The sequence below is a fragment of the Sus scrofa genome, chromosome 7 (genome assembly GCF_000003025.6).
Source record: "Sus scrofa isolate TJ Tabasco breed Duroc chromosome 7, Sscrofa11.1, whole genome shotgun sequence".
Lineage (NCBI taxonomy): Eukaryota > Metazoa > Chordata > Mammalia > Artiodactyla > Suidae > Sus > Sus scrofa.
The window spans coordinates 111,017,721-111,573,844 of NC_010449.5; the positions used below are offsets into that span (position 1 = coordinate 111,017,721).

General features: G+C 45.8%; 2 protein-coding genes and 1 long non-coding RNA gene across 21 annotated transcripts; 1 reads left to right on the plus strand and 2 right to left on the minus strand.

Annotated features, from left to right (window-relative positions):
* On the minus strand, positions 18,772 to 436,386 carry FOXN3 (forkhead box N3). Of its 19 annotated transcripts, XM_021098350.1 has the most exons (9): positions 434,018 to 434,117; positions 425,625 to 425,730; positions 323,365 to 323,480; positions 257,138 to 257,694; positions 205,234 to 205,370; positions 146,342 to 146,406; positions 55,357 to 55,422; positions 45,300 to 45,405; positions 18,772 to 25,608 (listed from the first exon to the last, which is right to left on the minus strand). In XM_021098350.1, exons 4-9 carry the CDS (start codon positions 257,678 to 257,680, stop codon positions 25,068 to 25,070), a joined length of 1,458 nt encoding a protein of 485 aa, XP_020954009.1. In that variant the 5' UTR covers positions 257,681 to 257,694; positions 323,365 to 323,480; positions 425,625 to 425,730; positions 434,018 to 434,117; the 3' UTR covers positions 18,772 to 25,067.
* On the plus strand, positions 258,370 to 265,669 carry LOC106504530. The gene is made up of 4 exons (XR_002346205.1): positions 258,370 to 258,474; positions 261,118 to 262,544; positions 263,652 to 263,837; positions 263,954 to 265,669. It is a non-coding gene; the product is annotated as a collagen alpha-1(I) chain (long non-coding RNA).
* On the minus strand, positions 396,607 to 435,795 carry LOC106504536. The gene is made up of 2 exons (XM_021099995.1): positions 433,264 to 435,795; positions 396,607 to 397,032 (listed from the first exon to the last, which is right to left on the minus strand). The coding sequence occupies exon 1, from the start codon at positions 434,427 to 434,429 to the stop codon at positions 433,488 to 433,490; it is 942 nt and encodes a 313-aa protein (XP_020955654.1). The 5' UTR covers positions 434,430 to 435,795; the 3' UTR covers positions 396,607 to 397,032; positions 433,264 to 433,487.

The window sequence follows — 556,124 nt, forward strand, 5'->3', positions numbered from 1 at the left end:
AAAATAATCATTTTAACTGAATTTCATATGTTTAGGAAGGTAGAGAAAGGGAGTTTCTGTTGTGGCTCAGTGGGTTAAGAACCCAACTAATATCCATGAGGATGTGGGTTCAATCACTGGCCTCACTCAGTGGGTTAAGGATACAGTACTGCTACAAGCTATGGCATAGGTCATGGATGCAGCTTGGTTCCATCATTGCTGTGGTGTAGGCCAGCAGCTGCAGCTGCAATTTGACCCCTGGCCCAGGAACTTCCATATGTCACAGATGAAGCCTTAAGAAAAGGAAGAAAAAAGAAAGGTAGAGGAAAACATGAGCATGCTAAGGAGAGACAGGGGAGATAATAAAAAAAAAAATCCAAATAGAGCTGAAATGAGAAATACGTCTGCAATAAGAAATGCACTGGGTGAGAGTTACAACAGATTACATATTGCAGAGTAAGATATTAATAAACTTGAACACATAGCAATAGAAACCCTCCAACATAAAACAGAAAGAAAATGAATGGGAAAAAACCAGCATTGCATAGGTGATTGATGGAACAATTTTAAGCAGCCCAACATGCATGTAAGTGGAGTCTCTGAAGGAGGTGGGAAAAACAGAAAAAAATATTTGAAGAAATAATGACTGAGATTTTTCCAAATTTGAAGAGAAGTATAAACTCATAGATCTAAGAAGCTCAGTGAACCCCAAACACCAAAAACATGAAGAAAACCACACCAAGGAAAAGAAAAATGGAATTGTGTGGAACCAGTCATAAAGAGAAAAATCTTAAAATCAGCCAGAGGAAAAAAGCACATATTATATACAGAGGAGCAAAGTAGTTTTCTCACTTGGAATAATGTAAGGCAGGAAACCATGGAGACACATCTTTAAATAGTGAAATAAAAAAAAAAAACAAAAAAACTATCGACCTAGAATTCTATACCCAGTAGAAGTATATTTTGATCAACAAAAGCTGACACACTAAAGCTAAAAGAATTCATTCCCAGCAGACCTGCAATAAAAGAAATATTAAAGGAAGTCTTTGGGCAGAAGAAAAATGAGACTAAGTAGAAACATATATATTCACACAGGAATGAAGAGCACTAGAAATTGTATTTGTGTGAGTGAATATAAAAGATTTTCTTGCCCCTTTTAAATATCCTTAAAAATTAAAGCAGAGGCTCTGCTTCTCTTGCCATTTACACGGTCCATCTTCTGGGGTGGACAATTCACAGGACTGAGGCCCACAATATGAAATTCTTCCTGCTTTTGCCTCTAGCAAATGACTGCAGCCAAATATTGGCCTCTCTGGACCTCAGTTTCCCTCACTTGACAAATGGATCCTATGTCCCAGCATTTTTTACAAGGTGGTTGCGAAAACATAATAAGCTAATAATTCACAAACCCTTTGTCAAATTAAAGCAGCCTACCAACATGACTGGTCTCATTGTAATTTTGCAGCCCCTTCCAAGAAAACAGCTCCTCATAGTGAGCCTGTCCAGTTGATGGTGAAAGCTATTTCTAGGCTAGCAGGTCTGTGTCTCCACTCTCTCTCCATGGAGACTCTTTCTCTCGTTTGGGGTAGGAGAGAACACACCTTCCCTCATGCTGGTCAAGCCCACCCAAGAGTTCTGCCCAGTTCCCTCACAAAGAATAGCAACACCCTACTGGTTCTCGCAGGCCCCGCCTGGCAAGGTGTCATGGAAGAATGGAAGACTACTGTTTCCTGGCTGGGCACAGAGCAAGGAGTGGAGCTTCATTGGCAGTGCCAGGAGGCCAGGTCTTTCTCACTGTGGACTCTTCCTGTTTGCTCAGGCCAAGGTGGCACAGGGGTGACTCATGCAGGGGGCTGCACCGGTGGGCAGAGGGCCAGGCACACATCTGAGGCTTAAGAGTGATGAGTCATACTGGGGTGGTGCCCTGGGCTGGAAGAGGTTCCCCAGTCTCAGCAGAATGTTCAGAATGCCATCCCTTCTGTTTTGCTTCAACAGACCTTTGCCAAGCGCCCACTACATACCAGATTCGTGGCTAGGTGTGGTCTACACATCATTCAATTTCTTTTCTTTCTTTTTTCTTTTATTCTTTTGGCTGCCCCCCTCGGCGTACAGAAGTTGACAGGCCAGGATCAAACCCGCGCCACATCAGTGACAATGCCAGATGCTTAACCACTAGGCAACCAGGGAACTTCATACACGTCCTTTCATTTCTTAACAACAGCTCCAGGAGGCTGGTATTTACATCCCCATTTCACAGGAGAGCAAACTAAGGTTCAGTTTCCTTAGCTGGAGGCACAGCTGAATCCAGCACTTTCCCCTCACTTCAAGTCCAGAGGCTTTTCTAAATCTCTGGGTCACCTTCCTGCATAACCTAGATGCTGGGTGCTCTCAGGGCACGGGGGATAGGTGGGATTCTGAAGAAAGAGCAGGAGAGTAATTGTAGCTAGCATTTATGGGAGGGCTGCTCCGTGCGGCCTCTGTGCAAACTCTTCACAGGAACCATCTGATTTAATCCTCAAAGGATTTCTATGAACTAAAGACCAGTTTTCTCTGCTTGTTAGGGGTCAACTGGGCTTTGCAGAACATCCATTATTTTGTTGCAAGGATGCTGTGGAGGTTAGGTTGGTTCTTTCAGGAACAGATCTAGAGACAACATTGTTTACTTGGGAGAAGGTCCCGGGAAGCAGCGGGATGGGGGTGGGAGTGGGAGTGGGGGCGGGGGTGGGGGCATGCGCCGTAGGGAGAGAGACCCGGAAGTGTGGGAAACCATAAAGGTACAAGACGGAGCAGCAACCAGCTATGGCCAACGAGGCCTTCATCCCTTTCAGAAACTGCAAACAGGGAAGGACGGTGCTTCTCTAACTTTTAAGGAGCATAGGACTCTCCAGGGATCCTGTTAAAAGGCAGATTGTGATGCAGAAGTTTAGGGTGGGGCCCAAGATTCTGCATGGCTCACACGCTGCCAGTGCTCTGTGTGGATGCTTCTGGTCCTTGGGCCACACTTTGAGTGGCACGGGTGTAGGCCACACATCAGGACGATGCCCTACCAGGAGGCTGAGGGTGCCAGGATATCTTACTCCATTTTCCATCCCTGCGGGCTGAGGGCTGCTGGGGTGGGTATGGCATTAACTCCCACCTCTGGCTGGCCCTAGCAGGGAGTTGCGGCCTCACTGGCAGGGACTGGAGCCTGCATGGTCAGCGAGGCCTGGGCAGGGTCATTGCCAGCTTCTCGACACCTGATCACAGCATCCTCCCCGCCCAAGTTGCTGCCCACTGTCTGCGGGCAGGAGGCCTAGCTGTGCCCATGAGCAGGTGCTAAGAGCCACTGAGGCCATAGAGGGAGCCAGCAGGAGCCCTGGGCTGCTCCTCAATCTAGTCCAGACCCCAGAATATCTGGTGGGGTCTCTCCCCCACGCCCCCAGTCACTCTGGAGCTCTGAAATTGGAGGCCAGCTTCCAAAGACTCCACCAGTGCTTGGGAGGGACTTGGCCAGGATCCCTGAACACGGTCCTGCTGAGCCCGGCCTTCACCTTGGGCCTGGCCTTGCGTGACCCTGGAGGCTGGGCTCAGTGGTCCCTCCCCACAGCGCGGGGCTCCTGAGAAAGGGGGCAGGACATCTTCCTGGTGTGAGATCCACCCTCCAGTTAGAGCCCAGACACAGACACTCGACGTCACCGAGCAGTCCTCAGTCCCAGACGGCGACACCCCACTCCCACGGTGGAATGCCACCGAAATGGGAGAGAGAGGCTTGTACCCCAGTGACGCCCACACACAGGGACCCATGATGGGAACAGCATTTGGTATTAACCGAGCGGCCTGGAGCCGAACCCAGCCCCTTGTTAAGCTCCCGGAGCAGCCTTTTGTTTATTCCAGATGAAGAAAGGAGTTTGTAAGACAATTAAATTGGGTCCCTGCAGAACTGCCTGGTTCCTCACTGAGCAGAGCCATGACACCATCTAGAGAAGTTTCAGGACAACACAGTCCCGTGTCAGCTCACAGCACTCGATGGGTTACTGTGACCTTTCCCACCTTCCGTAATTCACCTCCGCCCTCTGCCACATGCCTGCAATACATGTCAGGTGGCTGAGGACTGTTCCTGTTTTTGTTTTGCTTGTGTTTTGGTTCTTTAAGACTAGGCTTCTGGTGTCCTTACCCTGCCTTCCCATCTCCCCAAATGTCAGGTCTTTGGGTCTTTTACCTTAATTGCAATTTGTTGATTCATATCTTGCTTGCTTCCAGAAGGGAACTGAGGTCATTTATTTTCATACTAAAGGAACAATAAAACAAGCAAGCGTGTGGCTAAAGAGAAGAGGAAAATTTAAAAAATAGAAAGGAGAAAAAAAATGTACTAAGAAGTTTTGGCTGAGTGAAGTTACAGTAATGGAACCCCAGTTTCCCTGCTCTCTGAAAAAAAAAGTGAAGCATATACACTGTATGTATTTCATTGTACACAAGTTCATCAGGCAGGAAAATACACAAAAACCCAACTCATTCTTGGGTCTGAGCTTTGAAGAAGATTTTGTCATCATGGGGACTTTGGCTCAGGATCCTTGAATAACAGAGAACAATACCTCAAATGCAAACACAGAAGAGTTCTTTTATTGACAGTTTCTTATATCAATACTCCAAACAGGATGAGTGTATAATAAGGTAAGTTTCCTTGAAGGAATTTATGAAGCTACCTTATAATAAATAGAACCAACTGTTTAAATGTTTATTATTATTATTATTATATCTTTTTAGGGCCTCACCCACGGCATATGGAAGTTCCTGGGTTAGGGGTCAAATCGGAGCTGCAGCCGCCCCGGCCTACACCACGGCCACAGCAACGCCAGATCCCAGCCACATCTGCAACCTACACAGAAGCTCATGGCAACACAGTATCCATTGAGTGAGGCCAGGGCCAGAACCGGAGTCCTCATGGGTCCTAGTTGGGTTTGTTACCACTGAGCCATGACAGGAACTCCTGAAATGTTTCATTTTAAAGGACTTTGTTCATAATACTAATAATGTCACCGAACAAAGTTCGTGTGTCCGACCCAGAGTGAGGCCAACCAAACTGAAACATCGGAGTTTGGAGTAGAGACAGGCTTATAACAGGACCAAGCAAGGAGAGCAGGTGGCTCGTGTTCAAAAACCCTGAACTCTGTCAATTTGGGGGAAGAAGTTTCTACAGACAAAATGTGGAGTGAGGGCCACAGGGTGTGGGACCGTCTTCTGATTGGTTGGTGGTGAGGTCGCAGGTGGGGCTCCAGGAATACTGGCTCAGCCCGAAGTCACTGTCTTCCACCTGGCGGGGGGGGGGGGGGGGGGGGGCAATAAGTTCCTGCAGAAGAACTGTTTTGCTTGTCTGTTGCTGTTTTATAAAGAGATACAAACTAAAGATTGGAATTCCTAGGAGTTTTGTTTCTTGCTTGCCTTTTGTTGCTGTTACTGTTGATTTTTGGCTATTTGATGGGATTTCTTTAAAAGCAACTCATAGAAGAGTGCTGTGCAAGAGAAATAGAATCTGAGCCACATATGTAATTGAAAATTTTCTGGTCATAGCCACTTAAAAAAAAGAAGAAAATGTCCAAGTCATTTTAATAATATATTTTATCTAACACAATATATCCCAAAATTATTGCAAAATGTAATCAATATTTTATAAGGTATTAATGAGATATTTTACATTCTATTTTTCATATCAAGTCTTTGAAATTCAGCATACTGGGAGATCCTCTTGTGGCTCAGTGGGTTAAAAACCCAACATAATGTCTGTGAGGATGCGGGTTCAATCACTGGCCTTACTCAGAGAGTTAAGGATCTGGTGTTGTCCCAAACTGTGGCATAGGTCACAGATATCGCTGGGATCTGGCATTGCCACGGCTGTGGCATAGGTCACAGGTGCAGCTCCGACTCAACCCCTAGGCCAGGAATTCTCATGTGCTGCAGGTGCAACTTGAGAGAAAAAAAGAAGAGAAAAGAAATCCAGGGTACTTAGCGCACCTCTCAATTTGGATTCCACCTTTTGACTGCTCAAGTGTGGCCATATATGGCTTATAGGTCCTATGTTGGTCCATGTCAGCACAGATATAGAAGCTGGACAGTGTAGTTCTGGGATCCCTAATGATAAAATAATAATAGCAAAAATAATAACAGTCACGTCTTAAGCCTCCTAACTGTATTAATCCTCGTTCTCATGCATCATCACATGTAAATCCTTTTAACAACCATACATGGTCATACTGTTATTAGCCCATTCTATAGATGCAGAAACTCACAGAGAAGGTGAATGATTTGCCCAGGGTCACACAGCCAGTAAACAGCAGAGCTGGGACTGGAAACCTAGTCAGCCTGACACCAGCCACTGAGCCACCTTTGCTCAGGGTTAGCAAAGAGGCTAGCCAGCCAGGGCCCAGGCTGCCCCAGCCCCTCCTTTAGAGCCTGGGCACAAGGGTTGACTTTCTTTTCTGATTACTGGAGCTGCCACGTTGACTAAAAAAGACCAGAAAGAACACTAATTGTACAGCTGCGTTTCCTGTGTGACTGACTGAGAACAGAGCAGTAACAAGATGCTCTGACTCTCATCAGAGTCAGAGGAAGCTGCAAATGCAAGGCTCGCGACCAGGTTCACACAATGTAATTGTTCTCAACGACACTTACTTAGCAAAGAGCCAGAGAGAGAATGGATTGGCATTAAAAGCCAGACAAGAACATCGATTGTCCGCCCAGTGATGATCTGAGGATTCTGACTTAGAGAGGCCGAGAGCATCAGTGCAGAGACATTTGTGCTGTGATTTCACCCTTGGAATCGGGCTCTAGTGGGGCCAGTCAGTGTAAAAGAAGCAGGAAACTGAGGCTCGGGGAAAAGGGGGGCAGTCCCCACACTTCCCCCACTCTGTCCCATCCCCCACAGGCAGCAGAAGAGAACTGGATGGGGTGGCTTGGGAAGAAGGAGGTCCTTTGGGGCCCGGGAGAGAGGCCAGCCTTTTCCCCGCTGGTCCTGTTTGCCTGGATGCTCTGGGAACCCAAGGAGATGTGACATTTCTGGCTCTGGGGCTCCCTGGGAGGAAGATGGTCCCCTCGCCCTGCTGGCCTGGCAGCACCATCCAAAGATGGAGGACGAGCCAAGGATGTGGCCAGGACAACCCAAGCCAAAGCATCCTCTATTGACCTCTGAAACCCCTGGTAGGTTGCTGAGTGAGGCCTCACACTGGGGGCAGGACTGGATGTGGGGGTGGGGGTTCTCCTAGGTGGGAGGTGGTGACACCACGTTCTCAAACACTTTTGAAGGCATTTCTATCTCCCCCGGCATCCTGCTCCCTGCCACAGTTGTAGGGCACCTGCAAGGCTCTCCTGCAGAGGGTCTGGGCCAGGACCTTGGCAACTCATGCTCCTCTATCCGTCCACCCAAAATACACTCACCAAGTGACCACTGCATGCCAGATGCCTTGGCAGACTCTGGGGAGAAAGAAATGCACAGGGCAAAAGGCCTGCCCTTTAGGAGAACATGGCACAGACAGACCAGGAGATCAATAGCTGCAAGGAAATGTGGCAAGTGCTAGAATACAGCAATTTTGACCACAAATCCCTTGGTTGCTGAGATGACGGAAGCTGAAGACATGGGGAGGGGGCTTTGTGGGATGAGAGGACTTTCCCGAAAGGAAGAGAGGACGGTCCATGCTAAGGGATAGGGGACACCCTAGAAACTGCAACTTACGGAGCAGCAGCTGGAGCTCAAAGCAGGCATGGGAGGGGCAGGGGATGAGGCTGGGGGCCAGCAGAGGCCAGCAGGGGCCAGGTGTGAAGGGCTCACATGCCACACTGAGGAATGTGGACCTTAGTCAGAACTTAGGGAACAAGGGAGGATTTAAGCAGGTGAAGTGTCAGATGGGTGATGAGACTGGTCACCCTGCCTGCAGTGCAGGGGACAGACACGAAAGGAGCCCAGAGCCCTTGGCCCCCAGTTTCATTGTTTGACCTTCCTCTCTAGGCTCTGCTCAGTTTGGCTGGGCATCGCTGCAAGGCTGACCCCAGAGACTGTGTTTTCTGCTCTCAGCTGGCTTCCCTCCGGGTTTGTCCAGGGGGAAACAGTGACCAATGACTAGAAGGTGGGAGAAGGAAAGAGCATTTCTCTCCAGCCTTCTTGGCCCCAAGTGGTGTCTGTCCATGGCTTTGACTCCATGGCTCCAGCTCCGGTTAGACAGGTCTATGCAGCTGCGCTTTCTAGTAACCCTCTGCCCCCCTCGACCCTTCTCGATTCATAGGTGGTGATGGCTCTCTGCTCTTGATGGGCCACCCCACCTGGTTTTCATATTCAAGGTCATCTCAAAGTTGCCTCATGGTCACCAAGTGGCTTCTGATCTCCAGCTTTCATAGTAGAATTCCAGCTTTCACAGTGGAATTCCATGTCATAGGAAGGAAGGTGGGAAGGGGGACCAGTAATGGGAAGAGATGTGTTAGTCCTTTTTAAAAGAGCTTTCCAGAAGCCCCACCCAATACTTCCCTTTACATTCAGTTAGCATCAGTCTGCAAGGGAAGCTGGGGAATGTAGGTTTTCAGATAGGACGCAGCCTCTCCCACTGAAATCAGGGTTCCGCTGGTGAGGGACAAAGGGTGAATGGACACTGGATGGGCAACTAGAGGTATGTGTCAACAGTGCTGATTTGACTGTTCTGAGTTGGAGGTCTTGGTGGTCTGGCCATGTGGGTCTGGACTTTGGGCAAGGAGGTCGAGCCTGAGAGATGATGTGGGCATTGCCCTCAAAGGGCTGGAGCCAAATGTGAAGATGGAAACTCCCTGGGAAACGAGGTACTGTTCCCTCTCTGGACCCTGAATCCCACCTGTGGAGCGCTGGTACAATGATACACAGGGGGCTTCCCATTTGGAAATTCTTTCCTTCTGTACTGTGGCATTGTACTAGCATGCATGCTTCCCCTGGGCATGCATCCCATCTTAGTCATTCTGTATGCCCAGGGCCTAGCAGGCATCTGACCCTAGAGTCCATGCTTGGTATGTGTTTGTTGAATAAATAAATGAGTCATTTTAAGTTCTGCCAATCCATGGTGATGGGAGGTCTTAGGGGACATAGGGGAGAGAATTTTCAGATGTAGGAACAAGAACATACCAATTTCTGGTCTGACAATGACACAGCACCTGCTCTGGATCCCTGACTACATTGGCTCAAAGTCCCTCCCACAGATTCACTCTGCCTCTGCTTCGGAATTTGGCTGAGGATGTACATCAGGCAACTTTCTTGCAGAAAAGAGAGATCCAGCCCTGGCTTAGGATCAAAGGAAAATCTGGGTAGACTGACATATCGTTGCCAACTATCTGCTCAGGTAAATTAGGACATCAAAAAGCAACACCTCCATCTCTGATTATCATAATTTTACAGAAGACAGGACATCCTAACACCAATAGAGCAGAAGAGATGAAATGTTAGATGAAAGGCTAGACCGTTGAATGGAATAATTTGAATTTTTTGAAAAATTCGCTCTATCATTCAACTATACTCTTCTCTCCAGACACCAAGAACTTTTTCAGCAGCTGATGCTGATTCATCAACCAGCCATCAGAACCCATGAATGAGGCCACCCTAGACAAGGTAAGTGGCTTTCCCAAAGAGAAATGGAGATGGAATCAAAGTTTCATTTCTTGGAGTTTCCCATTGTGGCTCAGCAGGTTAGGGGCCCAACATTGTCTTGGTGAGGATGCAGGTTTGACCCGTGGCCTGATTCAGTGGGTTAAGGATCTGGCATTGCTGTGGCTGTGGCATAGGCGGGCAGCTGACTCCGATTCTACTCCTGGCCTGGGAACTTCTGTGTGCCACAGGTGCAGCCATAAAAAGGAAAAACAAACAAACAAACAAACAAACAAAAACAACCCCACACAGCTTCATTTCTTGCCTCGCTGATTAAGACACTCTCACAAAATAAACCGAGTGTCAGTGAGTTCTCAGTTTTATTACTCATCACATGGTAAAATACCCCACAGAGTTTAACTTTTGATTTTTAAATACAGTACAGATCATTATAGATGAGCAAATAAGAGCTCCAGAGATCCTGGTGGTCTGAAGGAGGAAGTTACTCTCATTCTGGGTCCAAGTTTCCCTTGAATGGAATGTGCCAAGTGAATTTGTCAACCTGTAAGTTCTTTTGAGAAAAGCAAGATGCTGGAAACATCAAGTAGACAAAATGGGATAATGCTGAATTAAATAAAAATGTTTCAAGTATCCAAGTGGCAGCCACTGTACTGGGTTTCAGCGTAGAAGAAGATCTGATGCCTGCCTGCATCCCAGGAGCTCCCTCAAAGGAGGGAGCCAACAGGTGGATGAAGAATATTACTTGCCCTTGATGGGAGCCGTCATCCAGGCAGGACGTTGGTGCTACAGGGACATGATGAGACAACAACTTGACTTAGGTCTTAAAGGATTGACAGGGATTGTTCAGGAGGAGAGAGGTAGAGAGTAGGGAGAGCATTCATTCAGAAAGAATGTGAGGGGGTGGTCTCATTATGGCTCGGGGGGATACGAACCTGACATAGTGTCTGTGAGGATGTGGGTTCAATCCCTGTCCTCAATCAGTGGGTTAAGGATCCAGTGTTGCCACAAGCTATGGTGCAGGTTGAAGATGTGGCTCAGATCCCACATTACTGTGGCTGTGGTGTAGGCCCCAACTGCAGCACTGATTCAACCCCTAGCCTGGGAACTCCCATATGTTGCAGGTGGAGATGCCTCAGGAATTTGGAGGGTCACCAAGGGTAGCCACAGTCCAGGTGGGTCGAGGGGCTCAAGATAAAGCTGGAAATTTGGGCTGGGGCTCATTTCAAGAGGCTATCTTGTGGGATTTGGCCATTATCCTGCTGGGGATGTGGCCGGGTATGAAGATTTGAAGCAGATGACATGACCAGAGGTGAGTGGGAGAGCTAATTCTTGTGGCTGTGGGGACGTGTGGAGGCTCCTGGCTGGGTTGACATCCAGGCAAGAGGCAACAGGGCTTGACCAGGAGGGAGGTTGTGAAGGTGAAGGACAAGAGCAACCAAAGGTGAGTTTGAGGCACCAATTTAGTGCTGGATTCCACAGAGGGACTGATGGAGCTGGAGGGATTCAGGATGACTTGGCGGCTCATGGAGAGTTTGGTTGGGATGGATAGTTTGTGTTCTTGATGGCATCTTGTAAACACTAAGGACCAATTTCACGTGCAGTGTGTCTATGTTATCATTAAGTTATAAGTCCTTAGATGTATGAAATGAATTCTACCCTTGAGGTGTACGAAAGTTAACTTGGGTGTGAGTATAGCCTCCTTCTGAATTTTTTTAAATTAGCACTTGACCTTTTAATTCTGGAGACGTTAACTGCCAATAACGATGAAACAATATAATTTCCCTGCTAATGGGTAGGGATGGATTAGATGAAATTTTCAGTCTAAAATAAATGGTCTAGGGAACACTCCTTCACTGTGGAATTGTGGGACTATAAATTGGTACAACCACTGTGGAAAACAGTATGGAGGTTCCTCAGAAACCTAAATATAGAGCTTCCATATGATCCAGCAATCCCACTCCTGGGCATATATCCAGACAAAACTACAATTCAAAAAGATACATGCACCCAAATGTTCATTGCAGCACTACTCACAATAGCCAAGACATGGAAAAAACCTAAATGTCCATCGACAGATGACTGGACTAAGAAAATGTGCTACATATATATAATGGAATACTACTCAGCCATAAAAAAGACAAAATAATGCTATTTACAGCAACATGGATGCAACTAGAGGGTCTCATACTAAGTGAGGTAAGCCAGAAAGAGAAAGAGAAATACCGTATTATATCATTTATATGTGGAACATAAAATATGGCACAAATGACCCTACCTACAAAACAGAAATGGATCACAGACTTAGAAGACTTGTGGTTGCCAGGGGGAGGAAATGGGATGGACTGGGAGTTTGGGGTTGGTAGATGCAAACTATTACATTTAGAGTGGATAAACAATGGGGTCCTACTGTACAACACAGGGAACTATGCCCAGTCTCTTCGAGTAGAATGTGATGGAAGAGAGTATGAGAAAAAGAATGTCTATATATGTATGACTGGTCACTATGCTGTACAGCAGAAATTGACACAACACTCTAAATCAACTATACTCTAATAAAAAACATAAAAGAAATGGTCTAATAGAAAGGATTAAGCACCAAAAATTCACAGCTTTTGTACCGTGTGACCGGAGCCCCTGATAATTAGTGTGCATGGGCACATTCCCTCTGAGCTCAGAGTGGAGTTTGTGCCATGATCCACCTGTAGGCAGGAGGTTGGACATGATGAACCTTCTGAGGTCTATGGATCCATGTTCAGTGATTAAGAGTTTCAGGGAAAAGACTAGACTGATAAACAGTGGAATGCTCCATGCATCTTTCTGCACATCCTTGTTTGCCCATCACAGTGGCAGGAGAATTACTAACATAAAGCAAGAGCATGCTGTGCCACTTGGATTCTCCAGTCTTTGCTCTTACAGCAGTTATGAAAAGGGAGCAATGAAGGCTAGGTGGTAGGGAGAGAAGGCAGGGAGAGGGACATGGGTTGGAGATGAAGACTGAAGTTCTTATAAATTAAGAACTTGGAGCATTACGTGGAAGAGGAGGACACAGACAATTATTTTATCACAGAACTGGTAACCAGTGGCAAGGATCAGTTCGGCAGGAAATCATTCTCTCGTGGGAGGGATGGCCATGTCCGCATATAGCAAACAGCTCTTATCCAATTCCTCACCAGCCAACAGAGGTGGGAAGAGGAGAGATGAGAGGGAGAAGAAGACAAAGGCTGTATTGATCTTTGCAACCAGTGTTTTTAGATCTTGAAAAGACCACTCAATACTGAGAAGTTTGGGGAACAATACACCAGCCACCGCTGAGATACCCATGACTCGCTGTGGCTGGATTTGGGGAGGTGATCATACTTGAAGGTAGGAGCCATATTTTTCATCTGCATCCCCAGAGCCTATCAGGACTGGCACATAGTTGCTGAAAAACAAGGATGGGTTGACTGTGATTATGAAGGAGAGACTACTTTAAAACTTCCTTAATCGATTCTTTGATTTCTTCTCTATCATTTCATGGTTTGGGTAGCCTTCTCAGACTACTGAAGTTCTGGATGCTTAAATATATATGCCAGGCTTGATAGTGTCGTGTCTTTAAAAATAAATAGTTGCCAGAAGTAACCAGACTCGAGTTCTGAGTTTCTTTTTTTTTTTAAAGGAAGACCATTATTTTAGATGCATTTGCCTCTATTTAGAGACTAACTATATGCTAGATATGGCAGCGCTCTAAATGAGCTTGCACATGGAGTGAAGAAATACCACTCAGCATCATGCTGAAACTCCTTGATTGTAAACAGGAGAAGACTGTCTGCAATTTTGGATCCATAGCCTCAGTGCTGTCCTTGGGCAACATTCTTGGACAGATTATTACAAAAATGGTTCATAAGTTTTGGCAAGGAAGCCAGCTTGAGCTCACTAAGACAGAGTACGTGAATGGATGGATGAAGACATGGATGAAAAAATTGTGGTTACTTTTTATAAGAGGGATAGGTTCCTTAAAACCTCATCTAATTTAATATATACATAAATCAAGGCTAATTCCCCCTAGGAATAAAGTAAGATTTATGTTCTTTCAAGTATTGTATAGTAAGTGAAATTTTATTCTTTTCTGTTGCCTTATTTCAAATTTGCATAATTCATATTAACATAGAGTATGACTTTATTTCCTTTTTTTTTTATAAAGGAAGACTATGAACTTACACCTGGCGATCAAGGATGTACCTGACAAACTTTTGGTTGGATGGAGAAATGTAAGCTTCATATGGTTTCATAAAGCCAGGTGCACATATAACTAGTTGAATGATTGCCCTCTAAGGGGGCTGATTGAAATAAAAGTTGACCTACAGGGAGGTCTCCAGAACCACACCACACGGCTCCAGCTTTGTCCTAATCAACAGACAAAAGACATTTCCAAGTTTGTAATCCGTGATACCTGGAAGGAAAGTAAGTGTTTCCAATGGACCCTCATACCACCACCCACCCCCATGACTAATCTCAGCTGGCTTTGAGCAGTGGACCAAATCTAAGGAGGTGACATTTAATAGAGATGAAGTTACACACTTCGATCCAACATGAATATCTGGGAAAGCACACCAACGGCTTCATTATTTTAATTAGTCGCAAGTTCAGTGTGAATCAGTGATATGATATGACTTCTGAAAACAAAAATAAAAAGCAAAACAAATTCAGGCTTTGGATATATTAATGGAAACAGAGAGCCTAGAATGAAGAAAGTAATAGCTCCTCCTCATCAAACCATATTTCAAGTCCTGTACTGAGTTCTGATCACGAACTGGGACATGTCCAGAAGTGAGAAGGAATAGACGGAACTTGGAGTATTTATTCTGGAAAAGACTTAGGAAGGAAATTATTACTGTGTTCAAACATATAAACGGTTGCCATGTGGAAGAGGAACTAGGGTTACATTTTTGTAGCCTTTCAGGCTAGTCCAAGGAACTTCAGCCAAATGTTTCATGGAGTGGGATTTGTCTCAATATATAGACAATTAGAGTGAAGATGAGAGAACCATCTAGGGTCAGCTGATATGTTTGGTCATTCTGGAACCATTTAATGGCTAATCAAGAACATTGTTAGAAAAGAGACTATGAATCTAATTTCCTTCTCTTCTGAACTCTCGAAGAGTCAGTTAAGATGATTCAGAAAAGAGAAAATAAATGGCCAGTAAATTATGGAAAAAGATGTCACTTTGCTAGTAATTAAATAAAAACACAAGCAGTAGTAAATTGTCGATTACACCTCAAATTAAAAAAATAGCAATAGAATTTTTCTGGTAGCAAAAATTAGAAAAATAAATTCCAATACTGGCAAGGGTGCAATGAAATTGGGGTTTTTACTCATTGCCATTGGCACTGATGCCTTTTGAAAGCTGTATGTAAAGAAACATAACATGGATAATACGTTTGCTCTAATAATCTGATAGGCTGTCTAACCAAATAGCTTTGTGCCTGAAGAACTTCATTGCAATATTACTTAGAATAGAGGGAAACTAGGAGTTCCCACTGTGGTGCAGCAGAAACAAATCCAATTAGGAGCCACGAGGTTGCGGGTTTGATCCCTGGCTTTGCTCAGTGGGTTAAGGATCCGTCGTTGCCATGAGCTGTGGCGTAGGTCGCAGACGTGGCTCAGATCTGGTGATGCTGTGGCTCTGGTGTAGGCCAGCAGCTGTAGCTCTGATTAGACCCCTAGTCTGGGAACCTCCATATGTCGCAAAGGCAGCCCTAAAAAGCAAAAAAATAAAATAAAATAAAATAAAATAAAATAAAAGAGAATAGAGGGAAACTATTCTGAGAAATTTAAACTATTGTAAGCAGTTTAAACAATGAAAAGGAAGGTAATAATCGAAGATGACAGGGCCACCCACTCAATAGAGAGTTATGTATTATTTTCAAAGATAGTCATTTCTGCCATAACAATAGGGGAAATGCCTAGGACATAATGTTAAGTGTGTACGTGTGGGGAATTGCCAGCTCTGAAATGCTACAGATGTGATGATTATAATTATATACCAAAGAGATGGATATAGCAAGAGATCAGAAGGAGAATTTCCTCTTGAGTCCAGGTCTGCTACTAGCCAGCTGTGTCTCCTTGGGCAAATGCCTTAACTTTTTGGTGCTTCGGCTACTAGGTCTGTAAAATAGGGAGTCTGGACTCAATGGTCCCTAAAGTCCCTTTCAGTTTTACGATGGGACTAGAATGGACTCATTTAGTGAAGAAACTGCATCCCAGTGGGATTAAGACATCAGCCACTGCCTTGTTTTCAGACTTCCTCATCATACTTTGCTTCTTCCATAAGATATATTTTTAGAAATCAGTTTTGAGATGAGTAAGAGATGAGAAAAAAATAGAATTCCTTGATCCTTCTCAAATTGCTGCATTTTGAAGGAGATTAAGCCATATGTTCTGTAACTACTTTATTATGGAGTAACATAAAACATTAGGCTACTTTATCCTGAAATGCCCACAAATGATTTCAAGTCAAGGTACTATTTCTATGATTATTATTTTAAGAACTGTCCTGGGAAGGTTTATTCACCCAAAACCAAGGGCAGAGGTTCCCCTTCCATTGAATAAACTGATTCATTCACTGACATTTGAGTCTTTTATAGAAAAACTGTCCTTTCCCAGTTCCTGAACCCCTGGTTTTGTAGCCCAGTCAATTAAAACACGATCAACACACATTTGTGTTTATGTTCTTAGAGGAACATTTGATTCCTAGGGGCTCTGAGGAGCAGAGTGAAAGACAGGAGCTTTCAGGTGATAATCAAAAGCCTCTTAGGTTGGGCTAGACTCCCTCTGAAATTGCTCTCATCTGTTCAGAACTTTCTAGAAGGGTGGTGAGTTCTTAGTTCAGAACACTTCCTTTCATCAGGCAGAGCCGTCAGGAGGAGAGGAGAAACTAGTCAGGGGCAGTAGCACTGCTCACCTTCACTCATCCCACCAAGGCAGCAAAAACACACTAAATAGCCTTTGTGGTCCTGAAGGGACATGGGGAGGGGGGAGGGCAGGGGGAAGTTTCACTGCTCCGAGGATTCATACAACTTTGAAGACAGTGTTGTCTGCTCTTTTCAGGAAAAAAAAAATCCATTTTTGATTGCCTACGAAGCATATTTAAAAAGCAGGGTAGCTTACACCTAGATTACCTAAGTTAGAGGAGAGCTTGTGTATTACCTACGTATGCAAATGAGACATCCATCCAGCAACTCATTACACCTTCAAGGCAGAGTCCAGGATCTTGTAGTTCTTCTCAAAGCAAACACAGAACATTGAACGGCATGCATGGCATGGAATCACACATGCTCCTATTAAAATCATGGAATGAAAATCACTTACAAGGGTGAGCTTTAGTAGTACTCTTGATTTCTATTTACTTTGCATTTATACCACGCTGCTTTTAAGAAAATGAAGGTATTGGTCGTTCCTGTGTTTCCTTCTTTCCAGGGAAGGAATTGGAGGGTGAATTGAAGGAGACAGTGGTTGTGGCCCTATTATGATGAGGACAGAGGACCTGGATGAAGAGCCACGTGAATACACAGGAAGTAAATCTGCTTGAACACAGGTAGAAGCAGCTTAGAGACACACCTGAGAGCTGTCCTTTGAAATCAGTCACCTGACAACATTCTGAGCTTATTTCAGGAGGATGGCCAATGCTTAACCCTCAGGAAGCTCTGGTCCCAACCCCGCTGAGGCACCATCTAATCACTTGAGCACCAGCCTTTCCCAGCAACTCGGTGCTCCTCTTCCCTCAACATCAAAGTCCCTTCCAGACTGGCTCTACTTGTCACTGTTGCCCAGCAGTCACTGGGATAGAGGTGCTGCAAAATGATTGTTTCCCGAATTAGAAATGAAGAAAAGTAATGTGCAATAATACCGAATACGGTGAATTTGACTTTGGTGGCAGTTTTATTCTATGGTCAGGCCGTGTGAGTTCAGTTCTATCTTTTTCACCTGTCCCCATTCCCATTTATACCACTTCATAGCCCAGAGACCTAGGGTCTTCACTGCAGGTGACAAACAAGGACCAGACTTTTTCCCCTCCCCTTCTGTGGGATGCTTAATGTCCCCTGGAGGTAAGATCAGAATTTTGGAGGTGTTATCTTATTCTGATACTCAATCTAACAGGATATCTCATCTTCGAACACCCTAAGAATCACGTATGGAAGATGTTTGATACGGGCTTTTTATGGTGGCCATACCTTATATTTGATAGGAAGCATGACCCAACTTGGTCAACGATCCAAATGACTTTCTGCTCTTCCTCCCAATTAATTCCCCTGAAATTTTGAAGATTTACCATCTGGAGGGAACACCACAGCTTTGAAGGTGCTTCCAACAATGGAAATGGACATGGCAGCAATACTGGCAAACACACTGGATCCTGGGGTGACCACTTTGAGAAGCCTTGTTGGGAGTCTGTTCCAGCAGGCTCCCTAGAAGAGATGGGCCCCCTGACCTTAGAGGAGTGTATGGCCTGGCCACCAGAAGACACCAGTGAGTGTGGTGGCCCAGCGGAAGGGTAGCGGTGGAGGCCAGGTCTACTGGGCTTCCTGCTGCCGCTGTGAGAATTTATAGATTGACATGAAAACAACCACACAAAAGGGACCAGAACTCTGAAAGAATGTCCTTTCTACTCCTCCAGCACAGGGACCGATGCCCTGTGATCTATGACTTGTCCCAACCACTCCTTTCCCATTCAGCTCCTTCTTGGTTCTCAGTGGTGATGGATTAAATCCTGGAAGGTCAAAGCCTCCGGGTTAGAGAAGTTATCTTAAGAAACCCTCAAAACCCGGTACAGGTTGGCAGGCTCTGGCCCCACTGTATAATTTTAGTATATTGCTCAACAATTTCCAAAAGAAAGGCACAATCTGTCTTGACCACAAGCTCTGAAGTTCATGGTGGGAAGCCTGCTGTCCAATTCTTTAGGTCAGAGCTGGAATTCTCCTGAGAAGCACAGGTGAGCCCAGCCATGGGCTGCAAGTGTGCATATCTGTAAAAGACATGTGATTTTCTTCTGAAAGGGAAGCATGAGGATAGGTGTAAGTGCAATGGAGAGTCTAACATCAGACCGTAAAAAAAAAGGGGGGGGGGAGGGGGGAGAACACACCCCAGCGCTGGTAAGAAACCGACATGAATTTACTGCTCAGCATTTGCATGCGGAGACGCGGTGCACACAATACCACGTGGCATTTTTCTTCAATTGATGCAACTCAGTAATTTTTATTGCAACTGGAAGACAATACATCACAGAAACTTTATGGTAGGTCTGGGGAAAAGTGTTATTTACAATAAATGATGAAATAGTTTGTCTTTGGCAATATGATTACATATGAAGAATGTGAAATGCAAGTATGGATGCCTCCAAAGCAACACCATCAGGTCCCTAGAGTTCGGCTGATCGTGCCTGCGTCCACACTGCTCCGTTAGTAACACAAATGCAACTGAGCATCACTTTCCTTTCTCCTCTATGGGTCTCCCTTTCTAGTCATGATATTGGCAGTTTCATACAGAAAGAAAAAAAAAAATTGGCTTTTGAAAACTTATTACTCTCGTAAATGAATTTGGCCATGTCGGTCTATTGGCCAGAGGTCAGACGACCCTAAGGATGACAGTAAACCTCTTGTCTTCTGATTGCTTTATCACTGTTATTTCGCTTTCTGTAAAACACAAACAGAACTCAGAAATGTTACAGCATCAGCGTATAAAAAATGAACAAGTGTATAATGCTTCCCAGAGACACACAGACACTCGTTTCCTCCACATCGTCACCATGGCAGTATAAGTAGCGAGGGTGAATGACAGCAGGAAACTGGTTACTGAATCAGCTGTGAGCGCCGACGGCTCAACATACATACGCAAGAAAGGCTGAAGATGCTTAAATAACTGAAATGGTGCTAAGAGTCTCATCGAAAAAAGGGAGGGGTTGGGAACTCAGGCCACAGTCATGAAAGGATGAAAGACAATTGCTAGGTTGGATAGATTTCCCCATATCGAAGTCTTCGCGAATCCAATATGGAATATTAATTCTTTGCAAAAAGTAGGGAAGGCTGTTCTCAACTTTTGCAAATGAAACACAGTGGAAAACACTGTTATAGATATTCCAAATAAATAGTCTTGATTTCAACACTAACAAAACGAACAAGGGTACTTGTGAGCATTATCACAGTTAAGTCAGAAGTGATCTTTCACCCAGGTCTGATTTCAAAAGTAGGACAGACAGCAAAATGCAGCACCATAGACACATTGGTTTCGGCCGTTAAAAGATGGATCGTTTTAAAAATCGGATTTTCCTTCCTTAATTTTTGGTCAGTGAAGCTAGCACTTGTTTGCCGAACTGTGGAAGAATCGCAAGGTCACACGCATTATTCATGATAAAGCAACGGAGCTGATGAGTCTGTGCTTAATTCAAGAATAACCAGTAGGAGAGAGAGAGAGAGAGAGAGAGAGAGAGAACAGGGGTCCACCACCATCACAGGTGTTCTCTCAAAGGACGGGGAATTAACAGATGAAGTCACAAAGGCAGGTGGGTCTATACAGAACACTGAATGCCATGTGTAAATCCTCATGGGACTCCAGAAACGGGAACACCACACAATGTCTATACTGTGATTTACACATTTCGTTACAAAGAGGAAAAAAAAAAAAGAAGACACCATTACAACTTTGTAACCTTGTTAACTGCAGATATAAACCAAAGTCCCAAGTTTTGGCAGGTAACTAAAAAGAGGGTTATCACTTAGGTTATATAGCAAAAGTGTTGATGTCTATTATATATAGTAGTATAAATAATAAAAAAGTATTATTTAAATTAGATCACAGTGCTGCATTATGTGCATAACAGTGTTTGATATAGTACTGGAGCTGGGACTTAACGACACGAAGGGTTTAACTGTCAACACGGGTTAAGTCACAATCAAGAGGGGACACGGAGTTCAAATGTGTTCTTTTGGTGGCAAAAAAGAAAAAAAAAGAAAAAAAAGAAAAGAAAAAAGAAAAAAAAAATCCTGAAGACGAAAGGAAAATACTCCTCTACAGAAACAGAAAGAATCAAATGGCAACATCTGGGCAGCTGTGATCCACCAGAAAGAAACAAGAGTCCCAACCTGAATCAAGTTTAAAGGGAAAGAGGAGTCACATTGAATTGAATTCAATCCCACACGGAAAACTCTCCCAACAGAGGTCGCTTGGTACCTAACTCTGATTCCTTCTCCGAGAGCCCTTCGATGAGTGAGAGAGGCAGAGGGTCCACCCACGTGGAGTGGGGTATCTGTGATGGGGAGCAGTCCTGCTGCGTCCCAGGACGGAGCTGGGCACAAAAGCCACCTGGACAGGTTCTCATGCACCAGAGCCCACAGCCTGCAGCTGTCCCCCAGGCAAGACGGCCGTTCTGGGCGATGGTTTCCCCCCGGGACGCCCTGTGGCATTGCAAGCCATGTCCAGCAAGAGCCAGGCACGCTGAATGCCTCTCCCAGAAACAAAGCAGCTCTTGGGAAAAGCCTCTAACACCTCCCTTCTTAGAAGCTCAGTCTCAAGACTAAAACCTTCCACCGCTGTCTTGGCCGTGGTTATCTCAAACCACCGAGATGGGGATTGGATTCCTTTTAGTTTCAGAGACAGTTTCACCAAAGAACTCTTGAAGGGATACTGATTAGAGAGGGGGAGGGGGAGGGGGAGTAGGAGCTTACGGTATATTATAAGGCTGGGAAAAAAATCTATGATGCAAACCCTTTCCACATAGTACTAGGTAAAGATAAAAGACAATTGTAGTAGCATAAAAATAACTGTCTATGTGTCTATCATTTTAAGAAAAAAGAGCTACAGTCTCTTTCTCTTAAATGTGTCTGAGGACCAACAGCAAGTAACTGCAGATGTCATGGTGCTGATGTGTTCATGGTTGTTTTCCAGAGCATCTTCAAATATTGCTATAGTTCCCCATTCCCCCCTCCCCCCCCCACCGCCCCACGTGAGTATGTGAGTTACTGCAATGACACATGAAACGCCACTTCTCCCTGCCGGAGAAGTGAAAGCAAAAACACCACACCCCTTGACCGGTGCACAGGCGATTTTGTCAAGACTAATGAATACACAGGCTAGTTTGGAAGCTAAAAGAACACCTGACGTTTGGGAAGAAATTCCAAGACTAAAGTGAATTACACTTGAGCAAAATATTCTTTCACAAAGAGGCTTGTGCTTAAATTCTCTACTGCTCTTGGAGGAGGGGTTGCGAGAGGGTGCCGCCTGCCCCTTGGCTTGGCAAGGGCATGGCCAACCTCATTCGGCAATGAAGTCACTACCAACGGCCACATACACATCAATTACTTTTTTTTTTTTTTCTCAACAATCAAAATACAAAGTTAAACACAATTGAGCCATTGTTTTGGTTATGCATAATGTGTATGCCTCCAAAAACAGAAGAAAAATAGAAAAAAGTACCCTCACTAAAGTTTCCCCGACGTCTCCCAGCGGCTCCTCCAAAGGGACTGAGGGAGACTCAGGAAAATAACACTTAGAAAGCTGCCCGATGAGGTATTTATGCAAAAAGAGTGGTTCTGGAGTTAAGAACACACTTTTATAAGATATTTATCTATTTCTCAAAGAGATCAGTAAAGTAAATCACACACATTGCATTTTATTATTTTCTAAAAGAGGCCTTTGCTCCTTTAGAGAAAGGAAATGAGGGGAGACAGCCCACTGTGGGGGTTTGAACTGGACGAAATCCCCTGCCAGAAACAGCCCTGGGCCTTTACCTCTGCCTCTCAGGAGGGGAGTCTGAACTTGATCTTGGGGGTGGGGACGGAGGTGGGCTTGGTCAGGTGACAACACCGGGTCAAAGTGTTGCTCAGGTTGCACGGCTGTGGATGGCTTTTGGGGGTGTCAGATGCTTGGGGAGACGGAGGGCACAGAGCACTTCAAAAAAGACACCCTTATTCCTGTCTACACCCGAACAAGTATGCTGGAAGTACTCAGGTTCAGGTAATAAATCTGACCCGTGTATGGGTGTAGTTTTTTTTCCCCCCAGGTTCTCTGAACAGCAACTCAGGGGGAGTTAATGCACCAGTTAATTCCCACTGTCCTGGCTGATGGAGCTTCTAACAGTGCCGGGCGCTGGCGGATGGGCCCCACGATGGCCCACACAGCCCTGGTTTTAAAATCCAGATCACCCCGGTTCCCTCCGTCCCCCTCCCCATCGTATCCTGAGCCACGGGAGTGGGTGTTTTTGTTTGTGTTTTAAAATTCCCTTCCCTGTGGGTGGAAGATCAAATTCTTTTAGAGGTTTCTCTGGATCTCCCCAGATAGTTTCTTTTAGGCAAAGATAACAGAGGAGGTTCTGGCCTGCGTGACATCACCTAGTTGTCTAAATTCACCTCTTACAGTCTAGGTGGGCTTAATTCCACGTTGGTTCCTGCACCGAGGCAGTAGAGACGGCGGGACCCCTTCTTCCCACCGCGAGAGGGCGTCGCGGGAAGACCGCTGGGACGGGGCCTTCTCACACCCGTGTCACTTCCTCCTTCACGTGTACCTAACTCACACCCTCATCCAATAAGGCCCATTCGTGTGTTTCCCCTTCTCCTGGCAAATTTGCATAATTAGTCACTGCCTTTTCCCTAGAAGCAAATCACTGTCGTGGTTTTCTCAAGTCAGCGTCCCATAATTCTCTTGATTCTATCATCCACACTCACTACTAAGTTTGCCCTCAAATTATTGCGTCATGGTAAACACGTACAGACAAAGAGAAAGGACACACTTTTCAACAGAGAATCAGAGGGGGTCGGGGGCTGAAGTGCAGACAAGGCAGTACACAGCTCCACCATCAAGGCCCTACCAGAGCATGAAGATATTTTTTGTATTGCAGAGTAAGCTCCCCAACAGTCAGAATTTGTCCCTGAAGAAGGTTAAACCTTAAACACCTGCTTCAAAAAACCAAAACAAAATAATCGGAAAAAAGGAAAAAAAAAAAAAAAAAAAAAACAACGAAAGAAAATTTCAATGAAATTAAAAAAAAAAAAAGAAAGAAAAAGGAAGAAAACCAAAAGAACCTCTAAGCCTAAGGGCTTAAAAATTAGAGGCATAGCCTTTTCTCTATTTTCTATATTTATATGAAAATAATTCATGCTTCATGCTAAATACATTATTTACCTTACAAGAACTTTGTTATTTTTGAATAAAAAAAAGTTTGTGTTTTTGTGATTTTTTTTTTTTTTCCAAAGGAATTCCATGCACTGTGGATCAGAAATTTCTGCTGGCTACACTGGCTGAATGTGGAAATCATTGATTTTTGCAAAGATGAATCCTGACTGACATTAATTGCAAACTCCATTTTGAGGGCAGTATAGGAGTTTTTTGTTTTTTTTCCTTTTTTGCCATGTTTTAGTTTGTCCATCAATGTGCCTTTTATCTTTTAAAAATCCACCACAATACTAATGGCAGCTTCCGGAACTTTTTGTTTTTGTTTCATGTTCATGTGGATCAAATGGTTCTGACAGACAGAAAAAGATTCGTACCACTATTTCCTTCCCTAACGGCTACCGGACTTGATTTTCACTTGCGCAGTAAGAAGACATCGCTTGTTTTTTGCATCAGTTTTTTTTTTCTCTCTCGTGTGGTGTGTCTAGGTGGGTGCCTGTATCTGTGTGTGTGTGTGTGTGTATGCGCGTGCGTGCATGCACGCGCAAGTGTGCAGGACCAACCTTCAGGCTTATGGCTTGTGGAACCTTCTCTTCATTTAATATAGAACAGAAGTGGTCAGCAACATCACTAAAAACGGACCCAGTTTCTTCCCGTGAGTCACTGACAACCTGGTGAACACGAATGGTCCAGCGTCCACCTCGGAAGATGCTACCAGGCTTCACGGTTAAGAAGCGCAGAGGCCTGGTAACTGCCCTGCCCTGCCCCCTCCCCCTGCATTCCTGGGGCAATGCCAAGGGTTTTCCTGGCACCATTCAATGCCCTCTGCATGAGCTTGGGTCTGCTCCCAGGGGGACCAGGGGTCTTTCCTTCTCCTTATGTGCATTCACTCAGCAAACCCAAGTGGGTGGACATCCTGACCTTTTAAACCTAAAGGTTGGGCCTGATCGATGGTTACTCTGCACAGTGCCTTCTAGGAGCTGGATGTGTATCCCCGTGGCATTACGGCTGCCATCCCTGCGGACTCAGCCACGGTGTTCTGACAAGCTGGAGGAAGCAATGGTAATTTTGGCTTTTTCGGTTTTGTCTTCAGATAATGAAAAGCTTTTGTAAAACAGCTGAGTGTCGACATGAGTTCTATGGCTTCAATCTCCTTTAAACATAAAATTCTTAAGGGTCCAAAACAAAGGAGGGGGGCAAATTAAAAAAAAAAAAAAAAAAAAAGGAAAGAAAAGAAAGAAAACCAAACCGAAAAAAAAAGAAAAGAAAAAATAACAAATTGCTGATATTGCCACAAATCATTAGAAATCTCCTGACATGCTGAAACCAAATGGCCGTAAGTTCAAAACAAATCAGTGACTTGTTTTTAATTTTTTGTGGTTTCCTTTTGCTCTTTCTGCCCCTTTGCCGTCCGATTGGTGATGTTATTCAAACAGGACCGAATCCCCGCCAAGTGCAGGAGCGACCCCGCCGCCTCTTTCATCTCCTCGTCATCGCTCTCGGGGGGCTTTTCCGTGCGTCTCTTTTTGAGGGGCAGCGTGTCGCTGGGGACCTTCCTCGCCTTGGCGAAGTGCTGGCGCTTCTTGTGCTGGGACGCGTAGCCGCTGTCCCCCAGAGCATCCTTGGCCTCCTTCGGGCTGCATTTCCTGTCGTCTTCCTCCGTCTCACTGTGGCTCTCGTGGCTCTGGAAGCTGCCCTCGCTGCCCTCCTGGCTCCCCTTGGTGGCAAACTCGTAGTGGTCATCGGCCGAGGAGGAGGAGACACAGTCGCTGGCGGGCGAGGTGCTCCTGGCGTGGGAGGACTTGGCACTGCTGTAGTTGTGATCCTCCTTGGGGTCTCCGCTGACCACCGGCGAGCCACACGACGGCTCGCTCTCAGTCCGCATCCGGCAGCTGGTGAGGCCGTTCCTGCAGACAGGGACGGCGGGGAGGGATGGAGACAAGAGAGGACACCGATTAAAGCCCCTGGGATGAGACAGCCGGCAGCCCCCTGAGCTTGCACATCAGATGCTTTGCTGTCCAAGCCGGCGATGGGCCAACAGGCGGCTCCGCTTTGAAGACAGGGTCCCAAGTCCTGACACCCCTGTCTTCCCTAGCTCGTCTCCCATCATGACATTTTCACTCCATTTGCGCAGTGGAGACGTCAAAACAACACTCTTTTGAAATGACAGCAGTGGAAGCGCAATCTCTTCTATTAAACCATAAAAATCAAGCTGTGCTTGGTTTCACATGCCCGCCAACATCATGGAGGAGACACCACCAGGCGATGCTGGCCAGGTACTTCAGAGAAAAAGCCTGCTCTCTTCTAAATCGGCTCTAGTGGGAGCCTTTTGTCGGAAGACTAAATCTAGTGTTCAGCAAAAAGAGATACCTGCCACGCGGTGACAGCCATCCACTCACACGTTCCCTCCCTCCTTCCGGCCTTCTGCAAATATTCACTGAACATCAGATACAAATGCCCGACCTTGGGGAGGGTCCCGGGGGAGGCCTCTGACGTGGAATCAGATTCAGACACTGTCACAAAGATGCTCACAGGCCAACCGGGAAGTCATGAGCAGCCATAAACTACCATCTACTAAACTTACCACCAACAGGCCCCCTGCTATGTCGGCAGAGAGGACTGCGCTTAACTCCGCAATGTGGATGTTAGCATCCTTCCTTCACAGAGGCCGGAAGTGAGGTCGCAGGAGTTTGGTAATTTTCCGTAAGCCACACGGCTAATGAGGAGCAGAGCTGGGATGGGAACCAAAGCCTGACTCTCAAGCTTGAGCGCTCGGTAACAGCGGCAGACCTGCTCTCATGCTTTTCCATTTGTCTGTGACTAGGACCCTGCTTTGCACTCCCATCAGGACCTGCGAGCAGCCAGCCCACCTCTGGTGAGTGTATCGTGTCCGTCTGTCTGGGCAGTGAGCTGCCTGCCCTTGTGCTCCCTTCTTGGCGAAGTGGGAACAGTTAACTTCCCCTGTTAGTTATAAAAGCCCAGCCCCCGTGTTGGCCCTGTCGCCCCAGGCTCATCAACCAGGGACACATTTCTGCACCTCGGGAACACAGGCACACTTTTCCTTCCTACACAACCCCAACTTTAGGGACCCCCATGTTCCCTCCAGGAATAGCACTTCCCACCATCATTACGAGCTGCGTGAGGACGGAGCCAACATCTCTGGTTCCCATTGGCACGTGAGTTCCTCAAGCTGGCATCTCAGCCCCCATCACTGATCTGTCCTTGGTGGCAAGCGCTGCACCACAGGAGGACCCACAACCGAGAGACGGAGCATGTGCAGGAACGGATGGGATTGTGGGCAGAGAGCCCACAAGCTTGGGAAGTCCACCAAGGCGCCCCACTGGACATTCCCTGAGGAGGTGGCACCCGCAGGAAGGCCATGGGATTGGGCCTCCAATGAGAGTCGGTCCTGAGCTCCCCGCTTTCTATCCTGCCCCACCCCCCAACCCCCCCAGGGGCCTTGAGGCTCACAGAGATGCTGCTGCAGCCCAGAGGGAAAGGCAAAGGCAGGGAGGGTCCTTGGTGGAAACGGTGTAGCAGGGAGTGGGCCAAGCGGTCTGTCTTCCCCCTCCCTGTGCGCCATGCCTGTGGTGCTCTGTGAAATTGAAGCTGGTGGTACAGAAACCCCCCTGTAACATGCACCAGCAAAATGCAAGAGGGCCATTATCAAAATGCCACCTCTGCCAGCTGCTTCATCACGAGCCCCAACAAGGACAACATTTGCATCTGCATGATGACGTCTAGCAGGCTCCAGAAGTTTCCCAGCACCTGTCCCATCCTCTGTGATCCCGGATCAGCACCCCTTCCCCGCAGTCCTTCCAGAAAGAGCCTGGTTTTCAAGACAGACTGACTTTTAGGGGTTCACATCCCAGCACTGCTTCTTAGTAAGGCCTTCAGTAGGTCCCTCATGTACCTTCCAGGGCTGTGTGACAATAGAATGAAAAGTTCTAAGCACAGAGGACAGTTCTTAGGGGTGCTGGAGAATTCTGACCTGGTTTCTCATCCTGCCTGCCTGCCCACCGCTGCTCCCTGCTGCCCTGAGTAGTTCTGTTTGCTTTCTTTCTTTTGTGGCCTCAACCATGGCATATGGAAGTTCCAGGGCCAGGGATCAGAACCCATGCCATAGCAGAGACAAGGCAAGGTCCTTAACCTGCTGTGCCACCAGGGAACTCCCCTGTTTTCTTCATGCCCGGAGGCTGATGGGAACGCAGCATAAAGTAAGAGGGAAGAGGCCTGCAGAGAAAGTCCTCAGGGCCTTGCCTGTAAACACGGCCCCTGTGCTTCTTGGATGGCCCCTGCCACGTTTTCTGCAAACTTCCTGTTTTTTTTTCGGCTGTGTCTTAGATGCATAAAAGTGGCTAAGAAAAGATTCCTGTAAGGTGCTACCAAACATGAAACTGGGTAAATGCAATGAACTGCGAGAGTTATGAAAGCAAATGGAAATGGAAGTCCTGTGCCACGATTCTCGGGATCATTGCTGCGGGTAACTGCTGTTGAATCCCCAGATACTCAGTCTGCTGAATGAGCCTAAGAGAGTTTCAGAGGGAACCCAACTACACTCGGAGGAGTCAAGTGCGCTGCGGTTTGGCTAAAAGAAAATCGATTCCATTCTGAATCCTTATTTTTTTTTAACAACACGGGGCTTAGAATCCACTTCACTACCCACCTTCAGGCAGATTACGGTACTTCTCTGAACATGTATGGAGAGGGATTGAATTCTGGGAGCAAAAGAGTAAGCAAAAGGCAAGCATTGCAAAAAGCTAATTCTTAGTGAACCCCAGTGAAAGGTATAAATGGTGTTCAACACCCTTCTCTTTTCTACAGGTGAAACATTTTTAAGTAAAAAGTTTAGAGTTCGGGGTGGAGGAGTGGGAGAAAAACACTAGAATGAAAGCAATGATACAGCATTTCAGTGCGATGCTCTCACAAGAGGGAAGGTTCTGAGCCTGAGAATGTCTTTTCCTTTTATTTATTTATTTAATTAATTAATTTATTATTATTATTATTTTTTGCCATTTCTAGGGCTGCTCCCACGGCATATCGAGGTTCCCAGGCTTGGGGTTGAATCGGAGCTGTAGCCACCGGCCTACACCAGGGCCACAGCGACGTGGGATCTGAATCGCGTCTGCAACCTACACCACAGCTCACGGCAATGCCAGATCCTTAACCCACTGAGCAAGGCCAGGGATCGAACCTGCAACCTCACGGTTCCTAGTCGGATTCATTAGCCGCTGAGCCATGACGGGAACTCCAGTTATTTATTTTTTAGGGCCCCACCTGCAGCCTATGGCGGTTCCCAGGCTATGCATTGAATCAGAGCTACAGATGACGGCCTACACCGCAGCCACAGCAACGGCAGATCCGAGCCGTGTCTGCGACCTATACCACAGCTCAAGGCAACGCCAGATCCCCAATCCACTGAGCGAGGCCAGGGATTGAACCTGCGTCCTCATGGATACCAGTCAGGTTCATTACTGCGGAGCCACGATCCTGAGAACTTTTTTTCTTAAAGGAGATGAAGAAGCAGGAGGGAAGCCCTAGAGTCACACGGAGACTTTCTTCCTAAAGGCAGCACAGGAATTAAAGAAGAAGAGAAAAGCAAACCACGTCCCTAGCCCTAGCCCATGAATTCAAGGTTGTGGAGTGCAGGGAGTCTGCTTCTGCGTGGAAGCCCAGTGCGTGCACACAGCCTTCGCTTAATACCTCACAGACAAACAGCGTAAACCCAGGGAGCCCCGGAGCTGGTCCAGGATGGAGCTGCTAGTTCTCAAAGATGCTCCAGCAGGAAATGGAAATGTCTCCTCCTCCTCCCCAGGAAGGACGCTTACTAGGACGGAGACAGGAAGCCAATATACCCTTGAATATTATATTTCTGGATGAAAACAGGTACACTGACGTAACTTCAGGGAGTTAGAATTAAAATGGAAATGCATCTTTCTCTCACTTGATACAATTAGCTTTCCCTGAGATTTTTAGCATGGGCTCATAATCCATAAATTACACACAACCTCAGCAGGAAGCAACAAGCTCCCTCAATTATTAATCACTTGATGCCGGCTTGTGCACGGTGGGGCACGCCTGCTGCACTGACTTGGTGTCAGCCACCTCCCACTGCCGGGGTTGTCATTCCAGGGCGCCAACTACTTAAAAGAAGAAAACTGGCATCCTGTTGGAAGGGGCATTTCTAACCATCTCCTCGAAAATCATTCATTAAAATGAACGTGTGATCTGGTGGAAATGCCTGCCAATTCGTAGTTCTAGCTGAGTTTCTACCTTGCATACAGCGATGAGGTTAGCATAAACTAAAGCCACCTGATTTCATGAGGCCTCCACAGAGCCATGTGTTATTAATCTCAACTAAAAACCTGGTTTTCAGTCTCCTGTCAAACCGATGGGAAATACTGAACATAAAAGGTGAGAAATCACATTAGTTCAGGCTGAGAATGAGCCACACTCGCAACTCACAAGTTAAGGGCCAGCTTCTGATTCGACATGGCCGTGCTGCTGTTTTCTTGACAGGTTCACTCTTTGTTCCATTATCGTATCATCAGCATGAGCTGCCTCCACCTTCACCCCCATGCGCTAGGGTTCTCTCTCTCTCTCTCTTGAGCTGATGGCTTTAAACCTAGAGGTGAGCCTGTAGGGTGGAGCTCTCCTTCTTGGGGATTTATTTGAGAACTCTGGCCTTTTGCCAAGTGTGAAAAGAAGCAGGTGGAATTAAGGGGATTGCAGAAGCAGGGCCTGCGCTGGAGCTGGAGCAGCGCTTCTGTTCAAAACCGACTGTAGGCAGAAAACTGAGGACAAGAGGGGACCACAAGCTCACATTACCAGCTGGCGGCAGAAAGGACATTTGGAAGGTATCCAACTATCACACGAAAGATCCCGAATAAAGGACAGCAACATATTTTTAAGTCATTGCTGGGTTCCCTGGAAAATAAGAAGGATCTCTGAGGTCCAATAAACACAACTATACCAAAAGAACTTCGCACACACAAGAATGAAACGTGAGCAGTAAGGAGGCCACCAAGAAAGGCAGGTGGTAAATGCCTCCTCTACAGCTGAGACAAGAGCCCAAACTTAGGGGGAGGAGGACGGAGGAGTAGAGAGATTGACTTGGGCAGCTCCTTGGATCCTGGGGCCCCTTGCAGGAGTTAACGTGGTCTCAGATGAACTGGTCCCCAGGCTCCCAGTAGAAGTTTTTCAAAGCAAATCCTCTCTGGAAGAAAGCAGCCCACACTTGAGCCACCAGGATTCCCACACATGAGGCTGGATCAAATACTGAAGTAGAAGCGCATAACCTGAAAATCACCAAACAGGCTACTAGGAACCTATACCTGCAAAAATGCCATGGAAAAAGTTGGGACCGCTGCACGATGAGATCCTAGGAAAAAGTAACTGTCCCTCACAGGCAAACAATGGGGATAACAGCCAGCCTTAACCTCAGCTCCAGATGGAAGTGCAGACAAGAAAAGCCTCCCCTGAGAATTTGTAACCACAAGCCCGAAGTCTTGTGGGGATGAGGCCAGAATTCTACTGCTGACCAAAAGGCCTCAAGCTAAATTTAGTTGAAAGTGCCCAGGGGTGCCTGCTGGAAGAAAATTAAACCCTTTCTAGAAGAACATTCTTGAAACTCAGGCCACAAAGAAGTCCCACAGATAAGATTTTAACAAACATAGGTTCACACACACACACACACACACACACACCACTGAACTCATGAGACAACAGAAAAAACAAACTATACCTGAATTGCAGAGCCTACAAATATTGCAATAATTAGGTACAGAATGCCAAGTATGTATTAAAAAAGTAAATGAGGGAATTAACACATGTTAGAAAAGGAAGACAAGATTATTAAAATGAAGCAGACAGATTTTGGAATGCATCAAACAGAATTTCTATATAATCCCTGAGATTAAAAAACTCAATGCCGGGAGTTTCCTGGTGGCTCAGTGGGTTAAGGATCCATCATTGTCACTGCTGTGGCTCGGGTCACTGCTGTGGCTCAGGTCACTGCTATGGCACGGGTTTGATCCCTGGGTCCAGGTGCTTTTTCGCATGCCATAGTGGGCACGGCCAAAACAACAGCAACAACAAAAATCTCAATGCAATTGAAAGAGAAAAAGTAAAAAAATTTAGTGAATTGGAAGATGGATCTAAAGATATTATAGAAAATACAGCAGAGAGAGACAGAGAAAGTATGGAAGAAAGATTGGGCAATATGGAACATAGTAAGAAGATCCAATATAAATCTACCTAGAGCTTCAGAGTTAAAAGAAATATGGGGAAAATCCAATACGGGCACAGAAAATGGTTGAGCATTTTCTAATTTTGGTGAAAGGTACCAACTTTCAGATTCAGAAAGCCAACAAACTGCATGGAAGATAAATAAAAAAAAATGCATATCTAGATATATCACAGTCAAACTGTAGATACTACAACAACAACAAAAGATTTCGAAAGAAAACATATCTCTTAAAGAGGAGTAGCAATTAAGATAAAACCAGGGACAGAGATGAAAGTGGAACAATATTCTCAATGTGAAAGAGAAAAAATAAATGTGAAACTATCATCATATATCCAGTAATACTATCTTCTAAGAATGAAGGCAAAAATAAATACATTTTTCAGACAAAAAGTCAAGACTAACTAAAAGCAGATACTATAGGAACTTCTTCTTCTTTTTTTTTGTTTTTTTTGTTTTTTTGCCATTTATTGAGCCGCACCCACAGCATATGGAGGTTCCCAGGCTAGGGGTCGAATCGGAACTGTAGCCACCAGCCTACACCAGAGCCACAGCAACGCAGGATCCGAGCTGCGTCTGCAGCCTACACCACAGCTCACGGAAATGCCGGATCCTTAACCCACTGAGCAAGGCCAGGGATCGAACCTGCAACCTCATGGTTTCTAGTCAGATTCATTTACCACTGAGCCACGATGGGAACTCCCCAGGAACTTCTTAATATTTTCAAGAAAAAAAAAATGACCTAAAAAGAAAGGTCCAAATGCAAGAAGAAATGATAAGGAAAGAAAATGTAATCAAGCATTGACTTGACAACACAGTACGGCCGTCCCTTGGTCTCTGTGAGGGTTTTGGTTCCAGGACCCCAGAGAGATCAAAATCTGCAGATGCTCAAGTGTCTTACATAAAATTATGGATAACCTATGTACATCCTCCCATACACTTTAAACCATCTCTAGAGTACCTATAATACCTAATACAATGTAAATGCTATGGAAATAGCTACTGGTGTGCAGGGGAAATAAATTTTGAGTTTTGGACCGTTCTGGAACTCTTTTTTTCTCCAGATATTTTCTTCAGTGGTTGATCGAGTCCACGGATGCAGAACCCATAGATATGAAGGGCTGACGCTAACAAAAACTGACTTAAAAAATAAGAAACTGAAATAGAGCTGAAGTCCTAGACAAACACAGCATATCATTTGGGAGGAAGAGAGAAGAGAAATTAAAGCATTCCAGGGGCCTTGTATTGATCTGGAGGTTAAAGATACTGATTAACTCTAAACACTTAAAAATATTCACGGTAAAAGTTCTAAGATCAACACTAAAAGAAGAGAAAAAATTATGTAACTTCTAAAGCATTAGAAGCGGGGAAGAGAAACGAGGCGTGGAAGAATCGTGATCAATTTCAAACAAGTTAAAAGGAATCTGGAAAAAGAGAGACAAGCAAATGCAAAGTAAGACCACAGAAATAAATCCAAATATGGCCTTTAGAATAGGCTAAAAATCTTCATCAAAAGGTAAAGATCATTAACACAGATTTTTTTAAAAAAGTCATATGCTGTTTCTAAGAGAAGAGCCTAAAACATAAGGACTAAGAAAGGTTAAAAGTAAAGGGAGGAAAAACATCATATTGCCCCTGACTGGTGTAGCTATATTAAAAGCAGACAAGTCAGGTTTTAAGGCAAAAATCATTATTATAAGATAAAGAGAGTCATTAAATATTCATAAAGATTCAGTTCACCAGGAAGATGTAACAGCTCTAGACATGGAGACCTTCAATAAGACAGCTTCAAAATACACACACACCTAAAATTGGAAGAGCTGCAAGGAGAACTGGTCAAATCCCCATCTCCCCCCGCCCCATGGTAAAATGTAGAAGATCTGCTCTAGGGGACATATATAAAACATGTGCTCAAAATGGAGAAGGTATATTATTTTGAAGCACACAAAATATTTACAAAAACTGACATGTACTATTGGACTACAGAGCAAGTCTTCACAAATTTCAAAGAAGCTGTATCTTTGTAATTGTAGTTAGTAGTCAATGTTGAAAAGGTAACTAAAATCAAAAATAAGAAATAACCACCTCCTCATAGGTTTGAATTGTTTTTTCTTTTCTATTTTGCTTTTTAGGGCCACATCTGCTGCATATGGAAGTTCCCAGGCGGCTAGGGGTCAAATTGGAGCTATAGCTGCCGGCCTACACCACAGCCACAGCCACGTGGGATGTGAGCTGCATCTGGGACCTACACCACGGCTCACGGCAACGCTGGATCCCTAACCCACTGGGCGAGGCCAGGGATCGAACCCTCATCCTCATGGATACTAGTCAGATTCCCTTCCACTGAGCCACAACGGGAACTCCAGGTTTGAAAATTTAATAACACATTTCTACAAACCTTTCTTGACCTCTGGGTCGAGAAAGGAATCAAAGCAGAAATTAGAAAGTACTTTTGAACGTGTAACAATAACAAAAATAATAGGTATCAAAACTCATGGATGCAACTGAGCAGTAGTTTGAGGGAAATTATAACCTTAAACTTTTATTTAAAAAAATTTTTTTATGACCACACCTGCAGCATATGGAAGTTCCTAGGCCGGGGACTGAATCCTAGCCCTAAGTGTGACAATGCTGGATCCTTTAACTCATTGGGCTGGGCTGGGGATTGAACCTGAGCCTCTGCAGTGACCTGAGCCACTGCAGTTGGATTCTTAATCTACTGCACCATAGCAAGAACACCTAAACTTTTATATAAAAAGAAGAAAGGTTTAAAATAAAAGTATCCAGTCTAGACTACTACAATGAAAGAGAATAAGTCCAAAGAAAGGAAGGAAATTATAAAGGAAAAATAAAGAAATAAATAGTGAACAGATACAAAATAGAAGTCATTTTGAAAAAAAACCAAAAGTTGGTTCTTTGAGAGAAAAAAATACTATGGCAAGGTTAGGCAAAAGATGATAAGCTGAAACAAGGGATAAAAAAGGGATGTAACCACAAAAGGCATTTAAAAAGATGACAGGTACATAATAAATAACTTTATGCCAACATAGCTGAAAACAGGTGAAATAGACAAATCCTTACAGTTACCAAAGTGAATTAAAAAAGAAATAAAAATGAAGTTATCCTATAATCATTAAAGAAATTAAATCGATAGTTAAAAATCCTTCCACAAAGAAAAAACACCAGCTCCAGGTTTTGCAACCAAGTTCCATCAAACATTAAGCAACAGATAAATCCAATCTTACATAAAGTCAGAGAATCTATGAGTAAATACTCTTTAACTCATTAAATGAGAATAATATAATCTTGACACTAAAACTAGATAAAGAGGGCTCTGGAGAAACACGGACATGGACAAATGTACAAAATTCATCCAGAAGAGATTAGCATACCAACGCTAGCAATATGTAAAAAATACAATGTATCAGAAGTTTATCCAGAAATGCAGGTTTTATCGGTAATTTATAATGTAATTTGCCACAGTAAAAGAATAAAATAAAAATTTACGGTTATCTTAAATGACGTAAACATTTCTTTCATGAAATTCAATAATCATTTATGATAAATTATCATAGCAAGCCAGAAATAGAAGAAATTTTTTGTTATGATAAGGCATATTTCCTAAAAATCTTATAACGTTCTATCAATTATTCATCAGCAACATAGCTCCCTTCAAAATAAGAAACAATATAAAGATGTCTATTGCCATTATATTACTTGGAGGTCCTAACTGCAACAGGACAGGAAAAATAAAAGTTACATGAATAAAAATCCCACCATTATTTACAGAAATAAAATTTTATAAACTAGAGAATCTACAGATAAATTATTAAAATTACTAAGGCAGTGTATGTATTGGCAAGGTTGCTAGAAAAAGCCAATACACAAATAACTCCAGGTGGATTATAGATTTAAGTGAGACAGGAAAAACTTTAAGAATCTTTTAGAAAAAACTATAGAAGACCATATGATCTTGGAGCAGGGACTTTTTAAAGACAGATTTTTTGGGGGAGGTAGATTTCATTACAAAATGATTAATACGCATGAAAATTAAGAGCTTCTGTTCATCAAAATACACTACTATGGACAGTGAAATGACCATCCACAACTACACATACAGCTAATAAAGGATTAATATCCAGAACATACAGAGAATTCCTACAAAGATAATTAAACAGAGAAACAATCTAATAGAAAAATGAGCAAAATAGCGAACAGGCACATTCATGGGAGTTCTTCTGCGGCACAGCAGGTTAAGGATCTGGCATTGTCACTACAGTGGCTTGGGTCACTGCTGTAACGTGGGTTTGATCTCTGTCTTGGGAACTTCTACATGCTGTGGGTGCAGCCAAAAAAAAAAAAAAAAGAGCAGATTCAGGCTACCAATTAAATATATGAAAAAGTGTGTAGCATCTTTAGTAACAAGGAAAACAGAAACTAAAGAGCAACAAGATAACCATTACACATCCACTAGATTGGCTGAAATTGCAAAGTATGACAATTCTCTACCTCTGTGAGGATGAAGAGAAATGGGAACCGTGACACTCTGCTAGCAGGAGCGTAAATGGATACAAGCACTTCAGAAAACATTTCTCATCATTGGGTAACAGTGAGCGTGTACACACTCCATAAACCAATAATTCCCACACCTGGACATGCATCTAAAGTGAAAGTGAGACATGTACAGGACTTCCCATGGCAGTTTGGTTTGGAAAAGTGAATAATTTTAAATGATTCAAGTTTCTTAAAAAAAAAAAAAAAAAATTCTGGGAGTTCCTGCCATCGCTCAGCAGTAATGAACACAACTAGTACCCATGAGGACACTGGTTCAATCCCCGGTCTCAGTCAATGGGTTAAGAATCTGCCATCGCCAAGAGCTATGGTGAAGGTCACAGATGTGGCTCAGACACTGCATTGCTGTGGTTGGTGTAGGCCAGCAGCTGCAGCTCCAATTCTACCCCTAGCCTGGGAGCTTCCATACGTCATGAATGTGGCCCTAAAAAGACCCCCCCGTCCCCCAAAAAAAACTGGTATAGTCACACAGTGGAATATTTTTTTTTTTTTTTTTTTTTTTTTTTTTTTTTTTTTTTTTTTATTTATTTATTTTTTGTTGTTGTTGTTGTTGCTATTTCTTGGGCCGCTCCCACGGCATATGGAGGTTCCCAGGCTAGGGGTTGAATCGGAGCTATAGCCACCAGCCTACGCCAGAGCCACAGCAACGCGGGATCCGAGCCGCGTCTGCAACCTACACCACAGCTCACGGCAACGCCGGATCGTCAACCCACTGAGCAAGGGCAGGGACCGAACCCGCAACCTCATGGTTCCTAGTCGGATTCGTTAACCACTGCGCCACGACGGGAACTCCCACAGTGGAATATTATACAGCCATGAAAATGATTAAATTACAGCCAAATGCAGCAAACCAAATAAACTTAATGAATAAAAAGAGCAAGGTGGAGGACACGCAGTATCATTCTAGTTAGATAAAACTCAAACTCAAGCAAAACTAAATATACTGTTTATGGATATCAAAAATACTTTCAAACAAAATTTGGGATCGTGAGTATCTTTCAGATAGCAGGTGCGGGGCCTGCTGGGCAGCCCTTCCTGAGAAGCACATGGGTCCATCAACTCCAGGAGTTCTGCCTCAGTGATCATCTCCAGGATGGGGGCAGGGAGGGGCACAATTTTCTCCTGGGGGCTGTAAATTGTCCCCTTCCACTACTGAGATAAATGTGACTCCCTCTATGCACTAGACTGCAGCACACAAGAGGAATGATCCTAAACTCTCCATGAATCGTTTTGCATGTGGCACAGTCAAGCATCACCAGAAGGGTGTTTAGCTATAACAGGAAAAGCTGCCTGGACTTTCAAAGGCATTAACCAATGCCATTGATGTGAAATATGAGGAGCAACTCCAGAAGCTTGATCAAATTTCACACAGTCAATCTGCAGGCCGCTGTTTAGACTTCTGGACCGGAAGAGCCAGAAGTTAAGACAAAAAGCTGACTAGGCCCAGTGGGAACTTGTGCGCATCCTTCATTCTCCTGTTCTTGCTTTTTCCTTGTCCCTTTAATCTCCCCCTTTAGTGTTTCCTCCTCTCCCTCCCACAGCAAAGCAAAGCCTAACACTGCCTTCAAAGACCATGATTCCAGAAGACCAAAGCTGACAGGTACTTGGTTTTAAAAAACAAAACAAAAAACCCCAAACAAACAAAACAAGCAAACAAAAAAAGATCACTGGCCAACTTTCTCTCAGGGTGTATAATCAGGCCAAACTCTAGCTGAAAACCAAAGGCTGCAGGCTTCCTTCCCAAAGGCCTGTTACAAACTTCTTTTCCAAGGGAAAGACAAAGACAATGACCAGGAGCAGATTTTAGCCTGAGAGATGGGTTTTCCTAGGGACTCTATTGAGACAGGGTCTTACGTCTAAACATTTCGTACAACAACTGAGCCATTAATTCCTGACTTGCTTCTTGGGTAGTGTAGTTTTCACTCGAGGTCCTTAGAGATACAAATAAAATGAAGCAGCCTTAGGTGGTGAGAGGATGGAACATTCTTCTAATGTTATAAATGCTTTGGTTTCGACAACTGTCATCACTCCTCAAACCCATGGCTTTACCCCCAATGTGCGCTGTCTTCAAAGTGGCACAGAAGCTCAATATAAGCCTTTTCTGGGGTTTGAGACTGAGCTTCTGGCGCCCAGAAAGAGGACCTTGGAAGGCTGGTGAAGGGCAGGCTGGATAAATCCACGAGGCTCTCCACGTTACTCATTTCACTTTTTTTCCCCACTTTAAAAAATATTTAGGAGTTCTGTTGTGGCTTAGCAGGAACGAACCCGACTAGGATCCATAAGGGCATGGGTTCAATCCCTGGCCTCGTTCAGTGGGTTAAGGATCTGGCATTGCCGTGAGCTGTGGTGCAGGCTGCAGACACAGCTCGGATCTGGCATTGCTCTGGCTATGGTGTAGGCCGGCAGCTGCAGCTCCAATTCAACCCCTAGCTTGTCAATTTCCACATGCTGCAAATAAGACCCTAAAAAGACCAAAAAAAAAAAAAAAATTATATGCAGACATAAAAACTCATCCTCTCCACCATTTTAAGCATACATTTCAGTGGTCTATTTAATAGTAAATTCATACGGTTGTGCAGCCATCATCACCATCCATCTCCAGAACTCTTCGTCTTGTAGACTGTAGCTCTGTCCCCAGGAAAACTCTCCATCCCCTCTCCCCAGAGTCACTGGCAACCACCATTCTATGTTCTGTCTCTATGACCCGCACGACTCTAGGCGCCTCATTTAAGTGAAACCATACTGTATTTCTCTTTTTGCAGCTTATTTCACTGAACATAAATGTCCTCAAGGTTCATCCACATTGTAGTGGGTATCAGAACTTCCTTCCACTTTAAGGCTGAATCCTCCACTGTGCGTATATACACTACATTTGGCTTGTGTGTTCACCTGCTGATGGACTCTAGGGTGGCTCATACCTGTTAGCTATTGTGAACAGTGCTGCTACAAACATCTCTTTGAGAACCTGCTTTCTTTTCTTTCTTTTTTTGTCTTTTTGCCTTTTCTAGGGCCGCTCCTGCGGCATATGGAGGTTCCCAGGCTAGAGGTCGAATCGGAGCTGTAGCCACCGGCCTACGCCAGAGCCACAGCAACGCGGGATCCGAGCCGCATCTGCAACCTACATCCCAGCTCATGGCAACTTTGGATCCTTAACCCACTGAGCAAGGGCAGGGATCGAACCCGCAACCTCATGGTTCCTAGTCAGATTCGTTAACCACTGCTCCACGATGGGAACTCTGAGAACCTGCTTTCAATTCTGTTGGGTATATCCCCAGATGTGGAACTGCTGGATCATATGATAGTTTTATTTTTAATTTTTTGAGGACCAGCCATAGCATTTTCCGCTGCAGCTACACTGTTACATTCCCAAGAGCGCTCCAGGGTTCCACTTTTTCCACATCCTTGTCAACACTTGTCATTTTCTGTTTTCTTGATAGTGCCATCCCAACGGGAGTGAAACGTAGCTCACTGTAGTTTTGATCTGCATTTCCCTACTGATTGGTGACGTTGAACCTTCTCCTATGTGCTTAGTGGCCATGTGGGTATCTTTTTTGGGGACAAGTCTGTTCAAGTCCTTTCCCATTTATGAATAGGGTTGTGTGTTTTTTCTAGCATTTATTTATCAAATGCCTGTGTAATGTTTACCAGGCATGTAACTGTGCGTTAATCCTATGAACTCGAGAGGCAGGTGCTGGTTTTCTGGTGCAAGGCCCAGGTACACCTGCCCAAGGTCACATAGCTACAGGCTATGGAGCCAGGAAACAAGGTTCCCAAGTTCAAGCATGCTACTTCTGGGCTCTCTTGACATTGGAAGGGCGACCCTCCCACCAGGTATCTCTTAATCCTCTGGAAAGCCCTGGGCATTTAATTTTTCTCTGCCACCTGAGTGGTCCCTGGGGGTCAAAAAGAGTCTTGAGACTTGAAAACAAGTAGCTCAGACCTAGGAGAAGTACTATGGCCTGTATCTGGGAAGCAGCCCATAATTCTATGAATGTGAGAAATCTTATATTCCCATTTTCCAAGGGTGTCAAAAAACAGTTCTAGGGCTACAATCGTATGTCTCATTCAGTGTTTTCTCTGCAAGGCATTCCACTGGAGAAGCAGCAAGACACAGGCCTAAGACTTTGAGACATGGGAGCGGTTATCTGGAGGATATTGTACCTTGAGGATGCTAGGCCCAGGCAAATTTAAAAATAAGCAGGTTCCCAACGTCTAAGGACAGGCCGATCCCTGAGGTTATTGAGTAAAAAGTCAACACTGTAAAGTCAATTACACTATTGACAGATACTCTTACAAGGAGCTTTCACATCATAATTATATGCAAAGGAACCCAGCAAAGACAAGCTGTCTAATGATCAGCTAATAAAAGCAACACTTCATCTATGTCAATAACAGTTTCAGAGTTAAGACAAACAAACATGGCCTTTGCCACTCAGTGGAGGGGAAAAAAAAATTCCCTGAAAGACAAATATTTTCACTTAAGGAGAAGTTGCTTAGACTCACACAGAAAACCTGTCACACAAAGCCGAGTAGGAAATCGGTCTTCGGGGGGTGCTAATGACTCTTAGCCTTCCTTCCAGCCCCAGCTGAACTGAAGGAGGAGCAGCCTCATAAACATGTAACCCCTCTCTGGGACTCTTGGTCACTGGCATGGGGTCTGGATGCTGACATTTTGCTGTTGTTCTAGTCTCTGCTGGAATGTTTTCCTTTTTTGAAAAAAAAAAGTATTACTATCATTTTTATGCTGCACCTGCAGCACATGGAAGTTCCTGGACCAGGGATTCAATCCAAGCTACAGCTGTGGCAACATCAGATCGTTTAACTCACTGCGCTGGGCTAGGGATCAAACCCACGCCACCATAGTGACCCGAGTGGCTGCAGTTGGAGTCTTAACCCACTGTGCCACAGGGGGAACTCCTAGACAGTTTTCCCTTTGACGTCAGCTGAATTTAGGTTCAACTGACATACAGCCAAATTTTAAAAGCTTTACATTATGATAAATGTGGAAAAGCAAGACAAGATTATTTTCTCCCCAAATACATTTAATGGGTTTTACATAATATTTTGCAAATACCCACAGAGCCGTGTTTATGTTTATTCTTCCTTAAAGCGTCTTGCTGTCTCCTATTTGCTAGGCGTTTGGGCCATAAAAGAGAGCAAAGCTATCACCAGCCAGAGTCCCTGACCTTAGAGAGCCCTGCAACACTCCTCTCCTAATTTCTCTTAAAACTGAGATGGAAAGTGCAGAATTGGTATTTGGATAAAGGACTGGTAATACACAACAGCTTCTTCTTCTTCTTTTTCTTTTTTGCTTTTTAGGGTTGCTCCTGAGACATACGGAGGTTCCCAGTTTAGGGGTCGAAATGGAGCTATAGCCGCCAGCCTACACCACAGCCACAGCCCATGCCCGATCTGAGCCGCATCTGCAACCTACACCACAACTCACAGCAATGCTGGATCCTTAACCCACTGAGCAAGGCCAGGGATTGGACTTATTTCCTCATGGATACTAGTCAGATTCATTTCCACTGAGCCACCATGGGAACTCCCACAATGGTTTTTCTCTCTTTGTGCAAATGGTAACTTGTCTAGTGTCTGCAAACTGTGGTTGTACATTTTACTCCTAGCAAATAGGAGGCAGCAAGACACTTTAAGGAAGAAATGATTCTGCTCAAAACTCCTGTGGCGTTCAGGAAGGTCACTCTCAGGCTATGAGTGCTTTTGTAGTGGACAGACCTTGAGTGGGTTGGGCCACCATGAAGCTGCTGTCACTCAGCCCCATTCCCAGCCTTCTGTGGTGTGGGCCGAGCCACACTTCTGCTGCACGCCTAACTCTGCCTTAGAGAACCTGGGAAGGAGGAGGAGGAAGCTCCTTTGGGCGTGCTTCTTGTTCCTGCATCACCCCAGCAACCCCTCTTGCCCTCTGTTGCGGCAGCTCAGGCTGACAGTAGCTGCTGAATCTAGTGTGCGATTCTTCTAGCACTTGGAACACCAACTTCCTGATGCTCCCTTCGAGGCACCTGCACCAGCGGGAGCCTTCTCCTCAAAGATGCAGCTGGTCCTTCCATGGTCCCTCCTCTGAGGTTGGAGTCCAGCTTCCAGGGCCAACCATTCCAACCTCTTCCTTTGCTCCCTCACCCCAGGGCCTGTGGCTGCTTCCTACACCTGTTCCCGCCGTGACATCCTGGGTTCTCCCATCGTCCTTCTAGTTGCCTGATTAATAACGTTCTACTTGATTAATGGTTCTTTATTTTGAAGTCTCTCCATTCGAGTACCTAGCATGGCTTCTGTCCCCTGACTGGACCTAACTAATACACACGTCTATTCCTGGGACCTGTTTGCAGTCTTTCACTGAGAAAGGAGCCAAAGCAAGGCACTGGCGGGACTAGATGAGGGACAAATCTGACCAGAAACAAGATGTCACTGCTTTGCTGTAGTGCTATGTCATCTTCTCACTGGAACTTAACCAGTTAAAAAATGAGTATTTTAAATAATGCCTCTTGAGGCTACAATGCAGTACACTTTGCATTAATATATGCCACAAAGGTAATAATTAAAATTAGGAGGCAGCCCCCGCTGAAGGCCAACCTGGTCTCAGGCCTCCTTTCCCCCTGCGTGGCTCTTCCCTTCTATAAGGGAATGGCTGGAGCCACGTGGAGCTTTGCTCAAAGGCATTGAAAGGATGCTCAAGGAGACAGCCTGGAAGCCTCTACTTAGAATCTGCTCATGGAAGATGATGGCTGCTCCACATGAGAACAGTTGATGGTCTCAACGTCTCCTTCACCAGAAAGGTAAACTAGGAGGTTAGGCAGAAGCAATTTTAAGAATGAATGGAATATAGGATATGCCTCTCTCATGATGTAAGGGCCATGGCCATCTGGCGTCACGGAAGAGGCTTATCATTCATGCACTCAAGAACTGCTGATCTCGGGCTAACCAAGAAAGATACGGGAGAAGTACACGAGAAAGCCCCTTGCCATGTATATTTGGAAAGCATCACTCAATCTGCTTAGCAGAAACGATATCCTTCTATTGCTACTCGAATTTCTATCACCTTCCTGCCTTAGCAGGTTCCAAATGCCAGTGTCTGTCCGGAAGACTAAAGACTTCCATCCTGGCAAAAGTAGTTGGTTTGGGGGGAGGGTTAAAAGACACGGGGAGTGGAGAAGCTCCACATGGTTCTCGACCCTGCATCTCCCTCAGGGCTCAGCTAAGCTAACAGACTTCCTGGGCTGGTTTCCTCTGGGACATGAAATACTATGAAAGCAAAATGGCCTTTAGGTGTGAACCTGATCCAGAAGTGCAGGAAAGAAGCCAGGAAGTGATGCTGGGAAGGCTGCAGCTCAGTGTGGCAGTGTGGCAGGTCATGCAAGCAGCCAGGGCCTGGCACTGTGCCACGTGCACGGAAGCATCAGCCAGGGCGCGCGACCCAGACTCTGTCCTCAGCAAGCAAACCACGGAAGACAGGGGGACAAACACACAGGGGCCCTCATCAAAGGGCCACAGCCAAAGCAAGGGCTTATGGGTTCCAAGCTGAGAGAAATCCATCTGACGTTGGCTCAGAGGCCTGTCCAGAAAAGCTGTGTGAAGGAATCATTGCTGTGATGGGCCGTGAAGGATGTGCTGCCTGGCATGTGGAGGCGGAGGGAAATCTACCCAGAGGAAACGCTATGAATAAGATGGGCAAACACTGGACATATTTGGAGAACAAATTTGGCTCGAGGAGATGGCAGGACTGGGGGGACTTCAGGGTGGTGTGGTCAGAGTCCTGGAGGATGCTTCTGCAGACAGCTGGAGAGGCACATTTTAGGAAATCCGTCTGGCGATGGGTGATGGGTGGGCGGGAGCAGGCAGAGAAGCAGCAAGGAAAACGGGAGGAAGGCGTTCACACTGGTGCGTGTGAGGCTTCCAAGCTAGCAACAGACCCCAGACTGGGGCTGGCAGTGGAGGAGAGACATGTCCCAAGGAAGAGTTCAAGTGGTTTGGCAACTGACCTGATTCGTGGAAGCAGGGGCCTGATGCCACCTGATGTTTATATGCCACTTACCAAAGCACTTTTCCCACGTGATTCTTTGCATGTGACTTTCATTGCCACCCCTCTCAGGAGGCAGCGGAGTTTCGTGGATGAGGGAACTGAGAGGCCAGACATCCGCCCAGAGTCACAGGACTGGGATGTGACAGGGCTAAGTCTAGAGGGCGACCAGTTAGCCTCGCTTCGAATGACTGACTTGCCCACCAGTTCCTTCTGCCCACCTTCCCCCGCTTTCTTAGAAGAAAACAACTCAGTTTCATTTGTCTTCATCCCCTCATTGCAAAGACAACCAAGATGATTTGATGACCCAAGAAGGAGTAACTGGCATTTGGATTGGGCCCCTGGGAGGGATTTAACTGTTTCGAAAACCCAAACTATTTCTTTTTCTTTTCTTTGATTTTTTTCTTTTAGGGCTGCACTCACAGCCTATGGAAGTTCCCAGGCCAGGGGTTGAATCAGAGCTGCAACTGCCGGCCTATGCCACAGCTACAGCAATGCCAGATCCAAGCCACATATGTGGCAATGATGGATCCTTAACCCACTGAGCAAGGCCAGGGGTTGAACCCACATCCTCATGGATACTATGTTGGGTTCTGAACCTGCTGAGCCCTAGTGGGAACTCCTACCCAAACTATTCTGTCTTCACTACTTAGAGGCTGGTCTTCTCCATCTCCTCAGGTGGCCCCATTGGATGCCCGACGCCCTCCCCATCCCCGGGTGGGCTTTGCCCGGCAGGCTTCTCCCTTTACCTCACGGCTGCTGTCATTCCGATGGGAGTGATGGGCAACGGCCGGACTCCGGGAAACAGGCCTCGGCTCAGAACCCGCGCTCCGTTTTGTATCACTCCTGGAGGAACTGGAAAAGCAAAAAGGAAAAAGACACCACACGTGAATCCCGCTGTGAAGATTTCTGTTCTGAGTCAGAAATTCTGGACACACCAGAGAAAGAGAGAGAGAGAGACAGAGACAGAGGCACAGAGAGCAAGCAGAGACAGAGAGAGACACACACACACACACACACACACGCACACACCGAGGGAGAGAGAAAGATACCATATCTCAAGAAAGAGATCTAGTTGGCCAAGTCAGACCAAGAGCTTACAATCACTTTATTGATGCCTTGGTTTAAAAAACAAAACAAAACAAAAAATCAATCACAAAACCAAAAACCAAAAAAAAAAAAAAAAAAAAAAAAAAAAAAAAAAAAGAGATGTGTTTTAAAAAGTGGGCTTCAAACACAGGTTTCCTGAATTTATTAAACATAACCTTTTATCTCTAGTCAGACCTGAATCTCTCAAGAACCAGACACCATCTGACAGCAGATGAGCCAACAAAAGCACTTCCTCACGCTTCTCTGGTCATGGTCAGACACAGAACATCTTTCTACGTGTCCTTAATCCAACACGGGAAAAAGCTAGAAGAAGAGCCGAGCTGATTTTATAAGCTGCAAGGAAAGGCCCCTGCTCGTGCGGCTGAGCGTGAAGGGGTGTCGGTGGCGGAGCTCTGGCTTCTGCCGCAGAATCACACAGCCCACTCTGGAGGGCCCGCCTTCCTCCTTCCCCAAAGCCTCTTCCCCCAAGCAGATCTCCCAAGAGCTCTCTTGTCATCCCATAGTCTCCTGAACCACTCATCCCTGGATTAATCCTAAGCCACCATTTCCGCCAGTGACCATCAGAGACTGTCTACGTTGCGTACAGACTCACAGTGGCCTCACATGAACCCGAGGAGTCACAGAACAAGGAACCACAGGAAATCCCTGACATGCAAACCTTTCCGACCGTCTGAACAGCAGTTTCATTTGGTTCAAGCTAATAACCTGACTTTACCGCCATCACCTCCACGAGCAGGTGTGCATCCTGAGGGCGGACGCTGATGGAGGGCTTGTACGCCTGGGCTTTAACCTGAGTTCTTCTTGCACGACTTTGTGCAGGCTCACGGAATCTCTTTTTTCCTCTCTGAACAGTGCCCTCTAAGACCCCTTCTGCTGTCAGCATCTGGAAGAGTCCCCAGAGCTCTGGCTATGGTCCCATAACCCCTGGCATCGTCTCACCCAGGGGTATGGAGGATAGATTGTAATGTCTCAAAGACCTTATCCGAAAGGCTCTAGACAAATCATACCTTCAAAATGAAAATCACGCTGGATAGTAAGGTGTTTTTTTTTTTGTTTGTTTTTTTTTTTTGTTTTTTTTTTTTTTGTCTTTTTGCCTTTTCCAGGGCCGCTCCCGTGGCAGATGGAGCGTCCCAGGCTAGGGGTCGAATCGGAGCTGTAGCCACCGGCCTACACCACAGCCACAGCAACGAGGGATCTGGGCCACATATGCAACCTACACCACAGCTCACAGCAATGCCGGATCCTTAACCCACTGAGCAAGGGCAGGGATCAAACCTGCAACCTCATGGTTCCTAGTCGGATTCATTAACCACTGAGCCATGACGGGAACTTCAGGATAGTTAAGTTCTTAAAGCCGATATTATTTGTGTAGAGTAAATTCTTTCCTCCAACACACAGTGCTTTACTTTCTACTCCTATAATTTTCAGGTCTCCAACAGCATGTTCTCATAAATATTCCAAGCCTTTAGTTTGGTCTGTCTTGTATGATGAATGTCCACTCTGGAATACGGGATAAAGTTATAGACGGATTCCTCAGGCATTCTGTAGCTCCTGCATATTTTTTGCCATGTCTCATCCAGGTTTGGGTAGAGCCCTTGTCACTAGGTTTTATAAAAGGTGGGATGGGAGACAAAACTGAAACTCGTGCCGGAAGTTAGTTATCACTAGTGCAGCTGGGGTTCCATAACCTCTGTTTCATTCCACATTTAATTGTGAAGTTAGACTGAACTAGATCGGGTATTCCTACCCACCCCTGACAATCAGCCTGATTTCAGATATTAAATCATCTGAGGCAGGGGACTCACTGGGTATCTTAAAAGCATGAAACCTGTTATGATGAGATATTGCAGCTAATTATCCTAGTTCTTTTGGTTGATGAGTTCTCTATTAGAAAGACTGTCTAGAATTTCTGTTACCTGATTTAATTATCAGAAGACTTCCTATAAAGCTACAAGGCAGTGTGGAATTGGTGTAAGTACAGACATAGAGATGGATGGAACAAAACAGAATCCAGAAAAAGACTCATGGGTATGTGGTCAACTGCTTTTTGATAAACATATGCAGGCAGCACAATGGGTGAAAGGAGAGTCAGAACAATCAGAGATCCCTTTGGAAAAAAAAATGAATTTCGGTCCTTACTCCATTCCATGCATGAAAATTAACTAGAAATGGGCCATAGTCCTAAAAGTACAAACTACAAAACTTCTAGAAGAAAATTTAGTGGGAAAAACATCAATAATCCCCGAGGACAGACATATGTAAAAACCAGCAGAACTCTTGAGTTTGTAGACAGATGCTTCAGGTTGCTGAAAAAGATAGATTCTTTGTCTGTTTTGGGGATCATGGGAAAGGGTTTCTCAATTATTCTGCTCTATGGCACTCCCCCAAATGGTCAGATAACCACAGGTTCAGGTTAATCCTGCTAATACTAATTAATTTAATATATCCGTCACTAGGGAGCTCATCTAGAGCAGCAAGCAAACACGACTGAATAGTACCCCCTCAAAATAATTTAAATATTTAAAAATCTACACCAGAGTTATAATACTTGCCAGTAAAAATTATTGTAGTCCCATATACAGATCATTGAACCAAGTACCTGCCTTTGTATTAGATGAAGGCAACACAGGGTCCCCCTATTTAGGTGGGACAAAAAGAGAATTAAAGAGGCCGTAAAACTATACTGTGGCAAGTGCTGGGGCAGGGGACCTACAGACATGAAGGATGGAGATACCTAACCCCAAATAAAGGCTATCTGGGAAGACTTCCTGTTGGAGGGATCACTGAGTTGGGATTCAAAGGCGCACACCGGGCCTGGAAGTGATAAAAATCACCATATGCACAAGAACTAAAAAGCAATTTTGATAAAGCATATAATCCAACCAGATATGAGATGCACTTGGACCTCATCCCACGGATATTGGGAAAACCACTAAAGGGTTCTGAGCAGGAGACTGGTCTGCAGAGCACGGTGGCTGAGAGCCAGACCCTGGTGTTAGACGACCTGCATCTGTGTCCCATCTGGGTCATTTGACAAGCTACTTAAGTAAGATGGGGGCAAATGGTATTTATCTCACAGAGTATTTAGAGATTTAACTGAATTAATAAAGGCAGCGCTATTTAGAAAATACGTGGTAGTTATGAATCTCATCATCATCACCACAATCAGATCAACGTCCCCAGAGCAGTCCTGAGGCGGCCCGGGCTTTCTCCCGGCTGGGTGAGCTGAAAGCCCCGAAGAATGAATGAGACAAAAAAGCCCAGACCATGTTGGAAGACCCTGGCCATCTTCCCGATGACAGACGTAGCCAGAAGAGCAAGAGCTGCTCTCATGGGGCTTCCGTTCCCCTTGAGCAAAATCATGTCAGGGTCACCCCTGCGGCAAAACCCCCGAAACACCTAAAATCCTGGGACAAAGACTCGGGAGGCCTGGAAACGTGAAGAGGGTGCATGGAAGTCATGCGTTCCTCAGCCTCTGATACAGCCGCAGCCTCCCCTGCCCGACAGTGGAGAAAAGCAGCCCCACCTGTCCTTTTGCCCAGAGCCCTCTGCTCAAGCGCCCAGAACCTCTAAGCACCAGGGGTGCACCTGGCATGAAAGGCAACGAAGGAAGCCAGCCCTCACTGAGCACCTGCTGGAGACCCGGTTCTGCTGCTGCTCCTTGTCTCAATTAGGCTTCGGGGAGGATGTCTCCTGCTTGGTTAAGAGAACAAGCTCGGTTTGTCTGTTCCTTTCTAAAGTCGTCTGCATTATTACTGTTCAGAGCTGCTTTTAATCCCTTCAATATTTTCATTACCTCCTTTTGAACTTGGTGTCTGTCAGACTGAGGAGGGCTTTTGCATTGTTTGCTCCTTCAGGCAAATTATCCTGTTCTTTTAACTGGGAATCGTTCCAGAGCATCTTCATTTTGCTTGTATGTGAGCATATATGCTGTGAGTTCAGGGAAAACAACTGGGAGTTTGGGGTTAGTAGATGCAAACTAGTACACGTAGAATGGATAAGCAGGAGTTCCTGTCTTGGCTCAGCGGAAACGAACCTGACCAGTGTCCATGAGAATACAGGGCAGGTTCGATCCCTGCCCTCGCTCGGTGGGTTAAGGATCTGGTGTTGCCAAATGGTGTAGGCTGCTGGCTACAGCTCTGATTTGACCCCTAGCCTGGGAACCTCTGTATGCCGAAGGTACGGCCCTAAAAAGATGGAAAAAAAAAAAAAAAAGGATGGATAAGCAATGAGGTCCTGCTGTGTATGTACAGCACAGGGAACTCTACCCAGTCACTTGTAATAGAACATGATAGAAGATAATATGAGAAAAACAAAGGCTATATGTATGACTGGGTCACTTTGCTGGACAGCAGAAATTGACAGAACATTGTAAGCCAATTATTAAAATAAAAAGTACAAGGTTGGGGCCACACATCCGAAGTCTTGCCCCACCACTAACTCTTTGGCTTTGGTCAAGTGCCTGACCCATTCTTCGCCTCCGCTTCCTCACTTACAGGTGTAACATCCCTCAGAGGATTGTTCTGAAGATTAAACAAGACAAGTTACAAGCACTGCTAGCTCAGCGGCTGGCCCAGTCTATAAGCTCATTGCCCCCGTCGTCCCCATGTTCATCCTTCCACCGTCCCATCTCACCTCCCTACATCCTCCTATTAATCATCTCGAAGGCCCAGGGCCCCATGGGGTCAGGACACGGGGAAATCCTTTCAGCCTACTGTGCTTGTTCAGTGGCTCTCCCTAACTCTGCACTCACCCATGGAAACCTCTTGCCGGTTAATGAACTGTGTTCACTTCAAAGAGAATCCCCTGGACGGAGCGATCCGGCAGCATGAAAAGGTTTTCCCCGAGCTATTTTCTGAACCTCACAAGACTTCTGGCGTGCAAACCGGGCTCTTCTTCTGAATCTTGGAGCTTGTTCTCAAACAAGCTGCCACCGAACGCTGCCTCTGCCAATCCAGGCATTTCTCAGCCCTCGTCACTGGCTGCGTGCCTCACCTGGGAGGAGACAGCGCCTCTCTGCACCCTGGCTGCCAGGAGCCAGCTGTGACACGTCCCTGTGCCCCCTCTCTTCTCCTCTCTGTCTCCAACCCTAAGGGTCAGGAACGTGGCTTCTGAACAATGACTCATAGCCAGGCTACAACTCTCAGGAAGGCATTCGTTCTGAGGTCCCTATCTCACGATTTCTTTTTTCCTAGGCCACAGCCACAGCAATGCCAGATCCGAGCCGCATCTGTGACCCACGCTGCAGCTTGTGGCAATGCCAGATCTGTAACCCCCTGTGTGAGGCCAGGTACTGAACCCACATCCTCATGGATACTAGTCAGGTTCTTAACCCACTGAGCCACAGCGGGAACTCCCATGACATTTTTGAGTCGGGGGTCTGCAGGAATGTGAGTCCTCGACCCCTCAGCCCTTTTCCTACCACCACAGCTACTCCTTCCCTTTTATTTCCTCCGTATTTCCCTCCATGTAGAACAAAACACTTAAACCCCAAGTTCTTTAAACCAGCAACTCCCTCCAGTGTGCTGAAATTATACCTGGGCCCCAGCTGGAGAAGCGATGTCATAAGAAGTGGACATTCAAAACAAACTTCAGATTTGTGGCTTTCACTAGAAAAGGCACAGGCCTCCAGCATCACCCCTGTGGATCACTTAAATATGTAGTTCTCATAGGAGCGAAGACACATGCCTGAGACTCTTAAATCCTGGGACGAGGTGCCAAGGACATCAATACCAGGGCTCTCAGCTCCTGCCAATCACTTATCGAAAGTTATACAGTGACCCTGACACTTCTTATTTTTGTCCAGCAAGAAAGCGTCACTCCCACATGTAAAGAGAGTCAAATCAGGCATCACTGCACATTATGATCTAAATACAACTGTCTCCAGCACCTAAAAAAAAAAGTCGATGGCATAAGACAAACTTCCCTCCAGGCTCCGCCACCCCTCAGCTCTTCCCTGGAGGCTTCCCCAGCTTCCCCCCTGATGCTCAGCTTCCTTGATTTTCACAGCTTCTAAAATTAACCTCTGAGCTCCTGCTGCTGCCTTTGGAGAGCAGCCCTGGCTAATGCTACCAGAGGCCATAAGCTGGGCAGCAGGTGGTTCTCATAATCCTTCCCTTTCCTAAAATCGGCCTTTCCACCTGCTTACTTGGAAGGATGCTGCGCGGAGGCAGAGATGGGGAGCCCACTTCCTGGCCATGCTTCTTCTCCAGTGCCTGGTGCATCTGACATACATCCCAGGTGGGGGGGGGGCGCAGAACACCACCTCCCCCCTTCCCCTCCTCCACCCCCCGCTGGTCCCATTTTGTTGCTTTGTTTATTATCCAGGGTTCCTCTCTGGGAACATTCCAACCGGGGATTATGTAAGCCTTTGAAGATGAGTAATGGTGATCAGACTTCTCTTGACTTAATAACAATTCCTCCACTGGGGTTAAAGATGACTCACAGGGCTTGTCAAAGGGGAACTGCAAAGCAGGTACTTAAGTAGACGCTAGAAGCTGGAATTAGTCTACACAGCCACTTTATTTTGGGGGGAGGAGGAGGGATTTGCCTAGAAGCATAATCTAAAGTTCAAGAGATGATGAGGCAGCAGTGTCCCGCTCAGATTTTTCTGGACGTAGGGTCCTATAAAGCATGTGAGACATAACGGCATACCTTGCAGAATGTTCCCTAGGCGCAAACTGGCAAAGTCCGAAAAAGATGCTGTTACTACTGCTGGTGCTGCTGGGGGAGATGAAATGTAGCCTGAGCTTGGATGAGCTGCATCAGAGCACAGGGAGGAGGTGGGGGATCCACGAGCAGCCCAGCGAGCAGCACTTGCTGCCGCGAGCGCCCTTGCGGCTGCCCCTGCCCCCCATATAGGGCTTGGATGACCCGACTTCTCATCTGTGTCTTGACGAGTTTCCTACTCAGCTCAGCCCCGGCCCATGACCAGCGCTGAGGTAGCTCTGCCGATGCTGAGCAAAGGAAGGATGAGAAGGAAGAATCTAAGTGTTCTAAGTGGTGGCCGTCTACGCACGTCGAGTGGAGCAGCTCTGCAGGGCAATGGTAAAGGAAAAGCCTTTCAAGCCATCCAAGCCAGCCTGGGACTGCCGGGAGCGACAGCGGCAGACAGACCAGGTGGGTGGCCCCTGCGCAAACAGGGGCGGCACACAGCCCGTGAGGTGAAAACAAGGGGCTATAAACAGCAGCACGTGAGAAGCCTCTAGAAACAGAGCCTGGCCTCAGAGCACACAGGCAGGCTCGGTGCAGACAGGAACCCATGTTCCCCACGTGTGGGCGGCGGCAGGACCCCTGAACCCCCGTGATGAAGGTACACATCTGAACCGGGTCGCGGCACACAAACCCCTCTCCAGGCTGCTTGGGCTCCATCACCCCTCGTGGGGGGGGGGGTGCGCCTTCAGGAACCTTTCTACCGAGCCATCACCTCTGGCTTTTCGCAGGCCCCGGGCAGAGCCGGAAGGCCAGGGGACGGCGCCTTCATCCCTGCACATCTGTAACGCGTCTCTCCCTTGGCAGGCGAGGGAGGAAAACCTCTGAAAATGACCCCACACATGAACAAGGCGCTTTGAAAACTCAAATCCAGCATTTCAATGTCAATTAAGACTACGGCTACCCTGGAAAAATACTTAGGACAGCCTGTGTAACAGTGAGGGAGAAGGGACTTCACTCAGCTTTGAGAACATTAAACAATTAACTTCCCAACTTAGTCAGGATCAGCCTTTTCTTTCTGTGGTTAAGTATCCAGTGATAATGGATGTTTATAGAGTTGCTGAGGATCTGTTTATGTCCAGGCCCCTTGCCTTTCCCCTGCTTAACTCCGTTATCCCAGTTCATCAAAAGTTATTGCCTTCTTTCTTCCTTCCTCTCTTTCTTTCTTTCTTTTTTTTTTTGCTTTTTAGGGCTGCACCTGTGGCATATGGAGGTTCCCAGGCTAGGGGTTGAATTGGAGCTACAGCTGCCAGCCTACACCACAGCCACAGCCACACAGGATCCCTAACCCAACTGAGCAAAGCCAGGGATTGAACCCGCAACCTCATGGTTCCTAGTCGGATTCATTTCCGCTGCGCCATGACAGGAACTCCCAAAGTTATTTCTTTAAACCAACGACCACTATGGGCAGCGGCTGGGGTGCCAAGGAAGGTCCCTGACTCTTACCCAGCTCTGATAAAATCAGGACGCCTCCCCCATTATGAATTATGCAAGTTGGTTTCAGAAACCATTTTAGACTGTAACTTGACTACAATCTGGTCCAGACTCTTCCTGCAAGAGTCATCTGAGAATGGAGGTTTCTTTTTTTTCTTTTTCTTTTTTCATTTCCTTGTAATTTCAAGCATCATTTAAAACCCACACTACAGGTTAACCAGTAGTTACAGGATGGCGCCGGTGACACATCTGCCTAGCAGTGGTGTTTCCTTCTCCGAGGTGTGGGCAGCTGTTATTTCAATTGCTGGCAAGCTGAGTTTAGCCCAGAGAGAAAGAAAGACTTCAGGTCACGGCTGCCCCAGGGCAGAGGGACGAGACTCTCTTGAGAACGCTTGGGTCTTTTTTTTAAATAAAAAAAAAGGGACAGGTAAGAAAAGATGTAGAGAACTTTCCTAAAGCTGCTGGAAGGCTGCGGAGGTGGAAGGCCAGGTCAAACGGCCTGGAATTCTACATCAAAAGATACCTGGCGGGTAAGGTCCTGGGAATAGAGGCTCACCTGTGGGAAACACCCTCATCTCCAGATGTGAGGGTCCCCTTCGCCCAGGAGGCCACATGGCCCTGAGAGAGCCTGGGCCCCAAATGGGCTCAGAATGAGGCAGGTGGGCGCCAGCCCCCGTGGGCTGAGCCAGCTGTGCACTCCACAGGGTTCTGGTGGAGTGGAATGTGGGCCAAGAAACGAGCCACAAGGGAGGAGGAGGAGGAGGAGGAGGAGGAGGGACAGAAGGTCCTCATTTGGGTCATCTGTCATCACTTGGGAAGGAGACCTTTCTGAAAACTTGGTAGCTCCAGAGGTGGGCAAACCATCAGATGGTGGACAGAGGAGAAGTTCGAGTTAGGAAAGGCGTTGTCTCAAGCCTGACATTGCTTGATGGCCAACAGCGGATGAAGAGAGGAGCCCTGCGTCACTCAACCAGTCCCGCCCTTCCATCTGTGACACCCTGGAAAGCGGGTGGGGATGACCTGGTGTGGGGGGCACCACGATGGTTCCATTTCAAGGCTGCTCCAAGCTCCTGGACACTCGTCTCACCAGATTTTCCTCTCCTCTCTCTAAAACGGTAGCCTGTTTATTAATGAGGTCCCCCAAGGGAGAGGAATGTCTAAAAATGGGCACTGCTGAGTTCCCTGACTGTTATCCTGGCCCCCTGGTAGCCTCTTCTCGCAGAAACTACTAACTTACAGACACAATTCCTGCAGGAGAAAGGGTCTCTCCTCTGGGACTCATCATAGGGTCCAATTCTCTTTCCCCAAGTCTTAAGCCCTGAAATTTTGTTAGAACTTGGTCATCTTGGAAACACACCTGTGCATCCATTCATACATATGCATGGCCGGATCTTTACACGCACATGTATGGCATCACGTACTGAGATGGTTTAAAGTGATTCACTAAGGGAAGTTCTGCTGGAACATTATTAGTTCTTCCTATAGCCTGGGATATAAGAAGGTTAGGTTCAACAAACTATGGTGCTGTAGGCTAGAGAAATATCTACTCACAACCTGCTTGTATCTCAGGGGGAGTATTCAAAAGCATCATGGCACTGGCAGCATCAATGTCAGGATCTGGAAAAATCAACCAATAAATAACATTATTTACAACGGGGCTGGTGTGTGTGTGTGTGTTTTTCCCCCTGCAAGTTACAGCTGATGAATGCAACAGAGGAAAAAAAAAAAAAATCCAGGGACTAGAGAAGCGATCCCAAAGGTGACTTTCTTCCCAGTTGGATGTGCAAGGAAGAAAGTTATTTTAGGATGAGATTTCAGGGGCCTGTTAGCAAGCTTTTCAGACAAAGCACGGGTTTCTGCTCATTTCACTAATTTCATGATTTGCACAGTGTGTTCCTGATAAGTTGCTGATCTTTGCATTCGCAGGGCTTTTTCTCCTGGGGTGGAGGAGTTGGAGAGTGGAGTGACAATAGAAAGTTCAGCCACAGGAATCTTTAATGAACTGGGGAAGCTCACAGCATCAAGAAGAGAAAGCACGAAATACACCTGCATCTAGTGAGATACAAACAAGAGCCTTGGTCATTTCCATTTGTCAGCAGAACGTAAACTGTATTTTATGAGGTTGTCACAGCAGTGGTGGAGGCAGAGAAAGCCTTAAAAGCACTTAAAATATAAAGAAAAAAAATGAAAGTTCTGATTGTTGAAGGGACATGTTTGCTATTATTGCTTTTAATATGGGACTGAGCTGAAACAAAAATAATACTCATCACTTCATTGCTATCAGTCTTAATAGGTTTCTGAATCCTTTCTGATCCACCAGTTGACAGATGGCAGGTTATATACAGAGAGAAAAATATTATCCTTTTATAACGAAATTCATTTTCCTCTGAGAAACAGCAGCGCTGCTGCTATGGAAATGAAAGTCACCATGGCAACAGTAAACAACCCCCAAGAATGGTCACTGAATAGGCTGAAAAGAACATCTGCCCCAGCGCAGCGTCCCAGCTGCCCTGGGGCGAAATTCGCTAATAGTGGAGTGATGCCGCGTGACAGGAGCTGCCCGTGCCTGGACCAAATAAAGAAAGTCGACACCAGAATGCCTGCCCTTGCCGATTATTACCTCTGTGTCCGCTAAGCCCGATGACTAATGATGGGGGGGGGGGGCTCGCACTTGTCAGTTTCTGTACAAATTACACACCAAAAAATTCAATTTACTACTAATGGCTCCATGGCACTCTCTTTTGGATTTTATGTAGAAAATGACTTTTTTACTGTTTAAAAAAAGCACATTTTTCTTATTTTATATGTACAGTTTAATTCCAGAGGAGTAACGTGACGCAGTATAAAGCCCCACAGACAATTAATAATACGGATGACGCGGGTCCCAGAAGATAATGCCTCAAAAAAGAAAAAAACAAAAAAAGTAAAGGAACTTGATTCTGCAAGCCTTTTTCTATTTTGCCTGTAGGAGGGCTGTGACTTATACTCTATAATGGAGTGAAAGATTATTTTAATAAGTATATTTTGTGAACAACAGGTAAATGAACTTATTTGACAATTCCTGGGGTGGAGTTCTTAAAACAGTCATCGATTTCCACTGATCTTAAAATATATATATATATAAATTAAATATATATAAATACAAGTTGAATGACAACCAAAAAACTTAAAAGTTCCACTCAGTGCTCCAGGGGCTGCCACTGCCCCTGCCCTCTCATCTCCCCATCAAATTGAAAGTGAGCAATGTTAGGGTATTGCCGGCTCCCTACAAGCTGAGGGGAGCAAGCAGCTCCCTGGAAGTGCCTTGAGGGGAGTGAGGCAGGCCTTCCTCTCCTGCTCCCTCTTTTGGGAAAGGGAGGTTCCTTTCTCAGGACTGAGAAAACCCGCCTGTTTCTCCGCGCCCAAGGTTCTTTGCCATCTTCGAGAACACAAGTGCTGCAGGCGACCCAGGGGTGGCCTGGCGAGATGCTCCCCGCCTCCCCAGGCCACTCTCACCTGGAGTTTTCCTGAGTGACCACGAGGTTTGATGAGGGCAGGACAAGAGGAAATACAGATGAGAGGTGTGAAGTCTTTTTCTATTTGGTTTGGTGGAAAATTGAAGAAAGGAGTTCCATATTCTTCAAAAACACATTTGACCCCAGGAGGAAGGGGTAAGGGGCTGCGGATTGAAAGGGTAATGAAAAAGATGAAAAGGAAGAGACATGAGATGATTAATGTCACGTGGATTTCGCAGAACCTAAGTGGGGCAGCCTCAAGGGCAACAAGGGGAGTGTCTCAGACCCCTCCCCATGCCCACCCCAGCCAGGCCAAAGAAGCATGTAAGCCAAGAAAAGACAGGATGCTCCAGGACAAGCCCCTACTCCTTCCTCCCAACCAGGTCTTCCAGGCCCCAGGCCTCCATGGATAAAAGTTCTGTTGTGGTCTCGGCACTCCTGCTGGTCACCAGGCATTTGGGGTGGATGTAATGCCCAGTGTTCTCATTACCTCATTCAGCACCAACTCCTAATCTCCACCCACCACTCTGAATGGGTCAGGTCCTGGGGGACATAATTCTGAATACACAGCCCTAACAGCGGAATGGAATGAAGGCCAAGGCACGGGATGACATCTTGGCAGGTGAAGTGGCAAACACGAGAACTGCAAATGGTAAGAGAGAATGTGATCATGTATCTGTGCAGGTGTGTGCAAGGCTGGCACGAAGGTGCCAGCTCTTCCCGGGGAGGGGTGGGGGGGAGAGACAGTGAGTGTCATCCTTGGTGGGGAGTGTGATGAGTCACAAATTTTATACCAGTGCTATCACTACCACAGCCAAGAAAAGGAGCACAGCTAAGATACAGATTCCCATTTCCCTGAAGGTTCCTTTTGTCCCTTGCTCTGGGCAGCTACTGGTTTACGTTCTGTTATTCATCCGTGATGTGTCAGTTGCTCTCAAATATGGATACATGTTTATCCAACCATCTGTAGATGGACATTTGGGTTGATTCCAGTTTGGGATTTCTTTTTTTTTATTTTGCCCGTGCCCATGGCATGTGGAGGTTCCTGGGCCAGGGATCAAACCCACGCCACAGCTGTAACCAGCGTCATAGCTGTGAAAATGCCAGATCCTTAACCCACGGAGCCACAAGGGAACTCCAGTTTGGGATCTTACCAAAAAAGCTGCTGTGAACTTTTGTACCAGTCTTTTGAGAACACGTTTTCATTCCCTGGGGTAACTGCTGGTAAGGGTATGTTTAACTTTATAGGGGACTGATAAACTCTTTCCTGAAAAGGTGGTACCATGTAGGCGTTCTAGCAGCTCTGCCTTCTGGACAATACTTGAAATTGTCAGTTTTCTAAAACTGCAGCCATTCTAGATGTGTAGTGGTATTTCCGTACCATTCTAATTTGTATTTCCCTGCTGGCAAATGAAGTTCAACATCCTCTCATGTGCTCAACAGCCATTTGCGTATCTTCTTTTGTGGAAAGCCTGTTCAAGTGTTCAAGTGTGCGTCCGCTTTGTAATTGAATGGTTAAAACGTCTTAAACATTCTAGGTAGAAGTCCTTTGCAAGATGTATTTTTCTCAGTCCATGGCTTGTCCACTGTTTCTTAATGGTATCTTAAGGAGAAGTCTGAAATTTTTGTCAAGTCGAATGTATCAACTTCTTTTATAGCTCAATGCTTTTTGGGTCCCAACTGAGACGACTCTGCCCACCCCAAAGTTGCCAGAACTTTGAAAAAAAAATGAGTGACATCATTTTTTGGCCTCATTTGTCAATCTATCAACTAAAACATTATCTGGATTCAATGCTCAGATACAGGTAAATGAAAATGGACGTAATCAACCAGACCCCTCTCTTGATCCAGTAAGCTGCTGAAGCACCCACTCCCAGAACTGCAACGTCCATACCAGAAGGGCCCGCTTTGGCTCCGGGTGTCATGGGGACCCACTTCGCTGCCTGAGACAAGCCTTAGTCAGCCTGTTTCTATGTCAAAAGCCTCTTGGACCCTCTGCTACCCATCGGATGTGTCTTTGTGCCCGTCACACCCTGATATCCTCTGTGTTTCAATCTTTAGAGCCAACAATTTCCCATCTCTCTAAAGAGAGATGTGACAGTATTATTAAAATTGTCTATACACACACAGGCATTTATGTATTCATCGAAATACCCACACACACACACCAACGCTCATGCACACGTTATCTATTCTCTAAAAATTGGTTTATATGGAACATACTTTTCTGAAAATAACTGCCCCCTCCCCATTTTCCCCTTAATGACAGATCTTGGCACATTGTCGTATGCGTGTACATTAGTTGAAGGTCTTTTTGTGGTGACTTTTTCATGCATAAAAACACACCACAGTGTTAGTGCCGACACTCCTTCTCCTTTTGACTGCAGACCACTTTAGAAGGCAGGAACAAGGCATCTGTAACTGGAGACCTGTGCCCAACACCTTGCTTCTTCCTACAAATCCTGAGCCCCAGAAGACACCGCCTAATGCGGCAATGCCCTGCCTCTCTCCTGGCCCCGCCTCGTCTCTCCCTCCTCTGCCCACGCGTGGCTCTGACTTCTCAACCTCTCTCTGGGGCTCATCCCCAGAGGCCACCTTGGTAACGGGTTTGGTTCCAGGAGCACACTCTGGGTCTCCCGAAAAGACTTGACTTCCTGTGCTTGGAAGTGACCTGGCGGCGGTCTGTGTCTTTAGGTAGTGGAGGGACTTTCTGATGGAAGCACATCTTTTTGGCAGGAGGCTTTTGACCAAGGACACCTGTTCTGAAGCTTTCTGGCTGCAGATGTTTTAGGGCACCGGGCAGTTGTTTTGGAGTTGGGGAGATGCTTCTGCTTGCGAGGCATGGCTGATTCTGATGGATTAAAGGCCCAGGACTAGAAATGGGGGAGGAGGAGCAGTGAGTTGGCTGCCCAGGATTTTCCCCTGGGCTTAAAGGAGAGGATTTCCCCCTGAAAAGGTTCAACCCAGGTTACCAGGAAAAGCAAAGAGGGAGTCATTTTGGCCAGGAACTCCTTTTAGGTGAGAAGATCCATTTAGCAGAAGCATCCTTTACGTTGTATTTCTGGGGAATGAGGGGGAGGCAGAGGGCTACAGGATTCGAGCAGCAAAAGCCTCTTTATTTTCAGAGGGGGTGGGGAGTGCTTCTCAACAGCAGTGAACTTGGTGTCCTAATGCCGGAGGCCGAATCATTTACCTCCAGGTTAATTCAGTATAACACCAAGAATGCCATCACGATGCTTAATAAAATTATGGCCATCCCTAAAACTGAGCCAATCTCAAATCCCATATTAAAAAAAAAAAAAAAAAAAAAAAAACTCCTTTCTTGGGCTTCAAGAATAAATGCTACTTCTCCTCTGGACCGGTTCCCAATGGCCCATTTCAATTTTCATCTTTAATACAGCTGTCTCATCACACTGCCTCTTCTCTGCAGTACGAGACCGAAAAGCAGCCACACATCTTAAAGATGTTTTCAAATCCTCTTCTCCTGAAGGTATATACACAATTCTATCAAGCTACAGTGAAATAATAGGTAACAATGTTTGCAGAACCAATGGTTCAGCTGTTTGGATTTTTTTTTTTTTTTTCCAACCGTGCTTCATTTTACCAAAATTTGGAGATGGTTTCTTTTGGGGGCCGGGAGGAGGCTTTTTGTGTGTGTGAGTATGATGGGAAAAGCACTCAGCAAGGTGTTCTTTGAGTCCCTGCACTGCCACTGATTAACATGTGACTTTGATTTTGCTGGGTCTGAGTTCATTCCTTTTAAAGCGGTGATGGGTGGCTGCAGACATGGGAGGGGCCAAACTGGTTTCAAATCTCATTCCAAGGAATTCCTGGCTCCACCCATAATATCCCCTGACCTCTTCCTCTCTTCATGGCTTGTGGCTGCCACAACTATGGACTCCAAGAGGTATCTACCAAATGAAGCCCCTGCTCCGATGCCTTTGGAGGCAAGGCTGGAAGACTATCTTATTGTCCCTCCAGTGTGGCGGGCTGTCATTCTGGGCAACTGTGGGTCCACTTTAGCCTGGTTGGGTATGTTGTGGGTTCCTGATGTGGCTTCTGTCTATACACACTCTCCTTCCTCTGGGATCTGGGGTCGTAGGGAGGTGACTGCAGAAGCCATCCATTTTAACAAACCAAGAATACAAACGATGGTTGGAAACCCTGGGTTCAAGCCTCAACTGCTGTAGAAAGGCTGTAAAAAAATGTGAGTATCATCCTTAGCATCTCTGAACTGACCAACCTAAAACAACGATAATGAAACATCTCCCATATGTAAAGCCTGAGAACAACCAGGAGTCCTAACTCTCTTGGAAATCATTTAAGTTTCCATAGGGCTAGTGTGTTATTTCTCCTGCTCCCTTTCAGGCCCAAAATGTTTTACAGGATGATAAAAGGTCTTCATATAACTGAATAAAAGAGGCTTGAGAAGCATTAAAAAAACACCAAACAGGAGTTCTCCTTGTGGCTCAGAGGAAATGAACTCAATTAGTATCCATGAGGATGTGGGTTCGACTCCTGGCCTCACTCAGTGGGTTAAGGATCTGGCATTGCCGTGAGCTGTGGTGTAGGTCACAGACAAGGCTCAGATCTAGTGTGGCTGGCAGTTGCAGCTCTGATTGGATCCCTAGCCTGGGAACATCCACATGCCACAGGTGTAGCCCTAAAAAGCAACAAACAAACAACAACAACAACAAAAACCCAAAACTGAACAACGGATGAGACACACTTGGACTTACTGGACATATGGACACAGGTGACACTCAATCAGACACACACACTGAGCTATTCATGTTCTTGCTCACATTCTTTGTAAGAAAGTGAGCCCATCTACACGGGCTCCTCCTTGCTGCTTTGTTCACTGCTGTATCCCCAGCACCTAGAACAGTGCCTGGAGCACAGCGGGTGCTAGAAAAATTGTTGCCAAACATTTGAGGGCAGGGCTCATCCAATCCAACTGTCTGATGCTGATGATCCCAGGGCACAAGCCTCTGGATGCACAATGGAATCCCCTGGAAACTCCAGAAAACCCGATGTCAATCCCACCCCAGATGACACTGAGTTTTGCAGAAACTCTTCAGGGGATTCTGGTGTGCAGCAAAGGAACAGCCTCTCCCTTAGGAGCAGTCAAAAACGGGTAAGTGAACGCATCCAAAGTAGCCCACTGGGGATGGCAAGTGATCCCTAGACATCCCTTCTCATCTACAACGTTGCTAGATCGCTTTGCTTTGAAATGTGTTTATCCGTGTTTTTGTAACACTGCATGATGGTGACACACTGGAAAGGATGTACTCCTTCCTGGAAAATGGAGACAAAAAAAAAAAAAAAAAAAAAAAACCTGGATAACTTTTAGGGCTAAAGGAACAAGAAACAGATGAAAAAAAGCAAGACAAAAAAAAAAAAAAAAAAAAAAAAAAAAAAAAAAAAAAAAAAAAAGAAAAGAAAAGAAAAGAAAAACTCCAATAAGGTATCTCTTTGCTGGGGAATTCTGAGCAGATCTTCGTGACTTCACTGTGCGCATTCCTTACACCCCCTAAGTCAGTGGTTCTCAGTTGGGCGCGATTCTGCACCCCTTTCCTCCAAGGATGCACAGCAATGTCTGGGGACAGGTGAGTGGGGGAGGGTGCTAAGGGCGTGGAGTGGGCACACCTAGCCCACAGATGCGACCCGGCCTTGTACAGTGTACACAACAGCCCCTCCCCCAACAAAGAATTACCCAGTTCAAAATGTGAATCGTGCTGATGTTGAGAAACTCTGTGTTAAACTTCCATGTAACCTGTGCTGTGGTCAGGAAATACAGTTCTAAACTATTGTATATAGAATGGATAAACAACAAGGTCCCACTGAATAGCACGGGAACTATTGTCAATATCCTTTGACAAACCAGAATGGAAAAGAATATAAAAAAGACTCTTGCACGCATAACGGAATCACCTGCTGTATACCAGAAATAACCAGAACATGATAAATCAACTATACTTGAATTAAAAAAAAAAAACGAAATAAAAAAACACAAAAAGAGGAGTTCCCGTTGTGGCTCAGCGGACTAGGAATCCTGGGGACGCAGGTTCGATCCCTGGCCTCTCTCAGTGGATTAAGGATCCAGGGTCGCCATGAGCTATGGTGTGGGTCACAGATGTGGCCTGGATCTGGCGTGGCTGTGGCTGTGGCACAGGCCAGTGGCTACAGCTCTGATTCGACCCCAGCATATGGGAACCTCCATGTGCTGCGGGGCGGCCCTAAAAAAGACGAGGGAAAAAAAAAAAAAAAAAAAAACCCACACAGAAAGAAAAGAAAAATAGTTCTTTGAATCAAAGTAACTCCAACAGACTACATCCAAAGTAAACAAATAGATATAAAATTCACTTTTGTTGTTGATGTTTTTTTCCTCCCCTTTTGGCAAAATCCTGAGGTGTAGTTTAAGAGAGACGGGACAGCTACCTTTGTGGCTTTGAAACCTCTGAAGGAGGAGCCACTATCTTTGGCTGCTGTTGGAATCAATCAAGGTATCTAAGGACAGTCGCCTCTGATCCTGAAGCGGCAGAACAGGGGGGCGTTGTCAGGTCCACTGAGGTCACTTGCTGCGCATATTTCCCCCTCTTCCCTTCTAGCTGGAGGTTATTAAGATGGGATTCACCATGGCTACAGGCTGCGAATGTCTGGATCTCGCAGCCAGACCGGAGAAAGTGACACCGCTGAGCTCAGTGGACAGACTTCAGGATGGATGCGACTTTCGGGAATCAGAGCCTCACACGAAAAAGGACTCCAAGTGTGACTTTTAAAAAATCGTCTTTCTGAGGGGAGCTGGGGCTAGAGGACACCAAGAGCAGCGCCTCCTCTCCAAACGATGACGTCAAAACCCTCCAAACTCTGGCTACTCTAAAAAAGATGAATTGAGTGAAAACTAACAATTCAGGGCATTGAAACAAACCGCTGTTTTTTGTTGTTGTTTTTTGTTTTTGTGTTTTGGCTACAAAAGAAAATCTAAATCAGGTTGGGGCAAAACACAGGATAAATGATCTCTCCACGCATTACAGGATTACCAGGCTCCCAGGCACACATCTTCGGAGTCTTTCTCAGCTTAAAAACTCTGAGGGGTGGGATTTACTGGCTCTGAAGCGCAGCACCGCCATCAGCTCTGCACATGAGGAGCACATTTATAAAGTGAGCCCCCGCCAGGGCCAGCCTTCTAACTGGTGCAAATTGCCTATTCAGTACCCTGATTGCATTTCAAGCAGAGAGGATTCGAGGAAAAGTTCTGGAAGGTACGTGCGGAGCTCAGACTGCGCCCTGGGCTGGGAGTCAGATGCCCGGTCTCCCCTCTAACGTGATGTTAGGGCAGCTGAGTCTCGGGTCCTCTCGGCCTTGAACTCTCTATGCATCAATCACTAGAGCGGCTGCTTCCCTGCTTGAGAAGTAAAAGAAAGCTTCTTAACACTACTAAGGGCAGATGTGTCCAGATTTCTTTCTTTCTTTTTTTTCTGGGAAACAAGAAGCACTTTAACTTTTTTTTGTTCATTTTTTAAAGTTTTATCAAAGTACAGTTGATTTATAGGGTTGTGATAATTTCCACTGCACGTCAAAGTGATTCAGTTACACAGGTATAGACAACCGTTCTCTTTCAGATTCTTTTCCCACATAGATTATCACAGAATACCGGGTAGAGATCCCTGGGCTATACAGCAGGTCCCCACTGGTCAATCATGCCACATACCTCGGTGTGCATATGCCAATCCCAAACCCCCAGTCCATCCTGCAAGCCCAACCTGTCCCCTTTGGTAACCGTAAGTTTTTCAAAGTCTCTGAGTCTGAAGAAACACTTTGACTTTGATGGGACCTAATCAAACTTCGGAGCTTTTGCATAGCAAAGGAAAACCAGAAACAAAACGAAAAGACAACCTACAGACGCAGAGAAAACATCGGCCAACGAAGCAACGGACAAGGGAATAATTTTCAAAAAATAACAGCTCATATAACTCAATAACAAAAAACCCCCCAAATAACTCAATCAAAAGTGGGCATAAGATCTAAACAGACGTTTCTCCAAAGAAGACAGACACATGGAGGGGATGCTCCTCACTGCTAATTATTAACGAAACGCAAATCAAAACTACAGTGAGGCATCACTTCGCACTGGTCAGCACGGCCATCATCACAAAGTCTACAAATGATAAATGCTGGAGCGGGTGTGGAGAAAAGAGAAGCCTCCTACACTGCTTGAGGGAATGTAAATTGGTGCAGCCACGATGGAAAACAGCATGAGGGTTCCTAAAAAAACATTTTTAGTGTTGCCATGTGATGCAGCAATCCCACTCCTGGGCATGTATCTGGCGAAAATTCTATTTTGAAAAGACACAAGCACTCCAATGTTTACAGCAGCATCATGTACAATGGCCATCACTTATTCATCCACAGATGATGGATAAAAATGTGGCAGATATACATGATGGAATACTACTCGGCCATAAAAAAGAAGGAAATGATGCCATTTGCGGCAACATGGAAGAACCTAGAGATTATCATATTAAGTAAAGTAAGTTAGAGAGAGACAAGTATCCTATGATGTCACTTATATATATAGAATCTAAAATACACACAAATGGGAGTTCCCGTCATGGCACAGTGGTTAACGAATCCGACTAGGAACCATGAGGTTGCAGGTTCGATCCCTGCCCTTGCTCAGTGGGTTAACGATCTGGCGTTGCCGTGAGCTGTGGTGTAGGTCGCAGATGCGGCTCGGATCCTGCGTTGCTGAGGCTCTGGCGTAGGCTGGCAGCTACAGCTCCGATTCAACCCCTCGCCTGGGAACCTCCATATGCCGTGAGAGTGGCCCAAGAAAAGGCAAAAAAGACAAAAAAAATACAAATAAAAATAAAAAAAATAAAATTAAAAAAATAAAAAATAAAATACACACAAATGAACTTATTTCTGAGGCAGAAACAGACTCATAGACATGGAAAACAAATTCATGGTTCCCTAAGGGGGTGAGGGAGGGACAAGTTAGGAGCATGGGATTAGCAGATACACACTACCCACATATAAAATAGATAAACAACAAGGACCTCCTGGTATATGATATTCGATGTCTTACAATAAACCATAATAGAGATGAATATGAAAAAGAATGTGTATCTATGTATAACTGAATCGCTTTGCTGTACAGCAGAAATTAAAACAACCTTGTAAATCAACTATACTTCAATTAAAAAGAAAGTGACTAAGCTTTCTTAAAAAAAAAGAAGAAAACTGAGCTTTAACATTCGCGTGTTCTAAGTCCCACAACTCTAACATCTCCTTTGCTTCTTCAGAGAGGTCTATATTTCATTCCCTTTTCTCCCCCAATCTGTGCTTCCAGTAAATGCATCACCTCCAGCCCCTTCCTGGATTCCTTCAGGTCCACCCGTCTCTTTTCAGCCAAGACACTCTCACCCCAACACCTCTTTCATCTGGAGCTCTGAATTTTCCCCATGATAAACAACCACCTCCATGGTATCTCTGACCAGTTAAATGAAATCTTTCCAGCAGCTGCCTGGGAGCAAACAGAAAGGAACCGGGGAGTTCCCGTCCTGGCGCAGTGGTTAACGAATCCGACTAGGAACCATGAGGTTGCAGGTTCGATCCCTGCCCTTGCTCAGTGGGTTGTGGAGCCGGCGTTGCCGTGGGCTGTGGTGTAGGTTGCAGATGCGGCTCGGATCCCGCGTTGCTGTGGCCCTGGTGTAGGCTGGCGGCTACAGCTCCGATTCGACCCCTAGCCTGGGAACCTCCATATGCCGCGGGAGCGGCCCAAGAAATGGCAAAAAGACAAAAAAAAAAAAAAAAAAAAAAAAAAAGAAAGGAACCGCAAGGATAAACAGAACAACGTGCCCCAGATTCTAGAACGTGAGGATACGGGCAAAGGTGACAGAGACCCAGAATGGGTTATCACTTCTGTCCCATGAGTTGTGACCATGACTCCAGAGGCAGGGAGTTCTGGTTTGGTTCTGTTGGGCTTGTTAAACTGCGCTACAGTTGCCTGTCCATGGTGGGTTTCTAAAAAACAAAAAACTGTCCTGGGGGTTCCCTGGTGGCTCAGTGGGTTAAGAATCCAGCATTGTCACTGTTTTGGCTCAGGTCGCTGCTGTGGTGAAGGTTCGATACCTGGCCTAGGAACTTCCACGTGCCTCAGGTGAGGCAAAAACAAACAGAAACAAAACCAACCAAAAACAAAACAAAACAAAACAAACCCACAAAAAGCCTTTCTTTAAACGTCTTGAAGGTGAATGAGAAACCATATATCCCTAAGCGGCCTCTCCTTTGCACCTACTCAGCTGTAAATCTCTGCTCGCTGCATTCTGAGTTCCCCTCTGGGGGCGCTGTGCCCGATAATCATGAGCAGAGGCGACATCCAGGGATTTTGTAGAGGGGCTTCTGTCACCGGGAGGGAGGAGAAAAGGGGATATACGCTGAAGCTTGCCAGACACTGGAATTCTTTCTTTCTTTTGCTTTTTAGGGTCACAGGTGCGGCACATGCAAGTTCCCAGGCTGGGGGTGGAATCGGAGCTACAGCTGCTGGCCTAGGGCACAAGGCACAGCAACGCCAGATCCGAGCTGCACCTGCGACTTACACCACAGCTCATGGCAATGCTGGATCCTTAACCCACTTGAGCAGGGCCAGGGATGGACCCTGCATCCTCATGGATACTGGTGGGATTTGTGTCCACTGAGCTGCAATGGGAACTCCCAGACTGTGGAATTCTTTGCTTTGAAAACCTGCTGTTTGCTCTGGCTTCTTCAACCAGAGAGAAACAAAAGCCCACCACCAGGCTGGGACCAGGTAGCCAGCCAGCACTGAGGGTGGATGGCTTCTGGGGGCAGGTAACTGGAATGGGGGGGGGGGGGGCGCCTGAAAACCAGAGGGCTTGGCCCCACTGATGTCTCAGAGGAAGGAGGCACCAAGCCCAGAAGCCAGAGACAGAACCAGGCTGGGGATCCCTGAGGCAGGAGCTGAAGGCCCAGCAGGACGATGGGAGCAGCAGAGGGCTGGGCGCAGAGCCGGTGGGAAGCGTGAGGGAAACTCCAGGGCATGGAGCTTGGTCGGCTTTGCCCTCTCCATGCGATTAGCCGGTCCTCGCCAACCATCACTGCTCTCCACCTACTGGAAGAGCAGCTCCTGCCCAGAGTCCACCCTAGAAGCCACTTCCTCCTCTGGTAAAGGTCACAGGATTTCTGCCACCTCCTGCATAAACTCCTCAAGGGCTCTGGTCATTCTTGGGGTGGCATGGCCCCATGCAGGCAGGGCAATGCTTGGCCCTGCTGACAACTGAATGTTTCCATGTGCACAGCATCTCCAGTTGGCTCTGTCTTCAACTGGGGGGCAAAGGCCCTTTTCCAGAAGCAAAGACCACCTCAGAGGGACATGGGCAGGTGTGTTGGGGACAGTCAGTGTCACACAGAGCACGGCCACCTGTGCGCCGAGGCAGAAACCGACTGCTCGCCCGGGTCTCAATTGCCTTCCTCCCTCAAAGGACGAGGACCAGGAGGCAGTATCTCTGGACACAAGGCGCACGTTGCCTGGGAACGCGTGCATTGCGCTGACTCCCAAGAACTTCAAAAGGGACCAGGGAACCATGGATTCTCCCAGATCTGACAGGCGACTGTCATCATACAGGACACATCAGAACCAACCTGAGCCAGTGCATCCCACATCAGCATCCACCAGACTAAGTATCACCCCCGCCCCCCGCCCGGCAAGGCGCTACCATCTTTAGGTTCCTGTGCCATCAATGATCATTCCGTTGAATTGAAAAAGGTTCCCCCACCCCCCACGCTGAAACCGACTTCCATACCAGAGAGCTGCTCCTCAAAGACCTGGAGGAGGTGACCACTGCCAATCTGGATCCTAATCTCTACTGTCAGGTTCACGCTCCAGCTGGGCAATGGTTATGCTCCCCATCTGGGAGGGATGCCTGGCACTCCTCCCCCACTTTTTTTTTTTTTTTTAAAACTGTAAGACAAGTCAGAGGGTGTCTAAGAACCCATCTGCAGTGGGGGTGAGGGGAACAAGTTAAAGAGAAAATAATTCAGCTGGTACAGCCCCGCCCCAGCTGCTACATCATCTCCAGAGATTGCACTAAGCCGTGATGCTGGACAAGTATGGTGGGAAAGGGACTTCAGAGGGACATGCAGTTCCCCCCCAACCCACCCCGTCCCTTTGTGTCTGCACCCCAGGGATTTTGAGTGCAAGTGTACACCGCAGAATGCCCTCACTTTGGTGCAATGAATTTCCAAATGGAAGTTCAGGGTGTTCTCTGGGGAGAGGCCGGTCTATGCACCAAGGCCAGAGCTGCTCTGCTCTCCCTTCCACTGTGCCCTGTGTCCTTGGGCCCTGAGGGAGGCCAGCTGGCCAGCCCTGGCCTCCTCTGGGAGGGGGAGGACGGAGGGCAGGAGAAGCAGGACCCAGCCCACAACTGCGTGTGAGAAAACTGAGCCAACAAAACCGATCTACAGGAAGCGGTGCCCTGGGGAGGCGGGGTGTGGTCAGCGAGGGCTAGGAGTGTGGCGCAGACACTCGGACTGCAGCCTGGGACCAGCAGACAGCAGACATGTGGGCGGGCCCAGGGCTGGGCAGCAGGTGGTGGCGGGACAGGCAGGTGGAGGTGGAGGGCAAGGCAGGATCACCGCAGGCTCGTGTTCTAACCTCTTCTGTGGTTTTTCTCTGGCTAGTCTGGGGGCCTGTCCATCTGTCACGCCCCAAAGCCAGCAGCGCTGGGACCAGGAGCAGGCCAGCAAAGCAGGGACTTCTGCATGCTTTCAGCTCCAAGAAAGCAAAGGTCATATAAGCACCCTTTGGCCACCCTGCTCCCAGATGGAAAGTCACAAGGATTTACAACTAAAACCTAGTTACTTAATCCTGTTTGGGGCATCTTAACAAAAGACCTGAAAGAAACAGGTTCCCTCCCCACCCTGCCCCATCACTGGCTGATACCACATGCTTCCAGTGGCAAGTGGGTCCGTGGAAAATCCATCTCTTTCCGCCTCAGAGACCCGAGTTTCAGGCACAGAGAGGAAGCAGGGCAGGGGAAGCACATTTCCCAGCAGAGATGTGATGGTCCGTATTCCTGCTTCAGTCTGTTCACACCAACCCAAGACCCCATATCACCCTTGGGAGACTGGGGCGCATTCTTTATCAGGAATGATGTTGGATGTGCTGGACCATCTTGTCAGCTCGTCTTCCCAAGTGAATCAGGGCTGCCGATTCTCCCAACAGGATTACTGGTCACTGAGCTCTGTCTGGGCCTCGGTTTTAATGCTTCGTCTTTTATACTTTGGGGTCTAATCCTCGCCCTCAAATACATTAGGGAAAAAAAAAAAAGATAAAAGCACATCTGTTGCTTCGTATTTTTTTTAACCTTGGTGTAGTTCTCTGAAACATATTTATTCAGAAACAACTTAAAACTGTGAAATATATTGATTGAGAAATAAAAGCAAAAGCGCCAACAAAGCACCTGTTCTCCTTTAGCCTGCGGGGGAACTTTACCTAATAGCTGTCTCAAAGCTGGCTCCTGGGATGTCTTGCACCTTTTAGGGGTTGCAGAGAAGGTGGATACAAACGAGGAGGCGGTCACAAGATCACGGTCATTAATCCTGTTGCCACAGCACAGTGCAAACCCAGTTGCATATAAAGAGACACTGGCCCCATCCACTCACCTTTGAGAACAAAAAAAGTATCATCCAGTGGTGAGAAAGCATTCATTTTAGATGCAATTAAAAATGGAAATGCACGGAACTACAGATTCAAGAGTAAGACTACAATAAAAGTATCATGAAAATAAAAGGATTCTGTCTCCCACCCACCAAGACTTACACGCGATGCTGTGAGTGGGAGAGCAATCCTCAAGAAGATACTGACCAGCTAAGAAGTCAACTGTCCTTCAGGGTGGAAGGTCCCTGCACTCGGAGAGCCACGTGGAAGGGTGAGAATGATTAAAATGTGAGGGTTTAAAATGTAGTCTAATCATGCATAGAAAAGTGGTGCCACAGATGATCTCCATAGAAGTTTCCGAACATACAGGACGTAACATAACTAGTACAGAAAAACACTAAGTACTGGGTAGCACTGGGAACTATGTCTAGTCACTCACGATGGAGCAGGATAATGTGAGAAAAAAGAACGTACACACGTATGTGTAACTGGGTCACCATGCTGGACAGCAGGAAAAAAAAAGTTGTATTGGGGAAATAATGACAAAAAAAAAAAAAAAAAAAAAGATAGGTAGCAAGGACCTACTGTACAGCACAGGGAAATCTACTCAATATTCTATAATAACCTATATGAGAAAAATGAATGTATGTATATGCATAACCAGTTCATTGTGCTGAAGAGCCGAAACTAACACAATATTGTAAGTCAACTGTACTCCAATAAAAAAAAAATTTTTAAGACAAAAAAAAAAAAAAAACCCAAAACAAAAAACCACTAAGTAAATATAATGTGGAATAAAGTAGGTCAAATGCTGAGGACAAGAGCCTGGTTAGAGAAGCCTGCTTTTAAAGAGGTGAGGTTAGGCCAAGCCTGATTTCCTCGTGCAGATGCTATGGGTTCATTCCAGAACTACAAATGCTAAGCCCACAAAAGGTTTTCAGTGTGTGTCTGGGGCATCCTTGTTTTTGGAAAAACCAAGAGAGATGACAATTGCCAGACGATACGATGAACAGACCCAGGGAGACTCTTACGGTGAAATGGACAGAAGGTGACAGTGCGGCGAGGGGAGGGAAGGTCTGTTCTCGCCAAGGCTGCAGCAAAGACAAAACCATCTGGAGACAGCGTTGCAGGCCAGCCCGCCCAGCTGGTGGGCCAGGTGACTCGTGACGGCAACTGGGTTCTTTCTCTTATGGTGCAAGGTGCATTTCATCTTTCAAAAGGAAGAAGCGTTACAGCAAGTATTGCACGAGCAACACCAAACAAACAGCACTGGAAAACAGAGGGAAATATCTACCCAAGGAACGGCCACCACACTGGCACCTGTGGGTTTTTTTCCTCCCCTTTCAAGGTATTTTTCACCAAGTTGGAGCCCTGCCTGGAAGCCGTTCGGACCCAGGCTGTGCCAGAGATCAGCGTGGCAGCTGTCCTTTTAGGGTAAGGGCTTAGGGAAGGGAGTGGAGGGGAAACCAAAATGAATCTGTGTTTTGAAGGTTATCCAGTCCTTCCCAGTTTACATTCTAAAGAAACCCCCAAACCCTGTTTCTGTGAGTTCTGACCACCGAGGTGTTCAGGACAGGCATTCGGGCCACCCTGTGAGGCCAGGCGGGCACGAGCTGATCTCCTGCCCCAGTCTCCTGTCCCCTCAAATGATTACTGCTCCACAGAATGTGCACACGAGCGATGGGGGCAAGTGGGATGAGGAAGGGAGAGGTAAGGACAAAGCCGAAGCTCTGGAAATCCAGGCTCTGGCTTGACTTACGACTCAGAGAAAATGCGAGAAGTGTAACGCTTCCCTCCCTCCCCCACTTAGTATTTATGTCTCACTGTTTCTCTCTAGGTAAGATAAAGATGTTGTTTAAAAAGGTGGGTATTTTCCCCTTGTGTTAAAAAAAAAAAGTCCTTCACAGAGCCAAGCTCACTTAAAATTGAACCCACATATTTGACACAGCCTTCCCTGAATCCTGACAGCTACACCAACAAGAGGAAACACCAAAAAAGCCCCCAAAACAAAAAACCCCACAACAAAACAAAAATGAACACAATACACAGTAGTCGCTGGAAGTGACTTCTGCTGCAGGCTGCTGTGCGGCACATGTGGACTGATGGAACAGAGGGCAGAAGGGGAGCGAGTGAACCCGGACCCCAAGGCACCCCTTGTGGGCAATGCTCCCCTGGGAGCACCTACCTGTTGCCTCCTGCTAAAGAGGGCTCCTAAGTCACTTTCAGAACTTGCCACCTGATGGCGCAACAGAGGCAAGTCATACATGGAGCTGCCACCTACAGCTCTGCCACGAAGCCTCCTCTGAAGTTTATGCCCACAGTGGACTCTCCCTTCCTAGGCACCTAGAGAACTTCTTACCATTTCCTGCCACCTGTCTCGGGTTATTTTCCTGTACGGGGTCTTCCAAAGAGACGCAACGAGCGTCACCCCAAGGCTCCTGAGCATTCACCTTCTGTAATGATAGCTCTCTTCTAACACACCTGCCTCAGGGGCCTTCTGGGAAAAGGCAGGAATTCTTTTTTGCCATGGAATTCTTGGGAAGGATGCTCGCTTCAAGAGTAGAAGACGTGCTGAGGCCCACAGGCGGCCAGCGCAGACGTTCTGACAATGGACCACAACTTCGGGTGTCTGAGTAGCATGGAAAGGAACCAGGAAGAATCTCTTCTTGTCTGTTGAACTGCCAGGCAGGGTGGGGAAACGTCAAACATATAGCTTTCCTAGGTTGTCAAGACCCGATCAAGAGCTTGTAATCAAGGGTCTTCTGGTCCTCAAGAAAAGGACTTTTAAGGATATTCCACTCACTCCTAGGTAACCGATCAGTTTCTAAGTTCTAGAATCCACCGAGTGACTCACCCACGAAGCCCTCCCCGGGCTTGACATTTCCAAACACCGTGGTCTTGCCTGTGACACTGATTTCAAAGGTAAAAGAAACGTCCGTCTCATCAGCCTCCAGAGGTGCTTAGGATTATACATAAACAAGAGGTGCTTCTGAGCAGTTTGTAAACTCATCCACAGAAGCTCGACATGTTGTCAAGGTGCCGAGAACTTAACTGGGTAGAGGCCGAGATCCATAACAAATGGGAGAACTACCTGATTAAAACTCCTGGTGGCCACAGGCTGTAGTCTCACCCTTTCTTGGTCAAAGAAACCAGGGCTTCTTGGAGAAATGGCTGACTCTGGTCTGGAGCAGGAAATACACACAGTGAGCCCAGCGCACCTTGTCATGCTAGAAAAGGACACTTCCGAAGTCTACTGGCTTCACATCAAAAGGACTCAGGAACCTACACGAACGACCCTCCCCTTGGCCAAAGATGGGGCAACTTGAGCTCCCAGGAGAATAAAAACTGCATTAAATTGAAACACATCAAATATGCGTTAACCCAACAGTTCATAATGGTATATATACATACATATTTTTTGGCCACGCTTGTGGCATGTGGAAGTTCCTGGGCCAGGGACTGAACCCTCACCACAGCATGACACCGCTAGATCCTTAACCCACGGAGCCGCTAGGGAACGCCTGGTAATATGAAAACAGACAGACAAACAAAAAAAACTGAAACTCGCTGGTTGCTTTAGTGCTGGGGAACCCACTCCTTCTTTGGGACTTGATAAGAGAAAGAGCCAAGTGACTGCAGTTCCTTTCCTAAAGTGGTATTACCTGGGTTAGCAAAGGGATAGATGAGAAGATGTTTCTCTTTAGAGAAATATTCAAGCTAATAGACGAAAAAGGAAGGAGTTTGCATTTGCAAAATTTTGCAAGCCCCTGATGATACTTTATCGAAGCAGTGACACTCCGTAGCTGCTAACAGAAATGAAACAACCAGACATAATATATTACCTAATAGAGGAATAACACCCCACTTAGAAATAATCTTATAACTTCCTATCCCCCCCAAAACATCGTTCAGTCTGAATCTCTTCAAGCCTCCAGAGCGGTGGTTCTCAACCAGGTAGTGATTGTGGCCCCTCGGGGAAACTTGGCAACGTCTGGAGACATTTAGATTGTTGTAGCTGGTGTGTGTGTGCGCGTGCGCGCACACGTGTGTGTGTGTGTGTGTGTGTGTGTGTGTACTGACATCTAGTGTGTAGAGCCCAGAGATGCTGCTAAACATCCTACGATGCCCAGGAAAGCCCCTTGCAGCAAAGAAGTATCCAGCCTCAAACGTCAAGTGCTGAGGGTGAAAAATCCAGCTCCCAACTGAACCACCAATTTATAGGCAATTCAGGGGACAGAGGAACGAGTTCAAAGACAACACAAGATCAATCAGCAGAATCCATGCTCTGGAAGAGGAATAACCCAACCTGTTCAACAACAGCTGTAGCAAGAAAAAGAGAACTGGATAGATAACTATGGAGAGGAACCTACAGATTGAAAGGGATGAAAGGGATGTTTCCACTGACGGCAGCGTATGAACTTTATTTGCTTCCTGATTTGAAAACATACGGTTAAAAAACAACCACCCTATAAGCGACTGGGGACAAGTAAACACTGATGGAGTACTAAGGAATTCTCTTTTCCTCTAGTTTTATTGAGCTATAATTGACATATAAAATCGTGTAGGTTTAAGTCATACAACACAGTGATTTGAGATATGTATATATTGCAAAACGACAATTAAAAATACACTTGCCACGATACGTTTTGTTAAATCCATCACCTCACACAGTTATAATGCTTTTTCCTTGTGCTGAGAACGTTGAAGGTCAGAGGAATCATTACTAGAAATGTTAAGGTGTATTACTGAGATTGTGGTTGTGCTTTAAAAAGTTTCCATATTTTTGTGATAATACCAAGAAGAACTTAACATGATAGGAAGGCATTGGCTCCAGAATCCCCATCTCTTGGGGTGGAAGGTGGGGGAAGTGGGAGCGGTACAGATGGAACAGGCCTGGCCAGGATTTGATGATTACTCGGTGAACGGTTAACAGGGATTTATTTTTTCTGCTTTGCATTATATTGAAAGGTTCTCTAATAAAACATTTTAATCGTTTTTTTTTTTTTTAAATGGTGGCAAAATACACCAGACCAACCGTATCAGATACAGAACATGCTCTTTATTCACAAAAACATGGAGCTCCAGGCGATGCTGGGTCCTGAGAAGTGCATCCCAGGAGACAGGCTAGGTCTAGACTCACTGACGTTTGAGTTCCCTCTTGAACGTGAGTTAAATTTGATCTTCCACTGGAAGAAGTGTTAAACAGTGGTTTAACCCAACACTTAAACAGCATGATAAAGCACAGCAGGCCCAATTTAATTTGTCTTATGGTGCATGCCTGGAAGAGATGGGGGGGGGAGGGGTCAGCACCCTTCAGACCCCCCTAGGCAATTAACTTACACTTCCAAGCAGGAGGTGCTATTATCTTTAACTCAGCAGGCATAACTGTACATAATTAGAGGTCATAATTATGGTTCTCTTTTTAAAATGTGACCATAGTATCTAAATTGACCTCCTGTGGCAGCACTGCCTCCATGCTGGGAAGGACATAAAAGGCGGATACAGGCGTCCGGGTGATGGGCAGCCCAGGTCCCCGCACGGTGTCGGAGGTCAGGAGACCGTACTTATTCCCCGCGGAACTTCGATCTGTTTGGGGTTTACTAATTATCATTTTTCACTGAGACACATTTTATTTCTTTAAATAGACACAGACCAGACAGCGTGTTACACCGCCTTTTGGGCCACGGGAAAAAGGCAAAAGCAACCATGCAAATTAATATGCCAGTAATTACGTGCACCTACTGTCTAATTATCCATGTAATGACAAAGTTTAAAAGATCAATGCTGGATCATTTTTCACCTTTAGTGTTCTGCAAAGTTGCTACCGAGCCTCTACTTTAGAAATTCTGATTTATGGTTATTTTATTATACCTGGTAACTGGCCCCACCTAGTAATACTTCTGGCTTAAGCAGACTGCATCATCATAGAGAACGAATCATTTTGTGGAGAAATAAAACCTACCTGGATTTTCATATAGCCAGTCTGCTCTCAGTTCTAAGCATAGAATAATAGAATTTTTGAGCTCAAAGAGACCCTGTGAAATCACTTGCAGGTGAAAAGTCCGAGGCAGGTCCAGAGAGAAGAAGAAGCAGGTTCGATGGCGGAAAACCATGGGGTGAGTTACTCCGAGCAGCATTTTAGGACCAACCAGCGGTCAGCGCCTTATCTAGCGGCCCTGTGAATCCCAGTTCCTGCTCTCAACACAAAATCTAAGCAGCGGCGCTGGGTCTCCCAACCCTTTCCTCATGAGCATCCGCGTCTTCACTCTTCACCCGTAGCCACTACATAACCCTGACAAATAGCCAGCGTCTTTCCAACTGTATTTGAAATCCTCAGCCAATGCTTGAAAAATTGGAAAGAGAGATGCAGCAGCACCAGCGAATCTCTTTCTGGCTGAAAAAAGGGAACAAAAATCCCCAAGTCTGATACAAGCAGCTTCAAATGGAGAAGACGACATGTCACAGCACTTATAGCCCAATGATGACTCTCGCTTGGAGGCCTGAGCTTCGAGAACACAGCCCTGAGAAACAGGTTTTTTTTTTTTTTTTTTTAACCAATGCCCTTTTCTTGACTAGAACAGCCTGGGAGTGAATGGTGGTTCTCTATATTTGTAAAAGCTCCTCTATTCAGAAAAGAAAAACTTAGCGGCTCTTCAGAGGCATCCAAAACTAGAGTTTAAATAAAGGAATGATTGCCTTACTGCTTTGATAGGCATGTCACCACGAAGAAATACTACCTTACTACTCTTTTCCTCTGGTTCAGGCAAAGAAGCCAAAGGAATAAGTCTAAATACATCACAAGGAAGGCATTTAATGGAGACTAGTCCATTTGCATCTCAATGTAAAATCACTACATGATATACGAAAGCAAAGGCATTGATAAAGTACATCCTACCATTATAAAGAAATGGGGCAAGTGGTTCAGGGGTAAATTCTTCAAGTTTCCATCAGTCATTGGAACGCTCCACGCCATTAGTTGGTCCAGAAGGATTTTGCAAATTGCGTGTCCACGTGTCACAGTTCCAGAACTGTGGTTCCCTCCAGCACCTAATATATTGTTGTCACTCAAACATCCTATTAAAATAAAAGGCTTGGTTCCCTAGAGTTTTGCTTTCCTGCTCAGTAAATCAGAATCCACCATATTTATCCCTAAGTGCTGTTTGCTGCATTAATTTACACAAACAAGCCACAAATTAAATACCCTCATTTCCTATTTCAATTAAATTTTAAATCTGGACTGCACACTTCATTTAGCTATTTGTTGGCCCTGGCACATGGGCAGCCTCGGCAGCTGGTGACGAAAGGGTTAAAAACCCCATTTCGGTCAGCCCCTCCCAGTGGGGTTCCTCGGACCAGGAAAACATTCCTTCCACACTGTAAAACCCTGGCATCTGCTGAGTAGCAAAGATGGCTCATTCCATTTTGCTTTATTTTATTCTCCAAAGAATCTATACAGTTTGGACTACAGAACACAATTAATTTTTACATTTCTTCCCACTCTCTAGCTGCCTGTTTTCTCCATCTAAGCACTTTGGAAAAAAAAAAAAAAAACAAACCAAAAAACCCCGAAAAACCCAAATAGAATAGCTAATGAATCCAACGCAGATTTAATTTTATTGATTCTATCTCACATAAAATTGTTCGTTTATCCGATTCTTTTATTTCATTACTTTTCCCTGGAATATACTGTGTCCCACCAACCCCTGGATATTGTCTACAAGTTTCTCTGTGCCGTTTTCAGCGCTGGAGGAAGGAGAGCCCAAACGTGAAGCAATTTGGGAGATTAAGCTTCCCAAGGAAATTCATTTTTATCACCATCTCCCTGCTCCAAAGTGGCCAAGTCATCTTGGTCGTGTTTATTAACTAAAGGTAATAGGAAAGATTCTAATCAGAGCTGCTGTGTATGCAACCGCACAAATCAGTTTGCTGTCAGTGTGGACAGGCGGTTCTCAACTCCAACCGTGGGATCTCGTGGGCGCCCTGGGGCCTGATCTGCAACACCGTGGGCTCTTGCTGACCCCCCAAAGAAAAGCAGTTCGTGAGGCTGGTAAGAGATGCTTGCTCTGGAGACGGAGCAGGAGACCACCAGGAGGAGGGGCGAGGGGAGGTGGCCAGTCGGTAGGAAGACGTCTATGGAAGCCACAGAAAGTGCACGTAAACAATGGGATGCTGTGCGGGTTTCTGGAGAAGGTCCATAGCTTTTATCCAGTTGTCTCAGGGGTGGATCATACGGAAAAGCGTAAGAATCACCGGCTCTTTACTCACTCATCAGATGTTTGAGTCTCACCCTGGAGTGTATCCTTAGGACAGGACTAAATGTTCTCCTCTTGCTGGAAGGAAGAAGCATTAGGAGTCTGATGGGGAATGCTCCTGAAGTCTCTGCCATGCCAAGAAAGATATTTTCCCTCACATTCACACATTGGGGGTTCGAGGCTTGGATCTGGCATTGCTGTGGCTGTGGCATAGGCTGGTGGCTATGGCTCCGATCTGACCCTTAGCCTGGGAACCTCCATGTGCCTCGGATGGGACCGTAGAAAAAAAAAAAAAAAAAAAGGAAAAAAAGAAAAAAATTTTCTTAAAAAAAGGATTCACATATTGAAGCCCTTGCCCTCAATATGTTACCTGGGGATGGGGCCTTTGGGAAGGAATTAGGGTTAGATTTCTGACGTGAGGGTGGGGCCCTCATGATGCAATTAGTGGCCTTATAAGAATAGAGTGAAAGAAAAGAAACCTCCTCCTTTCTCCAGTGGAAGGACACAGGGAAAAAGATGGCTATCTGCAAGCCAGTGAGTAACTCTCTCTAGAAACCAAATCCCGCTGGACTTTGACCCTGCACTTCCCAGCCTCAAGATTGAGAAAATGTACTCCTGTGAAAGCCACTTGATCTGCGGGATTTTGTTATGGCAGCTGGAGAAGATGACGCATTCCTGGGCGGGTGTTGAATTATCAGAATTCAACAATTCATGAAGACCGTGTGCAACAGACAGTGGACTGCTCAGCCTCTATTCCACTAGCCTTCTAGCTGGAGAGGCAGGGAAAGCTAAAAATTCCACATTTTCCTGATTCCCTTGCAGCTAGGGTTCTGGGTGTGAATTCAGCTCTGCCAATTAGATGCAGGCAGGTTGACTGAAGGTGCAGATGGTAAGGCGCCGTAGTATGAGTGGACACACAGGGATGCGCAGACGCTGGCTCTTCCTGCAGTGCTGGTCAGGGTCGGTTCTCCAGCACCCTCCCTGGGTGTTGAGCGGCAGCTGTCCCTGGGTGTTCCTGCCCTCACTGCTGCAGTGACGCTGGCCTCTCTGGTGGTTGGTTCTACCGGATTCTGGAAATCAGGTCTGAAGGGGCCAGTCTGGATTCCCCTCCTCTGGCTTTTCCACCAAGCTGGTAGGCAGCCAATGCCCTGCATGACCTCCTTTTCTGTTTCAGTCACTTAAAACACCTTTCCCTGCTCTACACCCCAGACCACAGAACCAGGACATCACTGATGAGAACCCAGAGAGCTCTGGCCTCCAACAAGGCAATGAGAGGACAGTTCCATTGGTTCAATTAGGATCAATGTGAACCACTAAAGGGGCAGTTACCTTCTAGCTTTATGTTTTTAAAGAGAGAAAGGATTCAACTCAGATCTTTTTAACTGATGTAATTTCAAGAAGATACGCAAAAATGGTCAAGGCTTCTCTGGCTCTGTGAGGCTGGCAGAGGGAGGGGGTGTCTCCCCACTCAGTTTTTTCCTGGGCATATGGGTGCCTCCTGGGCATGCTCTTGGCTACTCAGGTCAGTCGCTCAGCATCCTCCTGGAAAGTGTCAGAGCAGATCAATGGCATGTGACTACACACCTGTGGTCCTGTCTCCCTTGCTCCTTGCAGATGCCATGGCCTTGAGACAGCCCCAGACAGCACTGAATCCTTGCTTCTCACCAAGGGCCTTATAAGAAAACAGGAGGTATGCATGGAAACCCTGCATCTCGCATTCACAGTTCTGCCTAAGGTACTATTTTTTGCCTCTCTCATAAAAAGCCAATACACATCCCCTTGTCCTCAGAGTCTGGCACCTCACTGGTATGTGTGCATGTCCTGGAAACGAGAGCTGTGTATTACATTTCTCTTTTTGCTCTTGCTGCTAGGAAACTCAGAGCTGGGTTTTGAATCAATTGCTGTCGTTTTCTTGGCCTAGACTCTTGCAGGACAGTCTTGGAGCACCCCTCTCCCTCCCTTTTCTTCCCATACAGCTACTTAAATAAATAAATAAATCTACCTTAGGGACTGTTGATATTGCTGCTTCTTGTGTTTTTAAGATCATAAATACCTGCCCTTATTTTTCTGGAGAGAGGCGAGACATATAGATAAATAAAACACTTGCTTTGGGCAAGCCACTGGTCTGAGGATATGACCACGCCAGCTTACGTAAGAAAGGAACCCTGAAGAGGAATAATACATAAGACCTGGTCCCTTTTGTTCTGGAGGAGACGAGAAGGCTGCCACCCAGAGGAAATCTGACAACTGTGTTTCGAGAAAAGAAGCCAGCAATAGCAAAACTTGGGATGCAGCTGCTCAAGGGCATACCTAATAATTTATTAGGCTATTGCTTCCTCTAAATTTTATACTGGCTTTGCCAGTATTGAAGATCAAGATGCTATCACTGCACTTCCTTAACTTAAGGGTCTTTTCCTCCCCCGTAAGCTTTCTCACGGATCCTTAAACATGGAAAAAAACAAAGTCTCTTGGGGCAACAGGCAGGCGCAAAAACAGCAAAACATTCTTGGAGAATTTAGAAAATCCCCAACGATAACAAATAAGTCAGCCGTGGACGGTGAACGCGCTCCCAACTTTGATGATACAGCGTGTCTTTATTGCCTCCCGAGCCGTCTCAGGCAGGTTACTTTAGCACAAAGGGCTTCTGTCTTATCTGTTAACGAGGGAATTTCCTTATCTGTGAACTGAGGAGGTTGGACTAAATCTCTAAAATCGATTCCATCACCTGTGAAGCAGGCTCAATCCGATCTCCCCCACTGGATGCTGAGGGCGGACAAGGCTCGTCTATGGACGTCTCCAGCAGAGCCCAGGCCTTTTCCACCCCGAGGCCGGCTGCACTGTCCAGCCTGGACAGAAAGGGCCGCCGGTGCTGGGCCTTCGTGTTTGGTTAATCTCTTTACATCTATTTGCTCGGCTGCCCGGACAACTCAACAGCAAACAAAGGCCTGGGCTTCATGCCGCCGGCTCCAAATTGGGAACCTGCCTATGCTGTTTGCTTTGGGGCACAAGGAGGGAGCAAACGGCAGCCTTTGTAAGTTGGTGAGAATCTTCAATTACGGCAGAAAAGAGATGGACACAAGCAAAGGCCCTCTTCCAGGACAGGCACGCCTGTGGACGCCTTCCCGCAGCTCCTACACTGGCTCCAACCCTGAAGGTGGTTCAACCACAATGGCCACTAACCATAGTTTCTGCATTTTGTCAGATTTTTTTTCCCCTCCCCTCAGCCCAGCGGGGATCAAACAATGTGAACGCCTTCTAGCTAAGCGGAGTGTTTTCTTAAAAGACAAAAACACAGGCTACAACCCGCTCTTGGGAGTAACACAATTCCACTTTCTGATCCCTATCACTGGGCCAGATGCTGCTTCTGACTGTAAAACTGTGCATCAGGTAAGGTGAGCAAGTCCTTTAAAAGGCAAGAGAATTAAAAGAATTCACCGTCAGGTGGTTAACAACAACAATAAAAAAAAGGGGAGCAAGGACGTGAGGTGGAGGGGAGCGTGGCCTATGGAAAATTATTTTGCAAGATGTCTAAATCAGAGAACAGGATGAGTTGGGTAATTATGTAATTAAATTGCAGTCAACAATGGCCGGGGTCTTTGCTCTCTCAAAATCTGAACTAGTTATTCAAGCTTCCACTGGGTACAGTTTACAATTCTACTTGGGGAAGGCACCCAATTTTTCTTGTCTGGATTAGAGTTAAAAAAAAAAAAAAGTGCTGCTTTGCAAAATCTGGCTTCTGGTCTCAAGGATAAAACAATCACAACCCCCTCCCCTTTCCTCAAATACCTTTTTGCTTCATTTCCTCAGCGTTAAGAGAATAAATAGTTTTTTTTTTTTTTTTTTTTTTGGCAGAAAGCCAAAGTAATATCCTAGCAAGAGATCTGCCTTCTTTACAGAGACACACACTGTTTCATGTTTGATTTTGGTTTTCAAAAGCAGAACAATTTTCACATCATTATATAAAAGGCTTCCACGACTGAGAATGTCGGTTCTAAATTAATTTTATATCCCCAAGGCACAATGCGTCTGACCACACTGGATTCTATCCATTTAATAAGGTGGGAAAGTTCTTGGACAAGAATTTAGTGAAAGCGACAGTAAAAACTTTCTGTCTCTAACAGGAAGTTAGAATCAATTGTTTCTCGAAGCTTGGTTGTGTTTTTTCATAAGGCAGGCATGCCCCAGCTATTTATCCCCGTCGGCCCAGATGCAGAAGGAAAGTGACTGCCGTCGCATGGCAGTCAAGAGAATCTGCTGGACCCCGGGATTGAAGTGACGTCCCCTATGTGGGCTGGGTGGTGGGTGGAGGTAAAGAGACGGTGACAAATGCTGATGACTTGCTGTCCTCAGATTTTAACAGCTGGGCAGATGTTATAATGACATGGGCCCTGGGATCTCAAACAACCTCATTTCACTCTGAAGAGAGACCGGGATCTTCTTAAGAAAGGAGCCTTAGCTTCTCTTGAAAAAAGTTAATTAACTTGCTGAGAGATGCTACAGAGGCAAAAGTGAGAAGCGGGACATTCCTGACCAGGCGCAAAAAGAGGAGGTGGGCAGCTCGATGCCTTCCCGGCTGGGCTCAACTCACTAGAGGTACACGTCCGTTCTATGAAAGCTGGTTAACAGGCACTTCAGAGGACATGCTGTGAACAGACACACACGTAGTTTAGAAGTGGTGTGTGCGGGAATGTGTGTGTATAGAATAGGGAAGAATAACACTTGAATAATAAAAGACATTACGTCTTGGTGGCGTATAAACTTTCCACCATCCCTAAGGATAAACACAAAAAACAAAACAAACAAACAAAAATCTTTAAAACCCCAACATTTTACCCAAGGCAAAATAATCTATCAGAGCTAGGTCGGTGCGGCGGGGGGGGGTGTCTTGGCAGATAAGGAGTCTCTACACTATTATATTACACATGCACTGACCTTACGCAGTATACTACAAAGGCATCCAGGCCACCACCACTCACCCTAACCCAGTGTTCCCCAGCTCATGCCGCAACCTTAGGAATCACCTTCAACCGGGTCTCACTGCCCTGAGTTCTCTCCCTGCTAAACCACGGTCCACACGGCACCAGCCTCGGGAACCCCCAATTCCTTCCAAACCTCTGCCGGCTCTTCTGCATCCTGTAAGACGGGGGCCAACCTTCCACCTGGCATTCAAAGCCAAAGGAACTGCCACGCTTACGGAGCAATCTGCCCCTCCAGCCAGCCTGGGCACTCCTCGTGGGTGTTTTAATTCATGTTGCTGCCAACCTGGAAACCCTTCCCAGCCTTTCCTCCTAGGAAAACCGAACCCACCCCGTAATGAAATTCCAACCTCTACACATCCTTCCCTGTGGTGTGGAACGGTCAGGAAGAGCTTCCATGACCATTTGATTTTCTGCTTTCGTGGTCCAGCAACGAGGCCAGAGGATTCTGAAAGGGCCAGAAGTGTTGAAATAGCATCTTCCTATCTTTCGAATCTGTCCTTCTCCAGTTTGGACCTTTTTTGCGCAGGTCTTGTTTAAGAGAACACCTTCATTTATCTTTTCTGAGGCTCCTGAAAAAATCAGACACAAAAGTCCTAGAAACTGTGCAAAAGAGACAGATGTCTTAGGAAAATTGCAAGAGTATGAGAGACCTCCGAACGTGTTGTCTGTCTTCCTTATCCCCAGTTGCTAATGGGAAGAGCACCCAAAAGTCTGAGTCCTGGAGCCAGACACATGTGGGTTCTAATTCACATTGCCGCTGCTGTGTGACTCTGGGGCAAGTCCTTTCCCTCTCTGAGCCTTGATGTCCTTTCCAAAAGGAAACATATACCCTAGTGCTAAGGGTGGTTGTTAAGAATTCAACAAAAAAGTATACGATAAAAAATATGTTTAAAAAGTTTTGGGGAGTTCCTATTGTGGCTCACTGGTAACAAACTTGAGTAGTATCCATGAGGACAGGGGTTTGATCCCTGGCTTTGTTCAGTGGGTTAAGGATCCGGCGTAGCCGTGAGCTGTGGTGTAGGCCGGCAGCTACAGCTCTGATTAGACACCTAGCCTGGGAACTTCCATATGCCATGAGTGCAGCCCTAAACACAGACACACACACAGAGTTTTGGTTCATTGCTTTAGGAATGTTAGCTTCCCACTTCCACCAATCAGTCCCAACAAACCATCAATGGAAACCAAGCCCCCTCACCCCTACTATAGGCTCTGAGGTGACCTGTTCCCCTCTCCCCTCTGCAGACCCCTCCCCTGTGCTGAGGTGGCAGCGTCACTGCGGGCCTGGCTCACTAAGCCGGCGGCTCCCCAAGGTGCCAATGCACTCAGGCAAAATGAACCGAACATCTGTATTCTATTTGCTAATGAGCAATCATCATTTGTACCTTTCTCCAGCCTGGGATTCAGCTGCCTGGAATACTAATGCCTTTAGAAACTGGAGTCTTTTGAAACACACACACACTCATCTAGCAAAACCCTGTTTAACTCATTGACATGTATATGGTTCCTGGGATTCCTTAACAGTATCTGGCAGGCTACAAAGCTCTTGATACCCCTTCACCCCATCTCTCCATGCTTGAATATTTGGGTGTTTGAATGGGGACTGGGAGCCAGGAGACTCGAGTGGTGCTAGACTTGCCTTTTCAACTAACTCCATGGATACAATCAAGACAAGTCAATGAACCTTCCTTTTTAATGTAATTTTTTTTTTTTTTTTGTCTTTTTGCCATTTTCTTGGGCCGCTCTCGCAGCATATGGAGGTTCCCAGGCTAGGGGTTGAATCGGAGCTGTAGCTGCCAGCCTACGCCAGAGCCACAGCAATGCTGGATCCGAGCCGCGTCTGCAACCTACACCACAGCTCACGGCAACGCCGGATCGTTAACCCACTGAGCAAGGCCAGGGATCGAACCCGCAACCTCATGGTTCCTAGTTGGATTCATCAACCACTGCGCCACGACGGGAACTCCTTTAATGTAATTTTTTTGTCTTTTTGTTGTTGTTGTTGCTATTTCTTGGGCCACTCCAGCGGCATATGGAGGTTCCCAGGCTAGGGGTTGAATCGGAGCTGTAGCCACCGGCCTACGCCAGAGCCACAGCAACGCGGGATCCGAGCCGCGTCTGCAACCTACACCACAGCTCATGGCAACGCCGGATCGTTAACCCACTGAGCAAGGGCAGGGACCGAACCCACAACCTCATGGTTCCTAGTCGGATTCGTTAACCACTGCGCCACGACGGGAACTCCTAATGTAATTTTTAATCACACGATGACTACAGGAATGTGGTCACTTATTTTAAAAATCAGGCCATCATAAAATCCCATGGCCTTGCCCCTTGACTGAAGGGGACCTTCCCTAGAAGCTCGGTGTGTAGAGCTTTTCCTCTGCAGACAAGAAGAGAAGATTCTATGTCTTTCCAAACGATCGAGGGTCGCTGTCTTTGCCTAGTGGAGACAGACTCGCACATCCCTTGGCAATGTATGTCTTTCATTCATCCACCTGTAAGGCTTGGCCTCTCTCCATCTGGGGTACAGAGGGATGGAGTGCACGTCTTTCATGGCTGAATAGTTTATTTCAGCTGTTTTCCTGGGCATGGATATTTATTTAGGTTGTTTTCAACCTGGGGCTTTTGTAAAGAAAGCCTCAGCAAACACACGTGGGATGGCTCTTCCAGGAAGTGCGTCCTAAAGGAACTTTCCGGCCTTGCTCTCCTGTCTGTGAAACGAGAGGCCTGGACTAGTCCGCTGCACGTGTGCTGCCAGGCAATGCTGGGTGTCATCAGGGGCAAGCGTAACACGACTGTGTTTCTACACACAACCTCCATTCTCAATCCAATCCCCATCGAAGACTCTCCTGCTTCCCAGGTCTTCTATAACCTGAGCCTATTTATCCTTATTTGCTGCTTTTACCTAACAGACCCAGTTCCTCTGACCTGACATCTCTGTCAACTCCTTTTCACTGCTAAGAAATTCCTAGCTCTCCTTAATACTGGATAGACATCATCAGAGGCGCTCGGAGCTTCTAACTTGTGTGTGCATGCACATCTGCGCGAATGCCAGCCCCTTGGGGAAAGGCCTCATCTGCTTGCTCATCACCACACTCCAGGAGCCAGGAGCAGTGCAGCATCTCACACAGCGGGCTCTCATCAAATATCTGCTGAATGGATGGCTGTTACCTTGGCCCTGAACTAGAAGTGCAGCCTGGGGCAAGTTGACTTAACCTCTCTCTGCCTTGGTTTTCTTAACCAGAAAATGCAAAGTAGCATCCTTCTCTGTGACGGGGATGCTGGGCCTATCAACCAAGTTGATACATGCAAAAAGCACTTCAAACAATGCCTGGTACATAGACCCAGTCGAATAGTATCAGCCATTATTAGAGTTGTCACTATAGCTTGGGTAAGTCTGACATTCCATTTGACCAAGGGGATATTGCATCTGGGGTAGCCTGGAGATTATGGGGTGTGGGGCTGAGATCTCATGGAACTAGATGTGCCAGAAGCTGTGTGTGAGACAAAGCATGGGGCAGGGTCCCTGTCCCTCGCAGTGCTGATATTCTGCTTGCAGCTTACTATCCTCTTTATGCTAACGGTGTATTGATAACAATGTATATATCGAAATTCCATATTGATAAAAACTTATGAGCAGGACTTTTTGTTTTATTTTGCTTTTCTGCAAGCAGGGATTTCTCATTTAGTTTCAAAGACCCTGCCCTGCTCTTTTCTTACCACTGTATTTTTCTTCATTTTGCACCACAGGCCCAGCGGTCCCCCTAGGAGGGGCCCAGTTCTCTAGATGGATTTAGCAGGACTTCTTTCGTTCCACTTCAGATCCTGGAAGTGGCAGCATGGCTGGGAGGACAGACTCAGGGCCCAGCCCCAGCGTCATCTCAGTCAAGATTCTTAACCTCTGTGTGTGTCAGCCTCCTTTGTCTGTCAAACGGGCTGCAGCGAGGACGAGATGGGCAGATGTGTAAGAGCACGGAGGCGGGTGCCTGGCACTGAGACGTTCCCTAGCACTGGCATCGGACCAAAATGGTGCAACCCAAGCACCATCACCTTCAGGATCTGCCACTCGAGCTGTGTTTGCGGCTGGTGTGATGGACGCGTGTGGGCTGTGTACACACGCATGACTCTTTCCCCACTACTTGCTCCACACCTCGCCGGGTGAAGGATGTGTATTCGTGGGCTGAATGCTGAGGAGGAGGATACGGCCATGCCTGTGGCAAAGAGGGCTGATCTGGACCCACATGGTACTCCTGGCCTTGGCTCCCTTTGCAAACTTTGGTGCCAACCCACCACCCAGGCAACTGAACATGGGGAGTCCTATCAGAGGACCTTGCACCAGTTGCATCCAATACACACTTAAAAGATGGGACAGACACATCAGAGACTCTGCCAGAAGACTGGCCTGAGAACCACCAGAAAGCAAAGATTCGCTTCAGTTCAGACGCCTCTTCTGGAAGGGCTCTTCACTCAGGGGCTAAGGAGATATAACAATGACTGAAAAATGACCAGGGGAAGCAACCTTGACAGCACAGAGAAGCGGAAATTAATTACAGGCTCTCCGGAGAAAGCGCTCAAACTCTGAAGCTTGGTGCACTGGGCCAGTGGCTGAAAGTGTTCAGGGAGGCATTCAAAACAGAACCAATTTTTGTGTCATTGAGCAAAAGAAGCAATAGGTACAAAACGCTCCAACGAAGCCAGAAGCCTGTGTGTGTAATACAAGCCCTGGGATGGTGTCAGGGTTATGCAGCATTATCAGGGGGAAAAAAAAATAGCAAGGGTTTTACTATTTGACAACAAATACAGCGTGAACAATGATGGTTTTGTTAGAATCGGAGTTCTATTCCAGCCAAGCGTCTTATGCCAGCGTTTCCTCCTTTCTCCGGGATGGTGTTCCATTGCTATGACAACCAGTAACATTTTGCACACCACAGAGCACTAGATCATGTATCACCATGGCAGAAAGGAAGTGCCATCCTGTACTTAAAAGCCGCCTTCTCTCTCTCTCTTTTAGAGTCTGTTACCACTCCCCATGTATATTCTCCACACCCCATTATATATAATTCTTTGGTTACAGACAGACTTGTGATATACGGAGCAAAAGCCAGGAGGTCTCACCAATCCTTTAACATCTTATAACTAATAAACGATAACCACACTGTGTTATTCTGGTGTTTCTTACACTTCTAAAGAACTTGCTTCTACCAACTTCCTCATTTGGCTCACAAATCTTTGTCAGACTTTTACAAATGTTTGTTTCATGCAGCAAGAACTCAGCCACAGTGTTGGGAAATACAGCATCCCCTTTAAGAGAATTTTCCAAAGCAGGAAGCACTGCCTCTTGGAATATATATATATATTTTTTTTTGGTGGGGCGGGGGACAGGTGGGCCATGCCCGTGGCATGCAGAAGTTCCTGGGCCAGGGACTGAACCCATGCCATGGCAGCGACCTGAGTTGCTGTGATGACAGCACCGGATCTTTAACCCATGCTTCCACAAGGGAATTCCTTGAAACGCTTTTTTTTTTTCTTCCCATTTAAAATATTTTAACAAAGTTAAAAAATTGTGTTGTATACTTTCCTGACTATGCAATTTTTTCTTGAGGACTTGGTTGTCACCATGGAAACCCATCACTAGGCATCACTATGATACATGATACTCCCAGGGCTGATGTCACTTATGGAGTGGCCAGCTGGGGGGTTGGGAAGCTCTGGCAGCCCAAGGTGAGGATCTGCCGGCCCATTTTAGCAGCCAGCATCACAGGGACACTTTGTTTTGTTGTGCTTCACAGACGCTGTGTTCTTTACAAACTGAAGGTTTGTGGCAACCCTGTGGTGAGCAAGTCTCTCTGTACCATTTTTTCCAAAAGCAGTTGCTCATTTCATGTCTCTGTGTCACATTATGCTAAGTCCTACAATATTTCAAACTTTGTCATTGTTACTGTGTTTGCCATGGTGCTCTGTGATCAGCGGTCTTTACTGTTACTACTATGACTTGCTGCAGGCTCAGATGATGGTTAGGTTTTTTTTTTTTTTTTTTTTTTTTTGTGTTTTTGCCATTTCTTTGGGCTGCTCCCGCGGCATATGGAGGTTCCCAGGCTAGGGGTCAAATCGGAGCTGTAGCCGCCGGCCTACGCCAGAGCCACAGCAACGGGGGATCCGAGCCGCGTCTGCAACCTATACCACAGCTCACGGCAACGCAGGATCCTTAACCCACTGAGCGAGGCCAGGGACCGAACCCGCAACATCATGGTTCCTAGTCGGATTCGTTAACCACTGCGCCACGACGGGAACTCCTGAAGTGTTTTTTAATTCAGGCATGTACATTGTTTTTAATTCAGGCATGTACATTGTTTTTTAAACAGAATGCTAGTGCACACTTAGATTACAGGAGTGTATAAACATGACGTTCACAGGCCCTAGGAAACCAAAAACTGTAATGTGACTTGCTTTAACCGCAGGATTGGCTTTGTTGTAGTGGCCTGGAACCAAACCCCCAATTCCACCTCTGAGATATGCCTGCGTGTGAGATCATTCCCACCCTACAGACTTTCAAGGTCTTTGGACTCTCGTAGAAAGAGAGCTGCTTATTTTAAGATGTAAAATCCATTTTAGTGACGGCCAGAGAGTAGGGGATACAGATCTCCGGGAGTGGACAGAAAAAGCCGTCATATTTGCCTTTAATCTAAGAGATGCAGGACAAGGGAAATCCGCCTCTTTAAACTGTGGCCTCATTTACACAGTGACCAGTGCCTGGTGGGGATCTGTGGACAGTCACGGGCAGGCCACGACGCTGATGCCAGCGAACAGAAGTTTCCAAAGAGCCCTGGCGCGTGGAAGGTTCTGGAAGGCAGAGGGGAGGGCTAGCCTTCTTTCTTTTCTTGGACCATGTGAGGGAGCACTTTTTCACCCAAAGAAGGTTTAAAATAAAGCACAGAAATGTTTAAGAAAATGAGATCTGTCAAAATAATTTTTTTCTTTGAAAAGAAGAAATCAATGCAGATCTCGTAATTTAAATATTTGTTACAATTAAGAGAATTGGTCGATGAGAATAACAACCAGTCTTGAAACATCAACTTAAAAAGCAGAATAACCAATCTGGACTTTGATTTTAAGTCAAAAATCCCACTCATGTCTATACAGTATAAGAAAACTTAGAAGCCGGTGGGTGTAACATACTTATAAGCTTAATTAGATTTATAAGAATTACTTAAGTGCTCTGGGAGGCTTGTTTGTGGAATCAGGCAATTGAGTACTTATAAATTTAATATGTTCGATTTCCTTTACAAATGCAGTTTAAAATGTTTGAAGGAGTTTAATTAGCTAAGTTTGCAAATCAGGCCAAACGTTAATAAAAGGGTCCCCTTAAAAGTGATTGTTAAAAATTGCTAGGCTTATAAATAAAATAATGAGGTCTCGGAACAGCTCTTAAAAGCACAAAGAACAGTAAGGTTTTAGATTTTATAACTTTAATCAAAATTAGTTTTAAAAAGGAAATATGAGAATAACTTTTTTTTTTCCCTCAAAATGCTGATGCCACCTTGCCAAAAATCATTAGGCGCCTAAATTATCTTACCTCATTACTGCCCACCTAAAAAATTTATCCTTTTGAGGTATTCAGTCTTCAATAAGAGTTTATGGATATACCTACTGTGTAGCAGATATTGTGTGAGGCATAGCTGAGCATGCCTTGGCTCCTACAAGCACCGGGTAGGAGAGATTAACATAGGCGTTCAAATGAGAATATGCACACAAATTGTTCCTTAGAAAACAGGTGACAAGTGATGAAGGTATAAAGCAAAACTGGAATTCAGAGGAAGATCATCAACGAAGGCATCATAATGGAAGAAACATTTAAACTGAATCTCGTTTGGAATTAGCTTTTGAAGGCTCGTGCGATTTCTTGCTACTCCTGCTGCCCTGAGTTTGCCATACACATAACTGATGCTTCTACTATCCTGTGCACTGGAAACTCAGGTTTTACAAGTCTGTTAGAATTACGTGTAAAGTAAAGGTTAATGGGATGTGAGGGAAAGTCCACAGGGCTCTCTTAAGAGGGTTTATTTTATGGATGTTGTGACATCTTCGCTCAGCATTCTTTCTGTTTTCTCTGAGAGCCTGGTTTTCTATTTCCTACCCACCGTATTGGTGAGGTTGCCAGATAAGAGACTTCTAGATAAGTACCCTACCACCAGAAATAGGTTTATGACGGAGTAATTTTAGATGATGAATGAAAGCTTGTTTTACTTCTAAAATTAAGTCCAAAAGGCAAGGATGCCATGCTTGTGACAAAACGGTAAATCCCCAAATGAGAGGGAAGAGAAAGGGGAAAGCTAATGGTCTCTGACCACAGGTCCCCCGGGGGGACCTTTACTTACTTGCTAGAAGAACGTGACTATTAGGAATTCGAAATTATTTTCCATTAAGTGTGACGTTGAATTGGGTCTGCTTCCCCCATCCGACTCCCCAATTCATTAGTACATTGATGCCCCACCCAGCATCTTACAACCAAATCTTATTTGGAAATAGGGTTGCTGCAGATACAATTAGTTAAGATGAGGTCATGTTGGAGTAGGATGGGTCCCTAATCCACTATGACCGAGGTCCTTATACAAAAGGGATATCTGGACACACACAGCAGAAGCACAAGGGAAATGCCACGTGAAGTGGGGTGCAATGCCCCACAGGCGAAGAAGTTCCAGAACCTGGGAGAGCAGCCAGGAGGGCATCCCTCTTGCCTCCTGCCTTCAGAGGGAGCTCGGCCCGGCCAGCACCCTGGTCTCAGACTTCCTGCCTCCAGAACTCCGAGCACCAGCGTCTGCTGGGTGAGGCAGCTACTTGGTGGTGCTTTGCTAGGGCCGTCCTGGGACACGAACTCGTTAAGTGAGAGCCAGAAGGAGGAGCTACTTTGGGAATATCCCATTAAATTCCACCACAGACAAACTCACATTCAATGTCGCACATTCTTAAAACCCCAAATGAGGCTTCAAGCAAAACAAGAATGACCTCGGTCAAGAGGCAGCATCCAGACATGAGGTGTTTGAAGCTGTTTGGGGGTCTGGCAGCCTCTCATTTGTCCGACCCAGAATCTTTCTGTCTCAAAAACTAGAGCGACGGTGGCCACAATATTGACACACTCTGTAAGGTGGTGTTTGTCGTGGATCCTCCTCGCAGTCTACACTGAGTGCGCTCTTGTGCAATATTTCACCGGTCAGCCTCCCTTCACGGCGCTGACTCCATCTAGATAAAATCAGACTGATCAGTTTTCCCCATTCGGTCATGTGGGGTTTCTCCCCCTGCACGTGATAGGACTATTCAGGGAACCAAGGATGTGTTTGTAGGATACCAACGGTGTCGTTTTTCAAAGATTCCAGAACAGTGGTTCTTCTGAGATTTTAGGAGGTGATGGTGGCAGACAAAGACCCCAGGGGGTCCTGACCTTGTGTAATCTCCCTCCGTCTGAGTACAGATGCAGGTATTCCTGGCTTCTAGTCATAAAATCTGGCAAAGGCGATGGGTGGGGCAGTCACTCCCCAGGTCACATTCCATCCTATAGGACTGTGCTGGAGCAGACCGGAGTCAGAGGTTCTCTTGCTGACCATGAGGTCGCAACCCGATTGTGAGGGTCTGGGAGGGGGCCACGTGGCGGGGACTGTGCAGGTCTCTATCTGCTGAGAGGACTCTACCAGACAGCCAGCAAGGATCTGGCTGGCAAGGATCTGGATTCTGGCAGCAACTGTATGAGCCTGAAGAAGGACCCAACTCCAGAAGGGACCACAGCCCTGGGACACTTGCTGGCTGCCTGGTGCGACCCTGGACACGTCAAGTGGGGCCTGGACTCCCGACCCAGGGTGATTGTGAGGTGATAACCATATGTGCTGTTTGAAGATGCTGTTAGCGGTAACTTGCTATGCAAAAGTGAAAACCGATGCTGTGACGTGTCCTTTGGAACGTGACCCACAACAGTGCTCACCTCATGAACCCTGTGCAAGGGCAAAGCCAATTCAGACTCCGTCAAGGACTTCGTGAGATAAAAGAAGTAGAGAAACAAACATGCTCCCAACCCAAACAAGACTCCTGCGGCACCAGCATATGTTTGTGATTCTTTGGCTCTGACTGTGGGACTACACGCGCTCAGCAGACAAAACCCTCTTCTATCCCGGGGGCTGCGGGGTCACCTAAGTGGTATAAAGAAGGACAGTGGGGTCCATCCTTGCCCAGGTGCACACTGTAATCCCCCTCAGGCTGGAGATGGAAGACGGGCTGTGGGGACAAACAGGCTGCACTTGGGCAGGAGCCAAATGCGAAGACCCCTCACTAGGAGGAAATTGACTTGCAAGGCCTTGTCTTCAGTGGGCGTGAGGTCTCCCTGGCCCATCTGCTCTGCCAGGGATGGGATGCAGGACCAGAACTCAACTGGCCCTCCTGGTGCATATGGGAAGGATCGGCTCCGGAAGGCCAAGGCCCTTGGCTTTGGGGCCTGGAGTCTCACCAAGGTAGCTAGTAGCTTGACTGGCCCCTCCTGCCAGAAGCTCTGCAGTGAGAGAGTCTTGGGGCAAAGTAAGGCAGCTGATGCTGTGAAACTGCGAGTCCAAACCACGAGTATCAAGGAAACCCATGCCTTTCCATTGTGGTACCTCTGCTGTCCTAGGCAACCAAGGAGGGAGGGACATCCCACCACATTAACATGTAGCTCACGAGAGCCTGCATATCCTTTATCTTCCCCAGGAGCCCGTGAACCCCTCTAAGGCAGGGATAATGCCCCTTGCGTTTCTGTACGCAGGGGGACCAACACAATGCCAGGCATGGGGCACTCGGAAATGATGGCCCCTAACCCTGCTCTGTTTCTTTCCCCACCTGCTCATCTCCTGCTCCCTCCCTCTGTGATGAAGGCCTGGCTGCCTGAGACTCGATTGCGGCTGCAGCATGACCAGCTGTGCGACTTTGGGCCAATCACTTCACCTCTGGGAGAGTCACTTTCTCCCCAGGGGATTGGTCACAGTATCTACCTCATAGACTATGTGGGGTTCGATATATGATATATGGCTGAGACCCATGCCTGGCACAGAGCAAGCTCCCCTGAAGTGTCAGCTACTGCCGTCATTCGGATGACCACTTCTTTTTTGATTTATTAGATGGACTGTTTCCCATTCTGTCTCCCTCGCAAGGCTCCACAGGCAAGGACTGGTGTCCCTTTTCTTCACTGATGAATCCCAAGCACCAAGAACTGTGCCAGGCCCCCGGTAAATATTTATAAAATAAATAGATGAACCTAAGTTCTTGGATGGTAATGGCCATGTCGTCCCCTATGTTAAATGGGTCCGACATCCTTACACCGTTGGGCCTTGTCTCCCAGTGCAAATGAAAGTTCTCTGCCTTTTGTTGAAAATAATAGCTTCCATTTATAAAGTACTTTCACATCTGTTTTCTCATTGGAGCCTCCCAGTGTCCCGGTAATAAATTCCCATGGTGCCTCTTGGAGGAGCACATGCCCAGCAGCTCTGCAAAAATATCAGGACTTGAGGTTGATGGTAATGACAGCATCCCGCCTCATCTCACCTGTGAAAGGCCATTTATTACTTGAGGAGGCGGCGCCAGGCTGCCTAATAGTTTTCATTGCTTTACGTCGGGATGATTTTCTTGTTGCTGCTAGTCTGCTAAACAAACAAACAAACAAAGACTACCTGCTTTTAATTTGCTACCTCCCCCACTGCTATTTTACAATATATGTTTTTTTCTTGCCCAATTAAGCAAACAGTACATGTTCACCCTAGAAAATCTGACTTAAAGAATGAAGGGTATAAAGAAGAAAACTGAAATCACCCACAGCCCCATTCGGTGTTAGTACTTGCTTCGTAGGAAGTATCTGAAGCAAAATATTACTCTTTTGCAGAAGGATGTGAGCGTGGCTTCTGGCCACAATGAATTCTGGGAGTGGAGAGCAGTCCAGGCCTCGGGGGGTGGGTGGGGGGAGCTGGTGGCAGTAGCGAAGGAGTCTGAGCTGGAGGGTGGCTGAGAATACAAAAGAGTGGGAGGCGTTCCCTGGTGGCCCAGTAGGTTAATGACCTGGTGTTGTCACTGCTGTGGCTCAGGTCACTGCAGGGGCGCAGGTTTGATTCCTGGCTCAGGAACTTCTGCATGCCACGGGCAGGACTCCCCAAAAAGAGTGCACTGGGTCCAGGTCCCAGTGGGTCGGGAAGGGACAAAGTGGGGATCTGATCCAATGTGGCCGGCAGGGTGAAAGGTGTGCGTGCCCCTGTGGTTCCACTGACTGGAGTTTTTTAAGAGCAAGACGTGAGCTCCACTCTGGGGACAACAGCTGTTAGAAGGTTCCAGCAGACACGTGGGGTCCCGGGCTCTGGAAGGGGCAGACACAGAAGCCTCGCATCTGCAGTCAAAGAGAGGTCAAGCAAGAGCATGGCTGCCCACAAGGTCCTGTTTTCTGGGTCCGTGTTGTCTCCCTAATAGTGCATCCGAGCTGGGACACAGGAGAGAAATGTCTGTTCTGCCTTCTTCCAAGACTGGTGGGTGGGAGCAGAGCAACCGCAGGGTAACTGGTTCCCAGGTCTGCTCAAATCAGTTGGCCTGGGGGCCACCAATCATGGCGACTGAGCTCATATTAGAAATAACTGGTGTGTGGGGGGGGTCAAGATAAAAGCAGGTGGTAGCAGTTACTCTGGAGACAGGTAAGCCCAGTGTTTCAGGAAAGTGTGGACTGACGTCTCAAGAATCCTACCTGCCCTCAGGTTATAATCTTTCCTAATTGTACCTGGGCGAGGTCTGGGAAAAGTCACAGGGGCCACCTCATGGCAGCCATGAAAGTCCCTACCGTATTGTACTTTTCCATATCCAGGTCTTTTCCACAGCTAAGATTGCTTCCTGCTTCTGACCAGCTAGAGATATGGGCTGAGGCCCGAAGGTTCAAAAGAAGCCAGAATCTGAAAGTCTCTTCTTTCAAATTGCTCATCTGTAGGGAGCTGCATGTGTCTGAATCCCATTTTAAATTCTTCATACACAAGCGGTTCATATTCACATAGCTCATGCTGCACACGGTATTACCGACAACCAATAGATCCCATGTGCTCTCATCAATAAAATTACCGCCTCGGCTCTTACAGGAAACTGAGCTGTTGCGATCTTCTTTTGCTGTTTTAATCGATGCGAACCAGGGCAAGAAAAAACAGGGCCCTTAATTATATAACCGGGAAGGATTATATAACAAAGGTCCTGATGCAACGTTAACTGTGTCTGTGCCAACGAGGGCTGAAAGAACACATCTTTTTGGAAGTAACATGAGCCGTCGAGAGTTGTGCAAACCATCTTTCAATATTGGTTTAACTAATCCCATTTACTCACCACCAACAAAAATCTCTGCTCCTCTAACCTTGTTTTTTCCACGGCACTGGATGAAGCAACCCCATTTCAGGGTGACGGTTTGTTAAAGTGACAGCGCACCAGCACGTGCAAGACATACAGGGGGACGTGAGACGAGTGCATCCATTCCTCCGTGAGGCTGGTCTCCAGCGCCAGGCACGGCAATGATCACTTCGTAAGGGCTGCTAAGGCCACTTCTGGATTTCGAAATGGCAGGACGCTGATCATCTGTGACAGGAGCATTTGCGCGGAGAGACTTTCGAGAGCCACACAGCACTTCTTTGTTGGCGGAGCCCAAGAAACAATAAAAGTAACAACCAAAATAACAATAATAAACCCCTCTTCCTTTCAAAGTGTGCTGCCAAGCAAACCGATTGCTCTCTCTTCCTCCTTTACGTCTTCCTGAGAGAGATGACGTTCCAGGCCGCTCAGCACAAAGGACACGCACGCAACGTACCCTGTAGGTGACATTGCTTGGAACCTTTAGGAGAGAGGTTGATTCAAAGCTACCAAGATGCTGCTGTCATGAATCTACCCGGCGTTCTGCACTCGTGATTTAAACCAAGTCTTGAAAAGATGAAATTCACCGAAACAACATTAGTGGCTCTATTTCGACCTTCAAAAGGACAGGAAACTGCGGACAAGGCTAAAAGTGCAACTTGGTGGTGTCTGAAGTCATATAATAGCTGCCGGTTTTATAAATTCTACCCCCTGCAACACATGAACTGGAACTTTCCATCCATTTGAGGCTGGGTGGATTTTTTTTTTTTTTCCAATAACAGAGTAAAACTAAATACCCTTGGGACTTCTATTTTAAAGTTGCATAAACTTAGTCTTTCAAATCCCTTTGCTGAAGGTCAACGGGTTCCCCTTTTTCAATTCTTTAAAAAAAAAAAAATCCCTTTCCCCTGCCCCAGTAAATAAAGAAGAGTCAGTCATATCAAGTTAAAATTCTTGGCCCACCCCAAACGTTCCAAAGTCAAAACCACAGATTCTAGAGTTCCTTCAGAAATCTTAGGTGTGGGGGTGTGAGATTTGAAGTCCGAATTCAAGTCCTGACTCTTAGTAGCAGAGTGGCCTTGGATGGGTCACAGGACACTTCCCAGGGCAGCTGATCATCTGGCAGGAGGAAGAGCTGGAATAAATGTCCACCCAAGTCTTTTGCCCTCAAACCCTTGGTTTCCTGTCTACCCCAAGTGTTTAATGGGAACCACATCACCATTGGCTCTGCCTGCTTACTTCACCCTCTGGCACCACCTCACTGTCCTCCAGGAGGATCCCAGCGACCTCAGCCTGTCAGCCAGAAAACCGAGGACCCCCTCTGGTGATCAGATACCCCCAGCAAAGAGCATCTATTAGCCACTGATGTGACCTCAACAGGCACACGTGAACTTTCCCGACAACCTGAGGCCGTCTGGGTAGAATCGTAGTCCAATTCCCCCAGAGCAGTGTTGGGTATAAACCAGGCGTGTTAGTTTCTAGGGCTGCCCTAACCAAGAACCACAAACTGGGTAGCTTAAGATAACAGGAATGGATTGTCTTAGAGTTCTGGGGCTAGAGAGCCAAATCATGGAGTTCTTCCCAGGTGCGTCTGGGCCTAAATTTCCCTTTTTTAATAAGGACACCAGGCACAGTGGATCAGGGCCCATCCTCACAGCCTCATCTTGATGACAAGATGCAAACTGACTCCATCTGTAAAGACCCTGTTTCCCCATAAGGTCACATTCCCAGGTAACTGGGGCAGGGGGAGGATGGAAGCGGGGTAAGGACTTCAACATATGCTGTGGGGGGTGCAATTCAACTCACACCGCTAGACGGGCAGGCAGATTTTGAAGTCTAAACTCAAGGGCACCAATGAATGGGGGGATGACCACAGCCCACTTTCGGAGAAGTGGAAGGAAAACTGTCAGTGGGGAGACATTATGGTTCTCGTGGTTGTGTGGGGAAAAGATGTTTATTTTCGAGGGCTGGCCAGGTGAGCACTGGTGAGGAAAGCGCTGCTCTGTGCTGCATTCCCTGGATGTGCGGACACTTCCCCCTCTGAGCCCACCCAGTCCCCACTGCCAGCCGTGCCACCCCAACCCCCAACGGCTGAAATCCTCATACTCTTGAAGCGCCAGCTCAAATTCCACCAGCGGAAAGCCAAGTCGCCTACATGTGACCTTTGATGGCCCCGTGTCTGCTCCCTGGGGACCCTCGAACTATGGCCATTTGTACCCGCTCTGCCTGCCACGCCTTGAGAGCAGGGGTTAGTTCTTACTCAATCATTGCACCCACAGTAGGTACGTGCAAATATTTGCCCAAGGAAACCAGCAAAGATAAGAGGAGAATGGAAAGAAATACCTGCTGTTTTGAAAACTTCACCAGGAGAGGGACCTTTGAAACCAGGGGCTATTAGAGCCTCGTGGCTTATCGATTCCCCCATTGGATCTCTGTGACCTCTTCCCCTGTGCCGTGTTTCTTGGAAATCATCAGAAAGGCTGAAAGATGAACTAACCATTGAAAGGAAAGAATGCGAGCTCTTTTGGTGCCGAAGAGACTCTCGCTGGCCCTCTGAGAACTCATCTCCTTGACCAGTCATCATCAGCTGCCTCCAAGAGAAGACAAGCCCCTTGGCCTACGTTTCAGGCCCCCTCTGACACATAGTCACTTAGCAAATAACTGTGATAGGTAAATGAAAGCAAGCAGTAGTGCCTATAGCACCTTTCTGTAAACATCTGCTATTACCAACAGCTTGTAAGAAATACAATTTAAATGAATGCCATCAGCACAACAGCAGACTGAAGTGCATCAAAATGCTTCTCTCAGTGTGTGCCGATCTGCTGGGTAAGAACCTGTATGGTAGCCGTGACACTCTGGTGACCCTAATAGAAGGGTCTTTTTCTGCTGGGAAGTCAGTCCAGAAAGCGATACTGAAGAGCTGATGTGGTTACACCTTTTTGCTTAGCCTCAATCTCTTGGTTCAGCTTCTTTTAGAATCAAGCAAGTCCAACTGGTAACCTGGAAGAATTTTTTTTCATCAAGACCTCAATTCAGGATTTTCTTTTCTTCCTGTACTAAATTAACATAGCTATTTAAAAGTATGCCTAAAAGTTGACCATCTGAGAGGACTTCTGCTTTGAGGAAATGGAATAGGTGTACGTTCCCCTCATCTTCCCGTTAAATACAACTACAAACGCTGGACATTAAATATAAGAAAGGTAACAAGACTGAATGGTGGAGATAAGAAAGCAGACCGGCTAAGGGCTGTACAAAAAAGGCAAGGTACAGACCAAATTAACACAATATTAACAAATCTAATTCAGGAATATTTAAATAGAGCTATACACCATGACCAAGTGGGGTTTATTTCAGGCAGGGATGCAAGACTGGTTCAGTATTCAAAAGTCAATCAACTAATCCACCATATCAATAGACTACAAAAGAAAAACCACATGATCCTAATGATGCATGACAAATGACATAGGAAAAAAAACCTATGAAAAATAGAACATCTGATTTTGATAAAAATGCTCAGCAAATTAGGAATAGAAGGGACTTACCCAACTTGTACATCAAGGAGCATCTACCAAAAAATCCCGCAGCTAACATTAGACTTAATGAGGAAAGAGACTGAATGCTTTCTTCCTACGACTGAGAACAAGACAAGGAAGTCTGCTCTCACAGTCTCATTTAACATAGTGCTGGAGGTTCTAGCCAGTGCAATAAGGCAAGAAAATGAAATAGGCATAGAGATCAAAAGGGAAGAAAGAAAACTATCCTTATGTGTAGGACTGTCTACATATAAAATCCCAAAGAATGTACAAAAAGATGTCCTAGAATTTAGGTGCATTCACCAAGGTCTCAGGATACAAGAAAAGCATACAAAATCAACTGTATTCCTACATGCTCGCAATGAATGAGCAGACACCAAAAATTTAAAAATAATTACCATTTACAATTGTTCAAGAAAAATGAAATACTTGGGTGCACACATGACAAAACATGTATAGGAGTTGCATGTTGAAAACTGCAAAAATGCTAATGAGAAAAATCCAAGAAGATCTAAATAACTGGAAAGGCATATGCTATTCATGGATTGCAAGACTCAACACAGTAAAGATGTCCTTTGTCCCCAAACTGATTTATAGGCTTAATGCAATCCCTATCAAAACTCCAGCAAGATATTTTTTGCAGATACAGATGTCAGGTTATACATATATTACACTACAGTTGTGCAGTAGGAGAAACAGGATCTCTGTATTATTTTTTACAGCTGCCTATGAACCTATAATTATCTCAAGAGGTTTATTAAAAAACAAAACTGCCATTTCATGCATCTACTGCAAGAATGAAAACCAGTCTCAGCAATCAGAAAATGTGGACTTGACTTTGAAGAGCTCCTGAGGAAACTTTTAGATGGACATGAGTCACATGAGTGTAGAACTCAGTTTTCTTGGAAAGAAAAAGAGGCTCCAGGTTGACACATGGTGGGGAAATAGAAAGAAACTGGCTACTTTTCACACCATGTGTATCATGTACAGAACACACTAAGAGTGTTATGCAGGGCTTCCATGACAAGATGAGGTCCACGTATGCTCACTTCCCCGTCAATGCTGTTAATTCAGAACAGGCCTCTTGTTGAAATCCAAAATTTCCTGGGCAAAAATAGATGCTCCGGGTTCAGATGAAGCCAAATATTCCTTGTTCAGTTTCTCAAGCCCAGAAAGGTGAGTTAGTTCTCAAAGAAAATGACATTAAACTTGGATCCAATTCAGCTCCTTTGATTCAGCAAGCCACAAGAGCTGAAAACAAGGATTTAGCAACATTTTAGATAGTATCTACATCTCTGCCAAAGGACGGATTTAGCAGGGGATGAATAAGATCTAAGTTGTCCAGCTACAGAAACAGCAAGATGCCAGATGATTCCTAAGACCTATTTGTAATATTTTAAAGATGCAGGAAAAGCCCTGTATTGATTTTGGGGAAAACCAAACCAAACCAAAAAAACCCAAAGGAACAACACCTGACTACTCCTCCCGCCAATGTTTTCTTTTCATATTGAGAAGAACTAGCAAAGTGCAGAAAGGATTTTAGAGAAAACATCTTGATCACTGTACTCTTTTACCCCGATCTATAATTCTCTGCAGCACACATAACGGTAAGCAATTACATTATATCACATCATATTTGGCTATCTGTCCATCTGTCTGTCTTGCTTCCTCCCCTGAAACGGATGTACCACACAGACAGGGCCTCTTTGTTCACACACTAGCACTTCTTTAAGTACTAAAAAAAAAAAAATTGCTGAATAACCGTGGGGAACTCAGTTATATGCCTTTTTGGCCACACCCGAGGCATATGGAGGATCCCAGGCTAGAGGTCGAATAGGAGCTACAGCGGCTGGCCTACACCACAGCAACACAAGATCTGAGCCTTGTCTGTGACCTGCACCACATCTGTGACCTACACCACAGCTCATAGCACCCCTGGATCCTTAACCTACTGAGCGAGGCCAGGGATCAAACCCAAGTCCTCATGGATACTAGTTGGGTTCGTTTTCATTGAGCCACAACAGGTACTCTGTTATATGCTTTTTTAAATAGAGTCTTTCCAACTGCCTAACTTCCCTCAGATCCCTTCTCTACTAAGGATCATCCACCAGCAGGACCCTCTCTGACGTCAGTTTCATTCAGTCTTTAACGCCACTCTAGACACTTCCCAAGTCCCCATGCGTCTATTCTCATGGCACCAGAACAGCCCCATCTTGGGGATCATTCCCAGGGGTCAATTTCAATCCAGGGTGCTGGGACTTCCCTTCGAGGAATGGGCTCCGGGCAGCGTCAACAGTCACTCTGTTTACTTCGTCCATACAGCAAGCACACACTCCCTGATCCCAGCCCTCAATTTCTTGACTGGATCACCTTGATGCACCTCTAATTTAATTTGTACACAAATCTTGGGGTTGTCTGGAAGTAATCTGATGATCTTTAAATTATTATGTTTTCCATGTATGTCTCAGCTGCTAATATCATACAAGGAGACTTTAATGTGAAATAATAACTTTAATTGCCAGTAGCTTCTAACTTCTTACCACATGCCTCATTATTACAGTGCTGGGAATGGACAAGTGTTCAGCAGCCTAGGGGACACACACTCATTGCCACCAGCCTAGTGGCTTTAGGGCTCAGCCGGGCAGTCCTTAGGTTACACAGAGAACTGCGGGGTATTTTATTTTTGTCTGTTCTATTCAGAGATATAGCTCAAGCACCTAGGGTGCTGTGGGTGCTGAGTAAGTGATTGTGGGCTGAATGAATAAATCAAAATCTTGAGTATCGCTGAGTAGAGTGGCATCTCTGAGCTTAAAACCTGATAATGAACATCAATAACATGGCATTTACCCAACTACAACAACAGTGTGAGTGAAACGTATCCATTTCTAAATGGTTTGGGGGGATGGAATTAAAAATGAAAATCCTTGCTACCGGAAGAATTCTAGCTTACTACCCTTGCCGCCATGGATATGACAAATAGACAACATAATTACAGACTGCTGGTAATTAACATACACCCAGCTATAGCAAACATGAAAATTTAAAATGAACAATTATATACTAAAAAAGAGACTGCGAATGATCAACTGGGGGAAAAGGCAGAAATCCATGAATGAGATGGTGTTAAACAGGCAGATGTAATTCACTCTACTTTCCTCCTTCTAAGAGCTTTTCGAGCCAGGCGCAGTGACGGTTTCCTGTGAAGCCAGCGGAACCAGACAGCTGAACTGGTACCTCCAAGCAGGCAATTTTCCTAGTCGTAAAAAACCAGCAGCCTTGTGGGAAATCAATTAGGAGGCCCGCTTCTCTTCTCTGGGAGTCTTATTTCGGTCTATTCATCTTCCTTTGTTAATTTCATAAGTTGGGTTTAAGGGATGCAAAGAGATCTTCCTTCCTTCCTTTCTTTTGCTTGGGAGGGGGGTTCCATCAGATTTCTTAGAGCAGGCCGGATGAGGAGGAGAGTTTTTACATCCTTCCCACTGAGAATTCAAGTAGAGTACCTTCAAGTCATTCTCCCTTTCAAGGCCAGAAAACTGGTGAGGCATTGTATATTGTATCTAGCAAAAGAGGCTCAGAGCCTATAGGAAAATGATGATCACAAGACAATGAAATTGACGTGGGTGCAAATAAGCTTTTTTCTTTTTTCTTTTTTTTTTTTTTTTTTGTCTTTTTGCTATTTCTTGGGTCGCTTCCGCGGCATATGGAGATTCCCAGGCTAGGGGTCTAATCGGAGCTGTAGCCACTGGCCTACGCCAGAGCCACAGCAACGCGGGATCCGAGCCGCGTCTGCAACCTACACCACAGCTCACAGCAACGCCGGATCCTTAACCCACTGAGCAAGGGCAGGGACCGAACCCGCAACCTCATGGTTCCTAGTCGGATTCATTAACCACTGCGCCACGACGGGAACTCCCCAATAAGCTTTTACTGCAAAGACGCAGATGGTCTGCAGACCAAACGGCATCCCCTGTAACAGGTCCATGAAGTCTTAGTCCAACAGAATACGATCATCCCATGAATCGACTGTTTAAGTCTAGCCCATGTCCCTATAGTCACTCAATCAGTTTACGGTGATGGTAACGGCAGTCCTGATTTTAACAATGATACTAATTCTAAAAGCTACCGGGTATTGACAACCTGTCATGTGTTAGGTACTTCGCTATGTTCCTTCTATTGCTCACAACATCAGTATTATTATCATTCCCATTTTATAGAGGAAGAAACTGTGGTCCAGAGACGTTCACATGGCTTGTAAATTCTGGAGCCAAGAGGACCTGAACCCAGGTCAGTATCTAGAGGACTAGTTGATCCCAAAGATAACCATGTCCCACGATGCCCTGTTCTCTCCTTTGCTCATCCGGCAAAAATTGGTCAAGCCCCACTACTGGGTCCCTACTAAGTATCAAAAGACTGAGTCTGAGGCTTATTGAGGAACCTGACATGACCCCCATCCCAACATCACTAGGGAGGAAGAGAGGGACCAGGGAAACCAAGCCGGCCTCTGCAGCTGACACGGGGCCTTTTCTTGTATATTCCGACTTCTCTGTAAAACATCCAGCAGATCTCCTTCCTGGCTAAAATATTCCCGCTTGCGGGATGGACTGGCACGTGAGTCATCATCTCTTTGGAGAACAAGGTGCCGTAAGAAAAAGGAAAATCAGGGGGGAAAAATGAGCAGAGGGCACCAGCAAGAAATACACAGAGGAAGAAAAACAAATGACCTTTAACCTCGCTCAATTAAGGAGAGGAATACCAACAAAACGCCACTTAGCAACACGGCAGAATGTCCAGGACCAGGAGATGCTTTCATCCAGGGATGCAGGGGTCATATGACTACAGTCTGGCCAATCAGCATTCCCGCTGCTCCTGGGAATTGGGAACTAAGACCGAAAGAGGGCCAGTCTACCCGGGCTACTCTCGTCTACAGAGGATATTTACTTTGAAAGCTACAAATGACCACTGGCCACCTTACGCACAGCATTAGAGAAAATACTGAGAACTCAGAGGAAGACGCAGCGAGGAAGACAAGCGCTGCCTGCATTCCTGGAAGCCTTCTGGTGGCCAGTCCTGAGGCTTCCCAGCTGCATGCCTGGCCTCGGGGACCAGAGAGACCCTCCGTACTGCCGCCCATAGGTCTCTATCTTTACATATTTCTTCTTGACCTGGTTGCTTTCCATTACTTGTCTAGGACATTCCTAATCCCATCTCTGCAGATCCCAATCAGCATCTGAGAACCGCCTGCAGATGGCACTTAATATTTTGAGACAAAGAATTATTCCTAAAATGCTGAATTTGTGGTATTACCTTTATTTTGCCTGATTGCATTACTCAGACAGAAAGAGCTATGAATAATAATAATAATAAAGATACCATTGAAGTAAAATATTTGACACTCACAAGATTAAAAGCTGAATACAGTAATCTTCTCATAATCATCGCAGGATATGCAGCACTTAATCAACAATTACACTGGGAAAATGCCCGAGACTTGATGCTTCAGTAGCAGGGAAAAGCAAAGGAGAAAGTCAGCAAATCACCATAAACAGAGTAGGGAGTGTTATCCAATCTAAATACTGCATGTATTATTGTAGGAGTTCTACATTTTCCTACCAATGCTGTGCATTTAAAAAAAAAAAAAAAAATCCAAGAATACATACCCTGAACCAAAACACTCTAGCAAAAGAGCTATTTTTAGAAACCACTTAGAATATTCACACAGGGATGGCACGGTCCATTAGTCAGGGTGCTTGTGCGTGCGTGTGTGTGCATGTGTGTGTGTGTGTGTGTGTGTACATGTGTGTGTTTAATAGCTTTATTGAGGTATGATTTACATTTTCTTTATATAAGAGTTTCTTCAACCAGTCTTGCCTCCAATGGGAGAAAGAAATGGGATGTTCCAAGCTTAGAAGCCAGAACCTGGTGGGGGGAGAGTCTGTGGGGAGGCCAATCAGAAGAGGGAGGGAGGAGACAAACTCTCCGTCCTAGGAGGTTGGGGCTCACAGCCCTGCACAGCCAGGTAAGTGATTGTTAGGAAGTGTGTGCGTATTTATATATCTAGAACATTTGGAAAACCGAAAGTCCAGATGTCAGGTCGAAATAGCTCATGACCCAGAGGAAATCTCTGAGCCCCCCTGGGACGTGAGTAGCCATTTGCAACACCCGGGATCTCTTTGGACTAAGTCAGATTTCTACAATGTGGTCCTTATTTTTAAAGAGCTGATTCTTTATTCAGGATGCATACGATGCAAGCAGCACTGTATTATAAATAGCCTCTGTTAAGGAGGGCTGGGAGTATAGCGACATTTTTTTAACCCAGATATGCTTTTGACAACCCCTGTATGTTCTTTCCTAACCTCTAAGCATCAGCCTTGTTGCGTTATTTTATAAGAATACATCCTTGATGGCTGCAGTGATAGACAATGAGGCCATACACTGACTTCATGAACACATAATAATGCTGCCCTTTCCTTTGCTGAGAGGGTTTATTTTCCTTCTTCTACAGGTAAATACAGCAAACCTGACATCATGGAATACAACTGAAGTAGCAAATGATCAGTGTCAACCACAATAACGGTGCTTCAAAAAATTACCTCGACAATTCTATTTTGGCCATTTTCCATGACCTACGGAGGTGAGGGAGCGCCACGAATGGGCACCTGCTCCTCTGAGGGAGGATCTAAACACAGCCAAGTCGGCACAGCATCCGCTGATGGAACCACCTGAGCGCTCTCCCCAGGATGCATCAGTTCACATAAGGGCTCCCCTAAGCTCCATCTCGCAGGAGAATGAAAACCATAAAAAGCTATATTCAGCCCTGGCTACACCAGAAAAATCTCTTTACACTGATGCTAACAGAGATGCCCAGAGAAAAGAGTTACAACAAAGCAACCTGCAAAATGCAACTCATCGTCCGCAAGTAGAGACAACACCGTTAATCTTAACACCAAGTATCTAGAAACCCAGGGTGTAGAGAAGTGAGGAAAAAAATCACCCTGAGAAACCAAGCAGAGTGAAATTAAGTTTCTGCAGAAGACAGAAATCTGTTCTTAGACAGAAACATATCATATTGGTACTGGCCTTTTCTGATCTTAAATCTGACCTTACAATAACACAAAGGCAACCCAAGGCGAGTTCCCCAAATAGTTCAGGAGCCTTCACTTCTTTTCTCTCGTTTCACCCTTACCTACAAATGCCCTCTACACGTCCTTCTACTGCATCTTCAGGAAGCAAAGAGACACAGGAATCGGCCTATGGGCAAATACATTCAGAGCTCACTTTCCAATGCCACGAAAACCTTATGAAGTGCAAAGGATATGAAAAGGCAAATTTATTAGACTTCTTTTAGGTTGTTGTCTCATTTCCCATAGGCTCTGGGCAGGTGCTAATAGGTAAGCTGACACACACACACACATACACACACAGAGAGAAATCTGCCCTTCAGGATAAAACATGTGTAAGAATTCCAGGTTAAAGGAAACTATAAAGAAAAAACACTTACCATGTCTTCTTGTAAGCTACAAGAATGAAGTTTCCCCAGACTTAAGTCTCTTCTTAAGATTATAGAGAAGGAAAACACACACCAAGTTCAGATCAGCAGGACATGGGAACACCAGTGATCCTTCACACACAAACACAAATGTGTCAGACCCGTTTCCAGGGAGGGCTTTGGGTGTGGCCGATCAAATGTCAAAAGCCTGAGGGACTCTTCTGAATCACTTAAGCCCAACTTCCTGACGCCACGGAGCGTGGTGTGTGCTCAGTTCCTCCAGCTCAGAGTAACCGAGCACCTGCAATGTGCCAAGGGCTGTTCCAGTGCTGGGGGTACAGCAATGAATGAAAAAGAAAGGCCTTGCCTTTAGGAGCTGATATTCTAGGGGTGTGATGAGAAGATGGAAAACAACCAAGACATACAGTGTAGGGTGGACAGACAAGAGGTGTTGCTGAATGGGTTTCCTGGGGTGGGTGGGTGGGTGGGTGTGTGTGTGTGTGTGTGTGTGTGTGTGTGTGTGTGTGCGCGCCAAGCTTCAGAAGTTGCAAAGCTAGTTTGAAAGCAGCAGCAGAACTGGATAATGTAAGTTTGAGGCTCTTTGTGTTTTTGTGCAGCAAAGGAATACCCAAACAAAGAAAGACAAAGGAGAAACTGAGCATAATGAACAAGCATCCTGTTTTTGGAAGCACGTGCAAAAATACACAAGGGAGCATGGGTCACATTTGCTCCTGTTTCCATCCTTCTGAAGCTGTCCTGATCTATTGATGGAGAGCTGACAATTTTTACCCTGAAATCTGAAATATCAAAAAAGTGTCTGGGGGAGAAAGTGTCTGGGGGAGTTCCCCATCGTGGCACAGTGGAAACGAATCCGACGAGGAACCATGAGGTTACAGGTTGGATCCTTGGTTTCGCTCAGTGGGTTGAGGATCCGGCACTGCCGTGAGCTGTGGTGCAGGTCGCAGACGAGGCTCGGATCCGGCGTTGCTGTGGCTGTGGTGTAGGTCAGTGGCTACAGCTCTAATTTGACCCCTAGCCTGGGAACCTCCACGTGCTGCGTGCGGGTGTGGCCCTAAAAAACAAAAAGACCAATTAAAAAAAAAAAAGAAAGAAAGAAAAAAGGTGTTTGGGGGCATAAAATACTCCAGGGCAAGAAATGCTTTCTTATTTGAAAGCAAGAAGCAATATTCACTGTAGGTTTCTCATTTCAAAATTTCTTGGCCTTTTAAAGGCACTGGAAAGAAAAAAAGAAAGGCAGAAAGAAGCAGGAGCTTGGCTTTTCTTGTCTCTATCTAACGGGATATTTCTATACATTTCCCTCCCATTTGGAGCTCCTCCACTTCATGGTTATAAACCACTTGCCAAATGAGGAAGAAGACTGTCTCATCTGCCAGGCCCCCCATTTGGAAACGCAGTTCAAAGAGAAAGACGTTTTCAGGTAAGAGAGAAATAACAGAATGCTTTAAAAATTCACATTTCTCCCTCCTTTTCCCAAAAAAGCAGAGCTTCTCCCTCCATGTGCTCTCTAAGTGGGCTGGTTAAACAAACAAGCAAATAAACAAACTCTGAAGGACACGGAGCAGGGAGGATGGCCCCAGGAGACACACAGCAAGCAGCCAGGGGACACAGCCCCAGCAACCCTGGCCCCACCCCACACGCTCTGAGTGCCCTGAATCAGAGTGAATTTCAGCATAACTTGCAAATGTGATTTCATAAAGATTATTTTGGGGGGTCTGGGAGAGGAGCGATGGCTAAAGGGCATGGGTTTGTTTGTTTTGTTTTCTTTTTTTTGAGGTGAGAATATTCTGCAGAAATTGGCACAACACTGTAAATCAACTATACTTTAAAAAAGCATAAATAAAAGGAAAAAAGAATATTATGAAGTTAATTGCACAACCCTGTGACTAAACTGAGAGCGGTTGAACTGTACGCTTTACATGGGTGAATTGTACAATAAGTGAATTACATCTCAATGAAATCCTTACTCCCCGCCTCTAAAAAAGTCACTGTTTTTATCAACCCGCACACATATCAATGGTCTTTCTCATTACATCATCCTCACGGTAACAGGCTGTCGCTGAGAGTTGCTGTTCACATTTTTTTTTTTTTTCTTTTTAGGGCCACACCGAAGCATATGCAAGTTCCCAGGCTAGGGGTCAAATCAGAGCTGTAGCCACTGGCCTACACCACAGCCATAGCAACACAGGATCTGAGCCACATCTGCGACTCTCGTGGCAATGCCAGATCCTTAACTCACTGATCGAGGCCAAGGATCGAACCTGCATCCTCATGGATCCTAGTCGGGTTGGTTACCAGTGAGCCACGACATGACCTTCCTTCCGGCTGTTCACATGTTTAATTGTTTTCCATCTTCAAATTAAAAGCTATACTTCCCCAGGGCATGATTTTCTCCAGGCTGGGGTGTCTGCCCTACAGCAGGTCACACGCCCACTAGGACACACCCCAGGACTGAGGTCCTTTACCCTGAGACAGTGGGTTTCACATATTCATATGCTCAGTGTTCTGAGGCCCCAACGATGGGCAGTTACAGAGAGTGTGGACAATCCTGGCCTGGTCCCCATCTCCTTCCTCACGTTGTTTGGGGGCCAGAGCTGTAGGGCTGGAGAAAAGGGAAGGCATGACATGGCTGCAAGTGCTCTGAGCTGGATTACTGAGAAAAATCAAATTAACTGAATTATAACTCCTTTCCTGATTCATCTGTCTGATTTTGTGGGACAGAACATGGGGAGAGACTTAATTTCCTTCCTTCTTTCTACTCAAATATCTCTCCACCAGTTATCCATCCACTCATCCATCCATCCATCCATCCATCCATTCATCCATCCATCCAGTCTTTATCAAGACTCTTCTGTGTAAACAGTGATACAAATAAAAGGACAGAACATGGCGAGACACTTAATTTCCTCCCTTCTTTCGACTCAAATATCTATCCACCCAGTTATCCATCCATCCATCCAGTCTTTATCAAGACTCTCCTGTGTAAACAGTGATGCAAATAAATGGACAGAACATGAGGAGAGACTTAATTTCCTACCTTCTTTCTACTCAAATATCTATCCACCAGTTAGCCATCCACCCACCCATCCAGCCATCCAGCCAGCCAGCCAGCCATCCATCCATCCATCCATCCATCCATCCATCCATCCATCCAGTCTTTATCAAGACTCTCCTGTGTAAACAGTGATACAAATAAAAGGACAGAACATGGCGAGACACTTAATTTCCTCCCTTCTTTCGACTCAAATATCTATCCACCCAGTCATCCATCCATCCATCCATCCATCCATCCATCCATCCATCCATCCAGTCTTTATCAAGACTCTCCTGTGTAAACAGTGATACAAATAAAAGGACAGAACATGGCGAGACACTTAATTTCCTCCCTTCTTTCGACTCAAATATCCATCCATCCATCCATCCAGTCTTTATCAAGAGTCTCCTGTGTAAACAACGATACAGATAAAATAAATTCTGAAAACTGCCCAGTGCTCCACAGAACTTAAGTATGATTATTGTAATCAAACCTGAAGGGTACCCTTTTTTACCTCTTTGTCCTAAAAACCCGTCAAAGGTTATTACTTACCCACACTTGGGGACTAAGAAAACTCTGAGATGAATAAAACTTAAAAAAACTGGGTATAGTGGAGCCTTATGGAACCCAGGAGAGCCAGGGGAGGCCAGGGAAGAATTATTAGAAGATGTCAAATTCGATGGTACTTCTAGGCAGAACTGAACAGACAATTCGGTAAGGTTTATAGTTTAGGCTTGAATTATGTTCAGGAGGGAGAAAAGGCTGTGCCGTTCAAGGCCTCTGCTAAGACTCCATGGTCAACAGCCACACCTGACCAGCCCTGCTACCAGAAGAACCCTGGTCAACCTACCACTTTTGCATTGTAAGTATTATTTTGCTTTCCATCAATAGAAGCAAATGATCTATCATCAATGTCCAGGACAATTTTATAACTTCATGATTAGTATTCTTCCCCTCCCCATCTTCATCCTTCTCCAATGGCTGGCTGTAATCAAAGACAGCTTTGAGCTGAGAGGGGCCTGAGACCCTGAGAATGGAGCAGCCCCTATATTTACAGATATGACGCCCGCGGGGGAAAAGTCAGAGCTGAAATCCTAAGTATACCTGTATGGATAGTACACTAAGAGAAACTTGTAGAAAACTGCCTGCTTTCACCTGTTGGGGAATCGACTGAAGTGTGAAATCTCTACCCAGAGAATAAAATTAAAACTTCCTAAATTGTAGAGATCATTTTGATTTGAAATAAAATGAAAAGGCAAAAACTTCAATTAAGTAAATCTCAAGAGCAAATAATCTAAGAAACAGGTGAATTTTTTAAAAAGCCATTCTAATGGTTTAAACAGCTTATTCAAGTGGTCTCCTTTAAAATGCCAGGAATTCAACCTCTTGATTTAAGAGCTCTGGAATTCAAGTGCTTCAAATTGAGAAAATAATACACAAGCAAATGGTCGTAATTTCTTCTTTGTGCATCCTGGCATTATATCCTCTAGACATACAGCTCTGTGCATAGTTACTTCTCTGAGTGCCTTGCAGCTCTCATGGGAAAGCAGAAGCCAGGACAAACACCACCGTGCGTGAATACTGAACATCGTTCCTTCGTTGAAATTACAAAGCTCCTGCCTTAAAATTACAAACAAGGGATAAAACAAATTATTTCAGGGGCTCATTCAAATGAGCCTCTCAAGAGTCTGGACTCAACATATAGGTTCTCTTGCCAAAAACTTGCCAACAGCAGAGAGGAAGGTATCTAGAATTTCCAGTGGACCCATAATGATGTATTTAGAGAAGACCCATAGCAGTCCAGGCCTCTGCTGCTGTCCTCCCTGTCACTGCTCCACCCTTCTTTCCCAACCCTTCTCCCCTCTCACCTGACAGCGTCTTCACTTACTCAGAATCACAGACACAGAGCTCCTCAGCTGAGTAATTCTTAGAACAGTGGCTGTCAGGTAAGGAGAATTTATTTACAAGCATCACGGCCTTTGAAAGGCTGGGGGAGCCACTCAAGGATGCAGACACTACATCCTTTCTCCAGGATGGATCTATCCAAACAGATGTTGCATCCTAGGAACGAAACCGTAATTTCCCAGTGTCTCATGTAGACACAGTCGTCTTGCAAGTGGGATAATTACTACACCGCTCATCTAGAAAGCATTCAGCAAGCATCAACTATCCGCCAGGGACTTTGGCTGTGGAGGGAGGTCTTACAGTCCCTTCTCATAAGATGCCTGGGAGAAACAGATGATGGTGCAATGCCATAAAGACCAGGAGGTGTGCAGGACCACAACAGGAACTTGGATAAAGTCTGAGAGCTGCCGAGGAGGGGCAGACCAATTCAGAAGTCAGACAACTAGAGCCAGCCCGTGGGCCAAATGTGTCTGTTTTTGCATGGATGGCCTACGAGCTGATGACGGCTGATATATTTTTTTTAATTATTGAAAAAAAAGTTATGTTTTGTGACACGTGAATGTGATATGAAATTCTACTTTTAGTGTCCATAAATAAAACTTTATTGGACACAGCTACACCCAAGATTGAGATGTTGGAAGACTGAACTGTGTGGTCTGCCAAGTTTACAGTATTTACTGTCTGTTCTTTACAGAAGCCAGCCAGCTCCTCCAGTCCACTGGACTCATGCAACTGAGCAAGACCGTGGCTTTTTTTTTTTTTTTTTCAGGGCCACACGCGTGGCATGTGGAAGCTCCCAGGCAAGGGGGTCGAATTAGAGCTGTAGCCGCTGGCCTATGCCACAGCCACAGCAACACCAGATCCAAGCCACATCTTCGACCTACACCACAGCTCATGGCAACACCAGATCCTTAACCCACTAAGCGAGGGCTGGGATCAAACCCTCATCCTCAAGGACATTAGTCAGGTTCATTTCCACTGAGCCATGACAGGAACTCCTTTTTTTTTTTTTTTTTTTTTTTTCCGGTTTTTTTAAAAAATATAAATACATAAGTAACCCTCTAACTCCAGTGTATTTAGTAATGGATCAATTTTGAAAGAATTCACAAAAACACTGTCAGTTATAACAAAAGCAGCTTTTGATGTCTCCTAGACCAACTCTCACATTTTGCAGATGAGAAACTGGACCCCAAGAAATCAAGTTACTCTGCCAGGCCCACAGGGAACGGCACAGCCAAAAGGAAACGCCCCTGCTGTCCCCAAACTCACACACACCCCATTCTACTACCTGGGAGAAAAAACAAAAAAACTTTCCTGGGAATTATCTGAAGAAAACCAATTAGGATTTGAAAGTGCTCGAGTTACATTTTTCCTAACAAAGCACTCCTACTTGTGAACTGCCTTAGAACACACCACTTCCTCCTTATCTAATCTCTGGCCCTCCTCTTGCTGCATTTTCCACTTCCCAGATGCCTCCTGCAGCCCCATCACACCTGGTGAAGCCATGGTCCCAGAATATGTTGCAGGCTACCCGACCTCACTCACAAAACTGACCCTCCCTCTTCTGAATCACCTGACCCATTAGCTCCCCTAATTCGAGTGCTTTTGGGGTCTCTAAGCTTCCCAAGGCCTCTGAAAATGAGATGTGACAAACAAAACTCACTGCAAAAGCACCTTGTAAATTTGAAAAAAAAAAAGACTCTCTTAAATATCTGTAAAAGTAATATACTAACCAGTCAGGAGCACAGTTTACATGTAGTGATATTTAATGTGGGAAGCGGGTGTACTTCAGTTAGCTTACTAGGATAACTAGGAATAGAGGGGGGTGCTTGTGCTAATAACCAAGCCCTTAAGATATCCTGCTGTCCTTCTGTATAAAGATCCCACTCCACTGCCAGGCCCTTTGTGAAATGCTTCTTTATTTTCAAGTTATTTTCTTTGTGTTGTAATAGAATGTGCTATTTTCAATCCGTAAAATCACTTCCAGACACAAATAATGTACTTACAGAATACCAGTGCTAGGCTATGAGAAACGCAAAGTAGTCCTAATACATGGTCCTTGACCTCGAAGCATTTACAAACAATGGGACAGAAATCAAGACAATTCAGAGGCATAAGGGAGCTCTGTGATACACTAGCTAAGAATTCAGACAGTAAGGTTTGATTGAAACTGCCAGAGAAAAGTCCTTTAGGAAGCACTGTACCTTGAATAAGCAAGTACTGACTAGGTGTCTACTAGCTGTCACTTACATGCTTAACTTATTCAAATACTCATCTTTAACCTTTATAAGAACCTCACAAAGTAGACATGCTTATACCCATTTAGCAGCTGAGGAAACAGAGGTTCCAAAACTTGACGAAGGACACTCAGCTAGTAACCAGGTGAACTGCAAGCCAAACCCAGGCTACAGAGCCTAGGATGATTCGTCTTAGGTGAACTTCTCAAAGGGGGCCGTCTGCTGCCACCCCCACTTCATCATACCTTTTTTTTTTTTAATTTAATTGATTTTTATTTTTTCCATTATAGCTGGTTCAGTGTTCTGTCGATGTTCCACTATACAGCAAGGTGACCCAGTCACACACACACACGTGTGCATTCTTTTTCTCACGTGACCCTCCATCATAAGTGACTAGAAATAGTTCCCAGTGCTACATGGCAGGATCTCATTGCTCACCCCCCTCCATCATACCTTGGGTGATGATATCTGGTGGGGCCCAGATGAAAATGATACATTTTACCTGAGCCTCCAGGTTACATATAAATTTAGGGAGCGTTGAAAAGAAGCAAAAACACTGTTGTATGAATAAACGACACAGATACAGCACGAACGGAAAAGACAACACAGCCATGAAGGTTCTTCCCAAAGGGTGAGGAGGTGTGGGACTGAGGGAGCCGCTCCATTTACCTGGAAGGGCAGTCGATTTACAGAGAGATGGGCGACAAGGTCAAGCAGAGCTTGGAGGGGGCTGCCAAGGGCATTAAGTGACTGTGTGTTGTCTCTCTGCGGGTCTTGGCGGGCTGAGCCGGGAAGCTGCGCGGGCCACAGCACAACGGATGCCTGTGCCACTGCAGCTCAGCTATAAATGGCCTCCCCGCGGCCCCTGGTTGTCAGCGCTCATCAAGGCATAACGCGAGATGGCCTGGGCCTGGGGGGACCACAAACGGAGGGAGCACGTGTGTGTTTGCAGGCATCCTCTATCCTTACTCATGGAAGGGCCCACAGGCTTTGTGGAGAAGGGCCTGTGGCAGGAACCTGCCATTCACTTTAGGGCACGAAGGTTCTGGAAACGTGACTCCCAGGAGCTCCCCAGGGAGCCTGGCCCAGAGTGAGTGCATCTCTGCACTGCCTCGAGGTGGAGATCTGGTTCCAGTTTTCATCACTCCATTAGGCCTGGTCCCTCCTGTTTGCCCTAAAATGCTGTCCACGTGGGAGATCAAATGGTTCTTTCCCATGAAATAGATGGTGGTGCAAAAAAAAAAAAAAAAAAATCTCAATTGAGAACAGAGAAAAGATCAGATCTTATTTCATTCCCAGAGTCATTTCCTACAGTAAAAGCCAGGCTGGAGGGAACTAACGCCTTTGGGCTGGAGCACCAAAAAAAACATGCCAAATTAACAAAAGGGAGCCACCACAATTCAACCTTGTTCCAAATGAAAGAATAAACAGACATCTCTGTCTAGATCCTTCCAATAAATCGTTTGCCTCCTCTTCCCTCTTTCTAGACTCTCTGTGCCCGCTCATTGGCCATCATGGCATTTTTCAAGTCTCTCATTTCCTTCTCGAAATCTTCCAGGATTTCCTGATTCTCCTGCCCTCATTCAAGACTCCAGCTGTGCCTCTGAAGACACCCCTCACCCCATCCAAGCCTCCACCTCCTCATCGGTCCCAGCAGCTACGCCAGAGTCTACGGGCCCGAGGCACCAGCGCCACCCACACCAGTACTCGATGGTGACAGTGAATCTCCATCACTGCTCACGAGCAGCGACCCAGGAGCCAGCCTGTTTGGGTGGAAATCCCGGCTGGGTCACCTAAGATCTGCAGGCCATTGGGCAGTTAGTTCAATGAGGAAACTTGGGCTCTGGCTTCCCCATCTGTCCAAATGGGTCATAACAGGACCTTCCTTCAGGGGTTTGCAAGGGGAGTGAGTTGAAGAACAGGGCCTGCACACAGGTAGCTGTTAGGTGCCTCTATCTGAGCCACCATCACCACCCTGGGATCCTACCTTCTGCCTTAACCTACCCAACTGGGCCTATTTCTCCTGGGAAGCTCGCTCTGTAACCAGGGCCTCCGAGTCAAATGCCTGGGCGAAGTGAAGGTGATGCGATGCTAACAACACAGTGCCCGGACATCAGGGAGCCTGGCCACTCAGGTCCAGTGACACCTGCCCTGTGGCAAGGCGGGCCCAGTGCTGCCACATCTCCAGGTTATCAGGAGAAGCCAGAAATCTGAATGCTGATGCAAAAATCCCTGATTTTTATGCACTGGCAATGAAGTCATACATCAGAATCGCTCTGTCTGACAAACAAAACCCATCCGAGTGCCAGATCGGGTCCCTCCCTGGCCCATCGGTCTGTGCCGTCTGTGGGGTGGCGTGAGGTCACATACAACTTGTGCTTCTGCACACATGTCCCCCATGGGGCCCCAGCCGAGCTGCTTGTCCTCACCATCTCAGACCCAGAGCCCTCAAGGCCACCTTCTCTGACCACACCCTCCCGGCTGCAGCTCTTCGAGGGCCTTCTGCTGATCCGCGCCCCATCCCCCCACCACAGTGCATCAGAGGCACTTAGCAGGGATCTGTAGGAGAGCTAAGTGCTTTAACGACACTCACATATCGATTTAGAGCTTTTTTAATTCCTCCACTTGAATTTCCCGAACACGGCGCATCCGCCCCATGAAATGTCCTGGAGGCTAAGTTCCCAAAGGCCAGGGGCCCCTCTGCCAGGTTCTCCCCCAGACCCATCTTCCCGCACACAGAGAGTGTGGGACTCGGCACCCCTGGATCCTTCTCCTGATGAAGGCACGGAAGGCTGAGGGCCCAGGGCGCTGTTAGATGTCTTTTGGAGAAATTTACAGTCATGCCAACACGTCTGTCTCCACAAGCCATGTGCCCACGCTGACACTTCCTGGTCCTGTATCTACAACCGCGGGATTTCAGTGCTTCCCCAAATCTCCAACTGTGTAGGGTCAAGTCAAACCCAAGGAGACACTGTCAATCTCCACGTACATCAGGCACAGGCTGTCCCCTAAGAGGAGTATGGGTGCTCTTCATTCATTCACTCATTCATTTATTCGCCAAGCGTCAACTCACTCCATGGCAGACACAGTACCGAGAAGAGGAATGGCCAGAAAAATTAAGTCCCAAAAGTCCTATGGCAGAAGTCTCCTCCTGCAAACACAGAATGCCAGGGGCCAGATGGGACCTCAAGAAATGATCCTACCCAGCAGTCCCATCGGATGAGGCCCAGAGGTGACCGTCAACGCTGCCTGTCTGCTTGGCTCTGAGGGAGGGTGCAAAGAGCATTGGATCAGGAGGTCCCTGCTCCTGGTCCAATGCTCTTTTCAAAGAACCTTGCAAAATATTCTAGACAGGATTCTCATGAAACCATTAAGGAGGCCTGGCATCTAGGCTCAGAGGTTAGCAAACAGTGACCTTCCAGGAAACATGATCCTCATCAATGTCCTTGAGAAAATGGCCCTTGGGAGAGGCCATCAGTGCCTTCCTACACCACTCCAGAACCATCCCCAGCAGGTCTCACGCTTTTTTTGGCTCATATCCCAGTGCACCTAAGGGACAACCCCCTGTTCACGGGTGATGGAGGTTCACAAGGAGACTGAAGGGTGGGGCGAGGGGCGGGGTCTGAACACGTACCCAAGGGGCACACCTGATATGCCTTTAGTAAGTCTGGTGGCCTGCCTGTCTGCTACGCAGAAGCAGCTGGCACAGCCACGCCCTTCCTCTTGGGCATCCCCACCCCTCCTTAAGGATGCCTGCAACCATTTGCAAAGGGGAGAGCGAGTCCTCTTGCAGGGAACAACTGGCATTAAAAAAAGCCTCTCCAGGCAACGTGTCTTCGTCTCCCTCAAACTAAAATCCATGCATCAGTAAGACAATGTCTCCTGTGATCCAGCGTGTTCCCGTGTGCCCCCCATGGGGCAGGGGCGGGGGTGGGGCTTACACCTGAGCAGGTGGTTGATGGACAGCTCAGCACCTAGGGAAGCAGAGGCAGGCGGGGATCACGGCTGTCTTTGCAGACGCTGAGGTCTCGCCACGTTCCAGGCTGGGTGTCGGTCTATTTTGGTCACACAGCTGCACCCACGGGATTTATGAAGATGTCTGGCGCTTGGCTCCCGGGAAATCTATGTGCCAAGCTGCTGCCCTGTCGCCTGGAAGAAGCGGAACCCTGGCCAGTCTGCCCGTCTCTCCTCACGCCCACTGAGCAGGGTATATTCTCAAGTTCTGATCCCCGTGGCTCGCCCAAGTCACGAGCTTTGGTTTCTTCTTTCTCTGAGTCTCAAGAGTGTCAGGCTCTGCCTTATAGTGTTTGGCAGCCACTGGCCTCAGTGTTCTCTGTCGGCCTCCTGCAGGGCTGCGTCTTCTTGGTGGAATTTAGCTTTATTGATTTCTATTTCTGATGTGCTCGACATGGCCTCGTTTATTATTCAGGGAGAACTTGGCGATGAGACCACAGTTGATATCCTGCCAACAGGAGTCTGAGCAGGTGGAACTTCTGTGGGTCTTCTTTTCAAAGAATCAGAACCTATATAAAAAGCAGGCTCATTTATTTCTTTATTTAGGGCCGCACTCTTGGCATACGGAGGTTCCCAGGCTCGGGCTCGAATCGGAGCTACAGCTGCCAGCAGACACCACAGCTACAGCAATGCAGGATCCAAGCCACGTCTGCGACCTACACCACAGCTCACGGCAACACCGGCTCCTTAACCTACTGAGCAGGGCCAGGGATTGAACCTACATCCTCATGGATCCTAGTCGGGTTCGTTTCTGCTGATGCACAATGGGAACTCCCATAAAGCAGTGTAGTTTAGGCTCCTCCAATTACTCATTTAAGACCTGGTCAATCTGAAAACCAAACTGTTTTCTGTCGGAGTGGCAGGTTAGTTAGTGCAGGAAAACACATGGAGTTATAACCACTCTGCGGCCAAAGGTCCACTCCCTGAATAAATCAGTATAAGTCAGTCAGCTCTGAGCAGAGAAAAACCCCACTGTTCCATCGGAAAACGAACTCCTCCTTAGCACCCATCTTGCAGGTGTATGGTGGGAGGAATGAGGCAGGGGCTGGAGGTCCCCCTTAGTCACCATTGTCACTGCTCCGCTGACTCACAGGAACACACGGACACATAAGGCTACATGCCCATCCGACTGCCAGGAGCTGAGCACCCCATCTTTCCCTGGGGCCCACGGGTGCTGAAGATGAGAGGGACATTTCCAAGATGCTCTATGTGGATGCGGGGTTATCAAGCCATTTAGCTGCTCTGTTGTTTATTTTCTTCCTCACCGAGCACATATGTAAAGGAAATGATATTTAAACCCTAAGAAGAAAAGTTCAAATTAAAGAGTGGGAAGAGAAGTTCCTTCCAGAAATTCAGGCTGAAACATACTCCTGAAGAAAGCAGTCACGTTATCCTCCAGAGGAATCATTTAAGAACAGAACTAATTACCACCTGTAAGTACCAATTTGTGCATAATCCGATCCTGGGGGAGGAGGCTGGATGAGAAAATCTCTCAAAATCCCCTCTGGGCTTCCCCACCAGGGTGAATTTTCACCGTGAAAAGTCTGAAACACTTGGGGCTGATTTCCGGTTGAGGTCCCGGTGTGAGATGCCGCCTGGTCACCGGTCTTCAGCTGGTTTTAGCCTCAGCCTTACGCCGAGTGCTCAGCTAGGGTACCGCGGTGAGCAAGGGGCAGCGCCTCTTTAGAATACGTCGAGGAAAAGACAGTGGTGTGTGGACGTGTCCCAAACCTTGGGCATCACAGCTTGACACCATCGCAGAGACTCGGTACTTGTTTTCCTCATTTGTGCAAGTAAACGAGACATCGTGAAGAAGGAATGAAGAAATAAGCAACCGTCCCGTGGCTGAAAACTGGAATGCCTTTGAACACACACACACACAGACTAGAGCCATGGCAAATGGGGCTTAGAGTCACATTACAAAAGCGCTGCAGGCCACTTCGTGGGGAGGCAGCGAGATCCTGGCCCAGTGGTGCTTCCATGGCCTTTGGGGGGCAAGGGTGTGACACTGGGGCTGGGGGGGAGGCTGAGCCAGGGGACTCTTGGCCTTCAGACCCCTTAGTTCAAACGGAACACTTCTGATTTCAGGTTTTACGTTATTTTTAGCAACAAGGGGGAGGAGGATGAAAGGGAGGGGAAGGGGGAGGGGGAGAGGCTGAGGAGGAAGAAAAAGAGCAAAGGAAACGAGAGAAGAAAGCTTACCCACCGCATGTGGAGCCACGGGTCTGGATTCTCCTGAAATGGGCCAATGTGGGGCCGATCCCAGTTCCTCCAGGTCCTTCCTCAGCTGCCTGCCAGGCACTGGGACCCGAGGATGTCTTTTTGCCAACGGGGCTGTGGGTGAAGTCTGGTGACGGGATGCAGGTGCGGGCCAAGCTCTACGCTGGGCACCCAGCAAACAAGCTTCATGAGTTGGCAGCCCCTGTGACAAAGCCGGCACCACTGGAGCCCTGCTTACGGGGAAATACGTTCTAAACCTTATTATACATCACTTTAATGTAAAGAATCCATATTCAATGATGATAAAGGGAACTAATAATTAAAGTGATCCAATTCAGAGACACGGTCAATGTGCTTTCCCTTCAAATGTCTTCACTGGAATTACCCCGGTCGCCTCTTCCATGTCCTTTCAGGCTCCTTCTGTCCCCGCCCCCTTTCTATCTGGACTTCCTGCCTCTGGTGAGTTTTGGCCTTTCACATCCTGGTCGCAAACAATGCATCAACCCAGTATTTCTAGTTCTGTCCACTTAGCTGGTTTAGTTACATTCTTCTCACTCTTGAAAACGAGGTCATCAAGTCTGTCTCTATATCAGCATCACCACGGTCCTACCCCAGAGGAAGCCATTCAGACGAAAGAGGACAACATGCCTGGCTTCTAAACGTCTCATTGCCATTGCCCCACCCGAAGAGACGCTCTAGAAAAATGAGGCATAATCGGAAGGATGTGTCTTGCAACATACCTAAAGATCTGTCTCTCTCTCTCTCTGAGGGTCTGAAAGAAAAATGAGTACCAGGGACCCCCTGCACGGCTCTTCAGTAACTAGTCGGTTTTAATCTTCTGATCATTTAAACTATACAAGTGATTATGTTTCTCTCTTTGTCTTGGCTACCAGGAAGCTCAGAGTTACATTCGAAACAGACCACTCTATCCCTTAAACCAATACACAGAACCTATATAGTTAATTTTATATATTAATATCGTCCCCTAACTTATGGGTCTCCTACCCTTATTTTCGATTTTTGCACATCCTTTAAAAAAAATTCTAGTTACACTGCAAGGCTTTTTTTTTTTTTTTGCTTTGCTTTTTAAGGCTGCACCTGGCATATGGAAGTTCCTGGGCTAGGGGCTGAATCCGAGCCGCAGCTGCCGGCCGATACCACAGCCTCAGAAACGTGGGATTTGAGCCGTGTCTGTGACCTACACCACAGCTCATGGCAACACCAGCTCCTTAACCTGCTAAGCGGGGCCAGGGATTGAACCCACATCCTCATGGATGCTAGTTGGGCTTCTAAGCCGCTAAGCCACAATGGAAACTCCACACTGCAGTTTTATAAGCTACTGCAAATTTTTTTGGGAACAAGGTGGGATATGTCAGACAAATTAATTAAATATAGTCATTGACATGCAGCTCTTTGCAGCACAACAGCTCTAAAGCAGATGGTAAACGGGCACCAAAGTAGAGACCAGGGCTCCAAGGGAACTTTTCGGCTTTGGGGTCAACAGAAACCTTCCTACCCACTCCAGCTGTCCCAGGACCTGGAAGCATACCTAAACTGCATATTAATATGTTTTAGGATTACAAACATCAGAGTTCCCACTGCGACACAGCAGAAACAAATCCGACTAGTATCTGTGAGGATATGGATTCAATCCCTGGCCTCACTCAGTGGGTTAAGGAGCTGGGGTTGCCATAAGCTGTGGTGTAAGTCGCAGACGTGGCTTGGATCCCGCATCGCTGTGGCTGTGGTGTCAGCCAGCAGCTGTAGCTACAGTTTGACTCCTAGCCTGGGAGCCTCCATATGCCGTGGGTGCAGCCCTGTAAAGCAAACAATAAATAAAGAAAGAAAGAAAGAAAGATCATGAACATTTTTAAGTAAAATAAAAACAGCCACACACAGGCAAAGCTAGGAATCCTGACATCTGCTTCTGAACCTACTGCCTCTCAATCCCATCCAGTGGATCCCCACACAGAACTCAAGTTCTGGTTCCCACAGAAACCTAGCAGGTGGGTCTGAGAAAGCATAGACAAGACAGAGTAGACGCTGGCAGTCTGGGGCCTCGGATAACATACATGGATCACTGAGGATACCAAAATATCATCCCAGCTGTTTAAAAACGTAATATTTTTTAAAGGCCTGGGTACAGCAAACAGTGTGTGCCGTGCCCCCATCTAACCTTCCTCATGCTTTTAAGTGAACTAACTACCCAAATACTACCTGTTCTCCAACGTGATCAAAAAGATTATTATCTACCCTTGAAGTGCTTTCCTCTGTCTGTGAGAGGCTCTGTTCTCCCGGGCACAGACCCGGGACTGCTTCCGACACGGCCAAGAATCTTGGGGGGCAGGGATGGGGGCGGGGGGCTCAGCCCCTGTGGCAGCCCGGACCAGAACTTGGGGCTGCAGGGAACCACTCTGCTTGTGGTGATCGCTGTGTTGTTGAAACAGAGGGGCTCCTGGTCCTTCTTCATTGCACCTCTGCCCATCTGCATCGGGAGGGTGGACCTGCAGCAGGTCTCCCGGCTGGCGCGATCCAAGCGCATCCAGTTTTGCCCCGGGCATCGCATGTGTTTGACCAATGCCACCTGTTTTTGTCCTTCTGTTAGTTGTTATTTCTTTTGCATAACAACGTAAGGATATAGATCATATTTATGAAAAAGGAAAGAAGTCTCAGGCACATATATTTAGACACAAAGAGGTGATGAGAGCTAAAGCTTCTCTACCTCGAAGATTTAGGTGGCACAGAATGCCTTCATCACTCTGCTATTTCACAGGATCACAAACATTGCTCACTCTCTGAAGAGGTAAACTCACCATTGACAATAACTTAATAAACATAAACTAGCAGCTGTAAAACAACTTATTTTTTATTTTTATTTTTTTAATTCTTTTATACAGTTGTCTAACCAATACAAGCTTATTGCAGCTAGTAGAAAGTGAATGCAAAACGACCCATAATCCCACAGCTCAAAGTAACTACCAGGCACATTTCAGTATATAATCTTCCATTCTTTGCTTACGTACGTGTCTTGGGGTCAGCCTCAGTCGGACCCTGGGCCATACACAGAAGCCGTGTGCTGGGCTCAAACCCAGGGCTGGCTGGGACGTGCAATTTCTAATTGCACCCGAGAAGAGCCAGACCCACCGAATGGCTTTGTGGTCATTTCTAATTACGGAGTGCTTACAGTGTGCCAGGCACTGAGGCAACACCATGTATATCTTCCCTGCCACCTTGCCTGGTGGGTCTTACTTCCCATTTCACAGATGGAGGAACTGAGACTTGAAGAAACGCAACACTGCTAGCAGGCAGAAAAGCTGGGATTCTCAACATGGCTAATTAGAGAAATGCAAATCCAAACTACAATGAGGTACCACCTCACAACCGTCAGACTGTCCATCATTAAAAAAACAAATCTACAAATAACAAATGCTGGAGAGGGTGTGGAGAAAAGGGAACCCTCCTACACTGTTGGTGGGAATGTAAATTGGTACAGCCACCATGGAAGACAGTATGGAGATTCCTCAAAAAGCTAAAAATAGAGTTGCCATATGATCAGCAATCCCATTCCTGGGCACATATCCAGACAAAACTATAATGTGAAAAGATACACGTATCCCTATGTTCACGACAGCACTGTTCACTACAGCCGAAACATGAAAACAACCTACATGTCCATCAACAGATGAATGGATTAAGAAGGCCTGGTACATATACACATTGGAATACTACTCAGCCATAAAAAAGAACAAAACAATGCCATTTGCAGCAACGTGGATGGAACTAGAGAGTCTCATACTAAGTGAGGTAAATCAGAAAGAGAAAGACAAATATCATATGATTTCACTTATATGTGGAATCTAAAATATGACACAACTGCACATTATGTACAAACCAGAAACAGACTCACAGACACAGAGACCAGACTTGTGGTTGCCAGTGGGGAGGGAGGGTGAGGGAAGGATGAACTGGAAATGTGGGGTTAGCAGAGGAAACTATTACATACAGAATGGAAACAAAAGGTCCTCCCGTAGAGCCCAGGGAACTCTATTCAACATTCGGAATAAGCCATGATGGAAAAGAATATGAAAAAGAATATATGTCTATAAAAAACTGAATTACTCTGCTGTATAGCAGAAATTAACACAACATCGTAAATCAACTATCCTTCAATAAGACACATTTTAAAAGAAAAGAAAAGCTAGGATTTGCGGCCAGGACTTGTGCAGGTGTGACGAAAAAGAAGCAGGCATTTTTCCATTACTGCTTTTGGTTATGATACAGTGTTTGGAATTTCTTTCCTTCCTTTCCATACCTCTGAGCGTCCTCCAGTTTGAAAGGATGACGGGAAAGGAGAGCTGGACTGGCCTGGGGAAGGGGCTGGTTTTGCCACCGATTTGCCTCGTAACGTAGACATCCTGGACTTCCTGGGCCCAGCGTCCCTGTCTGCCCCCTGAGGCTGTGGCCGGCTGGTGTCTAAGACACTTCCCAGCTCTGAAATCCTATGTCTCTGACGGTCCTGCACAAACACACAGCATGCAAACTGGACGCCAACGTGACTGGTGACTTCTTAATTAGACAAGAGGAGAGGATGAGGACAAATCAGAACAGGAAAAATGTGTGATGTTAGCTCAGAGACAAAGCAGACCCTCTTGCAATTTAATTCTGTACCATGATGTGACCCCCAAACCAAGGGTGTGTACTCTCTTGCACTATCACTGAGATAAAAACAGCAGAACACCCGATGTAGGGTATGAATCTAAACCATACTACTGATACTTCAAAGCCCGGGCTAACTGACTACAGGAGTGCAATATTTACAGGCAGACCTCGGAGATACAGCAGGTTCGGTTCCAGACCACATACATGCAAGAAAGCGAAATACCACAATAAAGCTAGTTGTAAGAATTTTTTGGCTTCTCAGTGCATGTCAAGGTTATGTTTGCACTATACTGTTGACTATTAAGTGTGCCACAGCATTATGTCTAAAAAGACAAGGTCCATGCCTTGACTTAAGAAAAAACTTTATTGCTAAAAAATGCCATCACCTGAGCCTTCCGCGAGTTGTCATGGTAACATCGAAGCTCAGTGATCACCATAACACATACGATAATGATGACAAAGTCTGCAGTATCACGAGAATTGCCAAAATGTGACACAGAGACACAAAGTGAGCCAATGCTGCTGGAAAAACGTGCCAAGAGACCGCTAGACGCAAGGCGGCCACAAACCCTCCATTTGCAAAAAATACTGTATTTGCGAAACACAATAAAACGACGTATGCTTGTACTGTGTGGACTCTCAGCAGTTAAACTTGTCCACATCAGAACATGTAGGTATTTGAGCTTTACTGAAAAAAAGAAAACACGCTGTAATGGGGACTCAACTCTTTTGGGGAAAACAAATACAGACATACCTGAGACCTTCTCTGTCCCTGAAAGAGGGGAGAGTCACAGCCTTCAGCTCAGCACAATCTTAGTGGGAACATAAAAATGATCCCAGGGTTTCTTTTTTTAATTGTAACACATTCTTAAAAGATTTGAAAATTTAAGAGGCAGCATTAGCCATTGAGACAGTATTTACAAAAGAGCTGATGTAGAGACTTGCAGTTTAATTGAAGATAGCAAATGGTTCAGTGGTCTGACAGCCTTTCCTGAATGCTTTAATCATTTCGACAAAGGCTCCAAAGGAAGGGCACTCTTTTCTAAGTCAACCTTCAAGTTACAGTCACCACTATATGTGCTTTAGTTGAAAAAGATCTTGGTTATTCTGAATTACACTGGAAGTTACAACTCAAGTGTAAATGGCCTGGCTGGTTTTTAATTTGTTGTTTACTTTTTAATTGAGTATAGTAGATATCCAACATTACATTAGTTTCAGGCAGCCAACAAAATGATTTGATATGTGTATCTATTGCAAAATGACCACCACATTACGTCTGGTTAATATCCATTGCCACACTTAGTGACAGTTTCTTTCTAAGAACTTTTAAGATCTAGCCTCGCAGCAATTTTCAAACATACAATATACAGTATTAATAAGGAGTCACCATGCTGTACATTGACATCCCAAGACTTTAAAAGAAATTCACTGGAATGGCGTTTTCGTTGTGGCTCAGCAGTTAATGAATCTGACTGGCCTGCATGAGGATGCCAGGTTCGACCCCTGGCCTTGCTCAATAGGTTAAGGATCCGGTGTTGCTGTGAGCTGTGATGTAGGTTGCAGACAAGGCTTAGATCCCACATTGCTATGGTGTAGGCTCCAACCTCTAGCCTGGGAACCTCCAAATGCTGTGGGTGGGGCCCTAAAAAGCAGGAAAGAAAAAAAAAAAAGATTGGAATGTTGTTGACTTACAAAGTCATGTTAATTTCAGGTGTACAGCACAGTTGGGTGGTTGTATACATACCTACAGCCATTGCTTTTCAGATTCTTTTCCCATACAGGTTATTATACAGTACTGAGTAAATTTCCCTGTGCTACACAGTAGGTCCCTGTTACCTGTCTATTTTGAATATACTGGTGTGTACCTATCAGTCCCAACCCCCTAACCTATCCCCCACCCCACATTTCTCCTTTGCAAACAGAAGTTTGGTTTTGAAATCTTTGAGTGTGTTTCTGTTTTGTACGTTCTACTGTATCATTTTTATTCAATTCCACATACTAGTGATCTCAAACATCTGTCCATCTCAAGACTTTTTAATTTTATAACTGAAAGTCTGTGCCTTTTGACCCCTTGCACCCATTTTGCCCACTCCCAACCCTGGCCTGCTTGTTTTTAAAATCTTAAAAAAGTTTTCAAACGCAATGTTTTCTCTACCACCAAAATGCTTGCTAGAAAGTTTCAAGGTCTAAATAATGATTTCTAGATCAATTACTTGACCAACGTATTTAGCTATCAAGATACTATGATGGAATAAAAAACCACTTTTTTTTTTGGTCTTTTCTAGAGCTGCACCCGAGGCATATGGAGGTTCCCAGGCTAGGGGTTTAATCAGAGCTGTAGCTGCCAGTCTACACCACAGCCACAGCAACGTGGGATCCGAGCCGCGTCTGCAACCTACACCGCAGCTCATGGCAACGACGGATCCTTAACCCACTGAGCGAGGCCAGGGATCAAACCCGAAACCTCATGGGTCCTAGTCGGATTCGTGAACCACTGAGCCATGATGGGAACTCCAAAAAAAACACGTTTGTTTAGGCAAACTTTTATGGTTTGTATGAGTCTCCTATGTGTTTTGGCAAAGACTTTCTTAAAGTTTTGGTGAAGAATTTTCAGTTCTTTTTCTAATTTCACTTACAGTCACATAAATTCTTCTGAATGTACAATTAAGAACCTAAGTCTCTGGGTTTTTTTTTTTTTTGTCTTTTTAGGGCCACACCCGTGGCATATGGAGGTTCCCAGGCTAGGGGTCAAACCAGAGCTATGGCTGCCAGTCTGCCACAGCCACAGCAACATGGGATCCGAGCTGTGTCGAAGAACTACACCATAGCTCGCGGCAACACCGGATCCTTAACCCCCTGAGTGATGTCAGGGATCGAACCCGTGTCTTCGAGGTTGCTAGTCAGATTGGTTTCCACTGAGCCATGATAGGAACTCAAAGTCTCTGGTTATGAATGTTTAAAAAAAAAAAAAAAGTCTTCAAGAGACTGACAGTTCAGTAATCTTTGCCAGCTGGCATGTTCAAAATGGAATCTAAATATTGTATGAACAGTATCAATTACAAGCAGGTTCGATGGGCCTTAATAAAACACGCTTGAATTGTGAGAGAAATTCTCATTATTTTGTGTTTCACCCAGCTTTAATTTACTACATTGATTTAACAAAATCTATGACAATCTCATTTTTTAAAATCATGTAAGATTTCTGAGGTTCACTACATGGGCATAACAATCATCTGAAAGTAGCAGGCATAATGAAAATTTTGCTGCCCAATTGTTTTTGAAACTTTTTGTCTTCCATATGCACCCGTGGCATATGGAAGTTCCGGGGCTAAGGGTTGAATCAGAGCTGGAGCTGCTGGCTTATACTACAGCCACAGCCACACTGGATCCGAGCCACACCTGTGACCTACACCGCAGCTGAGGCAACAGTGGATCCTCAGCCCACTGAGCAAGGGCAGTGATCAAACCTGGATGCTCATGGCCACTATGTCATGTTCTTAACCCACTGAGCCACACGAGAGCGCCTCATTTTTGAAACTTGTGACTGAAGTAACATACACCCAAGCAAGGCCCACGTACGTGTCCAGCTCGGTGAATGTTCACCAACAATTTACCCAGGTAACCAGTACCCAGATAAACAAATGGCACCTCAGGTCCCCTTGGCCCCCTCCAGTCACTACCTCACCCCCAAGGCTACCTGTAACCCTGATTTCTCTCTGCCTGCCTCCCTGTGAGCTCTGGTGGGGGCAGCACTACCCAGGTGACATCCCATCAGGACCACAAAACGCTAGCATGTGTGTGATTCCACTTACGTCTCGAGGGAGAAACAGAAGCTCAAGACTGGGTATTTGAGCAAGCCAAGAGGAATATATGTAATTTAGCACATGAAGGGGTGTGTGAGAGAGAGAGAGAGAGAGAAAGCAGGAAAGAGAGAGCGAGAATGCGAGAAAGGGAGAGAGGGAGATTGATTACGAGGGGCTGCCAGCGTCAGCATCCAAAGCTAGGTCCCTCCAAGGCCACGCTCAGTCATGTAGCACAAGAGCTATTTTAGGCATTCCCCTTTTTCCTCCCAATTCCCTGATTCACATGTCCAACAAATGGCCTTTATAATTAGATGTCCTTATATATAGAAAGGAACCATCCCACCCCAAGCCACCCCCTTCTTCTTACCCAACACACACACACACACACACACACACACACACACACACACACACACACACACACACACACACACCCCCCCCCCCCCCCGGTATGGCAGTTTTTGACACAGAATCCCTTTTCTCACTCAGCATCTTATCTTGCCCTCACTAGACTGTGGACAGTGGACAACGCTGAGACTCGTTAGAGGTGTCTTCATTTTCAAAATTAAGTTGGGAACCAGCGAGGGAACTGGAAGAGGCTCCGTCTCTGGTTCTGAACTGGATTTCCGGTACCCAGTCACTCTTCAAGTTATACCGACTGGAGACGTGATTATCAGGACTTCTCCCAGGTAGACGGGGTGATGCGAGAAATGCAAAGCACCTCAGCCTAATGGCAGGTGAGCCTCTAACACCCCCTGCACCTGCCCTGCCGCCCCCACCCCACCTCCCTCACCCCCACCTGCTCTCTTCTCACTGGCTCAGCAGAGCTGCTTGCATCTTCTTCCCGCTCTGGCCCTGCTATGACCGCTGTGAATCAAGTCACGGGATCACACAATACCCCAGGTCCCGTCCGGTGTTTATGACTATCTCTTAGTTCTTGACCCCTCCTTAGATGCCTGCTTTCAATACAAGATGGAAAGGGCATGCAGCCCAAGCCCCCTCTATCCTGCCACTCTGCTCTCCTCGGCATCACAGCATCTCCCCACAACTCTGCCCGGGACACTTTGCATTCACTTTCCCATCTGCTTTCCTGCAAGGAATGAGGGAAGTGACCTGAAAGGGACATGGTGACGTCCCCCTCTCCCTCGGGGCTCATCTGGTTTCACCACTGCTTTCAAATACATGTACACCACCTCCGACATGCTGTCTGTGCCCTTGGCGTGGGCTTCGTTCCTTGGTGAGCTGGGCTCAGCGAGCGTTTTGGCCACGGCTATAATATTACCCAGCTTCTGTACTGAGGCCCGGAGTGACACTGTGATGACGAGAGGGCACCATCAGCCGTGTCATGAGTCCACAAGGACAGATTCAGGAGCTATAGGGGCAGCGCCTTGCACTGCACAGCAACACTGAGAGAAGTCTCCCCTGACTCCGGACTTGCTCTCCCCAGGATCTGGGCTCCTCTGTGAGAGCACAAACCACCAAGGGGACTCTGTCTTCCGGCTACACTGCAAACCCCTGGAGACCGAGGTCCAGCTCTGTCCTGGACCATGAGGGGTACCGGGCACATTGCAGGAAATCAAGTGGAATGTCTGCATGCAATTCACTGGTCTGGGCTGAACTGTTCCCCCTCCCCAGATTCATAGGTTGAACCACTAACCCCTAGTGTGACCAACTTGGACACGGAGCCTTCGCACAGGCAGATCATTAAGATGCAACAGGGAAGGAGGAATGGGGCTTTCCTGCAACGGGACCTCAACAGGGCCTGAATCTGACAGGACTGTGTCCTTGTAAGAAGAACCCAGAGGAGGCACCCGTACACAGAAGGGGCCATGTGAGGACACGGTGAGAGAGCAGCTGCCGGCAGGACACGTAGAGGCCCAGGAGAGATCAAACCCGCTGGCTCCCAGCCTCCAGAACTGTGAGAAAACGGCCCTCTGCTGTCACCACCGCCCCCACACCCCCCCTGCTGTGATATCTTGTTAAGGCCGCCCTAGCTGACCAGCACACGAAGTGTCCGAGCACCAGGCATGCTCAATCGAGGACCCGGGGGATCAGCGCAGCTGCTGAGAGAGGTTCTCCAAGATCTTGACTTTGGTTGCTTAAGGTTAATCCTGACTCCCGGTCAGTGGTACCCACCTTTGGTCTCTCCTTTCTCAGCAGCCAAGGCAAGTCTCGTTAAAGTAATCCGTTTCACCTACCCCTATGTTGCCAGGGAAGGTTAAGGTCATCATGAGCTAAGATTCTGGGGCCTCTGGGAAATCACTGAACTTGACGGACATCACCATAGGCCTTGGGACGCCGGCAGTCCGGCACACCCGTGGACGATGGCCATTCTCCTGGGAAAAAGCTGCAAGAGTCTCAAAAGGGGAGATGTGCACATGGCCTTAGACTCCCCCCCCCTCCCCCTTGCTGGCTGTGTTTACCTGCATAGGCAACCTCCCGATTCCATGTCCATTGCTTTGTTTTTTTAAAGATGGCTGTGCTGTTGTAACGGGCAGTTCCTCTCCCCCTCTGGGAACTGCCCCTGACTACCATCTAAGGAACCTTCTATCTTCCAATCTGTCCCTGTGCTTCCAAGTGATGTTTCCACAACCCCCCCCCACATAAAGCAATCCATCCCTCCCAGTCTTCTGGTTCCAGGGATGGGACCAAGACGTCATGGGATCCAGGCTGGTCTAATTACGGGGCTGCTCATAACCTCTTCTGGGAACACTGGGGAAATGCTACATTCAACGCATGTAGCCCAAGAGGCTGCTGGTAGCCACCTTGCAAACTCAATGTGAGCCTCTCTGAGCCTATTGCCACCAAAGGCAAAGCTGAGCTGGGGGACAGAGAGCGTCGGTATTATTATTACCACAAGCCTATTTTGCTTAAGTCACCATCTCTGGAAAGCTCTCCATGCTCATCTTCTGTCCTCTCAAAGGTCAATCAAACCACTAAGTGGGCCTCCTGGGACAATGGAGAGGTGAGAATTTCACTGACACAGCAATTATCAGTGATATATATATTCAGGTGAACGGATGCTATTCACCTAAACATCCTTATTCGTCAGGACTCCTGGATGTACACACACCAAAAAAAAAACCAAAAAAACAAACAAACAAAAAACGAAAACAAACAAACAAAAAACCCCAAATCAAGCTGGGTTAGGTAAAAAGGAAAATTTATGAGCTCGTCTAATCCCACCATTGGAAGGGTAGGGGTAGACCGGCCCCTCGTTTCGCTTCTTTGCCCTGGTGCTATTTCTTGGACACTGGTCCATTCTACATGGAAGGGCTTATGATGCCAGCACAGCCTTTAGAGCCCCCGTAAGCAACAGAAGGAGTACCAGGGTGGACTCTGGCCTGGACTGGGTCATGTGCCTCTACCTCAACCACCTGCTGAGGCCAGGGAGCTTTAAAAAGTTGGCACCTCCTATTTGGAACACTATGTTGGAAGGTGTGTGTATGTGTGTGTGTGTGTGCACGCACGCACGTGGCAGGGGTGGGAGGGAAACGGTGGGTCCCACAAGAGAAGACAGATGCCCTACATGCTCTGACATGGCTATAGACACCCTGCCGTGCCTGCAAGCACCCCAATCTGGGCCTATGACAGCTGCAAAAGTTCCAAAGTGAGAACTTCATTGGTCATGGCAAGACTGAAAGAATGAAGTCTCTCAGAGCGGGAGAAATACAGCATCACAAGTGATAAATACAGAGCTGGCCTTTCTATGTGTCACAGGCTTCTTGTCTCTCATCACAAAGTCCTCCTCATCTTGCTGAAAACACGGGAAAGGAATCCACAGCGGGGACACTGGGTTCGAGTAGCCCTGCTGGCAGATGTCATCAGACACAGACTTGCAGTTCTAAACCTCCCTGTAAGGAGTGTCCAGTAAGCAGTCCAGTAAGCAGAATGAGCTTATCTCGAACAGGTTGCATACAAAAATCACACCCAAAGAGGGGCTAACCCATGTGTGCTGAGGTTACCAAGAGGTGGGGGATAAGTTCAATGTGATCCTGAAACAATGTTCCAAAGTTCTGGATCACTGCAAGGATGTCTCTCTCTCCCTCTCCTCTCTGAAACAAATCTTTGCAAATTGCTCACTGCTCCTATTCTGGCACAAACAGGAAGACAGATCACAGGCTATTCCAACCCATCTCCAAGGAATCTTCTTTTCCCGTGTCACGCTTCTGCAAGATCTTAGCCACTCAAAAGCATCAGTGGAACAGCTGGTGAGGGTTGGGGGTTCAAGTTCTCCTTCTACTGTGGGTTTCTTGTGGGTATTTGCCTTATGGTAGCAAGAGCTCCAGAGAGGCTGAAAACAGTATCAAACATTTCTGAAGATATCACTTCAATTCAACTGGGCAAGAATTTGTTTTTATGTTGTTATTTAGGGGAGAGAAGGATTGAAAAGCCTTAGGAAACTGTAGAAATGCCATCATAAACATAATGGACTCTATTTCTTGAACACCCAACAATCACCAGGCACTGCGCTAGTCCCTACACTGACGCTATTTTAATTCTCACAAAATCCCATGAAGTACTGCTGTCTGTTTTACTAGCTGGAAAGGAAAGGCTCAAACTATCAGATGAGCACTCAAGGTCACATGGCTGGTAGATGGCAGAGGTTGGCCTTTGCACCTAAGACTGGCCAGCTCCGAGGCCATACTCGCCTCTCCTCTGCAGTGAAAGCAGTGGCAATGCCACCTACACTTGCACCTACTGAGTGCCAGGGACACTACACCAATTCTCATCTAATCTTCATGCACGATTATTCTCATCTTGTAAGGCTGGCATTTTTGCATTTTATTTACTTATTTATTTTGCTTTTAAGGGCTGCACCCATGGCATATGGAGGTTCCTAGGCTAGGGGTCCAGTTGGAGCTACAGCTGCTGGCCTACGACACAGCCACAGCAACGCGGGATCCAAGCCACATCTGTGACCTATACCACAGCTCACGGCAACACCGGATCCTTAAACCACTGAGTGAGGCCAGGGATCGGACCTGCAACCTCATGGTTCCTAGTTGGATTCGTTCCCACTGCGCCACGGCAGGAACTCCCATTTTTGCATTTTATACAGAAGAAGTTTACATAACTTTTCCGAAGTCAGACAGTGATTAGGCAGCAAGACTGGGAATGGATCCAGGAAGGCCTGATTGGAAAACCGAGGTCTCTGGTCCTTACGCCATCGTATGCAAAAGTCACCGGGAGAGCTGGGTGGGCTGGAAACATCAGAGGAAGAGGGGCGGGGGGTGGCAGGAGAGAGTTATTCTTGTGGACTCACAACAACCAGTGGTAAAAGCTCAAGTCCATGGGCCACATCTAGCCACATACATGGGCTCATGTGCACAGGCATGCACGCCTGTGCACGCACACACACAAACACACCCCCCCCCACACACATTCTTGACCTAACACAGGCACTGCAGCAAGTAGGACCCAGGAGTTCTCAGTCACACCTTTTGGTTGTCAAGGGAACCAAATAAAAACACAAACTTGACCTCTTGTACTTTACGGGTGGATGTGTCTAAGTTCATGTCTGAAACTGTAATGTGAACATTTTGCTCAGTCTATTCTCAAATTCTTTAGAGTTCCCCTTGTGGCGCAGCAGAAGTGAATCCAACTAGGAACCATGAGGTTGCAGGTTTATCCCTGGCCCCGCTCAGTGGGTTAAGGATCCGGTGTTGCCCTGAGCTGTGGTACATGTCACAGAGGTGGCTTGGATCCTGTGTTGCTGCGGTTGTGGCATAGGCTGGCAGCTACAGCTCTGATTCAACCCCTAGCTTGGCAACCTCCATATGCTGCAGGTGTGGCCCTAAAAAGAAAAAAATAATAATAAAAAGTAAAAAAATTCTCCATTGTAAGCAGTTGTTAAAAATATTTCTAAATTTCCAGCCAAGCATGGTTAAATAGAGCTTCAAAGGGGATAACTTTTCCAATTGTATTTTAAAATTGGGCACTTTGATAAAAGTTGGCTCTGCAGTACAACATGATTTAAGGTTGTATAAACTTTATATTTTATAATCTAACGGACACAATTTAATAGACAAAAAAAGCATTTTTAAATGCGCAAAACATTAAACTAGAAGGACATATTCCTACTGCTGAATTATAATCGGCGTAAAACTATCTTTATCTATCTCCTAGTATAAAATTCAGATAGATGCAAATAAAATATTCATTCTGCCAAGGGGTGGGTGCTCCCATTGCATTAATCTTTGAATGATTCATTTCAGGATTTCCCTTTCTTTCTCCGCTCAGTTTTTGAAATATCTTAACTGTTCACAATAGTCGTGTGTGAGGATGGAAGGAGAAATGAAGCACCTTAATTACTCAGACGAAGGAAGGCCACCTGAGCACTCATTTCCATCTTTTTGTCTCGCATTATAAAATTGCTTTTAAGCAACACAATGGGATTCTCCCCAGCCCCAGTCGGCAAAACACCACACAGCTGTCTAAACATCTAAAGTGGAAAACTGTTTACAAACACTGATGCCATTTTGAACCAAAGGTGAATGTGAGCATCCAGGTTTCGGATCCTGGCTCTGCGACCTGGCGCAGGACAACAGCCTGGGGCCTTGTTTTTCCCACCTACAGTATGGGAGTAATAACATCTCAGGCTAATGTAGGAATAATGTAGAGAATACAGGCGGCCAGACACAAAAGGTCACAGGTTGTCTGATTCCATTTATGGGAAATGCCCAGAAGAGGCAGGTCCATAGAGAAAGCAGATTAACGGTCGTGCCCTCAAGGCCCTAGTGCCACTGTAGTCAGCAGAGCCCACAGGTGGCTCTTCTCCGGCCCCAGCATCTCTGCACAGCAGGTGCTTCTCTCCCTGAAACGCATTCCCTTCATTTCAGTGATTTCTTCCAGGTTCCCTCTCCTCAGCTCCTGCCTCAGTTTCCACCTTGCTCCTAAAACAGGAGGACCAGCCCCCCACACACACACACCTGGCAGGAGCCTGGCCCAGAGGATGCTCACGCCACGTCCCCTTCTGGCTTCCTTATTTCTGTCATAGGGTCATCACTGTCTCAGAGAACAACACTGGATTTTCATGAAAACGGTTACGATGGACAGTGATGAACAGACCGGCTGAAATTAAAGTCAGGGAGGACAATGCAGGCCATCCTCCCGAGGTTTTCTCTGAGTCCGCGACAGGTGCAGACCTAGGATGTTGGGGCAAATTTGGATTCCCAAGAGACTGTGAAGGTCAGAACTGACCAAAAGCTTCTTTTAAAATGACATTTCCTAAGTTAGACTGAGAAAGACACACTACTGTTACGGTCTCACTTATATGTGGGCTCTAAAAAACACAACAAACTGGTGATGGTACCATAAAAGGAGCAAATGCAGAGAATAAACCAGTGGTTTTGCCAGCGGGGAGAGGGAAGTGGGGAGGGGCGATATAGGGTCGGGGATGAAGCGGTACAAACCATTAGGTATAAAATAAGCTGCAAGGATATACTGCACAACATGGGGAATACAGCCAATATTCTACAACTATAAATGGAGAATAACCTTTAAAAACTGTATGGCACCTGTAACGTCTATAATAACGTACAGCAACTATACTTCAATTTGAAAAGCAGACTGGAGTAGAAGAAACATAAAATTGTAGTTCCTTATAGTTTTTTTTTTTTTTTTTTTTGTCTTTTTGCCTTTTCTAGGGCTGCTCCTGAGGCATGTGGAGATTCCCAGGCAAGGGGTTGAATGGGAGCTGTAGCCGCGGGCCTACACCAGAGCCACAGCAACGCAGGATCCAAGCCTCATCTGCAACCTACACCACAGCTCATGGCAACGCCGGATCCTTAACCCACTGAGCAAGGCCAGGGATCGAACCCGCAACCTCATGGTTCCTAGTCAGATTCGCTAACCACTGAGCCACGACGGGAACTCCTCCTTAGAGTTTTTAACTATCTTATGAGCATGGCCTCAGTGACGCACAGAACTTGATTAGAAGAAGGAACGACATCCCTTTAACTTCACTTGACTGTTAACAAAAATAGCCAGGTGACTTTATTATTGTAGTTACATAAATATCTTTAGAAAACAATTCAGTGCCCAACAATAAGACAAACACGCCGAGAGATTAGGGCTCCTCTGAAAAACCGAAGGGCCGCCTCAGGCCAAAAGAGGACAGAAGGCAATTAGCACTGGGGGAAAATGCAGAGAGGGTTTTTTGTTCCCTTTCTGCTATTACTATTTTCTTTCTTTTTTTTTTTTTTTTTGTAACGGGTGTGCCTGGGGGCAAGAATCAAAGGATTTATGCGCTGGGTGGATGCCCTCGTTTGCAAAATGGACAAAAGAGTCAGCTTGTGAAGCAGATTAGATGAAAGAAGCCAAAGAGCCCAGAGGCTGCAGCCAAATGGGAAAGAAATGTGCGGGGGAGGGGAGGGTAACCCCCTGAACAAAACTGGAAAGAAAGAAGTGCCTGGACTGGAGTCTGAGCCTGCAGACACCCTGGCTCTACCAGAAAGGAAACGCTGGCTGGGCGGGCAGGGCAAAGGGTCGCTCCTCAAGGAATTTTGGAACTTGTCTCCCTGAATATACCTGCCAAGATTAAGGATCAAAAACCTTAGGCTTCAATGAAACAAGAGTTGAAGGTTAAAAACCTTCACCTTCACTCTTTTTTTTTTTGGTCTTTTTAGAGCTGCACCTGCAGCATATGGAAGTCCCCAGGCTAGGCCTACACCACAGCCAGAGCAACGCCAGATCCGAGCCGCGTCTGTGACCTACACCATAGCTCATGGCAATGCTGGATCCTTAACCAAGTGAGTGAGGCCAGGGATCAGACCTGCGTCCTCATGGATGCTAGTCAGGTTCGTTTTCGCTGAGCCGTGACGGGAACTTCCCCATTCACTCTTCTTCTTTTTTTTTTCTTCATTATATTTGATTTACAATGTTGTGCCAATTTCTGCTGTGTAGCAAAGTGACCCAGTCATACACATATAATACCATTCCCTTTCTTATATTATCGTCCATCATGGTCCATCCCTGCGCTGTACAGTAAAAACTCATTGCTTATCCATTCTAAACATAACAGTTTGCATTTACTAACCCCAAACTCCCAGTCCATCCCACTCCCTCCCCCTTGGCAACCACAAGTCTGTTCTCTATGTCTGTGAGTCTAAAAACCTTCGCTCTTCTACACTGTTTGTGCGGGGCCAGGCACTGGGCTGGACGGATAGATTCACTCACGTTCGCATCTTCCTTTCACCTCGGCAAAGGTTCCGGGAAGCATAGCTCACTGCCCGATTTTACAGATAATCAAAACTGAGGTCCAAAGTCAAAGAGCTGGTGCCCAGAGAGGGAGGGATTCAAACCTGGGTGGATGAGGTGCTGTACCTGGGCTTTTTTGCGTAGTCATCTACACACCTGCTGGGTGTGTTCAATTTCAAGAGGCATAGCTCTGTCTTTGTGAGCTGGGTGACCTCACAAGGAAGCCCTCCTGCTTGAAATGGAATCTGAGATTAAGAGAGGAGCAACCGTGCTTTCAGATCCATGTATAAATCCAACAGGGTCCCGGGTATCCCATCTTTTGCTTGTTCTGAGAATCATAAGCCTTGACACGTGGACCAGGGAAATTCTTGCAGAGAAGAGAAACAGCACAGGGATACCCCATTCAGAGGATGCTAGCCCTGTGTTCCCAAGATTCATAGTCACGAAATGTTACAATAACTAACTCGGAATTGAGCATGTTCTCCAGGCTTAACTGATACGAATTCATAGAATCCTACGAGAACCTCACGAGACAAGCTTGTTTATTACTATCCCCACGGAGTGGGTAAGCCAGGACCCCCAAGAGTGTAGGTGGCTTCTTTCCAGGTTGTCCTAATCCGTAACATGACACCTCCCTGTGATCAACGAGACCTTGGGAACCGGCTTGTTCAAGGATCAGGATGTGGCCAGGTAGTTGTGTCCCCCAGCCCGTTTGCTCTCCGTGGACCATCTGCCGACCCCTCCAGCTGAAGGTAGCCCTCTTTCCACCTTCCTAGAGCTTGGCCTCCAAATCACTTCGACCCACTTTAGGGAAGCGGCTAGAACAGATCAGAGCTATAATCCACAGGAAACTCCTGTCGTCCTGAGGTCCACTCGTTAATTTACAGGCAAGAACATGAAACCTTAGGGATGCCATGTGGCTTAAGCTCAGAGAGTTTACCAAGAGGCTGAGCTGGGACCACAACCAGGTCCCCTCACTGGTTATCCTGGGCTCCTTCCACTAGCCCGCATTTCTTTTCTTCTTCTTCTTCTCCCCCCCCCCCCCACTATTTTAGGGCTGTACCCACGGCATATGGAGGTTCCCAGGCTAGGGGTCAAGTCGGAGGTACTGCTACTGGTCTACACCAAGCACAGCAACTCGGGATCCGAGCCGCGTCTGCAACCTACACCACAGTTCACAGCAATGCCGGATCCTTAACCCAGTGAGCAAGGCCAGGAATCAAACCCGCGTCCTCACGGATCCTAGTTCATTAACTGCTGAGCCACGAAGGGAACTCCAAGCCCACATTTCTGATATACTGAGTACTTTCCCCTGAGCCTTTCGGGGCATGAAATACAACCGAAAAGAGGTACCGCATACATTTTAGCAGAGAAAACCCCTGGCGGAGCTAAGGGAGGGGAGGGGGGTTGTGGGAGTGGGAGATGCAGGATGGGACCTCCGGGAAAGGATGTGCATGAAGCCAAACTAGCCCTTGGGAAATGGGCACTCCCCAGGGCAAGTCGTCTAGTGGGCACAGTCCACTCCCTGCACGCTTTATGCCAGCAGCGAGCACATCTGGGCACCCACAGGAACGACATGCAGCTGACAGCAGAGGAGCTGGTTTCCTCCCCTCTATCTGCTTTTGGGCCTGCGGCCGCCAGTCCTGCTGTGTGTGCTGAAAGGGCCTGGAAGGTCTTTCCATTTCATTAGCTCACCCAGGAGGCTGTCAGAAGTGAACGGAAGTCAACATCTGTTTCGTGTGCTATGAATTTATTTTCATTTCACCCCTGCATCCTACAGGAATGGAGTTAATAATAAGGAGTGGCCCCATAGTGGGGTGATAGAGAGGAGGAAAGGGGCAGGCAGGCTGGCAGGGGGTGGTCACTGGGCAGGCCTGCCTGACCTGAGCAGGCATCAGGGCTTGAGCTGCTTTTCGAGAAGGGCTGGGATGTGTGGTCCGACTCCAGAATGGGCTGTTAGTGGTGGAGGGGGTGGACTCTGGGTCTCCCCAGGGAACTCCAGCCTAATCTGGCGCCTGACGCACAGAGACGGATAATAGAGAAATGCCTGCAGGTGAGCAGTGTGGGTGGGCCCGAGCGGTCAGCCAGCTCAGAGCTATAAAGGCAGCAGCGTCCTCTGAACAAAACTCCATGGGGAGCTCTGGGGCCTATAGAGCCCATGAAGGCCAAAGAGGGGCATGGATGTGGAGGATCGGATGGGCGGAAGCTCACAGCAACTCTTAGTAGAAGGCATGTCTCGAACCAGAGCAGCGATGCCCTCTGTAGCTGTGGGGTGAACCCTCCAGGGAGCAGACAAAGGGTCAGACCAGGGGTGAGGAGTGTCTTTCCTTAGAAATCACTGACTCATTAAAATAATTCACCCGAAGGTGATGTTTAAATAAAGTAACCCAATTTTAAGTCGGATGGGTGAAAGGAATATGTGGGGGAGGGGGAGGGCCTAGGGGTGAGTTGGGGGCCAGGGAGTTTGGAATAGGGAAAAAATACAACATACTCTTCTAATTAAGAAAATCAGAGATATTATGAAATGAAAACATGTACTGCATACACAGAGTCCTGAACAGAGACACACAGAGACAGGCAGAGGGGACAGTAGGGGACACCTGTCAGCAGGCCACTCCTGAGGGCTCTGAATGAGGCCCACTCACTCATCAGTCTGGCGCCATCCTGAGTCCCCTTTAAACAAAGGATCTGTCCCGTTCAGGCGCTCAGCGAGGCTTCCACCGCACAAGAACTGAAGTGCCCCCTGAAACTGCTAACGTACCCAAACTGTCTCTAGCAGCCTAAATGGCATTTAAAATAAATACTGTGAATGGATGAAATGACCAATTATGTTAAGTACCCAGGCCTGGTGTAATCCAAACCGCATCTTACCCCATTATCCTCAAAACTGCGGGATGATTCAGCAGGTCCTCGCACCAGGGATTCTGCAAGAACCAAAACACAGAGGCTGCCCTCGATAGGACCCCGCGTGCTTCCAGTTAATTCCTGCAATTGGTTTTACGTGGGGGGGAAAAAAATACCTGGACTGCGTTTCTGCTCAACAGCGCATAAACCAAACAACTATTAGAGGATACTCACTGGTTTCCGAATGTAACCATCGGGTCATTTTGTTCCACTGATTTCAGGTTTGAACTCCCATTACTTCCTCTTTAGGAATCACGGTGCTCGGAGCACATGATGTCATTATCCCAAAGTGCCCTCATTTCCCGCACCCACCCACGGAGTCTCCACCACCGCGTCTCTTGACCTGTGGGCCTCTCGTGCCCAATGTACTCTGGCAGTTTCCCCTTCTGGCTTTTTCTCTTTCCACACATCCTACCCTCTATCAGTTTTTCAAGGTCTTGGACAGGTGTCAGTTCTCCCAAGACGTGACAGCCCCACGCTCCCTCCCTCCTGACAAAAACAAAGCTGTCTCTAAGCAACACAGTGCATCAGCTTATTTTGCTGCTTCTGGATTCTTTTAGTCTCAGCCCCTAAGGCGACTCCACAGAGCAGGTGCTCCTTGGCCCCTGTGCAGCCCAGTTTAACCAGTTCTGTTGGTGACTGGGGCCCGCAGCCAGGCTGGGCTTTGCTAGCAAGTGGCTGTGTCTCTGGGTTACCCTGTGTCACCAAGCGTCACCTTTTCAGAACAGCGTTCTTTAGGGAGTCCTGCTGACCTTCAATCCCAATCCCTGGGGCTAGAGGCTATTTTTTTTTTTCTCTGTCTTTTGTCTCTTTAGGCCCGCAACCATGGCATACGGAGGTTCCCAGGCTAGGGGTCTAATCGGAGCTGCAGCTGCCAGTCTACACCACAGCCAGAGTAACACCAGATCTAAGCCATGTCTGTGACCTACACCACAGCTCACAGCAATGCCGGATCCTTAACCCACTGAGTGAGGCCAGGGATGCAACCCACGTCCTCACAGATCCTAGTCCGCTTCGTTCACCACTGGGCCATGACGGGAACTCCTAGAGCCTATTAACAGAGTTCTTTCCTAGTCTGATGATCTAGAAAAACATCCTCCTGCTTGTTAGAGAGATAAAGAAGGAATATGTCCGTATATGGAAAATACAAAGATGAGACAGTGAACATCCATCAAGTTCATTTTCTTCTACTTGATTCTAACCTACATCTTCCACCGGCATGACTGAGCAGCTCCCTTCTTTCTACCCCCAGATCTTCACTGTAAAACTTTTGTTTGTGGGCATCAGCAACTTCTTGATGAGTTAGTACCACCCGATAAAGCAGCATAATAATATTAATTTGGAAGAACATGCACAGAGTTTAAAAAACCTTATCACAAATGTCTCGAGACCTCTCTATACAGATAGAGGAAGGGTAGAAACATCACAGGAAAAAAACCATCAAGAAATCCCCACCCACCTTCCTGAATTTTCCCCAAGATCCTTCTGATTGTCACGTGTACCAAAAAAGGAAACAGGCTGTCAGGAACCGCTGTGGATTCAACAAGTATCAGAAAGCTCTAATAATGTAATTCTCAATGCCTAGAGTAATTAGGAGAATATTTAACCCTATGAAGAAAAGAAAGGAAAAAAAGTCTAGCAGCCATGAAATAGAATCTCACGGTGAAATCACTCAACTTCAGAAAACGAATCCATTTTTCCCTCATGCTTCTGCCCCACAGAAATAACCAAAGGCTAACAAACATGCTTAGAGCACATCTTCCCTGATGTGTAACTTAATGAATAAAAATCCCATGAGAAAATGTTCTAAGTAAATAAAACTTCTTTTGCGAAAATAATCTAACCATGAATGACGTTCATATCATTGCTATAGATCTAGAGGAAAAATAAAGATTCACATAACTTTGAAATCTGCTTGGAAAAAACCCAAAGGCTCATCATAATTGGTTTTTGAAGGTGGAACAGAATAGATTCCCCCCCTCCCCATCTTTTTAGGGCCACACCTGTGGCATATGGAAGTTCCCTGGCTAGGGGTCAAATTGGACCTGTAGCTGCCAGCCTACACCACAGCCACAGCAACACCGGATCAGAGCCGCATCTGCAACCGACACCTCAGCTCATGGCAATACCGGTTCCTTAACCCACTAAGCCAGGCCAGAGATTGAACCCACATCCTCAAGGATATTAGTTGGGTTGGTTACTGCTTAGCCACTACGGGAACTCCAGATTTCTTTTTTATAATGTTATTAATTTTTGAGAGCGGATATAGTTCCTCCTTTTTTTCCTTAAAAATTTAGGGCATCTATGATGGTCATTAAAATCAGGAATAATCAATCAGACCCGCCTGTCTCAATTTCATCCGTAACAAGCAAACTCACAAAGACTTTCTTAAGTTTCCAATCTCACAGGCTTTTTTTTTTTTTTGGTCTTTTTGCCATTTCTTGGGCTGCTCCCGCAGCACATGGAGGTTCCCAGGCTAGGGGTTGAATGGGAGCTGTAGCCACCGGCCTACGCCAGAGCCACAGCGATGCGGGATCTGAGCTGCATCTGCAACCTACACCACAGCTCACGGCAACGCCAGATCCTTAACCCACTGAGCAAGGCCAGGGATCGAACCTGCAACCTCATGGTTCCTAGTTGGATTCATTAACCACTGAGCCACGACGGGAACTCCCTCACAGGCTATTAAGACAACATGCAATTGTATCCACTTTAAAACAACAGCAAAAAAAATGTGGTTTTTCTCACAATTGTGTGAGCTACCTTAGAAACCTGAAGATAAGTGTCTCTTTTTCGAGTTACTTCTTCACACAAATGGCCAGCGTGCCATGCATACTTTGAAAGCAAAGAGGCCTAATAGCTCTAAACTAACCAAGATGCACTAAATCTCCTCACCCGAAAGGCCAGCACAGCTGCAAAGCTCATGGCACAATCAAATCCATCTGCTTTGGGCCAGTTGTGCCACTGTGACACCCAGCCAGTCAACGGAGGCCAATGGGGAGGGAGGCTGGAAGATGCCTGGGGGCCAGCCAATTGCAGCTGATCCACAGTCCCAAACAGCCATCACCAAAGCAGTTTCTCAAAGTCGTTAGAATGCATCTCCATGCTATTTTTAGCCATTTTTTCTTCCTTGACATGGCTACTGTCAAAGAAGCCAAAAGGGAGATGAAAGGCACCTTGAATTCCTTGAGCACACGGCACAGGAAGTCATGCAAGGCAGCTAAGGACGGCCTGGGCCGCGAAAAACGATGTTCCCCCCTGCCGGGACAAGGGAGGGGTGTCTGACCTCTGAACCCCCGAACAAACCAAACCTTCCAGGCACTCGTGGAGGTCAGGGGACAACGAGGAACGAGGGCATAGCCACGATGACCCAAGTGCCAAAACATCCACAACACTCCCTGTAGCCCAAGCACCAGACAAAGGTAACAGGGTTGGTTTCCATCAGGCCAGCTTCTGCTGTGGGTGCATCCTGTTACGTAGTTCCACGTTCACCAAAGTAAGACAGACACTGCTGGAATAGGACCAGTGACGACAGACCACAGCAGCAGTCTTTGTCTAGACTCACAAATCACAGCATCCAGGAGGAGGGGCAAGAGATAGGAGCACCGGACAAAGAGAGCCGTCCCACAGCAGTCACAGAGGGACCACTCCGCAGCAGACAGAACGCTCCCGACGGACGCGAAAGGCGAAGGAGGGGTGAGGGGAGGGTGGGGGGGGCGGGACAGAGGGGCTTCTGGAGACCTACCTTGGAGAAGGGCTCCATTTCTCTTGAAGAAGGTGCTGCCTGGCCAGATGGGTGGACCTGATGTGCTGAAACAGAAGAGGAAGCAGCGTGAGGACAAGCTCGTTTACGCTCACGGCCACTGAGACCAACCCTTCTTCCAAAAACATCCTTCGAAGGGGCCTCAAAACACTTTCCCAAGGATGCATTATTGATGCCCTTGGGAAATGCATCTTTAAAAACCATTAAGGAGTTGCCGTTGTGGCTCAGTGGGTTAAGAATCCAACTAATATCCATGAAGATGTGGGTTCGATCCCCGGCCTCGCTCAGTGGGTGGTGGCGCAAGCTATGGCATAGGTCACAGATGCGGCTTGGATCTGGGGTTGCTATGGTTGTGGCGGAGGCTGGCAGCTGCAGCTCTGTTACGAACCCTAGCCTGGGAACTTACATATGGCACAGGCGCAGACCTAAAAAAAAAAAGAAAAATCATTAGGCTTGTTTTATGAAGCATAGGCTTCATATATCAAAATACAGAACACGTTCGTACGGTGCTCTGGTTCCTGTCTTAACCCTGCTTCCTCTTGGGCCCTGGAATCACTGGCCGGTAAACAAACTGGAGAAATCGGTTCAACATCACGGCTTGTAACTTTTGCTAATTTGTTCATAATTTTATGCCTTCATGTGCTAAAGAACTGCTATCCCTGTCTTCTGAGATCCAGATTTTCCATCCCTCCCTGGTGCCACCTGCCTATTGTAACCTGCAAGCTTCTGCCTTGGCTTTTCTCCCACCGAATCCTTACTATATAGATATGACCTTGATCGTCCCTCCCTCCCCCCCCTTCTTATTCCGTATCCTGTTTGCAATTTCTTGGCTTAAAATGGTGCACTCCATACCCTCGGAAACATTTTGCAGATATGTTACCACTCATAGTCCTGTAACAGGAGAGGCGAGAAAAGCAAGAAGATCAATATATCACAGAGACACTTTACTACATTTATAGATGAGCATTTTCACTGTTTTCAGATACCCAGTGAAAAACTTTATAACCACGCCAGGCTTCGGACAATATCCTTGGAGTGGAAAGTCGGGGATTCGAAATCAAAGACTGGTTGAGATTAATGTTAGAAAGCACTTGGCCAAAATTGTTATTGGGGCCAGCCTCCGAGGCGGTATAAATTACTTTCTCCAAAAGAGAATGTGGCCAATGATACTGGTTAATGCATGAGCAGTCACCTTCAACATGAAAAAATGTAAAAAGATGGTCTTCTTATGGACACACACACACACAGAATACAAAACATGAAGGCCTATTTGATGAGTGCTTCCAGAGTCGACCAGGATCTCCAACCGTGCGAGGTAGCCCCGGTGTTAACAAGGAGAAATGCCAGTGACGCAGTCTGCTGATCAACACCTCGTCCCCAGAGGTACAAAGGGTGTAGCAGGAATGGGGACATGTTTCACGACTGGGGAGAAGGAGAGGGAGGAAGAAGAGTGCCCTAGCACACAAATACCACTCAACGTCAACATCTCAAGTGTGTTAGGAAACACACGGCATGAACCCTGATACACATGAGAGTTTTGTTTCAGTTTGGTTTGGATCCACTATACTCAGAGTAAGTGAAGAGACTGTGACTCCACTACAGCTTTTCCTGCAGCCCTGATTTCCAGCACTGGTTCGATTCTCAGCTGGGGCCTCTGAGTGGCCACAAACTGCACAGGACAAGAGCAGCTCTGGCGGGGGTCTCAGGGCTGCAGGATGGTGGCAACAAGCTGATTTCTCTTCTATCTGATTCCCGTCCTGTTCTGATTTGAGGCGGTTAAGGCTCAATGTTGCATGAAGAATAACGTGCATTAAAGTGCTTAAGATTATCTTTTAACAACCCCAGCCAGCTCCTGGGATTTTACCATCTTATTTTTATAAGAAAGCAGGAAACAGCCAGCTGGATGTTGCCAATATGGAATCACCTGATTGCTAAAGATATTTAAAACCTGAGGACTTCATTATAGAGGAGTCGGTGCTTCTGGAGAATTCAGTAATTGAGCATGACGACAGGAGCCTGAATATCCAGCTTACTTCCCTCCAAATCTCCTCTTTATCCTGACCTTGATTTGGCTGAAAAGTGAATAGGCACCAGGGATGGCGCAAATGTGGGGAAGGGAGAATGGGTAAATCCAGGGGTTTAGATAAAGAAAATTCTCTGTATGATAGAAATCTACTTAAAGATGTCTATGACATCCTTTGAATGCACCTAAGTCACTGATCACTATTCTGGTTGTTCTGCACTGCAGCCTGTGTCATCCACACTCTTGCAGTAGCGCGAGATCTGGACCGGCCCATCTATCTGCTCTTACGTGGTCCCCGCTACGATGGAAGAATTCATCTGTGGACTCTTTCTAGCTCAAGGTAAGCTGCTTCCTGCCATGCTAATTGCAAAGCTTTTGAGCTCACTGCTCCAGTGTCTACACTCTTCTTTGGGATGGTCCCTCCCAAGGACATCTTCCATTAGGAGACTCAAGGCTTTATGAAGTGCTTGTTAAAAACTGCTTGGACATGGAGGGAAGAATTAGAAGCCATATTTTATGGCCCCTAGGAGCTTACTGTCATACTTAGCTTTAACTTCCTCTGATTCTATCTAAAGAGACCAGAAACGCTGGGAATTCCTGTTCTGGCTCACTGGGTAACGAACCCATCTAGTAACCATGAGGACACAGGTTTGATCCCTGGCTCCACTCAATGGGTTAAGGATCCGGCGTTGCTGTGAACTGTGGCGTAGGTCACAGAGGCAGCTCGGATCTGGGTGTTGCCGCTGCTGTGGTGTAGGCCAGCACCTGCAGCTCTGATTTGAACCCTAGCCTGGGACACTCCATATGTCGCAGGTGTGGCCCTACAAAGACAAAAAAGAAAAAACCCACTCTGGTAGGTTTAAGTGGACCCTAGCGGCCACTTCTCGTGGCAGTGACTGTGTACAAGTCACGGGTGACTGAATACGGAGAGTTCCCTGTCCTCTGCAAATGCCTCCCCGCCCTCCCTCCTTGATGTGCCCCATGAATGAGTGGTATCCAGGGTGGCCTGAGGTCCTCCCACAGAGACTTCGACCACCAGCTTCTCTGAATGATCACGATACACACTTGTAAGTAACTTCATAGACTTCTTTAAAGCTGACGTGGAAGCTTTCAGGGCCAGTGAGCCAGGACTGTCTCCAGATGGAGGAAAAAAATCCGTTTGCTTCAGTCACCTGAAGCTTGCGGCAATGCCGCATCCTTAACCCACTGCGTGAGGCCAGGGATCAAACCCGCATCCTCACGGATACTAGTTGGTTCGTAACCCACTGAGCCACAACAGGAACTCCCAGAGTGGGTTTTAATCAGCTTACAATGGGGCACATGTCGCTGACGAGGGGACTCCAAATTACCACGGACAGAACGCGGGCATCACCGCTTTCCCGTGGGCTCCTCCCATCCTGTGGGTGGGCGCATCAGGACCCACCTTGCCCACTCCGCAGGAGACGGAGGACCTGAGAGGTGGGAGGATTTGCCCAAATCACATGGCTGGTCAGGGATCAGTCCAAGACCAGCCCACTGTGCCCCAGAGACACACATCAACAGCCCCAATTTCATGTCTCATCGTCCAGCGTTCTCCCCTAGTCTTCCGGCACCAAACCCTTGGCTATCCTTCTCCACAGAAGAAGCCTGTAGACAGTATTTCCCTTGGGGTCTCTCCAAGGCAAGATCCCGGGCTAGAAAAAGCAATCAGCCTCACCATATGTGACAGACAGCCACGTGGGCTCCTATTAGCAGAAACAACACAAGGCTGGTGCCACACGCGCCTCATTTCAATAACGCTCTGCCAAAAATCCCATGACCTTCAGCACCAGGAGCCAAACTCACATGTGACAAGGGAAGTCGACCCACAGGTTAGGAGGGCCCTGCCTGCCAGAAGAGGCAGTTTGGGAACTGGCATTTGAGAACATCGATTGGGCTGATCATTAAGAACAGAGCTGAGCCGGCCAATCCCAAGGGATGCATCTGACTGTCTGAGCAGCACAGCCAGCATCTGCTGGAGATGCACAGCCCCCAGCCTCTCCCGGGCCTCGCCCTCTCAGCTGCAGTTCTTCCACCTTCCCATGGGGACACTGTAAGTCAACAGGTCGCCCAGCCTGACGGTGGCTCTTGGCATAAGACTGTCATCTGTCACGTCTCCTCCCTGCACCCAGGAGCCTTCATCATTGTGAGAACCGGCTGCCCTGTAAACTGAGACCCCGGGAGGTTCTGGCAAGACCCACGGCTGTATTCACCAGCCTGGACTTTCTGGGAGTCGAAGAAAAGCACTTTTTTTTCTAAGCACTTTTTAAAAAGTACTTAGTTCCCTAAGAACTCAAGGGCCAAATGGGAACTGGTGGGTCAAAAAGAACAGGATACTACAACGTGGATATGCTGGAAATACGCCAGTCACAAAAGGACAAATGCCGTACTTGACTAGAGCGGTCAAGTTCAGAGGCAAAGCAGAAGGGGAGCTGCCAGAGGCTGGAGGGAGGGGGAGCGGGAGTTGTTCAATGGGTACAGAGTCTCGGTTTTGAGATGTAGAGAGTTATGGAGATTGACGACCCAGTAACGTGAACAGACTTGACACCACTAAACCGCATGTGTAAACGGTTAAGATGGTGTGTTTTATGTTCGGCGTGTTCTGCCACAATGACAACACTTCCGTGTGTAACGTGAGAGGGGGAGAGAGAATGAATAACCACAGGAAGGATCCCAGAAGACGTGCCTCAAATGTCTAAAGGGTCCGAGGCAGTGAAAGACCCACCTAGGGGCGGTGGCTACCAAGGCCCCTGCAGGGAGCAGCTCTGCCAGAGTGGCCCAGAGCACACGAAAAAGCGGCAAGCCCAAAGCGACCGGGCAAAGGAAAGGGAGGTGGCGAGGCCAGCCTACCCTACCCTGGTACGTCCGGAGGCCAGGGCTTGCCTGCTACTCTTTAGGCAGCTGAGCAGATTCCTGCCGGGTTCTTTGCAGTGGAAAGAAGGCAAAGCCAATCCCTTTGGATGTGTGACATCTCCTCTCAGACTGGGTCTCCCGAGGAATGAAACCGTCAAAGCAGTTGTAGAGAGGGGGGAATTTCTGAAAGAATACCTGGAATTCAACTGAGAATTCGAAGTGTAGACTCATCCCCGGGACATCATAGAAAAACAAACATGACCCGCCCCACGCACTAACACAGACCCGTGGGTGGACGATGGGTTTTTGAAGCCTGCAATGCAGACATCAGAGGGACATGCTTGTGAGATGGTCTCGAGGGTCACAAAACATCCTTGACAATTTGAGAGGCGTCGCTGAAGAGCCCCGTGGGAAGTTCAGAGTTCTCAGCGCGTTTACAACCCTTCATATAAAATCGGAGCGTACGGACAGCCAATGGGATGCCTGTGGCCCCCGGGTCCCATCCGAGGTGCGGTGGGGACGGCACAAGATATGGACTCAGGGAATGTGTCTGTTAAAAACACAAGCTGCAACGTCTTTTAACGTGTCCAAGTCTCAAGGCCATGGCTACCAACTCGGGGCAAGAAGAGCCTCCACGTTTGGGAATTAAATGAGAGGATGCGTGTCCAAAGGTGTTCTGTGAATGGCAAAAATCTCTGCGGTCATCTGGATGACAAGGAACTGCAAGTTCAGAGAAGTGACGTGCTCGGGGCCACCGCTTCCTCCAGTTTGGCTCTTGGCTTCATTTCTCTGACGTGAGAGGTAACCACACCTTCTTCTTCCTCTTTTCTTTCAAGACGCTTTCAGATCATCTCCTCCATCGGAAGGAGCCGCGAACAGTTCCTAAAAATCAACAGGCTGGAAGAAGCAGCTTCACAGATGCCACCAACTCTAAAGAAAGTTAAAAAAGAGACAGCTCCGCCCAGAATCCTGAACAGATCCGATGTGGCCAGGACAGCTGTCCACACTGACCTTCGGGGTCCGGCAATCAAGAGGCAGAAGAGACCAGGTGGAAAGGCCCCAGGACGGGCCGATTTTCAGAGGCTTGACAATTCCTGGGAAGGCATTACTGAAGTGACCAGACAATAACCAGCGAGGGCCACAAACACCACAACAGGGAGTGAGGCGAGATGGCTCTGGGGGCAAAACTCAGATCCTGGTAAGAAATGGCATCACGTTGTCACCTCAGCCCAATGTTAAGACTGGAGACTCATCCTGCAAATCATTCCTGTGTGCCCAGCCCAGGCAAGGCCCTGGGTGTGCTTGGGGGTAGGGGTCGTGCCCAGCCCAGGCAAGGAAGGCCCTGGGTGTGCTTGGGGGTGGGGGTCGGGGGGCAGGGTAATGGCTGTGAGAATCAGATAGAGGCGGGTTCCACCAGAAGCTAGGGGAGAGGCACGGAACGGAGTCTCACTTACAGCCCTTAGAAGGAACCAGCCTTGACTTTGGACTTCTACCCTCCAGAGCTGTGAGATGAGACATTCCTATTATTTAAGCCACTTGTTTGTGGTACTTTGTTATGACAGCCCTAGAGAAGGAACAGAGACACTGAGAAATCCTGGGCAGAGTGGAAAGTGTGTGTGTGTGGGGGGGGGGATCGGTGGGGGATCAGAGGCGGGTACATTATTTTAAATGGATTAATAATGTTCCATGAAGTTTGCTGCAACATTTAGGGCTTCCTTCCCGAGGCATGCACGCGATGCGATGTTCCCCTGAGCCAGGGTTTCCCATTGCTGACCTGCGGGACTGGAGCATCTCTGTCGTGGGGACTGTCACCTGGGTGTCTGGCAGCCTCCCTGACCTCTACCCACTAGCCAGGGACCAACCCTCCCCAGCTGTAACACAGAAAAAGGTCTCCAGATATTACCATGTGTTCTCTGGGCGATAAAATTGCCCCCAACCGAGAACCACTGACCTGGTAGCCAGCAACCCAACTAAGCTGGCCTCAATCTTCTCTCCCCTCGCCAAGGCCCAGGCCCTCCTCGCCACACCTCATCAGGCAACGTCACCTCCTCTTTTCTGAAACCAAAGCCTCCCCACACCAGCTCACTTGCCCTCCATGATTTCTGCCTGTGTTCGCGCCTTCTTCTTGGCATAAGGAACATCCCCGCTGCCCGCTTTTCCTCTAGAACCCTTCCTCTGGCTATTACCCCTTGTCCCCCCCACCCCCCCTTCCAGGACCACCCATCATCCAACATCAGGTAGAGTCCAGATCCCCCTCTCCGACCCCACAACCCAGCCGTGCACTCACCAAGCCCACAAGCTGTGCCAGTGTCCGACTTCTACCCTTTCGTGGCTCAGTGTCCCCGGACTGGCCACGATCGCCTGACCTCTATGTCACCAGAGGCCCCCCAGTCACCCTGCTGTTCAGGGCTAAGGGCCCCGATGCTCTCCAACCGTCCTCCCTCCCACACACACCACGGGCTGACTTCATTAATTTTTTTCTGATGATGTAAACACTCTGTAACTTTTGATATTATCTCTTTAAAATCCTTTCCAAGTTTAGCCTCACAACACCCTCCTAGCCTGGTTCTCCTCCCACTCTCCTTGCCACCTGACCTGCTGGCTCCCAGCCTGGCCCAGGCCCCATAATTATGGCTGTTCCTAAAGGGTCAGCCTTCCCTTCTTTTCTCTTCATTCTCCTTTCTTAGGAAAGTTCAGACTCCCAGGAAACGTGGCCCTTCCAGTTCTGTACCTCCAGCTGCTCTTGCCTCCAGACTCGGGAATGGAGTTCTGGCTGCTTTCTCCCAGCATCGATTCAAATGAGGGGGCCAGTCCCCCGCGCCTCTGATTCCCCACCAGTCCCCATAGGCACTTTCCACACTGCCCGGGATTTCTCAGTGTCTCTGTTCCTTCTCTAGGGCTGTCATAACAAAGTACCGCAAACAAGTGGCTTAAATAATAGGAATGTCTCATCTCACAGCTCTGGAGGGTAGAAGTCCAAAGTCAAGGCTGGTTCCTTCTAAGGGCTGTGAGACTCCGTTCCGTGCCTCTCCCCTAGCTTCTGGGGGAAGCAGGCATCCTTGGCTTTTCTTGGCTTATATGTGCATCACCTCATCTCTGCCTCCATGTTTACACGGCCTTTGCCCTGTGTGTGCTTTCTGTGTTCAAATTTCTCCCTTATAGGCTGGCTTAAGGGTCCCGCCTCCTGCAAACATAAGCTCATATCAACTAACTATATCTGCAATGACCGTACTTCCAGATAAGATCAGATTCTGAAGTGCTGGGTGTCAGGATATCAGCACAAGAATTTTTGGAGGGGACCACTCAAGCCCACAACAGTGTCCGTGGCAGTTTCCATGCAGTGCGCTCATTCCCCGAAAACACCAAGACATCTGAGTCTGTCTTTTCCCATACTATGGCAATGCCTGGAAACTGGCTAGTGCCTAGCAAATGTTTGTTGCAGACATCGAAGTTTACAATTAATTTAACTTGGAACTCCTCAAAAAAGAAGAAGAGGAAACAAATGACTCAGGCTTTGGTGACCGCCTGTAAAATGCTCAAGTTAAAAGTTCTGGAATCTCAAACACGTGCCTCTCCCAAACCCCCATCTGCTATCACCCATTCCTGCCAACCCTCCCCCTCTTTTGTTTAAAGTGTCTAGCACTTTCCCTTCCTTTGTGTTTCTACTCTACTGGGTCAACTCCTATGCAGACGCTACCCATAGCATCCTAACAGGTGCCCCTATTCCCAGTCGGCCCCCAACCGCAGTCCTTCCTGCCTAACACCTCAGCAGCCCTCTCAGAGCACAGCATCTTGGTTTGCAAACCGCTCCCCAGGGAACCCCCCGGGTTATAAGGCCACTGGTGGTGGCAGTGGGGGAAGGGTCTAGGTGAGGTCTTGCCCCCATGTCCACAAAGCATCTCTGTGCCATCTCCCGATGTGATGTCTTATACCGTTTAATTCACCTTCCATAGGAGGGTCTTATCTTTCCGAAAGTCAGAAGCCCCAGGTGGGCAGAAACTGAAGGAGACGCTCCGCCTAGATTTCCAAGTTCCCTGCACTCAGGAGATGGTTGTCACTAGTCTAAGTGAGTAAAACGTCAGAAAGGCCACCTGCCTATCATCAAACAGGGAGTTTTGAATGATTTCAAACAGAAGGATTCCTAAAACAACTCCTAATAGACCTAATTCTCCTCCAAAAGAACTAGGCTATACAGTGAGTTATAGTTCTTCCTCCATTATCATCTCAGACTAAAAACTCGAAAATCTTTAAAAATGGAAGCGAAATTACAAATCTCATCTTTGATGGTAAGTAATACTGTAGGTAATTTGGAATACTCTTTTCTGTGATTTCTTGATTACTTAGGAATATATAAATAACTAGATAAGTACATGTATATTTTTGATAATATGGAATGCATGTTTGGGTATACTGAAGAAATTCTGCTTCCAGCCTGGGCTACAATTTTAGATGCCTACAGGCTCATGATACATTTTATGAACAGATGCAAAGGTGTTTATCATTATCTTTGTGCTACACGGTTTCTAATTTTACATATGAAAACCAAGGCATCATTCAGCATAAAGTACATTATTTGCATGATATATTTGCATTTGTAAAACACCCACATTTACTTTTACTGCTTAATGGGTCTGGTTAAAATGGGCCACTCTATATAAATGGAGCACACTGGTTCCCAACTCAATGGTGCTGATAAGAAAACTACTCTTTTTAGATGCAAATGAACCTACTAATCACAATTAAAATGGTGGAGTTGAGGAAAGCTGTGCAGCTGTTCCCAGAGCTACAAGTCTAGGGCCAGTTTGGCTCCAGCTTCATCTCAGGAGCAGCCTGGGACTCCCCAGAGGACATCTGCCCAGGGGCCGATGGGATAAACAACTTTTCCAAAGGTGGTGGGGAGAGGGTGGAGGTAACTTCTGAATCGGGGCCAACGGTGCAAGTGTGGTCGCCAGTCCTGTTCAGAGGACATGAGTGAGCCCAAGGGAGGAGGACTGCAGGTGTAAAACTCACAGAGGAAAGGCAAGACACAAAAAACCAAGTAACTAGGCATCCCTTTGAAAGGGGGAGTCGTTATGGGAAACAGCAGGGTGGTTCCTCAAAACAGTTACACTCAGAGTTAACAGAGCAGCCAGTAGCTCCACTTCTGGGGATGTACTCAAAAGAAATGAAAGCAGGAACTCAAAGAGGTGCTCGCACACCCATGTTCAGAGCAGCATTATTCATAAATAGGCAAAGAGCGGAAGCAACCCGAGTGTCCATCGATGGCTGCGTGGATAGAGTATGTGGTCAATACATACAAGGGAATGTTATCCAGCCTTAAAAGAAGAAAGAGATTCGGACACAGGCATGATCGATCCTTGAGGACATTAAGTGAAATCAGCCCATGGCAAAAAGACAAATACGGTATGAATCAGATTACATGAGTTACCTAGAGCGGTCAAGTTCAACCAAGACACAAAGGAGAATGGCAGCGGCCAGGGACTGTGGGGAGGAGGGAGTGGGGAGTTAGTTGTTTAACACGTACAGTTTTCAGTTTTGCAAGACTGAGTTAGTTCTGGAGATGATTGCACAACAATGTGAAGGTACTTAATGCCACTGAAGTCTACCCTGAAAAATGGTTCGAGGATAAATGAACACGATGCGTGTTTTGCTATAATTTACCAACAAACAGTAGCTAGCTGGATAAGTAAATAAATAAGCAGACATTCCCTAACACCAGCCAGACACTGGCGCAGGGCAGGTGGCCCTTCTACTCCTCCAGGCCAAGGCTCTGGGAATGGGAGCTGGTTTGCCCACCTTCTTCTCTCCGGCCCATCCAGTCACTGAATAACATGGCTTTACACCTGCTACAGGGACATGGCCATGAAGAAACGATCCTGTCCTCCAACAGGCAGGGACACGGATGGGTAAACGAATAAAATAAAGAATCGGGTTGTTCAGAGCATGATACACAGCTCTGGACCCCACTGCCCTTTCCCTCCATGACTAAGCCATGAATGAAACTGGACACTGGTGCCTTCTGGATAACCACCTTCTTGTTGGGTAGAAACCACGGGCCATTCCCCCTCTTCCATGAAGCTTACCCTGATTTGAACTTCGTCTGCCCCTTCTTTGAGGCCTGATGGCACCACCATCATCACATGGACTTTAATACCAATGGTCCAGCAAGTTCTCTGTCTCCCTGGGGAAACTACAGACCCTTCACAGATGTCATCCACCTCCATTAGGCGCTCAGCCCAGGGCCTGGTACCCAGGACATGCTATTGTCCCAGCCCAGAGTGTGGCCCTTCAGTATATGCTTAGGGACATTCCTGGAGGGTTAAAACCCAGAAGCTCTGTCCTGGGATTTCTCTACCTCAGGGTCACTGCTCAGGAAGACAGGTGGACACGGAGATGCTTATGTGAGGATGGCAGGTCCGGGATGGAGAAGCCTAGAGCGGCCTGGGGACAGCTCCTAGACCTTCCCCTCTGGCCACCCTGGGCTGCAAGGGCGTTGAGACTGAAGAACCCCAGGCCTTCTCTCCTTTGCGTGGCAATGGTTTTGTGTGGACACCTCGACAATTGTGCAAATGGGCTCCAGCTTAACAGGCGGAACCAGTTAGGGACCTGAGACGGCGTCACGTAGGTGGAGACAAATGACAAGTGACCTTGCCCCCAAATCCACTCTGTTAAGAGGAAAGTGCCTCTTGAGTGAAAACATCATTTTGCCTTGAACTCTGTGGCAGCATCGGGAAATCCTGGGCCATCCTCCATCACCAAGAAGCAGGAAGCGCCGGCGGCATGCCTATCTTCTGTCCCAGGACTGAAGCACTGTTTTGAGGCCGTGACAATCACACATTGCACAACACAGATAACGCTTGTAATGTTACCTGTCGCCATCCCGTCGCACGAATACAACTTTCAGGGAAAAACCTTGGTGACAGAGACAAACGTCACTATGACCTTTTTATCTTTCAGGCTTGTGGAGATCAAGAGGTAACAACGTTTAACCCAAGCCTGTGACACAGTCTGATTCCCAGCACTCCCTGAGATGCTGAAAACCAGTCAGAGACGGGAAAAGGACCTCTTTGTGGGGAAACTGTGGTTTACCTTGACTATTCATTTCCTCCCTCTGATAGCCAGTCCCACCCCACACCCCACCAAGAAGATGGGAGCTAAATGCTCATCCTGAAAAGTGGACGCCAGAGAGCTGGACAGCTCTGTCTCCCTGTTCTATCACGGGTACCGTATCCAAGCACTCAAACGCTGAAGCTGTACATACGGCACAGAAGGTGGCTTTTTCAAATTTTTTGAACTATTTCTCCTATGGTTTATTGGATCGAGTTATGGTTGGCTTTAAAGTGACAGAAAGCAATTTCCCATTTCCAAAAGGTAATCTCTTGCATCTGCCAAGGCAACAAATATTGTGCTTGGCATCAGTGTCTGAATCATGCCTTTGTCCTCATATTTCCGACTGGGCATAAAGAGCTGGCCCTGCCTTCAAAGATGCTCCCTCCCCTCTTCCTCTCCATGTAACCCCTGGCCACCTCCCTCACCACCTGTGCCAGGCCAGGACTTGTTTGTGACTCTTATTTATTTTTTTGCCTTTTTGACTTTTTAGGGCCATACCCACGGCAGACGGAGGTTCCCAGGCCAGGGGTTGAATTAGAGCTGCAGCCGCTGGCCTACACCACAGCTCATGGCAACCTTGGATCCCAAACCCACTGAGCGAGGCCAGGGATCAAACCCGAATCCTCATGGATGCTAATTCGGTTCATTACCTGCTAAGCTACAATGGGAACTCCTTACTTGTGACTCTCTTATCCACAACTTCTCCCACATGTACCCTGAGCCTTGCTCAGGAAAACCGAAGAAGAAATGGCCGGGAGACCCAAGGAGACGGGAGGGTTAGAGCTTATGTGACTCCCGCATCTATACCTACAACCTCATGCCCATTTGATTCTTCTAGAAAACTTACGGACACATCCATCCATGCCTCTCTTTAAAGGACAATGCAGCAAATAGTGATGCTTAAATTCCTCAACAATATCAAATTCAAGGAGAGTTTCTTTTCGGAAAAGGAACGTTCCTTCTCAGCGGCAGTTATAGAGATGCAGGAGTGACTACTGTGCTTTACAGACCCCGACAGTGCGTGGTGACTCTTGGGAACACTCCTTCCCAGGTGTGAACAGTCAGTGCAGGTGTGTGAGAGGGGTTTTTTGGTGGTTGTTTTGTTTTGTTTTGCCCCGGACTTCCCTCTGTGAACCACATAATTAAAGCTTGAAGCATATTCAGGAAAACCTGAGCGTCCTGAAACCTCTGGAGGACCTGAAGCCCACGTCCTGACCGTGCCTCCCGGTGCCTGGGCATGACACGCACCTTCGCAAGTCCATCGATCACACAGTTCACGTCGAGGGCTCCCACGGTCCTCCCAGGTGCCACCTGGCCTGAGAGCCCCCGAAGGACACAAGCCACGCGCCCCACTCGCTCGCAGGGCACAATGCGCAAACAGGCAGCTGAGGTCCTCCCAGCGTGTTAACTTCTGGGTCTTTCCCTGCCCTCCTTCCAAGGCCCATGGAGGCCTGGGACATCCAGTTTGGGGACCGCTGCCCCAGGCTGAGCCTTTCCTGGGATGATGCCTAAGGTTTAGGGCATCCTTACCTCACGTGCAAGCAGGAAACTGACCCCACGATAAAACTGCTTCCACGGATGGGCAGTGACGCCACTTGAATTTTCATAAAATTCACTAACTTCTGGGTTCAAAACCATGCCCCAGGCTCCCTGTGGCCAGTGTCATTCCCAATTTTCTTAGCTCTAAGTGACGGGCTCAACTTGCTCCAGCTTCATCTCCTGCCATCTCCTGTCTTGTTTTTTTTTTTTGTCTGTTTTGTTTTTGTCTTTTGTTTGTTTTTGCTTTTTCGGGCTACACCCATGGCCTATGGAAGTTCCCAGGCTAGGGGTCGAATCAGAGCTATAGCTGTCGGCCTACCCCACAGCCACAGCCAGGCAGGATCCAAGCTGCATCTGTGACCTACACCGTGGCTCACAGCAATGTCGGATCCTCAACCCATCGAGCGAGGCCAGGGATCCAACCCGCATCCTCATGGATACCCATCGGGTTTTTAACCCGCTGAGTCACAATGGGAACTCCCTGTTTGTTAGTTTTTGGGTTTTTTTCTTTTCTTTTTTTTTGGGGGGGGGTGTTTTAAAATTTTTTTTCCCTGGCAAATCAAGGTGCCCACAGGTTCCCAAGATACAGGATGCCTCTTACCTCTTTCTTTGTGCTCTCAGCTGCCCCGCTTGCAACACCCCTCCCTCTCTTATCTTCTTTGCAAATCCTTTCTGGAAAATTCTGCTCCTCCTGTCTCCATCCAGGCCCACAGCACATCCGGCTTTCCCACGCTGTCGCCTCCACTTACCACCCTGTATTGTCATCTACTGGTGTCTGTGGACAGACTGTGAACTCTGGGGGGATGACGATGACCGTTCGGGGCAGTCGGCACGGAGTAGGGGTTCAGCGAAGGGTGAAAACACCAGCCTGATGAAGTCTACAGAGCGGGTGGCAGGAGCCTCATTTTGCGACTAAGAACGCTTAATTCGGAAAGGTAAAGTCACGAGGGTCCTTCCACGGCAGCACGAAGTGGACACCACCTGACTCTCATTTCCTGTGGTCCCTCGAGTTCTGCGAGCGACAGGAAATACAAGTTTCCTGGATGCTCTGGAGCATCTATACCTTGCCTCCTTTTGAGAATGGACACCTGGAAGGGCAGCCTTATGCAATTCACCATTATCAGCGCATCTAGTGTAACTCAGAGCCCAGGCAGCCAAGCGCTAAATTAACATTACTCTTCTCCGTGGAGGTGATGGGGCTCTGAACAGGCACGAGATGCCTGCATAACTTTGAAGAAGAGATTTACACACCCCTTTGTCTCCCGTATAAATGGACTCAAGGGCTGCAGCAGTGCATAAATGATCTTTTCTTTCCACTGTTTATAGTTGAAAGCAGCCGTTTTCAGCTTCTTGCCGGTGATCACTCCCCTAAAAATAGCTTTGATGCTGTCACATGCAAACTTGAGCAGAACCTGAAAGCATTCCCCTTTTAGTTCTGAGCGGGCTCAACTTTAAAAGAGAGGCAGCTGTTAACATACTCCAGTGTGTTTACATGATGCTGAAGTAGTTTGGCTCCAAGTTTAATAAAAAAACAAAAAAAAACAAAAAACACTAAAAAGGGACAGAAATGGGGTTGCAGCATCTGGTGACGACATTTCTTTCTGCTGAACTGGAGCAACAGGGAGGTTGGCAGGGAAAATCCAAAAGGCCCAGCTTTATGAGGGAAACAGAATGGAGCACAACTGTGGTGATGATGGGAGCAAGATGCTTTTTCCTGCCATGGGAGATTCCCGACTCTGCTTGGGGTGGGGGTCAGGGAGGTGGCAGAGAAAATGGTACAACAGAGAAGAGGACTTATAACCCAGGGGTACTTTCTTACTGTTGTTGAGACCAACGAAGAGCTGTTTTTAGAAATCAAGGACACTGGGAGTTCCCATGGTGGCTCAGCGGAAGAAAGTTTGACTAGCATCCACGAGAATGCAGGTTCAATCCCTAGCCTCGCTCAGTGGGTTAAGGATCCAGCGTTACTCTGTGCTGTGCTGCAGGTCCCAGATGCGGCTCAGATCTGGCGTTGCTGTGGCTACAGCTCTAATTCGACCCCTTGCCTGGGAACCTCCGTATGCTGTGGGTGTGGTCCTAGTATGACCAAAAAAAAAAAAAAAAAAAGAAAAAGAAAAAGAAAAAGAAAAAAAGAAATCAAGGACACAAAGAATGAAAGAATGAAACACATTCGATACTTTGGCCAGTGCTTGGGTGCCTTATATTGGTTCACTGGGCAACCAGACCTCTCTGGTCGTTTTCAGAAACCAGACCCAAACTGAAGGGAGAGCAGCGTATGGGCTTGGAAACCAGAGGAAACTCAGACTTTCATCCCAGCTCCTCCTCTTCTGGCCCAAGGAGGTCTGCTGTGTTTCCCTATTTTCCGCCCAGGGTATGAAGGTGAAAGGGAGAAAACATAGGCTGAAGTGCCAGGTGGAGTGTGTGACCCCTAATAATCAGCAGTGTCCTTTAGAAATCTGTGACTGGAAGAGAGTGTCTGGGGTCAAGTCTGGAATATAAGCAATTCATTTAAAAAAAAAAAAAAAAAAAAAAAGGCATCCACCAAGAGAATGGATGTGTGTATGTGTATAACTGAATCCCTCTGTTGTGCAGCAGAAATGACCACAACTGTACGTCGATAAAACTTTAAAAAATGAAAAAAAGCACCGATCAAATAGTGTTTTTTCTTCCTTAATATTAATTAATATTCCTTAATTCTTAATATCCAAAGGATGACCCACATCCTTAGGAAGTGAGGTTTTGTCCTAGAAAACTTGCACAGAGCCTGGCTGAGCTGAGCTGGAGGGGACGAGGGCCCTGGCCACCAGAGGACTTCTCAGAGCAGCTGGGTGCTCAGTGCCAGCCTGCGAGGAGATGGGGCCCTCAGGTCAGGGATGACACAGTGGGGTTCCCTTGCCCACGCACCAGAGTCCTCCCTTTGGGACGTTCATGCTGGAAACCCACATGTATGTCACAACCCAGAATTTAACAAGAACTCAGATTCTTAGAGGGCAACTTGGAGAAAACAACACCTCTCTTCCATCGCACGCTATCAATTTGAGCGGGGCACACTGAGGTTCTATTAGTGCAGGAATTTATCACCTAAGTTGTATGTATTTGAACAACAGAACAGACTTTATATACTGTTGTTTCCTGAACACTCATTTTTCGGTTAACAAGACAAAAGAATTTACAGTCACTGCCAACAGCTTGCTGGCAGCTAATACCCCGATTAGCCGTTGCCTGGCAACAGTCAAGCATGCTTCCTCCCAAATCAGGAAGAACCAGGGCTAAATCTAGACTAATTACAAAATGGGACAAATATTTAAAAGCTTTATATTTATTAAGGCTTTGGGGAGGGTATCCTAGCAAGAATGAGTCCTACTGAACAAATTTAACTAAAGAGAGTACATATCTGTCTTTGTTTCGGTGTTCCATGCTATGCAGATCATTTTAGGAAAACCGGGCATTTTTGCATCTTTCCCAGTTTCCCCAAATATTGTACTAAACAAAACCATGCGCTTATATTTTGCGGGAGCATGTCTTTTGCCTACTCCTCTAAGAATAAGGATGAAAAGGAGCGCTGGAGACACCCTAGCCTTGTCATACACACAGACCTGCACAGATATAAGGAGGCTACTATCACAATTCTCGCAACTCTCCCAGAGACATCTGCACGGAAAGCTCAGCAGCTTTCTGCCTTCATTTCTACCTGCATTCTTACTTCCTTCTCTTTCAAGAGGCACTCAGAGTTCTCTGGGTGGTGAACAAATCCAGAGTTTTTTCAGAGTCCACCAGGGCTGGCCACCCTGCCATACAGGCTATGTTGCTGGTGGCAAAGTTCTGAACAATCAAAGTTCTAAAGTCAAGAGACCTGGCTGGGAGGTCCCATTGTGGCGCCGCAGAAACAAATCTGACTAGGAACCATGAGGACGCGGGTTCGATCCCCGGCCTCGCTCAGTGAGTTAAGGATCGGGCATTGCTGGGTGGCAGATGCAGCTTGGATCCTGCATTGCTGTGCCTGTGGCGTAGGCTGGCAGCTATAACTCTGATTAGACCCCTAGCCTGGGAACTTTCATATGCTGTGAGTGCAGCCCTAAAAAGACAAAAAGTCCGAAAAAAAAAAAAAAAAAAAAAAAAAGAGAGAGAGAGAGAGAGAGCGCGCGAGAGAGACCTGGCTGCATCCCCCAGAGTGGAGACAAGAGGAGCAGGAGAGCTCCAAACACACACACACCATAGGATTTTGGCTCCCTTTCACATGCCAACGTAGAAAGACTCCAGATGAAGGAATATTCTCCCCCCAAAAGACCAGACACAAACCCCAAAAGCAGTACAAGAACCGCAGGGGGGGGTTGCAAACAATGGGCCAAACCATACCGCCACAGAGCAAAGCATGGCTTCTGCATTTCCGAGTGGCTGAAGAATCCTATTTTCTTGAAACGGGAAAATTATATGAAATTCAAATTTCAGGGTCTACAAATAAAATCTTATTGGGCTACAACACACCCTATTTATGTGTATGTCCGTTTCATGCTAAGTATTTAGTATTTGGCCCTTTACAACGAAGAAAAGTCTTCAGAGCTCAGAAGTGGAATAAAGACCCAGGACCTTTGACTTCTTGAAAAAGAAACCGATTCTGCATTAACTTTAAACATGACCAAATCAAAGCCAATGAGCCATTTCCCACCAAATGGCTTTGAGTCTGGGGCTGCTTTGTGAAGGCACAACCAAAATTTCCAGAAAACAGTCCCTGTGGAATGCTAATTTGATCAGTACTAAATTGAATCATCATTACTTGGACTTTTTCTGATTTCAGCGAGACAACCCTCCCTCCCCCAACACACACACAGAAATTCGCCTCAAACCGCTGGTCTTAGATCGCCGCTCCTCTATCTTGTCATTAGCGGAACGGTCTGAGTACTCCCATCAGATAGCCTCTGAAAAGCGACACCATTTTCTCCACGCAAATAATTTTATTATTAAAAAGAACCGTGAGGACCGTTTTTAGGTCGGAGAGGAATACGGAATCAATTGCATTTTGTGTGTAAATAAGCCCGCCCACCAGACAAGGCTGCCTGGTCCGTGAACTCTGTGAGGAAAGTGCTGATCCAGATTACAACGTGGATGTGCTTTCCCAGAAGAGCTGGAAACAGCCCAGGGGCTCCTGACTTTCGCTCCCCTCTCCCTGGGGTCTCCCCTTACCCAGCACAGGACTTCCTTGAAGTTCACTGGCAGCCTGCGCTTCTGCTTATACTTTGGAGACACATGTTTTGCATTAGAGTACAACCCGCGGTCTTTGCATAACTGTGGTCCTCTCCATCGAACCATCCTTCCCAATTCTCTGTCAACCAAGGCTTAGAAAAAGGGCCGTTTTTTCAAGCCTTCCAGGTTCACTTACAATAAATACCAAAGCCATTTCCATTTAGCAAAACACAGGTATGTGCCAGGTATGAGTAACTTTTGGACACCCTACACCCAACATAAGAAGAGTAAGAGGAGTTCCCACTGTGGCTCAGTGGAAATGAATCTGTCCAGTCTCCATGAGGATGCAGGTTTGATCCCTGGCCTCGCTCAGTGGGTTAAGGATCCAGCATGGCCATGAGCCGCAGGGTAGGTCGCAAAGGCAGCTCGGATCTGGTGTTGCTGTGGCTGTGGTGTAGGCTGGCAGTTGTAGCTCTGATTCGACCCCTCAACTGGGAACCTCCATATTCTGTGAGTGCGGCCCTAAAAAGACCAAAAAAAAAAAAAAAAAAAAAAAGAGACAGAGAAGGAAAGTGGAAACATCTTCAGGTTTTGTCAACATAGAAGGACATGGCAATTTGGAAGGGGAGCCCAAGAGTAACTTTAACATCAAAATAAAAATTGTATCCATTCCCCTGGTCCTGCTTGCTGGGTAGAATCAGCTCTCCTAAAATGAACATGCATCTTCTAGAATTAGCTCAGGGCATGGTTCTCTGCAGATGGACCCAGTTGCTGGGGCCACAAAGGCCCACGGTTTGCTCTGAAAATTATCCTCATATTTTCAGGCTGAGGTGGGTAAAGAGTTAGTCTGACCGGGGGCACGTGGTGAACCCGCTGGTCTGCTGATGTTTCTGGCCCACACTCTGCTCAGGCAAAAGTGCCACCCCGCCCAGCACGCAGAGGCAGGGTGGCCATGCTTCACCCCGCACGAGCCCACCTCAAGGGCCACGACCGTCTGGGCTGGGGTAGAACCTGAGCCCGGGCAGCCTGCAGGGGACATCAGTTTGGGGTGACCTTTACCCTACGTGGCCTAGCTCAAAATGAGGAGCTGAGCCCTTCCGAGTCCTGGGGCCTGGAATCATAAGAACAGGCTCTGAGGAGGTCATGGAAGCAGATGCTGCCAGGAAGTTGTTGGGGCCTGAGGAAACCTCAGGGATGGCCGAAGCTGTCGGGGAGCTGGAAGGAGCAGAGGAGCCCAGCTTGGACAGGGGAATGGAGCCACGGGCAGAGGAGGACAGAGAGGCCTGAGCAGCAGTATCTGAAACTCCTGAGAGCTCACTGGAGCCTGGGGATCGGTGTTCTAGGCTCTAGGCTGCACTGTGGTCCCCATGCATGCATGTGGGATTTCCCTGACCCCTACAAATCATTGTGATAGGGTTTTGTGTGTGTGTGTGTGTGTGTGTGTGTGTGTGTGTGCGCGCGCGCGCGCGCGTGCGTGTATAATGTGATGGATGATATCGATTTTTGAATGTTGAACCATTCACTGCAGGTAGGATAAATCCCACTTGGCCATGTGCAGTGTTCTTTTCATATACAGTTGGATTTTTTTTGCTAATGTTTTGTCGCGCATTTTTCCATCTATTTTCATGAGTGATACTGGCCTATAATTTTCCTTTCTTGGAACACCTTTATCTGGTTTTGGTCTTAGGACAATGCTGGCCTCGGAATGAGTTAGAAAGTATTCCCTCTGCTTCTATCCTCTGAAAGAGACTGGCAAGAGTTAGTAGAATTTCTTCCTTAACTGTGTGGTAGAATTCACCAGTGAGCCCATCTGGGCCTGGGGCTTTCTGTGTGGGAAGGTTATTAATTATTGACTCAATTTCTTTCATAAACATACTTCTTCCTGTGTGAGTTTTGGCAAACTGTATCTCTCAGGGAACTGGTCCATTTAATCTGGGTTATAAAATTTGTGGGCAAAGAACTTTCCATAATCCTTTATTATCCATTTTCAATGTCTGTGGGATCTGTACTGATGACCTTTCTTCCATTTCTTCTTCTTTTTTTTTTTTTTTTTGGCTGTGCCCACAGCATGGGGAAGTTTCTGGGCCAGGGGTCAAACTCACGCCACATCAGTAACTAGAACCACAGCAATGGCAATGCCAGATCCTCTATCCACTGAACCAAGAGGGAACGTCGCTTCATTCCTAATATTACTACTATGCGTCCTCTCTTTGTGTGTCTTAGTTAGCCCAGCTAAAGGCTCATCAATTTTAGGATCTATTCGAAGAAGCGGCTTTTGGTTTTAAGTGAGTTTTCTCTACTGATTTCCTCTTATCAATTTCACTGATTTCTGTGCCAATCTTATTTCTTTTCTTCTGCTTACTTGGGATTTAATTTTCTCTCCCTTTTCTAGTTTCCTAAGGTGGAAACTTGGATGAATGATTTCAGGTCTTTCTTCTTCTCTAATATAGGCTTTTGATACTGTCAATTTCCCTCAAGCATTGCTTTCACTGTATCCCACAAAGTTTGACAAGCTGGGTTTTCATTTTTACTTAGTTCAAAATATTTTCAAATTTCTCTTGAGAGTTCTTCTTTGGCTCATGTGCTATTTCTCGGTATGTTGTTTAATCTCCATGTATTTTGGCATTTTCCAATTATCTTTCTGTATTGGTTTCTAATTTAATCCCACGATGTCTGAGAGCAGACAGTGCATGATTGTGTTCCTTTAAATCTGTTAGTGTGTGTTTTATGGCCCAGAACATGGCCTGTCTTGGTGAAAGCTCCATGCGAGTTTTAGAAGAAAGTGTAAACTGCTGTTGGATGAAGTAGCCCATAAACGTCCATTATATCAATTGGTTGATGGCACTGCTGAGTTCAACTATGTCGTCAGGGATTTTCTGCCTCCTGGATCCGTCCATTTCTGAGAACATGGTGTTGAGGTCTCCAACTATAAGAGTAGATTCATCTATTTCTCATTTCAAAAACTAATAAAACTAATTTTATTAGTTTTTGCTTCATACAGTTTGACACTCTGATGCTAGGCAGGTACACATTAAGATTATATCTTCTTGGAGAACTGACCCTTTACCATTATGCAATGCCTTTCTTTATCCCTGATAATTTTCTTTGCTTTGAAGTCGGCTCTGTCGGAAATTAACATAGCTACTCCTGCTTTCTTTCAGTATATTTTCCTCCATCTGATTACTTTTAATCTATATGTGTGTTTATTTGATTTTATTGTTTTTATGGCCATACCTGCAGCATATGGAAGTTCTGGTTCACAGATTCAATCAGTGCCACAGCTGCAACTTATGCCATGGCTGCAGCAACACCATATCCTTAACCCACTGTGCTGGGCTGGGGATTGAACTAGTGCCACTATAGAGTCAACGCTGGATCCTTAACCTGCTGCACCACAGGAGGAACTCCAACAGGTGTATGTTTATATTTAAGGTGGGTTTTTTGTAGGCAGTCTGTAGTTGGGCCTTGTCCAATTCATTCTACCATTATCTGCCTTTTAATCGGTGTATTCAGACTACACTACACTCACAGTGATTATTGACACAGTTGGTTAATAGCTACTATATTGGTTAGTATTTTCTATTCACTGCCTTGGTTATTTATTCTTATTTTTGTCTTTTACACTTTCTGCTTTCTCCAGGCTTTAAGGGAATGTTTTATATGATTCTATTTTCTCGCTTCCCTTAGCCTATCAGTTATGCTTCTCTTTCTTTTCTTGTCTTTATGTCTTTTTAGGGCTGCACCTGTGGCACATGGAAGTTCCCAGGCTAGGGGTTGAGTTGGTGCTAGGCTGCTAGCCTACACTACAGACACAGCAACCCGGGATCCAAGCTGTGTCTGCAACCTACACCACAGCTCACAGCAACGCCAGATGCTTAACCCACTGAACGAGGCCAGGGATTGAACCCAACCCACGTCCTTTTGGATGCTAGTCGGGTTCGTTACCACTGAGCCATAACGGGAACTCCTCTTTTTCTTTTTTTAATGGCTGTCCTTGATTCTTATAGTCAAGAGCCCAAACTAAAAGCCCAGGTTTGGGGCTTTCCCTCCACTGTCACTTCTTATAAGCCGCTGGGCCTTCCTAGGCCTTCTCCTCTGGTAAGAGTGAGGGCTGGACCTGCATTCTCTAAGCCACTTGGGTCTAGCCTTCGGGAACCCTATTTCCATGATTTTCAGAGGCATCTAGCACCATTTCATCTTACAGACTAGAAAAGAGAGATCACCCACAGCCACGCACTGGTCAGGAGCAGAGGGAGGCCTGGAAACCAGACTTCTGCTGCTTCCATTACACAGCCTGCCTCTGTTATTAGAATTAAAAAATTATTTTAAAAGGGTGGGAGAATTTCACTCACACACACACACACACAAAGTGTGTGCTTTAAGCAAAGAGAAAGGAGTTTAAGCAACTGGGCAGAGCTAAGCATTTCATTAACAGCAAAACCCAAACAAGGGTAGGGAGGAGATGCACTTTGGCCAAGGGGTGGGGGTGGGGGTGGGGGTAGGGGTGGGGTCTCTGGCTTTCTGGCTCCTGGGTGGGCAGTTTAACCCCTCTGCAGCCAGATGATGCTGGGTCCTTGGATAGCAAGTCCCACAGTGGTGCTAAAAGGAACCACTTTCTGGCTTAATACCCAAATGGCAGGCTTGAAGCTCACTGCACTTACTGGAAAGACAAGGACCCCACCAAGAGTCCCCTGACGGCCTCGGGGTCCCCAGGCTCTTCACATGGTTTACAGTCATAGAATTACCCAACAAGAGGATTCTCCTGACCCCAAATCATCAGACCCAGGGCAAGCCCTGTTCTCTAAAAACGCTTCCCATTCCAAGCCTGATGTCATGAACGTTTCTCATTGCGAAAAGAAAACATCATGAACGTGGGTGTGGTGGGCATCTGCTGACGCTCCTGGCCAGCCGAGCCAACCGTCGTTCCCTCTTCTTCCAGTAATCGCTCCTCAGATTCCCGGGGCAGCCCGCCCTCCCCAGAGCAGAGTGAATGTAAGTCAAAAAAAAAAAAAAAAAGTGCACCGTCCATGCTGCCGTTACTGGTCTTTAGGCCAATGGCCATCAGACCCAAAGTTTGGACTAGGAGGTCCTCTCTCTGGACCATTAAGGATTCATGCCAGGGTGGGCGAAAGCTTGCCTGAGCATGAAGCCAACACAGAGAAGAAACGTCAAGAGGATGGAGAGAGAAGAACCACGACTGAGACACGAACAACCTCTGTCTGAAGTCAGACCTGCTCTGGACCTTCCAGCCGGAGAAACCTAGCAGATTTTCATTGGTTCTTAAGCCACTCCGGTCCCATGGCAATTTTCGTAACAAATGATAAGCTGATAATTCATATGGAGATTTAAGTTCCTTCTCCTGCTGCCCGTAAGGGTCTGCCATGCAAACAGAAATTTACAGACAGGGCTGAAGAGAGAAACGGGCTTTCTCTAAAGAAAAGTCACCACTGGCACTGAAGCCCCGTCTTCATCATTATTACCTGCTAGGAAAAGAGTTTTACCCATTCTTCTTTAGGGCTGGATGGCCTATAAACATCCTAGACTTGGCAACCTGTTGAAGAGCATCTAGCTGTCCAGAGAAATCCTACAAGTTCATACCTTTAAAAATAAGATGCACGGTAATTCAAAGAGGATGGCCTAGCATAAGGCGAGACAGAGACCTCGGTGAAAGTCTAGAAAGAGAACGAAGCATTGGAATGAAACAAGCGTACATAAACTCGGCACTTCCAGTCCTGGGGTGGGGATCTGACACTAGCACCAAGGACCATCAAAAATGAGCAAGAGGCCTTAAGAGGAAGAAAAGGCCAAAACACATGGGCAAAGGTATCCATCTCAGCAATAAGGAAAGAAAGGAAAATAAGGCAAAAAACTCAACGACTGGGTTAGCAGGTAGTTAAAAGACTGACAAGACCCAGGGATGGTAGAGGGGTCACGGTGTTGGCAGGAACGTAAGTTGACACCACTGGTGAGGGGGTGGGGAGGGAGCCTGGATATATATGTGTATCTAAAATGTCCATCTCCTCAGCCCAGAATTTGTTTCCTTCTTTCTTTTTTTTGTCTTTTGTCTTTTAAGGGCCCCACCCACGGCATATGGAGGTTCCCGGGCTAGGGGTCCAATCCGAGCTATAGCCGCCAGCCTGTGCCAGAGCCACAGCAACCAGATCCAAGCTGCATCTGCGACCTACACCACAGCTCACAGCAACACCAGATCCTGAGCCCACAGAGCGAAGCCAGGGATTGAACCCTTGTCCTCATGGATGCTAGTCAAGTTCATTAACCACTGCGCCACGACGGGAACTCCCAGCAGCATTTCTGCTTCTAGGAGTTAATCGTTACATTCCACAGTCTGCTGCTAAAGAGCCCAGGCCCTGGTACAGGACAGACCCACTGCTCCCTGGCTGTGGTTCACTAGGAAAGATACTTACTGTCATTCAATTTTAGTTCTTCATTTGTAAAATGGAGCTAGATGAACACCAAGGCCGTTCACAAATGCGTTTTGGGGAGGGAGTTCCCGCTATGGCACAGTGGGTTAAGAATTCCACTGTAGCGGCTCTGGTTGCTGCGAAGGTGCAGGTTTGATCCCGGCCTGGCACAGGGGGTTAAAGAATCCAGTTGCCATGGGTGTGGCTTGGATCCAACTCCTGGAGGACGTCCATGTGCCACAGGTGCGGCCATTAAAACAAAAACAAAAACAAAAACGCATTTATGTACTTATTTAGCACGGTCTCAGGTGCAAACACAAGGCCACCAATGTGATCAGCGCTGGTGGTGATGTCCCATCCATGGCCTCAGAAGAGGGGCTGCATCTGCCCCCACCCCCAGCTGCATGAGGGCTGCCCTAGCAGCGCACGCCCAGGACCTCTGCCACACTGGCGCTTGGGCCACAAGAAGCCTTTGAGTTGAGTTTGACAGCCCCCTGGACTGAAGAGGGGCAACACTGCCAGTGCGCTTACGCTCTAATCAGGCTGAGACTGCGCTCGACTTCTTTGCTTGGCCCCTTCCCCCCTCTGGCTCCCTCGCTCCCCTTCCCCGAGACCCCCTTCTAAGAAAATCACTCATACCCAAAGCCTGGTCTTGGGGCTTTGCTTCTGCAGAACCCAGTCCAAGAACCTACTGCCATGATTTTCATTTCTACGCAAGGAGGCAAAGGCATGTCTCAGCATGTTCGCAGAGGCATGGTTTGAATATCATGAAACGGAAAACAACGTACATGTCCAACCACCAACAGATGAACCCATACAAAGGCCCACACGTGAGGCACTTTGCCAAAGAGAGCACTGCCAACCAGTACCAACCAACAGAAGGCGCCTATAGCACAGCATGGAGTAAACACACACATTATAAAGCAGGGCACACAATAGGATCCCTTTACAAATGTAGTTTGTGTGGGTCAAGGCACATGTTAAAAGATGTTCAACACGCATGTTCCTAGAGGCATTAGTCACAGCTGCCCAGAGGCAGAAGTGTGTCCATTTACGAATGAATGAATGAACAAGCCACATGGACATATATGTACACATACAATACGGGGATACCATACAAGAAGAAATCCTGACATATGCTATAGGGATGAACCCCAAAGACAGTATGTTAAGTGAAATAAGCCAGCCAGCCAGACAAACACATACACAAAGACAAATACTGTATGATTCAATTTCTATGAGGTGCCTAGAGTTGTCAAATTCACAGACAAGAAAATAGAACAGGAGTTCCCGTCGTGGTGCAACGGAAACGAATCCGACTAGGAACCATGAAGTTGAGGGTTCGATCCCTGGCCTCGCTCAGTGGGTTGGGGATCTGGCATTGCCGTGAGCTGTGATATAGGTTGCAGACTGGGCTCAGATCCCGCGTTGCTGTGGCTGTGGTGTAGGCTGGCGGCTGCAGCTCTGATTAGACCCCTGGCCTGGGAACCTCCATACGCCGTGGGTGCAGCCCTAAAAAGACCAAAAAAAAAAAAAAAAAAAAAAAAAAGGAGGTAGAACAGTGGTTGCCAGGGGTCAGGGAGAGGGTGAAATAGGGTGTTGACGCCTAATGGGTACAGTGTCAGTTCTGCCAGATGCAAACGTTCAGGGGATTGGCTGTAGAACAGCAGGATGTACTTACTGCCACTGAACTTGCCACTTAAAAAGCATTAAGACAGTGCATTTTGTGTTATAATTCTGTGTTTTACCACAATTAAATTTTTTTTCATAAAGGTTAATAACATGGAAATAAGGCTATGTCTACTGTTCTTTATACTCTTTTCTGATTTGACCATGCTAATAAGTTATGTACGAGCTTCGTCATCAGAAAACACACAAAAAGCTATTTTAATTCTGGAAAAGAGAAAAACTTGGAAAAGATGGACTACCACTACGTGAGGCTGCTGATCCAAAGCACTTGGGCTTCTGGGTTTTTAGTGTGTGTCTGTTTTAAACAGTGTAGCGATTTCACCACAGTCAGGTGTTTTGTCAGCTTCCTTTCATTTCTTATCTCACCGCCACAAAAAGCTTAAAAGCCATCAACACTCATTGTTCTGTGACTGATTAAAATGTCCAGGTTAATTCTGTAAAAAAAAAAATCACTGTTTTAAAAAAAAGGAACAATGCTTAAAAAAATAAATTCCCCTTCCAGTTTTTCTTGTTTTGTTTATTCAATATTTCTTAAGCACTTAATAGATGCCTGGCAACACGCAAAGCCTTGGAGACACGGTGGTGGCCAGGATAAGCTCAGTTCCCAGCTCCCAGAGCTTCGACCAAAACTGGGAAGGCAGGCCTGGGATGGATGAGTTGGCATGGGCTCCACTTGTGTGTCCATACCAGGCTAGGTGTACACAAGTGCACATGCACACACTGTCACTCACACCAACTTTCACACTCAATGATACTGATCTTAGCCAACTTACAAACTTCACAGAACCCATTAGCGAGGGCTCCTGACTTCCACTGACGGCAAGAGCTGAATTTCCTCAACCAGCAACACTGTCATAATATCAGCCTAAAAGAACAAAAACTTCATTCTTGCTCAAGTTTAATTATTCTTTCTTGCTTGCAACAAAAATCACCCCGAAATACTTCCCCAAATGCACTTGGGAGAAGATCTGTGGTACCGGATCGGTCCCATCCCCTGTCCCCTGGCTCAACCAAACAAGTACCTTTGATGTCCAGGGCCCAGCCGCCTTCCAGGGCCATCCATCCTTCTGATCCCTTCCCCAACTTGTTCCAGATTCTACATCCAAACACCTATCTGAGCTCAAAACATTCCCTTGATTCCTGTCTCTTGGCAGTAGTTCCATAATATTTGCTGAATACAATCTTCAAATCAGTATAAACCTTCAAATCAGACGATCAGACCTGGGATGACAGCAGACGTCATCCAATCCATCAGCCTGCCCCTCCACTCACCCTAGAGGTCAAGTCTCCAGGCAATAAACCCAGCTAAAGAGTCTGGGTGTCCAGGGTCCCAGGCAGTCCCCTCCTTCCCATGTCCCCAGACTCTCCTCTACTGCTCTGCTGTCGTCACAGCACTGCGACGGCCACAGAGGAGAGCTGCTGGCATTTCCTCAAGGACATTCAAGAATCGAGGGAGGACGGAGCCCAGGCTCAGGGCAGGCTGGGAAGACTGGGGGGTGGACTTTAGATGTCATTGTGTCAGAACCATCTGTGTGGACTGTACGTGCTATTGGCTTGGAGTTTCTTATTGAGCATTAACGTCAGATCTGTGCTGATCCAGCCACACTCTCCTGGTACACACTCCTCTGGGACTAGCAGTGCTCATCAATCTGTGAGCCTGATGACTTGTGCCTTTGTGGTATGGCTAGTCCTAGAGAGAAGAGCTCATACGCGGGCCCACGTGGACCAGTGAGCAGAGCATCCAATCCACTGAGCAGACCCATCCCGGGAGGACGTCTGGAGGAGAAAGGCAAAGCAAGCCGACAACACTGCTGCTTTCATTTCTGGCAAGACCCTAGACAAACATCTTGATGTGGACTGCTGTGCTAAGAGTCTACGGACCACCACACCTCCCGTATCTACACCGCAGACGGGCCCTGCCACTGTTTTGAGCTGAGCATAGTGGCTTGCTGGGGCCAATGGGACATCAGGAAATAGGACACCAGCAGAGACTGGAAAAGTGCTTGCAAACTGGGGCAATGTTTTCTCTGGTGACTGGGAACCCTTCTGCCACCACGTGAATAAGCCCGGAATAGCCTCCAGGATGTGACAGCCCAGGGAGAGAGGCCCCCACTGTTCCCACCCTCGCAGCGGAGGTCCACAGCCACAAGAGAGCCCAGCCAGCACCACAAGGAACGGAGCTGATCCAGCCATGCTGCGCCCAGCCCATTCTGGGTGCCGACACACAGAATGATGAGCAAAGAGATGACTCTTCTTGGAAGTCACTTCATCTGGGGTGTTTGTTATGCAGCAGAAGCTAAATGATACAAAGTTCTCTACAGCAGGACCTGCATGGCAAACCAAGATCCAGAGATGATGATGTAGCTTTTAGGATTAAGATGTAGCTTTACCTGGTGATGCTAATGGATGCCTGCTGCAAATAAAGGAAACAGCGATCTTGACAACACCTGCTGCAATCTGGCTTCTAGCAGTTACTCAGGAAGCTCACGGGACAAGATTGCCGCCGCATGGCACAGCTGTGTCACATTCTCAGTGACGCTGCCTTCCCTTGGGGAAGGCCAGCCCAATTCTCAGACATTTTAGGAGGCCGCCGGGGTCCTGGGAGACGGCACTGGCACTGCCATCCATCTTTCCCTTTTCCGGAGCCCCTTCTACTTCAGAGACCTGGGAGGAAATGCAGACACCCTGGAGAGACCGGCTCAGCAAATCATCAGACAAGGACTGTACTCTCAGAAGGATGCACACCCGCTTAAGCAGTTCAAAATGTCACTCCAGAGAAAGCTCAGATTCAGCAGGGGTGGAGTCGAAGGGTCCCGCAGGAAGGTTTCACTTTTGTGACTATTTCTTAGAGGCACGCAGCTGGCACTGCTCCGCCTCCCTCTGAGGGATCTCATATGGCGCTAAAGCATGAGTTTGGTCATTTTGCCTAAACGATGTGTTTAAAGGATTTAGGATTCCCACCTAAATCCCTTATACAAAGTGCCCCTCGTTCACCCAGATGCCTCTCACACTGTCAGTTTAATCGATTAGGGCATCTTATATGCCCCACATAACCAGTAAGTTTCTTGAGTGCACAAAACCATGTTTTAGCCAAACCTCCCCTCCTCCCTCTCTTTTTCATTTTATTCATTCAGCACTTGATTAATAAAGAGCCGTAACGAGACACAAGGTCGGGGAGCAGCTCCCAGCCAGGGGCAGATGGCCAAGAGATAATGATAAAAACCAAGCACAGCTAATAGTTATGGAGCACCGTTTATCTGCCAGGCACTAGGGATTCGAAACAGGTACTCCTTTCAACCTGTACCATTCTTCTAAGGAAGGTCCTATTTGTAGCCTCATATACAGATAAGGACACTGATGCACAGAGAGGTTACGTAACCTGCCTGTGGCAGCGGCCAGCAAGGGGCAGAGCTGACAACACAAATCTGGGTTCCAACCACTTTACCGCACCATCGCCTAATGAAGGGCCCTGGAGGGCCACCCCGAGGGATCTGTTTTATTTTAATGGTAAGAGCAACCGCCTAGGTTTGGGATGGAGGTGACTTGAAGGACGGGCTGGAACGGAGCTCAGAGGCAGAAACCAGGACCGGGAAGCTGGAGCACCAAGTCCAGGGAGGGGCAGGAGCACCCACAGTATGCCGACGACAAAGGCTGGGGGAAGGCTGGACTCCTGAGACACCTCCCAGGCAAAACTGATGGAGTCTGGTGCCTGAATCAAAGATGATTCTGAGGTTTCAGAGTTTGAAAACAGGGTTGAAGGGAAACCTGGAGAGAAATATTCAAGAGGCAGGAGAGGTTTGGAAGGTGTGTCGGGACTCCCCAGGAAAACGACTTACTCAGGCCAAGAAGTAATTATCTCCATCTCACACCGAATGACTATGCGAACCGTAGCGAAGCCCCAGGTTCGGTGACTAAAGAGGAGAACGCACAGGACTCAGCACGTAGCATATATGTTCATGGCCCTGGTTTATTTCAGCCAAAAGACACAAAGTGTCCTATGCAAAGGGAAAGGCTCATGGGGCACAGTCTGAGGAAACCAGGCACAAGGGTTCAAGAGACCTCGCCCAGTAGTGCCCAAGGTTTTGGTTAGGCACCCCCTGCCTAGCTTGTACCGAAATACCAAATTTCTTTCATCATCCCATTGTCTATACAGACAGTTTGGCCAAGTGAATCACTTTCTTGTTGTTTGTTTGTTTAGGGCCACACCTGTGGCATATGGAAGTTCCCAGGCTAGGGGTCGACTTGGCGCTACAGCCGCCGGCCTATGCCACAGCCACAGCAATGCCAGACTGAGCCGCATCTGCAACCTATGCTGCAGTTCATGGCAACGCCGGATCCTTAACCCACTGAGCAAGGCCAGAGAGCGAACCCACATCCTCATGGATACTAGTCAGGTTCTTAACCTGCGGGAATCCCCACAGTGAACCACTCTTATGATCAGTTCCGGGAAACCTCTCAAAATCTACATCCCCAAGGGGTTCCCTGGTGGCCTAGCAGTTAAGGACTTGGTGTTGTCACTGCTGTGGCTCAGGCTGGATCCCTGGCCGGGGAAATTCCTCATGCTGCAGACAGGGCCAAAATAAAACAAAGACATCTACATCCCCAGACCCCAGCCAAGGGCCAGCCTCGCAAGCAGGACTTCCTAAGAAGAGCAATCTCAGGCTCGATAGGTTAGCTTCTTCCGCACAAAGGGACAAGAATTGAAGTTTTATTTCTAACACACAAATGCTCAAATTTTAGACATTAGAGCAATTCTTAAATAATGTTCAGGCTATGAAGCCTAAGTCAGTACTTTTCTCAGACCTGAACGTAACATCAAAACCAAAGAGCACATACAAAAAACCAGGCAGGGCGGGCAGGTTCTGAGGCTGGCTGTCCAGCAGGAGTGGGAACTTGGGAGATGACCCTTTGCATTTCATTATAAGGAAAGCAAACATGAGATCTGCTGCAGAATCAAACACAATTAAAACTTTAATTAACTGAAACCCAACTAGCCCCCATCTTCAAATAAAAACATTTGCAGGCGGCGGGGAAAGAAGAGAATAGCGATTATTTCACTTTTAAGGGAAAGGAGCAAATCAGACGCTCGGGTCAGGGATTTAGTCAAGAAAATCCCTTCCTGCAGCCTCTCGAGGAGGGACATATATTTTACACCAATAATTACCAACCGAACACTGAAGGGCAAGACGGAACGTCCTCTAATATGTCAAGTGTTTGTTCAGCATATTCCAACTACTGGAAGAAAAGAGACACACAGAGTCGGGATAAATCTTCAGCAATGGAAATTCAAACACAAGGCGTGGTAGTAAATTTTGTCACCAGGCTGCCCAAGTGTCCCCAACTCTGTGTTAACTCAGGTCCAGTGGTAGGAAGACTCTCGAATGGTGTCTTGGGAATGAATCACCCACACACTGCTCCTGTCCCTGGAGGTGGAAACCTCCGTGCCTCAGGGACTCCCCAACCATCAGGTGAGAATCAGACCCAAGTGTTATCAGTGGGTGGGGTGACGAATCCCTTGAGGGGCTCTTTCCTCACACCTGGAGGCACAGGAAGGCCAGCTCACCTGCCTGTCAGCAAAAAACCACTGCATATCAATCGAAACTTTAAGTGAGGCAGGGAGGCTGACGGTGTGAGGAAGAGGATGCTGACTAAGACTTAGGGTTAAGAGACACCTGGGCCAAGAGCCAAACAAAATACGTGTCCAGGAAGCATCAAAGGTGAAAAAGACTTGGAGTGTTAAGAGAATTGTTAGCATGGCTATAAAACCCACCACAATGGCAGGGGGCACACCCGAGACTCTAACTCAGCCCCAACCAAACTGGCAGGGGTTTTTTGAATGATCTCACTTGTCGGGAGCTGGGGCCAAGCGGAAAACACCCTACTCTGAGGTCAAAATAAAGACGCTGATTCTGAGCACACTGCCCATTCATGTCCCAGACTTCGGCTTGAAGACACACTAACCAGATAAGAGGAGACTTTTTAAAGGGAGGCTGACTCTGTACGCACTTCATAGATTTGGCACTCAATTTTGTTTGTTCAGAGTACTTTTTTTTCTTTCTTCTTCTTCTTTTTTTTAATGGCTGCACCTACAGCATATAGAAGTTCCTGGGCTAGGAGTCAAAACTGGCGAATTGGAGCTGCAGATGCAGTCTACACCCCAGCCATGGCAACACCAGACCTGAGCCACATCTGCAACCGATGCCGCAGCTTGCAGCAACATTGGGTCCTTAACTCACTGAGTGAGGCCAGGGATGGAACCTGCTTCCTCATGGACACTATATCAGGTTCTTAACCCTCTGAGCCACAACGGGAACTCCTAGAGTACTTTTAATGAGCTTTTTTCCTTTCTTTCCTTTCCTATCATTCTTCCTCCTTTAAAACAAAACAAACAAAAAACCAAGAATCCTGCCAAGTACAAATACAGATCCACTGATTTTTCAGCATCTGAAGAACCCCAGGATGTCGATCTACCACTCCAGGCCCTAAACTGGATTGTCTCGCTGCCTTGAAGAAAACCGATAAATTATTTCCCGAACAAAAGCAAGGCGCTTTTGGGTCCTATAATCTCATTGCAAATCCTTTTAACCCACTCCCTACTCTTTCGGCCCCCAATCCTCTTTGGGTAATCAGAGGGCTGGCGGGTGCCAGGGCTGTGGCTGCCTCTGCTTTCCCACCCCAATCCATGGCACTCTTTGCCACGGGCCGGGGGGGCAGCGTGCCAGGGTTCAGGGCCCCATAATGACTCTGTTCTTCCAGGGCAACTGTTAATAATTAGCAGGAAGCATTTTGTCTTTAAATCTCACAGCTTGAAAACAGTAAGGCCTCGTCCTGCCAAAGAAACAGTGAATTCTAGAGAAGCGAGACTTGCTCCCAAACAATTCAGTGCGGATCTACCCACAGAATTAAATGGCCCCATTCGTCCTTCACTATGCAGCCGTCAAGTGCCTACTCCGGGTGGGGCACTCAGTCTCAAGCTGGGGGAGCAAAGGGGAGCAAGACAGAGGTGGTCCCTGTCCTCAGTGACAGACATGGACAGACACGGCTGCGGAGTGTGACAGTCGGACAGGGGACGCTCGGGCCACTTGAGGACCCAGAGCCCTGGTCTGCATGTGCACTAGCTTTGAAGGAGCGGCTGGAGAAGGAGCCTTTGGGAAGGGGACATCTGAGCAAAAACCTGGGGGAGGAGAGACGGGACACAGTAACAGAGGCTCAGAAGGAGCAAGCGCAGGGGATCTGGGAAGGGCACCGTCCCTGGCAGGGAGCCACGTCAGGCGCCGGGGATGGCGAGGTGCGCAAACGCTGGGAGCAAACTGCCAGGGCTCAAACTGGGGCTCCATCATTTACCAGGGCTGCAACCCTGGGTCTGTGTTCCAGATACATTCTAAGGGCACGGAATCCTTGTTGGGGCACCTGTTCTGGCACGCCGCCTCAGTTTCCCCACAGTGCGCCCTTGGGCTCCCCTGATGTGGCTTAATGCATTTCTGCAACCTGTCACAGACATCACGTAGACAACATCTGGTGGAGAAGCCACCAGCACATCATGGCTGCGAGCGATCAAGACTGAAAAGAGGGCAGGATGAAAAGTCTCCTTCAAAATAATGAGACAGAGGATCAAATCCCCAACTTGGCTAAATACCCAAGTAACATCCACATGAGCCTAAGTGATCTGACCAATGGATGTCCAGGAAGTCGGTGAAGTCTCTGTTGCTTCAATTGGCTAAATAAGCCTCCAGACAAAACAGAAATTATTAATACTCTCAGAGGGGTGGGGGGCATTTCTCTCATTTCACTTAGAAAATGCTATGTAGCCTGTCGAAATATTTATGACTAGCCAGAGTGCTGGAAGCATTAAGATAATCACAACCTGGGGTTCCTGTCGTGGCTCAGTGGTTAAGGATCCATGAGGATACGGGTTCAATCCCTGGCCTCGCTCAGTGGGTTAAGGATCCAGTGGTGTAGGCTGCAGATGCAGCTAGGATCTGGCACGGCGGTGGCTGTGGCTGTGGCTGGCAGCTATAGCTCCAATTCGACCCCTAGCCTGGGAACCTCCATATGTGGTGGGTGTGTCCCTAAAAAGACAAAAGACGAAAAAAAAAAAAAAAGATAACCACAACCTGAACTCATATGGTTTGAAACATCCAGAAAGAGAGAGAGAGGGAGAACACGTATATAGCCACAACTTTGTCGGTTTAAGGCAAAGTAGTAGGGAAAATAAAGCTACAGTAGGCTGAATGGGACAATAAATGGGAGAGTAACCCTTTGGGAAGAAACACAGAGAAGGAGGTTTATGAGGAGGAATAAGCAAAACAGCATTTAATCCTGAGCTAAAAGCCATGTAACTTCTTTGATCTCTCAGCCACAGGGATGCACAGAGAACCCCATGCACAGGTCCCTGGAAACTGCATTAGTGTGGCGAGCAGCTGAAAAGCCAAACGTGACCGCAAGAACCCGCCGACACCATGCTTGCAGCCTCCCTGGCCCCAGAGCTGCACCGATGTTGGTGGACATACCCAGGCAGCTCAGATGGTAGCCCTGTGTTTCTTAAGTCTGAATGTGTGTGTGAACCACCTGTGCTGACTCTAATCCAGCAGGTCTAGGGTGATGCCTGAGAGCTTCCATTTCTCAACAAGCTCCCAGGAAATGGAGAAACCACTAGTCCTCAAGCCCCAGCAAGGCCCTAGAGCCACACCATCCAAGGCGCTAGTCACTGGCCATGGGTTTACATTCAGAATCAAATGAAATTAAAACTTCTGCTGCTCGGTCAAACTGGCCACATCTCCCGCACTGGAACTAGTGGCCCTGTGTGGGACATCATGGATCCAGAACAATTCCACGACCACAGGAAGTTTCAGTGGACAGTGCTGCTCCCACCTAGAACGAGTCCTTCCTGCACTCACACTTTAGCCTCTAACTCGGCACCAGATCAAAGATGCCCTAAAGCACCAAGGAACCAAGGTTATGGGGGCCTTTCTCCCATCTTTTCCATTTCATGCAAGAGTAAGAAGTAAACCACTCAATACAGAGGAGGGTGGAGAACCACTGTTATCTATAAAAGGAATTGTAAATGAATAATTTGCTATCTCAGGAGCTGCTCCCTCGTTTACTACCCGCCACCCCTTCTGGGTGGTAGGTATCATGGGACCAACTTTATAGATCAGTAAACAGACAACAGGAGACGTCATGCTACTTGCCCCGTGTCAAGAGATAGTGGCAGGTGGCTTTGTGCTAGGTGTGTGTGACTCCCCAGTACACGCTCTTCCCTCCGAGGCTGTGTGAGATGTACTGGGCGTTACGGGTGCCTTTTGGGGACCAGGCCCAGCCCCTGCCCTGCCAAGTCAGGCATTGTAGCTGCAGTTCTTGAAGACAGGTATGGTAGCATCTTGGGGCGCTGGAAAGAAGCCCCAAAAACTGTAATTGTAATGTATACATGGTAAGGATAACCTGACCCCCTTGCTGTACAGTGGGAAAATAAAAAAAAAAAAAAAAAAAAGAAGCCCCAGGCAAGACATCACTCATGGAGACTTAGAGACACGGTCACAGGGGCCTTCTAGTCCAGAAAACACTTTAATCGAGGATGAAGAGCAAAACTAGCTAGCAGTTAGGCCCACGAATCCTCACTCAACAAAGATTTATGCAACAACGACCAGGTACCAGGTAAAGAATGGACAAAACTACAGGTCCCCACCCTGCTGTTACAGCTGTTCTTGAAAGAAAAGGCCTCTCTTAAGGCATATTCTATACCTAATTTACATATTCTATGCCTAATTTACATATTCTATGCCTAATTTCAACCCTCAAGATAGTTAAGAAAACAGTCATTGATGATGAATGAACAAGACACACGTATGTTTTTCATCTCAAGCACCACGTGGCATTTGAACTTGGCTCCAGGGGCTGCTCCAAGGGGGACGGTGACCAAATCAAAGGTTTTCAAGGCTACCTGAACACTCAGCTCATGTCACAACCCACAATCCCCTCCAGCTGCAGGCAGGTCATCGAGGGGTTGTGTGCACGCTCGTTTGCAGGCACAAAGTCATGAAGTTTGTGCTAGAAAAGGGATCGCTCTTGTTCACTAGGTTCTGTCGAAAGAGCAAACAGACAGGGCTGTAATAATGAACTGAAAAGAAGAGGTCTAATTAAATTTTTATATGAGAGTATGTAATGGCCAGAAATAGAAAACACTGCTTAGAGAGAGGAAAAAAAAAAAAAGAATCAGAGCCGTAAAACAGCTAAGAGCTCAGGGGCTCTTCAGATAACCAGCAACTGCTTACGACTCTTTAGTGTGTACACAGAGCTTCATCTTACTCTCTAAACCCACAGTAAATGGCATAAAGCAGAAAGGCTAGAGAACGGTGAAATATTTCAGCACTTCCAATTCGGTCCGATTCTACAACTATTTATTGAGTGCTTTCTAGTGCCTGACACCGCGAGCCATCCATTCATTTCACCAGCGTTTACCAGCATCCAATGTGCACGTGCACGGCCTGACTTGGGCCGTGGGGTCTTTCCATGTGGTTAAATACACTCACAGTTCTGGGAGGTGACTACAGTCTTTTAAGTGAAACAGTACATGTACACAAAAGACCACAATATGAGGCGATATCTGCCAAGTAGCGCCCAAGTGATGTGGGAAATTTATTCTGATGTGTGATGAGAGTTCACCATGGGGTTTCTTGGAGAAGGTGAGATTTACCTGCAAGGCCACCCCTGAAAGGTCAGTAAGTATGCAGCGTTGTCTTGAAGAAAGAGAATCCTCTGAATATGCCTCTCCCACGATGTAGGACTAGGGGTCTTATCCCTGACCGAGCATCGTTCACTGGGAGCTTGGCTACAGCCCACTTTGAGGTGACTGGCCCTGGAACGCTGGGGATGGAGCTTACAGGATCCAGAAGTGACAGGTGTGGAGACAAGGTTTAATCTGCACAGCAAACTTACCTGCAGCTTCAGGTGCAGAAGGAATGGGTAACCTGAACCTAATGCGTTTATGTAATTCCTTAGGGGGACTGAAAGATATTGGTAAAAGGCTCCCCTGCCCCCAAAAAGCCCTGTGAAAAGAAGTCCTTTGAAAGTGATGGGTCTGTTTAGAGATAGTATCTTTCTTACGGAGCTTTAGGGTAAGACCTCTGTCTTAGTATTTCAGACTTCTGGTTTACCCCTTACACAGGGCCTCTAAGTGCTGCAAGGCCTCTCAGCCCATCAGAGTTGTGTGAGTCTCCCCACCAGGCACAAGTGAGCAGGGAACCCATTGCAGAAACACACAGAACCCTCCTCACAAAGAGGGTTCCAGCTCTAAAACATTATAATAGTATTTAATACTTTTGATACAATTATTCTTTTTACTATAAGCATTGACGGCTGGGGTGAGAAGGGACCTCAGAGGTGATCCAACAATCTAGGAAGTGAGATCCAGAAAGACGAAGTGACTTGTGTAAGGGTGCACAGCTATTTGGGGCCAGTGTCAACATTTAAAAAAAAAAAAAAAAAGCCAGATATTCAGACTCCCAAAACAGTGCTCCCCCAGACTTCATGCTAATACTTTCCAAAATAATCATCAGCGCTATCAGTTCTTCAGACTTAGGAAGAGCTTCAAAACAGGCAGGAAGGCTAAACCATTTTGCATAGGTGACAAAAAGCAATTCTCCTGTTACATGAGATTTATTATAAGAAATCAGAGTGTGAGAAGAAATCAGCTTAGTCATCGAAGTATCTCAAGTAACTTAGGCAAAGCATGGCACGAGAGAACTCCAGCAACAATGGATGATTGAATAATGAAACGTTCCATGGAGTTCCCATCGTGGCTCAGTGGTTAGCGAACTCAACTAGCATCCATGAGGACGAGGGTTCGATCCCTGGCCTCGCTCAGATTTTGGATCTGGCATTGCTGTGAGCTGTGGTGTAGGTTGCAGACACAGCTCAGATCCCACGTTGCTGTGGCTGCACTGTAGGCCAGTGGCTACAGCTCCGATTTGACCCCTAGCCTGGAAACCTCCATATGCCACAGGTGTGGCCCTAAAGAGACCAAAAAAAAAAAAAAAAAAAAGGATTAATGAAACATTCCAGCTAATCCAGCCTGGGGGAATAAAAAGGGATGTTATGCTTTCTGGAAGTCAGAATCTGGGAATCCATCTGGGGCTTCGGAACAAGTAATGAAACCATGAAGAATTCCATGGTCCCAAACAACCGACACCACTCCACTCAGTGAGTCTGGCCAATCAACTAGCTGCATCATGGCTATTTCATAAGATGAAGAGCAGGTATCACCCTCCGCTTAGATATGAGGGAGAAAGACACAGGAGAGGAAAGAAATAACCTGCTTACATCATTCAGCCACATGATGAGCATAGGCAGGAAAAGAGGGTGGGGACACTTGAACCCGAAATCGTAACCAAATATCCATCACAGAACAAGCCGATTACGTGGGTAGTGGATTCACCTGACACCAGTGCTAGGTATAAATCTCTCCGAGTGGATACACTTTACACACACTTTAAAGATTGGAGTTTTGTTCTAATGAGGCAGAACTGAAATAAACAAAACCCAAGCCCTTTTCCATTATTTCCAAAATAACACCTGACCAAGTCCTCAATCCCTAAAACTCAGAACACAGCAGAGAACCCTAGCTGCCAAAGATTCTCAGCCAGTGGTGATTCTGCCCCCCAGGGGACAGTGGACAATATCTGGAGACATTTTCCAGCATCACAAGTTGGGGGTGAGGGCAGTCTGCTATTGGCAACTGGTGGGTAGAAGCCAGAGATGTTGCAAACCATCCCACAATGATATACAGCCCGCTCACGACAAAGAATTCTCTGGTCCAAAAGACTGACAGCGCCAAGGAAGAAAAACCCTGGGTTTGATTTCAAACCACGAGGTGACACTGAGTGCAGCAGTCAGGATCAGGATCTACTGCCCCAGTTCAGGGAGATTCTAGTGCCCACCTTGCCCTTGCCCCCCTCACTCATGGCAAATATCACGTAACAAAAGAGGACAGTATTTCTGAAGCATTTCCTTAGCTCCCAGTAAACCAAGTTAAATATCTTCATTGCTTAAGTTTAGAGGTGTTCTCTCGCAGAGTCCTTTCTTGTGGGTACTGACTTAGGGGCTGCAGGGATTCCAACAGGGTCACTGGAAGCACAGGCCTGCTGTTTTGTCAACATCTGTGTGGGGACAGGAAGCAAAAGGGTACCTGCCTGATAGAAAGAAACCTCGAAAGTCCTCGAACAGCCACTTGGCAACTCCTATCTGCTGCAACTTTTATGGGCAGAAGTGGCCTTGCATGGGAGTTGCAAAAACGTTCTTGGCTTCAGAGTTCCCTTGTGGTGCAGCGGGTTAAGGACCTGGCATTGTCACTGCAGCGGCTCAGGTTGCTCCTGTGGCTTGGGTTTGATCCCTGGTCCTGGAACTTCTATATACTGGCAGGCATAGCCAAAAACAACAACAATAACAAAAAAACACCTTCTTGGCTCCAAGGAAGAAATATATATCCACTTTCCACTATCCAGCCCCCCTGCCCTCATTCCTGGTTCATCCTGACTCTTCTGTTGCTCTCATTCAAACGTGTGAAGCAAGAGCAGGGGGGTGGAGACGGTGGGGAGAACCACCACCAACTTGCGGGGGCGGGGGGGGGAGCGTTTAACTTCAGCAGCTGTTTGCAGTGAGCCTGCAGGTCTTGCAAAGAAAGAGCAAAGGAGAACAGGCTATTTGTCAGTGGGTCAGGGCTAAAGACCAACTGATGAGAGGGGTGAAACCAAGAGAAAAACTATGAAATTTGTTTCTACTTGGCCTTCCAAAAGCAAATTGTGGGTTTATCCAAATGCTGCAGTTGGAAAATCAGAGCTATGAGCTGAGAAAAGGTCATATGCTAAGCGTGACTCACTGCCATAAAATGCATCACCTATGGAAATGCCAGCAGTTATCACCTGCTATGGATTCTGGAATGAAGGCCACACGGGACCACACTCTGCTCCAAGGGATTCCTACAAGCCAGACGTCTGCCCTGCTTGCCTCAGAGTCCTCAGTGCCTGTGCAGGGGAAGGGCTGAAGGAATGAAAAGAAGTTAGAGTGAGGAGGTCCCACTATGGTGCAGTGGGTTAAGGACCTGGTGTTGCCGTAGCTGCTGCTCGAATTTTATCCCTGACCCTGGGAACTTCCTTGTGTGCCGATGTGGCCCCCCCCAAAAAAAGTTAGAGTGGCAAATGAGGGCTGTTTAAAAGAAATGCCATGCTACTTTTACTACTACTATTACTACTATTTTGTGGCTGGATTCTTTTTAATTATTATTGTGATGAAAATAACACATAATATAAAATTTACCACTTGAACCATTTTTTTAAGTGTACAATTCAGTACACTGAGTACACGCTCAGAGGTGTGCAATCATCACTATCTATTTTCGGAAGTTTTCCATCATTCCAAACAGAAACGCTGTACCCCAAGAAGTGTAATATCACCACCTCCTGACGGCCCCCTGGGTAACCTCTCATCTCCTTTCTGTCTCTATGGGCTTCCCTATTCTAGGGGCCTCATGTAAGTAGAATCACACAACACCTGCCCTTTTGTGTGTGACTTATCTCACTTAGCAGAACATTTTCAGGGCTCGCCCATGTGGGAGCAAGTACCAGAATACGGTTTAAAGGATGAGTAATATTCCATTGTCCACATAAACCGTGTTTTGTTTACCCATGCACCTGTTAATGAACACTTGGGTTGTCCCCACCCAAACAACCTTGCTGCTTTTTATTCTGGGGTGTTTTTGTTTGTTTATTTTTGCCCATGCGTATAGCATGCAGAAGTTTCTGGACCAGGGATTGAACGGGCGCCAGAGCTGGGACCATTCGGGATCCTTAATCCCCTGAGCCACATAGGAATTCCAATCTTTTGGCTCTTTTGTTTGTTTGTTTGTTTTTGGCCACACCTACAAAACAGGGAAGTTCCCAGGCCAGGGATAGAAGGAGTACCACCTGCAAACTCCCAGAGCTGCTTTTTATTTTTTTTTATTTATTTATTTTTCTTTTGTCCTTTCAGGGCCGCACCTTCTATGTATGGAGGTTCCCAGGCTAGGGGTCTAATCAGAGCTACAGCTGCCAGCCTACACCACAGCCACAGCCACACAGGATCTGAGCTTTTTCTGCCACCTATACCACAGCTCACGGCAACAGCGGATCCTTAATCTGCTGAGCAAGGCCAGGGATCGAACCCGCAACCTCATGGTTCCTAGTCGGATTCGTTTCTGCTGTGCCACGACGGGAACTCCAGAGCTGCTTTTTAAACCAGATGACTTATGGCTCTGCTGGAGCACTGGTGCAGGTGAAGGAGGATGAAGCTGCCACCCACTCTCCACGTGAAACCCACATGGGCCTCAGTGGGTTTTTCACTTACACAACGGAGGGACTGAATTAGATCAGCGATCTCCAAAATATACGTGGCCCTCGCCTATAGTAAGAAATAGATTTTTCATTATGACTGAGTTTACACAAACCCACATACATAGCTGGAACAAAAGTTTCACAAAATAACATTTATTCTCCTATGGGCAATTCTCCTATTCCATCCTATTATTTTTCATTAAAAAAAAAAAAATGATTGCAAGCCCTACACTGATTTCACAACCCACTGGTGAGTGACAACTCATGCTTGGAGATGTTTTTGTCTTAGATTACTTTTTCCCAAATTGGTGTTCCTTGGAATTAGTGGATAAATGTTCCAAAAACAAACAAACAAAACACAAAGAATAGTGTTTATCACTACAAAGTAGTTATAAAGAGCTATATTTCCAAAATTTACTGACCTCAGAAAACTCCACATATATTCTAAAGGAAAGTCCTAACAGCTCTGGAAAACTGTTTCCTCTAAGACCCATTCAGGGAAACTAAACTGGGAGATTTTAGGTTCTTTTCTGCCCCAACTTTCTATGACACAGGACACTAATTCTCAACATGATTTTCCTGTTCATGCTACCACAGGAGGCAATACTACCATATTATTATATAGATTATTATATAGCATCACAGCAATACTATATCTGACTCCCCAGAGTTATACCATTCATATATTCACAATAACATTTTAAGGAAAGTAACAATTTTTCTGAGAAGTTTTATGTTCACAGAAATTGAGGGAAAGGTCCCCTCCGCCATTGGGATTTTTTAAGTTTATATAATTTTTATATAATCTCTCTAGGGATTCTGACACCCTAACCCCTTGGTTCCCTTCATGCTGATCTGCAGACTTTGTTAAAATCACATTTTCCAGGACTAATCGCAACACAGCTCAGTGGTTTAGGTGACTCTCTCAGGCTTAGCATCATTGCCACACCTCTTTAGGGTACTGAACCCATCCTCACGTGGTCCATTTTGCCACCCAAGCAGTCTGCTCAGCGTGGCACATATAAACCAAAATGACCAGCAGAGGCTTCCATTTCCCACCATCTAAGACTTGCCTTGGCAAGTACGCACTTTCCCAGCACTGTGTTGGTAGTTATTTATAGCTTAATTTGCATACATGTTAAGTCAACCAGAATTAGCCAGGTATTTTCAGAAGACTCTTCACTTGCTTATTCCTTAATGAAATTAATGTTAATTCTATATCTTTAATCTAGTTTATGACTTCGCTGTCAAATAAAGGGTGCTAATTGCATTTATTCATTTGATTTCACAAATATTTACCGGGTTCATATACACTGAAGGTTCAGGTCAATGATTAGAGAGTTTTTTAAAAAGAACGTTAAGAAAACATATTGGTAGTTTCTATCACAGCTCAGTGGTTAACAAACCTGACTAGCATCCATGAGGACGTGGGTTCAATCCCTGGCCTCTCTCTGTAGGTTAAGGATCTGGCATTGCTGTGAGCTGTGGTATAGATTGCAGACAAGGCTCAGATCCTGCACTGCCGTGGCTGTGGTGTAGGCCAGTGGCTACAGCTCTGATTTGACCCCTAGCCTGGGAACCTCCATATGCCGAGGGTGAGGCCCTAAAAGCCAAAAAAAAAAAAAAAAAAAAGAAAGAAAACATTGATTTAACAACAATGACCCCCCCCAAATACTCAACCCCAAAAAGGGGTTAATTAGCCCTTGCCAGTTCTCCCTAAAAACATATTTAAAAAAAAATTACACATTCAAAAATGATTAGAAAGATGGTTGTATAGCCATTTATTCCAAAAGACAACCAAGTATTCAAGCAGGCTTAGAGGAAAAAAACCAAACCAAACCTGCGTTATCTGAGAGTGGAATCCATGGACAAGGTACGTTCTTTAATACTGAGAAGTTTGGGGAGTTCCCTTCCTGGTTCTGCGGTTAACAAACCCGCTTGGATCCATGAGGGTGTGGGTTTGATCTCTAGCTTCGCTCTGTGGACTGGGGATCCGGCGAGGCCATGAGCTGTGCTGCAGATCACAGACTCGGCTCGGATCCTGTGCTGCTGTGGCCGGCAGCTGTAGCTCTGATTCGACCCCTAACCTGGGAACCTCCACATGCCAAGAGGGCGGCCCTAAAAAGCAAAAAAAATAAAAAATAATAATATCAAGAAGTCTGAATTTATTTTAATCTCCCAAATCATAAAACTCAAATCACACGTTTGGGACATTATTGTATAATTCTCTCCCACCTCCCATTTACTTTTCTATTTTGTCTAAAATAGAAAAGACGTCCTTACACAAGTGTGCACACACGTGCACACACATATACATCCCCGACTTCCCTCTCCACTTCCCGCAACAGTGCCCACCTCCATGCGCACAAGTCAGACCCCCTCTGCTTCCTCCCTGCCCCAGTCCCCACCAAGTCCCAGGGCATCATCTCCCTCCACCTGTCTTGGTTCCTTCCCCTCCACGCTCAGTTTCAGACCTTCAAAGACCTCATCTACTGCAAGGACCCCTAACTGCTCTTGCCTCCTGGCCTCCATCGTCCCACCCTCATCCTGCCACAAAACTGAAAATGCCTTTTAAGAAATGACGGGCCATCCTTCCTCCCCCAGGCTCACCTCTCCAACTGTCAGATACTGGAGACCATCCCACAGAAGGCAGTGACCACCAGGTACCAAATGATGGTGGGAAGAGCTGAGCCTTTGGATTCCAGAGAGTGAGACTCTGCTGGCTCAGGTCCCAGCTCAGCCACGAGCAAGCTGGGGGACCTGCCCTTTGCAGGCCCAGGACTGCCTCTCTTAGTCTCAGTTCTCGACAATATAAAACAGCGATAAAATTAAACGCACTGGATTCTTAAAAAAATTAAGACGGATTGCATATTGCATATATATATATATCATATATCATGTCTGTTATGCCAAGTCTGGCACAGAGCAGGTGCTTGGTTTTCTGCCTCCCACCCAAGATCCCGAATGGCTTAGGGTTCAAAGCAGGAGGGACTAATGAGATTTTAAATTCTTTACACAGGCATGCTTCATTTGATTGTGCTTCACTTTACTGCTCTTTGCAGATAATTGCATTTTTTTTTTTTTTTTCACAGATTGAAGGTTTATGGCAACCCGGCATCAAGCGAGTCTATTGGTGCCATTTTTCCAAAAGCATCTGCTCCCTTCGTGTCTCTGTGTCACGTTTTGGTCATTCTCACAGTACTTCAAACTTTCTCATTACTGTTATATTCACTAGGGTGATCTGTGGCCCGTGATGTTAGTGCTACGACCCACGGAGGGCTCTGATGATGGTATCTTTCACGATAAAGCGGTTTTCAGTTAAGGGATGTACACCGTGTTTTTAGCCGTAGCACTACTACACTCTTAAAAGACAGGCGCATAGGGGAAGCATAACTTTTATATGCACCAGGAAATCAAAAATTTCCTATGACTCGCTTTGTGGCGCTACTGCCTTTACTGCAGCGGTCTGGAACCGAACCCGCAATATCTCCAGGGTCTGCCTGTAATCCTACCAGTGCTCAAGAGCCTACATTCATGACTTCATTCATTTCGCAGAAGTTGGGCATATCGGGGGGGGGGGGGGGAGTGAGTTTTGTTTTATTCCGCATCAAAGAGGCGCATTAGAGAAATTCAGGTCGGTCTGCTTCTGACTTTGACTTCAACAACAGCGATGACAGAAAATTCCACATCTAAGAGGTGAGGGTAAGAGGGGGTTAGAAAGAGGGAGCTTCAAAGGGCTGCAATAATACAATTCCATTGGTGCTACCGGATGCGCAATCCTGCCTTTCTCGAGAACAGCCCACGAAAGAGCTGGGAGGAGGCACTGCTCAAGTGACGGGGCCTCAGAGTGTCAGGCCCGGGTCTCTGGCCAGAACACCTCCTTGCAGGATCCGCCATAAAAATCTGTGGACACAGATTCGAAAGTACAAAGACTCACGACCATCTTTTAGCAGGTAGGAAAGGACACTGCTTGGGTGACTTTCTTCTTGAGGGATGAAAGGAAAAGAGTGAGATTTCCTGGGAGAAAGAAGGAAGATCTGGAGCAGGGAGGAGACGGGCTTTGTTCTCATCAAAGAAGAAAAGAATGTAGGAGAAAAAAAGAAAACTAATGAGCTGCCGCCAGGAGATTTAAGCACGGATTATGTATCTGGTGGAGAATGCGTACAATTGACTGTTTTGGCCGGCCTGCGGTGAAAACTTTTCCCACTATGATTAGGGAAGGGAGAGCCAGAGTGCCTTACCTTTCAAGTGCTCTGTTCTGCACTAAGTGTTCAGAGGAGGTTTCTTTTCAGTTAGGAGCAGAGGGAGGCTTCTTTTCAAAGGAATAATGAATGAGACAAAGCTGGAGCGATTCCTGGCCCGGCACCACCTCAGGCACATTTGCATGTTCCACAGCAGCTGCAAAATGTGTAGTCTTCTGACAATATTTGGTGCTTTGGAGTCAACAGCTTGGAATTTATAACCATTCCATCCCAGAGTAGACTGATGGGTCTCTTAGGCTTCAAGAGTGACCCGATCCAAAGAGTCAGGCTTTGTGACACCTGGAGGTACACCAGGGCCTCGGCAGACAGATGGGAAAGGAGATGAAGGCCAGAAATACCAACGCTGCAAAAATCACTGAATTGTCACTAGAGGGGAGGGCTACAGGGCACTTCTCCCTCCCCCTCCATATGCCCTTTGCCCCGACTAAAGGGAGGGAGGGCAGCCAATGACCCCTGAGCAACCAGGAGAACATTATTTTGCACTTACAATCTGAGCTCTGCCTTCGAAGGGAGATCATTGATAAATATCTTTTGGGTAAAATCCGCATGCAGGGTTAAAGCACAGGGAAAGAGAACTCTAAAGGAATCTGGGTATTCACAGATCCTACATCTAGTGGAAACTACAGAAGCTATAATATATAAAGATGCCCTTCAATGCAAATGAATAGATAGGGGTCAAGTTGGGAGGCCGCATGCGTAAAAATGAGACTATACAATTATCAAGAGAAAGTCTTGGGATGGTGAGGAAAATCAAATTAAAATGCACTGATTTTCCTGTGGGCCAGGCACAAATGCATTTGATGCCGCCTTTTGATACTTAATTTAATGCCCATGGCACCCTTTTGAGAAAGGTATTCTTATGTCACAATAGCCATGACAAAAATGGAAGCTCAGAGAGGTCAGGTTAACTTGGCCGAGGTCACAGTTAGAACCCAGGCTAGGTTCTAACCTGCAGCTCGTCCTGAGATTTACTGGGGTTTGCTCTGGGCCTGGTTTGATGACAGTCAGCCTGCAGGAGCTGGGAGGGAGCACAGGGATGGGCCATTGAGGGGTTCTCAGGCTGTCCTCCACCGTGTGCCCTCCTGTACATGAGGAGCTGAGGCCTGGGGAGGCAGAGGACCTGCCCAAGGGCACTGAAGTTCATCAGAGCCTGGGCCAGGATGGGGCGCCTTGCCTGACTGCTGGTCTACCTCAGGGCCAGACTCAGGGGGCAGGGCAGGGCTGAGGATGCCAGCGCCTCATTTCAAAACCTTCAGATCTGTACATCTTTTTCACTTTTCTCCTTCTTGCTGTTGTTCCAGACTTGCCTCAGAGGACATCACAGCTGTTGCATCTGTCCATCTGCCCCCAGGACCAGCTGGGGACCACTCCACCGCAAGTGCGGCCGGACCTGAGGCCAGGGACAGAGCTGGGAGCCTGAGGAACTCGCCAAAGCCCATCTGGACAGCACCCTCCAGTGGGTGACACCACTGGAAAGTTTAAAAGGGGGACAATCCCTCTATGTACCTCAATTTCTCTACAAGCAGAGAAGGAAACGAGGCAGGGGTGGGTTGGGGGGACCAAGGATGATGACTAACTTACAAAAGAATCCTAAGATACTCTACTCTTCTTATAGCTAAACAAGAAAAAAAAAGAAATATAAGTCCCACAACTTGCAGAGGGGAAAGGGAGGAGAGAAGAAGGAAGAGGAAGAGGAGGGGCAGGGGGAGGAGGGGACAAAGGATGGAGGGAGAGGAGGAGGGAATTAGAGAAGGAAGAGAAAGCTACGAAAATTCTTCTCACTTGTCTCCTCCGGAAAAAAAAAAAAAAAAAATGTTTTCCATTCACTTTCATTCTTGCCAAAGCAGATGGGGAGTGTGCGTTGGGGGGTGGGAGGTACCAAGTTTGTTAGAGAGATACGGGTGGTTAACAGACTTTGACCAGCACTTTCCATTGAAAAGTAGATAAACACACTGGGAACACGTGTCAACTTGGATGCTGGTGATTAAGCAACTAAGAAGATAAGGATTGGAAAAAAAAAAAGTGTCTAAATGGTTTATGAATGTTCATTCTCCAGGTGAATTCAAAATCAACGAGAGTGAGCAATTAATGTTGAATTTCTGACGCGTCTCACGCTCTTCCGGCCCCGTTCACACATGCGGCAGAGTCTGCAACGTGGGCCTCACATAAGGAAAAGCAAAAGGTTAAGAATGTGACCAGCGACGGGCCCCAAACATGGGACAGCACAGAATAAGGGCACCGGTTTGGCTCCTCCACGGAGATTTATACAAAGGGTGTGTGTTGCTCTGGTTAATTCAGTGGATTAAACAATAGGGGAAGGTCTGCGGGATTTGATGGACGGCTTTTGGAAATGATCTTCTGCTTGGCAAAACACTGCACTGATAATTTCCTTCACACGGAAGGAAATGCAAAGACGTGTCACTAAAACAAGGGAGGTAATTACAGGGCATGAACCAAAACGCTGGATGACACAGAATGAAGAGTAACTAAATTAGTCCCATCACGGCCTTGAGAGCTGGACTTTACAATTTCAAGAGAAGAATCTGACCTCTCCTTTGTGCGAAAGCAAGCCATGCCTGTTTTCCAACCTACACGGTGGGTTGGGACAGTTACAAACTCCGTACCACAAAGTGATACGCCAGCAAGCTCCAGTGCTTGCAGCTCCACAGACTTAGCGACAGAACCTCCCAAGAGTTGGAAGGGATGACCTTGCAATTCTCCCAGCAGTAATTCAATCTCTTGGAGGGACACTGGCAGCTGGTCATCTCATCGTGCGTTCACACACTACCCAAACAGTGACCCTCCCACCCAAACATTGCCCCAGCTCCTGGTACATGCCTGGCACAGCGTTATGCTGTTCTGTTGTTGGAGAGAGCTTTCTTGGACCGAGTGCCCATCTTTCTTTCTATAATTTCTACCCATTGGATCCAAATCCCTCCTGGCCGAAGTGGAGGACAGCTGACATGGTGACCTTCTGAAGGTGTGGTCTCCAGACCCCCAGCTCCCCTGCAGGGACAAGCAGATCCCCATAGCCGGCCTCGAGGCTTTTCTCATGGTCTCAAAACGCCCCTCCCACCTGGTCAGAAACTTCCCAGTGAGGTCTGATCCAAACGGAAAGTGGAAATTACTGGCCATCACACCGCTTGTGCAAATACTCACCTTTTGGTCAATATAACCTAAAACTACCTGCAGTGCACTTTTGACCAATACAATTCACTGCTGACGGACTTACAGGAAGCAAGTTCTTCCCTCCATTCTGTCTTCCTCAGATCTTTCACGAATGATGGGTTCCACGGTTCAATCTAATTATTTTATGCCTCTACTTCTTAATCCCTCTCCTTTTTATTTGTATGTTTTTTGCATTTTAGGGCTGCACCTGTGGCCTATGGAAGTTTCCAGGCCAGGGGTGGAATAGGAGCTATAGCTGCCAGTCTACACCACAGCCATGGCAACTCGGGATCCGATCTGCATCTACAACCTACACCACAGCTCACAGCCAGATCCCCAACCCACTGAGCGAGGCCAGGGATTGAATCCAAATCTTCATGGATACTGGTTGGATTCATTCCCATGGTGCCACGACAGGAACTCCCTCCCCTCTCCTTTTTAATCTATAGAATCCAGGAGTATTTAGTGTAACCAGAAAGAAGCTGGAGAAAGAGGAGACTTTGACACAGCAGTGGTTGGTTTTAATTTTCTATTGTGATGAAAAACTTGCCAACTTTAGGCTGCTGCAAAACAAAGAGCATGCCGCCTGTTGTTTCACATTGTACATCATTGATTTCATGCGTTTTTGACAGCTCTTTCATATTTCCAACACTTAGATCGATTTCTCCCCTCTGAGAAGGTGAGGGGGTTGACAAATATGCGGAATGCAGGGCGGCCCCACCTTGGAGGCATCCCTCCCCTCTGACAGCTCCTAAGATGCTCCGACCAGAAATCTGCCAGGTCCTTGGCTGGCTATTTGGAGATGCAAATAAAACAGGAAGCAAATCGGTAAAAACTCCAGACTCCCATTGGGTCCATCAACACTTCAACTCTCTAACCAGGAATGAGAGACACAGAACCTCTCTGTTATCCATCATCCCCGAAGCGGGATCTGCAGAAATTTGTCAGTAGTGGATTTAAAGAGATCCTAACCCTTCCACCAGCAGACTACCAACCAGGCATTGAGGGCACCCCAAGAGTTCAGAGGATGAAAAAGAACTCCCCTTTGGCTCTCTTGAGCTATGAGTTTTACTCGGAACCTAAGTAAAATTAGATATAATCAGCCCGGCTGCTTAAACATTCCACTTGCGAAGTGAGTGTGAAAACGGAATGAAATTGGGCGAGTGGGCACAATATTCACGAGATATGCCTACTATATAAGGGCTCATAGATAACAGAGACTATTTTCCATTTAAATAAAAAAATGTTGGATCGAATGCGGATGAAATGTACAATGGACGGCATACTGAAAGGCAAAATCCTGAGACTAAAAATGTTCTGAGACCAACTCAGAAACCAGAATGGAAGTCAATAGATAGTACGATCTGATATGCCAATAAGATGAGAGCTAACTAATGGATTTTTAAATCTCATACCGTAAATGAGCATTGTTTTTTTAATACGTAAGGGTGAACCCCTATGATTTTAAGCCTGTTCTCTGATACCTCCTCCATTTTTTTTTTTTTTTTTTTTTTTTTTTTGGTCTTTTTGCCATTTCTTGGGCTGCTCCTTCAGCATATGGAAGTTCCCAGGCTAGGGGTTGAATTGGAGCTGCAGCCACCGGCCTACGCCAGAGCCACAGCAACTCGGGATCCGAGCCGCGTCTGCAACCTACACCATAGCTCACGGCAACGCGGGATCCTTAACTCACTGAGCAAGGGCAGGGATGGAACCCGCAAGCTCATGGTTCCTAGTCGGATTCGTTAACCACTGAGCCACAGCGGGAACTTTTCCAATTTTTTAACAAAATAAAGTTTGTACTTCGAGGTACTATTATTAGAAAGTCTTGTCATTCAATCCCACATTCACGTTGCCCCCTTAATTTGGCACATCCTACTATAGATGTAGCACAATGAAGCTTCATACTAGATTTTTAAGAATTTAATGTTCTTTAAAAAAATTACTCAAAGCATAAAAGTTGCAGTGTAATAAGGGTCTGCTTTCAAATGCCTAACCCCTCACTCTCTTTAATGACACGCACACAAGTAAGTGTGTTGAATGAGAGGTGCTTTCACCAAACTATTTATGGTTTCCATCAAATGTGCCGCTTACAAGAAAACACAAGGAGTGTAATGTGTAAGAATGACGCAACTAATCTGAATCCTCACTTCACTCTTTATGCTTGAATGAATTAAAACGTGCAATGACACAGCCACCTAACAAACTCCTTCAACGCAAGTTAAAACTGACTTCAGTGTGGCTTTGCAGTTCTTACGCCAACGATTAAAGGCACACCAATCTGAAGCACTGCAACGAAAGATGTCTTATATAAATTTAAAAAATCACTGGACGCTATCCAAGCAATGGATAAGCTATTTCTTGCTGTGTGCAAATTCAGCATTTTAGTGGGGGAATTAACGTGGTTATGTTAACAAGCTTAACATTCTAAGGACTTCCTAATCTCCTAATTGTCTAAAAGGATGAGTTCCCCACCACCTCACCTTCCCTACCTCCTCTGGGAGTAATTCCCCAACCCCCATCACCATCCTTCTGCCAATGCCTACTAACCTGGTGAGGAATCACTGCTGACTTCCCTGATTCAGTCACTGACTACTCTGTGCAATTTCTTTTTATTTATTTATTTATTTTTGTCTTTTTAGGGCCGCACCCACGGCATATGGAGGTTCCCAGGTTAGGGATCCAATTGGAACTGTAGCGGTCGGCCTACACCACAGCCATGCGGGATCAGAGCCATGTCTGCGACCTACACCACAGCTCACGGCAATGCCGGATCCTTAACCCACTGAGCATAGGCCAGGGATCGAACCCGCTTCCTCATGGATGCTAGTCGGGTTCATTAACCACTGAACCACAACGGGAACTCCCGCTGTGCAATGTCTATACCCTTAGCAGTAGTACTCTGCTACGGAGGCATTTTTTAAAATTATAAAGAATAAGGTCAAAGTACATGAATAGGGCAGCAAGCAGGAGGGTGTGTGTGTGTGTGTGTGTGTGTGTGTGTGTGTATATATATATATATATATATATATATATATATATATATAACTTTTTGCTGAGTCAGCACTAAAATCAGCCATTTTCATTAGGACCTTCAATTTCTGAAAGGCCAAAATCTCTGGAGAGGCCATTAATATATCTTTTGCGGCTCATTAAATTGCCCTGAAGAAGCAAAAAGAAATCTAAAGAGCTAAACAATAAACTTAAAAGTCCGGCATTTTCTTTATTTAAAAAAAAAAAAATTTAGGTGAGAGCAACAGAAACATTCTTCAGATGTTTGGACACTGTAAACTTTACATGAAGTCATCCAAAAATTAAATCTTCAGATCTCCATCAGCGAATAAAAGTCTTGTGCGTTTTTCGAACCCGGTACATGTTACAGTACAACACTTTATACTAAAGACGTTGCTATTCTTTTCAGAGTCAAGATATTGAAGCAAAAAAAAAAAAAAAAAATGAAAGCTGCATTGGGGAACAAAAGGCCCCTCAATCAGGGTTTATGTTCATGTAAAGCCCAACCATGGGTCATGTGGTCACATCAGATTGACCAGATGTTAAGACGCTGAGATTTCTCTGGATGTACCAAGGAAGCACAAAACTACACTGGCTCTGGCTCCCAACTTAGGCGTATTTTATTAAAATTTCCCTTCTCTGAAAAATGATCATCCAGGAAACACTCTATACACTATACTGTTTGATTGATCGTAAAACCTGTTCCCACCTCTGGTAAGCAATGATTGAAATCTTGTTTGTGTCAACTGATTTCGGTGTGGTGCCCATACCAGAGAGGGTACTACATAAGATCCATAAAGATAACCTTTGAAAACAACCTGTTGTCATAAATGTTGTTATGGAACATCTACTATTTAGAGGCATGAATCGAGTATCGTAAAGTTGAAGGGCTCCCATGATAAAGTATCAAAATCATACAAGTCAAGGTCACCTGCTGGGGAACTGTCTGTTTATTTAACCATCAGACATGGAGAAAGATTAGAAATGGAAAAATTCCTAGAAGGTAGGCGGGAGTATAGATCAGAACGGAGTTTAAAACTGGAAGGCGGAGTTCCCGTCGTGGCTCAGTGGTTAACGAATCCGACTAGAAACCATGAGGTTGTGGGTTCAATCCCTGGCCTCGCTCAGTGGGTTAAGGATCCCAGTGTTGCCGTGAGCTGTGGTGTAGGTTGCAGATACGGCTCGGATCCAGCGTTGCTGTGGCTCTGGTGTAGGCCGGTGGCTGCAGCTCTGATTCGACCCCTAGCCTGGGAACCTCCACATGCCTCGGGAGTGGCCCAAGAAATGGCAAAAAGACAAAAACAAAAACCTGGAAGGCAATTTGACGATGTCTGTATCAAAAGCATTAAAATATGCACATCCTGGAATTCCCTAGTGGCTCAAGAGATGAAGGACTCAGTGTTGTCATTGCAGTGGCTCCAGTTACAGCTCGGATGTGGGTTCAATCCCTGGCCCAGGAACTTTTGCATGCCGCGGGGGCAGCCAAAAAAATAAATGAAAACAAAATAAAAAGCATGCATATCCTTTAATGAGAAATTCCATGTCTGGGAAAGAGAGGCAGAGACAACAAAAACATTAAAACGCCTAACAGGACTCTTCTGATGAAGTCTGGCTAAGAAACACAAACACACCATCCTCTGTCCCCCCTTTCCAGATCTAGAGGCTGCGGGTCACGCTGGCAAAAGCTGAGAACAAATAGAAGCTGATTTGGCGTGGGCAGCTCAGCCTCAGGGACTCTTCCAAGCACAGCTGAGCATGTTTCACAGAAGCAAAGTTTCAAGGACTTTAACCGCCAACTTAGAGCCCCTCATACAGCTCAGCAGATCCTGGGAGAAGGGGGTCAAGTGAGAGCTCCTGGTAATCAGTTCTTCCGACGGAACCAGAACAGAGACAGGTTCCAAAGGGGTCAGTGAGGCAGTGGATTTTACTTCCATTATAACAAAAATGATGTGGCGATTGAACACGGATAAATTCAACTAGTCAGAGCATTGGGAACTGCCTTTTCCTTCACAGAAAAGCTACACAGACAGCACAGAGGTCTCACACCCCCTCCACGCAGGTCGCCCGGGCTGAACGTCTGAGGTTACCATGGTCTGTTTCTCACAACTAAGGAACCAACACTGGTACATCGCTATCAAGGCAACGGCACACTTTATTCCTACTTCACTAGGCTTCCCCTAATGTCCTTTTTCTGTTCCAGGAACCTAGCCAAGATATGCCATGTCTCCTCTGGTCCATAACACTTTCTCAGACTTTCCTTGTTTTTGACCACCTGACAGCTTTGAAGAGTGCCGGGCAGGTGTTTTGAAGAATGCCGCCCACCCGCCCCCCGCAGACAGAGCTTGTTTCATGGTTTTTCCTCGGATGACGCTGGAGTTACAGGTTTGGGGGAGGGGGGCAACAGAGGTAAAGTGACAATTTCTCAATATCGTATCAAAGGTACATAGTGTCACCCCCACATCACAGATGATGTCAGCATTTCTTTGTCATTGAGGTATAGCTGTGTTAGTTTCTGCTGTATACAGCAAAGTGATTCAGCTGTACATAGACGTACTCCTTGTCAAATATTCTTTTCCATTATGGTTTATCGGGGGACACGGACGGCAGCTCTCTGTGCTACATAGCAGGATTTTGTCATTTATCCCCTCCGTGGACAACAGCCTACATCTGCAGACCCCAACCCTTCCAGTCCATCCATCCCTTCTCCAACACCGCCCCTCCGACTCCCCTTCAGGAACCACAAATCTATTCTCCCTGTCCCTACACTGCAGCTTGAGGCAATGCCAGATCCTTAACCCATGGAGCGAGGCCAGGGATCGAACCTGCATCCTCAGGGATGCTAGTCAAATTCGTTTCCGCTGAGCCACGATGGGAACTCCTCGTTTTTTGAACACTTCCTTACTTTCTGCTTCTCCTATTTTTATCGGTGAAATGCTTTCCTTAAGAAAAGGGCTGTTATGGGAAGAACTGTGTGTTATTCACACACACACACACACAAATTGACATTCAAGTCCTGGCCACCAGTACCTCCGAAAGCGACCTTATTTGGGAACAGTTATTGGAGACGTGATGAGTTAAGATTGGGTCGTGTTAGAATAGGGGAGTCCCCTAAGCCAGTAGAATCAACGTCCTTACAAAAAGGAGCAATTTGGACACAGCACAGAGGACAAACAACACACAGCACACAGTGACGATGAAGGCAGAGATCGGGGTGATGCTTCTAACAAATATCCCAAAGACTATACTGCAAATCAGAGGCCCAAGTCTCCGTGTCCCAGTACTCAGCATTACATCTGGATGCGAACGAGGTTGGGGGGCAGTGTTTTCAGATGCCTCATTTTCCCTGCAGAGTTTCCAGCCACCTGCAGCTTGGTTCAGAACGCTACTTGCCAGGCACACCTGCGAGTACTAGCAATAACCACCCGTCTGTATAATCACCATCTTCGGCATGCTAAGTACCAGCTCCGTGAAAGCCAAGCACTTCCCAGGTGCCCCACACAGCAAAGCTGCGGGGCTGGCAGGTGATTCCCTGCACCACAGGGGTCCCAGACAGAAGCGGTCAAGTGGACATTTGTGGTCCCCGTTTAATGACTCTCTGTGCCCCACTTCCATCTTCCTTAAGTCACATCCACGATTGGCCTGAGAGTTCAGAACTAAACTGAATACCTCACTGTGCGCTATACAAATACTGTACAGGGAGCTCCTGTTGTGGCTCAGGAGAAACAAACCCAACTAGCATACGTGAGGATTCGGGTTCGATCCCTGGCCTTGCTGAGTGGGTTAACGATCTGGCGCTGCGGTGAGCTATGGTGTAGGTCACAGGATGCAGCTGGGATCTAGCATTTCTGTGGCTGGGGCTTAGGCCAGCGGCTACAGCTCTGATTCGGTCCCTAGCCTAGGACCTTCCATATGCTGGACCTGTGGCCCTAAACCCACACACACATACACATACACAAAGAAAACAAATATGGTATAGTCATCCAGCATTTACACACTAGTACAATTTCACACACTAGAGGAAAGAGAAGAGAATGCCAAGCTTTCAGATGAAGGGATCATAGTCCTGAAAAAGGGAAAGTGACTTGTCCTCACAGAGCTGAGACAGAGAAGAGGCAGGCTGGAATCTGCCATGTCTTCTCACTCCATATCCAGGAACCTTACGGAGGTGAAATCTAAGCTCTGGCCTGGATAGAGAAGGAAACTTTTCCCCTCCCCTCAGTCAACTGGGAGAAGAGGAACTGGCTGTGACAGCCTGGGATCTGAAGTTTGAGTTTGGAAATTATTTTCATTACAGAAGTTCCGGTTCATCTGCCTTTTTAATGCCTATATTAAAAAAAAAAAAATCAAATGAAGTCGTGAAGCTTAGGCCAGCTCCCAAATCGTATACATATGCCTCCTGCAGCCCCTAGAGCTCTACTCTAATCCTTCAAATTATTAAATAATTACTGTGCTTCCCTTGGGGTCGCGTTTGGCAACAAAATACTGGTCTAAATGAACCAACGATATAACCCAGTGCATAACATTTATGTTCTTAACTTCTTAGAAGCAAAAGGATATGAAATCCTTCTGAGGTTCTGACTAGGAGGAAAGCGAAGGGTTTTCTGTGGGGTTCGGAGGGCAAGGGGAACAGAATGTCAAAGAAACCTGAGACTCTGGGAACTATTCCAGGAATGAGGGCCACCCCCTTCCCCCACCAACCGTGTGTAGATCAGCCAGTCTCCACTCCAATCCCAGTTCTCCCCCATTTCAGGAGTGGCTATGGCCTCCAGGAGAAAACCAAGCATATGGCCCTGCCCTTCTGGACATTTCTACAGTGTTGGCTGGGCTGCTCTGGAAAATCCCATTTTATCTCCTATAGCTCTATGACCTCAAGTTGTCATTTCCAATAAAGCACGCTTCCGCTGATTTTTATGAACACAGACAAAAGCTGCTACAACCTTTTTCTTCCCCCAAATCTTTCAAACCAACTGTAGTTGCTATGGAGGGTTATTTGTTTCTAAGGCAACAGCGTATATCTAAGTACTAATGGCCTGTCCTTTTGCCAGGCAACAAACAGCCTTGTGATGCAACTGCACCTGTCTCCGCTACGCGTTACTATGGAGACGCTGCAGTTGCTATGGCTACCATCACGCTAATCGCCTAGCAAAGGCAGACATACAGCAGTCTTCTCAGAGAGCCCAGCTGTTCCTCCCCATCTCTTGCTGAAGACTGATTGTCCAGGGTCTGTGATGGAATGCTTCTCAACTGAGATGCACAAGAACTTCACTAATGCTGTTTCAGAGGATCACTTTATGCCCCCTTCTGCAGAACAAACACCAGACCCAGCAAGAACCTGCAAACGACGTGGACTGTGAAACTACTGCCATCTTCGGATCCATGCCATTCCCACTGACATAAACTTGTAGTCCAAGAATCACATCTCTTAATGGGGCGGTGACAAGAGAACGCTATCTATAAACCTAAAACATCGTGTGTGCGCGTACAGAGTTAAGGGATAGATTTCAACCTCAAGCACCACGTAAGAGAGGATCAGTTTTAAAATTTAGGTCTGAGTTATCTGGCTCTTTTTTCTTAGAATCTAACATTGATTTTTTTTTTTCTCTCCAGTGACAGGTGACATCCCCTCCCCTCCAATTACATCTCTGTGAAAATGGCACCCAGGACCTCAAAGTTTTAAAACAAATGGGGTGGTGACAGGCAATCCAAGTCTCGACTGTTCTTGGCTGTTGCTGTTCTGCTTCAAACACCAAGTAAACACCAAGTAACCACAACAAAACGATCGCCCTGAAGCACCGTCTCCATGGAGACAGGGATGGCAACAGCTCAGTGCGTCCTTCACCAGAACACCTGGAGACCCTCTCGCTCAGATGATGGGAAGATGGAACTGCTTACCTGTCTCAATCCTGGACTCCCATCCTAACAAACTGCCCCTCGCTCAGACAACGAAGCTGCCGACTTTCCTCTGCAAACGCTTCCACCCAGGAAGACATCATTCCACCCACCAGGAAGCCTTCGGGAAGGAGACACACCCTCCCAAGCGGCAGAAGCGGTAAGGTTTGCAGAAAATACAGCCACGGACATGCCTCCCAGGGTGCTTAACTTCGGTCTCATTTATCTACAGTTATTGTCCAAGTCATACAGACTCGTCAGTAAGTTTCAGTGACGGTCTCTGCCAAAATAATGCAACACCAATGGACCAAAACGAAAATGAAAACCAAAAAAAGTCTGAATGGCTTACCTTTGATATGCCTGAGGAGAGGCGGGAGGTGTATTGAACACATTCGAGTGTGAGTGATAAGGTGTCTTTTTCAAAGCCTGAATTAGATTTTGTCTATACTCTGGGTCTATGCACCACAATGACCCCTTCCCGATACTCTGCAAGGAAAATTAAAATAGAGAAGTCATTAACACAGAGACAGTAAGCATTCTGCAGTAAGTAGACGGATAGCTCTTATCACAGTTACTAATTTTTCAAAGCCTCTCACTTCTTTGGCAACTGTTTGCCGGCCTTAACTATTGTACTATTGTCCTCAGACAACAGAACACCAGACAATGCGCTTCCATGTACTTGGATTAAGTTTGACAAAATGAACATGTTATTACCAGGTGAGGCTGCTACAATAATACTGTAATTTTCATAGCCTACTAACCAAAACCCTCAGATGCCTTTATTATTTTTCCGTGTCAGCTGTGAAGAACCTATGTGTTCTAACAATGAGTTTTAAATCTGCCAGATTTCAAGGGCTTACAGAAAAAGAGGGCAGAGGCGGCCTCAAAACTTTGTGCCTGCTTTAAAAATGCCAGAGTTATGTTTTTCAAACCATATTACATCAATGCCACTTGACAAAAACAGGAAAGTGATCCGCTTGTTTTTTTTCCTACTTACAAAAGACAGACATTTAAACTTCGAGTGGCATTCTGTGATGACCTGCCCCAAGAAACCAGAGAACTCAGGCCGCAGGGGTAAACCTAAGGCCAGAATCCCATATTTATTCTTTGGATTCCTCAGTGCTGGATTCTGCTCCAGACCTGAATCTTCCAAAGTCAAATTTGGCAGAAGTCAGATTTACAACGCGAATCTGATCGGGTTCCATGGAAAGAGGGAGACTTTGCTTTGAGACCCACTTTCAGCTGGACGCTTTCGTTCTGCATGCAGCACATTAGAAAACAAATGTAAGACCTTCCTCTGAGGCCCGCTGGAACTGGAGGCAGGCCGAGGGGCAGTCCCGGCTTGGAAGGCTGGCTTTCGAGTGACCGAATGTACCCAAGCTGTTTGATAAGGTCATGTGTAAATATTTACTAATCTGGAGAGAAAAGAGGTCAAATTATATAAACCCGTGCCCACCCCATGCTTCCAGCCAACGGACTCTCTCATTTTCACAACTACTGAACTTCAGGAAGATTCAGAAAGCACGCAGGAAAATCATTTAACTAGGCTATGGGGCAAAGTGCACAAAAGTCCCTTAGAAGGAGAACTCAAAATTAAGTTATTCCTAAAATCTTTAAAGACGTTTAAAAAATCTGTTATTTCGGTCATCAGTTTCCTAAATAGTTTACTTCCAAACTTATTCACAGAACCCATTAAAATTCCTTCCTATCAACCACATGGGTGCCCTGAATACAGGGAATTGCTCAAAGCCAAGGTCAGGGGCTGGAGCCTTCAGTCACCCCCGTCACCCATCCCCAGGTGCAGGCCTGACCCCAAACACCACCCCAGTCGGGCTGACGTGCCTGGGGCTACACACTAAAGTTCCCGGAAGTTTAAAGACATGAAAGATTGCAACTTTGGAAAATTCAGTGTCCTTACGTGGCCTTTCCTTTCTCGGGTACGTGGTCAAGCCCAGAACAGTTCCGGGGGGCTTATGACATTTTCTGGGTAAAGCAGGCAGGGCCCCAACGATCAGCCCTGAACCTTCCTTTCTGTCCTTTGGGAAAAAACTGTTCAGCACAGTTTTCAGAAGAAAAGCCAAGCCAAGCCAAAGGGGTAGGGAAGCGGGGGGCAGAGGAGGGCGACCGGTACGGACTAAATCTGCATACTGCAGAACCAAGCACCAAAGCCGGGCATGCTCTGGGCAGCGGGGGTCCGCCCCTAGAACCCTGTGCCTCTGGGTGAGACCACCCTTCTGATCCACCTGAAGGAGCCAGGGGGAGGCCCAGGGCCCACGTGCAACCCTAACACTTCGGCCAGGAGATTATCTCAGCTCTGGGAACCCCGTGGGGCTTTTGTTTTCATCGAGGTGGCTTTCGGGGTGGGGCCGGTTAATTTTTCAGGGAATAAAAATATGACAAAGCGATGAAGGGAAAGAACAATATAAGCCCAGAATGTGGTTTCGCCTAATCCTCAGTACCCTGTTTAGGTGGTCACCCTACTATTTAGCAAAAGAGAAAGGGGGGGGGGACATCCGGGGGTGGGGGGCGGTCCAAAGGTAACTGATCCCGGTACAGGAGGCAGGCAGAGCTGCAAGAACAGGAGCTCTAAAGCTAGATAGACGTTTCCAGTGTGGCCTCGGGCAAATCTTGGTTTCCTCCTTGGCAAGGTAAAGACCCCCTTAGAGGCTGGCATGGGCCGAGCGGAGGCATCCTGTGAAGACCTTGCCAGCGCACACCTGCTGGCGCTGGAGAAATGGCAGGAGTGGTCCTGAGCCGCTCCTTTCTGAGAAGAAAGGAGGCAAAGCTGGCCATCCAATGCCTTTTTTTTTCCCTCCGTTCTTTTTAGGGCCACACCTGCCACCTATGAAGTTCAGGCTAGAGGGTGAATAGGAGCCGCAGTGGCCAGCCTACACCACAGCCACAGCAGCCCCCGATCTGAGCCACAGGTGTGACCTTCACCACAATGCATGGCAATGCCGGATTCTTAACCCAGTGATTGAGGCCAGGGATCAAACCCGCATCCTCAAGGAATCCCTAACCCACCGAACCACAATGGGAACTCTTATCATGCCTTTCAATATCTGATTTTCCCATCATAGAAGACGCACCAAATGCCCACAGTGGCAGCAGGCAGGACCTCCGGCGAAGTGGCTTGCCATGGGCAGCTTAAGTGGCAATGTCAGCTCCCGTGAGCTGGTCCTGGTTTAGCAAATTCCCTCTGAAGCGCTTCCCTACTTTCTAAATGAAGCGCTTTCCCTACTTCATTTCCATCACCTCCCCTCCATCTCCCTTCTACACACCCCTCACGCCATGGTCCTTCCCCTCTGCTCAGGACGCTGATTCCGACTCACAACAATCTCCCAGCTAGAAGTCTTCCTTTTTGCCCAGGTCTCTGCACAGTGGTCATCAAGCTAAGGTTTAACTGCAAACACAGTCAGCACGTGCCCACAGCATCCGTTCCCTGTAGCCACCTGCCTGGGCTTCGGAGCATCACGGCTCCTACCTTCATCAGGTCTGCATCTCACAGCAAGTAGGGTCTGGAGCTGCTGACAGATTTTCACATATCAGACACTAATTTCAACATCTCATACGTAGAATTTCCGGGGGGGGGAGCAAAAAAGCATCTTCAGGACACAGCCATGGGGACACTGCTGATCCCTCTAATCCTGCCAATGACGTTACAGTGGAGAGCCCTAGGCAGGGCTGGAAGGAGCGTGGAAGAGGCTGGCACCACATCTTATTTGCAAGTGTTCTCCTTGGTTTCCCATAACCGTTCAGAATAGTACAAAGGTTGACTTGAAAACTTTTAAAATGGAAATATGCACAGCAGGGAATGTTCAAGTTTACCCAGCCAGGAAAAACGGCATTTATTGCCCCTAACACGGGAGAGAAGGATGTAATTTGATTAGAGTTGTGTAATAAGGTTGAGAGTCAGAGCTTTCAGAATGGTCTGCACCTCATCTAAAGAATACAGATTTTTTTTTTTTAATTTTTAATTTTTATTTATTTATTTATTTTTGTCTTTTTGCCATTTCTTGGGCCGCTCTCACGGCATATGGAGGTTCTCAGGCTAGGAGTCTAATCGGAGCTGTAGCCACCGGCCTACACCACAGATACAGCAACTTGGGATCTGAGCCGAGTCTTCGACCTACACCACGGCTCACGGCAACGCCGGATTATCAACCCACTGAGCAAGGCCAGGGATCGAACCCGCAACCTCATGGTTCCTGGTCGGATTTGTTAACCACTGCACCACGACGGGAACTCCCGGATTTTTTTTTTTTTAACCATAATAACTGCGAGGACCACACAAGATTAAATGTTAAGGAATTCAAAGTAATAAGGGAAGAAAGATCTCTATTCATAGACACATTTTCATCTTTAAAAATATATATATTTAATATATATATATTTATTTAAGACAAAACAAGTCTGTGCAGGGAGAAGTGAAGGATGATTTTTCTTACACGCACACACACACACAGAGTTGGAGAAAACTAATGTAAAAAGGAAAAGGAAAAAAATAAGTAAAAACGGATGAAGCCAAGTTTCTGTTTTAATTCAAAAAGCACCTGGGGAATAAGAGCCTACTCCTTGTTAAGCAATAAAAACATCAGGACATAACAGGAAAGAAAAAGACAAGGAGAACCTATAGTGTAAAAAGAACTGATTAGTGAGAAAGATTTTTTAAAAAAAGAGAGAGAGGGAAGAAGAACAGCTAAATTAAATCTTACATCGAACGTGTTTTCCCCAAGAGATCTGGATCCAGGGCCGCCTAGGGCAGCCCATGAATCTCGGCCCTGCGTCCACAGCGCCACAGATGCCCAGGGCAGCACTGGTCAGTCCGTCTAGCATCAGGGCTTCGCTGCGGTCTCTTCGCTAGGCGGTGCGTTCCTGAGGTTAAGCATTTTAAACATTGTTTACCAACCGTGGACCATGACACATTAGTGGGGCATGCAGTCAATGTGCTGGGTCGCAACTGCCTTCATGGAAAAGAAGAGAACTAAAGAGAAGCGCACAGAAGGCACCTGACCTAAAGGAAAATTCTGTGGCCAGTGTACGGAGCACACCTGGGGGTTGGTACACAGCGGCTCACAAAGTAACACACACTTCTTACTGGGGATCTGGGTCCAAAGAGGTGGTAAACACAGTTCTCACCATTTCTGGGGGATAAATCCCTCTTCTAGCAGTAATGGAGGACGCCCCGAAATGTGATGCCCAAGGCAGGGGAGGGGTCATGCTTGGGGATGGGGGTTAATAAAGGCAGGACCCCGAGCACAACGGAGCAGGGAGTCAGATATGTGTTTGCAGTGAATGTGAAACAATCCGTTTGCATGTTTCTGAAATGCCCTTTCCGAGGGCGTTTTCCACATGGCCCACCCCTGTCCACTCCCTCATCCATATGGCACCCACTGCATGCCAGGCACCACGGGGGCACATGAGTGAATTCAAAACAATGCAAAGAGGCAACTGCTCTCTTGAAGCTTGGATTCTGGGGCGGGGAGGAAGACAGTGAGTAAAGACACATAGGCAAGGTCGTGGCAGACTGCAATGCCTGCTGGGAAGGAAATAAAGAGTGTGGTGCGTTAGAAGACAGGAAGGTGCTGCGTGTGAAACAAATGGGCTGGAAGTGGAAGAGGACCTGCCGGGATCCTCGAGGTGCTGATGCCACAGTCCAGGCCTGAGGTGACCAGGCGGCGGTGGTGATGGAGAAAGGAGGGCAGCTCCAGGATGTATTTCAGAGAAGCGATTGGACCGGCGATGGCTTAGAATCAGCAGGTCAAGAAGAGGGAAGAATAATGGTTTGATGTGAGTACCGACCAGGTCAGACATTAGGAGAGGGGCATACCCGGCATGCACAGAAACATACAACCTTGGGGACACCTGTGTATTGACAACTATTGATTAAGGTACCTAAAAGAACTTGCTGGACACATGCCATTCTCTTCCCTCCACCGTCCCCTTGCTGACCCAACCTTTATAGCAAAAGCTCAGGAGCACAGAAAGGCAGAGCCGAAGAGGTCAGGCGTGAGAGGTTTCATATCAACTGATTCTTCCACAACAGGGGCTGGTAAATGTTTTCTTCAAGGATCAGAGTAAGAGTTTTCACTCTTTGTAGGCCATATGGCCTCCGCTGACACTGCCCTACTACTACTGCAGAACACAAGCAGCTGGAGATCAGTGAACAGGCATGGGGGCTTCAAAATATTTACAAAAACACAGGTCACTGGTGGCGGCTCCTTCCCTACAGCTCCTACACTTGAACCCAGGGGTCAGACTCAAAGCTCCTGCAGTGTGGGAACCTAAAACCAGGTAAGGGGCTAAGAGTGTTGGGCTGGGTTCTGTGGGATTGGGGAGGGGCGGCCAATGATGATCTAAGGCTCCAAGGCAGGAAAGGGGGACCTCTGGGGGGATGGAGGAGGGATGCGGTGTAGACACTAGAGAAGGTGAGCCCGTCAGTAATAAGCCCACAGATGAGCATATGTTGAGCTGCACCTCACATCACTGCCTCTGAAATCACTGCGCCTGTCCATCCACTCTCCCTGCCCGGGTCTCTGTTTCTCAGCTCTGAATTAGGCGGTCAGATGAAACCATCCCTCAGCCTCCTAACACTACACTTTGAGAATCTGTTACTACAGACTGCTTAGTGTACATGCGCCTTCAATTCCCCACGTCCTTCTAGCTTCCCAACACAGCCATTTTTCTGTTATGGGTCAGCACAAAGCATCAGAAAGGTCAGGGAGAAGCACATCATTGAGTTTTCAAAGGGCAGCCCTCACTTGGTTGGCCTGGGGTCAGAGAGACTTGGGACCAAGGTTTTGATTTCTCAAGCTGTGTGATCTTGGGCAAGTTACTGAACTGCTCTGAGCTTCAGTTTCCTCATCTATAAAATAGAGGTGATATAACAACACCGGCAATAATACCTTCATAGGACTACTGAAAGGATGAAATGAGATAATCCTGTGTGTGGCACATAAGAAAAGCTCAGCAAATACTGCTCACCCGATTATGAGGATTAAAATATTACATAGCCAGCTTTCTTTCACCAAGCTCCAAACCATGCAGGCCCTGACCTCATGGAGGAGTACTTGCCCAACTGTAAAATAATGCAAATATCATCTAAAAAAAAGATCATATACGGCTCTTTGTTTTCCACTGTCTGATGGTACTTTCCTTGGTCTGATGGAAGAAGGCATTTTTGTATCAGATGGACCAAGGCAGAGGTGGAAGTGAAAGGACCAAAACAGAACAAAGCAAAGACCTAGGCATGGGCTGAAACCAGGGGGGATAGGGCACTTCGAGTCACTTCTTTGTACATCAAGGCCCCTGGGCACCAGGCCCAGAGCTTCCCAGGAAAGGCCCCTGCCCTTCAGAGCTGAAACCTGCCACCTTCTAGGGTGGAGAGGCCCCGCCCACCATGCTGCCCAGGGGTGGGGTGGGCAGAAGAGCTATGGGAATAAAGCTGGGCGGGCAGAAGCAGGATGGGCAAATGGAGCCCGCCTGGGATATGGAAGGGTCTCCTGGTGGGGGGGCTGTGAGAAGAGGGTTGGGGGCTGGGGGAGGGTGCCGATACTCTCAGATCTGCAGGGTACCCCACGCCCTCAAATCCCTTCCTCGGCCCCCAGACAAGGCCAGAATCCAGACTTCAGTGGCTTGCGAATCCATCCAAACTTCTGTAGCCCTAAGGAAAGGATGCACCTAGTGCCTCATTTTGAAGCAGGTGGCAAGGCAGGGGACATTTTTTTTAGGATGCAGAACTTCCAGAGGAAGACAGAGGATACACAACCATCAAAGACTGCACAGAGGGGAGTTCCCGTCGTGGCGCAGTGGTTAACGAATCTGACTAGGAACCATGAGGTTGTAGGTTCGATCCTTGGCCTTGCTCAGTGGGTTAACAATCCGGCGTTGCCGTGAGCTGTGGTGTAAGCCACAGATGCGGCTCGGATCCCGCATTGCTGTGGCTGTGGTGTAGGCCGGTGGCTACAGCTCCGATTAGACCCCTAGCCTGGGAACCTCCATATGCCACGGGAGCGGCTCAAGAAAAGGCAAAAAGACGGGAAAAAAAAAAAAAAAAAAAAAAAGACTGCACAGAAAGTTCCCATTGTGACTCAGTGGGTTACGAACCCGACTAGGATTCACGAGAATGTGGGTTGGATCCCTGGCCTTGCTCAGTGGGTTAAGGATCTGGCGTTGCCATGAGCTGTGGTGTAGGCTGCAAACGTGGCTCAGATCCTGCATGGCTGTGGCTGTGGTGTAGGCCAGCAGCTACAGCTTCAATTCAACTCCTAGCCTGGGAACTTCCATATGCCTCAGGTACAGCCCTAAAAAGACCAAACAAATAAACATACATGTATTAAAAAACAAAAAACAAAACCCTCAAAAAACAAATAGAATAGAGAAAAGCTATTTGAACAAGTGCCAGGGACATCAGCCTACAACAAAATGCTCAGCAAGTGAGTGATTCCTAAAGCCCTTTTCTGTCCTAAAATTCTGTAATTTATAATCTGAAGACATCGGTGGATTTCTGAATTTTAAAACTATTAAGAAAACAAGCCAAAGAACTAGGCAAGTACATGAAAAAGGGACGGAGAGAGGGAGAAAGAGCAAAACTGATCATAAGGAATGTTCTAGATCTATCACTGTTCATTTCCCATAACAAGAGAGACGGTGACTCCAGAAGAAAGATTTTTTTAAAAAAGGAGTCGCATGAGACACTTGAATTTCCTGAACTGTTTGCGGGGTTTGACATGTCCCACTTTGCTCTCAAAATAGTGCCTTTTGTTTGTTTGCTAAAAGCAGAAGGAGCAAGGGAAAAGAGAAATTACACACCTGGTCTGGACAGGAAGCTCTCTAAGCTCCTGGCCCAGGGGGCCTCAGTAGAGCTGCATTCCAGGGAGGGGCCCTGCAGGCAGGGAGGGCAGTCCCCATGCCCTGAGGACCAGCCCAGCTTGTGGGCATCAGGAGCTGGACACAGAGCCCCTGAGGATGCCAAATGCACCAATGATGGGTCCTTGGAGGACCAGTAACACACATCACCTCCACTCCTGCAACTGTCTTGCTATTATTGTACACAAGTGTTCTATGGGGATGGAAATCCAGATGAACGAGTCATTTGTACAACACTCAGACACGTGTGCTCTGTGACCAGGCTCTTTCACAAGTGCACCTCGGGTGTCTCTGAAAGGCCCCTCTCCCGTCACTGGGCATCCCTGGAGACGGAGGCCAGGGACCACCGGTGGGACAGGTGGGGAAGAACGTCTCAGGCATCTCTAGTGGAGAACACTTCCTTGACGGGGGAGCAGCTGGACAGACTGTGTGTGTGTCTTTCATCAATGTAGGAAGAATCAATCATTTCTTGCATTAACACCTAAATAAAACCAAAGCAGCCCCAAGGTTTGCCTAAAACCAGACTGCTCTCTAGGAGATACGTGGCAGGTGAAGTGGGGCAGGGGTGGGAATGGCAGAAGGAGAGCAGGTGCCGGGAGTGTGCGGGGGCTCTTGCTCTGCAGGGAATCTCTCCCTGGTCACCCATGAGGATGCTACCCCGGTCCTTCCTCTGCATCCCGGCCAGCCAGTCACTGTGAGGTCCACTGAGGGCGGGGGAGGAGGTCAAACGGAGGGAAACTCTGAGGCACATCCACTCATAAAGGCTGGTAGAGCTAGTAAGTGTTCATTTGGGTTGAAATGAGTTCTTTTTTGTACTCTCTAGACTACTGTTTCCAAACTGCCAAAGGCCATCAAGACCTAGCGCATGACAACAATCACTAACAATGAAACGATCATTAAAACACCTGAAATAGATTTACTCATAAATCCTATCAAACTACACTAGTAAGTTCTAACAAAGAAAAGGGAAGGAGTTCCCACTGTAGGCCGGCAGCTACAGCTTTGATTCGACACCTAGCCTGGGAACTGGGAACTTCCACACACCATGGATGCAACCCTAAAAAGCCAAAAAAAAAAAAAAAAAAAAAAAGAAAAGAAAAGAAAAGGAAGAAAGAAAGAAAAGAAAAAAGAAAAGGGAACGCACGCCAACATGCATGCACACATCTTCGTACTCCAAGTCAGAAAAGTCAAAGAATTGGCATCTTTAAAAAAAAATCACTGCTTTTATTTAACCAAATCTTGGGACCTCCCAATTAGTTTCACCGATGTGTCCTTTGGGCCCTTTAGCAAATAAGGGTCAACTTCTCTTCCCTTTCTGAAACCCCACGGTAGTACCTGGGCGGGCTAAGAAGGAATAGGGACAAAGAGACGTAAAAATGTCATACACTCCCCCCAAAATATAAAAAGCTGGTGGTTTTATATACTTGTAATACCAGCCGTGCTACAGCACCTCAAAGAGTGAAATTACTCCTCAAATGAAATCAAGATATTGTAGCATCAAACCATTCTCTCCCTCCCTCTCTCTCTCACATACATACGCACAGAACGTATAAATAAATCCTACCTGACCATTTAACTGCTAACAACTTCAGTAAAGACATGCAAATTTACAAAGTTTTTATTTGTCACCTGCTATAAAACAGGAAAGGACAATATGTGATAAAGTTCAGAACGTGGATATATTCCTTTTAAAAATTTTAAAATTAACTGTTGTCTGTAACGCACCCACAACCTTTAAGTTAAAACTGCTTGAGCACATTGGCAAAAGGCTGTAAGATAGAAATAAAAGACATCTATTAAATTGCCTTTTTCATGGAATTTACGTAAAAGGTAAACTGACTTAAAGCTAGAAGATTCGAAGGCAGGTAAACTTCACCATTCCTTATGCGGGCAGAAATAACAACTCAGCTATTTTAAAAGTTTAAGAGCCAGTAAAGGATTTTATAAACACACTCGGAGGTGGAGAGGGGAGAAGATGACTGCCAGCTCTAGCTCTGGGCTGAACTTGGACTCTCTCTGGCAACTCTACTTTTTAAAAAGTGATTCAAATGCCGCAGAGAGTAATGCAGTAATGTTTTATGGAGGGTGATAAAGGCACACATGGGTGATAGAGACACCACTGGCTGGATTACAACTGCCCCCCTCCCCCGGGCCATCTTATCTTCTGGTTTTCAGTAGTTACTCATCTATTTTTCAATATTCGATCTTATCTAATTGGCACATATAATTTGATCACCTTATTTCCGTAACTAAAAGTCGCTGAATGTGCCTGGCCAGCTAAGAGCTATACTTACAGGGGGGGTGTGTCCCAGGCCAAAGCTTAGCAGTTAGGGCCTCTTATTTTTTTTTTTTAGAACAATCATCAAGACCCTCGCAGTAGAACACACACCCTGGGTTGTTGGCTGGTTTTGTAAAGAACGGCTGTGGGCTATGGGACCAACTGGCCACCCACTCTCCCTAGTGGCCACAAGGGACCTTTGCTGGGAGTGCCTAGGCTGGGAATCCAGCTCTTCGTCATGGTATTCTGCCATAAGCAGCTCAACCCACTTTGAAGGAGAAATTGCCTTTATGGTGCCTCCAAATTCCAGCACAAGCATCCCAAGAGCAAAGGAAGCGTTTTCAACAAGTGGTGTCTGAACATAGCCTGGGCCCCGGATGCAGCGGCCCCTACTAAGAAGATAAATCCAAACCCATCCCTGACCCAGGTTGGGGAGGCAACAGGGACCAAATGACACCATAAACTTCCCCCATTTTTGCGGGGGAGTGCCCTGCTCATAGCATGCAGAAGTTCCCTGGTCAGGGATTGAACCCACACCACAGCAGTGACCCGCACCATAGCAGTGACAACGCCGATCATTAACCCGCTGTGCCACCAAGGAACTCTTATAAGTTTCCTTTTGAGTTCTTGCAGATGCAGGTCAAGACAAGAACAGAAACCAAGGTGGCATTGGGAGCAGAGGGCAGGGCTGAATGTGTGGCAGGAGGGGCAGAGGGTGTCCAGGGAAAATTGCAAGAAACAGGTGGAGGCTTCAAAAGGAACACAGGTCTGATCAAGTGCTAGGTAAAGACAGGAGAGAAGAGATGGAGTAGAGAATAAACCAATCCTGTGACTAATGTCGAGAAAAAATATAAGTGAACAGAATTCCCCCCAAAGACATGCTGACTGTAGGAACCACATGAAATCACAGCAAAACCTTGGTGTGGTCTGAGCCACCAGTGTCTAACCGTCCCCTCTTGGTCTCACACTGAGTGTCCCTGAGGCCCAGGGCTGAGTACCACTGACCCTTGAAAAATGCAGGGGTTGGGGCACCAACCCCTCCACACACAGTTGAAAATCCTCGTGTAACTCTTGACTCCCCCGAAACTCAACAACCTGCTGTTGACCAGAAGCCCTATCAATAACGTACATGTTTACATGTATTGTGTATTATCTTTCTTAATTTTTCACTATCTCTAGGCTACCAAGTTTGACTGTGAGTTTTTTCAAACTGTCACAAAGCTCCAACATTCTTTTCAATGTATTTTTTGAAGAGAAAAAAAAAAAAAACCTGTATAGATACAGAACTGCAAAGTTCAAACCCTTGTTGTTCAAGGGTCGCCTGTATTTCAAAGGCAAATTACACTGGTCCTCAACCTCGTCGTCAATCCGTGCTCACAAAGTGTGTTCCTATGAGGTCCTAGCAAAGAGCGGAGTTGCCAACCCTGGGATTTGTAGAGCGCACCCGAGAATGGCTGATTTTGGTGATAATGGGATGTGTGTCCCCTGGAAAGGCCGGTGGCAAACCTGAGCCCTGGTCACCAAGGGGATTCACCTGGGCCACCAGCACGGTGACCCTGAAGATTCATACGGGGCCACGGAGGCCACCTGGGTCAGCACACCTGTGGCTGGATGCTCCTTGGCTCAGCCAAGAACTCGCTGCAGCCCGAGGGGCAGAGACCCACCCTCTAGGGAGTCAACCAGCAGCTCAGGAGGTTAATTAATGACTGACAATTACACAAGGCGGCGTGATGGCCAAGCAGAGGCTCGTCAGAGAAAGTCTGCCACGGATTCTGGTTTCGGTGCATGGAGGAGAACCGCTGGCTTGCACCCCAACGCGGCGCGTTTTGTCTCATGGTGCAGAAGTCCTCTCTGACAACCGTTTCCTTGGTCCTGACCTGGATCTCGGGAAGGGCTCCTGGGGCCGGTGCCCTCCGATCTCCCAGGGGGAGGGGAGACGCAGGCCAGCTGGGTGTATTGCCCAAGATCCCCACCGACTGCACTCAGAGCAGGCCACCACGATGAACGGGGGTGTCCCAAACCAGCCAGCCCTTGGGTATCCAGGGAAATGCTACACACGAGAAACGGTAGCTCACTCAGTATGTTGCTGAGTCACCTGGCCTACATGTCAGGCCAACCTGGAACTCAGGCCACACACACACACACACACATACACACACACACACACACGTGATTAGAAATGGTAGAAACTGCCGTGACCGTGAACACTGATGGAGCACTGCCCATGTGCCAAGCACCATCCTAGTGTCTTAGGGGCATGATTTCATTGAGTTCTCCCAACAAACCTAGAAGGTAGACAGAAGGATGAGGAAGTTAAGCTTCAGACAAGTTAACTAACTTGCCTGAGGGTTGACTCAGAAACCCAAACAGGTCACCACCAAAACGAGAATCTGTGACAAACTCCAATAGGTAGATAACCAGCTGCATTAAAACCCCAGCACACGCTTCCACGTCAAATCACAAATGATTTGGAGTTCCCTTCATGGCTCAGCGGTAATGAACCAAACTAGTATCCATGAGGATGCACATCTGATCCCTGGCCTCGCTCAGTGGGTTAAGGATCCAGTGTTGCCGTGAGCCGTGGTGTAGGTCGAAGATGCAGCTTGGATCCTGCATTGCTGTGGCTGTGGTGTAGGCCGGCAGCTGCAGCTCCAATTCGACCCCTACCTAGCCTAGGAACTTCCATATGCCCTGGGAGCAGCCCTAAAAAGAGCAGGAAAAAAAAAAAAAAATCACAAGTGATTTGGGGATTGTCTACTCTACCAAGGGATATACATCCTTACGTGGGTGTGGGTACACAAGCGCTTTCTGACACACACACACATTTTCTTTGATCATTCACGTCAGATGAAAAACAGTCGAGAGTTACTATTGTTCTTAAGGGGACTTTAAATTTGTGTTCCTGGCACGTATCATCTGCAGACAAAACATCACCTTTCTGTTTGTAGAGAAAATTTCAAAGGGCGATCAAATATCTCAGGTGGCCTAAACGACTCAATGAAGGAATCTGAGAAGATTAAGTCTGTTTATGGCCAAGAAAAACAGGCTTTGAAGAGACAGGGGCTCCCCCAGATCCTGATCAGCAAGAAGCAAAGCCACAACCCCAACCTTGGTCTTCTGAACCGCCTCCATCTTTCCACCAAATCATGTTGCCTCCATGAGAAAATCCAAGCTTCCGGAAGTGTTTTCAAATCTACAGGATTCAGAAGGTTCCATGAACCTACAGAAAGGGCTGTACCAAGATAGACAGAACCCTACAAAGGGGAGCAACTTGTGTATGTCTGTGCCAATGTTGACATCCCCTCCTCTCCAGGTGGGACTCCAGGTCTCTGAATTCACCTGGCAGGAAGGAGATTCTTCAAAGCGTGTGCTAACCCTACAGAAATTCTGAAAGGGAATTAGGAGAGAAAGGGCTGTGGTTTGATGGCCATATTCTCAAATGAGTGAGAAAAAGCTAAAACTCCAACATCATTCTGCTAGAGTCAGCCACACTGGATTCATTTGGCAACATAAACCCAGCCCTAAATTACACTCCACTGCTGGGGCAGGGTCTACACAGCCCGTGGGGTCCACACACTAGAAGGAGGTTGTGACTTACATTTCTGGTAAGGCATGTCCTTGTACGTACAGCATAAGTACTGACCAGTGCACATGTAAGGCACTGTTACCCTGTTATTGATCTTTCAGGACAACAGAAAGATGTGTTGTACTTTGGATGTTTCAACCATGCGGCTGTTCCCCAAAACAACAGCAACAAAACAGGGCATCGACTTCAGTAACGCTTCCTTCCAGGCCCATGGGAGCCCAGAGGACACCTGAACAGCTCGTAGGCACTCCTGGATGGGAATCTTACTCTGACCCTTTAAGCCGTGGTGAATCTGCCTGGTGGGTGGGGTCCAGGCTTCTCGGCTCAGAGGGCCTCTCCATATACACAGTAAGAGCTTGTGGGGGTACGTTCCGCTCAGCAAGGCCAGCTCTGTCTTCCGCATCCCAACAGGCAGCCCTCCTTCGGGAGGAATCTCCCCTGATTTTGTACCATTCTTCAGTGATGGCAAAGTCATTATCAAATACTTGAAAATGAAGACCATTAGAAGCTAGCTGAAAAGATGCGGGGGCTCTGCTTAGGTATTTTAATTTAAGGAAAGGTCCTCAGATGGAGATCCCTGCTGGCTCACAGGTTAAGGAGCTGGCGTTGTCACTGCTGTGGATTGGGTCATGGCTGTGGGTTTGAACCCCTGGACTGGGAATTTCTGCATGCTGTGGGCATACCCCCTGCCCTGCCAAAATAAAAAATAAACTGATTTTTTAAATTTTATTTTATTATTTATTTATTTAGCTTTTTAGGGCTGCACTTGCGGCATATGGAAGTTCCCAGGTTAGGGGGCAAATCAGAGCTACAGCTGCCGGCCTACACCACAGCCACGGCAAGGCAGGATCCAAGCCACGTCTGCGATCTACACCACAGCTCACAGCAATGCTTGATCCTTAACCCACTGAGCGAGGCCAGGGATCGAACCCACATCCTCATGGATACTAGTCAGATTTTTTCCACTGCACCATAACAGGAACTGCCTTGCTGGTTTCTTGTAGCCCAGCCCACTGCTGCCAACTAGCCTTTTATTAAACACTCTTCAGTTACCTCAGCTTGAGTGTGCCATCTGTCTCCTGCCAGGACAGTGACTGGCAAAATAAAAACCACACCGATCACTCTAGAATTTCACTCTTGGAATCTACATGCACAAGATATGCATACTAATTCCCTGGCCATCTCTCCAAGTCTCAGAGGAGAGCAACCAGACAGGGGGAAAAAGGCTACCAATATTTCCATTACCGCTTACTATACTGTGTACCTTGAAAGAACAAACTTCAACTTCTTAAAAAGTGAGTAAGCTTTCAAACACGAAAACTCGATTACAGGATTAGAAAAGTATGTTGTTCCTAAAAATATTCTCTGTAGAATTCCTTTCTAAGTGCATCATCAATGATTTCTACCGTGTTTCAGAGTCGCTTGAACTGTGCATAAGAATTACAAATAGGACAAAGTCAGGGAAGTTTCCAGTCTTAGAACAGCAGATGGAAACTACATCTTATCTGAAACAGTTTATCAAGTAGATAAGAGCTACGTGGTAGGAATTCAATTATTATAACAACAACATAAAATCAAAATTTCTAAGAATTTAAGACTTAACAGTCAACCTCAGCCCTGAAAATCACTGGTGTTTTGTACTAGATTAGGGCGACCTACGGGAAATTAAAACATAAACCAAAGTTTCGAATCTAAAAACTAGGAGCTGTTTTGGAATGGGGGCGGGGGAGGGATCTAACAAACCTACAAGACAAAATGGGGGAGACAACCATTAAGAACCTGTAACACTGACATTCTTTAGTCACTGATAAATGGTTCCAATCCAGTGTCAGGATCCAAAGCGTTAACAAAACCAAGAACACCTTTTAACAAAGTGCATGTAAACCAGGTCTTAGCAAAACATTTTTTTTTTTTTAATGCTGAACGTCTGTTTCAACCAGGGCCCTGCAAGGAACAAGCCTATGCAACTTCATCTAAAACCAAATAATCAAGTAAAGGCGTATCATGGCTCTTCCACAGACCTGGGTGCCAACAGTGGGGTGTTGGTTACTTTCCCAGGGTTGAGCCTGTTGCTACAGGTCCCAGAGTTACAGCACGTTAGCAATTTTGCAACCAGTATTAAGGAAGGGAGCACGTAAACAATGTCTTTTTTCTTGGGAAACCATGATGAAATCCAGACACAAAAGCCCTAGCCCTCTCCTTCTATCTGTCCTATAAGCACATAGCAAAGTGATGACTTTACATTTATTTATGAGGCCATATGATTAATGTCTGTCTCCCCTCGCTAATATGTAAACTCTCAGAAGGTAGGTACTATTTCCATTTTTACTCATAACCCAGCGCCAGCACAGACACAAGCACTGAGCAGATTATCCAATCATTTAAATATCTTCTATAGCAGGACTGAGAAAAAATAAGTCTGAGACTTCGCTAAATAGAATTTTTCATATAATTCTGACTTCAGGACTAAGAAATATTTTACTATTCAAAATAAAATGCCATCAAAAGATGAACAATGCATATTAAAATCATGAGATATATTAACATGCCCATGGGAACTGCTATAATTAACACCACTGACAATACTCAAAGAAGCTAATGAAATGCTCAGAAATTGTTGGGAGGAATGTAAACCAGCACAACTGCTCTGGAAAAGAGTTTAGCATTTTCTTATAAAGGTAAATTTTTTTTCGAATACCGAAATACTGCAAACTATCTAAAATCTATCAGCTGGTGACTGGAAAAACAATACACCTCTATAAAACGGAATACTATTCAGCAATAAAAAAGGAATGTATTACTGACGCACGCAACGTTTGTGACACTCAAAAACATCATGCAGAGAAAAAGAAGCCATAAATAAAAAATATACTATTGTATCATTTCATTAATAGGAAACTCTAGAAAAAGTAAAACTAATCTACTGAGAAGCTTGGGCAGAGGGCGAGGAGAGGAGATGAACTCAAAGGGGCAGAAGGCAACATTCCGTGGAAATGAAAACATTTGATCTCCACTATAGGAGTCAGTTACACAGGTGTATACACATCGGTCAGTCAAGATGCTTTCAGGAGGTGCATTTTATTACAAATTTATTAAATTTTGCCTCAGTAGACTTGGTAATTTAAAGAAGGAAAAAAAACAACCCCATGAATTTCAAATAAAATTGAAGAAGGAAAATAACCAAACCAGAGGATCAAGTTGGCAACATAACCTGACAGGGAAAAGAATTTTGTCACGTGGCTTTTGAACTCAATATTGGCCGAATATTTAGAGGAATGTATACTAAGGACCAAACGAACTACAAAGAAATAGTATGTTTCAATCAGAATTATCTTAGTAACAGTAACAGACAATGTAATTTTGAAACTATTTTATGTATCTTATAGAGTTAGGCAAAAGGTACCTGTGTTAATAGCATCAGTAGTACCAGAAGCCAAGCAAAGAGCTGTGAACACAAAAGCAAAGATTTAAACCCACTGATGTTTTCGTCCTTTGGTTTTTTGGTTTTTTCCTTTGGCCATGTCCACAGCATGTAGAAGTTCCCAGGCCGGGGATCAAACCCACACCACAGCAGTGACAATGCTGGATCCTTAACTTGCTAAGCCACCACGGAACTCATAAACCCACTAATGTTAAACATGATTTGGAAATATCAATACATTCATGATTCTCCTGTCCCTTAGATCTGTCTACCCCTGCTACAATGAACACCGCCAGCATACAGACTGGGTTTCTAAACACCACTCTCCACTCAATGGAACCGGAGATTTTTTGGAGAAGTGGATGACTCCATGTCTGGAAATGGAACGTATGAGCCTAAGACAGTTCTGTGCAAGAAAGCAAGGAAGTACTCAAGGACTAAAAGAAGCTTGTTCAAAGGACATAAAAGGAGCCTGAAAGGCCCTAGTGGCCAAGTCTGGGATAATTTGGTCATCAAAACACGTCTATAATTGATCATAAACCACTGACTAAATAAAACCCTCTAAGTCCATAGCAATATTCACAGAGAGGGATTTCTTTGCCCCCATTAGAGGTGATTATTATACCAATTCTTTCCTCTACACATTGGTCATTACAGTTCCTTTTAAGGAACTGTAATGCCGACTAATGACAGAATTAGAAAAATCACCATTTTGCAACTCCGCAGTGAAATAATTCAGGCAAGAATCATCAATGAAGACACACACAGAGCCAAATTACCTCCCCGGAGATGATGGGCTAATCGAAAAGCAACAACCACAGCATCCGGTGGAGCGATCTGGTATCACCACCTTAGGTCAGTGTTCAAACGTAGCATCACCAACAGGGGGACAACCTGGTGGGATCTGACGGTTTCAGAAGCACCCAGCACCACCTGGCAACTGTTCAAATAAGCCAGAACCGAGACAGGCATTTGGATCTGACTTCCAGGGGACACGGGGACAAGGTGAACACCATCACAAGGAAACAATCCGCCCAATTCAGGACGTGCAGTATCCTCTAAAACAACTGGCCCTGACCTTCTTAAAAAATAAGGGAAAAAAGAAGGGTAGGATGATTCCAGGCTGAAGAGACAAAAGAGATACAAACTCCAGCTACCGTGCCTGTACCTTCAATAGATCGTAAAAACAAACGATGACAACAACCCACCACCCCCCCAAAAAGTTACAAGATTCTGGGGAACAACTGAAGAAATCTAAATATGGATGAGATTTCGATGCTGTTAGAATTACTTTCTTTTTTTTTATTACTCAAATGAATTTATCACATCTGTAGTTGTATAATGATCATAACTATCTGATTTCACAGGATTTCCATCCCACAGCCCAAGCACATCCCCTCACCCCCCAAACTGTCTCCTCCGGAGACCATAAGTTTTTCAATATCTGTGAGTCAGCATCTGTTCTGCAAAGAAGTTCAGTCTGTCCTTTTTTCAGGTTCCGCATGTCAGTGAAAGCATTTGATGTTGGTGTCTCATTGTCTGGCTGACTTCACTTAGCATGATAGTTTCTAGGTCCATCCATGTTGCTAAAAATGCCGGTATTTCATTCTTTTTAATGGCTGAGTAATATTCCATTGTGTATATGTACCACATCTTCTTGATCCGCTCCTTGTCGGTGGACATTTAGGTTGTTTTGGCTATTGTAAATAGTGCTGCAATGAACATTGGAGTACATGTGTCTTTGCGAGTCGTGGTTTTCTCTGGATAGATGCCCAGGATGTTAGAATTATTTTCAGTGTTCTTAGGTGTGATAATAGTATTTTGGTTACCCTGGAGAGCGTGTGTATAATTATATATATGTAAATATATATATATTTACATACTTATTTATCATTGCTTTTTAGGGTTATACACGTGTCATATAGAAGTTCCCAGGCTAGGGGTCCAAACAGAGCTGTAGCTGCCGGCCTACACCACAGCCACACAGAATCCAAGCCAAGTCTGCGACCTACACCACAGCTCACGGCAATGCCACATCCTTAACCCACTGAGCAAGGCCAGGGATTGAACCCATATCAATATGGATACTAGTTGGGTTCATTACCACTAAGCCACAAGGGGAACTCCCCAGGGAGTATCTTTATTCCTAAGAGATTGATGCTGATGTTTTGAAGGGTGAAGTGTCACAACACCAACAACTTTCTTCTAATTGGTTCCTACGAGTGATACATAAAGATGAAACAAACACAAAAGGTTAACAAATATTGATTCTAGGTAGCAGGCAGTCACCATACTCCTCTCATCATTTTTCTATATGTCTGAATTTTTTCATACTAAAAATAGGAGAAAGAAGGGGAAAAGCAGCAGAGGTGACACCATGTGTAAAGCCTGATCCCAGACAGAATCAGTACACGATACATCTCCACAGGTGAACGGTGCTGAACTGTGTCCCCAACCCCACAAATTCATATGTTGATGTCCTAGCTCCCAGGATCTCAGAATGTGACTAGTTGGGAGACAGGGTCTCAGAAGAAGTAATTAAGCCAAAATGATGTCATTTGAGTGGGCGCTAATCTAACACATGACGGGTGTCCTTACAACACGAGGTCATTTGGACTCAGACATGCACAGAGGGATGACCACCTGGAGACACAGGGAGAAGGCGGCCGTCTACACGCCGGGGAGGGAGGCCTCAGAGGACAGCAACCCTGCTGACACCTTCGATTCAGACTTGCAGCCCCCAGAACGTGAGAACACAAATTTCTGGTGTTTAAGCAACCCCCCGCCCCACTGCCCCTGGTCGGTGGTACTGGTTATGGCAGCTCTAATAAAATGTATCAGGAAAGATTTCCAGGAGGAGAAGGAAGAATTCAAATGGAGGCACAGCATTTGCTACCCTGTGCATATCATCCATTCGCTGATGTGAAAAATCAAGAGCTCCCCAGGACACTGAGCGGGGGGGACAGGGGCGGCGGGGGGCCAGGGGGTGCAGGGAGACTGAGACACTCAGGATGACCTCACGCCTGCCCCATCGACCGGGACCACAGAGCCATCCTGGAATCGCAGGTTTCTGCGCATTCACAGGACTCCTCTTAGAGCCAGACCTGTCTGGGGAGCTCCCCGCACGTGGGGTCTATCCCAGGAGAAACACGTACAATGCACACGTCTGTCTCCTGTCAGTGATCAGACGTGGAATTTTCATCACTGAGCAGAAGGGTTTCAAATATATTAAAATCACTTGAAATAAAGGAAGCATTCGCACATCCATCGGTACAACCTTTCTAAAAGAGGGGACATTTAAAACATGTACTTAATATTAACACAATTTTTACCTTTTCAGAAAAAAAAAAATAACCTATATGGGAAAAGTGAGAGAGAGAGAGAGAGAGTGTGTGTGTGTGTGCGCGCGCGCGTGCAGGGAGGGGGGGCTGAATCACTTTGCTGTACACCTGAAACGAATACAACATTTTAAGTCAACTACACTCCAAAAAACTTTTCTGAAAACCTAAGTAAAAAGTGGTAAGAAAGGCCAAGGAAATGATGCCTCATCCAATCTCTCTTCCCAAATTATCTGAATTGTGCCCAAGTTATGAGGATCGAGGGTCAGTTCCAGAACCTGGGGATGTGAGAGCGGGAAAGGGTCTCAGCGACCTCCTGGGTGGCTCTCCCCATCTGACATTTAAGGGACAGAGCGCACAGCTGGTGAGTCTGGCCCGGTCTCTTCCCCCTCCACCCCCCAGGCTGTGCTAAACCCAGCAGGCAATGGTGAGGACGGGGGAAGATGATGCTGGAAGCCTAGGCCATGGTTTCTCAGTCTCTGCCCTCTTGGTCCTGGAGGCGGAGTTCTTGGTTGGGGGCCGGCCCGTGCACTGCAGGAAGTTTAGCAGCATCCTTGGTCTCCACCCACTAGACGCCAGCAGGAACCCCCCTGACACACACACCCAAGTTGTGACGACCAAGTTTCCAGACATCACCAAGTGACACCAAGCGTCACCTCCAGTTAACAGCCGCTGTTCCAGAGCACAAGAAACGACTAAGCTCTGGCAGAAAGAGGACTCCCCAAACCTAGGATGCAGAAGCGCCTTTTCCCACATCGCGGCCGCCCCCTCTGCGGGTGGAGGAGGCCCTCCCTCCCCCGCCTCGTCCCCGTGAGGGTCCTAGTTTCCAGGGACACTGAAGGACATCAGTCAAGCCTCACCTCCTCGTCCAAGTTGACATCCAAACGCCGTCGGCCTTCCTGAGGAGGACATCTCAGAAAGAACTCCATGCGGACGGCACTGGCCCCACCCCCGGCCCGGCACCTGCCCCTGCTGGGGTGCAGTGCGCAGGCCCCTCGAACCATGTCCCTTACCAGCCCTGCCCCTGAGCAGGGCCATCACCTGCTTCTCTCTCAGCAGGTGCCCCGGCCCCCCTTCCTATCAAAAGTGGTGGCAATGACCTCACGGGCCCCACAGACCGAGAGCAATCCTGGGAATCAGCTTCGGAATCCCCTGTGAAGTCCCTTTCCCGGGGGGACGAGAGGCAGAGCCTGCAGGCGCCAAACGCTCCGCTGGTACCTGAAAACAAGCTCAGATGAAAAGCCCTGTCCTCGAAGTCATCACGAAGACACCAGCAAGGCAACCCAACTGTTATCTGCAAATGAGACTGATGAAGAGCAGTGACAATCCTTCCCTGTAGACAGACGACCTTCTCCCGGCATTGCTGAAGCCACTCGGAGAAGGATTATGCCTCGGAGCAAGGCCTCAACCTACAACACCACAGGGATTACAGGTTTGCTCTTAATTTTATGAAGCCTCCCCCTAACATCTGGTGGCATGACCATCAGACCCCCCCCCAGCTAATCCCACATGCCCCACGCCCCAAGCCCTGGATGGCGCACGGCCGAGTCCCAGCGGCCCCCCAGCTTCATGACATTTGCTTCAGTGAAGGTGACGCTGGCCCCAGGCCCTTTGCTTGATCCTCAGCTTTCTCCAAAGCCTCACCTGGCCCGTCCACAACCCACAGTGGCTGTCCGCTGCATCCTCTCGAGGTGACCCTTTGCTGCCTAGAGTCCGCCAAGACCAGGTCAGGACCCATCTGCTTCTCCACTGCCCCCGAACCCACCATCTCCTCCTGGACACCTGCCACGGCGCGTGATATCACCACCCTCTCCTCGAAGGAGAGATCAACCTCTTAGGCTTCTTCGTCTGCCTGCCCCACGGCCCCGGGCTGGCATCACAGCTTGGATCTACCTCCTCCTCCTGCTGGTCTAACTACACCAATCACTCTTCTCTGTGCTCCAAGCCTGCAACAGCCACCAGTGTAGACAGAAAACATCCCACCTCACAGGCCTCACCGTAGGCACATCCCTCGCTTCCTGACCTTGTCCTGTGCCATCCCCGTCCCTGTTCCCTCACGCTGTCCTTTTCCACCAGCTCCCGCTGCAAATTCGTCTCTCTCCACCCCGAGTTGCTCCAGCTACGTTCCGACCCCTCCCACGGATGCCCTGTGGGCATGGGTGTTGGAGTCAGACCTCACCCCAGGTTCCACCCTGCTGCTTACCAACTCTGTGACCTGTGACAGGTGCCCTCACTGTCCTTCAGAGCCCCGTTTCCTCCTCTAGAAGATGGGATGACAATGACCCACTTTGTAGGGAGCTGAGATCATTAAATACATAGGAAAACACTCGATAAAGACATGGGAGACTTTCCAGGCAAGGAAACATGGACAAAACCATGCAGTCACACTGAACAAGACCTGGAGAAGGACAATAAAATGCACCTGCTGGGTCCCAAGTGGGAGAAGGGGTGCCGGGCCCAGTCCAACACTGTTCCCTCAACACCCAAGTGCTCAGAACACTCGGGTTGTTTTGTGTTTTGAACGTGGCTGCTTTTCTCTCCCCCGTCTTTTTCCTTTTTGGCTGCAGCCAGCACCATCTGTGAATTACACTGCAGAGGCCAGGTTTTCGATAATTTGAATAAGACCTCAGGGAGCCTGAACGAAACATATGTCCCACAAAAATATAAAGTAACTCATATGCTTTCATCTATTAATTGGGAAGGGGGCTTTTTACCAACGTCTACGTTTTTACGAACAGTCAGAGAAACGTCTGGTTCGTTCCGCCGCACACCACCTGGCAAGACATCTTCCAACAGGTCAGCCTTCTCCAGACAGACGTGAGGACGGCATGCAGCATGACAGAGAGCAGACGCGACGGATGGTTTTTAAATAAAAGTAGGAGGTGAGTGTGCTGGTTTCCTAGAGGAGCCACTGTAACAAATGACCACACTGGTGAACTAAAACAGAAGACATGATGTCACAGGCCCGAAGTCAAAAATCGAGGAGCTGACAGAACCAGGCTCCCCCTGGAGGCTCCAAGGAATAATGTCCTTCCTTGGCTCCTCCTGGGTCTGGAAGCAATCTCTGCATCCCTTGGCTTGTAGCCGCATCTCTCCAACGGCTGTCTCCACCATCACACAACACAGCACTCTTTCCCCATGTCTCTGACCTCTCTTCTTAGAGCGACACGTGTCACTGTGTTTAGGGCCCACGTGCATCCTAAAGGATGCCCTCAAATTATCTACTTACATCTGCAAAAACCTGATTTCCAAATGAGGTCACATTCTGAGGTTCTAGGAGAACATGAATCTGGGGGCGGGAAGTAGATTCCAGCCCATTACAATGACAATCAAGGAAAATCAAGGTATTTTCTAGAATCCTTCTGGCATAAAAGAACATCAGCTACAACCACAGATGTTAAATAGGCTTCTTCTCTGGTACCAACCCCAGTGGATTGGTAGTGGCTTCCAGGAGCCATCCTCCGAGGCACAACCTGAGCCTGCACCTGCTCATGGGTAAGAGCTGTGGCCAAGGCGAGCTGCCCACCTGGGTAAGGACGGCGGGGCTGGAGATGGATTTCACATCTTGGTACCCCCCCTTGGCCTGATACAACGGGCTCACTTTGCAGATACAGACACCAAGTCTGAGAAATGTTCAAGTCACACCTTAACATGGTGGAGGAATCGGGACTAGAACCCAGGTCTCTGGGGGCCACACCGGACAACCAGCGCTTGCAACAGCTACAATGAGATGGAAAGCTTTCCTGTGCCACAGACAAGCTATCAACCAGGGGCAGGCACTAAAAATCAGCCTATGACTTTCACTACCAGAAGTTGGTTCCGTCCACTTAGAAAAGTGCTTCTAACCTAGATCAGTAAACTTCTTTCCTTCAGCAAATACTGGCAACACACCTACCACAATACCAGGAATGAGTCCCAGGAACACCTGGTCTAGGACAACTCGAGACAACACAAAGTAATACGGAAAAGCAGGTAAAGACAGGCCCACAGTATCATGGGTCCAGAGAAGAGGGAGTCAGCCTGGCCTGGGCAGAGAATCATGGAAGACTTCTTGGAGGAGGTGACCTTTGTCAAAGCCTAAAGGATGAAAATAAGATACCTGGTGGCAGATGAGGATAAGGCCATAACCACATGAGCAAAAATCTTAATCACTTCTTGATCAAGGTTGCTATACATATTATAAATTATGTGGTTCCATGTTCTTTGGAGAAAGAGCCCCACACTCTATTCTTTCTAGAAGCTGGCACCTGAGGATTATGGTTCTCTCCTGAACTGGCATTCTATCAGAAACAGAATTACGTAATCTGTTGAGTTTCCATTTGTGCCTTGGCTGTCAGGGCACTCAACTGCAACATGTATCTATCAGGTTAAGAATTTGGGGAGTTCCTGCTGCAGCACAGGGGGTTAAGGATCCTGTGTTGTCTCTGCAGTGGTATAGGCTCAATCCCTGGCCAGGGACAGCAGGTTAAGGATCAGATGTTGCTGAAGCTGTGGCTCAGATGGGATCCTTGGCCAGGGAATTCCCATACACCGCGAGTGTGCCCCAAACCAAAAAACAAAACAAAACAAATTTAATTCACACAAGAATTTAATTCACACAAGTGAGGCAGAAGACGGCAAAGGAGCAGAGAGAACAACAACTACTCATATTACCAACATGTCCAGATACCTCCACACGGGCCATTCTCACAAAGACTCTCTTCCACCCATGGAGAGAATAGAGGAACGGAAGCTGGACACTTAGCAAGGTTAACTGTTCAACGCTCTCTCCGTCCACTGAAGACGTGAGCCTCCTCGACTTTCTTCAGCTCGGCAAGTTCCCTCCACCCCAACACCAAATGCCCTCGCTGACAGCAAGGGGCTCAGAAGATGTGCACTGAGGAACGGAGGATGAGCGGAAGATTCCACTCTTTGCCCGGATGTAGGCGATCTCACTGTCTGGGGAAAATGAGCCAACTGAAAATTATTTTTTAATTGCTTCCTGTGCACGTGGCACTTGCTAAGCGCCACTGAGGAGACCAGACAAGGCATCACCCCTGACAGCAAGGAACTCATCATCTGGACTCAAGAGACCCACGGTCCTCCGTCAGGGTCGCCTGGGGTCACTGGCGCACACTGCACAACTGCGGGAGGCACCCCTGCACAAAGGCTACCATGTGAAGTTGCTGTTCTGATCCTGGCACTGCAGGGCTATGGGAACCTCAGCAGGTCACATAACCCATCTCCCGGGGTGGTTATGGGCATTGAGAGATTAGACGTGTAAGGTTAAACGAGAAAGAGCCTGACACATAATAAGTGTTCAATTAGCATGGGCTTGACAAATCGTTATCTAATTAGAGGGAAAGTCAACCGTATTCATCTGCTTTGGCTGCCTTCGAAAAATACCACTGACTGGGAGGCTTCAACGACAGGAATTTGGTTCTCATGGTTCTGCAAGCTCCAGGTCCAAGATCCTGATTCAGTTCCCAGGGAGGACTCTCTTCCTGGCTCACAGACGGCCACCTTCTCTGTGTCCTCACATGCCCTTGTCCTGGTAGGTGAATGTGTCCTCTTCTTTCCTTCTGTTTTTCTTTTCACAGTCACGCCTGCAGCACATGGAAGTTCCCAGGCTCGGGGCCGAATGGGAGCTGCAGCTGAGGTCTGTGCCACAGCCACAGCAACGCTGGACTAGAGCCGCACCTGCAACCTATGCCGCGGCCCGTGACAATGTCAGATCCTTAACCCACGGAGCGGAGTGGGGCCAGGGATCAAACCCAAATCCTCATGGATACTGTGTCAGGTTCTTAACCCGCGAAGCCACAACAAGAACTTCCGTCCTCTTCTCATAAAGGCTACCAGACTAGGACTGCAGCCTTATGACCTCATTTAAACCTTAATGACCTCCTAAAAGCTCCATGTCTGAAGAGAGTCACACTGGGGATGTGAATGTAGGGGGATACAGTTCAATCCCCCGCAGCAGCACAGGAGACCGCATCGTCAGTGTCATATTTACTGAATACCTAGTATGTTTCAGAAGGTGTACCATCAGTTAAACAACCATGCGAGAAAGGCATCATTCTTTCACATCACAGATGAGGACAGGAAGCTCATTAACAGTAAATTAAGTTGCCAACAGACACACATCTGGCAAATGGCAAAACAAAGATTCATACCTAGGTCTCTCTGATTCCGACTCCCGAGCTCCTAAAATCATCTGCACTGCTCCTTATTTCATTAGATGGCAGACTTTGCTATAAAGTTTATTATGGGCTGCATAGACAGACTCTAAGTGCCAAGGGCCAGAGAGAGAGAGTAATCAGGTCAGGAGTAGATTCCATTAAGGAGATGGGCTTTAAACGGAGCTCCTAGGAAAGCGACTGGTTGGGGTGCACAAAAGGGAGAAGGAAGAGCAAGTCCAGGTCAAGAGGCACGAGCAGAGGACCACGCCTGGTGGGCTTCGCAGAGCAGGCAGGGACCTGTCCTCCTGCCACCAGGGGTGGGAACACGTGGAGAAGCAACATGAAATGAATATAGCTAAGTGGGTGAAGACTCCGAAAGACCTAGAAAGCCAGGAAGGAGATGGGAACTTATTTCCACATCTCTGGTGACAGCAACCAACGAAGACACCTGAGCAGAGGATACAAGGGTGATAGTATTCAGATTACAGGGGACAGAGCAGGGAGATGGGAAAGGCTCCACCTGCCACTCAGGGAGGAAGGGGGAGGGGACACAAGCAAGGTGTGGTCCAGAGACCCGAGGAGAGGAGGGCCGGGTTCAGCACCAAAGGGACGGGGAGAAATGGGGGTGCCAGTTACTCATTCAGCAGGACTTCCGGAGCCTCCTGTGTAAGGCACTGTCCTCCATCTGGAGAAGGAGACAGACAGTGAGCGAGGAACAAACAAGTGTTACAAATACACCTGCAGCAAAGGGCTTCCCTGGAGGAAAAGTTCCGATGGAGCCGGGCGTGAAGGCTGAAGGAGGACCTCTAGGAAGAAGTGTCATGAAAGCTAGAAACGGATGGTCAAGAAGGTGTCAGGTTGGGGGAGAAGCACAAAATTAAAAATGAGATGCCCAAGAGGCCGAAAGCACAGCCTTTGAAGGAGGACGATGTGGTCAAACGGATGGATTCCAGACATCAGGGGACATGGCTGAGGGCAGCTGGCTCACCAAGGCCAGCAGAGCCCTCGCCCCAGATGGCTCTGTGATGCCAGCTGGCAGCCACACCAAGGGATCCTGGAAAAATGGGAGAAGCCAAAGTCAGGTGAGGCAGAAAGAGAAAGCCCTAGGCAACCGGACATCTGAAGCACCTGGGGAGGAGAATGAAGATGACTCAGGAAATGCCTTGAGGGCTGACCTTGAAGACGGCTTGCCATTCCTTACTAAGGAAAACACTCATCCCAGGAGGTTCCAGTGGGCAGTGCTGCAGCCTGATGGACCGTGTACAGGAACTCTGGGTTTTCAGAGCAATTCTTTTTGAACCATCAGTGATGCTCTCCTGAAAATGGGTTTGAATGTCAACTACTAGAAAGTCAAAAACTCCTCTGTGACCATCCACCTCACCAGCAAAAACGCAAGATCCTTCTCATTTCTTTCTCAGAGCACTTAAAACAAAAAGCAAGAAAAGAACAATTGTGAAATCCCTAAATACACGCAACCTTTCAGACTCACACGTGCGCTTCATTTTCTCCGTTCCCTTCCCGGCCGAGGACACCTACGGTCCCCCAATCAAGATCCGAGATTCACGCCCCCCGATTTCCAGCTCTTTCTCAATGGATGTGTTGAGGAGAATGCTGCTCTTCATTGTTCTTCTTATTAAGCTTTTTAATTTTTAATTTCCATCTTTTATAAAACAAGGGCAAAGTACACAAGCCATCCAAATGAGTGCACAAAACACTGTTACAGAGCCAAGGATGAGAAAGCTGTTGAAACTGATGACGCGTTGGCCGGCGGGCCCGGGGGGACGGCTGGAAGCATTCGCTTGTGGATGATGTGTAGACAGCCAAGTCCGGGGTACAAAGGGCGGTCTGGAGGTGTCCAAGCATGATATTAGCAAGCCCACCATGGATGTCGCACAGAAATGACCCAGGCCGGTCCTGGCCACAGAGGGAAGGGCTGCCCTTCGGCACACCACCAAAGAGGGATGGGTAAGAAATAAGAAGGGTCTTTCCAACAGCTTGATTTTATGAAATGAAGACTTTTTTTTTTTTTTTCAGTTTTGTAAACTGTAAAAAAATTCTGTATTGGGAATGTTCTCGGCACTATGTTGCAATAGCCATATATATATGTCTATATATTATCTATTTTAAAGTAAGGACAATTGTTACTTTAAGAAAATGATAAAGCCATGAAATCCACTAATATATTTTTCAATCAGGAGACTATGTTCAGGGATTTTCTCTAAGCTGCTTTTTTTTTTTTTTAAGAGGAAATCCCAACCCACAGAGCAGACAATTTGCTTTTTCTTCAAACTGACAGGTAGTATCATTCTGTATTAGATGCTAGAGAACTCTTATTATGGAATGTGCTTTTCCTTCTAAGGGGGAAAGCCCAGCAAAATAAAATACAAAGTATTACGGAAAAATGGCCCGAGGAAGCACCCAAGTCCCTGAACCCACTCGCATGACCCAAATCTCCAGAAACCTTTCCGAAGTGCCTGCGGCTCCCTGGCGATGATGCTGTGCGGAATGCTGTCACTGAGGGCCTATGTGGGAGGGGAGACCCTTGCAGGTGGAGTCCAATTCCTCTCAAGAGTTCCTGCCCTTATCACACAGGAAAAAGGTCACTGGCGAAAGAAAAGCAGCTCAGTGCTTCAGGATGGATGTACGTCAGCAGACAGTGTGTCAGGTGTGGTATCTCCAGAGAGTTCTCTCTCCAGCTGTTAAGCTTACCCGTGGATGGAGCCCACCACAATCCAGAGGTGAGGAGGTCTTGCATCTGCACAGGGAGCTGTTTACTTTCTTATTTTGTTCTCCCAGGGCCAATTAAGGAGGGCTGGCGAAGCAGCCCAAACGCCCTTCGCCAGCCCCAGACTGACCTCAGCTCTCAAGGGCCCTCCTCCTCGCAAAGCAGCCCAGGGTTCAAGGGCACGGCTGTCGCTCAGAAATAAAATGTTGCTACACTGGGCAAATTGAAGACGCTCCACAAAAGTGCCTTCAGATGCTTAGTCAAACTGAGGTCATGCAAACACTGAGTCATCGGGAACAAAGTAGCCAATACATGAATAATTCTAAAGGGATGGGCCAGGCTCTCGGTGCCTGTACCAAGAACCTTTCTGGTGGTGCAAACTGAGTCTTGTGACTTCATGCTTCAGTCAAAAGGAGGTTCTGCTGAAGAACACATCACTCCGAACAAAAGTTGCTTCTTCCACGTTCAAGGTTTCAACGGGCCCTAAGTAAGACATGTCAGGCAGGTGTAGGACCGAATTGCACCAATTCAAGATCACCAGGAGGCCAGGACCACTATGGGTTCAGTGCCTGTGCGATCCTGCCTTGGGCATAGAAGCCCATGAGCAGGCCCCAGAGACAGGTGCCTGGGTGCGGGAGACAGCCCAGGAGGGGGGGGCTCAGCACTGAGGGTGGGGAGAGCACTGAGCCCACAAACCCCTCAAACCCAAGGTAGGCAGAGGCGGACCAGAAAAGTCACCGCTCAAAGGAGGGCGCCTTCTGAAGAGGAAGAAGGGTTTTAAGAGGGCTCGAGGAGGGCCATGAGTCTAACACAGAATGACGCCTTTTAAGCTTTTCATATGTCAGGTTAAAAAGCTAAGCCTTCCTCCTGACCCACGCCCCCATCCCACCTCCACCTAAGAGGAATTCCAATAAGAGCCTTCTAGAAAATGAGAGAAGAGAGGGAGGGAAGAGGAAGAAGGAAGAACACAGGGCACAGGGGCGCTTATTTCAATCCATCACTGATGGAGAAGAGGAAGTTCAAGGGCGTGACCAACAAGCAATGGTCCCAGAAGACAAAGGCCCATCCGTGTGTGTCCCAAGACCTCTGCGGGGAGTGTGTGGAGCAGATAGGCCCAGAATTCTATAAATTCTCCGCACTTGGCCATCGAGACCCAGGGTGGCCTCGTTCACCATCCAAAACTAAAGAGGAAAACAAACCAGCTGCCTCCCAACTTGGCTCCTTGGTCCTTAATGTGAAGAAAGTCAGGTTTCGAAGGTACTCGAACAGGCAATGTTAGGGGTGGGAGAAGCTCGAAGCTCTAGGGATGTGGACCCAGAATCCGAATCCATCCCCAGCCCCCACTGTGGGGTTGCAAGCCCCTCTCCAGCCTCAGCTCCTTCCTCTGTCAAAGGACACGGCCCCCCACCCCGTACCTCTGGTTAGGCTTGACTCTGAACGTGGTCAGTGTAGGCAGAAACTCGTCGCTACTTCTTTGGGCTGCTCCATCAGTTTCCTAGGACTGCTGTAAAAAGGTGCCACAAACCGGGTTGGCTTTAAAATAACAGAAACGTATTCTCTTATAGTTCTGGCCTGACGTCCAAAATTCAAGTATCGGCAGGGTTGGTTCCGTCTGGAAAGTTCTGAGAGAAAACATGGTCCATGCCTCTTTCCAAGGCTCTGGTGCTGCCGGCAGCCCTTGAGCTTCATGGCTTGGAGACGCATCACTCTGACCTCTGTCTCCAGCTTTGCGGAATTTGGTATTCGCCCCGCGTGTCTCTCTCCTCTTCTCATGCGGGCTCCAGGTACATGGGATGAAGGCCCGCCCCAGGCCCACCTGTCCTAATCTTACCTTGACTGTATCTGTGACGACCCTATTTCCAAAGAAGATCACATTCACCTGTACTGAGGGTTAGCGATTCGACGCATCTCTCGGAGGCGCACGATTTAACCAATGCTTTGCTTAGGCAGGCAGACCCAGGGCGCCCTGAGAAATCCAACGACGACCCTGTGTGACTAAGCCGCCACTTCTGAACAGATCATCTGAAAACCTTCCCAGCCAACTCCCAACAGGCTGAGACTGAGCAGGACACAAGCCAGGTGACAGCCAGGAATGGGTGCCCCATCCCCCCCAAAACCTGCACACCTCAACACCAGGGCAAACAAATGGCTCAGAGTGTGCACAGCAAACATTTCACACAGGGCCAGATTACATTTCATAAAACTCAACCACTGCTAAGAAAACAACCATCTGGCAAGAAATCACACCTGCACAGACGGCAGGCGTGGCCACAGTGAGGCAAGAGAGACACGGTGATGGTGACAGAGGGGCCAAAGGGAAGGGAGAGTCGAGGGTGTGACTCGTCCGGAGCAGGAAGTTGGGGAGGAGAGATGGGGACAGTCACAAGTGCCCCCCATCACCTCCGACATCGCTGAGGGTTCGTGAAACGCCTCTGGATAAAGGAAATGCAATCAGGAGAAATGTACAATGAGAAAGAAACCAACAGCCCCACACTGACACACACAGCCTCAGAGATCTGGCCAGGTGCCCACGGCCCCGCCACGCACACACCTAGGACCGCCTTTCCACGTGAAGAGGATCCTTGGAGCTACCTGCTCTCTAATCCTGGGCTCCCAGGAGCACTGGCAGAGTGTTCAGAAGAGTGGCTGTGAGATGCTGGCAGGAACGACAGAGCCAGGGGGCAGCTCCAGCACCGCCAGTGAGTTCCCATCCACGCAACTCCAAACAGTTCAAATGTGGGCCTGAGAATAGGCTTGCAGGTCACACACAACCCAGGGCCACCCACCGTGCCCACGCAGGAAGGGTCTTCCGCAGAGCGAGCGTGGGGAGGGCAGGGCAGGGCTTCTCCCCGACACTTGCTCCAGCCTTTCAGAAACCATCCCCTGACACATGACACTGTGGTGTGGGCTGCCCCACCCTGCTCCTGTGCCTCGGGCAGAATGTTCGTTCTCAGCAGACCACCAGGACACTGGGGATCTGCCACAGGTCACAACCTGTAGCTGGTGGTCATCGTGTGTGTCTAACAACAGCAAGGCGCAGGGAGGATAACGGGTTCTCCCGGGCAGATGGTTTGGGAACCACGGATCTAGGCCAATGTGGCTCCCAGGTGAATTACTAAATAAACACACTGAACCAACCCAGTGGGACCGCAAGGGGAGGATAACTGAACGGAATGGAGAAATCTCAGGTTCAGGGAGATGCAGACACTTGGCCTTGGTCACAGAGCTGGCTAGGGACCCCGTCCGCACCAGAACCCAGAGACCCGCGACAGCTACCTCAATGCGCCATGTACCAACCAAGCTTTCTAATAACCCTCTCTTGTGCAACACATACCCTGTTCGTCACCCCATATAAAAACCAAGATGCCATCGCCCCTCCCCTGCCCGCCCACGGCACCTGTGTGGATGTCGTACCTCACGACGGGCTTGTATTTCTTCTTATGCTCGTCTCTCCCACAGGACAGGGGTCACCCCGGTTTTCCTGATGCCTAACGCAAAGCCTGCCTAGAAGCACGAAATCAACATTTGCTGAATGAATGAATGAGTTATGAGAAAGTCTCGGGAACCATATAGGAGGAGTACCATTCCCTTATTGCTTGCAAGAGTATTTCTCTGCACAACCCCCTCCATATAAACTAGTCTCTATGGATGAAGGCAAAACATTTTTTTGGCTGCACCTGCTGCATATGGAAGTTCCCAGGCCAGGGACTGAATCCGAGCCTCAACCGCAACCTAGGTCACAGCTGCAACAACAATGAATCTTTAACCCACGGTGCTGGGGCCAGGGATTGAACCCAAACCACCACAGAGACCACACTGGATCCTTAACCCATGGCACCACAGAAAGAACTCCAGGAAAGACTTTTACGGGAAGTTAAAGAACCAGAGATAAGGACTGTTAAGAGTTTAATCAAGACAGATACTTAAGTTAAAAACCCTCCAACAATCCTCTGATTCCACTGGTCACAGTTTCTGGGCATTCTGCATTCCGTGCATAATATATGTATCAACAAACAGGATCTATGCTCACAGGCAAGATCTTCGTGGATTTCATCGACGGCTATGATACTAATTAGCAGGTAGCTCACAACAGTGTCCACAGACTTATTCAAAGAGTAAAATTCAAAGACATACTGAGTAATTTATGAAACAAAAATGTGAGGGTAGGTTTGAGCCTATTTTCAAAGGTCACAAACAGAAATGATAAATCACTTGTAAAAAAGATTTAATGTTCAGTGACTCAAAACAAGACACACAAAGGAAAATAAATCCCATGTAAATGGCACAAGTTCAGGTGCCGTTTAATCAGTCTTGAGGAAGGAGGTAAGCAAGGAGATGATACAGTGGAAAGAGGAGCAGTTCTGGACTCTGCACCCAGATATACGAGTTTCTAGCAAGTGACTTGCACTGTCTGGACCTCAGATTCTTCTCTAAACCACCATCACCTTCCAGGATTGCAGCGAAGAGACCTCTATCAAAGAATTTAGGAACAGCAGCGGTAAAGAAAACCCACTGTGCTCCAGTTCACTTTAACAAAAGTCATCCAATGTCTTTTTTTTTTTTTTTCTTTTTTTCTTTTTTAAGGCCACACCTGCGGTACATGGAAGTTCCCAGGCCAGGGGTAGAATCGGAGCTGCAGCTGCAGGCCTATGCCACAGCCACAACAACACCTGGCTTAGGCCGCAGCTTGTGGCAACGCCAGATCCTTAACCCACTGAGCGAGAGCAGGGATCAAACCCACATCCTCACAGAGACCACGTTGGGTCCTTACCCTGATGAGCCACATTGGGAACTCCAATTCAGCCAATTGCGTAGGGCAGGGTCAGTCAATTCTCCTGTATGGCTTGAACCACCTCTTTCTCTACCAACTATAAAACACTCCTCGGTCACCGCATTTGGTGCTATGACTCTCTTCCTTTTGTTAATTCCTGGTAAGGTGGCAGCTCTTGGCCACTGAAGGCAGAAAGGCAGTTATCTGGGCAAGACCACAGTCTTACAGGAGACTGAAAAAAAAAAGACTAGGAAGCAGTGTTCTTCTTAATTAGAGAAAGCTCTTCATACAGGGTACACAAAGCTTATTAACACTAAATACATAAGTCTTCCAGCAAAGCTGCATCTAAATTTATTTTAAAAGACTTGAATTGGTGACTTTCAGCTTGTCCATCCTCTCATAAGGTCATCTCAAGAATATTCACCAGGCATGCAAACTGGTGCAGCCACTATGGAAAAGAGTCTGGGGGAGCTGCTCGTTGCCATGAGCTGTGGTGCAGGTCGCAGGCATGGCTTGGATCTGGTGTTGCTGTGGCTCTGGCGTAGGCCAGCAGCTACAGCTCCAATGAGACCCCTAGCCTGGGAACTTCCATATGCCACAGGTATGGCCCTAGAAGACAAAAGACCCCCCCCCAAAAAAAAAGAAGAAGAAAAGATAGATAAGCAACAAAGATTTACTATATAGCACAGGGAACTCTGCTCAAAATCTTTAATAACTTATAATGGAAAATAATCTGAAAATATATATAGAACTGAACCACTCTGCTGTACACCTGAAACTAACACAATATTGTAAGTCGACTATATTTCAATTAAAAAAAGAGAGAGAGAGAGAGGAACTAGACAAAAATACTCTGAAATGTAAAAAAAAGGTTTACCATATGCCAGGCCTCATGCTGGCCCCAAGGGATGCAGAAGTGAACTCCAGGCGGTCCCTGGCCCGTCTCAGCCTGGGGTGGGGAGTGAAGGGAGATACTAACGGGATCACTGCACTGCGAAATGAGTACTGAAAAATAAGGGGCAAAGTGGGAACAAAACCTCCTGTGGTCAGGGGTGCAGCTCAACTGGGTCTGTCACGGTGAGAATGCAGCGTCCAGAGGAGAAACGAGGAGATGCACTCCAGGCAGAGGGAACGGCCTATGCAAGGCCAAGGCCAAGTCGGCAGTAGAGCCTGTGGCCTGGTGGGGGGACAGAGAGCCCTGGGATTTGGCGGAAGGACTGGAAAATCAGAACAACGACGAGGGAAGAGGATAAAATGGAAGATGCTTCCTTTAAATGGTGGTGGTGGGGGGCGGACCAAAAAGCATTAAAAAGAGATGGAAGAGGGAGTTCCCGTTACGGCTCAGTGATTAACGAATCCGACTAGGAACCATGAGGTTGCAGGATCGATCCCTGGCCTTGCTCAGCGGGTTAAGGATCCCGCATTGCTGTGGCTGTGGTGTAGGCCGGCAGCTACAGCTCTGATTGGACCCCTAGCCTGGGAACCTCCATATGCCGCAGGAGCAGCCCTAGAAAAGGCAAAAAGACCAAAAATAAATAACTAAATAAAAAGAGATGGAAGAGATTGGAAGAGGTACAAGTGTCCTAAGTTCACTTTGCAACAGTTCCCTTACACAAAGGACTTATTTTAGTATCTGCTTCGCTAATGGAAAGAAATCCAAAGAAGACGTTCAATTTTTTTTTTTTTTTTAAAGGGCAAAAACAGCATTTGGTTTGTTTCAGAGAGCACCCCAAGCAGCAAGCGAGGCTCCACCATCCTCCCGGGAATGACACTCGGCATCACAGCACCAAGCCGCCAGGTAATGCCTTCTTAGCTTTACACCACTGCTGCTTACAAAAGTTTTCACAGCAACGCTCTGTTTTCGGACAGTGGGGAAAGCCCTGTATACCAGCCACGGTCATTTGTGGACATTCTTTGAATTCTAATGTGCAAAAAAAACATTGCTAATTTTTTTTTTTAATAGACCATCAGATAAATTCTAAAACAGGCTGGATTTTAGATGCTAGTAAAGAATCATGTAATTTGATTTTACGAGGGATAATGGTTTGCGGGGGGGATGTTTGTATGTGTTTGAGAGTTCTTATGTATCGGAGATACATTTTGAAATATCTATAGATACAATGATATGCTGCATGAATTTTGCTTTAAAACAATCCAGCAGGGCGGGGGGGTGGGGGTGGGAGAGGGGGCGGGGGACGGCAGATGAAACAAGATGGGTCACATGTTAATGACATATATGGGGGGTGGGCTCCCATGACAGTTACACTGTACACTAAAATCCATTAGACTATAGTAGGTTTTTACTTTTATTTTTTACTTTTTTTGTCTTTTGTCTTTTCAGGGCACCACCAGCAGCATATGGAAGTTCCTAGGCTAGGGGTCAAATCATAACTGTAGCTGCCAGCCTACACCACAGCCACAGCAACGCAGGATCTGAGCCGTGTCTGTGACCTACACCACAGCTCATGGCAACGCCAGATCCTTAACCCAGTGAGCAAGGCCTGGGATCAAACCCATGTCCTCACAGGTACTCGTTGGATTCATTAACCACAGAGCCACGATGGGAACTCCCAGAGTAGTTTTTAAAGTGTAGTTGACTTACAATGTTGTGCCAACTTCTGCTGTATAGCACAGTGTGACCCACTCATACATATAAGCACATTCTTTTTCTCATATTCTCCTCCATCATGTTCTATCACAATAGATTAGATGTAGTTCCCTGTGCTATACCGTAGGATATAATATTAAAGCCTTCCATAACGCAAGCATAAGAAAAGCAAAAAAAAAAAAATATATATATATATATATGAAAGGCAGATTTTATAGGCCCAGCTCCAGAGTCTGATCTTGGTTCTGAAACTTCAGTGTAAAGCATCACTCGGGGAGCATGGGTAATTGCAGATTCCGAGGCACCACCACCAGAAATTCTCGGGAAGTCTGGGCTAAAGCTCAGAAATCCGCATTTCTAATAAACACGCTGGATTATTCTCAAGTTGGTGCTCAGAGCCACACTTGGAGACAAACCACTCAAGATACTAGGACGCCCTACAGGGTTGTGACAAAACTCGTTTGTGCCCTCTGGCAGCCCTGTTCAGATGGGCTTGAGGGGAGACCGTTAAGTGGACGGGAGATGGAAAGGGGTTGGGAGGCTCCTGCACCAGCCAGCAAACAATGAGGGGCAGCAGCAGTGGGGGCGCAGCGGAAGGGACAGCCAGAGGGCCATGAAGGAGGCAGAACCAAGGGACACTTGTAACTGGCTGGGTATGGAGCTGACAAAGAGGGAGGTACCAGGGATGACCCCAAAGAGGCCCCCAAGGGCCAAGTCTTCCACTTGCATTCCCCCCCCCAGCATCCTGCACAACACCCCCCACATTCCAAGAACTCGAGGTGGGTGAATGACCAAAGGAATGAAAGAAATCCCTATCTGACCCTGTTTCCCGAAGAACTTAAGAGTTAAGAAGACCGTGAGATCCTGAGACAATGCAAGGAGGCAGGTCACTCACTTCTTTCCTCTATCAACTCTGAATTCCAGAAGGGTCAAGACAGTCACAGGAAGTGGTGCCCCAACAAATAAAAGCGATGTTCAGTGAAAAGAGAATCCATTAAGTAAAAATAAGAGCAAAACATTTAAAAGGAAAAATAAGCTGCAGACTGTTTGTCTGTTTACAAATCTGATCCTAGGAGTTCCCGTTGTGGCACAGTGGTTAACAAATCTGACCAGGAACCATGAGGTTGTGGGTTCCATCCCTGGCCTTCCTCAGTGGGTTAAGGATCCGGCGTTGCCATGAGCTGTGGTGTAGGTTGCAGACACGGCTCGGATCTGGCGTCGCTGTGGCTCTGGCGTAGGCCAGTGGCTACAGCTCCGATTTGACCCCCTAGCTTGGGAACCTCCATATGCCACGGGAGCAGCCCAAGAAATGGCAAAAGGACCAAAAAAAAAAAAAAAAATTTGATCCTAAAGTTAAATCTACAGAAAAGCCTTCAGTTCTGGCTATGGTCTTTTTCTCTATAAATTTCTGGGCAGCAGGCCGTGGAGGACGGGGCTGCTGCAAAAACCCTGAAGGTGTAAGCAGGAATCACTTGCCTCCGGCTCTGTATCTTTGCCTGTGCCCTGCCTTTGCTCTGAAATGCCTAAGGGCTTCTCCCCCGCCTGCCTTAGGAGCCAAATCTAAACTCCTCAGCATGGCACTCAGGACCCCCGCCTCCCTGCCCGGTCCAGCTCAAGCGACTTCCCCAAAGCTACTTTCCCTCTCTGTCCCACGGGAGCCCTCAGCGCTAGCCAGCCAGCCGGAGAAAAGCAAACGCAAACGTCCCAGATCTTGCTTCAACCCTGGGCTGTGTCACCTTAGCACATCAATGAATTTCCTGGAGCCTCAGTTTCCCCACTTGCAAGAAGAACACACGATCTACTTTACAAGTGTGGGAAAACAACAAGATCATGGATGTGGAAGCCTCACGCGATTACACGCAGCCCCCAGCAAGACCTGTGAAAAAATGTCAATTCCCATTTTTCATACCCAGTCTTTCCCCATATGCATCCCAACTTCACATCCAAGCGAACCGTAATGACCCCCGTGACCTCTGTCTCCCCGTCACCAGCCCCAAGTCGGGGCCATCCAGCTCCTGAAATTCTGTCTCCTCTCCAGGATCCCTCCTGTGGCTCTGCTGACCCTCCAGGATCATTTCCTCCTTCGGATTCTCGAACCATGTAATTCTGGCCACTGGACCATCAATCCCTTGGCAGTGAGCAAATGATGCTTTTAACTTTCTTGGTCTTTTCTTATCTTTACCCAGTCCATTGCACCAGAGTTTCATAATCTCTTGGTCTCTCCAGTCCCTGGCATGAAGTCAGTACATCCCTCCCCCCCCGCCCCCCATTTTGAACATCTCAATGTGACGACAGGCACTGGTCCATGATGGGTATTACCAAGAACCATGACCCAATCTCTTGATCTTGCAAATCCGGACAACTTGTGTTGGAGAGCTGTCTGGAACAGGGGCCTAGAGTTCATAATTTCTGGTAATCACTCATCCCCGTGATTACAGGCAATTTGAGGGCAGCTGGCAGGAAGAAGGAGCCACCAAAGAAAAACGTTGCTCGTTGGAGAACCACCAGCCCCAAATCTAAGGAAATGCAATACAAGAAAGATGAAGTCATCAATCACAGAGACTGCAGTGGAGCAAAAGGAAGGCTTCATGACAGCCCCAGAGCACTCTGGTGTGAAAACCTCCGTCATCTGGGAGAGAGAGATGCTGAGGGGACCCAAAAAGGAAGCGGAAATCACAAGATACTCCAAAGTTACTTATTAATTTTTGTGTGCATTATTAAAAGGTTTCCAAAGACCAGAGGCTCTCCAGAAAATTGTTTGCTGCAGGCATGTTTCAAGCCCAAGCACAGAGGAAAGGGTGGTCTGAGCAGCCGTCTCGATCCAGGGGTCCCTGGCCCTGTGGGGATCAGGGCTGAATATCTGATGCAGGGAGCAAACAAGTCTGTGTGTCTGGGACGATGACAGAGACACTGTACAGACATGATGGGGCTGGGGCACTGGGGCATGGGGGCCATCCCAAGGGTTGGCCCAAAACCACCTCATCGAAGACAGCAATGAGAGAAAGCAGAAATCAAGAACCACACAGAGAAAACCAGGCGACAAAGAAGAGATGGGAACAGAGTCCCAGGGAACGGCAGGGATGAGCGTCCATGTGACCGCAGAGGGACAGAGGCAGCGGTTCCAGTCACCATGGACCCAAGATGCGCTTTACCGCTTGTGGCTGCTGGTCCACGGGACTGACTGTTGGGTCCCCGGAACAAGCACGCTTTTACTTAAGGCCACTTGGACAGCCTTCTTTTCCTTGCAACCAAATGTACCCTGACAACAACGCCAACGACATTCTCCTTTAAGTGAAACTAAGTAAGTTCCACCAGGAGATCCCTCTTAGAATCTATTTCAACTGACACCAGCTACTTCTGTCTGATTTATTACCTCGGTAAGCCCTCGCTTCTGGAAGAGGTAAGGGCAGCGATCTTCTTTAAAGCAGGACTGATTTTACACCGGCAGGGCCGGCGTGTGCAGCCCCGCATTACAACGCCCTACGCGATGCATCTAAACTAGTTTGGTCAGCTTATCCATTCCCTGAAAGCAGGGGACCCACCACATCAGCAACTCCGTTGCTAAGGCAACTGCTTACTTTCCATATCAACCGCACACTCGCTGCCATGGAGACACATATACAAGAAAAATTCCTCTCTCCAGCCAGGGACCAGATGGCAGGGAACTCGCCGAAGTCATGGGTTATGGGGCTCTATTAAATGGGATGTTTACTGGAGTGCTTTCCTCTCATCCTATCAGCGATGCCACTGGCCCTGAGTTACATTTGGAAGTTCTCCTTATGGGAAAGCAAAGGTTTGTTCTCTTCTGCCTACAAAACTACAGGCAGTAACTACAACTAACAGGTAAGTTATTTTTGAAATGATTCTGAACTCCGCCCATTATAAACCTCTTTTGTTTCTATTTTCCATGCTGAATATACCCCAAAATGAATCCTCTAGTCAAACACTAAGGGAAATTACTTTCCTCTAGAAATGAAAGAGAGGTTTGATTTCACCTTCTCTCTGATGGAGAAGTAAATCAGAAACCCTCTTTAGTTTCCATCAACTAAGTGCTAGATTTATATATACCTCTACTCTGACTTCCCTAGTGAGCTTGAAACTCACATATCAAATTCCCAACTTGATAGCTCCCCCTAGATGTTCAAAGGCCATCTCAAATGTAACATGGTCAAAGTAGAATGTTTTGCTCTAACCCCCACTCCACTTCCCAACAAACAGGTGCACCTACATCTTCATTTGCAAAGCCCAATCCTGGGCTAAACCAGCGTCCGCTGCCATCATCTCCAACTGGCACCATAGGAACAAGCCCCAAGCACATGCTGCCCCGCCCGTCCCTTTAAACATCTCATTCTCTCCTTGCTAACACACTTCCTAGAGGCCTTCTTTTCCATTCCTTGGACATTTCAAGCCACCGCCACCTCAGGGCCTTGGCACATGCTCTTCTCGCCATCCCAAATCCTTGCTTGGCCGCATCCCTCTTGCCATTCAAGCATTTAAGGTGTGGCCCGGTCAACTCCTCCAGGAAGCCGCCTACTCTGCTCCCCGCCCACCTCTAGTACCTCATCTTATTTTATTGACTTTGCTGCATATATCCATACACAGAACGCCTGTTTAACATGTAACTCCCTTTGGCCCTCCCGGCCCCCACCTGGGGATGGTCCAGGAGAAAGCAAGGGACTGTCCCAAGTCACCAGTGTATCCCCAGAACAGGGCCTGGCACTCCACAAATATGTGCGGCATGAATGAACCACTGCAGAAAATGCTTCTAAAACGACTGAAGTTATCTCTTTCTGTAAGTGCAGAGTCTAATTTTTACTTTGCAAACTAAGGCTTTTGTAGGGGCTCAGCATCATGGCTGTGAAGGCAGGTTCTCACTTTATGTGACTGCCTCTAGGGAAGAGTCTGGAAGGAGCTCAGCACTCTGTGAAGTATTCTGGGAGTACTTAGCGTGACTCTGCATCCCAGCTCTGGGCCACACTGCCTGTCCTCTGATGCCAAGAGACTGAATTTCCCCCCCCCCCCCGCCCCCGTCTACGACAGCCATAACAAGTCAGCGCTTGCTCACATGATTTGGCCTTTTCTTCCCAAAACAAAGTACATATGTATGAATGTTCTGCGCGCTGACTGTTTTCTGTCTCGTGACAGTTACACCATTTACGGGTCTTGTCCCTCAAGGATGACAGTCACCGCTTTCTATGGGGGCACTTCACAGAGATCAAAAAAATGGAAAGCAACGCTGACCTTGACCCCGCTGGGCCCCGAGGAGACCCCCACACCCTCCGCAGTGATGAAAGTAAGAGAAAGAAGGGTAATTGGACAGCCTCTCCCCCTGAGAGCAGTGCAGTCACTCCGCCTGTATTTACTGGTCTCCTGCTGAGTTCACAGGCAAAGGTACTCAAACAGCATGTACGCACGCACGCACGCGCACACACACACAGGCACAAATCAAAGGCTTCCTTCTCTTCTTGGAACTGCCTATAACCTCGCACAGCAAACCATCAAGTTATTATTAAAAGAACTACTTTACGCTACTCCCTATCTTCCACCATGTATTTCCCCTTGCTTTTCTTCTTATCGCACCTGGCACAGAATACATCTTCACCTCTATCAAGCTATTGCTTTTGAAGATATTAAATGCAATTTAACCAGAATATCTGGAAGCAAAGCCCTGATTAACTGGAATGTTTGAAAAAATGAGTCATCATTTCTGTTTTACTTAAGTTATCAGAGCAGTTTAAAGTTCTCCCCTTAGCATCCTAGTTCCCCACCAATTCTTCATACTTATTTATACAACCTCCCTGACCACTCATTTCTCTCTTTCCTCTTCTCTGACACTGATCCAACACACCCCTTAAGTCCAGCAACGTATATCTCCTAAGCAGCTAGGCCTCTGCGGCACAAAATCTCATGCCTGCTTAGTCACAGAGCCAGCATTTCATTTGGGGTTGCAATGGGCCCAGCTAAAAGACTACATTTCCCGGCCTTCTTTGCGGCCAAGAGGAGTCAGGTGGCCAGTCGCAGGCCAATAAGATGAAAGCAGAGTGTGGGGTTTCTGGAAAAGCTCCTTAAAATCGGTTAACTCAGTAGAATCCCTTTTCGTCTGCCCTGCATACCCTCTTGGCTTTCTAAAATGAGAACAAACTAGCAGGCGCCATCCTGGGCCAGGAGAAGGCTTTAAGAATGGAAACCAGCAATGTACTAAGAACAGCAGGGCAGAAAGACAGACAGAAAGTGGGTCTCTGTCCATTTCCTCGACTTACTTTATGTGACAGCAACACACTTCTAGCTTGTCTAATTCACTGTTATTTGGAATTTCTATTATAAACTGTCAAACCTCATTCTAACTAATCCATCCTTGGCGGTCTCATGTTCATTCAAGCTCTGTTAACAATTTAGTCATATGCTCTCCCCACCTCCCATAAGGAATATGTAACACTTACCCAACACTACCTTTTTTTTTTTTTTTTTTGGCTGTGCCCACAGCCTGCAGAAATTCCTGGGCCAGAAGTTGAGCCCGAGCCACAGCAGGGACAACACTGAATCCTTAACCACTAGGCCACCAGGGAACTCCATGCCTTACTATCTTTTATCTCAGCTCCAAGTGCCCCTTCTTTGGGGAGGGGAAGCCTCCTTGACTGACCTCAACAAGACCATTCATTTACTGACCTAGCCTACTTCTCACACCTGTGACAGTTTACTCTTTTTTTATTTATATTTGTGAAATGTCTCCTATTTCATTTGGATGTAAACTTCTAAAAGCCAAGAATCAAATCTTGCTTTTTATTTTAACTTCTGATATCACCAAATAATTCCTTTTTTTTTTTTTGGCCACCCTGCAGCACATGGAGTTCCCAGGCTAGGAACCTATGCTGCAGCTGTGGCCACGCCAGATCCTTTAACCCCCTGTGCCAAGCCGGGGATGGAACCTGCGTCCTGGCACAACAGAGATGCCGCCAATTCCACTGCACCATAGGAGGAATTTCTCACCAAATAATGCTATTGAATAAACTAACTAATAAGCAGAAGGTGTCCGAAGCCCCTGAAATGACAGGCCATGAGATACTGATGGCTACTAACACAGGGGCATTCATTCCACAGGAGCAATGGGAGTGAATTCCGACAGTCCAAAAACTTTAGGCTGGTATTGAAGCAAATATAGCCAAGGGATAAATTCTTACATGGCTGGTTAGATGTATTCACTGAGAGAAGCAGCAAATAAGTTAAGAGTGACAAGGGGGGAGAACAAGAATTAAACACTTTAAGGGGGACACAGGACCAAAATCTGCAAAAAAAAAAAAATGACCTGCCCAATAAACATGGTATCATCAAAACAAACTGCATTAGTCTTTATATGTGTGTGTGTGTATTTATGTATGTGTATTTTCATTATCATCCGTTTCAAGTGAAAAATGTCCATTGGGAAGGCAGTGGCATTTTCTAAAAAAATCTGCCATCACATTGCTAAAGCTTAAGAGCATTAAGATGGCCCAGGGCTCCATGAGAGGGTATGGCTTTATCCCAACAAACCCATCACTATCTATGAAAGCAAAACCCATGACTTTCAAATAGGAGATCAGTGCGCCAACTTTCTCTATCATTGACCGCAGAGATCATCATCCTGCAGCTAATGTAACTTCAAAGGGAAATCCTAGAGATTCTTCAGCTCGACAGGGGAGGTTCTGAGAATACTTCTTGCTGGCTGCCTACCCAGGCAGTGCATCCACAAAGAAGTATCTCAGAGACCCACCTAGGTACCACCGAGCCCGACCTACGAGAATGCAAAGTGAGGCTGGACAGATACGTCAATGGGGTCCTTCAGTGCAGAAGCAGCAAGCTTTCCAGAAGACTTGCATAGACCCTCCTCAAGGTCGATAGCAGGGGAGTCACCGTGGGGACTGCAAAAAAGCAGGTGTCCTAGAAATGGAAGGGCCAGAAAAGCAATGATGCGAGAAACAGGAAACATAAATAAAAGGGGGAGAGAGTGCTGAAGAAGGGCTTCTGCCGCTGAGCCCCGTTAGCAAGGAGGGAACTCTGCAGGTGGGGCTCACTGGACCACGAGGGCTTTCTAGGCTGTGGCCACACACGTTCCATCCTGTAACCTTTGGAGCACTGAGCCTATACTAAGTAGAGTAGGTCCTGAGCACAAGAGGTGCTTTAAAAAGTTTGTCAAATGAATGTATGAGCAACAAACAGACAACAGAAATGTCCTCCCAGCCAAAGCATCTATGCCTGGAAGAACCAGGAAGGGCAGTGGGCAATGGTGGACAACAGGTATACCCAGACTTCTTGGCCTCACCGAAGATGTGGGTATGAAGCACTTCTTCCAGGGTCTGTGTCATGGGAGTATGTTTATTTCAGGCTCCTAAGAGACACAGCTAACAGCTCAACCTTCCGAGGCAACACAGCCCATATAAAACGGACAATAAAAAGCAACCTGCTGGACAGCGGGCCCTGCTGCTGTTTGGGGCAGCCCCAGACCAGGGACAAACAGGACTGTCACTTGGCCCAGAGGCCACGGAGGATTCTTACACACCTCATCTCACGTTTGCATAACCCATCCCCAGACGTGACCCTGGTTTTTAGTAATTTACTCATCAGGACCGAATTGCACAGGTTTTCAAACAGCACTGTTTAGCTCCCAAGATAACATATATATATATATATTTTTTTTGTCTTTTCTAGGGCCGCTCCCGCGGGACATGGAGGTTCCCAGGCTAGGGGTCTAATCAGAGCTGTTGCTGCTGACCTACGCCAGAGCCACAGCAATGCCAGATCTGAGCCACGTCTGCGACCTACACCACAGCTCACGGAAACGCCAGATCCTTAACCCACTGAGCGAAGCCAGGGATCGAACCCACAACCTCATGGTTCCTAGTTGGATTCGTTAACCACTGAGCCACGACGGGAACACCCCAAAATAATATTATTAGAGAAGGCATTTCTTCTTCCAAAAATGACCATCCCAGATATGTCGACTACTGCCACCAAGAAGGGAAACGTTCTTGATTCTGTGGTCACGCCACCACCAGGAAGGAATGAGGACAACTGTGCCGTGGGGGTGCTGCCCTGTAAGAGGCGCTACCACATCTTCAAAACTGCCCTTGAAAACGAGTCTCATCCACCAGGAAAACAGCGACCAGCAAGAGGGCTGGGAATCAGAGGGAGATCTTGTAGAAACAGCGTCTAAACAGGGAGAAGGGGCTTTGAGCTTGGGCTAGACCTCAGTGGAGGGGATCTGGGAGGCAGGGGGCCTGGGACAGGCTCTGGAAATAGGGGGCCGGGAGGGCAGCAATAGGTTTAATGCAAACACAACACCTTTCCAGCTGCTTGATGAGGACAGAGCTTGGCCCCATCTCAACAACACGACAAAATTCTCCATGTTTACCTTTCTCTCTCCTGTATGCACCCCCCAAAGTACATTTGGGGTTTATCTGGATTATTTATTTATTTTTGCTTTTTTATTTTTTTTTTTAAGGGCCACACCTGCAGCATATGGAGGTTCCCAGGCTAGGGGTCCAATCAGAGCTACAGCAACGCCACATCCGAGCTGCGTCTGCAACCTACACCACAGCTCACAGCCATGCCGGATCCTGAACCCACGGAGCGAGGCCAGGGATCCAACCTGAAACCTCATGGCTCCTAGTCGGATTCGTTAACCACTGAGCCGCGACAGAAACTCCATCTGGATTATTTTAATTGCCCCACTCGTGTTCATAGAGTATTTTGAGGAAGCACACAGAGATCATCCATAGCAGCCTTTACACTGAGAAAGTGTAGACAAGCGCCAGGGTTCATTTAAGCACTTGCCCTCCGGAACTGCAGGGAATATGGGTGAATTCCTGATCTGCTACTTACTTGCTCTGTGACCTCCAGCAAGTTGCTTAATGAGGAGTTCCCACTGTGTCTCAATGATAATGAACCTGACTAGTATCCACGAGGATACGGTTTCAACCCCTGACCTCGCTCAGTGGTTAAGGCTCTGGCGTTCCCATGAGCTGTGGTGCAGGTCGCAGACAAAGCTCAGATCCCATGTTGCTGTGGCTGTGGTGTAAGCCGGGAACTTCCATACACCTGGGTGCGGTCCTAAAAAGAAAAAAAAAAAGTTGCAGTGCTGAGCTTAACTCATCATCTATTTTAAGAAGGAAACTAGGACCTACCTCGCAGAGGTGGAGTGAGGAAGAAAGGGGATATTAGGAAAGAACACGTGGTAAGTCCACCACTGTTATTATCAAATACCAGTGGTCCTTCACCTTTCCCAGGCCAGAGGTCCCATGAAGATTCTAAAAGCTGATCAGACACAATCTTGGGATGGGCTAGGAAAATGCAGTCATATGACATGTTGTCAAAGAATTTCAGGCTATCTGCAGAGCCTCTGACATTCAAAGACCTCAAGGTGAGAAGTCCCAAGTGACAATCAACTCCAGCGTCTATAGCTGAGACAACGGAGCCCCAAGACGGCCAGGCGCCCCCAGCACCAAAACTAGATCCAGTTCTCTTTCAACAGAGAGAAGTCGCTTATGTGGATAAGCTACAACTGTACGGAAAGCATCCATCCCTGCATATAAGAAACGTGCTTCTGCACAGCGTTTCCTTTATAAGCCCTCTTATGACCAAGTTTCTTCTGTTCAAGTGGCAAGAGAGAAAGCCAAGAAAAAGCATGGAAACAGCAACACACATGCCTAAATCATTATACTCCAGTGTACATTAAAAAAACAAACCTGTACCTCTCGTTTGCAAATACTCAGGGAGATTAGTCCACGCTCATCTTATAGTCCCAACTAAGATCTGTATTTAGGAAACATACACCTGAATCTCAAGACGTGGGACCTCTATCTTCATGGATTCGGGCAAAGCTCAGCCATAGTTGGAACCACAAGATGAAGGCGGATGGGGCCTGTGCAGAGCAGGGAGCAGCCGACCCTACGTGATCCCACAGCTCAAGCTCTGCAGCGGGTCACCCAGCCTTCCTGGGGGTGAGCAGGCACAGGACGTGTGTTCAAGAGTCCTGGGGAGAACGAGGCAGAATACGATCCAACCTTTAGCTCTCACTTGCACTTCACGGAACATATGTAGCAGGGGATCGAGGAACAAGCTAAATGAAATCCCAGGGAAGCAGTCAGACTGTGTGGAGGAGTCTCTTTGGCAAGGAGGGGCACTGGGCGGGAGAGTCGGTCTGCTGGGGATAGAAAGGGGCTGAAGAAACGAAGCCAAACGCCCCATGTACGCCAAGTTTGGGTCCTCATTCAAACATTTTGTAAACCACCAGGGGTATCTGAACACAGATCTGGCATCAGGTGATACCGAAGACCTGGTCCCTCTGCTAGAGTGACCTTGGTATTGCAGTTGGGGAACCTCTTCTGACTCAGGCACACTAAAGACATGGTGGGTTAATATGACAGGAGGGCTAGGATGTGCTTCAAAATACAGAAGCAACAGTGAAACAAAAAAGGAACGAAGTGGAGTTCCCGTCGTGGCTCAGTGGTTAACGCACCCGACTAGCATCCATGAGGACGCTGGTTCGATCCCTGGCTTCGCTCAGTGGGTTACGGATCTGGCATTGCCGTGAGCTCTGGTGTAGGTCGCAGACACGGCTCAGATCCTGCATTGCTGTGGTTCTGGTATAGGCTGGAGGCGACAGCTCCGATTTGACCCCTAAGCCTGGGAACCTCCATATGCCATGGGTACAGCCCTAAAAGACAAAAAAAAAGGAATGAAGTAAGGGAGGCCGGCCCTTGTTAACTACTGAATGTGGAAGGAGCAATGGTAGTGATAGTAAAATCACTATACTATTCTCTCTACTGTATATGTTTGGAATTTTCCATGATGGGAAATTAAAAAAAAAAAAAACCTATCGAGTCCTACTAGAGATAAAAATGGGAAGAAAAAAAAAAAACAAACCTTTATTTCCACCTAACTTACTCATTCATGAGAATTTGTTCTTGATGAAATCTCAGCACTGGAAAGAACCCAAAAGAGCATCAAGTTCAAGGATTCCCAAATCTGGCTGCAAATCAGAAATACCTATGGAACTATCAGAACTCCAATGTTCCCCAACCCACCTCAAACCTACGGAGCCAGAGTCTCCAGGGAGGGACCAAGAAGGGGTGATGGTGCCACAGGGGGTTCTGATGCAGTCCAGTCTGTTCCCTCTCCAGCACCTCGGCCAAGCAGCTGTCCAGCAGGGGACATGTCCCACCTCCCCAGGGACAGGGATCACACAGGATGCAGCGGTCTCTTGGGGGTTACGCCAAGTTTAAAACTGTGCCCTACACTTGTCAAAAGCAAATGAAAAGTGGGACGCCTAACTCTGTACACAGCTGGCAAGGCTTCCACGGTCCCCCATGCCCTAACATCTTCCTCACCAACATTCTGGCACATTTAGTCACTGCGTCACAGCGGAACCTTGGTGTAGGAGAGCGACAGCCTCATAAAACCCCCTGGTAAAAAAATAAGTTTACCTGTGAGCCCAAGGGAATTTCACTGGGCAGCATGTGGAAGGAACGCCTTTCCCTTAGTTAGCAGGCCAGGGCAGAAAACCCCAAATGAATGGGCCAGGACCAGTGCCTGAGGGTACCTGGGAGTCTGGTCCTGTCAGATCAGCCATCAGCTAGACCCCAGGTAACCGGAGGAAAAGCAGGGAAATTCACACACGTTGCTGTGTTCTCACAGCATCAACACACACACGGGACCAGACTCCCCGCCACCCAACTGACTGGCATTTGATCAGAAACGTGTCATTACAGGTCAGTGCGGCCAGGAAGGCAGAATTCAACATTTCATAAGATTACCAATCTCAAGCCCTTAAAACCATGCCCTTTCGACAGGCGCTATCTGCAGGGTGACAACCGTCACCCTAGGAAAACATGACTCCCAGAGTGGGAGGGGGGTAGAGGATGGGGTGCAAGGGGGAGATGGTGCTTGCTCCTGCCAGGGTGCCATCCAACACCCTCTTGTCAACCCCAGGCTGATGAATAATCTTCCCAAGTCTCTGCACACTTTGGAGCTGGCCTTGTTCAACATTGCAGAGCGTGCATTTGCTAAATTACTTTTATGTGTCCCAGCCTATGGCAAATATGCAGACATAGGCGTGCGGCAACTTGCAGAATCGTTTCCCGTGGACCTAAAAGCCCCAATCACTGCTGTATCGGTGACATGGGGCCCTGGCGGACCTGAAAGCTCTAACCTTGGAACTGCTTCCCAAGACTTTCTCTCTCTTGCAGACCCACCTAGATGGAAGCTTTTTAATACCCCAGACTTGGTTCTTTATAGGGGAGCAGCGATTTTCTTGAAGTTCAAGGAATGATCTGTAAACACTCAGCAAGTCCAGGGGCCGGTCTCTGGATGCCCACCCTGGCACGTGGAGGGGAGGGGGGCAAGTGACAGACACCTGGGGATGAGAGCAGCACCCAGCCATCACAGCTATAGAGACATCAGGACCTGGGACGAGCACTTAGGCGTGTGCACATGTGTGCACCGTATCCACACACCACCTGCACCAGAGAGCAGCGGCAAAGCTCCTAAGCATCCACAGCTTTCCTCTTCCCGGGCAACACCCTCCGCAGACCCCACACGCCCACCCCCATCTTCGCCCGCCCCCATCTTCAACATAAACGCCAGGGGAACAGCATCTACAGACAAGCGTGTTCAGTGGCCGCAGGAGAAACAGGGCTTCACCCCGGCAACTTATTTTAACTGGGGCTGCGACTTATTTTCCGAATGCCAAGCTAGGTCACAATTTTGATTTCTAGTTCTACCAACCAATCTTATCTCTACCGCACCTACTCTATTTCTTACAAGAAAGAGCAATCGCTAAAACTGCCTTCTTTTGGCGAACCAAGCTTTAAAGGCTTCAAAAGCTTAAAATTCAACATTTTAAAAGTCAGTCTCAAATGGAAACCTTGCCCCTCAGCCCTCTTTCCCTACTCAGGGAGTTTCAAAGTTGCCATCCCCTTTGTAGATCCCCAGTTTCAAGAGGGGCACCTGGATAATTCACGTCTTTGGCCTCGGAGTACATAAGGATACTCAAGTCACCCCCCCCTCCCGCCATGGCCACAACTGTCCATTTATTCCAGAATCCTGGGCCAGTTGCCTTTCTCCAAGTTAATATTCAGAAAGAAAATAAATGCCATTTCCCTCTAGCCCTTGGAAATTGCCCTCAAACAGATATATACACACACCTCATGGTGCATGGCTGCCCTTAGAACACAGACCTGTTTGGTCTCTAAAACCAAAGGGACCCACCCCCACTGAAGGATGCTACAGGGACCAATCAAGTCTGTAAACCACTGTTTTGTGACAAAGTTCAGACACCCTAGTGGGAAACCCTCAGTCCAGCTTGACCGACGCCAAACACAGGAAGTCCCTGACAACTATCTCCATGAATGAAATGAGTCAGAACTCTTTGCTGATTGCTGCCACGTCCGCACGGCGAGTTCACAGTCCTGAACATGTTGTATAAATGGGGAAAAGGAACACGTGACTCCCAGACGCAGAGGCTTACCTGACTCCTCTCTTTGTCCACTTTCTTAAAACACTTGTTCAATGACAAATTATGTCTCACTGAGTTTTTCCACCCAGTAGGTGCGTTCGCAAAATACGGAAAATGTTCCAAGATCCAGTTGTAGATATCCTTCACTGGCAGGCGCTTGGTTGGAGAGTCCTCGATGGCCATAAATATGAGGCAGCTGAAGGAGTAGGGGGGCTTGCAGTTGGGGTTCTGCCTGGCATCGTAGGGCATGTCAGAGTGGGCGGGGGACGGGGGCGTGTCGTCGTCCAGGTCCTGGACGGGGCTGACGCTCCTCAGGACGGAGTCCCCAAAGCTCTTTAGCAAGTTCTTGCTCTCGTGCAGCCAGTTCAGGTTGGTCAGCTCTTCATCTTCCATGGCCCCCTCCTCTAATCGGATGTCAGGCAGAGAAAAATCGAGGTCATCGTCTTCCTGCAGGGCCTTGGAGAAGCTGCTGCCCCGGTAACACTGACTCAGCCCACTCGAGACGCTAATTCCTGAGCTTTCTGGCTTCTTACTGGGAGGCATGACTGGACCCATTTACGTGAAGGCTCCTGGGAAACACAGGACAGAGGAAAGATGAGGCGGTGAAACCCAAAACAAGAGAGGCAGCTGGGCCCTCCCTCATGATTATGGCCCCTTCCACCCCTGCCACCCCCGTAGACCCCCTGCCATGCAGGCTCCCACTTCCGCCACACGGAGATGCCCGATCAGCAACAGTAACAGGCCCACCATGCACACAGCACAGGGACCCCTTACCCATTAAGTTCAAGAGTGGAAATGATGCCAGCACCTCTAAGGTACATGAGCATCGTAAAAAAAAAAAAAAAAAAAATGGGAAATGGCACAACGCCTTCTTCCTGAGCTATGAGGATGCTCTCCCTGCAGCCCTGGGCAAATCAGTTCTTCCTTGCTGCCTCAGTTTACCTATGATATGTGAATATGTCGCACAGACAAAATCCTTTCGAGCCTCACGATGGACACCGCAAAACAAGCACAATCACAACCCAGGGCACTTTGGGTTGACGGGTCTCAAAAAGAAAAACAGAATACACCTGGAGGTTTAAGGCCAGTTGTTTCAGATTAAGCTCAGCTGTTTCCATACAAAGACCATCACGACCGCCTGGGAATTAAACCTGTGGCCACAGTGAGCATCAATTTGGCAGCGTTTTATGGGATTACTTTTCTTTCTCTCGCCACAAGTCATGATCCAAAACTCTGCAGCGACGATGACATTTGGCAAGTCTTACAAGCGATGCCAAGAATTCTGTGGATTCACACTGGAGGAAGAAGTGTGTTTCATTTCGCTGGGACACTATACTCTAAAGGAAAAGGTGAGAACCTTCAGGCAATGGGAATGCGAAGATGAACCATCAACTGAAATTACCATGGGTGAAGGTCAAGAGCAACAGAGAGCTTCGGGAAAGAAGGCAAAGCCAGCAAAAATTGCAAAAGCATTCTATTCTACCCCTCCCCCACTGTCATCAATGACCTCGAACAGGGAGTCAAAAATCTAATGAGAAAAGAAAATGGGGAGGTGACGAGTCCACAAACAGCGTGACCCCGACAGATACAAAGCACGTTCAACCCTCACACGCTCCATGTGAGACAGAAAGAACAGTAAGATAAGGAAAGAGGCCTCCCCCTCTCCGCCTGCAGTGCTCAAACTATGTGCTTGACTTAAAAACCCAGTCTGTTTTATCCCCTACCTCACCCCTAAGAAGACCAAGAAGTCTATCTAGAAAAAAAAGAATGAACGCATCAAAAGCAAAGATGTGATCATTCTAAGGCTTGAACTGTTCACTGACACCACGCCTAAAATAAACTGTCGCTTCAGCTGGGGAAGCTCTAGAATGAGTCCAGAAAGCATGATGTGGAACACTAAACGGCCTGCCAAAGGTGCCTGAGATGGTAGCACCCTCCCTCCCCCAAAAGGTGGAGAGACAGAACCTGCAGACAGAAAGCCAGAGGGGGAGCTCTCTGGACCTGCTGTGAGATGCCCAGCTCTAAAGGGAGAAAACTTCCAGGGGCACCAAAGTCTCACAGAGGCCGAGCAATCCAGATGCATCAGATTCAGCCACAGGAAATAATTTTCCATCAAATGAGGAAACTAACCCGAACGGCACTGAACACATTTTAAGGGATAACCTAGTATCTTAGATTTAGGGGTAAGACAGAGACCAGCCTATTACTGCTTTTCCCTTTTTTAATGAACAAATCAAAATTAGGCTTGTGTCTCTCAGTTTCCACGGATCCTATCAAATAACCAAATTTTCTGAAAACCAGTAATATCCACACAGTCGAGTACAAGAGAGAACAATGACCCAGCCACTCAAGTCAACTTTAGCTCTAGATGAAAGTTTTATGTCTCCTGAGCTTCCAAACAGGAAAATTATATCATGGCTGACAGTAAAGTAATTTAATTGCACTGTTGCTATGACAACATGCTGCTCTCTTTCTTTTTAATTTGCTTATTTGTCAGTAGCTTCCCAAAGGAACTAACACGCTATTCTCCATGTTCTCTTTTGTTTTAAACAAACATTGCCAGCAATATGGTTTTATTGGAAAAACGGCACTGTCAAGAAAAGAGGGTTACAGGGCTTCAGCACCCTTGGATCATCTGTCTGCTTTGTGTTCCTGTGCACCCACCCCATGCTTTCCAACTGTTAACTGCATCCCTATAAATTTCAAATTTTACAGCAACGGTATCTATCAAGAGCTGCTGATCACTACAGTTCCATTTAAAAAAAAAAAAAACAGTTCCCAGAAACCACAGCTGAGTTTTCCATTATTACACTCTAACTACAAATTTCACCAAATCTTTTTTTCCTCCTATTTCGGGGAGCGAGAGGGGAGAAATCCGGATCATGTGAGTCTGCAGTTAAGCAAACATTTTTAACCTGCTGTCAATAAGGTTGCTCCACCAGATACGCAAATAGTTATTCACTAGTGACCTCCTTACAACTTTTCGGTTTGCTATTGGTTACATTCCCCTTCGCACACACCCTCCTCTTGTTTTTTTTGGACTTGCTGTGTTTCATCCTTTTTCCTTTTTAACGGAGAAAATATAACAAGAAAACAAGCTGGTTTCTTGCCCCCTACCAGAAAGGCTCCAAATAACTGACAAAGACATTACTGGCCCAGCTCTGAACAGATGTTCAATGTGAACTTTAAAAAAGTTGAGAAATCCTCCCCAAGCGGAGCAGGGCAGCCGCGAGCTTTTTGCGGGGGGGTGGGTTGGGGGGAGTGACCCCCCCTCTGCGCGCGCGCACGCACGCACGCACGCGCTCCACTCCAGTCTACAGTACTTGTCAAAATCATTTCAAGGGGACCTTCGGGAGCGGCGATTGGCTGTGTCTCCCGTCAATCAGCGGCGTTGCCAGGCGACGGGGGAAACTGCTCTTCTCCCCGTATACAGGGCAATTGGGAGCTCGCATACCTTCACTGCCGGTCAGATGTCATAAACCTTTTATTGGCCGCACCGCAGCGAGCTTTAAAAACACATCAATAAAAGCCCGCCGTCCCCCAACTTCTCCAGGGCCCAAGGAGGGTTTCAAAGAGGGCCGGGGTGAGGAGGAGTCTGGCCTCGAGAGTCTCGGGAGACGCTCCCTGCCAGTGCCAAGCCTGCACAGTTTGGGAAAGGGGGGGGCGGATCTTTGTTAGGAGCCTGTCTCTCATCTTGGGGTCTCCCCTTGATCAGCACCCCCTGCCCCATCCCGGAACAGCGGCGATCCTGTGCTCCGCGGACAATACCAACTCTATTCCTTTCGGGCGTTTTTTCGGAAATCAAGACACAGGGGAAGAGCCCGCACGTCGGGGCAGGAAACTCTTCGGACCGGGCAACTTCCCGTTCGGGGGCTCCCGTCTCCTCGCTCGGCCAGGCCCCCCACCCCAGCCACCCCCCCCACACACACACACACACAGACCCAAGAACTGCGGAGTCCCTGGTCTGCCGAGAGCGGCGAGGTCGCCTCCAGGACGGCCTCGGCAAGCGCCCCCGCCCCGAGTCACCTCAGACCCGCTCGGGCACGAGCGGGAGCGGGAAGCAAACTCACCTGGCCGGAGCCGGGCGCGGGGGCGCGGGGGCGCCGCTGCCCTTCAGCGGAAGCCGACAAACTTTCGCAGGCGCCCAGCGGGCATCGCTTGGTGGCCCGGCTAAGGACGCGCGGGCGCGGCGCGGCGAGCCCGGGGCGGCAGGCGGCGGGGGGCGGCCGCGGGCGCGGGCGGCAGGGGCGCGGGGGTCGCGGCGCGGCATGGGACCTGCGGCGTCCGCCGGGCGCGCCGCGCGTCCTCCCGCCGGCCCCGCCGCTCTCCCCGCCCCGTCCCGCCTCCCGCTCGCCTCCGCCGCGGCGCGTCGGGCCGGGGCGCGCCGAGCGGCGAGAAATTGTTTCCACTGCAAACAAAAAAAGGCGACACATGACCAGGCAGGAGGAGGGGAAGCGCGGGGAGGGAGGGGAGCCGTGGGGAGGGGAGGGGAGGGACGGGGCGGAGGGAGCCGGAGAGAGGGAAAACGTGGGCCGGGCCGCCGGCGGCCTGGGGCGCGGACCCGCCGGGGCAGCCCCTGCCCGCGCCCCCTGCACCACAATCGGCCCCGCGCCTCGCATCCGGGCGCTTCCGAGGCGCAGCCGGAGCCCAGGCCGGGCTGGGCCGCGCGCACTCGCACCCCGTGGCCCCGCGGGGCGGGGGTGGCCGGCTGGGGCTCCGCGACCCGGGGCAGCCGCGACTGTGGGTGGCGGGTCTGGTGGGGCGGGCGGTGCGCGGCCTGTCCCTTCCCCGGGCCCTGGCCACGCGGGCCGGCGGGCGCTGCGCCGCTGGCAACGTGTCGCCCAAACGCTCCTACCCCATCCGCACGCCTTACATGGCTCGAAAGTAAAAATAAAAAGAATTACGATGCCGGCGAGGCTTGCGAGGGGGAGAAGAGATTCCACTTCTCCCCAACTACGGCGTCCTGGCGGGACTCCCGGGGCCGTCCCCAGCCCTCCTCCAGCTGCCACCTCGTGCCCGGGGAGGAAAGGCACAAAGGCACCGCTGCCTCCCGCCCAGGTGGAGTCAGTCTGCCGGCGCGTGTCTGCCCAGCGAGGGAGGGTGGCCATTACAGATTACAGAGCAAGAGGCCCGTCCTGGAGGCCAAACCCTGGAGCCTCCAGTGGGTTCTGCGAACGCCCTGGCCTACTTCTAAGCCTCCAGCGAAAACAAGCCTCATGTCCTTCACATTTAGAGCTCTCCAGAACCCCGCCGCCAACTCGCAGGGCCACCACTCCCAAGTCTTAGCGACACCTCCAAAGATGGGCCACCCGCTGCTGCAGCCACACCAGGCAGCTGCTTTTGGAGAGGATGAAAAGCGAGCTCAACAGGACACCCTGGTGGTGACACAAATAAAAATATGATTGCACACCAGCCCCAGGTAAGCAAGTCGATAAGTTCCTCTACAGAAGGCAGCCCAGGTCATTCTGCCCACCGTCCCCCCTCGTTCCCCCCGTCCCCCCCCAAGAGCACTGGCCCTTTTGGGCTCTCTGAAAACTGCAGAAAAACTAATGAGAGGGCCAGGAGTGAGCTCTCTCAGAAACCCCTCCAGCTTGCAGTACCTTGTCACCTAGCCAGAGGGGAAGAAAATGCCACAGGGCTTCTGAAAATGTTTAATTGCTAAAAATAAGGAAACCCGAATCAATCTGAGACTCATTCCCCTTAAGGAGGCTCCAAGATGATGGTGGGTGGCAAGTTTTCCGCAGGACACTCAGTGCAGGTGTAACTACTTACCCTGCAAAGGCCAATCCCACCCCCACCCCCCCGCCCCCCAGAAGATGATTCAGAGGTGAAGGCCCAGGGGCAGCCTGAGGTCACCCAGCCCCACCCCTTTAATGACTGAGCACTTGACCGGACCTACCCCAAGTCACTAAGCAGAAAGTGTGAGGCAAGAGAGACAAACTAGATATTTCTCAAGTCTTGAGCTTGAGATTCTGAAAGTCAGGGCTGGTAACAAAGCCAGGACAGGGGCTCCGTCCAGCAGAGACGACTCCATCAGGCCTCCCCGTCGAGGCTGGGGAATCTCTCATCAAAGGAACCAAGGCCGGAGACCTTTGCTCTAGCCCCTTCCTGGCGTGGAGAGTTAGAAAGTGTCCTCTTCCGTCCTCCCCTTCCATCAACAGGTCCCAAACCACCTCATCCCAGCCACACTCACACTGTGGCTAGAAATCTCTATGCTAAGTAGAGATGACAGGTACTTGCACCTCTGTCCTTCCTCAGAGCTCAAAAGGACAGATGCATGGTTATTGCATAACAATTATGTCATTTTTAAAGCTCTCGTGCAAGCTTAGCCTCCAGTGTCTGAACCAGCCATCCTAGGTGAACAAAATCATAAAGATGTGGCAAGCTTTGGGCCAGGAGGAGCCCTTAGTGGAGGGCAGAGTGCAGTGAGATAAGCCTACCTTTCATGAGCTCACCTCTCTTGCCCTCTATGGCTTTTGGGTTCTTCCATTCTGAGTCATATTTCTTAATTTCTCTCTCTCGTTAGCAATGCAGCAAGAGATGTAAGGAGCTATCATCAACCCGAAGAGGAAGTGGTGGACCAGCCCTGCCTGATGTGGAGAACGGGGTACACGTGTCTGCCAGTCTGTCTGAAACGGGGGATTCCAGACCTCAGCTGAAAGTTTAGAGTGGCCTTTTCACCCACGAGGGAACTCGAGGCAGCCTGGCACGGGTAGCACAGCTGGGCTGCGTGGAACTGGGGCATCGTTAGGCAGTTTTCCTCTGCATCCCTCTCCTTCCCTTTGAGCCCACACGATGTCTTTCCTCCTTCCCTCTGTGTATCTGAAGGTTGGCTGCTTCTGCTCACATGTGACCACCCGTGGCTGCCAGCACCAAGTGCAAAGGACCTTCTGATGGCCAGCACCCACCACCTTCAGACTGCCTCGCCTTCCACCACAGACTTCCGATTCTCGGGGAAATCATCTGATTGGCTCGGCCTGATTCAGGTAACTCTTCCTTCTCCCCATCCCCTCCTCACAGCGGAGGCAGGGGGCATGGTGGAACCATCTGGTATAACTGGACTGGGGAAGGGAGGGGAGGTGATTTTGGAAGAATATCTAATAAACACAAGTCCATGTTTGGCCTGTAGAAATGGGGAAGGGGCATTTTAGACCTGAACTTCTCAACTGGGGATATACCCAGGAAGCCACACCTAATAGATCCGAATCTCCTGGGGGGGTCCTGGGCATGTGCATTTTGAGAAAGCACCACAGCACAAGTGTTCCCAGATGGGAGACATGAATGGCACATATACAGTTTTCAAATAAGACTTGACCATATTAGAAGATGCATTCTGAACAAATATACTGAATGCCCGCCAAGTACCTGGCATTGTTAGGTGCCAGAGAGACAAAGTTTTTGTTCCTTATGGAGCATGTATATCAGTGCATCAGAGAGGATTCCCATATCACAAAACTCCCTCTGTGCTAAGGTGAGCAGTTTACGTGCAGTAATCAGAGGACAAGAGGACCTCATTGAATATTTCTGAATCCACAGGTTGCTCTATCACATTTCTATAGGCTGAAAAAAGAATGGCTCGCATCTAGTAGATAAATCAGTCCTAGAGCCCTAATACACAGTAAGTGATTATAGACAACGAAACTGTATGATAGGAGTTCCTGCTGTGGTGCAGTGGGTTGAGGATCTGGCATTACCACAACCGTAGCATAGGTCACCACTGCAGCTAGGATTCAATCACTGGCCTAGGAAATTCTATATGCCACGGGTGCAGCCAAAAAAAAAAAAGGAAATTATTAAAAAAACTATTATAACCATGCAACTTGCTAAGTGACTAGATCTTAGTTATTCTCAACACTAGAAGAAATGGTAATTATGTGGCACAATAGAATTATCAGCTAATGCTAGAGTAGCCATCATATTTCAGTATAAACATATCACATTGATATGCTATACACCTGAAACTTACACAGTGTTATATATCAAATATATCTCAATTTTTAAAAAGAAGAAGAATGGACTCAGGGATCCAAGATGAGTTTTGGGACTGAAGGAAATGGAAAACCATTTGCAGACCAAACCATTCAGAAAGCATTGCAGTCATCCGTGTAAAAAGAAATAAAGATGATTTTAATGTGTTTTTTAGTAAGAAAAAAAAAAGATCAAAATATTCAAATAGTGTTTCCCCCTGAGTGGCAGAGTTATGGGGTAATGTTCTCCCTGCATTTTTCATACTTGTGTATATTTTCCAAATTTTCTACCATGAGCACCCAACACATGTATAATGTTCTCATGATAAAGTGGGTTTCCACCAGCACAGTGATTCTCAAACTCGAAGGTGCATCAGAATGACCTGTAGGGCTTATGTGAACTCAGCTTGCTGGCCTCCACCCCCAGAGTTTCTGATTGAGTAGGTTTGGGCCAGGGCCTGAGAATTTGCATCTCTAACAAGTCCCCACCCCATGGATGCAGCTGTTGTTGTTCCAGGGACCACACTTTGGGACCCACTGAATTAGAGAAGTCAGTGAGACTGGGGAAAAAAAAAAATATGAATGCACAAGAGGCTTCAAAGGAAGAACCAAGATGATCTATCAGATGATTGAATGTGAGAAGATAAAAAGGTCAAAGATAACTTTTTAATCGTGGGTTGACTATGTCTCTTTGAGATAACATGTGCAAATGCTGTTTGTAAGAGTAAAATAGTTGCTCATTTCCTTTCCTCCTGTGTAAAAAGAAAAGAGACCCAGGACCACAGCTAGAAGATCTTCCATCTCTCAGTGCGTTTCAAGGCTTGGTCCTGCATCCTTTGGGCTTTCCAGGCATCCCCTCTTGGGGTTTTCCTCTTGTGCCTTCTTGGTGTTTATAAGACAGGTTCTGAAGGGTGGAACCTGGGAAAAGGCTAACTAGAATTTCTGCAACAGGGATTAGAGCCAGGAGGCTTAATCCAAGAGGGAAAGAGGGCTGTGTGGAGTAAGGGAGGGTACAGCTGAATCAGTGGAGGGAAGTTCATTAGCTCAGGTACCCAAGCCAAACCCAAGCTTAGCAAGTCACCTGCTGGAGGCAAAATGGAAAGTACAGAACCTGTCAACTCCTCTTTGAGCAGAATCACAAGTGTGAGCTGATGGTCCAGAATCCAGACTTAGTTCCTTTAGTCAGCAAGTACTTATTAAGCATCCATCTACACTATGCCCAGTACTGTCTGGAGGGCACTGGGAAGAAACTGGGACTTGCCCCCAAGGATGCAGGAGACCCAGTGAGGATCTATGAAGTAACCACAAGTGAATACACATAGAGAGAGTCTAATACCAAGCCCAGAGATGATGCAGCTTCGTGGCCAGCATGGGACCCTGGGAGTAGGTCCAAAATCTCACTTCATCATCTCCTAGCTGGGTAAACTTACTCAAGGTACGTAACTTCTTTCTCTCTACCTAGTTTCCTCATCTTAAAGCGGGGGGGTGGGGAAATAGTTCCCGCTGTGGCAGCCTCCTGGGAGTTCTGGGACGCAGGTTCAGTGGGTTGCAATTGTGGCTTGTATCTGATCTCTGGCCCAGGAACTCCATATGCCTCAGGGTGGCCAAAAAAGGGGAAAAGGTGGAGGCTGGGGGGGGGGGGGGCGTTAAGAAAGAGGATACAAGCAAGATCCACTACATAGGGTTGTGATAAAGAGTAAATGAATGAAAATTTGTAAAACATATACCAGTGCCCTTGCACTTAGAGCTACTTTAAGAAATCAAAAGGAAAATATTGACATATCTGACTGCAGAATAACTTAAATTTTGTGTGTAGGACCATAAGTCAAGTTCAAAGACAAAAATGAGTAAGTATTTGTCATGCATAGAAGAAAGGGTTAATATTTTACATCTATAACTTAGAACTCAATGAGAAAATTAGCACGCTAATGAAAAAATGGGTCAGTTTCACAAAAAGAGAAAAATGGCAATATCCCCATGAAAAGATGCTCCACCTCAGCAAAAAAAAAAAAAATCGCAGAAATGCCAGTTCAACCAATTGTGTGTGATATCTGTCCAACTGGCACAGACTTAAAAAGAATAATCATGCCAGAGTTCCCATGATGGCTCAGTGGTTAACGAACCCAACTAGTATCCATGAGGACGCAGGTTCGATCCCTGGCCTCGCTCAGTGGTTAAGGATCTGGCATTGCCGTGAGCTGTGGTGTAGGTTGCAGACACAGCTGGGATCTGGCGTGGCTGTGGCGTAGGCCAGCAGCGGTAGCTCAGACCCGGAGCCTGGGACCCTCCATGTGCCGCGGGTGTGGCCCTAAAAGACAGGAAAAAAAAAAAAAAGAATACTCATGCCAGTATTAGTACGGATGTGACTTGGTACAACTGTGCAGTCTGAGGAACTTCCGTGAGCATGGCCATTGACTCAATTTCCAGCTTCTAGGAATTTATCCTAAGGAGATGCCATAACAAGACAAGAAACTGCCCCACCAGACCGCCTAACCCCATGAGATAATAAGCTCCATGAAACTCGGATTTATGCCTGTTGTAGTTAGCAGCGTAGACAAGCAGTCACCCCAGTGTCTGCCACACACAGAGGATGGTACTGAGCGAGGGCCCTGAAAGATGCAGCAATGGTTTTAGGACCCTGTTTGTTGAGACGTTGTTTAAAGTTGTGGGAACTTGGAAATTGCCAAAATAAGAGGCTAGAGGCATGTTACTAAATTATATGGGCCACAGTCCCCCAGGTTCCCTCCGTTCCCTTCTCTATGCATTTTTCCCTCATTTGCGATTAAGCGTCCCCTTTTCTGAGTCCCTTTCACCTCTCGTGTACTTCATGTGCGAAGCAATTTGCACACATTTCACAAAGTGAGAGTTTGGGGGGAAAAGAGAGATGTTGGCCAAGCTTTTCACCAAATCGAGGCATTCTGTGATCTTTTCAATCAGAAGGGATGAAATGATCCCTTTCTGAGAAGGCTGGCGCTCCGAGCAAACCAGAGAATTGCTAAGTATAACAAACATTATACCCCAAGTAATGAGGCCTGTTGTCTGATGGAGGGAAAGCTTTCCTTTTATTGGTTGTGAGTATCAAACATTTTCTGCCACCTCTTATGTAAGTTCCACAATGAGGGGAAATACTCTTTGAATTAAGAATGTGGGGGGAGAGGGCACATTTACTCTCAGTTTCCGGATGGATCCTCTGTAACAATGTATGCCTGTAAGAGACCACATGTAGTTCCATCTTTTTTTTTTTTTTTTTTTTTTTTTAATTCTTTAGAAAATCTGTGCCCAGCTGAGGCACGCTGCCTGGCCAGAATTACTTCTTCTCCTGTCCTGCCAGGGATCCTCCTGTAGTTTAGAAGCTGGTCTAAAGGCAGCTACCCCTCGGAGCTCCTGGATTCCCTTCATCTGCAGTCAGTCCCCACTGTTCACCGTGGTTGTATTCTTTAAAGCCTCCGCAAACACTGAAGGAGCAAACACTGAACTCCTGCTCCCAGAGAAAACAGAGGCTTAGGCTCCTGCAAGCCACGGGAAACATTTCTCATTAACTGCTCAATATGTTAACTGATCAACTCTTTCCACTCAAGGATACCTTCTGTAGCCAAAAAGGACCTGCTGTATAACCCAAGGAACTCCACCCCAAATTCTGTGGGCAAAGAACCCGAAAAAGAATGGGTGTGTGTATGTGTATAACCGAGTCACTTTGTTGTATGGCAGAAACTGTCACAGCATTGTAAATCAACTGTACTTCAGTAAAACTTTAAAACATGAAAAGAAAAAAAAAAAAAGATTCACCCATAGGATAAAGAAATAAAGATGCCTTATTCCCTGTATACTGTTGATTCATTAACATTGAACTTGGAGCCAGCAGCACTCTAACTCAGGCCTCCATGAAGCTTAGCAAACACAAGAAAGCTTGTCTTTTCTCCCCACAGCAATCACAGCCTTCGTGCACTTCGGAACACATGACAACACTTTGGCCCTGTGATTGGGTACCATTTCAAACAGCAAACTCACCAACCAAAAGCACAACAAAATGGGACACTAAATAGCAAAAACGATACTTGTTTACAGTATGAGAACTGAAACAAAAAGAGAGTGGCTTTGTTCCATCTCAACTGGGAATGTGTGTGTCGGCTTATTCAACTGTATTGCCACTCTGCCCATGTCCACAAATGACCATGAAAGCCCCACAAGTATTGACTTGTGACTACAAATACATGTTAGCAAGCATGAGTATTTGCAAATATGGAATCCACGAATAATGAAGATCAACTGGATTTAATCATCAACGTAGTACCAGGGAGTGTGCTAAGACTTTGCAAATATTCACTCTTTCGGCTTCCCATTAACCATGTGAACTAGGGACTATTATTATGCCCCTCTTATAAATGAGGAACCTGAGGCACAGAGAGGTTTGGCCACCTGCCCACAGTCACACAGCTGGCGAGTGATGGGGCTAGGATTTGAACCCACACAGTCTGGCTCCAGAGTTTGGAGCCATGTTCCAGTTAGGAACCAAACGAAGCTTCAGCTTAATCCAGAGCATTTGGTTCTGTCTTAAACTCTTAGGGGTCAAGAATGTGAAGGCCAGGACAGTGGGGTTCAAGAGAGGAAAAAATGTGACCAGGAAGTGGAAGGAAAAAGGGACTTTAAAAGGGGAATGAATCACAACATTGTAGATCAACTATGATTCAATAAAACTTTAACAAATGAAAAAAAAAAAAAAAGAAAGCATACCAATAGGAGTTCCTATCATGGCTCAGCGGAAACAAATCTGACTAGGAACCATGAGGATCGCGGGTTGGAGCCCTGGCCTCGCTCAGTGGGTTCAGGATCTGGCGTTGCCATGAACTGTGGTGTAGGTTGCAGATGAGGCTTGGATCTGATGTGGCTGTGGCATAGGCTGGCAGCTGTAGCTCCGGTTAGAACCCCTAGCCTGGGAATCTCTATATGCCGTGGATGCAGCTCTAAAAAGCAAAAAAGAAAAAGAAAGCATACAAATAAAAAGAAAAAACTGAAAAGGGACTACTTGCAAAAAAATAAAGTTCAGCTTCCATGTCATAATCAATATGGTATGATATACCCTTGTAATAAAAAAATAAATCAGCTAGCTACTGAGTGTCAAACAAACTGTAAATGCCTTGAGAGGCAAAGACCCTGTCTTATACTTCTGCTTATAGCATGTGGAATTAGTGGTAACCAAAAACATCAATCACTTTAACAGAAAAAAAAAAAAAATGCTCTTTTTTTATCCTTCTCTCAAACTAGTAACCAGATTTGGGAAAGAAAAGTAGCATCATCAACTTTTTCGTCCTCTGAAGTTTTCAAGCGCATTTACTCTTTTCCTCCCTTCAGCAAGTACACCAAGTCCCACAGTCTCATGGGTTTCAGGGACTATGTCTGCCAGAGTCTTCACGGTGCCAAGAAATAACTTCTCTCTTCTTACTTTCTTCAGAGAGATGTGAAAGAAAACAGTCAATTCTTCTCTTTCAGATGGTCTTTTCAAAACCAAATAAAAGCTCCAACTTTGGTGAACTCTCTGGTAAACATTACATTGAATAAAACTATTACCAACACACTTCCCTGCTGTACAAAATTCAGTTATGAAGATGAGCAACGTAATCCATGTACTATGACAGCCAAACGTGAACTCTCTTTTACTGGGGTAGTGCAGTTCACCAGCACGGTCTGTTTTGAAACCCCTCCTCCTTCCCAAAATAGCATCGCTTGTGCCTTTAACCCTGTGATTCAGAGGCAAGCAAAATGCGCCCATAAACCAGGAGCCATGAGTGCATGTGAGTGGTTCCACCTCTTAAGGGGTGGGGGCTGGGCAGGAAGTGGCCAAATGGATGGCTGTCTTTCTGTGGGTGCCCCTAACGGCACCTCACATCTCTGTACTCAAAGACATGGGACTCTGACTGGCTCCAAAGATTTGGCCCCTAAACAACCAGGCGTCCTTTTTAAGTTGGCATTTCTTCTGGAGAGGAATATCAAGCATCTCTCTTCCACGCCTCACACGGTGCTGGGCCAGCTGTCTAACAATATGGATCCCAGAAGGGGGTGCTGCCCACGTTGGTGACAGCAGCCATGAGTGCCTGTTGCTCATCGCTAATGTCAGAGAGACCTCAGCACGGGGTGGTCCAGGCAGTTGGCTGAGACTCCCCGGGCAAGCGTCCATGCACCGGGAGTGCCAGCAGAGGCTACCCGAGGGCCAAGGTGGACATGCCACAGAGTCCTGACTTCCGGATGGAGACCAGTCCCAGAGAGTGGACGTCAGTGCTCTCGGGAGGCTGCCCGGGCCAGGTTCAAAGGGACGTGACATCCGTTCCAAAGAAATCCCACCTGCTACCGGCATGGCCAGGCTCATCTTCCCCACATACCAGCCTCCCAGGCAAGCCTCCAAGGGCTCGGTGAGGAGGCAGCTGCAACCATTTGCTGTCTCTGAACGATCTGGGCTGGGAAGACGTGGAGATGGGGAAGAAGCAATGGCCCTTCCCAATGACGTGGACCCTCCAGTTGGCTGGGCTCCGGAAACACCATCTTGACCTCTCTGGAGGAAAAACGTGGTTCCCTTTGGCCTCGGGACTCCGGCCAGGCAGATTGGCTGGAATACTTTTCTGCATCCACACACACCCACACCCCATGGGTGTTCGGGACTGTGACAATGAAAACCTACTCCAGCACAGCCTTCTCCTTCCAAACTCCAGTGACATCCCCTTGCCTGAAACGCCCGCCACCATGTGAAAGCCTGGCTGGGCCACTCAACAGGGACTCCTTAGCTTTACCGCTATTGAAGAACTTGAGTATCAAACCAAGCACAAAAGGCCTAATGCACAGCAGCTGCTGGGGGGTGGGGGGAAGCTCACTCCATCCCCTTCCCTCTGTCTGGCAGAAGCAACAGAAGGATTTCTTTCTTTTTTTTTTTTTTTTTAATGCCCCAAAAAACTCATTTAAACTTGGGGTGCAAAAGGCATCTGAAACGTGAGAGTCCCTGGGCTGGCCCAGGGATAGAAGGGGAAGGTTTCAATGAGACCCCGAAGCGACGCAGACCTGAAGGGGGGAAGCAGGCCGCCCCACAACAAGGCAGCCAACTGCCAAACTGTCATTTTGCTCGGCGGCTGAACATAAGGCTCGAGTAATGACAACCACAAAACTCATTTAAAGTCTGAAAAGGTGACTAATGAGCTCATTCATGCTGCCTATAAATTATTCACTACAACACGGATCCCACTCAAGACAAACAGTAAAGTAAACTTTCAACACAGACTCTGCCGGCCTCCAAAGGAGAGGGAGTTATGTCTGTAAAACTTTTCACAATGTGGGATACTGGCCTCTCCCTCCGTCTATTGTCACATTCATTCTTCTGTTTACTTTTTTTTACTGCCTTTAATCAAGTTTAAGCAGACACAGCTGTTACACATTTATTTCTCTGTTGAGTTTTTTCCATTAGTTATTACGAGCAATCATGATGCTCTAAAAATAGCAACAAATTATATTCTCTCAAAATTGAAGGCTGACCTTAAAATGAAGCCCAGGTCTTCGGAAAGAATATTCATATGCACATGTTGGGTGAGTGACAGCCCTGCACAAAGGCGAAACAAAAGTGCATTTTCCACCCTTGGAGAGGTTTGCAATTTGCTTCCAAATTTCCTTAGGTTCTAGTGGAAACGGGTTGCTTGAAAACCTTAGAAGACAGACTCTGCTTCCAATGGCTGTGTTTGGGTTGAGATTTTCATGAACACTCACCATCTTAACAGAATAAAAGGGGAAACGTCTCATTTAGGCTTTTCAGCACAGATAAACCCAGCAGCAGGTTTGCTGGAAACCCACCACATTGCTGCAGACTGCTTTCAGTTTCCTGTTTAATATTAAATAAAGAATTTCAGCTCTTCTGTTTTCACAAACTGTGCTATTTGCAATTACTGTCACCACTAAAAGCAGGATGACTGTGGAGAACTAGTCCTATGTTTTTCGAACCGTTTTTTGTTGTTGTTGTTTTTCATCTTAGTATCTATTTCCAAGATGTTGTAAGAGTTAAAGAGTTTCAAATCTATCTAATAGATTTTTTTTTGAAAGAGTCCCCAAATAAGTACTTACATTAGTTCTTGGTCAGATCGCCGAACATTATGTATTTTTAAACTGCTTTGAATACTTTGAAAAGGAGCCGCAGAAAAGCCACAGAAAACACTCACACTCCAGTACCGCCAGATGGAGGTTCTGACTAACCAAAACTGAAAGCAGAAAGGTCTGAGGCTGAGCTGTGCCCTGTACACACCTCGAGATTACAGGAAAAAAATGAACGATCGCCAGGTCCTAGGCCCAGGAAACCCGCATGACATGTGAGAAGTAATGCATGGGAGGCAAATTCAGACCCTGGCTTTAACTTCAGCCTGAGACAGGGCCAAGCGCTGTCTCCATTTAAGGAAAATCTTTCACGTCGTTTTCAGTTTCTTGCACATGAACTAAAGACTTGTCCAGCCATTTCTGTTGTCTGAAATGCAGAGCTTTTTTTTTTTTTTTTTTTAAAGTAGAGAAAGAGTCGTCCTGCAATATTTATAGCAAAGTACTTTGCCACCTACCGACAAGCAGCCTGGTTGGTCTTCACGTGCTTTGCCTGTTTTTGTATCTAGTATCCCTGCTTCTGTATCTAGTAAGAAGCCATTCTTTCCATCCTCTGTGCAAGAGTGGTTGCAGATTTGTTGTTGTTGTTGTTGTTGTAACCACACAACAGGTAAAAACCCAGTTCCACCCGAAGGAATGGAGACATCTAAAACGGCCTCCCAGGGAAGTCTCAGCTTCTCTGTAACTCTGCACTAACTAGATTTCTGTCACCTCTCTGTGGAAGGGTGGGAACAACATATTGCTTTGAAACCCAGCCACGTGGGGCCCTTCCCTAGCATCATGTCTGATAAGACAGAATTCGCCTCTCCTTCATTGGTGGGAAACCCAGCTTGTCCGGAGACCGTCGGAACCCCACCTTACTTCTAATTGCCCCGAGGAGAACCAAGGGTAAGGTCACTTCAGCCTGAGCACATTCAAGGCGCCCAGACAGCAAAGCCAAAACCATGAACACCGGGCAGCCAATTACCGCAACCCCGAGAACTACACAGCATACACAGCAACAAAGCTCTCCAGCGCTTCCCATATGCCAGGCACTCAGCCAAGAGCTTTACCTGCATTATTTATTTTATCCTTCCATTATCCTTACCAAGTAGGTGCTGTCAGCCTCTTTTACAGATGAGGACACCGAGGCTTAAAGAAGTTCATGGAGTTCCCGTCATGGCTCAGTGGTTAAAGAATCCGACTAGGAACCATGAGGTTCCGGGTTCAATCCCTGGCCTGGCTCAGTGGGTTAAGGATCTGGCGTTGCCGTGAGCGGTGGTGTCGGTTGCAGACGCGGCTCAGATCTGATGTTGCTGTCTGTGGCTGTGGTGTAGGCCAGCAGCTGCATCTCCGATTCAAGCCCTAGCCTGGGAACCTCCACATGCCACAGAAGCGGCCCAAGAAATGGCAAAAAGACAAAAAAAAAAAAGAAAAGAAAAAAGAAAAATCATGTGCCAGCGGTCAAACAGTTGGTGCTAAGAGGTGAAATGGAAAGTGAAGACCCCAGTCTCCTTGGCCTGCAGGGTCCATGCGCTTAACCACCACACTCTCCTATCTCTGTATCCCATCCAAGATCGAATTTCCAAGATCACAGAATGTAACTTGCTGCTTGCAGCCTACCTCTCGGGCTTCCTCCTCAGAGGTTTCGGGGTTTCTCTGATTTGGTTTTTGCACAGGACTTTTCAAAGGGACCACTAGACACAGGCACGCATTCTACTTTCACACGCGGGGCTCCTGATGCTCACATAGAAATGGACATCAATGAATGACAACCATCGCTACCAAATACCAGAAGACGGAGGGCCGTGGTCACACAGCAGCACTGTGCTCCTGTCTGAATCTAAAACACAAAGATTTGCGGGGAGGACGTGCCAGTGGATAACTCCAGAGACGAGGCCTGAATCTCCAAGTTGGTCCCTCACTCCCATCCGGATGGACCCTTGGAAGGAACAAACAGCTACGAAGTTGCCCATTAGGCAACTAGAACAATCTAGTCTTTCTCCTATCCCCATTGTCCCCTTCCCGCACCCAACAAAGGACCTACAGCCACGGGGATAAAGATCTGATGGCTTCACTTCAAGCTAATGCCTCCAAGGCACAGACATTTGACTAGAAACCATCTTCGAACTGCTTCTCTTGCAGTTCACACACAAAGTTGGGTGGTACTTGTTCTGCCAGGTTAGAACACCACTGACCACCACATCAGAATGAATTTCCAAAAGCTATATGGCAGAGAATTAGATCAAGGCCCAGATCAACCTTTGCCAAATCTATAAATATGTTCAAAAATTAGCCAGCCACCAAAAAAATGGGCTGACTGTACGACTAATCAGATTACCTTTTCCCCATACATCCTGGACAGGAGGGTAAAACCTCCCTCCTCAGGCAGCCCCGTGGCCCATAGGTCCTCAGAGCCTGCACACAGCCCTGTACACGGGAGGGGAGGGGGACAGGCGCCCATACCTCACTGCCATCTCCAGGACTCATGTCATCTTTGTCCACGTCCACGCCCCTCCCAAATAGATTCTGGGACCAAGGCCGAGGAGCTCATTCCCTCAGGAACCACCCCCAGATGCTTCCTTGAAAGCTCTCCTGGTGCCACGACTGGAACCTCCTGTCCAGACTAGCCAAAGGCTCCGTAAGAAGTGGATGAAGCAGAAAGCTGAGGTCTGTGGTTTCATTCTTGAGAAACCCGCAACTCTCCACAGGGATCTGATTCCACTGCCATTTAGAGTCACTCTCCGGCTTCTGCCAACACCAGCTCCCTCTGAGTCCAAATTAAACCTCTCTCGGCTCCTTTGTTGAGATCAGCATCCCAGCAGAGCCTCCGATGGTTATGGTAAGAAAAAGAAGCCGTGCCCAGACCTTCCCGGATCTGCTGTGAATGAACAACCATGTTTTACGTTTGCCACAAACGAAATACACTTTACTAAGGCGGAGCAGGCTGGAGACGCCAAGTTCGAGGGGTCCTCCCTCATATCCCCCGCTGCTCATTTTTCTCGATCAAAATCTACAACCCATGGGGAAGAAGAAAGTTCCTAAGGCTGACTGCCCTGACTTAGCGCTTACTCTCAACAGAGCTATTTGTTTTCTTGGCTTTACAGCACTGGCCAGGAAAGGTCTGTTTATTCCCTACAAAAACTAATTAATAAAAATAAAATCGGAGTTCCCATCATGGCTCAGCAGTAACGAACCCGACTAGTAACCATGAGAACGTGGGTTCGATCCCTGGTCTCACTCAGTGGGTTAAGGATCTGGTGTTGCCTTGAGCTGCAGTGTAGGTCGCAGATGTGGCTTGGATCTGGCGTTGCTGTGGCTCTGGTGTAGGCCGGCGGCTACAGCTCTGATGCGACCCCTAGCCTGAACACCTCTGTATGCCCTGGGTACAGACCAAAAAAGATAATAAATAAATAAATAATCATAAAGGCTGCCCTTAGGAAGGACTTCACTCATGGATTCAGACAAGCCCCTAATTTAATGGGACAATTGAGGCCCAGAGAAGCAAAGTGACTGAGGGCTACATGTCAGAACGCACACACTGGTAAGTGTCCTCTCTGGTGGCTAGTCTCTCCCTTCCTAACAGCACCCCAGATTTCCCAGCCTTGTGGTTTGGGCAGGTCTGACCCTGTCATCAGCTCCAGGGGTGTCAGACTGGTGTTGACGAATAGTCAAGTCCAGTAGGACTCAGTGCAAGAACCTGACATATTTCCTCTATTGTGTGGACACTGAGCTGGATTTTCTGTCATTTGTATCCCAGAGCATCCCGCCAGATCCCCACCCAGTTAGCAGCAGATCCAACTTCTTAACTCCTTGTCCACGGATATTTCTTCCCAGAAGAAAGACCATAACATTACAAAATAGACACACTACAGAGAGATGATCAACAGGGACCTACTGTGTAGCACAGGAAGCTCAACTCAATAGTCCATAATAAGCTATATGGGAAGCATCTGAAAAAGAATGGATATATGTCAATGTATAATTGAGTCACTGCTGTATACCTGAAACTAACATGACATTGTAAATCAACTGGACTCCAATATAAAATAAAAATGAACTTTTAAAAATTACAAAATTGAGAAAACTAAAAAAAAAAAGAAAAAACAGAAAAAGAACTTATTTACAAGATGGAAATATACCCACAGACATAGAAAAAAAACTTACGTTGTCAAAGAGGAAGTGGAGGTGAGATAAATTAGGAGTTTGGGATTACCATTTACACACACTATACATAAAGTAGAGAACCAACAAGGACCTCCTGTAGAGCACAGGGAACTATACTCAATCTTTTGTCAAAACCTATAAGGGAAAAGAATATGAGAAAGACAGTGTGCGTGTGTGTGTGTGTGCATGCACATGTGTGGTGTGTGTGTATATATATATATATATATGACTGACTCATTGTGCTAGACACCTAAAACTCACACAACATTGTAAATCAACTCGACTTCCATTAAAAAAAAAATAGAGAAAACTATTTTGACAAATTTAGTGGCTGGACTTAGGAAAAAATATGAAATTCAACATTATCCCTGAGCACTTTAAAAGGATGGCCTCATGTATAAATTTGGTCATATTAATAGAGCATTACTGATGAAGGGAGAATTCAGGAGTGGAGATTAACTATGAAGAATTCGTGGCTAGAGGGGAGGCCACCTCCATCTAGCATCTTAGACAATCCACGACTCCCACTCAAGTCTCAGAGTGTGACCGAAGCGGGGCTCATGCCAACCTCCCAGAAGGACACTCTGTCCACTTGATACCCCCAAGGTGGTGATGGTCTTAGTAGCCAAGTTTACTGTGCAGCTGCTACATTTAGACACTTAGCTGTATGTTACCTGCCTTATGTCATCGAAGGCTCCCAATGATCAACCGGAGGTAGGTTGATCAAAGTGGACAGTCAACAAATGATACTGAATGAATGACTGTGGCACAAATTTAACTAAATTAAGATTCTATTTAGTGTCGATGAGAATTCATTGTTTGGTAAATATAAAACTACAGAATTAAAAAGATGAGTGCCAATAAATATAATAAAATAGGATTGAGGTAACATTCATTGAGTACTCACAGGAGAATTTACCAGGAAATACAGAAGCTTAAGTCCCAGGACCCCTTGCTCACAAAGGCCCCTTCCACAGCCCTAGGAAGGACCCCAGAAATGTACTGAACGGGTATCTTTCGTATTTAAGATTAGACACTGCACACACAAAAAAACTTAATACGAAATGTAACCTTATAGTTCCTATATTGAAGGAAACTTGAAAGAGGTTCCCCAAATTTGACAATAATCCTAAAAATTTACATGGCACTACCGGCAACCAGTTGTGAAGCTAAAAAAACTCATCTAAACTATCAATAATAAAAAGCAAATCCCAACCAATCATGCTGGAAGAATGGGTCAATTATCTTGCTATTCTCTAGAGAGAAAACGGCATTCCCAAATCCTTGTCAGATGAAGAAATGATCAAAGAGTAAGCAGCCCTAAAAACGCAGGAAGAAAAGTAACACAGACTGTGTGTTTAACAGCTGATTAATAATAATATGTTATTTTGTTTCAATTTCATGATGTTTGGGATGTCGGCTTTATAATCATATACCTTTTTGTGTTTTCTTTCATCATTTGAAATAAATGCTTACCCTGATACCTGGTTTCATATTTGTCATGTGTAATCTTCCATTCTTTTCTTAAAGAGGCCCCTTCCTCTCTACCCCACACTGAATAGGCTTCTGGCCTTATAGAGCCTGCATCCAGCTCATGGGCCATCTCCTCTGCCAGCCAACTGCCCTTCAAGGCAGTACTGTTGTCCCCCTATTACAGATGAGGGGTGTGGGCCCCCAGCAGGTTAAAACGACCTGCCAAAGGTGACTCGGCTAAGAGGCCACAGAGCTGCGAGAGCGAACCCAGCAGTCTGCCCCAAGGGGCTCTGAGCCAGGGCGCCATCCTGCCTCACCAGTTCAGCTTCTTGTCCTGCCCACCCCCACTAAAGCAAGGAAAGAAAGGGCCACCCCCTCCTCTGATCCAGGTGTGCCCATCTGACTGCAAGAGCTGCTGCAAGAGCTTCCTGGTAGGGCTTGGGGAGAAGGGAACAATTCAAACCCATGGAGCAGAGGGAGCCCTACTTCAGTCCATGGCAGAGCGGAGGGTTCGACCCTTGTGAGTGGGCAACTGTGGGACTCTGCCGTAGGTCACCTTTCAGCCACAAGCTCTTGGTCAGTGACCAGCCCTTTCCTTTGATGTTATTTACGATTCAGGAGATGCTGATGAACCTGCAGCAATACAGACAGAGCGAGAGTGGGCCCAGGTGTCCCAGCCACGTTAGGGCTGGACACATGGGGGGAAGACTGGACACTGCGGAAAAGGCAGCCTTGAATGAAGTATGAGAGCACAGCCAAAGCTCCAGCCCTCCTCCAGCCCCAAGCAGGCCCCCTGCCCAGGGTCACCCCTCAGCCAGGGCCCTCCCTCCCCTCAGAGCAGCAACTGCGTCCTCCATCCCTCCTCTGAGGCCTCTGAGACCCATCCTCCCTGCACACAGAACTGGACCTGCGATGGCTTGGTACCACTCATTTTAAGTCAAAAATGATGAGACTGTAAGGCAGCATGTGAGTTACCTCCTCCGAGGAGAGAGCAGCGGAACCAGGAGGAGCCCAGGGGACCTGCGGAAGGAGGCCAGGCCTTTGAGTTTGCCCGTAACCCAGCATCTCTGGTCATTTCCAGCTCTGAGTCACCCTCGGGGGATCTCGTCTCCACTCAGTCCTATACACCCCATCGGCCCGAACAGAAAAAAACTGTCCTTCCCCTAGACGGAGTACAGATCAACAAAGTCCCAAAGACAGAGACCACCCAGTTCCCAGCCTGCAGGGTGGGCGGCGTTAACATATCTAAAGAACTTCGAGTCCTTTTGAAAGGGAGGGAGGGGCGGAAATGGGAATGGGAGGTCGGGGTACTGGAGGCCTTGCAGGTTTTCACGAAGCTGAGACCGTTTTCTAGGATGAGCCCAGTGCACTGGCAGCATTAACCCTGGCTGTTGGGGTCTCAGTGACAATGGCAACTGATTTTTCCAATGCACTCATTCCAATCATCCGACCCGCCCCTTCCCAATTCCAAGTTCATCAAACCACTGCTAGGCAGATACAGTTCTCACTATAAATGAATGCACTGGCTCTGATTTGCTACACCTGTCTCGTGAGCTCAGGGATCAGGTCCCACCCTTGGGAAATAGGTCTGCTGTTCCGGGCTGAAGTCAGGTCACTGGAGGTGACTTCTCACAGCTGGAGCTTCCTGCACCTCGCCCAACACTGCTGCCATAACTGACAGGGAGCAGGCACAGGTGGCTGTAGAAGTGCCAATAAGGGACCACAGATAGAGGGAAACCTCGGGGACTTTGGGCGATCGTTGTAAGTTAATGACTGCTCCAGACGGCCATCGGCCATCGGAACAAGGCAGGCTTGCTGGGCGAGTGGAGGCTCGAGACACGCCTCAGGTCATTGGGTGGGGAATGGGTGAGGCCTGCATTCAGGTTCAGACCAAGGGCAGGAGTTTGAGGACCACCCTTCCGCTGACTTGAATAAGCATCACGACAGCCCTAGTCTGACCTTACAGGGTCAAATACCCTTATCAGACACCAAGGAGGAGCTACGACTCCAAGAAAGAGGAAGAGGTGGCCTTTTCCCACCCCCACTCCCCTTCGATTATAAAACTGTAGCCCTCTGGATCCTTGGGGCAGAGCTTCCTTGCCTGCCCGCTTGCATCTCTCACAAGCCTCCTTTCTTAATAAATCTATTCCTTGCCTATCACTTTGTCTCTCGCTGAATTCCTCCTGCACAGAGGCATAAAAAACCTGAACCTCAGTAAGTCCAGACACCAGGTGAATGATTCTATTTAAGAACCGTGGGTTCAAGCCCCAATCTGGGTGTAGGCTGGGTTTGAGTCCCGGCACGTGGGTTCGGGTCCCAATCTGGATATAGCCATTAGTGCTGTCCGTTTAAGAACGACCCACTGTCACTTGTGCCTGAGCCAGCCTAGCAGACAGTTAAGTGTTATAAATCTTTACCATGTGAGGATGGAATGAGGGACTGATCTGTTCTAGGAAGCAATGGATCTCTCAGAAGGAATACACTCCTACTTTGGACCACAGCATCCATTTAGAGGATGAGAAGCAAGACAGCAGGATGGGCCATCACACAGGCTATGCAGCCAGAGCCAAGCTCAAGGGCATAGCCAATTCATTTGACCTCTCAGTGCCTTATTGCCCTCAACTGTAAAACAGGGGACAAAATACTACCTCCCTCTTAGAGCTGCTAGGAAGATCAAATAAATGGGACATCATAAAGCACCTACAGGAATGCCTGGCACAGAGAAAATACTATACAAGTGTTTCTCATTATCATGTAAAATACGAAAAGAATTACAATAGAACAAGAGTTAAGAGCCAACTTTAAGAATTATTTGCTCATTATTTACATTAACTATGCCTCACACTGGTACATTTTTCTCCCAAGCAGAATGATGAAATCTTTTCTTCTATTCTTTCCTTATAGTTTAAGCTATCAAGAAGCCATCAAGGAGTTTCAGTTGTAACTCAGCAGTAACAAATTCAACTAGTATCCATGAGGACACGGGTTCGATCCCTGGCCTTGTTCAGTAGGTTAAGGATCCGGTGCTGCAGTGAGCTGTGGGGGTAGGCATGGCTTGGCATGGCTTGGCTCCTGCGTTGCTGTGGCCGGTGGGGTAGGCCAGCAGCTGTAGCTCTGATTCGACCCCCAGCCTGGGAACTTCCATATGCCCTGGGTGCAGCTCTGAAAAGTTAAAAAAAAAAAAAGCATCGAAATTCTTTTCTGAATTAATTAGGGTTTCTCGAATATTTCCTACGACTCCCCGTGATTGCTAAAAAACTTCCCTATTCTTGGTCCTGGATCCCATGCTGTCTCTGCCTGTCTCTGCTGGAAGAAAAACAGCACTCTCTCTCAGAAGAGCAGAAGTGGAATAAACTTGCCCGACGTTAACGATGAAACCCTCCAATTCCAGCCCAGTTTGTAGGACACTGCCCTTGGGCAATTCACCTTCCTAGGTGGGCATGTCTAGGTGAGCTGAATACCTGGGCAGCTAGTGGTTAAGCCATCTTCTTTTCAAACCCACCTGCGCCTCTCAGGAGACAGGTATCAGCCATCTTTAGTGACACCTCCCCATGCTGCACTGCTCCCTTGCTGCAGAAGCATCCCTTCACCCCGGTGCTCTGCTGCCAATAAACCCTGCTCATTCTCATGGATGATGATGCAAACAGGGAGCTCATTGCAACACATGCGTCATCATGATGCCTGTTCTTGGGGTCCACATCAGATGTGAGAAATGAGGTAGCCTGTGGATTGCAGGCATAGAGTGTGGACCCTTCTGGCCTGTGGGCAGATGATGAACTAGGCCCCTCAGCAGTGGAGAACACCCCCAGGCTGGTTAGTTCAGGAGTTCATGTGCCTTGAATTCTCCAGAGTCTCCCCAACGTGTCTCCCTGGAGACCCCACCCACGTTCATGGGATAGCTGGCTGTCTACAGCTTGTTAGTTACCCCATTTACTGCTTGAAGATACACTTCCCAATGTTATAACCAGCTGGTCTTCCATGCCAAGGACTTAATTTACACCTCAGCCTGTACCCAACTTCAGAGCCTGTTCTGTGTTCAAACTAAAAATGTCTCATGGCTGGAGTTCCCATTGTGGCTCAGTGGAAACAAACCCCACTAGTATCCATGGGGACGAAGGTTCAATCCCTAGCTTCGCTCAGGGGGTTAAGGACCTGGTGTTGCCATGAGTGGTGGTGCAGGTCACAGATGCGGCTCGGATCCCGCATTGCTGTGGGCGTGGGGTGGGCTGGCAGCTACAGCTCTGATTCAACCTCTAGCCTGGGAACTTCCATATGCTGCAGGTGCGGCCCTAAAAAGCAAAAAAAAAAAAAAAAAAAAAAAAAAAAGTCTCACAGCTAACTTGACTTTCCTACCCAAGGTCAGGAATGGAGAGGGAGGGACCTTCTAGGGCAAACAAAAACATGCCGGCCATTAGTTTAGGCATCACTTTTCCCACCACAGGGTCAAAGCGGAGCAGTCCCAACAGAAACTGCCCAGCCACAGCCTGTAAAGCCTAAAATATTTACTGTTTGGCCCTTTAGAGAAAAGAAGAAAGGATGACAAAAGCCACGAGAGTATTTACACCAATTCCTGGTGGCTTATGACTCCCTGTTTAAATGGAATAGCAGCCTAGTGAGTTAGCAGAAGGAAACCTGGGTTCCAGGGCTGTTTCTAGCAGTGGCTCTGCTTTGAGAGGTCATGCAAATATTTTCACCTCCCCACTTCCATTTCATTCATAAAACAGGATTAGTCATGGGTGGCAAAGGCATGACAAATAATTAGCTAATACTCCAACATGTGCATTTTGGCATGCACAACCGGAAGAACTGGCCATTTTTTATTCTGTGTATAAGTTAGAGTTGGCCCTCCGTCTGGACCATTCCTTCCTACCCACTGCTCCTCTGCATCCAGGGAGTCAACCAATCATGGATCATGTAGTACTGTGGTAATTTACTCCTGGAAAAAAAATCCACATGTAAGTGGACCCACATTGTGCAGACTCGTGTTGTTCAAAGGTCAAGTGTAGAACCTATCGTACTGAACTTTCTTTTGATGGGGAAAAGAAACGATTCCTTATCCTCATTTTAACTCAGATTTTCCTACCTGTGGGTCCCTGCTCTCTCCTATTTGTCTTCTCATCTTTTAATGCCTACTAAATAAGCAAAGCTAGAACCCAGCCAGGAAAGGTATTTCAAGAAAATGAGTCAACGACAAAGGTCAGGTCTTTGTATAAGTTATCGCTCTTCAGGGAGATACAGGCATATAAGTTGTGACGGCTGGCCTTTGATCTCAGATCACAAGCAGGAGAAAAGGTTATTATAGTGAGCATAAGGGAGGGTGGCTCTCTCTCTGTCTCAAACCCCAATTTCCTCATTTCTAACCCCCTAGAAAAGGCAGCTAAGAGTAGCTTTCTTTGCATCAAGTTTCATCAGAAAGAAGCTGCTGCCCCTTCTAAGCCTCTGCATTCCTCAGCTTCGCAGTGTTCTGCCACTTGATGGATGACCCTACCGCTTGCACACTCCCCTGGTTTTAGACATGTTTTTCTGGTTAGAGTAGAGCTCGCCTCTTGGAGTGGGAGGCAGTGCAGAGCAGAGGTTAAAGATGCAGCTTCTGAGCAGATGCACCGGACCTTGAATCCCAGCCTTTTGTACCCGACTGACCTGCTCCGCTTACCTGGCTTCTGAGCTCAAGGTCCCCACCTATAAAGTGGGGGTGATGAGTGCCCACATCAGGGTGCATCCTGAGCCTCAAGTAGGAACATGTCTGCAAATTGCTTTTTCCACTGAAACTGGCACCAGGCAAGATCGATTCCTCGGAGCTGCCATCCTTGTTTTCTTGGGGTCCAGTGATACTTGTTTCCTTGGAGTTCGTGCAAGTCAACTACAACTTATTTTTATTCACCAGGTGAGAGGCACTCCCTTAATTCAATTATCACATGACTGATGCAGAAACTCTTTCCTGGTCTGAGCCCAGCACCAAATTCCTGGAGGACCAGAGCCCAGACAGAGCACCTCAGCAGCCTGGCTGCCCTCCCGAGACCTCTGGGCCTCCAGCCCTGCAGCAAAATCCCCCAGTGTCCTCCGAAGACATAAAGCATGAGCCCTCGGCATCCTGAGCGGGAGCTCTCGGAGGCTTCTTCCTGAGCCATTTAGAGGACATTCAGGACAGTTCTCAGACTCACTTGAGGGCTTAGCACAAGTTTAAAAAAAAAGAGCTGGGTCTAGAACCCAGATCTGTTCACTTCGTTTTCTCTCTTTCCTCAAAGCCCCATAGATATAGATGCAGATACAGCTATAGGTATAGATATGGCATAATGGTCACTGAAAAATGTGGAAACTAGAAAAAGAATAAAAAGGAAGGAAAAGCATGTACATAACTTCATTGCCCAGAGCTGCTTTTTTTTTGTTTTTGTCTTTTTAGGGCCGCACCCACGGCATATGAAAGTTCCCAGGCTAGGGGGCGAATTGGAGCTGCAGCTGCCTGCCTACACCACAGCTCACGGCAACACCAGATGCTTTAATCCACTAAGCGAGGCCAGGGATCGAACCCGCGTCCTCATGGATACTAGCTGGGTTCGTTACTGCTGAGCCGCAATGGGAACTTCCTCATTACCCAGAGCGTCTACGCCTCTGTTCATACAGACTGTCTTCTAGCGTGTTTCTATTCATATAACAAAAAAACGAGATCCGCTGTACATATTCTCTGTCCCCTGCTTTTTCTACATCACAACCTAGGAAGTCGGTTTCTGCTACAAAAGTTTGAGCTTCAGGGGGGCTGAGGCCACACCAGCCTTGACATCGTACCCTCTGTGCACCTGGCACATAGTAGGCACGCAGCAAATGCTTGTGGTGTGAGTGCCTGGGTGACACTGGGTGATGACCAACAGCTTGCCCGCCCTCAATCTGTTGGATACTGAGGTTATCTGCTACTGTGAACAAAGCCAGCCGAACAGCCTTATTCAAACATCATGTACAGAGCTCCGGGTCCTTCAAGTGAATTCCTAAACGTGTAACCGCTGGGTCAGAGTATTCACATTGTAAAGCCTTGGATCCCTGCTGCCAAATTGCTCTCCAGAAAGTCAATCCTAAGTGTTATCTTCCACCGGTGATACGGGAGAGTGAAAAGCACTCTATTCTCCATAGAGTGAGGATGGGAGTTAAGGCGAAACTGCAGCCTCCCGCAGGAAGTATATTAATAAGGAAGTGAGGGCTGGACTTGAAGTTCATTCAATATCTTGCAACCCCACACAGTACAGACTCTCTTTCTGAACTTTCGCCAGTCTCCATCCAACTTCCTATTGAAAAACATCAAGTGGTACCTAATATTGCCACAAGGAAAATTATCAATTCCCTACCATCCAAAGAGATACTACACTAGCAAACATTCCCCACGCCCCCAGGCACACAGGAGGTTTCCTAGGACGGCGCAGCACAAAAAAACCCAATCTTTCCATGTAAACAGTAACCCACACCCAATCTGGCACCCAGTCTGTTTGGCTTGAACTTGTCTATAAATATCTGGCGTTCAAAGCAAATGTCCAGAGTGGTTTCTAAATGTCTCTCTGATTACACACATGCGATAAAGATACGATGCTCACCTCCAAAACACGCGTTTCATGTGCATTTCTTGGAAAACGTTCTGTTCTTCCTAATCCGAAACCAGCCAAATAAATTCCACATGAGTATGTTTATCAGTGTATTAAGTGATTTTCACCCCCTGTAGGTCAAGGGCATTATTTGTGGACATGAACACGGAGCTGTGTCGATCCCGATCCGGAAAGCCGCAAGCCCACGCGCACCGCGGGGCCAGAGTGCATTCGGAAGTAGCAGGAGCATCTCAGCAGCAGGAGCATCCCCCGGCAATCTTCATGGGTGATGAAGAGGCTCCAAGTGCCACAGGGTGTCCTCTCTCCCTGCACCCACCACACTGGACACCAAGACACCCATGATCGGATGTGATACTGAGCTTGATTTGTCTGCCCTCTCCTGTTTCTCAGCCTCCTCTCCCTTCTCTCTCCCCGCAATGCTGAGAGCTGATGGCCAGGGGAAATCACTAGCTTCTCTCCAAGGCCTTCTCCAAGGCTTCCGAGCAAAAGCTGAAAAAAATTATTTGTATTCTCGACAAGAGAAACTTTGGATTCAAATCCCCGCTTTGTCCCAGAATGACGATGTCAATATTACCTTCTGTATCTTCATTTCTCCATCTTCAAAATGGGTGTTTTTTTCCCTGCATCTCCTTTGTGTGTCTCACAAGAACTCTGCAAAGAACATTTTCTTCATGCGTTCTTTGTATTTATTTTGTTTTTTCATTTTTGTTGCTTTTTAGTGCGTCACCCATGGTATATGGAAGTTCCCAGGCTAGAGGTCAAATCTGAGCTATAGCTGCTGGCCCACGCCAGAGCCACAGCAATGTGGGATCCAAGCTGAGTCTGTGACCTACACCCCGGCTCACGGCAACGCCCGATCCTCAACCCACTGAGTGAGGCCAGGGATCGAACCTTTGTCCTCATGGATACTAGTCAGATTTTTACCGCTGAGCCGCAGTGGGAACTCCATTTTTCATGTGTTCTGAGAGGTGAAGCATCTCTCTTAATTCAAGCGATTCCTTGGTTAATGATTTCTGCTTTCCTGACTTAACAATCAAACGCAGCTCTTCTACCCACATCTTCCTTATTCCTTCATTTCTGATGGCAGTGTTATCAAGTGACCTCCTAACTTTTGAACCATCTGTGATTTTTAAAAAACATCTATACGGCTCTTCACAGTCATTTAATATTGGCTACTCTTTGCCTTACATCCTTTTCCCAAACACACACACACAATGGAAGTCCAAATTTTTTTTCTTTGACTCAAAATAAACCACAGGCCTCCAGTACTCAACAGATAAAAATCTCCAAGTCCATGTTCACATTTATCCATGGAAGAAATTTAATAGTTCAACATGTCACACAGCAACTCAATCAGAGGACTGAGAAATAAACACAGAAGTTCCGCAGTCCATGTTTCCAGTTTTCTTGTAATAGGAACAAGACAGAATTTATTTGAGAAGGAAATGCCAAGGTGACATTTGGAATTACCACGTTTGTGGGGGCAGGAGGCCAACTTCTAGGGCATTTTGCATTCTCTCTTGGAGCCGTGGCTTTGCCAGAGCCACAACCCCACATGCACACAATGCAGCCAACTCACTATGGGGGTCTGACAGCCTTGCCCAAGGACCTCTCCTGCTCTGGCAGCCAAAGGGGAGCTTGCCATCCGGAGGCCTCTTGGAGGTGGGCTCATGGGGAGAGCCAGAAAGCTGGCCCTCTAAAGAATCCAGTTGGCCTAGAAGTCAGATTTCTTGCATTTAAGGGGGACCAGAAGTGGAAGTGGGTGCTCCAGCAGGGATCACAGCAGAAGACCAAGACAAGGGTACCCCTGTCACAAGAGGTACACTGGCCATGTCCCCTTATTCCTAAGCCACAGATAGAGAGAGCTACTTGATAGCAGAATCTGCCTGTTGCATGGGGGCAGAGCCAAAGGCCCCTATCCACTTCATTTTCTACCCTGTATGGGCAACCGCTCTGAACTCACACCGGGCATAGGAGTGGCTGGGCAGCTCCTGACACTCCCACTCTTGCAGTATGGAGCCCGGGGCTGCAGGAAAGGAGCTGCCTGAGACCTTGCCCACCTATGGGAACCCCCGATGGACCTGGCACTAGTCCATTGCACGGGGCCTTTACATTCTCCCAACCTTCACAAAAATGGTTCTAAGACTAGGACTTAATGAAATGTATTCTACAGGATGCATTATTCTACTGAACGCCTAATAAAACTGATGTATGGAGGGCCCGTAATAACAATAATAACAATATAATAATTATATAATTATTATAATTACCCCTTTTCATATTGGCCCACCACGGTGCAGATCTGTAAAGGTCCCATGTGGTCTCATGTAGCTGCCACCTACACCTTCTCCCAAGTGTCATGGAGCCCACGACCTCCACTGGCACCATTCCCTTCCCCAACCCTCTTTCCTCTGTATCTTGGTTGCTGAAATGCCAACCATTCCCCGGAGCCCAATCCAACCCACCACAAGCCTGCCTTAGAGCTCCGTCCCCTTAGATGGACCCTGGGACCACTCTGGACTTCAGAGTCTTTTTCTGACAAGGAGGGTCAGGCACAGCCTTTCTCCCAAGTTCTTTCTACCTGAGAAAATGCATATCCTCTATTTTATCTTCTTAAAGCTTGGCTCCCTGTGCCTTCGACAGAAATAACCTCCCAGGCTCGCCTGTGAAACGAATCTGGAACACAGAGGCTGCCAGAGAAGTCCCCCAGGGCTAGCCTTTCCTTCCTGGGTATCTGTGGGGCTTTGCACGGCCTGGAGGCAACATCTTCCCACCATAGGTTTTCAGGTCTCATTCAGAGGGAAGAGCCCAGGCTTTTGCTGGGAGAAATCTCAAGCTAACCAGCGAAGGCCAAGACCGCAAGAGAGAAAGGCCATGTTGCCCAAACACCGCAAAGCAGACATAAACTTTAACTGCTTCTCATTTTGCTATCGATGCCAGGATGCTGATGACATCCAGAGATACAGGGTGGGTCAGCCAGATCTCCACCACCAGCCCAGGCCTGGGAGGCATCCCTGAGGACCAGCTGCTATCAGGTAAGGAGGAGCTCCCCTGGTAACAGGATTCTCTGAACAGTCTGCCTGGTTGTCAGGAGATGTAATTCTTCCAACCAGGACCCTAACCCTAAACATGACCACCGGTCACCGTGTACTGCCTGCCTCTGGGCCCAAAGGCCTGGAAATAGAGCTTCTGGACCATGGTATAATTTAACAAGGCTTTCCTTGGGCTGGTCTTTGGATTGATGTGTTTCAGTTCATCGAGTTACCTGTCAGTAATGTGTCACCATGCAGATGTCAGCCTGAGCACAGGCCAGGATGTATGAGGATGCTGCGTTCTCTGTGTTCATTCTGGAGAATTCCTGTGGCTTGAGGGTGACAGTCCTACAAGTTAAATCTTCATCATCCCTGCCTGCCTGTCTTAACACTTCAGGTTTACTTTTGTATTTGTGGGTGTATCCACTCACTGCCCAAGTGAAAAATTTTGAAGGTTTGTACGGGCACATCACACGGTTTAAATGAAAAGAGCTTTTAGGAGTTCTCCCTGTGGCGCAGTGGGTTAAGGATCTGGGGTTTTCTCTACCGTGGCTCAGGTTCGACCCCCGGCCCCCCAGCCCAGTACAGGGGGTTAAGGATCGGTGTGGCCGCAGCTGTGGTGTAGTCACAGATCCCTGACCCAGGAAATTCTGTATGCCAGAAAAAAAGAGCTTTGAAAAAAACACAAGGTATATTTTTAGAAGTCGTCACTCAAGTATGAGTGGTGTCAGACCACAGAGTTTGCCAAAACCATTCGGATTCTGAGGAGGACGTGATTAATCCACCTCCTGCTTCATCTAAATATCTCTGAATCCACTGGACGCTCAGAAAAGGATCATTTACATGGAGTGGTTTTGGAGAGTAAGAAGGAGACACATCTGAAAGCCCCTACCTGAAGCTCTTCCTCACCCCTACTTCCGTGTCCAAAATCCAGTACCCTGCATTCACACCAGTGTGTAAATGACTGACACCAAGGTCATTGCCTAGAACAGGCTGGAGAAAAGGCAGGGTTCCAGGTGCCCCCCCCAAGTGCTATAAAGGTACATTTTCAGGGTGTGCCTTAAGGGACAGGGAGGGAGAAAGGCAGTAAAACAGGCTAAGGGCACCCAGAACAAGGAGGCCACTGCACTGTTTCCCCTAGAGATGATCTTGCTTCTTGCTAATTTTTTTTTTTCCCCTCTTTGGCCATGCTGATGGCATGTTGAACTTCCGGGGCCTGGACTGAACCTCACCCCCAGCAGTGACAATGCCAGATCCTTAACCACTAGGCCACCAGGGAACTCCATGCTTCTTCCTTATTTGGCTTTAAAAGAGCCCCCCCCACCCCACCCCCTGGAGCAGTGACCTTCCAAGGAAGGATAATTTATCCACCTTGGCTGACCTGGTGCCTGTTGGAGCTGCAGCGGGAAGGTGCCCTGGGCAAGCCCCTCTGCATCTCCCTGGCACTCCATGGGAAAGGCGGGCAGGAGCACAGCTGAGACCGCCAGCACCATCACGGAAGCGGCACTAATTTGGACACAGGAGGTGCCACTTCCTCCTCCTCAGCCAGGTGTCCAGGCTGGCGAGGCCATCTGGGTTAGGAAATGTATGTTCGAAAGCCTGCTGGGGGAAGTCCGTTTTGATGGGAAGCTTAGCCTAAGAATCAGCCAGCTTCAAGAAGCTTCCTCAGCCCTGAACCCCCAGGAAGATGTGGAGCCTTGGGTATCAGCTTTTTCCCCTTATGGAGCCCTGAGAAGGCCAATGCATCCGCATTCAGCAACCTGCGGCGAGGGTCCAGGAAACAAGTCAGCTCCAACAAGAAACCGGGGCGGGGAGGGGGGGGATTTGGGAAGAGACCAGACTTAATTCCAGGTTTCCAAAAGCCTGATGATATAAACCCAAAAGGAAAACCTTTCAAGAAATGCCTATCTAGAATGGAATCACCATACCTTTAAACTCTCTGTACCCCAACAGAAGAGGACAAACATTTAAAAACTGAAATTAAATTGTACCAAATGATAATACTCTTTAAAAATATTTACAAAAAAAAAAAAAGAACTTCCCGATCATGGCTCAGTGGTGAACGAATCTGACTAGGAACCATGAAGTTGCAGGTTCGATCCCTGCCCTTGCTCAGTGGGTTAAGGATCCAGCGTTGCCATGAGCTGTGGTGTAGGTTGCAGACGTGGCTCGGATCTGGTGTTGCTGTGGCTGTGGCATAGGCCAGTGGCTACAGCTCCGATTAGACCCCTAGCCTAGAAAAATTAAAAAAAAAAAAATTTAGCTCCAGGATTTCAAAGGTCTGTAAAAACCCAGTGGATGAAGATGTAAAGAAAATAGGCTCTCTTGTTCAGTTGACGGAAGTGTTAGTCGGTTTTTTCATTTTTGGAGAGGTATTTAGCAATATCTATTACGTTTAAAATGCACATTGACTTTTTTTTTTTTTTTTTTTTTGGCTGCACCCATGGCATGTGGAAGTTTCCAGCCAGGGATTGAACCCATGCCCATAGCAGCAACTGGTTGCAGTGACAATCCAGATCCTTAACCCAATTCACCACAAGGGAAGTCCTACACACTCACTTTGACTCAGCAATTCTCCTTGTAGGCATCCATTGTGCAGAAAATCAAAACTGTGCAAAAATATGCATGTACAAGGATTATTTCTGTATTATTTATAACAGAAGAAAACTATTTTAAAGGAAAAGAACTCCACATTCATCAAAAGGGGTCAGTTAGCTAAATCCAGCTTCATGCACATAATGAAAGCTCATAACTTTTAAAAGAGAAAGGTAGACCATGGAGCTTTTGGGAAAAGATGCTCAGAGAGAAAAGCACAAGGCAAATCACATATCAAGTCTGCTTTTTTGTGAAATAGTATGAGATATATTAATAGGTACCAAAAAAAAAATCTCTGGTGGGTGGATCACTGGGGACTTTAAACTTTTCGTGATAAGCACTTCTAAATTGTTAGGATTTTAATGTTTAAAATTTTTAACATTAAACAATAATTTATCATCAGAAGGGGAAAAAAAGAATGCCTCCACCTTCATGTTAATTATCTACAACTCTCTCTTTGCCCCCTATATTATCCTGGACAGGGAGTGAGTACTGTGGTTCTGAATGTTCTAGAGAACAGTGGCTATGGGGCTCTTATTTTTAACCCAGCAATTCCATTTGATAATCTGCTCAAAATCCAAGTTTTCAAATACACTCACACTGGAGATCTTTTGTGCTTGACAAGCAGTTGTCATGATGGACAGTCTGCAGACCTATGACTTGGGAGTATCACCTTGGGCCAGTTTTCTTCCCATGTCCCAGCCTTTTCATCCTAAGCTTAAGCGCTTAAAGGGAATCCTCTCCAAGATTCTCTCAACTGAAGACCCTGACTCCAACCTGACCAGACCCTCCAGGGATGGGCTACTCTGGCATTTGGTGAAGACAGAGACAGGAAACAGTGAGGAAAGGAACAACTAAGGAAAGTCCTAACAGCATCATGGGGAGTTGGTGTAGAGTCAGCAGGGGGAAAGGTGCAGGGAAAAACAAGCACATTTTCGAGGCTGTCAACTGGAGAAACGAATATCTGGAAATATGGCGGCATGGTTTGGGCGATCACAACAACGACGAAGGCAGGTGCTACCAGCAGTTAATGGGTGGGGGCAGAGATGCTAAACTCACCACAAGGAATGGGACGGCCATGCCCCAGTTCCAGCCAAGGGGCCCCTGGAGTAGCAGGGAGGGACGCCAGCGAGGCTAGCAGCTCTCAGCTTCCCTCCCTGACAAGCAGGCCAAGGCCTGGGCTGGGTGCGGGATGGGTGGGTGGTAAAGGAAAGCCAGGAGGCAGGATAACCAGGATATCAGCCAGACAGCCCACCCTCTCCGCAGCCTGTTCCCAAGTCAGCTATAGGAGTTCCCATCGTGGCGCAGTGGTTAACGAATCCAACTAGGAACCATGAGGTTGCGGGTTCGATCCCTGGCCTTGCTCAGTGGGTTAAGGATCCAGCATTGCTGCGAGCTGTGGTGCAGATGCGGCTCAGATCCCTTGTTGCTGTGGCTCTGGTGTAGGCTGGTGGCTACAGCTCTGATTGGACCCCTAGCCTGGGAACCTCCATATGCCATGGAGTGGCTCCAGAAAAGGCAAAAAGACAAAAAAAAACCCCACAAAAAACAAAAACCAAAAACCAAGTCAGCTATAAAACTGCCAATTGCCTAACTCCAACATGGGCCACTCTGGGTCTTTTATGATTATCGTACTTTCCTTTTAACAAACACAAATAAATAATTAAACCTCCTTAAAGGATCCACATCTCTATAGAGTTATGTGCCTGCATAAATCCTAACCACAAAAAGCAGCCTGGGCCCTGTAGGTTCAAGGCCTTCACATTACATCTTGGACCCAGTCTCCCCCTGGCCTACTTGAAGTGGGAGTCCCAGGCTCCACACAGGCCACCACTGTCTGGTGTAAATTCCAGAAAACAGAGACTTGACTACTGTATCCCCCACGACATCCCCAGCCCCGAGAACAATGGCTGGCACATCGTTTCTGCTCAGTAAACATTCCTACAATCACAGGAGGTGATGGAAAGGGCATAATCCTTGGAGGCAGTCAGAGGTGGGTTAACTGTTTATAGGCTGTGTGGCCCTGAGCAAGTCACTTAACCTTTCTGAGCCTTGGGCAGAATCATAGTAACCACCTGCCAGGGCTTTGGGGAAGACGGAAATGATGTATGGGAGATATATAGCATGGGCTACTCTGTTCCCAGTGGGTTCTTAGAAAATGAAAACTCACATTAATAACTCCAACTCACACGGCAGCCCACACATCTCCTGCAACCACAAGCATCCCATAAAAGTTATGCAATTTGGTTCAGCTTGCCCTTTGTGAGCTACTAGGTAATAACCAACACAGCCTCTTCTTTAAACACAGTGTCTTTCTGGTCTCCTTCACAGAGGTGTACTCACAGCCTTATCAGTTGGGCCACTGTTTCCAAAGACCTTCACGAAGCCCTATGAAGGTGTATGTGCCAGAAGGACATGAAGAGGAGTTCCCGCTGTGGCACAACGGGATCGGCAGCATCTTGGGGGCACTGGGACACAGGCTCGATCCCCGGCCTGGCACAGTGCCTTAAGGATCTTGCATTGCCGCAGCTGTGGCTTAGGTTGCATCTGGGACTGGGATTTGATCCCTGGCCCAGCAACTCCATAGGCTGTGGGGTGGCCAACAAAGAAAGGAAAAAAAAGAAGGACTTGAAGACCAGTCAAGAACCAGTAGGTTTGTGGGTAGTTCTGGTTCAGTCCTGGCCCAAACTGTTGAGGTCTGACTCTGATTTGGCCTCTTGATCCCCGAGCCTGTTCACCGAGGAAAATCCAACAGGGCATGGTGGCGGCAAGCTGAAAATCTAGAGCCAGATGCTTAGCTTCCAAGCCTGGCTCCACCACTCTTACGTGCATGACCTTGGGCAAGTTATTTACGGCCCTCGGTGTTCTTATCCGGAAAATAGGGGACAACAATAGGACCTACCTGGGAAAAGAGGGAGAGAAAGGAAGAGATCGTATTTCTCTTGGTTTTGAAGGAAATCATGGAAATCGATCAACCCACCTGCAAAAAACCCCTTGGAGACTATCTTTCCTATGCTTTCCCATTTTCATTAATCATACAATCCTCCTGAATCCTCTCTGAAGGGTAGATGAAAGAGCTTACTAACAATACAACGGATATCTCTATAGGAACAGAATGTTTGACACACCTTAGGTCTTTAATAAACATCTGTTGAATGACTGAATGAGCGATTCAGAAGTTTAAAAAGTCTGACACCTACTCCTGGGCATCTATCCAGAAAAAACCATGACTCGAAAAGACACATGTACTCCAGTGTTCATTGCAGCACTATTTTCAACAGCTAAGACATGGAAACAGCCTAAATGTCCATCGACAGAGGAATGGATAAAGAAGATGTGGTACATATACACAATGGGATATTACTCGGCCATTAAAAGGAAAGCAATCACAGCATTTTTAGCAACATGGATGGACCCAGAAATTATCATGCCAAGTGAAGTCAGCCAGACAATGAGACACCAACATCAAATGCTTTCACTGACATGTGGAATCTGAAAATAGGACAGAATGAACTTCTTTGCAGAACAGATACTGACTCACAGACATTGAATAACTTTTGGTCCCCAGAGGAGACAGTTTGGGGGTGGGGAGATGTGCTTGGGTTGTGGACGGAAATCCTGTGAAACTGGATTGTGATGATCATTACACAACTGCAGATGTGATAAATTCATTGAATAATAAAGAAAAGAAAAGAAAAGACACATGTACTCCAATGTTTATTGCAGCACTATTTGCAATCGCCAAGACATGGAAACAACCTAAATGTCCATTGACAGAGGAATGGATCAAGAAGATGTGGTACATATACACAATGGAGTATTACTCAGCCATTAAAAGGAAAGCAGTCATAGCATTTTTAGCAACATGGATGGACCTAGAAATTATCATGCTAAATGAAGTCAGCCAGACAATGAGACACCAACATCAAATGATATCACTGACATGTGGAATGTGAAAAAAGGACACAATGAACTTCTTTGCAGAACAGATACTGACTCACAGACTTTGAAAAACTTATGGTTTCCAAATGAGACAGGTTGGGGGGTGGGGGGATGTACTGAGGGTTTGGGATGGAAATGCTATAAAATTAGGTTGTGATGATTGTTGTACATCTATAAATGTAATACAATTCATTAAGTAATAAAAAAATAAAAAATAATAAAAAATTTTAAAAAAAGTCTGACAGTCCATCGTATCTGTTTGACCTAAGAAACTGGAGTTCCCATTGTGGCTCAGCGATTAACGAACCTGACGAGCATCCATGAGGACATGGGTTTGATCTCCAGCCTCACTCAGAGGGTTAAGGATCTGGCATTGCTGTGATCTGTGGTGTAGGTTACAGATGCAGCTCAGATCCAGCATTGCTGTGGCCGTGGCGTAGGCTGGCGGCTACAGCTCCGACTGGACCCCTATCCTGGGAACCTCCACAGGCCATGGGTGTGGCCCTAAAAAGACAAAAAAAAAAAAACCCAAAAACAAACAAACAAACAAAAAACAATGACCTAAAAAACTAAGTGTCAACTAAGGTGGAATTTTTGAAACCAAGGCCTGGAATCTATATTAACAGAAATCTCTTTTTATGGCTACCCCCCTTTTTTCCCCCTGGTGGCACATCCCCCCATCTGAAGAGTACAGACATTTAGCTATGAGCAGGTACCCCAGAGAAGGTAGGAGATATTTATCCAGCCAGCAAATACACAGTGATGGGCTCTTAGGTGTAAGAATACATGCCATAAAAATGGACAAGCCCCCATCTGCTCTGTGAGGGCCAGCCTTTACTGTCATGTTCACTGCCAAAGCCACAGTGATGCCAGGAAGTGCTCAACAGACACAAGTTGAATAAAAGATCCCATGAATAAAATGCACGAAGACACGAAGGGAACAATCAAATGGGGAGATGGCTTTTGAGAGTCTAGACCAGGACCGAAGTTTTCTGAAGCCCTGTCCTGCAGCCTTTTCTGCTTCCCCAGGCAGCCTTCAGAAGAGGTGGGAGATGTGAGAACAGAGAGGCTGGGGAGAGCAAGATAGGAGGAGAGATAAGGCGCGGATGCAAGGTGCATTCATAGCTAGGAGGGAAGCTCAGCCAGGACCTCTGTCTTGACCACAAGAGCATCACTCTTGATATCGGAGCAGTAGAACATCTGGAGGAAGGAGGGGCGGCCTGGAGAAACATCAGCCAGAGACAACTATAGTTCTGACTGCTTCTGCAACCCAAGCTCTCCAAGATTTTTACCCTCTAAGAAATATCCATCATTTTCTGCATCGCTTGCCATCTGCATCTCTGCCCTTTGCCTTGACCCAAGCTCACGCTCTGGGCCCTGCGGGCTCAGCAATCCTTGTCTTGTTCTTGTATTAATAACACCCAAGACACCTTTTCAAGACAGCGCCGTGGGCGGCCTCTCCTGGCGTGGCTTGGGCTCTCCACTGAAGGACTCCCTTTCCTCCTGGGATAAGCCCATTGTTCTCCCCCAAATGCAGCACATGGGTCAACTTCGAACACCAACTGCCTCTCTGACGCCCTTTCACCAAGGGTGTTACAGTGCACTTCTCAGAAAATCACTCCGCTGCTTCGGAACTGGGCAGGGATAGACCATCTGAACTGAGGGCTTGGCGATTATGCCTGTGAGTAATCTGAGTTTCAAGTGCAGCCTTGGCATGCCTCAAAACAAATCATTACCAAAAGTTATCCAGCTGCCCTCCCAATCTGCCGGCTACTTTGTCTTTGGGTGTGGAGCCCTCTTGGCTGCTCTGTGGGAGCCTTAGCGAACAGCCATCAAGACCCCCTCCAGGTCCCAGCCAATGACCGCAGCAGCAAAGTTTTGGGCCACCTGGCCCTGGAGAAGATAAAGCTCTTAAATAGAGATTAGCCCTGCCATTCCAGCCCCGCTTGCAGCCAAGAGTCAAAGTCGATATTTGCTGAGTAGAAAGGGACAAAAGGAAACAAATTTTGTTTGCAAGCTCTCCAAACAGATCAGAAAGAGGAATTCTCTACTGCTCACTCTGTGCGCCTCCTCTCATAAGAAGGCTAAGCTAATACATCCCTGCTTTGAGGGCATGTCAACATTCTGGACTCTGGATCACAGAAAACCAGTTGGCTCCCCAAACAGGGTGTTCAGCAAAGAGCTAGGCAGGATATAGTCTTTTAAAAAACCACAGGGCCAGAGTTCCCACTGTGGCTTAGCGGGTTAAGAACCCGCTAGTTTCCATGAGAATGCAGGTTCGATCCCTGGCCTGGCTCAACGGGTTAAGGATCTGGCATTGCCACAAGCTGCAGCGTAGGTTGCAGATGTGGCTCGGATCCCGTGTCGCTGTGGCTGTGGGATAGGCTGGCAGCTCCAGCTCCCATTTGACCCCTGGCCTGGGAACTTTCATATGCCGCAGGTGCGGCCATTAAAAATAATAAAAACAAGAAATTTTAAAAAGCCATAGGGCCATTTTAAGCGACTTTACAATGACTTAAAATGATGACAACACTGTTGCTACTTTAGACCAATAAAGGCTTGGGAAACCTTAGAAAGAAAACTCCTAAAAGGTCACAGTGTTGCCTGACAATCACTGAGGAGCTGGGTCACAAAAAGCACCCTCTTAATCAGAGTGAATTGAAATCTGCATTCATGCCACTAGCCTTTGGTGCACCGTGACTGCATATTCATTCTGCAAGAGACTTTAGGATTACTGCGGCCAGAGCCAAGTCCAGCTCCTGGACCCCACACAGCCCTGCCCAGGCAGCCGAGGTGGAGGGAGCTCTTTTGCTACTGGGAGTCACTGTCTACACAAGAGGGCCACGGGACAGCCGGAAGCAGGTCCCGTCTCACTCCCTCCTGTCTGTGCAAGTGCCGAACGGATTCAGAGGCAGGGCCAGCACATGCATCATGAAACCCAGAAGCCTTTGCTAGGAAGGGAACTGCCGATAGGGTATCAGAGCCCCAGCTGAGGGCTGCATTCAGCGACCCGTGCCCCAGGCCAGACAAACAGCTCAACGTGGACCACGTGATGAGTGAGTGGGGTGCACTTCTGCACAGGACAGCATCTGGCTCCCAAACGTCAGCCCCACCGCAGGCAGGGGAGGCTGTAAACTCTGTGGGACCGGGGTGAGGGACACCGAGAGGACACCGGCAGCCCGGCTGGAGCTGGGTACCCCCGGGAGCCTGTGCCCACTTCTCTGGGTGCACTGTTCACTTTCCTTTCTATAGGAAGCTAAGCTACTTCTTGATGGGCAGGTGGGGGGGGGGAGCAGGGTGATGGGCTTCTTTCTCTTGCATTTTGTCCTAAAAGACAGGGACATCCTAGTTAGACTTTCTTCCCTGAGGGTTCCAGAGAAGCAGTGCAGGCTGTGTCTAACAAGGGTCGCCACCCCCTCAAACAACAGGCTCCAAAGGTCAGAGCCAAGTATTAGACGTTTTGATTAAATGCACGCGTCCCTTTTTTGGTGGGTGGGTGCTGTTTAATCTGTGTTCAGTCCAGTGGTCAACAGGCATCTCCTTCCCTCTTCAAATTGAAGGAAACATCTAAGTAGCACCCAACACCTCCATTCTTCATGTTCTACAAATGTCAATGATATGCAAACGCAAGCACTTTGCAATGAGACGCTGATTTGTCAGCATGGTTGGCAAGTGGGCTTCTCTTCTGGCTTCTGGTTATCTGTCTGTGCAAGTGCCCTGCGAGAGGGGCCTTGCTGGACAGCATCCGGGAATCTCTCCCAGGTGAGACCTGCAGAGTAGATGCTGCCTTTGCTACTCAAAAGGATGGATCGGATAGAAAGTTCATTAAGTAGAATTATCAATGGATTACAGTCATTCAGCAAGTTCCCGCCTCAGCTACTCACTGGGGAATTGACAAAGAGGCATCCTGCCCCAGACCCCCCAGCCTGGCACTCAGGGCCCCTCTTGCTCTAAGCCTGCTAACCCATCCTGGCCAACCTCACTCCCTTCTCGCCTCTGGCATTTTCAGGATGGGCCATCCTTTCTCTCATCCAGACCCCACCAGGCCAACATCTCCAACACCTTCTCGGGACAACTCCCTCCACCAATCACTGAGCCCCCTTGACAACCCTCTGCCTACCTTGGGATCATTCATCCTGTATCTCCAGAACCCAGCCCAGAACTGATATGTGGTAGGTGTTCAATTCATGTTTACTGAATAAGTAAATCAGACATTCCTGAAACAATGAGTAAACTAAGTTTAAAAGAGACGAAGAAACGTGCATATTAAATGTCACGCATACACAAGCAAGCCCTTTATAGGCAACGAATACCTGCAAAAGCTGGTGAGGTCTTCTCAATAAAGATCTGTTGTCTAGTTAATAGTATTGGACCAATGTCGATTCCCCAGCTTTAATGAGGTATTGTAGTTATATAAGAAATTATCATCGGGGGAGTTCCCACTGTGGCTCAGCGGTAACAAACCTGACTAGTATCCATGAGGATGTGGGTTCGATCCTTGGCCTCGCTCAGTGGGTTGGGGATCTGGTGTTGCCCTGGGCTGAGGGGTAGGTCGCAGATGTGGCTCAGATCTGGCATTGCAATGGCTATGGCTGGCAGCTATAGCTTCGATTCAACCCCTAGACCAAGAATTTCCATATGCTACGGGTGCAGCCCTAAAAAGAAAAATAAATAAAAAAATAAAATAAAATAGATAACCAATGAGGACAAACTGTCTAGCACAGAAACTATGCTTGATGCCTTGTAATAACCTATAATGGTTACTGAAACCGGAAAAAGAATATACCTATATAAATATATACAGATAAATATTTACATATAAAAATATATTTGAATCACTTTGCTCTACACCTGAAACTAACCCAACATTGTAAATCAACTATATTTCAATAAAAATTTAAAAAGAAAGGCGTTCCCATCATGACACAGTGGTTAACGAATCCGACTAAGAACCATGAGGTTGCAGGTTCGATCCCTGGCCTTTCTCAATGGGTTAAGGATCCAGCATTGCCTTGAGCTTTAGTGTAGGTCACAGACATGGCCGGATCCCACGTTGCTGTGGCTGTGGCGTAGGCCGGTGGCTATAGCTCTGATTAGACCCCTAGCCTGGGAACCTCCATATGCCGTGGGAGTGGCCCTAGAAAAGGCAAATAGACCAAAAAAAAAAAAAAAAGAAAGAAAGAAAGAAAGAAAGAAAAAAAAGAAAGAAACTAATGCTGAGTGATGCTATTAACCTTGAAGCCTTTCTAATAAAGTAATAAAAAAATAATAAATAACAATAATAATACATCTACAACAAGCAAGTTTTTTACAAAATACAGCACTTTAATTATGACAGGTCAGAAATGACTTGAAACAGACTGTGAGTCTGGAGAAGGTGCTGAAGGAGGCGGACACCCCTAGCGTTGGTGCGAGTGGGAAAGCTGTCCAGGGGGCCACTGTCTGGACAAATGGAAAGATGGATAAGGTTTTTAAAAAGTCATACTATACTGGGAAAGGAGCGGGGCAGAGAGAGAGGTTTCAAGAATCAAGAAGCAGCATAAAGAAACACCCTAGTGGCATCCAGGCCCACATCTGTCCCTGCAGGAAGTTGCTGACCTATCCTGAGCAGTGCAGGGGTCAGGACAGTGAATGGGACAGAGGCCCTGCCCATGAGTTTCTGCTCTAACCATCTTTCTGTCTAGTGAAATAAGATCTGTAGATAGATGTCTACCTTTTGCATTAATGAATGCTTCCTGAGTATACAGCAGGGAGCTGAGAGGCTGTGCCTCGACACTTCTGAGTTCTCACTCGCTGGAAGAAAAGCCAGGAAGCTGTTGAAAACTGATGCAGAGGAAGCAGGAAACCTTGCCCCTTTGGGGCAAACCCCTCCATCATAGGGAAGGCCACTTCCATAAGCAATCCCGCCCAGGCAGACAGAAGTCAAGTTCCTCCTCCTCTTCCTTAGATAAATCCTTGATATTGGAAAATTCATCCAAGGTCAAATGCATCAGACAGGGATGTTAAGGCATCTGGCTAATGCTGTCAAAAGCCATCTCATGAGTGACCAACGCCTACATACTTTCTTCTGTCATGCCCTCCACCTCGTTGAACCAGTGGGAGGAGAAAAGACCTGCAAAGTTACTAGGAAATTCTAGGAGGGCAGGTTTAAAACTAAACATGTGTCGCAGAAACAAATCTGACTAGTATCCATGAGAACACAGGTGCAATCCCCGGCCTCGCTCAATGGGTTAAGGATCCTACGTTGCTGTGGCTGTGGTGTAGGTTGGCAGCTACAGCTCTGATTTGATCCCTAGCCTGGGAATCTCCACATGCCATGGGTGCATCCCTAAAAAAAGATACACACACAAAAACACCCCTAAAAATTTGCACCCCACCCCTTACCCCAGAAGGTCACAGGTTGGGCATCTTGGAGTGACCAGTTCTTGCACATAACAGGTCTTCCGAGCCAAGCACACTGGGTTCAACTTACTCCCATGGTTCCTCTACAGCAGAGGAGGGTATTTCAATACAGTCTTTATCCCACAGAAGCATTCTGAGGCCTCTTCATTCCAGCCTCAGCCACTGGGGCTGGGACTCAGACCACTGCTCCAGGGCCATAAGGACTTGGGTTCCCCTGATGGTTCTGCTGTGGACCCATGCCTAGGGTGGCGGCAGAGATATGCAAGGCTATGTGTCCCCCAGCCTACTCTCCCTGGCCGAGGGTGGTGCAGATGGAACAGATCCCAGTCTTCTGCAGAGCCCTCATCTGAGTAGGCTTAGGAGGACCAAAGAAGAAAGAAGAATCAAGCGTGGGAGTGGCTACGAGATGCCTCAATCTTCTTACCGGTTCCCAGGCCTGCCCCCCTCCCCCCCAGACCTGGGGAGCTCCTGGGCTAACGTGGAGTTTGGAGGCAGTTCAAGGGCCTACTCTTCTTGCACTCAGCCCTTCTCAAAGCATGGCCAAGAGCTCCCATCCTCCCAGCCCATTAAAAGGCATTCGTGGTGTCATATACACATGGCTATAGCATCTATTTTATTTTATTTATTTTTATTTATTTATTTATTTTTTTGGCTATAGCATTTAGATACCTTTCCAGCAACATCTGGAAAACTTCTGAGTGATTCCCCCTCCCCAGAAACCCTTGCTGCGAAAGCTTCCTTAACTGAGTTTGGGAAGTGGGCTCCATCCTTTTGCTTAACGCTTCAGCAAGTTAAGCAAGATGGCCACACGAGGGATGTTTTATACCACTGACCACATGCCAAAGGCGTTCCCAGAAACGCGCAGATTTAGGCATTGCACAGACGGCCGAGAGTGATCTAGCACCTCCAACCTGAGCTGTGTATTATGTGGGGCACTAAGAGGTCACACTGCATTCTCTCCTGTAGATGAAGATTTGTTGGTGCTACTAACTGGAGGACACTGTGGGAATCTCCCACATAAATCACACCACTGAAGCTAAGAACATCATTCTGGATTGAGATTAATATTTTCTCTTTTGGGCTGCGCCTGTGGCATGCACAAGTTCCCGGGCCAGAAATCGAACCCACACCATAGCAGTGACACCGGATCCTTAACCCACTGTGCCACCAGGGGACAAGATGAATTTCAAATGCTATTCCAGGAGCTCCCTGGTGGCTCAGTGGGTTAAGGATCTAGCATTGTCACTGCTGTGTCTCTGGTTACAGCCATGGCATGGGTTTGATCCCTGGCCCGAAAACTTCTGCAGGCCTTGGGTATGGCCAAATAAATAAATAAATAAGAATTAAAAAGTGCCATTCCAGGTTCTAGGGTTTCATGCAGTGCTCTTTCCACAGGCTTATAATTCTGACTATTAGGGGGGTCCCCATGGCTTCAGCTTTCTTCATTTTCATAAATTATGTGCACACACACTCAGACACATACACACACAATTATTTCTACTGGCTGCCCTGAAATAAGTCACAGCGTGAACACCCCTGGGCACCCAGGCAGGGAGAAGTGTGTAAGTGCACACAGAGCTTACTGCTCCCCAACCTCCACCCCGGAGCCTCCCCGGTGCTCCAGCCTCCGGTGGCTTCCCAGTGCCTCAGTTCCATCACCTCCATTTATTTTTCCTCCTTTTCATCTCTTCCTTCTGAGTCTACCCCCCACCCAATGACAGCTCAGGTCACTGAGGCATACCAGTCACTCTGCCTAAAGCCAACTGACATGGGAATAACCAACACATTCAGAGCCCCCAGGGGCAGCCCTTCTGCTACCAAAGATGACTTTGCCACACTCAAAGGAATGCCACGTCCTCGCCTCTTTCTCATCCCTCTTCCAATTGACAGTGAGCGTAGGGGATAGGTTCTTTGCACAACCTGCTTTCTGGTGCCACCTGACTGCCCAGACCACTGCTTTGCGCACGAGCACCAGCCACACTGGAAACACTGCTGGAGTCGTAACGAAAGGCCAATTGCAGGCACTTGGATCAAGGCCCAGCCTATCAGGAACCTACACTTGGTTGGAGGATGTGGCCTGTGACAGGAGTCACTTTCTAGTGTGGTTAATGCCGGGATGCAGGTACAAGCAGAAGGCCACGAGGGACTGCAAGGAGCAAGGTCCCCCCAGTGAAAGCAAATCCTTCAACGTGAGATAGAAAGTCACAAGGGGCAGTTCCCATTGTGGCTCAGTGGTAAGAACCCCAGCTAGTATCCATGAGGTTGCAGGTTCAATCCCCGGCCTCGCTCAGTGGGTTAAGAATCTGGCGTTGCTGTGAGTTGTGGTGTAGGGTGCAAATGTGGCTCAGATTCTGCGTTGCTGTGGCTGTTTGGTATAAGCCAGCAGCTGCAGCTCCAATTCGAACCCTAGCCTGGGAATATTCATACGCTGCATGTGTGGCCCTAAAGAAAGAGAGAATCACAGGGGACTTGGGCAGCTGACCAAAAATCTTGACTATCTCTTTGAGTTTCCTCGGTTCAATGATTGTTCCATCACCACATTGAGGCCCCTGGGGCTGCTACATGGTGGGGGGTACACTCTTCTCATCACTGAAAAACTAAGGCAGGAGCAAAAGGGGGCACACCTGGATCTTCAGCTAAAGAATGAGGAGAAAAGCAGTGCTTACCCATGAAGAGATGATCACAGGCTTGGCACCAAATGAGAGTTAGCACTCACTGCAGTGCACTGTGCTCACAACCCCGAACTCAGAAGGATCCATCTGGGCTGAACCTGCTGGGGACTCCCAAGCCCAGGCACCTGCAGTCACCCACTGCTCCCAACCTCAGACTCAACTCTCTGCTGGGGAAGAAAAAGAGTGCTGACCCAGCTAGATGAGCCAGCCTCTAGCAGAGAACGGCATGATGCCCTCGCTGTACCTGTTCCCCAAGTATGTTTATCACTGTTCACCAGCACCTGTGCCAACTCTCAGTGCCTTGTGGGCAGAAGACATGGTTTCATTACATGTTACTCAAGTAACAGCTCATGCTCAACAAACATAATCAGAAAATTTCTTGGGAGTTCCTGTTGTGGCACAGCAGAAACGAATCCGACTAGGAACCATGAGGTTGCGGGTTCGATACCTGGCCTTGCTCAGTGGGTTAAGGATCCGGCATTGTTGTGAGCTGTGGTGTAGGTCACAGACACAGCTCGGATCCAGCGTTGCTGTGGCTGTGGCATAGGCTGGCCCCTAGCCTGGGAACTTCCATATGCCGTGGGTGCCGCCCTAGAAGGCAAAAAAGAAAAGAAAAAAAGAAATGAAAATTTCTTATCTGGGAGGAGTTCTTATCTGGAGAAGGTTATGTCCAACCTTTCCATTAAAAAAATACAATTATTTACTAGATAATTTCTAAATATAGAAAATTTAAGGAAAATGTAAATGGCCCCTAGCTCCACCACCTGAACAAATTAACCCCAGGTAAGTCTTAAAAAATAAAAGTGATAGACATACCCTTTTTTTTTTTTAAGATGAAACAGCACAGGAATATATAAAAAGTTGCCCTCCCTCCACCTTGAACGCTCAGTCTTCCCTACCTCGACCCTGTGTATCCTGCCAAAAATAATCATGAGAAAATATGTACATATATGCATGCACATACATACACACATATATGACTAGATTTTTTTCTTTTTGGTCTTTTTAGGGCCACACCTGCGGCATATGGAAGTTCCCAGGCTAGGGGTCAAATCGGAGCTGTAGCTGCCGGCCTACACCACAGCCACAGCAACGCCAGCTCTGAGCCACGTCTGCAGACTACCCTGCAGCTCACCACAAGGCCAGATCCTTAACCCACTAAGCAAGGCCAGGGACTGAACCCACATCCTCATGGATACTAGTCGGGTTTGTTACCACTGAGCCATAATGGGAAGTCCTAACTTGATTTTTTTGATTTTTTAAACATTAATAGAACCCCAGATGCCCACATTCCTGCAACTTGCTTTTGCTTTTTTTTTCTTTTTTTCTTCCACTTAAAAGGTGCTATGGTCTGAATGATTGTATCTCCTGCCCCAAATCCTAACATCCAATGTGATGTTCTTGGGGGAGCAGCTTTGGGAGGTAAGGAGGATGGGGCCCTCATGAATGGGATTAGTGCCCTTATGAAAGGGACCCCCATGGAGCTCCCCTGCCCCTTCCAGCAGGTGAGGATATAAGAAGAGGGTCCTCACTGGACCATGCTGATACCTTGATCTTGGACTTCCAGTCTCCAGAACTGTGAGAGATACATTTCTGTTGTTTTACAAGCCACCTGCAGTCGGGGGTATTTTAGGCTATAGCAGCCTGAACAGACTCAGACAGAAGGCAGTGCACCAACTTCTCAAACCAGAATCCCTGTTTTGTACCCCCTCCACCACACTACTTTCTAATTATATTATGACCTTGAGAAGATTATTTATTTTTTTTATTTTATTTTTATTTTTATTTTTATTTTTGTCTTTTGTGTTGTTGCTATTTCTTGGGCCGCTCCCGCGGCATATGGAGGTTCCCAGGCTAGGGGTTGAATCGGAGCTGTAGCCACCGGCCTACGCCAGAGCCACAGCAACGCGGAATCCGAGCCGCGTCTGCAACCTACACCACAGCTCACGGCAACGCCAGATCGTTAACCCACTGAGCAAGGGCAGGGACCGAACCCGCAACCTCATGGTTCCTAGTCGGATTTGTTAACCACTGCGCCACGACGGGAACTCCTTGAGAAGATTATTTAGCCTCACTGTGCCTTGGCTTTTTCATTTGTACAACAGGAATAGGTGAATCAATACATGTAAACGTCTTAGAATATAGACAGCACTCAAAAAATATGTGTTACTCTTGTTACTTATTACCATTGCGTCTTTGCATCCTCCCCATGTCACCCTATTTGAATGCTGCCCCATGTGCCAAGGAGAAACACTTACCGGGTCCCCAGGTGATGGTTATTGAGGCTGTATCCAATTTTTTGCTATTGCTATTAGGAACAACTTCACTATGCTCAATCACCAGGTTTGTTTTTTATTCACACTTTGGTGAGTAGATTCACAGGATACATTCCTGAGCACGCATCGGCTGGGTCAACACCCTTGACAGGTATGGCCAAAACCCTCCCAAGACACGCCACCAATGTGTCCCACCAGAAAAACAAGAAGAGGATGTCTATTTTCTGACTCCAGCCCAGAACTGGATATTCTAAAATTCTTTAAATATTTCCCAGTCAGACAAGTGACACATGGTATCTCGTTGTTTTGATTTAAGCCTCTTACATTCTGAATGAGATTGAGAACTCTTTCATTTACAGCTAAGAAAGAGACGCCTCTTGTCCCTCAACTGGCTTCAAGTCTAATGCTGAGCTAGTTATAGGAACAAGCCTGGACCAGATCTTGGCTCTGGGACCACCCCAAGGATGCCCCGTCCCAGCATCGGGAAGTGAATCTGACAACCAGTGGACAAACATCTTCCTTCCCCCTCCAGGGCACACTGGCTGGGTAGGCAGGTAGCTCTCTGACACTTAGGTTAGGATGAAAGCCTTATTCAGGCCCAGCAGCCCCAAGGCATGTGTTTTCCTGACTGACAGGGAAGGCTCAGCCCTGTCCCCAGCCCAGGAAGCAGGGCTTTGGGGCTTCTCCAACTACAGCTTCAATACCAAAAGCCTTGCCTCCAAACCGCCTGAGGTTCACAATGTGCTTTTTCTCCTGTTCCTGTTCCATCTGAGGGCAAAGTTGTTTGTGTTTCGACTGGACCTAAAGAGTCCTTTTTCTCCTTCTCTGTGGATTGGACCTAGTTAACTGGGAAAGAAAGCTCCATGGAGTAGGGAAAGGATCTCTGGTCATGTCCCCCAGGCATGGACAACCAGGTGTTCACAGACAACGCAGGCTGTGAACATCTGGACAAGGCGAGGGGCTCAGATTCTGAGACTCACTGGGGCCATGGCCTTGGGTCCTTCCTTCTAAACATCAGATGGGAACCATCTGAACAATGGAAGCAACACCAATGTCTGCTTTGCCTAACCTGCAGGACTGTTTCGGGCTAAGTAGATGGCAGGTGCAACACTGCTTCAAAAACCTCCAAGCTCAGAGTTCCCGTCGTGGCTCAGTGGTTAACAAATCCAACTAGGAACCATCAGGTTGCGGGTTCGATCCCTGGTCTTGCTCAGTGGGTTAAGGATCCGGCCTTGCCATGAGCTATGGTGCGGGTCGCAGATGCAGCTCAGATCCTGCGTTGCTATGGCTCTAGCGTAGGCCGGCGGTTACAGCTCCGATTAGATCCCTAGCCTGGGAAACTCCAAATGCCACGGGAGCGGCCCTAGAAAAGGTAAAAAGACAAAAAATAAAATAAAAATAACTGCAAAGCTCAACCCAAGTGGGGAATCTTGGTGAAAGTCAAATAGTTGGTCACCACCATCTCTGGTGCAGGAACTTTCCTGCAGGAAGCAGCCACCCTCTTCCTGCAGAAGCAGGGTCTGCCCCTGCTCCCAGACATTCCCAAAGCCATCCATCTGCTCGCATCCAAGCACACCAGAGCCAGGCTGTGATCATCATGACAGACCAAATTGAGGTTTCACCTGGAGTGCACAAAAAAATATTTCATAAGCATGTGTTTATAGACCAGCTAAACCAGATATCCAGCAAAGCGAATACCCAGGAACTTCATAGTCCTTTGGCAAACTAGGAAGCACAGTTTCACTTGCTGGAATTTCTCAGCCACCCAATATTCATCAGACATTATAATTAAAAGATAAATGTGGCCATTTTGAATGGAATCATCCTACAAGTATCATATATTTCCCTACTACTTTCTTTAAAAAAAAAAAAAACAAGCGTTAAATACAGTCCAAGCTTTCTCCTTATCTTGCTGCCATCATCGTAAACACTGATTATCCTTCTAAGCCTAGAATCCTAAGAACCTGTTCCACCACTCATGGCTTTGAGACCTTAGGCGAATTATTTAACCTCTTTGTGCCCACGTTTTCTCACCCATACATGTAAAGAAAATCAAAACACCAAACTAATTGGGAGCGTGGCTACATGAAGAACACAAAACCAACAAGGTCAACGTGAAGGTTAGCGTGTGGATTTGGAGAATGCTCTTTTGTCGTCCGAGATCTGTTTGTTTCTTCCCAATTCCCGGGCTTTATTCCAGATAGCTGAATTTGCTGGCTATGCGAGGCTCTCTTGTGTGGGGTAAACTCCTCTTGGGGTCTTGAAGAACATAACCAAGGCCCTGATGGAACCTGCAACACCAACAACACAAACCCAGACCCGCGTGTTCTGTTCCAACAGGGAGCCTCAGAGCCAGCGCCTTGGAACAGCCTGGCAGGGATGAACAGAAGATGCAGACAGAAGGTAGGCGAGGAGAACGGGAGCTTCCCTGAGCCTAGTGAGTGAGAAACCACTTCCCAAAAGTCGGCTGTACTCACAGACTAAGGCCCCCGCCAACCAGGCTTTATACGAAGAAAGCTTCAGGTGCCCACTTAGGAGAATGTAACAGAAAAAGGATGACTTCAACCTCTGCAACAGTCCACAGTAAACACCCAAGAAGGGGACACTAGGGAATGTGGCCACGCTGGGCGGTCTGTGTAGGAGGAGCTTAGAGGAGGCACAGGGTTGGCCAGGAGGGGGACAGCACGAGGGCTCCATAGCCGTTCCACCTGCATACCAGGCACACCGCATGCTTACACCATGTGTGACATGGAGGGTTTGAGGGGGCCAGAGTCCCCTGCCACTCCCTGTTCAGTCTCCGGAAAGGACAGGACGAAGGAGGTGAAGCAACCCCACTTCACATGCCTGGTCTATTTTTCTGAAGGATGTAAAGAATTCTCTCTGAAGCTCTGCCCACTTGCTTCTGTGGAGCTAGGTTTCTAGCGTTTCATCTATGATACTGACGTTTACACTGTGGGCAGCACAGAGCTATTGGTAAGTTTTTCTGCTCTCTCTGCTTCAAGTACACAGTTGTCTCACATGTTCCCATCTCGCTGAAGCTAGGTGCGGCCACGTGGCCAAGAAAATGTGAGTGGGACACGTGTCACTCCTGGACAGCGTTAAGAACGAGTGATGCTTGGCCATTTTCTCCTTCCCCTCGGCCACGGTGATAGGGAATGTTCCATGAGCCTCCACCCCTCAAATGAGGACAAGGATGACGTGGAGCAGAGTCCCCGGCCAATCTCAATAGACACAGAGAATGAGCAAGTTCACTGTTCTACACCCCTGAGTTTGGAGAGCTGTCTGTCACCCAACATCTATTCTGCCCTGAGAGACACATAGGCACCACTTTGCCACCAGATTATGGAACACCATCTTCCTCTATACGGATCACTGTCCATGGCGTTAAGATAGCTTGAGGGGGTTGCCCTTGTGGCGCAGTGGAAAGAAATCTGACTAGTACCCATGAGGATGTGGGTTTGACCACTGGCCCCGTTCAGTGGGTTAAGGATCCGGCGTTGCCATGAGCTCTGGTGAAGGTCGCAGATGCGGCTCGGATCCCGCATAGCTATGGCTGTGATATAAGCCAGCAGCTGAAGCTCCGATTTGACACCTAGCCTGGGAACTTCCATATGCCTCGGGTGTGGCCCTAAAAAGCAAAAAAAAAAAAAAAAAAAAAAAAGATAGATTGTGCACCCAGAGAGTTCACAGTATGAGGAACTCAGTTATTATTAGACACGTAGACACCATTTTTCATGAGAATCCAAACTCCTTTGCAAAAGTAAATGTTTTATTATAGCTGATTTATAGTGTCTTGTCAATTTCTGCTGTACAGCCTCGTGACCCAGCCACAGAGTCATATATACATGTATATATATTCTTTTTCTCTCATACCATCTTCTGTCATATCCTAACCCCAGAGATTGGATGCAGGTCCCGGTGCTGTACAGTAGGACCTTATTGCTTCCAAAAGGTAAATTCTAAAACTAAGCTCTCAAACAATCCCCTATATCCTCGAATTCCTTTCCTGAGCCCTAGGCAACAGGTCCCCAGGTTCGAGGCCACACATTAGACCTGTTGCAGACACATCCTCCACCCGTGGACGAGAAGGTCGTCATTTCCGTTACCTGCAGTCTCTGACGTGGCAGATGTCCTGCACGACACTCTTGATCACCCCGTGCCCTCATCCTCCCAGATGCCAGGCTGGGCTGGCCGATCTGGAACTCCTCTGTTAGCTCTCTTTCCCTGTTGAATCCAGAGTTTTAAAATGCAGTTCTTGCAGTTCCTGCTGTGGCTCAGCGGGAACACACTCGACGAGCATCCCTGAGGATGCGGATTCGATTCCCGGCCTCGCTCAGGTTAAGGATCTAGCGTTGCTACGAGCTGTGGTGTAGGTCACAGACGCAGCTCAGATCTGGCGTGGCTGTGGCTGTGGCTGTGGCTGTGGTGCAGGCCGACAGCTGCAGCTCTGATTCAACCCCGCGCCGGGAAACTTCCATATGCCGAGGTACGGCCCTAAAAAGACAATAAAATCAAATAAAATGCAGTTCTTGGAACATCACTATAAGTTGACCTCACTCGCCCCAAGTCAGGTTCAACTCCATTTCTCATGCTTCCAAAAGCATATTTCAATTCCTCATTTTGTTTAATATATAAAACATGAATCAGGACAAAATTTGTACCACTCTCCTACGCTCACAAAATCCACAGAGCTTTTCTATAGCAAGATGTAGCAAAACATATGTCTCACCCAGTCGCAATGTAGTCTAAGAACACCGGCTGAGCTGTGACAGATGACATCTTCCCATTTCTAAAGAGCAGGCTCCACAGACACAGACTGTGTTTACATGAAGCCACTGATTCAATCACGTGGGGTCAGATTTATTACTTGAGCCATCATTACCTCTTTCACTGATAAATCAGTATCAATCTAGTCATTTTAGTGACCGAAATAACTATACTGTGATCTAATTTCTTAGGTTGTTAAAATGAGCAGATCAGAGCCACAGCCGGTGAATCAATAAAATGCCTGGAAATAAACACAAGGTGAAATGTGGAGCCAACCCACGGGATGTCAAGGCCAAAGGACCCACCCACCACCCGCATCCCTGCCTCAGGTCTTACAATTCACATCTAAATTCTGACTTCCCAAGGTGCCCAGGGCCAATCGCTAAGAACTCTGAGGTGTGAGTTACAGATGTAATAGTCAATTACATTATTAATGAAGGAACTATACAAATAAAAGCATCATGCTCTTTTATGTAGTAATCATTATTATCGTAAGCAATGCAAATTGAATAATAAGAATTATCAGGACAGTTCAGTGATACGCTAACAATTTCCGGCAATCAGACCAAACATCTCTGCTCAAGCTGTTTAATAAAATAAATAGCAGGTTGTTGACATTTTGGTTCAGTTAAGCATGCACACATCCAGAGGCTACTTATGTGTCCTGGATGGAAGAGCTAAAAAAGAAGTGTGGACTGAATGATATCAAAGTGGAACCACTTACGACGGGGGTCATTTAGATATTTCCGTAAGAAAACAGGGAATCCTATAAGCTATTCCAGAATCAAATGATATCATTTGTTTATTCATACACACATTGCAAACACATATGCATTACATGAATATACATGTACACAAAACCAGATTTTTATGTTTCCGTCACATCCATGGGAGGGACAGAGTTAAACGCCACAATAATAACAGACCATTACTATACGGAAGCATGTATCAAGCAGCTCAACCCACTTTGCAAAAGAGCAGGACCTTTCTTTATTTCCCTTTAAGGGCCCTGATAGAATGCTCTAGAAATCAGGCAGTCCTCACAGTGAACTTAGCACTGCCCGATTTTCCACCAGCACACCCAAGACTGATTTGGAAGAGAAGCTGTCCGTTCACAGATCGAGCTAATCACAGAGAAAGTCTATCAAATTCTAATTGGCAAGTAATGGGGACCTTCCAGTAGCTTCCACAACTAATTTCCTGTCTCTCCTGCTCCCCTGGAAATCATGCGTTTTCTCTCTGAAGTAATGACATCCTCTGGTTTTCAGAGGGAAAAGTCAAAGGCAGTGAGGTCTCCTTGGCGTCTAGCAAGAATAAAGGAACGCTGAGCGCTGGGCTTAACCTACTCACTGTCAGATGAGTTCATTTCACAACAAACCATTGACTAGGGTCTGAGAGTTGGTGGAAAGTCCAGCCATACAGAGACCATTTGACTGGGCTTGGGGTCGTCTCATGCCCTTTACAAAAGTGCCTTCCCCTCCTTCATTACGAGAGGCCATACGAACAAAGCCAATCTGGGTGCCGTTCTCCTTCGATGGGTATCCATTTCAAAAACAGCTCATCCCTTAAGATGATGGGACTGGAACAAAGCTAAAAGGATGTTTGGCATATTCAACAAAACAAAAAGCTCATCCTTCAGACTCCCTGGGAGATGCCCCTGCCTCAATTATTCCTTTGAGCCTAACTCTATCCTATTAAACCCCAAACCTCTCACCTGAGCTACCTTGCTACCACCACTGATAGAACTGTGAGATGTGAGCACAGTTCTGAGTTTGGGCTCAAAAGACTCGGTTCCTGGTTAATGCCCAAATATCCATTGGGGAAGTTCGTATGCATACACCAGAGGGAGAGCAAAATAGACGCAGACACATAAATACGTCCACTATAGGGAAATGGCACAACATAGCATTTTTTGCAGGAGTTAGAGTGACGGCTCACCCTGTGCCTTTGCAGGGGGATGGGGTCTGCCAGGTTTCCACCAGGAGACAAACGTGTGACTGTGATCCTATACCCTGAGCACTGTGGACAAAGGCTTCCTTGTCTTTTCAAATGCTTTTTTTCCCCCTCCTCCTTAAGTCACGAAGAAAGGCTTAATTGCTGGTATGTGTCTAACACGAGCTCATCTCCTTTTCAGTAAGGAGAATAAGCCACAGTTTGCGGACCTCCAGTAAAAAGCAGCAGGAGCCGGTAAGGAGGCGAGTAAGGGAGGTGATGGTAGCACCAAAGAGAAGGTGTGAGAGAAGCCGAGTCAGGGGCTTCCCAGATCGTGATTTTGCACCACAATAAAATTTCAAAAATAGTTTTGAGAGAGGCGTAGGTTGCCAACCTTCTATTTTTCCAAATAAGGGATACGGAACTCGATGTCCTGAGCTGATTTTTCTCTTTATGTTGCACTGGGGAAAAGTCCACCTTGAACACTTATTTGTACATATTTGTCTGTTCCCCCCCCCCCACACACACCCCATTAGACTGTAAACTCAAGCAAGCACACCAGAATCCCTCTGCCTTCCACGCAGGAGGCCCCTTGGTGGCCAGGAACCACTGAAACAGACACAGTAGATCCCAAATCTGAGAATTGTTCCTTCTTTGCTCGTTTCTCTTGAGAATGTTTCACATTTCCTCGCCTTCCTTCAGAGAACATCTGAGAAACACCTCCTCAAAGGTGATATAACTATGTGTCCATCTCAACAAAATAAATCAACACACTTTACATCGGAGTCATGTCAACCCTTGATAAGAAAGCCGTAGGTATGCTTCTCATGGAAATGAAGTCTAACAAAAGGGGGTATTCACACTTTCAGCCTAGAGGCCTGACCTACGATGGGCCAAGAACTCAGGTACAAAGGATGTGAATGCCTTGTTTGCAGGCAGACAGCAGAAGAAAGCAGTCACCAAAGACTCCCATCCATTCATCATGATGTACACCTGCTCTTCTGCCAGCCAAGATGGTGGTTCTCAAGGAAACTCGCTTGCAGAGTCTGGAGCCGAACCAGGGCTTTCAGCAACAACGAAGGATTTCGACCAGCTTAATTTCTGAATTCTTGGAGGACAAAGACCATGTGTATTAAAGTGGCCTGCACAAGGCTTACATGGAAAAGTCTCCCTTAGCCCTTGGGATCAGAGCTCAGGATGGGGCTTCTCCATCCGCAGCAAACAGCTTGCAAAGGGCCTACTACATCGAGAGCCATTTGTTGAATGAACAAATGAATGAAGTCTCATATTTTCCCTCGTTATCTTTCGGTACACAGAAACAACTCTTTCTGATTAGTTTGCGTTGAATAAAAGATGGATTTTAATCTCATTTCCCATTATCAGTCAGAACCATACATTCTTTTTTTTTTTTTTCCTTTTTACAGCCCACACCTGCGGCATATGGAAGTCCCGTGGCTGGGGTCCAATCAGAGCTGCAGCTTGTGGCCATGCTGGATCCTTAACCCACTGAGCGAGGCCAGGCATCAGACCCACATCCTCACAGAGGGCAACGTCGGGTCCTTAACCCACTGAGCCACAACGGGAACTCCAGGGACCATACATGTTTAAGTAATAATAATTATAATCATCTCAAGAGCTGCCATAAAATGAGTGTTTACTGTCTGCCAAGCACTGCGCCAAGTATTTCATGTATTTAATTTTTATTGAAGTAAATTTGACATACAATATTATGTTAGTTTCAGGGCTACAACAATATGGTGATCTGACCATAGACTACATTAGGAAAGGATCACCAAAGGGAGCTCCCCTTGTGGCGCAGTGGAAACGAATCCGGCTAGTATCGGTGAGGATGCAGGTTCGATCCCTGGCCTTGATCAGCCGGTTGAGGATCTGGCATTGCTATGGCGGTGGTGTAGGCCAGCAGGTGCAGCTCTGATTCGATCCCTAGCCTGGAAACCTCCATATGCTGCAGGTGCAGCCCTAAAAAGAAGAAGCAGCAGCACAAGTCCAGTAACATCTCTCAACACGTACAATTATAACAGCACTACTGACGCTCTTGCTTATGCTGTGAGTTACATTCCCGTGACTTATTTCTCTTATGGCTGGAAGTCGGTATTTCTTAATCCCCTCCACCTATTTCACCCAACCCCCTAACCCCTGTGCCAAATATATTGTAAGAATTATTTTATTGAATTCTCCTGCCATCTCTTTAAGGTAAATATCATTATCCCCATTTCACAGATGGGGAAATGGAGGCTCCGATAACTTACATTATTTCCTAGAAATCCACAGCTCAGAAATCATACCTAAAGGCTTTTCAGCTAGAAAGGTGGGGACAGGAATCTTAAACCAGGGTGACTATCTTTGCCCTAACATCCCTGCCTCCCCCGGGATCCTTGCCACAAGTAAGGCACACAAGCCATAAGCTCTCGATTTTTTTTTTTTTTTTTTTTTTGGTCTTTTTAGGCCCGCACCTGTGGCATACAGAAGTTCCCAGGCTAGGGGCTGAATCAGAGCTACAGTTGCCCGCCTACACCACAGCCACAGCAACGTGGGATCCAAGCCAATCCCCAATTCTTAACCCACTGAGCGAGCTGCCGCTTTTACGGGACCTGAACTTTAACTGGCACTGCTGAACACCCAGGCCACCCCCTGGTTCCTAGAAGCCAGCGCTGGTCTCATTCAATGTTCATTCATTTTAAAGTCCTGCTCTAGCTTTATGCCCTGTCTCTCAGGAGCCCTAGCGTCCGCCCTCAGGCCTTGGCCCCAGCACAGCAGTTGTCCTGTCCAATCGAACAAAGCCTTTCCCTCGGCATCGTCGGTGCAATTCCACGATGGCTTATGAGGGACCCAAACGCTGCACTTGTTTTACATAAAGCAAGCCCTCCAAAGCGCGCAAATCTCTTTCATCTGCTTTAGTTTGTGATGTGACAGTGGGACCGACACTCGTGGGGAAGGCTCTCCCCTCACCCTGCCGATGTCTCCTTTCTGCAGCCCCTCAATTTCTCTGCACAACAGAATACACACACTTCCCCACCTCACAGAAATGAGGCTGATGACCAAGTGAGACAGTAAAAATATGCTGAGAAAAAAAAATTCGATGCTCTCCATCACAAAGGTGTTTATATCATAGCTTTTCCGAATAGTATAGGTCCTGGCAAATTCTACTGGGCATTTATTTGTGAGGCCAAAGCATAGATCCAGAAACTGTCTCTGTTACATCTATAGGGATTTCCATGTAATGAAACATTTCCGGGAAACACGTTAGAGCCATGACCAAGCGTGCTAACAGGGCAGTCATAGGAAAACTCCCCAAAGGGCTATGCGTCAGTCCTGGGGAGGGTTTTTTGTTTTGTTTATTCACATTTGGGCCCCATTTATGACTCCAGCATAACTTCCCGTGGCATGAAAGTGGTAACGGAGATTAATCACCCGATTTTTAATTACATTTGGCCTCTTGGCACCCCGTGTTATAAGTACCCTGTCTCTCAGGGCACTGTGACAACAAGTGATCTGTCGTCGGTGCTTCTGAAAGAGCTTTGGTGTTGGCACAGCTTATGATCGCTGAAATAAAGGGTTCTAGCCTTCTAAGAATCTAACATACACACCCTTTGTGTGGCTTTACAAATGGCTCAAAGAATGAGACCATCACAAGAAAACAATGAATTGAGTTTGTTGCTGTCATTGTTTTCTTTTTTTGGCCGCCCCACAACATAGGGAGTTCCAGGGCTAGGGATCAGACCTCAGCCGCAGTTTTGACCTATGTTGCAGCTGTGGCAAGGCTGGATCCTTAAAACCACGGTGCCTGCCCGGGGACTGAACCTGCATCCAGATGCTGCAGCGACACCGCCAAACCCACTGTGCCACAAGGGGAACTACTAAATTGGGGTTCTGGACTATTTACACACCCCCTAACCTGTCCAGTTGCCTCTGCTTTTTCTGGGCATCAGACTCCATTTTGAACATGGATTTGTTTTTTTTTTTTTTTCTTTTGGAATGGCTTATTTTCTCTATTGTATTCATTCAGAGGAGGGGAAAAAAAAAAGACCTCATAAATGTCATTTCATATTCCAAGCAATTTGCTATAGGCAACTACACCATTACTTTGTACAAATAAATTTACATAAATCATTATTAGACTGTTTTACCTTAGCAACATTATTTGGTTCCCAGAGCACAAATTAAATGCATGCTTAAAGCAGAATATTTTAAAGTTATTCCTATATTGTTTATGAGATGGCATTAGAAATTTCCATCTAATTTTTCTTTCATAATGGACTTCCTTTAGTTGTCTTTGTACATTTAGGAAGCACATGTATAATTTTCTGGGGGGGTTTCTCGAAGCAAGCCATGCAATAGAGGACTCTGCCACCCTTGCTCCATCTTTCAGAGACTGTTCTCTTTGATTCCCCAGGGTCAGTTTGGAACAGTGATTAGGAAGACCAGGAACTAGGGAAATTAATACCATCTCATGAGTAGATGGGTTTTTGACATATTAGTCTACAAGCAAACTGGTCTTTGGTTGTGGTTTGGCTTTTTTTTTTTTTTTAATAAAGAAATCTGTCAACAAGCTCCTTGAACATAGAACTCAGTTTCTACTCGCTGTTTATACTGGGAAGATGTCTGTTTGGATCAACGACACAGCACATGGCAAGTCCTCACTGGCTGGAGTTCTCCTCTACCCTAGGTTTTCAAAATAAAATCTTTTCTCCCTGTGTGTAAAATGCTGTTTTTACTTTTCAAACAAGCTGCCGTTGTCAACATCAGGGAAGAGGGGTGGAAAGAGACGAGGTGGGGAGTTCCTGTTTTGGCTCAGCAGTAACAAACTTGACTAGTGTCCATAAGGACATGAGTTCAATCCTTGGCCTCGCTCAGTGGGTTAAGGACCCAGCATTGCTGTGAGCTGTGGTGTAGGTCACAGACGTGGCTCGGATCTAGCATTGCTGTGCCTATGGCATAGGCTGCCAGCTGCAGCTCCCATTTGACCCCTAGCCTAGGAACCTCCATATGCGGCCAGTGTGGCCCTAAAAAGACAAAAGAGAAAGAAAAGAAAATTAAGGGACCAACTGGTAGTCAGGAGCCATGCTTCCAGCCTTGGTCCTGCTATCTGCTGGCTCTGTAGAACCACTGTGTGATTCCACGGCTTGTCTCCTCATCAGGGTCAAGAAGGACTGGACTCACACTCACACACAGGGCTGTCACCCTCTCCCAGTGCGTGGTCTGGGAACAGAGTCCTAAGCCAGTGTCAGGGGAGTGGGGCCCCGTATGGTCAAGGGCACAATCGTCCTAAGATGAGTGAAGCGATCCCATGGAATCTGCTTAAGAACAAGACAGACCTGGATTCAAAGCCAAGCAGTGCCACTCGCTAGCTCTGCGATCAATGCAAACCTTTCGGCATCTGTCACCTCATCTTAAAGTGAGATTACTTCTATCTATTTCGCTAGTTTGTTTGGGGGATCCAATGAACCAAGGCGGGCAAAATCTTAGAATGGTGTGACCCTTAGAAGCAGCTCAATGTACAGTGGCTCACATGAGTCTTCAGGGATGACCGGGGGGGGGGGGGTCAGGCGAGGGTGAGCAGACCACGTGAAAGGAAGGGCTGTACAATAATTACGTCGGGTCAACTGGCAAAGGCTAGGATGGTCCCGGGCATACAGGGTGTGTGGGACCACCCTGACTCCAGCCCTCCAGCATTCGAGACCTGATAAAGAAATTAGGGGACGATGACACCTTACATATTTCACCATTGTTGTACCGTTTACAGGTCTTTCGTGTGTCTTATTTGAGCCTTTCATGAGCCATGTGAAAAAAATGTATGTCTGGGTTAATTACCCTCCAGTGGTGAGCAGATGCAAGCGCAGATAAAGTCTGGGCTTTATTCCCACAGTGCCCGGGTGTTACAGGGGCGGGGGTTGGGGGGCACTCCAACCATCCCTACTTTCCAGCCTCCTGGCAGTGAGACAGGGTCACGTGACTATTCTGGCCATTGGATGGTGGACGTGCAATTGGCCTGAGTCAGTTCTAGACTGAGGCACCTAAGAATGGCTGTGTCGCCTTCTCAGCTCCTTTTTTTTTTTCACACATTGAAGCAACCAGGAAGCCACATTTGGAGAGGAAGGTGTCACAAGATGGGGGCAGGGGCTTGAAACTTCAGAACGCTGGAGGCAGGAAAGCCACTCTGGGTGAGAAATAAATTTTTATTGCACTAAGCCCTGAGGCTTGGGGTGTAGGTTTTAACCCCAGTAGACACAACCTGCCCTGGCTCCCGTAGTCGGTAGAACCAGAAGCCACATTTCCAACGTTCTGCAGTTTTTACTCAACAGTATCATAAAATCCCACCGGATTTGGGGAAATGTTGCCAAGATGAAACACCACAGCTTACTTATGGCGAATCTGCCATGTTTACCCTATTTAGAACAAAATGCTTATTGGGTTTAAAATAAAACAGTTCACACCCCGTGCCAAGTAAAAAGAAAAAAGTTCCACAAGGCAGGGTATATTTTAATTTGGTGCTGATTTGTTCCAACGTTTTCGTGAACCCAGAAGCCTGAATGCCTCATTTTCCAGACAACCCTCGTGACCAGGTTCCCGACATGAAATAGCCTCAATGCCATATACGGCTTTAACTGAAAGTTAGACGAACAGAAAAATCCAACTACAGTACGAGCCATGGTCTATTGCAATCTAGAAGATTCCTCTCTTGCTTATTCAAATCCTACTTATCCTTCAAGCCTATTTTCTTTATGAGGGAAAAAGTTCTACTCCTCTAATTTTGCAAACACCTGCATCACACAATTGTCTAAGCCAGAGGATGGCACACTTTTTTGCTATAAAAGGTCAGAAAGTAAATACTTTCTGGTTTCTGATGCGCTTATTCAGATTCAAGGCTTTTGTAGCATTAAAAACTGCTCAAGGAGGTCCTGTGTGGTTCAAGAGGCTAAGGATCCGGCATTGTCACTGCTGCAGCTCAGGACGCTGCTGTGGTGCAGGTTTGATGCCTGGCCCGGGAACTTCGGCATGCCGCAGGCACAGCCAAAACAACCAACCAACCACACAAACGAACTGCCATAGAGGATCCGGAAAGGAATAAACACATCTGTGTTCCAGTAAAGTTTCATCAGGGGACATGGAACTCTGAATTCCATATCATTTCTACAAGGCAGAATATAGTCGTCTTCTTTTAATTGTTTCCAATCGTTTAAAAATGTAAAAACCATCTCAGCTTACACTGCTCACAGGCAGCGGGCCCTACCTGGCACGCCCTGGTGGACCCACCCCAGGCTTAGGAGAGGCGGGGCTGCGATGGATTAGGCAATCACTTTCTTGGGAAGAGAACACAGGTACAGTTTTTCCGGTTCATCCACTTCCTGGTGACCCAGGACTCTGATGCCAGGAAGGTCCAAGCCCCTGGATCAGCCAGGCTCTCAGTTCCAGAAGCACTGGAGCTCCCTAGGCAGGTGGAGTGGGGCCACGCAGGCCTGGCGGACAGAGCCTCGGGAGGGGACCCTCGGCAGCACCCTCAAAACCCAGGGCACATTTTTTTTTTGCTGTAAGAGGTCAGAAAGTAAATATTTTCTGGTTTCTGATGCACTTACTCAGATTCAATGCTTTTGTAGCATTAAAAGCGGCCACTGCTTTATCTGAGAGAGCGAGGTGAGGACAGGGCTGGTTGGGCCACTGCAGGATGAATCAGCCCACTGGGCTCCCATCCCTGAAGATGGCCCAGCTTCAGCCTTGAATTCTGGCTTTCAGAACTCTTTTTTTTTTCTCTCTCTCTCTTTATGGCCACACCCACGGCCTATGGAGGTTCCCAGGCTAGGGGTCCAATTGGAGCTGCAGCTGCGGCTATGCCACAGTCACAGCAATGCCAGATCCAAGAGGCATCTGTAACCTACCCATAGCTTTCAGCCACACTGGATCCTTAACCCACTGAGCAAGGCCAGGGATCGAACCCAAGGCCTCACAGACACTGTGTCAGGTTCTTAACCCACTGAGCCGCAATGGGAACTCCAGCTTCCAGAACTCCTGGTGCACCCTTGCCAACAACCTACGAACTCCTGTTCCTGGCTTCTGCTTCCTCTCCTTCCATTCCACGTCTCAGCTCAGAATCACACCTTGTGACTCTCCAGGAACTGCTCTCACCAGCATCTGCTTCATCCCAGGGCACTGTCAAGCCACATCTGCCAGGCAGAACGTGGAGGGGACCGGCGCAGGTGTGTGAGCATAAACAACCAGGTGTGACAAGCCCAAAAAAGCAGAAGGTTGGCAAGGCAGCAGCCAAGCCAGGGCTGGGGCAACAGCGACTGGGGTCCCCTGGAGGAGGCTGGCAGGTTGGGTTTCCTCAGGGCCACCGTAAAGGCCCCAAGCACTGTGGGGACACCCGGCTCCGGCTGGGACTGAGTCTCGGGGTCCTCCAAGACCCGTCTAGCCCAGGCAGCCCTCGCTGGCTGGACTCACGACTGGCTCATTCTCGCCTTCCGGGCCTAACGTCCATGGTGACAAAACCTATTGGCGGTCCCCCTTTTCCGTGAATTCTTCTCTAATTATTTCAGTCCCAATCGTCAGAGCCTCTCGATTCACCATGAGGGCACAGCCCAGCCAGAAGCTGAGCACCACCCCCGCCATCTTCCTGCAAGTAAGTCGTGCCCCTTTGGCTAAGGCATGAGTGGCACAAGGATATATCTCATATTTTCATATGCCTTATAGCTTTTTATCCCCACCTGTCCCAAGAACACATAATAGATACTCAGTCATACTTATGAAACTCAAAAGGCCCAACATTAGAAAGATGAAAATAATTCAGGTGAAACACAGTAGTGCAGGAAAGAAAATAATTTAAAGGAACAACATACGGTAGATGACAGTGTCTAGACAAAAATTCCCAGCAATGTTCCCATCGCTTTGTGTGTCTATGACACACACCAAAATTTTAATTTTAAATACGGATGTGACTTGACATTCTTATTATCTTTTTTTTTTTTTTGGCCGGGCCCACCGCATGTGTAAGTTCCTGGGCCAGGGCTCAAACCCATGTCACTGCAGCAGCTCGAGCCCCTAGAGGAATGACAACACCAGGGCCTTAACCTGCTGAGCCACATGGGAACTCCAACATGCTCATTATCTTAATCCCTAAGCTGATGGACCACATCGTCAGTCCGACCAGCTGCATAAATTGATTATGAAGAAGATTGGGAGGAAGGAGGGGGGGCCCTCTTTCAAGTGATGGAGAAACAATCCATTTGGAATTTGCATTTAAATGTAACTTTGGGATTTCATGTATTCAGTGCCACCTCCACAAGGTGGGAGCCAGCTGGGAAAGACAAAGCCCGCTTACCTGAGTCAGAATGGGTCCAGGAAACCGAGGTCACCATTGCTCCAGTCACAGAAAGGACAGAGAGGCCTCCATGGTCAAGAGAACGCCGGTCTTCTCGGAGATGACACGTCTAGTGGCTGGTGGGGAAGAGCAGAAGGGAGACGGGATTAGAGCAGCGGGGGAGAGAACCCTCTCAACCACAGCGAATGCCGTCTGACCTGACTCTCTAAAAGATGACACACGTCCATGGAAAAAAGTCACCTGGGACTGTACCTCTTTATTTCTTGGAAAGGTGTTGAAGCATTGGGTCTTTCATGATAGTGTTCTTGAAACTGCTTCACGGGGCATAAAAGGACGCAAAGATTTGAAATATGTGCCACGGATATGGTGAGAGTATCTTAATTTACTACAGCTGCCACTGAAACAGTCACCTATAAGAAGAAAAACTTCAGAGCAGCAGCAAGCATTCAAGGCCAACGTTCCACCACTCATGCGGCCTTGAACCTCTGGGCGGACCACGCATACAAGCTGCAAAGTCAATGACTCTCTATGCTGTTGTCAAATAAAATGACTCCGGCTCTATTCCTGGAGAAAGAGAGCTCATCGACCTAAACTCACAAAATGGGCTGCACGTGTCGGGGCCACAGTTACCCGATCATCTTGCAAAACAGAAAATTGGCACATGCGATAGACTGCATAATAACTTCTTTTTTTCTTTTGCTTTTTTTTTTACTTGCTGCACATGGAGGTTCCCAAGCTAGAGGTTGAACAGGAGCTGTAGCTGACAGCCTGCACCACAGCTCACAGCAAGGCTGGATCCTTAACCCACGGGGCAAGGCCAGGGACAGAGGAACCCACAACCTCGTGGATCCTAGTCGGGTTCGTTAACCACTGAGCCACGAAGGGAATTCTGCATAATAATTTCTGATGGAGGATTTTTTTGGCCTCCCCCTCGAGGAAGACACATCAATCAACAGACTCTAATGAAAGGAATGGTATGTGCCTAGGAGCTTTACTGTGAGAATGTTAGCAAATAATTTCATTCGCTCAGTGGTTCTCAAACTATGGTCCCTAAAGAGCAGCAGCAATGTCACCTGAGAGTTCGTTGGAAATGCAAACTCTTGGCCCCCTCCAAGAACCCCTGAATCTGAATATTCGGAGGTGGAGCCAGCGATCTGTTTTAACAAGCCCTCCGAGTGATTCTGCTACATCTTCAATCGTTAATTTAGCCCCGATCCAAAGACACTGAATCTATAGTTGTAACATAAAATAACTCTACGGCACGTCAAGCTTCAGTTGAGGACAAAGTATCAGGCTAGGGACTGGAGAGGGAGGAAGAGTCAGAGAGAGAAGATGACATCCCTGCCTCCGGGAAATGTACTGTCCACTCTGGCAGGAAGGACAGGTCCGCAGGCAAGTCAAAGAGAGACAGACTGGGTTACTGCCTCTGACAAACAGTTAGAAGGTTTGTTTCTGGTTGGGGTGGGGAGGCAGGTAAGGGAAAGCATTATCCCAAGGACAGTCACGGTGGGCCTTGAGACCTGGACAGAACTGTGCCAAGTGGGAAAAGGTGAAAGCTGAAGTCAACGCCTAGAGTTAAGACAGCGTGAGGGCTATTCAGGTCATGGAGAAACCAGGTCTGGCTGAAAGGTGAGTAACTTGGAGGTGATCTGGATGAGACAAGGTTACTGCCAGGTACAGACAAGTAAATGCTAGGGGCCCCCCTGCTTCTCTTTCTTGTGAGAAGAACCCCCCCACCCCGCCCCCAGCGGCATCTGCTATCTGTGTGTTGAGACGGATAACCCAGGTGATGGAATGATTTCTAAGTCCAGTATTTTTTGTACTGCATTTTCTAGAGGGGGGCACCTCGGCTGCTTCAAGGATGAACTGCTCAAGGTTTACTCTGGAGGAAGACACAAGAGAAAATTTTAAAGTAGGCAAAAGAAGCTGGATGTCACAGTAGCCTCGGGCCATTCTGCAAAGGGGCAAAATGTTATCACACCTAAAAAGCCCCTAAGGGCATTGATGGTTTTAGCATTACAACATAACTCAAGTGGAGAGTGGTGAGCCTTAGTCAAAAGGCAAAGTTAAAGCAGAGGGTGGGAGAAATGGGTAAAGAGATCAAAGGGTATAGGCTTCCAGTGAGATAAAGTTAAGTCATGGAGACGGTTTACGGCAGGGTGACTACGTTAATAACTCTGTGTTGCATCCTTGAAAGTTGCTAAGAGAGTAGATCTTAAAAGTTCTCACCACAAGGAAATGTTTTTGAAACTCTGTAAGGGGGTAGATGTCAACTGGACGTATTGTGGTGATCACTTAGCAATATATACCAATATTAAATCATTATGTCATACACCTGAACCTAACATAATTTTATGTCATTATACCTCAATCAAAAAAAAAAATAAAACATGCCCCCCCAAAGTTAACCCAATAACCTGCACCTCCAATTAGAGACCCTACTTTTCATAATCAAAAAGGTATGTCTTTTGTTTTCAGAAAACTGACATAAATAGAAGGCTCACGGTGCAGCTAGATGCATGATGGGAAACTGGAATGTTTTCACTATCATGCAAGACTCTATTGGAAAGGAAGCTGGATTCAGAACGGGTTGGTCATCCAGATCTGCCATTTAGCCATCGCGTCATTATGGGCAAGATGCTTAACTTCCTAAACTTCAGTTTTTCATCCATCAAGAATTAGAGACACTTGGAGTTCCTGATGTGGCGCAGTGGAAACAAATCTGACTAGGAACCATGAGGTTGCAGGTTCGATCCCCGGCCTCACTCAGTGGGTTAAGGATCCGGCGTTGCCATGAGCTGTGGTGTAGGTCGCAGACGCGGCTCGGATCCCGTGTTGCTGTGGCTCTGGCGTAAGCCGGCGGCTATAGCTCTGATTCGACCCCTAGCCTGGGAACCTCCATATGCCGAAGGTGCAGGCGTAAAAAGACAAAAGGACAAAAAAAAAAAAAAAATTAGAGACACTGACTTGCTCCACCTTCTTTTAAATTTAAATAAGAAAACAGACAAGAACTTGCTATGAAAATTGTAAAGTACAATATTACACAGGGGTATATTTTTATTGTATATATAACTATACTATCCTACTCACAGACACTGGGTACCAATCAACACTTGTTACTGTATTGGCTTTTGAAAATATGAAAGTGAACTGTTTCTAATGCCCTTCAGATTCTCTTTTTAAATATTTACAGATAGAGCAGTTCATCAACCAAACCATCCTCCCGAGAAACATTTCAAGGTAAATTTTTTACATAATTTTTTTTTTTTTTTTTTGCTGCACCTGCCACATGTAGAATTCCCGGGCCAGGGACTGAACCTGCACGACCTGAGCCACAGCAATGACAACACCAGATCCTTAACTGGTAGGCCACCAGGGAACTCCTACTTCTCATTTTTTTTTAAACTTTTATTCCTCTGACCACGACAGAGCATCCAGTAATCTTTCAGCAGCTCCTGGTAAGCACAACTCCGTCTGCAGCCACACAGACATATGACGGTGATAATTTATCATCTCTGCAGTAGTTTCATCCCAGATGGACCATTTACTAATTTATTTCCATATGTAACTGGCAGAGAGATTAATCAGGCTTCCAACTCAGAAACCTGAATTGTGCTTTATTCCCTTAACACGTTAACTCCAGACCAGAGGAAATACACGTTTACAGAGAAAACCAAGAGTCCCTCTTAAAGAGCTGGTTTCAACCTCAGATGCAGGCCTTTAAATACAGACACACGTACACACACTCACAGCCTGCTCCTTATGTCAACATGGAGGGCTGCTTCTTTCTTTAGAGACTATGGGCTTCCCATAGGAGCTGTGTCTGTTAGAACTGCGGGCAGGAGGAAAGCCAGAAATGTTAGGCCAAATTAGGCCCCCTTGCAGCCACAGTCCCCTCCCTGGATGTAAGCTCGGGGGCTCATATTTCTGAAACTAAAGCGATCTTTTGGCCACGGAGCTACGCCCAGCTGGCCCGGCTGTGCAGCGCCCAGGCGCTGGAAAGTATGTGTTTTCTTTTTTCCACTCTTTTTAAGGGTCTGAACTTGACCGATTTCAGCAGCTGCCGTAGCGCCAGCGAGGTGATGGCTAAAGAATTGCTAGCATTGCTCTCGGCCCCCTTGCGTTCAGCTCTCAGTCCGCTTTTGTTTTTAATTCTATCCCAGTGATATCAGCCTTTAGCAAGGAGTGGTCAACGGGACTCTTGCTGGATGACAGTGTTTACAGAAAGAAAGCCAGCCAATCCCAACAAGGGGCAGAAAGCAACAGCTGATTGGCTGGGTCTTCAGAGGAACCCAAGGCCACAGCCAGGAAGGCTCAGGAGACAGATAATATCAGCTAGATCCCCACACCTGGGTCACTAACCAACTATGTGGCTTTGGAAAAGTCACTTAACAGTTCAAGTTCACAATTTTCTTTCTCCGTAATAGGAGTTTAGCTCCCTATGGTCCCTTCTGGCTCTAAAATCTTTGATTTGGTGCAAATGAAGAAAATATCAGCCATTCACCTGATTTCTGTGTCTAGATGATGCCTCACAACCAGAAGACTGGAAGCATCTGAAGGTGGCTGAGTTTGTCCTGATGCCTGGTGCCGTGACAGACATAAACCTGAGGAATCCCAGTATCCAACAGACTTCCTCTGAGCAGAAGATTGTTCAATGACAGGTATCTTGGCAAGGTTTTAAGAATGCCACGAACTACAAGTTTGAAGGGCTCTTCCAGGTATGGCAAAAGCTACCGGAAGTGCCTCGATCAGGGTTCTTTGTCTTTGATACGTTTACATCACAGTTAAGAAAAGACACAAGTCATAAAAACACAGTGAAATACGTGCTGTCATGGGAACAGGAACGATGGAAAAATCACCTCAGTTGAGGGCAAGAGTGAGAGATGGGTAAGGTTTTTTTGGAGGAATGGGAATTGAGGCTAGGAAGTTGAGGCTAGGAAGGAAGGAATCTGGGCAGAGACAGCACCAAGAGCCAAGGCCCAGGAACCTCCCCAGGTGGCCAGGATACAGTTCTTAGCACCCTAGGGATGCTCAAGAAAGAGACCGAGGGACGGCAAAGGCCAGAAAGGGACTCATGGCGGAAAGCGCACTGGTTGCCAGCGTGGGGACTGGCTCTGACCCTGTGAGCACTGAGAACCTTCAGAGATGACCGGGCAGGGGAGACTTCAAATGAGCTTTGCCCCAGGAAGTTTATCCTGGCAATTCGATGACCATTTTAAGACTGGTAATAAGATCAGTCTCTACCTTCGTTTTTCTCTCATTCGTTCCATGCTGCCACTATTTGGGAATCCCTCGTATTTATTTTTTTCCAAATCAATTTCCTGGCCCTTCAAATGGAAGCAACAGAGTTTCCTACAAGGACTGCCAGGATTTTACATTCAAATGACTAGTTTGGCCTAGGGGTTTACATTTGGTTGATGGGTTTTTCTAAGGTTACGAGAGAGTTAACATAATATGGCATAGGCCGGTGTTTGGGGAAGTTTTTTTTTGTTTTTGTTTTTTTAAACACTGGAAAATATTCAGGGGTGATGAAAAAAATTCTACCAACGTCTCAGCTGTTGGAAGGGCTTGCCCTCCCGAACAGACAAAAACTGAACCAATCATCCAAAGTCATTCCCTGGCACTTTTCTTGATTTCCAGCTTCAGAGCTCAAGGCTAATGAACCCAAAGTTTCCAGGGCCCCTCAAATGTAATAGCAGAACATCAAGTAAAGCCTCATACCCATGGTATTTGGTTCCTCGGTTCTGAGAGGCCAAGCACAGGTGGCTTCCTGCAGCTGTCACAGAGAGAAGCTGCCCACCGTGACCCCCTGGGCCCGTGCCAGGCAACGCAGGGCATGGGGGAAGGGCTGTGGGTCCCCCCGATGTGCTGGGATCTCAAAACTACAGCCCTGAGTAGGGAAATAAGCAGAGAGACTCCCCCTCTGCAAAAGGAGCTACCTTGAGTAGGAGCCACCATCTGAAACATATTCCCCACAGAAGACACAAACTTCACTTTGCATCTCGGGTGGCTGGGACTACAGATGGGAATCAACGGGACCCCTCAACATTAGCTGCATTTTGGATCACTGATTAAAAAAGGCAGAAAAAAAGGGGGGAGGGAGGTGTCAAACGCTCTAGGGTTCACTCCTTGATTTATCATTCAGAATCTGTCCCAGCCCTCCCTGCACATACCCGGGCGTTCAGGAAGCTCCAGAACCCCCCCCCCCAACATAAGTGTTCACTGAATATTGAATCAAATAATGACTGTGAAGAACAACGTACAGTAGATGCCAGAGAGAGTTCCCTGTGCACATAAAAACAAAACAAAACAAACAAACAAACAAAAAACAACGATCTCACACAGACAAGAGTTGCACAGACACTTTTTGTAAAAGTCCACCTATGGTCAGAAAATGGATTCTCCTCCAATGAACAGATAAGCTTAAATCACCATGCCATGATACATTCTCTTCACTGATATACGAATAATAAAACTATAAGGTAAATGCAGGCTTACACTGAATAATGGGCATAAATAAAAATATTGTGACATTAAAAACTCAGTATAAATTGAACTACAACATACTTGAAAGCTCCCGCAATCATAACGTGCACATCAAAATCCATTAACCTAATACCTAGGCTGCTATTCAAAAGCAGAGGTCTAGCCTGTAAATAAATACCCATTTGAACACTTCTCCTCCTAAATTACTGTACAATTTGATTGCAAAGTCACACACTTACCAAGTCTATCATCTTTACTTGGCTGCTCTCTAACCAACACTCAAGTCTTATCAGGCTACAACGTGGCAGCATAACATAAACACACAGAACAGTCAATGGTACCAAAAAGTAACAGCGAATGTCAAAGACAAACCAGGGTCATCCTGGCGAGAAGGGAGATATTTACATAAGCATTCAGAAAGACAATGGAGCCCCAATTTCTCTTTAACTGCTTACCCAATCGACCTCTCTGCTCCTCATCTGATCATTTTTATATAAAAAGCATTTTTTACCACGATACATTCAAATACATCACTTGCCATAAACTCAGCAGCAGTTAAAGATTCTGGTACCCATTAAGATTTGCTTTTATTTTCAACCAAAGCTTTCATTCCTTATCCATCACCAACCCCCTCCAAAAAATTAACTTCACTGACAATATCCTCCTTAAATATGTCACCTGCCAAGGCCATTTTCTTACCTTTGTAACTCACTCACATTTGTTTCAGTTGATGATATTTACCCAAGCAAGGACAATTGTTTGACTGGAATCTTGCAACTTTCAACTTTGCCCAGATTTTGCTGTCGTGAGGAAGGGGAAAGCCGAAATCCCCGATACATCGCTTAGCTGAGCTAATATACATCTGAATCAGAGCTATATTTTAAATTCTTTTACACTTACTTAATATAGTGCGTGCTGCCTGTCCACTGATGCGATATCAGAAACCTGCAAGCTACTATTTCTGCAACTGTGTCACTGTAGATAGTCTGAAACATGTACGTAGCTGTTGCCATGGAAACAAACACAGCTAGGGTAGAGTGCCACGCTGTGTTAATTCCTTCACCCATGAACCCCAGGGGAATGCTAACATTCATCTTCTTTCTCCTTTAGTCTCACACTGCTTTAATATTTTTTTTAGCATTATCAAATGATGTACTAAATACATATGCTACACCTGAAAATACGGTTGGCTGAAATGAGCTGTGTGCCAACCTAGCCTGCTGGATATCTGCTTAAGGTGGTGCAAATGTGCATGGAGCCTTTCACTAACTTCTCCTGGGAGAAATGGAGAACTTTATTTCCTTCTTTTAAAACGGCGTGCATAGGAAAAAAAAAAAAAAAAAAAAAGGTGAGCATCGCTTCTCACCTAAGACCAGTTATCTTACTACTGCACCAGAACGAAGATGCTTTCAGAAGTGGGCCACATCAGTTCAGTGAAAGGCAGGGGGAGGTCTTGCAAACTTTGCAAAGTGGATCCAAGCTAAGAGTTGTTCTCCCTTCTAACTAGAGCTGCATTAGCAAGCAGTAAATCCAACAGTTTTAATGAGGCAAAAGCATAAACGCTCAACAAGGGCTTCATCTGTCCCCACTTGGTCTTTGTTCCTAAATCCATGTAAAAAAGGAATGAATGAGTGGCTAATAAGATGGAAATCTGCCATCATTCAGAAAGAAATGTGATTTCCCTGGAATCTGAACCTTCTCTTATTTGCATCAAGTTCAAATCTCTGTGCTCTTATCAAATGTTTGGACCGGTGGAGAAAAGTCAAATTCTTTCATCACATCTAAAAGCTAAAATGTGTAAATAACTGTCTCGTTGGGCCGTCTTCCCATTATTCAAACAGGGATGCCACTTTAAATATTGGGGTTACTCATCACAGTCAACCAAAGTAAGCTGTTCAAAATCTTAATTACAACCCATCCCTTGGGCTAGTTAATAATATTCAATCTAGATGAAAATGGCCACACTTTAGATTTGCATGCTGATCTGCTTCACTGGAATACAATTTTCATACGAAACAATCAATTGTAAGCTTTAAAGGTGCAGATCTATGACTCTGTGAACGGGCATGTTTTAAAGAAACCACGACTTTATTTGCAGGGACTATGGCACAATTATCCTACAAAAGATAGGCAAAGTTCAACTAGTATTTTCCTAAATTGAATTAGCCTTGGTCAAAGAATCATGTCACTTTTTTTTTTCTTTTTTTTTTTTTTTGTCTTTTGTCTTTTACACCATCGGCATACAAAGGTTCCCAGGTCAGAGGACGAATCAGAGCTGTAGCAGCCAACCTATGACACAGCCACAGCCGCAGCACCACTGGATCCGAGCCACATCTGTGACCCACACCGCAGCTCATGGCAATGCCAGATCTTTCACCCACTGAGCAAGGCCAGGGATGGAACCTGCGTCCTCATAGATACTAACACTAATCAGATTCGTGTCCACCGAGCCAAGCATGTCACTTTCTATAAGCAATCTCCAGAGGATGTTAGGTTCCAATATAAAGCCTAGTCTTCGGGTATCCACAGGGCAGGCAGTGATGACTCACCAATCCTGACCAGTACTTACAAACCTAAGGGGCAGAGACACAGCAATAAAAACAGCTGTTCCTGAGGTTCGCTTCCCTTTCTGTATCTATACTTGATTGGTGTTTCATAGAGGTCACCTCGTTTGACTATGACATTATACTGCGAATTAGCTTGGCCAGGATTGCCCATCTCACCTCCTTCTGGAGAGCACTGAGATTCCAAGAGTCAGTGACTGGCCCCGGGGTCACATGTTCAGCAGCAGAACTCTGCCTTCTGTCACCAGATCGCATGTTCCTTCCAAGAGCCATACTGCCTCTAGGCATGGTCACAAATGTATTAGGTGGTAAAGGACTTAAAATAACTATAGGAACAATACTTATAAAAGGATGGATACTAAGTGTCAGATGAATGGGCGTGGAGATCAACCAGGGCTGGTGGCTGAATTTAGGCAATACTTCTCTCCGGCCCTCGTCCACCTACATTCCTCTCACAGTGGTGGAAGGAGATGGGTCCACTTTGAGGCTGAGGTCAACACCTGCCCCCCCACCCCCAAGCACATCCTCTCAGCCACATCCTCTCAGCCTGTCACATGCCCCAAACCCCCTCCCTTCCCAGGTGTCCCATCCTAAATCCTGGCCACTCCTCAGAGAGGACCTTGGAGGGAACAGTGGATAGTGGCTCCTTGAGCTTTGGGGTGAAAGGGGAGTTGGAAGCAGCAAGAAGAAGGCGAATAAATTAGCCTGCTGTGATGGTTAATTTTATGTGTCAACTTGACGAGGCCACAGGGTACCCTAACACTTGGCTACACACGATCCTGGGTGTGTCTGTGCGGGTGTTTCTCAATGAGATAGGAATCAATGGACTGAGTGAAGCAGACTGCCCAGGAGTCAGCCTGTCCACTGGAGGCCTGAATAGAACAAACAGCCTATTATGGAAAATTCACTCTTTCTACATGTTTCCAAACTGAGGCTTTGGATTTCTCCTACACTTGCACTAGAACTTATTTTTTATTTATTCTATTACTATTATTTTTATTTTCTTTTTATGGCCGCACCTGCCTGCAGCATACAGAAGTTCCTGGTCAGGGGTCAAATCAGAACTTACGCCACAGCCATGTCAATGCTGGATCCAGAGCTGCTATGCCAGATCCTTAACCCACTGAGCAAAGCTAGGGCTTGAACCCACAACCTCACAGACACTAGGTCGGGTTCTTAACCCACTGAGCCACAACACGACTGGAATTTAGACCAACGTTCCTTGTTCTCAGACCCTTGGCCTTGGACTGGAACTGTGCCACCAGCTCTCCTGGGTCTCCTGCCAGGGGTTTCTCAGGCTCCATCATGAATGGATTCCTTAATAGAAAGATATATACACACACAACTTACACATGCACTGTGGTTCTGTTTCTCTGGAAAAATCCTAATGTAGCTCCTTAAGGAAGGAAACCATCCTGGACCAACAGCCACTGGATTATGGAAAATGGGCATCACTGTAATTAGGTTTTTCATGACCGCCTGCCCACAACCCCCAGAATATCAAGAATTTTAACTGGATTTGGGGAGTTCCTGTCATGCCTCAGTGGTAATGAACCTGACTTGTATCCATGAGGACTCGGGTTTGATCCCTGCTCAGTGGGTTAAGGACCTGGTATTGCCATGAGCCATGGTGTAGGTCGCAGACACAGCTCAGATCTGGCATTGGTGTGACTGGCACAGGCCAGTAGCTACAGCTCCGATGCGATCCCTAGCCCGGGAACTTGCACATGCTAAAAAAAAAAAAAAAAAAAAAAAAAAAAAAAAAAAAAAAAAGGAAGAAGAAGAATTAACTGGATTTGGGATTTGGGCATGCTACATTTCGATGAAAGAGGACTTGGCAGGACTGAATTTTTCCCGGCCACTGAATGTGTTCTAGGTTGGCCGGGGGCAGCTCATGAAGCAGCAGAAGGCATCTTCATGAGCAGCGTTCTAGGGAGGCTTCTCCTGGAGGGCTGGCACAACCGATGCCTTCCAAAAGACGTTCCAATTCAAGAGTCGATGACTTAGTCCCTTTTGAGAACACATTTCTAAAACAGATTGTATAAGAAAACAATGAATTGGGCAGGGTATGGCAGCATGTGGTTCAGCCTGTTATAAATCTCTCTCATGACTTGGCTGGCATGATGCACATGATGATACAGACGGGCCCTCAGAAGCCACAGGAGCAGGAGGCAGGAGGGGACACAGGGCAGCACACACAGGACCAGGCCCCTCGCCACTGCGATGTTCTAATCCCTGTATTTACATTTTAATTTTCTCTGGCCTCCACTGGTCCCTCCCTGGCTGTCAGGGTATCAGCTGGCCACACGAAGTGGCCTGGCTCTGGCCGTTCCCTCCCTGCTTTGATTCAGATCTAATGTGCCAGGGGCTGGGAAACCAAATAAGAGAGTTGATTAGAATTTTGTCTGAAATAAGACGAACACAGGCCTGAGAAAGTGTCCCTGAGCACAAAAGTGTCGACTTTTGGATGCCCTTGACTCTAGATCAATTAGCCTGAAGCCAGGAACCTAATGAGCAATTTGACTATAATTTAAAACCTTTTTGAATGTTTTTACATGGGAATGGCCTTGGCCTTTTTTCTTCGTTTCTTTCTTTCTTTCCTTTTTTTTTTTTTTTTTTGCCATCTCTTCGGCATTATAGGGTTTTTCAATCAAGGGCACCCCCAGCTTGCTTTTAAATTTTAGTTTACGTTTCATTTTAATTTTTCAATGAAATACTTTTTTTTGAGATAGTGGCAAATGAAGGCACAAAACACTCAACAGGGAACTGAATTTCTGGCCAACTAGTTATTAGGCAAAGCGCTATGAGAACTGGTATTTCAAGGGAATTTTCACTTCTAAGTTTCATGTTTTCAGAATGTGAAAAACTGCAAGGACACCTGTGGTTCCACCAGACCAGAACGCACTCGCTGACCTCCACCCGCTTCCTGGGCCTCTTTTGCTTCTTGCACAGGACTCTGCACAGCTGAGATAGATTCCCGTCTCTGTAGGAGGAAGGAATTTGGTATCGCTTGGCTTTGTTTTTTCCCACCATGAATTTAATTTACAGGCGCTGGGGAGCTCAGCTTGGCTTGCAGGTCTCAGCTGCAGCAGGGCTCACCTTCTCTTCATTCATGCCAACAGTCTCTGTTTGATGTGTTTTGAAGCTGAGGGCACAGATAGCCTAAGAGGCACCCACGATCTTTTGCATCCAAGCAAAGCACAGACAGCAGGTGAGAACCACTCACCTGACAACCCCAATTCTGTTTTTTTTTTTGTTTTTTGTTGTTTTTTTTTGTTAGAGTCGTACCTGCAGCATATGGAAGCTCCGAGGCTAGGGCTCAAATCAGAGCTGCAGCAGTTTGGCCTACACCACAGCCACAGCAACACAGGACCTGAGCCACGTCTGTGACCTATACCACAGCTCACAGCCACGCCGGATCCTTCCCCCACTCGGCGGAGTCAGGATCAAACCCGCGTCCTCATGGATACTAGTTGGGTTCATTACCACTGAGCTGCAACAGGAACTCCTGACCACCCAATTCTTAATGCAAGGAGGGAAAAGGCCCAAGGTCAAGGTGGATCCAGTATGATTGGAACCAATGGCACTACCTCCTCTCAAAAGGAAGGGCCAGGGGCCTTGCCACACTCTGTTCCAAGCACCCTTTGAGAGGGAACGTGAAGACCAGACCGGCCTCGGAGGCCAGAAGCCACCTTGACCCAGGAGACCAGGCACGAGCTAGTGAGTGGTCAGACAGCTTGACGGATGGGGAAGAATTACAGGTGGTCCCTGCACTCTCCTATAATCCACCCGAAGCTCTAGCACAGACGCTGCCCTTGGGGGCAGAGTGCCCGGGCCACATAACCACCCTGCTGAGAGTGGGCATTGCAACCAGCTCAGCACCCTGGCTGGAGCTGCAAGCACGGCCAGCCAGTGTGAGTGGGCTTTTTCCTGGAGCAGCCTCTCTGCTGTTTGTCACACAAGGCTGGGGGGGGGGGGGTCACAGGGTCAGCTCTTGGAGGAGGAAAATTGACCAGGAGGGCCTCCCTCTTAAGAGGCTCACCTGGATGTTGAGTTAGCGTTTGGGCTATTCTCCAATTTCACATTTTTAAATTTCAAAATTCTCCTGGGATTGGAAACTTTTCTTTTGAATTCTCAAATTGTTGTTGTGACATTGGCTTTAAATGTCTCCACTGGGGACAGAGGGGGTAGCTGGCCTCAGGGTGTATGAACTTCCTCTATCTCCACAGGGAAGGAAGATAATGAACTCAGGCCACGTGCCCTCCAGGGGTCGTGTCCACTGCAGGCCTGGACACCAATACCGAGCCAGTGGGAAAGCCATCACTTACATTCTTTTTCCATCTGAGGAGGCAATGAATTACAAAAATACGTTTTACCCTAATCCCCTCTAGGTAAGAAAAGGGAAAGGGTTTAATGCAGTAAGTCACAAAGAATGTACATAATCAGAATGGTAACCTTTGCTATTTGAACCTCATTAGGACAGTTTTAGTAGAGAGCAAATAATACTGACTTCAGTGAAAACAGGGTTGTTTTTCACTTCTCACGGAACAGCCTGAGATGGTGGGCAGCCTGGTGGCAGCGCAGGGAGTGAGTAGGATGTGGCTGGGCAGCTGATACCCTGAAGGCAGAGACCCAGAATTTTTTTTTTTTTTTTTTTTTTGGTCTTTTTGCCTTTTCTAGGGCCGCTCCCACAGCATATGGAGGTTCGCAGGCTGGGGGTTGAATCGGAGCTACAGCCACCGGCCTACATCACAGCCACAGCAACGAGGGATCTGAGTTGTGTCTGCCACCTACACCACAGCTCACGGCCACGCCGGATCCTTAACCCACTGAGCGAGGCCAGGGATCGAACCCGCAGCCTCATGGTTCCTAGTCGGGTTTGTTAACCACTGCGCCACCACGGGAACTCCAGAGACCCAGAATTTTTCTATCTTGCCACTCTGCTGTCTCCACGTGGGTTTCCCACATCTGTATGGGCTTAAGTAGCTCACTACCACCGTGCCCCTGTCCTAATCAGAAGCAAGGAGGAGAGAGAATGCAAAACAATAGCTCCTTCGTTTTAGGCAAAAGTCCAGAAGTTGCACCCACCCCTTCCACGTTCACCCATCAGCCAGCGCTCAGTCACTCAGCCATTGCCAGCGGATGGTGTTCACCCAAAGCTCTGGGGTTCTACGATTAAAAGGAAAAAGGAGGACACCAGCAGACGATGACATCCACGTACGATTACAAACATATAAACACTGACAAACACGCATGGGCAGGATAAGCACCAAATTCAAGCTGGGGGCTACACGGGGCCCCAAGGAAGAGATGAGTCCTGGCACCAGGGAGGGGTACACAGAGGTCTGCCATCGTATCGCCCATGTTTTATTTATTCGCTTTTTTGATATCTGAAGCAAAAATTGCAAAACGTTGAGAGCTGCCAAAACTGGGTAATGGGCGTTTTAGCTTTTATGTTAGAAATAAATTATAATAAAATCTACAGCATTTAGCCTCATCCCAAGAGCCCGACGGCAACTCATGACTAAACTGTATTTCACCCATTCTAAAAGGCACATTTTTTCCCACATTGGAACTCTCTGAAACAAGTGCCTCTAATTACCTTAGGCAGCCTTTTTTTCGTAGTGGGACACAATGTTTTATTGTACGGTGAATGGTAACTTATGAATGGAGACGTACATGGTCAAGATTCGATTTCACGTGGACCATGGTACATCTGAACAAGTTTGACAGCGGGGGTAGGGGGTGGGGGGTGGTCCACAAGTGAGCATCACAAGGCTTATGAACCTCTCAGAGCCCCCGCACCTGGCCTCGCTCTGTCACAGGGTTTTCTGACTTCCAAGCCAACACTTTTCCAATGATAGTGCCTCCGATTAAGGGTGGGCAAAACGCATACATTTGGACTAAACTTCTTTGCCACTGAGGACAATCTAGCAGATAAAAGCCCTTCTTTATTAGTGCTCAAGGGCTTGAGAACCTTCCACCTACTAAGTAATGAAAGCATAAATGGTGCCTCCTAACAGAACTCCTCCAAACGGGGAGAAATCAGAATCAGATAATTAATGCCCCAACATGTTGGACAGACTGAGGGGACACAGCCACCCGAGGACGACAAAGGCATCTCCATCTTCCCAAAGCGAAGCCCACACCCCTGGCCTGCACCCCGAGGACGACAAAGGCATCTCCATCTTCCCAAAGCGAAGCCCACACCCCTGGCCAAACCACTGTGTCCTTCTTCCTTTGACATGTGCTATGGTAGAAAATTAGCTAAGAATACACAGGTCCCACTGCTCCTTCCTTATCATCAAGCTGCAGATAAAGCAAAATGGGGGGAGGAAAAAACCCCATACAGCTGGTTTATCCGAATGCAGAAAAATAAATCACTGTTTTTTTTTTTTTAAAAAAAAAAAAAAAACATTTACGAAAGTTTTCTTCATTTCTCACATTCAGTGAGTATACAGTTGGCATTTTCAAAATTCAAACCTGATGTGGATTTGGAATTCAATGAAGCACATTGGAAGACATCTGAGTGAAAAAATAAAAGTTCTGGCCATATGCTACTGGTGCATGAATTTGAATATTTGAAAGGTAATCTAGAAATGAGAATGTTTCCAACGCTCCTTCCCAACAACAGTAATTCATAGCAACCACACGTTTTATGGATCGAGCCACTTCACCATCTGAGAGACAATAGAAAGACAGACGGAGGCTAGAGCTGGGCTTCTGTCGCAGGCAGGCTGGTAAGTTACAAGCCAGTGATTTCCACTAGGTTTCAACCACTCCGCTTGGTCACTGATGAGCGTACAATAATGATTCTCGCCTCGCTGGACATGTTAACACATAAAGGAGCTTCTAAATAGTTCAAGTTTGGTTAACGATTGGCTGAAAAACCCAAAGACCACGCACAATGGCTTCTTCCAAAAGATATATGTGACACCATGAAACAAGCTCTAATCTCCAGCCCATTTGATTTTTAACTTTTTTCTATTTATCTGCATGGCCAGAAAGGAAATGACCCAGGGCCAAACCAACAGCAGGGGCTCTACCCCCTTGTTTGTTTACACCCACAACTAGGATGGCAGGAGCCTCCGGCCAGGAGCCAGGAAGGTTCCCTGATGGCGCCCAGCTAACCTTGCCCATCCGGTCCCTGGGCCAGGCCTCTAACTGGGTCACTCAGCCAGGGCACAGACAAGCCAAGGGATCTCGAGTGTTGCTGATCCCTCATGTGCATTCGGGGGACGCCACCTGCGGACGACGAAAAGCCAAGGCACTACGCCAGTAACCTCCCAAAACCACGTGTCAAGAATCCAACAACCCATGTGCTTGAAGGATGGCCACAACACCACGCAGTGGTCCAAAGGCTGAATGTTTTGATTCCTACATATTTGCAAACGGCAAGCCTGGGACAGACGTGAGCGATCTTTTACCAACCTATGGATAAGCCGGGAGGACAGAATGAGAGCGTTTCTTCTGGCTCTGTCCTGGCAACCATGCCAAACGGACTACCCTTCAATCTGCTGCAGCTCACACAGCCTGGTGCTCTTCCCTGGGGCATGAGAGAGAACCAGAGCAGGGCAAGGAGCCTCAGCTCTGTGAAAGGAGGGGTTAGCATGTCCACGACAACCTGGAGCAGCTACCAAGTGTCTCCCAGGCTCCTCCTGCCACCTCAAGACTGTCCCCCTAACCAGAGGTCCAGGTCGGGGTAATTGCCAAGGAATGACTTCACATTGCTTGGGAGAGACCCTCTGCTTGGCCTCGACTTTCCGTAAGATGATATAGTATGATATCACCAGGCCAAACTTCCTCCAACAGCAACTCTGACCCCCAAGACCAGCTGCTACCACTGCCCGATCCCAGTAAAGCCTTCTAGAGCTCCTGGACAGGCAGACCTCCTAGGGGTCTGGAATGATCTCCACCCTGGACCAAGGAGCAAAATACAAAAAGGGAGCAGAGAGTTCCCATGATAGCTCAGCAGTAACGAGCCCAACTAGCATCTATGAGAGTGCAGGTTCGATCCCTGGCCCTGCGCAGTGGGTTAAGGATCCATCGTAGCCATAAGCTGTGGTGTAGGTCGCAAACATAGCTCAGATCCTGCATTGCTGTGGCTGCTGGCAGCTGTAGCTCTGATTCAGCCCCTAGCCTGGGAACTTCCATGTGCCTCAGGTGTAGCCCCAAAAAGACAATAAAATAAAATAAAACATTAAAACACTTTTAAAAAAGAGAAAAGGTGAGCCACCAAGAGCCGGAAAAAGATGCATGGTCTGTGACTCAGCTCCCTGCATGGTTTCCGCCTGGCTATGCTGTGATGGTCACACCTTATCTCGGCAGCCTAAACTTGACCGTCTAACACAAATAATGAAGCCATGGGTCAAGAGGGCCCCATAGTCCATCTAACAGCACAAAGGCAAAGATCTGAAAATACCCTGTCCCAACAAGAACTGGGCTCATCTGGAAGTCCAGGGCGGTAAGGGGAGAGAGAGCCCCACTGCAGCTGTCAGGTGGCCCCACCGATGGAACATGGCAGTGACAAATGACGACTGCTTTTTCCTAGACATCTCGGTGGGCCAGCAAACACATGAGAAATCTGAGAACGTGACCACATCCAGAAACCCGCATTCAGTGATAACCCCTAGTTGAGCAAGTGCTGTGCTGAAAAGGTCCTTCTGTTTGCTTGCAAGCCACCCATCCGCTTGCCTCAACTTTCTCATAAGGAGAAAATCCAAAATGTCTTCTGAAAGAGATCAACCCGAACTTTCTTTAGGGCACACTGCTGACACACACAAATAATGGGAAGTAGGTGACTAATTCAGAAACAGCCAAGAGAGGTCAATGCTTCGTTGGTTCCTTAACCCACAGTAATCCGTGAGTAACGTGAATAGGCATTTGCCACTATCTGCTCATCCATGCCGCAGTCATTAAAATGAACAGGAGTAGGGAGAGGATTTCACACTCATTAAATTAAAAAAAAAAAAAAGTATGACAGTACAGAGTGACTTAATGTAGAAAGCACACATTTAAAAACGGCTCTCAAGAGCATTTATATAATGAAGGCTCCATAACCTGCCTGTGAAATACAAATGATGATAAGCTGATCTTATCAATAAGCAGCCTGATAGCCAGGTACTGGAAGTGATTTGCCCAAAGTTCCTCAGAAGTTAATCAGGCAGATCTGAGAGATATTTCAGGTTCAGTGCCAGACCACCGCACTAAAGCAAATACCGCAAAAAAAGCAAGTCACGGAGTTCCCGTCGTGGTGCAGTGGTTAACAAACCCGACTAGGAACCATGAGGTTGCGGGTTCGATCCCTACCCTTGCTCAGTGGGTTAACGATCAAGCATTGCCATGAGCTGTGGTGTAGGTTGCAGACGTGGCTTGGATCCCACGTTGCTGTGGCTCTGGCGTAGGCTGGCAGCTATAACTCCGATTAGACCCCTAGCCTGGGAACATCCCATATGCTGTGGGAACGGCCCAAGAAATGGCAAAAAAGACAAAAAAAAAAAAAGCAAGTCACACGAATTTTTCAGTTTCCCAGTGCAGGTAAGGTTATAGCCACACTACACTGCAGTCTGTTTAGTGTGCAGCAGCATTATACCTAAAATAACAATGTACATACCTTAATTGTTGCTAAAAAATGCTACCTACCATCGAACCTTGAGGGAGGGGTAATCTTTTTGCAATCAGAACATTAGAGATTATGGATCACGGATCCAGTGTAACAAATATAATAATAACGCAAAAGTTTGAAATACTGCAGAAATTACCAACATGTGACATGGAGTTGCAAAATGAGCAAATGCTGCTGGAAAAGGGGCTCCAATTAGAATTACTTGTTGCAGGGTGGTCAAAAACCTTCCATTTGTAAAAAAGTCACAGTATCTTCAAAGTGCAATAAAAAATGGCTGAGCCAAAATGAGATGGTCAAGATTCCGGAGTCCAGGGCCCAGGCCACAGAGCTGTGTGCTTTGCTACAGGATGCTAGGCCAAGCACCTGACCCCCGATGCGCGTATGGACCAGTCAGTACAATGCAAGAGCAACGTTCATCATAAGAAATGGCACCTGCCTTCCTGCACCTGGAACCGCTGGTCCCAGAAGGGACCTGGCCGAAGATGACAGGAACTTGGTCTGTAGGTCAGCCAGCAGGCCTGCGGTTCTGCTCAAAGCACACGCCCTGCTGAAGGTGGATGAGAAGTTTATATGCACATAGAGAACCATGGGACAGGTGGTGGGCATCCGTAACACTCTGTGAAGAGAAGAGCATCTTGGAGTTCCCTGGTGGCTCAGGATCCGGCATTGTCACTGCTGTGGCGTGGGTTCGATCCCTGGTCCAGGAATTCCCCACCCTGTGGGCGTGGCCAAAGAGAGAAAGAGAGAAGGGCATCTCCGCTGAGCACATCAGAAATTCTACAGCACCCAGAGTATCAGCTCCCCAGCACCTTCCATCCAAGCCCAGAGAGTTTGGTTTGAAGGATAAGGAATGAGGTGGTGGGAGTGACATGCACTCGGAAAAAAAGAGAGGAAGTTTAAGAGAGCAGAGACGGGCAGCATCATTCTAACCTCCCTGCAGTGAGGAGGAAACGGAGCCCAGCAGACCGTGAAGTGCGCACCCAAGGCCGCCAGATTGTACGTGGACATGCTTTGAGCAGGGTCCCGGGCTTCTGATGCCCAAAGCCAGACTTCTCTTGGCCACTGCTTCTCCAACGTGGACGTGCCTGAGGGCCACCTGCAGGCCCTGTTTGAGCAAGTCCTGACTCCGCAGGTCTGGGGTGGGGCTGAGGGTCTAACCAGCGCTCAGGGGATGCTGGTGCTGCTGGTCCATGGGCTCCACGTTGAGAGCAGGATTTGAACACACATTCTGTGACCTTATGACTTTAGGTTTTCCCCACCCACCACCCACCACTTCTAATAATAGACAAAAATAAAAGGATCACTATCAATTGGCCTTTTAAAAATATATGTCCGGGAGTCCCCGCTGTGGCTCAGCAATAACGAACCCTACTAGTATCCATCCGTGAGGACGCGGATTTGATCCTTGGCCTTGTTCAGTGGGCCGGGGACCTATGATCTGTGGTGTAGATCACAGATGCAGCTCAGTTTCCACCTTGCTCTGACTGTGGTGTAGGCCAGCAGCTGCAGCTCCGATTTGACCCCTAGCCTGGGAACTTCCACATGCCGCAAGTGTGGCCCTAAAAAGAAAAAAAAAAAAAAAGTCTATGTTCTTCTCCGTAGCACTTACTATTATTTGCAAATGATACATATTATTTACTGTGCTCACTGTCCATCTCCCCACTAGCACGCCAGCCCCTAGAGGGCGAGGACTTCCGTCTGTTCAGTTCACTGGTGTTTCTATTCCAGTGTGTGGCACCTACCAGGCACTTAAATATCTGTGAAACGAAGAAAGAATAATTTTTAGTGGAAATGTTAAAGTGCCAGCCGTCATTCTCAAAAACTGCAGTGATTGTTTGCATACTTCTAATGGTATTTTTCAATCCCAAGAAACTACTTGGAGATTTCAAAAGGATCCGTTGTCACAGATTGTAGGAGGTATTTTTATCCTGTCGTGCAAGCACGGGCTTCGTGGAGAAAGGCATTCCCCGTGTTTGCCAGCTCTCATTCACCATTCAGCCCGGATTCCTCCTCCATCCCCCTCGCGGGACCCACACAGACAAGAGGCAGATCAAAATTGGCAGGCAGGCCTCCCCCTGAGAAGGGGCCTCCCACTCCTCCATGCAAATGGGGATGAGAGGAGAAAAGCTGGAAGCAGGGTGGGGAATTCCTCGCTGTGCAGGTGAAGATGCTGAGGCTCAGGGCGGGGACGTGACTCACGCAAGGTCTCACTGCCGTTTGATGACAGGCCTGGGACTCGTAGCTCCCACCCCCTTGCTCCCAATACTCTGCAACTGTCCTTCTTATAAACAGAACCTGGGATCTGGTTTGAGAATGACTTCGGCTCCAAGACCCACAACAGGAATCCAGAATAAGTCTCATGACACATGGGGAACCGGAGAGAGTCTTGCATAGGCACTGAAGGTGGCTATGGCCAAGCAGAGAGCGCTGCCTGTCCAGGGTAAGCCCGGGACCCACACCGCCCTCTGACCTGGCCATGCATCTCACTGGTTTGCACCTCTAATCACAGTAGGAGAGCGTAAGTTACCCCACCGAAACTCCCAGAAGATACGTAATCACAGTCACGGTCAAAGTCTGAACAACAAGATGTTTTTGGAGTTTGGGGGATGCGACTCTGAGGACCAAGTTCACCCCCACCCGCCTTTCCCCAAAGGCTACTTCTGCTCCCGTGCCATCCCCAAGGCACGCACCTGGCCAGAGCGGGCCTGGAGGACACATGAGTGGCCAGAGAGTTCCTCAGCTCACATTCAGACCCTCCTGGGGGGTCAGGGTTCTCAGAAAACCTGCTGGGTTTATCACTCACATCATCGCAACTCCCATTCACTCAGAGTCCAGAAGCCTAAAGGTCCTCCCCTTAAGGCCCTGGACCCAAGGTAGCCCAGGCTTAATGGTGTTTTGGAGTTGAGGTGATCAGTGCAGATTCACTACAGGCCAAAAGGGCAGCACACTGCCTTCCCCAAACAGCACACCTCCGTTCTCAGCCATCTGCTTACACTGGAGAGCAATGGAGACCACAGGGTCTGCATCCCTCCAGGGCAGAGAAGGAAAACAGATGAGGGAGGGGACTGATCCCACCCCCCTGGAGTTTTCTGAGCAGCTCCTTGGGAACTCTTGGGGAGGAAAAACTTTTCCTCCACCCTCTTAGGTTCTGCAACTGAAACCTGTGAATTAAACTGACAAAAGCCAGATGAACAGAAAAAAAATCCATACAAATTGTATTTGATGTTAATATTTTTACATGGAAGAGGGGACTTCATAGAAAGACATGAAACCCCAAAGAACGGGTTAGATCCAGAGGTCCATATATCATTTTAACACAGAGGGATAAACTGTAAAGCTGTGACATAACAAAGGAGAAAGGGGTTTATGGGAAAGTGACTTGGAAGTATAAGGGGGAAACTAACAGGAGCTAAGGGTGAGTCTCGGGAAAGGGGGTCTTGGTACAGACCCATCTCAACATCTCCTCCTCTTCTCCAGTCATAAGAATGCTCTCCTCTTCCTGGTAAGGGGAGGGCACCTTTCTCACAGGGATTTATGCTCTGCCCGTAGGGGGAGGGGGAAACAAAGAGGCCCCCCCCCCCCATGTGCTGTTTCTCCGGTACCTTCAGCTCGAAACAATCAATAAGCCAAAATGGCAGGTTTGGGGATGGTATGTTCTGATCCCTTTCAGGACAGGGAAGCGAGGGCTGTCCCATGGCGTGGGGGCCCACTCTCACATGTCAAAGCGATCGGAGTGAAATATAAGAAAGAAACTAGACAGTCACAGCTTCCCCAAACCCTACTTCCCAAATGCAGCTTCCATGGTGTCTAATGCAGTCTCAAGACGACCATTTTTGAGTCTGTTTGGGTTTGTTTTTCTCTTGTTCTTTGAACAGCCTCGCCCTCGGCATATGGAGGTTCCCAGGCTAGGGGTCGAATTGGAGCTGCACCTGCCGGCCTCCATCACCGCCACAGCAACACCAGATCCGAGCCGCATCTGTGACCTACACCGCAGACTGCGGCAACCCACTGAGCCAGGCCAGGGATCAAACCCGCATCCTCCCAGAGACAATGTCAGGTCCTTTACTCACTGAACCACAAGGGGAACTCCCTGTTTGTTTGTTTCTTCATCTTGAAACCCTAACCACTGTCACACCAACTATAATCATCTCTGTCTCTTTCTCTCTTTCTCTCTCCTGCTTCCACACAAACCCACACACACCCTCCCCTCCCCTTAGAGAAAAGTTGATAGCATTTCCAGATAAATCAAAGGGAGGAGACATGGCTCTATCTTTGTTTTTCCCAGGATGCCAGAGGCTAATGGGAGAGGGCAGCTGGAGAACCAGGTGAGGACACAAACAGCAGAAGACAAGATAATAAGGAAACAAGTCAGAACGGAGGAGAAGGTGCTAGAAAAAGGGAAAGCAGTGAGTGAGGGACGAAGAGGGTAGGGAACAGGATAAGCTGTCCAACAGCCAGGTAACCAAGCCCTCAGGTCCAGCCTGGACCACAGAGCAACGCAGTGTTACTGCAGGTTGCAGGGGGAGCCGGCGACTGCAAATGCATTTGCCCTTGGCCTCGGCATCAGTCAGACTTGAGACCTTAGCGTCTGCAGTTGTAAACTCAGGCCTGTCCACACCTCCTCCCCGGGGCCAACCTCTGCGTAGATCACATGCCCAGACGACCGCAAGGTTACCTCCATTAAGTGCAATTAAATTGCCCAGGAATGTTCCTGATCACACGATGTTAGAGCCAGCGCCTTAGACCTTAGAATCTGACATCACCTGCTGCCACCAGACATCATGACAGAAACGGAGGCCAAAGAAGCCGGTCAAGGTCCCGTAAGTTTAGGGAGCAGAGCTTGTGCCGACCGTCCGTGAGGACAGCCCTCTTTCCATGACTCACACTGCCGAGCACGACAGTTCATTTTGGTTCACACACTGAGCTTGTGCTTTCGAGGAATTTTACCGTCCCCACTCCATCTGTGCATCTTGCCATCCCACTAGCTTCACTTTACTCAGCTTCCCATCTCTCTCTCTCTGTGGCGCGCTCCTTCAAAGGAGAGGGTCCAAGAGTTTTAAACTGATTGTCGTCTGTTTGTCCCGTCGACAGCACAGAGATGGCAAAACATCCGCAGCGGAACACGATCTGTATTCCTCTGCAGGGCCACTTCTAGACTGACAACCCACAGTGCGCAAGGGCAGAAAAATATTTCTTCTGGAGTTCCCATCATGGTACAGCGGAAATGAATCCGACTGATATCCATGAGGATGCAGGCTGGATCCCGGACCTCGCTCAGTGGGTTAAGGATCCGGTATTATCCTGGGCTGTGGTGTGGTTTGCAGACGAGGCTCAGATCCCTCATTGCTGTGGCTGTGGTATAGACTGGCAGCTGTAGCTTCAATTTGATTCCTAGCCTGGGAACCTCCATGTGCCGCAGGTGCAGCCCTAAAGAAAAAAAAAAAAATTCCGAGATTTGCAGCCACCAATGTTCATGTAGGACATACACTGTCATTCAGAAAGGATTAGATGTTTTTCGGTTTTTTTTTTTTTTCCTGTCTTTTTAGGGCCACACCCACAACACTTGGAGGTTCCCAGGCTAGGGGTCGAACTGGAGCTATAGCTGCCAGCCTACACCACAGCCATGCCACCAGATCCGAGCCACATATGTGACCTACATGGCAGCTTGGGGCAATACCAGATCATTTAACCCACTGATCAAGGCCAGGGATAGAACCCTCATCCTCATGGATACTTAGTTGAGTCCTTAACCTGCTGAGCTGCAACAGGAACTCCAGGTTTTACTTTTCAGAAGTGCTTCAAATCAGGGAAGACCATTTAGGTGGAACCCCCGAGTCGGAATGTTTTCAAATGTGCATACCTGTTAAGATAACACATGTAATGAAAAGTTAAAGGCTTGGTTTTTCAAAAGACCAGTCATGAGTGCTGAGGCTGCTGGCCTGCAGCACAAACCATTCCTGCGGCCCTTGGCACCCGACGAGCATTTAAAAAGTCTTAATTGTGACAGCCTGGTCACCTCCGGGCTCCAGAACGGGTGTGCCCCTCACCTCTGCCAGAGCATCGGTTAAAAGCCACACCACTTGAAATGGCTGCAGGGTTTTCGAAATGCCATCAGGTGTGGGGGTGGGACGAGGAGTCAACAACAACGTCCAAACTGTCCAAATTAAGCATCCACATTGTTACAGAGTAGTTTATTTCATCAGCAAGTTGTGCTGCTGCTCAGAGACCGGCATTATTGTTTGCGAAGCACCTACACACAAAAGGGCTTTTTATTTGTGTGCAGATACTGTACATACAGAGATGCCTATCTCTACAGATAAAGGCTTCAGGGACTTGGAGCTTTAGAAAAATGGGAGCTGGCTAAAGTTTCTCCTCTCTCTGCTCTCTCTCTTGCTTTAATCTTTTATAGCCATACATAGGCCAGATAGAAATGGAAGCTTCTACTTTTCCAAGGTGCAGAAGTAGAGAAAGCAAACGAAATTTCAAGGAGGAACATACACTTAGTATTCCGTGTATGCAAGAACTTGTCTTTCTGCCAACACCTAAGTTCCGACTTCTGTGATTAAGATGCCACTTTGGACTCAGGAAAATACAACGGTATTCAGTGACCTCCTAGCGCATTCAAAGCTCTGGGGTAGACACTGTCAGGCTTCCAGCAGCTCTGTAAAGCGGACACGCTGGCCAACGGTCACCATCTCATTCTGAACTGCTCACCTTGACCTTGCTGCCCTCGTCTACACTCTTCTTGGCACTGACTTTACCCCTTGACCTCCTGTTTGCGTGCTTCTCTAGGGTCGGTCACCTTTGGTCACCTTCTTGGCCCCCCAGGCTTTTGTGACACACGCCTGCCATCCAGATTCTGCGTGTCCCACTCACCTGAGGACTAGGTCCTCACCTAGCACGTACCCCAACCAAACGGATTCGTGTTCTCCACTCCCCGGGGAAAGGCACGACTCTAGCAATGTGCAAGATTACAGACGAGGATGCCATATTCCAAGGCTTCTAGAAGCTAACAATTTCAGGAGGAGGACAAGCACAACCACAAGAGATGGCGTGTGTCAAAGGAGTGGCATGGAAGAGCCTAGAAATGACAAAAATAAAGACCAGCCAGGGACAGTGCCATCAGGGACACGGCCTTGCATGAACAGATTTTAGACAGAGGCAGAGCATTTCAGAGAGGAAAGAGCAGCCATTCATTCGTCCGTCTGTTCGTTCATGTAACAAACATGGCTTTCCATTTTCCATGTGTAATGGGTACAAGGTACTTCAGCGAACACACAGATAAACATGCCAACAAGCTTACAGGAGGTGGCTCACACACCAACACGTATAAGGCTTAGATGGTTGTGACGAGGCTGGAAAGAGCGACTGTAGAAGCTCCAACTTTCTTTGGAAACGGTCTTCTCCTTCCAACAGCCCTCCCCACTTCGAGGAGCAACCAGGGCGCGTCTGGGGGTGACATAAACGAGCCAAAGACGACCCATGAGGACTGGCCCCATGGTTATGTCTTCACTGCGCTCTGAGACCCGTTAGCTCAACAGACTGCTGGTGCCAAACCCAAATTTGTACACATCCAATTATTTTAAAAATAGCCCAAACAAGCAGATTTTTCAGTCATTTACAACTGACTTGCTTTGCATACCTCGCAAAACTACATCCAGCATCTACCTGCCATTAATAAGACAGAGCCTTGTGCTCCTAAGGCCCTAAGCCGCTCTTGCCCTTTGGAGCTCACCTAGGGACTCCCCAGTGCGCCACTGGGTGACATCACCTAGACACACGGAAACCCCTTCTCCCTCTCACCTGGAGCCCCCCAGGTCCTCCTGCCCTTCTGAGTAGCTACCCTCAACCTTCTGCTGTAGCCAACCCTGGACATATTATCACCCCCCCACCCTTCCCCCCCTCCTCCCCATGCAAATCTGCCTAAGTATCGCCCAATAAGGCTTATGTGTGCTACTGCCACCTCGTGGGCACATCTTTTCCCTTGACCAGCTCTCGAATCACTGGAACCCCCTCCACCCAGCGGCCATGTCTATAATCATGTGACCTTGCTCCCCTGGCCTAGACTGACTGCAGGAGGGGTCCAGACCTGACCCAAGCCATGCCCATCAGATTGTCTTTCCTGGGAATACAGAATCAAGATTTAGAGACTAGGAAACCGCAAGTTAGACACCCAAGTTTCCTTATAATATATTCTCTCTACTCCAAGAAAAACGAAGTTTGTTTGAAAGGGCCTCTGTTACTCATAATGAGACCCTGTTAAATAATTTAGAAACAGAAACAAGAGCCCAGTGTATGGATAGATGAGTTTCAACCACTGACAATCAGGGAAGACATCATGTAAGAATAGAAATAGGAACTGGAAATAGGCCTGAAAGAATGAGTTCTTGAGAGAGATTCTCATACTAAGTGAAGTAAATCAGAAAGAGAAAGACAAATACCATATGATATCACTTATATGTGGAATCTAAAATATGGCACAAATGAACCTATCTATAGAACAGAAACAGATTCACAGAAATAGAGAACAGACTTGTGGTTGCCAAGGGAGAGGAGGGAGGGAGTGGGATGGACTGGGCATTTGGGGTTGGTAGATGCAAACAATTACATTTAGAATGGATAAGCAACGAGGTCCTGCTGTATAGCACCGGGAACTGTATCCAATCCCTTGTGATAGAACATGGTGAAAAATAATATGAAAAAAAGAATGTATATATATATATATATATATGCCTGGGTCACTTTGTTATAGGGCAGAAATTGGCACAACATTGTAAATCAACAATACTTTAGGGAGTTCCCGTCGTGGCGCAGTGGTTAACGAATCCGACTAGGAACCATGAGGTCGCGGGTTCGATCCCTGCCCTTGCTCAGTGGGTTAACGATCCGGCATTGCCGTGAGCTGTGGTGTAGCTTGCAGACGCGGCTCGGATCTCGCGTTGCTGTGGCCCTGGCATAGGCTGGCGGCTACGGCTCCGATTCGACCCCTAGCCTGGGAACCTCCATATGCCGCGGGAGCAGCCCAAACAAATAGCAAAAAGCCAAAAAAAAAAAAAAAAAAAACCAATACTTTAATAAATTTTTAAGAAGAATGAGGTTTTGGAGTTCCCTGGTGGTTCAGTGGGTTAAGGACCTAGCATTGGCACTGCAGCATCTTGGGTCACTGCTGTGGCACATGTTTAATTCCTGGCCCCGGAACTTCCACATGCCTTGGGCACGGTTGAAAAAAGAATGCGTTCTGCACAAGCATTCGTCCCCAGGCATGTAAATGAGGAGCATGGTATGCCTGCTCCAAGGGAAGGTGGGCCAAGCTGGAGGAAATCATGAAGCCGGAAGAGTGGGGAGGAATGAGGTCAGACAGGTAGGCTGCACCCAACTGTGGATGCCTGTGGATGCTCAGGCTGCAAGCCAAAGGAGGCCAATTTATCTGAAGGAAAACCAAGCTTTTCACTTCCCTGAAGTTCTGAAGTTGTACTACATGCTGAGAGTGAAGTCTTAGAGTGGAGCTGAAATAACATGCTTCTGTGCACTCCACGCCTCCTTTACCTTCAGGGAAGCTAGAAAATCAGGGAGAAAGTGTTGTGAAATGAATGCAAAGGCAGCTGGCTTCCAGAACTACACATATATCACCATCTACAAGTGAGAAGACCCCTGTCACAGGCAATGGGGATCTGCTGAAGCTGTCTGAGCAAGGCAGAAACTAGGAAATGATACTCTAGGCAGTTTAGGGCAAAAGTGCTCAAGATGGTTTGGAGGAGGAGAACCTAGAGCCAGAAGGTCAGGTATAAAAGGACAAAGGTCATCCTGGATTGATGAGACAATAAGAATGGAGAGACTAGAGCGCACCACCCCTCAAGAAAAAGCAGGAGTTAGGACTGAGACTGACTACAGTAGGAGGGTGGCACTAATGCCTTCTCTGTGTGGATGAAGCCAAGGGAGACCTAAGAACCTAGAGCCAGAGATAAAACTTTAAAAGTCAGAGAAAGAAGACAATTTTCTTTGGACAATAGGAGAAAGGTAACTAACAGATTAATCCTCTTGCAAATAACAAATACCAAACTTAGATTTTAAAAATGAACAATAAAACATAAAATGAAAACACTACCTAAAGGCAGTTAGGAGTCATAAAAGTGATTTTAAAAATGAATAAAAAAACAAAAAATAGGAGTTCCCGTCGTGGCGCAGTGGTTAACGAATCCGACTAGGAACCATGAGGTTGCGGGTTCGGTCCCTGACCTTGCTCAGTGGGTTAATGATCCAGCATTGCCCGTGAGCTGTGGTGTAGGTTGCAGACACAGCTCGGATCCCACGTTGCTGTGGCTCTGGCGTAGGCCAGTGGCTACAGCTCTGATTCAACCCCTAGCCTGGGAATCTCCATATGCCATGGGAGCGGCCCAAAGAAATAGCAAAAAAAAAAAAAAAAAAAAAAAAAAAAAAAAAAAAAAAAGACAAAAACAGAAAATAAAAACACTACCTAAAGGCACTTAGGAGTCATAAAAGTGGCCAAAACTATAGAGGTGTCTGCACTGGAATAAAGGAAAAGGTAGTAAGTGGAATTTCTGTTTTTAAAGACTTTTTACTAGTCAGTGCCACATGGGACACTTAAAACTTGGATAGAAAGCCTTCAAGGTGATACTGGCTTGAAGAACCAACAAAAAAGATAGGGCTTGGAATCAGAGTTAATTGAAGATAACTGCCTGATGAAATAAAGCAAATCAACATTTTTCAAGAAAAACAAAATCCAGGGTCTCCAAAATGCATCATCTACAATGTCCAGGTTGCAATCCTAAATGAGCACACATATGAAGAAACAATAAAATATAACCTGGAATCAAGAGAAATGTCAAAAGCAATCAAAAAGACTGACTCTAATACTACCCAGATTTTGGGATTACAGACAAAGATTTTAAAAGCCTATTAAAGCTATGCACATGATATTTTACCCCCCAAAACACAAAAACCTATACTTGAAACATAAAATATGCTCATAATGAACAAGAAGCATGTGGAACCAAATGGAAAATAAAAATGTGAAATTAAAAAGTCTCCTGAATGGACTCAAGAGTAGTATGGGGGAGTTCCTGGCTCAGCAGTAACAAACCTGACTAGTATCCAGGTGGATATGGGTACGATCCCTGGCCTCGCTCAGTGGGTTAAGGATTTGGCATTGCCGTGAGCTGTGGTGTAGGTCGCAGACATGGCTTGGATTCCTTGTTGCTGTGGCTGTGGTGTAGGCCATCAGCTGCAGCTCTGATTCAACCCATAGTCTGGGAACTTCACTATGCCATGGGTGTGACCCTAAACGCAAAAATAAATAAATTAAATAAATAAATAAATAATTTAAAAAAATAAAAGAGTAGAATGGAAAGAAGACAGTATGTAGACCTGAAGACAATACAGACTAATTCAGTCTGTAAAACAGAGAGAAATAAAGACTGGAAAAAATAAGAACCTTGGGGATCTATGAGAGTATCAATCCATCAGTCATCTACCCACATATAGCAATTAAAGTCTGAGAAGGAAAGGAACAAGAGAGAAAAAAAATGAGGAACAATGATTATCAGAAGGTAGAACATCCTAAATGTCCCAATTTTGATTAAAGACCTAAATTTTCATATTTAAGAATATTAGTAAACACCAAACCACACCTGTGCACACCATAGTCAAACTTCTGGAGAAAAAAAAAAAAGATTAAAAATAAAAACAAAACCAGAAAAGATAGGGAATGTACCCACAGGGGGTAGAAAACACATTAGGCACAGAAAACCAAAGATAAAGATGACAGTTTTCTCATCAGAAACAATGCAAGTCAGAAGATAATGGAGGCAATGCTGAAAGTGCTGAAAGGAAAAAACTGCCAAGTTAAAATTTTATACCCAGTGAAAATAGCTTTTAAAAATAAAGTGAAATAAAGACTTTTTCAGGCATATGAAAGCTAAAAGAATTTATCTCCTGAAGACATGCACTATAAGAAATGTTAAAGGAAGTCATTCAGATAGAGGGAAAGTGGTACCACACGGAAATTTGGATCTTTGGATATATGCGAAATGAAAACCACCAGAAACGATAACTATGTAGGTTAATATAAAAGACCTTTAAAAGGCAATTAAGTGGTTAATGCAAAAATAGTAACAGTGAATGATGAGGTTTATAACAAACACAGAAATAAAACCTATAACAACAATAGCACAAAGGCCAGGCAGAAAGAAATAGCAGTGTGCTCTTTTAACATTCTTATACTATATATTAATTAATATGCTATCACTTGAAGATAGACTGTCATAAGTTAAAGATGTATACTACAAATACATACTACTAATAAATCAATCACTAAAATAATACAAAGAGATACTGCTCTTAAGTTAACAAAGGAAATAAAATAGTTGAAAAAGAATGCTCAATCCAAAAGGAGACAGAAAAGTAGAAAAGGATAATAAAGAACAGATTTAATAACATAAAGCAAATAACAACGTTGTTAGTTTATACCCAACAAAATCAATAATCACATTATAATAGTCTAAATATCCCAACTTAAAGACAAAGATTGTCTTTGAAAAAAACAAGACCAAACCACATGCTGCTTATAAGAAACCTACTTTAAAGTCACAACATGGGAGTTCCCGTTGTGGCGCAGTGGTTAACAAATCTGATTAGGAACCATGAGGTAGCGGGTTCGATCCCTGGCCTTGCTCAGTGGGTTAAGGATCCGGCATTGCCGTGAGCTGTGGTGTAGGCTGCAGATGCGGCTTGGATCCTGCATTGCTGTGGCTCTGGCATAGGCTACAGCTCCGATTCAAGCCCTAGCCTGGGAACCTCCATATGCCGAGGGAGTGGCCCTAGAAAAGGCAAAAAGACAAAAAAAAAAAAAAAAAAAAAAAAAAAAAATATATAGTCAATAGTCACAATATAAAACAAAAGAAGATGTACCACACTAACATTAATCTGAAGAAAGCAGGAACGGCTCTATTAATATCACACGAAGTAGATTTCTAATCAAAGAATGGGAAATTTCATAATAATAGAGGTGTCCATTAATCAAGAGAATATAACAACCCTAGATGTTTAGACACCTAATGACCACATTTTTAAATACATGAAGAAAAGCAGTACAACCACAAGAAAAAAATGAGTACATCCACCATTGCATACTGACATCTCGACAACCTTCTCTCAGTAACTGAGAGCACAAGTCAACAGGAAATCAATAGGATAGAAGACTTGAACAACACTGTCAAGAGAAGTGATCCAATGTCAAGAACAATACACCCAACAACAGAACACTACACATTCAAGTGCACATGGAACATTCACCAAAATAGATCACACTCGGACATAAAATATATCAATATATTAAAAGGATTCAAGTCATACAAATATGTTCTGTGTCCTTAATGGAATTAAATTAGGAATCAATAACAGAATGATATTTGGAAAATTCTTAAATAGTTGAATAATACATTGAGACAAAAAAGAAATCAAAAAACTCATGAGACAAAAAAGAAATCAAAAAAAGAAATTAGAAAGTATTTTGCACTGAATGAAAATGAAAACACAATATATTTCAACTTGTAGGGTACTGCTAAAGCAGATTTAGAGCAAAGTTTAAAACATTAAATACCTATATTAACAAAGAAAAAAGGTCTCAAATTAATAACCTCACGATTTTCCATATTATGAAACAAGGGGAAAAAGGAGTGGATAAAACCCAAAGCAATCAGAAGAAAGTAAATAACACAGTTAAAAATAAATTATAGGAGTTCGCATTGTGACTCAGCAGAAACAAATCTGACTAGTATCCGTGAGGATGCAGGTTTGATCCCTGGCCTTTCTCAGAGGGTTAAGTATCTGACATTGCTGTGAGCTATGGTGTAGGTCACATACTCGTCTCAGCTCTGGCGTTTCTGTGGCTGTGGTACAGGCCAGTAGCTATAGCTCCAATTCGACCCCTGGCCTGGGAACCTCCGTATGCCACAGGTGCAGCCCCTAAAAAGACGAAAAATAAATAAAAAAATAAATTACATAGAAAACAAACAAAAAATGGGGGGGGGGGATGAATGAAACTAAAAGCTAGTTCTTTGAGAGTGAATGTAACTAATCATCTCTAATTAAAGTCACCAGGGAAAGGACAGAAAAAAACAAATTGTCAGTACCAGGAATGAGAATGGCAACGTCACTACAGTTTATACATATTAAAAGCATATCAAGCAGGCATTATGAACAACTTTATGCCAATAAATTCAATAATTTAAATTAAGTTGACAAATTCTACAAAAGACATAAATTAACAAAAATTAATAGAAAAAATAATCTGAATAGGCTTATGTCTATTAGAGAAACTGAATTTTTAGATAATAAAAATCTTCCAACAAAAAAGGCTCCAAGCCCAAATCATTTCAGTGGTGAATTCTCCCAAAACATTTCCAGAAAACTGAAGAAGAGAGAATGTGCTCCACTTTATTCTTTGGGACCAGGATCATTCCGATGCCAAAATCTGACAAAGACCTATGAGAAAAGAAAACTAAAGACCAATACCCTCAGGAAGATACATGCAAAAAAATCTTAACAAAAATGCTTATCAAATCAAATTCAATGATAAATGTAAAAGATAATATAAATGTGACCAAGTGGGGTTTATTCCAGAATGCAGGGTTGAAATAACATTAGAAAAATCAATCAAGGGCGTTCCCGTCATGGCTCAGTGGTTAATGAATTCGACTAGGAACCATGAGGTTGCGGGTTTGGTCCCTGGCCTCGCTCAGTGGGTTAAGGATCTGGCATTGCTGTGAGCTGTGGTGTAGGTCGAAGACGTGGCTTGGATCCTGTGTTCCTGTGGCTGTGGTGTAAGCTGGCAACTACAGCTCAGATTCGACCCCTAGCCTGGGAACCTCCATATTCTGTGGGTGTGGCCCTAGAAAAGACAAAAAGATAAAAAAAGAAAAAGAAAAATCAATCAATATAATTCACCATCCTAACAACCAAAAAAGAAAAGTCATCTGATCATCAGAGCAGACATAGAAAAAGTGACAAAATCCAATATCTTTTCCTGGTAAAATCAGCAAACTAGAAATAGTAAGGAATTCCTTCAAATTAATTAGAGCACCTACATTTTTAAAAATCCTATAGCTACTATCATAAAGATGAAAGACTGAATTCTTTTCTCCTAAGATGAGAAACATGGCAAGATTTTCTGTTCTCATCACTTCTATTTAATATTTTATTTCAGGTTCTAGTCAGAAATATTAGGCAAGAAAAAGAAATAAAAGGCAATCAGATTGGAAAGGATGAAGTAAAATTTTATTGGCAGGCAATGTGATCATCTTTGCAGAAAATTCCAAACAATCGGCAAAGAAGACCCTAGAACTAATAAGTGAGTTCAGCAAGGTTGCAGGATACACATGAGTATTCAAAAGCAGTTGTATTTCTATATCTTGGCACGCAATCAGAAAATGAAAATACAATTTACAATTAACATATAAACATTAAAACCCTGAAGAATAAATCTGACAAAAGATATGCAAGATCTGTGTGCTACGAACTACAAAACATTATTGAGAGAAATTCAGGACCTAAATAAATGGACAGATATACCGTGTTCATGGATTGGAAGACTCAATCCATTAAAATGTTAATTATCAGAGTTCCCATCGTGGCGCAGGGGGAACGTATCCGACTAGGAACCATGAGGTTGCGGGTTCAATCCCTGGTCTCGCTCAGTGGGTTAAGGATCTGGCATTGCCATGAGCTGTGGTGTAGGTCGCAGATGCAGCTCAGATCTGGAGTTGCTGTGGCTCTGGCATAGGCCAGCAGCAACAGCTCAGATTGGACCCGTAGCCTGGGAACCTCCACATGCCTCGGGTGCAGCCCTAAAAAGGACAAAAGACAAAAGACAAAAAAAAAAAAAAAAAAAAAAAAGTTAATTCTCTTCAAACTGATCTAAAGATTCAACATGATCCCCATCAAAATCCCATCAGGGAGTTCCCGTCTGGCTCAGTGGTTAACAAACCCGTGGGCACAGCCCTAGACAAGACAAACAGACAGCCTTCTTTTTTTTTGTAGTAGTTGCCAAGATGATTAACAATTCATGTGTTAAGTACAAAGGACCCAGAATAGCTGAAACAACTTTCAAAAAAAAGAATTTAGAAGAATCGCACTACATGATGCTAAGATTTGTTGTAAAGCCACAATAATCAAGACAGAGTGGGACTGGCATCAAGATAGACACCCAGATCAAGGGAACAAAATACAGAGCCAGAAACTGACTCATACATATTTGGTCAATTCCTTTTTAACAAAAGTGCAAAAGTAATTAAGTGGAGAAAGGAAGTTTTTTCAACAAATGGTTCTGGAAATTTTTGAGATCCATATATTAAAAAATGAGCTTCGGTACAGACCTTGTCCTATATACAAAAATTAATTCAAAATGGACCATAGATATGAGTGTAAAACTATAAAATATTTTGAGAAAAAAAAATCTTCATAACCTCATGTTAGGCAAATACCTCTTAGTTATGACACTGAAAGTGCAATCCATAAAATTAAAACATTAAAAATTGGACTTCAAAACTAAGAATGTCTGCTCTTTGAAAGACACAGTTAAGAGAATAAAAAACGCAAGCCATAGATCATGATAAAATATTTGTATATCACAACTCTGATTAAAAAAAAAACACACTTCCATCCAGAATACAATTAAAAGCTCTCAAAACTCAGAAGTTCCCGTGTGGCACAGAGGGTTAAGGATCTTGCATTGCCATGGCTGTGGTGTGGGTCACAACTGTGGCATGGGTTGGCTCCCTGGTCTGAGAAATTGCACATGCCACAGATCCAGCCAAAAGAACAAAACCAAAAACAAAACTCTCGAAACTCAATACTGAGTAAATAACCAACCTAACAATAGACATCAACAGACGCTTCACCAAAGAATATACATTAATGTCAAATAAGAACAGGAAAAGATGCTTAATAACATCAGCCAGCAGGGAAGTGCTGATTAAATCTACAGTGAGATCCTACTGCATAGCACAGAGAACTATATCTAATCTCTTGTGATAGAACGTGATGGAAGATAATATGAGAAAAAGAATATATATATAAAGAATAAATATATATATATATTTAGGTCACTGTGCTATACAGCAGAATTGATACAACATAGTAAATCAACTGTATTTTCATTAAAAATTTTTTAATGAAAAATAAAAATTTTTAAAATCTATAATGAGATACTACCACTATGTACCAATTAGAAGGGCTAATAAAGATCATACCAAGGTTTGGCAAGGATGTGAAATACCTGGAACGCTCACACACGGCTGGTGGGAGTCTAAAATGGTACAAATAGTTTGGGAAACATCCTGGCAGTTGCTTAAACATTTAACACACACCTACCATATAATCCAGCCATTCCGATGCTACTTACCTAAGAGAAATGAAAGCATATGACCATACATAGCTTTATACACAGATGTTCACAGAAGCTATATTTCTGATAGCCATAAACTGCAAACACTCAAATGTCCATCAAGAGGTGAATGGAAAAATGAATTGTGCTATGTCTATACAAGAGAATATGCAGTAAAGGGACTAAAGTGTCGACACAAGCCACAACATGGACGAAGCTAAAATAATCACACTGAATAAAAGAAGTGAGACACACCTCCTCACACTATGTAACATACTCATACTAGACATACCTACATACTATGTGACTCCATTTACATAAAATTCTAGACAGTGACAAGTAATCTAGTGACAGAAAGCAGATTAGAGGTCGCTTGCCTACTCGCAGGAGGAGGTGGGCAATGAAAGGAGAGATTACAAAGAAAAAAGAAGCTTTTGCAGGCGACAAACATCTTCATTATCTTGATAGGATAGATTCACAGGTGTGCACGTAGCTCAAACTTACCAAACTGCACACCTGGAATATGCATAGTGTACCATGCATCAATTATACCTCAATAAAGGTATTTTTTTAAAGATTACCTAATATCATAAGACATGATTCTTCTTTTTTTTTGTTTTTTTTTGCCATTTCTTGGGTCACTCTCATGGCATATGGAGGTTCCCAGGCTAGGGGTCTAATGGAGCTATAGCCACTGGCCTATGCCAGAGCCACAGCAACACAGGATCCGAGCCTCGTCTGCGACCTACACCACAGCTCACGGCAACGCAGGATCCTTAACCCACTGAGCAAGGCCAGGGATCGAACCCGCAACCTCATGGTTCCTAGTTGGATTTGTTAACCACTGCGCCACGACAGGAACTCCAAGACATGCTTCTTAATGTTTTTGACCAATGTATTTCTATAAGAATAAAAGGAAGGAGTTTCCACTGTAGCTCAGTGGGTTAAGGATCTAGCGATGCTGCAGCTGTGACATAGGTCACAGCTCCAGCTTGGATCTGATCCCTGGCCTGGAAACTTCCATATGAAGTAGGAGTGGCTGTGTGTGTGTGTGTAGGGGGGTGGTGTATGGAGAAGAATAAAAGGTATCAAACCCTAGGGGTCCAGGGATAGAATGCACAGTAGCCAGTTACAAAAACTTTACTTCATTTTTTTCTTTTTTGGCCACACCTGCAGCATGTGGAAGTGCCCGGGCCAGGGATCAAACCCGCACCACAGCAGCAACTCAAGCTGCTGTTGTGACAACAATGCCAAATCCTTAATCTGCTAAGCCACAAGGGAACTCCAAAACCTAATTTCTTAAAGTCTCAGGCTCTACCTTAAAAATTTGTAGGCGAGGAGTTCCCGTCATGGCGCAGTGGTTAACGAATCCGACTAGGAACCATGAGGTTGCGGGTTCGGTCCCTGCCCTTGCTCAGTGGGTTAACGATCCGGCGTTGCCGTGAGCTGTGGTGTAGGTTGCAGACGAGGCTCGGATCCCGCGTTGCTGTGGCTCTGGCGTAGGCCGGTGGCTACAGCTCCGATTCAACCCCTGGCCTGGGAACCTCCATATGCCGCGGGAGCGGCCCAAGAAATAGCAACAACAACAACAACGACAACAACAAAAGACAAAAAAAGACAAAAAAAAAAAAATTTGTAGGCGTGTTCCTGCCTAGTCTATAAACAATTTGTGTTTGTTTTAATATAAACGTAATGTTTAAGGTTAATACCTAGTCAGGTTGTATAACATTGCCCCCTCCGGCCACGAGTCTTCAGGTTAAACAGATACTCAAGAAGATGCACTGCTTTTCTCTGCAGCATTGCTTTTCCTGGCACACAACTAAGAGAATAGAAAACTGTGAGCAGCACGATTGCCAAGTCTAGACGTTGTGACTGTCTTCCTGTTGTGTTTCTCTCTCCCCACCACTCTTCTTTCTACCTGTAATCATTACATAGTCCTGTGGTCATTGAGAAGGATGGAGAAGAATCCGCAGGGAGTGGCCCTTTGCACCAGCCTCCCAGGTCTATAAGCTCCTCTGTCTATCAGGGTTTCCTGAATCCTTGCAAAAACTTGTGGGCAGAATGTGAAATGAATGAATCTGATTTGTTGAGCTAGTTTTCTTTTTGATAAACAACTTGTACTTTTACAATGCTTTTGGGATAAGTGATTTTAAATAAAGATGATATTTCCTCTAGAATTAAGGAAATGATTAAAAATTACTTCTTGGAAGAATACAGAACTGAACTCATCTAGGCAGGTTCAACGACGGCCAGGTTGACCTCAGCGTGCTGGAAACGATGCTGTCACAAAGATTAAGTACCCAAGAGTTCTAATTTCTTTAAGATTTTCTCTCTCCCCTTCACTCAGGGCTTATGAAATCTCAATGCTATCATCAGAGCACTTATGATGTTGCGAGTAGCTTAAAGCAGGGCTTCTCAAACTGCTTCACATGTGCATATAAATCACATCTGCATATAAATCACATGGGAGCTTGTTAAAATATGGATTCTGATTCAGCAGGTCCAGGCTGGAGTTTAGCTAAGATGCTGCATTTCTGACAAGTTCCCAGGTGATGCAGTCGCCAGATACAACATATATGCAGCTGGTTCCGGTCAACACTTAGGAAGGGCTCAAACTGCAGTGGTTCTCAAAGTGTGGCACCTGGACCAGCAGCAACACCTGGCAACATGGGAGAAAGGCAGGTCCTCCAGCCTCATGCCAGACCTGGTGGACCAAAAACTGGTGGTGGAGCCCAGCTGTCTGTGTTCATAAGCCTTCTAGGTGATTCTGATGCACAGTGGTATTTGAAAACCTCTTTAGAGAGATTGAGAAAATGAGGAATAACTGACTGCAGTTTGTGAAAACCAGTTCCATTTCAGTAGGCCTGCAGTTCTTAGACAAAGCCATAGAAACTTCTAGAAGAAGCCTGGCTACGAAGAACTATTTGAAACCAGAATATGTGTAAGTCTTCCAAGAGACATCATCAGTTCTGATTTTTTTAAGGAAAGAAAATACCATGTTAAATACACAACCATAAAAGCTTTCTTGTTGACAAGGTACAACATACGTGTATATATATATATATTTCTATACCACCAGCACAATCATGGGCTCCATTTTCACATGTTTATAATAAACATGTCACAACCATATTTTCTGAAATCCTCTTCCCTTTCCAAACTCTACATTTAAATTAGAACACAAAACTACATCTATTCTTAAACTTTACAAACCTTAAGCAAGTGTGAGCACATTATGAAGTGGTCAGGAAAACACAACAAAGCTACTGACTGGTAGCGGCAAACCAAAAATCTGTCATTCGGGCAAATAATCTAATCAGAGGATCTTATTTATAACAATGTTGGCTGGTTGATTTTACCCTGACATTTCCCCCGATAACCCAGGGAAGACCAGGTCAACCAGATGATTACTTTGAATAATTCTGCCACTTACCTAGGTTTTTTTTTTTTTTTTTTAAGTCACCATGGTAGACACCAGATAAAAGACATCTGGCTGTACATGTATATAACAAAGACTTGAAAGATAAATTAGATGGACTCACAATGAGAAAGGTAGGAGGCCATCATACCGGAATTCAATAAAAATGGGGGAAAAAATTAATGGGGAAAAAAAAAACCCTAAATTTTTATACTCAGGCTCCCCTGAAGGTCATGTAGAGAATGGAAAGCATAGAAAAATTAGTATCTGTAAAAAGAGCAGTCAAGAACATAAAAAGACATTGATTGCACCAAGTTGCTTGGGGCCACAGGAACTCAAAGTCAAAAGATTATTATTGTGCCTGAACTTCATTCATCAAATGCATCCACACACCAGCCTTCTCCATCCGTGTCTCATTCTCCTCCAGCTGCCCTAAGGAAAGCATTCACGTCAGCAGGTGCTCCAAACTGCTATGACTCTCAAAGTGTGAGCCAAGGATCAGCATCCTCAGCATCACCTGGAAATGCTGTTTGTGGGCCATGCCCCTCCCTGGACTTGCTGATTCAGAATCTGTGTCTTAACAACATCCCATCCCAAAATGAGATTTGTGGGCACATCCCTTTGGAGGAAGGCTGTTCAGGCCTGCTTTCAGTCCCTTGGACCCCCCCCCCCCGCAGAAACCCCCTGTGACCTCCTGACCTTTTTTCTCATTGGTGTTGAGATGAAGACAGTCACCCTAAACTTAAATATAGGCTCAGGAGGCAGTTCCTTGTAAGGGATTAGATGTCCTTTATCACATTGTGTCTTATTTTGGAGTAGAAGCAATAGCACGACTCTTGTTTGACAGATTGAGAAAAATCACTGGGAATCATTGAAGTTCAATGCTTATCATTAGCAAAGTAATAACTAAAAGTCATGTTTGTTCTTATTTATGTTACAGCATACTGGCTGGTATTCCCTAAAAATCCCAAAAAGGAAAGGGAAAAAAGCTCCACTTACGTTAGTGAGGGAATGGGGTTCTGATCGGCTGACCTATAAATCAAGAATCTATTCTATTTCTGTAAATATTAACCATAAAAAAGAATGAAATCAAGCCATTTTCAGCAACATGGATAGACCTAGAGATTATTATACTAAATGAAGTCAGTCCGAAAGAAAGACAACTATCATAATATATGGCTTATATGTGGAATCTTAAAAATGATAGAAATCCTCACACCAGTTAGAATGGCCAGCATTAACACGTCCACAAATAACAAAAGCTGGAGGGGGTGTGGAGAAAAGGGAACCCTCCTGCACTGTTGGTGGGAATGTAAGCTGGTACAACCACTATGGAGAACACTATGGAGGTACCTTAGAAAACTATACATAGAACTACCATATGACCCAGCAGTCCCACTCTTGGGCATATATCCGGACAAAACTTTCCTTGAAAAAGACACATGCACCCTCATGTTCATTGCAGCTCTATTCACAATAGCCAAGACATGGAAACAACCCAAATGTCCATCGATAAGCGATTGGATTAGGAAGAGGTGTTATGTATACACAATGGAATACTACTCAGCCACAAAAAAGAACAAAATAATGCCATTTGCAGCAACATGGATGGAACAAGAGACTCTCATACTAAGTGAAGTAAGTCAGAAAGAGAAAGACAAATACCATATGATATCACTCATATCTGGAATCTAATACACAGCACAAAGGAAGTTTTCCACAGAAAAGAAAATCATGAACTTGGAGAATAGATTTGGGATTGCCAAGGGGGAGGGGGAGGGAGTGGGGTAGTTGGGGAGCTTGGGGTTAATAGATACAAACTATTGCCTTTGGAATGAATTAGCAATGATATCCTTGTGTGTAGCACTGGGAACTACGTCTAGTCACTTATGAGGGAGCATGATAATGTGCAAAAATAGAACGTGTACATGTATGGGTAACTGGGTCACCATGCTGTACAGTAGAAAAAAAATTGTATTGGGGAAATAACTATTAAAAAAATAATAACAACAACAAATTTTTAAAAAATGATAGAAATGAACTTATCTACAAAACAGAAACAGACTCATAGACATAGGAAACCAATTTATGGTTACCAAAGGGAATAGGGGAGGGGAAAGGGATAAATTAGAGTTTGGGATTAACAGATATACACTATTCTATATATGTAAAATAAACAACATGGACATACTGTATAGCACAGGGAACTATATTCAATATCTTGTAATGACTTATAACGGAAAAAAATCTGAAAAAGTAGACCTAGACATACATGTATAACTGAATCACTTTGCAGTGCATCCGAAACTAACACAACATTGTAAATCAACTATAGTTCAATTAAAAAAATAAATAAGAAGGATGTACTCTCTTTTCTTTCCTTTTTTTCTTGTTTTTTAAACAGCAGTAAATTAGGGTCAAGTCTCAATTCTTAAACTATCTTGATCGATATCACTTCATGCATCTGCTTCCTGTTACTTGGAAGTTTGCCTGCATCTGGATGTGGTTGTTTACTTTTTGCTTTTTTCCTACTTTGGGCTTCAGTCAGAATATACTTATACTTTCTCTGGGATGGGAAAAAAAAAAATCTCAGGATTCATTTTTCAAAGGGACACTGGAATGTTACTTTTTACCTCTTAATGAGAGGAATCTATCAAATCAAACACTTTAGCGCTTTCTGAGTTAGTTATGAAGGCTTCTACTCCCCATTCAGATGGAAGCTTTCACACTCAAGTCCCTACAGAAAATTGCCCCAGCTGCAAAGAACACGGGAAGAGAAAGTAATCCGTTATCTTCTAGGCCCATGGTTCTCAAACTTTGCTCAACCTCAGAGTCCTCTGGGAAGCTTTTAAAAATCCCCATGTACCCAAGCCACACCCCAGACCAATTAAGTCGAAACCTCTAGGCGCAGAACCAGGCATAGTTTTTTCAAACTCCCCAGGTGATTCCAGTGCAAGTGTGAGAACCAATGAGCTAGGCAGGGATGCCCACTGAGCCTCACGTGGATACTATGAAGTCAGTTCTACCCATGGCCCCGGGCCTCCTCTACTAACCCCACTCTTCCCACGTGCCAAGCAGCAGGATAGACTTTCCAGAACCTGCCCTTCCAAAACAGCTGCTTTAGAGTTCCCATTTTGGCTCAGCAGTAATGAACCCAACTAGTATCCATAAGGATGCAGTTTGATCCCTGGCCTCATTCAGTGGGTTAAGGATCCAGTGCTACCATGAGCTGTGGTGTAGGTCACAGGCGCGACTCAGATCCCGAGTTGCTGTGGCTGTGGTGTAGGCCAGCAGTTACGGCTCTGATGTGACCCCTAGCCTGGGAACTTCCATATGCTGTAGGTGCGGCCCTAAAAGGCAAACAAATAAATATATAAACCAGCTGCTTCAATGGGAGCATATACATATACTTTGCAATGCTCTTCCAATTTAATAAAGAAATTCTTTCTCATTCCCTTAATGTTCCTTCCCATTAGGACATAACCTACAAACAGATGAATTATACTTAAGCAGTAAGTATAAAGGACAGCTGTTTCATCTCAATGGAGCATTTTCTCTTTATGATTCCATTATTTTATTCTGCCATGACTTGCTTAATGTTTTAAGTAAGGCACAGTTTTCTTTCCTCTTCTTCCTTCCTTCTGTCCTTCCGTCCTTCCTTCCCTCCCTCCTTTCTCTCTTTCTCAGCTGGAGGTAAAATTTCAGCTGCAAATCTACTTTAAAAGATCTTCAAGAAACAGTCCAAGTAAGAACACGGCTGTATTTATTTTTTAGGAGCAGCTGAAGGCTGATCAAAACGTTCCTCCCAAGCCACAAAATGTGTAACCCTGGCATTTTTCAGGGCTATTTTTTGGCACACTGAACACAGGTCAAGACACGAGACAGCATGTTATTTTAATTATTCTTCTTGAACCTCCTGAATCTTCAAGCAGCAATTCTTAAAGACACTCATTCATGTTAGCAGATAATGCAGCCTTTTTGCACCCTGCAGTGACCTAGTACAGAGAAAATATAGTGAATTCACTTTTTTTTTTCTTTTTTTTAACCAAAGAGGTGCCATTAACTTGTCCTTGGGTTGCAACGGCCTGTGTGTGAACTTCTGGAGTATTTTCCAAACCGTCTTTTCAACAAGCAGAGCTTGCTGAGTTTGCCAAACCTACTTCCTTACCTTTGTCTATTCTGTTCTTTGGCAACTCCTTTGGACAGGCTACCCCATTCAAGGTCTTTCCCCTGCTCTAATCCATCTCATTACGGCCTCTTCAATTTACCTTTTACCTATTTATAATATGGATCTTCAGAGGAACTCCCCAAAAGGATGGAGTCAGAAACACGATCGATTTTCTGTTCACACTGGAAGGGAGATTTATATACATGCCCATAGAAACATACGTCCGTTTTGACTTCCAGTTAGTACAAAAGAATTAAAGTCATATATTCTACTCCACAAATTTGGTTCCATTTAATAATAAAAGACTACATATTAAAGACAAAGATTAAACAGTTGTAGGAGTTCCTGTCGTGGTGCAGTGGTTAACGAATGCGACTGGGAACCATGAGGTTGCGGGTCCGATCCCTGGCCTTGCTCAGTGGGTTAAGGATCCGGCGTTGCAGTGGCTCTGGTGTAGGCTGGTGGCTATAGCTCCAATTTGACCCCTAGCCTGGGAACATCTACATGCCGCAGGAGCGGCCCCAAAAAAGGCAAAAAGACAAAACAAAAACAAAAACAGTTGTAAGTAATATGCACATTTGTTTGGTGCCGATCTTGAGTCTTTCCAATACATCAACACGCTTTGCTACGGGTCACTGGAGGCAAAATACAGGCACCAGCCAAAATGCTGCGGGTGAGAAATGAAGGGCAAGAAAGGCTTGCCGGCATTTTAATGGCCTCGAGCGGTGGGCTAAAGGGCATGGGAGCTCCAGAATCTAGCAGACCTGGGTTCAAATCCTGGCTGTGTTTCCCAGGGTCAGACAATCAGCCAACGACCATCCTCATCCCCCAAATGCAAATCATAGCCATGACGACCTCCATAGCGTGGCTGTGAGAATTAAAAGGCTTAGAAAGTAGCGAGTGCAGGTTATCTATTCTTACTGCATTTGAAAGAGGGAAACGCAACCCAGAGAAACCCAAGAGACAAGAGGAGTGGGGATTACTTGCATGCATCTTACAGATGAGAAAAGTGAGGCTCCCAGAGATTAAGTAAATTCATCCTCCCCACATGTCTTTCTAAAACACACAGATGACTGTGCTGCTGGAGTTCGGGCTGTGGCTCAGCAGGTTAAAAACCCGACATAGTGTCCGTGAGGATGCGAGTTCGATCCCTGGCCTCACTCAGTGGGTTAAGGATCCCGCGTTGCCAAAAGCTGCAGCGTAGGTCACAGACCTGGCATTGTTGTGGCTGGCAATGCCACAGCAATGTGGAGGCCGGCAGCTGCAGCTCCGATTTGACCCCTAGCCCGGGAACTTTCATATACCGCAGGTGCGGCCCTAAAAAAAAGTTAAAATAAAAATAAATAAATACATAAATGACACTACTGCTCCCTCTTTAAAACTCTTCAGTGGCTCTTACAATCAGGAAATTAAAAAGAGACATAAAGTCCAAACCCCTTATTATGGCATACTCCCTGGATGAGATTTTTTTTTTTTTTTTTTGGCCCCCAAACTCAACCCCAGATCACTTCTGCCATGAAGCCTTTCTGCAGCACCCCAGATGCCGCTGCTTCTCCCTCCTTTGGGCCCCCACTCTACCTGGGTGCCCTTTTAACAAAGCACCCACGGCATTTTTCTGAGCACACTGGTTTATGCATCTGAGTCTCCACTCTAAACAGGAAGAAAGACCCTTGAAAACAAGAACGCTGTCCTATCTGTCTTTGTAGCCCTAGCATCTAGCCTAGCACTGACCACCTGGTAGAGGGTCCATAAATTGCTTGATGAATGAATGAATGCATGGTCTAAAGCATGGTGACATGGTCTAAAGATGCGGGTGACATCTCTGAAAAGACCTGAGCCTCAACCTCCATCTTCAGAATGGACTTGCCATAGAACCTCAGGCCACGCATTTAAACACAAGCAAAAATAAACACAAAACTGCAGGCATCCATTTCCCTATCTGTACAAGAGGAGTCCTGCTTCATGCTGGACTTTAGAACACACAGGTGGGGGAAGAAAAACCAGCTGGACAACATGGACGCGTTCCTTCTGGAAAAGTGCCTTAATCTAAAGCTGTCACAAGAGCCAAAATAATTAGCTAACAATAATAATACCAAATACCACAGTTTATTAAAATCCTTTCTTCTGAGGCTTTCAATTGGAACTGAAAACACAATTACTAATTAAATGAGGCAACAGGAGGTATCATTTTCCAAATGGAACCCTAGTGATATAAATGAGTTACTGCAGCTTCTCAAACTCCTCACTGTCACTTCAAAGACGGGGTTGTTCACTGGGCTAGAGTCAACTCAGAAAAACCAGATCCATAGCCTGCCTTTGCGCTTTTATTCAAAACGCAGTTCATTTCTGTATTTCCTCTGTAGTTACAAAGCCACTGTAAGACCACAAAGCCCAGTTCCTCCCCTCAAGGAGCTTGAGGTACACTGGTGGATAAAAGCGCACAGATGGTAAAAAACCTAGTTGAGACTTGGGCAGAAAAATAAAAGTCTCAAGGCAGGAGATGAAGAGCAGGGGACTCACATTTCTTGTCTTGGAAAAATCTGGGGGGAAAATCAAACCAGAGTTTTACACGAGAAGAGGGTGGAGCAGGAGGTTGTGATTTTGGGGGGCCTGAGAACATTCTGCTTTCTCCTTCCTTTTAAATTCAATTATAGAGAATGTACCAAGCTCTCCCCTTGCTTTTTACTTGAAGACTTTTCCAAAATTGTGCTTTTAAAGGCCTTAGGAGGAGTTCTCATTGCGGCTCAGAGGGTAATGAACCCAACTAGTAACCTTGAGGATGCAGGTTCGATCCCTGGCCTCGCTCAGTGGGTCAAGGATGCGACGTTGCCACGAGCTGCAGTGTGGGTTGCAGACGCAGCTCAGATCTGGTGCTGATAGGGTTGTGGCGTAGGCCAGCAGCGATGCTCTGATTGGACCCCTAGCGTAGGAATTTCCATATGCCTCAGATGCAGCCCTCAAAAGACAAACAAAAACAAAAACAAAACAAAGGCCTTAGGAGAAAAAAAATAAAATAAAGGTTCTGTGGTCAAACAGGAATTTGGGGAATTAAATAAAAATTTTTAATTTTTAGCAACATCTTGCTGGCTAGTGTTCCGGAAAACACACGCATAGAAAATATTGGTCTAGTGAGGAGTTCCCATTGTTGCACAGCAGAAATGAATTAGACTAGGAACCATGAGGTTGCAGGTTCGATCCCTCGTCTTGCTCAGTGTTGCCGTGAGCTGTGGTGTAGGCCGCAGATGCAACTCGGATCCTGTGTTGCTGTGGCTGTGGTGTAGGAAGGTGGCTGTAGCTCTGATTAGACCCCTGGCCTGGGAACCTCCATATGCTGCGAGTGTGGCCCTAAAAAGCGAAAGAGAGAGAGAGAGAGAGAGAGGGAGAGAAAGAAAGAAAGGAAGGAAGAAAGAAAGAAAGAAAGAAAGAAAGAAAGAAAGAAAGAAAGAAAGAAAAAAGATGAAAGAAAGAAAGAAAAATGAAAGAAAAAAGAAAGTAGTGGTCTAGTGAAAATGATACATAAATCACCTCCCCTTCTGGTGTTAAGGACTTGGTCACAAGTTAAAAGAAAAAAGTGAGTTCCTATAATGGACAAATAAAGGGGCAAAACAGCTCACTCCTGCAGGAGTAGAGGGACTTTAAGATTATGTAAGTACAACGGGGACCTGCTCACCACTTACACCATGTGACCTTGGCTTTAAAAATTGCTCAAACTTTCTCAGCCTCAGTTTCCACCCCAGTCAAATGGGAATAATGGCATTACCCACCTCTAAGGGTGAGTGGCAGAATTTATTGAGTCAAATCATCCAGTACAGTACTGAGCACAGAGCAAGCCTTCAACGTTCAGAAACCGTCGCGTGAGACAGTCCAGGGTGACAGGGGGTCAGCCAGGGTCAGTCCACTGTAGTAGGTTTTCTCAGGCTAAAACAAAGATGCTTTCAACTTGAACAAAAGACAGCAGCCATGTGGGAAAAAGCGAGGAACAAACCAAAATGGAAGAGATGTCTGAGAGACGTCTCTCCAGCCAAATTTTCAAGGAAATGAATTTAATATGAAATCACAGGAGTTCCCGTCGTGGCTCAGTGATAATGAACCCCACTAGCATCCATGAGGAGGCAGCCCTGGCCCCGTTCAGTGGGTTAAGGATCCAGCAATGCCATGAACTACGGTGTAGGTCGCAGATGTGGCTCGGATGCCGTGTGACCGTGAGCTCTGGTGTAGGCTGGCAGCTACAGCTCCAATTCAACCTGGGGACATCCATGTGCTGCACGTGTGGCCCTAAAAAGGAAAGAAAGAAAGAGAGAGAGAGAAAGAAAGAAAATACCAAAACAGTGCCCTTGGAGCTGCTTCTACTTTTCTTTGACATCTGATACCCAGAGATCACAACGTACCAGGAGAACAAAGAAAATGCACAGAACAGCAAGATAAACTCTCCGAGTCATTTTCTCACTCAGAGCCCAGGAATCGGTGTCTGCTGCATGGCCCGGGAAGGAAGCGCAATATCCACCCATGGGAAATTCATAGCAGATTTAGGGACCCAAGATACTTCTGAGACAACACAGATAGAGAGTGACAAAGCCAGCAACAAATGACCATGTGATATGTGGAAAGACTGAGACTTCGAAACAAATGCTTCACTCGGCCAAGTCAATTAGTTTTCACCACTGCCTTCTAACAGACCTGCTGAATATAGACCTCAAACAACAGCAAATTTTCATAAAGAGTTTCGTAGTACACATTAAAAAAAAATCTTATATGTAAAGTTGCCTGAAGCACCACAGCAACGAGTTAGAGAGAAAAAGAATGAGCTATATGACTTAAAAATCCAATTTGTTAGGATAAAATGTCCTTCGGTGGCTGAAAACTGAAATTTGTATGGGATATTTCTAGATGTAAGATTAGATCTTGTCCCTTCTTGTTGTGCAGAGACTTTCGATAGCTAGTGGCGACTCTCTAAGATGTATCTGCACCGTGCAGGAATTGAAAGGACAGATGAACAAACAAAACAACAAAGTGGGGGAGTCCTTGCCACGCATCTATGGGTTGCAAGAGTCCTAAGATCCCTACAATTTAGGTTTGGGTTTGTACACCACCCTGGGAAATGCATAACCTCACCAGGCCTTCTCTCCACGGAAACCACACAATGTGTGACAACAAACCCTTCCAAAGTTTTCAATATATCCAACCTTTTTTCTCCAACATATTTTTCTGTTGGTGGTAAGAATGCAGGTCTTCCCAAAGAGTTAAGGACTTCAGTGGATAATGCTTCTACCTAATTCTCACCAACCTGCCTCTGTCCTCCTGATAGCTTAGCTAAGCACTTATCACAATCTGTACCTTTCTGATTGTTTCACTGTGGACCAGGAGGTTCGCCCACTTCTTAAGGTAACTTCATGGAGTTCCCGTCATGGCGCAGTGGTTGATGGATCCGACTAGGAACCATGAGGTTGCGGGTTTGATCCCTGGCCTCGCTCGGTGGGTTGGGGACCTGGCGTTGCCGCGAGGTGTGGTGTAGGTTGCAGACGGGGCTCGGATCCTGCATTGCTGTGGCTGTGGTGTAGGCCAGCGGCTACAGCTCTGATTCGACCCCTAGCCTGGGAACCTCCATATGCTGTGGGAAGCGGCCCTAGAAAAGGCAAAAAGACAAAATAAATAAATAAATGTACCTTCATGAATGTAAAGACCCTGCTTTTCCCCAGGCCCCAGCCCAGGACCTGCACACCCACAGAAGGTTTGCATTAAATATCTGTGGGCTACACAGACGGCATCAGCATTTTGGAAGTAGGAGCTTTTCCTTCCTCATGTCTTTTCAAACACACCCTTCGTGTGGTACGGTCATTAGGCATCAACTGGCTGGGATTCTGGTCCCTTGCTCTGCCACTCTCAACATCGCTGTGCATCCTTGAGCGAACGTTTTCACCTCTCTGGTTTCCTTCTTTGTAAAGGACGATTTGGGGGCACTGCACCTACTCTCTCGAAGGTCCTCTGCATCAAGAACATGCTACGATTATTTGGGAAAATATAATTCAAACCTGCGTTACCATCAGCAACAGACTCGCAGATTTCAAAACCAGTCTTATGGTGATAGGTGAAACCACTGTGGGGAGGGAGGAATTGGGACAGTGGGAATATACATATACACACTGCCATATACAATAGATGATTAGCAAGAACCTGCTGGAGAGCACAGGAAAATCTACATGGGAAAAAAACGAATGGATATATTTATATGTACAAGCACTTCACTTTGCTGTGCACCTAGAACTGATAAAAAAATTGTAAATCAACTATTCTCCAATAAAATTTTCGAATAAAAAACCACCCCCCCGTGTTATCGTAATTAATAAAGTTTGGAATGATCAGAGCAAATAAATATATTTTGAGATTGTTTCATTAAGTTAGGTTTTCTCAAGTTAGCTTATTTTTCTGTCAAATCACAAACTGTGTGTACTTTTCTGCATTCGGTCCTTAGACAGAGGGAAAGTGATGAAGCTGCCAGTGTCCACTTACTAAAAAAGGAGCAAGCCCTTTCTCTCCTACACAGATAATTTCTGCAGCCTATTTGCAAGATGTCTAATTGGAGATGCAACTGCCTTATAATTAAGTGGTTCTTCATGATTTTGACTTTTCCTGCCATCAACGGGTTAATGCGCTGAGATCTTCCTTTGTTCTTCAGAGGGGCAAGAAAGCACATGGAGCTGATACAGTCCATTATTAAAATTGCATTTCAGCAGAGGCAAATAACTCTAGCCACCTGATGCTGGGCTTAGCCACGATCTTCTCTAGCTACAACCCAAAGCTATTACACTAAAAGCATAAGCAAGACAATAGAGCTGACAGCAAGGCAAATTCCCCTGGTAGACAGAAACCATCAATCCTGTTGGTGAAGTATTTAGCTACAGAAGGAGAGAAGACAGTCTTTGATTGAAGGATAAGAGTAAGAAATCCACAGCCACTTTTCAATCAGAGCTAGATCTTGTATACTTGAAGAAATAACAGCTTCGACAGCCAGATGATAAGTTTGCCTCTGGAAAGCAGGAGCCGGCAAGTACACCTGGTAAAGACTTTGAAAAGTCTGGAGGTGAATGAAGACACTCTTATCTGATCCACATTCAACCTGGATGAGCACAGGCCTCACCCATTCCCTGCATGCTAATTTCTATAGAACTCAAACCATGAGCTTTTCCAGGGGCCAAGCAGGCACAAAACTGACTTCTGCAGCTTGGGCAGTACTAAGTAATATTAATAAGCTCAAAGGCTTTACTCAGAAGTCAGTGAAATTAGCAGCAGAATTTAGAAGCCAGAAACACGGTGTTGGGATATTAAAAAAAATGAAAACAAAAACCTCCAACCATTCTTTGCAGCTAAACTCTGGCCCCGGTTCTCTGGGCTAGAATAGTAGCGTTAATAGATTCTGCCTCGACTAAAAAGGGAGCCAGTGGCAGAAAATCTATTCCTCTGGCGAGGTTGCTGGGCAACGAGCAAGCTTTTGGCATGTGGCTGATGTCTCCAGGCAGCCTGGACTACACAAAGTAAGCTCTTCCATCACTTATAACTAACTTGATTTTGATGGATTAAAACCGAGTCAAAGCGTACTGTAACTCAGTCGCTTCCAAATACAGGAATCAGGGAGAGACAGAAAACATCCCAACACCCAACACAAGACTAACTAATCAGGAAAACTAGAATTCACTGAAGTTCATTCTGCTGGGTGATAAATCTCTTACACATTCTATTACACCCATGATTCTGTTTTAAGACAAGAATATCCAAAAGCAATGGGAAAAACAGCATTCAAGAATATTCTAGGAAAAAAAAAAAAGGAGTTCCCGTTGGGCTCAGTGGTTAACAAATCCAACTAGGAACCATGAGGTTGCGGGTTCAATCCCTGGCCTTGCTCAGTGGGTTAAGGATCTGGCGTTGCCATGAGCTGTGGTGTAGGGTGCAGACTCAGCTCGGATCCCGAGTTGCTGTGGCTGTGGCGTAGGCCGGCGGCTATGGCTCTGATTAGACCCCTAGCCTGGGAACCTCCATATGCCATGGGAGCCGCCCTAGAAAAGGCAAAAAAAAAAAAAAAAAAAAAAAAAAAGAATATTCTGGGGTAGGAGTTCCTGTCGTGGTGCCGTGGGCTAAGAATCTATCTGCGGTGGCTTGGGTTGCTGCTGAGGCATGGGTTCAATCCCCAGCCCCCATGCAGTGGGTTAAAGGATCCAGTGTTGTCACAGCTTCGGTGTAGGGCACAGCTGCAGCCTAGGTTCAATCCCTGGCTTAGGAACTTCCATATGCGGCCAGTGCGGTCATGAAAGAAGGAAGGGAAGGAAGGAAGGGGGAGAGGGAGGAAGGAAGGAAAGAAGGGAGAAAGAGAGGAAGAAACAGGTGAAGGAGAGTAACAGGTACAAACCTCCAGTTACAAAGTAAAGGAGTATGAAATGTACTTGGGGGAACAGAGTCAATGATACTGTAACATCTTCACATGGTGATAGACGGCAACTCGACACGGTGATTATTTTGGAACATACTGACATACTGAATCATTCTGTGGTGCACCAGGAACTAACGCAGTGTTGTAGGTCAATCACACTTCGATTTTTAAAGGATAATATTTTGGGAAATTATCCCTGTTATAAAGATGGAGACTCAACCTAACGAGGCGTTCTGGACTCAAATGCATCTTTGTGTCCAGCCTTGGTGAAGGTGTTTGCACATGTTTTTGCGAACGTCTGAAAACAGGAGTCAGACCTCAGGGCCCTGAGATCCGCCCTCCTGCTGCAGGAGTGATGGGAAAAATTGTAAGACTTTGGGCCAAGCCTTATTCAGGACATATTTACTCTTAGGACACAGGGTAATATGGTTTGTTCTCAGTTCTTCTGCAAAAGGTTAGTTCAGCATGGACTGTGTCACTTAGGAAGAACACCTTCAAGATATATATTGACCGAGCTAACTAGACTCCCCAGTGATCAGGACTGAGGGCTGAAGGTCAGAGGCCTGTCCTTTCCCTAGGTTCTGCTGTGACCCAGGCCTGCCTGGCTGGGTCTGAAATGCCATAAAACACACTCCCGCCTGATCGCAAAGTTTTCTTCCTCCTCTAGAAAAACATCCTTCACAACACTTCATAATGGTCCATCTCCTTCTGCTAAAAAATAAAAAACAAAAAAAGACCTCCTTTCATTCAGAAAGCTGCACACACTTGCACTGACAGTGCCCTTCTTATGCAATCCTGAACCGGGGTCATTAGCAGCCACAGGCCCATTGGAGGGGACACTGAGGACAAATGCAATGAGACGAAGCAGCCCATCAACTATGCCCGCACATCTCCTAGGAGTTCCGGGCGAACCCGAATCGTTCCTTCTAATGCGGCGAACGCATGTGACTTCAAGCAAAGCACTGGTGTCCCAGGCGTGGCATGTCCCATTTGTGGCCTCATCAGCCCCTCATCCATTATAGATCCATTATGCCTTTCGTCGGCTTCCATGTTTCTTGCCACACATTAAAATGCACTGCAGGGGCTAAAAGCAGCCTCCTCCGTAACCATTATGATAAAGCACAACTTGAGGAAAATGGACATATTACCACTGCTCCCTATCAAGACATACGTTCTCAGGAAACAAAGAGCTGTTTGTCTGAATATGGAAAAAGAGGCTTAAGGGGTAGTCCCATGAGCCCGCAGAGGTGGCTGGGCAGGTGCATGGCACGCCCACTCTCTACAGAGCTAATCCTTGCCCACTCTTTAAGCTCCAGCTCAAATGCCACCCTAGAAATCCTTCACGAAGCCCCTCAACCCATCAACTCACCTCTCCCTGTTAACTGCAGCCCTGCCCCTGCACGGAAGCTGCTCTTCTTTATTTTCATCCCGCTCATATAACCATTTTATCTCCTACCAGGTGGATGTCCCCCTAGTGCAAGCTCAGGGATTTATTCAGAGGAGATGGTCCGTCAATGTCAGATGATTTTGTTTTTCATTGGAAGAAAACAAAACGGTAGGTAACTATAACCCCCGAAAATTTCTTTTATTTTTTATGTTATAGGTCATCTGAGACATCCGGTCAAACCATTAGTGCTGTGTCATGGAAAGAAGAGTTTGTGTTCTGAGTATCCTAAGTCAGCCAACCAGCTTGACCCTTTCTATTGGACTGCTCTTTGCAGCCTCTAAGTAATCTAGTAAATTGTAGTTTTGCAGAAGAATTATTCAGTAAGTAGAGGCCATGAGAAAATAAAGAGTTGATGATTTTTTTCCTCATGTTTTCCTTTCTTAAAACAATTTTTTAGGTTATAAAAGCCTTAGCAATGTATCACATAGCCTTTGTCTTTTTTCATATACATACATACACAGTATCAACTGCCATCCATCGATTTTCAAATTTTCTCTTTATCTGATGAATTTACAAGACGGTTTCTTTCAAATGAGTTAACAACTGCATCCCATGCGTTTGCTGTTCAGAATTCATCACTATTTGTAATTATTGATGTGTTGTGTCCTAGTTTTTCTCCCCAATAGACCATGAGCTGTCCAAGGGTAGAAACTCTTTTGTATCTTGAGTTCTACTGGTATCCCCATGGCCCAGGACCAGGCCTGTCATGGATGAGCCAGCCACATACTAGTGCAATGATCCCTGCCTGAATGAATTAAACTGACCAATAAGTTAGTGCCTAATGAAAGTTCTAGTGTGGTTGAGGATTTTCAAAATAAGACCAATTGTGCAACTTGGCTACGGGTCTGACAATAGATTTTGCTTCAGAGAAACTCTTGCAAACCAGAATTCGGAAGCTAGTGCCTTCCTTTAGGGAACCTTTAAAGAGCCTGAAATCCTAAGGGAGCAAGTAGGAGCTGGAAAGAGAAATGGCGAAGGGAAAATGCTTTGTTATCTTGTTTGAAGGGAACGGTCAAAATCAGAAACACCTAGGTTCACACGTTCAAGACAGAGACACTTGCGTTGAATTAATATGTGTGTTTTTTTTTTTTGGTCTTTTTGCTATTTCTTTGGGCCGCTTCTGCGGCATATGGAGTTTCCCAGGCTAGGGGTCTAATTGGAGCTGTAGCCACTGGCCTACACCAGAGCCACAGCAACTCGGGATCCGAGCCGTGTCTGCAACCTACACCACAGCTCACGGCAACGCCGGATCGTTAACCCACTGAGCAAGGGCAGGGACCGAACCCGCAACCTCATGGTTCCTAGTCGGATTCGTTAACCACTGTGCCACGACGGGAACTCCTAATATGTGTTTTTAAATACAAGTTTGGGACTAGAAAACCTCTACTCACTTACAGAGCAAATTCTCTTTCATTCACCACCATCTCTTCCTCTTCCCCCTTAACCTCGGCCCCACAGAGTCCTCAGATATTCTCAAACAATATTTCATATAATTTTATTATTTCCCACATGTGTATTTATGTTCCTGAGGATATACGTTCTGATTTTTTTCAGAAATAAACATAAATATGCGCATGTGTGTGGTAGGCTATATATCTATGCTTCTGAAGACGAGTGCCTATCATCACAGTATTATCTGCTTATTTACTCTTGCTAATACAGCAGAGTAGCAGAGACATGGAAAAATCAAAGCTGTAGATAATTTTTTTAATTACTCATATTTGACTCTAGGACACTAACAGTTTAAACACTAGACTTTCCTTCTAAATTATATTTAGCTTAGGCTATTAAGACTAATTTATGTTTCAAAGGCATACACTAACTGATCATATGGGATAATATATGTAAAAATACTCTGTAATTAAAATATTACTCTGTAATAATGTAAGTGTGTTATTACCATAATAATTATGATTTTTTCTTTCAATTTGTATGTGTGTATATATGTATGTTTATATATTATATATGGAGCCTAACCGCCTAACACAATAGTTTCAAAGACCTGCTCACAGAGCAGTACTGGTCGGTGACAAAGTTTTCACTGGCCAGAGGCAAAAGGAGAAAAATCATAATAAGGGTTTTTTTATTTTAATTTTAATATCATACTAAATTATATTAATTTTAAATATTTAATAATTAATTTATTAATTAATTTAATAAATATTAAATTATATTTAAAAGATTGCTTTTATTCTGAACTTAAAAGTCTTAGTGATTTTTTTGTTCTGGTTTGTTCAAAGGTCCACTGTTTTACTGAATTATAATGCTAACAAATGACTTCTTTTTTTGTTTTGTTTTGTTTTTTAGGGCCATACCTCTGGCATATGGAGGTTCCCAGGCAAGGGGTCAAATCGGAGCTACAGCTGCCGGCCTACACCACAGCCACAGCAACACCAGATCCGAGCCACGTCTGCAACCTACACCACAGCTCTTGGCAATGCTCGTCCCCTAACCCACTGAGCAGGGCCAGGGATTGAACCCACATCCTCATGCATACTAGTCAGGTTCATTACCGCTAAGCCACAACAGGAACTCTACATAGCAATTTTTAACACCCTGATAAACACACACATACAAATTTCTTTTGAAATTCATCAGTACATGGAATCTAAAAGTCTGAAAAAAACTGATTCGGGCAACAAAAATACCAGCATTTCCATATCCTGTTCAAGGAAAGAAAGTGAGGCCCCCTTTGACCTGTACCTCTAGCACCTCTCGTCATTCAATCACCACGACATCTGGAACATCCCAAAAGATCCAGCCTCTGAGCTGAGCCCTCCCTGGCTCCCCACACTCCAGCACCTATGTGGCTTGATCACTTCATTTTTTCCCCCCACAGCCCCAACAAGAAGCACCACTTCCAAAGAAACCCCAAATCTTTTTTATTTTTTTTTTTTTATTTTGTCTTTTTGCCTTTCCGGGGCCACTCCTGTGGCATATGGAGGTTCCAGGCTAGGGGTCTAATTGGAGCTGTAGCCACCGGCCTACGCCAGAGCCACAGCAATGCAGGATCCGAGCCGCGTCTGCGACCCACACCACAGCTCACGGCAACGCCAGATCCTTAACCCACTGAGCAAGGCCAGGGATCGAACCCACAACCTCATGGTTCCTAGTTGGATTCGTTAACCACTGAGCCACAACAGAAACTCCAGAAACCCCAAATCTTAAACCCAAGGTGGGGAAAGGCTGAGGAAGGCATTGAATCCAATGTATCACAGGCAAAGAGACTTCAAAGTCTCCATCTGATGGCTCAAATATCCATGACAGAATTGGTATTTCTTCTCAGATTCAAGGCATGGCCAAGTCACAGAGGCTCACTTCCAGGGTCCAGTTTTCATCTTGGAGGCTGTAACCCAGGCAGGCTCTCTGCCCTTTGATCTGGTTGGAACTGGAGTGTAACAAATATGCTTGTATTAAGCTATCTCCAGTCTGCCTGAGGGCATCGGTCTGGAATGTGAGAAGGGGAGCTTCAAACAGTGAGGTTCCCAAATCTTCATTTGCATTCCATTTTTTCCTGGCAGGCTGGCTAAGGCTTCTTCTATGGAAGGCAGTGATGGGGGTGCCTGTGGACTTCAGCAACGCCAAATGGCCTCCAAAGGCAGGACTAGAGGGCTTTGTCCCTATCCCCCGGGACCAGGAATCAGCTGAAGAACAAGAGGAACTACACACAAGCACCAGGACCCTACATTATACTTTTATTAAGCCACCCACAGGCACCTATGGAGCACCTAGGAGCTCTAAGCACTGCGCAAGAAAGACCAAAGAGGGCGCCACCGTCTTTGGCCATCAAAGCATCCACGTTCCACCAGCCACCTCCGGGGTGATGAATCGTTTCAAGGACGCCATCCATTCTATTCCAGGTCTGTCTCCTCCTAGACTTGACAATGCAAGCCTTCATTTTCAAAATCAGAAGGTATAAAAAATGTGTTTAGCTGGAAGATATTCTGTGTGAAAGAATGTGCAGCTGACAGCAAACATTTCCAGCAGCACAGCCAATATTTTCCTATTTCCTGGACAATTTACTAAAAACCTTCCACCCCTGCTTTCATAGGTTGAAGGCATCTGCTGTGCCAAATTGTCTGCTGGTGACAGAGAGAAACCAACACATTCTTCATTGCCCAGGGATAAAATTGAAAAGGGAGAGAGAAGTGTCCTTGACAAATAGTAGACTCTGAACTACGCCTGTGTTACCCTGTCCCTGAGAGACTTCAAGTGCTGGATGATCAGAGATGGTGAGAAAGCAGCTCACTTATTTTTCACCAGTTTACACCATGCCAGGCATAATCCCCAACGTATCAAGAACCCCCAGGTCCTTGGGTGATTGCTTCACAAAAACATGGAAATGATGCAACAGAAACAACTGAGTTTTTTTTGTTTGTTTGTTTTGTTTGTTTTTGTTTTTGTTTTTGTTTTTTTTGACTCCTCCAGATGGAAAAGGTAGTGCTTTAAATATCATGTTCCCTGGACATCCGTCATCCAAAGCACAATGCAACCACTGTAGGGCAGAGAGAGAGGAGATATTCTGCGGGCAAAGCACGCAAACCAGAGCCTCAATCCACTGAGGAAATGTTCTTGTGCTTCTCCTTGGAACAGCGGTGGGGTGGGCCATGCACGAGAATGTTGCTGGCCGGCCTTGAAAGAAAGAAACCCTTTCGGAGACCAGCGACCTTAAACATCGCATCAGCCTTTGAAGTTATGCACAATGACATCCTTCGGTTCCTGGCCCGGGGCAGAAGTTTAAGCTTTAAGACTCCATTTACTTACCAAGAGTTGGAGAAATATTTTCACTGCGGCACAAGGTAAAAGAGCCAGGTTTTTCAAAAAGCAAGGGATCGGATGGTGAGGTCGGGGAATATACCCTTTACAGGGGGCCACCCCACAGTGTGAAGGGAATCCAGAGCTAGAAAAGTACCTTTCTGGGGTTAATCTTTCTTTTTAGTCTTCTGTACCATTCAGATCAGTTTTGTAAAACTCACATCAAAGTCACAGAAGCAGAGGTGGTTCTGAGGCTCCCCCCTCCCTCTAACCCATCCTTGGTCCAACCTGCCCAACCCATGCTTGTCCTTCCTACCAACCTCTTCACATCTCTGAACCAGTCTCACCCCACCCACCCACCGCGAAAAAAGGGCACCCCCAGCTCCCTGCAGTGCTGCTTCTCCAGTAGGAATCCAAGGTGTGATAACATCTCCCACAGCAGGGTGAGGGGGAGCTTCGTGCCCACTGCTGCCTCGATACAACTCTCTAGAGCATCCAAATTAGCGTTTATTCCTTGTGGTGGGTTCCACCTATCTGGTTGACCACTCCATCCTGGCACATTGTGCACCCAGCCACCACAGTGTTGAGTACATAGCAAGTACTCAACGCATGCTTGTAGAACAAAGGCCCCATTCCTCCAACCCCAACATTTTCTCTTTCCATTCTGCCAGATATCTACTATCTTAGGGTACAGTCACCGGGGCCTCATCCAATGCTCTTGGACATCGAACCTTCTCTTGCCGGAGCTCTTTGGCTTTCATCTCATGCCATGGCAGACGTCCTTTTGCAAGATCCCAAAAAGCTGGGACTCCAGAGATTCTGGGAACCTCAAAATAGTCACCTAAGAAAAGGTAGCAATGCTACATGCCATCGTGTTCATGGTTTGAGAAGCTACATCAAACTAATTACTGAACTGGAGCCAAAGACTTGAAGGAAAACAGAAGGAAATCTGTTGCCTTGAGATGTATCTTTCTTCTTCAAAGAACTCAGAGCTGCTCCCGTCGTACATGATGTTAGGATAGGCCTTGGGCCAATCATTGTGAAGAGCATCTGAAAAATCACTCAGAATTGTGTGCTCCGTTGTTTTGCAAAGGATATAACTATTTGTTTGCTTAAGTGAGGCGGTAGGGATTGCTGGAAAGGTTCTGTGAAGATATTAGCTAACCTCAAGTCCCCACCAGCAAACACAAGCATGCCGTTCACACACGGGGTCACAACCACCCACATCATCTCGGACTCACAGATATGAATAATGTATAAACGAGCTGAACCCCATTCCAACGAGCAAGAGACTTTAGCTCACAATGGAAATGTAAACACGACCTTTAGCTGAAGATAGTCTTTGACTCCAAAGGGGTCACATACACAATACAAACAAGGTCTTTACTGGGGCCTGCACGGGTCTCCAGGGGGGCTGTGCTGAAGTCTCCTAATGGAAGGGGTGGTAAGTCGTCGTGAAGGGGCTGATTCGAACACCCCATTTGCCGCGTGTTCCCAATGAGAACGCGACACGAGAGCCTCTTCATCTGAAAATCTTCAAGAGATCCTGCCTGGTCCATGAGGCTCCATGTCCCCTTCAGAGCAAAGAGGCCACACGGCTCCCATATTTACACAAAGGGGACAGTTTGGTCAGGAAGAACTCTGTAAAGTAGTGCTTGCGGATTAATCGAGTTAAAAGATAAGCCCAGTTAAAGGAGCCTCTTGCTTAAACAATACACAGGTGGAAAAATGAGTGAAATAAAGAAAGCGAAATTCAGGAGGTACCATCGCCAAATACACAACTTGTCATTTCTAATAAAGCAAGAAGGTGGAACTTGAGTCACTGAGCAAAATGCTCAATACCCAGTTAGGATCCACGGCCCCTGAAGAGCTACCTAATTACCCCAGAGATGAAGTCCCCGGGTGGCAGGTCCCCAGGGTCCTTTCCAGGCACCTCCATCATTCATCGGGAAGTCAGGGAAAATGAGTTATCTAGGTGAGGTTTGATGCTCCCAACTTTTCAAGGGTTGCTCAGATCTCAGAAATAAAGACTGGCAGATCAAGGGGGAAGCACAGACATGACCGTTTGGTTCATTAGAATCGTGGAGCTAAAATCTCTTTTTGCAGTTGTAAGGAGCCAGCGTCAATCAGTTTTCCAAACGGGAAAAGGAAAGTACCCTAGCCTTTACTGTAACAAACCAAGAGCCATACGAAACTCAAGCATGATAAAAGGCAGAACGAAAAAATAAAACTTGAGTAATTCCTCTTAAGTGACTTTCTTTCAATCCATTTTACTTTATTTTAGCAAGAAGAAAGTATGAGATTTGAGGCTCTGTCCATATGTTTGGTTGCTGTTCACTTTGATTTTTTGTTTACGTTTGTCTCAATTTTTTCTTTAATGGTAACAGCTGCATATGGACAAAATTCAAAAGGTTCAAAAGGATAAAAGCAAATAATCTTATCACCTGTCACCAGCCACCTAATTCCTTCCACTCTTGGGCAGTAAACACGCAAACAAAAAACATCAACTACTACCCAAATACTACCCCCAAAAATAGGGCTTGGGAGGAAAAAAAACAAACGAAATAAGGAAAACCCCCTAAAACAATGATCTAAATCTGGTGTATCCTTTCAGATCTAATCTATGCAAACATTAGCATTTCTTTCCTTTGTGAAAACACAAAAGAAATGTTTTTTTGTAAACTGTTCTGTACTTTGCATTTTTTTCCCTTAACATATCTTCAAGGTCATTCCCCATCAGTAAATACAGAGATGTCTTATTTGGTACAAGTGCAAGCACATCTGCAGGATAAACTTCAAGAAATGGAAGAGCTTGCCCCAAATATATGCATTTTCTTTTTCAATTAATATTACCAAGATGTCTTTCCCAGAGACGGTATCAAATTATACACCCCTCAGCAATGTCAGCCTCTGCCTCTCCCCACCTTGGCAAATACACAGCAGTATTAACATTTGAACATCACCAGGCTGACAGGTAAACACGATCTCTTAAAGTGTTAGTTTCTCCTTCTCTTATTAGCAGAGAGGGTAAGTAACATTCTCATATATTTAAGAGCCATTTAGTTCCTTTTCTGTTAATGACCTGTTCACATTTTAGGTGATTTTCCTACCACTTTCTCTTTCTTAAAAGGCAGTCTCTCTAGCAAATGCTATCCAAACTGGTCTTTTGTATAGTTCTTTGTAGTTGTTTAAGCCCATCCATATACGATCTAATGCAATAACTGCAATGAGCTGGGGAACAGGCATAAAAATATGATTCCCATTTTACCGCCAAGGACACCGAGGTTTTGATTCTTAGTAGGTTTGACCAAACAGCTCACAGAAGTTTGTAAACAGGACTAGCATTTGCGTAGCTTATCTTCCAGTCTAATGATCTGCTCGTGTCTGCTTACTATGTTCAAATGCCTCTTAGGAGTTCCCATTACGGCTCAATGGGTTAAGAACCTGACTGGTATCCATGAGGAGGCGACTTTAGTCCCTGGCCTCGCTCAGTGGGTTAAGGATCTGGCATTACCAGAAGCTATGGCACAGCCTGCAGATGCAGTTCGGATCTGGCATTGCTGTGGCTGTGTATAGGCCAGTCGCTGCAGCTCCAATTCGACCCCTAGCCTCGGAACTTCCATATGCTGCAGGTGTGGCCCTAAAAAGAGGAAACTTGCAGACATAAAAATTTGCAATGTGTATGTATTTACTGATGGAACAACAAAGATGGATATTAAAGACTTGCTTCGACTTCTCCAGACAACATCCATCTATCTATCTTAGCCAGGGGCATATGATTAAAACCTGCAAGGAAGGATCTCCACAGTATACAAAGGGTAGGGGGCAAAGAACAAGTGAGTTAGTACAGGAGAGAGGCAGTATGAAGTCAGAGGACAGGGGGCCCTGACTTGGTGCATGAACCAGGAAAGGAACAGTGCCAGCCTCAAAGTTGATAGGCAGCCGGTGGGTGGAGGTGAGCAGAGTCCCCTCTGCTGGGCTGGTATTGAGAGGCAGGCTCTGCTGTGTGGAAAGGACAGGGCTGAGCACTGGCCTCTTAGCACCTGGGGTGCTCAGCCAGGTAAACAAGACAGGAGATCTGGGCTCAGCAACAGAGTAGGGACCAGCTTGGGGAACCAATAAAAAGAACTAAGACTCAAGGTCAAGGTTGGACAAGGCAACAAGGATTCTGGAATGGAGATCCTTAAACACAGTCTCAGGTCAAGATCTAACCTAGGACTTGGGCAAGCCCCTCCCTCAGGGAAGCTGAGCAGCTTTAGCTGTGCAGTGAGTGAGAAGCGTGGGTCTGGAGCCCAGGGGTCCAGTGCAGCCAGCCACATCAGGGGCAAGGGAGGAAGCAGGCCGGCAGGGACCATCACCGTGGCTCCAGCAGGCCCTGGGAAGCCGGCTGGAGAGTGGGGGAAACAAGGGGGCAAGGTGGGGGCAACTTGATTTTTACTACCTGGCTGAGATGCTCCAATGCATCCCCTGCAACCTACTCACATATGAATAAGTTTAGATCTCCCTTAACGTGATACTTCTTCCTATTTATCACTAAAGAGTCTCGCTCACTCACATTCTCAGCGCTGGAGGAAGGCACAGTGCTACCAAAAGGTAATAAGAAAAGTGCAATTACACAGAGTTCCATCTGTGGCACAACGGGATTGGTGGCAACGCTGCAGCGCCAGGACACAGGCTTGATCCCCAGCCTGGCACAGTGGGTTTAAAAAATCTGGTGCTGCCGCAGCTTCGATGTAGGTAGCAGCTCTGGCTCAGATCTGATCCCTAGCCTGGGAACTCCATATGCCGCGGGGTAGCCAAAAAAGAAAAAAAGAAGGGCAAATACAGTCCGAGGACTCATTTATTTATACGATGTATCAGAACTTATGCACACAAATCTCATCTGAGATTTGTAAGTTCCCCTCTACACTGAGTAGAGGGTGTCAGGAATGGGGAAAGCTATTATTCTCTTTAGCTTTGGGACCTGGCACCAGCAGCTGAGGGGACAGAGGTGGTTTTATTGGCTCAAATATATCTTTTGGGGAGCAGGGGCTCTCCAAAAACAGTGAGGGGCTGCCACACTAGTCTCCCTTGCAAAAGCCAGTGAGGAACACTGACAAGGGGTGGGGCCAAGTTGTGGCCACATGCAGCCCTTGAGTCACCAGGGAAGGGATAAGGAGAAAAAACAAGGACCACTTCTCACACAGCCTCCAGACGGGGACCGTGCCCTGCCCCCGGTTACCAACACCATTCAGTCTTGGAGCAGAAGCGTGTGGCAGCAAAACTCTAGCCCGGGACTGCCACGGCTTTATGGACACTAGGAATCTTGTCACACGATTTGAGAAGTGACCCTGGTTTACAAGTTTGAGTCGCATGACTTTATAATGACCTACCATCATGGACCCCAAATGATAGGACCCTGCAAATATTACTTGCTCTCAAGTGATTTACCTTTTGTTACCCCTGAGGATAGTCAAGAGAAAAATAAAACCAGCTACACGGCTTACTGAAGGCATCCTGCAAGTGGACGATTGAGATAAAGCACTTCATACACACCGATTCGGCTCTGAATGCCAGAACTGACTTTCTCAAGGTCACACAGCCATTCGCTAGACATGCTGACATTGGAAACCAGGTCTCCCCTTCATAACTTTGCCCTATGGTCTCCAGATACAGCCTCAGTTCAGAAATGTCCAGATTATTTAAAACATGGAATGGAATTCCTGCTGTGGCACAAGAGGATCGGCAGTGTCTTGGGAGCACTGGGGCACAGGTTCGCTCCCCAGCCTGACCCTGTGGGTTAAGGATCCACTGTCACCACAGTTTAGGTCACAACTGTGCCTCAAATCTGATTCCCAGGCCCAGGAACTTCATATGCCTCAGGGCAGACGAAAAAGAAAAAAATAAAATAAAATAAAACAGGTAACAACCGCCATGCCCGTGCCTAGACCAATTGGAAAAGACACCGGCAGTAAATGACAGGTGCCTTCTGGCTGAAATCAGCCCTGCGTGTAACCTCCAGGGTGCAGGAGGAACAGCCTCAACTGATGCAGGGATGTTACCCTCCACCAGATTTGAAACAGAAAGCCAGACCAAAAATGTTCTGCGCCCCCCCCCGCGCCCCCATTTGGTAGAACAATTCTGCCCTCACATATGCCTTCAAAGGGTTACTATGAGAGCATTCCACAAAGCTTGACTCTGTCAAAACTACGCTCAATTAAACTAATAGAGGATGTTCCATTTCAAAACATGCCCCTGTTCCATCCTGATGAAGAAGTATCAAAAGAGAATGAATTTGGACCACTTTTAAATGATGACATCTGCATGACTGCAGCGATTCACCTATCAAACTAATTTAGGCTTAGAGCCCACATCAACACGGCTGTCAGAGAGTTGATTTCTATTCATTTTAAAACTTCCGGGCTCAAGAGTGATCCGTGGGAATTTTCATGTCATGGGAAAAGGGAGAAAAAAAGAGAATGGAGTTCTTCACCCAGCAACAAGATTGGAACTCACAATTTAGCCAGCGAGGGTTTACTGAGTGCCCCGTGCAAGGTTCCATCCTTCAAAAGGAGGACATTCCAAAGCACAACCTCCATGCTAATGGAGCATACAGTCCATCCAAAAACATTGACAATGAGGATGATAGACAACCATTAATATTGATTTCCTATTAAGCCATGGACTGTCCCATATGCTGTACTAAATTAAGCCTCACCAGGTGCCACTAATTGATAGGTCCATTTTACAGATGAGTAGACTGAGGTGCATTAAGAAATAAATAATTAAATAGTACTTCTCATAGATGAGTTTCGAATAATTTTAAGGTTCCATCTCCTCTTCTCCTCACAGAACCACAATGAGATAGGCAGTATCAGACGTGTCCCTTAGCTACACAACGTGGTAAGGGCAGAACCCTGAGGAGAAGGCAGGGTTTGTGGCTACTCACCTCCAATTTCTATAAAGAGAGAGCATCAAGAGGTAGTCCTGTGGGCTCCAAATGAGATGCTCACAAGGCATTCTATTGGACTTCACCCAGGAAGAGATCACTTCCTGTTTGGGCAGCATCCAGGGGGGAGGGGCGATGGATGGTAGGATGGAGGGTAGGTTGTATTCAGAGGGGCAGAAAGGGGAAGGAGACACCAGCACAGATGGCAAAAGGAACCAGAACAAAGTATGGAGGTGTGGACAGGTACCATGCATATTTGGAGATCAGGAAGTCGACCACTTTGGGTGGAAGGCAGCTCAGTGGAGCAAATGCCAAGAGAGAACAATGGCAGGAAATGGGGCCGTTATGAATTTTGTCTAGAGCATAATCAGATGGAAGGAATTAAATTTTCAAGCTTTCCAGAAGGTGAATTGAGAGTGAGGGAATAGTGAGAAAAATTAGAGTTAAGGAGACACGTAGGATAATTGTGATTGCTGAATAAATTACAGAATAAATAATATAGAATAAATCATTGTATATTCTAAATGATAATTATTCTAAATTATAAATAAATATAGAACAAATATGAGAATAAATAGAATCAACGCTCCACGGGGAAGGGCTTTAATGAAGACTGAAAAAGAGAATTTCTACAATAACGTCTACAACTCAAATCTTGTCTCTGAATCATTTCTAACCTTACCCTTTTCCTATAGCTAATCCTCGGGTTGACTCACATGCTCTCATTCCTTGCTAAAAAGTGAAAGCTACATATCATCCTCATTAATAATAAATGGAAAAGACTCAGGTTCCTGCACTTGACAGGAAAAGCATCAAGACAGAAGAAGCTCTGAAAGTACAGTTGAAGGTGATAATGTTTCATCGCAGTTAGACGTCTCCAAAAACTCTGTATGGAAAACCTTACCCAAGCCCACCTGTTCTGCACTGAATTGTGTCCCCTCAAAATATATACACTGAAGACCTCTCTCCTAGAACCTCAGTATGTGACCTTATTCAGACACTGGCTCTTGCAGATGCAATGAGTTAAGATGGGGGTTATAAGTAAATTCACATGAGAACTAAATTCTTATGAGAACAGACTCAGAGACACACACGGGGAGAAAACCGTATGATGCTGGAGGCAGAGACTGGAACTACACTGCCACAGTCAAGGAATACCAAGGATTGCCAGCGCCACCAGAAGCTAGGAGAAAGGCATAGAACAATCCCCCCCAGAGCCTTCAGTCTGCCAATACTTTGATTTTGGATTTCTAGCCTCCAGAACATATGAAAGAGTACATTTCTGTTGCTTTAAAGCCACTCCGTTTGTGGGATACATTGTTACGGCAGCCTGAAGGCACTAATACACTGGCTTCATTTCAGCCTTTGAGAGTCAGGACAGAAAAGGAAAAACCAGGCACATCTAGGGCTTGGAGACTTGAGTTCCTGGCTCCATTCAGCAACTACCTCCCAGGTTAATCTCCTCAGACCCAACATCCTGGTCTTTGAAATGAAGTATTTAGGCTGGAGGAGCCCTCAGCCCTCTTTTAGGTTTCAAAGTCTATGATCTATCAGATCATAGCCAAGAAAGTCATCTGCTGTAACATCTACTGGAGGTAAGAGTAGAGCGGGGCTGAAAAGGGAAAACACTTGAAAATTCAAGAAACCTCCCATCTCCAGTAGAAGTCAAGGAGAAAGAGGAAAGAAAGAGTAATTAGTGGTGGTTCCTGCATTTACCATATGCCACATAATCACTCCATCTTCACGTCAAATCTGGCCTGCAGCCCTCATGCCATGGTGAGTTAATACAAAGAGATGCTGGGAGCTGCCAGATGCAGAAAATTAATACACGGGATAAGAGAATCTCTATGACCTACACTCTATTTCCCAAATCTGCTTGTGTCAAGGTCATTTACCCCCAGAAATATAAAACCTGCCTGGAGAAGATTTTAAAAAAGAAGAAGAAAAGAAAGAAAGAAAAGGAAGGCTGGCACTGAAACTGTCCCCCAAAACCCTCACCCCAGTAAAACAATGTGCTTTTCAGCTGGGGGGGCTCTTCGAAAATGCTAGAAACTAATGATTGCAAAATAAACCCCACTAGTAAAGACCAACAAGAAATTCCTGTAAAAACCTCACACATACACACTATTTTACCTTTTTTTTTTTCCAAGAGTAAATTGTGGCTGTCAAATTACACCCTTTCATTACTGTCATGGACTCTCTTAAGAACAGCTAATCAGAAAAGTCTACAGAGGTATTTAATCAGATTTTTTTTTCTTCCAATGATCTCATGTTTTGGTATGAAACTGCCGCCAGCTCATGCTGGGTAGAAATTTAGCACTGTCAGCATTTAATTATTATTTTATCACGGATTTCTTTACTTTCCTACAGGGAAGAAATAACTTAAATTTTTTTTTTTTTTAATGCAACAAACGCTTAGCTTCTAAAATTGCAAGACACTGCCCTCATTACTTTGCTTTGTCAAAAATTACTAAGCGGGAGATGGGACATATCACAGAAATGCACTTTTAAGTTAATAAGGGGTACCACTATCACTCCCTTCAATCTTCTGGAACACTGAGCCAATGCAGTGAAAATTATGTTCATTGTGCTGGTTTTCAGGGGATAAAACATCCACGCCTCATTCAGGTTTGTATGTGACAGCAGCTACATGTGCCAAACAACATGTCCTCAATCCTTCGACACCTGAATGAAGCCCACGGCTCTGCGCTCCAAGTAAACTTTGCCTTTTCCCTTCTAAGGTGGGAATGAAAAAGCCGGGAGGAGGAAAGGAGGCTACAGAAAAGGGAAGAGAAGACAGGTGTGCAGGCGGGACCCTGACCCCCAGGAATAGCCGATCCAAGACTCCAAGTCTAGAAGCCAAGAAAGGGAGCACAGGGGCCAGAGGTCTTGACGCATTCCTCAAACCAGTTTCTCTTTCACTTCTTCCTCCTCATTCACCTGGAGTCTCTTTTTAGAAAAGTACCCATTTCTTCACCAACACCGCAAAAAAAACCCCCACTTCATCTGCCTCTCTTCCCCTTTGCCCACAGGATTCCTTGCTTTAGAGTGGAGCTCTGTGAACAAGCTGGGATGCCTGGTGCAGACAAGTCATCAACAATTATTTATTGAGCACCTACTGTAAGCAAGTGATTGCATTAACTACCGAGGGGGCACTCGGCATAAACAAAGGTCCGAAGTGGTACCCAGGGAAGATTCGCGTGTAGGAAGGAAGCTAGTCATTTATCAGAGCATGGTGCGACCCATGAATGGTGAGGACAAGAAAAGTTTCACTGGTTCAAACTCACCAGCTCCAAAACGGGCCTGTGCCACCAATGCACTTGATTTCAAAGCAGAACTTAAGACCTTTCCCCCAAATCTGTCCTCCCACTACCACACCCAAATTTCTCCATCTTAGTAAATGCCACCTCTTAGATGTCGCGTCCCAGGACCTCCGTGTCCCTCTCCTCTGCCACAGCAAGCAACTAGAAAGTTCCCTTTGTCTTCATCTTACCTTGTCCAGTCCAAGGACATCGCTCGCCTGGTCACTTTGGAACTTCTCTACACACAACAGCAAAAGTGATGCTCTTGACAGAAACTTGCTTGTGCCCTTCCCACACGTGAGAAGGACCAAAGTTCCTCATCACAGAATAAATCCAACCTCCTCCAAAAGCAGCCTGCCTCGGATCACCTCCATCAGGACCCACCCTCTCACACGTTCACGCTGCTCCAGTTCCACCAAAGAGCCAGGATCCCTCCATCAGCTTCAGTGTCTTTTTGCATATGTCGTGCCCTCAGCCTGGAAGCTCTTCTTTCCACCAGCTGCACCATGAGCTCCTCCTTCTGATTTTCTTTTTCTTTTTAAGCCCAAATGCACGGCATGTGGAAATTCTCAGGCTCGGGGTCAAATCAGAGCTGCAGCTGCGGTGCCACAGCCATAGCAACACCAGATCGGAGCCAAGTTTGCAACCTACACCACAGCTCACAGCAACTCTGGATCCCTGACCCACTGAGCAGAGCCAGGGATCAAACTCACATCCTCAAGGACACCAGTCGGATTTTCACCTTGAGCCACAACAGGAATTCCTCCTTCTAGATTTGTTAAGACTCTGTAAAGGACACCTCCTCAGAGCTGGCTGGCTGTAACATTTGAATCTTCATTGCTTCTTACCACAATCTGCAGTAGTTTCACTTGTTTATTTACTTGTTAATTACATATAAATTCCTTGCTGGCAAGGGCCTCCTCTTGTCCTTTTTACTGCTATAACCCTAACAACTAGCATCATAAAACCTGGCACAAATCAGAGATTCAATTTTTTTTTTTTTTTGGATGAGCTCACAGCAATCAGAAGTTCCCAGGCCAGGGGCTGAACCCTCGTCACAGCAGGGACAACACTGGATCTTAACCACTAGGCCACCAGGAAACTCCTCAGTATTTTTCTTAAATGAATGAATCAAGTGTTTGTTATTCATTTCCCAAGAAGGCATATGTAACAGATGAAGAACATATACATAAATATGTGTGTTAACACGTGGCTTGGATCTTGGATGGTCTGGCTGTTTGTGGGATAAGCTTCAAGCTGAGCTGTATACTAGACTTTTCTTTTCAGTTCCCACAGTCTGATCCAGACCACTCATGGACAGCAGAAGGGCAAAAGGGATAGAGCTGAGGGATGAGTGCCAGCCTCGGAGTCAGGGAAAGAATGGAAGTGGTGGGAAGCCATGGTGATCTTGGGTGAACAGCAGACTAAGATACATCTTCCTGTTACGAGTTCAGCCCAGCTCTGCTGTACCTGTAGCTGTTTCTATCTCCTATGGTAAGGGCTTCTTCCTCCACGATGTGGCTGTGTTTTCACACCAAGCACTCTACACTTGAATAGCTAATATCCAGACACACAGTTAGCAGAGGCAGTCAACCTCAACGAAACCTTTATGCCACCAGAAGAGCTTGGTCCTGTCAAATCAATTCAACATATATGTTTTGGGGTTTTTTGTTTTCATTTTTGAGGACCGCACCTGCGGCATATGGACCTTTCCAAGCTAGGGATCGAATCAGAGCTACATCTTCCAGCCTGCACCACAGCCACAGCCACAGCCACGCCAGATCCAAGGCACATTTGAGACCTACACCATAGCTTGTGGCAACGCTGGATCCTTAACCCATTGAACAAGGCCAGGGATCGAACCCGCAGCCTCATGGATGTTAGTCGGATTCTTAACCCACTGAGCCGCAATGGCAACTCCTCAACATACATATGTTGAAGCCAGACATTGTTCTCGCAATGGAAATTTGGAAGTAAAACTTGAAAATATAGTGCTTGCCTTTAAGGGACTTACCAGATAGAATGTGAGACAGTCATCTGCACAGCATCTACACATACATGCCCTCGATCCACTGAGATTGATGCTGTGACACCTAGGGACCCATGAATGCTGCATCTTTCCTTTCCCCCTAACTCCACCCCCTTACCACCCAAGGAGCTATACACAGGAGCAGGTCCTAACAGGAATCAAAGTCTGACTTGATCAAGAGCTAAGCCAGTCTAGCACCCTGGAAAGGATTACTCGCCTGGCCATGTGGACAAGGGGAAACACTCTGAATCACTTGATAGTTTTTAAGGCACGGTGATCCCCCCCCCCCCCGCCCCCCAGGGCTGTGGTTCATTTCATGGTCTCTAATTTGGCACATCAGTTTCACACCTGCTCCATCCAACTGAGGGAAGGGCCGGTTGAGGGTAGAGCTGAAACACATATCTCCAGTGGCGCACCCTACGCTGCAGTTAATGTCTTTCCTATTTCATAGCTGAAGAAACAGACTTGGGGACACAAAGGGGCTGCCTAAAGTCACGCAGCCATGGGACAGCTGACGTCTTCTGATCTCAAGTTCAGCTCACCACTCTGGCATTGAAACGCACTGTGACAGGGATGCCAACGTGTAGGAAGTGGCAGGTATGCGGAGGAAATGTATCCTATAGCCAATCCCTAAACACAGCCAGCATTGTAAAAGCCACTGTTTCTAGAAATTTCAAATTGTTCTAAGACTTCAATTACACAGAATAACTCTCCAGAATGACCCAACAATTTAAATGAGAAGGAAGGACCTCTCAGGAGCTTTAAAAAAAAAAAAAGCCCACACACTCAAAACCGCATTCAAAGATTGTCCTCTTGAACTTTTGTTCAGAGCCTATTAACTCTTACTTTGAACACAATTCTAATCACTTGTGTTGTCTGGTTTCTTAGCCTCCAGCCAGGTAGACATGGTAAATTAAAACGATTCCTGGAAGGAGAGAGAATGATTACAATGAAAAGTGATAGACAGAGTTTTTTTTTTAAAAAGAATAAAGCAGAGGCTGACAAACATTTCCCGTAAAGACAAAGATCAAGATCAGATAGTAAATATTTTAGGCCTCACGGATCATAATTTCTCTACCCTTGGCGGCCAAAATAAGCCACAGACCAATGTGTAAATGAATAAGCATGGCTGTGTTCCAATAAAATTTTATTTACAAAAACAGGTGGCGGGTCAAATGTGGCCCAGAGGCTATCGTTTGCAAACCATGGAATAGGAAAAAGCTTCAAAGCCAACACAATTATCTGGAAAATCTTAGCAGTCTGGGACCATATCTTAAAGACACAAATAATCCCAACCTCAATCAATAGCCCTTTGGACAACTGACCCTGTGGAATATCAGGAGCCCTTCTGATGCTGGAAAGACATTCTCGGAATCTGGGTTCTTGTTCACACAGTCCAAGAATGAATCCCGCAACCACACAGGCAGCAAGCAAAGCAAAGTCTTTATTAAGCTCCCACGGCTGCTGGGAGTGGGGAGAAGAGGCCCCCTGCCCCCAATGTCCTATAGTGGTTTTTATCCCTTAAAAATGGGGGGGGGGTACCAACGTGGGGTCCAGAAAGATGTAGTTTTCTCCTATCGGCCTTGCTCAATTACCTATATCAGTCTTTGTCCAATAGAGCTCTTAGGGGTGGAAATGTCCCATAAATCTCAGTTTCTTTGCCCTTTTCTTCCCATAAACTGAGTCACAGGGGATGATGAGGGATTACTGTCCATCGGGGTGTAGGTACCCTCCCTATAAGTAAACAAGGCCTGTGGGGATGTTACTCCCTGGAGCCCTTAAGCCACAAATGTTAATCAATGGCCACATCGAAGAATCCATCAAAGCCCATGCTCCTACTCTGACCACCTGAGTTCTTATTCTGCCTCATTTCATCATAAAATTACAGCATTTTAGAAATCCAAACAATCTTGGGAATATTATGTTCTGATTTCCTATTTTTATAGATGAAGAAATAAATTCTCAGAGAGGTTAAGAGACTTGCTAAAGGTCAAACAGCTAATTAACGCTGAAACTTAAATTAACACCAGAGTTTTGATTCTATGTTTAGAACTCGTTCCATTATTCCACATCTCCGACTTGAGCCTTTTCGGGAACAATGGGTAGAGGAAATGCTCATTTAATTAAAACACAACACCCTTGAGATTGTTAAGATTCTGGAATCACTAAAGTACACAGTTCTAGATGTTTAGAAAGAGGATTCTGAATCATCAAGACAAAGGTTAAATTAAGTTTAACGTCCTCAGAGAATATCATTTCAGAAGGAGTGCTCAAAAGAATACATTTCAAATAATTAAAAAGTTAATATGTGTGGACATTTTCATCCTCCCTTGTGCATGGGAAAATGAGGCACCGCTGTCCAGTAGCAGAAGCAGAAAAGCTTGCCATCCTATTTGATCCTCTTAGATCTGCTCATAAATGCTGACCAGTGCCAGGTCAGCCCAACAATCACCAAGACACCTGCAGGCCCCAAGTCATTTCTCAAACTGCTGGATGCCCCTCTTCCTTCGTGTGCCTTCTCTAACTGAAAACCAAGAGCCAACCCCCCCCCGCCACCCCCTTGGCCTTATCTGTCCCTTTCGCTCTTCTATCATTAGCAACGTCTTCTGCTCCTTTTCTGAATTAATTAGGAAATAAAAATAGAAACCCTGACATGTTTATCAAGATTCCGAATGCTGGTTAAACATGAAAGAACAGAGGTTGGGAACATGGAGGTGACAAATTTTATTTCTGTGATGACAAGTTGGAGTTCTCCTGCCAGCTGGACCTTGCAGCAGCCAGAAGCTCGCACCTGTCTCCGGGGAAGTCAGAGAGGAGGGGGAGCCGGAAGAGCCCAGCGGGGAAGGGGGCCCAGGGCCCTTCCACGCCATGCAAATGAGCTCTAATTGCTCAGGGTCCCTGAACACTGTTCATTATGGAGAGGTTCCTGACAGCTCCTGACACGGGGGTGGGGGGGACCACTTCTGTTTTCCTGACCACACAGGTGGGTCCTGTTTCTGTTTACAGACCCCAGAGGGGGGCTCTAGTTCAGGGAGTTCACTTTCCACTCTCCAGGAAAAGGGCGAAGGAGGTGGGTCGCCTATGGCTTCTGAGTGTCCCCGAGATGCACTCTGCAGTTTGACAGACCTGCCAAAGGAAATGAGAAGAGATAAGTGATTGGGCCCCGATTAGATCAGCCACCTTGGGAAAGGTGCTGAGCCAGAGATATTTCACTGAAATAAGGAGGAACCTGGGAATAGATTTCTGGCAAGCAATCCCCGAGCAGATACGGTCTGAATTGGAAATGGATTTCATGGGCAGATAAAGTCTAATAAATGGCAGGTCACTCAAAACTCATATATCATCAAGTCTCATACAGTGTCTGTGAAGTTTGTTATCAATAATTTAACATCGGGCGAACCTAGCCCTTAGCAAATATTTAATTTCAAAACATACCTACTGATTTACTCAGATACAGCATACATAGTATATTAAAAATATATTACAAGACGCCAAATGCCAATAAAGCTGCACTTAGAGGAAGACCAGGCACTGGCTGCTTTCCGAATATTTCCTTGAAGAAGGAAGGGACTGAGGCTTCCATCCACAGAGCGGGTCCACCTGTAATCTCTAAACGGCGTGGAGAAAAAAGCGTGCCCGAGAGCCCTTCGTCACACAGCATGGATGCCACCTGTACTCACGTTCCCAACCAAGCAGTGAGCCAGATGCCACAAGTACAGGTTCTGGGGGACAAGAGCTAGGGGGCCCAGAGTTCCCACTGTGGCACAATGGGAACTGCAGCATCTTAGGAGCTCTGGGACGAATGTTACATGTTAATGTCCCCAGCCCCAGACAGCAAGGTCCGGCATTGCTATAGCTGAGGCTTCGGTCACAACCACAGATCAGATGCGATCCCTGGCCCAGGAACTCCAGGCGATGCGAAGCAGCCAAAACAGGGAAATGGGGAGGAAAAAAAAAAAGAACTAGAGGCCCCATCAGACACAGCTCTCTGCGCCAGGCCTGACGGCTAAAGGAAGCGAGGTCTTTAGTGGCAAAGAGGGGACATTTTTCAAGGGGCAGGAAGCAGAGGAACTTGTCCCCACTGTCACTATCTACAATTACTGGTGAAGGGAACCACTCTCCCTGCAGGCCCTCAGCCACTGCGTCCTCTGCTCAGCTGACCTCGCCACTTTCTGGCTGGGAGGTATCTCCCCTTCTTATGGTCTGAACGTCTATGTCCCCCAGAATTCCTAGGTTGGATTCCTAATGCCCCACGTGATGGTGTTAGAAGGTGGGGCCTTTGGGAGGTGACTGGGTCATGAAGGTGGAGCCCTTACGAATGGGATTAGTGCCCCTTACAACAAGGACCCCAGAGCGCTCCGGGCCCCTTCCACCACGTAAGGATGCGACGAGAAGTCTGTGACCTGGAGGAGGACTCTGCCCTAACCGCATCAGCCCCCTCATCTCAGACTGCCACCTCCAGACCGGGAGGAAGACATTCTGCTGTTGAAAAGCCACCCACTCTGGGGGATTTTGTTACAGGAGCCTGAACACACTAAGACAGCCGTGGGCAGCCAGTGTGGGCAGCAAGCGGTCCAGCAGAGAGATGGCTGTTTTCTAAGGAAATGGTTTTAACCGAGTTTAAAGTGGAGGCAGAGGCCCAAGAAGAACAGATTAGTTCCACAGTAAACACTCCCCTTCTAAAGTTTTAGGTCTTTGGGGGGTTGATGAAGGCCCGGGAGAGAGCAGAGGAAGAGACAAAGACAGTCGGTCAGGGGGCGCCTCTAATTGTCTTGCACCCAGAAAGGGTGGAGGGGAAAACTGAACTAAGGGTTTGAGAGAGCCAGGTGCCAGTCCCAGCTCTGCCACCTCGAGCCTACGGCCTCAGGATATGACTCCACTGTCTTGAAGGGCCCCTCCATTCTTAGATGCTGGACCTTAACTGCCGTCAGCTCTCAGCAAAGGCATTCCCATCACTTTCATTGTCCCAGCAATTGCGGGGCAATGGGAAGCTTCTCTGATCCTCCTACAGGCCGTGGCTGGAAGGAGCAATGAAGCATGGGTGACTGTCAGCAGGCCTGCCTCTTAACCCTCTGGGTTTAAACTTGTGCACAGGTGGCCCAGACCCCCGAGCCCTTCCAGCTCTCAAAATCTCTTCCCTGCATAATCCAGAACTACCTTGACAGCCAGAAAATGATGAATTTCCTAGTTCTGCTTGGAGTGCCTTTAAAGAGGTTGGGGGGAAATCCCGACTGAGGTTTGCCAGAAGCTTAAGCAGACGAGACCAGGTGAGAAAAATCACAAAGTCCTCAAGGCCAAAGTCAGGGGCTGAGAACAAAGTTGTCTGAGCTGGCGGCGATCAAGCTCCCCCTTCACAAACCGTAACAGTCCTCCTTGTCTCCTTCCCCGAGAAAGTCTCTGCTTTTCAGAGACAGGAAGGGGACAGACCACCAAGGGGACCCCCAGGAGATACTGACTCCAGAAGGTCATAGTTAAAAATTGCTCGAGTGATGAGCTTGAGGGATCTGGCCATCTGGACAGGCTGGTAGGTCTGCTGGTCACCAACCACTTGACCCTCCAGATTCATGGTGAGGACAGCATGGAGCGGACGGAGGGTTTCCATGGGGTCAGGAAACCCTGGCGGGGCTGGGGGACGGTGGGAGGTAGGGGTGAATGCTGGAATGATGAAGGGTGAGGGGTGAGACAAACTGCCCACTCCTTACAGGCCAAAGGCCGGCCCTCTCCACTGCTGGTGAATTCTCAGCAAAACAAAAGCCCCATCTGCGATGCATCGTTACAGCCAAGCACAAAGTACAGCTCCAGAACACCAAACCACAAAGTATGTCAAAGTCAGCATTCTGGAACCAAAAGGAACTGCCACGTTCAGACCCTCGGATGCTGCTTACGGCTGACTCCCTTCCTCTCTTGAGCAGTCCACAGACTCGGCATCCCGCCTAGACCCGAGGTCGGAGCACAGCAGCGCTCCCTAACAATCGCTTTTGTTTGTTTGTTTGTTTGGGGTTAACAACCCCAGATCACGCTTCTGTCTTCTTTTGAAAGCACTAAGCAATGCCACGGCCACGTGGTCTGAGAACTAAAGTAACTCCGGCAGTTTGGATGGGCTTCCCGGTGCCCTCCCACCTCAGAGGCCGTGTTTGTGAAACTTACACTCAGCAGCACTGGGAGGCTGGACCGGGCCAGGGTTTCACTGAGAAACACCTTGGTCTGAAGTTAGTGCAGTGGAAGAAGAAGTGGGGCTTCGATGTTTACTCCCACTCCTGACACCATCGTGACTTATTTTCAGCTCATTTCTTCACGTCTGATGACTCTCCAGGGAACTGGCCAGAAACACCACGTCAGTGAAGTCTGGGAGCCCCGAGAGGAAAAATGCTCAAAGTAGCAAAACGGCCACGTGCAGGGGGCCACTTAGCGCTTTGTTCAACAACTTCAATTTGGGGCAGTTCGACTACTCTGTATTAACTCAGAACATTCTGCTTCCGCAGACCTTGCTGACTGCTTTTCACTGCCAAACCAAATACTCCGCTTGAAAACACACCCCTGCGCGTGCATGTGTGAGTTCTCCTTTGAGGCTAGGAATGTAATGTTGACATAAATGTCAAATAAAATTAATGAGAGAATGGGCCCTCAAACGGTACTCCTGCAAAGGGAATTTGTTAGCCGGGGACCTTCGGGCCCAAATGTATGTATAATTATATAACACTCATATGAGGAAAGAATCTGAATGTTAAGCTTTAGCAAATGTATCACCTTTGGCAGAAATGCTGTTACGTACAAAAAGCAGGAGGCAAGTAAATTAAGATGAAAATGCCATCAGATTAGTCTGTCACAGCATGCTACTGCAGAATGAGCACGGTGGCCCAGCTGCCCCGGGTCGAATCCTCCTCTTATCGCTACAGAATTCAGATCGGGTGTCTGCTGCTCCGCCTGAATCCTTCTGCTGTGGACTTTGCAAATGGACTTCCTCCTGCCCAGCCCAGCTCCTTCCCCGACTCCTCATCCCCACCGGCCACTTGGCAAGAGCAAAAAATGGCAGTTAGAGCAATAACAGGTATTTTCACTCAATAGTCAGGGCACTGGATTCTAAGCAGAGTGGCTGCCTCCATCCATACACAGATACAACTACTTGGTCTTTTATTTGAAGTCTCAAAAATCTTCCCCAAGTAGGGCGGAATCACAGAAAATCACTCTCATCAGCGAAAAGAGCCCTGTTCTGAGAAAAGCAGCAAGTTTTCTCTTGCCAGGATAAAAGGCGCGGAGTAAAATTTCCTGTAAACACAGGGGAAGCCTACATGGCAAAGGAAAATGGCCAGCAGAATCCACCCGCCGCCACCTCAGCATTTGCACCAAAAACCTGCAAAGATGGGGCAGGGCGGAGGCGGGGGGGGGGGGGGGGGGGAGTCTTAGGGGAGGCGTTTCAAAGAAAACAGTGATTGTGGTTTCATTCTTCACACCTCGGATCGCATCCTCAGGATCAGACAGACACCACCTATCACCTTGCTTTTTTCTACCCTGATCTCAAATACAATCACAGAATTTTGAAAATCCCCAATATTTTACCTGGATACCCTCTGTCTCCTGAAATACTCCCCCAAAGGTGAGCACACTTATCAGGGGGGGGTCCTAGGGGTGGATCCTTCCAGTGACGGGAATCAAACGAAAGGCACTGATTCCTTCTGATGTTCACGCATTCTTTAAACAGTTCACAAAATCCATACACTGGAGCCAATGGCAGAGACTCTCTAATTAATTTACAGTGAGGGAAAGAGAAAGCATTTAACTCCCAGCTTCAAACAACTCACACTCCGTCCTCATACCATGAAGTCATCCTGACTGGATAATTTGAAATGTCTGCATAGGACGCAGGGAATGGTCTCCGTTTTTATTCCTCTTCTCCAGGCTATCAGTTCATAATGAACAAATACGGAAATTTTTCTGAAGGGGAACTCCGACTACCAAAATAACTCCTTCATAATTCATATGTGCAATCACACAACGGTGATGAATAAAATCCTGAAACAGTTCCTAGAAGCCTAAAGCATTAATTACTCTGTTAGACGTCAGGACTCTGTGAAAACCTATGACAGCAGGTTACTCAGGCAAATTAAATCACGTGACCCGCAGGCGGAAAAAAAGAAATCTTCGCTTGGTGGGTCTGCAAGCTGGCAAATGGATGCTTTCGAAGAGGAGGGACCAACCCGCGGCTCTTCAGGGCTCCATGTTTCAACCTTGAAAGACACATGAAAGAGGTAAAAAATGCCATTGCAAGGAGAATTTATGCTGGGATAAAAGGTAATGTTATATCCTCTGAAAGACCTAAAATAAAGGAATGATGTTATTTCCATCAGGGGGACACTAACTCTCATTGAGTGTGTCCCGAGCTGGCTGGTCCTCGTGATGTTTCTTTTGCTTCTGTGACGCCACACACCCAATTCTCCTTCACCTTCAATGAAAGCGCCTCGTTATTTTTGCAAGCTCAACTTTCCTTGGTCCCGTCTCTCCACTTTGGTGCTCAGGGCTGTTCTGGGGCCTTTTCTCTCTCTCTCTCTCTCTTTTTTTTAAGGGCCACGCCCGTGGCATATGGAAGTTCTCCGGCCAGGGGTTGAATCAGAGCTACAGCTGCCAGCCTATACCACAGTCACACCAACGAGGGATCCAAGCCAGGTCTTTGACCTACACCATAGCTCACAGCAACGCTGGATCCTTAACCCACTGTGCAAGGCCAGGGACGGAACTCCGAATCCTCATGGGTACTAGGCAGGTTTTTAACCTGCTGGGACACAACAGGATCTCCCCTTTTCTCTCTCTCTCTTTTTGTCATTTTAGGGCCAACCCCACTGCATATGAAGGTTCCCAGGCTAGGGGTCAAATCGGAGCTACAGCTGCCGGCCTAGGCCACAGCCACAGCAATACAGGATCCGAGCCTCATCTTCGACCTACACCGCAGCTCATGGCAATGCCAGATCCTTATGAACCCACTGAGCGAGGCCAGGGATTGAAGCTGCAACCTCATGGTTCCTAGTCTATCTGACCCCAATATGCATCTTTCCAGATACCAGATTAGTATTTCTAGCTGAGTCTAGAAAATCAATCAAGAGAAACTCTGCTCCTAAGATTTTCCAGAAACAACTTGTATTAGAATTTCTTTTTCCACCACTCTTTTGTCATCTCTAAGACAGGTGACCGAAATGAGTTCCTCACGGAAGTTCTGGGGGACATAATTTCCTTCCTGACTGTAGAGTTTTGTAAACTCTCAGATGACTGTTTTCAGGACTACCATGCTGAGTGGTTTTATCTTAAATGTGTTCTGAGCATAGTACACCACCATGTAGGGGTCTCCGTGACATTGAGTAAACATACAAATACAGGCTAGCGTTATGGACCACATAAGTCCCCAAACGTGTATTCCAATTTCCCCAAATCCTTGAAAAGGGAGGTGATCTCATCCTACTGGTTTCAGGCAAGAGAAGGGATGTGATGATTTCTAGAGAGTCTTCCACCCCAGCCCCACAGTATGACCCTTTGTACCCACACCTGACTGTTAATCAACCCTCCAGACTGCTCTCCCCATATACTTTTTCCTTTCACTCAACAAAATTACTCTGAGATTCATCCATGCTGTTGCGCATGTCAATAGATCATTCATGTATATTGCTGAACAGTGTTCCATTGTACGGATGTTTCATCATTTGTTTTTCTATTCACCTGTCAAACATGCAGGTTGTTCCCAGGTTGGGGTTATTCTAAATAGAGTTGCTATGGAGATTTATATACAAATCTTTGTGTGAATGTGTGCTTTTATTTCTCTGATGCAAATACCAGGACTGGATTGTTTATAAGTTGCCCAGTCTGCAGTATTTTGTTGTAACAGCCCAACAGACAGAGACACTTACCAAAGACAGGAGGTGGGGGTGTGGATTCAAACTAAATATGGGAACCAAATGCCCTCCCAGTATAACCCAAACTTGGTATCCCTACCATTTTGCCCTAGTATGCCTCCCCTATCAGTGATATGCAGCCTGCATCCTTCACTATTTATTTGCTAAACCTGCTAAAGTTAAGACACAGATATGGTTCCAAGTTTTTATCTATTTATTTATTTTGGCCACACCTGCAACATGTGAAAGTTCCCAGGCCAGAGATCATACCCAGGCCACAGCAGCAACCTAAACCATAGCAGTTAACAATGCTGAATCCTTAACCCAACTAAGGATTAAGGGAACCCTTGGTTCTATGCTTTTCAAGTCAATGCAAAGAGGGGAATCTCTTCACTCACATGACTCAGCAACCACAAGATGAAGCAAATCGACTGTTAGTTCTTACGGTTCTCTATAAACAGCTCATTGTTTATATTAGGCAGGGATCTCCAGAAAACAGAACCAATGGGTGTGGATATATATCTATCTATCGATCAACTGATTGATCAATAGCTATATCTGGAGTGAAAGAGAGAAAGAGAAAGAGAAAGAGAGAGAGAGAGATTCTTTTGAAGAAATTACTCACATGATTACAGGGGCTGACAACTCCAAATTCTACTGGGAAGCCCAGGAGGTTGGAGATCGGAGGAAGAGCTGATGTTGCAGCTTGAGTTCAAAGACAGTATGAGGCAGAAACTCTCTTCTTCAGGGGATCTCAGTCTTTTCCTTGTAAGGTCTTCAACTGATTAGATGAGGCCCACCCACATTATGGAGGGTTACCTGGTTTACTCAATGTCTATTGCTTTAAATGTTAATCTTACCTAAAACACTTCCACAGTGACATCTAGACTGGTGTTTGAGCAACTATCTGAGTACCATGGCCTTGCCAAGTAGTGCATAAAATTAATCATCACACTGTGCAAAAGAAGAACGCAAAAGCAAATGGCCACAGGAGTCAGGCAGACAAAGTAACTGAGGGAAGCTAGTGTCAGATGATAGGGAATGGATGGTGGGGAGGGAACAGCTGGAGGGTGTACACTTCATCTAAAGAGAAACAAATTCAAAATTTTAAAAATCACTGGGAGAAACAACAATACCCACAGGACAAATAAAGCCCAGGAATTATGCTTTGGATAAAGCAACAAACACAACAATGGGGTATATGGATGCTTTTTGGTTTAGGATAAATATGGATACCAACCAATGGCATCAGGATTAAGCACAGTTCCATGAAAACTCCAGGCTAATATCACGTCAGATATGGCACTTTCTAGTAGTCAGGCTGAACTTCGGAATGGGTCAGACAACCAACAATCTTCATAAACATCATCTTGTTCAACCAAAGGTTTAATTAGTGTTGCATGGAATATATTTCAGGTTAAACTCCTGGCTGGCATCTGTGTTGCTAGGTAAGTGTGGAGAAATGTGTGATTTAAGACAGAGCAGGGAGATGGGGTTGAGCTGCTGTCTTCATGAAGAAGGGCCTGGCAAAGCTTAAGTCCCCAGGGGCAGAGCTGACACTGTCCTGATTTCAGGTCACTTCAGCAAACAGACAAATGGGCAACCAAGTTTCCAGAACTGAAGCCTGGAATTTTGTAAAACATAGTCAAACATACATCTTTTAAAGTGTGTACCATGCCTGTCTTCCAACAGGGCAACCTCTTGAGGTGTCCTCAAAGATTAACCAGCTGCAAAACATATGCCACAAGTTAAGTGACCCATTGCTTGATATTATTAACTATAAACCAAGTTAAGACTGGGAAACACCTACTTGAAAAATTAACTCACTTAAGAATATTTCAACTACAACTTTTTTTTTTTTCTGGTAATATCTACATAGCAGAGCTGACTGTCTACCACAGACCCTTCCAGATCACAAGACTAAAACCCTATTTGTCTTTGTAGAAGACAAAGCATTTTTATAATCTTTAGAAAAGAGGTATTTTCCCTCCAGATCACTGTGAAACCAGACTTGCTGAAGCATTTCAAGTGTACCTATGGGTGCAGGCCATTCAAAACACAATACTCTTACCAGAACCTTTAGTAATTTCTACCAAATCAAATTACTAATGAAAGTCAAAGGAGTCTCATTTAAAAAAAATCTCCAGGTAGCCAAAGAAACTGCCCATGCATAAATGATTTTCCCGTTAGTCAGGAGGAAGAGAGAGGGAGAGGGGCCCTACTGACCACTGGGCATGCTCTCAACACTCCTCATAATTCGAGAATCCCACGGCTACACCACCTTAGAAATATTTCACATTCCCAGCTTTGGATCCATGGGAGGAAGGAAAAAAAGCCCACCCAGCTGAGGTCTACAGAACAGTCAAAGAGCGCCAGGCAGCATAAATCAGAGATGCTGTGAACACCAGCCAAGGACTGTAAGTTGGCCGCACTCTCCCCTGAAACCACTTAGCAACAACAGTCAAGACGCAGCTTCTCAAAATCTGCCATGAGAATGAAATGGGATGTGTGTATTCCCAGAGATTTTTATTTTCAACAGTCAGCCAATCCTGAGAAGGACTGTGTAGCTGAATTCATAGCACAAAGCTCCAGAGGCTATTTTAAGAGCACCCGGTTTATACTGATGGGGAAGAGAAACTCAGCTCCTTCAGGCACCTCAGAGCTATCCCCCTTCCCTTCCCTAGTCCTCCTTTCCAGACAGTTTGGATGCAAGACAGCCTACAAGGAGGCAGAAGTGCTTGGCACATGTGATGGGCTGATGCTTGGCAAGGTTCAGGTTTGCTGGGCACCCAAGCAAGAGACAAAAGGAGAAATCTACCAAGAGTTTGGGGAAGCACCCAAGTAGATGCTATCATTTGCATCTACCCACCTGCAAATGAGAAAGGACAAAGAACATGGGGAAAGGATCCAGAAAGCAAGAAGGCAGAGGACTGCAGTGATTAGGGAGGTGGGCATCTGTCAATCAATCAATGTTTCCTAAGTTTAGTGCTTGCGCATGCAGGCAAACTAAAAATGTGTAAGTCATGGTTTCTGTTCTCAAAGAGTTAACATAACCCACAAGGACAAAAAGAATGAGAGCGGAGACAACAGCAGATGAGAACTGCCAAGCAATATCTAGACGACAGAGAAGTGATGGCTGAATTTAGGCATAGTGAAGAAAGCTGGAATGAAAATACCAGCAGAGGGAAAGCTGATCAGATGTTAATGGATTAGCCTCCCAGAATCCGGATTTGGAGGCATCCAACATGGTGGACGGTGGGAGTGACATGTGGAGGTTAGACTCTGTGATGAAAAGCTACGCCTTCATGTTCTCAGCCCTTCCTGGGTGCTAATAACCAGGTGATTCCTCTTACCCTTTCCTATAAAAGTCAAGTTTAATGCTGGAGAAACTGAAGAGGAGGCTCAGGGGTGAGACAGCAGACTAAAATCAGAAGACGAAGTGGACAGCAAGAGCCTGTGCCCCCTTACCCAGCTGGCAATCAGAATACTAGCACCCAGGCTTCCACCCCTTACATAGGACCAGAAGACCCTTCTCTGAAGAAACAGGATGGCCCCAGAAGGAAGCCTCCTGAGAGACACTGAAACTTGAAAAAACTGGGTCCCAGCCCAGCCACTCCACAGGAAGCCCCCCTCAAGCACGCAGCTTCCAATAAGCTCTTCAGAACCTTATATTTAAATACAAAAGGACACCCGAGGAAAATCTACATGGTAAGTCAGACACCTTGGCAATCAGGAAAAACAAGAAAGTCTGAAAAAACAGAGATCATAAAGGAAGCGGAAGAAAATAACGAAAACCCTAATGAATATATTATGCAAGATAAGAGAAGGCATTGCTTTTCTTAAAAAAAAAAGAAAAGAACAGGGTGTTGGAAAAAGAAACATTCAGGGGAAAAAATGTAAAGTTCTTGAAAATTAAAAGTATAATGAACAAAATAGAAAAATTCAGTAGATGATTTGGAAATAAAGGAAACCAATCAGAAAGGAAGGCATTAAGACACAGAAATGATCATGACGGAAGGGGAAAAATGAGAAAATTTAAAAATCAGTCGAAAGTTCAACTATTTCAGTTTCTTTCTTTCTTTTTTCTTTTTCTTCTGGGGCCACACCTGCGGCATGTGGAAGTTCCCAGGCTCGGGATTGAATCAGAGCTACAGCTGCCGGCCTGCGATGCAGCCACAGCCACAGCCACACGGAATCCACGCTGAATCTGTGACCTACACCACAGCTCACAGCAACGCGGATCCTTAACCCACTGAGTGAGGCCAGGGATGGAACCCACAGCCTCATGGTTCCTAGTCGGATTTGTTAACCACTGAGCCACGATGGGAACTCCCAACTATTACAGTTTCTAAGTATTCACAGAAAATGGTGAGAAGAAAATGATTAAAAAAAAAAAAAAACATAATAGGAGTTCCCATTGTGGTGCAGCAGAAACAAATCCAACTAGGAACCTTGAGGTTGCGGGTTCCATCCCTGGCCTCGCTCAGTGGGTTAGGGATCTGGCGTTGCCGTGAGCTGTGGTGTAGGTCACAGACTCAGCTCAGATCCCACGTTGCTGTGACTGTGGCGTAGGACGGGAGCTGTAGCTCTGATTGGACCCCTAGCCCGGGAACATCCATATGTCGTAGGTGCAGCCCTAAAAAAAAAGCAAAAAAACAAAACAAAACAAAACAAAAAACATAAACAAGTAAACACAGGAATTCCCATTGTGGCTTAGCAGGTTAAGAACATGAATAGTATCCATGAGGATGTGGGTTCAATCCCTGGACTCTCTCTGTGAGTTAAGGATCCAGCGTTACCATGAGCTGCAGTGTAGGTCACAGATGCAGCTTGAATCTGGGGTTGCTGTGGCTGTGGTGTAGCCTAGCAGCTGCAGCTCCGATTCTACCCCAGCCTGGGAACTTTCATGTGCCACAGGTGTGGCCCTAAAAAGACAAAATAAAAACCAAAAAAAGCCAAATAAACACAAATCCATAAACACCTTTCCTAAAATGGGAGCCTAAGTCTTTCAATTGAAATGTTTGATTAAATCCATAGCAAAATGACTTATAAAGACACAACAAAACTCTAAAAGCTTCTAGAAGGAAAAAAAAAGTTTACATCGAAAAGGAGAGTAATCAACACAGCTATGACTTTTCAACAGCATCAACAGAAACTAGAAATCAATTCAGTATTACCTTCAAAATACAGAGGGAAGATGATTTTCAATCTAGAATTATATATGTACCCAAAGGAAGAGGGTAAATTAAAGATATTTCTAGAGACTACGTTCTTTGATAATTTACCTGTGCTTGCTTATTAGTAAACTATTAGCAGACACACTCCACCAAAAGCAGCAAACCAAAAAAGAAACAAAATGAGAACTACACAGGACACAGGTGAGAAAGAAATCCTTGCACAAAACTTGTTCTAGACCAGGCTAGAGAGCAACCAGAGCAGAGCACAGTAGGAAAAACAAAATAGAAGGGGTACATGAATTTACTCTTTGGCCAAGAGCAAAATGAGATTGAGAGATGCTGTGAGAAGGCAAGGGGAAGAACGAGAGAGAGAGAAAAAGTAAGGAAGGGAGAGAGGAAGAGGAGAGGGAGGGAGAGAGAGAGAAGAGGAGAGGGAGGAAGGAAAGGGTATGTTTGTACACACACACTCCAAAAGAGGCGATATTTATCAACAGGGAAAAAAGTGAAAAGCACAAGAAGAGATTTGCATATCATTGTCTCACTGATGCATCGTGTTTGCGAGATAATATAACCGGTGTCAATTCAAAAGAAAAGGGGAAAAGGTCTTAATTACCGTAATACCAAGTCAAAGGGTAATAAATGACACTGATTAAAAATCCAAAAAATGATGGTAAAGGTGCATTAATGATTTTTAAAAGCTTTCCATTGTGAGCTACACACAGAGAAGTGCACAAACGAAATGCACAGGGAGTTGCCATCGTGGCTCCGAGGTAACAAACCCGACTAGTATCCATGAGGAGGCAGGTTCGATCCCTGGCCTTGCTCAGTGGGTTAAAGAATCTGGCATTGCCCATAAGCTGTGGTGTAGGCCACCGACACGACTCGGATCCGGTGTTGCTGTGGCTGAGGCATAAGCTGGCAGCTACGGCTCTGATTCAACCCCTAGCCTGGAAACGTCCATACACAGCAGGTGCGGCCCTAAAAAGACAAAAAAACAAAAAAACAAACAAAAAAAAATACAGTTCACGGATTTATCACCAAGCAGACATCCATGTAATCATTACCTAAGTCAAAAACCAGAACTCTTGCCAGCACCCCCGAAACTCCCATCATCTTCCACCTAATTAGCACCCTCGTCCTCCCCTACAACTATTATCTTAACTTTGAGAGTAGTAACTTTATAGTCTCGCTATCTAAGCACGCCTCCTTAAAGACTATAGTTTCATCCTGCCTGGGTTTTTGCGCTTTCTATAAGTGAAATACATGTGTGTGCGCGGGGGTGTCTTTCATGCATTAATGTCAATCAAACTCATCCAGGCTGTGGTACAGCTACAGTTTATTTTTATTGGCAGAGCTTTTTATTTACATAAATATACCACAAAGTGTGTGTGCACATGCACATTAATTTTTTTGTTTATTTCTTTTTTTAGGGCCGCACCCACTGCATATGGAGGTTCCCAGGCAAGGGGACGAATTAGAGCTATAGCTGCGAGCCTCCACCACAGCCACGGCAACACCAGATCTGAGCCTGTCGGCGACCTACACCACAGCTCACAGCAACGCCAGATCCTTAACCCACTGAGTGAGGCCAGGGATCGAACCTGAATCCTCATGGCTCCCAGTCGGATTTGTTTCCACTGAGCCACGAGGGGAACTACCACGTTATATTACACTCTTGGTGGATACGGGGTGGTTTTCAGTTTGAGGCCATCACGAATACTGCTGCTTTGACCTTTTGTGCCCCTAATTTTTGGTATACACTTTTTCCTTGAATTTGAGTAGAACTGCTGACCCATAGAACACCCTTGTTCCAATGTATTAGATCATGTTAATTAGTCTTCCAAAATGGTTGTACCAATGTATAGTCACCAGTGTATGAAAACTCTCATTTCACCAAATCCTCACCACCTGCTGGTAGGGAAAGTCATTTTTAATTTTAGGCACTGGGTAGAAGTGCAGTCGCATTTTATGTGGTTTCTAATTTGCATTTCCCTGAGGACGTATGAGGTTGAGTACTTTTTCACATGTCTGCTGAACATATGGATATCATCTTTTGTGAAACTCTTGTTTAAGCCTATTACCTATTTTGTCTTTTACTGATTTTGAGGAGTTCTTTGTAAATTCTTCCCATGAGCCCTCTGTAAATGACGGATACTGCAAATATCTCTTAACTTGCCTCTTCCTCTCTTAACTGTGTCTTTGGATGAACCTAAGGTCTTCATTATAATATAGTCCAATTTTAAAATTTTTAATGATTGGTTCTCTGGGGGTCCTGTGCAGGAATTCTTTTCCGAGCCCAAATCATGAGGATATTATCCTACATTAGCTTCTGGATATTTGATCATTTTGTCTTCCACATTTTCACATCTTGCATGCACTTGGAATGGATTTTGGTGTATGATGTAAGTTTAAGGTCAAGGGTCTATATTGAGATCTAAGTGTCTCAGGGCTGTTTATTAAAAAATGACTGTCATTTGCTTTGTCATTGACAGTGTGTCTGTATAGGCACAGGTCTGTTTGGGGACTCTACTCCTTCCCACTAGTCTGGAACACGTCCTCTTATTCTTCTCCATGAGCGCCTTGGCTATTCTTCGTTCTTTGTGTTTTCATATAAATCTTAGGGTCAGCTTACCAATTTCCAGGAAAACCCTCTCGGGATTTTGATTGATACTGCACTACTGACTCAGTGTGAGATTAAGTGACATCCTTTTTTCCTTTAAAAAAGGGAGACCTCCATTTCATAAACACGACATATTCTTCCATGTATGTCTTCTTTCTCTCAGTAATGTCAAATGGCTTCCAACATAGAAGTCATCAAAACTTTCGTTAGATGTATTCCTAGGTATTTGATTTTTTTTTATTCTGATGCAAATTAACTGTGTATATGTTTACTAGTAATAAAACACAAATATAATTAATTTTTTCACCTTTCCTTTGTATCCAACCAACTTGCTAATTCATTTTTCAGTTCCAACAGTTTACCTGAAATTCCTTTTGAATTTTCTACAATACATAGTAATTTCATCTCCCAATAATTGCAGTTTTATTTATTCCTTTTCAGTTCTAATATCTTTATTTCTCTTTTGCACCTCATTGTACGAGCTGGGATCTGCTATGCAATGATGAACAGAAGTGGTGATAATTGACATATTTGTCTTTTTTCTTACGCTCAAATGTTTTAACATTTACCCAGTATGCATAACATTTCCTACTTTTTAATGATATAATGGGGGTTTTCTGGTAGATACTCTTGTTAGAATAAGAAAACTTCCTTCTTATTAGTTTCCTGAATCTTGTTAAAAATCCTGAATAAATGTTGGATTACACTGCACACATTTTCTGCATTTATTGAGATGATCATAGCACTTTTTTTTTTATTCTGTTATACAGTGAGTTACATTGACTGATTTTCAAATAGATTATCCCAACCTTGCACTTCTGGAAGATAATCAACTTGATCAAGATGTAGTAATTTATTGCTAAATTCACTTTGTTAGTATTTTGTTTAGGATTTCTGAAACTATAGTCCTAAGTGAAATTGGCCTGGACTTTTCCTTACTTCCGTCAGGTTTTAGTATCAAAATTCCACTGACTTCTCAACACAAGTTGGGAGTGTTCCTTCTTTTTCTATTATCTGGAAGACTTTGTGGAAAATATGTGTTATTTCTTCCTTAAATATTTAATGAATTCAACAAAAAAACCCATCTGGATTTGAAGTTGTCCTTGTGCTAAAGTCTTTAATTACACATTCATATGAGTAGATACAGAGCTACTCGGGCAGTTGTTTTTCTTATGTCAGTTTTGCTTTGTTTTCCTTTTATGGCCACACCCTTGGTGTATGAAAGTTTCCCAGCCAGGGATTGGATCCAAGCTGCAGCAACACCAGATCCTTGCCCACCGCGAAGGGGCTGGGGATAGAATCTGAGTCTCTGCAGTGACCTAAGCCACTGCAGTCAGGCTCTTAACCCACTGCATCACAGCGGGAGCTCCTGGCAGTTTCTCTATGTGGCTTTTTTAGACAGTTTGTCCATTTCTCCTAAAATTTCATTTCATAATATTGCCATGGGGTTAATCATCATATTCCATCATTACCTTTTTTTTTTTTTTCTTTTTCAGTTGCGCCCACCACATCTGGAAGTTCCTGGGCCAGGGATCAAATCCAAGCCAAAGGTTTGGCAATGCCGGATCCTTACCCATCATGCCAAGCCAGGGATTGAACGAGCGCCTCCACAGAGACAATCAGATCATTAACCCACTGTGCCACAGGGGGAACTCCCTACCATTATCTTTTAAATGCAGTGATGTCCCTTGTTTCATTCCTGATATTATTGCTTTTTTTCCCTTGACTAGTCTCACCAAGATTTACTGGTTTGGAGTTTGCATTGTGGTTCAGCAGAAAAGAACCTGACTAGTATCCATGAGGATTCAGGTTTGATTCCTGGCCTCACTTGGTGGGTTAAAGATCTGGCGTTGCCGTGAGCTGTGGTGTAGATCAAAGACTCGCCTTGGATCCTGCATTGCTGTGGCTCTGGCACAGGCTGGCAGCAGCAGCTCTGATTCAACCCCTAGTCTGGGAACTTCCATAAGCCACACTTGTAGCCCTAAAAAGCAAAAAAAAAAAAGAAAAGAAAAGAAAAAAAAGATGAACCGATTTTATTAGTCCTGTGGCTCTGTTGATTCTATCTATGAAATGTGTTTTCTATTTCATTACTTTCTTATTTGTATTATTTCCTTCCTCCTACCTTTTTTAAAAAATGTAATTGCTTTTCTAACTTCTTGAAATTAATGCTTAGGTTATTTTTGAAGCCTCTCTGTTTTTTCTAATGTATATATTTGAGGCTATAAATATCCCTCTAATCAGGACATTAGCTGTATTCCACTTTCATTGTTATTAATTCCTAAATTTTACCTAATTTTCATAGCCATTTCTTCTTTGACCTATCATTGCTTAATTTCTAAGCATATGGGAATTTTTTCAGTTATCTTTTTCATTGTCGAATTTTAGCTTAATGCCACTGTTATCTGAAAATACACTCTGTATGATTTCAATCCTTTGAAATGTGCTGAGTTGCTTAATGACTCAGAATACAGGCCATGTTGGCAAATAGTTTCTGTGCCCTTGAAAGAAATGTGTATTTTATATTTGTTGAGTGTACTGTTTTATAATTAGATCAGGTGTGTTAATTAACTTTGTTTAAACTGTCTATGTTATAACTGATTTTTATGATCTGCTCATTGTCTCAGTTATTTGGAGAGATATGTTAAAATTTCTAACTATATCAATATCTCTATTTCCTCCCTGTAGGTCTCTCAAATGTGTGTGTGTGGGGGGGGGTAATTTTAAAGGGCTGACAAATTTGGAAATAGTATATTTTCCTGGTGAAATGAATCTTTTTTATTATGAAATATCACTTTCATCTCTAGCAACACTCCTTGCCTGTTAGAGGGTCTACTTTATCTGACATTAATATAGTTATAAGATCTTTTGGTGTTTTCATGGTATATGTTTTTACATCCTCATGTTTGATCCTTTTGTACTTTTAAAATAATGTATGTCTCTTTAAAGCAGTACAGACGTTTTCAAAAAATCCAGGCTAATAATCTTTAGCGTTTAATAAGAATATTTACTCTGTTTATATTTAATATAATTGCTGATATATTTGGGCCTAAACCCACTAGTTTTTATTTGTCTCACCTATTCAAGGGTCTTTTTGCTCATAATAATTTTTTAAAAGATACTTTTAGTATCTTTATTTCTGCATTTATTTATTTATTTTAGTATCTTTATTTCTGATGAACCTATTAGGTAGACATGGAATTCAGAGTCAACAGTTCAGCCACTTGAAATACTATCTATTTGCTTTTTACTTCTATTGTTTCAGTGGAAGGGTCAGTTGTCAATCTTACTGTTGCTCTTTTGAAGACAAGAGTTACCCATCCCTCCAGCCCTGGCTGCTTTTCAGCTTTTCTCCTTTTTATTTTCAGAAATCTTACCCTGTTGTTCCAAGGCGAAGTTTCTTTTCACTCATCCAGCTTAATGTCCTAGGGCTTCTCGATTCTGTGACTTTGTGTCATTTGTTAGTTAGTTTTGGAGAATCCTCAGCCATTTGCTTCTCAATTATTTCTTCTGTTCCCTTTTCTCTCTCCCCACCTACCAAAACTCCTGATACTTGTACATTAGGTCTTTCGTCTATATCCCCTGTACCATTCCATTCAAATTTCTGTGTTTACTGTCTATCATCTTGCCTCTCTGTGCTTCATTTGGGTATTTTCTTCTGCCTTATATTCTAGTTCACTAACTTTCTCTTCAACAATACCTACGCCACTGAATGCATCCATTTTTTGACAGCTTTATTAAAGCACAATTTATATACCATAATATTCACCTACTATAAGTGTATATTCAATGATTTTAGTATCAATTCAGTTATAAAAACCATCACCATCACCAATATCCAATCTTACAGGGATTTTTCACTACCCGCAAAATTTCATCTATTTAGATTTCAGTAACTATGTTTTTCAGTTCTAGGTTCTTATTTGTAATTTTCAGTTCTCTGGAAAATTTTTAAAGCTTCTCTTTTAATTCTTTGACTATATCAGTTACAGTTATTTGAGCGACCATATATAATTAATTCACTATTTGGATCCCTTGTAGGTATCTCTCTCTTATTTGTCAAATTTTTGTCTTGGTTTTTTATTATGTCTTGATTTCTCATATATCTAGTTATTTTTCATTGGGTGGCAGATATAGTCCATGAAAAACTCTAGTGAACATGAGGCTCCAGAAGATGTATCTTCCTCCAGAGAGGATTTTTGCTTTTGCTTCTGGCAGGCATCTAAGTTAGTGACACTAATCTGAAAATATTTTATTTTTGGCTTCAGTCCCTGTGAGAGTTTTTCTATTTCTGGTTCATCTTGACTCAGGGTTCCAAATGAAAGCTGAGGTTGTTTACTAGGGTTTCTGCTCCTTGGCAGGACTTGACTACAATTACCATTCCCCAAACCCCAGGAGTTTGTTGAAAGCTCTGCTAAGTGTCTAGTCTCTTAGCCACTACTTTTGGAATTGATGACTGTCTCAAGAAGAAGATCCAAATGCTGGGCTCACCTCTTAGGTGAGGGGAGTTTCCTCCCCCCAAATCTTATCTCTGCAATTCCTTATTGCCTTGATGGCTCTCCAGTGCTTCCAAACTGAGTTGCTGTTGTTGTAGTTTTTCCTTTTTAATTTTAAGCAGCTTTTCTCAGCAGAAAAGTTGGTCAAAACAAACTTGACCTACTATTGCCAGACATATTGACTACCATTGTTAAGTAAGGTGACCATAATTTATCATACACATCAAGATGCTTTTGAAAATAAAAGGAGGCAGTACTAGTGATTACACTGGGACAGTGCACATAAACCCAAACTACCACAAACAAATCAGGATATGTGGTAACTGCAGTAAAAATGCATGGAGCACTTTGCTTAAAAAATGTAAATTACTTTAATATTCACATTGGTCTTATTACAAATATGGAGATCTTCTCCCTTTTCTTTGTAGTGAGTGAATATTTGGTATTAAGGATACAAATGAACCCTTGCTCAGTGTAGGGAGAGACCACACAGTAGCTCATTATATCAGGAGACAGAGTTAACTATTCCACCCAGCCTGCTAGTTCATGAGCTCTATATCTCATTAATGTCCTTGGCCTAGACTTGGTACCTCCAAAAGTGTAGTTTTGGAAACTTTGCCAAAAAAGTTTTTTTCTATAGAGTTAAGAGAGAAGCCTTAGATTTGAGAAGAAAGTGAACATAATTTCCAAAGATAGTACCCTGCCCCCCCAACGACATCTCTTTTATTAGAAATGCTCTGCTCTCATCTGCCAGAAATTCTATGCCCTGCTCCATGAAGGAAACACATAATAAATGAAGGGTTAGCTCTGTCTTGGCTTTTGGGGGAGCTAGACTATTCACCTGGGTCATCTTCTAAAATGAACTCCTCTGGACTGGAGAGCTATTCTCTGACCAATGCCAGAGCTCAGCCCAAGGAGCTGCGCAATCAAATAAAATGTGGTTGATACCTAATTACAGACTCACCACATCTTGTATTTTGCAGCCTGACCCTTCCTGGAATTTTGATGATGCTATTCAGAATACACTTCCTTTTCTTCATCTGCACAGTTTAGATGGCTTGATTCGAAACAATCTTTTAGTACATAAACAGCCCAACATTTTTCCAAAACACAGGCTTTATCAGCATATAAAGTAATTTGCCACATGCATTGTGTTTGCATCTGAACAGGTGGATAATAGATTAGAGTTACTAAGATGTCAGTGTATTTTCCCATCCACAGTACAGTGCAGTCGAGAGAGAAAACTACTCTTTGAAAACAAAACAAATTATGATTCCAACAATTTAACTCAGGTCCATATGTCATTCTCATTTACTAAGACCAATAGCAACAGAAAATAAACGTGGAGCCTTGAAAACATTGAGCCTAGCAACAAAGTAATGAGTTAAACTCAAATAGAGAGTGATACTGAGGACAGTAACCCAGGGTTTGGTTTCGGGGAAATTATCTGTGGCCTTGAAGAATATTCAAGAGCTGAGTTCCTCTGTTTGCTGCTAAATACTGACCTCTTTCAGCAAAGAAAAAAGGAGGGCAAGGTCTCTATTTAAGAATTTGAGATACTGTAGATCAACTTATACTTTAATTGATTAAAAAGTGAAAAAACACAAACCAAAAAACTTGAGATAACACCAAGCCTCCCCCCCTTACCCCACATCATACCAAAAAACTCAAAACCTCACCATTACTGGATCAATCACAAAGCCAAGGTTTTCTCCACACAAAGCAGTTTGTCTACACTAGCTCATCCAACCCCCCATGGGGCAGAGTCTTACTTACATTGCTCATCTCCCCATGCCCTGCCTCTCAACAATATCAAGCACTCCATAGACCTCAACAAGTATTTCCAGAATGACTGAATGAATTCTCCTAACAACCTGGAGAATGACTGAATGAATTCTTATAACAACCTGGAACGGGCTGATTTCCACACTGCCAAGGAAACAACTGAGACAGATGATGCTGATCCCCATGGAAGTGGCACTAATGTTTACAGTGCCCTCACCAAACTCCAGGCTTGTGGAGTTTTTTCCAATTTTTTTTCTTTTAATCTTTTTGGGGCTGCACTCGTGGCATATGGAGGTTCCCAGGCTAGGGGTTGAATTGGAGCTATAGCCACCAGCCTACACCATGGCCACAGCAACACCAGATCCAACCCACGTCCATGACCTACACCAGAGCTCACGGAAACGCCAGATCCTTAACCCACTGAGCAAGGTCAGGATCGAAACTGCATTCTCAGGAATACTAGCTGGGTTTGTGAACTGTTGAGTCAAGATGGGAGCTCTGTTTTTTTTTTCCAAATTTGTATTTTGACCGATTTCAAATCCAAGAAGAAAATTTGAAGGAACAACACAAGAAATAAGTTGCAGACCACGATGCTGCATCCCTAAATATGTTAGAACAAGAACATTCTCCTTTCAGTCGGAGATTTAATCTTTTGGAGCCTACAGTTTATTCAAAACTGAGTGGTAGGGGACACTTCCAAAAGCTGAGCACAAAATTCACACTTTCAAGAAAGTTATTATATAGTTGGCGATTTAAACTGTACAAATGTGAAATAATTCAGGATAATTAGATCCTAAACTTGGTGGCACTGATTCTAAGTGATATAGGAGCTCAGAGAAGTGAGAAGTCAGGTTGGGCTGAAGTTTCAGAGAGGAAACACAGGGCAGAGACAGACTGACTCTTTATTAAACCTGTTTCTTCTTTGTTCTAGACACACATCCAGACTACCTTTCCCGGTAACCCCTCTTTGCCGTCAGATGTGGCAATCTCACCAAGTATTAGCTAATAGAATGGGAAGGGAAATGGAATGTGCCACATCTAGGACAGGCTGGCAAAAAAAACTTCCACGCATGAGTCTTCACATTCCTTCCCTTTTTGCAAGTGTGATCCAAGTAAGTACAGTGACCTTGGGAGCCACAGACTGAAAATGGCAGAGACAGAGGAAGGAAAGTGCCTTGTTCCCTAAATCACCACCTCAACGACGGCCATCGCTTAAATCAGGACACCGACTTTGATGTGTAAGGAACAAACTGCTATTGTTTTCATTCATTGCACTATGTTAGGTCTACTAAAGCAACTAGTATTACCTCAACTAATACACGTTAGGGCTTAAAATATCCTTGAATATACGTGGAAGGAGGTAATATTTTGAAAATAGTGACTATGCTTTCCCTCTATTGCTTCCTGCACATAGGCTCTTCACCCTAGCTGCCCAGAGGCATTCATTTGTTTCAGGGACTATTAGGATTATTAAAAAAAAAAAAAAATCAAATTCCTTTTTCTGGTAGTATAAGAGAATCGATAGTTCTCAAACAATCAGAAATGCCAGACACAATATTTCCTCAAAAATAGTTTGAAATATATTTATGAGCTGACAGGAAAATGAGGCATACTCCCACTATAATGTTCTCATCAGCTTTCACATTAAAGGCATTTAACAAACTGGGACAACTTGAGTTTTTACAAGTCAGCAGGGCATAGGGAACAGCAAATAAACTTGCTGGCACTGACAAAGCCAGGGCCCACCAAAATAAAAAATGTAACCGGGGGTGTCCTGCTAAAGACAGGACTCCAGAAGGCTACCAGAATTTCCTTCTCAAAATTTTTTTTTTTTTTTTGTCTTTTGTCTTTTTTTGTCTTTTGTTGTTGCTATTTCTTGGGCCGCTCCCGCGGCATATGGAGGTTCCCAGGCTAGGGGTTGAATTGGAGCTGTAGCCACCGGCCTACGCCAGAGCCACAGCAGTGCGGGATCCGAGCTGCGTCTGCAACCTACACCACAGCTCACGGCAACGCCGGATCGTTAACCCACTGAGCAAGGGCAGGGACCGAACCCGCAACCTCATGGTTCCTAGTCGGATTTGTTAACCACTGCGCCACGACGGGAACTCCTCCTTCTCAAAAATTTGTGCTGAGTAGAGGGGAGAGAGTTTTTACTGAAAATTTGTGGCCACAAGACAATCCTCACATGGGTTTTGAGGAGGAATTATGTCGTTGGTCCCCAGAACTTCTAGTTAAGGATTTTAAAGTCCTTGCTTTGCAGATTGGTGATGATCCCAGACACTTGGCAGAAACGAATGCAAAATCTAATAAAATTCACCTTTAATTCAAATCTCAAATAATTCCCACTGATAAAGTCTCCGAAAAAAGGTAAAGTTACAGTAAAATAAAACAAAGTAAAATAAAAACCACAAACACACACATGCATAAGGAAACAAAGTGTCATGAACAACAAGTAGCATAAATAAGAGATAGTAGAACTGAACCCATAGACTTCACATTTTTAAGTTACCAACTAACATAATATTTCACATCAACGCTGGTTTTTAAAAGTCTAAAAAAATTATCAGACACACACAAAAATAAATGTTTAAATACATAATAGGGAAACAAGTATATAAGCCGTAAGCAAGATTAGGCAGGTTAGATACAGGAAACAAAAGAGACTGAAAAAGTTAGCAGAACTATAGCACAGAAAGACATTACAGAGAGAGACAGAAAATATGAAAAGGAGGTTAAAACACAGAAAATACAACAAAATCTAACATATATCTGATTTAAAATGCAGAAGTAGAAAAAAAAGTGTACACAGCAGAGGCAATACTGAGAATCTTTCAACTGATGAAAACAAATCAATTCACCAAATAAAAAAATCCTCAGCAAAAGAAATACATAAAAGGAAATTCACATCTATAGACATTTTATCATAAAAATGCAGAATACCAAAGACAAAAAGGAAAATCTTCAAAGCAGCCACAAGGTACACTTGAAAAAAGAATACCTACATGGCAAATTACATTTAGCATTGATTTAACAGCTGAAGCCAGAAAACAACGGAACATCTTTAATATATTGAGAGTACCAGAATTGCATACCCAGCAAAAATGTATTTTATACCTAGAAGAACTATATTTTAAAAGGAAAAAAAAGGAAAGAAATAGATCCTCCCCCCCAAAAAAAACTGAAATAGGTCTCCCTCAATGGATTCTCACTAAATGAAATCTATAAGAAGTGATGGTGAGGGAAGGAATTACAAGCAAAAAAAGTAGTAAATATGTGAGTAAATCTGAACAGACATTTCTATTATAAAATGATCTCTAACACAGAAGGCTAAAAAAAAAAAAAAAATCGCAAGCTAGAACAAAAACACTGGGCAAAAATGGGACCTACGGTAGTGGTGGAGGGGGCAGGATGGTAATGACTGGAATTAAATCCTAAGGTCCTTGCCTTGTTTAGGGGAGGAAAGAAATTAATTCAGTTTACACTTTTAAGTAAGCGTGCTAAAATATCTAGAGAACCACTAAAAGAATAATTATTACATTATTAATACTGTAGTGTAAAACTTCCAAATTCCCATAGAATGATATATGAAATAAAGGAGAAAAAAGTTAATCAATCCAAAAGAAGGCAAGAAATGAAGGAAAATGAAACATGAAAAGATAGGACAAATGGGAAGAATAAAATAACAGGAAGGAATAAATCAAGTATGGAATTACAATAAATATAAATGGACTACCTTTTTCATTTAAAAGATAGTCACAGACTGTGTAGATAAAAAATACCCAGCCTTACGTCAGAGAAAATGATGGCCCAGTTAAACTTTTTTTCAATAATACAAAAGGATTGATTAAAAATAACATACACTGGGAGTTCCCGTCGTGGCGCAGTGGTTAACGAATCCGACTAGGAACCATGAGGTTTCGGGTTCAGTCCCTGCCCTTGCTCAGTGGGTCAAGGTTCCAGCGTTGCCGTGAGCTGTGGTGTAGGTCGCAGGCGTGGCTCGGATCCTGTATTGCTGTGGCTCTGGAGTAGGCTGGCAGCTACAGCTCCGATTCAACCCCTAGCCCGGGAACCTCCATATGCCGCAGGAGCGGCCCAAGAAATGGCAAAAAAGACCAAAAAAAAAAAAAAAAATACACTGGGTCATGTATTAAAGATACATTTGAACTATTAGGATGGAATTAGCAGGTTCAGGATCCAGATTGTCATTTCAGCAGCTTAGGTCACTGCCGTGGCGCAGATTCAATGCCTGGTCCAGGAGCTTCCACATGCCACAGGCACAACCAAAAACGGAAAAATGAAATAAAATAAAATATTAGGATGCAAAGAGTTTGAAGAATCAAAGGATAGGGAACCAAGAGCAAAAACTAATAATGAAGAAACTGATTATATCTGAGTGTTTATTTAGTATTGTTCCATGGACACCAGACAATATACACTTAAAGACAAAAAGTATTATGAGAGTTGGAGTGTGCTACTTCATGATAATAAAAGATTCAATTCTCCAAGAAGATAGAAGAATTTTAAATGTGTATATACCACGTAGCGTAACTTCAAAATATATCAAGAAAACGGATCATCTACCATCTTAGGGAGAGATTTTCATACACTTCTCTCAGTTAAAAAAAAAGAAAATAGCTTGAGTTAGGATGATGGTCGCCTTGCAGAAGACAGTGGCATGGGCCATGAAGGGACTTCTTGGGTGCAGGTCATATTCTTTTTATTACTGTAAGTGCTGGTTACAGGGATGTGTTCACTTTAAAAATCCATCTGTCTACAGATGTAGCTACAGACATACATATACACGCAATATATATTTACATATACATGTAAATATGTATCTATACTCTATCTATGTATACTACAAATGATGTGTGTATATAATGTTTCCGTTAATATGAAAACATACACAACTAAACCAAACATCGTTTCAGTATAAAAAAAAGTATGTGGTACAATTATTAAAAAACAAAACAAGGCCACATGGCTAGAATTGTGGCATTCTTAGGTGGACATGGGTGTAACTAGTAGACTCCATCAGAAATTGCATAGCCTTGAAAGTCAGGCTTTCTCCTGGGGCAGGATTTCGCCTCTTTAACAGGATTGAAGGATCCAGCTTAAAGAATGGACTGGAAAGCCGGAGAAGATGTTGCTTTTCACCCATGAGGGCCAGTGAAGGCCCTGATGGTTGTGTCTGGGTGGGACAAGGAGGGGAAGGGAAAGAAGCGCCTGCTCCTTTTTCTGTGGCCAGTTAATGGCTGGGAAGAGAAAGGACATAAGCAATGACGGTGTACAGCAGAAATTGTCACAACAGGGTAAATCAACCATACGTGCATAAAACTGTTAGAAATGGAGAAAAAATTAAAAGTATACTTGAACCAAAAAAAAGAAGGTGATCACACGGGAGTGGTTTGCTGCCTGTCCTGACTTCTTGGCTGATTCCGCCTCCTGATAGAGGCGATATCTCTGCATGAGGGGTGTCCTTGTGCCCATGCCCCTCCTTCATCTGGAGTCCTAGGGAGAGATGGTCTACACCAGCCTGCACAGAGCTTCATCAGCCTGATTAGGCAGGGGGAGCTGTGAGGTGGGGTACCTCGGGGGGACCATGGCCAGAGGAGGGAACCTTTGCAAAGGCCACCAGGCCAAGGGGCTTGATGGATGGTGTCGCTAACACTCAGAATTTGCTGCCAACGGGAGCTGAGGTTGGACCCAGGCAAGCAGGAGATGCCACATCAGGTTCTGATGGAGCCAAGAGGATAACAAGATCAACTTTTTTTTTTTTTTTGGCCAAGCCCACAGCATAAGGACGTTCCCAAGCCAAGGACCAAACCTGCGCCACAGCAGTGAGATGGGACTGTGACCATCCTGGATCCTTAACCCACTGAACTGCCAGGGAACTCCAGATCAACTTTTTCTGAAAACCAGGGGTCACTTACTGGGTCCCAACCGTGTTTTTTTCATTAAGTAAAAAACAACAGGAGTTCCCATCGTGGTGTAGTGGAAACGAATTCAACTGGGAACCATGAGGTTGCAGGTTCAATCCCTGGCCTCGCTCAGTTGGTTAAGGATCTGGCGTTGCTGCGAGCTGTAGTGTAGGTCGCAGACGCGGCTTGGATCTGGTGTTGCTGTGGCTCTGGCGTAGGACGGTGGCTACAGCTCCGATTAGACCCCTAGCCTGGCAACCTCCATATGCCGCAGCTGCAGCCCGCCAAAAAAGACTAAAATATAATAATAATAATAATAATAAATAAAATAAAATAGAAGAGATCAGAGTACATCAAGGATAATACAATCTTGTAAAACTTCTATTTCAGTCCTACATGTTAGTTTATAAAAACTTTTGTATCATCTGTCCATATGTGCTTACTGGAATCTCAGGAAAACGTATCTGCAATTTTAGGCTGAGTCTTTGAAAACCACTGGACTAGATGATGTGTCACAAAAGCCACAGGCATCATCTGCTAATACAGAACAAGCAGCATCCCTGTGCAAGAGACGCAGCCATTGAGAGCCAAGGCCACCCTAGCTAAGGAGCTGGAGCTGCTAGTCCAACATAAGAAATAAAAGAGGAGAGTGCACTCAACACACCCCACCTCCACCACTCTGTCGTCACAGGCAAAGAAGCAGGAACATGGAGGAAGGGCTTCTGTTTTCCTAGGAAGACTGAGAATTATCCGAAGGGACTGTCTGGATTATCAGATCAAAATAAATTTTTTAATGAATGGGATCACCAACATCACAATAAAAGAAGGATGATTCTTTTTCCTGAGAGTCAAGGTGTGTTTGCTGGGGAGAAAGCTTTGCCGCAGACAAAGTGGACAAATTGCATTTTCTCAGTACCAAGAGTTGCAGAGTGGGTGAAACTGGTAACCCTACAGTGGTTGATGGGAGGATGAAGGTTGGGGTCAGGGAACTGTATGAACAAAGTCAGCGGAGTTGTAAGGATTAAGACAAGTTCAGGGATGTATAAACCCTGACCAGATCTGGGTGTGCTTCCTCTGCACCAATGGGTAGGGCCAGATAATAAAAGGTCTTGAAAGTTAAGCAGAGGAGGACAGACTGGGCAAGGAGAGCAACAGGGTCACCAGAGGTTCTCAGGAGATGAGGGACATAACGCAACAATAACAAATAGAAATTAAAACAGCTATAAGAATTCAAGTGGTAAGACACCTCAGGCTCCGTGCCAAGGGCTTTACCATTAGCCGTCACATTCATCCTTTCAGGATTTCTACATTACTGAGTCTTAGGTTAGGGTCGCATAGCTGTAAGTAGGTCTGAAAGCAGGAAGTCGAAACAAAAACACAGCAAAAGGAGTGCCCTTATTGAAAATTCCTGCTGGAACTCTAGACCCTGAGCCTATGCTCTTCTCTTGTATCCATTCCTCTGATCAAAAAAACAACAACAACAACAAAACGCTTTCTAAGGATCATCATATTGAAGTTCAGAGGACCACTAGAAATGGCTCTTCTAAAGCGTCCACAGTTGCAAGACCCTGGAAGGAGCTGAGAAGTGAGAATGGTACAGAAAGTGCTTGACGCTCTGCCCATGTCCCTTTCAGGCCTGAGTACTCCGTGCCAGCAGCCCAAGCTTCACCTCGACAAAGGGCATGAAATCCCTCCCTGAGAACCCCTTGTCGGGCCAAAGTTCGCACACCAACCTCAAGGGCTGGGAATCAACGTCTCAAGAGAGTCATCAACCAGTTATATACCCAAACCAGCTCGCGCGCGCCCAGGGCCCCTGGCTCACGGTGTTAACTGGGAGGACAACTCACCATTGGCGTCCCGGCTCCCACTCGCGCCCCCTGCTGGTATCTTCCCGGAATCGTCTCCCAAGTAAACTACCGGCCCTGGAATCCTCCTAGCTGGGTCAGCTTCCAACTAAAACAAAAGGCATAATACCGAGAACGAAGCACTCAGGGAGAGTGTCACTTCCATCTGCCAGTTTAAGAAGGCAATCAGAGTTAGGGAACAGATGGGTGTCTCTGCCAGTGACTTCTTCACTTTTATATCTGTATCACACAGCACAGTCCCTGGTATGCAGTTGGGGCTCAATAACTGTTCACTGAATGAATGGGTGAATGATTTGTTTCCCTAACTTGGTGCATACATATCTTGAGCACATCCCTAGATCAATTCTTCAAAATAAGTTCACATGTGAAATCTGGGAAAACATACTGTGAAGTAAGAACTAGTTCCATTCAACTTGTCATCATTCACCTGAGGTCCTCAAGAGAATTAGCAAGTGCCAGGCACCTGCTTCATTGAAAATGTCCACATCGGATCCACTGTTAGTTCCGACCAGTCACATACAGACCAGGCATAGCGGGATGCCCGATGAAGATGCGCCTCGTCATTGTCCCCTTTGCTAGCAGGAGAGCAGAGCTCCTTGCTTAGATGAGGAAGCCACACTAACCCAGCTCAGCTTGGTCTATATAAACCCATGTGGAGTTTGTATGATTTATGACTAAGTGGGGGGGTTCCCAAGAAGGAAACACCCAACACCCTGCTAATGTGACAATTGAAGCCAGCTCCTTCTGCGCAGAAAGAAATAAGGGAGATATCATTGTATTTGCATCTCTGATTTTTTCAGCAGCTCGTATGAATTATAAAAGAAAATGTTGTCTAGGAAATCTGTTTTCATGGATGCCGCCAACAGGAATTCTAAGTACAATATTTGGATAATTCAAGAAAATCATATCCCTGTGCTGAGAGCTTTTTGTTTACTAACTAGGTGAATGTGCTCAGGGATGCATGAAGGGAAATTCCAAAGATGAAGAGGAATTAAGAACGATAACCTCTGACAAGGGAACAAAAAAGTTCCTCCCATCACGAACGGTCAGACAGGGGAGCACAGAAAGTCAAGAAGCAAAACTCTACCTGCCAAAATCACAACAGACATTTCCTCCCCCGTCCCTCCATCCTGCACTTTTTCCCAGGAGGAGATTCCATTTTAAGTATGGAGGGGGAGCCATCAACCCTGGACTAGAGACCGAGGGGCAGTTGTGAGGTAGCCAGTGGGATGGAAAATGCCTGGGACTTGAGGCCAGGGGGCCTGAAAGTGAGAACTAGTCGGCTATCAAAGAGTATGTGGCCCTGAAAACATAGGTGTCTCAGTTTCTTCATCTGTGAAATGGGACAGTAATGCATAGTAGTAGGAGGAGTATATTATGAGTAGATTATTAGAAGACTCAATGGAGTCAGCCCCTAACCAACGAAAACCCCTTACCGGCTTAATGTGATTTTTCTGTATTACCCAATATTGCCAAACTTAGCATGGGCAACCTGATTCTCTTTCAAGAGACAATCCTGTTAGGGAACAACTGATGGAAACTGCCCACCTTGGCCAGGTACAATGATAACCGCTTGCAGGAGCAGTCTCACAACAGGAGGTCCCAATAAGAAACAGTGCTGCCACCAGAACAAATTGGGAGAATTCTGGAGGGGGCGAAAGGAAGGACGAGACACCAGCCCATCATACATCCTGCCAACGTCCCAGAAACGCTCACCCTGGAATCTGTCTTGAGGGACCCTGAATTGGACCAAATATGGGCCAAGCAACTCGGAAATGAACCCCATCTCCATTAACCCCGAGTCCGTGAGCCACGTGGCAGAGCAGTTCTGAGTCCCCTTACCCTGCTGCTCTCTGTTCCAGCGAACCTTTCCAATAAAGCCTTTTGCTTTGTCCGTTGAGTGTCTCCTCAGATGATTCACTTTTAACTGTTAAGACAAGAGCCACTCTCAGGCCTTGGAAGGGGTCCCCCTTCTGGTCACAATTTTAAATGCTAAATCCAGACCCATGAAACAAGATGACCGCCTGCGTCTAGAGGCATTATGAACTAGGCATTCCATGGTAGCTGTTTTCATCGTAAAGGCTGCAAAAAAATGTTCAGGTTGCCAAATCAGAACGTTTCAGAGTTTGAACAGATCATCGGAAGTTACCTAAAACCTAACCTTGTATAATACACAAACATCGCCTCTCCAAGGAGGACTTGCTACTGTCTGAATCTTCATAAAGCAACATCTGCAAAGGTAAAGGCCACACTCTGTAGGATATCGGGAGCCCTCCACGTACACCCGAAGCCAAGTCCTGGTAACCGGACTGCATCCTGGAGTTCCAAAACGACAAAAAGAACATTAGAATGTAAATGCTCCGCTCAGGGAGAGTCACTAGTCTATTATTAAGACTAGCCCTTGGGGAGTTCCCCTCGTGGCGCAGTAGTTAACGAATCCGACTAGGAACCATGAGGTTTCGGGTTCGGTCCCTGCCCTTGTTCAGTGGGTTAACGATCCCGCGTTGCCTTGAGCTGTGGTGTAGGTTGCAGACGCGGCTCGGATCCCACGTTGCTGTGGCTCTGGTGTAGGCTAGTGGCTACAGCTCCGATTCAACCCCTAGCCTGGGAACCTCCATATGCCGCGGGAGCGGCCCAAGAAATAGCAAAAAGACAAAAAAAAAAAAAAAAAAAAAAAAAAAAAAGACTAGGCCTTGGGAGAGCACCATAGGTTTTCTCCAGCTGTATACAGTCTTCCCTGAAAGAGGAGTCAGGGCGGGGGAGGGGGAGGACTTCAACAGCCTAAACAGGAAAAGCTCTCTTCAGTCCGATTCACCGAACCAAAGTCAACCACAATCATCTTCGTCCCACTACCGTGGCCAACTCTTGCGTGCTCACACGCGTTTCATCTTTGGAGCGGAAATGTTTTCTTAAAAAAGAAGAGATTCCAGCACAAATTGTTGGAAGATCTGTGGCTTCCCGGCATATTGATTATCTTCATCACCATCTCTGACCCCTCGCAGGCCATCGAAACAGGGCAAGCACAGTGCATGTTACAACAGAAGGCAGCCAGGGGGCTGTCCTTTCTAGTTCTATAAACTCCCCAACTGGGTGGCCTCCAAGAAACAATGCAGGGAGGTTGGCCGTGGCCCTAAGAAGCACAATGCGACCATCGTTCGCCTGAAGTCTCTGTGGCTTGCTCCTTCCTCCTGTAACCGAGCATGTGTGAATCACGGGGCTGTGAAAATCCCGAGTGGAAGTGAAGGGGAGCCCTCTGTCCGACACCCCTAGACATCTTAATAATATTTATGGCTTCTGGGATGTAAAAAAAAAAGGAGAAATGAGCTCGAGCCCCGTACTGCCATTTCCGTGAATCTCATAATGGAAGAGATAATGTGAATACATTTGATGATATTCAAATATCATCTGTGTGTTATCATTTTACTCAACACTCAAAATACGACTGTGTCTGCCAAGCAGATTACATAGCTTGGCACGCTTCCATTTCATGAATGACACTTAATATGAAATAATTTTCACTGACAAATAGAGTAACAGTGATATAACAGATCCTAAGGTGGTACTAGAATAAATCCAGGCATTCCGGTATGATGATAACCCGACTAATCCCAAACACGGCTGCGAGGTGTTCCTATCACTTTCGAGGAAAGGACGGCCTTTAAAAACAGCCTTGCTCCTTCCCTCCTTACAGACCCGACCTGGGCTCTTTCATACTTAGGGCCCATCCAGTCTTGTGCTATATAAAGAATGGTTTATTAGAGTCCATTGCCTGCCATTCCTTTGCCCTACTCTGAGCACAAGAGCCCTCCTCAAGTGTCAAGGCAAAGGTTCTCTCTTCAGCTCAGAAGTTCCAGCGCTCTGCCAGAATTTCCCTCGGGCCTTCTTTAGAGAATATTGGGGGCAATTTAAAAGTAGTGGTTTGTTGGAGTTCCCATTGTGGCTCAGCGGTAATGAACCAGACCAGTAACCATGAGGTCATGCTCAGTGGGTTGAAGATCTGGCATTGCCATGAGCTGTGGTGTAGGTCACAGACATGGATAAGATCTGGCATGGCTGGGGCTGTGGCATAGGCTGGTGGCTATGGCTCTGATTCCACCCCTAGCCTGGGAACTTCCATATGTGCTAGGTGCAGCCCTAAAAAAGAAGCAAAACAAACAAACAAACAAAAACAAAAAGAAAGAAGAGAAATAAAGAAATATAAAAGCAGTGGTTTGCCCCAGGCACAACAACTCTGGGCTCTGAGCTCTTGGTTCCTCTGTTTTTACTCAACTCACATATCAGGATCTTGCATAAGATTCCAGTGGGTGCTAAATATAAAACCAAAAAAACGATGGCTTCAAAAATGTGTGAAAATCATTGCAACAAATGGTTCCTTCCCTCAGGCACTCTTAACCCCCTCCCCAGGCTGGTTCCTTCAAATGGAGATTTAGGTATTTATCTTCCTTTAAAGCACCTCGCCCTCGTTTCCTCTTCCAGAATCTGAAACCTACCGCGAACTGAAACAATACTTATTGACAATATCCAAAAAATAATCCAGAGTTTTGCACCATAAATCTTTGCAAGGTTATGATTTGTTTTTCTCACATGGATTCTAATCCGGCTTGGGTTCATCCTCTCCCCAAACTCCAACTCGCCCCCCTACCCCATCAGTAAAGCAGGCATTTACCTGATATGTCATCTCTATGGATTTTATTGTTATAAGCAAAGAGGAATGAAGCTGCCCCTCCCCCTCTCCACAAAACTGGCAGCTGGTTGGTATCCTGGACTAATTATTTGAAATTTGGCAAAGACATCAAAAAATGCCAACTTCGGTGAGTGTCTATATATCTGACAACTGAAAATGAACTGGAATGTTATTGAACATCTATTAATGTATATTGGTCAAATCGGCCGTACATTGTGCATAATGATCGATTTTCCTAATCTTAATGTCAAAAATAAATGAACAGAAATGCCAAAGATTGGGGGTAATTTGATTGTACGCCTCAAAAGTCCATTTAAAAAATGAACTGTTCTGAGCAAACTACTTGACAGACAATGGAGCATGAAGGCAGATTCTAGAAACTAACAAATCCCATTCATTTCCTTCAGTTTGTAAAAACAAGCAACTGACATGTTTCCTGCCAATGAACCATGGTTGAAGATAAGAAAGCTGCCTCCAGGAAATCCTTTGCTAAAAGAGAACAGTTGTGTCATTAAACTTAAACCTTTTTCACCAAATCTCAATCAGTTAAATATTTGACAACATGGGATCACGAAATATATGCTAAATCACCCCAATAATGCTATCCTGCTTCTAAAGTCTATTATTTCCTACGACATAATGCCAGATATTCAATAAATATTACAGTCTAGTTCGGATTCTTTCTACCCCCTCCCATGCAATTAGTTGATGAAAACAAGGGGAATTTTCTGCTTTTTGGAAACATCAAAGCTTTTGTTAAATGAGATTTAAAATGGACCGTTTTTAATTAAGATAAAGCAATAAATCATCATGATTGAAAGAAGGATATTTCTAAATGAATATCAAGCGCTTAACATGTAAAGACAACCACTGACAAGACTGAAAAAATAAAGAAATGCACCGGCTTTATATTGACAAGTTTCAACGTTGATCCCCAAAGTCAAAATTTAGCCTCCTTGGTTATTTTTCACTTAGCAAAGTGAAAGAGTGAGATCTCCAAACTTTTCTCTCCTCACCAAAACCACTACCAAGATGTTGAAAATATTTGCAACTTTGAGGACCGTCTCAGTTATCCTAAAACTAAAGCATTCTTTTCTCCACCCATGCACAATATTAATGATAACAGTTTTGAAACAGCTCTTATTTCGGTTGAGGGCTCTCCTTTCCCTTTTGGCTACAGAGAACCCCCTTTCTTCCACCTCCCAAAGCACCAGACAGCCTGCAATGCCTTAGAGGGAAGTTCCAAAATGCCACCGTTCTTTAAATTCAATTGCTACAGTTCCAGTGTGAAGCCTCTTGCAAACAGAAACTCTTCATTATACTGTCCCCAAATGACTCTTCAGCCACAGGTTAACAGTCTAGGCTGTGCAGCTCTACAAAGAGTTTCGTTCTAACAGTAACCATACAAAACCAGTTTGCTCCCACAATTAAGTGATCAAATACATTCTTTTTAGCCTTCCCTGGTGCAACTCACAGGTACCAAAATGCAAAGTAAGTACATGTGTTCATCCTTGCTTTAAGCCCGTTTCTTCACACATTTCCAATAAAAATACAGCTACGAATTCCAGGAGACTGCATTTTTGGTTGTTGTTGTAAAATGACCTTGATTTGACAGGCACAGTCTCAGGTTTCAACAGATGCTCTGGGAAAGCTTACAGAAGCCAACATGTTCTCCAGGCATCTGTGATGACATGCAGGTTTTTTTTTTTTTTTTTTTTTAAGTGGTGGTTATGGTAAGGGGGGGGTTACTTGTCTCGGTTTCCATGACAACCATGTCTCTACTCATGGGTTATTAGATTCCATCCACTTCCTGTGTCTAAATTTTTAAGCCAATCAGAAAAGTGCTTATGCATTTTACAACTTCTAGGACAGTGCTTCTTTAATTGGGGCGTTTTAAGGCTCCAGTGGAGGTGTCTGCCAGCCTTATATTTTCTCTCGTATAGATAGAACAATTCACAATATTTACTAACTCATATTCTTTTAAGGTGAAGAATGCCCTTTTTCTTGACTGTGAAATGCATTCTCCTCAAACCGGATGCCACAATTTCTTATAACAATGTGCAAACTGATTTTGCTTGTTTGCTCCTGCTTGCCTTTCTCTTTCACTATTACAGACTTAAATCCAGTACGTGATACATGCTAACAACGCACAAGACACTTAAATGATCCAAGTAAAGATACAGTTAAGAACGCATCTACTGATAGTGCTAAGTAAGGCTTCAGATTTAAAAAAAAAAAAAAAAAGGTTAGGAAAAATTATTCTAAGTTTAACAACTTTGCATTCTACAACTCCCGAGAAGAAATCATCAAGAATGTATTGTAAAGTGATATGTCTATAAATGCAAGCTAGGAGCTGACGTCTGCGAAGAAATTTGTCACCAAATGGCCTACTTTATCTGGCTAGAGGCAACAACAAAAAAATTAAACACAAAGGTACCTCAAGCAAACTGCACCCGATTTCAACATCAAGCTTGCAGAGATCTGGGCACGAGAAGACACGTCTGAAATTACAGCACGATTTTCAAAGAAGGTTTGGGGGTGACTGTTTTCCTAAGTCCCCATGGAACTGACCAATCAGTGCGAGGGAAGAGTGGGCTGTAGTCATTTGTGCAAATCTTCCCAGCTCTGCGATCGCCCTTCTCTAAGGCAGAGCTGGCGATCAATGAAAAACTGGGAACAAAAGGAATATAACAGGATGTCTTCCTTAGCTAAGGAAAATGATTCCCTTTTTCTTCAATGAGCCCGTCGCACCCTGCCTACAACAGCTCCACATGGGAGCTCCCGGCAGAACAGACCCTTGGGCTGAAGCCCATTTTACATGTGCAATCATGTGTCCCAACTGCTGGCAAATGTGTCACCTTAAGCACATCCTGTGACAGAGGGCTCCCCGAGCCCCACCAATTGAAACTAACAAATGAAATAAATTAATAATCCCACCATGAAAAGCTGCCGAGAAAGACTGTGTTTCCCGTCCCCAAACGTCAATCCGGGAGTATAAACAAAGCATGAAAAATAGTCTCTTCAGCCTCCCTGGCCAGAGAGCACGGTTTTCTCCTCAAAACGGTGTTTCTCCAAAAAGAAATATTCCGACGGCCCTCAAAGGAAACTCCCATCTGTAGATGTCATATCAGGATAACCAGTTACAGTATTTGAAAAGAGGTTTAAACTGCCCACAGATTGGACACTCTGTTTATAATTGATAGCAAAACAGTTGCGACAGCAATGCTGTAAACTCTGCCCGAGCCAAACTCCACCTTTAACACGTTAGTTCCTTGAAAATAAAAGTAATGCCATGGGGGGGGGGGTGTCACAAAAGTAAAGACCTGGGAAGTAATTAACAGAATTACAGCAATGATTTGATAATTTTTAAAATTATCCATTTGTCTGCTATTTTTGATTTTTTTAAAAAGGCGACTATCCACAAATTCCTGAGAAACTTTTTTTTTTTTTAATGAACTTACTTTTGAGACAAAACTAATGAAAATATACAACTTGCCATCCCTGGATCGTTCCCATTTGGACTGCATGCTATAAATCAATCTGAAACCAGGGGGAAATACGGGGGCGGGCACCTTAAAAAAAATCAAAGGGTGCCCCCAAATGCAGCAGCCTGAACAGTGAGGGCTTCTCGTGACAATGCTGAACCAGAGCAGAAGATCAGGAGGCAGGAAATGAGCCCCATTTTCGTTACCTTCGATCGCCTGCCCCCCCGCTGCTTCTCGCGGCCGCATTGGGGGGCTGCGGCGGCGCTGGACTCGCGGGTGGCCCCGCCGCCGGGTCGCGCCGTCTCCCGGCCGAGCTGCAGCCGATCGCGGCCGGAACCCCGGCTCCAGCCCCGGCGCCCGCCCGGGGTCGGCGGCGCGGCTCCCACCCGGGCCCGGAGCCCTGCTGGGTCCTAGTGCGCGCCGCGCGCCCGCCGGCGGCCGAGTCTGCAGCCCGCACGTACGGCCGGCGGCTGGGGAGCACGGTGGATTCCCTCGGAAAACCGAAAACCCGTCGGCCCCTTTCACCCCCGACACGGTAGGGGCGGATGAACTGGAGCTTAACGCCAAAGCCCGGGCTAAGACGTTTAAAAGGAAAACATTGGCGACAACTGAACTCATGGAAGGCGGATATGATTATCTGCAGCCCGTGTAAAAAGCGTGGGGCAGTAACTGGTTTCCGTGGTTTCTCCCTGTGCACTTGTGATATTGTACGTTCACAGACGGTAAGAGAGAGTGCGGGGTCCGGAAACAGAGGTTTCAAAAATATAACGCTCCCCCTGCATTGAAAAGTGTGTGTTTAAAACAATGTTTTCAACAGTTTTCCAGTGATTTTTTTCCCCATAACACGTCCTTTTGCATTTTGCTTTCTCTTACTTTATCACATGCTATTTTAAATAACAAAGGCCCATATGGCTAAACACGTAGTCATTTGATTTTCAAAAGACCTCAAAAATCGCAGCAGAATATGCACTCATGTATCTCCTAAGAAATCAACTAGAAAGAATTAATGCCGGCATATGGTGTGCTTCATGGAGAAAACTTAATTACAAATTAAAACGAATGCAAAAATTCACAAATTCAGTAAACTGAAAGTAAATTATGATCCTAGATGTATACACTAATCAGCTTACATATAGTTAGAGAAAATCTAAGTTCTGGATTTCTTCTTTAATGGCGCAGAGTGTTAAATGAACCCTTATAAGAAATCCCCCTGGTTTACCCCCAAAAGGGCTTTCAGTGCCCTCCCAGCACCTTCATTTACTGCAGCCCACCTGGAAGACAACTTTTTAAACTTGCAAGTCCTCATTTAAGGGGACGATTCTATTCGCTCTTAATTCAAAATAAAAGTGCTTTAATTTGAAAAGCCTGTTTGAAAGGGTTTAAGGCTAGAAGCTTTCTTTCAGTCTTTGCTCTCACCAAGTTTGAAGGTCACAATTCTGTAAAACTGCTAATAACAATGGCACTGCGGTTTGACACCAAAAGGAAAATCAAACATGTGTTTTCTGAGTGCTATTTTTAGAGCTCAAAAAAGTCCCTTTGAAAATTACTCTGGCCCTCCTCCTTCCCAATTACAGCTAAATAAATGTAATGGAAGATTTTCAGTATTAATTAAACATCAAAGGTACCGTTTCTGCTGCCTTGTGTCCACGCAGAGAACTTTTTGTAATATGTTACACTTGTCCATCTTCAGAGTCCTCACACAGACATGTCATGTGATCTTTACCACGCTTCAGGGATGAAACAGACACTGTAATCCTTGGTTTTCAAATGAGAACGTGGGGGTCCCAGAGGGTTACCCTGACCTGTCCAGCATCACAGAGCGGGTCCTCAGAGAAGCTGGGATCCCCACATCTCAGACACCAACGTTTCCAACAGACTCCTGCTTTTTCAAGGGCACCACCTGGCCTCCTGACGATTCAGCTGCAAATACCGTGGAAAATGAAGTATCCAGAACAAAACAGCAAGTACCCTTCCTAGTCATCATGTCTTACCTGTTTTAGAGCAGCGATTTTCCAGACTGAACATGAGAGGCAAGTTGCAAATGCTTTAGTCTCTGCTAAATGAGACAGCTGACTGGACAGATTTCCGTCCTGTGGCGGTCCAGGGCCCCCTGGTCAACTGAAAACTTGAAACTGGGTAGCCAAACAATGCCCGTCACCTATACATACACCTTTTTGTTCTTTATCAGAGACTAGAAACTGACTCCACTTGACACGTGGAGGAGGGAAGTTTTCTCAAGCGGAGCTTGGTTTTCTATGTCCCAGCACTGAAAGTCCTCAAGGACCCTGGAACCTTAGACGTTTCTGATACCAGGTGGCCTATCTGTGAGCTCCAGGGCGTCTCTTCCCCAACCTGGTGACAAGCGGGGCGTTACTTCTCAGTCCTCCGGCACCCATGGGAAAGTCACCAGTCAGTTCTGTTTGTGGCATTCCACTTCCTCCTCCGCTCTGCCGAAAGGAAATGTGACGACTCTGATGATGTGTCCCAAACCACCTAAATACCAGCCCGGTGAGGGCAGGGTGACCCTAACCGAACAGACAGAAATATCTGACTCTTAGAAACGATTTACTCCTCTTCTTGGGCAGCTCCTCAAGAAGAGGCTGGGCCTGGCAGCACCCTGGGAAGAGGTGGCCCACCTTCCTGGGGAAGCACAACGAAGGATAAACTCACTGGTGAGTTCGTGTGATTGACCATGAGTCTAATTATAGTCACAACATCCACCTGGCCTTCAAATGTTGCAAAGGCCAGGCTGAAAGTAATCTTAGCACCAAAACGGGGTGATGAGAAGCTGAAAAGGAAAGCTGGTAGAGAGCAATTCCTCAAAGCTAGAGCACACCAGAGAAGGGATTGGTCAAAAGAAACCGTCATCCAGCCAGCCAGCCAGCCAGCCAGCCAGCCAGCCATTCTGTATACCTCAAACATTGAAAACTTAGGTGTAGTCCTGTTCCAGGCTCTGGGTATAAAAGATATTATAATGCATCATACGGAGCTCTCAGGTTGCAAAGCACTGCATAGGTGCTGCAGTAAAACCATGTTACAGGCATTGTGTTCCAATGCCAGTGGTCCTGATCCTGGGCCGGTCTCAGCCTTGCCTTCCGCTCTGTTTAGCTGGGAGCCGATTCTCATAGGCCAAGTTTTATAGAATCCTGGGTCAGTTGGCTAATGGCTGGATATGGCCCAAGAGAGGTGTTGGAGCGAGAGTGGAAGGTGGAGAAAAGGAGAGGCCGGAGAATTTCATCATCCCTCTTGCCTCTGCCAGCACCTGCAGCTGTGACCGCATCTGGCTGAGGCTTCTGTCTAGTGACCCCAGCCCCTGGCTCAGATAACATGTGCCACTTCCTGTTCACTCTCCAGCTTAGGGATGTTGATGGCTTTTTCTGCTACGATTAATTGCTGGGTAAGTTCACCTTCTTCGGTTTGCATCTCAGATCCTCTATTACGGGTGGAGAGCAATCGCCTGCATTAAATTCCTTCTGTGCACATCAGCAAATCCCAGTGGAAGGGCACCTTTCCCAAGTAGTACTCCTCAAAAGTATCAAGGTCATAAATAAATACAGAAAATGCTGAGAAACTGTTACAGCAAATAGGAGCTTTAAGGAGAACCAACAAGAAAATGTATTGTGGTTAAAAAGAGCATCAGGTAAAAACTCAGGAAACTGAGGGGTTCCTTGGTGGCTCAGTGGGTTAAGGATCTGGCATTGTCACTGCTGTAGCTCTGGTTATTGCTGTGGTGAGGGTTTGATCCCTGGCCTGGGAACTTGCAGGTGTCAATGATGCAGCACAATAAACCAAACCAAAGCAAAACAACCCCCCCCCAAAAAAAACTAAGAAAATGTAAATCAAGCATGGAACATGTAAGATGTTAATAACAGGGGAACGTAAGTGGGAGGTAGGCAGGAACTCTACTAGCCTCTCGATTTTTCTGGAAATGTAACACTATTATTTTTTAAAAGTCTGGTTTGTTTTTTTTTTTAATTCTTCTGTGATAAATATGAAACCCCATTGCCTCCCTTCCCAGGTAGGAGTTAGGTCTGATCCATCAGGTCCAGGGCTTTTTTACAGGGAAGCAGAGCAGGGGGTTTCATGATCAAGACATCAGGAAACATCCCCGCAAGGAATCCAACAGCTTTGGGAAGCCAGGAAAAAAAAACCCAAACAAATTAAAAAAACAAACAAACCTGAATTTGAAGCCAGAATGTGGTCTGGGCAAGGATGATGAGAGACAGGAGAGGACTATGAGTGGGGAAACCAAGACGGCCCGCCCGGTGTGGAGTCAGGGTCCAGGGCCCTGGCCGAGAAGGGAGGCTGCTTGAAAGACTGTGGGGGTGGGAGAGGGGCTGGCCCCAGCCTCTCTGGGGGCAGGGAGAGAAGAGGAAGAGGGGAGGAGGGGCGTGAGAAGGAGGAGGGGGAAAGAAAGAACAGTAATAATAGCAACTGAGAGTCCCTGAGTCATTTTACCTAAATTTTCTCACTTCTAGTCCCTTATAAGCAGCGTGCTATTTTTATTCCCATTTTACAGATGAACACACTTGCCCCAAATTGCATAGGTATTTAGGGACAGAATTATAGCTCAAATACAAGTCTGCAGGACACCAAAAGAAGGTCAACAAGTCACCATGGTGGGCAGCCTTGCTAGAAGCCATGATTGAGTCTTCAAGGACAAGTAGAGGTTAAGATGTAAGCTAGTGTAGGGAGAAAAAGGACTTCACGGAAGGGGCACCCTGGGTGCGGGAAGGGCATGGCGCGACAAGAAAGCCAGGCAAGTTAGAGAGCTTCCTGGGGAGCAGCGAGGCTTAAGGGGAGGTTTCAAAGGAGAAGTGCCTGTGGGTCCCACTGGAGATGCAGGCAGGGGCCCGTGTCCACCCAAGTTCCCACTTTATCTTGACTCTCACGTGGCAAACTCAAATGTCCCCTTCTCAACCTCTCTCAAGCCTCTTCATCCTGCTGTACGGTTTTCCTTTTGCCCTGTTCTTACCCCCTTACTAATTTACTTATCATTCATTCATTATCTGTCTCCCTCCACCACCAACCCCATATGATTAAAAGATCCACAAGCCCAGGAATCTGTTTTGTTCAGTGATAATTTCCAAGAACATGAACCAGTCTGGCTCATAGGAGGTGCTCAATATATTTTTTTTTTTAATGAATGAAGTTAGTAAATAAGAGGGTGTTTGATACTCCAGAGAAACAGAACCAATAGAGTGTCAAGATACACAGAATGCAATTTATTATAAGGAGTTGGCTCACATGATGATAGAGGCTAAGTCCCAAGATGAGCAGTCAGCAAGCTGGAGACCAAAGAGAGCCACTGGGGGTGGTCTCAGTTTGAACAAGGACAGGCTCAAGACCCAGGAACCACCGATGTTCCAGTGGGAGACTGAAGGTAGGAAAGAACTAACATCCCAGTTCAAGGCAAGCCAGCAAGAGGAGTTTCTCCTTACACAACTTTTGTCCTATTCAGGCCTTCAACTGATTATACAAGGCCCACCCACATTAGGGAGGGGTCATTTGCTTTATTCATTCTGCTGATTCAAATGTTAATCTCGGAGTTCCCAGTCGTGGCTCAGTGGTTAACAAACCTGAATGGCATCCATGAGGACACGGTTTTTATCCCTGGCCTGGCTCCGTGGCTTAAGGCTCTGGCGTTGCCATGAGTTATGGCATAGGTCAAAGTCTTGGCTCAGATCCCGAATTGCTGGGGCTCTGGCGGCTACAGCTCTGATTCAACCCCTAGCCTGGGAACCTCCATATGCCACCGGTGTGGCCCTAAAAGACACAAAGACCAAACACCACCACTGATGTCTGACCAACATATAAGAACCCCATGGCCTGGTCAAATTGATATGTAAAATGCGCCGTCACAGTGTTGAAGGGCACTCTGGTTTTACAAGGCTCCTTCTAGAACCTGTATGGAGACTGATTTGGAAGGGAGCAAGGCAAAGGCAGTGAGAGCCACGAGGAGGTCATTATTGTATTAGCTCAGGCAAGACTCCATACAGACCTCGTTCGTAGCTTCAGGTGGTCCTTCTGTGACTCATGAGTGACCTGGCGTGTTACATACGCCAAAAGTATCACACAGACACAACTCCAGGAGGAGTCGGTCAGAAGGGCAATGTCCAAAAAACGACAAACTGGAAGACTCTGGTGGGTCCTGGCCATTGAGAAGTCCCCTGGCAGCAGGCTGGGGACAGCAGCAGCTTCTGGGCTCTTGAATGGCTAGGTTGGAATAGACACAAGTAGGGGTGGCTGCCTGGCTCTCCCTTTGGGGATTTTCCATTTCACTTGATGGTCCCGATGATGAATGGGAGCAGGCCTCTTGCAGTGTGACCCTCCCTCTCTGATCTTAGGGTTGGCCCCAGCCTGGGCCCTTGACCCCCTTGTGAAACTGATTAGAGTCTTCTGGAATTCTTAACTGAAGCCAGGGCAAGTAGGCCTCCTTCTGCTCTGGTTGCCAAACTGTAGCGCGCTGCCAGCAGCCTCATCCTCAGTTCTTGGGCTCGAGAAATGGGGAATAACCCAACTCTTAGGCCAAGAGGACATAAAAACATGATGAACGCGTGCTCTAAACTTTGGCTTATCCACACAAACTTCGTCCCCCTCCATCATCAGAAAGAGTTTAGAATAGGCTGTATATGTCACCACTGCTGAGATACACATAAAGATAGGCACTCGATTGGAAATTACGTCCTAACACTAACTTTCTAGAAACAGGTGGCATCACTCAACGTTGAAAGATTTTTCCACTTGCCTCTTTAGATACTTTTAATTGCAATAACCTGCCACCTGCCTTTGCCCATGAGATCTCCATGAAACCAATAGCCTCACCCAGCTACAAACACACGCTTAAGAGACATCACCGTAGGCCGGGATTCAGACTTTGTTGTTTTCACCCATCACTTTCTGAGGGAGTTCATGGCTCCCACGGGTGACAGCACTAAATCACTCCTATGAAGCCGCGCTTGTCCAAAGGAATGACCCAAGCTCATGTTGCTTCATTCGTATCTTTGATATGTATCACATGTACCCCCTTTTTGACCAAATCGGGTGATTTGCAGATGGCCCTGCGTTGGTGACAGGGGAGCAGGGTGCCAGTTCCAGAACTGGCTGCCATCTGCATCCTCAGACCCATCTTCCTGGGCACAGGCTCAGCCCTTTAGGAATGATTTAGCCCGGGTCTGACGCCCCAGCAGAGCCACGACGTCGGCCTTGAGAGGAAAGCAAAGGGCTGAGAGCGTTGCCAGAAACAGTCCAGGCTGGCGGCGGGCCAACCAGCTGGCCGCGGAGCCGAAGGCTCTCGGCATCTCCCCAGACCCCCTTTGTCTCCCCGGGGCCTCCCTCTCTCGGCTGTCTCGCCTCAGGTAATCCTGACACTCTGCAGTTCCCCAGCTCCTTTTATCCCCTCATTTCAGATCACTTTACACACGTTAATTAAGCCTTGAAACACTCAGGAAAGAAAAGCAAAAGGCTCACTGGGATGTTTGCACCGGGGCTCTTTGCAGCAACTCTGGCGGGGGAGCTGGCCAGCACCGGGCAGCCCAGGGAGCCCGCTAGAGCGTGCAGGGGTAGCGCCACACATCACAGAAAACCCGTTCCCTTCCAAGTCACATGTCAGCATCACAGAAAAACCTCCCACCCCGTGGGTCACCCACCTCTGTTGATCCAGATGACCTTTGCAAGGCGTGTCTGCTGTAAAGACTGCTGCTTGGGAGGCAGTGTCTGTATCACGCCTGCGATGAATGCCCTTCAGTCTGTACTGTCGGGGTGACTGGTGTACAGTCATGGGCTTTGGAATCAGAGGGGCCTTCGTCCACACCCCAGCTCTGCCCCTTCCCAGCTGAGTTGTCTTGAACACATTGCTTGGAATCCTAAATCCTACTGCCTCAGCTGTAAAATGGACTTCACCACCCACACCATCAACCCCCATCTGGTTTCCGGGAAGGATGAAATCAGATCGGGCATGCAAAATACTGAGGGCCAAAATTTAAAACATAGTTCTGTGTGGCACATAAAACGTATATTTTAGGGAGTTCCCGTCATGGCTCAGTGGTAATGAACCCACAAGTATCTAGGAGGGCGCAGGTTCGATCCCTGGGCCCATTCAGTGGGTTAAGAATTCACTGTTGCCATGAGCTGCGGTGTAGGTCACAGGTGTGGCTTGGATCTGGTATTGCTGTGGCTGTGGTGTAGGCCAGCAGCTGCAGCTCCAATTCAACCCCTAGCCTGGGATATTCCATATGCCGCAGATACAGGCCTAAAAAGACAAAAAAAAAAAAAAGTACATTTTATAGTCTTTCTGAACCATCTCTCTATCTAAGCCCAGTCCATCTGCAGTCTCTCATTGACAAGAAATGGCAGGGGGATGCCAAATGAAATCTGAGTTTAGTTGACAGCTTGTACCATTTTCAATGCCTTCCTTTTGATAAATTTGTTGTGGTCATTGACATTACAGGACGTTGAGTCAATGGTATACTTTCTTCTTTCTTTGCCACAAATGCTCATCTGACAACAACAATAATCGTATCAAAATGCATCGAAATCAGTAAATGTTTACACAGCGGGTCTAATATGTCATCTGCACTTTGGTATACTGTACAAAAATACCTCCCAAGGGGCTCAAAAATGCCAGGTTTTTTGTTTGTTTGTTTGCTACTGGAATAAGAGGGGATTCAATGTTATCTCTAGCAGCTATCACCACCAAGAAAAATTCACTGGGTTTCCACGGTCTGCGAGGCACCCTACTTTACGTTCAAATAGCAAACATGACTGTCAGGGAAAAAACGCTGCCTGTGTGGAAGTCATTTTAAGGTAGCTGTTTGGATGTAAGGTATTCGATAACTTTACCATTTAAGCCCTCAGTGCCTCCCTTATTTCACAGAAAACGGATGGCTTGCCAGTCGATCAGCTCCACGCACTTGCCTCCAGTAGGCAGTCACTAGGAAGAACAATCTCGTCAAATAACACCCTAGATGATGCCGCTTGCCACCCGGAGTACCGTTTTTGAGGTGTTCATCTTCCAAGGCTGAGATCTTTTCTCTCTCTAACTTAAAGAAGACCAGAGGCTTTAAATACGCTTCTTCCCTTATTGCTTGAACCATGCAAAATGGGATGTATTCCTGGGGATCGGAAGGAGATTCCCAAAGGGTGTTAATGGCTTTGACGTAGATGCCATCAGAGAATGTGACTGTCACAGGGCCACATTACAACAGGGTCAGTACAAGAAAACACAGACCATCTATGCCATCAAGCTGCCCAGCTCTCTAGCTATTAGGATCTGTGAGGTGGGACTCGCTCCGGAACAGATGTTGACAAGCATCTCATGATCGATGTGTTGGCACCTCCTACGTGCTGGCACGGTGCTCGGTCTGGCCCCCGTAAAAGAGAGGAGGACGTGGTCCCAGTTCTCAAGTGCAAGAATGATATTCGTCCCTCACTTGGCATTGCCCAGGATGTGACCTCTTTCCTGTGCCTGGGGACTCCTCACCCTCGGGAGGTAAAGCCATCTCACCACTAAAGACCAGAGATGCCAGAGACAAACTTGCCAGGCTTTCTTGCAGCTGAGATGGATGGGGCGCGGGCGGGGGTGGGGTGGGGGGAGGATGATCTGGGCCCCCCCTGCAGCGGGTAATACAGAGGCGTGGGATGACGATGAATCCAGAAGCCATAGGAGTGGTGACAGCCTCCAATACAGAGAGCAGCATCCTTGGGGTCCGCAGCAGGGTTGTCCCCAGACCAGGCTGCAGCAAGAGCTCAGGCATTAAACCAGCCTGCATCGTCACCTCATTGCTGCTCCTCCAGCCCTCCGGAGGATTTCCGTGGGCCACCTGGCCTGCCCTCTCTGCTTAGAACACCCAGAAGCAGCTTCTGTTGACTGACACAAAGGCCTTGCCCATAGTCTCCCTCGTGGACACCAGTTGAGCTGACCAGCCATTGTTTTTCAAGCCACAGCGTTGGGTTTGCACTGAACCCTCGCTCTCTCACCAAACTCTTTATAATAACACACACTTAAGTCTGGGGCCGTCTGTGGTCATGGAATAAGCCACTTGCTCCCATAGGAGATTTAACTGGTTACCTTGGCTGCTGGTGCTAAGTGAATCAACCAGAAATGCGAGCAAATTGAATCTTGGATACATTTCTGCATGGATAAAATGGGCCATGTATAATATACATGTTTCTGGTACATGTTTCGTCGTTTTTATGACACTAAAGAATGTAATACACTAGGATTTGGCCAAACGCAAAAAAGGAAACAAAACAAACCTCCAAAGTGACAGAGAAAACATCATTTTTGCTGTTGTTGTTTGAAAGAGAGAAGAAACAGTTTCAATATTCTGTTCATCTTCCTTCCTCAGCCCCTCTCTTTGTCTTGTAGAAATTGCATTGTGGTGCATAGTTGTAATTCATCCACTGACTCTTCTTGATGACATTGAACTTGGCAATAAGAAACTTTCAGTGTGAGATTGGATCATTTTGTCTCAACGAGCAAAAAACTGATTCCTTAAGAGATTGAGAAAATATGAATTTCCACTGATGAAAATCAGGAATGCAAGTTTTTCATATTATTCTCCCGGCGAGTTTAACGTGGAAGTGGAATCATTTCTTACAAAACGAGAAGGCAAAGAGATCATTAAGCCTTTCACTTACACTTACTTCGAGCATGAAAATAAGCCCGGGAACAAACGCTTGGTTCTCAGATGAAAGCAGGGTGGATTGAAGAAAATGAGTAGAGACGTCAGTGAAAGGTATCAGCCCCCTGCCTTCCTGTCGAATCCCTTTGCCTTCCATTGTCCTAAGACTGTTACTTGGGGGAGGAAAGTGACCATCCCACCACGTTGCTGCAAAGAATGGGGCCAGGGTTTTAAGCTCCTTTCCTCCCACGCCTTCCCCCACCCTGGTTCCCACGGATCTCTCCCCCTAAGTTGCTTACAAGCCCCCCGTGTCTTATTCTCCTTACCTGTTCTGTGTGCCACTGCTGCTTCATTTCCCGGGAGGTGTTGCTTTCCTGGAGCCCTGCTTTCGTTTGCTTTTCCTCCTGCCTTTCTGGCCAGCCCTTCCCAGTGTATCTCCCTGGCTCCTCTTCGACCTGCTTCCTGATGCTGAAGTTCTATCATTGGCTCTTTTTTTTTTTTTTTCCCCATTCCCCTTGCTCTCTCACGCTCTCTGCGTAATCACAATCATTTCCGTGCTTTAGCATGGTCACCAAGAACCCGTAACTGGCACCCAGCTTGCTCCTGAAATCTCTGTCTCCAATAAGCTCCTCGACCACTCCACCTGGAAATTTTGCTGTCACCTGAGATTCAGTTTCAGAATGTCCCCATCTGATGGATGATTTATGCTCCTCCTCAAAACCTCCTCTTTCCACATCCTTGTCTTCAGCACCCAGAAACCTCAAAATTCTCCTTAACATGCCCTTCCCTCCTGCTCTACATTCATTCACCAAATTCTGTGGCTTCTGCCTCAGAAATTGCTCTTCATCCCAGCCACTCCTCTCCATCCCCACGGCCTCTGCCTCGGTTCAGCCTCTTCGTTGCTCAACCATTGCGACTGCTTCCTGCCAGATGAGATGTGCTGCTTGGGCAGCTGAGGGAGAAAAGCCCATCAGACCTGGGAATCCAAGCCGATGGGAGCTAGAAAGGTGAACAAAGATTTCTCAGAGGGTCGGGACCCTGGATGATTCTGAGACTTGAATGGAAGAGCCAGTTACGAAATCTCAGCAAGTCTGGCCTTGACCAGCGGCCCCTCCCGGTGTCTGCACACGGCCTCCTGCCTCCACCTCCTGTACTAGCTCCACACCCCCCACCCCAGGGAAGCTGCCAATGGCCATATAACTAGTTATCCTAAAAGTCCCCTTTGGTTCCATCACTTTCTGGCTCCCAGTCCTTGGTGACGTCCCATCATCCCCAGAATACACAGCGGGCAGATGACATCCCTCTCTGAGCCCTTCAGGGCCCCATCATTGCTCTCACGACTTTGCTCCCCTTGTGTCTCCACTTACTGGCTGAAATTAACCTCGCTCCTCCAGACACACTGAACTGTCCACCTGGTTTTCCAATTGCTGAAATTTTCCCTGCACATTTTCTCCTCCTCGTCCTAGGATTCCTCAACCTTGTTTGTTTAGATTACACATGATTGTTCATTTGCTCAAAGAAATTTATTGAGAGCCAACGATGGGCCAATTCGATCCAGCAAAGAAGGCTAATCTCTCCCCTGGAGGAGTTCCTCAACCACTGGAAAGACAGGTGGGCAGGGAGAGGAAGTTTATTACCATGGGATCAATTCTGCTGTGGTTCTACCAGATGACGACCTGGGAGCATCCTCCAGGGAATCTCTCAGCACAGAGACGTTCAAGGTCACTTTATGGAAGAAACATCTTCTCTCTTTTGAACTCCAAGGATGTGGCTCTTAATTTTGTGGCACAAAGATTCATCTGGAGTGCTTTTTTTTTTTTGCTTTTTAGGGCCACACTCATGGCATGTGGAGATTCCCAGGCTAGGGGTTGAATCTGAGCTACAGCTGCTGGCTTACCCCACAGCAACGCAGGATCCATGCTGCATCTGTGACCTACACTACAGCTCAAGGCAATGCCAGATCCTTAACCCACTGAGTGAGGCCAGGGATTGAACCTGCAACCTCATGGTTCCTGGTTGGATTTGTTCCTGCTGAGCCATGATGGGAACTCCTGGAGTGCCTTTTTTTTTTTTTTTTTTTCCAATGACTATACCCACAGCATATGGAAATTCCTGGGCCAGGGATTGAATCCAAGCCAAAGCTGTGGCAACCCCAGATCTTTTCACCCACTGCACTGGGCCAGGGATTGACCCCACACCTTCACAGCAACCCAAGCCTCTCAGTCAGATTCCTAACCCGTTGTACCAAAACTCCCTGGAGTGCTTTATAATCACCCAGCTTCCAAGGTCCCATTTCCAGAGATTCTGTTTCATCAGGTCTGGGGTTGGAACTAAGCATTTATTTATTTATTTATTTATTTAATTTTTGTCTTTTTGCCTTTTCTAGGGCCGCTCCCGCAGCATATGGAGGTTCCCAGGCTAGGGGTCTAATCGGAGCTGTAGCCACCAGCCTACACCACAGCCACAGCAACGCGGGATCCAAGCCGTGATTGCGACCTACACCACAGCTCACGGCAATGCTGGATCCTTAACCCACTGAGCGAGGCCAGGGATTGAACCCGCAGCCTCATGGTTCCTAGTCGGATTCGTTAACCACTGCGCCACCACGGGAACGCCTAAGCATTTTTGATACACCCCCTCAGTGAATCTAACACAGATGAGGCCACAGGTCACACGGGGAAAACCATTGCTAAGGGGTTTATTGTTTTGACAATTCACAAAACAGACCAGATAGTGCCTTGTAATCTACATGCTTACATACAGGGCTTCTACAATTCGCTAAGTAATAGTTCTTTAAAGCTAAGGTCCTTTTTTTACATCTTGATATTCTTCCATATCACAAGAACAGTGTGTGAGAAATTGCGTATCTTTCGTACTTTTATAAATCCTTAAAAATTTTAGTAAAGCCCTTTTCTGACCACACCTGTAGCATATAAAGGCCCCAGAATTGAACCCGAGCCTCAGCAGTGACAACGCCAGATCCTTAATTGCTAGGCCACCAGGGAACGCCAGTAAAGTCTTTTCTTGTGTTGGAATTTTTCTAATAACTATGTATTGCTTTAAAAAAATTAAGATCGAAAAAAGATTGGTCCGAGAATGTGTTGCTGCTGAAGGCTGAGTTATTAGTGACAAGATGGGGGTGGGCACAGAGGTTGTTGTCACAGCCCCTCACCCCTCACCCCTCACATGGGGACAGAAAAGACAGGGCATCTGCCCCACACGTCACTCAGGGCAGCTAAAGCCGCGCTAGCATGAGGTTAAGTAAATGTTTCAGAAAGATGCCACTGGGCCTTGAAGAATGGGATTCTTCAAAGCGAAATCTGATCTCCTGCAGCACAATTGTGATAAGCCGTTCTTTCAAACAGGTTTTTCAGTGCAAATGTGGATAGAGGCCCAAGAAGCCCAGGATTCCTTGGCCCAGCTGGGGGAAGTCTGTCTTCCTTTGCTGACAACCGCCCCCCACCCCCACTCCCCGAACCAACACCATCCCTAACCACTCCTACCTGGATCCGCTGCAGGACCGCTGGCCATCCTGGGCTGTGTGTACGGAGATTCTGGTCCCAGCCAATGGGTCTGACTCTGCCCCCTCCCTACTCCTACTGAATCCTCTTTCACATTTGAACATGACTGACCCATGAGGCCACGTGCCCTGGGCTGTGTCTCTTGGGGTCCAGTCCCTGGACCACCCACGTCAGAGTCATCCCAGGAGGTGAACCTGAGCCAGAGCTGGGACTCTGAATCACCAGAAAAGAAATACAAGAAGATGAAGCTGGCATTAATATTCTCTTTATTGTTTTTTCCTACAATTCTCTTCCTGTTCTTGGGAAAGGCTCATTTGCTACTCCCTGAGGCACTCTCCCCCCTCCCCGCCCCGATTCCCCCAGCTTCCAGGTCTCCTCTCACCACAGCTGAAACCATTAACCCACCTGTGCCATATTAGCCCTACTCCAATCTTTAGATTCTAGAAAGTTCGAGAGTCCAGAACAAGTCGAGATCTTGGGCAGGGGAGAGTTAAGGATCTACCCTTGAACAAGCATGTTTTGGATCTCAGAACCCAGCCAGATGCAGCCTAGTGGCTCTAACGGGATAGGGGAGGTTGGGAGGCCTCATGACTCAGAGCGAGACTTGAAATTGGACCCAGAATTGGACCAGGATGGAGCCAAGCCAGTCACAGCAGGTGCCCCACTCTGCAGTAGGCGCCGTCACAGGCCCCACTCACATGCTCAGGTGTGACCCAGCAAAGCAGGCGGAAGCCAGAGGTCCAGTCAGCCGTCAGAAGGAAGATAGCCCATTGGTGAATAAAGTATCCCTAGCCTCTGGGCTGAATTCGAGGAGCTTCTCTTAGAGGACCTGTGCTACTAGGTAATTCAGCAGAACAAGGAAGCAACACGAGAATCTGGTTATCGATGTGTGTGGCCAGGGGCAGGGGGTGGCCGTGGGAGCTGCTGGCATCCCATGGCTTTGGAGCAGCGCTAGCTTTGATATTTGAACAAACTACTAGAAGGAAGAGGGTCCTATGCAGAGGGGTGAATGTTGGAGCGCGACTTCAGAGGGCATCCCTATGTCCCTCTTTATAGGATGCTGTAGAGTGAAAAACGCGCTGTCTCAGGGCTGAAGTAGACGGCAGGGAGGGTAGACCAGGCCGCCCTGGACACGTGCCTGGATCCAAAGGCCAACTGCTGCCTCAAATATCTAACATTTCTTTCCTATAAAACTGGCATCCCTCCTTATCCTCACACGCCCTGGTTCCCGCTCTCTGAAAACTGCAGCTGATCACCATGTGCGCCTCTTCAGAATATCTGCAGAGCAAAATGGGAAACTGGGATTAGCATCCCCGGTAGTGATCCGAGGGAGGCCGCAAATGTATTCCCTTGGGTAGTAAACAGTTTCCTTTTCATCAGAATTTGGTGGAAGCAAGACCCTTCAGAAGCACTGACCCCGTCCCTCCCACCAATGTCATCCAGGGCTCTGTATGATCTATGATTTTAACTTCCAGAACAAAATTGCAAGGGCAGGTCTACAGGAGTGGCCACAGAACATGCTAAAATGGAAAGCTTATCCCTTCTTGGTAGTTTTACCTGTGAAACCCCCTGGTGTGCTTTATATTTGTTATTGGCAGCACGTTATAGAGGCCAGGTCGTGGGGCAGGATGCGCTTTTGCTAAGGTCAAAATAGGAGCATTCATTTATTAAGGTGGATGTGTTCTAACCTTGCTCTAAAAATCGTGGCTGGGTCATCATTCTAGGATGGAAGTCACCAGAAAAATCCCAGTCTTAACCCTCCTTGGTGCTCTGCCCTTACTCTCGGCTCACAGCTCGTGGATTTAGAAAGCCGTGCCTCCCTGGCTTCAGCTCACCCTACTTTGCATAAGCTCCTTATTCTCCCCGTCCCTTCTCCCTCAGTGATAAGAGAGGGTTTCTGGTCATTCTTTCTCCTACCATAGCTCTGAATTTATGTCAACGTGGTCTTTATTTCACATTTCCTTTAAGATGTTTGTTTGTGCTAAAGAACTCATATAGAGATTCCCCCCTCCCTACCCCCCGCCCAAGGGATTAGCATTTTAGTAAGAACTGAATAATAAAAGTGGGTTGTAAAAGCCTGTCAGAAATGTAGTGGTGCGTGTCTTACTTCTCATAATTGCCTTGAAATGATTAGGATTGAACTTTGCTGTTGTTGTGTTGTTCCGAAGTGCAAACAGGCACGTTTTCTCTGCCAGGCCTCAAGGATGGGTGTCAAGGAGGAAATGACCTGTGATGCCTATCAAAACGTGAATTCTAATTTTCTAGATAAAAAGGAAGATGGGGAGCAAGGTGAGATGGGGCGTTAATGCGTGGACCCCTAAGACTTTTTCCAATGTGTCTTTATTGTCTTGAATCTGTAGGTTGAATGCTTCTTAATGCTTTTTTTCATCACACTCCTTTGAGAATTGGAGGCAAACACATTCACACACGAAGAGATAGAAAATATGTCACCTATTTCAAGGGAATTGTGGAATTTAGAGCCTTCAGGTGAGAAGGATGCTATTCCCTCCCATCTCTTGGTTCAACCTTAATGCAGAAGTTAGAATGAATGGATGAAATTTAGAGTGCAGTTAAGATGCAAATATATGGTAATGCTCAGCCTTGTGCCAAGGACCCAAGAACCCAGGAAAATGTAAGGCCTCATCCCTTGCCCACAGGACTTTGCGATGATTATACTCACTTACCTGGAGTGCCTTTCAACACGAGAGTATAGAGTTCAGCGTTAATTTGTGTGATATAAATGACGAGAGTCACGGGCTTAGTCGAAGACGATTTCATAGAGAAAGAAGGATTTCCGTTGCACTTGAAAAGATCTGTAGGGCTTAGATTAACAGAAGGGAAATGCGAATGTATTCCAGACACTATGGTTCAGGAGGGAGAGAGAATATGAACTGACATCTGATACATCCGGGTTTGAATCACCACCCTGCTGATTACAGGTGCTGTAACCATGCTGTTTACTTAATATTTCTGTATGTACACTTCTACATTTGTAAAATGGACATTTTTGTAGAATGGATGGGAATAATAGAGCAGATAATTTTTTTTTTTTGTCTTTTTGTCTTTTTGCCTTTCTGGGGCCGCTCCTGTAGCATATGGAGGTTCCCAGGCTAAGGGTCTAATCAGAGCTGTAGCTGCCAGCCTATGCCACAGCCACAGCAATGCGGCACCGGAGCCGCGTCTGCAACCTACACCACAGCTCACGGCAACGCCAGATCCTTAACCCACTGAGCAAGGCCAGGGATCGAACCCGCAACCTCCTGGTTCCTAGACGGATTCGTTAACCACTGAGCCATGACAGGAACTCCTAGAGCAGATAATTTTTTAAAAGCACATGGATCAGTGCCAAGAAGGCAAAAACTACATTTCTCTTATTTGCTACCATATCCCAAAGGGCGTAACCCAGGGCTGGCCCATAGAAGGTGTTCGGATAAATATCTCCAAGAATGTTAAATGGGGAGTTCCCACTGTGGCTCAACTGGTTATGACTAATATCCATGAGGATGCACGTTCAATCCCTGGCCTGGCTCAGTGGGTTAAGAATCCAGCATTGCCACGAGCTGTGGTATAGTTCACAGAGGCAGCATGGCTCTGGTGTTGCTGTGGGTGTGGCATGGGCTGGCAGCTGCAGCTCTGATTTGACCTGTAGCCTGGGCACTTCCATATGCCACAGGTGCGGCCCTAAAAAGCCAAAAAAAAAAAAAAAAAAAAAAAGCATGTTAAATGGATGGGTGGGTGAATGAATGAATGAATAAAAAAATATGATGTTGTGTAGTAGGTAATTGCTATGAATCCAATGCGTGGCAACATATAATTTATTTTTTAAACATGTTATAATAAATAAAATTATACAATAGCTATAATTAGAATGGATTCATATTATGTTCTAGATTGTTCAGGGACAAACTCTCCAAATGCTTGTTTATTTAGGCCCTCAACAGCTTCATCTCTAGCTTCACAAATGTGACTAATTTTAGGTTGGGTCAAGCCTGAATTATTAACCAGCTGTGACACGAGGGACCTTCCTCATCTATTTTCTTGAACATAGTAATCATAGTTATCTTATTTTATTTTATTTTCCTTTTTAGGGCTGCACCTGCAGCACCTGGAAGTTACCAGGCCAGGGGTGGAATGGGAGCTGCATCTGCAACCTATACCACAGCTCATGGCAACACCAGATCCTTAACCCACTGAGCAAGGCCAGGGATTGAACCTGCATCCTTATGAATTAGTCAGGTTCATAACCCACTGAGCCACAATGAGAACTCCAAATCATAGTTATTTTAAAGCTCTTGTCTGCTAATTCCAATGTGTGAGTTCCCTATGGGCCTATTTCTATTGCTTGTTTTTTCTCTTGGTTTTCAATCATATAGTTCTTCATATGGGGCTTCTAACAGCTGTATCACTTTTTTGTGACAACCTCTATTTGATAAATCCTTATGATATCTCCAGATATTTACTATGTGTGCATAAAGCAGAGCTTCTTTCCAAAACCACAAAGACATCTACTTGTGGGCAAATATCTAAGAAGGCAAATATCACTATCTGATTAACATCACTTGGGGTTCTTAAGGTTTGGATGGATTTCCTTCATTCAACATTCATTGACGCATATTTGAAATCTGTTAAATGCCAGTACTATTCTAGTGCTAAGGGTATTTGGATGATGAAGAACTTAAAGAACTTGCATTTTATGAGAGAAAGAAAACAAAAGATAAATAAATAGTAAGAAAACTATCAGATAGTCATGAGTGTTCTGCTGATAATTAAAACAGAGTGACATGATAAATAGTAACTTTGGGGGAAAGTTTACTCTGGATGATTATTGATGGATTTTTTTTTCTTTTTGTGGCTATACCTGCAGTGTATGGAAGTTCCTCAGCTAGGTGTCCAATGGGAGCCTCAGCGGCAGCCACAGCCACATCAGATCCAAGCCACATCTGTGAACTCCACTGCAGCTTGTGGCAACACCAGATCCTTAACCCACTGAGTGAGGCCAAGCATCAAACCTGCACCCTCACAGAGACTATGTGGGGGTCTTAACCCACTGAGCCACAACGGGAACTCTGTAGGGAAGGAGTTTTTGGAAAAAGTGATTCTCTAGGTGATAATTGAATGACAAGATGACATGAGGGAAGTAGCCATGTGATGATGAGAAAGTTTTTCAGGCAGAAGAGAAAACTAGCACAGAGGTCTTGAGAGAGAAACAAGTTTGGCACATGTGATGGTTAAATTTGTGTATTAACTGTGGCATGGTATATTTCCCTTTTTTTTTTTTTTTTTTTTTTTTTTTGCTTTTTAGGGCTGCACCTGTGGCATATGGAAATTCCCAAGCTAGGGGTCAAATTGGAGCTGTAGCTGTCAGCCTACACCACAGCCACAGCAACACCAGATCCCAACCACATCTGTGACCTACCCTACAGCTCACGGCAACACCAGATCCTTAACCCACTGAGCGAGGCCAGGGATCGAGCTCGCATCCTCATGGATACTAGTTGGGTTTGTCACCACTGAGCCACGACGGGAACTCCTGATTTATATTTTTCAAAGCTCAGTGTTGGGTAGAAAGCAGGTTGCAGAGAAACAAGTTGGGCTGTGGTGGTGGTTGTCTAGGAGAGGTGATGAGGGCTTGGATGAGGGTAGTGGAAGTGGAGATACACAGGAATAGAAAGACCCAGGGTGGCTTTTGAAGGTAGAGTCAACAGAACTTGCCAATAGCTGGATGCAGGTAAGGAAGGAGAGAGAACTAGACATAAATCCTAGATTTCCAACCTAAGCAACTAGATGGACAGTAAAGCCATTTCACTGATTTGGGAAAACTACAGGGAAGCTTATTTGAAGGTCAATGGGAGTGTTTTGGCCATGTTAAATTAGAGATGTTCACTCACCATTCAAGTAGGCATAACAAATAAATACTTTGATACATGCATCTTGCTTTCCAGAGAGAGGTTCAGTTCTGAATAAAGCAGAAGAAATCATTCACCTGTAGATGCCATTTGAATCAGCCTTGGGACTAGATAAGACGCCTATATTTCTTGGCCAATTATATAGAAATATAACATCTTGGATTGGAAGAGACATTAAAGATCCTCTAGTTCAATCCTATTGTTTTATAAAGACAAAAAATGAGGCCATGTGAGGTTAAGTGTTATTTTTTTCAGTCATACAGTCCATCAAAATCTAGGCTCTCCTTACTTGGTTCAGTGCATTTCTATTTACCTTGTTTCTAAAATAGTACAACTTAATGCCAAAGCTACGGTAAATATTTGTTGAAAGAGATAATTACACCCTGTGCAATACTGGATTTTAAATGATTTAAAAAAGTTGAAAAAGAAAAAAGCCACAAGTATATTGGTTTAAAATATTTCACTATCAATTTGAATTCAAATAAAGAAGCAGCTTGGTTTGCAGACTAGTTGCCTCAGTGAAAAATGAATCAGCAGAAACATTTTTATCCAGAATTTATGGTAGCTGATGCAACCTTCTTAAGAGAAGGCTTTGCATGCAAAGACCAATCATTTCCTCAGCACATAGAAGAGAAAAACTTGCAACGCAAAATCCCATTACCTGAGTTGTTAAACTAGGTAGTAAAATTCCTTAGACCACTGGGTTTTACACAACACACACACACACACACACACACACACACACACACACACACACACACAATTTCATTAGATAAACAACCAGTGAGCGTCCTGCTGCTACAGCAAAGTGGTAGAGAAGACCACTGTGCAATTGAAAAGCAAAGCCCTGGACATTTTGTGTTGGCACACTACTAAAAGTAGAAGAGGCAAAAAGTTGCAATGGATGGTAAATGTTTCCAAATTTAGCAGAAAAGAGCTAATCTAGGCATGGCAGATGACAAAACCATGTGGCAATAACTGATCAAGAATTCCTGGGTCTGAACATATCTCTGACTTGTCTGTGAAACTCTTGATTAACTATAGAAGATAGTCCCAATAGAATGTTCCAGATGTTCTGCCTGAGAGACTTTTCTGAGAAGAAAGCAACAGCTGTGTCTTCCCCTTGTGCCCTTATCCACCAAACTCTCTGCTACCACTGCAGGAGACAACCATAAGCATAACTTAACCTCTTTGAGCTGCAATTTCCTGGTCAGTAAAAGGATGCTGGTGTTTGCTTGAGAATACCCAGAGTCTTTGAAATCATGATTCCAACACCAGCCAAGGCCAAAATCAATAAAAAGAAAGAAAAAAAAAGTTCTAAGATCATGTTAGACTAACTTTCTTGCTATGCTCTAGCACAGCTGTGACTGGCCACTTGGAAAATCACACAACTTTTGACCCCCTTTCTTTATGCCCCCGATTAAAATACCCTTTCTTTGTATTTTATTGAATCTTTTAAGTAGTAAATACCATTTTAAAAATAAAGTCATAATGGAGTTCCTGTCGTGGCTCAGCAGGAAAAGGACCCAACGTTGTCTTTGTGAGGATTCAGGTTGGATCCCTGGCTTTGCTCAGTGGGTTAGGATCCAGTGTTGGTGCAAGGTGCAGGTGCGGCTCGGATCTGGTGATGCTGTGGCTGTGGCATAGACCTCAGCTGCAGCTCTGATTTGATGCCTGGCCTGGGAAATTCCATATGCTACAGGTGCTGCCAAAAAAAAAAAAAAAAAAAAAAAATCCCAACTGGCTCTCCCTCATGTGTTACCAGAGAAATACAAATTTAAAAAGTAAGAGACCACTACACGCCTAGAAAAATGGCAAAATCTGGAACACCTACAATACCAAAAGCTGGTGAGGATGTGGAACAAAAGGAACCCTCAATCGTTAGTGATATAACCACTTTGTAGGACAGTTGGGCTTTGATCATATGATCCAAAACTTGTGCTCCTTGGTATTTCTCCAAAGGGGTAGAAAACCTAGTCACACCAAAGCCTGTGCACAAATGTTTATAACAGCTATGTTTAATAATTGCCCAAACTTAGACGTCACCAAGATATCCCTCCGTAAGTGACTGTGTTAGGGAACTATTGAATGAAACCGTCCACCTTGGCCAGCCAGGGTGATAATGTTTGCATGAGTTGTCCCACAACAGGATACCCCGATAAGGAACACTGTACTGTCCTGAAAAATAATGGGGAGAATTTGGGTAGAGTCCATGCATAAAGAAACTGTGGGCGTTCCTGTTGTGGCTCAGAGACTGATGTTGTCTCTGTGAAGATGCAGGTTCGATCCCTGGCCTCCTTCATGGGTTAAGGATCTGATGTTGTCACAAGCTATGGTGTAGGTCACAGATGCAGCTTGGATCTGGTGTTGCTGTGGCTGTGGTGTAGGTCTCAGCTGCAGCTTTGATTTGACCCCTAGCCTGGGAGCTTCCACATGCCGCAGGCACAGGCCCCCCCCCCCCAAAAAAAAAACCCATCATGGTTCAGTGGTAGCAAACCCGACTAGTATCCATGAGGTCGTGAGTTCAATCCCTGGCCTTGCTCAGTGGGTTAAGGATCTGGCCATGCTCTGAGCTGTGGTGTAGGTTGCAGATGCAACTCAGATCTTGTGTTGCTGTGGTTGTGGTGTAGGCTGGCAGCTGCAGCTCTGATTTGACCCCTAGCCTAGGAACTTCCATATGCTGGGAGTGCAGCCCTAACAAGACAAAAGAAAGAAAGAAGGAAGGAAAGAAGGAAGGAAGGAAGGAAGGAAGGAAGGAAGGAAGGAAAAGAAAAGAAAAGAAAAAAAAAGAAAGGGAGAGAGAAAGAAAGAAAGAAAGAAAGGGAGAGAGAAACAAACAAACAAACTGTGGTACATACAATGGCATGATACTCAGCACCAAAAAGAAATGAACTATTGAGCCATGAAAAGGCATGGAGGAAACTTAAATGCACATGACTAAGTGAAACAAGCATCTCAAAAGTTTAGATACAACATGACATTCTGGAAAAGGCAAAACTATGGAGACAGTGAAGAGCAGTTGTTGCCAGGGATTGGGGGTCAGGAGAGGGACAAATAGACACACACTGAGGGGTTTTAGGTCAGTGAAATTCCTCTGTATGACAGCAGAGTGATGGACACATTCTGATGTATTTGTCCAAATTCATAGAGTGAATCCTAATGTAAAGCATGAACTTAACTGATAACAGCAACGAGTCAGTGCAGGTTTCTTAATTGCAACAAATGTACCGCTTTGTTAGGGGATGTTGATAACAGGGGAAGCTATGTCTGGGTGAGGGCAGGTGGTAGGTAGGAAATCTCTGTACTTTCCCCTCAATTTTGCTGTGAGCCTTAAACTGCTCTAAAAAAATCTATCTTTTAAAAACATTCTAATAATATTCAAAAAAGAGGAGTGAGATGAAATGCTTCTTACACACTGAGCCCAGTTTCCCCACTGCATGTATAGACCGCAATTAAACCATAGGAAGCAACAAGATTTGTTTTATTCCAAAGCCAGTCCTCTTCCCATTTTACCATATCATCTCCATCATCTAGAAGTCGCCTAAAGTATGTTACATATCTGTGTCTTCTTAAATGGAAGTACGGCGTGAACTTGATCGCTTAACGAGGAAGTTAGGAGTATAATTTCTGTTATGGAGATCGCTGCAGTACGTAAAACTGTTTGACCAAGCACAAACTAGTCCCTCATTGCAGTAATTTTTGAATCTTTGAGTCTGCTTATTTTTCTACCTTCTCCTTTGTCACCAGCCGACATGTTGATTTCTGGAGGCCTCTTGATCTTTTTTGAATTAGGTGTTTCTAATCTTCTGCAGGCTAAGAAACCAGGTAACCAGGCTTATTGGGATCATGTCTAAAATAGGAAAAGACAGTTGCTGAATGACAGAGGAAAAAGATGGAAATAAAATTCATGAGCTTAGTGAATGAGATCTATGGTGTTTATTTTAACTTCTCAGAGGCCTTTTTCATTGAGCTGTGTTCTCAGGGACTGACATTATTGGAAAAATGACCTCTGGGCAGGTGAGTTATTGCTACAAAAAGGTATTGTTTCCTTTAAAATGAATAAGAATGGCAGCTAATACTCTATCCCATTTTCTTGATAGAATGGATTCTTTGTTTAAAAAGGAGCTAGCAAAAAAGCCCAACAACAAAAAAATGGTGGAGCGATACACTCTAGGAAAGAAGACCTAACGTGAGTCACGTTATATGAATAGCTAAGCTGATAGGAAAATAAATGTTGTTTTGCTCATAACGCTGAAAAGTCAATAAGCAGCAAATGAACTTCAGAGTAGCAGGGCCAATATTCATTTAGATGTCCTTTGTAATTAAAAAAACAACAGCCAGACAAAACAAAGCAATGGTGTAGGCACAATGCCTAGAAGGGCTACATATGCAGGGGAACAAATTGGTGTATAAATAGATTTGTAAAACTTATTCATGAGACATCGATAGCTCATTAATGGGGAGGATGGGACGTTCCTTTATCCAGAGGAGGTTCCATTATTTTAAAATTCTGTATCTTAAAAGATGGTAAGGGATTTGAAAATGGAGAATTCTAGTAAAAATATTTAGAACACCAAAACAGGAAGAAAATTCCTAAAAGCTCAGATGTTTATACTCTTGGTAATTGTTCGATAAAGATTTAGTGAGCTTTATGGTTTCAGTGCTGTTCATCCTTCTCCTGCATCATGACAAATACACCTCCCTTGCCCCCGCCCTTCAGAACTACCGAAGACTATCTTCAGGTGGCCGTGAAGGATGTTTCACTGTAGACTCTAAGCAGCTTCTTATCTTTTAACCACTGTCTTGGACTTTAAACTCTACTTTACACAACAGAGATGTTAAGTGGTTCATCTTGCACGCAAACTCCTATCATTTGATAGTTGCCTTCCTAGAGGGTTACCTGTAGAAAGTTTCTGAGCTCACATTTTTGCTTGGCAGAAAGGAATGTAGTGGTTGAAGAGCGATGTCTACCATGGGCAAGACATAAATCATGGAAATTCACATACCCCCAAATTGCCATCCCACTCCTATATCCTGCCTACGGTGAACAAGAGAGGCTTGGTTCATGCTAAAATTCTCTCTTTGGCACTGAACTTTCTGTTAATTAGAAAGATCAGTGACCTCTGTTCAATAGCTGATTGTAGAACATGCAAGTATATTGTTTTTGTATTTGAAGAGGTTGCAGTATATATGGATTTGCTTCTTGGCCGCTTAGTGAATGAATTATATAAACTATGGTCATATTTTAAGGTGGCTGAAGAGTATTTTAACACAAATAAACCTTTAGCATGACCCCCCCCACACACACACACCACTGAGAAGGGGGGCAGGCAGGAAGAAGGGGAAAGAGACATGTTGGGCTTCAAAGCCCCTTCAAGGAGATGGAACTCAAAGCCTCTGGCTAAGACCAGAATTTGCTTTACCAGACCCTTATCATCGCCCCACCAGTTTCATTGTAATGTCCCTTCCCCCCAGCTTGAGCCACATGGCCTACTCCTTCCTGCCCCCTACTGGGAAAGGTATGCAGCCCACTCCCATTATATGCGGCCAACTAACCAGCAAGTGTATCCTAAGACCCCCCCTTTCCCCAGCCGATCAGCAGGTCAGCAGATGTATCCCAAGACCTCACCTCTCTCCTGGGCTAAAAAAACAGACAGGACCACACGCTGGACATCATCTCTCCCTGATTGTCAGAAATTCATCCTGCAGCACTAACAGCATCTGTCTCTTATCTCAATAAACTCTTCTTTCTCTTCACCTCACCATGCCAGAAATTCCTCCGACCCCTGCGCACAGATCACAAGAGAGAGAGAACACCCGTGTCCCAAAGAAGGCTTTTTCCATTTCTTAATGGAAACATTTACAAGGTTGTGCTAATTTCTGTTGCATAGCAAAGTGACTCAGTCATATATATATATGATCATATAATGTGTATATATATATATAGTATATGAGATCTATTATCATCTATCCAAATATAATAGTTTGCGTCTACTAACCCCAAACTCCCAGTCCATCCCTCTCCCTCCCCGCTCCCGTTTAGCAACCACAAGGGCGTTCTCTGTGTCCGTGAGTAAACTAGTGCCATCTCTTAATCTCTCTCTTCTGAATATTAAAAAAAAAATTAAATCAAAGAGAGCAAGTTTTCAACCAGCTCATTAAAAAGAGGAAAGATTGACAACATTGATCAAAAGGAAATATTATAATTCATGGTATGGTAACAAATCCTCCATATAATTTCATACACTTGAAGGTACATTTGACAGAAAACTAGATGGAAAGGGAAAAGTTCTTGAGAAGAAATCAGGAAAAAAGATAGAAGGGATTCAATTAATCCAAGGAATGTTGAGCGCTTGTCCTCAAGGAGCTTACTGTCTAGAATGGTGTATAGGCGCATGAATGGAGAACTGCCAGCTAGTGACTGCTGACTTTCTCTGATTTTAAAAAAGGCAAGTGAACACGGTGTTCCAAGACTGAAATTTCCTCCCATCTTCTATTTTGGTAGCCCTGTTCATGATCTTGTTGTACTCTGGTGAGTGGAACACAAGAGTTCTCCCAGCATTTTCCCGATGTCCAACCATCACTGCACCTTTGGATACTCAGAAAAGTGCAAAATAAACACATAAGTGTATAAATATTTAAGCAAGAATTAAAGTCTTTCAGAAGTCTTACCTTTGTCAGACTAAAGTAATTTTAAAATGTGAATGACAGTTGAACAAATGCAAACAAATTTAAAAGAAAGTAAAGGGACACCTGCTTTCCCTTGCTTCTAGGCCTGCGCTGACCAATATTGGTAGCTCCATGTTGCCGTTGAACATTTGAAATGTGGCTACGCTGAATCTAGGTGTGCAGCAAGCATAAGATATACACTGGATTATGAAGATTTAGAACAAAAGAGAATGTAAAAGATACCATTATGAATTTTGTCTATTAATCACATATACAAATGATAATATATTGGATATAGTAGGCTAAAGAAAATTAATGACTGAAACTCATTTTGCCTGTTTCTTTTTACATTTTAAGTGAGTGGGTACTAGGAAATTATAAATTACCTAAGTGGTTCACACTTTATTTATATAGGACAGAGGTCCTCTAGGCAATTCTTTCCTTAAAACATTCAAGCCGGATGTGATGTAGTTGATTTTTGAAGATTCACAGGAATAGAGATAAATAGTCTATGCTAATTTATCCATTAAGTCCAGAAAATTCCCTTGATCTTTCAAAAAGGACAAAAACCTTATAATTTTCTATAGCAGAGGGTCACAAACTTTACAGGCAGAAATAGTACATATTTCAGGTCATAAGGCCTAAATGATCTGTAATAACTACTTAACTGTGTTCTTACAGTGTGAAAGCAATCACAGCCAAGACCTAAAGAATGAGTGTGGCTGTGTTATAATAAAACTTTATTTAAAAGCAGATGGCTATGCCAGGAGGCATCAGGCATTTCTAAATACTTACTATTAAGTATGACAAAAATACCCTATAAAATGAGAAATTTTGACTCAGTGGTCAGCTTTCTCTTGTTCAAAAAAAAAATATATACTATTTTTTTTTGGGGGGGGGTCTTTTTTTAGGGCTGCACTTGCTGCATATGGAAGTTCCCAGGCTAGGGGTCAAATCAGAGCTGTAGCTGCGTCTACACCATGGCAATGCAGGATGCTTAACCCACACTGAGCAAGCAAGGGATGATCCTCATCCTTATGGATACTAGTTGGGCTCCTTACAGCCATGTCACAATGGGAACTCCCTAGATATTGTCTTCTTTTGTAATTATTAGACTAATTTGACATAGGGAGATACTATGTCTGAAATCATGACAAGTCTGCAATAAAGATGATATATTGGAGCTTCCGCTGTGGTGCAGCAGGTTAAGGATCTGACAGCAGCAGCTCAGGGTTGCTCACAGGTTCCATCTGTGAAAGTGTGAGAACTTCCATATACTGCAAGTGTGGCCATAAAAAAATTAAAAAGTATATTTATGTTGTTTTATTTTATTTTAGCTTTTCAGGGCCACACTTGCAACATATGGAGGTTCCCAGGCTAGGGGTCCAATCAGAGCTACAGCTGCTGGCCTAGGCCACAGCCACAGCAACATCAGATCTGAGCTGTGTCTGCCACCTACACCACAGCTCACAGCAAAGCCAGATCCTTAACCCAGTGAGCGAGACCAGGGATCGAACCCAGAACCTCATGGTTCCTAGTCGGATTCATTTCCGCTGTGCCAGGACTCCAAAAATATATATATTTTAATACAAAATTATTTTCCTATTAGATGTACACTATATTTAGTATTACCCTGTGCAGCAATAATTTGTTATAAAGCCACTTGTCTCTGAAATGATTCCATATTCATAATTTGAAGAAACAAAATGTCTCCAGGTACAATTTTTTTTTTTTTTTTTTTTTTTTGCTTTTTTTTAGGGCTGTACCCAAGGATATGGAGGATCCCAGGCTAGGGGTCGAATCGGAGCTACAGCTGCTGCCCTATGCCACAGCCACAGCAACACCAGATCCCAGCTGCATCTGCAACCTACGCCATAGGTCATGGCAACGCCAGATCCTTAACCCTCTGTGCCAGGCCAGGGATCGAACTCTGAAACCTCATGGTTCCTGGTCAGATTCGTTAACCACTGAGCCAGGACGGGAACTCCTCCACATACAATTGATTATCTACTGTAATGTCTTTTCTCCACACTGAGGAGCGCATGTGCTCATAGCCAATGAAAGACAATGTGACAGACTCTATGTGCTCCGTCCAATAAGTATTAGTGTACTATGAAGCATGTAGTCTCAACCCATCAGCTCTCTGCTATGCCACTTAAATGGGTTTTATGATGTATTGTTTAGTTTATGATGGCCTCTCTTTTTGACATTTTTTTCTTGCTCTGGTTAATAGTTTTGACCCATTAATGACTGGTGATGTGTACGTGTGGTAAGAAGGAACCTGATTTCAAGGGAAGAGTATCATCCGGAATTTTATTTATTTTTATTTATTTTTCTTTTTGGCCGCCCTCCGCATATGGAGTTCCTAGGCCAGCGATCAGATCCCGAGCTATGGTCAGGACCTAAGGGACAGCGGCGGCAGGATCCTTAGCGTACTGTGCTGCGCCATGGATCAAACCTGCATCCCAGCGCTCCCAAGATGCCACCCATCCCATTGTGCCATAACGGGAGTGCCTCATCAGGGATTTTTAAATGCCAATTTTACAATAGCTTGAGGCACCTTCATGGAAATAGTTAAAGAAAGAGGAGTGAAGAGCAGCAGATGGTTGGCACTGGTGGGAACGTTTGATGCTGTGAGGGCATCCTGAGCATCACTGCTGCCCGGAAAAGGAAGAAAGCATGATGGGAGGGTTGTGCCCTTCCTGGGGATTTGGAAAGTATAAACCTGAGCTGGCAGCGTGGCAGCGTGAGATGCTAAGCACTCAGCTTCATAGGGATGGGGCTTCCCCAGTTTACTGCAGTACTGGTTTGGGAAGCAATCTCATTTCTGGAATGATAAAAATTATATATAAGTTTATGAGCGATATAATCATTCAAAGTATACTTAAAAGTTTTTTCCAGTGTGTTTTGACAAATAAGACATCTTTAATAAATCTGTTTCATTTTATTTATTTATTTATTTTCTTTTTGCTATTTCTTTGGGCCGCTCCCGTGGCATATGGAGGTTCCCAGGCTAGGGGTCTAATCGGAGCTGTAGCCACCGGCCTACGCCAGAGCCACAGCAACGCGGGATCTGAGCCGCGTCTGCAGCCTACACCACAGCTCACGGCAACGCTGGATCCTTAACCCACTGAGCAAGGCCAGGAATCGAACCCGCAATCTCATGGTTCCTAGTTGGATTCGTTAACCACTGCGCCACGACGGGAACCCCAATCTGTTTTAAAATGTAGTAAAACTTCTGTTTCATTAATTATCTATTTGACCACCTAACAGCTGTAAAAAGTTTATTTTGTAAAGTGGGTTTCATATTTTCCTCTGAAATATTTTTAAGCCATTCATTTCCATGACAAACTCTTTAATGCAAACATAATCTCTGAGCTGATCTCTGATCAAATCATGGCAAATTCTAAATCCATAGCTTCTAAGTGTGCGTAACCACCAGTTAAGCCATGGCATCCATCATTAATCTCTTTGTAAAATTGTTATTTTTCTATTTAACAGAGATGGTAAAAGTGTGTTCTTGTCAGTTATGGTTTAAAATTGGAAAGGGACGTATGATCTCTCCAAAGAAGATAGTCTGCTTCAGAAAGCAGTTTGGGTTCCATCCTGGGTTAGAGATGGTTGCCAAGGAGACCGCTCAACTTCATCAGTAGGTTTCTAAGATCAGGCATCTAGTGGGCTCTTAGGAAGTGTATGTAGAAAGAAAAAGGAGAGAAAGAAAGAAGGAGAGAAGAGGAGGGGGGAGGGAGGGAAGGATAGCCTTTTTCTTCTCAGCAAAGAACATTAGGATTGTTCATTTCATCTGTCAGCTTGGTTAGAGTACAGAACCCAGAATTTGGTCAAACATTATCCTAAATATTTCTGTGAAGATATATATATATATATATATTTTTAGATGAGAGTAACCTTTACATCAGTAGACACTGAGTAAAGTAGATTGCTCCACACATTGTGCTTGGGCCTCATCAAATCAGTGGAAGGACTTAATTGAAAAACACTGCCTCCTTAGATCAGGTAATTCTGCCAGGAGACTGCCATTGAATCAAACTGCAGCATCAACTCTTTCCTAGGTTCCTACACGGCCATGGTAACTTCTCTCTCCCAGTCTGCACCTATGACCATGGGAGCATTCTGTATGATCACTTGGAGAGAGAGAAAACTTGGGTATTGTTTACAAGGGTCTTGTGTGATATGTAGCCACCACCCAAAAGTGGACAGCTACAGTATTACAGCCCCAAAGGACAATGGCCAAGTGAAATCTTCCCAGTGGGTAGAACTTGAGCAGGGTACCTGGTTGTTCATTTTGCTTGGAAGGAGAAATGGCCAGATGTGCAGTTAGATAACTGGTCACAGTCTAGGCCCACATGAGTTCTGTGTTTTGACTTGGAAAGAACATAGATGGAAAATTGGTGACAAGAGGTCTGAAGAAGAGGTGTAATGGACAGACTGCTCTGAACGAGCAAAATATGTGACTATCATGTGTCCCAGGTAAATGCTTCCCAAAGGGTGACCTCAGCAGAGGGAGATTTTAATAATCAAGTGGATAGGATGACCTGCCCATAGATACCAGTCAACCTCTTTCCCCCTGCCAGCCCTGTCATTGCCCAGTGGGCTCATGAACAAGGTGGCCATGGTGGCAGGTGTGGAGGTTTTGCACAGGCTCAGGAACATAGACTTCTAGTCACCAAGGTCAGACAGCCACTGCTGAGGGTCCAATCTGCCAGCAGCAGAGACCAACTCTGAGTCCCTGATATAGCATTATTCCCTGGGGTGATCAACCAGCTAACTGGTTAATTGCATTGGACCATTTTCACCACAGAAAGGGGCAGTTCTGTGTTCTTACCGGAATAGACACCCTGGATACAGATTTGCCTTCCCTACACACCGTTTCTGCCAAAATTACCATCTGTGGACTTATAGAATGCCTATCCATTGCCATGGTCCTTTGGTCCTTCACACAGCATTTCTTCTGATAAAGGAACTTGCTTCATGTCAACTGAAGTCTGCCCCTGGGCTCATTCTGATTGGAACAGGATGATCTTAATACATTCCATTCCCCACCGTCCTAAAAGAGCTGGCTTGGTAGAAAGGTGAGAAGACCTTTTGAAGACTCAGTTACAGCATCAGTTAGGTGGTAACACCTTGCAGGAGTGGGGCAAGGTTCTCCAGGAAGCTGTGTGTGCTCTGAATCAGAGACCAATATATAGCACTATCTCTCACAGTTCTTGGAATCAAGGGGTGGCAATGAGAATGGCAACAGCCGCTATTACCTCTAGTGACCCACTACTAAAATTTTTGTTTCTTGTTCTAAGGTCTTATGCTCTGCTGGCCTGGAGGTCTTGGTTCCAGGAAGAGATTCTTTTAACCAGGAAATGCAATGATGATTCCACTGAGCTGGAAGTTAACACTGCCACCCAGGCACTTTGGGCTCCTCAAGCTTCTGAATCAACAGGCAGAGAAGGGAGTGACTTTCCTTTTTTTTTTTTGCTTTATCTAGGGCTGCTCCCGCGGTATATGGAGATTCCCAGGCTAGGGTTCTAATCAGAGCTGTATCTGCCGGCCTACACCACAGCCACAGCAACGCGGGATTCGAGCCATGTTTGCGACCAACACCACAGCTCATGGCAATGCCGGATCCTTAACCCACTGAGCGAGGCCAGGGATCGAACCCGCAACCTCATGGTTCCTAGTCGGATTCGTTAACCACTGAGCCATGACGGGAACTCCGAGAGTGACTTTCCTGATTGGAGTGACTGATTGAAGACTCAGTTGGTACAACTTCCCCTGATTTCCAAGGGGAAGTTGTATCACTTTCCCCCAAGTGTAGGTAAGAAAGAGTATGTATGGGATACAGGAGGCCCCCAGACTAGTTATGATCATATGCTGTGATGGAAAGCCACAGCAGCCCAACCCTGGCAGGACTACTATGGGCCCAGACCCTTTAGGAATGAAGATTTAGGTCATCCACCAGCTAAAGACCAGTTGAAGTGCTTACTGATGGCAGAGGGAATACGAAATGGGTAGTGAAAGAAGATATTTATAAACACTAGCTGTGACCACGTGACCCATTACAGAAATAAGGACTGTAATTGTCACGAGTATTTCTTCTTTATGATGCTATGAATATGCTTGTATGTGCCTTTTACATATTTATACAGATAAATGGATATCAAGTAGCTGTTTTCTTCTCTCTTACCTCTTTACCATGGAACGTAAGATGTATTGACTTTATATCATAGTATCTATTGTTAACTTTACAACATTGTATTTAGGTTACAGGATATCAAGGAAAAGAGTAAATGTCACCTAAGGACTTTGCATCCTCTGCTGGGAAAGAGCTAGTTTGGCTTCGTTGTATGCAGGATGGTGATAGCATGTTAGGTGATATTATGACCTTGTTACTGACTTTTTTTTTTTTTTTTTCCTTTTTAGGGCTGAATCCATGGCATGTGGAAGTTCCCAGGTTAGGGGTTGAATCGGAGCTACAACTGCCAGCCAACACCACGGCCACAGCAACTCGGGATCCGAGTCACCTCTGTGACCTACACCACAGCCCACAGCAATGCTAGATCCCAACTCACTGAGCAAGGCCAGGGATTGTACCCATATCCTCATGGATACTAGTTGGATTTGTTTCCACTGAGCCACGCCTGGAACTCACTTGTTACTGTCTTTATTTGGAGAATAAAGGAGATGTGAATGGGTGTCACACTGATTTCAAGGCAATGTGACTTAATTTTATGTGCCAACTTGGCTAGACCAGAGAACCCAGCTATTTGGTCAAACACCAGTCTAGATGTCACGGGAAAGATTTTTTTTTTAGATGAAATTAACATTTAAATCAGTCAATTTTGAGTAAAGCAGATGTGAGTGGGCCTCCTGTCAGCTGAACACCTCAAAGGAAAAAAGACTGAGATTCTGATACATCCGGACAAAGGAATATTATTCAGCACTAAAAAGAAATGAGCTTCTGAGCCATGAAAAGGCATGGAGGTACCTTACATGCATATGCTAAGTAAAAGAAGCCAGTCGGAAAAGGCTATGTACTCGATGATTCTAACAATATGACATTCTGGAAAAGGCAAAACTATGGACACAGTTTGCAAAGATCAATGGCTGAAGGAGGGATGACTAGGCATAGCTCTGAGGGCTTTTAGGGCAGTGAAACTACTCTGTATGATACCATAGTGATGGACCCAAGTCTTTATACGTTTGTCCAAACCCAAAGCATATACAACATCAAGAGCGAATCTTAAAGTCTGGAGCTCTGGTTGATGATGATGTGTCAATGCAGGTTCATCAGCTGTAACGAATGGCCTGCTCTGGTGGGGGTGTTGATGATGGGGGAGGCTATGCAGGGAGTATGAGGGAAATTTCTGCCTTTTTCTCAATTTCTCTGTGAACCTTGGGCTGCTCTAAAAATCAGTCTCTTTACCAAAAAAAAAATGAAGACTGAGGTAGTCCAAGAAAGAGGTAATTCTGCCTCCAGATTGCTTTTGAACTCAAGATAGAAAATCAACTATTCCATGAGTTTCTAGTCTGTTGACCTATCTTGCAGAGCCTCTGTAATCACATGAACCAATTTCTTAAAACGCTCTCTATATATGTTTATGTATGTGTACATGTGTGTATGTTGTCTCTGTGTGTATCCTATTGGTTGTGCCTCTCTAGAGAATCCTAATACAAAGTAGTATTGTGCTGATATAAGCATATTCTACGTCTTTAATTTTTTTTAATATTCATTGTTACATGGAGAGAAAGGAGGCGTAACTGAAAGCTTAAGGAGATGCAAAGTTTTAGTGGATGTAGCAATAAGCAGTCATAGGTAAGGCTCTCCTGGTAAGTGGTATCTCAGCCCTCACAGAAGGAAGTTTGGGATGAACCTTAGATTTTTTTTTTTTTTTGTCTTTTTGTCTTTTGTCTTTTGTTGTTGTTGTTGTTGTTGTTGTTGTTGTTGTTGTTGTTGTTGTTGCTGCTATTTCTTGGGCCGCTCCCGCAGCATATGGAGGTTCCCAGGCTAGGGGTTGAATCGGAGCTGTAGCCACCGGCCTACGCCAGAGCCACAGCAACGTGGGATCCGAGCCGCGTCTGCAACCTACACCACAGCTCACGGCAACGCCGGATCATTAACCCACTGAGCAAGGGCAGGGACTGAACCCGCAACCTCATGGTTCCTAGTCGGATTCATTAACCACTGCGCCACGACGGGAACTCCCAGCCTTAGATTTTTAATAAAACATGGGATGGACCTGAGGGTCTCCAACTTTCATAGGTAGGTGAGAGCAGAGGAGCCATCTGCCCTGGAAAGTTCATTTCTTTAATAATTCCACCAGATCCCATCCTAGTGATTCTGAGAGCCAGAAACTATTTTTTTCTTTTTTTTAGAGCTACACCTGCAGCCTATGTGGGTTCCCAGGCTAAGGATCAAGTTGGAGCTTCAGCTACCAGCCCACACCACAACCACAGCAACAGCAGATCCAAGCTGTATCTGCGACCCACAATGGATCCTCAACACACTAAGCGAGGCTGGGGATTGAACCTGCCTCCTCATGGACACTATGTTGGGTTCTTAATCCACTGAGAAACAATGGGAACTCCAAGAGCCAGGAGCTTTGGTGACAGCTATGGTACTTGTCTGATAGAACAGCCAGAAGCTTTGATTGGAAGAAAGTATAAGCATTCCAATGACTGAAAAAGAAATTTTCGACTAAGGCTTTAAGAATAAAACAAAGATTAACAATGACAGAGAGGATTCAAGGATGGGTAAGAAGTGTAGCGAATGTACTTAGGTATGTATTTTTCATAGTAATTTGCTCTGTGGGACTATCTTCTTTGCTTTTTAATGTTTGTTATCTGTTTTAATAAAGAGATATCTTCTTTGTAAAAAGAAATTATAATTAGGTTATAAAATAAATTAATCTTTCGACTAATCATACCTTTGGGAGATTTGGGTTTTTTAGACTGCAAAGCTCTAATGGAAGAATTGTCACATACTTGGCAGCCAGTACCCTAATCATATGCAAAGTACTAAGAGGAACTAAACAATCTTTTGAGTGCCAAGCTTACAAACTCAGTTCCAGAAAGAGAAAGAAGTATCCGAGAAGCAAAACAATATTAAAATCTCTGTGTGGACGTCACTGGGTGAACTTCAAATGCTGAGCCACGGGTCCATCGTCAATGATTATGGCAGAACCGTGCTCAAGGCACCATACCTTGAGTTGTGAACTTTTTCAAGTGTGAGGACTCTCTATAATATTTCCAAAATTACTGGGAACCCCCCACAGAATGACAGTCATATTTTAGGATCTGAGGCAGACCTACATAACGACGAAAAGGTGACTCAGAACTTGAAAGCTATTTTAGGGAGTTTTCATAGTGGCTTAGCAGAAACAAATCTGACTAGCATCCATGAGGATGCGGGTTTGATCCCTGGCCTTGCTCAGTGGATTAAGGATCAGCCTTTGCCATGACCTGTGATGTAGGTTGAAGACGTGGCTCGGATCTAGCGTTGCTGTGGCATAGGCCAGAGGCTACAGCTCCAATTTGACCCCTAACCTGGGAACCTCCATAAACAGAGGGTGAGGTCCTAAAATAAAATAAATAAATAAATAAAAGAACTTGTAAGCTATTTTTTTTTAATTTCCAGTGCAGATTTTATTTATTTAGTTAGTTATGCTTTGCAGGGCCTGGCCACACACATGGCATATGGAATTTCCCAGGCTAGGGGTCTAATCGGAGCTATAGCTGCCAGCCTCCACCACAGCCACAGCAATGCCAGAGCAGAGCTGTGTCTGCCACCTACACCACAGCTCACAGCAATGCTGGATCCTTAACCCACTGAGCGAGGTCAAGGATCAAACCTGGGACCTCAGGGTTCCTGTGGGTTTCGTTTCTGCTGCACCAGGATGGGAACTCCAGAAGCTATTTTAAACGAATGTTTGTATTCATTCATATGCACAGCTCCAATATTTTATTTTATGTATTTATTTTTTGTCTTTTCTATGGCCACACCTGTGACATACGGAGATTCCCAGACTAGGGGTCCAGTCGGAGCTATAGCTGCTGGCCTACACCAGAGCCACAGCATTGTGGGATCGGGGCTGCATCTGCGACTTATACCACAGCTCATGGCAACGCCAGATCCTAACCCAGGGATTGAACCTCATGGTTCCTACTCGGATTCATTAACCACTGAGCCATGACGGGAACTCCTACAGCTCCATGATTTATTTAGTCTAGGTGGGTACATGAATTCATAAGCACCTGTAGTAACCCTTCAGTAGCATGGGGGCTCCTCTGCTACTGTTATAGGTAATGGGAAGCGAAGCATCTCAATAACCTAGACACCTTTAAAGTCTCTGCATCCTATGGAGAGCAAAAGCAAGGTCCTTCCTGTGGATTGCTTAGCATGGATGCCACAGATGCTCTCAATATCGTCCTAACTGGCTGGTCTCACGGCCTCTGCTCACCTTCACTCCTTCTCCCAATTCAATCCACCCTCTGCATCACAGCCAGAGATATCTTTCCAAAATTCTAGACCTTGATCCAGCCACTTCCCCACTCCAATGTATTCATGGCCCTTGATCACCAAGAGTAGTGTGTCTCCATCTTGAGCACACCTTAGACTCCTTTGGAAGGACGCCTTAAAACACAGCCCATGGGGCTCCATTCCCAGAGTTTCTGGCTCAATTTGCACTTCTAAGAAGTTTCTAGGTGATGATGGGGATCTGAGACCACATGTTGAGAACTGCACCCCTAGAGTGTAAAACCCAGACTTCTTCAAATAAGTCGGTTCTTCTCTATCTGGACCCTGGCATCACTCAGTTCATCTCCTGCCTGGTCTGCCCCTCATCCTTTACCCACTTGTCAAATTCCAACTCCTCCTAAACTTAAGTGTCACTTCCCTCCCAGAGTCCCCTCCAGGCAAAATTAATCATTTCATCTTTCAGGTTCCCACTGACCTTGTACACAGGGGTCTCAGAGCATCACGTCTCTTTTCAACCCATTTGCTTACACACATCTGCTCCCACACTAGATCATGTGCTTCATGAAGGTGGGATGTGGTTACACAGCCTCATGTTTCCAGCACCAGAAGATAGTAGGTGCTCAGCAAATATTTATGTGGGCTTTTAAATCAGTGTAAGTAGAAAATGCACAACTTTGGGTTTTTTTCTTGCCCTTTCCAGGGCTGCACCTGAGGCACATGGAAGCTCCCAGGCCAGGGATCAAACTGGAGCTGCAGCTGCTGGCCTACACCACAACCACAACAACGCGGGATCCGAGTTGAGTCTGCAACCTACACCACAGTTCATGGCAATGCCAGATTCTCAACCCACTGATCGAGGCCAAGGTTCGAACCTTCATCCTCACAGATACTAGTTGGGTTCATAACCCACTGAGCCACAACAGGAATTCCCAGGCACAACGTTTAAAAACAAACTGTTTCTCTAAGACTTTTAGAAACCCTGCACCCTGCTGGCTTGTGTCAGTAGGATTAGACTGTTGTCAGTGACTCAGAAGTCGAGAAGCAGCTTGCAGCAAAGAAACTAATAGGCTGTTGACACCCTGCAGCTACTTGTGATCCTGATGACAAAGGACATATATATGTCACACGTGCAAATAGAGTGAAGAAACATCTGAAACTTTTATTGGAATCAAGGACCAATTAGACTGACACCAAACCAAAAACTTGTGTTTGTCTCTGAAACTCTGTATGGTTCAGTGAAAAGCCAAGATGGTCCCACGTTCTTGCCAGCAATGCAGCATCAGAGCAAGGGGAATTCCCGTCCAGCGATTTTCTGTGTATCTTTTATGAAAAGCTGAGAATTCCCAAATAACAGGATCACTGGAGTAGAGCAATAAGAGATGAGGGAATTTGAATTTTTTTTTTTTTTTGAGATTCTCTAAAGTTCATGAGGTAAAAAGGAAAAAAAGAGTCTATAAGAACATCTGATGTGGCTGCTTATGAACAGAGAACTTTAGATGTATTGGGTCTGAGGGTTTTTGTGGTACAGTTGCCTCTGGAGAGACAACGGCAGAACTGAAAATCAGCATCTTGGAATGTAAATATTATATATGCAGAGTCTATCATTCTGTTATTGGCTCCTACATGAGGTGCATTCTGGTTGATTATGCATTGAAAATTAGAGGATGTTTGTGTTACAGATTTATGTTACAGCATCTGACCTGTGACTGCTATAACTTGGCAATGACTCCTTCCTTCCTTCCCTCCTTTTTTCCCTCCTGTCTTCCTTTCTTCTCTCCCTCCCTCCTTCCTTCTGACTCTGATGCCCTAATATATTCATACATACAGATACAGATTTTATATATACATGTATACATAGACATACATTCTCCTACTACTCAATTACTTCTTTCGATTTTCATAAATTCATTCTTCAAATGATACCTTCTCATGCTCTGATAATTGCTACCAAATTTTGCTCAGCCTTTAACTATCTGTTATCAGACTCTGCTCATCAGAACATATTCAGCATTTAAACGTCCTTCGGACATTTTGTTCATTCTTATTCAATAAATAATTGAGTGTCATAGGTTCTGGTGACACCAAAGTGAATAAAATAAATATGATTCCTGACCTCGCTAAGCTCACAGCGTTATGAGGGCAACTGTCAGTAAACAAGTAATCTCACGAATATGTAGAAAATTACCAAGTATATGCGCCTTGAAAGGAAAGTCTTTCCTATGAGACACTAAGAACGAGGGATCTAATTTAAATGAAGGAAATATGGAAGAGTCCAATATTGACCCCAATTCTTTTCCCTTCTCTGTATCCAACATTTGTCATCATTGTCCCAGTCCCCCTACAAAAGGGGCAGAGTGCACTTCCCACATTTAACTCTGGCTTTAGCCTTGTGACTTGGTTTGCAGAAATGATGTACCAGTCCTGAGCCAAAATCTCAAGGGTCCACAAATATTTATACTTGCTGACTGTGCTTCTGTCCTTGCCATGAGAAAAATATACCCAGATTAGTCTGCTGCTCCCAGGGGGAGGACCGACAGTCAGATCAACCTGACCCTCCTAATGGACTCCAGTCAATCCTGATTTAAAGCAAAGTCTCCAGTTATCACATAACTACATGTGTGAGCCCAGCTTATATCAGATGACCCAGCAGATCGATGGGTATGTGAACTATAATAACAAATGATTTTTTTTTTTTTTGAGTTTTGGCTTATTTTGTTACACAGCTATTGATAGCGATCGCTAACTGATGCAGGGCATCAGAGAATTCTTCTCCCAGAAAGTGACCTTTGGACTGGGATCTAAATATTAAGTAAATATTAGATGAAGAAAGGAAGGAAGAGTTCCTAGTGGAGGGGAGACTTCAGATGAGAAAGAACTTGATCCCTCAAATGACAGGAAGAAAGCTTAGAGAAAAGAAGGCACTGAAGACAGAGAGCAGGAACTAGGTCATGCAGGCCTCCTCAGTCTTTTTAGGGAATTTCATATTACATTTCAAAAGTTGAACTTAGAGGAGGGCTATTGATAATCAGAAACATTAAAATCAAAGGACTATAGGGCGTTCCCTTGTGGCTCAGCAGGTTAAGGATCTGGCATTGTCACTGATGTGGTTCAGGTCACTGCTGTGGCATGGGTTTGATCCCTGGCCCAGGAACTTCCATGTGCCATGGGCGTAGCGAAAAAGAAAGAAAGAAAAAACAAAGGATTGTTGTCTTCAGGATTGTTAATCTAGTAGTGCACCTGTACCATACAATAGGGTAGCTACTAGCCACCCAGGGCAGCTCTGGTTTAAATTAGTGAGAATTCAGTTCCTCAGTTGCACCAGCCCCATTTCAAATGCCCAGTAGCCCTTGTGGCTAGTCATTACCATATTAGCTGCACAAATAGAGAACTTTTTCATTATGATGGAATGTTCTATTGCACAGTGTCTTCGCGTCTTACTACTGCATAATAGATGACATAATCTAGTGGCTCAAAGCAGCACAAATTTATTATCTCATTTCCAGAGGTCGGGAATCCAGGTGCAGCTTAGCTGGGTCTTCTCCATAGGCTCTCACCAGGCTGCAATCAGCCTATGAGTTGGGGTCTGCTCTGGGGCTTGGGATTTTCTTCCATGCTCCCTGGTTTTTGGCCAAATTCATTTCATTTTATCTATGTAGCCCAAGGACAGTTTGCAGCTCCTGGTGGCCACCTTGAGGTCCTTGCCTTGTGTCCCCCTTTTATTACAACATGGAAGGTTTTTTTTTTTTTTTTTTTTATCCTGGAGGCCAGGGGGATATTACCTCTCCTCTGATGCTTCTTCTCCTTCTTTTAAAGTGTTGCCTGGGAGTTCCCGTTGTGGTGCAGTGGTTAACGAATCCGACTAGGAACCATGAGGTTGCGGGTTCGGTCCCGGCCCTTGCTCAGTGGGTTAAGGATCCGGCGTTGCCATGAACTGTGGTATAGGCCACAGACACGGCTCGGGTCCTGTGTTGCTGTGGCCCTGGTGTAGGCTGGTGGCTACAGCTCCGATTGGACCCGTAGCCTGGGAATCTCCATATGCCATGGAAGCGGCCCTAGAAAAGGCAAAAAGACAAAATAAATAAATAAATAAAGTGTTGCCTGAATGCCTACCCAGGATAATCTCTCTTTTGACTAACCCTGTCAACTGATGAGGAACCTAATCAAAAGAGGAATAGCCCATCATCCTCCTGGTCTACCCACATTCAAAGTGGAGAGAATTATACAGGGTGGATACCCAGAGCAGTGGGGAATCTTGGAAACCATCTTAAAATGCTGTCCAGCACAGACAGAACGGATCTGGAAAGTGGGAAAAGATTGAATAAATTAACAAATAGACAAGGCAAGTGGCAGGAGAATTTGGAATGAATTAGCACAGGCTTGGAGCACAGGTGTAAATGCTATTTAAATAATCTCTATATCACTAAGGTCTATAACAGCCTTCTTGTGAAGAAAGACTGGCTGCAGCCAAGATCAAGGTTTAGTCACAGCAGCTGCACCCTTAAAGTAGCTGTAACCTCTACTCTGCATGCAACTGCGGAGAAGTAGAAACAAGACCCATAAAAGCAAATGCAAGCAGATATTACCTTAAGGAACCACCTCCCTACATTCTTTTTTTTTTTCTTTTTCATTTTTAAAAGTTTTATTGAAGGGGAGTTGATTTACAATGTTGTGATAATTCTGCTATACAACACAGTTATTCAGCTATACATGTATACACATCCATTCTCTTTCGGATTCTTTCAGACATAGATTATCACGGACTATGGAGTAAAGTTCTACCTATTATTCTATGTCTTTGCTGTTCCTGACCCCCAAGAGGTTCTGACCTTCTGCTAGTCTTGATCTCCCAAATCCAATTGCTGCTTCTCAGATGAACTGGTTTATTGGCTTGACACGCTCCAGCCTTGGCCTGCATCCCCTGGCTTCCAGACCCTCGGCCCTTCCAACTGCTAACACTCCTGGGCGCAGTCCTCACCTCTTGCAAGCCTTGTCTGGCTGTCACCCATCCTTACCCGCAGGTGACCTGGATTTTGGGGAAGAGAGGACTTTAAATATTGATTTTCAAGGAGAGGTGAGCTGGCAGGAAAAAAAAAAAAGCATTGACACAGTTTGGTTTCTCTTTTTTTCAACTGAAGTATAGTTGATTTACAATATTATATTAGTTTCAGATGTACAGCATAGTGATTCCCTATATTTATAGATTATACTCCATTTAAAGTTATTACCAGATAATGGCTATAACTCCCTGTGTTATACAATGTGTCTTTGTTGCTTATCTATTTGACACACAGTAGTTTGTATATCAATCCCCTACCCTTCCTTTGTCCCTTCTCTCTCCCCTCTCCCTTCAGGCGACCACGAGTTTGTTCTCTTTATCTGCGAGTCTGTTTCTGTTTTGCATACATTCGTTTGTATTGTTTTTTAGTTTGCACACGTAAGTGATATCATACATTATTTGACTGGCTGCCCTGAATGTAAACTTCAACCATGAATTATAAGGGCTATGTGAGGCTAATTATTCATTGTATTGTATTGTATGTATTTTTTGCTTTTTAGGGTTGCATGTGTGACATATGGAAGTTCCCAGGCTAGGGGTCGAATCAGAGCTGCAGCTGCTGGCCTACATCACAGCCACCGCAATGCCAGATCCTTAACCCATGGAGCGAGGCCAGGGATGGAACCTGCATCCTCATGGATACTAGTCCAGTTCATTTTTGCTAAGCCACAATGGCAACTCCTAAGTATTCATTTTAAAGAGGTGCTAATTAAAAATCATGTGAGGAATATATCATTTTGATTAAATCATATCCACAAAATTGAAAATTCCACAAAGAAACTGATTTTTAAAATGTTGCATTTAGTAATTTCAAGAAATTGGATTTCAAAGCCACACCTGACTCTGAAATGGCCTCTACAGTAGCACTTCCTTTAAAAAAAATTTTTTTTTTTTGTTACAAGTGAAGAATAAGTGTTTGCGTTCTGACTATAATCAGTATTTCAATGGAGTGGAGATATTTTAGTGCCTTCAGTGGGCATTTATCTTCTTGCCGTCAGCACAATAGAACAAAAATGTACCCATATTAGCATTAATAATACAACCAAGTCCATTATGCAGACTTTCTTGTCAGTTAAATTTGTTGCAGGCTCAGTTTTGGATTCAATTTCATACATTTAGAAGTACTTTTGCTGTCAAGCAAATTTTTGTTTTATCATTTTAATTTTGAAGAGTTTTTTTTCTTTCTTTCTTTTCTTTTTTTTCTTTTTTTTTCTTTTTTTTTTTTTTTTTTGGCTCTCCTGTGTCTAAATTACCTTTTTAGATGTTGGCAAATGGTTCTTCCCCACTGATATAGGAAGGATTTGATTTGGCAAACTCAGATATTTTCCCTAGGATGTGAATAGAGTTAATTTTAACAGAGCTGTTTCATTTTAACAACCTCAACTTGCACAGCGCATGTCCTGCCAAACAGCTTTGTGTATGATCGCCGACTGATGTCAGCGCGGTTCTAGAAATAGTATTTGATAGTTAACAGCTGCCACAGAGCCAGAAGGGGAACACGAGACATTGTGTTGCAGGAGGGTTTCTGAAACGAGCGGCTATTGTTTTTTTTTTTTTTATTTATTTATTTGATTTCTTGACAACAGGAGAGTTTTAGATCCCAGATAGAGGCTTTTTAAAAAGACGGATGTTCCTAAAGAGGTCAGGCAGATCCGAGGACCTCGCCGTGATACACCATGGAAATATTCTGCTCTGAAATAGTCTTGGATTCATCTCCTAGAGCTTTTAGTCATTTTGCCATGTTGTAGATGTTCCACGTATAGGACACAAAAGTGTTGCTTTCGGTTGAGCGTTGGCAAACCTTTTCTTTAAAGAGCCAGATAGTAAATATTCCAGGCTTTCTGGGCCGTGCAATCTCTATGGCACCTATCCAGTTCGGCTGTTACCAGGACGAAAGCGGCCAAAATGCAAACAGATAGGAGGGGCTGTGTTCCAATAAAACTTTATTTACAAAACCAGCAGTGGGACGGAGTTGGCCGTAGCTGGAGGGTTTCCGCTCTTGCTTTGAATAAGTAGTGGGCATATGCCTCACATTTCTATGCAGCGTTCCATAAAGGTTAAAGGTACCCACTCCCTCTTACGGGCTTATGAATCAAGTTCCACGTGGACCCCCCGTGGAAACACGTGCAGTTCTTTTATGGCCGCGGAGGGGTACTTCATTACACACGTATGTGTGCTCTACAGCCACTCTAATAATGGTTTGAGAGTAATGTGAGCAATAGATATGCTTTTATGAACTGAGAGGATAAAGATCATGATCTCTGGTGCACAATGAACCTGATTTTTCCTCCCTTTCTTATTTTATTTAAGTTAATATCACCCTTAAAGTTTGAATTATCCTGCAAAAAGGCAGGCTCATTAACGCCGGTTCAGCTTGTGCATCATCTTAATGGGACATATTTTGTAATGATGTGAATCACAAAACAGTTCTGTGCTCCAAATGACCTGCATGTTTCACTGAAGTCACTGCAAGGAGTGCATATGAGAAAGAAAAAGGGTTTTATTATTTAAAGATACCTTACACTAGGGAAAAAAAAAATCTGAGAAAGAAAAATTAAAGCACGGTCTAAAAAAAGAAAACCAAAGAATATGTTGGTTGCAAAATGTTATCTCAAAAGCCTTTCTACAGTCTCCCTGTGCCCACCACGTTCAGCCATGAACTGACTACCATGAAAATTACCAATTTGACCGTGTACAAAGATGGGGGGAAAGGTAAAAATGCCTTACACTTACATTTTTCGGTATTCACGAATCACAGTTGTTCTAGAAATGCTATTTTAGCCTTTGGCCTCTCAAAGGGAAAGCGATGATCTCAAGCCTGAGAATGTCTGCTTGAACAAGATCTCATGCAAGAGCATCTTCCTAAAAAGGAATCACTTTCCCCAAACATGCCTCTTGTTCAAGGCTACATTTTCTATTAACAAGAGTTTTTGGAGACCGTTCCCTCTCTTCATGTCACAACAAATAGTTTCTTTGTTGTCTTGTTCTTTCTTGTTTTTCCTGTTTGTTAGTTTCTGGAGATGGGAATGTCATCTATTTGTCTGATGGGATTCGGAATGATCTTAATACCATTGCTTTTCGGTCAGTCTGGTACTTGCCTTCAATATATATTTCATAGAGCACAATAATGTTGCAGCATGCCAAAAGCTATGATGCTATCTTTTTTCTTTAAGGGGCTATTCTTACAGCAATTTAAGTTGAATAAGTAAATCATTACACACTAAGTTAGTCCTATTTGTGTACATAATTTATAAAAACTATGCTTGTTATTGTGTTACTCCTTTCCTAACTGGGTTAGGGCCATCTGTAGATCTCTTTGGCGCTAAGTTATCTGAAGGAGGCTGTGTTGTCGGCAGCCATTTTTCAATTTACTCTCCCACTGCCATGAAAAAACATCACAGGTCCCAGTATTGATTGCTAGAATATCTCAGCCCTTACTTCATCATCACGCTTTTCATGCAGCATGGAAATGTTTTTATGGGTACTCTTCTCTCTCCTAAAGTCTCCATTTTATCCCCTGGTAAATTTCCTCACATATTCCATCACTTTGCAAAATAGTCCCACCGCTTTCTGATAATAACTGAACTCCGCTCTCCTTCCAGGAGATGGATGTTCTTTATGGGACTCCTACGCAGCGGTTCATCCTTACAGGATTGATATGGACAGTGCAGGGCGCTGGGGGTGGGGTGACGGCAAGAAGGGCTTGATATTTCCTTAGCTTCTCATTGTGGCAGCCAAGCCATCACTTCTCTACCTTCACTGGGCTTTGCTTCCTCTTTGAACCTCATGCCATCCAACTGAGTAGCATTTTACCACTCACGTCTTGTCATCTACTGGTGTGCAGTCTTGCCCGGTAGAGGCACCTCATAAATAGGGAAGGAGCTCATGACATCATCAGTATGATTCTTCTTCATTCCCCACATTCACCAAAGACAGTTCAGTCTCCCTCTCCATCATAGGTATCACAGTCATTTTAGGGGTTCTTGATTTCCAAGTAGGTAACCTGTCTAAAAGCCTACATACTCTCTTTTTTCGCACTCCAACTCCAATGATTTTACTTCCACACTCACGATTGTATTACACTTTACCATCGTCTACAGCATTCTGCTAACTCAATTTAACATTCTCTCTCTCTCTCTCTTTTTTTTTTGGCCATGCCTGTGGCATGCAGAAATTCCAGGGCCAGGGATCGAACCCGTGACACAGCAGTGACAATGCAGGATCCTTAACCCACTAGGCCACTAGAGAACTCCACCAAACAATGTAAAATTCTTGAAGTGTGTTCCACATCAACCCCTCACTGTCCATACTTTCCTCACTATCAAACCATCGACCTAAGTATTTCTCTGAATCTTGATATTTGCAAGCAACTTTATGGCCATTTAGAACATGTGTGGATATTCAATCGTAGGTAAATTTAAAAAAAAAATCATCAAAACTTTTAGAATGACCAATGAGGTGTTTTAATTAATGCTCCTTCTGAGAAAATTGGAAAAGCTGAAGGAAATATTAAAATACACACACACCAAAACCTCTATAATGTTATCATAGAAATATCAAAACAGAGATAATTTGTAGGAACAAGATCTGAATAAGAGGAAACCAAGAGAGGTAAGCCTGATGTCTGGAGTGGAGTGTGGCTGAGAAAATAAGGAAGTAAGCAGATATGTTATTAGTCTCATAGATTTGAGAAGTGCTATTAATAGTCAAGCACTGTGTGTGTGTGTGTGTGTGTGTGTGTGTGTGTGTATAGGACATGTAGATGTATATGCGTATACACACACAAATATATACATACACACATATATGTATACACACAAACATATATACATATATACATACACATATATATATACACACACATGATACACATATGCTTGATAGTAAAGCTGTTAAAATAGACAATCTTAAAAGCCTCCAGAAGAAAAATTATATATGAGTTTCAAAGAAGCAATACAAGGGTTTACAGCTGACTTCTCAACAAAAGCAGTAAATCCAGAAGATAGTGACATGACATCCTCCAAGTGCTGAAAGAAAATAGCTGCCAACCTAGAATTCTATGTCCAGTGGAAATATCACTCAAAGATGAGGATAAAATTAAAATGTTTTCAGGTGAACAAAAACTGAATTTGTTTTAGAAGAAAACTTTCTTAACTACAAATATGAAAGAGAAAATTTTAAGAAGAATAAATATGATCCTAGATGGTATTTGCAATAAAAGAATGAATGATAAATATGTACATAAATTCAAATATTTATTATATGAAACAATAATTGTAATGTCTTGTGGGGTTGGAGATATTATACATAATTATATACTATATATTTATTTATAGGTAATATATGTACAACTTATATATATACCCAATTAATATATGTACAATCAATACAAATATTTATATACACACACATGCAACTAATGTATATGACAATAACAGCCCAAATTGTGAGAGGTAAATGGATGTAATGTGTTTTTAGTTTCAAGTGTTACTAAAGAGGAAATAAAGTAACAATTTACATTATACCTTAAAGAAATCAAGAATGCATGTTGTGATCTACAGGGCAACTACTAAAAAGAATAGTTTTTTTTGTTTTTACTTTTTTTAGAGACGCACCTGTGGAATATGGAAATTCTCAGGCTAGGAGTCTAATAGGAGCTGCAGCTACCAGGCTACACCACAGCCACAGCAATGCTGGATCCCCAACCCACTGAGCAAGGCCAGAGATTGAACCCACATTCTCATAGATACTCGTCAGATTTGTTTCTGCTGTATCACAACAGGAACTCCTAAAAAGAATAGCTTAAATTGTACATATATAACAAGAAAGCTGTAAAATATAGTAATAAAAATGGGGTTAATGAATAAAGAAGACAAGGAAGTGAGAAAAGGGAACATAGGACATGTAGAATACATAGAAAACAAATGGTAAGACGATAGATTTAAATCCAAAAATGTTGTTAATTACATTAAATATAAATTGGCTGCATTCCAGTTGAGACTAGATTAAAACAACACCACACTGCTTACACTAGTCACATCCTAAGTACATACAGTATAGACAGAAAAGTTGAAAGTGAGAAGATAGAAAAATATATACCATGTGAACACAATGAGAAGAAAACTGATATAGCTATACTACTATAAGTCAAAGTAGATTTTAAAGCAAGCATTCCTGAGGATAATAAGGGATATATGGTTATATCAATATAAGACACAGTTAAAAGAAGAAATAGGTAAACATGTAAAATAATGAAAAGTTGTAATATACTCTACTCAGTAACTGATAGAGCGATAGACCAAAAAAAAAAAAAATCAGTGACTGTAAATTAATTGAATAGAATGAGTTAGCAAACTTAATAAGCATACATAGAACACTGCCCAACTACTGTAGAAAACACATTCTTATGAAACATACATGGAAAATTTACCAAAATTGCCCATATGTTGGGTCATAAGTTTAAAATAATTAAAATCAGACACAGCATCTCAGGCGGCAATTGAATTTAATAGACGTTAATAATAAATAAAACTAGAAATCCCCCAAATATTTGGAAATTAAAGAGCATCATTCTTAATTAGCTTGGGTTAAAAATAAAGCATAAGGCAAAAGAGAAAATATTTGGAAGCAAATAATAATGAAAACATGGAAACACAACATATCAAAACTTGTAAGATACAGCTAAAGCAGTGTTTACCGAAAATTTTTAACATTAATGCATGGGTTTGAAAAAAATAAAAAGGTTAAAAATTAATTAGCTAAGCAATCCTCTGAAGAAGTTAGGGAAAAAAATAGCAAAATAAACCCAAAGAAAGGAGAAGGAGGGAAATAACATAAATATGAGGAGAAATTAATGAAACAGAAAACAAACATAGAATCTACAGAGTTTAAAGAGTTGGTCCTTAAAAAGTCCAAAAATGATGATAAAGCCCTAGAAATATAGGATCAAGATGATGCCAAAAGTAGTTCTTCCAGTTCATTCCACCTGCATTTTCCCAGAGGATCCATTCCTCTACTTGACACTTGGTACTATCAGATTTTTTTTTTTTTTTCTATTTTAGGCATTTTGGAGGGTGTGTAATGGTATCTTCCTACAGGTTTTTTTTTTGTTTTTTTTTTTTGTTATTTCTTGGGCCACTTCCACAGCATATGGAGATTCCCAGGCTAGGGGTCTAATCGGAGCCGTAGCCACCAGCCTACACCAGAGCCACAGCAACGCGGGATCCGAGCCACGTCTGCAACCTACACCACAGCTCAAGGCAACGCCGGATCGTTAAGCCACTGAGCAAGGGTAGGGACCGAACCCGCAACCTCATGGTTCCTAGTCGGATTCGTTAACCACTGCGCCACGACGGGAACTCCTCTTTCTACAGTTTTAATTTTAGTTTCCCTAATGGCTTATGTGGTTGAGCTCATTTTTATAGATGTATTTACAATCTGTAAATCATAGAGTCTTATTTTTGTTCTTTTGCAGCACTCAGATGTTGGGTGGGTTTGAATACTATCTTTTTCATACATCTTCAACAAATTTTTTAAAAAATTAAGTGTAAAATTGAGGAATCCTCACACACTGTGCATTGAAATCCTCTGGATTTTTGTTTGTATCTCTAGAAAAATCTAACATCTGGTCCTCTGCCTTAAAGGTTGTGATCTGGGGTTCTGAAATGACTGGTGAGAAAAACCAGTTAAGCAAACCACTTGGCAACATAAAAAATGTCTTCACTGGCACTCTTAGTGTTATAAAGAAATAATTTCAGCTCACCCTTCATTTTAAAATGTTGCAGGCACGTCCCCATCCCGCCCTCCATCCCAGTGGCCACAACCTGCTTTCGTGTGAAAAAGCAGGGTCTCTGTTCACTGTCCATTTTTCGCACAGCTTGGCCAAAAGAAGCTTACACGTCGTGGACTCAAGTGAGTCATATTCATAACTTAGACACCTGGGCTTCCCTCTTCCTTTGAGGTGGAAATGGGCACGCAGGAGATTTATTGGGGGAGTGCTCTTGAGATGAACACCTGTAGGGGGAAGGGAAGAACGGAAGATGGGGAAAGGAGACGCTGAGCTGCAGTGTAGCCATTACGAGGTCTCGGCTGACCCCACAGGGAGCTCTGGAGTTGGAATGGCCCTTCAGAGTTGTTCTGAGCTGGGGCCTTGGGATTGGGGCCTCTGTGCTGTGGTGACCAGCCATTGGTTGTGGGCGGCTCTGGAAAAGGAATATGACTTTGGATGGGAGAGCTCTCTGCAGCCTCCACTGTTCATCTGGGCAGTGCAGCCAGCAGCCACCGTCAACACTGATGAAACTGAGGAGCGAGAGTATTGAACATCCACCAGGCTCTGGGGATACAGCCGCATTTCCGACGGCCTTTAGGAGTGGCGTCTTCTACTTGAGCAGCCCAGCTCTTTCTTCGCTGTGCTTATAGGCAGTGATCTATGAATATCAAGCCCCACATACCTCTCCCACGGCCATCGTGGCTTACAGAGTGCCTTATATGCCCAAATATAAGGCAGTCGTGTATGTAGGCAACACTCTATGAGAAAATACGACACGAAAGTCTTCTGGCAATTTGAATATAATATAAAATTTCAGGGATGCAGATGAAATAGCCTACTGATAATATTTAATTATAAGTATTAATCATAGTCTTATAGTATTTAATTTTGTATATTTACAATCTCATGTTATAAATGCTCATGCAACAATTTAATTCAAAGTCTTTATATGCTTTACCGTATGTGTCACCATTGGAGTCACTTTTTGAGTTTTTTAAGGTTTTTCAGAACACATCACCTTGATTACCTTCTAAATTGTTTTAGATAAAATACTTTTGGAATCTCTATATAATAATGACCTTAGAGTTTGAACCTTAGGAGTTCCCATTGTGGCTCAGAGGGTTAAGCACTCAACATAGTGGCTGTGAGGATGTGAGTTCGAGCCTTGGCCTCACTTAGTGGGTTAAAGCATCACTGCAAACTTTGGCATAGGTCTTACATAAGGCTCGGATCTGGTGTTGCCACGGCTGTGGCATAAGCCTGCAGCTGCAGCTCCAATTTGAACCTGGCCAGGAATTTCCATGTGCTGCAGGTGTGGCAGTGAAAGGAAAAAAAAAAAAAAAAAAGAAAGGAAGAAAAAGAATTTGAACTCTAGGCCCAAAGTAGCCATTTAGTATTTGTGAATTCCACAATCACCTGCTTTATTGCTTCTTAAATTTTTTTTCTCTTTTCTTGAGATAAAATTGACATACAACTCTGTATAAGTTTAAAGTGCACGTACACTTATTTGGTACATTTATATATTGCAATATAATTACTACCATATGGTTAGCTAGCACCTCTGTTATGTCACACAATTTTTATTTCTTTTTTATGGTGAGAATATTAAGATCTAGTTTCAGCAAACTTTCAACTTTATAACGTAATATTATTGACTAGAATCACTATGCTATGCGTAGATCTCCAGGACTTACTTATCTACTAGTTGTAAGTTTGTCCCCTCAAACAACATCTCTTGTAGCCCTCAGCCCCAGTGCCTGGAAACCACCATTACAATCTGTTTTTATGAGCTTGGCTTTTTAATTGAATTTTGATTTTTTTTCCTTTTCAACTTCATCTTCAGCAGATGGAAGTTCCCGGGCCAGGGAAGAAATCCAAGTCTCAGCTGACAAGGCAGCAGCTGCAGCAATGCCAGATCCTTAACCCACCGTGCTGGGCCAGGGATCGAACCCTCACTGCCACAGGGACAATGCTGGGTCCTTAATCCACTGGGCCACACTGGGAACCCCTGATCTTGGCTTTTTTAGATTCCTCATATAGGTGGTACCATACAGCATTTACCTGTCTGATTTATCTCACTTCTTAAAGTGTTTTTGAAAGGTTTAATCTCAACAATTTCCGACACATGTAATTGAGAGATCATTTTACAGTTAACAATTACTAAATCTGTTTTAAAGTTTTCTTTTTAACTGACGCCATAAGTTACTACTATAAGCCTATAAAAACAACCTCTTCTCCCAAGGGTGTTGTTATTCAAAATAAAGCAACTAGGAGGGCACTCTGTAATATAAGTGACTTTGTGAAGATACTAACTTTTAAGGCAACAGCTTCTTTTCAGAGAGAATATATTATGAGGAAGAAAGATCTAGCATTATACTTGGGTATATGCAACTACCATGCACTAAGTGAAAAACCTTTCCTCTGTGGAATTGTTTCCAGGGATAAACAGATAGAGAGCCGCCTTAACGTCCCAATTCCACTCTTAAATTTATCTTCATCACATCATCCCTCTGGTGTCAGATGAGACTTACTAAAAGTAAGGAAAAGAATAGACATGTCATTCAAAGTTGCACACTGGTGGCAAAGACAGGCAATATTATTGCGGCAAAGCTGGGGACATGGTAAAGCTAAATAAAGCACATGACAAATTGCCGAGGAAAAGAAGGAAAAGCGTGAGCCAGAGGCAACATTCCTTCACGAGAGAAATCCGTGGACACGTGCCATGTCAGTGGCCCTCCGCGTGGGAGAGGCGGGGTCACTCAGGCTGGGTGGAAAGCCCATGACCAAGCCCAAATCCCTTCCGGCTGCCACCTGTTGGCTGGAAGCTCCTCGGGCCCCCACACCACCTTCCGTTCCTCAATCCAACATACATGTAACATTCCTCCTTCTCTTGGCCTCCCTGCAAAGGCGAAGGTTCTCTGGAAACACGTTCATTTCTCAAATTCACTAACCCACTTTTTTTCTTTTTTTTTTCTTTTCTTTTCTTTTTGGTCTTTTTAAGGCCGCACCTGCAGTATATGGAAGTTCCTAGGCTAGGGGTCAAATCAGAGCTGCAGCAGCCAGCCTACACCACAGCCACAGAAAGGCCGGATCTGAGCCACATCTGCGACCTACACCACAGCTTGCAGCAATGCTGGATCCTCAACCCACTGAACGAGGCCAGGAATCGAACCCACATCCTCATGGATACTGGTTGGGTTGTTAACCCACTGAACCACAACAGGAACTCGCACTAACCCACCTTCTACACAGCTTTTGTTTTCTCTTTCTGAACTCTCCCTTTCCATCTTTTCCAAGGAAATCTATATTCTTGTTCCCTAAAGTTCCACTGTCAACCCTCTGCTTAAACTACATACTCTACCTAAGCAAGATCACTTGGCTCATAGCTTTATTTGTTGCCTGTATACTGAAAACCTCCAGCCATATCGTTTAGGTTTAAACCCTTAATTAACCACGTTCTAGCTGTAGAATCGGGAAAAAGTTTTAATAAAAGTACTGCTCTCTTGGAGTTCCTGCATTGGCCCAGTGGAAACAAATCCAACTAGGAACCATGAGGTTGTGGGTTCAATCCCTGGCGTCGCTCAGTGGGTTAAGGATCCAGCGTTGCCATGAGCTGTGATGTAGGTTGAAGACGCGGCTCGGATCTAGTGTTGCTATGGCTGTGGTATAGGCTGGCAGCTGAGGCTCCGATTTGACCCCTAGCCTCGGAACCTCCATACACCTCCAGTGCAGCCCTAAAAAAGAAAAAAAAAAAAAAAAAAAAAAAAAAAAAAAAAAAAAAAAAGGACTGCTCCTCCAGGATTGTTTACTGATTAAATAAGATCATACATACAACATGCTTAGTATAGTAACAGTGCCTGGCACGTGGTGGATAATACATGAAAGTTTAGCTGTTCTTCCTAGCATCTCTGTTTCCAGCCTAGATCTCCCATCTGAGTTATCTGGCTATCACCACTCAGATGTCCCATAAACACTACAAATGCAACAGGTTCCATTTAAAACTCACCATCCCACTCTGTCCATCCCACTGCTCCTGCTCTATAGACACATGTAAGTTCTTCCTTCGGTAACATGCTCTAATTCAGATGGCATCCTTGAGATGGAGAGCTCACTTTTTTTTCCTCTTTAATTAGGGCTGCACCCATGGCATTTGGAGGTTCCCAGGCTAGGGGGTGAATTGGAGCTGCAGCTGCCGGCCTGCACTACAGTCACAGCAAATTCAGGATTGGAGCCATGTCTGCAACTTACACCACCGTCATGGCAACCCTAGATTCCTGGTCCAGGAATGAGGCCAGTGAGGCCAGGGATCAAACCTGTATCCTCATGGGTCCTAGTCGGATTATTTCTGCTGTGCCACAGTAGGAACTCCTGGAGAGCTCACTTTTAATATTTCATGTTGTTGAGCTATTTTGCTCTTTGGTTTAACATGTGTCTGAGCCAGAAACCCTGGTCTACTTCTTGACTCCTCTTTCTCCCTCCACCTAACACCCTCCTCAGCCTCAAAAATGAAGAATTAAGGTAGCAGAAGAGCCATTCCAGACAGAATGAAAAAGCATGTGCAAGGGCTGAATGGGTATACGGTTGCCACGTGCCCGGCTTTCAAAACTGTCTGCTGCCAGCACACAATTTCAAGAATGTGTGTGGAAGAATTAGTAGCCAAATAAAATAAGACCTAATATGTTGTGTCTGTACGTGTTCATTTTTCTAAATACATTGTCTTATTTGATCTGCACAACTGCCATGTGAGTTGGGAAGGGAAGATACTACTTTTCCCATTTTATTATTTTAAAATTTTACTTATTTATTTTTTTCTTTTTATGGCCGCGCTTGCACCATATGAAAGTTCCTGGGATAAGGGTGGAATGGGAACTGCAGCTGCAACCCACGCCACAGCCACAGCAATGCTGGATCCTCAAACCACTGAGGGAGACCCAGGAGCAGGTTTGAACTATGTCAGGTTCTTCAGCTGCTAAGTCACAACGGGAACTCCTCCTTTTTCCGTTTTAAAGAGGAGGAAATGGAGCCCCAAAGGGCCCTCAAAGACATGCGTGATCTTGGGATCCACGAGCAGAGGCGCAGCTCTGTCAGTTCATATGGACCCGTGCTCTTTGCACACAATGCTGCTACCTCCTCCGGCAGGGATCCAGGCTTCAGAGCCCGGATCCAAACCATTGCCTCCAAATCGATGGCATTTGCTGTCTATACTAGTCAGGGTTCTCCAGACACAGAACCAATAGGATGGACACACACACACACACACACACACACACACACACACAAACGCGCACGCATGCGTCTTGGAGATGAGTAACATTAAAAGGATTATATATTATACTCAGGCTCTCTCTCTCCATATATATATCTATATATATCTATCTATATATATATACTGATCAATTTTAAGAAACAGGTTCATGTGATTATAAATGCCTGGTGAGCCCCAAATTCGAAGGGCAGATGGGCAGGCTGGAGGCCAGAAAGGAGTTGATGCTGCAGCTCCAGTCTGCAGGCTGCCTGTTGGCGGAATTCCTTCTTGCTCAAGGGAGGTCAGTCTTTGCTGATTAAGACTTTCCACTAATTGGATGAGCCCTCTCTGCCCCCACCCCTCGCCCCCACAAGGAGGGTAATCTGCTTTACTCAAAGCCCACCGACCTTTGAAAACCGTAAATCAGATCTTGTCACTTCCTTGCTGAAGCACCTCCAAAGCCCTTCCAGCTCTCTAAGAAGACAATCCAAACCCCTACTGTGCCTGCAAGGTTCTCCTTGATCTGGGCCCTTGGGCTACTTTCCAAACTCTGTTTAGCTAGATTATAACCCTTCTCAGGAGTCTCTCCCACCTACCTGGCTAATCCCATCATCACCGCTCCCCATTCCTTCTTCTTCCCTTTCAGGAATCCTAGCACGTGAAATTAAGATAATTCAAGGAAGGCTTATTAGAGGGACTGGGAAGCAAGGATTGGGTGGGGTGTCAGAAAAACACAGGGAGGGTGCGGTGCCTGAGGGCTGTTACCACCCAAAGGAGGAAGAGGGTACAGGAAGGGAGAGGAGTGCCAGGACACCACCAGCCAGCCAGAAACCACCCCAACAAGGACCTGAATTCACTTACCATCCTCCATCCAAGTCTCCTCCTGGGGATCCCCATGGATTGAAGCCAGTGGGAGCCAAAGGGCCCAGTAGTGCTGACCAGTGTAGTCCTGGCAAGTCTGTCTCCCTTCAGAGAGCAGGCGGCAAAGGGTGGAAAGGAGACCTGGACCAGCAAATGGGAGGAACCTGGCCCAAGGTCCTTAAATAGGTCCAGCTATTTATCCAGGTGGCATGGCCGACAAACATCCACCTTTTTTTCATTATTCAGTAAATTTTATTACATTTATAGTTGTACAATGATCATCACAATTTTATAGCATTTCCATCCCAAACCCCAGTGCATCCCCCCACCCCCCAACCTGTATCCCTTGGAAACCGTAGTTTTTCAAAGTCTGTGAGTCAGTTACCTGCTCTGCAAAGAAGTTCATTGTGTCCTGTTTTTGATTCCACATGTAAGTGATAGCATAGGATGTTGGCATCTCACTGTCTGACTACCTTCACTTAGCATGATAATTTCTAGGTGCATCCATGCTGCTGCAAAGGCCGTTATTTCTTTCAAACAGCTTCTATCTTAATCACCTTCTCCTCCTGCCTCTCCTAACATTTTCTCCAACTGATGTCCCTTCTCTGAACTATGTGTCCCTGCCATGTGCCAATAACACCCCTAAGCTCCCCTCATCACCTTGCACAGTAACTATATGAATTACCTGCCCCGACCCTGTAGAGCTTGTTCATCTTTGTTTACATAGCAAGTTATCTCTGTGCCCAGCACATAGGCACTCAATTTCTAGGGGTGAATTGAATTAACCAGAATTATTTTACGTTCTTTAAAAAGAATTATTACAATGCAGCTAATTTACAATGTTGTGTTAGTTTCAGGTGTACAGCAAACTGATTTAGTTATGCATATATATACATCTACTCTTTTTCAGATTGTTTTCCATTGTAGGTTATTACAAGATACTGATGAGAGCTCCCTGTGCTATACCATGGGTCCTTGTTGTTTTTCTAATTATATATACAGTAGTGTGTATCTATTTATCTCCTCACTCCTAATTTATCTCCTCCCCACCCATTTATGTTACTTTTTTTTTTTTTTTCTTTTCCCTTTGGCTGCGTCCACAGCATACAAAAGTTCCCAAGCCAGGGAACCGACCCAAGCTGCTCCAGACAACGTGGTATCCTTCAGCCTACGCAAGAGCCACAGCAACAGGGGATCCGAGCCACGTCTGCAACCTACACCACAGCTCACAGCAATGCTGTATCCTTAACCCACTGAGCAAGGCCAGGGATCGAACCCACAACCTCATGGTTCCTAGTCGGGTTCGTTAACCACTGCACCACCATGGGAACTCCCCACAACGTGGTATTCTTAACTGCTGCCCCACAGGAGACCTCCCCATTTTATGTGTTTTTTTTTGTTGTTGTTTTTGTTTGTCTGTTTTTAGGGCTGCACCCGCAGCATATGGAAGTTCCCAGTCTAGGGACTGAATCAGAGCTATAGCTGAAGGCCACAGCCAGGCCAGATCCAAGCCGCATCTTCGACCTACACCACAGCTCATGGCAACACTGTACCCTTAACCCACTGATGGAGACCAGGGATCGAACCCGCATCCTCATGGATGCTAGTTGGGTTCATTAAACACTGAGCCCCAACAGAAGCTCCCATTTTATGTTCTTAATCTCTATTTTAGCCATAGTTACAATCCTTACTGACATCCATATTCTTATTATGTGTTTGAGCAAAGAATAGGCCAAAGTACTAGTTTACACATATTGAAACCACAAAGATGTTGCAGATTTTAGTCAATGTTATCGTCAGCATTTTAAACAACCTATTCATTATTTTTTATCTTTACTTTTCTTTTTTGCCATGCCCTCATCATGCAGATGTTTCAGGCCAGGGATCAAACCAGAGCCACAGCAGGGACCTGAGCCACAGCAGTGACAAGGTCGAATCCTTATCCACTAGGCCACCAGGGAACTCCTTTATGTTTTTATCTACACTCTTTTTCTACCATATACACAGAGCATAAGGCTCAGACCTCTTAAGGCCACTGTTTTTGTGTCTTGGGTTTTTTTTGTTTGTTTGTTTTAATCTGTGATAAAAGGGAATTTGGCCAGGCAATTTAGGGCTTCATCACCTTCTTAAACTTGGCGCCCACGTCTTACTGACAGTTGTGTTCCTGCCACTCAGTGTGTGACACGCAGCAGAAACACGAGATCCCAGCCCAGCTGTGGAGTGTCTGTGTTCAAACCCAGCTCTGCCACATTCTGGCTGGAAAAACCTAGGCAATCGCCTTCGCTCCTCAGAGCTTCAGTCTCCTCCTTTGAAAAGTGGGGCCAATAATGGGATAATGCCGGCCAAGGGCTTACTTAGTACCGAAGCCAGCTCCTGGTAAACTGTCCTGGAATGTGGAAGCCTGTACAAGCCAAGGAATCTGGGATTCTAGACACAAGTGACTAGAAGAACTAGCAAACTGTGCACTATGTCTTCAGTATCATGCTCTCCAAAATGCGGAGTGATTAACATAACGATTCTTCCTCTCCAGTTCGAAAGTAGATGTAAATTAGTTCCTGGCATGTGTGCTCAAACACCAACTATTACTAAAACGTATGGTTAGTAAGTATATACTAATTGTTAGTATATCAATGACTGCATTTAGTAATTGTTAATACATTTACAGTAGGGGGCACACACGAAATTTACTTATTTTATTTTTAATGTATAAATAGATACATAAACTGATTATTATACGCTTAAATGAACAACGGGCTAAACATTTGCTGAATGTTTTTTTGTAGGCAAGAATTCTCTGTTTCTAATAAAAAGAACTACCTGATTATCGTATTGTTACCTAATTATTCCCGAATGAAATAGTTTGAACTTTTATTGGGCTAAATCGGAGCTCAGGAGTTACGTTATCTTTGAAATCAAATTTTTGACTATCTCAAATAAGAGAAGGTGTAACAACAAATGTAATTATCCACTGTGACTTTTCCTGCCAAATTTTTTTCTTTAGCTGTTTATGCTGTCGGTTTTGCCCATCTGGTTTTCATTTGAGACTAGAAATCACTAATCCCGCAAACCATCCACTGATTCTAATCCTAGAAAAGACTGGTATTACTTAGCAGCATAATGTGTTTTTCTTTCCTCCTGTGGAAATAAATGTGCAGCTTCATAGTGGATTAAAAAAGACAATTGAGAAATTTCCTATTATAAACATGTATGGTATCTTAATTTCCTAGTATAATAGCAGACAGACTAACATAATTAATTATATTTTAAATGCAAATTGTTGACAACAGTTCATCTGGTTGAAATTATTTAAGCCACATCAACTCTAAAGAAAGTCCTGCCTTCTAATTTCCCTTTTTTTAATAAACATCTTTCCACAGTCTTTTCCATATCCAGCAATCTCTTAAAATTTTTACATGATATTTAAAGCACCATCCCTGCAACCCCCATAGAGACACTGAGGCAAATATAAGTGATTTATATGCAGATTTCAACCTATTTACCGAGCTTAATAGTGAGAGACAAAATATTATATGCAAAATGCGTTCATTTGAATTTTTGATCAGATCTTTATGCTGCTTGATGGAATGAGAAAGTTATCTTGGTATAGATGCAAATACATTTCAGAATAGAAGTCTCAAACCACATTTATCTATAAATGAAAGACTTGGACAACAATAGGCTAGGTGATCCATCAATTTCACTCATCTTTGTGATTGACAAGTGTCACTGCGATGTGAACCAATTCTGAGATTTCCAGAGTAAGCACTAAGGTGGCTCTGTATATGACAGCTCTTAAACCAGCAACACAGTGGGACCCACAGGGACCATCTCATCCATAGGATGCTAGCCACGTGTGGAATACGAGATCATTTTAGAAAGAACACGCACATTGGTTAAGGTTACTGTTACATTTGCACAGCAATGTGTGTTAGAAGAAAAGTATAACAAGCATATTGAAGCTATGATTTCAGACATGTTATTACTTAGGAAAAGGCCAGTAGTTAAGCAAAAAGAGATGAGTTGATTAACAAAATAAATATTCCTGTTGTGGTGCAAGAACAAACGCACCGCAGCGGATCAGGTCACTGCAGAGGGGCAGGTTCCATCTCTGGCTGGGCTCAGTGGGTTAAAGGATCCAGTGTTGCCTTCTAGGTCACAGTTGTGGCTTAGATTCAGTCCCTGGCCTGGGAATTTCCACATGCCACTGTTATGGTCGTTAAAAAAAAAAAATCAATGATCATTTTTTTTTATTTTAAAAATTAAAAATATTAAGAAAATGATCATGCAGGTGGCATATGGAAATGACAGAAATAGTGACAGTCATATATAAAAATGACTAAAATTTAGACAACACTGTCCTAGTCTAAGCCCTAGGTTCTATAAGGGAGTTCTATCCTGAATAGTTTTAAAATTTCCCCAAGATCCTACACTTGTCAGAGGCAATTTAAATTCTACAACTTATAGTCCTACACCCTATGTATTGCATCTAAGATTGACTATCTTGCCTTTACAACATTTATTTCAGTCTCATGAAACACAAGCATTTCTTTCCTGGAAGAATGGGTCAATGGGAAATTCAGAAAAATTCTCAAGCTATCTATGCATTTGATATTGTTTCTTTTTATGGAATAATGGGTAGTACAATTGTCATCTGACCAGAATAAAAAGGTGCTAATAAAAGTTGATTTCAGATTCAGCTCCTTTTTTTTTTTTTTTTTTTTGTCTTTTTTTGCTATTTCTTGGGCCGCTCCCATGGCACATGGAGGTTCCCAGGCTAGGGGTCGAATCGGAGCTGTAGCCACCTGCCTACGCCAGAGCCACAGCAACGCAGGATCTGAGCCGCGTCTGCAACCTACACCACAGCTCACGGCAACGCTGGATTGTTAACCCACCGAGCAAGGGCAGGGACCGAACCCGCAACCTCATGGTTCCTAGTCGGATTCGTTAACCACTGCGCCACAACGGGAACTCCTCAGCTCCTTTTTTTAATTGATGGAATTTGACATGTAACTTTGTGTCAGTTTGAGATACCCAGCCTGTTACTTTGATACATTTATATATTGTAATATAATTGCCATAGTAGCAATATTTAGCACATTGCGTAATTACAGTACAACATTTTTGTCTATATTCTTCATACTGCACATTAGCCCTCTATGGTTTATTTATTACCCACTAAAAATTTGTACCCTAACCGCCATCACGCTTATCCCCACCCCACCCCCAGTCCCCTGGTAACCACCATTATGCTCTGTTTTTTACAGGGTTAACTTTTTTTAGATTCCACATATAAATGATATAATTTAATAATCGTCTTTCTCTGACCTGTCTCACTTATCACATTCAACTACATTTTAACAGAATAATATTGATTGCATCCGTATTGTTAATTATGAGTATAGACATGGAATATAAGAATGATAAGTTCAGGAGTTCCCTGGTGGCTCAGTGGGTTAAGGGCCTGGTGTTGTCACTGCTGTGGCTGGGGAACTGCTGCAGGCACAGCTGAGGAAAAAAAAGAATGATAAGTTTATAATCCTTTATATATTTAGTTAGGCTAACTTGTGAGCCTTCTTAGTAAATTCAGCCATGCTTAACATCTCACTTTTATACAACACACAGAGGCCTTTGGACATTCTTGCTTGTATGTGAAGGATATTCTAAGATCCATACTCTGTAGGTTCCTGAAAATATCGGAGTGGTGGTGGGGGAGCCCACATAAATGTCACTGTGCTCCAGTGATAGGCTAGAGTCATCTTTCTACCAGACTGTCACTGCCATTCTCCTCAGTCCCCACCTCACCCCAGTAAGGTTTAGAGATGTCACACTGGTAGCTTGAAATCATTGACCAAGAGTAGGAATATTTATACCACAGAAGTTGGCAAATGCTACAAATCAGGGTTTCCTCCTTGAGTCGAATGTCATTTATAAGCAAACCACTTTTTTTTTTTTTTTTTTTTTTTTTTTTTGCTTTTTTTAGGGCCACTCCTGCAGCATTTGGAGGTTCCCAGGCTAGGGGTCCAATCAGAGCTACAGCTGCCCACCTACACCACAGCCACAGCAATGCAGGATCTTAGCTGCATCTGGGACCTAGACCAGAGCTCACAGCAACACCAGATCCTTAACCCACTGAGTGAGGTGGCCAGGGATGGAACCTGCAACCTCATGGTTCCTAGTCAGAATCGTTTCCGCTGTGCCACGAGGGGGACTCGGCAAACCGAGCTCCCCTTGTGAATTGAATTATAGTTGATTTCCAATGTTGTGTTACTTTCTGGTGTACAGCAAAGGGATTCTATTACACACACACACATACACACATATATACATATATAAATTCTTTTTCATATTATTTTTCATTATGGTTTCTTACAGGATATTAAATTTAGTTCCCTGTGCTATGCAGCAGGACTTTGTTATTTATCCATCCTACATATAATTTGCCTTTACTAATCCCAAACTCCTAATTTATCCCTCCCCTATCTCCTTCCCCCTTTGGTAACCATAAGTTTGTTTTCTATGTCTGTGATTCAGTTTCATAAATAAGTTCATTTGCGTCATATTTTAGATTCCACATATAGGTGATATCATATGGTATCTGTCTTTCTCTTTCCGACTTAGTTCACTTATTATGATCATTGCTAGGTCCATCCATGTTGCAGCAAATGGCATTATTTTATTCTTTTTTAGGGTTGAGTAGTATTCCATTATATATACGTACCACAGCTTCTTTATCCACGCATGTGTTGATAGACATTTAGGTTACTTCCATGTCTTGGCAATTGGAAATAGTGCTGCTGTGAACACTGGGGCAAACCACTTTTTTGAGGGTGAGTGGAAGGCAAGCCCTTTCAAAATAAGCCTTGGGCGCTTATTGATTAACTTTTACACTCAAAGAGAGGAAGAGAAAGGCAGTGCCCCTGGTGGTCTAGGGAGCAGATGCATGGAGCCCTGCAGAGAGTCTTTGATTGTGTTTTCTTTGCTTTCAGGGGACTATAGTATAGTTGGAGTCTTAAGGGGAGAAATGGGTCCAAATCATCAGAAATGGGCTTTCTTGTTTTTTTGCTGACTAGAAAGACACTGCCTAAGGCTCTTTGGAAAAAGATGCTATGTAATGCTTTCTTCAGAAAGACAAATTTCTAGATAAAAATCCTCATGAAGGGGCTAGCTATGTGCCAATCCATAGAATTTTCTGTAGGGATGGAAAATTTCTAGAGCCACTCTTTCCAGTAAGATAGCCACAACTCATAGCTTATTCAACCCTCAAAATATGGCTAGTCTGAATTAAGATGTGCTGTCAGGGTAAAATTCTAAAATAGAATGAAAAAAAAAGACAAAGTATCACACTAAAATGTGTACATTGATTTCATGTTGAAATGACAATCTTTTGGCTGTATAAGTAAATAGTATATGTATTATTAAAATTAGGGCGTTCCCATTGTGGCACAGCAGAAATGAGTCCAGCTAGTATCCACGAGGATACAGGTTCAATCCCTGGCCTTACTCAGTGGGTTACGGGTCCAGCCTATGCCACAGACACAGCAATACCAGATCTGAGTCACATCTGCGACCTACTCCGTGGCACACGGCAATGCCAGATCCTTAACCCACTGAACAAGTTCAGGCACTGAACCTGTATCCTCATAGACACTAGTCAGTTTCTTAATCTGCTGAGCCACAACGGGAACCCCAAGAATGCCCATTTTAATGAGACAAAAATCACATTCTAGAGTTCCCTGGTGGCTTAGCGGGTTAAGGATCCAGTGTTGTTTCTATGGTGGCTGGAGTTCACTCCCTCGCCTGTCATAGGAGGTGAAGGATCTGGTGTTGCTGCAGCTGTGGCATTGGTCATGGCTGGAGCTCAGATTCGATCCCTGGCCTGGAAATTCCATATGCCTAGGGTGTGGCCAAAAAAGAAAAAAAAAAAAAAAAACCCATGTTCTAATTAGGAAACTTGTATCAAGTAGAAGTTAAATACCTTCCCACCTGGAGAACCATGAAAAAGGGAGGGCAACAGGAACCCCTGAGCAGTGTCAAAGCTGCTACACAGATCCTGTCTCTGCACGCGCCTTCTGGGACTTTAACATTCACTGCAGAAAATGGGAACTGTAAAAATAGATGATATGTTTCTGAAGAAGTGAAAGACGTATTGCATAATGGTGGCAAACTCTGTCTGCTAGAACAGAATGACTGCGCCTGCAAACAGAAAACTAAAAAATAGCTACCACTCCAGACAAATGTATTTTTGAAATATTCAGCCTCCAGAAAAATGTGTGGTTACATTAGCAGAGTAAAAGCCATGTTCCCTGATTTGGGGGAAATGGAATGACCTTAGCTGCTCCACCAAGTCTGGCCCATCCATCTGGCTCACTCACGTTGACCCCAGCCCCACCCCCTCACTGCCACCAGCTATAAGTCGAGGGTTCTTTCTCTCCTCTTTCCTTCCTTTTCTCCTTGTAAGACTTAAACATAAATAGAAAGGAACTCATTTGTAAACAGAAATTATCGATTTTGGTGGAAGCCCTGGAAGGCAGGGATTTACCACTTCCTTCATTTTCATCACGGGGAACAAGAGGAATGGGCCAAACATCCAGATGCTGACACAGCTGTCAAGTTGAAGAGGCATCTCTTCTGGCCGCTCCTTTGCTCTCTGCTCTCCCCTTTCTGTGTCTCCACCAAGGTTTTGTGCAGATTCAGTGGGTCTCTGATCAACCTCTTCTCCCTTGACAACTGCCCACCTGCTGATTCCCTCACCCCTACAACAAATATTTATTGGGCAACTAGTATGTGCAAGGCCCAGACGAGGTGCTCAGAGAGAGGGCTGTGGGGAGGGAGAGAGAGATGCAAAGACAAACCTTTTTTTCCCCCCGCTTTGGCCAGGACATTCCAGGGCCAGGGATCCAACCCGTGCCATAGCAGCAACCCTAAGCACTACAGTGACAACGCTGGATCCTTAACCCACTGTGCCACAAGGGAACTCCTATACTAACTTTCTGAAAGGAATTTAAAATCCAGGGAATATAGAGGAAAATTGCAATAAAATATTGAGTATCTTAAGTGCTGTGATTGTGTGTCAAGAAATCCACAAATGCCATAGGACAAGAGTTGTCTTGGAGTGGCTGAAGGGCCCATGGGGTACAGGTGGACGTCTGAATGCCCATTTGGGAAAAAGTCATCAGGAGGGGAGAAAGAGTAGAGAGGCATAAGATGATTGCAAATTCAGTGCTTCTGAGTCAGAGTCGCATGGCCATCAACCACATCTCTGAGTCTTAGAGGGTGAGGCTTGAGGGGGTAGAATTCTTTCATCAGCAACACCTCCAGGGGAGCATCCACAGGTGACACTGTTCCCTTGCTGGTGGAACAACTTCAGCTCCCTCTGGAGTTGTTGTGGGAGCTCATATGGACACGGCAAAGACCTGCTGTTTTAAGCGGCGGGACAGTCCACCCAGAAGTTGGATCAAAGAAGATGTATGTGTGTGGACAAGGTGCAGCTGCTGTTGTGACCATCAGCAGCAACCTGGTGGCATCACAGGGAGCAGAACAGGAAGGGAGGAAATAAGAGATCCTGGAGGGTGGGGCTAACTGCAGATGAACAAAACTCAGGCACCCGATGGAGCCTGTGTTCATCTAGGACCTGAATATTTATCAGGAATCACCCATGTGCCGAACATTGGACTAGACCCTAGGGACCAAGGACCAGCCAGCCAGACACTGGTTCCTGCTGCAAAGTGTTGATGGCCTGCTTGGGATAAACAAATATCAACTCATAGTTGCATCAATGATGATTTCATTAAGTGCTCTGAAGGAAAAGCACAGAACTGGGAAAGCATCAAGAGGTTAGGGTCAAGGTCATCGGAGGGGTTAAAGAGTGCTTCGTCCAGGCAAGAAGTAGTTGGGTAAAAGGAGTGGGATGGAGAAGTTCCTACGATGGCAGGTGGGGACAGGGTCAGAAAAAAGCTGGTTGTGACTGCTGTTGTGGCTCTGTCATTATACCAAGTCTCTGTACCCTGGAAGCAAAATCCACATACCCAGGTCACAAAATCTATTTAAAAAAAAAAATGAAGAGGGGAGGGCTGCAGGGATCCATGGGAAATTGACTTGCAAGATCTTAGAAGGCTTCTTAGAAAAGGTGACATTTTAGCTGGGCTTTGAAATGTGAGCAGGGTTTGGACAGGTGGAGGATGGAAGCAAATACCATTCCAGAAAAGAGGAAGAAATGGTAAAAGCAGATACTAGACGTGAAGGGAAGAGATGAGCAAACATACATCTATACCTGTATCACGCACACACATATATGTGTACATTCCAATACCATGAGGCAGTTCTTATTTCCTTTTTGCAGATAGGAAATGCAAGCACTGAAACCTGAAACTGAAGAGTTCTCTTGTGGTGCAGTGGGTTAAGGGTCTGGCATTCTCCCTGCGGTGGCTCAGGTTGATGCTGTGGTGCAGATTTGATCCCTAGCCCAGGAACTTCCACGGGCTGTGGGAGTGGCCAAAAAACAAACAAAAATTGAGATGAAACTGAAAACTTGGAAAGACTTGCCCAAGGTCACCAGGATATTTGGTGATGTCCAAATTTAAACCCCAGTCTAAATCTACCCCATGTTGTGTTCCTGAAAGCGCACAGCACATAATAGCCCTCAATAAGTGGCTGTCATTATAGATACAAATGTGGGACAGCAAAAATGATCATGTGATGTGCCCCAGGGCAGATGGATGAAGAAGGAGGCAATGGAAGATGGGATGGAACAGCAGGAGGAGTCCAGGATTGAAGGGCTTTGATAGTCTGTTAATGTCACCCATGTGCAGTGGGTACGAAATGATCAAACAGCAAAGTCTCAGCCGGACCCATTATCCCAGGATCCTATCAGGCAGAACCTGCTGTTTCAGTGCCTCATGGGGTTTATCCAGAGTCAGGGACAATAAAAAAGAGGAGCGGATTATAGCAATATATTAATGAGAGTTGATGAATCCTCTGTAGTTGAGGCAGGAAGCCTGAAGTTTAAGAATGGAGGTCTGAGAAACTGAAGACCAAATAATCTGAATGCAGTCAACAGACTGGTGCATTTCAGCAAGGCGGTGACAAATCTCATGGGGACATATGTAGGTTTCCAGAAGTGAACCACAGACGATGCTGAGAGGCAAAGAGCAATGACCATGTCAACAAAGGATGCTGGCTGAGGAGAGGTCAGTTAATGCAACAGTTATGTTTTATTTTATGTTATTACAAAAAAAATTTTTTTTGGATTCCAGGCCAGGGATTCAACTTGCACCACAGAAGGGACCTGAGCCATGATGTCAGATCCTTAACCACTAGGCCACCAGGGAACTCCCCGTAACTGGACATTAGAACACCATTGCTCATGTTAGTAAAATGCTTTGACTCAACGGATGCTTGTTAACACATTGTTCAGCCATTTTACCTAAAGATCAGCCATAGCAATTGCTTAGAAATTTGCAAAAATCTCTTTTATCCTCACTCTGATTTTATGAACTCTTTCAGATTTTTTAAGATGGGATGTTCAGCCAACCAATATGGTCTCCGTCATCTTATTCTGGTTAAAATGCTTTGGAGAATTTGCTTCCTAAGTGGGAGAGTTGGGGTGAGGTAAGGGCAGGGTAAGGGGCGTTCTTGTTTGGATAAGCCAGGTAAACATCTTTCCCATTAAGGAAGTTGATATTTATTCTGTAGGAGACAGACTCGCCAAAAGCATTTGCATTGGGGCTGTGACATAGTCAGCTCTGTATTTTAGGAGGAAAATTCCAACAGAATGTGAAGGATGGATTAGGCTTTTCATGCACCTTTTTCTTTTCATACAATTTATTTTATCAAGACTTAACTGCTCCCCTTTAATCAGTACAAGGGTGATGTGTATTACAAGGAGTATCGTAGCGCCTTATTCCTATTAGCTAATACAACTTAATGTAATTGAACTTCAGTTGAATTACATGTAGTTTCTAGAAATGTAATGACAAGCTTTCTAAAAATTGCCTTGCTTATAAAGGGTATTTCAAGGTCTAGAAGAGGGGACAGTAGAGGAAATATTTGGGAGAAGGAAAACGTTTGATGCTAAAACTATCGGTAAGCAAATGAATCTTTGCCTTGCCATCCAAGTTTTTTCCCACTGCTACAAATCATGCGATATTGCAAGGAAAAAAAAAAAAAAGCAGTATTTGCTTCAGTGTGGCATGAGGCACTCATTTGAATATTTACATTTAAAAATAAAATAAAATAAAAATAACAGGAATAGATTTTTCGTAGAACATAAACTTTCTGCAAAACATGGCTTTTGCTGTTTTTATTTTATTTATTTTTTGGTCTTTTTAGGGCTGAACCTGCGGCATATGGAGGTTCCCAGGCTAGGGGTCCAATCGGAGGGTAGCTGCCGGCCCACACCACAGCCACAGCAACAGCAACGGGAGATCTGAGCCTCGCCTGTGACCTACACCACAGCTCACAGCAACACCAGATCCTTAACTAATGAGCGAGGCCAGGGATCGAACCCGCATCCTCATGGGTACTAGTCTGGTGTGTTAACCACTGAACCACGACAGGAACTCCCCTTTTGCTGTATTTAAATCCAGTTGATATGACTGTGTGCTCAAATGTGACTCTCAGCGTTTCCACGTTTCATAGCTTTCCTCATTTCCCTTGGACTGTGGTTTCCTGAAAATTGACATATATTTTGGGCAAGCATCTGTAGAACACACCTCTCAGGGGAGGCTGAAAAATAGATTTCACTTCAGGGCTTCTCCATGTTTCAGGTGTTTGAATGAGTATCAGCTCTTATTTCTTACTTTCTGAAAATTGCCCACCACCTGCCACAGTTTTTCCTTTCTTTCTTTGGATATTCATTCTTTTATTTCTTCAGTTGGTCATTTAACAAGTGTTGGTCGAGATGGACTGCATGCTGGGTCCTGCACCGGGAATAGAGGTAGGAAGCCTAGTTCTTGCCGCTGAGAACCACGTGGTTCACTGCGGAGAGGAGGCGATAATGTGATGGAGACTGGAAGTGGCTCCAGAAGCTCCAGAAGAGCTGGCTCTCACAAAGAGTGCAGAGTTGGGGAGCAATTCTCCGAGGGCCTGGCCCTTGAGCTGGGTCCTCCAGATGAGCTGATGCTAACGCCATCAGGAAGAAGAGGGAACACAAGGCAGAGGACAAGGGACACTTCCTTTTGTCCCTTCCAATCTCTTGTTCACACATCAACTCTCCTTGCTAGTTAAAAAAATAATTATCCAAAGTGGATACAGATGGAAGAGGGAAACACTAGAAGTAGCAAAAGAAGAATAGTTTTGAAAATACTTTTATCCAATGTCAAACGAATACGAAATTGTGTGTGTGCATAAAGAAGTATCTGGAAGGCTGGGTGGTAGTACCTTTCGATAGCCTGAGAAATTCCTAGACTTGCCGTGAGTTTTCATTTCTCGAGCCAGAAATCGAGTGCTATGTGCTCAGTAGATCATTGGCATCTACCACCAGCCTTTCTGTTCTCCGTCTTGCGTGAATGTCTTGAGTCGCCACTCAAGGCATTGGTGACGTGCAGGCTTGAGGGGTCATTGACCATGAAGACCTAATGAAAACCTCAAGGGAGATGGGAAGGCAACAAACAAGTCAAGGGCATTACATATTTAGGGTGCAATTCAACAAAATATACTGAAATATACTAAAGCCATAAGAAAGAGTAGTTGGATTCAGGGTAGTTCTGGAGGGGTAGGGGGAAGGTAGACATTGCTTTTGTAAAGTATGGAGATATTCCCTCTTGGTGAGCCCCAGAAGGGATCTTAATGAGAACCCTGGGTCTGAGGCTCTTAAAATTGATGATAAACCTGTTTAGCACTTTAGAGAGGGACCGGGTATCATTTTGCACACAGGAGGCAATTTTTCTATTTTAAAATCTTTTGGAAATATGGCCCTTGTGAGTTTTTTTTTTCTTTTTCTTTAAAGAAGCATTAGCTAATGTGCATGGATAATTATTTTTAAATCCTTAAAAAAAAAGACACTGTCGTGATGCTTTTTACCATCCGTCTATACTAAAAGATTCATAGCCCATATTGATTTTTCTTCCCCCAAAGACGTCTCAATTTTCAATAATGCTTTCGTCTTCCCTCTTCCCATGTACTTTTCGCCTTTCTTTCTCTGCCAGCTCTAGCCTCTGGCTACCTTCCAAGGCAGCATGTTTTCCAAACATATATGCTTTTAAACAAACTTTAGTGGCGATGTCTGGTTTGAAATATTTTATCGCTCATTTGCTCTTTGAGGTTGTGTTGAGATGTTCGGGGATAAACATTCAGCATCTCTGTGTGTGGACAGACTTGAGCTGCCCATGATGATGAACTAACAGGGCCAAAGCTTCAGCTAGAATTAGGGAGAAAAGCAGGAGAATTGGGGCATAGTATCCCCAGCAAAGGCACCAAGATATAAAGTGTCTTCAATGTGGTCTCACTTCCCTATGTGGCACCATTTTGTCTCTTGGGTTGGGCATCCTTGTTCCCCAACCCTAAACACCTGACTCTTTCAGGGAATTAATTTTGTTTCTTGACATGTCAGGTTAGAAAGCACTCCTGATAGGGTTGTAGTAAAACAAAGAAACAACCCATAGTAACAGTAAAAAGCTGAAACAATCACCCAGAAAAGTCTCTAAAGGTGTTTACAACGTGATTCATTTATCCCCTCTACCGCCGGTAGCTGGGGCGCCATGTGCACCAGACACAGAGCTAATGAATGGGGATGAAACAATGAATATCTGCGGTATGTTCAGCGCTGAGACAGATGCGCACGCCAGATGCTCGAAAGCTCAAACAAACAAGCAAACAAACAAACAAACATCGTGGCTCAGGCTCTGCTTGCATGACCTCACCTCCTTCTCACAATCTTGAGAGGTAGAGTCTGTCTTGCTGATGAGGCAATGCAGGTGAGGAGGATACATAACTTATCCAAGGTCACATGGTAAGTATATGGTAGGACCTGGACTTGACTGACTCCTAACCCAGCATCAGGTCTTAGCCAGGGTGCTTTCCAGAAAAGGACACATTCAGACTCAGTATATTAAAACAGGGAGGGAATGGGATGGACTGGGAATCTGGGGCTAATAGATGCAAACTATTGCCTTTGGAATGAGATCCTGCTGTATAGCCCTGGGAGCTATACCTACTCACTTACGATGGAGCATGATGGAAGAAGAAGAATGTATATATGTATGTGTGACTGGGTCTCTTTGCTGTATAGTAAAAAATTGACGGATCACAGTAAACCAGCTATAATGGAAAAAATAAAAAGCATTTTAAAAAAACAAAACAAAATGCATAGGGAATAAACATAGTATCAAAAAAAAAGGGAAGGGGGATTAAGAGCATCCAGGCAGAGGGAACCACGCATTCAAGGGTTCAGAGGCACAAAGCCACAGTGTGTGCAAGGAATCCCATCTGGATGGTAATAGTTGAGAGTGATCTAATTATTATTTTTAAACTTTGCTTTTATTTTGCTTTTAAATTTCATTTTATTTTATGTATTTTTTTGGCTGTGCAGACTTTCCAGGGCCACAGAAGTAACCAGAGCCACAGAAGTAGCAACACTGGATCCTCAACCCACTGAGTCACCAGGGAACTTTGAGAGCAATCTAAGTAAAAGAGCAGTGAGCCAAGGGCAAACTTGGGGGATCCCAACATTTTAGGGAAAGGGGGGAGAAACCCGAGATGGAATCTGAGAAGGAGCAAAAAGCAAGAAAGGGATGCTAGGAGTTCCCTGGTGGCCTAGTAGTTAAGGATCTGGCATTGTCACTGCTGTGGCTCGGGTTTGATCCCTGGCCCTGGGAACTTCCGCATCCCACTGGTGAGGCCAGAAAACAAAGAAAGAAGGAAGGAAGGTAAGAAAGAAGGAAGAAAGAGAGAGAGAGAAAGAAAGAAAGATGTTACTTAAGACAAGGAATAAGACACCTTCAAGCAGGGAGAGATCCAGGAGAATGAAAGCCTCAGGGAGTGAAGAGGGGGGTTCTGGGCCCCTGAACCCGGGGTGTGGGGAAAGGTAATTTTGAGCAGAGGCCCTTCCTTAAACACTTAGTGAAAACAGGCTGCAGAGGTGGCCACCTCACTCCACCCCAATGCCCACCGACAAGAACTGCTGATGGGCAGGCTGATGGGTGGAGTCACAAGACTTCAGAGATGGACAATGAGGTTATTTAATTTAATCACCTGCTTTTCCACAAGAGGAAATGGAGGCTCAGACCTTCGCAGGGATTTCTTTTTTCCTGCCATCGCATAGCTAATTAGGGATAGAGCTGTGATTAGAATTCAGATCATCCAGCGCTCTATCTCAAAACGACAGTTTCAGACATGTATTCTATGCAAAGGACGTGAAGAGACAATCCACAAATGGCCAACAAACATGAAACAATGTGTTCCGCTTCGCTTGGAATCAAAGAATCCCTCGATAGTACAGGAAAGCAGGCACGCTCACGGATGGCGGGTACAAATCCGGATTGTAAGCATCTTCTTTGGAAAATATTTTGGCCATATGGAAGGGCCCATATCATGTAGTGATTAAGAATATTGGCCTTGGAGTTCCCGTCGTGGCGCAGTGGTTAACGAATCCGACTAGGAACCATGAGGTTGCGGGTTCGGTCCCTGCCCTTGCTCAGCAGGTTAATGATCTGGCGTTGCCGGGAGCTGTGGTGTAGGTTGCAGACGCGGCTCGGATCCCGCGTTGCTGTGGCTCTGGCATAGGCTGATGGCTACAGCTCCGATTCGACCCCTAGCCTGGGAACCTCCATATGCCGCGGGAGCGGCCCAAGAAATAGCAAAAAGAAAAAAAAGAAAAAAAAGAAAAAAGAAAAAAGAATATTGGCCTTGACGTCAGACAGACAGGGCCCAAACGCTGGGCCTGCCAACCACTGTCACGTAGTAATCATTTTCTGGGCACAAGACTCAGTTTCCTCAAAAAAAAAAAAAAAAAGAAAAATGTGGATATGAATAGTACTTATCTCATGAATTTGTTGTGAGGATTAAATGGGAATATGGTACAGAGCATTTAGCACCGTCTCCAGTTAGGGAGTCCAAGAGGCAGTCTAGTCGTGATCACCATATGTAAAGAGTTTTACAAATAACCTTCCTTGGACCAGCAATTTCACGGCTAGGCATTTATCTTGCAAAAAATGATCAGAACTGGGCACAAAGATTTATGTACACAGATATTCATCACAACATTACCATCTTATTTATAATAGTGAAAAATTGGAGACCCACATGTCCAGCAATAGAGTGGGTATATTAATGACGGTTCATGTGCTTGATGGCATATCATGTGGCCGTTAAATATCAGGCCTGCAAAAGAACACTTCATCATCGGAGAAAACATCCACATGAAGTGGCAAAAGCAGGCCACCCCACAATATATGAACATAATGCCAATTTTATAACCAACCATGCACACGTGTATGGATTCTATACATATAGGCAGGACTGGGTGGCCATTGGTGAGAAAAGAAGGACTCCCCACACCAATCCTTGCTGGTCATACGAGTGCAGGTCTGTGTGAGGCCCCTGCCCCCAAATTGAAGAAAACCCAGTTGTAGAATTCCCCTTGTGGCACAGCAGAAATGAATCCGACTAGGAACCATGAGGTTGCGGGTTCGATCCCTGGCCTCGCTCAGGGGGTTAAGGATCTGGTGTCGCCATGCGCTGTGGTGTAGGTCCCAGACGGGGCTCGGATCTGGTGTTGCTGTGGCTGTGGCTGTGGCTGTGGCCGGCGGCTACAGCTCCGATTAGACCCCTAGCCTGGGAACCTCCATATGCCGCGGGTGCAGCCCTAGAAAGCAAACAAAACAGAACAAAACCAAACCAAACTAGTTTTAGTGGATTGTGTTGTAAACTCCGTAACAAGACTAAGATAAAAGAATGAAAATGAGTTCCTTTTTCTGATACCATCTGAATGACATAAATATTTGTGTTTAATGAGCCATTCCCAACGTTCCAGATTTGAAAAGACTTGGAAGGAAATTATATTTTACAGTTGTAAACTTATCTCTGCATGCTGGGATTTCCACATTTAACTTCTATTAATGCTTTTCAATGCCAGCATGAAAACACAGACCTTAGACAATCTTCCTCCGTGGTATGTCTTACTGGGAGCTGATTAGACTAAATAAAATAAAGTAATAAACGAAATAGGCAAACCCCTCTCTGGACAGACACTGAAAAGAGGGCTAGAGTTGATGTGTTTACTACTTTCTTTTATCAACAAATCCTAGGCAACCTACAGAGGAATTACAGCACAAATGAGAGAAATAAAAGACCCCAGAGGAATGGGTGATGATTTTTCCTACACATGATTCCACGTTCACAGGCTTTGAAAAGGCTGTAGTGTGCATTTTAGCTTAAATCACTTACCTGTTCCTTCTAGTTGTACATTATTTCTGGAAGGTTTGGAACATACCCATCAAACAGGTTCTACTGATACAAAGAGCCCCTCGTTACTGGTTTTGTGCTTTCATGTATAATAGAATTGTTATCAATGTGCTAACAGTAAGGGCTTGGGCAAGTCACGTAGCCCTTCAAATCATCCGTATCTTCATCTGTAAACAGTTATAGGATTGAATGGAATGATTTCTTTTGTTGTTGTTTTTTTCTTTTTAGGGCTGCTCCTGTGGCATATGGGAGTTCCCAGGCTAGGGGTTAAATGAGAGCTGCAGCTGCAGGCCTAGGCCACAGTCATGGCAACACCAGATCCTTAACCTACTGAGCCAGGCCAGGGGTCGAACCCACATCCTCACAAACGCTATGTAAGGTTCTTCATCTGCTGAGCCACAATGGGAATTCCTGGAGTGATTTCTAAGATTCCTTCTAGCTCTCAAACTATACAGCAAACTGGCGTTCTCTTGTGGTGCAGCAGGTTGATGATCTGGCATTGTCATTGCAGCAGCTCAGGGCACTGCTAGGGTATGAGTTTGATCCCTGGCCTGGGAACTTCCACATGCTGTGCCTGTGGCCAAAGCAAAAACTATACAGCAAACTGTGGAGCAAAAACATGAATTAAATTTAAAAATTGAGTTTTCCTGGGAAAGAAGTTGGTCTTAAAAAGAATCCATGTTGAGTCTATCAAAATTATAAAATGCACATGTTACTATTTTTGATGTTAGAGAGAAATTTATGAGTATTATATTAATTCAAATTCTGATGAACAGAACGTCATAGATTAGTATAACCAAGATAAAATGTCTCGAATGATAAATATAGTAAGAAATTATTCAAATTGCTTGTTATAGTTTTGTGGACCAACAATTTACACAAATGCATTTATACTTTGGTAGAGATGATACTACTACTCTATTTTTGAAAGACTTTCTAATTTCTTTTCTTTTCTTTCTTTCCCTTTTTTTTTTTTTTTTTTTTTTTTTGTGCTTTTCAGGTTCGCACCCTGGAAGTTCCCAGGCTAGGGGGTCAAATCAGAGTTACGGTTGCCACAGCCACAGCAACATGGTATCTGAGCCACGTCTGCGACCTACACCACAGCTCACAGCAATGCTGGATCCCCAACCCATAGAGCAAGACCAGGGATTGAACCTGCATCCTGATAGAGACTAGCCAGAGTCATTTCCCCTGTGCCACACTGAGAACTCTGTCTAGTTTCAATGTACACTTTTATGTGAGGTCTCATCTGAATATCACAACAATTTTATGAGTGTCGTTTCAGCGGAGATTATATTCTTCTCTTTACAAAGATCAGAGGCTAAATAACTTTCTCCAAATTGTGTAGTTACTGGAGTGACAGAGCTAGGACTGGAAACTGGGTCCCAAACTCCAAAATTCATCATCTTTCTGCTGCACCACATTATTGTCCTGTGCCATCTAGCTCATTGCAAAGTGAGTTTTAAGATGCCTTTGAAGGTGTCTTTTGTGCATAGTGTTCACGTTTGTTTGTTTGTTTGTTTGGGGCTGCACTTGTAGTATGTGGAAGTTCCCAGGCAGGGATGAGTCTGGCCACAGCAGCAATCCAAGCCACAGCAGTGATAATGCTGATCCTTAAACTGCGGAGCCACCAGGGAACGCCTATGTTTGTCTTTATAATTAATATTTTATGAATTGAAGTTATACATTTAAAACCCTTCAGTCTTTTAGACCAGAGGATGGCAAAGTAGCCTGTGGGCCAAATCTGGCTGGCTGCCTGTTTTCGTAAATCAAGTTTTATTGGAACACAGCCACATCTATTCACTTACATATTGCCTATGTTTGCTTTTGTGCTACATGGCAAAGGTAGGTTGTTGCAACATAGACCATAGGGCTCCAAAAACCTAAGATATTCACCACTGGCCCTTTGTGGAAAGGTTGCCAATCCCTCTCTTGGGCTCAATTTATAGGTCTCATTATTCTTCATGCAAAGTTAGCAAATCTTGACAAACACTTTTAAAGAGGCCTTTATAAATTCAGCTAAAATGCCATTAAACATTTTTAACTACATGTCCATACTCAATGTATTAGATTTCCTTTAAAGGTAACTCAGGAGTTCCCGTCGTGGCGCAGTGGTTAACGAATCCGACTAGGAACCATGAGGTTGCAGATTCGATCCCTGCCCTTGCTCAGTGGGTCAAGGTTCCGGCGTTGCCGTGAGCTGTGGTGTAGGTCACAGACGCGGCTCGGATCCTGCATTGCTGTGGCTCTGGTGTAGGCCGGCAGCTACAGCTCCGATTAGACCCCTAGCCCGGGAACCTCCATATGCCACAGGAGCGGCCCAAGAAATGGCAAAAAGACAAAAAATAAATAAATAAATAAATAAAGGTAACTCAGGTGTCTATCTTAACAAACGAAAAACTTTCCAAATGTTTGTATTATCCTTGTAAATCTAAGAAACCGTAAACATATATTTATATTAATGTAAACATATATTTATATTATTGTTAAATAACTTATCCCATTACTATAATCCTATAACGATTAAGTTCCCTTAAATATTTCAGTACTTTGCATAAATGCAGAAAGTTTTCAATTTAGAAATCAGAAGCTGAAATCAATTAAAATTTTTATTTAAGGTAACAAGACTGACCTGTTTAACCAAGAGGTTCAATTCTCTTAAACAAGTTAAATATATAAACAGATTCTTCCTTGAAATAAAAAAATGCAATTTTTTTTCTTTTTATGGCTGCACTGAGGCATATGGAAAGACCTGGGCCAGGGATTGAACCCAAGCCACAGCTGAGACCTACACCACAGCTGTGGCAATGCTGGATCCTTTAACCCACTGCAGGGGCTGAGGATGGAACCCGCACCTCTGCAGTGACCAGAGCCATCAGTCAGATCCTTAACCTACTGTGCCACGGCAGGCGCTCTAATAAAATAAAAATATTAAAGGTTGAATCCTCTTGAATGTTTCTGCACTTAAACTATGGCTACTCATTAAAGAAACAATTACATCATCATTAGAAATAGTTTGGGGAGTTCCCACGTGGCTCAGTGGTTAACGAATCCGACTAGGAACCATGAGGTTGCGGGTTTGATCCCTGGCCTTACTCAGTGGGTTAAGGATCTGGCGTTGCCGTGAGCTATGGTGTAGGTCGCAGATGCGGCTCGGATCCCACGTTACTGTGGCTCTGGCGTAGGCCAGCGGCTACAGCTCTGATTAGACTCCTAGCCTGGGAACCTCCATCTGCTATGAGAGTGGCCCAAGAAAATGGCAAAAAGACAACAACAACAAAAAAAAAAAAAAAAAAAGAAAGAGAGAAATAGTTTGGGGGCTCGCTTCTCTATGATGGATATTGCAGAATGATTAGTAATAGTGGAGAACCTGATTGGGCTTTTCTTAGCAATGGTGATGGGACTTGATGAGCTCCATTTATGAGCCACCACAAGGACCACATAAGTTACAGCAGAGGTGGGCACACAATCTATACTAGTTTGCTAGAGCTGCCACAACCAAATACCACACACTGGGTGACTCCAACAACAAAAATGACTTGTTTCACAGTTTTGGAGCCTAGGAGTCCAAAATCAGCAGGCAGGGGAGCTTCCTTCTGAGGGCTACAAGGGAAGCATCTGTTCTGGAACTCTCCTCCAGCTTCTGGTGGTTTCTGGGAATGTTTATCCTTCCTTGGCTTGTGTACAACCCTGATCTCTGCCTCCAGATTCACATGGTGTTCTCTGGGTGTGTGAACGTCTCTGTGTTCAAAGTTCTCCTTTCTTTTTTTTTTTTTAATTTTATTTTTTTAATCGTATATAGTTGATTTAAAATGTTATGCCAATTTCTGCTGTACAGCAAAGCAACTCAGATATATATATTTATATATATATATATATATTCTTTTTTATATTCCTTTTCATCATGGTCTATCCCAGGAGATTGGATACAGTTCCCTGTGCTATATGTAGGACCTTTTTGTTTATCCAGGAAACGTAATAGTTTGCATCTATTAACCCCAAACTCTCAGTCCCTCCCACTGCCCAAAGTTCTCTTTTTTATAAGGACTGCAGTCATTGCATCAGTGCCCACTCATCTGAAACACCTACCTCTGCAACAACCCTATTCACAAATAAGGTCACATTCTGAGGTCAGGCGGGTTAGGGACTTCAACATATGAATTTGGGGAGCGGGGGGAAACAATTCAGTCCATAATTGGATTGACCACTGGCTGGGTAGCTGAGACTGGAAGGCCTAAAACTATCTTTCCTGGGAGTTCCCCTCATGGTGTAGAGGTAACAAACCTGGCTAGTGTCCATGAGGACTCGGGTTCCAACCCTGGCCTCGCTCAGTGGGTTAAGGATCTGGTGTTGCTGTGGCTGTGGTGTAGCTGGCAGCTACAGCTCCAATTCGACCCCTAGCCTGGGAACTTCCACATGCCACAGGTGCAGGCCTCCCCTTCCCCGCCCCCTCCTCCCCAAAAAGGATGAAAACTATCTTTCCCGAACTCTCATGACACTGGGATGGTAGAGATAATGCAGGTTCAGTGTCAGGTAAAATGTGGGAGCCAAAAATGAGGCAGAGGTCCTGCTTCTGCTGTGTCTTCTGGCAAGGATGGCCAAGGAGGCAGTTTGCTTTTCTATGAAAGTTTTCAGAGGCCCCCAATGGTTTGGAGGTAAGTCTAGCAGAGGATTCTTGACTGTGGTAGCTCCCTGCATATGGTAGCCTTCCAGACCATGGCCGTGGTAGATAACTCCGAAGGAACCAATCTACCCTGTATTTAATGACTGACCTGTTGTCCATGTAAGCTGTAGGGCAGTCTGTTTTGAGTGGGCCCAAGAGCGAGGGCAAGTTCTCCAGCTGATCCAGGCAGTTCCACGATTCAGTTCTTAGGATCCAGAATATCTAATGGTGTGCAAAGCATCCGTGATGGTTAAGAGTGCTCTATGGAGCTCGTGGGGAGCCCCAGGAGGAGGGTCACAGCATAGGATTTGAATATTTTGAAACCAAAGCCACATCCTCTTTGCCAAGAACAATTCTCCTTTTAAGAAACAGCTCTCAGTTTGCTGAATGCTTGACAATGGAAAGCCAAGGGATCTTGTGACCTGCCTCCCCATCGTGAACAAGGATCCACTCATCTACAAAGCCGGTATAAGTGGAAGCTGCCTATGGGATATTGAGCCTGTGCAGGTTCTGATGGTCCCGGGTGCATAGTTCATACTCTCAGAGCCCCTGCTCTGGTCACATGTCTCCTTCAATCCATGGTTAATCCCTCATGGGGAGTTCCCTATGAAACGATTTTTTTAAAGAGAGAAACAAATGGAATCCGGTTCCTTGATGGTTCTTCTAGGGGAAGAAGCCTGGCCACCAAGCAAAGCTCCTGGGAGCCCAGACCCCATGGAGTGGGTCGCAGAGGGAGGAAACTGTGAATACCAACCATGGGCTTGTGACCAGAAGCAAAACCGAGGGTCTTAGTAGCTGTCACTTTTTTTTCGTTCTTCGTGTATCATTTACATATATTGATCCCTTTCCTTTTTCCCCCTTCTCCTTGGGCTCTAGTGTTTTCTAAAGGGTTTGAAGGACATGATTGTCTTTGCAGTTCAGCCCCAGAGGCTGCGGACCAGGAGGACTGGATTGTGACTGAGCCATAGACAAAGGGAACGTTCCCCACAAAGATACAGAGAAGCGTTGGCCTCCCCCTGGGGAGAGGGCAAGTGCATCTGCAAGTGAGGGAGGAGCTGCTGTTCTTGCTGCTATGTGGAAGCTTACATTTGGGAAGAAGAGTAGAGGCCAGGTGGACTGGTGCTCAATAGCTGTTCTAACCTCTTTTTCATAGGCCTTCCTTGACTGCAGAGGGGGGAACCCCTCAGACTCATTTTGTAGACTTCCTCGAAGCAAAGTTCTAGATATAATTTAACTAATTTAAACTTTTTTTATTAAAGCATAGTTGATTTATAATGTTTCCTCAACTTCTTGTGTACAGCAAAGTGACCCAGTCACACCCAGTTCCTGTGCTGAAACGTAGGGTCCCATTGCCCATTCACTCCAAATGCAACAGTTTATATCCCAAAACCCTGAACGGCCCATCCATCCCACTCCCTTCCCCCCTCCTCCCTGGGAACCACAAGCCTGCTCTCCTTGGCCATGATCTGTTTCTGTGTGGTAGCTAGAAGCATGTGTGCCATATTTTAGATTCCACAATAAATGATATCATATGGTATTTGTCTTTTTCTCTCTGCTTACTTCACTTAGTGTGAGTATCTCTAATTCCACCTGTGTAGCTGCACATGGCATTATCTTTCTTATGGCTGAGTAATATTCCATTATGTAGATATACCACATCTTCTTAATCAATTCATCTTTCGACAGACATTTAGGTTGTTTCCATGTCTTGACTATTGTGAATAGTGCTTGCTGCTATGAACATAGGGGTACACGCATCTTTTTTTTTTTTTTTTGTCCTTTTGCCATTTCTTGGGCCACTCTCGTGGCATATGGAGGTTCCCAGGCTAGGGGTCCAATCGGAGCTGTAGCCACTGGCCTACATCAGAGCCACAGCAATGCAGGATCTGAGCTGCGTCTGTGACATACACCACAGCTCATGGCAATGCTGGATCCTTAACCCATGAGCAAGGCCAGGGATCGAATCCAAAACCTCATGGTTCCTAGTCGGATTCGTTAACCACTGTGCCACGAAGGGAACTCCCTACATCTTTTTGAATGAATGTTTTGTCGGATATGTGCCCAGAAGTGGGATTGCTGGATCATACGGTAGTTCTATATTTAGTTTTCTGAGGTACCTCAGTACTGTTTGCCATAGTGGTTGCACCAATGTACATTCCCATCACAGTGAAGGAGGGTACCCTAAAGTTCTGGATATAATTTAAATTCTCACCATGCACTTGCACAACCTCAGGTTCACTTCTAGGCTGCATGGGTTCTACCAGCAGGCATGGTCAAGGAGCGGTTGGGTTCAGAAAGGTTAACAAGGTGCCTATGTGCAGTCACTAGCCCTATATAGGTATCTGGACTTGCCCCTTCTCTCTCTATTCCTTCCCTCCTGAACCAAAATGTCTGTTTTATAAGCTCTCAGGATCCTGTCTCTTGTGAATAGTCTAAATAAACTAATTCAGGCTAAGTTTCTTAGTGACCGTGGAAACAATGTTTTAATATCAATAACAATAACCATGATGACTGCTGCTGCTAACATCATTTTGAGTGTTGCTTGTATGCTAAGAGCTTCGAGTGAACAATGTCATTTAGGAGTTCCCTTTGTGGCTCAGTGGATTAAGAACACTACTAGTATCCATGAGGATTCAGGTTCGACCCCTGGGCTCCCTCAGTGGGTTAAGGATCTGGTGTTGCTGCAAACTGCAGTGTAGGTTACAGACGTGGCTGGGATCTTGCATGGCGGTGGCTGTGGTGTAGGCCGGCAGCTGCAGCTCTGATTAGAACCCTAGCCTGGGAATTTGCATATGCCTCAGGGGCAGCCCTAAAGAGAAGAGAAAAAAAAATGATGCCATGTAATCCTTAAAAATCCCCAAACCTAATGAACTAAGTGCTATCATCTCCATTTTACAAATGAGGAAACTGAGGCCTGGAAAGCTTTTTTAAAAAAACTTGATTAAAATGTTACAACCTGGACTTGAATCCTCGTCTGAGTTCTGAGTCTTGTCTCTTAACCACTATTCTCTATTGCCTCTTCAAATCCAGTGGAATGATTTGAGAATATTAAGCAGACTTGAAGCTGGATGGGAAAATTATTTTAAGATTTCGGGATGGGGGAAATCTTCTAGCAACAGATGCATGTCTATTTTCCTGAGATCAGGAAAGCTAAACATAAGACAAAAAGAACGAAAGAACACTTTGCGGTAAAACAGTCATTGCTGTAGAAACAAGCAAGCATTTTGGTTTGTTTCATTGGATGATGAAAGCGGGAAACACGAATACTTAAAGAAGGGAAAAGGTATACAGGGAAATGAGCAAAGGTAGAGAAATATGGAAAAATGTGAAAGGTCAGTTTATTATGAGGACAAAATATTTCATTAAAGAGCCCATATTATGATAAGCTTCTAAAAGATTAAAGTAGCATAGATAAAGCAGTCAATCAAGTTTAATTCAGGATTAGATAAGAGGCTGGTAGTCAGGAATACGGATAAGATGCTCAAAGCTTAAGGTCACTGATTATTTGGAAAAGATGAAAGGTAAGCACGGATACTTTGTGTGATAAATACTAGGCTCCTAAGGAAACAATAACCATAAATGATAAGGTAGAAACTTGTAATACTGGGAACTAACTGGAATGGCTACATGGAGATGATTTAGCCTAATGAGAGTCTTAACAGTCACATATTCCTAATAAAGTAGGGCAGGCAATGAGTCCTATTTAACTTTCCAAAGTGGTCAATGAATTTTAAGGAGTGAAGGTTAGGCTAACTCACAGGTGTAACTAAACCTCTTCCTATGTATAGAGAATAACCAACCAGTTAAATAGCTGATCTGGTCAGTTCTATTTGCCATGCCAGGCATAAAAAGGTCTTTTTCTTTTTTTATGGCCTCACCTGTGGCACTTGGAAGTTCCCAGGCCAAGGATCAAGCTGCAATCTACACCACAGCTGTGGCAACGCTGGATCCTTTAACCCACCGCCCTGGGCAGGGGATCGAACAGTGCCTCCACGGCGATCTGAGTCATTGCGCTCGGATTCCCAACACACTGTCCCAGAGTAGGAACGCCTCTGACCAAGATCTTGCAATCAGGTTGGTCTATGCTCACTCTGATGAATAACTTATGTGAAAAGAACTTGAAGATAGCAAATGAATTTAATTATCAGTGAAAATTACCAAAGAAGAACTAATGTTTGCAAATGCTAATATTTTATTATAAAATACACTGTTATTGTTTCTACTATCTAACACTTTACCAAATTTGAAGCAGATTTAGCAATTTGCCTTATGCACAAAAAAGTACTTAGGTCTGCATAGTGTTATACCTTCTTTTTTCTTCAGTTAGTGCTAAACATAAAACCATTATTTTCAGATCCTTGATCTAGCTTTCAGAATTTATCCTCTACTCTTCACCATGTGAAATAAAAGTTCTGTTTTGACACCAGGGAAAAATACAGAAACACACATATTTACACACAAATATAAATTATATGATCATTTGCCCAACACAATTACATTTCCAAGTGAAAAAGTATGTGAAAGTGGCTTTCTAAGAGATGAAGCATTCCGGCAAAATGCAAAATAAAAAAGTTCCAAGTGAATGATCCTTTAGGGTAGAAAAAGGTTAGCTGTGAATACGCTTGTGAAATATACTGTGGAGGATTCTCATTCTGAGATTATGATCGTTCTTGCCTCCAGGTTCAAGTGTTGCTCAATCAGCAAGGTGCTCAATTCACAGTGATTGCGGCGCATTTCCTCGTTGATCAGGAAAATGCGTAATCTCAGCCTAGACACATTTACCATAAAAATGAATATACGAAATAGGATTTTTGATTTAAATTTTCCAGTTGCAGCATATCGAGAAAAATATATGCAAGAGAAGATTCTGTTTGAAAAGCTCTAATTCAAATAAGTCCAAAAAGAACACATCTCTATGTACCTAACGCTGTCTTGCCATTAGATAGCAAGCTTTTCTCGCTCAGAGCCCTTGTCAATTTGATTAAACTCACAAACACGTGGCTGACTCCGCCCCTTTTAAAAATACTCTCTAGCCGAGCCGGAGGATGACTGAGAAGCATGTGGCTTTGTTTCTGTGAGTGGGTCCTTTAACAGAGCAATCAGAACACACAACACTAGCTAGAGGCGAATACGTTTAAATTTAATACCCCACAACTGAATTGCCCAAACGCAGATCATTGCAGAGAGGAATTCAGAAGAATGCAAATTCAAGTCCAGAATCCAGAATACCCTTCCAGCCATGGGCATTTTCAGTTTAAAAATGGGCCTCATGAAATATGATACTTATTTGTAGTGTCGTTTTAAAAGGCTAATTTTGGAAGCCGCTCTGTTTTCTGCATATTCTCTTTCCAAGATTAAAGATCCTTCAGGTGAAACACTTGATAGAAAAGAACGGGACCCTGGGTGTGTGTGTGTGTGTGTGTGTACACACATGTACGTGTCTCTTGCAACGGTAGAGGAAAAAAGGTCCAATGAAATTCCAAAACAGTTAATTCAGCCTAGACCTGGCCCGGATGACCAACTCTGTCCTCACGAGACAGCCAGGCCGTTAGCTGGCCCAGGCGGCTGGGAAGCGAGTGGGGACCAAGCGGCCTTGCAGCCCGGCGGCCACGCTTACAGATGGCGCAGGTCCCCGCCGGACCGAAGCTGGAGCTGGCGGTGGGGTGGGGGAAGGTCGCCCCGCAGCTCACGCGGGGCCCAGAGCCCTAGCTTCCTGCAGGTTCCGCCGGCGTCCGGCGGGGCGGACGCGCTACCATAGCAACGGCGGCCCGCCCCCCGCTTCCCGGCGCCGCCGCGCCACGCAGGGTGGGATGGGGCGGGGCGGCCGTTGCTAGGAAACCGGCGGCGGCCTTCCGCCTCCGCGGCGCAGTCTCTAGGCTTCCACCCTTCACCTACTTCAGCCCAGCCCGGAGGGAAGTGGGGGAGGGTCGGAGCGGCGGGCGAGGAGCTACATGGTGGCCCAGGGCCCGGGCCGTCCTCCTTTGAGGTCGACCCTTCCGGCCGGGAAGACGTCCTCTCTTCATTTGGCTTGTGTCCTGTGCCCGCAGAGGAGAAATGAACGGAAACACTTCGGCATTGCCTCTCCCGGGACTGGCTGTGTAAGGACAGTGACGTCCCCAAACTCCGCTGAGGACCTTTATCCGCCTTCTGAAAGGAACCCTTTTTTGAGCTTTACTAGGTCGAGGAGCAATGTTAAGCACTTGGCATACATGAACTCATTTTCTGTGCTGTGAAGCAGGAGCTAGTACCTTCATTTGAACATGAATAAAATGTGGCTACGGTCGGAGAACCGGTTGGCGTGGAGCCAGAATTTGATGTCCAGTCTTGCTTAACTTCAAGGTCCCTGCTTTTTTTTTAAATAGTTAAGTGTCCTCCGTCAGCTGCCTCTTGGCTAGCACATCGTCCCGTCCTTTGCCATCCAACCAACACACCAACTGGGACACGCTGTCTGGAAATGGTCTGACAAGGAGATGGAGAAGCTGAAATCGAGGTTGTCCAGAAAACCTGGCACATAGAGTTTACACTGATTTATCATCGATAATTTACAGATGTCCCAGTCTGTAATGTAGCAAGGGAGTTGCAACTTAGGGTTCTCAGATTCTTACTAAAGGAAGAGAATCTAAACCAAAGAATTTGCCAAAATCCAGATCAACTTGTTGTGTGTATCCCATGGTGGGCTACGTATTGTGGGAGATTAAAAGATTTCCCCCCCCCAAACAGGGCCTGTGCACAGAGAGTTTATTTGCTATTAGGAAACTGTCTTGTTTTGTCTTGATTCTTGATTGTGCAAGTAATTTATTAAGGACAAGCTTCCAGAAGACACAAATAAGGGAAGCAGAATAGGGCAGGAGGATAAGGCAAGCAAGGCAGGAATGTAAGGTCAAGTTCCAGCCTCAGCTTGATCCAGAGGCAGCTGTGGGGCACAAATTACACAGAGAGTTGCTCGGCCCTGAAGCAAGGGAGCTGGGTTTTTACACCCCTGCTCTTACCAGCCCCTGGCGATGGGCCTTCCTGAACACCCAACACTTCCAGGGTGAGTCTAGGTGAAGGGACTCTAATAGATTAAGGGTAGTTCTTTGAAGGCTGGAGGTGTGAGCCATTAGGAGAGAAGCACCCGGAAGCTAGAGGATGGGGACGGTGAACAAGTAAAGGGGGTCTGAGAGGGTTTGGGCAAAGTACCAAAAGCATACACTACAGTCCACCCCTTGCAGCATTCAGATTCACATGTTCCCTGGTTAAGTTTCCATCTTGTCCCAGCTTATTCAAGATTCTAACTGGTCACAAATCTAGTGGGACAAACTATAGCTCTTGCCCCTGCAGCTGGTCCCAAGGTTATAACTAAAAATCGTCATCTCTCTTCTTTACCATCTATTCTGTATTCCCCTCATCCTCCACTAGCCCTTTTGCTAGTCTAGGGGGGTTGCCTGGAGGGGCCGCAATTTTCACACTTAGGGGGCTGAGCTCCTTGCTGCCAGGTCTCTTTTAGGAAGTGGTTGCTGTCACTGCCTATTTTGAGTTAAAACTGGGCTTGGAAGTAGCAAGAGACACTCTGGCAGATCAGCTGAGTGCCATACGTATTCCTCCCCTGGTTATGTAACAGCAGCCCTGCCTTCCCGTGATGATCAGGGTCAGTTGCCTCTGCCAGCATGATCATAGATTTCTCTGCCCACAGAGAGTCCAAAATAAGAGGACTGCAGCAGTAGTTTTTAAGTTTAGTGGGACTCTTCCTCTGTGTTCCCTGGCATGAACCTCTAGGCCCAATGCCCTGGGGTTGTGAGGACAGGAAGGATGCGTTAACAAAAAAGGTCCCTGAGAGTGGCAGTGAGCCAGGCTCCTTCGCTTTCTACCTCTTGGTTCCTGAACCTGTGTATTCAAGTCCCTGGAGACACAACACAAAATAATGGCTCTCAGTTTAGGGCACATGCTGCCTCATGAAGGATGGTGCCCCAACCTCACGGGGTATCCTTTCTTAGTTAGTGCCATCTTCTGCCTTCAGAAGGTGGTTACAATAGATCAGACTAGAATGGTGGGTTAGGTTGAGGAATCCATGGATCCCCCAGTCATTTGTCCATTACCATACCTCTTTGGGGCCAAAAAGGTTTTGTGAGATTCTGTGTCCATATTTCAGACTTTTTGAGACCTCAGAGAATGAGTCTTGCCACAATACTACAGGCAGGTAAGGGAAATATGTACAATGAATTTGCAGCAATCTCAGAACAAGATGCTGCCATTTCCAGGGTGAAAGGGAATCTTATGTATTTAACTTGCCATCAAGTCTCTGGTTGGTCTCCTCAAGGAATGGTCCTATTATGGGGTTCAGAGTCAATTTCTGATGGGTTGGATATTCGTCAATGGCAATGGCTAGATGATGCCCTGCTCACTGGTTTGCTTAATGCCTCTTCTGCAGTGAATGCCCTCTGGTAGGCATGGATATAAAGTGCAAATATCCTCACTCCCATAGATCCTCTTTCCCTAAACCTCCTTGTCCCCCATCTTTCAGCTGTGCTCCTCCATCCGCATGACCAACCAGTGTGTCAGTTTCCATGGCTCATGAGTTCATCTATATCTTTAGCTGGGGCCACCTCTCCCTCCACACAAATTGGATCTCCAGGGGCCATGCCTATTACAATGATTTATCATCCTTGGTTTCTTCAGAGCCACCTCTGGTGGTGAGGGGGGATGCTATAATGCACCTGTCCGTTTTCAGTTTACACAATATACGGAGTTAACCCATCTATGAACCAAATTTGGGATCTTTCCTGTACAGCTTGTCATAGTGGATACTCCATGAGGTCATAAGTGTGAGCTGAGAAGATGCTTTGCTTGGTGGATAACAGGGCCTGGGCCCCTGCTTTATGCAATTTACTTGTGTGTTCTGGAACTGCTCAAGCCCAGTTCCACCCAATTACATAATTGTTATAATTGTTATTTCCTCTGTATTTCTCAAAAGCTAGAGATGGTGTAGAATGCCATAATTAATGCTTGGTACATAAAAAATATTCTGCTTTCTTGATGTTTCATCATATACTACTGATTAGAGGTTTGTCATATATATGTCCTATGTAAGTAACATCAGATAAATCCTTATATATAATTTTATTGTGTATAAAATAAAGATATGCTGATGTTCTAACAAATACAGAGAAAAAAAAAGATATAGAATGTCACCTACCACCAGGGATGGGATCTCCATTTTCATCTTGCTGGTGAGTGAGCTACATCCAGAATCCCATCCTTAAAGCCAGCTTCCTGCAACTTCTTATGGCACCATCTGTCTTAGGCAGGTTTCCCCAGATACAGAGCCTGAGGAGAGGGTTTGCGTATAAATAACTTATTAAGCATGTTGCCCCAAGAGAAGTTGAAAAGGGAGCAGGAGGAGTAGAATAGGGAACAAAAATTAGCCAGGCAAGCTTGTGATTTCAAGTGAAGTTCCAGACACCACTGGAAGCGCTGGGGAGCTTTCAAGAATAAATTGGCCAGCAGAGTTTATCCTGCCTGAAAGGGAGCTGAGTTTTAATAGTGCTGCACAGTCAGTCATTAGCTACAGGCCACCGTGGGGATTTGTAATTTCTCAGGCTGTTTTGGTTCTGGAGGCATCTGAGAGAATTGGTTCCAGGGTTTCCAGGGAAGCACTCTGAGGAAGGTATGAACTCTTTGGAGCAATGCCTATAGAAGGTGGGGGACGGGCACCCTGAATGAATATAGGGGACTTACAGGGACCCATGTCACAAAGCTAAAGGAGCTAAGATTCATATATGAGAGATTGACATAGAATTTCTGGTTGCTGACAAGATGGTCACCTGAGTTGAGCTTCTGCGTCCTCCCAGAATCCAACTCTGAGGCAACCGCTAGGGAGACATAGAGAGGTTGGGTCCCCATGAGTGTGGATAGGGGGGCAGAGGGTGTAGCAGTTCAGAGCATCAGCGAGATGGATGCTAATGGGAAGTTGTGCTTCCCTCACTGCCCTCATCAGATTGTTGGTGATTAGGCTGCATAAGCTTACAACCTCCATCTTGCTAGTACACTCTTTCTATTGCATTTTTGGGTTGTATGCCTTGATAAAGCAGGCTGCCATGTTGGAGGCTCACTTGGCAAGGAACTGAGGGAGGCCTCCAGGCAATGGCCAGCAAGGATCTGAGGCCCTCAGTCCAACAGCCTTCAAGGAACTGAATTCTGCCAACGTGCATTGGGAAGAGCATTCTTTCCCGATTGAGCCTTCAGATGAGAACCCAGCCCCAGCCAGTACCTTGACAGCAGCCTGTGAGAGACTCTGAAGAGAGTATCTGGCTCAATCAACCCCAGATCCCTAACCCTTAAGAACTATGAGATAATACGTGTGTGTTATTTCAAGGCCCTGGGTTTGTGGGAACTTATTTTGCAGCAGTGGATAACAAATATTAGCATTCTGCAGCTGGCCTGCAGGCTTGAGCACATCTTCCTTACAGGTGCTTATCTGTGTACAGATTATACCTACCTGCTAGAATGCAACACCCACCTTTGGGCCTCCCTGCAGGAGCTGGGGTGTTGCCCTGCACAGAGCAGTCACATAGATAATGATTTCTAGGCAGGAATCCCAGGCACAAATTCCAGGCGAAAATTAAATGAGTTCTTCCTATGTTCCTGGCCTTGTTGTAGGCACTTTACAAATCTTAATTGATTTAACCCTCAAGACAATCAGATTAGGTAAGCTCTTTGAGGATTTCCATTTTGGATGAGAAAAATGAGGCTCACACAGGGGGGATAACTTGCCCAGATCTGATGCTTGTGGGTGGCAGAGCTGGGATTCAAGCCCTAGAAAGCCTGGTCCAGAGCCTGTGCTGCTCCTCAGACCTGCGAAGAGATGGGATCAATGTCACACATTGTCCTCTTCCGAAGCAGCAGAAAGAATTCCAACGTCTCAGCTGTCCATTGCTTGTTCACTGAGTTGGAGGGCAGGAAGGTACCTTATTTCACCTGAAATCTCACTTTTTTTTTTTTTTTTTTGTCTTTTTGCCATTTCTTGGGCCACTCCTGCAGCATATGGAGGTTCCCAGGCTAGGGGTCGAATCGGAGCTGTAGCTGCCGGCTTATGCCACAGCCACAGCAATGCGGGACCCGAGCCACATCTGCAATCTACACCACAGCTCATGGCAACACCGGATCCTTAACCCACTGAACAAGGCCAGGGATCGAACCCGCAACCTCATGGTTCCTAGTCGGATTCGTTAACCACTGAGCCATGACGGGAACTCCTGAAATCTCACTTTTAATATTCAAAACACGGCTTAAAATTTGGTTGAATGGGAGTTCCCGTCATGGCGCAGCAGAAAGGAATCCGACTAGTATCCATGAGGATGCAGGACTCTCTCAGTGGATCAATGATCTGGCGTTGCCGTGAGCTGTGGTGTAGGTCACAGACACTGCTCGGATCCTGCCTTGCTGTGGCTGTGGCCTAGGTGGGCAGCTGTAGCTCAGATTCGACCTCTAGCCTGGGACTTCTCATATGCTGCAGATGTGGCCCTAAAAAGCAAAAAAAAAAAAAAAAAAAAATTGGCTGAATGATCAAATGAATGAATGCATGAATGAGATGGAGATGCCTTGAATAGGATGTGGGGAGAAAAGAATAGAAGATTCTATTTCTAGATGTTATACCAGCAGGCTCACATGTCTCACTCCAACACGTTTCTTTGCAGTGTCTTTCAATATTACCTCTTCTGACGCTTATTTGATAGCATGACTTAGGAAATAGGATGTGTTTTTCTTGATTTGGAATTGAGAGCAGAAAATAATTCATAAGAGGTAAGTGAAGTGGAAGGCAGCTATTGTTCCTAACAAGTGTGTTTATTTCTTATTGGTCTGACTGCACATGCACACACAGAAAACCCGGGATTATATCTAATTCTGCATTTATAGCAGCTTATTACCTGCAGGGATAAGTGAGGTTATATAATGGGCTAGTTCAAAGACGGTGCTTGCTTGTATATGCAAATGTCTGTCTAAATTGCTTAAAATAACAAGTTGTTTAACACCCTCAACGGAGGGGATTTGGTTTGAAATGTTCAAACATCACCCTTTATTAAGGGCTGCCTACTCCGAGTGCATGAAATGAAAGATGCTTCTCATCGATGCCAAGGACCATGGCCGCACGGTGTTTCCCGAGGAAGGCAAACAGCTCAAGTCTCGGCTCCTATTTCATTGTTTTCAGGTCCGAGAGTCAGACCAATCATTTATTTACTAGCAGTTTTCAGGATTAAGTTGCTTGGGTGTCTTGGCACAGATTAAAGCGTACAGGAGAGTTTTACGATGTGGATCTCTTTTGCTTGAAATAAGTGGACTCTGCCATTCTAGGCTGTGGGATTTGCTCCCTAAGAAAATGTGTACAACCGAGCTTAATTTCCTTGCCTTTCTCGGCCTGGCTCCTCTCTTAGTGCTGTCCTGACTGTGCCACTCAAACCTGGTCACATCACACCTTGCTTAAGCCTTTGTACTGCCTCTCCTGGTGCCCTCAGAACACAGGGCACGCTTCTTGGCCTGATTTCCATGCTCTTTGTCATCCAGTCCCTCTTCACTGAAGGACTTCCACTCTCGGAGGCTTTCCCCGCTCCCCAGCCTCCGTATTCCCACCCTTCTGCTCTGTGTTCAGCTTCTCGAATTTTCCATGATCGCCAAAGCCCTGGGCCTTTGCGGCTCTGGTTCCCCCCACCTTGTTCACCTTCCTTTCCTCCCCTCCCCCTCTTCGCCCCCTCGAGTTTCCACTGTGATGTCTCGGCCTGGGAAGCACTCCCTCCACTGAGGCTGGAGCCCTTGTCATCGCTGCTGTGGCTCCAGGCACACACCGGACACAGTCCCCCTTCGTTGACATCCTCTGGTTCCCCTGCTGGACTCTGAGTTCTGAGATGGGGTCTCTCAGCACCTGTCACGGGGACCTGGTTCATTAAAGAAAGTGAAAAAACCTAAAATAAAAATTTGTTGAGGAGTTTCTGTCATGGCACAGTAGAAACAAATCCGACTAGGAACCATGAGGTTGCAGGTTCGATCCCTGGCCTTGCTCAGTGGATTAAGGATCCGGCTTTGCCATGAGCTGTGGTGTAGGTTGAAGACGTGACTTGGATCTGGCATTGTTATGGCTGTGGCATAGGCCAGCAGCAACAGCTCCAATTAGACCCCTGGCCTGGGAACTTCCATATGCTATGGGTGTGGCCCTAAAAATACAAAAAAGACAAAAAAAAAATTGTTGGGGGAGTTCCCATTGTGGCACAATGGAAACAAATTTGAATAGTATCCATGAGGATGCAGGCTTGATCCCTGGCCTTGCTCAGTGGGTTAAGGATCTGGTGTTGCTGTGAGCTGTGGTGTAGGTCACAGACACAGCTCGGATCCCGTGTTGCTGTGGCTGTGGTGTAGGCTTGCGGCTACAGCTCGGATTTGACCCCTAGTTTGGGAATGGCCATATGATGAGGGCATGGCCCTAAAAAGCGAAAGAAAAAAAAACAACTGTTGAATGAATATTCTCAGTTCTCTCTACTCTCCTGTAACCTGGGTTTCTCTACTTGGGGTGGATCTAAACTGCAATTAGTACAGTTTATCCATTTCAGTGCAAGTGAATGACAGTTTAGGTAAAATAAAAGCTGTTAGCACAATAGAAAGTTTTCTTGAAAACAAAATTAATTTTTGAAATTCTGACCACACAAAATTCATGGCTGTGATTTAAAGCACAAAATTGGAAACCAGTTTCTCCAATGTTAGACCCTAGTTGTGCTTCCAAGGTAATTTTCAATTCTAACAGACCCCTGTCATAACATGAGGCAGCATCCCCTTAGAGAAGGATGCTGCCTCTCATCCTCTGTCACAGTATTTCTCAGAAAGTGTGACAGAGAAAGACAAATATCATATGAGATCACGAATATGTGGAATCTAATAAACAGGAATACAAAAGGGAGTTCCCACTGTGGCTCCGTGGACACGAATCTGACTAGCACCCTAGAGGACGCGGCTCCGATCCCTGGCCCCACCCATTGGGTTAAGGATCCGGCATTGCCCTGAGCTGTGGTGTAGGTCACAGACGTGGCTCGGATCTGGTGTTGCTGTGGCTGTGGTGTAGGCCAGTGGCTACAGCTCTAACTCAACCCCTAGCCTGGGAACCTCCATATGCTGCGGGTGCAGCCCTAAAAAGACAAAAAAAAAAGTGTGAGATGCACTTTTTTTTTCTGCTGGCGTAAATGAAAGGAAGGGTAGATGCAGTAAGATATGCTTCATGTGGTGCTAACATGGGACAAACAAACAGCTCAGAAGATCTAAAAGAGCTATTTTAGAAAAAATATAGTGTTTTTAGCAAAATTGATTTAGAGCGGAAGTCTCTCTGTGCAGGACAAGCTATTGCCTTTGATATCTCCTCAGCTATTAGCAGCAGCAATGACAGTTTGGTCAAAGAGAAGAGATGAGACTTAATAATTCGGACCCCAACATTCTCCCGAATGGAGGACACCTTAGAACAAGTACCAGGTGTGGGGGCTTTGTTTTTCCACTGGAGATTTTGGTGGGCTTTGCTCTAAACACTTTGTATACTAGCAGTCACTATTGTAGTTTTGCTCAGAGTCTTCCACTGCCTTTCTCCATTTGAATTTGGGGGGGGGGTGGCCATTTGTACAGCCTGTCATTCTTCTTCTGGGAAAAATTCTCATGTTTTCTGAACGTTCTTGTTCAGGAGATGGAAGTAGACCTGACCTCACTTGCCAGGACTGACTTCCCAGGTCTGCTGACAAGGCGTTCAAGGCTCCCCAGGCAAGTCAGGAAACAAGAACACAGCGAAGAACAGAGCAGAAGATGTACAAGGCTTCCCGGGGCTGCCATCAGACGTTACCGTGGACTTGGTGGCTCGCAGCAGCAGAAACCTGTTCTCTTTCGGGGCTGGAGGCCAGCATCCAACATCGGGCACAGCAGGATTGGTTCCTTCTGGAAGCTCCAAGGGAGAACGCAGTTCACACCTTTTTCTTAGCTTCTGGGGGTTGTGGGCAATCCTGCGTGTTCTTTGGCTCGTGGACCCGCACTCTGATCTCTGCTCCATCGTGGCGTGGCCTTCCCCTCTGGGTGTCTCTGTGTCTCCAATCTCCTTCTTTTGTAAGGACACCAGTCACTGGATTTAGGGCCCACAACTTCTGCGAATACACAAATGGCTTAAAGTTCTTACTTACATCTGCAAATCCCCTCTTTCCAAATAAGGTCACATTCACAGGTACCAGGGGCTAAGACTTGGACACAGCTTTTGGGAGGATATAATCCAACCCATTGCCAAGGGAGAGGCCACCTGGGTAAAAAGTCCTTCCTACTCGGACCCTCCCAAGAGCTTTCTGTATGTTGACTTTCTCAACCTTCACCTCCAGCCATTGAGACAAAGCCCCGCCTCTTGTTACTGTGTTTCCAATGAAAGCTGAAGCCCAGATGCTATTGTGAGGAGATCCTGAAGACCAAAAAAAGAGAAAAATAACCAAGAAACAAATCGAGAAGGAACCCTGGCCCAAGCATCCTAAAGATCAAACTTTAGAACTAGTGATGCACAGCATGGCCCCATGTTTTTGACCCAGAAAAAAAATTGCATGTATATTCATAGAAAATGTCTGGAAGGATGTGTTCCAAAAAGTTAACGGGGGATAATCCCTGGGTTTGGGGATTATGCAATCTTAAACTTCTTCTTTATGTGTATTTATATTGTATAATTTTAGGTTTTGTCTTTGTTGTGTGTTTTTTTTTTTTTTTTTTGGCCACACCTGTGGCTTGGGGAAGTTCCCGGGCGAGGGTAACAGGAGAATGCAGCCTGCTGCAGTGACAACACCAGATCCTTAACCCGCTGAACCACAAGGGAAATCTAATTTTAGATATTGTAAAAACATCTCCTTAAACACTAGATCTAATAGTTATTAAAAGATAGTAAGGAGTTCCCACTGTGGTGCAATGGGATCTGTGGTTCTCTGCAATGCCAGGGTGAAGGTTTGATCCCTGGCCTGGCACAGGGGGTTAAAGGATCCAGCATTGCACCTGTGGCATTGGTCACAATTGCGGCTGGGCTCTGATCCCTGGCCTGGGGACTCCATAGACTAAAATAAAATAAAAAGAGATCCTGGATGGTAAAAAATCGTTTACTTGGTCTGATGGTTCAAAGAGGAAATTGCTCTTGAAATCAAGTAGAGAAGGTGAGACAGGAGTCAGTTTCCCTGAATCTCCTTTCGTGATTATGAATCGCATATACCATATCCTGGTGTTTGGTCACTCTCTGGATAATCTACTGAATTGTAGATCGGAGAACAGGAAGAAACCCTACAGCTCACCGGGTCTAAACTCCTAGCTTTACAAACCATGAACCAGAACCCCAGAGAGGGTGGCACGCGCCTAAGGCCCATGACCAGAGGTAGAACTGAGACCTCAGGTAGGGCTTCTTTTACTACGGCAGGTGGCTGCTGTCAAGTCTTGTGCCTATGCCACTGGACTAACACGAGTCATAGTGTCTATTTCCAGGTCAACCGCTAGTGAATAAGCCACTTGTTTATGCAAATATTTGTGGAGACTTATTCACTGAGCAAACATGGACGACCTGTACCCTGTCCCAGCATGTTCTGGTTACTCACTATAAAGATAGACAGACAAGTCTTTAGAATCAACGAATTAAAAAGAAACCATAGCCTAAATGCCCACAAGCCTAGTGAGGCTATGGATGCAGATGTGGATATTTTAATATAAAGGCCCAACTCTCCATGACCAAAGCTCCCAGTTGCTATCCTGGGCATTCAACACCCTTTACCTGGCATCGAATTTTAGGGAGTCTCCAGACATAGGGACAGGAGGGTTTGCATTTTGCTGGTGGTGTCTCACGGACACTCAGCAGCCTCTCTGCTCATGGTCCCCCCAGGGCCTCGTTTTGGGAAGTCAATGTTCCAAAAACCATTTGAGGAGATAGGATGGTTAATTTCATGTGTCAGCGTGGCTAGGCCATGGAGCCCACATGGGCCCCTTAGTCCGTCAAATTATTCTAGATGTTTCTGTGAAGATATTTTTAGGTAGGATTAACGTTGAAATCAGTCAGTTTTGAATAAAGCAGATTACTCTCCATATCTACTCAGTTGAAGGCCTTAATAGGAAAGAAAAAAAAAAAAAGACTGACTTCTTTGGAAGAAGAGGGAATTCTGCTGGCTGACTCAGCCTTTGGACTCAAACATCAGCTCTTCCCTGGGTTTCCATTCTGTTGGCTTACCCTGCAGACTTTGGACTTAACCAGCATTTGTAACTGTGTAAGCCAATTCCTTATAGTTCTCTATCTTTGTCTCTCTGTTTTTGTTTTTTTTTTTTCTCTCTCATTCTCTTTCTCTTCCCCCTACCCTGTGGATTGATAGATGGATGGATGGATAGATAGATAGGTAGATAGATAGATAGATAGATAGATAGATAGATAGATAGACAGACAGACAGATAGATAGACAGACAGATAGATCTCTCCTTTTATCACTCTAGCCAGAGGTCTTCTATCTATCTATCTATCTATCTATCTATCTATCTATCTATCTATCTATCTATCTATCTATACTTTCTATTTAGTTCTGCTTCTTTGGACAACCTTAACTCATACAGGAGGAGAACTAACTATCACTTGTTCCAGCCGGAGAACCTTGTTTCCTTGCTGCCCTAGGAACTAACTGTGCCGCTCCTTCACAGCCATCCTCAGTCCCTGCCACCTCGTCCTGGGACGGAAATGGGCAGATGCCATTCTCCTCGACTCTGTGTCAAGCTTGCCAGCTGGAGCCCTGAAGTGGCTACTATGACAAAAAGGTGTGATGCCTAAGACAATAAGGACTTCTAAAACTTCTTAAAACATTTTTTAAACTAAAATAAAACCATGAAAATAGTAAAATAAATAACAATAGTATTCATAATAATTTATAGATTTAAAATTACTCATAAAGAGTTTTGCCTACTTTTCCATTTTCCATGTTTTACTGTCTGGACACTTTTCAGATTTGCTTTCCCTATGGTTTCACAATGAGACACTTGTAAATCAACACTTTTTTTCAGAAAATCAGCATCCTGGAAAGCTTTTCTTCTATGTTGGATTCTTTATCCACATAGTTGATATGTTTTGTGCTTTCTGGCTCGGACTTGAGGGCTTTCTCTCTCAGGTGCTGTTGTGGTCCCAAGGGCATGGAATGACTTGCATAAAACAGTAGCCTCATGAGGTATCACGTGAGAAAGGCATTATTATTCCTATTTTACAGAAATGGAAACTGAGGTTCAGAGATGTCCAGTAACTTCCCTAATGTCTCTCAACTAGAATGTCTCAAAGCTGGCCCTGAACCCAGGGCTGTGTGGGTCCAAGTCCACACTGACTTTTGTGATTTCGATGCTTTGGGTAATTTTTATTAATCAACTCAGCCTAGATAAGCAGGGACCTGCAAATCTGTGCCACCATATAGAAGGTCATTTAGGACCTCTTCCAGGTCCATGATAATCTCATGGCCTGGCCTGTGCTGTCTCCCTTTTAGATGTGACTCTGTTCTCTGCCTCTGCTCAGACTCAGCCAGCTGGTTCATTTCCAGCCTGTGTTTATTTCCCTCAGCTTCTTTCATCTTTCCCAAGGCTTTAGTGCTCCTTCTCTGCCTTGTGTTGTATCCTGATTTTCTATTCCTCACTCTTAGGTAACTCCTGACAACTATTCTTTCATCTAATTATTCCAAACAGAAATGAGTTTCATGTATATGGAGCAAATTTTCATGGTTGCAAATAGAGGCACTGTATTAGCCAGCACAAGTGACTGAAATCCAGTTCAATCAGTTTTAGGGAGTTAATTATCTTAGGTACCTGGGAAGTCTGAAGTTGGCTGCCTTCAGGCATGGCTGTATCAAATGATTCAAGCTATGACATGAGGGGTTTGTTCATTTTTTGACTTGGTCTGACTTCACTCTCAGAATCTTTCCAACATGGCAGCAGGAATGCTCTGGCTTATCAGGCTCCCATGTTCCTTAGCTCTCCCTCTCTCTTTTTTTTTTTTTGTCTTTTTGCCTTTTCTAGGGCTGATCTCATGGCATATGGAGGTTCCCAGGCCAGGGATCCAATCAGAGCTGTAGCCACCGGCCTACGCCAGAGCCACAGCAACGCCAGATCCGAGCCGCGTCTTCCACCTGCACTACAGCTCACAGCAACACCAGATCCTTAAGCCACTGAGCAAGGGCAGGGATCGAACCCGCAACCTCATGTTTCCTAGTCGGATTCATTAACCACTGAGCCACGACGGGAACTCCTCCTTAGCTCTCTTGATCCCACAGCAGGACAGGGAGGCTCACCTGTACTCCGCCCTCACCCCCAGCTCTCATACAAACACCGTAATGATTTCGATTTACCCTGTTTGAGATGCATACCCATCCCTTTGGCAAAGGGGTGGGGACATGTTTGACAGCCTCAGAGACAGGACACAAGTGGGGGTAACGTTACTCGTCACCTTCAGAAAGGGAAGCGGGGGGTGCGGTGTGGGGACATCAGTCACATGTCTTCCTCAGGCCCACATAACGAACGTTCCATGAGCAACACACATGACAGCAGAGAGCACGGGAAAAAGATGCTGGAATTCTCCACCTAATCACCATGATCCCCAAAGACGATTTGGAAAGATTCACCGCATCTGCAGGTGGCTCAGGATGGAAGGATACTCAGCGTTAAAACAGAAAGGCCTGGAGAATGTAACCGGAGACAGCAGGCACATTCGGGATTTGGGATCCCCTCCGTCATCACAAATGTCTCAGAGACCAAAGGGCCTGCTTGAGTCCCTGGAGAGGACAGTGGAGCGTGTCCAGTCCCTCCTTCTCCTTGTCCCCCCGCCCGGTGGAGGGGGGGGGAACCTCAGGGACTGTTTTCCGAATATTCCCAATGTCCTTTTTTCCCTTAGATCTAAATGATGATGGTGATGGTACTGCTGTGGGTGGTGAGAGCATGTTAATATAAAACGAAAGCTTAGTGAACACCGAGTACTGGTTAAGATGCTTAAGAGGCGTTCCTGTTGCGGCTCAGTGGATTAAGAACCCAGCATAGTGTCCATGAGGATTCCAGTTCCATCCCTGACCTTGCTCAGTGGGTTAAGGATCTGGTGTTGCTGCAAGCTGCAACAGAGGTCACAGATGTGGCTCTGATCTGGCGTTGCTGTGGCTGTGGCTTAGGACACAGCTGCAGCTCTATTCGAACCCTAGTCTGGGAACTTCCATATGCCTCAGGTGAGGCTCCCCCACCCCCCAAAAACAGATGCTTAAGAAGCATTAACTCATCTAATCCCCTCAACAATTCTGTTACAGGTAAGAAACTGAGGCCTAGACACATTAAGAAATTTGCCCAAGATCACAAAGTTAGCAAGGGGAGAGCTGGACTCTGCTCTCAAGCAGTCCCTTAACCAACAATGAAAATTAATGTTAATTGAGCACTTACTACATTCCAAATACTTTATAAGGATTATCTTCCAATTTTACAGCAGCCCAACAATGCTGTGACTCTTTTAGCATCCTTTCTTCAGAGAAGGAGAGCGAGAGGTGTGACAGGGCTAACTTGCTCGGTCCCCAAAGCCCACAGTGAACTAACTCTACTTAGCAGTCGGGTACCGGTTCTGAACAGCAGAAAGATACCCCTGAAGCTGCACTTTTGGAAAATACATCTGGCAGCAGCATGGACGATACCCTGTCTTTTTCTCGGCTCAGCAGTACCAGCTGGAAGATCGGACCACACAGCCAGCAAGTGGTGGAGCCGGGGTTAGAACCATGTCTGTCTGATTCCAGCGCCAGAGCTTGAATCCCCTCTGCCAGGTGGACTGAAGCCGGATGCAGGCTGCACGGGGCCCCTTTCCCTCATTGGAGGTGCTCTGGTGCCTCACTGCCTCGCTGAGTGAGCTTCCTCTTGTTTTGAACCCTTCTACTGGCTCCTCTCAGCCGTTTCTCTAAGAAGAATATGCTCAGAAAAGCCCCAATCCGCCACCAGCTGGAGCTGGTAAGGCTGCAATACTTCCTGTTGCATTGGGTCCTGGGGGCAGAAGCTGCATGTTATTTATACCCGAAGCGCTTTATTCGTGGTGCTTTGTACAACACAAAAGGCTGAGTCCTGTCTTATGGAGCCAACAGACCACAGACGTACGTTAAATAACAGAGAAGAATAATCAGCTCTCCCCTCTCCTTCCCCTCTCACTTCCATTCTGCCTGAACAGTCCCCCCACTGCCCCCTTTGTTTCTTTCATTACCTTCCTCTGAGCCGTCTTATTACTGACACAGACTCCTAATTAACACATCAGGTTTCCCCTTTTCCAAAAAGTCTCGGAAATTCGCCTGTTCCGTGATGCTGTTCACTCCAAGCACCCCCTGCCGTCTTTATTTTGTTCTGCTTTCCGTCCTGGCTTGTATCATTTGTTTCTTTGTATTGAAAGCTTGTCAGCTCCTGGAACCTGGCACGTATTAATTAGAAGGATGATCCAGCGCGCATCGCAGCGTGATGGAAAGCCAGCCTGAGTGGGGAAGTGGGCAGAGAGTCAGAAAGAAGCGGAAGCGAGCGGGAGTGGGAGACGGCTTAAGACCATGACCCAATTTTTAGGCCCAGGGCGACCGACAGTCGGCCTTTTGTGTGGTGATTCCTCACTGGAGCTAAGCCTGTCTTCAGCTTGTGCCATAAAAGTGCCTGCCGGGTCTTGCCTCTGTGCCTCTGCCCAGTTTGTTTCCCTCTGCCAGGATGCCCTTCTTTCTCTCTTCCACTTCTCTGAATTCCACTGATTTTCAAGGCCAAGATGAAGTCCATCTCCTCCAAGAAGCCTTCCATGATTTCTCCAGTCCTAATTAATCTCCGTTTTCGTCACATCCTTACAGTATTTGTAGCACAGAGTCTAGCCCTTGATGACATCGTCTTGAGAATTGTTTCAGCCTCTCCAGCCCTCAGTCTGGAGAAGGGGGAAAAGAAAGTTCCTCCGGACACAGGTTGAATAAGAAAGAGGCTTGTTAGATGCCTCTGGTCAGAGGTGTCCTCAGAGCAGTCCGGCACCCACTGCTCCCAGGGCAGCAGGAGGAGAGAGACAAGCTCGGTGGGCACAGAAGATGATAGAGCAGCTGCGAGGAAGAATCACCAGCCATTGCTTAAAGACATGGCAAGTATACACATCTTTGCTGCTGCCAGCTGCACAGAGCTGCCTGCCTGTGTGAGCTCCGTCGTAAAGCAGCTTCCACAACCTGCAGTGTCTGCCCTTGGGATTTGGGGTTCATAACTGAAATACTTAATTCTTGTCCTGTACACAGGTTTTATACATGTGCTGAACACAGTTGGCGCTCTGATTCCCAAATTATCTTTCCATTTCTTTTTTTTTTTCCCCAGCCATACCTGTGGCACATGGAAGTTCCTGGGCCAGGGATCGAATCTGAGCCATAGCTGCGACCTATGCCACAGCTGAGGCAATGCCTGATCCTTAACCTGTTGCGCCACAGCAGGAACTCCATATTTTTCCATTTCTTGATACCCTACCCTTGGCTTCTAAGTTTGCACCCAATGGCCAACACCAGGACTCTCTTTGGAAGATGGGAATTTAGATTTTCCTGGGGGGCAGTTAGCCAGTGACTGGCTGGTACCGAGTATGAAAGCCCAGCTCTCGGCCCAGAGTTGGAACCAGGTCTGAGGGGTAACTTACACTCCACAGCTCTCGCAGGGTCGGGCTGAGGCTGGGACTTGCCTGAAATGGCTCTCTGGTTTGACTTCTTTGTGTTCTCTGTCCTGTCAGTTTGTCCTCGACACCACTGCCCCCCTCTGATTTTCCCTGGGGAGCAGCTTCTTTAAAAAAATCCTTGCAGGATTTCCCGTTGTGGTGCAGTGGTTAACGAATCCCACTAGGAACGATGAGGTTGTGGGTTTGATCCCTGGCCTCGTTCAGTGAGTTAAGGATCCGGCATTGCCGTGAGCTATGGTGCAGGTGGCAGATGTGGCTCTGATCCTGACTTGCTGTGGCTGTGGTGTAGGCTGGCAGCTGTGGCTCCGATTGGATCCCTAGCCTGGGAACCTCCATATGCTGTGAGTGCGGCCCTAAAAAGGAAAAAAAAAAAAAAAAAAAAAATCCTTGCATATGAAGCTTCAGCTCCAAATCCTTTCCAGGAGAACCTGACCTAAGATAATACATACAGCCTGTCTCTCATTGGTCATTGGCAGTCACACCCCCCAGCCCACCCCTCCCCCACCTTGCCTTTTGAGTGATGATTGCCTTTCTCTGTCGGTAGCCCTTGAAGACCCACCTCCACGTTAAGTTTTGCCACAGAGCCCATATCTGAAACCAAATCGTTGCAAAACACGCCCTTCAGCACAGTGACTGTCTTCCCAGGGACTCCTTGGTGCTGTGATCACAGGTACACCATCTGAAACTGATTTTTGCTCATTCTAGTTCTGTCAAAATGCGTCTTTTTTTTTTTTTTTTTTTTACTTTCTTCATTTATTTTATTTTTCTAACTTTAAATGGATTTTTAAAAAAATTTTTATGGCCACACCTGTGGCATATGTACGTTCCCAGGCTACGCCACAGCCATAGCAACACTGGATCCAAGCCACACCTGCAACCTACGCTGCAGCCTGTGGCAATGTCATATCCTTAACCCACTGAGTGAGGCCAGGGATCAAATCTGCATCCTCACAGAGACAGCATCAGGCCCTTAACCTACTGAGCCACAAGGGGAACTCCGGAATTTCCTCATTTAAAAAAGTTTCTATGTCATGCATTTAAGGACATTGATGTATGAAAAAGTTTGGTCTGTGAAAGACGAAACATTTGGGTCAAAAGGAGTCGTGGAACTTGTGCATATTAAAACAGTGATGGTTATTTATTTATTTATTTTTTTGGCTGCGCCCATGGCATATGAATCAAATCCACACCATAGCAGTGACAATGCCAGAACATTAACCCCCTGTGCCACAGCAGTGAGCTCCAATGATGGTTACTTTTGATCCTGGGTAAAGGTTTCCTTTCATTTTTTACACACCAAAGTTTGCAAAGATAGCCAATCACATGTCATCGTTCATCCTCCTAGAAAACAGTCCTACTTTCCCCCATGCAACTTTGGATGCTGCCAAGGGCATTACTGATAGATTTCATTCATCTTTCTGGATCCAACATTCTTGACCTTGTGACTCCCGGATGTTTGCCTCATTGACCCTGCCCTAAAGTCTCCCGATAAGCTACCAAGGAAGCAAAGGAAAAAATAACCTTTCTGTCCTCGGTCACAATCACTAAACTCTTCCACACTTTGTTAAAACCTATCCCTGAAACCCCACCAGCATGTTGTCCCCTTTGCTACAGGTGGGCAAGTTCACATCCAAGACCAGGTCCTCCAGTTCTTTGTTCCCTTCCTGGGCTTGGCACGGGTCCAGGGTCACAGCTGCCAAGTGCATCAATCACATGAGAAATCAAAGTCACTACTTTGAATCAAGCCAGGCAAAGTGGGTGTGTACAAGGTTCGACCAATTCATGGGTCCAGGCGACTTTGCACACTAGAGTCTCAACTGACAGCTGCAACATACTTTTCTGGGATGTAATTTCTCACACTCCTTAGTTAGACGTTGCCCTTGGGTTTTCTTTCTAGTTCTCTTCTACAACTTGACCCCTTTGCCTGCCTCCCAGAGATACTCAAGTTCTCCTGAACCCAAGGACTTAAGCACTTCGGATTTCTAAGAAAGGCAGTTTATTAGGGAAACCTGTGTTTACTCAAGTATGTGGCAAGTCCCATTTGGCCAGCAGGCTAAATGTGACTCCTCGGAATTCTCTTCCCAGTGTACACTCTGGGGAGCTCAGTGTAATATTTAGTCTTTAATCGGATAATTTACGTTCATTCTATCTACTTGCCTTCTCAAGAAGGGACTAGGGTTCACGCTGGTGTCCTCTAGAAAACAGAACTGCATTCCTGCCCTGTAGAGGTGTGTTATTATTGAAAGAGCCACCAATTTCCTGCAGTGGCTTCCTCTATGCACAGTGTCTTTTCAGACGTGCTGACTCTTTATGGCTTCAGCAAGGTAACAGCACATAAAGCCGTTGACTGTTCACTGTTTGGGATTCAACTCCATGTCTGGATCTTGTTATGCCGGCATTTTCAGAGCATTACAGCTCAGCTGTGAAAGCGCTCTGGCTTAAAGTGAAAATGCAGTAGAACCTCGCTAATCTAACAACTTAATACCATTTGCTACCCCTTCACAGCAAGGACTTAATAGGAAGACTTGAAGTAGGGCTTCCTGTCCTCAGAATGCACAGGAACACATTCTTCTGATGGTTGTGTTATCATAAATAACCTCTAACTTTGCTTATTGAAGCAAATGAGACAACATTACTTAGCCACCACGCTCTCCTTTTAATTCCGACTTCAAGGATAGCCTCAGAATACGGGAGAACTTGACCAAGGTATTCTAATGCTTTGCATTCTATCCTTTGCCACTAAGACTCCATGAAAAGGTGTTGTGATCCTGGGGCATATGCTGTCTTCAGGTGTCTGAAGACAATCTTTAGAGGAATATTCTAAACACAGAACATTTGGATATGGAGGTGGAAAATCACACATATAGAATCCTAACTATTTGGCCAGAGCAGATAAGTCTATTTTCTCTCCCTGCTGGGTCGAAGAAAGCTTTCATATTCATTTGAAAGGTATTTCCATTTATCTCTAAATGATTTCCATCATGTTTACTAGTTAAATTTGGTTTTATCATTTCCCCCTTCATAAAACAATGTGTTTCCAGGAGATCCCTGATGGCTCAGCAGGTCAAGGATCTGGTGTTGTCGCTGCTGAGGCTCTGGTTCCTGCTGTGTCGTGGATTTGATCCCTGGCCCAGGAACTTCCACATGCCATGGGCACAACCAAACCAAACAAAAATAACCACCAAAGACAAAACAAACAAACAAACAAACAAACAAAAAACAGTGCGTTTCCAAAAGAAGAGAGACTAAAAAAGTGACCTATTGTTATTTTTGAAATCTAACTGGTCTCACCTAAAATTCTACTGCCTTTAATCAGGACATTATAGTTGAAAGTTTCTCTATGAGTGTGTGTGTGTGAAATCATTATATTTTTTATATGAGGAAACTTTTTATAGATCCCAGAAGGCAGCCCTCAGTAACAAAGTTTAATGCTGATACAAGAGGGCAGATGGATGGCTCGTGTTTACAAGTTCCCAGGAAAATGACTACTGATCTATTTAGCGATATGTTTCCTATTGCGTATGGTGCTTGAATCTGAGTACAACATAAAATACTCCGTAAAAATATATGTGGCCATTGTAAGTGACTTAAAATGGCTTGATGGAGGTGGTGTAATCCAATGTCTTGCAGGCTTCCTGTATGTGGGGCTTTAGAAGATTCAGTCTTTGGTTAATACAGAATAGGATCTAGGTATGATGGGTGTGGACTGCTTTGTGGAGACCCCTTATTTTTGTCAACAAGTTGCTCAAGTAATTGTTATTGTCTCTCGTTACTTCATCTGAATCTAGAGATGACATTTGTCAAAGACGGAAAAGACACCTCAGAGTTTGCCCTGACTTGAGTTGGTCCAAGCGCTGTCAATTTCACATCACTCCTGATAAATAAATTACTACAGACCCAATCATCATAACCAAAGTTTTTCTTCAAGAAAAGGACATTTTTCCATATATGTAAATGGAACCAGATATCGCTCCTGTCAAAAACTCAGCATCATTGAGTGTGGCAGGTGAAATCTCAGCAGTAATCCAGTATCCAAAGAATTCTTAGCTGATGCCTTAACCCTTGAGGGAAGGAATTCCTACAACATCAGTGGAGAGTAACCTCTGAGGTCTGCATCTCAACTATTCCCAGAAACTTTTGGGGGTTTCATGATTAGTATGATCCTTCCAAGTGAATTCTCGGGAGTCTACAGAAAATCTGCTGTAAATTTTAAAAGAAGACTTTAAAAGCATATGTGAAATTATATCCTTGCCTTGCTTAAAACACACCTCTGACTTGCCAGGACATTCAGAAGAAAATTCAGTCCCAGCCCTGCCTCCAAGTTCCCTCACAACTGGCCTCTGCCAGAACCTGTGGCTTTCTCGCCCTCCCTCACGGGCTCCTTGACAGTTCAGCCTCCAGCCTTGAAGTTGTGCCCTCACTGTGCCCCCTGCCAGAATTGCTCTTCCTCTCCACCAACGACTCACCCTCACCCATGACTTTTCCCTTATTCCGTCTCTGCCTGGATGTCTCCCCTCCTTGGACAGGTCTTCCCTGAACCCCCATTATGGGCTGAATTGTGTGCACCCTAAATTCATACGAAAGTCCTAGCCCTCAACATCTCAGAGGGGAGCTGTATTCATCGACAAGACCTTTAAAGAGGGGACTGAGTTAAAATGGTTTTGTGAGGGTGGCCCTCATTCAATATGACTGGTATCCTTTTAAGAATAAAAGATTACCATAGACAAAGAAAGACACACAGAGATAGCTAAGTGAGCCCGCAGTGAGATGGCCATCTGTACGCCAAGGAGACAGACCTCGGAAGAAACCCAAGGCTGCCGGCACCTTGATCTTGCACTTCTAGCCACTAGAACTGTCAAAAAATACACTCCTGTTGTGTAAGCCACCTGATCTGTGACATTTGCTATGGCAGCTAAGCTGACTAATACACCCCCTCCGTCTAGGGTCCCTTTTTTGACTCTTTATCCCGTACTGTGATTCACATCTCTTCCTCGACCTTGGGCGTATGAACCTATTAATTTACATTTTTAATTGAGATTTAATTAACCTGTAGTATTATATTAGTGTCAGGTGTACCATGTAATATTTGGTATATAGTGTGAAACGGTCACTACCAGTCTAGATAACATTCATCACTGCACTTAGTTGTGATTTTTTTTTTTTCTTGTGATGATAGCTTCTAAGGTCTACGTTCTTGGCAACTTTCAAATATGCACTAGAGCATAGTTAACTGTAGTCGTCGTGCTATACATGACATCCCCAGGACTTATTTATTTTATAACCGGATATTTGTGCCTTTTGACCACCTTCACGCATGGTAGGTGTTCAGCAAATATTTGCTTAATGATTTAATAAATATATTAAGTAATGCACAGTAGCCCAGCTCTACAATAACTACACTGGGAGCTCTGAGCCACACAGAAATACATTTATTGAGGTCCTGTGTTTAAATCAAATGAACCAGCTTATTTCCTAAACGTATAGAAACTTGGGTTGAAATGATTATAATCCTGGCAGGCATCTTGAAAATGACATTGAAATGAACCTAATCATTAGAGAGGTACTAAGTGGAAGCTGTGAATGTGAAATCAAATTCAAGAACATAAAATGGTTTTTCTTTCTGCTTTCATGGTCATTATACCATATTTGGAATAATTAGGAAAAACCGCACTGCAAAGAAGCTAATATTCAAAAAGGCAGAGACACTTGAAAGTCTTTGAACACCTCACCGGAAATAATTTAACCCAATACGATTAAAATTCCAGATCAAAGGCAGAAGAAATACAGAAGGGGAAGGAAGACAGTTGTGAGACCTCCCATTCCCACACACGTTTACCACCATGCAAGTGATGAGAGCAGACGTGGGGTTCCCATAGCAAATAACTTCCATTTCCACACCTACAAGGAATAGCAGCATTACGTCAGTGTTCTTGGAAGTATAGATGGTAGTTTCCATAACCTGTGATCGAATGGGTCGAGGAAAAGATAAATGGTAGAGAAAAAAATAATAAAGCTACAGAAGGATGATTCTTTACCACCATATAATCAACCAGCAAACATGGTTTGACTACCTGAAACTGTTTGCTATTCTATCTGTGGTATCGTAGGTAAAGCCAACATTATATGCGAAAGCTTCATGTAATTTATATAGTCAGGCAAACCTACATTAAACGGCAAAAGACATTAAGGCTCTTGCTGAAGGGCCTTGATGCTGATTCACCTCTGTTTTTCACCCAGTAAGGGCTGCATTAATATTTGTTGAATGGGAGTTCCTACTGTGGCTTAGCGGGTGAAGAGCCCAACTTATAACCATGAGGATGTGGCTTTGATCCCTGGCCTGGCTAAGTGGGTTAAGGATCTGGCATTACCATGAGCTGTGGTGTAGGTGGCAGATGTGGCTGGGATCCTGCGTTGCTGTGGCTGTGGTGTAGGTGGGTCAGCAGCTACAGCTCTGATTCAACCCCTAGCCTGGGAACTTCCATATGTCATGAGTGTGGCCCTAAAAAGACAAAAAAAAAAAAAATTGTTGAATGAATAAATGCATATCAAAATAGATGCAAAAATGTGGCAATGGCTCAGTTTCTTGGGTGATGCATGAGTCATAAATTCAAAGCTGTTAGAATCTTTAAAGGACTTTGAGGCGTTCTCTTGTGGCGGAGAGGCTTAAGGATCCAGCGTTGTCACTGCAGCGGCTTGTGTCGCTGCTGTGGCTTGGGGTTGATCCACGGCTGGGGAGCTTCCAAATGCTGCAGGCATGGCCAAAATATCAATAAATAAAATAAAAAGACTTTGGTTAGCAAGCTTTGTAGGGAACAAACAGGCTGCTGGACATCCAATCCAATGACAGAGATGCCCTGTGCTCAAACTTGTGGCCAGATAGCATCCTGCATGAACCGTGGACTTGACCGCTTTCCTGGCAGTGGCAATGAATGTCTGCTATTTTTGCCTGCCCTGCATGTACTCTCTCCTCTGTATAATAACACCTCAATCTGCCTTTCCTCATTCTTTTTTTTTTTTTTTTTAAATGGCTGCATCTGTGCCATATGGAAGTTCCTGGGCCAGGGTTTGAATTTGACCCACACCAGACCCTTGAACTCACTGAACTGAATGAGGAAGGAACTCACGCCTCTGCAGAGACCCCAGGTGGATTCTTAACCCTCTGCACCACCGTAAGAACTCCCCCTTTCTCAATGTGTGTGTGTGTGTGTCTTTTTAGGGCTGAATCTGTGGCATATGGAGGGTCCCAGGCTAGGCGTGGACTCAGAGCTGTAGCCGCTGGCCTACACCACAGCCACAGCAACACCAGATCTGAGCCGTGTCTTCAACCTACGACACAGCTCACGGCAACACTGAATCTGTAACCCACTGAGCAAGGCCAGGAATCGAACCTGCGTCCTCATGGATACTAGTCTGATTCGTTACTGCTGAGCCATGACGGGAACTCCGTACCTTTTCCACACTTGATTCACACAGTTTAGGTGGAACCAAGTCCCTCCCCCGAAACAGACACAAAGACGGGAAGTTGGCTCAGGTCAGGCCAATCTGAGGTTTCCTTCCACTGGATCGCTGTGATTGGCTTAGGGATATTAGGTGACTCCAGACAGGCCCATAAGACTTAATGCCAAGACTCCTGCCCAGACTTCTCGGGGGAAAATCTCTGTCTTTCTACCAGATGTTAAAATTTTCGACATAGGCCTGATGCTAGTCAGTTTCACCATGTCAGCAGAGAGGTAAGCAATTCTGCAAGTGGTGAAAGTATGTGTGTGTGTGTGTGTGTGTGTGTGTGTGTGTGTGTGTTTGACATATGCCTATGGTGGAAGGAGAGGGGGAGCAAGGGAGGGAGGGAGAGAGAGGGAGAGAGAGAGAGTAAGCCACCATTTGGTCACTTGGATACAGGTATGCCTGAAACTGGATACACACCACAGATAAATTTCCACGGTGCTTCAGCAAATTTGAGTTGTTTTCCTAGGCTTTCTAGGAAAATAACTTGAATAACACCGCAACAGAGGCAAGCTTCAAACTGGTCTTAGTGGAACATCCCATGGTGAGAATAGTCCTGAAGAAAAAGGAATACAGGAGTTCCACTGTGGCTCAGCAGATTAAGAACCCAACATGCATCCGTGAGGATACAGGTTCGATCCCTGGCCTTGCTCATTGGGTTAAGGATCCAGTGTTGCCACAAGCTGTAGTGTAGGCCACAGATGCTACTCAGATCTGGTGTTGCTGTGGCTGTTGTGTAGACCGGCATCTGCAGTTCTGATTTAACCCCTAGCCCAGGAACCTCCATGTGCCGCAGGTGCAGCTCTAAAAAGACAAAAGAAAAAGAAGAAACAGGAATACAAATTTGTGGACAAGCATGGAACTAGGAAAGTTACCTCTCTTCTCAGTGCCTGAGTTTCTGCATTTGTGAAGAGGGGATCATAATAAAACCTCGTGTATGACTTTATTGTGAGGATTAAATAAGTCAGTATGAAAAGTATCATATGAAAGCACCCCAAATGTGAGCCAGTACTGGTCCAGTTATTGTTAGTCCCATCCTAAAAAATAATCACATCAGAGTCTTGTGGCTTGACGTGAAGGTGCCACTTTGGGATCAGATTTGAATTGTTACCAGGTTGAATCGTTGGATAAACTGATCATGTATCCATCCATTTAGAAAGGAAAGCCACATCCATGTCTGGGACCTGGCCTGACCCCTGCATCCACAGGGAGCATCCATGGCCGTACAGGAGGCCCCCAGAGGACAGCGTCCTTATCTTTGCAAGAGCCTGTAAGGACCCAGGAAGCCTGCAACTCCATGTGCACCTGTGGAACCAGCCAGATTTCCCTTCTCTGTGGCATCCAGTAGGGAAACGAGTATTTTGAAAGGAACTGAGGGAAAAGGATAATGGTAGCTTTAGCTTGACTCTGAGGCTGCTGTAAGAGAAAATAACAGTGTTGGTAATTTCTCCTTCCTGTTTAAGCACTTTGGTGAAGTGCCTTCCCCGAAATTAAACTGGAAGTAAGAAAACAAAAAAAAAAAAGAAAAGAAAACTGGTTCTCATGCCAGCCTACAGACCCACAGGCCCACTTGGCCACAGATTTCTAGCACACAGGAGTTGTCTTAGAGGAGAACTGGGGAACAGGGCCAGACAGCAATATCACAATTTCCCTCTGCTGTGGAAAAAAAAAGAAAAAGACATTCAGTCTTCTCAGTCTAAAATGTATCCGGGGTTTTCTTCTCAAATCCTTCATCTTTCTCCTTCATCTCTTCTTCCTCCTTCTCTGCCTCCTCATCTCTTTGGGAAAAAAGTGGTAACTGGTACATAATATAAAATTTACCGTATTAACAGTTTTTCAAAGTGCAGTTCAGTGGCATCGAAAGCATTCACATTGTTGTGCAACCATCATCGCTGTCCATTTCTAGAACTTTCTCATCATTCCATAACTGAAACTCCCAGTAAATATCACCTTCCCATCTTCCCCTGTCCCGGCCTCCGTTAACCACTCTTCCACTTTGCGTTTCTCTGAAGGTGACGGCTCTGGGTCTCTCATATGCGTGAAATCACACAATAGTTGTCTTTTTGTGATTGGAGTGTTGCACTGAGCATGACGTCTTCATTGCTCACGTTGTAGCACGTGTGTTCGAATTTCCATCTTTCTGAAGACTGGGTAACATTCCACGGTTGTACGAACCCTTTGTTTATCCGTGTACCTGTTGATGGACCCTTAGGTTGCTTCTGCCTTTTGGCTCCCGTGAATTATGTTTCTATGAACCTGGGTATATAAATATCTGCTCAAGTCTAACAGAGTTGGACTCTTTTGGCTGTACGCCCAGAAGTGGAATTGCTAGATCATGGGGGTGATTTGATGTTTAATTATTTGAGGAAACATCACACTCTTGTCCTTAGCAATTATACCATTTCGTATTCCCACCAGCCATGCCCAATGGTTCCGATTCTCCACATCTTCACCAGCATTTGTTGTTCTCTGTTTTTAAAACATAATAGCCATGTTAAAGTAAGTGAAGTGGTATTTCCTTGTAGTTTTGATTTGCATTTTCCCAGTGGTTAGTGATGTTGAGCATCTTTTCATGGATTTATTGACCATTTGCATATCTTCTTTGAACGAATGTCTGTATATCTGTTCAAATCCTTTGCTCAATTTTTAATCCCTTTGTTCATTTTTTTATTGTTGAGTTGTAAGAGTTCTTTATATATTTTTAATATTAATTGCTTATCCGATATATGATTTACAGATATTTTCTCCTGCTTCATGGGTTCCCTTTTCACTCTGTTGATAGTGTCCTTTCATGCAGAGAAGTTTTAAATTTTGATGTAGACCAGTTTATTTATTTTTTTCTTTGTTACCTATGCTTTAGGTGTCATATCCACAAAATCATCTCCAAATCCAATGTCATGAAGTTTCTTTGTTTTCTTTGAAGAGTTTTATTGCTTTGATTAAGTTTAGGTCTTTGATCTATTTTGAGTTAATTTTGGTATATGGTGTAAGGTGCAACTTCATTCTTTTGTATGTGAATATCCAGTTTTCCCGCCACCATTTGTTGGAAAGGAAAAACCCATAATGTTTAGTTTTGAAACAATCATAAATGTGGTTTAAAACGTTTTCTCAATTCTTTCATTGTTTGCTTTGTGTATTTGAAGCTCTGTGAATAGGTGCACAACACCTTTTGGACCGCTATGTTTTCTTAGTGAATTGATCCTTTTATCATTGTGAATTGTCCCTCTTTTTCTCTGGTTATATTCATTCTGAAGTTTACCTTGTCAGATATTAATATAGCCACTTCAGCTTTCTTATTATTAATGTTTCTATGGTGTATTTTTTTCCCATTCCTTTATACCTAGATTAGATCTTTTGTAGGCAATATTCAATTGGGTCTTGCTTTCTTTTCCTTTTTCTTGGTGCGGGGGGGGTGGTGTCACACCATTGGCATCAGAAGTTTCTGAGCCAGGGACTGAACCCATGCCACAGCAGCAACCCAACCTATAGCAGTGATAATGCCAGATCCTTAACCTGATGAGCTACCAGGGAACTTCAGGTTTTGCTTTCTTATCCAGTATAACATTTTTTTAAAAGCTTTTTAAGGCTGTACTGTGACAAATGGAAGTTCCCAGACTAGAGGTCGAATCAGAGCTACAGCTGCCAGTCTACACCACAGTCACAGCAACTCCGGATCCAAGATGTATCTGCGACCTACACCATAGTTGGTGGCAACGCCAGATCCCCTACCCACTGAGCTTGGCCAGAGATTGAGCCTGCATCCTCGTGGATACTAGTCAGATTCATTTCCACTGCACCGCAATGGGAACTCCCAGTTTAACTTTTAATGAAAGTGAAATTATTTAATGTGGTTACTGATGTGTTTGGATTTAAGTCTAATGTCTTACCATTTTGTTTTCTACTTGGCTGATTGTATTTTCTTTCCTCCTTTCGTGCTTTCTTTTGGATTGAGTATTTTTTTACTTTCTCTCTATCAGCTTATCATCAGTATCCACCTGCTTTATTTATTTATTTTTTGATAGAGCGTAGAATTCACAATATGCAACGTTCACGTCACAGTCTACTCTCAAATCATAATATACCATATAATGTGTATCCTAAAAATCACACAGTAACTATGCTTCCATTTCTTACTTGGGATCCTTTAAGCAACTGTTGCCAATCATTTTACTTCTACATATATAATAAACCCAGAATACATTGTTATTATTTTTGCCTTAAACATTCAGTTTTTTTAATGATCTTTATTTTTTCCATTATAGCTGGTTTACAGTGTTCTGTCAATTTTCTACTATACAGCAAAATCATCCAGTCACACATACATGTGTACGTTCTTTTTCTCACATTGTCCTCCATCATGCTCCTTCATAAGTGACTAGATATAGTTCCCAGTGCTGTACTGCAGGATCTCATTGCTTACCCATTCCAAAGGCAATAGTTTGCATCTTTTAGCCCCAGATTCCCAGTTCATCCCACCCTTTCTCCCTCCCCTTGGGCAACCACAAGTCTCTTCTCCAAGTCCATGCATTTCTCTTCTGTGGAAAGATTAATTTCTGCTGTATATTAGATTCCAGATTAAACATTCAGTTTTTTAAAAACAAAATTTTGAAATGGGGAGACATATTTTTTTACATTTACACTTCACCACTTCAGCGTTTTTTCCTTTGTGGAGATCCAAAGCTTCAGCGGGCACCAGTTTCCTTCAGCCTGAAAAACTTCCTTAATAATATTTCTTAGAGTGTAAACACCAAGGTCCTGCTGTACAGCGCAGGGAAAAACCCAGTCTCCTGGAATAGACCACGATGGAAAAGAATGTCAAAAAGAAGGTATGTATGTGTATAACTGAGTCCCTTTGCTGTACAGCAGAAATTGGCGCAACATGCTAAATCAACTATACTTTAATAAAAAAATTAATTAAAAAAGAAAAAGAATATATATATACACACACACATATATATATGCATAACTGAGTCACTTTGCTGTACAGTAGACATTAAACACAAGATTGTAAATTATACATAAATAAAACAATTTTAAAAACCCATTTCTTAGAGTGTAGTTTTCCTGGATGAAAAGCCTTAATTTGCTTTCATTTTTGAAGTTATTTTTTCTAGATACAGAATTCTACTGTGACAGTTTTTTCCCTTCCAGCGCTGTATGAATATATTTTCCTTGTCTTCTGGTTTGCATTGTTCCCGACAAGAAGTCCATGAGCCTTCTGGTCTGTTTCCTGTATGGAATGAGTCTTCTTTTCTCTGGCTCCTTTTAAGAACTTTAAAATCACTGGCTTTCAGGAGTTCCCATCCTGGCTCAGTGGTTAGTGAATCCCACTAGAATCCATGAGGACATGGGTTTGATTCCTGGCCTCACTCAGTGGGTTAAGGATCTGGCGTTGCCATGAGCTGTGGTGTAGGTTGAAGACACAGCTTGGATCCAGCGTTGCTGTGGCTGTGGTGTAAGCCAGCAGCTGCAGCTCTGACTGGACCCCTAGCCTGGGAATCTCCATATGCCGCGGGCCTGAAAAGACAAAAAGACCAAAAAAAAAAAAAAAAAAAAAAGAAGAAGAAAAAGAAAAAAAATCCACTGGCTTTCAGCATCTTACTGTGATGTGTTTTTAATCTGTATTTTTTTCTTCTTCTGGGGATTCAGTGAGCCTCTCAAATCTATACACTCAAAGTTTTCATTACATTTGGGAAATTTGGGGCCATTACTTCTTCAAATACCGTTTCTGTCCCCCCTTTTCTGGGATTCCCATTTTATATACATTAGACCACTTGGTCTAATTCCACAGGTCACTAAAGCCCTTTTCATTTTTTTCAGACTTTTCCCCTCTAGGTTGCTTCTCTAGAGAGTTCCTTTTCCGATTCCCTCAAGTTCACCCAGCTTTTTTCTGTAGTGTCCAATCTCCTTTTAAACTTGTCCAGTGGGTTTTTCATTTCATTTGTTTCCCTTGAAATTCCATTCATTTCCTTTTTTATAGTTTGCATTTTTCTCTTTATTATGATCATGTTATGTTTTCCTTTGATTTCTTAAACATATTAATATGAGGTATTTTAAAGTTTTTGATGATTCCATTATTGCTGTCATTTCTCAGTCTGTTTCTATGGATTAATTTTTCTCCTCGTTAGGGATTATATCTTCCTGCCTCTTTGAATGTCTAGTAACTTTTGATTGTGATGGGTTTGTTTTTGTTTGTTTTTTGTTTTTTACTTTTTTGGGGAAGGGGGGCTGTACTTGTAACATATGGAAATTGCCGGGTCAGGGATCAAACCTGCAACCACAGCAGTGACAACACCAGATCTGAGCCACCATGGAACTCCTCTTTTTTTTTTTTTTGCCATTTTAGGGCCTCACCCACAGCATATGGAGGTTTCCAGGCTAGGGGTTGAATCAGAGCTGTAGCCATTGGCCTACATCACGGCCACAGCAACGGCGGATCAGAGCTGCATCTGTGACCTACACCACAGCTCATGGCAATGCTGGATCCTTAAGCCACTGAGTGAGGCCACGGATCGAACCTGTGTCCTCATGGATCCTAGTCGGGTTCGTCAACTGCTGAGCCACAAAAGGAACTCCACCAGGGAACTCCTTGATTGTGATTTTTAACATCTCATTGTTTTGTGACTGGATTTTATTGTCTTTCTTTAAGGAGCATTGACATTTATTTTGGCAAGCTTTAATTTACTTGTGGATTAGTGTAATTCTTTTGAGTTTACTTTATAGCTTTGTTAGGTTGGGTTTAAAACAGCCAATACTTTAGGGGTAATATAGCTCTACTGCTCTGGTGTAACTATTCTGAGATCTCTAATACATGCTTTAGTGGTTGTAATAAGCAGAATAATGGCCTCCCCAAATGTCCACATCCTAATTCCTGGGAACTGGGATTAGATTCAAGGCAAAAAGGAAATTAAGGCGTTAAGAATTAAGCTTTCTTATCAGATAGCTAACTTTAAAATAGGGAGATTATCCTGGATTATCCAGGTGGCCTCAAGGGTCTTTAAAAGCTGAAGAGGGAGGCAGAAGAGAGAACCACAGAGACAGAGCATGAGAAGGATTCAACTCATTGTTTTTGACATTGAAGATGGAGGAAAGGGGCCAGGAGTCCAGGAAATTGGGTGGTTTCTAGGAGGTGAAAAAAGCAAAGAAACAGATTCTTCCCCAAATTCTCCAGAAAGGAAGACATCATACCACATTTGGATCTTATCCCACGAGATCTGTGTCAGACTTCTGATCTGTGGAACGATAAGAAAATACATTTGTGTTGTTTTGGAAGTTCCCACTGTGGCTCAGCAGTAACAAACCCAACTGGTATCCATGAGGATTCGGGTTTGAGCCCTGGCCTCACTCAGCAGGACAAGGATCCAGTGTTGCCATGAGCTGTGGTGTAGCTCACAGACGTGGCTCCAATCCAGCATTGCCGTAGCTGTGGTATTGGCCAGCAACTATAGCTTCGATTTGACTCCTAGCCTGGGAACCTCTATGTGACATGGGCATGCCCCCCCCCCAAAAAAAACCCCAAATTCGTATTGTTTTAAACCACTATGTTTAGAGTGAATTGTTAGAGCCTCCATAGCCAACCAAGGCAGTGGTCGGTGAGATTCCTTCACCTTGACTGAGTGGAGCTCTCTTGTCTCCCAGATAATTGTGACTGCGAGAATGTTTCCATTTATAGCTGCTTCACAGTTCTTACACCTTGTTTTATTTCTCTTCTCTTAGGGATTGTAGTTCTGGTGTCCAATATCTGAAAATAATTGTATCGTATATTTTGTCCAGTTGTCTAGTTGTTTACAGCAGGAAGAAACAAATGGTACTGGTTATTCCAACATGACTAGAAGCAGAAATAATGTGTGCAGCTCTGCATATTGAGAAACACATTTATGTAGCATGACCAAAAAAAAAAAAAAAAACTTGAGTATGGAACTGAAGACCCATCTTAGTCTTAGGCTGCCAAATTATAGCACTGCCTTCTTTTGGTTTGGGCAGCTGCTGCTGAGGATAAAAGGAACTCTAGGTCTTCTCATTGTGTGTGTCTGTAATCTAATCTCTTCTTTTAAGAACATAAGTTATATTGGAGTGGGGTCCACCTTAGTGACCTTGTTTAACTCAATCTCCTCTTTAAAGACCTTCTCTCCAAATACAGGCACATTTTGAGGTGCTAGGGGTTGGGGTCTCAACATGTAAATCTGGGAGGCTGTGGCCACAATTCAGTCCATGATAGTGCTTTTTCATACTTGAAGTTACTATTTCAAAAAAGATTAGAGGAGTTGCCGTTGTGGCGCAGTGGTTAACGAATCCGACTAGGAACCATGAGGTTGCGGGTTCGATCCCTGCCCTTGCTCAGTGGGTTAATGATCCGGCGTTGCCGTGAGCTGTGGTGTAGGTTGCAGACGCGGCTCGGATCCTGCGTTGCTGTGGCTCTGGCGTAGGCCAGTGGCTACAGCTCTGATTCAACCCCTAGCCTGGGAACCTCCATATGCCGTGGGAGTGGCCCAAAGAAATAGCAAAAAGACAAAAACAAAAACAAAAACAAACAAACAAAACAAATAAGATTAGAAATCTTTTCTCCCCCTGTTTTTACAGCCCATTGACTGTCTCCAGTTAATGGCAGTGGGAAATATTTAATGAGGTCAAGTTGATTTGCTGAACAAAGCACCAGAATATGATCAGGATACAGTGCCTGCCCTCGAGGGGCTTTCTTCTTACAGCAGAATTAAATTTTTGAAATTTTTTTTTTTTTTGGTCCTTAGTACCTTATTCTACTAATTGACCCATAAACAAAACTCCATACACCTCATGCAAGCCTCTGTATCCTTACATACTTATAAGTGGCGTGAAAATGCTGAGACTTGGACCAGTGGAGGAAAACCTTATAACCAAGAATGAGTGAAAACTCCCCAGGTAATGGACAGTGAAGTCCCGAACAGGAATGAGAATGCCTGCATCCACTGATGACATTGAAAACCAGATGCCCATCCCACCACCCAGAACTTAGATGCAATTCCAGAAGAAATTAGGAAAACCCCCAAATAACTAGAATTCCTGTTTTGCTATGCTGGAAGCATGGAAACTCAAGAAAGGAATTAAATAAAATCACATTTCTTACACCCTGAAATCAACAACTACGATATTGTCCGAAGAAAGATACTTCCATAAACAGAGAAGCATTGGAACTGGCTAGTAGATAGAGAGTAATCGCGCTGTGTAGCAGACACTTTGTACAGAAGTTCATGGCCTTTGGCACCTGCAAAGGTGGAGAGGACATCATGACTGGTCGGTGACCATTTTGCAGTATTAACTGACCATATTGGTTAAGATGATGCACAGTGTCTAACAAACTGGCTGCTATGATAAACCTCAAATTTAAAAGGTTAGCCACAACAGTTTACTTCTTGTCCATGTAACAGTTTGACAGTGGTGATCCTGGTTCTGGACGACTTCCTCCACACAGTCATTCAGGGACCCAGGATGCTAGGTCTCCCCAGTGCAACGTGGACCATTTCAGTAACAATGCAGAGAATTCCTGATGAGAGGAATCATCCTAGTTTCCATTCATAGAATCCTCCCTCGGTACCAGGTACTGTGTGGAGACTCCCTATTTCACCCTCATGACAACACTTGGTGAACAAGCCAAGGGCTTGGAAAGGCTCAAGCCCAATTGCGTCCAGCCACAAGCCAGATTCTTAATCACACTACCGTACACTTTATATCAGACCCTTGATTTAAGCTGATATTGCATTCCTGAGAAGTGACAGATAATCCAAAAACATGTAGAACAAAAATGAATCTTCTCACCAGGAATGAAGGGAAAGAAAAGCAAGAGAAATATTCTGGTAGACTGCAAAAGATTCCAGTCATGTAAATGTTTTTGCTATATTGCATTAATATGAACAGTAAATAAGCAGTTTATGGGGGAAATTGAATATATTAAAATTTATTCATGGAATAGCAAGAAAAAATAGCCACTGACTAATGGAGCACTGGCCAATAGAGCTTGCAAATATGAGCAGGCCAGGCTCCATTTTCTACATTATAAGAATTCTAATGTGTGAAGTCTCTCATTACATTAGCAGTGTTATGAGAGTAACTCCTGTTACTCTTGGTGGTGCTGCTTACAATTTTTCTTAGTCTTTTCATCAGAGAGAAGCATATAGCCAAGGCCCATGGCAACACTAACTAATCATAATAATAGTCAAGAGCAAACATTTACGGAGCACCACTATGTGCAGACACTGTACCAAACATATACATTGTTTTTCTTTTCTTTCTTTCCCTTTTATTTATTATTATTTTGTCTTTTTGTCTTTCTAGGGCTGCACCTGCGGCATATGGAGGTTCCCAGGCTAGGGGTCGAATTGGAGCTGTAGCTGCCGGCCTACGCCACAGCCACAGCAACGCCAGATCCGAACCACATCTGCAGCCTACACCACAGCTCATGGCAACTCTGGATCCTTAACCCACTGAGCAAGGCCAGGGATTGAACCCACAGCCTCATGGTTCCTAGTCAGATTTGTTTCCACCGCACCACAATGGGAACTCCTTATTTTTCTTTTTTAAGGCTACACCTGGAATTTCCCGGGCTAGGGTCGAATCAGAGCTGCAGCTGCCAGCCTGTGTCACAGCCACAGCAATGCTTGAGCCAAGCCACATCTGCAACCTGCGACACAGCTTGTGGCAACTTTGAATCCTTAACCTCCTGAGCAAGGCCAGGGATCGAACTCACATCCTCACGGACACTACGTCGGATTCCTAATCTGCTGAGCCATAACCAGAACTCCCGGAATCCATACTCTTGATGGGAACTGTCCTCCTAGCCCTTATCAGTGCAGCAGGTGATCTCTGTTTTCATGCTCGTAGTGATAACTTTCCCCCCATTTCTTCATATTAACTGACCATACTGGTTAAGATAATGCAGATAGGCCTAAGAAGCTAGCACCATAATAAACAAACCCCCAATTTCAGAGGCCAACCACAATAGACACTTTCTATATATGTAGCAGGCTGACAGGGGCCATCCTGGTTGCTAGGTAACCTTCCTTCACACACTCATTCAGGGACCCAGCTGCTAGAGGCTCTGCCATCTCCAACATGTAGCGTCCAAGTTCACCCCAGGGCTTGACTTCATTCCAGCCAGCCAGAAGGGGAAAGAAGCGTGGCAGATCACGCAGAATTTTTATAATCATTACTGCTAAGGAATATTTCATTCAAAACACTTGGCAAGCAGTTTAAGTTGTGTTATTCTGAAATTCTTTTATGTGCATGTGTGTGCGTTGCTCTTTTAGCACACATTTGAAAGAATGTTATTAAGATAACATTTCAAAGTACGTTTTAAAGTTGCTCACTTCTGGGAGTTCCCTTCTTGGCTCAGTGGTTAACAAACCCAACTAGGATCCATGAGGATGCAGGGTCTGATCCCTGGCCTCGCTCAGTGGGTTAAGGATCTGGCATTGCGGTGAGTTGTGGTGTAGGTCGCAGATGTGGCTCGGAACCCGAGTTGCTGTGGCTCTGCAGTAGGCCACTGGTGCAGGTCTAATTCCACCCCTAGCCTGGGAGCCTCCATATACCGCAAGAGTGGCCCTAAAAAAAAAAAAAGCTGCTCACTTTTTCACGCTATTTCAAACTCTTTTATTTAATAGGTTGTAAACTGAGTGGCAGGTGTATTTCTTAATGAAGCAACCAAACTGACTGGAAGGAAGGGCTGTTTTACATAGAGGATGTTAAAAGGGAAAGTTAGAGGTAAATTTGGGGCAAGGTTATGGAAGGCCTTGAATGCCCCAGGCCAAGGGGCTTGGACTTTGTCCTTTGAGCGATCTCAAATCTTTACTCCTTCTCCTTCGATCTAAAGGTCCTATTCCTACACCTAGTGATCCCAGGCGATGCTCCTCACCACGTGTGAGTGTGATCATATTTAACTGTCACTTCTTTGCTTCTCATTTCCCCTCCTCCCTCCTCACCCATCACTTGGATAAACTGTATGTGCCCCTCAAGCGCAAGACTATGACCTACGCTTTCTTCACGCTGCACAAGCCTAGCAGAACATCTCATATATGAAGGACCACATTCTGTTGAATTCAAGAGGTGACCCTACATCCTCAAATATCCCACAAATCGGTGAATATAACTATGCATATATTTTCCACCCACAATGCAATCTATTTTAACTGAAAAATATGAGTGATGGTTGGAGGCTTCTAATGACTTTATAAATGTCCACATTCTGGTTGGTGATCTCACCAAAATGGCTCATCCAATTATGCTCCCTTGTTTGGGGACTGCATCTGTCAACTGTCTTCACATCATAAATCCGGGCTGCCAGCACATTTGACATTCCATTTTCTTTGAAATTTCTATTATTAGGTGGGGAATCTCTTTTTCTCAGGCCTCTTAATTTTTCCTTCATTTCTATCGCTAAAGACTAGCAGTCAGCTGATATTTTTGGCTTTTTTTTTTTTTTTTTTTTACAAAGGAGCAAAGCATTTTTTAAAAATTACATCAAAGATTTATTGCATAAGGAATGACTAGTAGACAACAAAATCCTGTTTGTGCCGGTGGCCAGCTAGGGTCACTCACTAGCTGAGAAACTTGCTCCCACCCACAAGCCTGGGACTCAGATTCATAGTTTAGCAAAATGACAAGTGACCATACATCATGGATGGGGGATTTGGAAATAATCAAAACCATGCATGCTGACTCTAGAGGCGGTAAGCATGTAGGACACGACAGCAAATGTGACAATGGCATTGCTACACTCGTTACAAGCTGCACCACTATGTGTGTGTCACACTGGATACATGCCTGTGTGAGTGTATCTGCAAATGTGAGGGCGTCCCCGTTGCTACTTAACAAGCTACCCCAAACAGTGGCTTGAAACCATAACAAACCATCATTTCTTCTCACTCAGTTCTGGAATTGACCAAGCTCAGCTGG

What these genes read in the sequence shown, in the direction of transcription:
- FOXN3 (XM_021098352.1), bottom strand. Translation starts at nt 257,680, where the DNA reads ATGGGTCCAGTCATGCCTCCCAGTAAGAAGCCAGAAAGCTCAGGAATT. An exon ending in TCTCCTCAGGCATATCAAAG is followed by an intron (nt 146,407 to 205,233) that starts GTAAGCCATTCA and finishes CTTCTGTTTCAG; the next exon opens with CACATCAGGTCCACCCATCT. An exon ending in GGAATGACAGCAGCCGTGAG is followed by an intron (nt 25,609 to 45,299) that starts GTAAAGGGAGAA and finishes CCCTGTCTGCAG; the next exon opens with GAACGGCCTCACCAGCTGCC.
- LOC106504536 (XM_021099995.1), bottom strand. Translation starts at nt 434,429, where the DNA reads ATGAGTTCAGTTGTCGCCAATGTTTTCCTTTTAAACGTCTTAGCCCGG.